Genomic DNA, 564628 nt, shown 5'->3' with positions numbered 1-564628 from the left:
GGTTCCACTTCCTCTCCTGAACCTCTAAACACTGGTGAGCTCCAGGGTACAATCTTGACCCTCTGCTGATATTCACTCTGTGAGCTCCTCCAGGCTCAGAGCTTTAAGTACCATCTACTACATGTTGACAACTCCTACATCTATATCCTGGGCTAGAGTTTCACCCGAATGGCAGACTCTCGTATCCAATTGCCTAGCCTGAATCTCCATTTGGATGTTAGCAGGAATCTCAGAATTAACAGGCCTAAAAAATAACTGACTCCCCTCCCCACTACTCCTTGCCCCTCCCCTAATAAAAGCCTGCACCCTCCCCCAACCCCTGAGGTCTTCCTCATCTCAGCAAATACATACTCTGTTCTGGCTATTGAACCAAAAACCCAAGGTCATCATAACCCACATTCAGTACTCTAGAGAATTCTTTAGAATATATCTAGTCTTTCTCCACTGCTCTCATTTACTTAAGATCTCTTTTCAAATGCCATCTTATTAACAAGATCTTCCTTAATTATCAAATACGTAAAATAAAATCCCATCCATCCTACTGGTACTTCCTATCTCCTTTAACCTGCTTTACTTTCATAGCTATTTTTCATACAATATATTCACTTGTTTGTTTGTTCACTGTCTCAACTAGAATGTAAACTTGAAGATGGCAGGGACTTAGTCCTAGTGACAGGCAGAGAGTAGGTGCTCAATAAATATTTTTGAATGAATAAGTGAATGACTGAAAAAGAATGGCAAGGGAATAGTGATGCTATTGGGATAGGAGAAGCACTTGAGCATAGAGCTAAATGATGTGAAGGTGCAAATCACTTGAAGATTCTGAGGGAAAAGCAGTCCTGGCAGAAAAAAAGTGGAAAGCCCAAAGGTAGGGGTGAGCTTGGCTTTATGGGGGAACATCAAAGGTATGTGTGACTGAAACAGCCAAGAGTGTCAGAGAGATGAAATCAAGATTGTCAGCAACTGGATGATGTAGCACCTTATAAACCATGTGGACAAAAAAAAATTGTTGCCTGCCATTTCAGTAAACAAAGAATGTTGCCTGTCATTCCAGTAAATAGCAAATGTTACCACCATCAAGCCATCAGCCACTGCACCCTGCGGGGAATTCAGGACAGAGAAAAACAGGATACTGGCCCTAGATAGTTAAGATGCATTTCTAAGGACTTCCCTGGTGGCGCAGTGGTTAAGAATCCACCTGCCAATGCAGGGCACATGGGTTTGAGCCCTGGTGCGGGAAGATCCCACGTGCTGTGGAGCAACTAAGCCTGTGCACCACAACTACTGAGCCTGCGCTCTAGAGTCCGTGAGCCACAACTACTGAGCCCTCGTGCCACAACTACTGAAGCCCGCGCGCCTAGAGCCTGTGCTCCGCAACAAGAGAAGCCACTGCAATGAGAAGCCCGCACACCGCAACGAAGAGTAGCCCCTGCTCACCGCAACTAGAGAAAGCCCGTGGGCAGCCACAAAGACCCAATGCAGCCAAAAATAATAAATAAAAATAAATAAATAATAAATAAATTTATAACAACAACAAAAAAAGAAGTAAGGTCTTTGTTTCTTTTGTTGCATTTATCACTACCCGAAAATTTTAGTTACTTATTGTCTGTCTTCCCCACTAAAAGGTAAACTCCTTGTGGCTGCAGGGACTTTGTCTTGTTCATCACAGTATTCTTGGCACCTAAAACAGGGCCTGATGCTTAAGTAAGTGGTCAATAGGGATTTGCCAAATGCATGCAAACCAAAATGAACTCTTATTATGAAGATTCAGAGCATTTTTCGTTTATTGCGATGCGATGGTATATTAGGATGAGACAGGTTCTTTTGGTAAAAGTTTAACAGCAGTTAAACAATTTTAACAGAAGTTTATTTCTCGCTCACCGCAACTAGAGAAAGCCTGCATGCAGTAACAAAGACCCAACGCAGCCAAAAATAAAATAAATAAATAAATAATTTATTTATTAAAAAAAAGAGATGCATTTCTAAGGAATAATTTCCAATGAGCCCAATCTCTTGCATCTTCCCATTCATAGAAAAGCACTAAAATCATGAAATTGAGATGTCTTTTTTTTGTGATTAGCAGTAATCTTTTGATGTTTGACTACATGTTTTTGTTTGGGTTTTTTTGTTGTTGTTTTGTCGGTTTCGTTCAGCAAAAACTCCTATATATCCTGGCTCTTCCCTTACTTATTCAGAGCAGTTCCTCAGAGCTATCTGAGAGGCTGTCTCCCAGGCTATAGTCCTCAGTAAGTTCCCCGAATAAAACGTAACTCGCAGTTTCCCTGATGGCACAGTGGTTGAGAATCTGCCTGCCAATGCAAGGGACATAGGTTTGAGCCCTGGTCTGGGAAGATCCCACATGCCGTGGAGCAACTAAGCTCGTGCGCCACAACTACTGAGCCTGCGCTCCAGAGTCCGCGTGCCACAACTACTGAAGCCTGCACGCCTAGAGCCTGTGCTCTGCAACAAGAGAAGCCACCGCAATGAGAAGCCGGTGCACTCCAACGAAGAGTAGCCCCTGCTCTCCGCAACTAGAGAAAAGCTCGGGCACAGCAATGAGGACCCAACGCAGCCAAAAATAAATTTATTAAAAAAAAAAAAAGTAACTCGCAACTTTTAGGTTGTGCATTTTTCTTTGGTGGACAACCGTAAGTATTTTGAATTTTATTCCAAGTATGATGGGGAATCATTGGAGAGTCTTAGGCAAGCGAGTATCCAATCTGATAATTAAAACAAAAATACAAACAAATCACCTTGGTTGCTACGTGATTAGTAGGAGGTGGGGCTAGCAATGTGGAAGCCACCTGACCAGTGAGGGACTATGTCAAAATCCAAGCAAGAGAGTGGACAGGATCTGAGTGACATCAGTAGAGTGAAAAACGGTTTAAAATTTGAGGGTATAAGTGACAGGATTTGCTTACGTTTTCAGTAGGGGCACAAAAGGAAAAAAGAAGATTCAAAGAAAATGTCTAACTTTTGCCTTACAAACCGGAGTCCATTCAGGCAAATTTAACTGATCATATTTCTGTTAAGTTCGTCCAGTGAAAGGATCCTTTGGACAGACAGTGGTTGAAGACTTCGGGGGGAAAAAATGAAGGGAATCAAATACAGTAAGGGGGAGCATTTGGGCGGGGGGAAGCACTGTGTTGTTTTTTTTTTTAAACAAAGCCAAAAGATGAGTTTATTGCAAGGGTTTCGACCTGCAAGCCCGGAAACTCAAGGGTATGGGAGCAATGTGTTCACTTTTTTAAACGTTGAGTTTTAAAGGATTCTGCGGAGCTGGCCTAGAACTCTGGGAGAAGAGTCTGGAATGGGTGATACCGTATTTCCTCTATTATAACTAACACACATGATTTCCCCCTACATTTACAGGTCTGGAAATCTTTTTCTCTCCGGTGACTGTGAACTTTCAACGTGGTAGGGGCTTCTCCCTTGCGGTGCACCTTACAAGCGACGGGGTCCTCCGAAATACAGCAGATTCGGGAGTCATCACCAGCGTGATCTCTGGGACCCAGATGCGATCGCTCACTTAGTTATTCCCCTCAACCTCTGGGAAATACTGTAGCAGCGACTTCACGGGATGTAAACTTCTTCACCACCCTCCGACCGCCCCCTCCCGGACCCGCGGCCGCTTCTCTTTTCCGGGAACGAGCCACGGAGACAATACACATGCAGGCCCTCTAGCGTTCTTCCGCTCGGCGCCGCCTCGCCGGTCCCGGGCCCGCTCCCGCCCGCCGCCCGGGAAGCGGCGCTTTCCCGGCAGAACGCCGACCTGACGCCGGACGCCGCCGGGGCGGCCCGGGAGCGCGCGGCCCCTCTGCCCGCGGCCAGGACGACCCTCGCGCCCCCGCCGCGGCCCAGCCCGCCGGGGCTTCCCACAGAGGCGCCGGCCCGCCCCACCTCCCCCACTCCGCGCGCGCCAACTCCCAGCCCGCGGCCCTGATTGGCCGCCGCATTCCCGCTTTCCTTCCCGAACCGCCATTTTGAAAATCTTGTTGATTCTGGGCAGCCGAGAGCGCGGCGCAAGCGTCACGCCAGCGAGCGGCCGGCGCGCGTCCTGCTCGGTGCCCGTCGCCGCCCCCCGGAGCGTCTTCGTGCCCTCGCGCGCCAGGCCCGCGGCGGCCGGGACCCGTGGTGAGGGCCGCGTTGGCGAAGGAGAGGCCGAGAGGACGCGCGGGGCCCGCCCGCACCGCCGCGGCCATTTGGACGGCGGCCTGGGGCGGGGGAGGGGACGCGGGGCGGCCGGCGGCGCGGACCGGGCGGTGGGAGGGGCGGCTAGGCGCCCGCGCTTTCCCGCCTCAGGACGGCCGGACTGCCCGCGGGGCAAGAGGGAAGCCGCCCCCGGGGAGTGAGAGCAGCAGACCGGGCTACGCTGGGAGGCAACTTTGCGGTCAGGTTTCCCGCGGCTCCCGGGGGCGGCCGGCTGGGGCCGCCGCGTCCTTCCAGCCGGGGACGAGGGGACCGAGACGTGTGGCTTCCTCCCCGCCCGCAGGTCCACAGCATGTCCTCCTCCGGCCCTGCTGCAGAGGGAGAGGGAGCCCCCGCCCAGCCCGCGTCCGAGAAAGAGCCCGAAATGCCCGGCCCGAGAGAAGAAAGTGAAGAGGAGGACGAGGACGACGACGAGGAGGAGGAGGAGGAAGAGAAAGGTGGGGAGGAAGTCTCGTTGCTAGTGATCGATTTTACCGAAAACGGTGTTCTGGCTGTTTTTGCACTTAGAGACGCTAAATCGGAGTGATTTTCAGTAAGAATGTTTGCGGAATTAGGGGGTTTTTTGTGTTGAGCAGTAGCAGAGAAAATAACTTCGGGAATTCCAATTTAAAATAAAAAATGACTCGTTCCGTTGTTAGTACTTTGGAGTGCAGTTTACTTCTCGCCAGCAGCAGAGAAGTTCATACCATTTTATCATTTGACAGGAAGTTTGTAAGTTTCAGATCTTTTTTTTTTTTTTTTTGAAACTGCTAGCCTTGGAGGTTACTAAGGTAATGTTTTATTTTTGCTAATTTAAGTACACGTCCTTTGCCTTTTGAAGTTATTGTAGGGTCCTAACGGAAAGCACATATTAAGACTTGAAAAAGTTAGTAATACGAGTCCTGGAAATATTTTAATAGTTTTATTTGCCGAACTTCAGCAGACGTTCTTTTCAAAGGCTCAGGGGAGTTACTTTCACGGGGAAACACCGGTGAAAGCTGTCGCTCCCTTAGAAAGTAGTTACATACGAAAGCGGTGAACTGTGAAAGAAAGTTAAATGAGGGCTCAGCGCTGTCTCAGTTTTGGTGTTGAGGGAGAGCGGTAGTAGCCCGTTTGGACGCACGAAAGCGAGGAGCCGTAGAGAATTGAGTGGTGCGTCCGTTTATCCAGGACGCATGGGGCAGTGCCTCTGAGGTGTGCCAGCTTCCTAAACTGTTTCTAACCACTTAAAGCTCCGTGCCACAGATCTTAGCTTTCTCTCGTGGTGTTAGCCCAATCTAGGTTTGTTTAATATTTGACTACCGCTCAACCAAACTTGGGAAGAGGTTTGAGGTTTTCGTCCCAAACCCAGGTTTCACTGTCAATTTTTTTTTTTTTTTTTTTAAGTCTAAACCAGTCCACCGTCAGCACTTTTTATAAATACATTCTGGGTTGAGATTACACCGTGTGCCTTTTGTTTGTCTAAAGTGGTATGTGCTCCAAGAGGGGAAGCATGTCCACGTTTAAGTACAAAAACGCTTAGGAAAAATATGAATTGTTTTTAAATTATTCATAATATAATAACTGAAAATTGGCCGCGGTATCTCACTACTAGTCCAAGACTTTCTCAGCGCTTTTTCCTCCAGTTTTTGGTTTTGGATACCACCGAGATGATGAATTTCTTCACATCAGGAAGAAATTATAGAAGTCATGTAAAAATTCTATAAATGACCGGTACAGTAATGCTCGGGAGATGGATGGCAGTTTAAATTGTAATTTTTTTTTTAACATGAAAATTAAAAAAAAAAATTATCCCCAGGCAGTTCTATAGTTGTCCTAATTTATTATTGTTCTCCTTTTCCTCATTTGAGGTGTTTGTGGAGCAGTTGAAATTGTGGGTGTTTTTATCCTACTTGGCCCTGAAAATTTAACTCTACTACTGAGGCATCATAGAAACAAGACACTGAAATTTGTGCCAAGTTAAGGGGGTGAATTGACTTAGCTTGGCAGTGGTTTGGGGAGTGAGGGGGAGGGCGGTAGGAGATGCCTTGTAAAAGATGACTCCTAGGTTTCTGTCTTTGGCAGCTGGGTGGATAATACTGCCATTTTCTGAAAGATAGAATTCATGAAGGTGAGTGAGTTTGGAGATGATTATGACTTCTGTTTTGGATGCACTGAGTTTGTTGCCTGTAGGACATGAAGTGGAGCTGTTCACTTGACAGCCTGAAGCTCAGGAGAAGGCTCTGGGCTGGAGGTGGACCAGGAAAGTCATTAGCTTATAGATGGTAATCAGCAGCAAGCAAAGGGCTTCTGTCACGCAGGGAAAGGGAGCGGAGTGGTCACCGGCGTTGCTTTAGAGGGCTTTCTCTTCATGCTACACTCCATTGCCAGCATACCCCTGCTGGAATCCCTTTCTTTTTACTAATTCCTTGTGGGCAGATCCTTACATCTCCAAATCTTACCTGTCCTTCAAAGCCAGATCCAATGTTTTGGTCCTTTTTCCATAATCCAAAAAGAATTACTCTTTCATCAACTCACAGAACTTTCTTTTTTTTTTATGAAGGAAACCAGGTCCAGCAGAGCTGAAACTTTATTTATTATTCTTTTAAATTTGTTTATTTGGTTGTGCCGGATCTTATTTATTTATTTTTATATATTTTTTAAATTTTTGGCTGTGTTGGGTCTTCGTTTCTGTGCGAGGGCTTTCTCTAGTTGCGGCGAGCGGGGGCCACTCTTCATCGCAGTGCGCGGGCCTCTCACTGTCGCGGCCTCTCCCGTTGCGGAGCACAGGCTCCAGGCGCGCAGGCTCAGTAATTGTGGCTCACGGGCCTAGTTGCTCCGCGGCATGTGGGATCTTCCCAAACCAGGGCGCGAACCCGTGTCCCCTGCATTGGCAGGCAAATTCTCAACCACTGTGCCACCAGGGAAGCCCAGAACTTTCAATTTTATCTTTCTTAAAGTGTGTTACCATCTTCTACCTTGGAGTATATTTGTGTCTCATGGACCCCAGTAGACATGATCTCTTTCAAGAAATATTCAGTTTCTTAGTCATCTGTTGATGCCTCCTTAGTATCTAGTGCAACTTGGCACAAAACAGGCACGCAGGTGAATGAATGGAAGGACTTCCAACAATCTATAGTGTCCTCTTATTTATCTGACTTTATCTCAGTCAGAAAGTAAATGGGTTTTAGAAAAATCCAGCCTAGGGACTACCCTGGTGGCTCAGTGGTTAAGATTCTGCCTGCCAATGCAGGGGACACGGGTTCGATCCCTGGTCCAGGAAGATCCCACATGCCTCAGAGCAGCTAAGCCCGTGTGCCGCAACTACTGAGCCTGCGAGCCGCAACTACTGAAGCCCGTGGGCCTAGAGCCCGTGCTCCGCAACAAGAGAAGCCACCGCAATGAGAAGCCCGCACACCGCAGCTAGAGAGAGCCTGTGCGCAGCAATGAAGACCCAACACAGCCAAAAATTAAAAAAAGAAAATCCAGCATAATGTTTAAATTGTAAAATATATATATTACCTAGCTTAGAAAAAAAAGCAGTCCGGACTAAACATTGCAAAACTTTTTTACAGGGTTTTATGACCATTATTATGAACATCATTTATTGAACTACAAAGTAATGCCCTCCCAATTGATTGCCTTAAATGTAAACTTGTAGAATTTTACCCTAGCCATAGTAACTCCAGGCTGCTCTGCCTTGCTGTTGTTTTTCTTCTGTCAGCTTACTAAATTATTGCTTTGCCCTGAATATCTCTTGAAGTTCTTATAATCTCAATCTAAACTTGCTGTTTTCTGATGTACGGTAAATGGAATCCCAATTAATAGAATTATGTGTAGTCAAATCGTAGGTTTAATGAGCACCTTGGCGATTTTTCACAAATAAAATGACTGGACTTCCATAGCAATAATTGTAGCTGGATAGAAGTTTGTTTGCTTTCTGATTTTTTTTTTTAAACTGGTTCCCCTGTGGGGTTGCCAGGTAAGTAAAGTGTTACTTTTAAAAAACTTCAGTGATGCTATTAACTTATCAAGTATTTTCATCTCTATTGTATCATTTGCTTCTCAAAATCATGCTCAGGAGAAGAGTTTATGTTTATGTAAAAAAGTTAATACCTTCTTTAAGCTTTTTGTTATTTAAGAAGTATTAAATTAATTTATAGAAAAGAGTCTCATCGTGGAAGGCAAGAGGGAAAAGAAAAAAGTAGAGAGGTTGACAATGCAAGTCTCTTCCTTGCAAAGAGAGCCATTTACAATTGCACAAGGTAAGTTTATGTTCCTTTCATTTTATAGTGAAAACGCCTAAATGTACAAAATGATGGATAGCAGTGCTTATTAGTTTTTAGTGTTTACTAAGTAGCAATATATAACTGGTGTAATTCTATTTAATTTGCCCTATTAGAGCAGAAGTTATATGTAAATTATGCTGTAAAAATAATTCTTATTAAATTAAATGTTCTAACACATAATGGGTATTTAACATGGTATTTTTTCCTAGGAAAGGGGCAGAAACTTTGTGAAATTGAAAGGATACATTTTTTTCTGAGTAAGAAGAAAACGGATGAACTTAGAAATCTACATAAACTGCTTTACAACAGACCAGGCACAGTAAGACCTTTTTTATACCTTTTACCTAGTAGTATACTTATGTGTTAAAAAACTTCACAATAGAAGCATAATTTTAGTTCTGGAAAGGACTTAAGCAATCAACTAGATCAATCTCCATACCCTACAAAAGTGAGCCAGCCGACACACTGTTGAATGAGTTATCAGAGGACATGTAGCTGGATATTAGCCATTAGTATTTTAACATCCAGGGCTCTTTATACTGTAGTTGTTTTTAAGGCAAACTGAAATTTCACATTGTGAAATCAAAATTATGATGATTTTAGTGATTTTAACTGTATTAGAAGAAATTTATTTTTTGGATTTTTTAAAAACTAATTTATATTTATTTATTTATTTGACTGCGCTGGGTCTTAGTTGCGGCACACAGGATCTAGTTCCCTGACCAGGGATCAAACCCAGGCCCCCTGTATTGGGAGCACGAGGTCTTAACCACTAGACCACGAGGGAAGTCCCTTTTTTGGATGTTTCTAACCATTCAGAAATAAATGATACAGCATATTGTATCTCATTTTGAGGAAATATCTGTTAAATTAGGTGGTAATTTTTTGCCAATGTTAGAATAAATCAATGTTTCATTTACTGAATTACTATACTGTACACGCAACTTCAGTATTCCATATAAGTGAGGAGACTTTGCTTTGAGCTGTGAGTGGGTAAAGTAAAGTTTGACATTGTTTGACTGTCTGAAGCATGGTAAAATTTATTTTCATGTGTGTTACCTCATTCGACCCTGACAACAATCTAATCTACACAAGTCCCATTACTGCTAAATGGTATTAACTTTTGGAGGTGCTCTGTTCTTTACTTTTTAAGGAATCAATCCCTGACTTTCTGTTGGAAAATAAGAAATATTACTAGTAACTTGTATTGTTTAAGGAAAGGATGTCATTTTTTTTTTAATGTTATTTATTTATTTTGGCCGCACCGCACGGCTTGTGGGATCTTAGTTCCCTGACCAGGGACTGAACCCGGGCCCTTGGCAGTGAGAGCATGGAGCCCTAACCGCTGGACCGCCAGGGAGTAGTCTGTCTTTTTAGTAACTTTCCACATCCCCTGGTGCTGTCAGATAACATTTAGTTGTGGTTTTATAATTACTAGTAAAAATTCCCAGATGAAATACATTTCAATTCAAGTTGTTATTTTCAAAGAATTGAGTTTGTGAACACTTTATAATGTTAATATTTTAGTAGCAAATACAGTTTTCCAATGTGAAGAAAAAATGTTGAATACACCAATATTATAATGTGGAGACAGGTGTGAAAATAAAGGTGTTGGCTTTGAAATTTGTGTACATCACTGGGTAATAAGTAGCATTAATGATAGGAGAAACATTTTCAGGTGTCCTCATTAAAGAAGAATGTGGGTCAGTTCAGTGGATTTCCATTTGAAAAAGGAAGTATCCAATATAAAAAGAAGGAAGAAATGTTGAAAAAGTAAGTTATTTTTATAAATATCATAGTTAATGTGCCTCAAACTTAATTTTAAACATTTAAATATAACTGCCCTTACGTTTTCAGTGGACTGCTGATTCTTTGCTTTAAATTCCAAGACCATGTCATCATAAAGTATTAACTATTTCCGATAAATAGCGGCTGTCAAGATTATTGAAAACTCAAAGACATTTCTGTTTCTTAGAAGAATGATACAGGTAAATCATTCACACAGTACAAAATTCAGGAGGTCCAAAGGAAATGTAGTGAAAACTCTTCCATTCCTGTTCCCTGTCAGCCACTCTGTTCTCCCACTTATAGGTACCATTTAAACTATTTTGAAGTTAATCAATTTGATAGAAATCATTTCCATCCTAATGCAAACAAGATGATATATTCTTTAAAAAAATTTTTTTTAATGAGATGATATATTCATATAAGAGTTTTTGTTTGTTAAGTCCCCTGTAGTTTAAAAACTCTTAAGTATTAAAGGTCATTACCTATACCTTGTTTGAGACATTGTCAGTAGGAATACTCAGGGGAAAATGTATTGTTTAATCACCAGCCAGAAGAATTAACAAGTTTGTGAATTTTATAGTATTGAAAACTTTTTACGTTATATTTCAGTGAACTAAGTGAATTTATTTTCATACCACCTTTAAGACTTAATTGGTAAATGATGTTTTCCATTTATTAATAATTACATCTGGTTGTATTTTGTGCAGTAGTCACGATTATCGGGAGTACTTCTAAGATTCAGAGAAACATTGGCTGTCTTCTTAATGTTTGTGGCTGAGCCAGTTTGGTTAGCTGTTATCTTTATATTGTGGAGAATGTTTATAAACTTTCCTACGTAATCACATTGGTTTCTTCCATTATCTGTTTCAGATTTAGAAATGCCATGTTAAAGAGCATCTGCGAGGTTCTTGATTTGGAGCGATCAGGTGTAAATAGTGAACTGGTGAAAAGGATCTTGAATTTCTTAATGCATCCAAAGCCTTCTGGCAAAGTGAGGATCACTTTTTACTATTTCAGTAACAAATCAGTTATTTGTAGTGTCTCCATTCTCTTTTTTTCTGGAACATTTTAATTAGCATTGCTGTCAACATTCAGTAATATCTTTTACATTCAAAGAATGTGCCTTCCATGGACATATTTGCAACAGTTTCATGATAGAAATAACAGAGAAGGCATACGGATGCGTTTTCCCTTATCAGATGTAAAGGATGTAAGATTAAGAAAAATAATTGTTAACTAAATGTCAAATGGGACAGAAATACAAAGGAAGTATCCAGAGTTATGTATCTACAAGGCACTTGAAGAACAGAAACAGGTTGAGCTGAGGGTGAGGTGTTGGGCTGGTGAGGGAGAGTGTGCAACCTGTAATCAGATCAGGAAAGGCAAGGTGGTGTGTTAGAGCTGGATATTTACTAGATACTGGAATAAGGTTATGAAAAAGTGACAGAAAAAAGCTGGCTCTTTGAAGTTTCTTGGACTGTATTTCCAGAATCATCAGGAGAGCCCAGGAGCTGGACAGGGAAGTAAAAGTCTTACAGTTTTCACTACTCTTCTAAAATCTGGATTAGGTTTGCCCTGATTGTTTAACAGTAACAAAGGACATCACTGAGTTGAAATGTTTATTGAAGTGTTAATTATATGACCTTGCATTTTCAGTTTGTTTTCAATCTTTTAGCAGATATTTTCATATTTTCTCATTTTGATAGGAAAGAAATTGGGAAGAGATCTAGAGGGCCTAGGAGTTCAGGGGAATACCATCAGTGAGGGGAGAAGGGCATTAAGATTAGAAACCAGAAAATAGCTCTGGGACTTTTTGTCTGCTCTTGGTCCTGTTGACCATTAGCTGGATAGTGATACCTAAGGATATTTTTGTCATACAGCTACAAACTGAAGGCGTATGGTAATGGGGAAGGAGGGGTTCTAGTTGATTTATTTAAAAGGTGAGTTTGAACACTATTTCCCCAGAAGCAATTACTAAGTTGCCTGAGTTGTGAGGGATATGTTTATATTCAACGTTTCCTCGGTGATTTTCAAATGTGTTAGTTTCAAGACCCAATTACCCTCTTAAAATCAATGAGGACCTCAAGAGCTTTTGTTTATGTGGGTTATTTTGATATTTACTGTATTCTAAATTAAAACTGAAAAATTCTAAAATAACGACAGGCTCACTACATGTTAACAAAAGTAATATTTTGTATGAAAAATAACTATACTTTACAAAATTTTAATGAGAAGAATGGCATTCTGTTTTTGCAAATCTGTTTATGTCTGACTTAAGAGACGACAGCTCTATTCTCATTTGCTTCTGCATTTCCTTCTGTTGCAATGTATTGATTTGCTTGAAGTACATGAAGAAAATCCAGCCACACACAGCTGTGTATCTAGAAAAAGGAGGGATATTTTTAAAACCCTTTCAGATAATTGTGGATAGTCTCCTTTGATATAACACCAAAACTCCACAATGGGGAGGTTCTTAAAGGTTAGTTGTAATGTATCTAAAACCATGTTAATAAACTTGGACCTTTTACCTATGCATGATTTTGTAATATGCACTCTCCATTTGGAAAATGTTGGTTCCCTGAATTATGCATATCTTCCAAATGCTGGCGCATTTCACTGAACACTGTCAAAAAGTCACATTCATTAATATAACCATCGTCTCATCAGAAAAAAAAATCTTTAGGTATTGGGAGGCTGTCAGGTCCATGATAGTGGATGTGAACTTTCCAAAATTTTCATTTTCACTTGAAATTTATCATGGGCAATAAATACTGTCAGTTTTTTTTTGAGGTGACAGGCTCACATTTATTTTTGAGACTATGTCTATCACCTAAGTCTGAATAGGCATAGTGTTTAAATTATTCTTTTAAAAATGATATTCCATGAAAAAAGGTAGCTTAGTTCACTGCTCAGTTGTGCAAGTGCTTTTCCTTGAGAAGATCAATGAACTTCCTTATGTAGCCAAAGTACTCTATGTGTACCTCCCATTTTGTTACACAGATGTTATAAAGACATGTACTCAAAGGTTGAGAGTTAACACGGTATTTACTGTTTCATCAAGAACCGGTGTGTGGTTGTGAGGAGTATAATGACTACAAACACAGTTTGCTGCCTCCATCTCGATAAGGTACCAGTAGGTTTACCCACCTTTGCTTTTTGCACAATTACTACAAATGTCAACGCAGTGAAAAGAGCGAATAAATAATGCCTTGGTATTATTATGAAAATAGTTCTGACCTTTTGGACTTCTGGAAAGGTCTCAGGAAACCGCAGGTTCCATGAACCAGACTTTGAGAACCACTGTTTTATCCTTTTTTTATGGAATCTTACTGTTATATCCATTTTTCATATCTGATTCTGTGATGATTACTCCTTAATCTAATGGTATCAATCTCAAGCTATTTTCTGTGCTACCATATGCTTCCATCATTTAAGGAAAACACTATGAAGTCATTAATACTAATTTTTTCTGCTCTAGAATAGTCTCAAAATTATTGATTTAACATTGTTTTACTATCTTTTTGTACTTCTAGCTTGACTGTTAATCAGATTTTGTTTCCAAAAAGGGATGATGCTCTTGACATTGGATTCTGATTAATAGATTCAGCTATTTTTAGAACCAGTATAGGAAAGCTCTAAGGCATTTATATATTATTAATTTTTTAAAATGAAAGTCTCTTCATTTATTTTTAGAAGTTGCATTTTCTTGATTGGTTTCTTGAATGATGCAGCATTCTTTCATTTTCTTGTATAAATTTATCCAGCATCCATTCCAGTTCTCATCTTACTGGTTTCACATACAGATTATATTCCTATTACCTGCATCTGGTTCCTGAGCTGACATAGTGAGGGATATCACATTTTTCAAATATATTCATGTCTTGGATTTCATTTAGTGAGTAGTGAGAGTTTGGATGGTGAGTTACCTTTTCTCCAAACAAGCATATCGAAGAATTTATCCAGATGGATTTGGTTCCTGGTAATAGGTGGTAATGGCAGTAGTTCACATAACAAGGTTATCTGTATACATTCTAGGAGGTTTCTTTTGGAGAACCTCTCTGAGAAATATCTTTGGTCCACTAACTTATTTTCTGGAGGTACCTACATTGGCTGTTTCCCAGTCTGTCTTTAGAGAAGGGTAGGTTGTGTGGGCAAGCTAGAGGCTGTCCTGTGGGTTGTAGATAGCCTGAAAATGCCACATTACACAAAGCAGCCACCTTTTCTTAATTTTTGTACAGGTAACAGCGACCCCTAAGACTGAAAGTTCCTGGAAGAGAAGGGACCTGTGGTTCTGCTAGTTTCATGAGAGATAGCTTAAAGTTACCAATAACATTTACACAGTCGCGTATCTTAAGGTTACGTTACAGAATTTTCCTTATTGTAGAAAATAACATAGGCAAAAATAAAGACAAAAGATGCCCGTGATTTTAGAAGTAAATAATTTTAATTCCTTAGTCTTTGTCTTTTCAGATCCTTTATGCAAGGTTATTTTATAGTTTTCAATTTCAGAAGTTAGTAAGTACTCCCCTAAGAAAGCATTTAAAAATTAAATTTGTTAGTTAAATTATTTTCCTCATGTGATCTCTGCTTTTTAAATATACATGGTTTAATTGAATATCAAAGTAATGGCAATGGTACTTATTTTGTGGTTCTTAATTCGTTTCATAATTAACATACTCAACACTTATTGCATATTTAAAATCATCAGTGAGAATATAATCCTGGCATTATTGAAAGCAGAACCCATAGGTAATATGAATATAAACTATATGTTTCATAAATTCAAGATGTGTAAAGTGAGGTTTTATTTCCTTTTGGATGATTCCTCCTGGTCGATTAGTGGGTCCCCTAAAGCAAGAAGGCAGTGATAGTTTTAATGCTTGTAGGAGTGAAATAAATACCAAGTCTAACTGAAAATATTGTCTTGATGAAGTGTAAACAAATACCTGAACTTAACACAGTGTGCGCTTGGGCTTCTAGTCCCATATCAGAATGTAGAACACAGACTTCTTTCAAATATGTGAAGAGTCTCTTGCCTAGAACCTAAGGTTCTAAAAAAATGGAAGGGTATTGGTAGTGCAGACAAAAAGGTTGACTTGACACATGAAGTTAAAGATGAGTTATTCTCTGTAAAGCTGCTAAGCTTGGAAATAAAATTTCTTGAGACAGGAACAAGAAGAGTTGAGAAGTAGTTATCAAAAAGAGGTGATTGACTTGGAAATATAATACCTCATTGATGTTATCCTTATTTTACGCAGCCATTGCCAAAATCTAAAAAAACTTCTAGCAAAGGCAACAAGAAGGAACGGAACAGTTCTGGAATGTCCAGGAAAGCTAAGCGAACCAAATGTCCTGAAATTCTGTCAGATGAATCTAGCAGTGATGAAGAGGAAAAGAAAAACAAAGAAGAGTCTTCAGATGATGAAGATAAAGAAAGTGAAGAGGAGGTAAAATGTTGGGGCTTTTTCCTCATTTCTTTCCATGGAGAGAGTTAAATACTCCTGCTATATAATAGATTAAGACAGAAAGCGTAGATTTGAAGGAACTATATATGTACCATGTTGGTTTTTAATTCCAAAGACACAGAAATGATTACGTGTAAACCCTTTCTTTCCCTTAAGGAGCTTTTAGTTTTATTGCCATGCCAGAGTGTAAGAGTTGGAAAAGAATGAGGTTGATGTGCACTAGGTTTGAGCTGGACCTTGAAGACTAGAGTACGTAAATGAAGGGCGAGGAGTGCATATCCTGACAGGAACACAAAGGAGATTTTTAAAGAAATTTTTCATAGTATATTAATATTTTATGATTGACTTGTACCATTTTATTCTGCTTTATGCAAAAAGCAAGGGGTTTAAGGACCACCATTTTATCTCAGTTTGGGATTATTTAATGAGACTAGTGGCATTTGAAGTTTATTTGATTGGCGGGCAAATTTTGTGTCACTTAGGAATGCCCGTCATTTTCTTTTACTTGGGAGTATTTATAAAATGTTGAGAATATTTAGTTTCCGAAGAAAAACTTTGGGAAGAGGAGAGCTGCTGAACCATGTAAGGGGTTAGCTTTACCCTCTCCTTAATATGTATCTTCAATCAAGTAGATGAGGAAGAGGGTACAAGGAGATGATTTCCTGTTAATTGTTAACAGTGTTTTGCTGGCTCTATTTTAACTTGTTTTGGTGCTGTCTTTAATGATCAAAACTTGCTCTGTAAATTGGGTAATCCCCCTTGTCTTATGTAGGGGCTTGATTAATGTGGCTTGACATTTTGGACCAAGATGATTTTTTGGTGTTGGAGGGCTGTCTTGTGCATTGCAGAGTGTTTGCCCACTAGATGCTGGTAGCACATCCCTGCCCCCAGCCTCCAGCTGTGAAAACCAAAACTGTCTCTAGACATTACCAAATGTCCCCTGAGGGCAAAATCACCTTCAGTTGATAACTGCTGGATTAGAGAGAATAAAGATGTGGTGAACTGTGATTTTATAGGTGTGCATTTTGTGTATACTTGTCTTTAGGTATTTAAAATCCATGCTTGTTTTAATGTCAGATTTTATAAAGACTTCTATAAAGCTAAGTATAGAATGCTTCATAATTTTAAAAAGGATACTACAGATCCAGCAGGTGTTTCATAACTAGTATCTTAATATATTTTTGGTGTGAAGGAAGATGAGTAATCTGAGCACTAGGGTTTTTATGGAATAGATTTTAAGGACATGTAGGAGGAAAACGTGTTATTTATATGTGAATATAAATAGTAGCAATTTTGCAGTAATAGATTTCCTCATTCAACAAATTTTTGGTTATCTACTATTGTGTATTCACTACGCTTCCCAAGACCTTTAAAGGCAGACTTAAAGCATGAAAAGTTGTAGAATGTAAACATCTAATTTTTTTTGTTGAAGCAAGATGATTAGGAGCATGGCCTTTGGAAACTGGGTTCAAATCCCAGCTGTACTCTGATTATCACTGTTTGACTTTGGGCAAGTTACTTATAAATTCTGTACCTCAGTTTCCCATCTTTAAAATGGGGATAATGATAGTACCAGCCTCCAAGGGTTGTATTTGTATTAAGTGCCTTTATTTAAAGCACTTAGAGTAGTACTTGGCACAAGTACTATATAAGTGTTAGCTGCTGCTATTACTATTAGTATTAAGATGACATTTTACCATATGCAAGATTTATAAATCCATTCTTGTCATTACTAAGGTGCAGGTTAAAAAGTGAGGATATTTTACACTCGTTTTCTCATTTGCTTTTCAGATTATTGTCCCTTTGTTCTGAATTGAGTTAGTTGACATCTGTGAATGTAGATGACTCCTGATTTATAACCATATTGGTTCCTGGATAATGATTACAAATGGAACTGTCCCACTACAAATCAAAGCCTTAAACGAGGATCATTTGCTAGAAACCCAGGTCAAATGATGAAAATCCATGGAGGAAAAAAACCCACAAAAATGCTTTTCAGACATTAAGTATATAAAGTCACACAATATAAAAGCTATATCATAATGCTCTGTTTTCTGCTTTGGTTTTTCTACTTGGGCTGGTATTGACAGACTTCATAAAATATAATGCCAGTAAAATCTGGACTGAGAAAACTTTCTTTTTTCCTGATAAATCCCCCTCTAGCAAACATAGGTATTCTTCATTTCTTTAAAGACTCCTTCAAATTTAGGGCCATCCTCCTCAAAAACTTTATTGCTGATTCCATTACTGTGAAAGGCTCTGATTGCCTTTGAAAGGTAAGTGCTGGCAGGAAGGATAGTATTTCAATAGTAACTTTGTTTTCCCTTATTCTATTTTTTTGAAGAGTCTGTTAAGTGGCAGCCTTGTTAGGGACTTCATAAACTGAGGTATTTTTGGTCAGTACTATGAAAGGACCTCTTTTCGAAGAGGCTATACAGAGGAATTGCAGGCTGATTGGAAAAGTTGAGGATTGCTTATAGATGGAATTTTTTTTGCAGATTTTTTTTCATGGAAAATTACTGGGTTAATACTATTTATTTTTATTTCCTGAAATGAATTTTTCCTTCATAGATAAGACTTCTCCCTGTTAAGATCAGCTTCTTGTTTTAGATTCTTGGAGTAAATAACTGAACTTGTTTCTTGTTTCCTCTGTAAATTGAGAGCTTTGGACCAAATAATCTATATCATATTGCTGAAGTCAGAAGTTTTAAGCAGAAATCCAGTTCAAGTTATAGTTGTTCATTAGCCAGTTATATGAGGCTGAATATTATTCACCTGCTACTTTCCATATTTAGCTGTGTGAAAGAGTAGGATACTTAATTTATAAGTAAATATTATTTTAAAATGTAGGTTTGAAATCACTGAAAACTGCAGTTAAAAAAGAATTGGCAGGGTTTGTTTTTTTTTTAAGTCTTTTATATGAAATATGTCACATTTAGCATGTTAGCCAGCAATTGCTAAGACATTTTGTTTGAGGTTCTCTGTACCTATACCTCTGTTTCTATGATATGCAGTGAGCGGTTCACAGCAGTTTTTAATTCTCTTTTTCTTTAAAATTAATTCAAATAAGAAGGTGCTCTTTCTGAGTGTGACCTGGGTAATAATTCCTTTATAAAAGAGCTGGTCTAAACTTCTTTATCACCTTGGCTCTTGGACATTTGCTTACTTAGGGCAGTAGAGGGAGAGCAATTTGGAACCAGGAAGAAACTGGTAGATGAGGTTTCTTTAGAATGAGAGAATAGAGGTTTAATTATGTTCTGTAAACTTATTATGAAACTCAACTGATTGACACACGGGAGTACAGCTTTAGGGGAGGATTCCTGAAATGAACCGGTGAGATGAGACCGCACTCAGGCATGCCGCTCACGGCAGTGTTGCCTTGCGTACAGGGGGATCGTTGGGGGGCGGAAAAGGAAGGAGAGCAGTGCTCGCCACATTACAGAAAACAGTTCTGCTTTAGACACTTAAAAGCTAGCTTAATGCTTCTTCAGTTTTTGTTTCCTAGTGTTTTTATAAATACTCTTTATCTCTAGGAAAGTATAAAACAAACTATGGGTATTTACTTCGTGAGTATTGAATTTATCTGAATGTTCCCAGATACATCAGGAATATCTTCAGCTCTGAATACTTAAAAGCCCTACTGATAATGTCCAAAACAGGAGTTCCCTTCTTCTTTCAGGACAAGAAGTCCGCAGAGAGGCAATTCTGGGCTAGTAGAGCGGCTCAAGAAAGGTACTAAGAATCTGGGGACTGTCTCTTCCTGAGCCACCATCTTTACGTGTGGCATTAAACCTCATGATCTCAGGATGATTGTTTTACCTTTAGGCATTGTATCCCTGTTCCAGATAAAAAAAAGAGCAAAGGGCTTTTCTTCTAGTGATGTTTTGGCTTTTTCCCCCCTGTCAGGGATACCTTTTACCAGAGATCTCCATGTACATCTCATTGGCCGGAACTTTTTACCCAGCCACCTCTAGTTGTAGGGGAGGCCAGTAAGACCCAAGTGTTAGCTTTCCTGCGTCTGTAGGAGGAAGGCAGATAAAAAGTGTGATGTTGAGTGAGCCATCCTACAAAGTTTACCAAGTGAGAGAAATTTTCAGTTATAGTTTTGGTAAACATTTGGACCATTTGAGGGATTATTTGGTAGTGGTGGGAGGGTGAACGTGAAAGCTTTGTTAGTCCTTAAATATGTTCTAAAAAATAAGAATTCCCCCATCTCAATCTGATCAGAGGAATTACAGAATTATATAAACTATTGAAACCTTTTGTTGGAAGGCAAAATTGAATAATTACCATAATAAAATCTGTTTAGGGTTAAACTTGCTTTCATAATCTTTTGTGGAATATAGCAAGGCTTGCACATTCTTTACTCTTGGCACTCTCGAGTTTTCTCAGCCAAGTTGTTAAAAGAATAGTGTATTTTAAGCTAATACTTATTTTGTTCATCTGTTCACCCAGTACAACCTTTCTGCTGTGAGGACAGGATTCTGGCTCTGTGACAGGCGTCTTTTTTGGAGACCCTCCTTCAATAGCCCTGCTGCCTATAAAAGATAGGTAAGCCTTCTCCCAAGATTTTTTTTTTTTGCCTTCCTTCAAAAAGTGCTCATGTCATTCCTCTGATTCTATACCTTCATGGTTATCAGACACATGGAAAATCTCCTTCAAATTTTTTAAAATTTATATTACTACAGTACATTGTAAAAAGTTTAGATGACAGTACATTGTACTACCTGAAATTAATGGCAGCTCTCAGTTTTATCTGTTTCCCTTTAGCACATAAAAAATACCTACAGTACTGGATGGTCCTGATTGAACTACTCACAGCATATTCAAAAATGGCAAACCAGAATCTTAGAAATAAATCCCATGAGAATTTGGAAACTAGCTTTTTCTTTTTTTTTTTTTCACCTAATTTTTTCCCATACATTTTGCTAAAAGACTCAAAGTCTTGCCTCCTATTTGATTAAATAACAAAGGTGTTAAGTATCATAAGTACTTCCAACATTTTTACTTTATAATGCCACATACTGTGTTTAATTACTGAAATATTCAGAATATTTTTAAAAAGACTTAAAATAGGGGGCCAGTACTTGGTTTTTAATGTAATCACTTTTCAGTTGCTCAGTTCAATAAATTGAGAGTGTGCTAAGTGCTGTTGGGGTTACAGAAGATATTTTCCTACCCAAATACCATTTGATTGACACTTTATAGGATTTCAAAAGAAAGAGAATCTCTCTGTGTTGATGAGTGAAAGCTTTGGGGAGAGATGGAAGAAATACCAATTGAAATTGACCTTGGGGATAGAAAGGAAAGTTGGACACGTGAACAAAGATGGGGAGTAGGAAAGTAATGTGACAGACACGCTTGTTTGGGGTTAGCTAGTTTGTCCAGAAGTAAAGCAGTTAGAGATGAAGCTAGAGCAACGTACCTTGAAGCCAGACTATAGAGAACCCACGTGGTTGGGCATGGCTGTGTAATACAACCTTTGAGGGTAGATTGATCATTCTCCTTCCTTCAGAATGGTTGTCTTATTCTACCTGAGCATTTTGCTAAGTGGGGAAAAGAGACATGGCCTCTGTCTTCCAGGAACTGACAGTCTATCTGGGGAGAAGTACCACTCATTCCATAAGCATTTTTTGGTATGTAACAAGGAGGAAACTATTGAGATCTGCTGTGTGCCATGTACTTTCACATCTTGCTTCTTATTTAGTCTTGACTCCATGAGAGAAGGTGATATATCCTCATTTTTGTACTTTGAGGATATAATAAATAACCAGCTTTCCAGAGCTTTAGGTCATACTTCCGTCTTCAGCTCTATGTCCAAATCTGATTTTAAGCAGTAGCTTTAGGAAAGTTAATATGGGCATATATCCACTTCTGCTTGAAAAAATTTTAAACTAAAAGCCATTGACATAAAGGGTCCTATTGATCTCTTTATCTGGCTCTGCCTTTTCCCTATATGTCTCCAGTAGTTCATGATCTAGACTAGGAGTTGGCAGACTATGGCCTGTATGCCAGATCCAGTTTTTGTACAGCCTAGAAGCTAAGAATGGTTTTCCCATTTTTTTAATATTTGTAAGAAAACAAAAGATGAATGTACAACAATGACCATAAATGAACCAGCAAAAGCTGAAATATTTACTGTCTGGCACTTCATAGAAAAGGCTTGGTGACAGATCTAGACCATATATTTCTCTCTCATTTTACTTGGTTTATAGCTAGGTGAGTAAGCTGTGGGGCTTTTAAAAAATACATGGGTCCCCAGGCCGCACACTTGATTTTTTTTTCTCTCTCTCTTAAATGCACAACCTATTTAGGTAAGTTGTGCCAGCAGACTGATACTAAAAATCAAGAAGTTTGGCTAACTGCTATTGATAGAAAAAATGTTTGTCTTAGCAAGCAGAGTGATTCTAATGAAATAGAACCTCAGGGTTGGAATAGATCGTTAAAGGTTATCTAGTCTTCACGGATCTTCTCCCATCCCAGTTTTCCAAATAATTACATAGCAACTGCTGTGTGCCAGTTCTAAGCTCTGCAGTGGAGATCAAGAGACAAATAAGAGTCTCTGTGTTAAGCCGTTCAATCTAGTTGGTAGGAGGGGAGAGGTCAAAGATTAGGAGGGAGAAAGTACAGTAAAGTATAACTTAAGAGCTAAGAAAGTGGTTTGCTCAAGATGGAGTATTTACCTCTTTCTAGGGGCAAGTAGGTAGCAAAGATCCAGACAGGGAAACTTCATAGGAAGTAGCAATTTGATCTGAGCCCTAAAGGATAAACAGGAGAGGTTGGCATAACAAAAGAAAGAGATTTGGAGAAAACTATACAAAACTGGATTACACTGAAGACCCATCTTGGCTTCAAAAAAAAAATTCTAGAGTAATGATCTTGAGCCCATACAAAGTTAGGAGGTGAGGGCCAGAGACAGCCCTGATAACTGAGTTTGGTTGTCCTTTGTTGCCCTTCTATATTTTCTGCCAACATTTTTTATTCTTTGTTATTATCAGTAACATATGTATGTAACAGAAAAAGTTAAATTTAACAGTATGATAAATAGATTATGGTATCATTGACTTACTGCATTGGTTTAGTTCAGTAGTTTCACCTCTGGCTTAAAGAAATACGTAGGTACATTAGTCATTTCTATAAGCAACTAATGCAGCAGGAGGCACACTGAATTTAATGAAGGTCTTGCTTCTTACTAGCTGTAAGACATTGGCTCACTTAACTATACAGATAAATTTTCCTCATTTATAATGAGATCAACTGTCTGGATTTTTTTTTTTTTTTTGCTTTGTTTTGTTTTTTAGGTCGTATGGATCGTGTATGTGAAAATAGTGCTATATAAATGCCTTTTTTTTTTTTTCCTTTTAATTACATTTTTAACCACGTCCTGGGTTCAGAGTACAGGTAAACCAGATCCTGCAAACGATATACAGAGGTGAACATGGCAAGAAATATTTACATGGCTACTTTATGGCGAACACTCTTGTGGTTGTTAGGGACAGATAGAGCTAAATTAGATAGGTGTCTCTTCTTGTGGAGATTGTCAGATAACGCCCTTAAGAAACTTGCAGTGTAGTGGGAGAAGAGACATGTAACTACCTACAGTTTAAAAAACATAAATACATTAAATGTTTCTATGGTGCCTTTTATGTATTCACTCATTTGATCCTCACAAAATTTTACAAACATGGCCATGGTTCGTCAAATCTGCAGTGCCTGTAAGGCATCATTTTAATGTAGATTGCAAAGTGTACCCCAGTATCTGAGATAAGGTGTGGGAGGGGGGAGTGTTAAATTTAGCAAAGTCTGGTATTATTACCTCCATTTTTACAGATGTGGAATCAGACACAGAAGGGTAAGTGACTTGCCTGAGAATGCAAAATTAGTCACTGGTGGAGTCAGGATTTGAACCAAGGAAGTCTGGCTCTAAAAACCTGTGTTCTAATTCACTGCTTCACAGTGCCTTCCAGAAAGAAGGGGCAAATGAATTGTAGGTCGAGTACTGTGGGACTACAGGTTGATCAAGTTGGTGGTATTATGAAAGATTTGGAGGAGGTGATTGCTAAGTTGGGTTTAGACTCATGAGTGAGGTTTTCCTAAGTAGAGGAGGGGGAATGAAAGTAATAAAGACGTGAAAGGTCATGTAAAATTTAAGTAGGCATGTTTTTTAACTTTACTTCTCAGTTCTCCCAGGGCCCCTTTTCATTACCTCCGAAATACCAGATTGCCATGTTCGCCTTAACTGCCAAAAATTGTACGTTGGGTTGCAATACCAAGGTCTGTCTTTTGAGATGCCCTGTTTTCCAAAGTTACCTTTTTTTCCTATACATAATATCTTATCTTCAGGGCAGCTCAAATGATTCTTAGCAGCTGCAGGGCTAAAGCACATCGTGTGAGTTATTTATCTGATTGCCTCCCTGCTCAAGATGAAACTCATAAGTATGAGTTTCTACAGAGTTTATTTTACTACTCAGTTTTCACTGTTTCCCCATGCCAACACTTATCAGTATGAAAAAGATACTTTACTGAATTCCTACCTTAAGTTTGTCACAGAGTAATTTGTAACTGGTTACTAAAGATAAGTGAATTCCAGTGTAAATAATATAATTTGTTATTACAGAGATTCGGTTATTTGTGGGTCCAGTTCTGTCTACCAGAATGTAATGAAATAAGCATGATGTATTGTGGTTAGTTAACACAGGTGTCACTGAGGCAGTCTTACTGCTCTTCTGTGTATCTATTCTATGTATTTGCCTTTTAAAGAAAACTTCAGGTTATTAGAGGAAATTACATTTGTATGATGAAAGAATTCCTTTACAAAAGGAAGCACTCATAATAGTAGTAATAGCTAATATTTATTGTTTCCTCTGTGCCCAGCACCATTAAAAGTACTTTTGTGTATTAATGTACTTACTCCCCCTAAGACTACTGAATACTATTATTTCCCTCATTTTATAAACAAGGAAACTAGGGCCCAAAGATGTACTGGGTCTGGAATTTGAAACTAGGCAGCTTGCCTGCAGAGCCTACACTCTTATCTATTAGGTTGTATCTTCTATAGTACTTCTGACAGTATGTTTGCAACCTTTTTGTTAATAGATGATAATAGGCTAGTTGTCCATTTAAAAAACTGTAGAACACTCTCCCTTTTAGAAGATTTAAATATAGAAAGAAGCTTAGCTTTAATTTTTTTTGTTTGTCCAATAGTAACATTTTATGGAGATGGCTTATTTATTTATTTATTTATTTATTTATTTTTGGCTGTGTTGGGTCTTCGTTGCTGCACGCGGGCTTTCTCTAGTTGCAGTGAGCGGGGGCTACTCTTCGTTGCGGTGCACGGGCTTCTCATTGCAGTGGCTTCTCATTGTGGAGCACGGGCTCTAGGCGCGTGGGCTTCAGTAGTTGCGGCACGCGGGCTCTAGAGCACAGGCTCAGTAGTTGTGGCACACGAGCTTAGTTGCTCCACGGCATGTGGGATCTTCCCGGACCAGGGCTTGAACCCATGTCCCCTGCATTGGCAGGCGGATTCTTAACCACTGCGCCACCGGGGAAGCCCATGGAGATGGCTTGATTATCCTTTATTTATCACTGCACAGTTTTATGCTTTATCAAACTATTAACTACTCCCAATATGCAGGTTAAAAAATGGCACCATAGTGTGTATTCTTTCTAAAATTTTACCTTATACCCTGACCTTTAAAGGCTCTGAAAGTATTTTAATTATCTGATTCTAACTATCTGATTTGAATGGGGATCAAGTGGTAATGCTTATAACATTGTTGCTCTCCCTTCCTCATCCCCCTGCATGCTTTCTGTAATAACTTAAGTTTATTATAAAATATTTGAATGACCCGCAGGTCCAGATTTTATTAACCTTTGACTAACGAGTGATGTATAATAGTCATTATTCTGTGTATTAAGTGCATCAACAGAACTTATGAATTTTTAGTATTTCCTTTCAGAGCCTCGTGTGGTTCTTAGGAATGGAATTAAGTGGATGCTTAATAAACTTAAAACTTAGTTCAGGTTAGTCATAGAAAATTGATGAACCATTGATGCCTTTCCGGCAACCCCCATGTCTGGAACACCTCTGAGAATTAGGAAAAAAGTATAAATGGCCTCTAAATAGCAAAAATCCATAGGTGAAGCTTATAGACTTTATTTTTAGAAGCACGTTGGCCCTTTGACACTGGTTAAATCCATTTTTTTAGTCACAGTTAAACTAGATAGGTTAGCTAGTTCCCGGCCAACAGTGTATTATTGAGGTAGTGTAGGGTGATACTATACTTAAGTAAATATGTACAGTGGATGGCAATGTAGCAAAAGGAAAGACAAGCACTAAAATCCAATGAACTGCACTTAGAAATAGCCTGAGCCCACCTAAGTTTAGAACAGGTTGGTCTATATACTTTAATTTTCTTTAAGTTCAACATAATGTCTCTGTCCTTTAAAAAAAAAAAAAAAAAAGGTTGAATTTTGATGATAATCTGAAATTCAGAGTATAAAACATTTGGAGAAACATTCTATCAAAAGTGATTTGCAGTGGTTTTGGTGTGTAAAGATGAGATTTTAAGTTATCTTGGGGTACTTGCCTTATATACAGATACCTTTACCTTCGGGAACGTTAATAAGAATTAACGTTTCCTAATTTCATAGACTCTGCTTAAGACAAAGTTACAGTGAACTATAATTTTGTCATTTTAATCTAACCGTATGTATATACTTTGCTTTTATTTTATTAGCTGTGAGTTAGTGTTTAAGAAAACAAGTTCTGGAGTCAGATCTATTTGAATCTCACTTCTTTATTTTATTATGTGACTGGACAAAACCTCTCTGAGCCTTCATTTCCTCATATATTTATAAACAGTTTTTGAGCAGCTCCTTTGCACCATGCACTGTTTTAGGAGTTAGGGATATGTCAGTGAACACAGAAAGGTCAAAAAAATCCTTGTCCTCATGGAACTTACCTTTTAGTTGGGAGAGACTGACAATAAATAACAGAATATTAATAGTACCTATATTTTAGAGTTTTTTTCAAGATTAACTAAGGTCTGATGGGGTAGACCTTAGTTAAGGGAGGGGTAGACAGTTTTCTATCTGTAGTGTGTAATAAATGTGAGCACCTAATAACTTTAGTGTTTGATCCTTGACCTCACCTGACTAGTCTCGTGTTGGGATAAAATTAAGTTCATTGAGTGTATTAGTCATCTCAAAAATTGATGATTAGTAATAATTTTTCATTGGTGATATTGAATACATTAATTTTCTCTAATATTGTTGAGGGGTGTGGAGGAGTAGAGGGATCGCAGGTAGTCTCTCATCAATGTATGTACTTTGTTTTTCTTTCCAACAGCCACCAAAAAAGACATCCAAAAGAGAAAAACCCAAACAGAAAGCCACTTCTAAAAGTAAAAAATCTGTAAAAAGTGCTAATGTTAAGAAGGCAGATAGCAGTACCACCAAGAAGAATCAAAATAGTTCCAAAAAAGGTATGTTAGAAATGACACATTTTCAGCAACCTAAAGATATGCATTATATGCTATAATACAGTTTTTAAGTATGTGTGGAAAATAGGTAAACTCTGAGGAACATTTGAGGGGGGAAGGTAGTATACCAGTTATTTATAGTTTATAATTTTTTAAATCTAATACCTTTTCAAGGATCTGATGAATACTTACAGAATTCTTCCTAATCTGTCTTGAATATTAATTTATTTTGCTATATAAGAAAAATTTATTTTCGTGTCATAAAATGTTTTACTTTTAGAAAGTGAATCTGAGGATAGTTCAGATGATGAACCTTTAATTAAAAAATTGAAGAAGCCTCCTACAGATGAAGAGTTAAAGGAAACAGTAAAGAAATTATTGGCCAGTGCTAACTTGGAGGAAGTCACAATGAAACAGATTTGCAAAGAGGTAATTGGACAAATGCTGAGATCATTTTGCTTCTGTTTGAAAAATTCTTTCACCCATCCCTCAGTTCAAAGCTAGATTCTTATGTGCATTCATTCATTGAACAAATATTTATTGAACTACCACATGCCAGGCATTCTTACAGGTGCTGGGATACCACTTTCAGTAAAATAGTCAAAACCTCTGCCCTATTGGAGTCATTTCATAAATAACATTTGAATGTATACAGTGACTAAAGTTAAGGTGATACATTGCAAACTCCGTAGGAGATGTTCTTTTCCTGATCTAGCAACTATTTTTATTGATGCACCCCTAGATTATGTTAGTTTAAATAAGCAGGATCTTGTGGACCACCTTATTTTCATTCAATACTACTATGATAAATGAGATGTTATAGATTACGTTCTTAGCTCAAACTTCTCTTAAGTTCTTCTGATGCTTCTCAGGAAATGAAATTATCTAGTCTTGAATATGATTCTGTAGTGATTCCATACTGTAGATCAAAATTGAAAGGTTTTAAAATCTAGTTTCTTATGGTAAAATGAAATTAAAATTTGAAATGTACCAAAAGTGGAATATTCTTTACTTTTTTAAGACATACTGTTTTTCTTATTCAGCATTCGTTGAGCCTCTGCTACATATCAGGCACTGGGATAGATGTTAGAGGTAGAGCAGGAGAAGCCATTATTTGGCTTAGGGGCCTTGTGTAATCTAGTGGGTAGAAAGAGGCAGCTGTTTTAGTCACTTAGTACAGTGTGTGAAAGCTGTGTTAGAAGAGTACAGAGGGTGCCCCACCACCACAGAACAGAGGGTACCTTCTTGGGAATGGGGGTTGGGGGAGTCTGAAAAGGCATCTTAGAAGAGGTCTTAGACCGTCAGCTTTCACACAATTGAGGAACATCAACACATTCACATAAAACATGACACGTAATAACTGCGAGGAATAGTCATTAGTTTAATTTGGCTGAAGACTAGAGTTGGAAGGAATTCTTCACAGAAGTTAGGAGAGAATACTAAAGAGTTCTGCAGATTTTATATGTGTTGTTACAGAGTTTGATTTTTCTCCCTGAAGCTAATGAGGAATTGGGAGGCAGGGTAGGTTATTGAAAGGTACTTGGCAGGAGCAGTCTAGGATGACTCTTAAAAAGAAACCTTTACATCATAATCAGAGTTACAGGGCTGCCGTAATCCAAGTCTGAAATCAAGAGAGCCTGATCACAGGTTGCTCCGTGTGGGTGTAAGGGCTTGGGTGCATTAATCATAATAGGGAGTAGAACAAAAGGCATACCTCTTGAGGAAAAGATGAGTTTTGTTCTAGACATTTTAAGATGGGGTATTTGAAACATCCAAGTGGGAGAAATTGTGAACATTGTAATTCTCCAAGGTAGGAGAGAAACCTAGACTAGGATATTGCTGGGAGTTAAAACCAGAAGATAAGGTGGCCTAGAGAAGAAGGTAAAGGATGAGAAAGGCAAAGGACAGAGTCCTGGAGACCAGTATCATCAAAGAGTTGGGAAGTAATTCCTACAAAATGTAAGAAATTGTAGAGTCAGTAGTAGAAGGAAGGCCAGAGAGAATAGTGCTGTAAAAGCCAAGCGAGGAGAGTTTCAAGAAGGGGCAGGGAGGGGTAGTTCCCTGCTTAAGAAAAGGTAATTAACTTACACGGGACAGTGGACAATGGCTGTGGAAAGTCAGGTCACAGAAAAGAAATATAAATGACCTGTAAACGCGAAAACATTAACCTTCCCTACTAATGAGGAAGATAGAAGTCAAAAGGAAATACTTTTGCTTACTAGCTTTAACAAAATCTTTATAAAGATGAACAGTTTTCCAGGTTGGCAATGGAATAGGGAAACGTACTCTCATCCTTTAAGTTGTAATAACTTTGGAGAATAATTAGGTAGTATGTTAAAATTTAAATGGCAAATACCCTTTAACCCAGCAATTCCATTTCTAGGTCTCTATCCTAAAGACATAGTCACATCTGCACAAAATGATTTCAGTAATGTTAAGCATGTCTGTAATACTGAAAAGTCAGAAACAACCTAAATGACCATCAGTAGGGAAATGTTTAAACTGTACATCCATATTTTTGGAATATGAACTGTGTAGCAGTTCAAAAGAACATGGAAAAACCTTCCAGGTATTGTCAAAATTTTAAAACAGAGGTATTTCCCTATTTGTGTAAATACAGAAAAACTATATTGCCATTGATATATTTATATGTTTGTATATAAACTCAGTTTTAAAGGTCTGGAAGAATACACAGCAAATTGATAACTGGTTTCCTTTAGGGGAGAGGGACAAGGGCAGACTGGAAGGAAAATTGAAGGGAGACTAGTTCTGTTCATTTGAATGACTTTTGTGAATACATTTCTGTAATTTTAAGGGGATTATTAATAACATGGAGAGGTCAGGTGAGAAGAACTTAAGGGTTTTTTTGGACTCAGCAATTAAGAGACAGTTGTTCACATAATAGCAGTTTTGAAGGGTGGTAAATGCCAGGGTTGTCCCTTGGACTGAGAATGAATAGTGAGGAAGAGAATTAATAGTGAGGAAAGTGAAAGCTTCTGATTTAGTAATTAAATTGGGGGAAGATACAAGTTGATAAAATACTTTTTAAGGTCAGAGGGGAGTGGAAGCATGCGTTAGGCTGAGGGACAATTCTGGGAGGAGTGGAAGCATGCGTTAGGCTGAGGGACAATTCTGGGAGGAGTGGAAGCATGCGTTAGGCTGAGGGACAATTCTGGGAAAGGAGAAGATGAAGGTACAGGAGCATTGAGGGTTGGGTCCCTGCAGAGGTAGAGGAAACAGGACTGTTGATGAATCCAGACACAAATGAACTGGAGGAGAACAGGCATGTCAGAAAGTTGAAGGAATTCATAGTAATGGCTTCTTGGCTGAGAGCAAGAGTGTGGGACACTTGAATAAGGGGATGCAATTGCCACTGATGAGAATGTAAGGGGAACCTGATTAGAAATCCTTGGGATTTCTAGGGAGGCTTTGACATTGAATACCAAGTGGGACCATTTTTTTTTTAACTTACTTTATTCAAGTATAGTTGATAAAATGGAACCATTCTTTTCAAATTTGTTGCATTTTCGCACAGAATTTAACCATATAAAAGTTAGACCAATTAAGGGTTGGAGTTTTGCAGAGAAAGAACAAAGGGCAAATAATTAATGTAAATGATTGAATATATTTGCAGAGGTTGGCAAACTACAGCCTGTGGGCCTTTGTAACACAGACATATACCCATCCCTTTAAGTGTTGTCTATGGTAGCTTTTATGCTACAATGACATAGTTGAGTAGTTGTGACGGAAACTGTCGCTGGAAAGCTGAAATCATTTGTTGTCTAGCCCTCTGCAGAAAACGTTTGCTGACCTTGAATTAGACAATAGGAGTGAAGCCAGCTTGGTGTATATGGCAGTTCAGGACCAGAAGTCATTGTGAAGCCAAGCAGCAGGTATCAAGTTGGAAAATTTAGAGAGTAAAAATTTAGGAGTGGAGGACTCAGTGATACAACTGGAGCTCAGTGATACAACTTTGGGGAGGGGATTGAGCAGTGGTCTGGAGGCTGAAATTCATTAGAGTTGAAGTTCAGGAATCATAAGTAGTGTTAGATGATGTAACAGAAAAAATAAGAGGATACCTAAAATATCTGATAGATAACCTACCAATATAAAGAATTTAATCCATTTAACCTAAGGTCTATCTAGAAGTTTTCCTCATCCATGTTTATTGTTAGTTCAACTGAAACTCCCACTTTATAAAACACTGAGAATGTTTTCATGCTAGTTTACTGCTCTATATACAGTATTATTAAAACTACTCATTTGTTGTAGAATGCTACACGGTGAACCACTGGTGGTTAGAACGTACTGTTCCAACTTACATGCAGCTCTTTGTCCATAGCACACATTTCTTCAGTATCCAAAGATAGAGAATATTATTGGATTTTTAAATCTACTTTTAACATTGTTTTTCCTTTGCACTATAGGTATATGAAAATTATCCTGCTTATGACTTAACTGAAAGAAAAGAGTTCATAAAAACAACTGTTAAAGAGGTAACTATATCCAACTTTTCAAACTTTGATCATTTTGGACTTACAAAAGAAATTACGTGTATCAAATACTGCGTATTTTTCAAAATATTTATGTCACTAAGTATCACATGTGATGCTCAAATTTCCTCAAAATGGGAAAGATAGTTATTTTCATTCCCATTTTAGAGCTTAAAAATAAAGTTTGAACATTAGTGACAACACCTGGCCTCAGATGAAGATGTGGGTTCCGTGTACGTGGGTAGCTGGGCATCTCAGAGTTCATACAACCACTTGAACACATGTTCCTTGCTGTCCACCAGTTAAAGGCAAGAGAAGATCAGCAGTAGCTGTAGTCTTGTATTGATCCCAGCTGATTTCCCAAGGTCATAGTAGTAAAAATAGAAGTTAAAAAATAAAATGAGGTTTTATGTGTTCCAACTGTTGTATGTTGGGCATGAGGAAATAACGTTTCTCTTTCGTTACAGCTGATTTCTTAAGAGGACAGAAACAGATGACCTGTACCCATGGATTTAAAGATCTGATTTATACCATTATACCAGCAAAGAGAATGTATTTCCTTTTCTAAATCTTTGCAAGCGTTGTGTTGGTAGAACTTCCTTCTGACCTTTTTATCGAGTGTTAGGTGAATTTGCGTTTGCCATTTTAAATTGCATTTCTATGCAGTTTTTAGTTTAAATTTTTGCATGGCAGTAATTGTCCCTTGCTTTTATAGTTGTATTTTGTACATTTTGGATTTCTTTATATAAGACTATAGATTCTTGAACTGTTGTAGTTTTTAGTGTGCGCGCAATATTAGCTTAAGACATACTTTTAATCGTAGAACAGAAATGATCATAACTGGCATTTATACATGCAGAGACTATTGCAGTATTTAGCATATGAAATATTTTGAATACACATCTGTCAGTGTGAAAACTCAGTGGCAGTGTGTTCATCATATTACAAATACACAAGCTTCAGCCGTCCAGATGACTGAATCGGAACTTTTCTCCTGCATGTGTATATATGTCAAATTGTCAGCATGACAAGAGTGACAGATGTTATTTTTGTATTTTTAAAAACGAATTTGTTGTATATAAAGTTTTTTTATTTCTTTTGTGCAGATCAATTTTTAAACTCATATAAGTACGTATCTTTACAGTTATTATAAACTATGAAATGTCAGTGTTCAGCCAGATGGTATGACGGAGCAGTGAAAGTCAGAATTCAGTGAAGAAAATACTGAAGGAACAGATAGTTCTCTGCTTTGCCTTGGAAGTGTCATCAATTTATAGTTTTAGTGTTAACCCTGCAACAGTGTCTGTAGATATACATTTTATAGTGAGGATAGACCAAAATCAACACATCAAAACTTCAAAAATTTGGGAGAGTTGGATTAAGTAGAAGCACATTTGGCTTATAATAAATGCACTGATTTTTATTAACTGCTTTTGCCCATATAAAATGCTGATATTTACAGGAAACCTGGCCACCTTTATAATTATGGTTAAAGTACCAGTTGTAATTTCAGATTAAGATAATGTGTAGACAGTAGTGGGTATCTGACAAAGTATTTCTCAAAAGTGGTAACAGACTTATTTTTAACATTAAAGAAACTTAATGTATTTGTGGAATCAGGGGCGTTAGGCTTTACATTTTGGCCAATTAGGATTCTAGGTGATCAACATATGGACCACTCCTGAATGAGACTAATTTTGTCTTTTAAATTAACTGTCTTAATCGGTTTATTAAATAATCTCTTAATTTTAAAATAAAACATGCTGCTTATACAAGAATTAGGCCTTTGATAAACCATTGAATGTTTAAAATATCTTTGCATCATAGAACAGAAATATATAAAAATGATATATGTTGACTGTTAACAGGTGTTTTCACAGGTTTGACCTGTTTCTTGATAAAGTTATTAAGACATTAGAGAAAGGTATACTTAATACAAATGAATGGAATAAACAACTAAATGAGATTTAATAATTGGCATTTGGTTTTAAATATTTAACTTGTTCCTATAAACCTTGTCAATAAAAATAATAAATCACCACCTCTGTCTCTTTGCATTTGATGTTTTAACATGTATTTCAGAATAGAGATTTTTAAATGGATTTAGCCCCATAGCCTATATAATTTGGAATGCTTGTCAGTGGTAACCGACTGATTTTACTTTGAATTAAATACATTACAAAGAAATCACTAGGGAAAACTTCAAGTGCTCTCACAAAACTAAGTTGATCAAAGTTAACAATTATGTGTGACCATTTACTTGAAAGCGATATGCAGTAATGCCTATGACCTAAAAAGTCTAAAGAGGGTTTAGAGGTTGAGGGGATTGAGTTGGTGTATGTGAAAGTTTGTGGTGAAGATGTATCTGCTTAAGAGTGTGCATTCATCACTACAGTGCACAGTGTATTTGAAAAACAAGTTTTATTAAGCAGTTTTACACAATCAGCTGTTCACAGTCTGCAGTTAAAACATTGTGTATATTCACTGCTACTCAATTACAAAATCTTCAGACAGCAGTGAAAAACATACTCAAATAACTCAAGAAAAAAAGGTACCGTGGTTCTTTAAAGAACAAAATGTTAGGTGATGTCACTTGAGACAGGAAATGAGGGGTTTTTTAAAAAATACACATTTACCATACTTTATTTAGGTAGGTTTTCCCCTTGTTTGCTTATAGCACTATACAAGTTTAAGTGCCCAGAAACTAAAGTAATAATGTACTGTGAACCATGTCAACTTAAAATATTTTGCATTTATCACTCGACACATGCTATTCTTTAAACATTTTAATACATAAAACACTTGAAAGCAGAATACTTCCCAATCAGTACCAATGAGTCTCATCAGATAACCTAAATGTCAACATTTTCCTGTGTTAACCTTGAAACCAATATACTGCTATTTGCTTTCTTTCAATTGTATAATACTTTGCTGGGGAGGGAGGTGTGTCTCAGCTCTGTCTAAAGTTCACCTTATGTTCTTTCTATAAAATACGGTTTCTACTTATAAGCTGACTTTAAATTTTAAAAATACCTAATATTTTGAAAAGTGGTTTTAAAGTCATTTTGAGTCCTTTTTTAAGCTGACCAATATATTGAAAGAATTATTCAAAGACAACTTTTTAAAACAAAAGCACATAAATTACCCTTATTTCTAACCTGTAAACTGAAGTTTCTTGGCAAGATGGGCATCCTGAAGACCCTGAAATCAATGTTTATTTTTTTTTGTCATGAGTGAAAGAAGGAAAAAGTAAATATTTACCATGTTCTCAGGCTTTTAAGATATGGCTTATAAAATGTGTAATATTTACCAGGATATTACACATTTTTCTGCAGTTTTCCAGTGGACCTGCCTATGGAATACTGAAAACGTAATTCTATAAAAAATATTCCTAGAGACGTACTCAGTTATTTTAAAAAGAGGCAGTGGGGAGAGGCTTTTAATTATTCTGACAAGATCCTTCTGCTAGTGGTTGCCAAAATTGAGGCTATTTAAAGTGTGCCATCCACCCAAACATGACTCTAAGAAAAATAGCCGTATTCTACGTCTAAAGTATGAAGACCACACTATCTCTTCCCAATTCTCAGTGATACATGTACTGTTGAAGGAATTGAAAATTTTGCTCTTTTGCCAATGAGTGCACAAATCTAAAATATTTTATTATAAAAGATACCTGAATTTAAATTTCTTTTGAACACCCAATGGGAAGAAATATGTACAATATAAAATAGAAGTTTCATTTACCTTTGACTGAAGAGTTTGTGCTGTATTCAAAAAGGAAAGATTTCTATCTAAATTTTAAGTAAAAGCTCAATATTGGAGCTATATAAAAATCTTAAGGCTCATTGGCAAAGATACTGATAAATTGTCATAGAGAAAAAGTACATGGCTTTTTTTTTTTTTTTAATGATTCCTGCTTGATTGACTTGGTTTCTCAATGTGTGAAAATTGGTCAGCCAAAAAAATGTCAGATTTAAAGGGAATCTCCAACCATGGAAGGATCGTATCCAAGGTCTTAATTTAAGGTTATATTCTGCCTTATTCTGAGATCCGGAAGATTTAGCGCTAGTCAGACCTGTGGAAAATGCCATTATATATAAGTGCTTACAGAAGGATTCTTGGGGCTAGTGCTTTCAGAGTGGTAAAATGGGTTTACATTACCATGCCACCTTAGAACATTTCAGTTTTGCTACCCAGAGAGGATTTTTTGTTTGTTTGATTTTATCAAAGTGAGGTTTAACATGTTTTTCAGACTCTCCCATTTGGGAGAAGAAAGCTGGGTCCAGATAAATTCTGTTTAAAATGCCGCAATCTTGCTTGCTTCTCGAACACCACTCAAATATGCCCCTGTAACAGTTTGTGGAAAATGCCTGTTTGTTGCCTGTAAAAAAAAAATAATTGTATAATTTGAGATCATGTATAAAGAATTTAGATGAAAATCAAAAGGTAAATACAAACTTACACTTTCTCTGATCCTCCTAAAATAAAGATTGTTGTCGCTCCTGTGTGCTCACATGAACACTACTCACCCATCCATAGCACCATGTTTCACCAAATTCATTCTACAATATAGTCAGTGCTCCCGTGAAGTACTGTGTGACATTCATTAAGATATTTTCTATGTATGCCAGGTGCTGGAGTTAAGGATAATAAGACACAGTCCCCTCCCATCAGACAATCTTAGTTGTTAAAATCAGTGATAAGTAAAACAAGCACAAAAAGTGAATCACAGTTCATCCATGGCTGGAGTTTTGCTAGATGGGTATAACAGAAAGTTGGGTTACTCCAAGGATAGATCAGTTCAACAGGAAGGGAAAAGACAAAAGGTGAGGACTGGCAACAGGAGAACCTCACTTTCAAGGAGGTTATAGTGGGAACAGAATAAGCAAACCAGGAGGACGGGAAACTTGAATTCATGACCGTTAGGTATTAAAGACAAGGTCTGGGATGTGGTTATGGGGAAAAGTAGCTGAAATGCGAGTTGAGTAGGTCATAGAAAAGGAAGGATAGGGCTTCCCTTGTGGCGCAGTGGTTAAGAATCTGACTGCCAATGCAGGGGACATGGTTTCGAGCCCTGGTCTGGGAAGATCCCACATGCCGCGGAGCAACTAGGCCCGTGAGCCACAATTACTGAGCCTGCGCGTCTGGAGCCTGTGTTCTGCAACAAGAGAGGCTGCGATAATGAGAGGCCCGCGCACTGTGATGAAGAGTGGTCCCCACTTGCCGCAACTAGAGAAAGCCCTCGCACAGAAACGAAGACCCAACACAGCCATAAATAAATAAATAAATAAATTTATGAAAAAAAAAAAATCTGCCTGCCAATGCAGGGGATACGGGTTCGAGCCCTGGTCTGGGAAGATCCCACATGCCACGGAGCAACTAAGCCCGTGCGCCACAACTACTGAGCCCACGTGCCACAACTATTGAAGCCTGCACGCCTAGAGCCCGAGCTCCGCAACAAGAGAAGCCACCACAAGGAGAAGCCCGCGCACCGCAACGAAGAGTAGCCCCCACTTGACGCAACTAAAGAAAGCCCGTGCGCAGCAACGAAGACCCAATGCAGCCAAAAATAAATAAATAAATAAATAAATAAATAAATAAATAAATAAAAAGAAAAGGGAGGATAAGAAACAGATGAAGTTCCACGTGAACTAATTTAGGTTCCATGTCACCTAAACTGATGAATGGAATGGAAAACATCCAGGTGCCAAAGACTTTAATAAATGGGGGAATGACCAGGAGGTCAGTAGGAATACAATTACAGGGGGAGAGAGTCACACAGTGACAGAAACTTCAAAGAAATGGCTTTTATAAGAAGATGAGGGAACAACTGTATCAAAGCAGCAAAGGAAAGTCAAAAACTTCCAAACCCTGCTCATGACCCTTTGGCACATTAGTCTAATAGGACCATCCATCTCTTGGAAGCAGTTCACAGCTGTTGCCTGGAATGCAACCATTATGCTCTGTTCCTACAAAGTTGGCTCTTCACAGGCCAAGGAGGAATCAAAGACAGCTGTTTTTAAAATTACATTCTTTTGTAAAAATTCAAAAACCCTGAAGCGAAAAAATTAACAACACTATTTTAGATGAACCAGGAAGGCCTGTATAATCCCAAACTATAATATACAAAGTATGAAGGCAGATCAAAGAGTGCTGAGAATTCACTTTATTCTGCTAAACTGGGTGGATGTGTGTGGGGGTATGGGAAATAGCAAAGGGAAACCAATTCACCCTGAAAAATCCTTTATAAATCTCAGCCATTGGTGCCATCATGGAGGCAGAGGCTTGGCAAGGGTGAAAAACTGAGGATTGGTTTAAAAGACTATGAAGAGTGGGACTTCCCTGGTGGTGCAGTGGTTAAGAATCCGCCTGCCAATGCAGGGAACACAGGTGCAATCCCTGGTCCGAGAAGATCCCACATGCTGCGGAGCAACTAAGAAACACAACTACTGAGCCTACAACTACTAAGCCACAACTACTGAGCCTGTGCTCTCGAGCCCGTGCTCCACAGCAAGAGAAGCCACCGCAATGAGAAGCCCACGCACTGCAACGAAGAGTAGCCCCCCGCTCGCCACAGCTAGAGAAAGCCTATGCGCAGCAACGAAGATGCAACGTGGCCAAAAATATTAAAAAATAAAAAGACTTTGAAGAGCAATTTGGTCCCTCATCAGGTTCCCCACTCCCCCTACTGCAACCCCCAGGAGTTCTGAAGTACAGGGCAGGGGTGAGGTGACAAACAAAATGCAATTAAGTATAACTAAGAGTGAGGCTTCGAGTTCCCAGAATGCCAGGAGGTGAGCCTCTATCATGCAAACGAGAAACTAAGAGAAAAGAGCTATAGATAAATCCCGATGTTTGGGCCCCCAACCTCCAGTTGACAAGCTTGCTGGAACTTTCAGTTGGCTTTTTAAAAAGTGCCTCACTCAAATCTGAACAGTCAAGGACTGGACATTCGGACATATGGGAGGCAAAGGCTAAAGTAAACAAAATAGGAACTCGGGAGCCATGTAAGGAACAAGTTACGAAGTAAGAAGAAAATGCTACCAAAAAGGAATAATCTTAGAACAAGAAAGTGCTCATAAAGTAAAGGAGCCAAAGTTTAAAAAATCGACTCAAGGGTTAGAATATAAAAAACAGCAAAGAGTAACAGCAAAGAAGATTAGATAATCAATTCAACAGTTCCAATATATGAAATAGAAGATCTAGAAATAAGAGAAAAATTGTAGGAACAAAATGAGCAGAGTAAAAAAAATCTAGACGATGAAGGACATGAGCTCCAAGATTATAAGGAATGCAAAAAAAAGGCACAGAAAGGATTAGGGATTAGAACAGCAAAACATTTCTCAACAGAAGTAAATCAAGAAAGAAGAAAGGCTGACTTCACACCTATTAGGATGGCCATTATAAAAAAATAGAAAATAGTGTTGATGAGGATGTGGAGAAACTGGAACCCTTGTGTGCTGTTGGTGGGAAGGTAAAGTGGTGCAGCTGCTGTGGAAAAGAGTGTGGTGGTTCCTCAAAAAACTAAAAACAGAATTAAAATATGATCCAGCAATTCCACTTCTGGGTACACACCCAAAATAACTGAAAGCAGGTTCTCGAAGAAATATTTGTACACCCAGGTTCATAGCAGCATTATTCACAATAGCCAAAAAAGACAGAAGCAACTCAGGTGTCCATGACAGATGAACAGATAAACTAAATGTGATAGGTGCATATAATGGAATATTATTTAGTCTTAAAAAAGAAGGAAATTCTGACACATGCCACAACATGGATGAAACTTGAGGGCATTCTGCTAAGCGAAATCAGCCAGTCACAAAAGGACAAGTACTCTATGATTCCACTTATATGATGAGGTACCTAGAACAAATTCAGAGAGAGAGACACTAAGTTGAATGGTGTTTGCTGGGAGCTGGGGGAGGGGGAGTTGTACACAGTTGCGGTTCTGCAGTATAAAAATGTCCCGGAGATGGATGGTAGCAATGGTTGTGCAACAGTGTGGATGTATTTAACGCCACTTAACTGGACACTTGAAGATAGTTAAGGTGGTAAATTTTGTTATGTGTTGTTTGCCACAATTTTAAAAATAAATATTGAAAGAAAGAAAAAAGAGAGGGATCTAGGAAATAAGAACCCCAGCCCTGGAAAGTGGTAAGGAGGAGTCCTGGGAGGATAGCTCTGCAGGAGTCCCCGGGATCAACCAGTGCAGCCTGGAGCAGAGGGAAGATGCCAGGAAAGGGGGGTTTGAGAAACAGAACCTACGGGCAGACCAGAGGGATTCAACTGTGAATTAGAGATGACTCAAGAAGGGGGGAGGCTTTGGAATTTCCTGGCGGTCCAGTGGTTAAGACTCTGTGCTTCCACTGCAGGGGGCACGGGTTCCATCCCTGGTCTGGGAACTAAGAGTCGTGCGTACAACGCGGCCAAAAAAAAAAAAAAAGAGTGGGGAGGCTTAAGGAGTGGTATAAAAAGAATGAAGCTAGTGAAAAAAGAGGCCATTATGAGCGAAGAGAAAACAGCTGTGTAAGAAAGGAATCGGTGAACGCCTTCCTTCCTGGCTCAGCAGCAAGCAGCCAGACCATACAAGCACTGACACCAATTTAGTTAAAAGTGTGAAATAACCAGGGTGGGCTAAACCTTTAACCTGATAGGAAGTCGAGAGATAATGTCTAACTTCTTAAATCAGAAGACAACAACATAAAAATCTTAAAGCATGAAGTAAATTCCAGAAGAAACAGGAGAAAGGGTTAAAAATGGCTGCTCGGGGAGCTTGAGGAGGATGCCGTCAGGGTACCTGCTGCTTGTTGCCGTAAGACTTCTGACAGTATTTGATGTTGCTTTTAAGCTCTGGACATAGATCACTTTAATTAAAAGCAAGTGATCAAAATGAAAGCCATCGGGGTCGGCGTTCCCGCACATACCTCGCCAGCAAAAAAGATGGTTCCTTGTATTTCCTCAGCAAGGATGTCGTAGGCCTCACCACTGCCCCCTGTCTTCACGAAGCTGTATGCCATCTGGATCCAGGGGTCTGTGCTCCACCGGGTGACAAAATACTTCGTGGGATCTGGGACTTCCTGTGTCAAGTAGAAGGAATTGGAAAACGGGATCAAGAAGGGACTTAGACTTGATGCAACCCAACGTATACAATTACAGTTCTTCCTCCATCTAGAAAGTGAGTTAATCCCTGTAGCATTCTGAGCCAGCAGTTCTCAGCATGACCCTCCAGCCCCCTTGCTGCTGTGCCCAGGCGCCCTCTCTGCGCATTTTCCTCTATCGCTGCCCCATCTCTCTGACCTTCCCCAGCACACACACATCTCCTCACTTTAACACTTTATCCTTCCGCCAGAGATGCTTTCTCCCACCTACCAGGGGCCGTCACCAACGGCTAAGAGTGCAGGCATTCCCCTTCCCATCGCCTGAAACGCGCTGGACCAGGGGAGGAAAGGGACGGGCAGGGTCTTAGGGCCTCTAACTGGAATTCTCAACAGGTTTCTCCACAAAGCAGCTACACAGGTTAGGTTTCACTCTACGTTTCAAATAATTTTCTAGGCTGACCTCTGCCAAGTGCCACTGTGAAATAGATTTCTACGGAACCTGTGTTAAGTTCCAAATAACTGCTTTGAAAACAAATTTTTGAACAAAAGCCCCAAGCTAATGAGAACTACTGTGAGATAGAATCACATCATGTAAAATAAGCGATACCCCGAGGGCCCCCCTCTCTTGAATGTATGTAACATTTGAGGCATTTTCATTTCTTTGTACTTCTGCTACTTTATTTGAAAAAGTTACATGTCACGCCATTTATACATCTCCAGAGATTGTGAGATTTAGTAAATTGGCAAATAGAAAGTACCTTGAGCTTCTTGGAGAAAAGGGAGAGAAGAGACTCGCTGTGGGGTACAGAAAATTCTGGACAATGTCCCTTTGATTGGAAAACTGTTGTCAAAGCTTGCTAGGGTTTGGGTAAATACAGAATCTGTGGAAAATGCTGAGCCTTTTACCTCCTTAGGAAAGAATGGGGGTGTGCACGATGTGAGACAAAAGGAAGGAAGACAACCATGTAAAAGGAGGAATGGGGTACTATTATGGGCTGCACTGTGTCCCCCCAAAGTTCAGATGATGAAACCCTAACCCCCAGTACCTCAGAACGTGACTGTATTTGAGATGGGGCCTTTGATGAGGTAATTAAGTCAAAATGGGATCATTAGGGTGGACCTTAATCCAGTGTGACAGGTGTCGTTCTCAGAAGAGAGGATTAGAACACAGACAAGAGACAGAGCCGCGCCCATGTGAGGACACGGGGGAAGGCAGCCATCTGTGAGCCAAGGAGAGAGGCCTCAGGAGAAACCAACCCCTTGACCTGGCGACACCTTGATCTTGGACTTCTAGCCTCCAGAATTGTGAGAAAATAAATTTCTGTTGCTTGAACTACCCAGTTTGTGGCATTTTGTTATGGCGGCCTGAGCAAACTAATCCAGGTACCTAAGTGGAAAGTTGGATACTGAAAGAAATAAGAAGAATGTGGTCCACTGCCTCAAGCCCCTTCATTTCTGGTATTGATGGATTAGCTTTGGGTTCAAACCACTCCGAAGAGTGAAGTTAGCAGCTAGCGTGTCTTTCTCTTTTTTTTTTTTTTAACATCTTTATTGGAGTATAATTGCTTTACAATGTTGCATTAGTTTCTGCTGTATAACAAAGTGAATCAGCATACGTATATCCCCATGTCCCCTCCCTCTTGCGTCTCCCTCCCACCCCCCCATCCCACCCCTCTAGGTGGTCACAAAGCACCGAGCTGATCTCCCTGTGCTATGTGGCTAGTCTTTCTCTTTTCAAAGAGGAGAATTGCTGACCTGCTCCTTGAAGAGCTCGCGCAGGGTGGCCATGCACTGTTGCAGCACCTGCTTGTCCTCCAGGCTCCTGACGGCCGCCACCGCCTCCCCCGCGATCACCGACATCAACACGCTGTGCTGCTTCTGGACACGTGACGGGAAAAGCACTTTACACTTTGGACTTCGGGCACCAAAGTCTCTAGACGCACAGTTCCAAACAGAGAAGGACCTCATTCTCACATCAAATGTCATCATTTCCTACTGTCCTGTAGCCTCCTTTCCATCACCCAGGCCACACATACTCATTATTCATTTACTCATTTTATTGTTCCCTGCTGGAAAAACTCCGGAAGTCATGTAAATAATCAAATTCCGGGTTCTCTTGGCTTTTCCCTTCTAAGAACTTATTTTAGAAGAAGTAGAATGACATTGAGAAAGGAAGTCTGCCGATCAAATAATGGGAAAAAACCTTCTCAAACAGTAAGGACATTTTGCCCTTGGCTCCCACGTGGAACCTTTGAAGATAGTGTCTTGGAACAAAGAGGCAGGAGGAAAAACAACTGTGATTCTTTGGCAGGACATCACCACAACCGTCACTTGCAAGCCCCAGGTATGTCCTCTCCTCGTCTTCCTTCCCCCACCAATCACATCTACCGACTCCCAGACCCGCCCTCACCTGCGCCAGTCATATCCCACCCCTCACCAGGGCTCCCTGGCAGACTCTTGGGGAGTACATTTCAAGTACCACTCGTTACTGTGCTGACACTAATTCTCCCTAAAAGGAATCCTTCCATCAGCCTGAAATAACACATTTCCACAGCAACAAATTCATTTCCCAGGGAGCAATATTAGTACTTTAAGAAAATACGGCAGATATTGGGGCTCCTTTCCTACAGGAAAATGTCCCATCCAAGTGTCCCCCCAGAATATAAAGACATCTGGAGTGTCCACAATGTCCACTAGTTCCTGGGCTTGACACACAAGTAGTTACCAAACCAAATTCTAAACTGTAATAAGGGAATTCAAACCACATTCCACCAATGATTTTACCTGGGGATCCATGTCATAGAACACGGCAAAAAGCCCTCGCTTGCTGGCACTAGGAGGAACGTGACCAAAAAAGTCAGCCCCTTGAACTTTACTGTCCCAAAATCTATAGGGAAATTGCAAGGCAATCTGGAAAGCGAGCAAGAGAAAGGTGGTTAACAGCTTCTTGAAATCAAAAGTACAGCAATCTCTAAGAAGCCACCTATAGCTCTTAAATACTTCAATTAAAAAAAAAAAAGATGTTCAAAAAACTCAAACATTTCTAAATACTCCCTTTCCATTCTCCTACCTCCTTTGTTCTCTTTGTGACCATCTGGCTTTTTATGCCATTCAGTCCTGTACTCCCACAGATAATGGTGGGAACCACTGACAACCTCTAGGCTAATCAGAAGATGCAGAGCATCCCTGAGACCTGGTCTTGAACCTTACGTCCATGAGATAAATTCTTACTAATCATAGGTCTGCTGGTATCTACTGTAGCGCTGAGAGATTCTGCTAAAGGATCTTTTCAAGGCAAAGGAAGTATAAATCACTCTCGTCACTGGGGCTAATTAGTGCAGGGTAGACATGGAAAGCAGAAAAAAAAAAAAAGAACTGCTTATTTATATACCCAGTTCAAATTCTGAATAACAAGAGTCATTCTCCTAAAATCAAAACTCACAGACCTTAGCCAGCTCTCCTCTTTTTGTTTTGTTAATATCCCTTTATATTCTTCATGAACAATTACTCAAAGGACATCTTCAAATTTGATTTGGATTAAAAAATTACCTGCTACTTCCCAATATCAGAAGTTAAGGAACCCCTGTCATCTGATACTCATCTCTCTAGTTCTGAGGCTTAAGTAATTTAGTTACCTTTTCAATGATACCTGCACCTAAGCTGTTGATAGCCTTCATCTTCTTGTCTGACAATGGTGGATTAAACTGAAGGGAACCTTTCTGCAGTAAGGCCAGGGGCACAGTGACTAACACCTGTGGGAAATAATGAACAGTTAACATACAAACAGCAACTGAATCTGATACTCAGTGGGTTCATTTCCAGGAAAAAATGCCTAAAGAACTGCCCCCCCCTTTTTATTGCCAGTCATGAGATTATCAACATCCTATGTTATTACACTGGTAAGAAGAATAACTGCCATGTACAGTTGTGCAGGCTGTTCACTGCACAAGAGTGGACTGGCTGAGCAGAAGCAACATTCACATGGAGGAATCTGCATTAAGGTTTTTTTTGTTTTTTTTTAAAGATTTATTTATTGATTTATTGATTGACTGATTGCTGTGTTGGGTCTTCGTTTCTGTGCTAGGGCTTTCTCTAGTTGCGGCAATCGGGGGTCACTCTTTATCGCGGTGCACAGGCCTCTCACTATCGTGGCCTCTCTTGTTGCGGAGCACAGGCTCCAGACGCGCAGGCTCAGTAGTTGTGGCTCACGGGCCTAGTTGCTCCGCGGCATGTGGGATCTTCCCAGACCAGGGCTCGAACCCGTGTCCCCTGCATTGGCAGGCAGATTCGCAACCACTGCGCCACCAGGGAAGCCCTGCATTAAGGTTTTGATGCATTAATAACCCTGGGTAAGAAGAGTCAGCAGATCTCAATCCTGAAAAGCAATGCTGTAAGAAGAAATAGTCCTAAATACAGAGTCAGGAGAACTAGATTTTGTGTATCATTCCTGACACTTTCTAATGTGTGGCCAAGGTAATACCTGCCCTACTAACCTTAAAGGATTGGGGAAATGCTTAAAACTAAAACTCTTACAATATACATCAGTATGCTTCATAAATGGTAAAGCACATCACAAACATTAGGGCTTATTATAAGCATGTAAAGCCACATACCTATTTTTTAAAAGGAAGAAGCAATTTATGGCAGGTTTTCAACTAGTTTACAGAATCATTTAGAGCCTCCAAGAACAACTCACAAAACCAGACCATCAAAGAGAGCTGCTGTCTCTCCATACAATCAAGAAATTTCTGGTGAAGTAACTGCTGAACAATCATCGACAGGAAGACACTAGAACTCACCAAAAAAGATACCCCATACCCAAAGACAGAGAAGCCGCAGTGAGATGGTAGGAGGGGTGCAATCACAAAAAAATCAAAGCCCATAACTGCTGGGTGGGTGACTCACAGACTGGAGAACACTTATACCACAGAAGTCCACCCACTGGAGTGCAGGTTCTAAGCCCCATGTCAGGCTTCCCAACCTGGGGGTCCAGCAATGGGAGGAGGAATTTCTAGAGAATCAGACTTTGAGGGGTAGCAGCATTTGACTGCAGGACTTCAACAGGACTGCGGGAAACAGAGACTCCACTCTTGGAGGGCACACACAAAGTAGTGTGTGCATCGGGACCCAGGGGAAGGAGCAGTGACCCCATAGGAGAGACTGAGCCAGACCTACCTGCTAGTGTTGGAGGGTCTCCTGCAGAGGCGGGGGGTGGCTGTGTCTCACTGTGAGGACAAGGACACTGGCAGCAGAAGTTATGGGAAGTGCTCCTTGGTGTGGGCCCTCCCAGAGTCTGCCATTAGCCCCACCAAAGAGCCCAGGTGGGCTCCAGTGTTGGGTTGCCTCAGGCCAAACAACCAACAGGGAGGGAACCCAGCCCCACCCATCAGCAGACAAGCAGATTAAAGTTTTACTGAGCTCTGCTCACCAGAGCAACACCCAGCTCTTCCCACCCCCAGTCCCTCCCATCAGGAAGCTTGCACAAGCCTCTTAGATAGCCTCATCCACCAGAGGGCAGACAGCAGAAGCAAGAAGAACTATAATCCTGCAGCCTGTGGAACAAAAACCACATTCACAGACAGATAGACAAGATGAAAAGGCAGAGGGCTATGTACCAGATGAAGGAACAAGATAAAACGCCAGAAAAACAACTAAATGAAGTGGAGATAGGCAACCTTCCAGAAAAAGAATTCAGAATAATGATAGTGAAGATGATCCAGGACCTCGGAAAAAGAATGGAGGCAAAGATCGAGAAGATGCAAGAAATGTTTAACAAAGATCTAGAAGAATTAAAGAACAAACAAACAGAGATGAACAACACAATAACTGAAGTGAAAACTACACTAGAAGGAATCAATAGCAGAATAACTGAGGCAGAAGAATGGATAAGTGACCTGGAAGACAGAATGGTGGAATAAACAGCCGTGGAATAGAATAAAGAAAAAAGAATGAAAAGAAATGAAGACAGCCTAAGAGGCCTCTGGGACAACATTAAATGCAACAACATGCACATTATAGGGGTCCCAGAAGGAGAAGAGAGAGAGAAAGGACCCGAGAAAATATTTGAACAGATTATAGTCAAAAATTTCCCTAACATGGGAAAGGAAATAGCCACCCAAGTCCAGGAGGCACAGAGAGTCCCAGGCAGGATAAACCCAAGGAGAAACACGCCAAGACACATAGTAATCAAACTGACAAAAATTAAAGACACAGAAAAATTATTGAAAGCGACAAGGTAAAAATGACAAATGACATACAAGGGAACTCCCATAAGGTTAACAGCTGATTTCTCAGCAGAAACTCCACAAGCCAGAAGAGAGTGGCATGATATATTTAAAGTGATGAAACGGAAGAAGCTACAACCAAGATTACTCTACCTGGCAAGGATCTCATTCAGATTTGACAGAGAAATCAAAAGCTTTACAGACAAGCAAAAGCTAAGAGAAGTCAGCACCACCAAACCAGCTCTACAACAAATGCTAAAGGAACTTCTCTAAGTGGGAAACACAAGAGAAGAAAAGGACCTACAAAAACAAACCTGAAACAATTAAGAAAATGGTAATAGGAACATACATACCGATAATTACCTTAAATGTGAATGGATTAAATGCTCCAACCAAAAGACACAGGTTTGCTGAATGGATACAAAAACAAGACCCATCTGTATGCTGTCTACAAGAGACCCACTTCAGACCTAGGGACACATACAGACTGAAAGTGAGGGGATGGAAAAAGAATTCCACGCAAATGGAAATCAAAAGAAAGCTGGAGTAGCAATTCTCATATCAGACAAAATAGACTTTAAGATAAAGACTGTTACAAGAGACAAAGAAGGACACTACATAATGATCAAGGGATCAATCCAAGAGGAAGATATAACAACTGTAAATATTTATGCACCCACCATAGGAGCACCTCAATACATAAGGCAACTGCTAACAGCTATAAAAGAGGAAATTGACAGTAACACAATAATAGTGGGGGACTTTAACACCTCACTTACACCAATGGACAGATCATCCAGACAGAAAATTAATAAGGAAACACAAGCTTTAAATGACACAACAGACCAGATAGATTTAATTGATATTTATAGGACATTCCACCCCAAAACAGCAGATTACACTTTCTTCTCAAGTGCACACAGAACATTCTCCAGGATACATCATATCCTGGGTCACAAATCAAGCCTCGGTAAATTTAAGAAAATTGAAATCATATCAAGCAACTTTTCCAACCAAAACGCTATGAGATTAGAAGTCAATTTCAGGGAGAAAAATGTAAAAAACACAAACACATGGAGGTTAAACAATACGTTACTAAATAACCAAGAGATCACTGAAGAAATCAAAGAGGAAATCAAAAAATACCTAGAGACAAATGACAACGAAAACACGATGATCCAAAATCTATGGGATGCAGCAAAAGCAGTTCTAAGAGGGAAGTTTATAGCAATACAATCTTACCTCAAGAAACAAGAAACATCTCAAATAAACAACCTAACCTTACACCTAAAGGAACTAGAGAAAGAAGAACAAACAAAACCCAAAGTTAGTAGAAGGAAAGAAATCATAAAGATCAGATCAAAAATAAATGAAATAGGGGGCTTCCCTGGTGGTGCAGTGGTTGAGAATCTGCCTGCTAATGCAGGGGACACAGGTTCGAGCCCTGCTCTGGGAAGATCCCACATGCCGTGGAGCAACTAGGCCCGTGAGCCACAACTACTGAGCCTGCGCGTCTGGAGCCTGTGCTCCGCAACAAGAGAGGCCACGATAGTGAGAGGCCCGCACACCGCGATGAAGAGTGGCCCCCGCTTGCCGCAACTGGAGAAAGCCCTAGCACAGAAACGAAGACCCAACATAGCAATCAATCAATCAATCAATCAATAAATCGTTTAAAAAAATAAATAAATAAATGAAATAGAAACAAAGAAAACAATAGCAAAGATCAATAAAACTAAAAGCTGGTTCTTTGAGAAGATAAACAAAATTGATAAACCTTTAGCCAGACTCATCAAGAAAAAGAGGGAGAGGACTCAAATCAATAAAATTAGAAATGAAAAAGGAGACGTTACAACGGACACCACAGAAATACAAAGCATCATAAGAGACTACTACAAGCAACTCTATGCCAATAAAATGGACAACCCGGAAGAAATGGACAAATTCTTAGGAAGGTATAACCTTCCAAGACTGAACCAGGAAGAAATAGAAAATATGAACAGATCAATCACAAGCACTGAAACTGAAACTGTGATTAAAAATATTCAAACAAACAAAAGTCCAGGACCAGATGGCTTCAAAGGTGAATTCTATCAAACATTCTGAGAAGAGCTAACATCCATCCTTCTCAAACTCTTTCCAAAAAATTGCAGAGGAAGGAACACTCCCAAACTCATTCTATGAGGCCACCATCACCCTGATACCAAAACCAGACAAAGATACTACCAAAAAAGAAAATTACAGACCAATTATCACTGATGAATATAGATTGAAAAATCCTCAACAAAATACTAGCAAACAGAATCCAACAACACATTAAAAGGATCATACACCATGATCAAGTGGGATTTATCCCAAGGATGCAAGGATTCTTCAGTATACGCAAATCAATCAATATGATACACGATATTAACAAACTGAAGAATAAAAACCATATGATCATCTCCATAGATGCAGAAAAAGCTTTTGACAAAATTCAACACCTATTTATGATAAAAACTCTCCAGAAAGTGGGCACAGAGGGAACCTACCTCAACATAATAAAGGCCATATACGACAAACCCACAGCAAACATCATTTTCAATGGTGAAAAACTGAAAGCATTTCCTCTAAGATCAGGAACAAGACAAGGATGTCCACTCTCACCACTACTATTCAACATAGTTTTGGAAGTCCTAGCCACGGCAATCAGAGAAGAACAAGAAGTAAAAGGAATACAAATTGGACAAGAAGAAGTAAAACTGTCACTGTTTGCAGATGACATAATACTATACATAGATAATCCTAAAGATGCTACCAGAAAACTACCAGAGCTAATCAATGAATTTGGTAAAGTTGCAGGATACATAATTAATGCACAGAAATCTCTTGCATTCTTATACACTAACAATGAAAGATCAGAAAGAGAAATTAAGGATAGAATCCCATTCACCATTGCAACAAAAAGAATAAAATACCTAGGAGTAAACCTACCTAAGGAGGTAAAAGACCTGTATGCAGAAAACTATAAGACACTGATGAAAGAAATCAAAGATGACACAAACAGATGGAGAGATATACCATGTTCTTGGATTGGAAGAATCAATATTGTGAAAATGACTATACTACCCAAAACGGTCTACAGATTCAATGCGATCCCTATCAAATTACCAATGGCATTTATTACAGAGCTAGAACAAAAAATCTCAAAATTTGTAGGAGACACAAAAGACCCCAAATAGCCAAAGCAGTCTTGAGGGGAAAAAAACACAGCTGGAGGAATCAGACTCCCTGACTTCAGACTATAGTACAAAGCTACAGTAATCAAGACAATATGGTACTGGCACAAAAACAGAAATATAGAATGGAATGGAACAGGATAGAAAGCCCAGAGATAAACCCACACACCTATGGTCAACTAATCTATGACAAAGGAGGCAAGGATATACAGTGGAGAAAAGACAGTCTCTTCAATAAGTGGTGCTGGGAAAACTGGACACCTACATGTAAAAGAATGAAATTAGAACACTCCCTAACACCATACATAAAAATAAACTCAAAATGGACTAAAGACCTAAATGTAAGACCGGACACTATAAAACACTCAGAGGAAAACATAGGAAGAACACTCTTTGACATAAATCACAGCAAGATCTTTTTTGATCCACCTCCTAGAGTAATGGAAATAAAAACAAAAATCAACAAATGGGACCTAATGAAACTTAAAAGCTTTTGCACAGCAAAGGAAACTATAAACAAGAAGAAAAGACAACCCTCAAAATGGGAGAAAGTATTTGCAAATGAATTAACGGACAAAGGATTAATCTCCAAAATATATAAACAGCTCACGCAGCTCAATATTAAAAAAACAGACAATCCAATCAGAAAATGGGCAGAAGACCTAAACAGACATTTCTCCAAAGAACACATACAGATGGCCAAGAAGCACATGAAAAGCTGCTCAACATCACTCATTATTAGAGAAATGCAAATCAAAACTACAATGAGGTATCACCTCACACCAGTTAGTATGGGCATCATCAGAAAATCTACAAACAACAAATGCTGGAGAGGGTGTGGAGAAAAGGGAACCCTCTTGCACCGTTGGTGGGAATATAAATTGATACAGCCACTATGGAGAACAGTATGGAGGTTCCTTAAAAAACTAAAAGTAGAATTACCATACAACCCAGCAATCCCACTACTGGGCATATACCCTGAGAAAACCATAATTCAAAAAGAGTCATGTACCACAATGTTCATTGCAGCACTATTTACAATAGCCAGGTCATGGAAGCAACCTAAATGCCCATTGACAGATGAATGGATAAAGAAGATGTGGCACATATATACAATGGAATATTACTCAGCTATAAAAAGGAACAAAATTGGATCATTTGTAGAGACGTGGATGGACCTAGAGACTGTCCTACAGAGTGAAGTAAGTCAGAAAGAGAAAAACAAGTATCATATATTAACGCATATATGTGGAATCTAGAAAAATGGTACAGATGAACCGGTTTGCAGGGCAGAAATAGAGACACAGATGTAGAGAACAAATGTATGGCCACCAAGGGGGGAAAGCGGCAGGGGGTGGGGGTGGTGGTGGGATAAATTGGGAGATTGGGATTGACATGTATACACTGATGTGTATAAAATAGATAACTAATATGAAAAAAAAAAAAAGAAAAAGAAATTTCTGGCTCCAGAACCATGTTACCACTGTCAAAATCAGGAGCCATTACTACAGCTACCAGCTCCAGAAACATGCCACTTATCGAACAAGTTGCACCAGCAAAAGGGATACCTCATGCCCTGGCTCTTGACTCCCAGGTAGTAAATGAGTGGATCCTGGGACTTCTAATGTTCTGGCTGTGGAAGAACCCAACACCTAGACCATTTTGCTTGGCAGCAAAGGCAGCAGAAGTGAAGCAAAAGCCATACCACACCCCCCAAATCTCATGCGAGTACCTCTGACAGGCTGGACCCAATTCATATTTAGACCCTCAGCTGCAAGGGAGCCTGGGAAATGTGTGTGTGTATGTGTGTACTTTCCATCATCTGTAGTACAGGTAACACAGTTGGATGAGAAAGGAGCTGAACACCGAGGACCATATCGACTGCTACCCTCATCAAAGATGTCTATTGAAACCCCAACTCCAGGATCACAGGAAGTTCAGAGCTCTTCCTGTGATTTTGTCACTATTTTCTGCCACATGAAAATTTTATAAAAGATAAAACATGTTCTCGCTCCTCAATGTGGTTATAGATAATAGCTACCATGCAACAAAAGAAAAAGAAAAAAAGGAACAATTACCCTCTTGGGTATATAAGACTGTAAGTAAATAAGATCTAGATGTTTTCTTAATGACAAAAAAAAAAAAGCTTTCAGAAACACACAAACTCAGGAAAACAAATAGGCAAAAGATATAAACATATAAGGAACTAACGCTAGGTCTCAGTGGAAGCAGCCCAGACTGAATTACAGTTTGTTAAGTGTTTATCGGTGTATGCTGTTGGGTTGGAGATCTTTCACTTATAAGCTGGGGAAACTTTCAATTGAAACTTTGTGATCTGTGCTGACTACTAAAAATAAACATATTTGCTTTCCTCATTTCAGAGCAGGCTTTGAATCACAGCCTGAAACTATGTTCTAATTATTCTAAAGAGCCAGAATACAAAGAAAGAAAGCAAATATGCCTGGTCAGGGTCAGGCAGAGGGTGACCCAGCAGGGTAAGCACACCTAGCATGTTGTCCTGGATGCGAAGAGGCAAAGTCACAAAATACCAGAGGTTGAGCCATCAGCCGACTTCCAATTTTATAAGGTGATATTAAAAAAATTTTTTTACCACCAGGAAGAATATTAGATATTAGCCTGATTCTCACCTGGGGATTCACAGATAAGAACACTGTTGCCCAGTGGTTCTTAACTCTGGTCGTATGTTGGAATCACTTGGGAAGCTTTAAAAACACGACCAGACCAATTCAGCAAGAATCTCTGCAGGGCGGGGCTTGGCACCTTTCTTTTTAAGCACCTCCCAGGTGATTCTAAGGTGCAGCCAGGATTGAGAACTACTGCTAGTCCAAAGTCTATATGACCAATACTCACTATCCAGCTAGTAAATGGCAGGAATAATATGAGGAACCATCCCCCCTGGACTCATACACTCTACCCCGTCTTTCCCATTTGACATGCAATCCTTCATTTCTGTATGAATATCAAGGACTGCGAAATATTTTTTTAGCTAGCTGAAAAGCGTAAAACACAGCTAGTTTAGGAACTAATGATGGTTCATCAACTACACTTTTTGGTAATCACTTCAGACATAACTAAATTTAAATAACTCTATGGGCTTTATTAATCCCCCTCCACCCCCAACACTTTATTTTCCAACACTACAGAAATCTCAGTGTGATTTCATATATTACATTACAGCACCTTTCACTGTCCGCCTACTAAAGCTGTTTACAAAAAATTCAAATGATATAAAAGTACTTCTGCCACTTTCAAGATAAAAATGCAGAGTGTTCTTGACCTGATTTAAAAAAAGTTTCCATGGTACAAAAACAAAAAACACCACCAACTTGGAAACCACTGAATTACACAAAGTAAAAGAGGTTTTTAAAATGCAGGACTTCTCAGAGCCTTTAATGTGCTCTTATTTAACCCTAAACTTAGACTGTAGTATATAATACTTTACAAACTAATTTGGTCAAAGTTTTCTTCTCTTGTCAACTCTCAGAACTAATGTACCACAGAACCCACTCTGAGAAACACTATTCAGAATTCCATCTGCCATGAATCGATATAGGTTTGAATAATTAAATCTGATTTGCATATCCACACACAACAAGTAGAGATACAGAGCTCTCCAGAGATCGAACAAAGGCAAACTGCTTGGTGGAAAAGACTGGTCTCCCTTACTCCCAGGCCCCTGGCAGCACCTAGTGGAATCACAGCGCTTACCTTTTGTGCTGTACACTCTGTCCCCTCTGTAGTGGTAACTTGCACTTCATCTCCAGAATAATCAATACTCTGTACCTGCTCAAGAAAAACAGTTACGACAAACATAATGAGGGATGGAACCACATGATCCAGGATCCTTTCCAATTCTCTTATTATGGGAGTTTTCATTCCCAAGGCCATAGGGAATCATTTCCTGGCATTCAGAGAACTAAACAGCAGTTATTTCTACTTCAGGGAACTCTCACTCAGCCCCTTGATTATTAATGAAAATGCATCTCAGCCACTATTGTTTCCAAACAGCAGCAGCTACCTAATCCACAAGGATAATGTGACTGATCATGGCATCAAAAGTATTTGCAGACACTGGCTGAACATCAAAGCAGGCACCTGTCTCCTGTGTAATCCACATGCCCCAAACTTCACATTCTCCAAACACCACCGAACCAGAGCCCCCCACCGCTGTGGATACTCACTGGAGATCTCAGCCGAATGTCCAGTCCCTCTGCCAGTTTTTCCAAGATGACAGAGTATCCGGGAGTGAGGAGGGTGTGGTCACCGGCAAACTGGGCAAAGAATTCATTGTGGTCCCAGGAGCGAGCAGACACCTGGGAAACATCAGGAGAGGTTGGGAAACAAGAGGTGGTGTACACCCTGGAGCCTGCGCCTGAGGGACAAAAACAGGAGCCCCAGGGTGGGAAAGGCCACCTCAGGCCAGAGGGCAAAACAGAAAGGTGGCGGGGGTGGGGGGGGGCAGCGAATAGATAAACCCAGGTGGATACCGCTGCCAGGGAAAGGAGATCTCTCAATAAAGCACAGGGAAGCTTACTTTAGAACAAAAGGTAGACATGATTTGGGCACGGGTACCACTCCCTGATAAAAATGAAAGGTGTATTATACATCAACAACCCTGGATAAGGAGAATTCCATGAGAGGAGAATTGCACTCAATCAACTCCATATATAAATATGCCACCTAGATGTCTTCAACACGGAAATCCCATAGGCGCTGAAATGCAGCATGATTTTGGAAAAGTGTGATTCCAATTGCAAAGAATCACCAAATGGAAACATGAACTGTTGTCCCTGCCCGCCCCACCAAACAGGGTTATTAAGTGAGGGGCCATCCACAGAACCGCTGTGCAGTGCATAGCATATCCAAGTATCAAGATCACAGTCGGTGCCATGAATTAGGCAAGTTTAAATTTATTTTAGCAAGATGAACAGATCCTAATTGTGAAGATGCTCTATTCTGGTTTCTTAGGAGCAGTGTTTTCAGCCCACAGTTGCACAGAAATGGCTCGAGGGCCCCCAAGGAGGGCAAGGGGGAAGGCAAGGAGGGCGGTGGACACTGGCTCTTGCCCCCTCCCTGACTCAGCCCAGCAGCCCTCCTGTATTCAGGTTTACGGACTGGGTGTCTTCACAGGCATTATTTGAAGAAAGGTTTCTCTTGCTTTAAAAAAAATTTTTTTTCAAAACCACTGTGGGGTTCATTTACTCTCAAGTCCTGGTTTTTGATCGTTTAAGCAGCAGACCCATTGTTCCCCGTTTATCCAGACCATCCCAGGCTAAATATTTCAATATATAAAACACACACATACACAGAAACAAGGGTCTTCAAAGCCCACCTGATGGAGGTTGTTGCCACAGGCATATTCCAGGTTACTGAGATGGAACTGAAGGACCTGCTCTTCCAGCTCACTGAATTGGATTCCAGACTCCTTAATAAAAGCTTTGTAGATCTCCTCTATCTTTTCTGCAATGGGAATGGAGCAAAGCAGAAAAAAAACCTTTAACATTATTCTCGAATTCCTTATCTTTTGCGTTCCACCTCCTTCAACCTGCAAGGCCCCAAACTTCTGAAGACCTTTCCCAGGTAAACTCAGGGGGAAAGAGTATCTGTCTTGATAAGGTTGGTTTCTCTCAGGAAGTAAAGGCTTATCTTAATGGGGAACAAAACTATGCAGGTTCTATGTCTTCAACCATGTTTCATTTATGCTTAGTTGAGAAACTATTTCTTCTTTTGCTCAAGATAAAGGAAAAGTAACCCTTGCACATACAAAGACAGAGAGAGGATTCCCATTCCCTTTCTGGTCCTACTGCCATCACCTTAAAGTCAAGTTCTTATAACAGCTTACTTCAACTAAGAGACCTATCATAGATTGACTACTGGCTATCTTCTCTCCCAAACATTCCAAATATTCCATCATGGACTTTCACCATGCCAACCCTCTGGCTCAACACCTTTAATTAATGGTTCTCCATTGCCTATGTAATAAATTCCAAAACCCACAGCCAGACAGTGTTAGCACATTTTTAGCCTTTCCAAAGACAGCAAACACCACCTGCCCACTCACAGGCTCTGCTGCACTGCTGCTCAATCTTTTCCTGGTAAATGCCAACCCTGCAAAGTCTGCTACTACCACGCCCCTCCCTGGAATGCCCTCCCCACCCCGGTCCCATCCATCCTTTACAGACCAGCATCACCTGGTCACTACCAGCCTCAGGAATCGCTCCTTGGTTATCAACCCCCAGCATTTATCTATCCCATTCACCTGGAACTTTCAACTACATATACACCGCCCCGTGACATCGTTCCAATGATTGTCTTAGATTCTTTTTTTGGGGGGGCGGGGGAAGGCTTGTGCCTGACAAATTATAAGAATCTTAGCACAGGTTACTTTATAACCTTCCCAGTGATGACAACCACCCAACAGATACACTGCAGTCTCAAAGCTTCTATAAAGTATTGTGCACATGCTTGACTAGAAACAGAACTGAGTATCAGTTAACTTTTTTTTTTGTGACAACTCAAGGTTCTCATTAAAATGTTCCATTCTTATGCTAGACTGTAGTATGGGGATGTCTGTGGCACCTCTGTGCTAGGCTTTTGCCCCTAGACCACTGGGCTTTTTTCCACTTTTAATACCTTTTTGTAGCAATCCCACTCCTGCCTCCTGCTATGTAGTTTTTATTTTCCTTTAGGTTTTATAGAGGTGTGGGAAGAACCAAGACTGCTAGAACAGTATAAACAGACTGAGAGAAGCCTTAGTGTGATTTCTACGTAAATAACGTTTAAAAGCTTTAGTATATTTGCTTTGTGAAATTCACTCTAGCTTCTTAGTATTTATATTTTTGTCTTTTCAGCTAAATGCTAATAAGGTGAGAGCTCAGACAGCTGAGATACCGCTAGGCAGGCTCTAACTGTAACCTCATGTAGAGATGTGCACACTATTATTAAAGCTTTTCCAAAAATATACTAATAAGATGAAACAACTACTTACACAGTAAGTGTTGCTGATCTTCCCTTAATAACTTGTTTTAAGTAAAGCCAAGACAAAGCAATATTATTAACTTTTGTATTTGGTGGCCCTGAAAGAATCGTAAAGAAAACCCCCACCCAGCGACTACCACACATGTGCAAAAACACTAATCAGATTCTGAGAACATCCTGCCACTCCGCCTAGTCGCCGTCTTCATTTCCAGAAAATCCAACAACTCACCACTTGGTCTGGACACCACATTTGGTTAAATGTTCCCTGTCAACCCCAGTAAGTTTCTAAAAATGTTCTGTTATGGTTTGTCAGTCAACACTTACTAAGGGTGATTAGAATGTGGGTTGGTCTCAGAGGCGAAGAATTGAGGCCTCCGGGGTGGCAGGGGAGGGGGGTTAGCAGCGTGGGGCAGTGGGGCAGGCGGGGAGAGAGGATAAAAAGAGGAGACAGACAGTCCCTGCTATTGAGAAATGTACCCCAAACCGAGACAGAGCGTATGCCAGGACGGAGACTTGAGACCCCTCGCATAGAAACACATAGCTGAAGCAAATTAATACCCTGCCAACTGAATTCAAATGCTCATACTGTAAGAAACTCCGACATGCTTCCAAGAATTACAAGTGAATACATTCAGGTCATGAAATTGTAGGTTAAATAAATACCAACTTAAGAAGCAATATAGTAAGATCTCAGCGGGCGCCCGCAGGGAAATGAGCTGTTACAGCCAAGTTTTCTAAAGGGTTGTGGTGAATATTGTCCATTTAGTACCAAAGCCTAAAAACTTTGAATTAAAATTCTTAAATCATAATACAGAGTCTTGCATTCTTAAACAAAATATACTGGAAAAAAATCTTAACCTACTGTCCTAAAAAGAAAAAGAAAAGAAATCCTTTCACACAGGAACTCTTATCTAGAAGAGTCATTATGTGGTGGCTTGTTATTCACATAGAGCTTACCACAGGTTTCCTTAAAAGTAAGCTCTTCTGGGAAATTGAAAATTAAACATTTAAATAATTTTTTTTAACATTGGCTATTGTGTAAAGACTTGTGTGTGTGTGTGTGCACGCGCACACACACACGCATCTAAAGGTCCATGAGGCAGCTCTGCGACCCTCTGTGGAACGGTCAGGTCAAAAGGAACGCTCCTAAGGACTCTTCTTCCTGCATCCATCCAGGCTTGCGGATGAATGATGCTACCGCTAATCAAGCTTAGGTTAGAATGAGACTCAGATGGAACAATCAGAACACCATTCTCCCCATACCTCCTAAAGGGACATCTTGGAGCTGAGTCTTATCCTTCCTCCACTCAGAGACCACATCCAAGAGAGCATTAAAATGAAAATCCATGCGCTTGTCAATAGTGGGGTCAGTTATTCTTCCACCTTCCTGAATTAAGTCACATCTTTCTCCAAATTTATGCATGCTGATGCCAAGCTTCAAAATAATAAGAATAAGAAGGTGAAAAGTTTTCCCTGGAAAAAACAGGTACAGGTTCTAAGCTGAAATCAGACAGAGCTCTCATGGAGAAAAGGGTCTAGGACCTCTCAAAAACAAATGCTGATCGGGGAATGGCAGCAAAGTAAGGCAGTGAAAAACCAGCATGGAATCTGAGAATGTAAGGGTGCCAGCAACAGCTTCTATGCCACGCCCTCCACAGCTTTCCAGCCAATATTTATCAATGTTTCAGACGCTATAGCTGTGCACTGCCTCTCCCTGCTCTGACATCCTATTTCCTCTAGGGAATCTCATGTGAAAGAGCACACAAACACACAAACACTCACAGAAGTTGAAATTGAATTGACTGTCAATAAATAGTTCAGAAAAATCCTTGGGTCTACCATAGGTCTTCAAAGACACTAGGTAGGTTTGCCTGATGAAAGATTTGATTCTCAGATAAACAATGAATACTTTTTTTTTTTTAGTATAAGTATGTCCCAAATATTGCATGCAAAATATCCCGTGTAATATTTGGGACATACTTATACTAAAAAAATTATTGTTGTTTATCTGAAAGTCAAATTTAAGTGGGCATTCTGTAATTTTGTTTGCTTAACCTGGCAACCCTAACCAAGTGGCCTGCAAATAATGCACAAATACAATTAAAGACCTTGGGGCGGGGGGGAATATTTTAAGTCCTCTAGTTCCACCTTCGCAGAAAGGAAGAACTATACTTGTTCTTGTTTACTTTTCAGAGGGCATGAGGGGGCAAGAAATCATTTTGGGGTTGTTACATATTATTTAGAAGCATATTAATACTGCACACAAGCAAACTGAGACAATTTTTTCTTTTCTTTATCTACAGTACAAATCTTAAAGAAACCCACTTGTTCGCACATGAGTGCTACTGGGTTGTTAATACAGCCGTTGACAATCTGGGCTCCTCGTCCCACTGTGACGCCTGTGAAAGACTTATCATCCCACACTCGGCCTCCAATTCTGTCTTTGGCCTCCAGGACAGTCACCTAAAAAGACAATCAGGGAAGCTGAATAGGATGCAGTATAAATGTACAGTGACACTGTTAAATGAGTTTCATATCTCATTAATGTATTATTATATTATTAGAGAAACAACTTTAAAAAGAGGGCAGTGTGCATATGATCCAGCAATCCCACTCCTGGGCATATATCCAGACAAAACTATAATTCAAAAAGATACATGCACCCCTATATTCATAGCAGCACTATTCACAATAGCTTAGACATGAAAACAACCTAAATGTCCAACGACGAATGGATAAAGAAGATGTGGTACATATATACAATGGAATACTACTTAGCCATAAAAAAGAATGAAATAATGCCATTTGCAGCAACATGGATGGACCTAGAGATGATCATACTGAGCGAAGTAAGTCAGAAAGAGAAAGACAACTACCATATGATATCACTTATATGTGGAATCTAAAATATGCCACAAGTGAACTTATTACAAAACAGAAACAGACTCACAGACACAAAGAACAGACTTGTGGTTGCTAAGGGGGAGGGATGAATTGGGAGTTTGGGATTAGCAGATGCAAACTATTATATATAGAATGGATAAACAACAAGGTCCTACTGTATAGCACAGGAAACTATATTCAATATCCTGTGATAAACCATAATGGAAAAGAATGTATACATACCTATATGTATAACTGAATCACTTTGCTGTACAGCAGAAATTAACAAACTGTAAATCAACTCTACTTCAATAAAATAAATTAAAAAAAAAAAGAGGGCAGTGTGAATAGGAGCCAAAGTAGATGTTAAAAACAAACAACCCAGGCTCTAGCAAGGAGTAAATGAATGGCCTGCTGGAGAAGCCCCTCAAACTGTTTCCTCTCAAATCCCAAAATGATAAGACTGGATGAACTAGCATGTGAAATGCATATTGAAAGCTTTTGTTAAATAGTATTCCATACATTAAAAGGCACTCTTAAAGACTAAGTTAAAGAGGTGGTTTTGTCCTATGAAATATCTATGTCTGTAGCAAAATTCCTTTAGCATTGTAAACAGGCCTTAACTTCCCTATGACTATTATTAAAAAAAATCATATGTCATTATATCTAAGTATGGCCTCACAGGCTTGGCTAAAGCAGGTTGGTCCCACACCCAGACCGTTTTATCTCCTCCAAATTTCTGATGCTGGTGGTGGTGGAAGCTGCTCTCAGGTGGACAGTCCTGTGGCTCAAAGAGCTTCACTGCCCCTGGTTGTAGTAACTGAAAATGTGAATCCTCTTCAGGGCAAAACCAGTCCTTTCATTTCTGGATCCCTAAAAGCACTCCTTCAAATTGCTCCAGGAGGCTCCCCGAGCTAACCATCTCTTAGGAGGAGTGCACTTCCTCACCACGAGGGAGAGGGGTGGCCTCCCCAGGGTCTCCTTAGAGAAAGGGGAGAATAATGTAAGACGTAAGTCTTACATTCCACCAAAAGGAGAACCTCTTAGGCAGAGCCATTGAAAACTTTCTCATTGCCGAAACTCCTCCAGCAGAGGAAAACGTTGTGAAAAAGAAGTTGTTTCTTTCGGCCAGAGAGAGTACAGCGAAAGACTAATTCAATTCTACCAAATTGATTTTCACGTTTGGTTTAACGGAAGACCAAAGTCCTTGCAAAACAAGTTTTTAAAAAAGGAGAAATGAATCAGACATAGGAAGTCCCAGAAATTTGGAAGATTTGAATGAATCTAACGGAAATTAGATACTGAATTGCACAATTTTTCTTTTTTTGTAATCGTCTCTATTTTGGCTAATTTTAATTAGATACTGAATTGCACAATTTTTGTTTTTTTGTAATTGTCTCTATTTTGGCTAATTTTGAACAACTAGAATAAGGCAACATACTAGATAAAATGAAATAATATCCTTCTCCTTGGGGAAGAAGGCTACCTCAGAAATATACAGTACTTTAAAAGTCACATAATTCTGTCTTAACCCTGGATTAACTCTTTCAATCCTGCTTCCAAAAGCAAAGATTTTTGTTTTCCAGAGTAAGGTTCAAAGTGTGATTTGCATAAGAAAATGTAACTGGATATTTCATTAACTTTTATGCAGGAAATGGTGAATTTCCAAGCTGCTATTTGTTGTCTCAAACTATTGCAGAAACAAGGGCTTCTTCTTCGCTGCTGTGTCAATAATGACATGTCAAGAATTTCTGCTTTTTTTATTTTACTTTTTATTTTATTTTAATTTATTTTTTGGCCACACCACGTGGCATGCAGGATCTTCGTTCCCTGACCGGGGATCGAACCCATGCCCCCTGCAGCGGGGGCGCGGAGTCTTAACCCCTGGACCGCCAGGGAAGTCCCAAGAATTTCTGCTTTAATATCATCTTAGAGTCTCTTGCGTCTTGCCCATCATAGTCTAAAATCCTCTCCAAAGCTGCTGGAGTTTCTATTTCCTCTACCTTTCTTTAATTAAACCAATTTCAAATTTTGTATCTTTTCTAGGATCTATTGTAAAGATATAAAGATATAATGTATTTAGCATGCTTTGCTAAAATCAGAAACTAGTTTCCAAGTCTTAGAACATTTGGACCAAAGGAGCAGTTAACCATCCGTTTCCGCCTCCATGTCCCCCAAATCTTACCTTAATTCCAAAGTTATGCAGTTGCCTAGCAGCTGCTAATCCTGCTGGACCAGCCCCAATAATGATGACTGATTTCTTTACCAAAAAAAAAAAGAGAAAGAAAAGAAAAAGAAACAAAAATCCAATTAGAGCAATGAAAACAATATAACAGAAGGTACTAACTGCCAAGCAACTGTTCGGTCATCTGTATTTCCTTGATGTCCTGTCTGTACAAGTTATTTCCCTAAGGAATACATTAGTACTTGTCCTGAGTCAGCCCTTCCTCCTTTCTACTGTCTAGAGGAACAGTGATTGATATTCTCTGCCCTTGGAGAAATGCATATTCTACAAAAGTCTTGCCTTATAACTTTTATAGTGCTTACGGGAGTTTTACTTGTATTATGAACATTAATGTACTAGCATTTATCACGACCGATGGTGGCAGTATTGCTACAGCTACAGTCACCTACGTTGTGGTAATCTTTAGGAAGAAGATGCTGGTCAGTGCCGACAGTGAGAACGCCTGTGTTGATGAGACCTTTCCTCGTCATAAAATAAAGTATCCTCTCCACTTCCTGAACACATCGGATGCGCACGAGACCCCGGACGATGATGTGAGGAATACATTTCTGAGGAGTAAGAGCTTCCTGTGTTTGGAAATAAAACCAAACTGTTAAAACCAACCAACCAACCAAAAACAACTCTTGGTTCCTCAGAAAGTGAAACGTAGAATTACCATATGACCCGGCAATTCCACTCCCATGTATTTACTGGAAAGAACTAAAAACATAGGTTCAAAAAAAATTCACAGCAGCACTATTCAAATTGCCAGAACAACCAAGTGTCCATCACTGGATGAAAAAGGATAAAGGAAAGGTGGTCTATCCATACATGGAATATTATTTGGTCATAAAAAGAAATGAAGTGCTGATGCATGCTACAACAGGAATGAACCTTGAAAACGTTATGCTAAGCGAAGAAGCTAGTTTCAAAAGGCCACGTATTGTATGATTCTGTTTGTATGAAATACCCAGAACAGGCAAATCTTATAGAGACAGAAAGTAGGCTAGTAGTTTTCAGAAGCTGGGGGAAGGGAGGAATGGGGAGTCTCTGCTTAATGGGTGTGGAGTTTCCTCTTGCGGTAATGAAAAAGTTCTAGAACTACATAGAACTGAAGGTTACACAATACTGTATACGTATTTAATGCCACTGAATTATCCATTTTACAGTGGTTAAAAGGGTAAAAATGGTAAATTTTATGTTGTGTGTGTTTTACTACAATTTAAAAAAAAAAACACCTCTCCAGGTAATTGGAATCCATCATTTACCACTAAGATATAGTAAGACCAAAGGAAGGTCTGCCTGGAGAAGGAAAAAAAAGGAGAAAGGGACAAAAGAAGCACACAGCAATCTGCGTTTTATCACCTAAGTTTCCCCTCACAGAGAATGACTGACCCGGGGAGTGGGGAGGCAGACCATACCACAAATATATTCCTGACTCAATAAGCCACACAACAAAGGCCATTACAGAAACCCAGGATGCTGCTTGCACTAGCAGCAGAAAAAGCTGGAAACTCATCACTGATAAGACATGGGGGGAATGGGGCTTCCCTGGTGGCACAGTGGTTAAGAATCTGCCTGTCAATGCAGGGGACACGGGTTCGAGCCCTGGTCTGGGAAGATCCCACATGCCGCGGAGCAACTAAGCCCATGAGCCACAAGTACTGAGCCTCCGCGTCTGGAGCCTGTGCTCCGCAACGGGAGAGACCACGATAGTGAGAGGCCCGCGCACGGCGATGAAGAGTGGCCCCCACTCGCTGCAACTGGAGAAAGCCCTCGCACAGAAACGAAGACCCAACACAGCCAAAAATAAATTAAAAAAAAAAAAAAAAAAAAAAAAAGACATGGGGGGAATGGACTTAGGAACTTGTTAAAAAAAAAGAAAGACTGCCTTTCTCTTTTCACCCCAGCAGCTTTGGCAAGGCCTTGGTCCGTTTCAAAGATTCAAGAGTAATGTGGCCTCTGCCCAGTGTCATGAAGTTAGAACAGGCTTGGGCCATGTGAGCGGTGGCGGAGGGGGGAGGGGGCCCACCCACCCCGGCCTCTCCTCTACTTGTCCCCAAGCTCCAGCTCCAACAGAACCTGAACACAGGAAGATGACTATATACTCAAAATGTGAAAGAAATAACGTGTACAACATTGGCTTGGATTGCTGCAGAAGATTAAAACACGTGTTTGTATTCATGACGTCAAAAAAAAAAAAATCACTATGAAAGATCCCGCGCTCCGCAAAGAAAGATCCCGCGTGCCACAACTAAGACCTGACGCAGCCATAAAAATAAAATAAATAAATAAAGATTTAAAAAATCATTTCAAAGTCTGACCCCTTTAAAGCAACCATATTTGAGTTTTCCCACTAGAGTATTAAATAGATACGATACTTGCTATCTTCTTATTACAAATTAAAATAGATCCACACTGATAAGTGGAGGATTATTTTTTTTTATAAGATTCTTCTCCCGTATAAGTCAAATTTCAAAGTCAACTAAAAAGAAATGGGAAGAAAAATGAACCCAAGGCTGTTTCTGAAAAGTGTATCTTCACAACTTATTTACAGGAAATTCTGACCACAGTTTTGTTTAGTTCAGCAAATGTTTATTGAATACCTCCCTCAAGCCTGCTGGAGAGGAAATGAATAATTCTACCTTGCCCAACCCACTCACCTGGGTGTAATTCGTATAAACTGCATTTATAGCCATAACTTAATCAAGTCATCTCAGACTGGAGTCTAATTCAGTGAAATACCAGGGTGGAACTGGAATATCTTTCTTTAATCAAGATTTCTTTGGCAGTTTTGCAAAACGTTCTGCATTCAGCAGTCACTCAAATAATTGCAGAAGAAATTAATAAACTGGAAAAACACTAGGGTCAGGAAAGCCTCTGCTTTTAAAAAAAAAACAAAACTCGTGGTCCCACCCTGCCCACCCTCTAATCTACCTTCATCCCTTTCAAGGTGGGCACTGTGTGAGGGCCCTAACATTTATTCAGTCCCAGCAAAAAGCGAATCGCTGGCCTCAGATGCTTGAGGATAACCAGGTGAGTCAGAATCCCTGCCCTCGAGGGGTTTATAATCCAATCTTTAATGTTTTATTCTTTTTTCTCCTGGTATTGTCATTGGAACTCCTTGAACCAAATTTTGCACCATATAACTAGAGAGTGAAGAATTCTGAAGACATACGGTCTAAAGTGGTGGTTCTCAGGAAGGGGAGACTTTGCCCCCATTTGGCAATATCTGGAGACATTTTTGGTTGTCACAACTGGGGGAAGGGGGTGCTATGGCACGTGGTGGGTAGAGGTCAGGGATGCTGCTTAAACATCCTATGACGCAGAGGACAGCCCCGACACAGAGAGTATCCACCCAAATGTCAAGAGTCCTGAGGTGGAGACACCCAGATCCAAAGGTTCTGTCCACAGACAAAGCAACTTCTCTCCTTAACAGAAGTCTGTGTCCATGTGCTGTTGGCTAACACACCCTTCACTCACCTTGCAGTTAGTATACCACAGGGCGAGGATGAGGTTCCTCAGAGCCAGGTACATGGTGGGGTCTCGGGAATACTCTGGGAACTCATAGAGCTCATCCAGCTCCATCACGTCTGGCCTCACGCACAAGGCTTTGCCGCACTCGTTGGGCTGGTAGAAAGGCTGGAAGTACCGGTTCATGCCTGGAACTGAGAGAAGACGCAGAATGGGCAAACCTCACAAGCTGTAAATTCTAAATCTGGGTAAATTGAAGAGTAAAAAGAAACCAGAAAGGAGAGCCTAGACAAGCTCCCCAGTCTGTCCTACATAAATATTTCTACTTCCTCTGTCCAGTTAGACAAAATAGGCGTGAATTAAACAATTTTTTTTTCGCATTCTTTCTTCAAAAATTCAATTTCCATGGCATGGAAATTTTTTTTTTTTTAATTTTTTGGCCACGCCACACGGCATGTGGGATCTAGTTCCCCGACCAGGGGTCAAACCTGTGTCCCCTACATTGGAAGGACGGAGTCTTAACCACTGGACCACCAGGGAAGCCTGGAATTTTTTTTTTTTTAATTTTTAATTGTGGTTAAAAAAAACACGTGCCATAAAATTTACCATCTTAATCATGTTTGAGTGTTACCATTCAGCAGTGTTCAGTATATTCACATTGTTTTCCAACAGATCTCCAGAACATCTTCATCTTGCAAGACCAAAATTCCAAACCCAACCGAATGCCAAGTCCCCATGGAAATATATCTTAAAAGAAACTTTCATTGGGATTTTTCTGATTATAAAATTAATAGGTTCACAAAAGTAAATAACAATCACTAACCACTGATAATCCTTGAGCGGTGTTAACATTTAGGAGTGTACTCTAACCTTAGTTCTGTTTCTATGAATAGAGAATATAAATATAACTGATATTTTTTTCTTACAAAGCCAGAAAAAAATGCAATAAAAAGGCTGTTTTTCCTACCTGCTTTTCAAGAACAGTGTCCCATGTCATTAAATATGACTTCAATGGACATATAATATTATCTTATTTATTATTTAACCACTCTCCTATTGCTAGGCATTTAAATTTCATCCAATTATTTCACTATTATAAGCAATGCCACACAAATCTTTGGACTCGCTTTTGATAATCTTTGATAATTTATTTAGGATAAATTCCTACATCTAAAGAACATCTATTTTAAGGTTTTTGATTCATGCTGCCAAATTGTCCTTCATAAATGTATATACACTAATGGTATCTGAGTTGCCTGTTTTATTCCTCCTTCATTAACACTGGGATTTATCACGTCAGCTTTGATTTTGACCGCACCTGCATTTTTAGATGGCCCAGTGTTATTAGTTAAGATAGGGCTACAATGTCAAAATCTACTTGCACCATCAAAGATGAAGTTTGTTAGCGTGCAGGAGATGATCTACAATTCTTGCTTGTACGCCAAGAATTCTGATGGAGAATTTTAAAGATCCCTTTAAAGTAAATGGTTATCAGTCTGCCTGCCTTGACCTGAAGTTTTTTCAAGAGTGGGTTGTTTGGTTGAGATTAGCAATGGCATAATTAGCAGCAGAAAGACTCCAGGAGAAAAAAGAAGGGTGGCTCATAGAGTCAAAACTCTTCTGGGGCTTCCCTGGTGGCGCAGTGGTTGAGAATCTGCCTGCCAATGCAGGGGACACGGGTTCGAGCCCTGGTCTGGGAAGATCCCACATGCCGCGGAGCAACTAGGCCCGTGAGCCACAATTACTGAGCCTGCGCATCTGGAGCCTGTGCTCCGCAACAGGAGGGGCCGCGATGGTGGGAGGCCCGCGCACCGCAATGAAGAGTGGCCCCCACTTGCCGCAACTAGAGAAAAGCCCTTGCACAGAAACGAAGACCAAACATAGCCATAAATAAATTAATTAATTTAAAAAAAAAACTTTCTTCTGGCATGTCAGAGTGAGTAGGTACTATCATCAAATTATGCAGCTACCCAACTTTCAAAGAAATGCTCATTAAACTCCGTAGGCATGATTCCTGGACAAGTGTTACAGGCTTTCCCACTGACTGAGGGAAAAATTAACTGTCCAATATATACAAATGATATGAGCGATCCACCGTGAAACCAGATCCATGAAATAATGAGGCACTTTGTCGCAAGCTGCACACGTTAAAAAAAAAATCTTTTCCATTCTGCTCACCTACATATTTCCAGGGCAAGGGCGGAGGGAGGAGGGAAAGCAGGGAGGGCCAGGACCAGCTCTCACCCAGCACAGACGGGACTGCCTTGGAGTGCTCCAGCTTCCCAGGACTGGTGTCGCTGGCCGCGCGGTGCGTGCTGGTGCAGGACGGGCTCATGCCAACGCAGTCGGGGTAGTAGGCAGAGAGCAGGGGTGCTGCCACGCTATCTTTCAGCAAAGGAGGTAGGATGAGCATGGAGTACCACCAATGGTTGGAAACTTCCGACACTCTCTGCAAGGGGGCAGAGCAAAACGAAGAGGGACAATGGCAAACAAGAAATGTACATGCAGAGTCAGCCAAGGACAGACGGTTCTCGTCGTGTCATTCATTCTCATTCATCCTTAACCCTTCTACTCTGCCTTCTCCCACTCCATAGTCCTAGGCCAGAGTTCTGCACAGGAAGATTTAGAAACAAAAAATGCCTGATGAGACCTGGAGAGAATGTTTCCTAGGCCGAGTTTTTTCAGATCTTCAGCAATGGCCTCCCCCTTTCCCTCCCTCAAAAAACCCCACCAACACCAGGTAAGTCTTAAAGCTACCCCCACTGACTATACTGCAAGCCCAGGTTTGTTTAAGTCTGACATGAGAAACTTCTTTCTGTTCCGTAATCATTTATCATCCATCCCTTCCCCCTTTTAACTGAGGACCTAAAGATAACTGAAATTACAAAATTCAGCAGAAAAAACAATTCTCTGGAGTACCAGTCCAAACAGTACTGCTTTTTGCCAGAGGCTACTAAAAAAACTTCAGGGGGAAAAGTACATGATAATCATCAAAATAAAATGTTCCATGTAGAACTGAATTGAAAAATCTATTTTCAGTCTTAAAATATGTGATCATATTCCAGAGCTGATTTAACATACTGAGTCATTCGATCAAAGCAGCCCCGTGATGACTGACTATTGTAATAAAAATAAAATTTACCTGGCTTCTAAAGCGAAAGTGCCACATATCCTATGTTAGGCAGCCTTTGCCAAACATGATCTTGAATGTACGCTCCAGGAATTCTAGGAATCTGATAGAGGAGAACTCTGGGCTCAGGGACCCTCTGATGTTAGTTATCCAGGCTCCACGCAAATGCCACTTGCCATCAAGCAGGGGTTTGTGAACTCAAGATGCATTTTATTTGCCCTTCAAAGTCCAAATCTGGGGCAAGCATTTTTCAGCTTACTACAAACCCTAACACCCCCCATAAGTTACTCCCAGCTGCTTCACACATTTATTTTACTTGCCCGGCCCATGAAGGCTTTTCAGTTTGCAATCTTTGTTCTCAAGGCTTGTTTTAGGTTTGGCTACCCTTGAGCAGCCTGTGCTGGACCAAAAAGAAGGAGAGCTTCAGTTCCTTCTCCAACACACCAGGGCTGCCTCTATGGACCCCCTTCCTGGCTCAGACAAAGTAAAACTGTGTGTTCAGATCCTGACGCTCGAAATGGACCAAGTAGAGGGCAGAATGCAGGTGCCTTAAAAAAACAAGAACCCCCCAAAATAAAATAAAATAAACCAACCAAAAAAAAGGGAGAAAAAAGAGAGGAAAAAACAAAAACAAACCACGCACCCAAGCGCTTCCCATTCTAATCCACTTCCTGGGCCTTGCAGCTGTGTTGGGAAATTAAGTCAGGACCCAAGAGAGACCCTGCCATCGCTACCTGCCCCAGGCTTTCTTCCCCTTGGAAGCCCACCTGAGGGCACGCCAACCAGCCTCTGGCTTAGAGTAGGAGAAACTCAGTGACTAGTAGACAAACAAGTGGTCTCGCTATTCCGAGGGCGTTAGCACACTCAGCATTCCGGGACACCTGACGATAATTTTGTCGATATGCCATCAAATGTTCCACTCTCGCTTTTAATATACATACCACTGAAGAAACTGTGCTGGATATAGTCAGTCTATTGGCATATTTAATGAAATGCCCACTACACTCAGTTAAAAAGTTGTCTCCCCAAATTCACGTCTACCCAGAACCTCAGAATGTGACCTTATTTGGAAACAAGGTCTTTGCAGATGTAATTTGTCACACTGTAGTAGAGTGAGCCCTAAATTCACTCTAATGTGTCCTTATAAGAAGAGAAGAGACACAGGGACCGGGAGACACACAAGAGGAAAAAGGTCATGTGAAGATGGAACAGAGATTAGAGTGACATGGCTATAAGCCAAGGAATGCCAGGGATTGCTGGCAATGCCAGAGCTGGAAAAGGCAAGGAAGAATCGTCCCCTAGAGACTTCAGTGGGAACACGGCCCTGCTAACGCCCTAATTTCAGATTTATAGCCTCCAGAACTATGAGACAATAACCTTCTGTTGCTTTAAGCCCCCCAGGTGGTGGCAATTTGTCCCGGCAGCCCTAGGAAACTAATACAGGCACTCAAAATTTAGAAACTGCTTTAAAGGTAACCCCAGAATCCATACGAATAGAAAAAGGGTAGCAGGTATAGGTGACATGGCTATAAACCTGCTCCGGACTCTTTCTTAACCAAAGACAAAAATAAATAACGGGCAGATGAATATCCAGGGACTCTTCCAAGCTTTTTAAAGTTCTTATATCCCAAGAATATGGCCTCTGGCCTAAAGTTCAGACTCCTTGCACGCAAAATGGTCTGAATACTAGGGAAAATATTCTTTAAGGTATTTGTAAGTGTATTTAAAGTTATTTTTTCCTTTCTTTCTGTAATGTCATCCTGTCTACCCTAAATCCAGAAATTATTTAGGCCACTGCTTTACTATGGAAATGTTTTGACGGTACAACTGTTCTTTTTTTAAATGTGTGTGTGTGCGCGCGCGCATCTCACACAGCCCTTTATGTAACAGAACAGATATGCTAGGTGTCAATTCTCCCTTTGCCTGAACATCAGTCACAGTCCCTGGGTTTCAGACACCTAGAAAAACTACAGACTATCTTGGATCGCTGTAATGCAGAATAACTCAGAAACTCAGAATTTTAAAAAATCATTTTCTGAAACAGCTATTGGATCCAGCCATGTGGCAAAGTTGGCCGGCTCAGGTAGCAAAGTCTCCTAAGACAAATGAAATGTGATGAGGCTCTGCCAGCTGCTTCCCCTTCCACATCTGGGCAGGGATGGGACACAGCAGTTATGCTGAGGTCACAATACACAAGAACACTCTCACAGCTGAATCTGGGCCAAGACCATCAAATTATGGGCCTCTTGTTCTTTTCCTGGAACGATTCAAGTGGAGAGAAGGTCATAAAGTCGCCCTTGAAAAACAAGTATAACAAGTCTGGTCCCTGCAGGAAGGCAAGGTGTCCGTTTCTTCCTTTTTGTTTCCTTTTAACATAGAGCAATAACATTTTAGTTTTTTTTGTTTTTTTTTTTAAGTTGGGAGAGGATCACCCACAATAGCACTATTGCTAGCATTTTCATCATGTTATCCTGTTAGATTAAAACCCCTTGGATCAGCAAGCAAAAAAAGAGAGATACTCATAAAACTGTTACTGTCATTTACTTATAGCACTTATCACTGAAGGCGTGACGCACTCGAGTCTAGAACATGCAGAAATACTCACTAGATCCTCTGGAAGGGAACAATGATCTGAGGTCTCAGGCTGCAAAAACAATACAAAAAACAAGCATTAATTAGGTTTAATTATAAAATATAGTCTTAAGTGTCAATTACCTTCAATAAGATACCCCTTTTCACTGATTAGACTGGTAAAAAAAAAAAAGTGTGATAAAACACCGCATGAGTGAGGGTGCGGGGAAGACAGCCTCTCTTGTAAGGATGTCCTGCGTGGAAATCTAAAAGAATGTAACCACTCTGGAGAACAATTTGACAAAATACGAAACTTTTAAATGCATGATAATTTGGCATTATCTTGTATAATTGAAGATGTACATAGTATAATTGATTCCACATCCACAAATTCAGCCAGGTTTGGATTAAAAATATTCAAAAAAAATTGCAGAAAGTTCCAAAAAATAAAACCTGAACTTGCCATGCCCCAGCAACTATTTACATAGCATTTACACTGTATGAGATACTATACATAATCTAGAGATGAATTAAAGTATATGGGAGGATGTGCATAGGTTATATGCAAGTACTATACCATTTTATATAAGGGACTTGAGCATCTTTGGATTTTAGTACCTGCGGGGTCCCGGAATCCATCCCTGCAGAGATGACTGTATATGCCCAGCAATTCCAGCCTTGCTATACAGACATACCTCAGAGACATTGTGGGTTCAGCTCCAGACCAACCATTGCAATAAAACAAATATTGCAATAAAAGTGACTCAAACGAATTTTTTGGTTTCTCAGTGCATATAAAAGTTATGTTTACACTATGCTGTAGTTTACTAAGTGTGCAATAGCAAAAAAAAAATTACCATACATACTTTAATTGAAAAGTACTTTATTGCTAAAAATGCTAACCGTCAATGCAGGGTTGCCACAAACCTTCAATTTATAAAAAAAAAATGCATATCTGCGAAGCGCAAAAAAGCAAAGCACAATAAAACAGGGCACACCTGTATTTTCTAGAGAGACCCTCATCCATGTGCACCAAGAGAAGGATTAGAAAACGGTCAAAGGAGCACTGTTCGTAAGAGAGAGAAGCTAAACACAGCCCAGAAGTCCATCGAGAGTAGAATGGAGAAGTAAACGGTATTATAGTCAAGAGGATAAACTACAGCTACCTGTTACAACATGCATGCCCCTCACAAACATAATGGTGAGTGAAAGAAGCCAGACCCAAGAGCATACATACTGTGTGACTCCATTTACATGAAGTTCAAAAGCAAGCAAGACAGCCATAGTGTTGTTAAGTCAGAGGGGTAAGTAGAGATCCACAGCCATACCACCCTGGATGTGCCTAGTCTCTCTGGTCTCAGAAGCTAAGCAGGGGTGGGCCTGGTTAGTACTTGCATGGGGGAGAAGAGTTAGTAGGTAGTTACTCTGGGGAGGCAAGGGATGGACTCTGTGAGTGAAAGGGGGTGCAAGGGGGCTTCTGAGGGGTTGGTAAATGTTCAGTTTCTTTACCGGGAGCTGGCTAAATGGGGACTCTGAAAGTTCACTGAGCTATGCATTTTGAGTTGTGCATTTTCCGCTTCTATGTTATATTTCAATGAAAAAAAGTTACCTAAATAAACTGAAGACTGGCATACCATATGGCCTGGGAAATCTGGCCCTTGGAATATATTCCAGAGATACTCTTGCATGTGTGCATGCACTAGGAGAGACGTGCAAGAACGCTCACAGAGCACTGTGTGTAGCAGCCCAAAACCAGAACAACCCTCACACCTATGAACAGGAGAACAGACATGTTGGGGTAGAGTCACACAATGCAAAACTACACAGCAGGGAAAATGAATGAACCAGACCTGCAGGCATCAACATGGATGCAGCTGAAAAACCTCAACGTTAAGTAAGAGAACAAAGCTGCAGAGGAATACACACAATAGGATACAATTTACAACCAATATAAAAATATGCAAAACTGTACACGTTATTTAGGGTTTCATACATATTTATCAACTCTGTAACAAAAAGCAGAGGAAAAATAAATACAAAATTCGAAATACTGTTTGCTCTTGTAGGAGAGGCGGAGGAAGAAAACTACTGGGGGGAACCCAGGGAGTTGCAGAGGCACTGGTAACGCTCTGTTTCTAAAACCAGGTTGGGGGGTACACAGTGAATGTTCACCTTCATCCTTTATTCCTCACACACAAGTTATAAATACTTTTTTGGGTCTAAGAATTATTTCATATTAAAAACAACTGGATAGGGACTTCCCTGGTGGTCCAGCGGTTAAGAATCCACCTTCCAATGCAGGGGACACGGGTTCGATCCCTAGTCGGAGAACCAAGATCCCACATGCCGCAGGGCAGTTAAGCTTGTGTGGGGCAACTACTGAGCCCACACACCACAACTACAGAGCCCACGTGCTCTGGAGCCCGCACACCACAACTAGAGAGAAGTCCGAGAAGCCCGTACGCCACAAAGAAGAGCCTGCGTGCTGCAATGAAAGATCCTGCGCGCCACAACTAAGACCCAAATGCAGCCAAAAATAAATAAATAATATTTAAAAAAACAAATAAACAAAAAACTGGATATACTCTGACACAGTAATTTTATTTCTAGGAACTGATCCTACAAATACACTGAAAAATAGCACAGATACAAAGCTATTCATTACAGCACTCTCACTAACAGTAAATGTTTAAATGTCACCTAAATGCCCTTCAATCACACCAAATTCATCATGACATATCCATTCAGTGGACTATTTATTACACAGTCTTTAAAGAGAAAGAGAAAGAGATCTTTACATACTGAAGCATACGTAAAGATCTTTAAGAAGCATCTTTAAGAAATATTAAATGACAAAAGGCAAGCTCCAAAACAGTGTGTGTTGTTTGCTACAATTCTTTTTAATGTTGTTCTACAAATAAACCTTTCCAGACTTTGTCCTTGACAGAAGACCAAACTGAAAACCAAAAGGACTCTGGGTCAATAAACACCATTTAAATAAATATTTCAAAAGTTCAGGCTATGGGTGGTAATCAATTGGAATGGAGCAGGAGAGTCTCAAAGGAGGATTTCTTGGGCGGGGGGGGGGGCATTTAAAAGATGTGATACCATCCTTAGAGGCTGGGATTTAAGAAGATCATAAAGCCTTCAACTTGAAGATGGATGGAAGAAGAGAAAGGCATTTAAGTTTTTCAAAAACAAGGACTCTGATACCTCAGAGCTCTCCTGGAAAAATGTACTTGATGTTAAAATACATCCAAGCAGGTGATGAATCAAAATAATGGGATAGAAGGAACTGTAGTAAGAGAAATTGTGGGGAGCAGTAATTGCACATAAGTGCAAGAGTAAACAATGAATGGGATATGGTCATAGAAAAAAACTGATATTCCAACAGAGCAAACTAAACTAACACAAAACAGCAAAACCCTAACAAAAATGGGAGAGAGAAAAAGGGGAGGTGGGCTGAAGTATGGTGTCATTTACTTTTCCCTCTGTCTTAGCAGGGTGTCAATTGATACAACCTAAAATTAAAACATGCAATTCTGTTAAAAAGCTAGAGCGATTCCAACTTATCCTCATCATGTATTTTCTTAACCTTTTAGGGAGTTTTTAGAAACTACTATTTCTTGAGATGAAGAAATAACTGTCCTATGTCCAGCAATTTCTTATTTCACTTTGGCTTCTTTTACTTACTTTAAATTATGTTGTATTGAACTGAATCATTTTACATAAAACAAGCATATATAGTACTCCTCCTTAATATGAAGTTATCTATCTGCCAGGCCTTCTCCTTGTATACACGCATGAATTCTCTTGAATGAATCTCATTTAATAATGGTTATTTCATGATGATGACTGCATGAATTTTTTTAATCATCTTTTTTTCTATCTTGCTTGAATTTTTCAATGATAAACAAATATCATTTGTCTGAAAACAAACCCATTCTAAAGAAAACAGACTTTTCAAAAACTACATAAATTGAAGAAATTGTAAATGACACACCTGAAGAAAAATCACATAATCAAAAAAGGCGACATGGATAATCTGAACAATTAGTAGAGATGAAGTCAAAGTTAGATTCAATTATCAGCAAGTGAAAAAGAGGAGAGATTATGGATAACTCTAAACAGTGGTTAAACCAAAGCTAGTCAAAGCACAGTACAAAACGATTTTAATGTTAATATAAAAATCACACCTAATATTTAGTAAGGTAACATTAGTATGCAAATATTCCAATATATATATTTTTAGAACTGTTCAGAAACTTCGCAGAAATAGGCTGAGTGAAAATGACCCAAAGGCTAGTATCTATTAAAACAGTCTGCTATTTTTGACTGCTCCTTGGCTGAACTCTTCTTCAAACATTATAATAATATGCCACTGAGTCTACTTTTCCCTTGAGAAGTAATCTGGAGCACAGGTGCTGGTTAAGTTCAATGCAACCATATTGTTCCCGCCAGCTGGACATGCTCCCCTTCACCACACAAGCTCACGGTACCTTCATCACTCAAACCCCAGTTTCCTTTGGTATACCCACTCAGTGTGGAAAATCAATTACCCATTCCCTCGGGGTAAGCCCCCTCCCATTTTTTTCTCTTCTATCCCTCAGAGAGGTCTTCTACTCTGGAGGTTGAGCTCAAGAATCAATTTAGGGCTAAACTGAAAGGTTTTAGAATAGGATTTGTTAATTCCAGGACCCTGACCCCTGACCCTGAAAGATCAACGCTTTCCACTCTTCACTCCCAAATCACCAATATCAACAATAAAAGGATTCCACCATAAATACCAGTGGCATTAAAAGGAGAATTAAGAGAACACTGCAAACAGCTTTAAGCTAACAAACTTGACAATGTAGATGAAACAGACAAATTTCTTGAAAAACACAATGTTCTAAAATGGATAGAATAAACCACCTAAGTAACTATGTATCTGTTATAGAAACTGAATTTGTAATTGCAAAACTTCTCACAAAGAAAACTGGCCCAAATGGCTTCACTAATGAATTGTACCAAACACGAAATAAGAAATAATATTAACCATCCACAAACTTTTCAGTAATAGAGAAGGAAGATATACTTCTCATTTCATTTTATGAAGCCAGTGTAACTCTGACAGCAGAACCTGACAAGAACATTACAAGAAAAGAAAATGACAGAGACTATCCCTCATGAACACAGATACAAAATCCTTAACAAAATATTAGGAAACTGAATCTAAAAATACAATGAAAGGATAACACATTGAGAACAAGTGGAATTTTTTTTCCCCAGGAATGCAAGGTTGTTTCAACATTCCAGAATCAGTGTAATTCACCACAATAACAAAGGAGAAAAACTGTATGATCATCATAAAAGATACAGAAAAAGTATTTGACAAAATCTAACATCCTTTCATAATAAAAAGTTCTCAGCAAACTAGGAATACAAAGGAACTTCCTCAATCTGATAAAAGGCATTTGTGAAAAGCCACAGCCAACATTACACATGATGATAAAACACTGAACACATCACTCCTAAGGTCAGGAACAAGGCAAGGAGGTCTGCTCTTCCACTTCTATTCAGCACTGTACTGGTGGTCCTGACCAACGCAATAAGGTAAGGGAAAAAAATGAGCAAAAGGATAGTTTTTTAAAAAAGCAAAACAGTCTTTATTCACAGTTGATATTGTAGAATTCCTCCCACCAAAAAAATCTACAAAAATATAAATGGAATTTAAAGTGAAGTCAACAAAGTCTCTGGGTATAAAGTCAATAATGCAAAATTAAATTGTATTTCTATATAATTGCAACAAACAACTTGAAAAGTTAAAAATAAATTCTACTTGCAATCACAGAAAAAATAAGTATCTAGAAATAAATTTAACAGAACACATTCTCGGTGAAAACTAGAAAACACTGTTGGGAGAAATTAAAGACCCTGAAAAGATGGAGAGACAGACCACACCCATGGGTCAGAACAGGGGTCGAGAAACCTTTTATTTATTTACTTTTTTGAATTTTATTTTATTTTTTTATACAGCAGGTTCTTATTAGTTACTTATTTTATACATATTAGTGTATATATGTCAATCCCAATCTCCCAATTCATCCTACCACCACCACCGCCACCCCGCCCCCCGCTTTGTGTCCATACATTTGGGGAAACCTTTTCTTTAAAAGGCCAGATGGTAGATATTTTAGTCTCTGTGGATCACATGGTCTCTGTTGCAACTACTCTGCCATTGTAGCATGAAAGCAGTCATACACAATACATGATGAATGAGCATGGCTGTGTTCCAATAAAACTTTATTTACAAAAACAGGTGGAGGGGGCCAGATTTGACCCATAAGCCATAGTTTGCTGACCCCTGGATTAGAAGACAAAAAAATGTAAAGATGTCAATTCTCCTTCAAATAATTTATAGATTCAATGCATTCCAATCAAAATCCCAGAAGTTTTTGTAAATACTGACAAGTTGATAACAAAATTTTTATAGAAATGTAAGGACCTAAAATAGCCTAAACAATCTTGGAAAAAAAAAAAGTTGGAGGAATTTATACTACCTGACTTACTATAAAGATACAATAATCAAGAGAGCAGGGTACTGGGTTAAGGATAAACAAAGAGATCAACAGAATAGAGTCCAGAAATTGGCTACAGGTATGGGCAGCTGATTTTTTTATAATGTTGCCAAAATAATTCAATGGGGAAAAAAATTGTCTTTTGGACAACTAGATATTTATATGAAAAAAAATTGAATCTTGACCTATATCTTACATCAAAACCAAAAATTAACCTGAGATGGACTAGTGTCCTAAATATAAAGGCTAAAATAATAAACCTCCTCAAAGAAAACATAGGAGACTGTCTGTGCAAGTTGAGAGTTGCAATGATTTTGCAGAAAAGATACAAAAAGTTCTAAGCATAAAAAAAAATGGATAAATTAGGTTGCAAAATTTAAAAACTGCTCATCAAAGGATCTATTAAGAAAATGAAAAGGCGAGACAAAGACAGGGAAAAATATTCAAGATAACATATCTCATTTCCAGATTACATAAAGAACTCCTACAAGACAAGACAAACCCAGTTTTTAAGAGACTTGGACAGATATTTCTCCAAAGAGGAACTATGAATGGCCAATAAGCATATGAAAAGATGTTCAACATCACTAGTCATCAGGGAAATGCATTTTAAAACCACAATGATAAAACAATACATACCCACTAGAATGGCTAAAATTAAAAAAAAAAAAAAAAGTACCACCACCAAATGCTGTAGTCTGGTACAACAACTGTGGAAAACAATTTGGTAGTTTCTTACACGTAAATTTACCATATGACTCAGCAATTTCCTATGTATTTACCCTTCAGAAATGAAAACGTAAGTCCACAAAAACACTTGCACAGAATGTTCATACAGTTTTATTCATAACAGCAAAAAATTTTAAACAACACAAACGCCCTTCAACAGGAGAATAAACAAATTGTGATACATCCATACAACGGAACACGGCTCAGCAATAAAAAGGAAAAAACTACTGATCCATGCAAGAACATGGATGAATCTCAAAAGCTGTTTTACTCAGTGAAAGAAACCAAACGCTAAAAAGTATATACTGACTGATTCCATCTTACAAAGCTCAAGAGCAGGCAAAACTCTGTTTAGGGTATGGCGATCTAAATAGTGTTTGCCTCTGGAGGGAGGGAAGGAAATGACTGGAATTTTTTAGGGTGGTGGAAACATCGTGTATCTTGACTGGGGTACTGGCTACATAGTGTGGACATTATCCAAAACTCAATGAAATTCAATTAAGATCTGTGCATGTAATTACAATATGTAATTATACCTCAATTTTAAAAACAAGACGTAATTTTACGTCTATTAAAAATATCACCACTCAATGTAGGCAAGGTTTTGATAAAATGATCACTCTGAGCTATAGTTCTTTAAACCTTTAAAAAGTTTTAGATGTTTTATCAAGTGCCTTAAAAAAATGTGCTTACCCTGGCAGTCCAGTGGTTAGGGCTCCGCGCCTCCACTGCAGGGGGCACGGGTTCGATCCCTGGTGGGGGAACTAAGATCCCACCTGCCACATGGCATGGCCAAAAAAAAAGTGCCTACCATAAATACATAATCAAAGCACAAAAAAAGTTCTAGCAGGATAAATGAGTCGTTAAGAATGCTTATCTATTAGGGTGGGAAGGAAGAGATGGTTAAGGGGCGCTTTCATTTTTTATTTGTATATTATATGTGTGTGTATATATTTACATATACATACATATATTCAATTTACTTTTTTTAAACCCGATTATATTAATGTAATAACTGTGTAAAATTTAAAACAATAAAACACAGAACTCCTAAATGTTCGTACCCTTTTTCTCACCATTTCACTTTGCAAAATCTTCCAAATATATTTACAATAATTATGAGTCACTTTAATAATATTTGTATCTTAAATCCCAGGCTTTTACAAACTTGATCATAAACGTTATAGAGCTTTTCATCATTTCTTTAAAAAGAAAATATTTTGCTCGTGATAACTGCATATCTTCGTGAATATACAGCAAACCACTGAATTACACACTTTAAAAGGGTGAATTTTATGCTATGTGAATTAAATCAAAATTTTCAAAAAAGAAAGCCTCTTGCTTCTGAGATTACAATGATTCCTAATATTCTTTAATGTACTGATGGAACTAGAGACATTTTGTAGATGAATGCTTTAACACATTTAAGCAATAAACACATTTTTAAACGTGAAGTAATTATCAAATCTCAAAACAGGCACACTATACCAACTATGGAAGACTGCTAACAGCCCAAACATATATATCTTTTTCGCCTTACTAACAGGATCCTAATTTTGATCCTGTTATAAAATATTTTCTTCCAGTTATAAAATATTTTATAAAATATAAAACACGCAACAGTTATAAAATATTTTCTTCCTTGGTCCCTACTGCTGTTCAGAGTAGCTGCATGATCCTATTCTGGCCAATGAGCTATAAATAGAACTCTACTGCTGGAACTTCCAGGAAAGCTCCTGGTTTCCCAATAAAAGAGGGAGAGACTTGGCTTGGGATACCCCAGCCATTCCCATCTTTTCTGCTTTGAAGTTGGAATGATGGCTGACAGTGCAGTAATGATCTTGTGACAGAACTGGAAACTAAGAGGAGAGCTCCTTGGATACCTACGCCAACTCTGGACTGCCTGTTTCTAAACTGCTTATAATGAGAGAAAAATAAAAGCCTTAATTGGTTAAGCCATTGTAGTTGAGATTCTGTTATACGTAGGACAATATAATCCTGATACAATGATCAACAGAGTTATTGAAAAATATACACCATTATTATTTACTGATAACTAAACTAACACATCAATTAATTCAAAAGGAAAACCAACAGAGATCATACCTTAACAGCAGTATTTGGTTTCATACCACATCGGTACGTCTTTGCTATCTGTGGAGTCAGCTGGATTTCCTTGGTAAGTTGCCTCCATTTTCTACACTCAGGTTTTGTACATTGAACCTAGATGGAAAGTAAGAAGTCAAGATCAATGGGTTGGCACCTCCTGAGCCAGCATTTCTATCTTCCACCTCTCACTTTGCCATCTTCTTCACATGATTTGGTCAACAACCGTTCAGCACTTCCAAGTAAATACCTTTTCTTCCCCTTGCACCATCGCCACCCATAAAATCCACTTTTGGGCTTCCTTGGTGGCGCAGTGGTTGAGAGTCTGCCTGCTAATGCAGGGGACACGGGTTCGAGCCCTGGTCTGGGAGGATCCCACATGCCGCGGAGCAACTGGGCCCGTGAGCCACAACTGCTGAGCCTGCGCGTCTGGAGCCTGTGCTCCGCAACAAGAGAGGCCGCGATAGTGAGAGGCCCGCGCACCGCGATGAGGAGTGGCCCCCGCTTGCCGCAACTGGAGAAAGCCCTAGCACAGAGACGAAGACCCAACATAGCAATCAATCAGCTAATCAATAAATAAATCTTTAAAAAAAAAAAAAAAAAAAAAATCCACTTTTACCCCATCAGTCTAATTTCTGATTCAATACTAGCTCAGGCCCCGAGAAGTGCAAAAGGGGATCTTAGTACTGTTGTCAGAATGGCTTTCTAGCTCTAACCTAAGGAAACAGAGTTAAATTTAGTTGCAGGTAGTCAAAAAGTATCACACTAAATGCAATGTGGTATCCTGGATTGCATCCTGGAACAGTAAAAAGACACTAATGAAAACACTGAAGAAATCCAAATAAGTCTGTAATATACTTATTAGTACTGTACCAATGTTAATTTCTTAGTTCAAAATATAATCCTGGTGTGTTAGATGATAACAGTAGGAGAAACTGGGTGAAGGATATACAGGGACTCTGTACTATCCTTGCAAATTTTCTATAAATTTAAAATTATTCCAAAATAAAAAAGCATGCAGATATCCATCTGCAGAAGAATGAAGTTGGGCCCCTACTTAATACACATACAGAACTTAAAATGGATCAAACACCTTAATGTAAAGAGCTAAAATGATCAAATTCTTAGAAGAAAATATGAGTCAATCTTCATGACCTCAGATTTGGCAGTGGATTCTTAGATATGACACCAAAAGCACAAGCATCAAAAGAAAAACTAGATAAATTGAACTTCATTAAAATTTAAAACTTCTGTACACTAAAAGACACTATCAAGAAGTGAAAAGACAACCTAAAGAATAGGAGAATATATTTGCAAATCACTTATCTGATCAGGGCCCGGTATCCAGAATAGATAAAGAACACTCACAATTCAACGACAAAAAGACAAACAACCCAATTTAAAAATGCGCAAAAGACTTGAATAGACATTTCTCCAAAGAAGATATACAAATGCCAGCAAGCACAAGAAAAGATGCATTAACCGTCATTAGGGAAATGCAAATTAAAACCACAATGAGATACCACTTCACGCCCACTAAGACAGCTATAATTTAAAAAAATGGTAAACATGAGTTGGTGAGGATGTGGAGAAATCTGAACTCTCATACATTGCTGGTGGGAATGAGAGATGGTGCAGCAGTTAGCTATGGAAAACAGTTATCAGTTCCTCGAAAAGTTAAACATAAGATTGACTATGGTCCAGCAATTTCATTCCTAGGAATGTACCCAGAAGAACTGAAAACAGATGTTCAAAAATATTTGTATACAAATATTCACAGCAGCACTGTTTGCAGTAACTAAAAGGTGGAGATGACCCAAATGTCCATCAACAGATGAAGGGATAAGTAAAATGTGGCAAATCCATAAAGTGGAATATTATTCCCCCACGAAAAGGAATGAGGTCCTAATACATGCTACAACAAGGATGATTCTCAAATGCACTATGTTAAGTGAAAGAAGTCAAATATGAAAGGTCACATACTGCATGATTCCTTAATATAAAATATCCAAAATGGTAAATCCATAAAGACAGAAAGCAGATTAGTGGTTGCCAGGGGCTGGAGGCAGGGAGGAGTGGGAGGTGACTGCTGAATGTGCACAGGTTTCCTTTGTGGATGCTGAAAATGTTTTGGAATTAGACAGAGGTGGTGGTTGCACAACACTGTGAATGTACTAAGTGCCACTGAGGTGTACACTTTAAAATGGTTAATTTTATGTGAATTTTTTGTGAATTGAAAGTTATGTGGGGACTTCCCTGGTGGCGCAGTGGTTAAGAATCCGCCTGCCAAAGCAGGGGACACGGGTTCGAGCCCTGGTCCAGGAAGACCCCACATGCCACGGAGCAACTAAGCCCATGTGCCACAACTACTGAGCCCAAGTGCCATAACTACTGAGCCTGCGCTCTAGAGCCCGTGCTCCACAACAAGAGAAGCCACCGCAGCGAGAAGCACGCGCACTGCAATGAAGAGTAGCCCCCCCTCGCCGCAACTAGAGAAAGCCCGCTTGCAGAAACGAAGACCCAATGCAGCCAAAAATAAATAAATAAAATAAATAAATTTTAAAAATAAAGTTATGTGAGTTTCACTTCAATTAAAAAATGTTTAAGTATGCAGACAGCTCAAATTACCTGTAATATTAAATAAATTAGCAAATCATTTATTAAATGATGCTATATTTACATTATATATGCAATTGCTAAAATATGTTTTCAAAGAATGGCTAGATGGAAAATTGATATAAAGTTAAATTAATAAAAAAAACTCAGTTAGCAAAAACTTACATGCAAAGTATGATTTTAAACCTAATTAGGATTTGTATATAAAGCATGAAATTGTGTTTAAACATACACAGAAAAACATGAATAGAAAAAAAGATGAGAGAGATATGCACCAAACTTAGCACTGACTATCACCAGCTGGTAATGAGTCTTTAGTTTCTTCTTTACACTATAGGTTGAATTATGTGATTTTTCTACAAAAATCAAAAATGTGATTTGCTTTAATAGTTACAGAAAGAATAAATGTAATTAAGGAAGACTTTCCTAAAAATTGGTATTTTCATCCACTCCTCTTGCATTTAACTCTACAAATCCTTTACAGAACAGTAAAGCGTTATCTTCTTTACCCAGTAGGGGAGCTGCTGGTCTGCCATGAAAGCTTTGGGACTAGGTTCAGTTTTTCCATTGCTAGTCCATATTTTTTTCCATGTAGTATATTTGTCATATCCATCCTTATGGCTGAAAAAGAATAGAAATAAATATATCAAGCTATAAGTTATGCAGGTTTTCAAAACAGGTGGCAGAAATCTTACATAAAGGACTTAACCAGCCATATTATAAGGAGGGGGGTAGTTATCATGGCACCCGTAAAACAGGTTGCATTCCTTTCAGTTTTATACTTAAAACTATCAGGAAGGGATGGTTACCTGTCTGTCCAGCACCCTCTAGGTGTCAGCACCCTCCCCCTAACCTTTGCCTTCTGCCCCCCATGCACTGGCACAGAAGAAGCAGCTCCTAGATTTTTCAGAAGTTGCAAACTAAGGAGAATGACTGTCTCACAGCAGATGCTTTTTGAGCGCTGAGTGTGCACACACATAAGTGTACACACATGCAAACTACAGCATCAAAGTCCTGGCCCACCTGTAGTCAGCACAGGTGTGGCTGAAACAGTGGAATAATTCAGTAAGCCTGGGGACTCAGTCATAACCATCTGACCCCCTCCACCACCCAAGCCACCATCCCTTCCACCACGGAAACCTCAAACAATTATCAGAACAAACCTTCTATAGTAATGGTCAAAGCATTCATTACAGAAATGCTCCCCACAGGAGAGGTGATACCACCGGGATGTGTAGCCATTTTTGGCACATCTGAAAACAGCAAAAATGGGTAGCTTTGGTAATGAATAAACATTTCTTCTCGTTTTGTTTTTTTTTTTTAACATTTATCAAATCGCTTTAAAAAAAAAAATTAATCAAGCACCTCCTATAAGCCCATTTTGCCTTACCTCCAACAATCAGAATTACAACAACCAGAATTATAACAGGGGAATCCTAACAACCAGATTACAACAGGGGAAATGGAAAGGCCGACTGATACATAACAATGCATGGTGAGGACACAGGGACTTAGATCAGTGGTACCCATCGGTAGGGCCTGGGACCTAGCAGTTTTATCAAGACTCCACGGAGTGATGATAGGGTTTTAGACATGAAAGAAGGGATGCCAGTGGCCTTGCTGCATGTGGGCAAAGAAGCAAAGTGTGGTCTTTAGTAATAACATCTGGCCCGATACTGAACAGTGAATGAACCTGGCCAGCTGGAATGGGACCATCCAGGAGGCAATCTAGTAAATATAACCTACCACACAGCCAATCATGTAGTAAAAGAATGAAATACCATGCCACTGTGAACAGTAACACCACCACCTCTTTGTGATTAAAAAACAAAACAAAAAACCAAAAACAACAACAACAACAAAACCCAGGATATGTTTTCCAAGTTTTACTGATTGTTAACTGAAGATTTTTCTCTGGAAGTAAAAGGTTATGCTTGGGTCATCCTAATAAAAATGGCAAGAGTACAGTTAGCTACACAGTTTTAATGAGACCTGTATACATCTGTTGGAGGAGAAGGTATGTTATATGAGGGAGAAAAGCAGCACAGGGAAATAAGCATATACTTGTCTCTCCAGGGAGGTCAAGGTTCTCTCTCCTCTGCCCCCCAACCCATCCTCAAACTGTCCCCCCTGCCATCCTCTACCACCAGAGGTACGGCCATTGTGGATGAGACTTGAGGACACGGATTGGCAGAGCAGAGCTCTGGGCAGAGCTGGGCGTGCTGTGCACAAAATTGACAGGCAATGTCTCTGCTGTTGGATAACAAGTATCTCTATGTATCTTCAGGAAGACTATCTTTGAGGATGAATGCTCTCACCCGCAGGAAGGTGAGGCCAAGACCCGCCATCTAAACAGACCTTTCAGAAGCGCTTGCAAAGCACACGGGACACGCGGCTGTACAGCCGGCTTTTTCGCATTTCCTGTACTTCTTCTCTGACCCACCATCTTCATCCTCGTCTGTCGTCTCTGTGGCCTTTTTCTTCGCCTGAGAAACAACCAGCTGAGGTTAAGAGTACACCGGCAGGGCCAAAGGTAAAGGCGGTGGGAGGTTTACTACTGAAATCACTTCCATGTTAGAAGTTCTAAACGTGAAGATCAACAGCATCCTGCCAGTGGGGGAGGGGTTGATGGTACAGCCATTTCCCTGAGACTGCACTGTGCAAATAACTCGCTAATTTGCTAGAAATTTAGAACTAGCACTTTGACAACAGCTCTCTGAGTAGAGAACTAAAATGCATATGAGCTTCTCTTAGGAAAAAGCTGTTTCAACTATACGTCAATAAAAAAATAAAGAAATTTTTAAAACGCTTTATCATCAAAAATAAAAGCCACTCTCAAATAGGATTTTTTTCTTTACTTAGAGCAGTTATATCCTCTCAGTATTATAGATTTTAAAAACTAGACAAATTCTAGAAAAAGAATTACATCATTCAATATTTTTCTTTAAAAAAAAAAAAAAAAAAGTCCTACAAGAGAGACGGCAGCAAGTAACCTGCTAACAGCACCCAACCGACTACAAGCTGAGGTCCAAATTCCTATGAATGACACCAAGCAAAGCATGATCTGGCCCCAGCTCATATCCTGGAGGCAACCCTACAGCTGTGATTCTCTGAACACCCCATGCTGATTCACACTCTAGGCCTTTTATCTCTGCAGTTCCCTCTGCCAGATACACTTTTTTCCTACATTCTATCACTTTATCACACTGATTGTCCCAAGGTGAATTTCTCCACTAGACTGAAAGTCCCTTGAGGGCTCCCCAACTCTAATTCTTCAGTCCCAATCACAGTAAGTCTGGTGTTCAAAACAGGTGCATTGAATGAACAAATCAGTGATACCTGCCTACCGGAGCTCCTCAAAGGAAGGCTATCTGGAGAATGATCAAAAGATGCTTTTTTCTTTGTCCTCCCCCGTGGGGTTGCCATTGTATCAGAAAATCTGCAAAAAACAAACAAACAAACATTAAATATTAGCATCTGCTAATACTTTCAACACTCTGGAGTCAAGTTATTATGTAATTTAGTTGGTAAGAGTATATGTTCCGCAAGCCAGATGGCCTGAGTGTGAAGCTATTGCTTTCAAGTTACTTAAGCTCGCTAAGACTACGCCTCAGTGTTCTCATATATAAAATGGGCACAGCCAGAGTGTACCCTAGCACTGGTGTGAAGATTAAGTAAAATAACTAATTTAAAGCACCAGGCCTGGTGTAAGTACTCAGTAAATGTTATCCATTAGTAGTATGTACATTTACATATAAAAATGAGAAACACACCACACGAATGACCAATAAACAATTGACACTACTGTTTATAAAATTCAATGAGTAAAAATATCTCATTTTTGTTTGTTATGTTCCTCTCTATCTCACTGCATCTTCTTAGTTCCTGAATTTTGCTCTCTTATTATACTTTAAAAAGAACACTCATTCATTCCTTCTCAATAAAACCCAAAAAATAAATCTCAGGCACACTGTCTAGTCACTGCTGAATATAGGAATCTGGGTTAGATAGTCTAATCTGGGTTATGAGTTCTCAAACTAGTCTAATAGCAGCACAGTTAAAGAAACATTAAGAACCAAAAGTCTACACGAAAAATAATGCATAAAACCATGAATGATTGAGTTATCGTATTAGTATTTTTTCAATTAAATTCGATAAGGAATGAAAAATGCTTAGCATAAGTACTCAATAGTGTATGGATCCTACAATTATCACACATCTCCTTCCCTGATCCATATTTACTACACACACATACACACACACACACACACACACACACACAAAACGACGGCATGAGCAATAAACAGGACGTACCTATGGATAAGGACATGGAAAGTGGAAAAGTGTTTTTATCTTAAGATATAAATCCCACATATATGATCTTAATCTTGGGGAAAAGCTTTAAAGGGCTTGTAGTCCTATTGTTTCACTATAAACTGTAATCCTATTGTTTGCACTAACATTCACGAGCGCATTTTTCATGGATTATTAACATCACGTGTGAAGACTTTCAGTCTGCCATCTATAACAACTTTGAGAAATCTTGACACCGATGTTACGGATGGTTTTTCTTTGACTCAGTCTTCACTTTCTCAAAACCATTATGTTAGTTGTGAACAAATATACCTTACACATATTCTGAAATGCATTACAGTTCTTTAATCATTAAAAAAACTGCCATTAGTGCCACAGCACTCATTATACAGTTGGATAAAGAACTAATGATTTTAAAAGTCCTACTGTCTACCTATAATTCTTATACCCAGAGAAGGCTTTCTGGATCACATTTTCAAAATTTTGTCCAATCTAACCAATCTTTTTATGTAAAACATATATCCCACATTATTCATAAAATGAACCATGAATAAAGCATGTGTAAACATGTATACAGTATACGTTAAGTATTGCAGCAAAAATATCTGAGTCTAATGTGGGGTTTAGGAACATAAATAGAATCAGGTTCACGCAACATTTGACAGTGTTACCTGGGCAAGCAAGCACTCTCAAAAGAAAGCTCTCCCAAAAGCAAGCATAGATTCTGGAAATTTCATCAAACATTTTAACCCAACTGTATACTGAAAAACATGTATTTGATTGCAGTGAAGAATGATGTAATTCAAGAAATGGTTAAGAGGAAATGAAAACATTAGCTATAAAAGCCATTAAGAAATCTGTGTCGTCTGGGAAAAATATGATTGAAGATTTTTAGGGCAATAATTTTGTCTTAGTTAATTATACAATTAACAGTTATGTAAATTCATCCTTTTTTTGACACTTACTGTAATCTCTGTATTTTCACTGTTGCTGGGTTCTTGGGGCTTAAAATAGAGGAAAAAAATTTAAGTTGGAAGGACTACAGTTAATTGTGCTTTTAAGTATAGTCTTAGAAATATGATCAAAAGTGTCATTAAAACAAATTAGTTTACTGGAAGTGCTTTCCCACCTGGTTCTTCAAATTAATAAACTCACCTAACGTTAAGAATGATCAATTTGTTTCAGATTCAATATGACTTTATAGGCATGTTTCTTCCTAATTTTAAATTCATAGCTTTGGTTTTCTTTCAGTGTGACAAAAGAAAAAAATGGTTGGGGGGGCATAAATATATAAGTGAATATATCAATGTCTAGATTTCTACTTTAATAATTCCCAGGATTTTTTCAGAAGTAGCTAATTCAAAAAAACTTTTTAAAAAGACACAGAATTCATAAAAATATGAATCTAAAGAACTCCAGGTTGGAATAAAAATTTATAGTGGTATTAGCATAATTTCTCAAAACTGGACAAAATACTAGAAACTTCTTCAGAGACAAAAGGAGCAAAAGTTTCCCTTTGGGCCACCTAAAATTCTACCCACAATAATCAAATTTTCCGAAATATGGATCCAGTTCAATTGCCCGAATGCTTTGTTGACCACTTTCTCTGCGTGGAAGATAATTAATTATTAATGGTCATTTTCTCCTGTACCTCCTGACGAAACCTTCCCTCCCACTCGCCTTCCTTCTACTAAAATAGGTTTAAAAAAAAAAAAAAACCAAAAAACCAACCAAAGTGTAAAAGCCTCGAGTTGTGTGTGCACAGGTGGAGTGACGAATCTCCCCAAAGGGAGTGGTCTGTGGACGCCCGTACGCTCTCCCGAGGAAGGGCTGGGCCTCCAGCTGGCTAGGTTCCAGATCACGGAACCCCCAACTCATTACAGCTGGGCCTGCCCGTTCCTTCCTCTTTCACCTGCCGGCTGCTAGGCTGTTGACTAACAGCTACCGTAATCAGGCCGCGCCCTAGGGGTCCCGGGTCCCGGCGGAGTTACCCCAGCAACCTGGCAATGCCGATCGCGTCTCAACGCGTGGTCGCGGCGCCGCAGTCGAACTAATACCACCTGCGAGGCCGTGCCGGCTCCTCGCCGCCACGCTCTCGGCTGGGAAGAACGGCCAGGGAGTTCCTACTCCCGGACTGTGGGTCCCCCCACCCTATTCCCCGCAGCTGGTACTCCCCAGGTGACAGAGCACTGACAGCCCCCAGGAGGGAGCCCCAACATTCCCTGTGCCAGATGCAGCCGCCTCGCTTTCTGAAAAGCTTTCTCGTCTCTTCTCCGAAGTCGGAGAAGCAACAGCCTCCCGGGACTCACCTTTGCGCTGGAGGCGTGCAAGGAGTCGCGGCGAGAAGGCACCGCTGTACAGAAAGGAAATATTGCGGGGAGGGGGGATTAGGAGAAACCCGCAGCACCGCGATGAATCGGGGAACCCGGTCGCTGCAACACCCCAGCCCGGGAATTCCCTTTCCTCAGGCTGGGATCCCCACCTCTCACCCCCTACCAATCCGGGGAAGGAGGTATAGCCCCGAGGGCACCGGTCCGCCTCCCACCCGGGCAAGGAGCGCTGCACAGGAGCAGGAGAGCTTGCACCCCGGCCAAGCTGCTTTGTGCAGAGCTGTCACCCGAAATCCGCCGCCGCCCCCACGCCCGCCCCCGGAGCCGCGTGCCCCCCACCTCAGAGCGCAGGCGAGACCTCGCGCGCCGCCCGGGGCTGCGGGCGCCTCTCTGGAGCCGCGCGCCGAGCGCACAAGACAGCAGAATCCGCGCCGCGAGCCGCAGCCCCCGCTCGGCCGCCGCCGCCGCTGCTTCCGCCCCTGTCACGACGTGACCCGGGGTGGGAGGAGCCGGCGGGAAGAGGGAGGAGTAGGGTCCCCGCCTTCGCCTTCGCCGCGCTACTCGCCCCGCCCTGGCCATTTCCGCCGCTGAGCAAGCCGGGGAGCGTGGGGAGGGGGGCGGGGCCTGTGCGCCGCGGGAGGGGCGGGTCCGGGGGCGGGTGCAATAGCCGGGCTGAGCCTGGGGCTTAGGAACCCAGCCGGCGAGGCCCGCGGCAGCGCCAGGACCAGCAGCAGGCGACGGACAGCGCACAAGGTAGGCTCCGCCGGGTGCAGAGAGGGTGCGATGACCAATGGGACGTTTGCTAGGTGTGAGTGTGTGGTCGGATTCCGGAACGGGGCGTCCCAGCCATCCGCGCCCTGAAATGGGCTCAGGGAGCCGAGTGGGAACGGGGAATAACGAGATCAGGTAGTGAATGACCTTTTTGAGTCCATGGTTAAAGTGACCCCAAAGCATTGTCGGGTATTGTTGATTTTAAGAAAAGAAAAATACTTGCCGGGACAGTGAGGGGAACTGGGGTGCTGTAAATATTGTCTTGCTCCATGGTAATTGCATAGGTGTATGCATGTATAAAAATTCACAGAGCCATACTCTTAAAATTTGTGCACTTTAGGGAAGTTATTCTTCAATTTACCAAAATTTTAAAATAAATCTAAAGCAGAAACATGTTTTTTTGAAAAGGTGAGGAGGAAACCAGTGTTGAGAGTCCACCCAAGGAGAACTCGGGCGACCAAACTAGCACATCTGCTATTTCTGTGTATGGGTAAGAATGATTGTGAAATTTGCCTTTCCTGAATCTTATAATTTTGCACTTTTATCTTGCTTATAGAAAGAAACTTTTTTTAAAAAAATTTTATTATTATTTATTTATTTTTGGCTGTGTTGGGTCTTCGTTTCTGTGCGAGGGCTTTCTCTAGTTGCGGCAAGCGGGGGCCACTCTTCATCGCGGTGCGCGGGCCTCTCACCATCGCGGCATTTCCCGTTGCGGAGCACCGGCTCCAGACGCGCAGGCTCAGTAGTTGTGGCTCACGGGCCTAATTGCTCCGCGGCATGTGGGATCTTCCTGGACCAGGGCTCGAACCCGAGTACCCTGCATTGGCAGGCAGATTCTCAACCACTGCGCCACCAGGGAAGCCCCAATATAAAGAAACTTTTTATTTCTCCAGAAAAGGATGTGGACAAGTTAAGTACAGGTTGAGAAGCTATGAGAACACCTAAGAAGTGATTAAGTTATATTCATGATGTTAAGTTATATTTCAAGTTTGTGTAAGAGGGATAGAGTTGAACAATTGCAGGCTGCCCTGGCTCAGTGATAAAATTATGCTTCCCTTTTGTTTTAAGTAGAGAACTGTTTCTGAAGGCTCAAGTTCAGCTTCCAAAGTTTCTGGCTGAAAGTGGAAATGGGAAAACTGCAACTCTCTTTTGCTTTTCTGTACCCAATACATCAGATACTTCCCTCTGACCTCTCAGAAAACCCTGAGCGTCACCTCTTGACATCGTCAGGGCCTTGCAAAAGCCATTTGTTAACAAATGTTTGCTGGGAAGTGAATTTGTGTTCCCAATTCCAAGAGAGGTGCCTTCTCCTTAAATCCTAAGCACACTGAAGCCAAATTTTGCCATAAAGGGAACTTTTCCTTGAATAACTGCTTTTCCATGAATAATGATTCATGGATGAATCATTAAATTAACTCCAACAAGAATAGCCTGGTAGTCCAAACTAAATTAGTTTCAGTCTTGACTCAAAGGATATGTTACAACTATTGCGTTGTATCGTCCTTACATGACAAATTTCACGTTGAAAGGACAGACATTTTCCTCATACCTTCAGGTAGATTTGCAGTTATGTTTACATGTCCTTTTTTCTCAGTTCCCTTTGTAAAAGGGGGGGAAAAAAAGGAACAAAGAGTGTTGCCCATCATCCAGTTATACAAAGGGTTAAATCACAACCCCCTGCAGAGAGTGATGTACCCCAGGCGATTTAGGACTTCAGGAGGGAAAATAAGGGTGAGGCATTCTGTGTTTTGGATAAATGGCCCCTAGATAGCATGCCTCAGGGAGAATTTCAATGGCCCCAGATTCTTGCATCTTCTTGTACATAGAAATCACTAAAATCATTAACTTGAGGTATCTATTCTTTGTGATTAGCAGTAATCTTTTACCAAGATGTATGCTAGACTACATGTTTTTCCTAGTCAAAAAAAAATGTGGAACATATATATTTGGAGCAGTTCCTCAGAGCTATCTGAAAGGCTCTCTCCCAGGCTATCATCCTCAGTAAGTCCCCGAATAAAATTGAAACCCACAACTCTTATGTTGTGTGTTTTTCTGTAGGTCAACACCTTTGTGTGCATTTTCCCATACCAAAAAAAAAAGCTATAAGAAAATTATTTAAAAATGCAAACTTGTGGGGTAGAGAAGGGATATTGAATCCGTGCATCTACTTTTGCTTCCTCCTGAAACTCTACCAAAACAACAGCAGGATTTTTAAAAACATAAAGGGAAGACAGAAGAGAAGATAAAAGCAATAAAAATTTGAAACCTAGAAAGCAGGTGGACGAGTGATAAAGGATTTTGCAGACTGAAGAAAGCTAAATTCTAAACCAGCAATGGGGAAAGCCAATGAGCAATCCTAATTGCATTATAGAATCCCCCAATGCTCAGGAATTAGCAGCACCAGGTACCTCAGGGAGATGGAAGGGTATGGTTGAAATTAGGAGGATTGCTTGAAATTCTGGTTCCTAAAAGGCTAAGTCCCCAGATCCCTTTCCCAATTCCCTGCAACGAAGTATCTCTTCCTCACCGCACCAGCAGACTTTGGGGGGTTTATTCCCTGGAGAGGGTACAGTCTTTGGACTGGGAAGATACAGTTCACAGTTGGGGATGGGAGTACCATACTGAAAATATGGGGATTAATTGAACACAGGCAAACTGAATGCTGGGGCCCTTTCCCACTTTTATCCTTTTCTCATGTGAGTATAGAACCATGGTCCCAAGGACTCAAACTTTCAACGGGAATTGGGAAGTCCATCTATGGAAAGTCTGACGAGTCCAAAGAAAATAAAGATAATGACATCTAAGTTTCCAGATAATATCTATTCACATCATCCTACAGTGAACTTACAGTCAATAAGCCCCATCCACAAACTTAAACTTATAATCAGCTTTTTGGTATTTACTCTTAAATGTGAGTAGATAATGAGAATTGCTAGGAATTTGAGGACAGTCACTAGTTTGAAAGATAGAAGACAAAACCAACAGAAAAAATGACTCAGTAACAGACCATGCAGATAAATAAGGGAAAATATTATACACATTCTATACATGAAATAACAACAAAATAAAATGGAAAGAGAACATCAGAAACAAAAAGGAGCTCTTGAGAATTAAAGACTTGAGAGCAGAAAAGAAAAACTAAATAGCAAGGTAGAAAGAGAAAAATAAGGTGGGCTCTCAGAAAATAGGACAAAACGATGAAGAGTTGGAAAATGGAAAAAAATATGAGAAATTTAGAGCACTGGGTCAGGAGGTTCTACAACCATAAAAAGGGGTCCAAGAAAGAGAAATAGAAAAAAAGGACCAAAATCATCATCTGAATAATTCAAGAATTTTTCCATAATTGAAGGATATGAGCTTCCAGATTAAAAGAAGTCAGCCAGATGGATGAAAGTAGACCCAGGATAAGGCATAGAATTATGAAATTGCAAAAACTAAGGGGCAAAGAAAAGGTTTGAGAGAGAGAAAAATATTGGCCACATGGAAAATATCAAGATCCAAATGTCTTTGAATTTAAGCAGTAACTCTACAAGCTAGATGGCAAGGGAATGATTTCTTCAGAATTGTGAGAGAAAATGTTTTCTAACTAAGAATTCTTGCCCAGCAAAACTATACATCGAGGATGGGGAATAATAGTGTGAAGACATTTTATACACGCAAAATTGCCAAAAACCCTTTCTCTCACGCACTCTTTCTCAGAAAGCTGCCGAAGGTTGTATTTTACCAATATAAGGGTGGTAACCAAAAAAAGGAAAATAGACAATAAAGGAAACAGGAGATTCATCAAAAGGTAAGAAGGAAGGCTCCAGGATGGTGATAAAGAAAGATCGCAGAAGGCTAGCTGTGTACCAGTAGAAGACAGCATCCAGGTCAGAAGGCTCTTCTCTGAAATGACATTGATAGGATATCTGATAACCGAAGAGATTGAGAGTGTATTGACAGGAGACTGGGAGAACTTAGAGTTGAATTAGTAATAAATATATGGAAATTTTATAAATGAAAAAGCCAGATAGTTATTAACTATAGAATAAAAAGTTGTACAGAAAAGAAAAAGTAATCATAGAATTCTATATGGCTTACCTGTGAATAGTATTTACCTAGTCATAATAATGTGAACTTGAAATGTTTAATCACGAATATGCTATATCTATATGGAAAGGATAGGAAAAATGAGAAGGTGGTGTGTGTGTGGTGGAAAGTTGAAAGAGGACTAAATGCTTATCTTTTCTAGATGCTTCCTAGAAATAAAAAATTAAGAAGATACAAAATAAGCATGCTATTTGAGTTATATTTCAAGATTCAGCTAAAAGAGTTAAAGATGTTTGTCTCTCATTGGAAATGGGGACTGCTGCTTTCATCACTCTGCTGGACTCTGAATTGAGTGCATTATAACATTGATTAAAAAAATAGGAAGTAAACATTAAAGGAAATTTTAAAAATTAAAGAGTGAGATGCTAGGAAAGATTCTAAGCTTACAAAAGTTATAATGCCTGTTTTTTTTTTTTTGTCCTCTTTCTTTTTTAAACTTAAATTCTTTTACTCTAAGATGTAATTCAATTTATTTAAAGATCTTTCCTAATGTGTATTATGAGGTGTGCCTCTACCATCAGACTCACTGAAAAGTAATTTTTTGTATAGCTTTTCCGTGAATGTTGAAATATTTTTTAAAAGCCATACTGCTGGGACTTCCCGGGTGGCACAGTGGTTAAGAATCTGCCTGCCAATGCAGGGGACACGGGTTCGAGCCCTGGTCTGGAAGATCCCACATGCCGCGGAGCAACTAAGCCCGTGTGCCACAACTACTGAGCCTGTGCTCTAGAGCCCGTGAACCACAGCTACTGAAGCCCTCGCGCCTAGAGCCCGTGCTCCGCAACAAGAGAAGCCACTGTAGTGAGAAGCCCGCACACCGCAACGATGAGCAGCCCCCGCTCACTGCAACTAGAGAAAGCCCGCAAGCAGCAACAAAGAACCAACACAGCCAAAAATAAATAAATTAATTAATTAAAAATAAAATAAAAGCCGTACTGCTGAGAATAATAGGTTTTTACTTCATTCATCAATAGAATTGAAATGCACTTAAGTGACAACCTGGCAAACATTTTCCACTTAGGCATTGGAGACATTTGTTTCTGAGTCAAAGCTATCTACAAAACCATGGCTAATACAAGAACAGTACTTGATGTTGAAGAGTACCCCGACACTGAGGTACAGAAAAACCGAGTGCTAACTCTGGAAGAATGGCAAGAAAAGTGGGTGAATCACAAAATTGCATTTCACCAAGAACGAGGACATCAGTAAGAAATGTTTACATTTCTTTATATCAAATGTTGGTCTATAACAGAAATGCTCTATCAGAAGCTGACTTTTGAAATAGCAATAATAATATAGATACCCATTGTTTGATTTTAAGATGCACATTTTTAGTTTTTCATATTGGAGCATCTCTGAAATCAGGATGCCTCTGTGGCATGTCATAGTTGAATTGGCAGTGATATTTCTTCCCATGGAGTATAAATAATGGCGTGACTTACAGTTGATGACATCTTAGATTTATGAAATATGTCTTTTTTTTAATCCCCTATAACATTTATTTGTTGGGCATACATGTTTATACATATGCAGATGCTCAAGCTATATTAATGCTGGCATCTCTTTATACTGAAAAGTGGTGGTGTTCTGGCTTTGCTTTCCAATAGCATGTGTTCAAATGTTAAAGTATTATCTATATGGTGGAAGAAGAGAAGTTGAGAGAAATTAATAAGTGAGCTGAATGCTAAGCAATGTAATAGTAGTAGTAGTAGTGGGCTTCGAAGCAGCAGCAATAAAGATGGGTCAGTGCTGAGTAAAGTGGTCGTGACAGATGTTCCTTCTTCCAGGCAGCCACCCTGACTGCCCAGGGGACATCATTATTATTATTACATTTGCACACTAAGTAATAGTTGGGGTATCATCCTAGAACCATTGTATGAGTTCTCTCTGTCATGTAGCTGGCCTTAGAAGACACACACACACACATATACATTTTCAAAACATATCAACCAAGGAAAAAATAATGTTTTATGTTTAATTACTAATCAGGAAAGCCCCAGGTTTGAGTCATATTAACTGCTCACTAGTTACCTGACTGAGCAAGTTGCTTAGCCTTCCTGTTTCTTCATGTATAAACTGGAGATTTTAATGAATAATGTTACCTACTTCATAAAGTTGTTGGGAAATATTAAGTGAGGTAATACATGAAAGGTACTTAGCATTGTAAAATTGTAGTCCTTTCCTCTGTGTCTTGGGCTAATTAAAACAATTTTTTTTTCTCCCCAGGCTATTAAAGAAGCATTTGGATACTTTTCTTAAAGGCGAGAAACAACTGAGGGTATTTTTTCCTCTTTGTGGAAAAGCAGTTGAGATGAAATGGTATGAGCGGATAAGCATCAACATACTTTCTTGTCTTGATGATAAACACTTTGGGTGAATAATAGGATGTAAGTTTAAAAAATTCCATTCTCAGGAAACGCACAGGGATTCTATATTTTTAGTAGACTATTACTGATGGGTTCATAGAGGTAATGCTCTCAAACAGGAAGACAGTGCAGAAACAGAGGGGAGAACTAGTCTTTCTGTATTGAGTTTCTAAGCAAAAGAATTAGTCTACAACCAAAGTGGTGGGGGAGGCGAAGGATGGGACCAGCCTTCCCTCTTAAATTTCCTTCATCTTTGTGTATGGTTTAGTTTTTGTAGGTGGTTTTGGAATGTAACTAAGTTAATTTTAGGTATTTTAAATAGAGGTGGACAGAAAAGCTCAAAATGAATTACAGCTTTTTGGCAAAACCGTGTATAGTCCACAGTTCAACTCAACTCTCCCGTCCCTCTACGAGCACATAGGAGGTTTTGTTTTCATGAATCATTGCTAATAAAACCAGTGATAAAGGAAGTATTTCTTGTGAGTAATTCTCTGTGAAGAGAATTCACTTTAATTTACAAGCCACTGCCACTATGGGTTACTCTAAAGTCACAAACCTGGCAATTGTTTCCTATACAGAATTTGTTGTAATGATAATGTACAGACGCTATCGTACATGCCAAGACATACTATTAATGTATAAACTTGAACGTTGAGAACTTTGATCGTCAAGCAGGAAAGAAAAATAAAATATATGAAAATGATTAGTAAATGAAAAATATAGTAACTTAAAAATTCTCTCTTCCCTACATAAATACAGGTGGGCAAACTACAGCACATGTGTGCATTGGGAGTGGATTTCTGAGCAGGGACGGTGGCCCCCTGCTCCCTCAGCTTGTAGCTGAGAGCATTTGTGAGTGGCTGCTGTGGCTTAAGATTCTAGGGTGGCCACGAAATTGAGAACATTATATCCTAACCAACTCACTGAACCAGAAGAAAGAATTCCTTCACAAACTACCTGCAAGAAAAACATTAACTCTATGAGCAGGTTGTCTTATTGCTGTGTCATAAGTGATAACAACCTAGTTCTAGCAGAGGCTTTGAGACAAGGTTAGAAAATGGTATGATGAAACAGCCAATTAAATGTGATTGTTGAAGATTTAGGGTCTAAAGTCCTTTGTAATAAAAATGCCAGAACTAAGCTACTGGAATTGTATAAAAGTTATTATATTAGAGGATTTTTCACTTATGTAACAAATTTGTGTATTAAGGTCTATACAGATATCAGATGTGAATAGATAAACTATGAGCTGAAGCCCAAAAGCATTAACATAAAATGTTTAAGACATTTTCTTAGGTTTTGGTTTTCTTTTAGGGCAATATATTCCAGTATAATCCAGCCTATGCCAGTCTATAGTAGGCTATGGTTCATTTTTCCATATGTTGAGTAGAAGTAAAAATCCATGCAGCTGGTTTGGGTAACTTTTTTGTTATATTTTATAACTTCAACAAATGTATGGAGAATAAAAAAAAATATTCCATGTATGTTAACTTACAAATTTCCCAGGAAATGTGAAAGACAAGTTATTAATATGTATGTTTTAGAACTATAAACAGTTCATGTTCTGACCACATTGAAAGTGTGTCCTCTTGTGTAGGGAATAGGTACCATCAGTTCTGCTATTGTTCAATTGTTTTGAAAATGCTAATTGCATTCTAACTCCACTGATACATTAAGGAACAATTTGAGCATGGTTTGAATTTCACATCTGCTTATATGTGATATTATCTGCAAGAAACATGAGGTGAAAGCAGATAACAGCACCCAGCTCTACTAAACCGTGTATAAATAGACAAAATGCACCCATGCACAAACCTCAGCTATCTCCCAGATACCTCAGTTCACCTCGATGTGCTGTGAGCCACTTGCTCCCATCCACAGCCAGTGTTGGAACTTTCCATGACTGCTAATAATCCCCCTTCCATTACTTTACAATAACTTGAGAGCTGCAGCCCTTCCAATGCCTACAAGTCTACAAGTAAAGTTCAGGTCTATCTCAAGGTAAAGTGCCATGTTGTAGTATTTATATATTTTGTAACCGTTTAACATGTAAAACTGTGCCACCATGTCTATTAGGTTCTTGTCTTTTTTCTTTTTAATGTGGCACTAAGTTTTTTTTTCTTAAATACTATTTAATCCACTTTATTTCTAAATACTGTTTAATTGCATATTATTGAGAAAATCCTGATTCACAGAGATGAGTTATGGCAAATGTGCAGCAGCTTTTTCTTAAAAAAAAAAACCGTTTTAAAAATTAAGGTATAATTGACATACAACATTATGTTAGTTTTAGGTGTACAACATAGTGATTTGATATTTGTATATACATATACTGTGAAACGGTCACCCCAATAAATCTAGTTAATCAATACGTAGTTACAGAACTACATAGTGTTGTGTGTGATAAGAACTTTTATTTTTTTTTAATTTTTTTATTTCTTTGGTTCTTTTTTTTTAAATTTATTTATTTTTTGGCTGTGTTGGGTCTTTGTTGCTGCACGCGGGCTTTCTCTAGTTGCAGCGAGCGGGGGCCACTCCTAGTTGCGGTGCGCGGGCTTCTCATTGCAGTGGCTTCTCTTGTTGCGGAGCATGGGCTCTAGGCACGCAGGCTTCAGTAGTTGCAGCACACATGCTCAGTAGTTGTGGCTCGCGGGCTCTAGAGCACAGGCTCAGTAGTTGTGGCACACGGGCTTAGTTGCTCTGCGGCATGTGGGATCTTCCCGGACCAGGGCTCGAACCGTGTCCCCTGCATTGGCAGGTAGATTCCTAACCACTGTGCCACCAGGGAAGCCTGATAAGAACTCTTAAAATCTACTCTCTTAGCAACTTTAAAATATGCAATACAATGCTACTAACTATAGTCACCATGTTGTACATTACATCCCCAGGACTTATTTATTTTATAACTGAAAATTTGTACCTTTTGACTTCCTTCACCCATTGCTCACCCCCAGCCTCTGGCAACTATCAATCTGGTCTCTGTATCTATGAGCTTGTTTCTGTTTTTTGTTTTCTTTTGATTCCACATATAAGTGAGATTATAAGCTGTTTGTCTGTGTCTGACTCATTTCACTTAGCATAATGCCCCCCAGTCCATCCATGTTGTCATAAATGGCAAGATTTCAATTGTTTATGGCTGAATATACTCCATTAGGACAAAGTTGTTTAATGTGTACTCCAACCCCCATTTTCCCCATAAGCCTCATGATTTTTACTGCATGATTTTGCATGGTGTGTGATTTTTAAAAAATGCATATGTTGCATAACTGACTTATGTGTTTACTTAATGTAACATAAAATCAATACTGTACCTGGGTATTTGTGCCACTAGTGCTGTTTTCTTTGAAGTCCAAGATCCCAAGACTGAATTCTGTAATTATAAAGCTTACCAGAAAAATACTGGTAAGCTTTTGCGCATGGTAATCAAATAAATTTCTGGATAGGGTTTAGTGTAAGTAAGTGGAAATTATAAGATTATTGTAGAAATGGATGATAATGTTCTAGAGCCGAGTGCTCCGGTACGGTATCTACCAGCCCCACGTGGCTGTTTAAACTAAGTCACATGAGCCACGTCTCAAGGGCTCAATAACCTATGTGGTTAGTGGCTGCTGGATTGGACAACACAGGTATAGACTTTTCCATCATCACTGAAAGTTTTAATGGACATAGCTGATTTAGAGAACTTGAAAAGCATATCTAATTCATAGGATGCTTTTAAATCAGAAACTCTTCCAATCAAATCCATTTGTAGTAAATCAACATGTTAAGGTATAATTTTCCAAACTTTTAAATTTTTCCTAAGGTCATGTAAATCATTTTTTCAGAATTCCACATAGCATAACGTTTGAAAATATATAGTTCCACTTTCTGTGTATCTACATGTTCTGTGAAATGTTGTGAGTCTGAATTCAGATAAATCCCTTAAAATTCAGGAAAATGTATGCTTATTGGTATATATCCTTTTACTTAGTACTGTATTTGAAATAAAAATTTAAGTGTAATTATATGATTTTATGCAGGTTTGCAGACCGAGGACACAGTGTAGTTGGTGTGGAAATCAGTGAACTTGGGATACGGGAATTTTTTACGGAGCAGAATCTTTCTTACTCAGAAGAACAAATTATGGAAATTCCTGGAGCCAAAATATTCAAGGTGTGTTTTGATTTTGGTAAATAGTTATTTCCATACCCCCAGAAGGTTTTTCTCAGCATGAGTAAGTGAGGATACTATACAAGTGTCAGATGACCCCACTTTATCACCAGATTCACCTCGATATTATATAGTGTAAGGAGCGTAAAAAGACAGACAGTAGCTAGATGTGAACAAATATATATAAAAGCCAAGGTCAAAGCTTATTTGTCGTGTTTTTGGTTTGGGTTTGTTTGATTTTTAATTTATAAACAGGTGTTTCTGAGAACCTGTCTTGTGCCACACCCTGCATAAGACACTGCAGAGATGAAAACACAGTCCCTGCCCTAAAGAATCGCTTAGCTTAGGAGAGAAGAGAAACAGAGGAGGCTATTTGTCGTACCCGGAGCTAAGTGTAATGACACGGGGTATTAAGGGAACAGAGAGGAATGTTTCCTAACCCAGCCTAGGGGAGCTTCCTGAAGTGTGGTGACAGGGCTAGGACAGGCAGAGAGTCAGGTCATCCAGTCCAGATGTCCTGTAAAGCTGGTACCTGAACGTGACATAGCCAGATTTTCTTTTGTGACCAACCACCCTTGTGGCCTCAAGGGAAGTGAGTTTGAAGGGCAGTAGCCTCCTGGCAAAGAGACCAGATAGGAGGTTGTGAGCAGTGGTCCAGGAAAGAGATCCTGAAGGGCTGCACCGGGAGAGTGATGGGGCACTTAGAGGAACAGGTAGATTAAAACGATGTTTAGGGTGTCAAACTGGGAGGATTTAGTGATTAATTGAGTGGGAATCCAGGGGGTGGTGAGTTCACATTTCCAGCTGAGATGACTGGTTGGATGGCAGAGAATAAAGGAGAAGCAAGTTGAGGAGCAGAGAAAATGAGTTTTGTTCTGGAGATGAGTTTAAGAGACCTGTGGCATGATATGAAAACCTGTGGAATTCATCTAAGAATTCCTGTTTGCTCAGTCCGGAGAGGCTAGTCCTCTTCCAGACTCCTTGGAGCAGTGGTTCTCTGCCCTGGTGACACATTTGAAATTATCTGTGGATCTTTTAAAATTCCTAGTGCCAAGGCCTTGCCTCCAGCTAATTCAGTCAGAACCTCTAGAGATGGGGCCTAGCATCAGGTCTATTTAAAGCTCCTAGGTGATTCCAATCTGCAGCCAAAGTTAAGATTCACGGGCTGTTCTCCCTGCCTCTAGGCCCCTTCCTCTCAGGGCTTACCCCCACTGTGCTTCCAGACTGGTCTTCAAAGACCCGCCCACCTCTGTTGCACCTTATTTCAGAATAAAATCCAACATTTTCACATCCTGAGGTACATCTCCTACCCTGCTCCTCCCCCCACCTCCCAGACTTCTCACGTCCCACGCCCGTGATGTCAGCAGATGCCTCCAGCCAGTTCTTCGGCCACCTTTTGTTCCGCCTTTCCTGGTGCTCGGGCAGTGAGTTCCCTGCTCTGTCTGCTCTGTTCCCACAGTTCTGGGCACACAACCAGAACAGTACAGACCCTTCTGTACCGTGATGGTTCTTTGTTCCCACACCTCTCTGCTCCACCGGGCTGTCCTCACTGGGGTCAGAGACTGTCAAATTCACTGCAGTATCTAGAACTTGGGCTAGTCCTGTCTACAAGGTGCTCAGGAAATAAATGGTCATCAGTCAGTGAATGAAAGAGAGGACATTGGGGAGTCAATGCAACTGCACTTTTCATGAGTAACTCTTAAAATGTCTGCCCTTTCTCTCTCAGTCTGCCTGGTAATTGATTGAGGTGTATACTTGTCATTAGGGGGTCAAAATATTAGGATTTTGCTAAATTAAACATTGCTAAAATATAACAAGCTCCAAAATGAGTAATAGTTAACTGATATTCAGGATTAACCAATCTGATTTTCCTTTTTGAGTTGATCCAAAAGAACCCCATACAGGTTTTTAATTTTAAAAAGTCCCATTAAAAATTATTTTCAGTAAAATTGTATTTTATTTTCAGTTAAAAAAATATTTGCATAGGTTGCAAGGTGCAGGAAGTGAGGGGGGAAAGATGGAGAGGAATTCACCAAAATGATTAAAATCACTGTGTTCAGAGGGTGGCATGCAGGTTTTTTCTTTATTCTGTACATTCTCTGCAGCATGGTCCATATTTATTTCAAAATTTAAAAAATAAAAAAAGTTTTTTTATAGATTAGTGTTTTTTTAAAATATGTTATTTATTTTTTTGGCTGCATCAGGTCTTAGTTGCGGCATGCAGGATCTTTAGTTGCAGCATGTGAACTCTTAGTTGCGGCATGTGAGATCTAGTTCCCTGACCAGGGATCGAACCCGGGCCCCCTGCACTGGGAGCGTGGAGTCTTAGCCACTGGACCACCAGGGAAGTCCCCAAAAAATAAAAATTTAAAGTAAGATGTCTAAAAAAATTATTTGCTGAGAAATTATGTTCTTTATGTTTAATTACACATTTCTTTCTCTACCACCCATGTGCTGCTTTGCCCCTCTTTTTTTTCCCTTGACCATTCAAGTACCTCCTAATTAAGTGGATTTTTTTTTTTTCTTGACTTTTTCATTGCAGAGTTCTTCAGGGAACATCTCATTGTACTGTTGCAGTCTTTTTGATCTTCCCAGGTAGGACTGATGTCTACCTCTGCACTTTTAAAAACTTGAGTGTTTGCTAGGCAATGCTGGCGTGGGCTGAGGGTCTTTTTATCACTCTCATCCCCTTGCAGTAGCACCCATGAAGCACTGATTTGAGTCTCTGTTCTGCAGTTATTTTTAACTGCAGCCTATATGTCTGCACAGTTGATATCTTTGCCCTTGGGTAGCTGCTAAGCTCTGGAAAAATTATTATGACCCTAGGAAGGTAGGGAAAAGGAGGGGAGAGCAAGAAAGTGTCTTCCACTTCACACCTGTGCCTGTAACAGAAATGCATTTCAGGGTGTGGACAGAGGTGAGAGCTCATCTCCTAAAAGTCCCTGATACCTGTTCCAGGGGCTGGGAGGAGAGTTGTCTCAAACTGTCCCTTGTTCCTCCTTTGTGCCCCCAAGTCCAAGCTGCTGCCACCAGCTCCTAGAACTAGGAGGAGATGGACAGCTACACATACACACACACACACACACACACACACACACACACACACACACACACACACACACACACACACACACACACACACACACACACACACACACACACCAGCACATCCCTAGAGACTCTGAGGAAAAGCAGATGTGAGATCCCAGTTCCTTAACAGCTGGTGAGGTTCTGACATGTGCCATGGGGAACACTGTCTTGTTAAAGATTTTATTTTTCTTACATAAATTTTTTTATCTTTTTCTTTCTGATAGAGCAAATATTGGCAAATTTGACAGAATTTGGGATAGAGGAGCATTAGTCGCTATTAATCCAGGTGATCGCAAACGGTTAGTGATTTGGTTCCTTTAATTATGTTGTTTTTTTCCCCTTTTTTAGCCTCCTTAATTTAGTATATTGTACTTTTTCTGGTTTCCAGAAGATTACTAGACTTCTACTAGTTTGAAATAGCTTATTGTATTTGGAATTAGAAGACCTATATCCAATAGCATCTTGGTCTAAAAAGTATAGGATTTGGCCACGGGGACATGGGTGCAAGGCTTGTGGCTCTGTCACTTCTAAGCTGTGTTGCCCTGGTCAAAGAATTCAACTTCTCTACGCCTTAGTTTACTCCTCTGCAAAACTGTAATTTTTCTACTAATACCACCCTCACCACCTCCATTGAGAGTACCAGGTAATACTTGTTCAGCTCTTGCCATGTGCCAGGCTTTCTTAAAATACCTTACGTGAAAGAACACGGTTTATCCACCAAGCAACCCTGTGAGGTATTAGGCTATCATTATTCCCATTTTACAGATGAGGAAACTAAGGTCAAAGAGGTTAAGTTACTTGTCCAAAGTGCAGCAGCAAGTACGTGACAGAATTGAGATTCAGACCCACGGACTTTGGCTTTAAAGTCACGCCCATGACTAGGCCCCCTCACATGGTTGTTGTGGGAATGAAAAGAAATGACACGTGTAACAAATACCGTGTTGACCCTAAATGACTGTTTAAATATTAGCTGCTATTGTATTAGAGCTTTTGATCTAGATATTTTGGATGACCATTCTTTTGTACCTGGTCTTATTAGAAAATAAAATTAAAATATGAGAAAGTATACTGAGTAAAATGTGACCCCTCCTGTGTACTTTCCAACCCAAATATCATTCACAGACTTACTTGGGTGTAACACATAAATACTGAATTACTTAGTTGTATGGAGGCAGACTCAACACATCAGTGAAATGAAATTTCTCTTTTTAAAAATGAATTGTTTGGGACTTCCCTGGCAGTCCGGTGGTTAAGACTCCGAGCTTCCACGGCAGGGGGCGCAGGGGGTTCAATACCTGGTTGGGGAACTACGATCCCGCATGCTGCACGCGGGCCAAAAAAAAAGAATTGTTTGGTGAGTAAGGCTTGTTGCCAAACCTAATCTTATTTTAATTAAACATTGCCACATCCTCTTTTTTTTTTTTTGAAAAAGATTTAATTTTATTTATTTTTGGCTGCACCGGGTCTTCGTTGCTGCACAAGGGCTTTCTCTAGTTGCGGCGAGCGGGGGCTACTCTTCGTCGTGGTGCGCGGGCTTTTTCTTGTGGTGGCTTCTCTTGTTGCAGAGCACGGGCTCTAGACGTGCGGGCTTCAGTAGTTATGGCACGTGGGCTCAGTAGTTGTGGCGCACAGGCTTAGTTGCTCCCCGGCATGTGGGATCTTCCCGGACCAGGGCTCGAACCCGTGTCCCCTGCATTGGCAGGTGGATTCTTAACCACTGCACCACCAGGGAAGTCCCACATCCTCTTAATATATATTTTCCTCTGGTGATAATTCACACTCCTTTTCCCCTTTTCTTTCTGACACCATTCCTCCTTTCTCTCTTCTCTGGGACCCTCACCTTCCTCACATGCCTAGAAGTCATCATTCCCAGAGGGACCATCCTCAGCGAGGCTGTGCCGTCCTCTCTCCTGTACTTGCTCCTTCAAAGATTGCTTCAGTTCTCCTATTACTTTCGTTCTGGTATTCAACAAATACACATTAAGTTCCTACTATGTCTAAATACACATGATGTTGGGGAAATAACTGAACAAGTCGCACATGGTATTGGCCCTTATTGTTTCTGTATTTCCAGCTCTGTTCTTTCTCCCAAACACCCACATCCCATATCCGGTGTCTGCTCGGCATTTCCCGTGTGACATCAGTGTCCGTCATCAACTCAAAAGTATCACCTGTGACTTCTGCGTCTCCATAAAACACCACATTTATACACTCAACTCAGTTCTGCTGAGTGTCTAAGATTGTAGGTGTTTCCCACTCCCTAAGGTTGTCCAGCCTCTTCCTCGAGGTTAGTCTCTCTGCAGGCTTTGGTTGCGTCGCTCAGATCCACAAGGCGGTGGGGAGCAAACCCGAAATCACAAAGCTCACTCTACAGACCGTGCACCTTGTGTTCAGTTATTTCTCCACCATCTGGCTTAATTTTTATAGATAATGATATAATCTGACATAATTATAAATATATATGTATATAAAATTTTAGCACATAATAGGAGCTTAATAAATATTTGTTGAGTAAATGAATGAAAACAAACCTGACTCAAAGCAAGGAAAATACACTGTTTCCCACCAGCCACCATCGCCTCCTCTGTCCTAGAAATAAAGGCCATCTAAGTGGCCTCTGAACTGTTTAGTTCATGGTAAGAAAGAGTCATGAGGCCCCTCCAGAGCTCTTGGAGACTCTAGTTCTAGTTTGGTCACAGACTCTGTCTTCCTGATCCCCCTGTTCTCTTTCCTCCCCTTCCAGGCCCATGTGTGTGTGTGTGTGTGTGTGTGTCTGTGTGTGTGTCTGTGTGTGTGTCTGTGTGTGTGTCTTATCACAGCCCCAAGAATGCCAGAGAACACTGGCCTTTGTTTCCAGAATAACTGCTTATTTTGAGCCATTAGGAAGATAATGACTTTATCTTAGCATTTAAGGTACTTAGTGCTTTTTCCCAGTCCTGCCATCAGTACAGGGTGTCTTCCTGCTGAGATTACACATGGGCGAGAACTGATGTGGTCTCTGCTGTGACTCTCAGGTTTCTTGCCTACCATCAATCATACCTCTCATTTTTCTGAATTTTTTGAGACGGGTTGAGAGAGAAAGTCCGCATTCCAAGAGGAAGGAAGCCTGTGAGTCCTCTGAAACCCTGCCAAACCTGTCTGACTGATCGCCTCATCGGGACAGCAAGTCCCTCCTTTCTTAAGAACAAGAATCCAAAGTTAAAAAGTAAAGGTTTCTGCTCAGAAGTTTGCTTAGGTCTGGTTCTTTCACTTGCAAGGAAGAGTGACCGGCTCAAGCCAGCTCAAGTTTTAAGGGAGTTTATGTTGAGGATGCTAACGGAATAAGCTACTGACCCGAGCATTTACCACGTACCAGTGTTCTAAGCACTTTATGTGTGTGCACTCGTTGAATTCTCACAACCACCTGTGAGTTGGTTACTAGTTTTATCCCCATTTTACAGATGAGAAAACTGAGGCACAGAGGGGTTAAGACTTTGTCAAGCTTACATAGCCCGTAAGCAGAGGGGCTGGACTTTGAGCTCGGGGACCTTGCAGAGTCCGTACTCCTAATCCCCATGCAGGACAGCCTCCCTGACTTCTCCCAGGGCTCTGGACAGGGATGGCAGCACAGCCGGGCCCTGTGGAAAGAGCCAAGGCTCCTCACTCAGAGCTGTGCAGCTCGTCCACCTCTGTCTGTCTGTCTGTCTCTCATGGCCTCTTACCTCCCTGTGCGTGTCTCCTCTGCCCTCCTACCTCAGCACTCAGCTTCCTCTGCTTACCCACTCCTGCTCCCAGACATCTGACTCACAGCCCTCAGCCTCCTCAGCTCCAGCCTCCACCCAGCACAGAAACTCCAGCGTTTGGTCCAATGACCACAGCGAACTAGCAGCTCCTCTTTAGATCTCTTAACTCCGTTTCCCAGCGGAGTCATCTAATTGGTCCAACTCATCATTCTGTACCAGACCCAGGCCTGGCTCCTGGTCTGTCTGCTGATGGGCCCTGTTAGGGCAGGTCCCCACTTTGAACCCATCAGACACGGCTGGGAAGTGGCGTCGCCTGCTCCTCAGGACACCTACTCCAAAGGATAGTTGCCGTAGCACTCAGGGTTTATGCCACCCTTGCAGAACTGTAATGTCATAGTACCTTGAATTTTGGCCTGTTTATTAGTCTTATCTCTCTCCAACTAAAGAGAGGAAAGGGATTGTGTTTTGTATCTTACCCGTGCCCCCGGTGACGACCCCATCACCCAGGATATTTGTTAAACAGCAGCATCCCAGGCCCCACAGCAAACCTACTGACTCAGTCTTGGGATGAATGAAGCTCGGGCATCTCTTCTTCCAGCCGGTGCCCAGGTAATCTTGATACCAGCCGGGTCTGGGAACCACTGCCCCAAAGCTGGCAGTGCTTCGGGAAATATACGTTCAAAGCTGATGGGCCTCCGGGGACCACATCACATTGGAAGGAGCCTCTGTTCTGCTTAATTTGACATCTTCTGGTCTGATGGGCTCCAGAACCAGGCCTCCTTTGGATTCCCATCCTTCGCTATTTCCCACCTTAGGCAGGTAACATCATTAGCTGAGCCCATTTCTAGCTTTTTAGAATGAGAATCTACTTCATGTGATTTTTTAGGAGAGTTAAACTCAGTAACAGAGATGAAAGGAAAAGCTGGCTTCCCTCCCTGCCTCTCGTTCTTTGTAAAGAAATGTAACACATGCCTTTTTATGTTCTTTTCAGCTATGCAGATATAATGTTGTCCCTAACAAGAACTGGGTTTCAGTACCTCTTGTCTGTTTTTTCTTACGATCCAACTAAACATGCAGGTAAAGTTTCTTGTTCTTTTTCCAGTTGCCTTGTTTCCTGATTTAATTCTATGACTTGGATAGCATTATTTTCTCCTAATTTATCTCATGTGAGGCATACTGCTGATATACATGCAGTCTGTGTCATCCATGGTGGTGGGGATGGGATGTATTGGGCTGATGCCTACGAATACATCCTCATAGGAGGATGGGGTGAGATGTGGATGTGGGGAGGTAAGGGTGTGCAGGAAAATCTCTAAACTATTGCTGTTTTTAATTTCTGGAACTTTATAATTTATTGCATTTAAAAAATAACTGTATTTGTTTTGAATGTGTAAAAGGGATGTTTTCTTCTGGATTCATTTAAATGTGTTTGAACATTAAAGCCTGACCTTTTTTTTTTTAACATCTTTATTGGAGTATAATTGCTTTACAATGGTTTGTTAGTTTCTGCTGTATAACAAAGTGAATCAGCTATACATATACATATATCCCCATATCTCCTCCCTCTTGCATCTCCCTCCCACCCTCCCTATCCCACCCCTCTAGGTGGACACAAAGCACCGAGCTGATCTCCCTGTGCTATGTGGTTGCTTCCCACTAGATATCTGTTTTACATTTGGTAGTGTATATATGTCCATGCTACTCTCTCACTTCATCCCAGCTTACCCTTCCCCCTCGCTGTGTCCTCAAGTCCATTCTCTATGTCTGCGTCTTTATTCCTGTCCTGCCCCTAGGTTCTTCAGAACCATTTTTTTTTAGATTCCATATATATGTGTTAGCACACGGTATTTGTTTTTCTCTTTCTGACTTACTTCACTCTGTATGACAGTCTCTAGGTCCATCCATCTCACTACAAATAACTCAATTTCGTTTCTTTTTATGGCTGAGTAATATTCCATTGTATATATGTGCCACATCTTCTTTATCCATTCATCTCTCGATGGACACTTAGGTTGCTTCCATGTCCTAGCTATTGTAAATAGTTCTGCAATGAACATTGTGGTACATGACTCTTTTTGAATTATGGTTTTCTCAGGATATAGGCCCAGTAGTAGGATTGCTGGGTCGTATGGTAGTTCTATTTTTAGTTTTTTAAGGAACCTCCATACTGTTCTCCATAGTGGCTGTATCAATTTACATTCCCACCAACGGTGCAAGAGGGTTCCCTTTTCTCCACACCCTCTCCAGCATTTATTGTTTGTAGATTTTTTGATGATGGCCATTCTGACTGGTGTGAGATGATATCTCATTGTAGTTTTGATTTGTATTTCTCTAATGATTAATGATGTTGAGCATCCTTTCATGTGTTTGTTGGCAATCTGTATATCTTCTTTGGAGAAATGTCTACTAGGTCTTCTGCCCATTTTTGGATTGAGTTGTTTGTTTTTTTGATATTGAGCTGCCTGAGCTGCTTGTAAATTTTGGAGATTAATCCTTTGTCAGTTGCTTCATTTGCAAATATTTTCTCCCATACTAAGGGTTGTCTTTTTGTCTTGTTTGTGGTTTCCTTTGCTGTGCGAAAGCTTTTAAGTTTCATTAGGTCCCGTTTGTTGATTTTTGTTTTTATTTCCATTTCTCTAGGAGGTGGGTCAAAAAGGATCTTGCTGTGATTTATGTCATAGAATGTTCTGCCTATGTTTTCCTCTAAGAGTTTGATAGTGTCTGGCCTTACATTTAGGTCTTTAATCCATTTTGAGTTTATTCTTGTGTATGGTGTTAGGGAGTGTTCTAATTTCATTCTTTTACATGTAGCTGTCCAGTTTTCCCAGCACCACTTATTGAAGAGGCTGTCTTTTCTCCATTGTATATTCTTGCCTCCTTTATCAAAAATAAGGTGACCATATGTGCGTGGGTTTATCTCTGGGCTTTCTATACTGTTCCATTGATCTATATTTCTGTTTTTGTGCCAGTACCAGACTGTCTTGATTACTGTAGCTTTGTAGTATAGTCTGAAGTCAGGGAGCCTGATTCCTCCAGCTCTGTTTTTCTTTCTCAAGATTGCTTTGGCTATTCGGGGTCTTTTGTGTTTCCATACAAATTGTGAAATTTTTTGTTCTAGTTCTGTGAAAAATGCAATTGGTAGTTTGATAGGGATTGCATTGAATCTGTAGATTGCTTTGAGTAGTATAGTCATTTTCACAATGTTGATTCTTCCGATCCAAGAACATGGTATATCTCTCCATCTATTTGTATCATCTTTAATTTCTTTCATCAGTATCTTATAGTTTTCTGCATACAGGTCTTTTGTCTCCTTAGGTAGGTTTATCCCTAGGTATTTTATTCTTTTTGTTACAAAGCCTGATCTTTAAGTCGTGGCTTTTCAGGAAGAAGTGAAAACCAAGTACATAGACTTTTAATTTGTAAAATTGCCCTATTTGATTTTTAATTGAGCCTTTTTTAAAAAGTGCTTTGTTTTATAAATATCTGTGTTAGTATTTTTTTCTGTTTGAATAAGTCAGACCTTAAAAACTCATTCAAAGATGAGACCTAGTGTCCATAATTAAGTCTGGGACAATCAGATGGAAATAGAAAATAAGGGAAACAGATGTCAGCTCTGTGAATGTAGTTTAAGTTCCCTTCCTGAACAGTAGGCCTAAGGAAGGGCCTGTAGGAGGAAGATAGAACAGGCCTTGTCTGGGGCGGAGGCTAAGAATTCCCTTCTAGGAAGGGGCAGAAGCTGTTTCTTCTAAAGCAAATGGCCCACAGCAAAGTGGGCAGAGTTTGTAGGATGAGGGCAAGTACAGGAGTGGTAGAAAATCTATACCCTGGAAGCAGGAAGCCCGAAGGGAATTTGTTCATGAATTCCACTCTGATTTTCCTGTGCCCAGGTTCCAAGGCTGACTCAGCCATCTCATGTAAGCTGGAGATGGGCATCTAACATTACCAGTCCCCTCAGTAAGCCAGTCTTTGGTATCAGATGTGCAAAAGAAGAAGCAGAAGAACCTGTCACATCCTCACCTATTTGGATAATTGAGTTATGTATGGAATGTGTATACCAAGATCATTGGAAATAAGCTGAGAAGTGGGCCCTGAGAATTTATTTCTCTTTACAGTTAGATCTATTAGAATTTATTCTTCACCATGTTTCTCTTTTACTTAGGTCCACCATTTTACGTTCCAGATGCTGAAATTAAAACATTGTTTGGTAAGTTACAGACATGTGCTGTAACTTTTGAAATAAAGTCAACAGTTAACTGTTTTGAGCTATTAGCAAACTATTAATATCTAGAAGTATATAAAATTTAAAAGCCAGAAGCCATTTAATTGGAGACTTATATCCAAAAAAGGAACCCATCTCTGTAAAAGGACTTTTTAGCTAAATGGTATGCTTATGTTAAAGACATCTGAATTCTTCTAGAGAGATGGTATGTTTATTTTAGCTCTTAGGAGGTATAAGTGATAATAACAATTCAGAGCTCAGAAAATTTACCCTTAATATTTATTTCCCCGTGTTCGTTAAAAAGAAAGAAAAGATCTTCAGTACACACTTCTTAAAATCATCTGATATGTTTTTAGAACTGGTTGCATTCTTCATAAAGTTTTAACTTGTCACACTTTCTTTTTGTTTCAGGTTCAGTGTGCGATATTCATTGTCTGGAGAAGGTTGATGCTTTTGAAGAACGACATAAAAGTTGGGGAATTGACTACCTTATTGAAAAGTTATATCTATTTATAGAAAAGTAAATGAGACGTAAATAGAAGCAAGTAATATCAACATGTTTTTGAGCAATTGAAAATTGTGCTAAGGCATGAAAATATAATAGATGACTTTTGGAAAAAAATTCTTCACAAATCACATCACAGATCTTTGCTCAAAAATGCTTATAACTTTTTAGGAAAAAAACCATGTACTTTGGAAAAGAGAGTGTGATTGGGGGCGAAAGATTATACCTGTGTGTCTTACTTACAGATTGCAAGAATTTTTTGCAATCAGCATGTATTACTTGTATAATTAAAGAATAAAAGAGAAATATAATGCATATAACTTAAATATAATAGACAGAAACATTGGCATTCTTTATGAAATTTAGAACCATTGGGTAAATGTAACACTTTAATGGGGTCCAAGGTAAAAGGTAGTGGTCTAAGACATTATATAAAACATTAATTTTAACTATAAACCCTCATACTGTACTCAATCCTAGCACTCCTTTTCACATTTTTTCTCCTTATATAATTTTATATGTGACAGAATGAAGAAATAAATTTTTAAATTAATGAAATTAACCAAACTATATGGAAAAAATATTTTTCCCAAACTGTAAAAAGAAATTATTTTTCAAAGTTGTTTTCTGTGTTTGGCAGTTTTTTGTTTCTTGTAATTTAATCTTGTTTAAATGATAAAGTCTTACGAAGTGCAGTGTACTTAGGGCTGGATTCATGTCTGTTCATTATGAAAGTTTAGATTCAAAACTTTTCAGTTTTTCATTAAAAATCACATTTTGTTAAATCAGACATTCTTCTTTTACCGCACTACCTAATATTTAAATGATTTAGATTGTTTAGCTCATGTTAATAGGATGGCGCGTATTATAAAAATTATTTCATTGTGTGTTTATGAAAATTTCAGAAACTTTGAAATCTCCAGCTTCTCATTTGCAACCATACATCTCCAGCTCATTTTTCTGTGTGTGCTCAAAACCTTCGAGCCTGCACCACTTTCCCCTCCCCACCAAATCCCTCACCCCTGAAGCCAAGCACGTGGGGCACAAGTTATGAAATTAGATAGGTGGTCAGAGTGGGTGCTGGAAGACCAGGTGCCCTTAGGGGAGAGCAAACCTGGAGACCAGAACCCAGGTTGGGTCCAAGGAACCACACAGGTGATGGAGATCTGCCTGTTAAGGAGGTGCCCGGAGGCTGCCTGAAACTCAAAACTCACCAAACCAGGAGGGATTCAGGTTCGTAATGGTAGCAAGCTTTTGCTCCTGTGAGCTCACAAGCCCATGCTAAAGCGCCTACAGTTTTTGCTCCTTCTCTGTTCAAAGGTTGCACCTCTCCTCCCGGACTGAGATGCTTCTATTCTATGTGGCTTGCTCTCTTCCTTCCTCTCGTCATTGTCAGGTACAATCTGGGATGTAACTGTGTCGTTGGACTCGTTCTGGGATTCCTTCTCAACTGCTTGTATGTGGCATGTCTTCCCACACTTGCAAAACCAGCAGTCCATGTGCCTAAGCACTAACTCCCTCCCCCAGACTCCTCAGCCTGTCGCCCTCCGCCCCCTCATCTCTGCTGTAACCACCCTGAGCTGGGTCTCCATTTCCCCCCCTCTGCGGCGTGGTCCTTTGCACAGGAGTCAGCCACTGACCACAAGATCTATTCTTCAAATCCTTTGCCTCCACAGACCTCAGGGCTTGTTCTAGGTGGAAGGAGGAAGAGATGGTCGTGCTATTCCAGGACCCTCTAAGTAAGAAGTATTGGAGGGAAGCACAGAGGAAATCCATGGAGACTTTGCCGTGGAGGAGGGACGATTCTTCATAGGAAACTCAGAATGTTAGAGTTAAGACTCGGGGCATCGCTTCTTTTTTTTTTAATTTATTTTTGGCTGTGATGGGTCTTAGTTGCGGCACGCGGGATCTTCGTTGTGGTGCGTGGGCTTCTCTCTAGTTGTGGCGTGTGGGTTTTCTCTTCTCTAGTTGTGGCGTGCAGGTTCCAGGGCGCGTGGGCTCTCCAGCTGAGGCGCACGAGCTCAGTAGTTGTGGCGCGTGGGCTTAGTTGCCCTGTGGCATGTGGGATCTTAGTTACCTGACCAGGGATCGAACCCACGTCCCCTGCATTGGAAGGCAGATTCTTTACCACTGGGCCACCAGTGAAGTCCCCAGGGCATTTCTTTTATTAATCAGCGTGTGTATATATGCGACGAGGATTGCACTATATAAGGTGTTTGAGAAACCTTTCAACATTGACTCTAGAGATAAGCAAGTGCTATTTTCCTAACAATACTTCCTATAAATACTAGAGAATCATCAAAGGAAAGGTATAACATTGGGGTTTGCTGCCTGTAAGTAGTATTCTTTTAAGTAGTCATTAGTTCATCCATTTAAAAAACATGTATTGGGCTCCTGCTGTGTACCAGGCATGCGCTAGGCACTGCAGATATGGTTCCTGCTCTCCTAGAACTTAGTTTCTGTCTTCAGAAAAGGAAAGAAAGGATGAAGATAAAGAGCAATTTTAAGATTGGATAAAAAGGGAAACTGGACTCTATACACTTGGTAAAGTAGAAAAAGGACAAGTGAAAAGGGAGGGAGGGTGTGGGTTGGGTTGACAGGAACGCTGGAACAGCATTTGTGTTTAACTCCATGGAGAGGCAGCAAACAGTGAAGAAAATGATTGCTAACGATGCCCAGCTAGAATGTGGGGATCCTCAGCTGTGAAAGACGCAAACCTACTTGTGTTTAGTTCCGAAGCTTTGTGTCACTGAGAAAGCTTTGACTCTGATCAAACGCCACAAAGTTACATTTCCATACTTTAAATTTACCAATTAGAGTCTTGACAGCAAATCGTCAGGGTGGATTGTCGGTGTATGTGCCACAATGCTTTCCAGAACCACTGTGCTAACTACCAAGTGGCAGAGCGATGACTGTGAACATTCTTAAGTGAGTCGTATTTATTGCAGATTTGTCTGGTTTACCTCGCTAAACGCCGCCAGCCTCTTGGTGCAGTACTACTGGTTGCCGCACGGGGACAGCACAGGATCAAGAAGAAGAAGGCAGGCTACTCAGCAAGCAGAGCTCCTCTCTACTGAGAATCACGCTCACTGGCAAGACGTCGCTGAGGGGTGGGGTAGAAGCTCCGTCACAGCAATGAGTTGGGGGTCTTTGGATTCGTTTTAAAACAATGTTGGAGCAGAGACAAGTTAGAAGCACATCAAGCATCAGTGAAATCCGTATGAAAAGCATCTTGAGAAGGTAATTAATCACAGGCTTGGTCTAGATCTCTTAACTGTTCCCCGCAGTAACCGCCAGCTGCACGTGGTTACTGAACTGAATTAGGATGTGCTGTGAGTTTGAAATACACACTGGACTTTACTTAGTACCAAAAAAAAAAAAAAAAGTAAAATATCTCATTAATAATTTTTTTTTCTTTTTTTAAAATTTATTTATTTTTTATTTATTTTTATGGCTGTGTTGGGTCTTCATTTCTGCGCGAGGGCTTTCTCTAGTTGTGGCAAGCGGGGGCCACTCTTCATTGCGGTGCGCGGGCCTCTCACCATTGCGGCCTCTCTTGTTGCGGAGCACAGGCTCCAGACGCGCAGGCTCAGTAGTTGTGGCTCACGGGCCCAGTTGCTCCGTGGCATGTGGGATCTTCCCAGACCAGGGCTCGAACCCGTGTCCCCTGCATTGGCAGGCAGATTCTCAACCATTGCGCCACCAGGGAAGCCCTAATAATTTTTTTAAAATTTATTTATTTATCTATTCATGGCTGTGTTGGGTCTTCGTTTCTGTGCGAGCACTTTCTCCAGTTGCGGCAAGCGGGGGCCACTCTTCATCGCGATGCGCGGGCCTCTCACTGTCGTGGCCTCTCTTGTTGCGGAGCACAGGCTCCAGACGCGCAGGCTCAGCAATTGCGGCTCAAGGGCCCAGCCGCTCCGCGGCATGTGGGATCTTCCCAGACCAGGGCTCGAACCCGCGTCCCCTGCATTGGCAGGCAGATTCTCAACCACTGCGCCACCAGGGAAGCCCTCATTAATAGTTTTTACAGTGATTACATGTCATAAGGATATCATTTGGGATATTTTGGATTAAATTATGCAATTAAATTCATTTTACTAGTTTCTTTTTCCTTTTTAAAATGTGGCTACTAGAAAATTTAATATTCTATACATGGCTCTCATTATATCTCTTTTAGTACTAATTCTAAAAATATTCCATTTTTAGATGGAATTTAGATTTCCTGAATGTTTTTCTTGACTTAAGGATTACTTCAGAAAGTAATTTCTATTTGGAATGAAAATGTATTGTAGTCTGAAATTATAATATTAAGTTGGTTACTGTGTCCCAATACACAGATAATCTTTGAATCTTGTAACACTGCATAAGAAAATGTTCTTTCTTGTCTTACATTAAAGCTTCCTCCAGGGGATTTAATGGGATAAAAATCCCTTGTTTTCTCAGAAGTCTAGCCAATAAGAGGGTGAATGATCACAGTAATTATCTCTAAATGAGGAGAAGTGATCTGATAAGTGGTTTTGCCAAAGACAATGTTCATGTGATCCACTGAGGGGAGACTCCTGAAAGTGACTGCTTGTAGTACCACCGCGATTCCTGAGAGAGATTGTGCTATCTCCTGTTTGAGGATCTTTGAACATATTGTAGATTCTCTGTGCTTTCCATATTGATTGAGGTGGAAAGAATTTAACCTGCTGTCATGTGTGGGACTGTCATATCACAGTGGTTCTCAAACTTGGCTGCACATGATAAGCCCCTAGGGAGCTTTAGAAAAATCCCAGCTGCCCAGCCCACACCCTGGACAAATTAATCTTTGGAGGATGAGACCCAGGTATTTACCATGTGCAACCAAGTTTGAAAAGACTGGGATAGTTAAGAGTGTGGGCTCTGCAGTCAGACTGCCTGGCTTCAAATCCCAGCCTGGCCACTTCCTAGCCATGTGACCCTGGGTAAGAAACTTAACCTCTACAAACACTATGGTAGAAAATGGGTGATGAAAGTAACACACCTAGTAGGATTGTCATGTGGTTTAAATAAGATAACCTATGGAAACCACTTAAAAGAGGGCAGGCATGGAGTAAGTTTATTATTAACTAACAGCTTTCTTCTTTCATATTAATTTCTCTGGAAGACATTCCCAGCCATAGTCCCCGCCTCTGACACAAATTCATCTACTGGATTGCATATATTTTCCTATAACATTGCTTCATTCATACATAAATTCATTTTACAAGTAGTCATGAAGCATCTACTGTACTCCGAGAGTGATAGAAGACCCAAAAGAAGTACGTGCACCTGCCTCACCCCCTTGGATTTTAATTTCCCTTGTACGTCTGTGTTTTCCCAGTCAGATCATAAGCACCGTGAGCTCTGAGACCAGGTTTCATGCCTGGCCAGCCCCAGGCCCCATCACCCAGCGCTGCCGACGGGAAACTGCAGGGCACTCTGCTGGGTACCAGGGAGCAACCCGCTTGTCCTCAATATGTATGTTTCCTCAAGTGTAAATTGAAGATAATTCATCCATGACCGTTGTGAAGATTACAGGTCTGACCACGCGCTGTGGATACAGCTTGTCAATGTCCACTGTCAGGCCCTCAGGATGCAGTGCCCACCAGGGGGCAGCAGGTCTCGGCCGAGCGGCCGGCCGCCGCCGACGTCAGGACCAGCGCCCCGCCCCGTGACCGTGACCCTGGGCGGCGCGGGGGCAGCGTACAGCTCCGCAGGCTGCCGGCGCGGCGGGAGCGCTTCAGGCCGCGCGATGGGTGCCGAGGCCTCCGGGAGCGGGCGGGCGCTGCGGGAGCTGGTGCGCGAGGCCGAGATCAGCCTGCTCGAGTGCAAGGTGTGCTTTGAGCGGTTCGGCCACCGCCAGCAGCGGCGCCCGCGCAACCTGCCCTGCGGCCACGTGGTCTGCCTGGCCTGCGTGGCCGCCCTGGCGCACCCGCGGACGCTGGCCCTCGAGTGCCCCTTCTGCCGGCGAGCCTGCAGGGGCTGCGACACCAGCGACTGCCTGCCGGTGCTGCACCTCCTGGAGCTCCTGGGCTCCGCGCTGCGCCCGGCGCCAGCCGCCCCCCGCGCCGCCCCCTCCGCCCCCGGGGTCCTCACCTGCCACCACGCCTTCGGAGGCTGGGGGACCCTGGTCAACCCCACTGGGCTGGCGCTGTGTCCTAAGACGGGGCGAGTCGTGGTGGTGCACGACGGCAGGAGGCGTGTCAAGATCTTTGACGCTGGGGGAGGATGTGCCCATCAGTTTGGAGAGAAGGGGGACGCTGCTCAGGACATTAGGTACCCACTTGACGTCACCGTCACCAACGACTGCCATGTGGTTGTCACCGACGCCGGCGACCGCTCCATCAAAGTGTTTGACTTCTTTGGCCAGATCAAGCTTGTCATCGGAGGCCAGTTCTCCTTGCCTTGGGGTGTGGAGACCACCCCTCAGAATGGGGTCATGGTAACTGATGCGGAGGCGGGGTCCCTGCACCTCCTGGAAGTCGACTTTCCAGAAGGGGTCCTCCGGAGAACTGAACGGTTGCAGACTCACCTGTGCTATCCCCGGGGGGTGGCGGTGTCCTGGCTCACCGGGGCCATTGCGATCCTAGAGCACCCCCTGGCTGTGGGGACCGGGGCCTGCAGCACCACGGTGAAGGTGTTCAGCGCAAGTATGCAGCTCATCGGCCAGGTGGATGCCTTTGGGCTGAGCCTCTTTTTCCCCTCCAAAATAACCGCCTCCGCTGTGACCTTTGATCACCAGGGGAACGTGATTGTTGCCGATACTTCTAGTCAGGCTGTCCTATGCTTAGGAAAACCTGAGGAGTTTCCAGTACTGAAGCCCATCATCACCCACGGTCTTTCCCATCCTGTGGCACTGACCTTCACCAAGGAAAATTCTCTTCTTGTGCTGGACAGTGCAGCCCATTCTGTAAAAGTCTATAAGGTTGACTGGGGGTGATGGTGGGAGTCTTGGGGCCTGGCATCAGAAGCCCTGGAGCTGCCACTGCTGAATTGTTGAACCCTGGATAAATTACTTAATCTCATCTGTTCAACAGAGATAATTATAAGTGCCTGGTAGACTTACAAAGGTTGGGACAATTATTAAAGAATAATAATTAAATCTACGATTCATGGATTATGTACTCCCTGTGCTAAGAAATTTGCTAATATTAGCTCCTTTAATCCTTATAATTACCCAATTTCTGTTATGAATCCCATTTTAGAGATGAGAAAACGGAGACCCAGAGAGCTTAAGTGATTTACACAAGGTCACATTTACTTACTATGACAGTCACAAATGGAACTCAGTTCTGACTCCAAAACCCCTTGCTCTTAAATAAGATAACAGATGTGGAAAAATATATGTGGGTGTATATTGTTGCTATGTGTACTCTATTTACAGGTAGCTATTTAGTTAGATGCACAGAGAAAGGAGACTTTATAGAGTTCAAGAGAAAAAGGATTTTGTGGTGGACATCAGTTTAGTTCAACTTGCAGTTCCTTTGGTGGCTCATTAGATGGAGTTACTGTGGATCCTGAGTTACTTGAATAAGAAAAACAATTGAAATTGCTTATTCAAAAGGTCAACGCGTCTCTTAGTACCTGTATCTCCTCTGCTGTAGGTACTCAGGAAATACTACTTGGTTGGTTGAGAAAGGCTTGTGTTGACGTAAGTTCTAAACTCCTGCGGAACGCTCTACCCCTATACTCTGTGTTAGAGGGCTGGATGATATTTCTGTTCATGTTAATAAAGAGAGAAGTCACCACAATCAGTTCATGGCAGAAATGATTTTACCTGCCATTTTATGATCAGTGGTAACCTGAAGCACTTTTGTGATGGGGTTTTTCTCTGTCCAGTTTAAATCTGTCCCATGTGTTGCAAACACTGTGTACTCAATAAACAATTCCCTTGATCCTGAGTCAGCATTTAGCCACTGGTAAACAGTTAAATACTTCTTGAATTGAAGTATAGCCTTGACCAAGGTAATGCCTGCTTCAATGTTGCAACTGATTAAGTGAATAGGTGGAAATTCCGGGTGAAGTGGCCAGTTCTTTGTAAGTTGTGTATGTTTAGCTAGTGTAAACATTTCAGAGTTGAGGGCTGTTGGAATAGTACCAAATAACAGAGACCTCAGAAGCAGCAGAAAAAATTTTTTCTCAGGGAGAAAATATTGGTTCTGAAAAGTGAGTGTTTTAGGTAATAGCTGATGCTTTATCAACAATAGGCTTCTATTTTACAAAGCATTTTAATAGATAGAATGTACATTCTAGGAATAGCCCCAAAATTATGAATAAGATTATAGTTTGTACTAAAAGAGTGAGCTTGGCTCCCGTGCCAGTCCACAGAAGCCCATTTTGCTTCAATGCTCCCATCATGCAGTGCTAATAAGATTTCAGGCACCCTGGACCGATCACCATTTGTAAACGCATCCCAGATAGGGATTCTGGGAACAGCCCCAAGCCCTCACGCTCACCCCACCCTTAGAAATCGCCCTTGGGTCAGTGACATCGCAGGTATTCTGGGTTGCGTAACAAGAAAAGTTGTCTCAGGTGGAGATACGGGTTCAGACTTGGTCATTTGTGAGTAGGGCAACCGTGGATTGACCTTAAAAACGTTTTCCTTGGGAACAATGACATTTTAATGGCCTCGGGGTCAGTTGAGCCAATCAAGGCACCTTCTCCTATTTGGAATTATCAGTGGCATCGTATTTGCCTATAGAGCTGTGTGTATGTGTTTTTCAGGCCACGTGTGGTATATGCAGCACGTGTGGAGATATCACTTGTTACCATGTGGATTACCCAACTGGAAGAATGGGGCGTGAGTTTCTAAGATGACATGGGAGCGAATCAGAGAGGTGATAACAAGTGACCTTGTTAACGGCTGCCTCTACTTGGCAGATGAACAGGCTCGGGAGTGGGTGGGCAGAGAAAGCAGCTCTGTGGCATAGTGGCATGCAGGAGCAGGGTTTCCCTGGGGAGGACACAAAGCTCGCTCTTCTTGATCCCCAAGCATGCACATTCTGAAGGAACAGGTTCAGTAACCCGCAAGGCAGATGCTAAATTCACCTTCCAGGCTGTGTTCTTTCTTTCTTTCTTTTTCTTTTTTTTTCCGGGCTGTGTTCTTTAAAGCAAGCTGGTTAAAGGGCCCAAACCATGCCCCACTGAACTCCAGGTTATTAGAGGAATTGGAGAGTCTGAGGTAGGCAGGAGGAAGTAATCACAGCAGAAAGTAAATGGTTCCAAGGCGATGGAGGAGAGTTGGAATGACTCTCCAGAGACCGGAGACAAGAAAACTTAACCAGGGGTAAATGGAGAAGGAGAAGGAACAGACTTTTCCTGAATGTCCCCCTCAATCATGTGCCCTTAGGCCAGCATTACCCACCCTGCGCCACCTGGTGCATCCATAAAAGCAAGCAAAGGCACACTCAGCAGTGCTCACATCACCTTCCATCTGTTCTAGTTCTGCTCGATACCTGATCCTTGGATTGTCTCCTGTTTTTGACCTTGTTCTGCCCTCTGGACTTGCCACCTGGACTTGATTTTCTCAGTCTTTTTCCTTGGCATTTTCTAAGGACTTTGGTTCAGCGTCATAAATCTTCCCTTAGCAAGACACACTCCGGATCCCAGAACCCAAAGCATCACCATTTTTCTTGTGCCTCGTCTAGACCTTTCCTGGTAAGTGGAGTGCAGACCTCATTGAAAGTGAATTATCTGTCTTTTGAGGAAGAAGCAGTATTCCATATACCTCAGAAAAGTGAGGAAGAACCACGGATGATAGCGATTTAATCATCCTACACCTGCCACAGAAAGAAGAAATGTAGACTGGCGGCTAGTGCTGCACTAGTAGTGACCACGGTGGTGGTGTCCCATGATTAATAAGGAGATGAACTGTTTTCTTGAAGAATATGTAGAAAATACGATAAGGAGGCTGCCACGACTCACCACAGCTACCGTGCTGAACAGTGATGGTGTCTGCTGTGCCCACGACCCCTTCTAAGGAAAACCTCCCCTCCCACAGGCCCTGCTGATGAGCCAGCCCTCGGCCACCGTATTTCCTGCTACCCGACCCCCTCCAGCAATAGCTGATTGGATTAGGGGTGTGCACCCAACTGAAGAACAGCCTGTCCATTACTGTCCCATCAAATATATTAATTAGAGCAGGAAACTGGCCTGCAAATTGGCCTGGGATGAACAGGTTTTTCCAAAAAGGGGCAAGGAGATCCAATTAGATTCTTTTTTTTTGAGGCGGGGGTTGCCTGTTTCTTTTTTAATTGAAGTACAGTTGATTTACACTGTTGTGTTTCAAGTGTACAACAAAGTGATTCAGATATACATACATCCTTTTTTAGATTCTTTTCCCTTATAGGTTATTACAAAATATGGAGTATAGTTCCCTGTGCTATATAGTCTATTTCCATTTTCAAACCACTGATGGATAAATCTGGATGGACTGAAATTGGTGATACAGGAGGCCAATTCCATTACATTTTGGAGTTAATTTCCACAAAATTGTACAGGCCCGTCCGGTGGATACTAAAATACAAATCTTTTTTTTTGTTTTTTTAATAAATTTATTTATCTTTGGCTCCGTTGGGTCTTCGTTGCTGTGCACGGGCTTTCTCTAGTTGTGGTGAGCGGGGGCTACTCTTCGTTGAGGTGCGCAGGCTTCTCATTGCGGTGGCTTCTATCATTGCGGAGCATGGGCTCTAGAGCTCAGGCTCAGTAGTTGTGGCACATGGGCTTAGTTGCTCTGCGGCATGTGGGATCTTCCCGGACCAGGGCTCGAACCCATGTGCCCTGTATTGGCAGGCGGATTCTTAACCACTGCGCCACCAGGGAAGCCCTAAAATACAAATCTTAAAATTAGTAATTTTTCTTCTCTGACAAATCAGTAAGAAATACTTTATGTAAATTTGCTAGAAGCACTATTTGTACACGTCAAACACGTGAGGATAGCCAAATGCATTCTGATCATGAACGAAATTTATCAGTTCATGGAGTTTGTTTTTCTTTTTTGGTAATATCTTTAGGTTTTAGCATTAAGGTTGTGCTGGCCTCATAAAACGAGTTGGGAAATGTTCCTTCCTCCTTTATTTCCTGAAAGAATTTGTGTGACACTGATGTCATTTCTTCTTAAATGTTTGATAGAGTTCACCAGTGAAATCTAGTGGCCTAGGAGATTTCTTGGGGGTGTGTGTGTGTGTGTGTGTGTCCAGAGTTTACAGTTGTTTTCTGTAGAAAGACGGGCCAGTTGGAGTTTACTCAGCCATACTGGAACAGGAAGTTTATCAATTAAATAATAACTTTTAAATTTCTTTGATTTTTTTTTGGCAAACATTTATTCACTGAATATTTCCTGTGTGCTCATTTTGTGTTGAGCAAGGTGTGAAGCAGTGAGGATATGAAGGTTTTTAAGCACGGATGGTCTGGAGTGGAGATGGACAAGATAATCAGAAGAACACGGCACAGAAGTGTAAGTGCTCTGGAAAGCACATGCTCAAGGCCCTGGGAAAAGTGAGAGAGTACCCCAGATGGCCAGAACAGAGCCAGCATATTGGAAGAGATGATGTCACCCTAGAATTCCAGACTGATTAATGTCATAAATACTGGCCACTTCATCCAAACCAAACTAAAAGTAAACAGTTGTATTTAAGCCTGTGTTGATTCTTCATGGTCCCGACATCATGGTCTACTTTTCTGTAGATGTAGCCAGTCAGGATTCTAGGACCATATAAAGAAGACAAAATGACAGCTGTGTTTCTGAGCATCTGGGGGTACTTTTTGATATTTTTACATTTAGCTAAACACCACAGTAGTAAATTTAGTAATATCTGCCCGGGTCAAAAGTGCCCCATTTGAACAAAGCCTATTTATTATTACAATAAAATCCATCCCACAGTGAAACATTTTATAATCCTCTCCCACGTTTAGTCCTTTCCCATCATCCTGGCAGCCACAGATTTTGTGGGAGGAGGAGTCAAATGGACATAACAAATGCTTCACTAATTCAGAGACTCTTGTCATTGGAGGTATCCTCCTGTCTCCTGTGCTCTTGACATCTCTCGATGCTCAGCACCTGCTTGTTGTTAAATCAGGACCTTGCCAGACATCTTGGCATGAGGGTATTACTCGAGTCCTCCCGTCCCCCAGCTTCAGCAACTCAGGGGGCATCGCTCCCATGCACTAACCACAGGATCAGATAGAGGCAAAATATTCAAGATAAAGACATTGCAAGTTTTCACCTGGAGCTATTTTTAATGAATCGGAAACCGTCTGTTAAAAGAGATCAGAAACAGTGACTAATTTCAGAGAACAATGTTGGAGAAATAGGGAGCCTTAGAGTAGTTTTGGCTCCAGGCACCCAGCACTTGGTCAGGATATCCAGAAAAGCTTCTCCAGTTCTGATGGAAACCACCCTAAATAATGTATTGATTTGACGGGATATTTCACAACTGAGTTCAGAAATATTTTTTTTTCTGCCAGGGCATGTGTTAAATTGTCTATAAGATCCTATTTTTGTTGTGAAACTTGCCAAATAATTTATGAATAGTATTTAGCACCATCTCTTCATGTAATCACCATCAGTGAAAGGCTTCCTGTCAGATTGTGACCTTCACTTGGGTTCCATGCTCTCTCTTCCAGCCAGGTTAACTCATTACCATCTCCCTCGTGGGGAGAACGGGCTCCCACCTGCAGCTGTTCTGCTGGCACACTCTGAAGCTGGCTCCTACCCCATCAGGAGCAGTATTAGAAGCTTCTAGTTAAAGGTTTTCCTGCTGGTGCCTGGAGTCTGCCATCCGGGGTATAGGCCTCGTTACTGGCTCCCATCTAGGCTAAATCAGCGGCCTTGACTTAGCTCTTACCCTCAGCTCTATCATCCCAACCTGGATACTACATCTTGGTTCCAGCTTTACCCTCGCTCTGCTGTTTTAGGTTTCCTTCCCTCCATCTCTAGCTGTGACCTACTGTGACACTTTCTATCTTACCTAATGCTGTTAACGACCATGGAATGTATGAGGTTGAAGTTTTTTGGACCATTACAGGGAAAGAGGCAGAGGATAAGAGAATAGCAAGTGGAAATGGTACCAAGAATGACTGGCTTCTCACTGGATGCAGTGACTCTACTTTGGGTACCATCCTTCAGTTCTTATGTAGCCTTATCTTATTCTCACTATAGCCTAGGAAATAGTTGTTGTTGGCGTTTTTACAGATGAGGAAACTGAGGCACAGAGAGGTTAAGTAATTTGCTGAAGGTCACACAGAGAGTAGATAAACTAATCTCTCTGAGCCTTAGTTTCTTTCTGTAGAATGCAAATTTAATAGTACCAACTTTCTAGAGTTGTGAGACCTACATAAGTTTATACGTGTGCAGCAGAACACAGGGTAAGCATTCAAATAATTCTTAGCATTATTTTGAAGCATTATTTTGCTTGAACTATTTGGAGGTAAGGCAATACCTCTGTTTTTTTGTTTTTTGTTTTTTGTTTTTTTGTTTTTTTTTTATGGCTGTGTTGGGTCTTCGCCCCTGTGCGAGGACTTTCCCCAGCCGCGGCAAGTGGGGGCCACCCCCCACCGCGGTGCGCGGGCCTCCCAGTATCGCGGCCTCTCCCGTTGCGGAGCACAGGCTCCAGACGCGCAGGCTCAGCAACTGTGGCTCACGGGCCCAGCTGCTCCGCGGCACGCGGGATCCTCCCAGACCAGGGCCCGACCCCGCGTCCCCTGCATTGGCAGGCAGACTCTCAACCACTGCGCCACCAGGGAAGCCCAATACCTCTGTTTTTAAGCATAGAAGTTAATGATCATGAAGCTTAGACCTGCAGCCATCTGTGCTCCCACATGGGGAGAGCCTGCCTGACAACGAAACCCATAGAAAAGAAAGCAGAGCTGAGAGACTGAGGAAGATGACATCCATGTAGCATTGTTGAGTCCCCAATTTTTCTGTTCCCAAAGCTGGACGTAACCCTGGATGTCATGGTTATCTGAGCTGACAAGCTCCCTGTTCTCCTGAAATAAGTTTGAGTTGGGTGTCTGTGACTTTCATCTAAAGGAGCCTCAAGAGAGTCCAAGGTAGAGGCTTCTAGAAAACATGACATATTACAAGGACTTTGCTTTACACATTATGTCAAGTCAGCACAAAGCTGGTTTTCAGTCTATGCTCAGAGATCCACAATAGAAGAAAATGATTTGGCTCCCTTGAGTTTTGAGTGGGTTGTCAAACTACTAATAAATTGTTTGATTTTTTTGAGAAGTGGGAGGAGAGTCTCCTGATACCAATTGAAAGGATTTTTTTTGAATTATCAGAGCTCCTTTGATACATAAGATTTTAAAGTTTGGTAGGATCATAGCAATGTTGATGTCTAAGTCCCTTACTTTCTAAATGAGTAAATTGAAGCCTGGAGAGGTTAAGTAGCTTGGACAAGTGATTAATCTTCTTAGGAGAAAAACCGGAATCCTAAACCTTGCTGCCGTTTGAATTCTCTCTGATTTTGGATTTTCAGCAACATAAGCTGCACGCAGCATTTTTTTCTACAGAGATATGCAGAATTGGAGAGAGTCAGCAGCTGATGTCAGCTCTCCTGACTCCTAACCTAGTTTGGTTTTCCCATTGTATCTTGCTTCTTCCTATAAGTAAACACTTTTCTCATAACCACCGTTTTTACTTATCATACTATATTGTATATAAGCATGTGACAAATATGTAGTGTAGAATTCTAGCCCTACAGGATGTTACTAGAATGGGGGTAATATGGAAAAAGAGGTTCTGTATTTAAATAAATTTATGAGTTAAATGGGTTTCTTTATTGCAGTAGATCTCAAAGCCATTAATAAGCTATTTTGTGCTATAAATTGCAAAATATAGGGAATGGTTAGAAACAGGATACAGTGTTTTCCAAACTTATCTGACCCCAGGTCTGCTGTTATGGGAAATGCTGTATTAGAAGCCTGAATTTTCACATTTTTTCCAAGGCTGAATAGCTGACTTTTCCCATAATTCCATTCTGCCCTTTTCTTTGGTGTTCTTCTTTCTGGGTCTCCAGTTTTTAATTCTTACCTTCTATTCTAATCCTCCCTCCCAGCCTTCTGTACCCCCAAGTTTCTACATTTTGTTGCTTTTTGGTTTTAATTCTCCTTCTCAGTCTCTTTGTGTGTGGCCTTTATCTGGGGGGTAAAAAGCTATAGTGAGACAATGTCTCTGGCAGGTTTAAGGAAGAATGACCAACTTGGGCTCACTCAGATCAGCCTTGACTGAACTGTATCTCAGTATTCCCACATCCTCAGGTGGGCTCATGGGAAAGAGCAGCCGGTACAGATACCTTCAAGGGCTTGCCCAGAAGTGCCACGAGAGCCCCTGTCCCCCGTGCTGAATCCTCCTCGTCTTTCCAGGCACAAGGCCGGCAGCGGAACGTCTCTGCAAATTATCCAACCATCCAGATGCTCTCTCCAGACGTCAGGTATCTCACAAACAGCCAGTTACGGCCCCGCATTTAGCTTTTTCTCTCCTGATAAGGTACCACTCTGTCCAGGATGGCATTTATACTTTGACGGGAAGAATCAGCCTCCCTGATTAAGACCTGAAGCAATTATCACTGAGTACGTTGCTGTCTTTTATCTTTCCCAAGTGTTCTTCTGTGTCTTCTACATTTGCCTTGTTGTGTCCACAAAATTCTAGCAGTAATTTTGAACATATTTTACACATGGGTATGATTTCTCTTCATTTACAGTTTTTACACTTAAAATCCCCTAATTTTCAAGGTTCTTCACAGACCTCACGGCAGAGTTTTAAGTAGTACCGTGAAGTTTCTGTGGGATAAACAATGTCAGAACCAACATTCATGCTGATCCAATTCAATGAATACCTCATCGTGACGTTTCTCCTTCTCACAGTTTTTTCCCCAACATTTTTCACATTCATTCTGAAACTGAGATGCATTCTATGCAAATCTCTCTTTTGAGGAGTTTCAGGTCTGTGGCCTCACCGTGGAGACCACAAAGCCAAACAGTCCATTTCCAAGGCCAGGTGTGAATTATTGACAGGTGGAGCTTTGGACAAACTTTATACTCATCAATGTTCATTTCAAATTTTGATACAATCTATAAGAGTAAATCAGAAAATAGATTCTGAAATGTTGATGGTAAGTGTACTTTTAGTGTTTTCTACTTTAATGGCTTTCCTAGAGACATACATACCTTTTTTACTGTTTTATATTGAATCAGACCTTCCTGTGGCTGATTCTTGTCACACAGTGCTGTCAGCTAGCAGCTGATCATGTGTCATCTTTAAGCATTGTGGTGTGTGTTGGGATTTGTTTGTAAGGAACGTAAGCTCTGATTGGCACATTGGTAGAGAACTGTGACCAGCCAACAGAATATCCCGTGTACCCCTCTCCCAGCCTTGCCTTTGGGACTCACCAAATGGTGATATCCACTGCCTACTCATAAGGCACTCTCACAGGTGCAATTGAAGGAAACTATAGCAGAAATGACGCCTGATCTGATAACACCTAGATTCAGGAAAGAAGAAGCTAAAGAAGGTTACTTCTGCTATATACCTGAGACTCAGGTAACCTGATAAGTACTACGTGGCTGGCCATTAGTTTAAATAAATTACTTGTTTGGGCTCAGGTATCACATCAAGGTGTTAAATTTAATCTCTAAAGACTTACGTGGTTTGGACTCAGAATGTTCTGTAAACACAACTTCTTTCCCTTCTCGTGTTGCATCTAAACTCTATAACTGACCCAGATTTAAGGACTTGGCTGGGACAAGGAAAATTCCACAGGAAAATTTGAGGCAGAGTCAGGATTAAGTTCAGGCTGTTTCCAGTTCTGGTCTGGCCCTTGATAGTATAGCTTGTCCAACTTTCCTGGTTTTCTGTCTCTCTTGGGATCTGAATGAAACCTAAAAACCTTGGACAGTAGAGCATCGGACTTTCACCATGAGAGTCCGGGGTTGGAGTCTGTTCAAGACAATGTCTCTGTTGCTTTCTTCTATCATAATTGATAAGGATAGCCTTATGCCTTCCTGAAATTCCCAGCACGTAGTAATATAATGTTAGGATACCTTCAGCTGCAGGTAACAGAAAACCCAACTCAAAGTAGCATAAATAAAGACATTTATTATCTTGTATCAGAATTCCAGAAGTAGGCTGGCTCTAAGGTGGGTCAAGTCAGCAGCTTAACAACATCATCAGCTACGCATGTTCATTACATCTTCCTGCTCTGACACCTTCAGGCTCATGGCTTTCACAGTTGCAAGAGGACTGCCCTCATTCTAAGAGTCATACTCAATGCAAGAAGAGGAACTGTTCCACTCCACCTCCCATCCTGTGCCATGCTTCATTTTAGGGAAAAACAACTCTTTTCTAGAAGCCATCACTTCACATTGACTAGACCAAGACATACAACCAATCCTAAGCCAATCACTGGCAAGAGAAGGGAGACCACCACTCGTGATTGATTTAGAACCATCGTTTGTACTCTTGGCAGCATATTTGAATATTTGAGTCTAAGTAGGAAACTTCTAAAAATACCAGTGCCCAGGACCACCTTCAGACATTTTGATTTAATTGGTCAGGGGAGGGGAACCAGGCATGGGTATTTTTAAAGTTACCCCCAGTAACTCTAGTGTGCAGCCAGGATTGAGAGCCACTGACTTAGATTAATCAGGACTTATCCCTGAACCACATCAGGAAGAAATGAAATCAGAGGTCAGCCAGGGGACAAGAGGAAATGGCTGTTGGAGAGGCAGATGACAAAAAAAGTTTGTTGAATTTCTCCAAAGAAGATGCACAAATGGCTAGCAAGCACATGAAAAGAAGCTCAGCATCACTAATCATTAGGAAAATGCGAATCAAAATCACAATGAGATACCACGTCACACCATTAGGATGGCTATTATCAAAAAATCAGAAAATAACAAGTGTTGTTGGAATGGGGAGAAGTTGGAACCCTTGTGCACTGCTGGATAGAAGGTAAAATGGTGCAGCCACTGTGAGAAACAGTATGGTAGTTCCTCAAAAAATTAAAGAGAATTACCATATCATCCAGCAATTCCACTTCTGGGTAGAGACCCTAAAGAACTGAAAGCAGGATCTGAAGAGATATTTGTCCATCCACGTTCACAGCAGCATTATTCACAATAGCCAAAAGGTGGAAGCAACTTAAGTGTCCACTGACAGATGAATGGATCAACAAAATGTGGTCTATACATACAATGAAATATGATTCAGCCTTAACAAGGAAGGAAGTTCTGATACATGCTACAACATGGACAAACCTTGAGAACATTATGCTGAGTGAAATAAGCCAGTCACAGAAGGACAAATACTGTATGACTCAGTCAAATCCATAGAGATGGAAAACAGAATGGGGGTTGCCAGGGGCTGGGGGAAGGGGGTAACAGGGTGTTGTTGTTTAATGTGCACAGAGTTTCAGTTTCACAAGATGAAAAGAGTTCTGGAGATGAATTGCACAACTATGAATATACTTAACACTTCTGAACTGTGCATTTAAAGATGATTAAGATGGTAAATTTGATACTGTGTATTTTGCCACAGCTGAAAAAAAAAATGTTTGCTGAATAGATGCAGAGCTGAGGAAACCATTTGCCTTCTGTACCAGTGACTTGGTGGTGGAAGACACAGGTGAAGAAGCTGCGTAGGGCAGGGGAACTTGGAAAGCAACATATTGCATTTCTTCAAAGAGCAATGAACTTCCAATTCCAGTGATGTTTAAAAAGAGGGGGAAGGGTGGAAAATAAGAATTGAGAAATGCCGGGAGGAGCCTGCACCTAGATAGTTATCAGCCTTCAGGGGAGCCCCTGCCAGGTGTTCTTTGGCAAAATGCCCTACTGAGGACCTGGGAAGATGAGGTAGCCCGTGGCCCCGTGGACCGCAGGCCTCAATGAGGATTTTGCAAGAGGCAGGTTGAGCAGATGTCTACTCACCCCTCACTTTTCCATTCTAATGAAGCCTCTGGGCAACCCTAAACTACTGGTGATAGCAAAGTCTCTTCCGTTTGGCTTCTGGCTGTGTGTGAGGACTGATGTTTAAAGTTTGTTTGTTTGTTTGCTTGTTTGGCTGCGTTGGGTCTTCGTTGCTGCACGCGGGCTTTCTCTAGCTGCGGTGAGCGGGGGCTACTCTTTGTTGCGGTGCGCGGGCTTCTCATTGCGGTGGCTTCTCTTGTTGCGGAGCCTGGGCTCTAGGCGCAGGGGCTTCAGTAGGTGTGGCTCGCAGACTCTAGAGCGCAGGCTCAGTAGTTGTGGCACACGGGCTTCAGTAGTTGTGGCTCGCGGGCTCTAGAGCACAGGCTCAGTAGTTGTGGTGCACGGGCTTAGTTACTCCGCGGCATGTGGGATCTTCCCGGACCAGGGCTTGAAGACGTGTCCCCTGCGTTGGCAGGCGGCTTCTTAACCACTGCGCCACCAGGGAAGTTCCTGATGTTTAAATTTGAATGGGTCTGATGGAGAGGGAATTTATAGCCCATAAGGGAAAATAATAAAGCCATACTTCTAAGCTCTGACTTGGTATAAGCTGGAAGCTCTCCAGACCCATCAGTCTCCCCTCTTGCATCTCTAGTCCAACATAAGCCATCTGCTCTGTTTCTCCCTGTTCACTGCTCCCCAAGGAGTACGGACAGCAATCTGTAGGCCAGTGAAAACCGCCAGCTTTCCCTACCCTCTGCCCCCATTTCCACACCGCCTCAGCTTACTGTGTTTTTCTCAACACTTACCAGGAAGGAGCACCTAATTAAATATTTTGGCTGAACGAGGTTTTTCTTCGGGCTATTGACGATGAAAGGAAAGTAGTCTTGTGCTAAGACAAAGAAACACTTGGAAATTTTCCAATTGCATTTCCAGAACTGTGGACAGCAATCCACCTGACTCAGAATTACCTGAAATAAGTGTTAAAAATGACACTTCCTGGGCCGTAACCCAGACCAACTGTTCATGGTCTCTGGAGGTGGTGCCCAGAAGCTGCCTTTTAGCAAGGATCTCGGGTGATTCTTAAGCCACTGAGGATTGAAACGCAGTCTTCAAAGGGAGGTGGCCAGAGAGGCTGCTGGTGAGTGACCTTGAGCCAAACAAGTACAGAGGCAAAGGAGGAAGCATTGACTGATTATCTCCTTTTAAGTATTTTGTATATAATTGTCATTTAACGTTATGAATGGGAGCTTGAACAAGGCTGACTTGCCTAAAAACTCCGAGAAACTGGAACTTGAATCCAGTTGGTTCTTTTTGTTTGTTTGTGTTTTGCGCCACAGGGCTTGCAGGATCTTAGTTCCCTGATCAGGGATTGAACCTGGGCCCTCAGCAGTGAAAGCACAGAGTCCTAACCACTGGACCGCCAGGGAATTCCTTGAATGCAGTTTTAACTGAAAGCCCATGGCTATGTCAGCTCCCAGAATGTGTCCACTTTCTCATCTGTCAGGAAAGTCTGGAGGATAATGAACTTGAGTTGCTGTCTCCTGTTTACCTTCAGACCCTGTATTCATTTAAGTCCACTGTACCAAGATACCATTATATCTGTAATGAAAGCCCTTCACCCAATAGGAGGCTCAGGGACCTTCCAGGCACCTACTTCACTCCTCATTAAAAAGAGAAGGAAACAACTCCTCCTCATGGGGTGGGTGTGACATCTGACAAAAGGAAGCAACACACCCTCAAATAAGGAAGAACTAGCCAAGTCTAAGGGTGTGGTCTGATAGCAAATGTTCCCCTTCAAATCACACTTAGGCTTTGACCAGCTGCTATTTTCATTCACCGGGAGGAGTTCACTTTCTGATCTCTTTGTGCATTCAATGCCTCTTCCTTTACATCCTCCACCTTGGAGAGGCTCTGGTGGTCACAGTTCTTGGTAAGGAGATCCCACAGTTCCTGGGGAGATGATCTTGGGCAGGAGATCAGGCAATGAAGCCAGTCAGATAGTCATTCAACACAGGTTTAGTAAGAAGCTGCAACTACATGCAAATTAAAGATGAATAAGGTATCACACCTGCTCCTAAGGAGCTTACACTCCAGTGGGGGAAGCAGCACTAGACAGTCTGTTTTAAGAAAGATACAGGCACAGTGAGTTTGGGGAGCACTGCAGAGCAATGCTTAATTATAGTGGCCCAACCCAGGACCGGGCAGTGGCAGAAGGCAGGGGAGGCTTCCTGGGGAAAATTACATCTACGGAGAGGATTAGAGGGGTGAGGGGGAGTGACCACCGTGAGCAAAGACGAGGGAAGAAATAACAGAATATTGAGACTAAGGATAAATCTGCATCTACCACAGAGACCCCCAACAACCATTTCCGTATGGCTACATCAGCTTGTTGTTTCTCAGCAGATTTTCCCAAAGACTTTACTTCCCCAAAGATCATTTGGCTGTTGCTTTTTGTAATTTTCCTGACCAGCCTTATTAACTCTGAAATTAGCAGAAGTTCATCTGGTCCACCTTTCCCTCCGTGCAGAAATCTCTGTTTTTTCCATTTCAAGTTTAGAGCATTCAGATTCTACTTTCCACCTGCATTCAATAATTCCTTGATATTTAGACATTCTGTTGGGAGGATATTTTTAGTTGAAAAGGCCAAAACTATCTTATTTGATCATTGTGGGAGAGAAAGGAGTAAGGCTATCTATCGATGTTATATCTGGAAAGTAGAAAGATTTCTTGAAGAGGTGTAATGACTCTCTGAGGGAGAGGATTCCCTGTCAATTCAAAACATGGCCCACTTGAGGTGTGAAATGCTTTGGTTTGGCCAACCAGCAAATGAGAAGAGTTCCCTCTTTTGGCCAAAGTCTGAATTTTAAGCAACATATTTTGTCATTGAGAGCAGGCCCAGTGCCACAGAAACACTCTCCCACGTTTCTTTTAATCACTTCCTCATGAGAACAGATTTTTTTATGGATTGAGAGTCTATATTAATACAAATATGATGAGAAACAGAGGAATCTGAGCCAACTGACTATTCCCACACGAAACGCCTCTACACATTTAGGAATTGACTGAAAGGTCTGAGAGAAGTGGAAATTTTTGGAAATTTTTCTGCAGGGAAATAAAAGTCTGTGGAATTGCAATAATGAACACAGGCCCGGTGGAGCATTAATGATAACCCATTACAAATAAAATAAGCTTTCTTTTGACCTTTAAGGAATAATCACAACCTAAGCTATGTGATCACCAATGAAAATCATGCAGCACAAAGTCAAGTATAACCCCTGATAAAAGAGTGAAATTCAGTTGTTCTCTAAGTTGCCGATCATGCCTTTGTAATAGAATGATGAATCATAACCCCAGAGGCCAGGAATAATACAGTAGATACTCAGGACACGGATCCTAAATGGAAGGCTAGTCCACTGCCTTAGGTTGGGTTCAAGACTGACTACATAACTTGCAGGGCCCAGTGTGAAATAAAAATATGGGGCTCCTTGTTCAAAATCATTAATAATTTCAAGATGGCAATAGTGGAGCATTAAACCAGATACAGGGCCCTTCACAGGTTGCACACCCATGAAGCTGGCCCTACTTGAGTGCTTCCTTTGCAGACCCTGAGACTATAGTTTATTTGGGAGGTAATTCCAGGAAGCATCAGTAGGAAGAGTGGGGAAGTGCCATGATACTAAAAACGTACCATGTCCCTGGAGAAAAAGAAGGAAAAATTAAAAGGTTTTAATATGCCTGTTATTCATGGGATAAGTATTGATTTTAAGCAGAAAAGGAACCTAATAGTTTCATTGTAACTTGGAGAGAGGTGAAGTTTAAAAATTAAAAAGACTCAATGACTTAACAACATGATCCAAAAATGTCCAGGGTATTTAATTCAATCAGCATTTTTTTGAGCTATATGACTTACCGGACACTGTGTTAAGAGCAAAAGGATAAACAAATTTGAAAAAGTTCTTTTTCTATCATGAAGTGAATTATTATGTAACAGGAAATCCTGAGAGGTAGATATTTTCATATGTCCCATTTCGCAGGTGACAAAACTGAGGCTCAGAGAGGTCCAGTTACTGGTTCAAGGTCACATAGTTTGTGACAGAACGAGGATTTCAGCCTAAGATAATTCTGGAGTCATTTGCTTATCCACGAATCTCTTCTTCTATATGTAAATAACTTGAAAGACAAGGTACGGTTTGATAAGTACTAGATCAAAGTGTTAACAAAAGTATTGAGGAGGAAAAGACTGATCCTGACCTATAAATGTTTCCTGAAAAAAGTGAGATTTACCCCCAATCTCTGTGACCTGGAGCAAGTTACTGAACCTCTTTGAGCCTCAGGATTTCATAAATGGATAAAGAGGAGATGGACATTCCAGGAATAGGGACCAGGCTGAGCAAAGAACAGAGATGGCAAAGACAAGTGCCAGCACAGGGCATGTAAAATAGCAAGAGATGGTTTTGATAGGCATTTGGGGGTCATATCTTGGAAGAGCTTGATAATCAGTCTAAATATCTAGTAGCTTATTCCATAAGAAATAGGAAGCCATTGAACACTTTTGGTAAGGAGTTGACATGCTATGATTGCAGTCTTCTGAAGTTTATGATAACGTCATTGTCTCTAGATTCCGTGGATAAGTGCCAGAGTTAAAATATTTGCCTCCGCATGGCTCATCTTGTCTCTAATGATGCTGCTCTATTCTGGGCTGAAGGAGTGGTGTGAAATGATGGAGGAGAAGGCATTCTGGGCCATCTAATGGACAGTAGGTTGCTAAATTCAACATTTAATGAGAGTCTGGAGTGGAGAGTCTAGGAGACAATAGGAGATGAGTTTGGAATGGTAGGTTATGGAGATGACCGTAGGTCTGGAACAATGTCCAGCTCAGAGATGTAGACTTTTCCATAGGCAGTGGACACCCCCTGAAAAGTTCCAATAAGGCAATGACAACCTAAGTTGTGAGTAGAGAAATCAGATGCAGTCGTCTTAAATTAGTTTCTGTTTGTGTCTGCCCACAAGCCATCTCCTTATTCACCCATTTTGTCGTTCAAAAAGCAAAGATTGTCCCCACGGCTTTCGAGTGCCCTTTGTAATATAGATGCAGATATACTTTTCATATCCACTTATTAGATTCTAATTTACGTTCACTTATTCCTTCTCCAAAGCTCTTCATTTCTTTATCTGGATTCGAGTTTCTGACCTATAGCATTTTCCTTCTCTCAGAAGAACATCTTTTAACATTTCTTGCAAGAAGGTCTACTGGCACACATTTCCTCAGTTTTTGTTTGTCTGAGAAAATCTTTATTTCTCCTTCACATTTTAAGGATAATTTCATAGGGTACAGAATTCTAGGTTGGTGTTTTTTTTCTCTTAACACTTTAAATATTTCACTTCACCCTATTCTTGCTTGCACAGCTTCTGAGGAGAAGTCAGATGTAATTTTTATCTTTGCTTCTCCTTAGACAAGCTGTTTTTTTCTCCCTCTGGCTTCTTTCAGGATTTTTCCTTTATCTTTGATTTTCTGTAGTTTGAAAATGGTATATCTCAATGTAATTTGGGGGGTATTTATCCTGCTTGATGTTCTCTGAGCTTTCTGGATCTATGGTTAGGTGTCTGGCATTAATTTGGGGGAAATTCTTATCATTATTCTTTCAAATATTTCTTCTGTCCCTTTCTCTTCTTCTTCTCCTTCCAGTATTTCCATTTTACACATACATATGTTACACATTTTGTAGCTGTCTCAGTTCTTGGATATTCTGTTCTGTTTTTCTTTCTTCAGTCTTTTTTTTCTGTTTGCTTTTCGGTATTGGACGTTTTTATTGAGATACCCTCAAGCTCAGAGATTTTTTTCCTCAGCCACATCCAGTTTACTAATAAGGCTATCAAAGGCATACTTCATTTCTGTTACAACGGGTTTTTTTGTTTGTTTTGTTTTGTTTTAATCTATAGCATTTCTTTTTGGTTCTTTCTTAGAATTTCCATCTCTCTGCTTACATTACCCACCTGTTCTTGCACGATGTCTATTTTTTCCATTAGACCCATTAGCATATTAATCATACTTAGTTAAAATTCCTGGTCTGATAATTCCAATATCTCTGCCTTACCTCAGCCTGGTCTGATGCTTGCTCTGTCTCTTCAGTGTTTTTTGCCTTTTAGTCTGCCTTGTAATTTTTTATTGAATGCTGGATATGATGTACTGAGTTAAAAAAAAAAAAAAAAAAACCTCCTGTAAATAAGCCTTCAGTGATGGGGTGATAAGGGGTGAGGGAAAGGGAAGCATTGTTTTTTTATAGTCCTATGATTAGGCCTTGGTCCTTTTTTGGTTTTTTGGCCATACCACACAGCATGTGGGTTCTTAATTCCCTGACCAAGGATCGAACCCACACCCCCTGTAGTGAAAGCATGGAGTCTTAACCACTGAACTGCCAGGGAAGTCCCAGGGCTTGGTCATTTAGTGAGCCTATGCCTCTGGACTGTGAACTTCACAATGCTTCTCAGTTACCCCCTACTCTTCAGGTGGGCAGGATGGCTAGAGTGGGCTGGAGTTGGGTATATCTCTTCTCCCACGTGGAAGGCTAGAGGCAGCTGGTCAAGTATTTCCCTCCCCCAATCAGTTAGGCTTTGATAAAACCCCAGCAGATTAGCTCTGGTTAAATAGTTTCTCCTGAGAGCAGAGCTTGTTAAGAACAGAATGCTCAGATGTATTTCAAAATGGTTCCTTTTTCCTCCTCCTGCTGGAAGCATGAGGGGATGTTTCTCTGAAATTCACTGGGAGGATGTGGTAGAGATCCTGGAGGTAAAACTCGCAAGTATGGGTGGCCCCCCAATGACTGGGTCCCACTAGAGTTTTTATCTCTTAGTCTTGTCCACGTGGAACCTCCAGCAATTTGTCAATTACAGCTCAAGTTCCCTACGCCAGCCCTGGTTCCCGCGAAGGTTTCTGCTCCAGTAAGTTGTGATTCTTTGTATTTGCCTGTCAATCTATCTAATTCTGGGGGCAGCAGTTTGTCCTGTGACCTTACTTCTCTTACAGATTTAAAAAGCGTTGATTTTCAAGTTTGTTCAGCTTTTTACTTGTTGTTAGGATAGAGGGGTGACTTCCTGCTTCTTATATGCTGGACCAGAAACCAGAAGTCTTATTAGAGTCTATATTCATTTTTATTTCTTAATAACAGGTTACCACAAATGTAGCTATTTAAAATAATACTGGTTTATTATATCACAGTTCTGTAAGTATGAAAACCAGGCACAGCATGGCCAAGTTCTCAGCTCAGGCTCTGGCAAGGCTGAAATTATGATGTCAGCTGGGCTTGATTTGAAGATTTGACTGAGAAAGAATCTGCTTTGAAGCTCATTCAAGTTGTTGACATAATTCAGTTCCTTGCAGTTGTAGGACTGAGGTCTCTGTCTGCTTGGTGGTTGTTGACCTCAGGTCCCTCTCAATTCCTAGAAGCCATTTGCCTGTGTCCCTCTCCATCTTCAAAACCAGCAGCAGAGAACCTTCCTGGCATTGAATCCCTCTCATGCTTCCAGTCTGTTCTTCAGGGTGAGCAGAGTCCCTTTTAAGGCTCACATGATTCAGTCAGGCTCACCCAGGTAATCTCCCTTTCTTAGTCAGCTGTGCCATATAACATGACCTAATCAAAGGAGTGATTATCATATCATAGTCACAAGTCTTGGGGATTATACAGGGTGTGTGTACCAGGGGAAGGAATCTTAGAGGCCACCATAGAATTCTATCTACTACGGATTTTAAGTCCCTTGAGGGCAGGGATTGTATAGAAAATGCTTCAGAACCTAGCACAGTGCCTTGCCCATAGTGAGAACTCAACAAGTGTTGTTGAGCTAAAGAAGTACATCACTGACCATTCCATTTAAAATAGCCCCTCACAGCCCCATGGGGCCAGGTGCTGAGGGGAGCCTCTCTGCCCCCCACCCATCACTTGCTTTCCTCCTCCCCCGTTGGGGGACCCACGTTGGGCACTGGCCCATATACAAATACCTTGAGGGGGAGGGGGAGGGATGGGATTATAGCTGTTTTGTTTAATGGGAACTGGAAGAGGGATCATGTCCTGCTACGTGCCCTTCTCAGGAAGGGGGGAGTGCGATCTCACTCCTGTACTGGCCACCACCACTGTCAGTCATCACGCTGAGTTCACTTCCCTCGAGAGTTTGGATAAATTCAGGTCACAGCTGCAGGTACGCAGCCCTCAAACATCATAGTAAAGCAGTTCACCAATCTCTCCATTCAGAAACATGCAGTCTTAATGTACAGTGATGCGAAACTGTTATTTCATGATCTTTTCATTAAATAAAATAGCCCTCACTTCTGCCACTCAATGCCCTTTTACCTACATTATCTTCTTAGCACTTGTCACTACTTGACTTTATATATGTATTTGTTTATTTATATCTTATTTGTTCATTTTCTGCCCTCCTATCACTTGAGTGAAAGCCCCATTGAGGCATGGACATTTTTTAGCTTATTCACTCACTACCATGTCCTCAGTGCTTAAAATGAACAGTGCCTGGCACCTCGTAGCACCAATTAATAAAAGTTTGGTAAATGAATGAATGGCTGAACAATCTCAAGGCGTCCGCAGACTAAAGAAGGTGCTACTTTGGGGCCATAGAGCTATATGAAGAAATGTTCCAAATTTCAGCTCAGGAATAACTTGCATGTGTTTGGAATACACCAAAACATAAACATTCATGGAAGGCATATTATGCGTATATATAATATATATTATAACATAGCAGCAGGGTGCTAAGTATTTTATCCAGTGCAATCAATAGAGCCATCAGAGACAAAAATACTCAAGACCTAAATCAGATCATGTCCCTCCTCTGCTCAAAAGCTTCCAATGGCTCCCATCCCAATCTGGGAAAAAGTGAAAATCATCCTAGCGGCCTATAAGGCCCCACGTGATCTGCCCCTTCCGGATTGCCCTCTGCCTCATCTCCTCCCAGTTTCCCTCTGGAGTCTCCCCTCCAGCCTTCCTGGCTCTTGGAGGTTGCTCATACCAGGCTCACTCCCAGATCAGGGCATTTGCTCCTTCTACCAGGCCTGCTCATTCCCCCAGATGCTGGCATGATTTGTTCCCTCACCTGTCTCAGTCTTCACTCACTTTCCACGTTCAAAGTGGCGCTTTCCGTGGTCACTCTATTTATTTATTTATTTATTCATAGCATCTTTATTAGAGTATAATTGCTTTACAATGGTGTGTTAGTTTCTGCTTTATAACAAAGTGAATCAGCTATACATATACATATATCACCATATCTCCTCCCTCTTGCATCTCCCTCCCACCCTTCCTATCCCACCCCTCTAGGTGGTCACAACCATTTGTTTATTTTTGTTTTTATTTCCATTTCTATAGGAGGTGGGTCAAAAAGGATCTTACTGTGATTTATGTCATTGAGTGTTCTGCCTATGTTTTCCTCTAAGAGTTTACAGTGTCTGGGCTTACATTTAGGTAATCCATTTTGAGTTTATTCTTGTGTATGGTGTTAGGGAGTGTTCTAATTTCATTCTTTTACATGTAGCTGTCCAATTTTCCCAGCACCACTTATTGAAGAGGCTGTCTTTTCTCCATTGTATATTCTTGCCTCCTTTATCAAAGATAAGGTGACCATATGTGCGTGGGTTTATCTCTGGGCTTTCTATCCTGTTCCATTGATCTATATTACTGTTTTTGTGCCAGTACCAGACTGTCTTGATTACTGTAGCTTTGTAGTATAGTCTGAAGTCAGGGAGCCTGATTCCTCCAGCTCCGTTTTTCTTTCTCAAGATTGCTTTGGCTATTCGGGGTCTTTTGTGTTTCCATACAAATTGTGAAATTTTTTGTTCTAGTTCTGTGAAAAATGCCATTGGTAGTTTGATATGGATTGCATTGAATCTGTAGATTGCTTTGGGTAGTATAGTCATTTTCACAATGTTGATTCTTCCAATCCAAGAACATGGTATATCTCTCCATCTATTTGTATCATCTTTAATTTCTTTCAACAGTGTCTTATAGTTTTCTGCATACAGGTCTTTTGTCTCTTTAGGTAGGTTTATTCCTATGTATTTTATTCTTTTTCTTGCAATGGTAAATGGGAGTGTTTCCTTAATTTCTCTTTCAGATTTTCCATCATTAGTGTATAGGAATGCAAGAGATTTCTGTGCATTAACTTTGTATCCTGCTACTTTACCAAATTCGTTGATTAGCTCTAGTAGTTTTCTGGTAGAATCTTTAGGATTCTCTATGTATAGTATCATGTCATCTGCAAACAGTGACAGTTTTACTTCTTCTTTTCTGATTTGGATTCCTTTTATTTCTTTTTCTTCTCTGATTGCCGTGGCTAAAACTTCCAAAACTATGTTGAATAATAGTGGTGAGAGTGGGCAACCTTGTCTTCTTCCTGGTCGTAGAGGAAATGGTTTCAGTTTTTCGCCATTGAGAACTTTGTTGGCTGTGGGTTTGTCATATATGACCTTTATTATGTTGAGGTAAGTTCCCTCTATGCCTACTTTCTGGAGGGTTTTTATCATAAATCATTGTTGAAATTTGTCAAAAGCTTTTTCTGCATCTACTGAGATGATCATATGGTTTTTCTCCTTCAGTTTGTTAATATGGTGTATCACATTGATTGATTTGCATATTTTGAAGAATCCTTGCATTCCTGGGATAAACCCCACTTGATCATGGTGTATGATCCTTTTAATGTGCTGTTGGATTCTGTTTGCTAGTATTTTGTTGAGGATTTTTGCATCTATCTTCATCAGTGATATTGGCCTGTAGTTTTCCTTCTTTGTGACATCTTTGTCTGCTGTTGGTATCAGGGTGATGGTGGCCTCGTAGAATGGGTTTGGGAGTGTTCCTCCCTCTGCTATATTTTGGAAGAGTTTGAGAAGGATAGGTGTTATCTCTTCTTGAAATATTTGATAAAATTCACCTGTGAAGCCATATGGTCCTGGGCTTTTGTTTGTTGGAAAATTTTAAATCACAGTCTCAATTTCAGTGCTTGTGATTGGTCTGTTTATATTTTCTGTTTCTTCCTGATTCAGTCTCGGAAGGTTGTGCTTTTCTAAGAATTTGTCCATTTCTTCCAGGTTGTTCATTTTATTGGCATATAGTTGCTTATAGTAATCTCTCATGATCCTTTATATTTCTGCAGTGTCAGTTGTTACTTCCTCCTTTTTCATTTCTAATTCTATTGATATGAGTCTTCTCCCTTTTTTTTCTTGATGAGTCTGGCTAATGGTTTATCAATTTTGTTTATCTTCTCAAAGAACCAGCGTTCAGTTTTATTGATCTTTGCTATCATTTCCTCCATTTCTTTTTCATTTATTCCTGATCTGATCTTTATGATTTCTTTCCTTTTGCTAACTTTGGGTTTTTTTGTTCTTCTTTCTCTAATTGCTTTAGGTGTATGGTTAGGTTGTTTATTTGAGCTTTTTCTTGTTTCTTGAGGTAGGATTGTATTGCTATAAACTTCCCTCTTAGAACTGCTTTTGCTGCATCCCATAGGTTTTGGGTCGTCGTGTTTTCCTTGTCATTTGTTTCTAGATATTTTTTGATTTCCTCTTTGATTTCTTCAGTGATCTCTTGGTTATTTAGTAGTATATTGTTTAGCCTCCATGTGTTTGTATTTTTTTTTGTATTTTTTACAGATTTTTTTTTTCCTGTAATTGATATATAGTCTCAAAGTGCTGTGGTCTGAAAAGATACTTGATATTATTTCAGTTTTCTTAAATTTACCAAGGCTTGATTTGTGACCCAAGATATGATCTATCCTGGAGAATGTTCCATGAGCACTTGAGAAGAAAGTGTATTCTGTTGTTTTGGGATGGAATGTCCTATAAATATCAATTAAATCCATCTTGTTTAATGTATCATTTAAAGCTTGTGTTTCCTTATTTATTTTCATTTTGGATGATCTGTCCATTGGTGAAAGTGGGGTGTTAAAGTCCCCTACTATGATTGTGTTACTTTCGATTTCCCCTTTTATGGCTGTTAGCATTTGCCTTATGTATTGAGGTGCTCCTATGTTGGGTGCATAAATATTTACAATTGTTATATCTTCTTCTTGGATTGATCCCTTGATCATCATGTAGAGTCCTTCTTTGTCTCTTGTAATAGTCTTTATTTTAAAGTCTATTTTGTCTGATATGAGAATTGCTACTCCAGCTTTCTTTTGATTTCCATTTGCATGGAATATATTTTTCCACCCCATCACTTTCAGTCTGTATGTGTCCCTAGGTCTGAAGTGGGTCTCTTGTAGGCAGCATATATATGGGTCTTGTTTTTGTATCCATTCAGCCAGTCTATGTCATTTGGTTGGAGCATTATTCCATTTACATTTAAGGTTGTTATCAATATGTATGTTCCTATTACCATTTTCTTAATTGTTTTGGATTTGTTGGCCACTCTATTTAAAATCATAGCCGTTGATTATCCCTCCTCACCTAGAACTCTGTGTCCCTCCCCTGTTTTAGTTTCCTCCTTAGTAGTATGTACCACTTATATTTCATTTATTTGTTTCGTTTATTGTGTGTCTTCTCCCACCAGAATGAAAGAGAAGCAGGGATCTTTTGTCCATTTTGTTCACTGCTCTATCCCCAGCACCTAGAACAGAGCCTGGCAAATAACAGGTCCTTAATAAATATTTGTTATATCCTTGAGAGCTGACAAGGATACACCAACAACTCAAATGAATTCTGATTCAATATTTACCCAGTTAATTTCAGACAATTCAAACTTCCATGTTCTCATTCTCTCATCCCAATGAAAAGTACAACCCCATCTACCACCCTTTGAACAATTTATAAACCTCAGGATAAGAGGTTTTGATGTCTTCTTAGAAACCTGGTCTTCTTATTCTTTTGAATAGCAAAGTGCTTAGCAACTCCTAGTAACATCTGAGCCTTGCATTGCCTTTGTATTTGGCAGGAAGAAGTAGGTTAAAGTAACTGAGCTTTTTATCTGAGCCAGTGAAGGCACTTTGAGTCATTATTAGCAATGGATTGGACCTCCTTAGGAGATCTGTCGAGCAAACACACAAAATATGGTGTCTCGGGAATTCAAAGGGAAGATCAACAAAGGCTCCAGGGGAGAGGGGAGTGTAGGAAACTGTGTAGTTACTACGATGCCTGGGCCATCATCCTGAGGGTTTAGGTTTGGACTGTGGAGCTGTATTTAAATCCAGTATTGGCAGCTGGTGATTGGCTCTCATCCTCTGCCCAGCTGCTATTTTCATTTCATTCACTTTACAATAATGCAACCTCAGATTTCACACAATTGCAGCTTTTGAACCTCACTCCCAGCATGACTTTATTCTAATGAGCTAGCCACACACAGCAGTTTCTAATGGATTCTAAACAGTGGCTGGACAATGTCTGTAATTTGGGGGTTTCAATGCAGTGAAAGAACCCATAACAGTCCTCGGTCCTTCTGAGTCTCTCTTTGCAGTAGATTTGTCCAATAGAAACTCAGCACATAATCACCAGCCTCAGATACCTGGAAGACACATCCATTGGTGTTTTCTCAAGAACTAACCCACTCAGAGCTGCTCTGGTTAGCCTGGCTATTGATATCTTCCTCTGACATAAGGATGAGCCAGGATTTTCTTATTTGGTAACTAGTCGATGCTATAAGAGATGAGGTCATTTGGACAGGCCAGGATGTTTTTTTTTTTTTTTTTTTTTTTTTTTTTCTTTTGGCTTCCACAGAGGATTATTTGGAAGATTTACTGTGCATGAAACAATTTGAAATTCTTATGTAACAAACTCTTTGAAATCTGAAATTCCTCCATGTAACAAACTATTGCTAAACATGAAATAAATCTTCATCACCACTACTCTGCACCATTTTCTGAGCAACTTCTACAAGCACAGAGAATATATGACAGTAATATACTACTATGGGGGAAATCCCCTTGCCTAACAACCACCTTGTGTTCCCTAATTGAAATGGACTATTTGTACTGGTAACACAAACTGCTGTGCCGTTTAAAAATCAGCACTGGAAAACATTAAAGTGGGAACCTGTGGATTCTGATTGAGAAGAGTTTGTGCAACATCCAGCAGTCTTCCCTCCTGTGAAGCTGTAGAGAGACCTTTCTTTTCAGCTATTCATGGTGCAATGAGTAACCAGAACCTACTATTTAGTAAGAAGAGTAACCCAGGGATGCTTCTCAGCTTAGCCAAAATGGTGACTACCTGCGTGGCGTGAAAATAGAGATGCACCAACACGTCTGAATGCTGCCAACTATCCGCCCATTATTAGAGCCATTTCTTTGCTTTAAGACATTAGGTCTGCCTCTTCCTTATATGGGAGCAGAGGCACTGGAGTCATATTAAAGGTAAAATTCTGCCTTTTCATTACTTTTGCCTAGTGCCATCCCTGTTAGCACTATTGAGGAGCAGTGTTTTATAGCGATGAGGATCGTGAGACTTAGAAGCACATGTCTCTTAATTCAAATCTAGTTCTTCCACTGATTAGTTGTATGACCTTGGACAAGTTACGTCAGGTTCCTGAGCTTCAATTACCTGTAAAATATGGATAAGAATACTTACTTCTAAAGTTATATAGATTATATGAGATAAAGGTAAGTGCCTAACATAGTAAATGGCTCATAATAAATGGACATTTATTATTATTGTTGTTGCTGCTGCTGTTGTTATTGTTGCTACTACAAATAATAATGGCCCAGCTCTGAGGGGGCATTAACCCATCATGGCCATCACATCCAAAGTGAAGAGACAATGTATTAAATATTAAACCAGAAAAAAACAAGATATATTCCCCATTATAAAGATAGGGTGTCATCTATTATTATCCATGATAAAACAGTGCATCACAGTAAATCTCTGGAATAAAGCGTTTAGTATCCACTTTCCCAGGAAAAGAGGCCACTAAAAGGCATGACTCTTAAAATGACTCTTCTCCTTCTGTTAAAATGGATCATTTATCATTAATTTATCATAGGGCAAAATTCATTACAGTTCATATGATATTATAAAGGACCCATTTCAAGATTACCAACTAAATGCTCACTTGACTGAATGTTCTTTAAAATGGTCACATCCACTGGGTAATTACTTTTTTTTTTTTTTTAAGATTTTTAGAAATTTCATATAATGTCTGAAACATTTATATTAACATATTTCCATACAAATAACCCAAAGAAAGTTTAGTATTAGTTGTTGGGTTTGTTTGTTTGTTTGTTTGTTTGTTTATACTGCAGGTTCTTATTAGTCATCAATTTTATACACGTCAGTGTGTACATGTCAATCCCAATCGCCCAATTCAGCACACCATCATCCCCACCGCACCGCGGTTTTCCCCCCTTGGTGTCCATACGTTTGTTCTCTACATCTGTGTCTCAACTTCTGCCCTGCAAACCTGTTCATCTGTACCATTTTTCTAGGTTCCACATACATGCATTAATATACGATATTTGTTTTTCTCTTTCTGACTTACTTCACTCTGTAGGACAGTCTCTAGATCCATCCACATCTCAACAAATGACCCAATTTTGTACCTTTTTATGGCTGAGTAATATTCCATTGTATATATGTACCACAACTTCTTTATCCATTCGTCTGTCGATGGGCATTTAGGTTGCTTCCATGACCTGGCTATTGTAAATAGTGCTGCAATGAACATTGGGGTGCATGTGTCTTTTTGAATTATGGTTTTCTCTGGGTATATGCCCAGTAGTGGGATTGCTGGATCATATGGTAATGCTATTTTTAGTTTTTTAAGGAACCTCCATACTGTTCTCCACAGTGACTGTATTAATTTACATTCCCACCAACAGTGCAAGAGGGTTCCCTTTTCTCCACACCCTCTCCAGCATTTGTTGTTTGTAGATTTTCTGATGATGCCCATTCTAACAGGAGTGAGGTGATACCTCATTGTAGTTTTGATTTGCATTTCTCTAATAATTAGTGATGTTGAGCAGCTTTTCATTTTGATTCCTAAGCTAGATGGTTTTTTGTCCTGGGTGAAAGAGAGAGAAAAAGGGAACAGAGAGGCAGATGATGCAGTGTTTATAATTGCATTTTGTATAAATATAAGCACCTACTTATATGATATGTCTAAAACATAAAAAACTATAGAGACAGAGAACAGATTACAGGTTGCCTGGGATAAGGAGGTGAGAGCAAGGATTGACTGCAGATACACAGAAGGGAACTTTTTGGGGTGATGCGTGTATTCTAAAACTAGATTGTGATGAGCCTTGCATTACAGTATAAATTTACTAAAATTCATCAGACTGTCCACTCAAAAAGGCTGAATTTTTAAACTTCTATTTACAACAGCATCAGAAAGAATAAAATGCTTAGGAATAAAATTAACCAAGAAGGTGTAAGACCTGTGCTCTGAAAACTACAAAATATTGCTCAAAGAAGTGAAAGAACACCTAAATAAATGGAAAGACATGCTGTGTTCATGGGTTGGAGGATTTACATTGTTAAGATGTCAATACTTCCCAAATTGACAGAGTCCGTGCAATCCTGATCAAAATGCCAGTGGCTTTTTTTTTTTTTGCAGAAATTGAAAAGCCAATCCTCAAATTCATATGGAAGTGCAAAGGATCTCAAATAGCCAAAACAATATTGAAAAAGAATGAAGTCAGGGGACTCACACTTCTTGATTTCAAAACTCACTACAAAGCTACAATATCCAAAGCAATGCAGTACTAGCGTAAGGATAGACACATAGACCAGTGGCATAAAATTGAGAGTCCAAAAATAAATGTATGCATCTATGGCCAAGTGGTTTTCAACAAGAATGTGAAGACCATTCAATGGGAGAAAAATAGGCTCTTCAACAAATGGATATCCATGTATAAAAGAGTAGAGCTGGACTCCTATCTCATACCATATAAAAAAATTAACTCAGAATGGATGAATGGCCTAAATGGAAGATCTAAAACTATAAAACTCTTCAAATAAAACATAGGAGTAAATCTCCATTACCTCAGATTTGGCAATGGATTCTTTTATTTTTTTTTATAGGAGTATAGTTGCTTTACAATGTTATGTTAGTTTCTGCTGTACAGCAAAGTGAATCAGCCACACATATACATATATCCCCTCTTCCTTGGATTTCCTTCCCATATAGGTCACCACAGAGCATCGAGTAGAGTTCCCTGTGCTATTCAGTCGGTTCTCAGGCAGTGGGTTCTTAGATATCACATCAAATGCACAAACAACAAAAGAAAAAATAGATAAATTGGACTTCATCAAAATTAAAGACATTTATGCATAAAAGGTCATTATCAAGAAATTTAAAAGAAAACATACAGAACTGACGAAAATTTTTACAAATCACGTATCTGGTAGATGTCTAGTATCCAGAATATAGAATGAACTCTTACTACCCAACAATAAAACACCCAATTAAAAAATGGGCAAAGGATCTGAATAGACTTTTCTCCAAAGAAGCTATATAAGTGGCTAATAAGCACATGAAAATATATTCAGCATCACCAGCCATTAAGGAAATGCAAATCAAAACCACAATGAGATACTATTTCACACTCACTAGGATGGCAATGATAACAGCAACAACAGAAAGTAACAAGCATGGGTGAGGATGCGGAGAAATTGCGACCCTTGTACATTGCTGGTAAGAATGTAAAATGGTACAGCTTCTGTGGAAAACAGTTTGATGGTTTCTCAAAAGCTAAACACAGAATTGCCATAAGACCCAGCAATTTCACTTCTAGGCATATACCGTAAAGAATCGAAAGGAGGGAGTCAAACAGACACTTCTATGCCAGTGTTCATTGCAGCATTATTCACAATAGTCAAAAGAGGTAAAGAACCCAAATGTCCATCAACAGGTGAATGGATAAGCAAAATATGGTATATACATACAATGGAATACTATTCAGCCATAAAAAGAAATGAAGTCCTGATACATGATCCAACATGTATCATAAATGGATGAACCTTGAAAACATTATGCTAAGTGAAATAAGCCAGAAGCAAAAGGACAAATATTGTAGGATTCCACTTATATGAAATACTTAGACTAGGCAAATCCATAGAGGCAGAAAGTAGAATGGTGGCTGCCTGGGAAATGGGAAGTTATTGTCTAATGATTACAGAGTTTCTGCTTGGGGTGATGAAAAGTTTTTGGAGTAGATGGTGGTGATGATTGGACAACACTGTCAATATAATTAATGCTACTGCATGCTTTAAAATGGTTAAAATGGCAAATTTTATGTTATATATATTTTACCACAATAAAAAAATAAATAGAAAATAAATAAATAAATAAATAAATAATAGAAAATAAATTAAAAAATAAATAGGTCACCCTGGTGAAGTTAATTTTAAAATTCTGATTTCAAAAAATAAAAATAACGCATTCTGTGTACAAAGACCACATCTGTTTCTTATCACCCTTGAGCAAACCCAGTCCTGTTTCATATGGAATTTGACATCCATCAGCACTCATTAAATGTTGACTAACCCTTAAAAATGGGATGATAGAAAAACCAGTTATGAGAGGGATAGCTATAATCTATAAAATCATATTAAGATTTACCAGGTAGTATTCATGGAGAGCAATCTTCCAAGCAATAAAATATGTTTGCTGAGTGAGAGAAGAGATTTCTCTCTATTGAAGCAGTTGCTGGTCTGGTATGCTGCCAAATGTCCAGAAATGATGTAACGTGGAAGATGTTGGAATTTTCCCCAGACATGAATGACAAAAATTATAAATAAAGGGCACCAATTAAAGCATCTTCCCTACTTGTTAAAACAAAATATGCCCTAAAACACTGCCAGGGATTTTCAGATGTCAGTCAACAAATGACACAATTACCAGAACTCTGCTGGAATTTATTTTTCACTCACATTCTTGCCAACCCAAGCTTTTTAAACTTTGCATCTGCCATATTGGCTGGAGAGGACTGTTCCCATGCTGGTGATGGAATTTAGTGTGAGTCTTAAAGGGATGGGTCTATGGCTTTCCTCACGTCAGCCACACTTGAAGTACTACTGACCCAAGGGGTCATCTGCTCTAGTTTGAGGGGCCACCGATAGGAAAAGTCTTATTTCTTTCTTGTCACATACTGCTTTCCATGTTACAATATCCCTCCTAGTTTTTAAAAAATTGAAGTATAGTTGATTTACGATGTTGTTTTACTTTCTGCTATACAGCAAAGTGACTCAGTTATACACGTATATACATTCTTTTTTATATTCTTTTCTATTATGGTTCATCCCAGGACATTGAATGTAGTTCCCTGTGCTTGTTGTTTATCCCTTCTATATGTAATAGTTTGCATCTGCTAACCCCAAACTCCCAGTCCATCCCTTCCCCACCCCCCTCCCCCTTGGCAACCACAAGTCTGTTCTCTATGTCTGTGAGTCTGTTTCTGTTTCACAGATAGGTTCATTTGGGTCATATTTTAGATTCCACATGTAAGTGATATCGTATGGTATTTGTCTTTCTCTTTTTGACTTGCTTAGTATGATAATCTCTACATCCATCCATGTTGCTGCAAATGGCATTATTTCATTCTTTTTTTACGGCTGAGTAGTATTCCATTGTATATAAACACCACATCTTCTTTATCCATTCATCTGTTGATGGACATTTAGGTTGTTTCCATATCTTGACTATTGTGAAGAGTGCTGCTATGAACATAGGGATGCGTGTATCTTTTCGAATTATAGTTTTGTCTGGATATATGCCCAGGAGTGGGATTGCTGGATCATATGGCAACTCTACTGTTAGTTTTTTGAGGGACCTCCATACTGTTCTCCATAGTGGCTGCACCAGTTTACATTCCCACCAACAGTGTAAGAGGGTTCCCTTTTCTCCACACCCTCGCCAGCATTTATTATCTGTAGACTTTTATTTATTTATTTATTTATTTATTTAATTTATTTATTTAAATTTATTTATTTATTTACTTATTTATGGCTGTGTTGGGTCTTCGTTTCTGTGCGAGGGCTTTCTCCAGTTGTGGCAAGCGGGGGCCACTCTTCATCGCGGTGCGCGGGCCTCTCACCATCGCGGTCTCTCCTGTTGGGGAGCACAGGTTCCAGACGCGCAGGCTCAGTAGTTGTGGCTCACGGGCCCAGTTGCTCCGCGGCATGTGGGATCTTCCCAGACCAGGGCTCGAACCCGTGTCCCCTGCATTGGCAGGCAGATTCTCAACCACTGCACCACCAGGGAAGCCCCCAATTTGTAGACTTTTAAATGATGGCTATTCTGACTGGTATGAGGTGGTACTTCATTGTTGTTTTGATTTGCATTTCTCTAATAGTTAGTGATGTTGAGCATCTTTTCATGTGCCTATTGGCCATCTGTGTATCTGCTTTGGAGAAGTGTCTATTTAGGTCTTCTGCCCATTTTCCGATTGGGTTGGCAGCAAATGCTGCCTTAGAGAAGTCCTGCATCCCCTGGCTCTATCACCCCCACATGCTCAGTCATTGACTGAAGGAGCCCAGGGGACCTTGCACAGCTGGGGGCTGTCAGCCACCCACACTCCCCACCATGTGTTCTCCCAAAGAGAGACCTGACCAGTGCATCTCCATGGCTGCCACACTGGCTGTCAGACACAGGTCTGTCCCTGGCCTTTCCCTCCCAAAAGACGCTCCCCTCTTCCTTGCCTTCCCTTGGCACCTCTGTAAGAGCTCATGAGAAACAGAAAACCAGAGTTGACCAGAAGTTATAGGCTAAACCAGGGGAGAAATGCCAACCTACTAAAACAAGGAGTTACTGTAAATGGACATTCCTTTTGGTGGGATGGAAATGTTCTAAAATTGGATTGTGGCGATGGTTGTACAACTCTGTAAATTTACTAAAAATCATTGAATTGCACACTTAAAGCAAGTGAATATTATGATACATAACTTATTCTTCAATAAAACTGTTTAAAAATTCAAAATAAGTTAATAAAGGCCTATGAGTTAGTCCTGAATAAAACATTGTTAGGAATGTACAGAGGAAACACTGAAAGGAACAATAACAAACTTTGTTGATGGCTGTTTTGGGTGATGGAAAATATATATTTTAAAAACTTTTTCTTTACCCTTTCTGTTTTTTTCTAAATTTTCTACACTGAGCAAATATTTGAAAGGTATCTTATCATTTAAATATTTTCACCTATCATATATCTGGGCAGAAAAAAAACCTAAACATGTTTTTATTCAAATAACTGGTGATCAGAATAATCATTGGAGATTTTGTTAACTGAAAGACTTTCAGAATGAAGTTAAACTGACTCAGTTACACATATGCATAGCAGACTTACAATTCTGGTTATGACAGAGTAGCTTGGATCCTAATAACCGTGCCAACAAGAATAAATATAAAAGCTGGATGAAATGCAAACCAATAATAATGACAACCAAAATGGATAAATAAGCAAACAAACAACAGCTTTTTTAAGGTATCAGAAGCCAACTAAAGCAGGCAGGCATTCAGGGGCCAAGATCCTGCATAGGTGATACCAACATTCAACACTGTTTTTTCCACTGAAAACATTTGCTGATTCGTAAACTGTGTATACGCAGGACAAGAGGCAAAACCACCAAGCAGAAAGTAGCTATAGCTAGGCTGTAAGGGTAAACAAAGGATTGGCAGGCTTACAGCACTGGGGAGACAAAAACTGCAGTTCAAGACCTGCCAAAGAGGAGGAGCCATGGTTAATACTCCAGTTTTCAGTTGAGAATCTTAAGGACTATGCCCCAGGGTAGGGTTTCTTAACCTTGGCACTATTGACGTGTTGGGCTCTCTTTGTGGGGACTGAGGGCTGGGGGAAGGGGAGCTGTCTTGAGCATTTTAGGATGTGTACTGCATACTGGCCTCTACCTGCTAGCTGTCAGTAGTGCCCATCCCCAACTTGTGACAATCAAAAATGTCTCCAGATATTGCCAAATGTCCCCCAGGGCCCCAGATCATCTCTAGTTGAGAACTACTGCCCTAGGGTTAAGGAAAACCAGAACTCGTGAACACCGTCTGTGCCATCACTGCCACCCAGAAGACCGTGTACGGCCCCTCTGGGCAGCTGTGGTGTGATGGCCGTGGGGCTGCCCTGCTCCTACCGGCACTGCCAAGGCTGTGGGCAAGGTCCTCCAGGGGCTGAATGGGAAGTTCACAGGCTGGTCTTCCGTGTCTCCACCCCCAACATGTTGGTCATGGATCAAACCTGCCATCTAGGGAAAGCAGCCCAAAATGACATCAAGAAGGTGGTGAAGCAAACATCAGAGGTCCCCCTAAAGAGCACCCTGGGCTACACTGAGGACCAGGTTGGCTCCTGCAACTTTAACAGTGACGCCCACTCTGCCACCTTCAGTGCCGGGGTTGGCATTGCCCTCAATGACTGCTTTGTCAAGCTCATTTCCTGGTATGACAATGAATTTGGCTACAGCAACAGAGTGGTAGGACCTATAATCCGTGTGGCCTCTGAGGAGTAAGAGCCCCCTGGACCGCCAGCCCCAGTGAGATCGTGAGAGGAAGAGAGAGGCCCTCAGCTGTCGGGGGTTCCTTGCCCCACCTGGATTCCCCAACACACGAGAATCTCCCGTCCTAAACACAGTTTCCATCCCAGACCCCTGAAGACACGGAGGGGCTAAGGAGCCCTACCTTGTCATGTGTCATCCATGAAGTACACTGTACCCAGCCCCCCTCCCCCAAACTAGAGATGGATAGATGCACAGTTAATTGTTAAACAAATATGCTAAAATGTTAATAGTAGAATCTAGGGGACAGGTATATAGAGATTAACTGTAAAGTCTTTCAATTTGCCTATACTTTTGAAAATTTTTCACAATCAAATGTCGGGAGGGGGCTTACTGAAAGACTGACTCATCATGGAATACAGGTAGCAAGTTAGCAGGAATCATGTTACCACAGTGTTAAAGCAACCTGCAAAGTAATGTGAGAATTAACTACACACATGGACTAATAAGTCTGTTTACACATTGCCGTCATCTAAAGACTTAATTGAGTGCTTATCCAACATGACCTTTGCTTTAATTTCTGACAGGAAATGATTAGAGTGTGCCAACCAAAAAACAGCAATCAATTGCTACTGAGTACAGGTTAAATTCTGTGCACTGAAGACAAAAAAGAGCTTGTATTGCAAATTTTTTCCCCCAAACCGAGGATAGTGGTCATAGGAAAAAGATTTGGATTACAATTAGAAAGTACTCAATAATCTTAGACTGCAAGTGCTTTCTGTGGTCACTCAATCATTTAATTAATTGGAAAACTATTTATTGGAAGTCCATGATGGGTTGGCACTGGTCAAGGTGCTGAGGATTTTTTAAAAAGCAGTGAATAAAAGAGTAAAATAATACTAGCCCTTATGGAGCTTACATTCCAGTGAAGAGACAAAGACCAAACAAATAAATACAATATATATTACCTGGTGGTAAGCATGATGGAGAAAAATAAAGATGGGACGGGTTAGTGGGTGCTGGGGTGGAGATGGACTGGGGTGCCATTCCAAGGATGGTTAGGAAAGGGCATTTCCAGAAGGGAGCTTTGGATCAAAGGCCTGAAGGAGGTCGGGTAGTGAGCCAGGTGGGAATCTGAGAGAGGAACATTCCAGGCAGAGGAGTCAGCCCATTGTAAAGGCCCTAAAGGGAGGACATGCCCAGTGGGTCAGGGAACAGTCAGGAAGCCAGGAGGCTGGGGTGGAGTGACTGAGAGGAAAGTGAAAGGAGATGAGGACAGAGAAGTGGGAATGCAGGCTGGGGAGACAGTGCCAGTCCTTTGAAGCCCTCGTAAAAGTCACTGTGGCCACTGGAAGATTCTCAGCAGAAGAGTGACGTGATCTGCCTGACATTAAACGTTTGTTGACTACCGGTGCTGTTCTAAAAGGTTTGGACCTTACAGGCATGGGAAACCATCAGACTCTATAAGCATAGAGCTTGGTCACTAGCATAAGGTTAATCTGGGCAGTGAGGTTTCATTTAGGTTTTTCTTTTCTTTTTCTTAAAATAATGTTTTTTTTGTTTTGTTTTGTTTGTTTTTTTTAAGAAATTCACGTTCTTCTATTTATTTATTTATGACTGTGTTGAGTCTTCGCCTCTGTGCGAGGGCTTTCTCTAGTTGCGGCAAGTGGGGACCACTCTTTATCGCGGTGCGCGGGCCCCCCACCATCGCGGCCTCTCCTGCTGCGGAGCACAGGCTCCAGACGCGCAGGCTCAGCAACTGTGGCTCACGGGCCCAGTTGCTCCGTGGCATGTGGGATCCTCCCAGACCAGGGCCCAAACCCGTGTCCCCTGCATTGGCAGGCAGACTCCCAACCACTGCGCCACCAGGGAAGCCCAATAATGTTTTATTTTTAATTGTGTTAAAAACACGTAACACATAAATTTTACCGTCTTCATCATTTTTAAGTGTGCAGCTCAGCAGTGTTAGGCCTATTCACACTGTTGTTCAACAGATCTCCACAACTTTTTCATTTTGCAAAACTAAAACTTTGTACCCAGTAAACAACAGCTCTCCATTACTCCCTCCTTCCAGTCCTTGTCAACCACCATTCTGCTCTCTGTCTCTATGAATTTGGCTGCTCTAGGTACCGCATATAAGTGGAATCATACAGTATTTGTCTTTTTTCTTCTTCTTCTTCTTAATAAGCCAGTGAAACTGGCTTATTTCACTTCGCATAATGTCCTCAAGGTTCATCAATGTTATAACATGTGGCAGGATTTCCTTCCTTTTTAAGGCTGAATAATATTCCATTGTACGTAGCTAGCATATATTTTGTTTATCCATTCATCCATCGATGGACACTGGGTTGCTTCTACCTCTTGGCTATTGTGAATAATGCTGCTGTGAACATAGGTGTGCAAACATCTCTTTGAGTTCCTGTTTTCAGTTCTTTAGATATATGCCCAGAAGTGGGATTGCTGGATCATATGGTAATTCTATTTTAAAATATTTGAGGAATCATCATACTATTTCCATAGGACTGGCATCATTTTACATTCCCACCAACAATGCACAATGGTTCCAGATTCTCCACATCCTCTCCAACATTTGTTATTTTCTGGTTTTTTGATAGTAGCCATCCTAATGGGTCTGAGATTTTCTTCTTTGCGTTTTTTTTTAAAAATATTTATTTATTTATTTATTTGGCTGCATCGGGTCTTAGTTGCAGCACACGGGATCCTCGTTGCGGCATGCGGGATCCTTCGTTGCGGTGTGCGGACTCTTCATTGCAGCTCGTGGACTTCTCTCTAGTTGTGGTGCACGGACTCAGTAGTTGCCCCACGGACTGTGGGATCTTAGTTCCCTGACCAGGGATCAGACCCGCGTCCCCTGCATTGGAAGATGGATTCTTAACCACTGGACTACCAGGGAAGTCCCTCGTCTTTGTTTTGTATTGAAGTAATATTTTCCAATTCTCTTCACCACTTCTCATTTTATCTCTTACACCAAGCAAACTTCCACTAACCTCTCTATTTCTACTTTTCTGGAACCAGTCGTAACACACAGGAGTCAAGCTGGAAAAATGAGGAGTGGCTGCAGTCCTTCCTTTCCCTCACTTCACTGCATTCCCTTTTGCTTGCTGGTTCATGTCAGGGGAACTAAGCATAAACTTTGCTTCTTTGTTAGGTTCTGTGAACAAAATGCCATTTTTAGCACTGTACTTTAGCCAGATTTAACCGCAAAACACTTCAGAAATCTGGGAGAGAAGGCATTTGATTTGTAGTTCCCTTAAAGCGAAAGTGGAGTCTACCGCCCTCTGGGCACGATGATGGCCACCTGACCGGAATATGTTTTGGCCTCTGTCATGATCCATACTTAAACTGCATCCCATTTTTATTGTTTGACTGTTAAGATTTGTGTCTCCAGTTGATTAGATAAGGAATTCTAAGCAAGGGTGGAGGAGGAAGATGATAACATTACAGACTTTTCTCTTTCAGTTCCTGCTCTCTGAAGCTTGCCTTCATGCTCTGAATTTCCCTCAAGGAGAGCCACTTAGTAACCATGTCCTTGGCTGGTGTTGACTCTTGTTTGGAAGTTCTCTGCTTTGAATAAGAAGTCTTTGATTTTTTTCCTTCTGCCCTTAAAATAAAAATGCTGTAGTTAAGTGCCCTGAGTCAAATTCTGCCCTTAGTTACTATTTCTATGGCATTTGTATTGTACACATAAGCAAACCCTGAAGTTGATTCCATTACAAAGTTTTAATAACAACTTAACGTCTGTGGATCATTTTATATTGTAGAAAATGATTGCATGTACATTTGTTCATCTGACACACACACACACACACACACACACAACTATGCAGCAGGTAAGGCAGAAATATTTAGTCCTATTTGACAGGCAAAGTAACTGAGACTCAGAGAGGTTAAGTGGCTGGTTCAAGGCTACACAGGCATGGATGGGGCTCAAACCCAGACCTCCCAATTCTTAAAACTGTGCTAAGTAGGGTTTTGGTTTGCTCTGGTTTCTGATGATTATGAAATTACAAATACATATACAAAGATAGATTGTTATATTATTCCCATACAGTGCTTCCAAAAGATGTGAAAAGTGAGGAAGAAAACATAATTGAGTGAAAGTAACCAAATTTGTGAAATGCAGGACAGAGGGAAGAATCTTGCAGGAACTGTTCGGAAGGAATATGATAGATTGCAAACCACTAAGGAGCAATGACTGAGGCTTATTTATTTTTGCATTTTGGATAATCCCCAACACAGCATCTTGCACCTACTGAGTACTGAATGTATAAAGGAATGAATGAGTACAATTACCTAAAGTCCTGGAGGAAGCTTGCCAAGGAATTGCGGTGTCTGGGAGAACTTATTGGAAGTTTAATGAAAAAAAAAGTTTAATAAAGAGTTTAATGAAAATTTCATTAAGTTCTTCAGGAAAAAAAAAAGCCCAACTAGCTAACTGGAGCTTCTGCTTCCATGCAGCCAGAGAACAGGAAGAAGGGAAGAAATAGATAAAGAACTGGCCTTGATTTGCTGTGACTTTCATTCCATCCACCTGAGAATTGTATGGTTGATAATAGATGCAAAATAGCGAACAACTTGTGCTGAGAATTTCCATTTTTTTAAAACCTGTCGTCGTTTTGCTGTATATAGTGATGTTAATGACCCACCAATTGATCTGAATGTCTGGGGTCAATTGGGGCAGCGCCTGGCCCAGAGCAGGTGCTCAGTAAATGTTACTGGAAGAATGAATGAAGGTCAGGTGATAACCAGACAAAAGCAGCCTGGCAAGCAGGGAGGCCCTGGAGAAGGACCGTCCTAAGCACTCTCTTCCCTAATTGCCGCTAAAGAGTGGGACTTCCAGGTTGGAGGAACAGCACCTCTCTGTCACTCTCTCCTTCAGACTTAGGAAGGGAAAAACCCACAGATTACAAGGAGCTCTTTTGGCGAGAGCTCCTTAGGAGGTTGTATGCTGGTCACATCACCAGTGACATCCACTGGTGCTTCTGACGTCAACTTTTCCAAATATCTATAGGGGGTTATCAAATTTCACAATTTGATAAGGTAAACTGGAAATTTCTAAATGGATTCATAATTTAAATGTTTAAAGGAAAGCTGTAAAAATTATTAGGTGCAATAAAGAATAGACATACATACTTCAGTAAATTGAAGAATTCTTTTGTATATTTTGCACCTAAACTTACTGGTTTCCTAATTGTTTTTTTCATATTTCCAATTTTGTTTAAAGTCAGGTTACCTATATTTTGTAAATGTCGATTAGGTTCAGTTGATTGATGGTGCTGTTCAGTTCAGCTATGTCCTTACTGATTTTCTGCCTGCTGGGTCTACTAACTACTGATGGAAGGGTGTTGATGCCTCCAGCTACAATAGTGGATTTGTCTATGTCTCTTGGCAGTTTTTGCCTCATGTATTTTGATTCTCTGTTGTCAGGCACATATACAGTAAGGATTGTTATGCCTTCTTAAAGAAGTGACCCCCCTTATCATTATGTAATACCTCTCTTTATCCCTGATAATTTTCCTTATTCTGTAGTCTGAAATTCGTATGCTACCCCAGCTTTCTTTTGGTGAGTGTTGGCATGGGTCTGTCTTTCTCCAACCCTTTACTTTTCACCTGTCTCTGTGTTTATACTTAAAGTGGGTTTCTTGGATCTTATTTTTTAATTCACTCAGTCTATATCTTTTAATTGGTGTTATTTAGACCATTCATGTATAAAGTGATTATTGATATAGTTGGATTAATATCTACCATGTCTGTCACTGTTTTCTGTTTGTTGCACTTGTTCTTTTTTAAAATCTTATCCTATTTTTCTGCCTTCTCTAGTTTTAATTGAGCATTTTATGTGATTCCATTTCCTCTTCTCTCTCAGCATATCAATTACACTTTCTCAAAAAAAATTTTTTTTTGGTGGATGCCCTAGAATTTGCAATACATATTTGCAACTAACTTAAGTCCACTTTCAAATAATGCTGTACAGATTCATGGATAGTGTGGGTAGCTCTGTATAGAACAGCTGTCCCCAAACTTTTTGGCACCAGGGACCAGTTTCATGGAAGACAATTTTTCCACAGACGGGGGTTGGGGAGTGGGGGATGGTTTTGGGATGATTCAAGCGCATTACATTTACAATTGTGCACTTTATTTCTTTTATTATTACATTGTAATATATAATGAAATAATTATACAACTCACCATAATGCTCATAGGAGGAGGAGCTCAGGTGGTAATGTGAGCAATGGGGAGCGGCTATAAGTACAGATGAAGCTTTGCTCACTTGCCTGCCACTCACCTCATGCTGTGCGGCCCGGTTCCTAACAGGTTGGGGACCCCAGTCGTAAAGTATTCCTGATTCCCTCCTCCCATCGCTTATAACAATACTGTCATTGATTTCACTGACCTATATGCTATAATCAGCTAATACATTGTTACTATTATTACTTTGCATGGGTAGAAAAATTAAGAATAAGAAAAATAAAAGATCTTATTTTACTTTCATTTATTCCTCCCCAACATTCTTCCTTTCTTTATGTGGATCTGAGTTTCTGACCTGTATCATTTTCTTTCTCTCTAAAGAACTACTTTTAATATCTCTTATAGGCAGTTCTACTGTGATGAATTCCCTTATTTTTTGTTTGTCTGAAAACGTCGTTTTTCTCCTTCACTTTTGAAGGATAACTTCACTGGATATGGAATTATAGGTTGGTGGGGTTTTTCTTTCAACACTTTAAATATTTCACTCCACTCTCTTCTTGCTTACACGGTTTCTGATGAAAAGTCAGATATAATTCCTGTCTTTGCCTCTATATAAGTGAGACCTTTTTCCCACTCTGGCTTCTTTTTTTTCTTGTTGTAAGGACAGGAGGGATGACTTCCAAGCATTTTACATGTCGGCACTGAAACTGGACCTCCCCTATATTTAGAAAGACGTCTACTGATCTATTTTTCCCTTCCTTCTGGCAGAGTGTTGAGAACACTAAAGCAGAAAGTTACCAAGGATGGGAGACAAGTGATGGAATTCAAGCTGCATCATTCTTAGTTCCTAACCCTTTATGCTATAAACTGTGTGCTTGTCAGATACACTCCTCCTTCCTCTTGACTGGGTTATGATAGAAGAAAATACTACCAGGAAAAGAGATTTGAACAAGCTCTTCTACTCTGCCAAGGGTTTCATTTAAGCATGCACAAACAAGTCGCATAAATCAAAGGGCTTCAAAGTCTAGAGGAGGGAGGTGTAGTTGCCTTGTTGAAAGAAAGCCATTCATGGAATATATGTGAGTGGAGACAAGGGAGGGGGAGTCACTTGGCTAGATCTCAAGATCTGACCAAACCCACTTCAGATGACGAAGTTCCACTGTTTTCAGACAGAAAAAGTTAAACTCAGCAATTACCCTGATGGCCAAGTCAGCCTTGAGCCCAGGACATGGTGCTTGAAGGGGGAATAATGGGAGAAGAATCTGGAGGGTTTTATCTTTGGAATTCTCACACTTTTCTGTTATCCACGCTGCCTTTCTCTACTTCTTGTGACACAACTCTCTCTTCTGTCTCCCTGAAATACTCAGTACCCAATTTTTGAAAGTCTAACTCTCAGCTAGTGGTCAGCCATAGTAATCTTGACCTTCTTGCTTGTATCTTAGAACATGCAAAGGTATGACCTTCCCAAGGAGTATGCAAATTTTGACAAGGGGTACCTTAGCATGAAGAAACTTCTAAGATAGTAACCCAGGATATAGAGAGTATATTTTTCAGGCAAAGGATCCTACCTGTACCTCTCATACCATACCCCCTAAATGGTTGTGTGTCCTCTCTTTTCATAAAAATTATTTACCCTTAATCCCTTTTATTAGTGGGCAGAGGAAAAGTCTAATAGTCTCTTTAGAAGAAAAACGTCATTTTAGGAACACAGGAAAAGTGCCAAAGGAGTGCACCTCTATAAGAGAAAACACTGGAATACAGCCCATTAGTACCATACTTCTCCTTGAAAGGACAGCCAAATGCCATTATTCAGAGCATAAAATTTTCATTTTGAAACTGATGGAGAAGTTTTTCAGAGAAAAAAGAAACTTGTGAAAAAACTATTTAAAATCCAATGTAGAGTAACTTCCTAGTTTTCACCTTTTTCTTTTTCCCTTATTTCATTTTTCAAAGCAATACTCTTCTATATTTTGGGGAAAATATTAGAATCCAGATTACTTTTCTCTATCATGACTTTATTCTTGTCCACCTCCAATATGACTCTGAGGTGGAACTTCTGAATGTCAATCCTGGACAAAAGCTCATATTGTAAATGAAAAAAGAAATCTTTATTTTTAACAAGAGAAAAAATTCCAGGAATTTTTCATCATTGAGTGGGTAAGAACACCACACATCGACAAGCCAAAACCTGTAATAATGCATTTAATCCTAGGCAATTGTTTTCTAGAAAGATAGATAGAAAACAAAGGGTAATTCAAAGAGGAGTAATGTCTAACAATATTTCAGTGATCGAGTTAAAGGAAAATATTAAAAGACATTTTGGATACCATGGACTTCTTTTTAGTTATTTAGTTGCTATTTAGTTAGTTAGTTGTTATAATGGCATTGTGGTTAAATTTTAAAATGTCCATAAATTCTGAGATGTATCCTAAAATATATAGGGGTGAAAGGACATGATATTTGGAATTTGCTTTAACACACTTCAGAAGAAAGAGAGAGAGCGCAAAAGAAAGGAAGAACACGAATAGATAAAGCAAACATGAAAAAATTGTGAGGGCTTCCCTGGTGGCGCAGTGGTTGAGAATCTGCCTGCCAATGCAGGGGACACGGGTTCGAGCCCTGGTCTGGGAAGATCCCACATGCCGCGGAGCGACTAGGCCCGTGAGCCACAACTACTGAGCCTGCGCGTCTGGAGCCTGTGCTCCGCAACAGGAGAGGCCGCGACAGTGAGAGGCCCGCGCACCGCGATGAAGAGTGGTCCCCGCTTGCCACAACTAGAGAAAGCCCTCGCACAGAAACGAAGACCCAACACAGCCATAAATCAATAAATAAATAAATAAATTTAAAAAGAAAAAGTTGTGATTTTGAATCTGCATGATGGGCATATGGGGTGTGCTCATTTCCTGAGGCTGCCTTAAAAAATTAAACTTGGGGGCTTAAAACAACAGAAACTTATTCTGTTACAATTCTGGAGGCTGGAAGTCTGAAATCAAGGTGTCAGCAGGACCACATTCCTTCTGGAGGCTCTAGGGGAGAATCCTTCCTTGCCTCTTCCAGCTTCTGGTGGCTCCAGGCATTCCTTGGCTTATGGCTGCATCACTCCAATCTCTGTTTCCATGGTCACATGGCCTCTTTCCTGTGTCTGTGTCTTCTCTTCTGTTTCTTATGAGAATACTTGTCATTTGATATAGGGCCTCCTGGATAATCCAGGATGATCTCTTCTCAAGATCCTTAATTACATCTGCAAAGACCCTTTTTCCAAATAAGGTCACATTCATAGATTCCCAGGGTTAGAGCATAGACATACCTTTGGGGAGGTGGAGGCACCCCAAATGGAATCAGGCAGTCATATTTTCCACCGGCCTCTCCTGGACGTGGCTGGTAGGACCAGGAAGGGGTGCCTGACCCAAACAGGTATGGGCTGTTCCTGGGCTGGCCATGACTTTTAGCCTGAACATGGCCAGGCAGCTGCTCTCTGCCAGCAATTTGAACTAAAAAGCAGCAAGAAAAGGAGTTGGCAGCTGGAAGGACAGAAGCCAAAAAATGAAGAGACTGATACCCAAGGTAGCTTTGTGGCCATGAGGCCAAGCCAAAGATAAGAAGGACCGAGTGTCCCCTGAGAGACTACAGGAGGCTCAGGTCCCTGGAACAGCCCCCATTCCTGGCTCCTTTATCAGGTTTAGGGACGGTGCCTATGAATTGTTATAATAGCTCCCATTTTTCTCAAGATAATTTTACTTTCTTGCATCCAAACTATCTAACCCAGAATAATATAATCTTCCCTTAACCTCATAGTATGCTGGATTGTGCTTTCTTTTTCCAGCCTAAATTCCTGGCCGATTTCAGTAACATACAGTCTATGTTCACTGGAGAGCATTTGAGACACATTGACTTATACCAGAAACAGGAGGTGTGCATGGCAGCCCACCCTTCTAGAAAATTACTGAGCTTCTCAAACTATACAGAACACCTAACCTCCAATCCTAACGCCTGGAGATCAAGACTGGCAGTGGCAAGCTGTCCAGGGCACCGGTCTGGTAGGTGTAGAGAAGAAGGAACACCTCCCCTACCTGCAGCCCCACTTCCTCATATCCTTTGCCATCTTTTCCTTGTTTCCAGCCAAAACTTGCTGTCACTCACTAGCCCACCTTTTAGATCTTCTCTGATACTCTTCTCCACGCTAAACGTGCAAGTGACACGTTTTATGTTCTCTCCTCTTCAATGTTGTATCAACATTGAAATTACTGATAATTCCTTAATTCTTGGTTTTCAAACTGGAGGGAGAGGGAGAACAAACAAGGGAAAAGTAAGAGAAATAGTCTCTCTGTTATGAGGCTGCAGAGGCAGGGGTTGATTGCTGTTTGAAAGGCATATTAAATTTTTTTTAAAGTGATGTGTCACTTTTTTTAATATAAATTTATTCATTTTATTTATTTATTTTTGGCTGTATTGGGTCTTCGTTGCCGTGCGCAGGCTATCTCTAGTTGCAACGAGCGGGGGCTACTCTTTGTTGCGGTACATGGGCTTCTCTCGTTGCAGAACACGGGCTCTAGGCGTGCGGGCTTCAGTAGTTGTAGCACACAGGCTCAGTAGTTATGGCTCACGGGCTCTAGAGCACGGGCTCAGTAGTTGTGGCGCAGGGGCTTAGTTGCTCTGTGGCATGTGGGATCTTCCCAGACCAGGGCTCAAACCCGTGTCCCCTGCATTGGCAGGTGGATTCTTAACCACTGCACCACCAGGGAAGCCCGGCATATTAAATATTATAACAAACATTTATACTGGAAAAAATTTTAAATAATACAAAGTCCCAGTGGTGAAGTTCAGTTAATCTTGGCTGGTGGCAAAGCACTGAGTACGATAAACCCCATGAGTCTATGTGAGAATCTCAGCTGGTACAGGATGGAGACGGGGAGAAATGGAAGTGGAGTTTTATCTAAGAGAGCAGAGGCTTGAAACGATCGAGAAACCCTACCTTAACCTAAGTGGTATAACTTAGATGTCGCACGGTCAAGTTTCAGTACAGTCCTAGATCTTTCTGGGCTCTCCAAATACCCTCACATGGTGGAGGCTTACTTCAGTTGCTTCTGTGTGATGCTTTCTTTACACTTTCTTCTCATCTTATCAATTCTCTGGATCCTGACCCTTATTTTCCCTTACGGATGCCTTTCTCTTTGGCTGATATTGGGGAGCAAAATTAGGGCATCTGCACGATCTTTCTTCTATGTTAATGACATTGATTAGTCTAAGAATGAAATATATGTCCAAAATTGCTTGCGAAGGTTAGTAACAGAAGCTGGTTGTGACACACCCAAAGAGGCAGTAAAAACCCAGCATCTAGAGAGAACAGATACTTTCAGCTGTCAGAGAAACAAGAACTGTGTCTCTCACCCACTGAACGATGGAGTTGTCCTCTAAGTTCTAACATTTAGTGACTGGAAATGTCAGAACTCAACAAATGATGATTCTCTTGTTTTCTTTTTTCACATATGAATGCTAAAATCTAATTTATTTTCTTCCACGGTGAAAAGTTCCTCAGCTTAGTCAAAATCAGGCTCCAAATGTGTGCACATTCATCTTTTTGCCTTAAAAGCCAAAGATGTACCTCAATTTATTTTTTAAAAAATTGGTTTTATCTTCTGAAAATATCTTCTTTTTTTTAAATTAAAAAATTTTTTTATTGAGGTACAGTTGATTTAAAATGTTGTGTTAGTTTCCGGTGTACAGAGAAGCGATTCAGTCATACATACGTATATATCTATTTTTTTCAAATTCTTTTCCCTTATAGGTTATTACAAAATATTGAGTAGAGTTCCCTGGGCTATACAGTAGGTCCTTGTTGGTTATCTATTTTATACATAGTAATGTGTAAATATTAATCTCAAACTCCTAATTTATCCCTCCCCTCCCAAATGTTATCTTCTTAAATGCAAATTCCTGATGTTAATGAGAATCTTCAGGTATAGTAAAGAGACTTACTGGCTGTTTGGTTTGGGAAATTTTAATTTAATAACTTTTGATCCTCAATTTCTTTATGAAATGTTTAGAGTATGACTTAGTCACAGGGCTGTTTTTTTTTTTAATTAATTAATTTATTTATTTATTTTTGGCTGTGTTGGGTCTTCGTTTCTGTGCGAGGGCTTTCTCCAGTTGCGGAGAGCGGGGGCCACTCTTCATCGCGGTGCGCTGGCCTCTCACTGTCGCGGCCTCTCCCGTTGCGGAGCACAGGCTCCAGACGCGCAGGCTCAGTAGTTGTGGCTCACGGGCCCAGTTGCTCCGCGGCATGTGGGATCCCCCCAGACCAGGGCTCGAACCTGTGTCCCCTGCATTGGCAGGCAGATTCTCAACCACTGCGCCACCGGGGAAGACCAGTCACAGGGCTTTGGTGAGACATAAGTGAATTTTCTTCGGTGGTAAATAGCACTGCTGTCCTTTCAATTGTTAAGCAAGAAACTTACAAATCATTCCCAATGCCTCCTGCTCACTCACTCTCCACATTCAATCCAAAAACAAATCTAGTAGGTTCAACCTTCAAAATATATCTCAAGCTTTTCCACTTGTCTCCCTTGCTACAGCTATTATCGTTTTAGACACCTTAGTTTCTTACTGACTATTCCTCTTATCTCCTGACTGGTTTCTCTACTTTTACTCTTACACCCCCATTCTCCTTACCACATAGATGCATGGTTTTTAAAAGCACAAGTTATGCTACTCTCCTGCTTAAACCTTTCTGATGATGGCTTTTCACTGTATTTTATTTATTTATTTATTTTTAATTAATTTTTATTGGAGGTTAGTTGCTTTACAATGTTGTGTTAGTTTCTGCTGTACAGCAAAATGAGTCAGCTATACATATATTTATATCCCCTCTTTTTTGGATTTCCTTCCCATTTAGGTCACCACAGTGCACTAAGCAGAGTTCCCTGGGCTATACAGTATGTTCTCATTAGTTATCTATTTTATACATAGTATCAATAGTGTATGTATGTCAATCCCAGTCTCCCAATTCCTCCCACCCCCCCACCTTCCCCCTTGGTATCCATACATTTGTTTTCTTAGTCTGTGTCTCTATTTCTGCTTTGCAAATAAGATCATCTCTACCATTTTTCTAGATTCCACATATATGCGTTAGTATATGATATTTGTTTTTCTCTTTCTGACTTACTTCACTCTGTATGACACTCTCTAGGTCCATCCACGTCTCTAAAAATGATCCAATTTCGTTCCTTTTTATGGCTGAGTAATATTCCACTGTATATATGTACCACATCTTCTCTATCCATTCATCTGTGGATGGACACTTAGGTTGCCTCCATGACCTGGCTATTGTAAATAGTGCTGCAATGAACACTGGGGTGCACGTGGCTTTTTGAATTATGGTTTTCTCACGGTATATGCTCAGTGGTGGGATTGCTGGGTCATATGGTAGTTATATTTTTAGTTTTTTAAGGAACTTCCATACTGTTCTCTATAGTGGCTGTATCAATTTACATTCCCCCATTGTATTTTAAAAATGACATCTTTCTTAAGATTTGATTCACATACCACAAAATTCACCCTTTTAGAAGTATACAAATTAAAGTTGCATTGTGTTTTTTAGCATATTCACAATGTTGTTCACCATCACCACTGTCTAATTCCAGAACATTTCCACCACTCTGAGAAGAAAACCAGTACCCATCAGTAGTTACTTCCTGTTCCCTCCCTACCCAGCCTCTGACAACCACCAATCTACTTTCTGTCTCTATGGATTGATTTGCCTATTCTGGACATTTAATATAAATTGAATCATAAGATACAAGACTTTTTATGTCTGGCTTCTTTCACTTAGCATAATGTTTTTAAGGTTCATGTATCAGTACTTCATTCCTTTTTATTGCCCAATAATATTCCATTGTATAAATATAACTTCATTTTATTTACCCATTCATCAGCTGATGGACATTTGGGTTGTTTCCACTTTTGGAATATTATGAATAATGCTGCTATGAACATTCATGTACAAACCTTTGTATGGACATATGTTTTCAGTTTTCTCGGGTATATACCTAGAATTAAAATTGCCAGATTATATGGTAACTCTATGTTTAGCCTTCTAAGTAACTGCCAAGCTGTTTTCCAAAGTGGTTGCACTATTTTACAATTCTACCAGCAATGTATGAGGGTTCCAGTTTCTCCACATCCTCATCAACACATTATTATCTGCCTTTTTTATAATAGCCACAAATGAAGTGGTATATCATTGTGGTTTTGATTTGCATTTTCCTAATGACTAATAATGTTGAACATCTTTTCATGTGCATATTAACTGTATACCCAACATTTAACACAATGCCTGGCTCAAAATGGTAATTCAATAAATGTATTATTGTATGGAATTAAAAGAAGGGATAAAATCAGAACTTAGAAATGTATAAAATACTATAGAAATATAACACATTTTTGTTATTATTAATTGCACAATACTATTTATGAATTTGCTTGTTATTAGAAATCAGATAACGTCACTGTTTTAAAAACGTTGGATTTCTTTAATGTGGGCAAAAATGATGATGGTAGATAGAAGCCCAGGGAAAAAGTACATCCTATTTAATGCATAACATTTTCATTTGCCTATTGTTTAAGTATCTTGCAGTATTCTGGAGGACCTTCAGGCCCAAATGGCTTCAAATGTCAAAGGCATTATTTCTTAGAAGGTACTTAACTTTGGCGTAGTACTTTGTACACAAGGGGTGCTCATGAAATAAGTAAATGTTTGTTTATTTACTCACATATTTATTGACATTTATTGAGTACCTGGTATATGCCAGGCATTTGTGAAGCCCTTAAGATTTAGAGCTAAATATAAAAGCTCTTGACTTAGGGGTTTAGAGAATGCATCAGGGTTTTCAATAGACAGCAATGAGGACAGGGAGAGAGGTATGTATATAGGTGGTGCCAGGAAAGGAACAGCAGGACAGATGAAAGATGACAACAGTCTAAACCAGGAGTTGCAAACTCAGTGCCTCAGGAGCCAGGTGGGCTTGGTGCGAGATATTAAATGTAGTGGAGTCTGTGGCCAGGGAAGATGGCATACTCGGTTTGAAGACATTTACATTCAAATTAAAAACAAAAATACTGTGGCAGCCAAACAAAATACTTCTTTAGGCTTCTTCTTTGGCCAACAGTCTGAGCCTAAGCAAAGCCAGTAGCAGAGGGAAAGGAGAAGAGTCAGAACCATGCTGCTGAGCTGGAGTCGGCTAGTACTGGCTCAAGAGGACTGGTTGGGCACATAGCTTCCCAACTCTGTTCTGTTACTTGGAATCAGTCATGATGGTGAGAGTATTTACACCACGGAAATAGGCAAATGCTGCAAATCAGGACTTTCTCCCAACCCCCTTTGGAATGGGAGAGAAGGGGTGGAGGGGAATCAAAGCTGACTCCCAGGGGTGTCAGTTACTTTTACTCCTGTTAACGTCCCTAACTCTTAGAAACATAAATGATAAGAATGGATCAGCTGTAATTCCTTTACTTTTATTAGGCTATTGGTAGCCAACACTGAAAACAGTTACTTAAATGTTAAAAAAAAAAACCTAAATATGTACTCCTATTTGAAGAAAGAATAATATTTTCACTTAAGTTTTAGAAACTGCTTCCTTCTTCCTTTAAAAATATTGTTATAAGCACAGTGTTCTGTATTTTGTTTGACTTGTGAGTGTATAGACCACTCTGATTCTAACTCTGGCCCTGTAGACAAGCTATACCTGGACTTTCTTTTAGTTAAAAAAAAGTTTGGGAGAAGGTGTAAGGAATGTTGAGGGAATTGAGAATAAATAGAATTGGAGAGAACCTCTAGGCTTCAAATGACCCCCAGAATTCAGGGCCCCAAATTCCTAAATCCTCTCCAGTTGAGCAGCTGTCCTCCCATGTGAGTTTTTAAAGGGACATATATGCACAGGCTCAGGAACACTTTATGAAAACGACTTTGGGTCCTGAATGTCAGTATTGTGTTCTAGTGAGCTAAACTGGACCCTGTTTGTTGCATTGTCTTACCTTGCTCCTCTGGCTAAGGCTCTTCCCTAGGCCAGAATGACAAATATCTCTCACATGCATAGCCACTCCCACTTCCGTGGCTGTAGTGGATACTGTGGTATGCTACCCAGATCTCCCTTTCAGGACCCATGCATGCATTCTCCCAAGTGCTAGGAGTGTTGGCCGCTGATGGCTTACAATTGCATCCTTCTCCAAGAATGGCCTTACTCAAGGCTACAGCCCTCCAGGGTCAGTGTTAGGGAGGGTTGGAGGAAGGGAGTAGTGTTCAAGCCTGTCACTTTGCCTGATTTGGGACAACCTAGCTCCAGAGATCCCCCCATGAAATTGGCTAAGACCTTTGTTGCCACTGCAACGTCTCATATTGCTTCCCTTATTTCCTTACAAGTGTTGTTCTCGAAGATACTTCCTGCAAGCAACTCTCTGAATCTCAGAGTTAGTTTTTGTGGAATCCACCTAAAACAGTGGCCATTTCGGAATATGTTACTAATCAATCATGTTGCTTGCTTTTTCTTGCTGAGCAGGGATAAATCTTAAGGGTCCTCAAAGTAGCCCTCTACGTAACTACAAAAATATGACTGGATGATAAACAAGTTGAAACCCATTTATCATCCCTGCTCCAAGCCCTCCTTTTAATATCAGTTCTCTAAATCTTAGTGTTCTAGTGGCAAGAAGAGACAAGGAGAGACAAGCCTAAGGAAAGTGCATCAATGAAAGAAGAGAGCTACTTGAATCTAAAGCCTCGAGCAAAACCAATCTAAATTGTTTTCCCCCAATTATCCATTGAGTCCCCCAGATGGGAGACAGCCTCGAGCCAGTCAGCTATTTAGGGGAAACCAATCCAAATGGGTCAATCCTAGAAAAGGACCTGCCACTTACTTTCAACAGCTCTACTGTCTGTCACACCAAATTTCCACTCCCTCACACCAGAGCCATAAAATATCCTTGGCCTTGACCATTCATACCAGCATCCAAGAACTCTCCCTTGATGTCAACATGGACTAAAAATCTGGTGACCTGTGATCTATTCCCAACACTTCCAAGAAAAGCTGCCTATATTAGAATAAGACACTGGGTGCTAGCTTGCTCAATTTTAAAATATCTTGGTTAGACAATGAGAACCTAAATACTTGCTTCATTATAGGACCTTAGTCAAATCCTTTGGTATCTCTGAACATTGTTTCTGAATCTATCAAATGGACTGTATTTGTCAGAATTTTTCCATTGTGATGTCAGAAACACAACAGAAAATAACTTATACAGCCACCCCAGGCTCACATCTTTCTTGACAACTCCAGAGTGAAACAAGCTTCTGTCTCCAGGAGAGACTCTGAGTAGTGAAGCTGGGGTCACAAACCATCCCTGAGACAGTTACTGTGGCGGGATGGAGTCCATATACCGTTATAGTCAGGCAGGAGGGGACACCACCGCTGGTACTACACAGAGTAGAGTAGGGTGGTTTTCTTCAAGGAAAGGTACTGGTAAATAAAAACATGTTTACTATACTACAAAAGCCCAACATAATAATGAAGATGATGATGAGGGTGATAATATTAATAATAATAAGGCCCACACTAAGGCACTTAATCATGAATTTTCTGAAAACTGGGGGTAAAGGGAGGATTTAGTTAATTTTGGATAATTATCTTCAAATACGCTCCTTGCTGAGGATTGAGATGATTATGGTATGTTTTCTGCAAATGCTCTCTTCTCTTATTGAAAGCCATTATTATTTTCCTTCCTTTTGCCCTTTGCATTCTGCTCACCATAAAATAATAAGCCAAATCTCTTTTTACTTGCCAGCAGAAAATTGTCAAATATACGGGGGACTCATTCACAGAGCAGAATTCTCAAAGGAAAGGTCTGGAGTCCTGTTGCATGTTAGGGTTGACTAAAGCAGGTAACAAACCTCAGCCAAGTGATGCTTTTAAATTCATAACTCAATTGGAATATTTCTTCTTTTTTTTTTTTAAAGGCGTCTTTCTTTTGAAAGGCTATTTTTCAAACCCTCTAATGAAAAAGCTGGGGAATATTGCTATCAATTCTTCCTTTCCTCCCCAAGAAAATAGCATTCCTCTGCCTTGAACAGATGGGGCTCTGTGTGATAAATAACCCAGTGTTTCAGTCCAGCAGCGGATGGCACTGACATCTTGTCCCCAGTGTTTATAAGCTGGGCTGTTCCTCTGCTTTCATTTCCTCTGACTAGACTGGATCAGTGTTTAAGAACTCATAAATGGCGGGGGTTAGTTCCAGCCATCATCGCACGCCAGCCATTCTTTAGGATAATGATGAGAAGGGTGAGTGCCTTCTAGGAAGGATTCTGGAGAGGGTGGGAGGTGCGGAGGAGGAAAGAGAGTAGAGCCTCTCACGCCTGCACTGCCTTAGTGCTCACTATATTAATAGCTCAGGCACTGACTGCTGCCGTTAATTGCTATTCCCAGAGGGTTCAGCTGGGTTTCCATTTACAGAGGCAGCTCTAACAAAGAGGGCACACACATATATACACCACACACACACACACACTGTGCACACTATACACACACATGCCACTATTCCTACTCCTCCAACTCTCTCCTGATTGGCTTCCTTGGAAGCCCTCAGACTCCCCATCATTGCTATAAAGAATGTCAATCATTACTGAGTGAGAAAATCACCCATCTCTTCAGGAACATCAGACAGAGTGTTTGCTGTTCTAATGATTTCACCTGCGCTGGATGGAGCTTAGAATATGATTAACGTGACATCAAGGTCCCCTTTGTCACGTTCTTGCAGATAAGGGCAGCCTGCAGCAGCTGCCTTCCAAAGGAGAAGGGATAGACTATGTAACAGTAAACGATGGAAAGAGAAAATAAATTCTGGAGCAAAGGGATAAGTTTACATTCCCAAACCTGCAATTTGTTCCTAGGTTGTTGAATATTCTTCATAAGTATTGTGGGTTGGTTCAAAACCAATGATGTTTACATGTTTCTGCGTATAAATACCTTTGGGTGCAATTTTCCTTTCTGCCTCTGTTTGACACTCATTTAAAAAAACTCCATGTAATTAGGACCAGTTGCCAAATGCTTAATGTACATAATCTCTAAACAGTCAACCTCAACAAATCTTTCTTGATAGGCTCTGAGTGCTGGGTGCAGGGGATTCTTGCCCTCATGGAGCTTCCAGTCTGGTCATTTAACATGCCCCATGAGTGTGGAATCCAAGTTGCATGGGGTCAGAAATGGGAGGAGCGGCTCTTTAAGAAAGAGAATATAGGGGGAATTCCCTGGCGGTCCAGTGGTTAGGACTTGGCTTGTTCACTGCCAAGGGTGCGGGTTCGATCCCTGGTCAGGGAACTAAGATTCCACAAGCTGCACTGCGCAACCAAAAAAAAAAGAAAGAAAGAGAATATAAATTTACTATGCCAAATATTTATTTAGAATGAATATAGAAATTACAAAAAGTTGTAAAAGAGGCCTATCTGAGTGAAAGACCCATCTCAAATGTTTCATAGTAAATCCTCTGATGGGGAGGTAGGTAGTGTCTTATCTCAGTTTTACAGATACAAAAAACTGATGTTGCATGAGCCAATGTCTGATTCGGGGTCAGTAAGATTAAGCATTCCACTGCTCCTCAATCCAAGGAAGTATATTCAAGGCCCGGAGGGTATCCAGGTGGAAACAGCTTTTCCTCAGCCAAGGCACGGCTCAGATTCTGCTGGCAGGAAAAACAAGATACTGCTCAGACATCTCTGCTCCCATCCAAACCAGGGGACAATATGACCCCTTGAAACATTTATTACAATCTTAGGTCTTGTTTTTCTTGGGCTTCATGTCCTTGCAGTTTGCACATTTCTGACTTTCCCTGCGGTTGGGCCTGGTTTAAAATTCCATATCTGATGTTCTGTGACTTGCCTGTAGAATAAAGAGGACGAACCAGGTTATCTTTTCCCAAACTTTTCCTCAGAGCGTTAGACCCACAGGATGTGTACAAGCATTGTGACAAAGAGGCGCGCGGACACATTAGCTTGGAAATGCTGGATGAATGAAAGTGAAAACTGATTTCTTTAGGACAGGTCTCTTCAGGGGCTTTATTTTGCTAACGTGCACAGTTGCCCTCCAAGAGGGAAATATAGCATGCAGCTCTTCCCAAACGTACTCTATTTAACAATTATTTATTGAGTGCTTACTATGTGCCAGGCACTGTTCTAGATGCTGGGGACACAGCAGTGAGTGAATGACATGATACAGAACCTCTTCTCCCCCAGCGTAGCATACAAGCCCGGGGTTTCATGACTCCACCGTGGGGAAGACTACTGAATATTTTCTGAGTCCCTTCCATCTCTAACGTTCTGTGAACAACGGTAAGCAGCCATTTGGTTACCCCAACTTTGGACAGAGCGTTTCACCTACAGTCTCAGCCCCACCCAGTTCTTGAGCCTTAATTTAGGGGTTGCCTATTTCCTCAAAATAAAGCCCCCATACCCCTTTAGTTTTTGGCCTCCACCCACATTTCCAGTCACCTCTCCTCCTAGGTCCTGTGTGTTCCAGCCACGCTATTGTTTTTCGTGTTTCCAAACAATCCATGCTTCCTTGTGCCTCTGGGCCTTAGCATATGGTATGAACCTCCTTCACCTTGTTCACTCAGCGAATCTCTGTTCATTTTTTATTGAAGTAAAATTCACATAACATAAAATTAACCATAGAAAACTATACAATTTGATGGCATTTAGTACATTCACGATGTTGTGAAACCACTACCTCTATCTAGTTCCAGAACTTTTTCATCACCCCAAAAGAAACCCCATACATATTAAGCAGCCATTCTACTTTCCCACCTCCCCTCAGCCCCTAGAACCACTAATCTACTTTCTGTCTCTGTTTTGGATATTTCATGTAAATGAAATCATATAGTATGTGACATTTTGTGACTAGCTTCTATCAGTTAGCATAATTTCAGTACTTCATTCCTTTTATGGCTGAATAATAGTCCATTGTACGGATAGACCACATTTTGTTCAGCTATTCATTAGTTTATAAACATTTGGGTTGTTTTCACTTTCCGGCTATTATGAATAATGCTGCTAGAAACATTCACATACAGGTTTTTGTGTAGACATCAATTCTCTTCGGCGTATACCTAGGAGTGGAATTTCTGGGTCATATGATAATTCTGTTTAACTTTTTTGAGGACCTGCCAAACTGTTTTCTACAATGGCTGCACCATTTTACATTCCTACCAGCAGTGTAAGAGGTTTCTAGTTTCTTTCTGTTCTATTTTTTCTTTTTTTTTTTTTTTAAGACTCAGCTCAAGCTTCATCTCCATTGTAAAGCTCACCATAGCATCTTTTGTGTCCTTGCACTGGTCACTCTGTATTTCTATATCGGTCTCGCACACCAGAGATCTCCTTAAATGTGATACAATTACTTCCTCATATTTATATTCCCAGTACTAAGCCTTCAATCAAAACTTGTTGAAGAAATGAATGAATGAACTAGCAAATAATGTCTGAAATGAGTTTTTCAATGTTTAACCAGTGTGTTGTGTGGGGCAATGCCTTGGTATCCTCTTGCTTAGGACCTGCTACCTCTCCCTAATCCCTACCTTTGTTACCCAGTCTGTAAACCTGGGTATTTTTGCCCTAGCTTCCTAATTAATTCCCCAGTTTCCTCTTGAGACTGAAGTCTGCCTGAATTTCAGTCCCCTTGTCTGATTCCTGAAGAATGTAATGGGTTTATCCAGCCACCACGATCCGCTCTGGGGAGTGAGCCCTATCCCCATGCTTCCAGCCACTGTCTGGGATCCTGCTCGAACCCTCACGGGTCGCCACACATGCAGACCTGTCAGTTATTAAAAATCCCTGTCACATTCGTCACACTGGCTCAAGATTATTCTCCCCACATCAGATACAGATATTGCACGACACTGAACTCAAATGGCCACAACTTTTAGAACATCCTCTGCAGGGCTATGAGCGGAGGGCTGTCACACAGAACAAACCTCAGAGCCCAGTTCATTGGCTCATCTTCATCCCATTCCATATCATCCTTCTTCCTTCTCTTCTGCTTCCTCTTCTACTTCCTCCTCTTCCATCTTTTTTATTCCTCCTCTTCCTTCAATTCCTTCTCTCCTGCTTCTTCTTTTTTTAAAAAAATTATTTATTGATTGATTGATTTTTTTTTTTTTGGCTGTGTTGGGTCTTCGTTTCTGTGCGAGGGCTTTCTCTAGTTGCGGCAAGCGGGGGCCACTCTTCATCGCGGTGCGCGGGCCTCTCACTATCGCAGCTTCTCTTGTTGCGGAGCACAGGCTCCAGACGCGCAGGCTCAGTAGTTGTGGCTCACGGGCTCAGTAGCTCTGCGGCATGTGGGATCTTCCCAGACCAGGGCTCAAACCCGTGTCCCCTGCATTGGAAGGCGGATTCTCAACCACTGCGCCACCAGGGAAGCCCTCTCCTGCTTCTTCTACCTCCCATTCCTCCACCTCCTTCTCTCCTCCTTTTTCTCTGTCTCATCCTTTTTTTTTCTTCCTCTTCATCTCCTCATCCTCCGCAGCCCTTTGTATGCTTTATGATCTTATAATCAAAGTTGTGACAGTCTCTAGATTGTTCCATCTTCTGCCGCTAACAAGGTCAGACTGTTCTTGATGATGATGATTATGATGACAGTTATCAGATGTTTCCTCTTCGCATATACCATCTGCCATCCTTACAAAGCTCTCTGTGAGCCCGAGAAAGGATGTGTATCTTGCCCAAGGCCATACAATTAAAAAAATGGATCTGGGGTTTCAACCTATGTCTGTCTGGATCTAAAACCCAACTTTGTTACACTCCACTGCTCTAATTCCCCTGATATGAGTTTCTTTGCTACGACTACCACAACCTTCTCCCAGTTCCAATGGAACCGTGATCTTTTTCGAAAGGAAACTGCCAACAGCCTGGTTAATACCTCACACGTGACATTCTTACCTTCAGAGCCTCCTCAGTCAAGACACAGCAGCCCCCTCTAAGCCTTTCGCCTGTCCTATGTGTTGCTCCTTAAGTCCTGCTAATTTGAACTGCTCATTGGCAGTTTATTACATTCTGCTTTATACTTGATAGTAACACATATTGATTTATTTTTTTAAATATATGTCATATGCTATTCGTACCAATAGGCTTGTAAACCTATTGTATTTTTTGGAGGACTGTTTGTCTACCTCTCAAAAGTCATTAAAATATTTATATGCTTTGATTCACTAGTACTATTTCTGGGAATTGATCACAAGGGAAATACGTTTTGAAAAAGCAACGTATAATGATGTTTATAGTGGCATTAATAGGATATATATTTTTTTAATGTTTCTTTTTTAAAAAAAACAGGGTATTTATTTACTTATTTATTTTGGCTGCGTTGGGTCTTCGTTGATGCGCACAGGCTTTCTCTAGTTGTGGTGAGCGGGAGCTACTCTTCGCTGAGGTGCGCAGGCTTCTCATTGCGGTGGCTTCTCTTGTTGCGGAGCACAGGCTGTAGGCGCGCAGGCTTCAGTAGTTGTGGCTCGCGGGCTCAGTCGTTGTGGCACGCGGGCTTAGTTGCTCCACGGCATGTGGGATCTTCCCGGACCAGGGCTTGAACCCGTGTCCCCTGCATTGGCAGGCAGATTCTTGACCACTGCCCCACCAGGGAAGTCCAATAGGATATTTAAAAAATCAAAGACACCCCCCCCACCAAAACCCTAGGTGTTAAACAGTTCAGAGTGATGAAGTAAATTACATATGAATGATGGGATATTATGTAGCTACTGAAAAGAATAAATGTGATGGTTATGTCTTAACACTGAAACTCATAAAAGAAGTAGGCTACAATTCTGTATACACTGTGATCCAACTATTTGAAAGAGACATGCATATATCAATACAGGTTGGAATGGATTTCATAGTTAGAAAATAGATGCACAGTTAAAGTGGTGTGAGAATGGGTGGGATTTTTTTCTCTCTTTTTTTTTTATCAGAATTTCTTCTTTGCAAAATTTTAAAATTGATGAAATGATGGACTGTTAAAGTTCTGAGACAGTTCTAGATGGCGGGTCTCTTCATTAATACTCAAGTTCATCTATAGGTGGCAATGGCTCTTCACCCCAGTGAGCAGTGCCAGTCTTGGGCATGACAGCTCTGGCTTCTCAAGAGGTCTCATGTCAAGAGTAACCTGCCAGAGAATTTTTTTTTTTTAACATCTTTATTGGAGTATAATTGCTTTACAATGGTGTGTTAGTTTCTGCTTTATAACAAAGTGAATCAGTTATATATATATACATATATCCCCATATCTCTTCCCATTTGCATCTCCCTCCCTCCCACCCTCCCTATCCCACCCCTCTAGGTGGTCACAGAGCACTGAGCTGATCTCCCTGTGGTATGCGCCTGCCAGAGAATTTAATTTGGGATGAATACATCCCATTGACATTGGAGTGTGAAGCTCCAGGAAACAAGAAAATGGGATTGATTTGCATATCATTTCAGCTAGAGTACCAAACTGGGATGGTCTATAAACAGATAGGAACCTTTGAGGCAAACTTAGTAAAAATTAGCAAAGTAGCCTAGTAAAAATTCAGGCTCTCCCCCCAAATTGAAGATTGTTTAATTTTCTCCTCCCTAAATTCTTTTGCAGATTAACCCCACCCATATGTTGCTTAAATACATTCTTCTCTGCACAGTGAAAGAGGCAGGAATTTTTAATGGTGATAAATTAAATGTCTATAACCAACACACTAGGATCCAAATAGTAAATGTTCATCAGAGCTGTTAAGTAAACCATTAAAAAATTCTTTTTCATACCAACACTTCATCAGCAATGAAATGGACATGACCAATCTAGCCCCAAAGACACTCAGAGGGAAGCCTCACCTGCAGAAGTCATCTCAGAGACATTCCAAAATTGTGCATCATACAGGCCACAACATGAAAGGATTTGGTCAGGCTGGGAGTCAGCAGTTCTTCTGGGAAGCATTTCATGCTTAAAAACTAATAACATTATCCTGGAACTCAGAGAAAGGATTAATAATGGAGGTTTACCTTCAGATAACACTTAGTTTCTCCAGAATATCCGAATCCTTGAAGACAAAAAAGAGGAAGAATGTTTACAATCAAATCATAGCTTTGGAAACACTGAACTTCCTTTAAAAAACAGGATGGGTGGATGCTGAACTAAATTCAAGGGTGTGTCTATTCATCATTGGGTGGAGCAAGACGATGCATTAGTGCTGCTTCACCTACAGACAACAGGGTGATCTCAGACCCTAGGAACAGCTCTGTCCTCTGGGTACAGCCCCTATGAAGCCCAGGTTGAAATTACTTCTTTGTATTAGTCAGCCACCAATTGTTTTTAAGATGAGTATTCCATTCATCCTTGCTATGTGACCACTAAAGTCTGAAAGCCCTAACTTACTGCCATACAGATTTAATGATCTCTATAGTTCAGAGGCAGGATGATGTGCTCAACTGAGAAAAGGAGTGATTCCTAATGCACAACCAGAGACCAAAGCAGGATGCCAGGAGACAAGGATCCAACATACAACTACAGTTATGATGGGTATGAAGGGAAAGTACCAATACATACATTTCATGGCTATAAGAACAGGAAGCTCGTGTTAGTACAGGTGCTCCAAGAGTCACATGTCAAATGGGGATTAAATGTGCAAGGAGTTTAGCAGGAAAAATTCCTATGTGAGAGAAAAATTCCTATATGGCCTGCCTTAGCATCTTTGCTTCCCTCAGTCCCTGGCAGCTCTTGGGGGTCATCCCCTCAGAACACACACTTCGGCATGTTTCAGAGCACAGGGCTGGGGTTCTTGCTCAGTTACACTCCCCAAAACCGGAGGTCTAGAAAGCCCAGTCTCAGGGCTGTCTCCAAGTTGCCTACAAATCAAAACCCCACTAGTACTGACGAAAGGTGGTTTGGGTAAGGATACAGATTGTGAATATACGCAGCTGATGGAAAACAAAAACAAAACAAAACAAAACAAGAAAACCAAGAACCAAGCTTTGGGAGAAAGTAAAAGGTGAGCAGAGAAATGGCAGGATCAATTTCTTACCTTAACTATGAGCATAGCCTACTAACCTGCTAACTTGACCCACAAAAACAAACAAAACTGACACTAGCCAGCTATTTTGCTATAGAAAAGTCAACATTCATTGACTAATACTGACAGTTGTTATGGTTTGGACTTCAGCCTCAAAAGACGAAGAAGATTGGATTTAACCAGATGTTGGATTTTAGAATATTTTCCCCAAAGAACAACTGATCTGTTGAATATATTGCTCTGGATGGAGTTGGAATAAATTTATACCAGATTCTTGGATATCTGCCTGTTTATTTTGAATAATACTAGACTAATAAAATGCAGGCCAAAGCATCTCTCTGAGACAGATCAGTCAAATCAAATGAAATATATGGAAAAAGACCCAAGTGCAAATGAAAATTTACTACATGGTTAAGTTGGCATTTCTAATTAGCAGGAAAAAGATAATTTGATAAATTGTGTTGGAACAACTGGTAGCCATCTGGAAAAAAAATTTTTGAATTCTTACTTCATATGTTATACCAGAATAAACTCAAGAAGGATTAAACATTTAAATGTTAAGATAAAATAAAAGTACTCTTGGGAGAATTTTAAAATCCTCTCTGAGTGGCAAAGGACTTTCAAAATGTGAAACAATACCCACATGCCATGAAAAAATAGAAATATTAATCTGACAAAAAAAAAGTAGTTTTTGCATGGGGAAAAACACCTTAAACAAAAATGGAAGACATAAGCTATAAAAATACTTTTGCAATTTACATTATACAAAGGCCCAATTTCCCTAAAATATAAAGAGATCCTATAAGTCAGTAAGAAAGACCATCAACCAATAGAAAAATGGGCAAAGCAGATGAAAAGCTATCTCATGAAAAAAATATATAAATGGTTCTTCAATATATAAACATGTAACTTCATTCATAATAAGAAAAATGGAAGTTAAAATTATGCTAAAAAGTGAAAAAGCAGAATTTTTCTGAGATGCTAGTTTTTTACTATCATACTTGCAGAGAGGAATAGCATGCTGCCTTAGCTTTGGTCTCCTGAGAAGCAGGGACCAAGATGGGATTAGATATGCAAGGGATGGATTAGGGGCCTTCCAGTGAGGGCAAAAGAGAGCCTTGGCCCATGATGATGATCTGACCCCTGGGAAGGCGAGAAGGAAGGAGGAGAGAGGGTTGGATAGGGAGAGTCTCAGGCTTCAGCAGTTCTAAGAGAGTTTGCCCAGGCTGATAGAGAGTCCTTGAGCTGAAGTCACCGACAGAGGAATCCCACATCTTGCAGGAATGGACCTTCCTTAAAGTCCTGGCTGCGCTTAGCCACCGGCTGGGAGGAGCCGATGGGGAGCCTGGCTTCATTGCACATGCAGTGGTGGATTCCAAACACTGCGGTAATAATTACATTTTCTGCAGCATGAGGTCTGAGTGGGGCATTTTCAAGGCCATGATGCATGGTTTGTTAGCAAAGGTAGAGGGAAACAGGCATTCTACACTGCTGATGGGAGTGTAACTTGGTATAAACTCTATAGAGGGCACCTCTCAAAATTTTAAAGGTACAAGCCACTTGAGCCTGCAATCCCACTTCTACGAATTTTTCTTAGAGACATATGTATGTTTGAGAACATTCGCTTTGGCATGGTCTGTAATAGCAAAAGATTGGTAACAACCTAGATGTGCATTCAGTAAGGAACTAATTAAATAAATTATAAAACATCATGCAGCTATAACCAAAGAAGAAGAAAGCTCTTCCTGGACTGATACGAAACGATCCTTAAGATACACTATTAAGTGACAAAGGCAAGGTGACGAACAGTACAAATAGTATGTGAAAATTTGGGTTCAGAGTTTCTGGGGGGGGTATAGATGTACAAATTTGCTTCTAAATGCAGAGAATATCTCTGGAGAACACAAGAATCAGGAAACATTCCTTGTCCGGAGGAGAGGAACCCGGCTACTGGGGGCCATAGATGGGAGGGACAATTTCCACTGATTATCATGTTTTCCTTTTGAGTTTTGAATCATGTGAATTCAAAAAATAAACACAAATTTATTTGCATAAATACAAATTTAAAAAGAATGTGTCTTCCTGACGATGCATGCTATTGCTATCCTCAATAAATGAGAAGTGGATACTGTGTCCCTAGGGGATAATTACTCAGCATAAATTACCTTGGGTCAGCCTCTCAGCTACTGACATAGAAACTCTCCCCTCACAAAGTCTAAATACTTAAAATTTACAAATCAATATAAAAAGCTTAAATAGAACGTGTTTTACCCATCAACCTTGACAAATATGCCTTCACAATGGTCTGCAGTGTTCACGTTTCGGAGTTTTGGATCCTTCAGGATTTCACTCAGGAATGTAATATCGGGAGAGAGCTGGCCGGTGACCTCCCCGTTCTCTTGCCATGTCCCACTCCATCCTGAATCATGACCGCCCTCCCCCGCACACATGTGGACCAGTCTGCGTATTCACAGTTCAGTTACACCCTCTGAAAACATTCATCCTTTGACCACCCCTCAGGGCAGCAGCATGGGCAGCCCAAAGAAAGATGGAACCCGGAAAGAGATGCATATAGATTCTGGAAGCAGCATTGAGGCCATTGGGGAATTTCAGGGTATCAGGTATCTGGAGAGCAGACAACAACTGGGGTGGTGGATTTCTAATGTGTCAGGTTGGCTGGGCTGGATGCTATTTCTCAGAAGTGCCTTACCTGGGTGTCTTGTGGGAGACTTGGTGGGTGAAAGGAACAGCAGCCATTGTGTAAGTCACATGCACGGTTGCTAGTCGGCTGCCTCACCTCACGCCCACGGGGCAGGGGCCTGCAAATGCTGCAGCTCCCCCTGGGTCCTCCTCAAGCTTCTCTGACTCCTAGGCCAGGTGTGTGTGTGTTTAGCTCCGTGACAGGGGCCCTGGCTTTTGCAGGACACCCATACCATTAAGGTCAGAGTCAACAAGAACTGACATGCGTTTCAGTCTATCTTCATGGGGCTCCTGGGCTCCAGTTTGCTCTCGATCTTCTCACTTATGTCCATCTTCCCTCCTCACTGCCTGCCCTGTGGACTTCAAGCGACAGCATCAGACATGATGACAACAGACTTACAGAGGCTGCTTAGTCACTCCCATTACTGTGCAAGGTCAAAGCCCTACAACAACTCTCTCTCCCTGCAACCCTCCCCACAAATGTGTGTGTGTGTGTGTGTGTGTGTGTGTGTGTGTGTGTATGTGTGTAGATATGTACATCCCCTAGTCATTCTGCTTCTCAGGTTGAACCCTAATTCAAAGGTGTGGGCTCTGTGGTCACATCCCCTTGGCCCTGTGGACTTCTTGCCCTATGAGAATGGGCATGGCTGGAGCAGGGCCATCCTTTAAAGCAGAGCACCCAGGTCAGGGGTCTCAGGTGCCCAGGAATAAGGGGACACATCCCAGGGTAAGAGGACAGAAGGTGCCTGGAGAAAGGTTACTATTTAAGACAGATGGTCAGGGATTATTGTGAAACATTTTGTATTATTTTAACCTTCTGATTTCTTTATCATGGTCATGCTCCTGTGTTCAATACCACCATTGTGTCTGATCATGAATTATTGACAAAGTTCATTAAAAAACCTAATTTGCTTTGCACTAGGTTTGCAAATGACCTATTTTAGGTTCATTATCATCTCCATTTGCAAAATGCATCTACTTGTTTTGTGAGAAGTTACCTCTTTCTAGTATTAGAGCCTTTCTTTAGAAATTTTTTATTTGTACCTATTTTTATTTTTAGACTACTTTATTATGAAATATTCTTAAACATTATAAATCAAGAGAATATTATAATAAACCCCAACATAACAAGCACCTATATTAACTGACATTAAGCCACTTCTGCATCATCTGTGATACATATTTGATAAAGTATTTAAAGCAAATCCCAGACATCATGATATTTGCCTTTAACTAGTTCAGCATACATCTTTTTTAAAAATGACGTTAATTACATAACCAAAATACTATTATCGCTTCACAAAAGTAACAATTTTAAGCACATTTTACTTAATTATCTTCTAATATCCAATCCATATTGAAATTTCGCTGACTGGCCCCAAAATATCTGTTCATAGTCGATTTGTTTGAATCTGGATCAAACGCTCCATACACTGGATTTGGTTGTTTTGTTTTAAAGTCTTTTACAGGAAAATTTATTGTCACTCCTTTCTCCCTTCGTCAAACATATGAAGATACTTGACCTTTTATAATAATGATTTCATAGACTGTGGAGGCAATAAATACATATGTATCCAGAGCCTTTTCAAGGTCAATAGATGCTTGAACTTCACTGGGCTCTTGTGGAGAAAGCATTCACATAACCAGCGAGGGTCTCAACAGCCTTACAAGTGTTGCCTTACAATCTATTTTTGGAAACACATCTGTCCATGGCCACTACAGTGCATTAGTTCCTCCACAGAAATGTGGGGTTTTCTTATTCAAAAGGGAACAGTCATTTTTAGAGCCATATTTCTTCCATTTGTCTCAGAATTTTGGCAAAGTCTTTAGGAAATGCTTTCTAAAATTACAAAGCTGTACCAGCAGCGCTACCTGGAAAGCAGAGCAAGGGAGTAGGAAATAAACCATCCCTCAGCAAGGGCTTCGTATGGAAACCTGAAGTCCTCCTAGCTCCCATGAAAGCACTTTCCCTGGAGAAAGATTTTGCAGGTTATTCTTTTCTTTCCATCTTAAAAACCTTCTGGAGACAGCTGCAATCCCTGCCAGCAAAGACCTATAGAAGTGTTTAAGAGGCCCTAGGAGGTTAGAAATTATAGTCAAAGGAGCAGACACATATTCTGAATCTTTCAGTGAAGGAAAAAGAGTTTTTTCACTTCCACAGGGAGGGAAATATTACTTCATTTACAGCTGCCTTTAATTGACTCCAAACAAGATTAGTTTGTGACTTTCTCATGGAATTTTCACTCATCTGTCTTTTTTTTTTAATATGAAAAACTTTTATTAGTTTACTCAAATATATAATTGTCACAATTCTAGAACAATTATTTTTATTAATTTATAAAACCCCCTTATTATACATATTATATTTTAGTTTATATTTGACTCTGTTTCTTGCATTTCTATTCTGATCTGTTTTCCGTGTACATGAATTATTGAATTTATAATACATATTTTAAGTAATTACTATTATAATAAATATTTTATTATTTTAAATCACTACTAATACTTTATGTTTTAATATTTACTATGTATTAGGCACAATGCTAAGTGTTTTAAATGGATTATAGTACAAGTTACTCAGGCCTTTACAAAGGGCATATTACATCTATCTTAATCAGTTGAAGTAATAATTGTTCAGAGAATGTAATTGTCTAGAATTGCATAGCTAACAACTAGTTGTCTGTCTTGATATTAACGTGACTAAAAAAAAAACTTTTTTTTTTTTTTTAAAAAACAAATATATCAGTGCTTGTTCATTCCCAAGAGCATCGTCTTTACTGAACATCCCAAGGAGGCAGGGGTTTGGGGGAGTTGGGGCCAGGGACAGGGTGAATTAGTATCTTTGGTGGCATAAGGCAAAGACACTGGAGTCTGACACATTACAGGAATTACAGGGAAAGCCAATAGGAACCCTTTCTTCACTGGGTTCTGCAAGAGAATTAAGCCCAATGCCCCAAGGCATCCATTGTGTGTACTGAATTAACTTTTCTCCCAGGCATCTAGAGCAGGGCTAGTTCTGTGCTAACCTTGGGAGAAATGATTAAAGAGTCACTGGAATCATTTTCTGTGTTCTGTGGTTCGGAGGAGGAACCTGGGTTGATGAAAGTCTACAAAGCATCAAGTTAAAAGGCGTGGGCAGAGCGCCAGGCAGAGGCTTGAAACAACGTCTGGAGTTGAGGTCAGGTAAGACCTTAGGCTCTCCAGGCCTGCAGATTCACAGAAAAGGAGTTTTGAAAGGAAAACCTGTGACCTGGCCAAGGGTTAACATCCTGAAAGGTGTTAGGGAGTGCGTGGAGCCAGGGTGGACAGTCCCCTTCAAAGCCAGTTCACACATCCCAGTGATGACATCTTAGCACTCTGGGGTCTCATCTCTTGGAATTGCCATCACTTTCATGAGAGCAAGCAGACTAGTTTATTTTCACTTATACTTTGGTTTTGTACCAACCAGTATTACCCAGCAGATTCACGCATTTTACCTCTAGACTTAACTACAAATGACTTTAAGCTGTTTATGAACAAACTGAAGAGACAACCTATGGAATGGGAAAAAATATTTGCAAATCATATTTGATAACGGGTTAATATCCAAAACATAGAAAGAACTTATATAACTCAATAGCAAAAAACCAAATAACACAATTTAAAAACAGGCAAAGAAGCTACATTGATATTTCTCCAAAGATATAAGAAAGGCCAACAGGCACATGAAAAGATGCTCAACATCACTAGTCATTAAGGAAATGCAAATTAAAACCACAATGTGATATCACTTCACACCTGTTGGAATGGCCATCATCAAAGCAAGATGAGAGAAAAACTGCTGATGTGGATGTGGAGAAAAGGGAACCCTTGGGCCCTGTTGCTGGGATTGTAAATTGGTGCAACCATTATGGAAAACAGTATGGAGAATCCTCAAAAAATTGAAAATAGGGCTATCGTGTGATCCAGCAATTCCACTTCTGGGAATATAACCAAAGGTAACTAAAACACTAAACTGGAAAGATATTTGCACCCCTATGGTCTTAGCAGCATTATTTATAATAGCCAAGACGTGGAAACGACCTAAGTGTCCATCAATGGATGAATGAATAGAGAAGTTGTGAGATATATATATATATATATATATATATATATATATGTATATACACACAATGGAATATTATTTAGCCATAAAAAATGAGGAAATCCTTCCATTTGTGACAACATGGATAGACATTGAAGGCATTATCTTAAGTGAAATAACTCAGAGAATAACAAATAGTGTATGATCTCACTTATATGTGGGATTTAAAAAACAGAAACAAAAACAAAAAACAACAACAGGGACTTCCCTGTTGGCACAGTGGTTAAGAATCCACCTGCCAATGCAGGGGAAATGGGATCGATCCCTGGTCTGGGAAGATCCCACATGCCACAGAGCAACTAAGCCCGTGTGTCACAACTACTGAGCCTGCGCTCTAGAGCCCACAAGCCAAAACTACTGGAGACCGTGTGCCTAGAGCCCGTGCTCCTCAACAAGAGAAGCCACCGCAATGAGAAGCCTGCACACCGCAATGAAGGGTAGCCCCCGCTCGCCGCAACTAGAGAAAGCCCACGTGTAGCAAAGAAGACCCAATGCAGCCAAAAATAAATAAATAAATAACTGTATTAAAAACAACAACAACAAACTCATAGAAAAATAAATCAGACTTGTGGCTACCAGAGGCGGGGGTGGGGGGAGCGGGAACTGGAGGATGGTGGTCAAAATATCCAAACTTTCAGTTATAAGATGAATCAGCACTAGGGATGCAAAATGATGTACAACATGATGACTACAGCTAACACTGCTGTATGCTATATAGGTAAGTTGTTAAGAGAGTAGATCCCAGGAGTTCTCATCACAAGGAGAAAATTTTGTTTCCTTTTCTTCTTCTTTCTTTTTTTAAGATTGTATTTATATGAGAAGATGGATGTTCGCGGAAGCTGTTGTGATAATCATTTCACAATACATGTAAACCAAACCATCACGCTGTACACCTTAAACTTATACAGTGATGTATGTCAATTATTTCTCAATAGAACTGGAAAAAAAAAAAAAAATCAAGCCCATCTTCCTGGCTTCGTTACTGACCGGCTGTGTGACTTCAGTCACACCACCTAATGTCTCAGGTGCCAGTTTTTCTAAGGCAGTAATTGGATTAAATGATCTCTCAGATCCTTTCTAGCTGGAAAATCCCAGGACCAGGTGACAAATGAAGACCTGACAGCGCTGAGAACGTTCACAAGAATGTGTCACAGCCTCTGAAGGGAAAAGAATTTAAAAACATCATGATAACCTGTGCATTTACTTCCATGCTATTTTGCAAAGGACAGAGATCCCACTACTCAATTCATTCATTCAATGGACACCCCTGAGAAGATACTGGGTGTCAGGTTCTGTGCCATGGGCTAGCCATATTCAGATGAGCAGGGCAAGTTTTCTACCATCTTGAACAACAGTAAGAATAAAAATATCTACCTTTTACTGGGTTCCTTTGAAGTGCCCATCACTTCATAGATTCTAATTCCTTAAGGAGCTCACAATCCAAGAGGGAGACAAACAATCAAACCAATGGATTGCAGATGCCTTTAACTGACTCCAGACAAGATTAGTTTGCTAATTTCCCATGGAATTCTCACTGTCTTCAGTCAGTCTTGATATTAATTTGACTAAAAGAAAATTGTTGCTTTTTTTTCAAACAAATGTATCAGTGCTTGTTCATTGACAAGAGCATTGTCCTGACTGAACATTATTACTGATAATGTTACTAATAATGCCCCATCATAGCCCACTTTTCTCTTCTATCTCCCATAGTATTTTATGACTCTTTTATGGAAGCTGCATAACGCATTCAACTGTAAAGCATAATAGTAACAGACTATTATTTATATTGCCTATCTTATTCTTTTGTGCCAGAAAAATATAGGTGTGTCAGGGCAAATCTACTATCCTTCTTAGGAAAATCACTCACATGCATGTTCCAATTTGTATGTGCATTGAAATCCCAAGGCCACCACTTCCCAGATATTTGACCTTGAACAAGTTACCTAAATTTTCTCTTTATTTTTTACCTATCATATAATGAAGGATAATAATAATAGTGTGTACCTCAGAGAGTTATTGCGAGAATTAAATAATAAAACTGTGCTTGGGAAGTAGTCAATGTTGAATAAATATTCGTTACTGTGAGCTATTGTGAGATATAAATATTATTGTGGTAGATGGTTTGGAGCCCTTCTCTAAAGGAAAAAACTCACTTTGTTTTCCATCTACTCACTACTCACTGAATCCATCTGCACGCCAAATGTGTGGGGTTTTCCCCCTTACCAAGCAGTTCTCCAATTTTCAGGAGACACCAACTGGGTTTCCTAAAATCTAACTCATTTCTGACACTACCCACCTGGATGTAGTTTCAGATCCCACAGGTTAAGGGCTCAGTCCCACAAGACTGCTCTCCCTTCCCACCTCAGATATCAATACCAAGTCCAGGTCATCCTACATGTTCTCATGACCCCCTCCACTGTTCAATAATTTGGAGAGCAGCTCACAGAACTAAGGAAAACAGTTTATGTACTAGATTACTTGTTGATTATAAAAGGATACAACTCAGTTAGCCGGGTGGAAGGGAGGTGTGTGGGAAGCGGCACAGAGATTCCATGCCCTCCACAGGTACGCTACGCTCCCAGCGCCTCTATGTGTTCATAATCCTGGAAGCTTCCCAAACCCCATCTTCGTGTTTGATTCAACCTCCAGCCCCTCTCCCCTCCTCTGAGATAGGGGTGGTGGGGGTAGGTGAGCTTTAAGTCCCAACCTTGTAAGCACATGGTCAGTTTCCCTGGCAACCAGCCCTCATCCTGTGGTTATCTTTACAAAAATCACCTCGTTTCCCCTTTAATGCTCTGGAGCTATTTCAGGAATGAAGGATTAAAACCAAATATTATAGTGAAAGATGGTCCTATGCTCTAATCACTTACGTAATTACAAGAGTTTTAGGAGCTGTGACTCAGGAACCACGATGAACACCAAAATATATATTTCTTTTTAAAAAAATCATTTTGCTTTTTTTTTTTTTTTTTTAATTTATGGCTGTGTTGGGTCTTCGTTTCTGTGCGAGGGCTTTCTCTAGTTGCGGCAAGGGGGTGGGGCACTCTTCATCGCGGTGCGCGGGCCTCTCACTATCGCGGCCTCTCTTGTTGCGGAGCACAGGCTCCAGACGCGCAGGCTCAGCAATTGTGGCTCACGGGCTTAGTTGCTCCGCGGCATGTGGGATCTTCCCAGACCAGGGCTCGAACCCGTGTCCTCTGCATTGGCAGGCAGACTCTCAACCACTGCGCCACCAGGGAAGCCCCATTTTGCATTTTTGATAGAAAACGATAACACAAAAGGTGCATTAGAATGGCCACACTTTTATATTGATGGCAATACATGTTTTATACATTTCTTTTGGGAAGCAATTTTTCACCAGGTATAAATACATTCCTATCTGGTAATCAACATTCTGGGAATCCTTCCTGGGTTTAATAATCCAAAATGCAGGAGAAGGTGCATGAATGGAGATGTTAATTTATGTGTGCTTTTTATAAGTTTAAAGTTGGATGCACATATATTTCTTATTATATGACAACATCACACCCACCTTGGGGGAGAATTACTCCCCTGCCCCATCAATGCTAGCCTTGACCATGTGACTTGCTTTGGCCAATGACAATTGAGAAGTGATATGCATCATTTCCGAGCAAAAGCCTGAAGAGCCATTGTGTGGTCTGCCATCTTTTCCTTTCCTTCTGCCACAAAACTGGCATTGTCCCGGCTCAGGGCTGTTTCATCGGCCTGGGAGTGGAAATGAAAATGACTGGAGCAGAGCCACAGCCAGGCTGTGATGGACAAGTCACATGAGTGAGGCATAAAGCCTTGTTTTTATAAGCCACTGAGATTCGAAGGTTGTTGGGTTACCATGGCGTAACTTAGCCTAGGCTGACGGATACCGTTGTTAAAGTAGATTTATAGAAAGCCTCTTATTTAAGTATTTGCCTGCGCCATCATTACTCTTTGATCCTCTGTAGACTTAAGCCATTAGCAGTTTTTACATCGGCCTGGAAGCCCCCTTCCCGCTGAAATAGCTTGAAATCGGATGATTCCAGAGTCTCCGGGATGTTTGTTGATCAGGTGTCTGTTGGATCTTCAGAACCCATGGCATTTCCGGTTTCTAGAGTACAGTCCTGTGAACCAGCTCTTCCTAAAGGAGAGCATATGTGTAAAGTGCACAGACCGGAGAGGGTGGGGGTGGGCGTCTCGTGGCTCGTGGGTGCAGCAGCTGCATTCGTTGCTTCAGCTGAACTTTGGGGATTGTAGAGACGGTTGAAAAGAACATCCGGCCGCGCCGTGCTGTCAGGGAAGCCCCCCACAGCCTGTCCATAGCTCAGGCCCACGACCAGGATCTTCTCAGTCTAGGTCAGCTCTCTGATGAGGCTTTACTTCTACACAGCAGGCCCGTGACCTCAACAAGCTGCCCTGTTCTTCCCTGAGCTTCTTTTTCCTCAGACTGACTCCAGAATGCCACACTGTCTGTTTGGTTCCCAGAACTCCCCTTGCTGCTGGAGAAAAAGCACGTCCATCCTTTTATTAGCTTTTTTTTTTTTTTTTTTTTCCTGCTTACTTCAATTTAGTAGAGAGAGATAAGAAAAACAAAACAAAACAAAAAACTGAGCCTGGGTGCATTAGAAGTGTCCAGATTCTTCTTAAGAAGTCCATCCAGTTAAAATCCCTGGTCTACAGCCTGTAGCACCTTCTTAGATGGATAACCACTGGGATTTCTGCTTGCCAAATGTCTGAAGTTGGGGTTCTCACAAGCTCCCCTCCCCACCCTTTGGGACCTTCTTTCCATAGAAGGGCCTTGGGGATGCACCACCCCCCCACCATCCCTTCATAGCAAATCAGCCTGAAGAGCCAACGGTGGCAGGACAACAGGTTCCCTTTGTGGACTTGAGTGGCTAATTTGTACTTTTGAGGGATTGCCACTTGCACGTGGCAGAGCTGGAATTTGAACCCCGGTTGCATGACCCCAGAGTGCATGCTTTCACTCCCTGCACTGTGCTGTCTTTCATTCTTCATCGTGTTTATAATCTATGCCCAACTCTACATATTCCCCTTCTAAAGGGACTCGTGGATGAAGGGCAATGTCAGCAGTATTTTGCGTCATTTATCGACATTCTCCAAGCTGACAAAATACTATTGCTACTGCTCTATGAGCATCTTCTTGTCTTTTCAGTCCCACTGGCACTTTTCCCAGGTTAATTCTATTATCACTGTGGAATCTAGGAGCAGGAATGGAGCTCAGCCTTGATAGAGACTAGAAGCAGGACCTGGAAGGTTTTCAAAAACCTGAAGACTCAAACCCAAACAGTTCTCACTTCCCTAAGTATCCTTCACAATGGCTTCTTAATTCTTTTTCAGAGCAGTGTTCCAGGCCTCCCTGTGAGCATGAAGAATACAGCCTCTCCACAGCCCTCAGGTTGACTTCAGGGGGTGCCAGCTTCCACTTACAATGCTGTGATGAGAGTTTCACCGGTATTAACTCATCTTATCCTCATAGCAACCCTATGAAGTAGGGACTTTTTCCATCATCAATCACCACCATCCTATTTCTCAAATAAGGAAACTGATGTCCAGAATAGTTAATACAGATTTTCTTGCTCAGAAAAGGAAGGTTCAGGATTCAAACCAGATAGTTTGATTCCAAGGGTCACACCCTCAGTCACAACCCTATGAATCCCAAGCCCAGATTTCCAGGGGGAAGAATCTGGTAGATCCAGCTTGTGGCAGGAATAGCCCTTGGGGTCCAATGAACTGTATCAGGAATGTGGGGCTATGTAGTACAAACATGGTAGCTGAGGCCCAGAAGCCAAGGGGTGGGGTGTTGGGGGAGAGGGAACAGCAGTTCTCAGAAAAAGTGGAACATTGTATGCTAGGCATTTACTCAGAAAGGTGTCTCCATCCTGTGGGGTAGAAGTGCAGATTCCCCATTTACTCATGAACCAGTTGAAGATGGGGGGTGGGGTGCAGTGGGGAGTTCAAAACTTGTTCCAGGCTATGCATGAGACAAGATTCAAATACAGCCCATCTAATTCCTAAGCCTTACTTTATCATAATATACTTTTATAGGAGGATACCCAGGACAGTTGAGAGAATGCATTACGTGGCAAAGTGTATTTTCCAAAAAGGGCTGCAACAGATATCTCCCACCTCACATGATCTTACAAGATTAACTGTGACATTTCCCCCACTGAGATAAGGGGACTATAGTTCTCTCCTGGGATTGGAGAGGGCTTGTGAGACTACAGAAGTGACACTACAGAATTTCTAAGGTAAGGTCATAAAAGCTGAAAGAGCTTACATTGGTACTCTTAAAATGCTCATGCATAGAACCTAACCACCATGCTGCAAGGAAGCTCAAGCCCGCCCATGCAGAAAGACCGTATAGTACCTAGAGAAAGAGAAACACCTGTCCTGCTCCAGCTGTTCCAACTCCCCGTGCTCTGCCCCCCGCCAATTCCAGCTCCCATCTGACTGCAATCTCTGCAATCTCATGATTGAACCAGATGAGCCCTTCCCAAATTGTTTTAAGCTGCTGATTCCGGGGGAGGATGTGTTATATAACCAGAACAGCATATTCTTCAGAATAATGTGAGAGCCATCTATCACGTATCTTCACGAAGGGCTGTCATGTAGAAGAGGAGGTTGACTCGGAGTGGGGAAGCTCTAGGTGGCAGCACTAAAATCAACAGTTGGAATTTACAGGGAGGCAAATTTGATTCTTCACAGAGCCCTTGACTAACTGTGGAATTTTAGAGCCATCCACTAGTGAGCACTCTGCCAGCAAACATACGCAAGCAGAGGGATGACCACTTTGGGGGAGGTTGTACAAGGGTCCAGAAGACCCCAAAAGGCACATTCCCAGCCTAAAAAGATGTAATTTCAAATGAGTTAAGGCTAAAACTGTTTTGAAGAAGAAACGGTTCTTAGAAGAGGTGAGGACTAATCTGGGTCTTTAAAGTTGGAGAGGGTTGGGAAAGGTGAAAAACAGAAGGACCACTCAGCAAAAAAAAAAAAAAAAAAAAAAAAAAGGGGGACTTCCCTGATGGCACAGTACTTAAGACTCCTTACTCCCAATGCGGGGGGCTGGGGTTCGATCCCGGGTCAGTGAACTAGATCCCACGTGCATGCTGCAACGAAGAGTTTGCACGCCACAACTAAGCAGCCCACCTGCCACAACTAAGACACAGCGAAACCAAAAAACAAACAAAAAACAGTGGAAACTATTTAACCAGCAACACCAAGTTAATCATGGCCCTCTCACCTGAAGACCTATTCTTATCTGTGTTTGGTGTGTTACGGGCAATCGTCCTCCCAGACCCTCTCCCGTCAGCTGCAACCCTCAATTCTCACATCCCAGTGGTTGCTAAGTCATTTCACTCTTATCTCCACAGTAAGTCCTGCCTCTGCTCTTAGTGTTCCATCTGCACTACCACTGGCTTTGCTCTAGCCATCATCACCTCTTATCTAGATGATATTCTTTTAAGAGTCAGTCCTAGGAATTCCCTGGCGGTCCAGTGGTTAGGACTCCCCACTTTCACTGCCGAGGGCAAGTGCGCTGCGAAGCCAAAAACAAACCAAACCAACCAAACAAAAAAACACCCCAAAGAGGCAGTCCTGGGCTCCAAGACCAAAGCCTTCATTCAGTTCCTATTGCCTGTGGAATAAAGTTGAAATTTCTTAGGTATTCAAGGCTTTCATGATATGACAGAGAAGGTGATGGTGTCAAGCCCATACTTGGCACCTGTTGGAGACAGAATTAAACCTCATAGCACCTGCCAGCAGTCTAGTCATACCTGACTCGGTGCTGTTTTTCCCGCCACAGAGTGTGTCTGTAGCACAGGATACATGACTTCATTCATGTTTTTGTGTGTCCTCCACAGCGCTTTGCACACAGTTGGCCCCCAATACAACTTCCAGTGACCTTGTGAATGACTGAATTTCTACACTTAAGCAAATTGGAAAGATTTCCCCAGATCTAAACTCGGGATTTTAGACTTGGGTACGCTTCAACATGCCCGGCTCCCAGTAAGCGCCCAAGAAGCACTTGTTGAACCGCATAGAAGAAATCAGATTCCCCCGGTTCCGCCCTGGCAGCGAGGTGGGCCTTTGGCAGGACGACGGAATCCACGGCCATTAAATTCTTATGTAAGAGTGAATGACCCTCCAGCCCACTTGACAGCTCTCCCGCAAGAAAAGCGCACGGGCAGGGGAAGGAAGCGAGAGCAGTCTTTGCAAACACACACTCTTTCGGTGGCAGAGGCACAGATTGATTTCTAGCCTCGGTTCACCACACGCATCTGAAAATGCAGCTGCGCGCTCCGTGCGGTGCCGGGTGGGCGGAGGGGGCGGCGTGCCGGCATTTCGGTTGAGGCGTATTTCATTCCGTGGGTAAGGCCTGCCCACCCGGCACGCCCAAGAGCTCTGGGGCTGCGGTGACAGCGGCCCCACAAGGTGACTCGAGTTCAAGGCGGTGCCCGTGGGGTCCCCGCCGGCGCGGGTGCAGGCCGAGCCCGGGGAAACCGGGCGCCCCGCCCCGGACTGCAGCGGCCCCCAGCGCCGCACCGCTCGCCGTCCCCTCCGGGTTCCGCTGGGTGCCGCGCGCCGCCGGGCCGGGCCTCCCCGAGGCGCGGGGGCGCGGGCGCGGCGAGGCGCGGAAGATGGCGGCGCGGCCGGGCCCGGGGCGGCGGCGAGGGGCCGCGGCGCTCTGCGGTCGGCTGGGCCGGCGCGGCTAGAGCGGCGCCTGGGCCCGGGCGGCGCGGCCTCCTCCCCGCCCGCCGCCGCCGCCGCCGCCGCCGCGCCCCGCCCCGCGCGCCCGCCCGCGCGCCCGCCCCTCCCCGGGCCGCGGCCGTGCCCCGCGTCGCGCTCCCCCGGGATGGCCCGCGCGCCTCGGCGCTGCCTTACGGAGCACACGGCGGAGCAGCGGCGGCGGCGGCCGCGCTCGGGGGGCGCGCGGCTGCGGCGGCGGCGGCGCCGCGCGTGAAGGGCCGCCTGGGGCCGAGCGGGCGCCGCCAACATGTCGGATACCAAGGTAAAAGTTGCCGTCCGGGTCCGGCCCCTGAACCGACGAGGTGAGGAGCTTTCCGCTCGTTTTCGTTTGTGGTCGGGATGAGGGCGGGGGCAACTTTGGAAACTGCGGGGCCGCGGGGCTGGGGCGGCGGGAGCGGAGCCGGATCCGGAGCGCCGGGGCGGAGGCGGCGCCCGCACCGGCCGCGGGGACCCGGTGCGCCGGCTCCCGGCTCCGATCGCGGCCGCCTCCCGGGGAGTCCCGCGCGGCGCGCAGAGGCGGACTGCGGGCACGGATGCTCGGCTTGGCAACGTTCGTTTTCCCTTTTGCTTTCAGAACTGGAACTGAACACCAAGTGCGTGGTGGAGATGGAAGGGAATCAAACGGTCCTGCACCCTCCTCCTTCTAACACCAAGCAGGGAGAAAGGTAAAGCGGGTGCCGAGAGGGCGGGCAGGAGGGTGCAGCCCCGCCGCCTCCTGCAAGTTTGAGCCAGGAAAATGGGAGTGCTCTTGCCTATTGTTAGGAGGACGGCTTCAAGTTTGTCGCACGCTCCTGTCTGAAGCTGTTGCAAGTCCAAGTTCCTCTCTCTCTTCCCTCTGCCCCCCTCCCCCTTGTCCCCTCCCATCTAGAGCGGCATCAGGCAGGGCACCCTGGCCTGAACCAGGACCAGTCCGCTGTGTCCCCGGCCGGCTTCGAGGCACCCGGAGGGGGCCGGATGGGACCCTAGAGATGATTAGTCCAATAGCCACATTTTACAGATGAGAAAACTGAGGCCTGAGGCGAGCAAGTGACCACCGCAAGGCCTGGTTCGTGGAACCCAGTGCCCCTGGTTGTTTCCACCACTGCACTGTTTGCTTTATTTGGCAGAATTGTTAAGGAACTTTGTATGTAAAATGGGAGGTGGGAGGGAACATCCCCCCACAATAAAGCAGAACAGTTTTGTACGATGCAGGCTCAGGCCTGGACCATTTAAGATCTGTTTTTTTGTTGGTGCTGGGTTGAGATAATGCCTGAATGTAATGCGCGAATTTCGATTTTCAAGGAAACAAAAGTAGTGCCCGGAGCTGTGTAGACACTGGGGGGATGTTTAAAAGGGGCTGCATTTACTAGATGGCAACATTTGCATTTGAAAAGTGGTAACTGTTGGATCCTTATTAATTCTGCTCTATTCCACGCAACAGTATGGGAAAATGCCCTAAAATAATTTGAATATTTGGCATTTTTTTGGTAAGCCCCTGAGAAGAAAACGGTTGGAATTCATTTAGTGTAGCAATGCAGTAGCTTGTAAAAATAGGAAAGAGAAACCAGGGAGATTTGACAAAATTAATTCCTCTCTGACGCGAGTTTGTGTTTCTAAAAGTCACCTGTTGATTGATGTGTTACAATTTAGTGATTTTGTTGTTGTTGTTGTTGTTCTTCAGAGATTTTTTTCACTGAAGAGAGACTCTGAAGGTAGGGTTTGTTACTTTATTGCTAAAGGAAGCAACTGCCTTCATTCTATAATCATGTGGTGTTCAGGCATAGTTTTACTAAATTTGGGGGAAGAAATTATCAGGAGGTAAGTTTGGGGAGTCTTTGCTTTTTGTGCTGAGGCTAGAAATTTTTATCCAATGTGCAAACATTCTGCTTCCTGTAGCAGATTGTTACGGTGATTGTAAATAGCTAAGTTGCATTGAAAATACGTTAAATACTTTTCAGTAATGGATGTATCCTTGAATAATGTTTTTAGATACATTTTAGATATTTATAGGATTTTTAGATACATTTATAGCAATGTAGTTGTATATTTCTTGGTGATAGTAAGTAAACTCATTGAGTAAATTAAGATATTTACAGATTAAATTAGTCACCCACATCACCAACATTTCCCTCCCCCCTGCCCCCCAAACTGAATATTGTTTGAGAAAAAAATTCTGCTGGGTCAGAGTCTTCAAAGTAGTCTAGGAAACAGGTAGAATGTTAACTCCTTTTATGTAGCTGTGGCTTCTGTTTCCCTTGCTGGTTTGACACCTGCTCCTTGTCACTCTTAACCATCAGGAGTGTTACTGTTAGCTACTATTTAATGAAATGAAGCTTTGTCATTTGTGGGCAGACACAGATTTAGTGTGGTGGAATTTGGATTACAACTGTAGACAGTTGGTTGGAACTGCTAAATAATCAATTGATCATTTTTAGGGCCACCACTGTGGTTACTAATCAGCATCTTTTAAGTAATGATTTGAAGGGTGACTTGGGGATTTATCCATCTGCTTGCTTCTTGGAATAGCCCCTTATCTGGAACTATAATAATAGCACTGAAACATGGGTGTTCTCTTGTTCTGACCTCCTGACAGATATGATTCTTTGAGTGGTGGATGGGCCCTTTCTGTGGGATTCTGCCTGGGTACCTGTCATTCAGTTTACAGACAACTGGGAGGAGTGAACACAGCAGTGCTGCTTGCAGGTTAGGATTACTGTCTTTGCAAGGAGGGAGACACCAAATGCATTTTGATTTTCACTATGCAGCTTGGTTTTATGTTTCTCCAGTGGGTCTTCCCTTAAAGCAACAGTGCATTTAAAAATAGAAACAGTTCCTCCCTTGGGTTCTGGGTTGATTAATTGCAACGATGCTTCGTGTTACGTTTCCAATTCATTTCTATCATTTGTTTTGGATAGAGCTCAGAGCAAGGCAAGACTATTATTTTTCTTACCTATAAGTCCAAGGTTTGAAGTGTAAGAAGTTTTAAATTAATATTGGCAAACCTGTGTCAAATTGAAAATCACTTTTTTTTCTGAATATTGCAAGAAATTACAAATGTATTAACCATGGTTGGAATTTTAAGTTACTGGGTGAAAGCTTCCACTCCTACCAGTAAAAACAAGAGTGCATTGGTTTCCAGGAAAAGAAACAGATAGGCTTAGCTTTCGTAATTTTCCCCCTTTATGGAATCAAAGCCAAAACTACGTGTTAAGGTCTAAAAGATCACAGGTCTTCTGAGGTTAAAGATGTTTGTTTTGGTTCTGAAATTCTAAGATTATAATACACGACAGAGGTCCAGGTTAATAGTTGATGTGTTTATCAATCACCATTCTGAAACATTAAGACATATATGAATGTATTTCTTAAAATACCATTGCATTACCATGCAGGAGACATTTATGAAGTTCAGATCATGCAGGTACCATGCTTAGCTCAGGGGATCCAAAGATCACTACGGACCCATTGCCTGTGCCAGAGACTCTCACCTTTGAGAGACGTGGGAAAACAGGGGAAAAAATAATTAAAATATAATGTGGTGGATTATGTAGATTACACTTTTCCCACTATATATACCGTATCATTTGGAAATTACCTGTTTGCTCTTCTGTCTCCTCTCCTCTCCTTGAGGCTCTGAGATCTGGGAAGGCAGGTACCTTGTCCTACTGACTTTTGTGTCCCATGCTTCCAAACAGCATCTGGCACATAGCAGGCCCTCAGCAAATGTCTGCAGTGTGATGGTTTGCAGTGTGATGGGAGTGCTGAGGAGGGGCTGTGGATGTGACCCGGGGTCCTGGCATCCTGCAAAGACAGGTGGCATTTGTGCCTGTCACGTGGGTGCTAAGAGTACAGGTTCACTTTTTCAAGATCGGGAGAAAGTCTTTTGTCAAAGTGAAAGCATACCTGCCTCAAATTACTTCTGGGTGATTGTGTGTGCGTGCGTGCAAGATGTGGAATAGGGTGTGGAAGCCAGGCAGTTCATGAAGGGGGAATAGAATGAGAACCCCTAATTTGCCAAAATAGGTAATAGTTTTAAAATCAAAGTATAACCAGATGTACAGTGCAAAGCCTTCCTCTCACCCTGGCTGTCATCCCTCCTCTTCCCATCCCCTCACCTCTCCAAAAAAAGGTAACCACAGTCATTAACTTCTCATGCATATTTTCAAATACACACACACACATTATATATATATATATTTTTTCCCACAAATATCTTTTCTATAATTAAATACCAGTATATTGACTCCTTCATTTTTTTTTGTTTGTTTGTTTGTTTTTTTATACTGCAGGTTCTTATTAGGCATCAATTTTATACACATCAGTGTATACATGTCAATCCCAATCGCCCAATTCAGCACACCACCATCCCCACCTCACCGCAGTTTTCCCCCCTTGGTGTCCATATGTCCATTCTCTACATCTGTGTCTCAACTTCTGCCCTGCAAACTGGCTCATCTGTACCATTTTTCTAGGTTCCACATACATGCATTAATATATGATATTTGTTTTTCTCTTTCTGACTTACTTCACTCTGTATGACAGTCTCTAGATCCATCCACGTCTCAACAAATGACTCAATTTCGTTCCTTTTTATGGCTGAGTAATATTCCATTGTATATATGTACCACAACTTCTTTATCCATTCATCTGTTGATGGGCATTTAGGTTGCTTCCATGACCTGGCTATTGTAAATAGTGCTGCAATGAACATTCGGGTGCATGTGTCTTTTTGAATTACGGTTTTCTCTGGGTATATGCCCAGTAGTGGGATTGCTGGGTCATATGGTAATTCTATTTTTAGTTTTTTAAGGAACCTCCATATTGTTCTCCATAGTGGCTGTATCAATTTACATTCCCACCAACAGTGCAAGAGGGTTCCCTTTTCTCCACACCCTCTCCAGCATTTGTTGTTTGTAGATTTTCTGATGATGCCCATTCTAACAGGAGTGAGGTGATACCTCATTGTAGTTTTTTTTTTTTTTAAAATAAACAAATTTATTTATTTATTTATTTATTTATTTATTTATTTATTTATTTATGGCTGCGTTGGGTCTTCGTTGCTGTGCGCAGGCTTTCTCTAGTTGTGGTGAGCGGAGGCTACTCTTTGTTGCGGTGCGCGGGCTTCTCATTGCGGTGGCTTCTCTTGTTGGGAGCACGGGCTCTAGGCATGCAGGCTCAGTAGTTGTGGCGCACGGGCTTAGCGGCTCCGCAGCACGTGGGATCTTCCCGGACCAGGGCTCGAACCTGTGTCCCCTGCACTGGCAGGCGGATTCTTAACCACTGCACCACCAGGGAAGTCCCTCATTGTAGTTTTGATTTGCATTTCTCTAATAATTAGTGATGTTGAGCATCTTTTCATGTGCTTCGTGGCCGTCTGTATGTCTTCTTTGGAGAAATGTCTATTTAGGTCTTCTGCCCATTTTTGGATTGGGGTGTTTGTTTCTTTGATATTGAGCTGAATGAGCTGTTTATATATTTTGGAGATTAATCCTTTGTCCGTTGATTCATTTGCAAATATTTTCTCCCATTATGAGGGTTGTGTTTTCGTCTTGTTTATGGTTTCCTTTGCTGTGCAAAAGCTTTGAAGTTTCATTAGGTCCCATTTGTTTATTTTTGTTTTTATTTCCATTACTCTAGGAGGTGGAGACTCCTTCATTTTTTATTTTAATTTTTTTAGTATCCAGTATGGGTGGTAGTAGTGGTTTTAAAAATATACATACCCATGTGTATATGAATCTGATCTTTATAACTTTTAAGAAGTGAAGCTTTATCATGAAAGTATAATGGAACTTGCTTTCTGCAGAGATTTTTGTTCTTACTTTAAATCATTTTTAAGTAAGTGAATTGTAGGGTAAGCATCCAAAGCAATGTGCATATATCAATATAACCTAGCTAAGTTAAAAGAAAAATTGGACTAAATTTAGGGTTTTAGTAAAAGAGCATCAAAGTTTTAACTTGCCCAATTTTTCCATACTGCAAGGTGGGCAGTGTAGCTTTTAAAGTATATGAGGGTGGGTCAGTGGAAGAAAGCTACATCTTGGTCGACTGCATCTATACTTTCTAGTGTATGCATTATATGTTGCAAGTGTTTGATTGTTTATTCCACCAGGCTGGCTTCCGCTGCTATTCCAAAGTCTTCTAGGATGGTCCCTTCTGCTCAAGTATATCCGTAGACCGGAAATTTAAAAATTAGTTAAAATCATATAAAATGAAAAAGATCCATCACCTAAGAAGCAGTAATATTCCACATTATCTGATTGACTTTGAGTTTTATTGTGTTTTCTGTGTTGTTACTCTTCTCTCTGGTTCAAATATTACAAAGTTGATTGTAAGAAAGCAGAGTATTTAGATTTCAATAATATAGGAGTGAGCATTCTTCATGCATGATATCAGTGGCATTTTAAAGAGTGTTATAATGGAATATTTTCATTAGCTGTCAACATTTTCCATTTCTTCGTTTTACAATAAAGATAGATTGTCATCTCTCTTTAAAAAACAGGACTAAAAGTAATTATAATGCTGTGTAGATAGTGATTTAAAAATTATTTTGTTCACAGTTGAACATTTTACATTATGCACTGTTGTGTGTACACATATGAAGGTTCATGAAAAAATTTACTATGTGCAATGTCTCTGTTATTTAATACCACCTTTTTTTTTTAAAGGAAACTTTATTTTTATTTATTTATTTTTGGCTGCGTTGGGTCTTCGTTGCTGCACGGGCTTTCCCTAGTTGTGGCGAGCAGGGGCTACTCTTCATTGCACCGTATGGGCTTCTCATTGCGGTGGCTTTTCTCATTGTGGAGCACTGGCTCGTGGCACGCAGTCTTCAGTAATTGTGGCTCGAGGGCTCTAGAGCGCAGGCTCAGTAGTTGTGGCACACGGGCTTAGTTGCTCCGCGGCATGTGGGATCTTCCTGGACCATGGCTCAAACCTGTGTCCCCTGCATTGGCAGGAGGATTCTTAACCACTGCGCCACCAGGGAAGCCCTACCTGCTTCTGTTTTAATTCATTTTAGAAATGATGGTTGTGACTTACAGAATTAATTTCACAACCCGCTAAATGGTCACAAGTTTATAATTTGAAAAATACAAGTTTAGTGGCTAAGAGGTTGGGTTCTGCATACATATATTTGTATATATATTTTAAAATCAGTGTAATAGTTTGAAGTGTGAAGTGGTTTTATAATTTTTAAAGGCTGTGGTTTAAAAAGAAGAATCCTCTTCATTTTTAGTCCCAGAAGCAGCCACATATAGTGATTTTAGCTTATTCTTTTGGAATTTCCCTCCATATTTCTGAGTAACATGCTGGTAGTGCTAGTTTTTAATTCGTTCTCTCTGTTCTCTTTCTGTGCCTTATTCTCACCCCATCCCCGAATTTTCCCCATCCCCCATTTTCCCAATATAGTTATATAATGTATCAATATTTAGTGTTTCCATTATTTAAATGACTGTATAGAACATTATTTACAGTTGAGCCATGTATTCTTCCATGATTTCTCCTATCATACAAAACTTTTTGTTTTCCCTGGAGTTAATAATTGTTTTTATTTTTTCCCTTTCTCTCTAATTTGCTTCTTTTTTACGTACTTACCCTTAATTCAACATTTAAATTATCTGTCCCTTGCCCACATCTCCTTTCAAGACATTCGGATATATCAAGTGCTCTCTTGATTTCATCTTCTTAGAGACATTTCTCCTTGACCCTTCCAGCATGTTCCTTTATGAACTGGTAACCTTCTCTGCCTGATGTAGCTGTCATCCTGGGGCTTCCTGTCACATCATTCTGAGAATTCCTTTTATTTCTCTTCTGTGTGGAATCTGTTTTTCTGTTTCCTTTTTCTTTCTTGGTTTGCTGCCTCAATTTTGTAGAGCATATCCTTTGATAGCTTCCTGAGAAAGAATGTTTGGGAAGTAAGGGTTTTTGAAACCATGAAAATATCTTCATTCCACCCACTTGCCTCGTTAATAGTTTGGATGGGTATCAAATTCTATTTTGAAGATATTGTTGCTTTAATGTCTTCTAGCTTCCAGTGTTTCTCTTGAGAAGTCCAAAGCTATTTGGATTTCTAATCCTTTTGACGTGACCTAGATTTTCCCTTTCTGGAATCCTATAGAATATTTTCTTCCCCATTTTTGTGAAATCACAATGGTGGGCGTTTTGGACCTGGAAACTTGCATCCTTCAGTTCTGAAAAAAAACTTATTGAATTAATTCATTAGCAAACACTTTTTTAAATTTACTCAGTTCTTTTCTGGAACACTTATTTGGACATGGGGTTTCCTGAACTGGTCCTCTAATTACTTTATTTTTCCTTTCTACTTTTTAATCTCTTGTTTTTATTCAACCTTCTGGGAGATTTCATCCACTTTATCTTTCAAGCTTATGTTTAATTTTTATCATATTTTTAATTTCCAAGAACTCTTTCAGTCTTTTTTTTTTTTTTTTTAAATAGCATCCTATGCTTGTTTTCTGGTTGTGGTATTTTCTGTGTCTTTCTGAGGACACTAATGATAGTTTCCTCTATATAGTCGGTCTTTTTTTTTTTTTTTTAGTGCATAGTTTTGTTGGTGTTGGTGTCTGTCTTTTATGTTAAATCTCAAATGTATAGATTTTGGGCTTTCTCTAGGACAAGGACTATATATGATTTATCTTTGTGTTCTTAGGGCCTAGATTCAAGAATGCCCAGCACACAGAAAGCATTTTGTAAATTCTCTTTGTTGTTTTAAAAAAAATTATTATTATTAAACGGTTCTGTCAACTCCCTTTTCTTTTTAGCTTCCAACAATAGAAATAAAAATGCTTTTCTTTTTCTTAAGAGCACGTGTAAATGCTAGAATTAAAGGTAGTAGCTGCCTTATACAACTCTTAGCTACCCACATTAATGAAGATAATCAGTGTAATCAGTATAAAAGCTGGAAAAATTGGAAAAATCCTGTTTTTGTATCACTATTGCAAAAATTTTAGTTAGGAGATTTTTTTTTTTTTTTTTGGTCATCATTAATTTTAAAATATATATGCTTGTTGGGCTGGGGAAATTTTTCAAAATGATACCAAACTGGCCAGTTTATCATCCTACCACTTGGCTTCTTCTGGCAAAATCTAGTTAGAGATAAGTGGATAACTTGGATTGTTTCCAATTTTCAATAAAATTACACATGCTGTGCACTCATATTTTAAAGAAATTTATAGGCCTTCCCTGGTGGCACAGTGGTTAAGAATCTGCCTGCCAGTGTAGGGGACACGGGTTCAAGCCCTGGTCTGGGAAGATCCCACATGCTGTGGAGCAACTAAGCCCATGTGCCACAACTACTGAGCCTGCACTCTAGAGCCTGCGAGCCACAGCTACTGAGCCCACGCACCACAACTACTGAAGCCCGCACGCCTGGAACCTGTGCTCCACAACAAGAGAAGCCACCGCAATGAGAAGCTCGTGCACCGCAGCAAAGAGTAGGCCCTGCTCACCGCAACTAGAGAAAGCCCGCGTGCAGCAACGAAGACCCAACACAGACAAAAATAAAAAAAAAAAAAAAGAAATTTATAAGAAAAAGTCTTCCACAGATAGTAAGCTTTCTGAAGACATCAAGGTCTCTCAGTTATTCAACCACAGTTACCCTTTCTCAAATCTTCCCTGGAGCTATTTAGAGTTTAAAGGACTTTGGAGAACATTACTGGCAAATGAAACGGAGAAACCAACAAGACATACAGAAACGCTCAGAAAGAGAACTTTGTACCTTTACAACATAGGAAATGAAGTTTACTAACAACACAGCTGTCAATAAAAGGAGTATGCTAAAATTCACATTAAAACAATCAAGAGTTGATTTATATGGGATTCAAGAGCTATCTTTTCAAAGATTACTCTACACAATATTTCTGGGAATTTAGATTTGCAAATATAAGAAGACAATATGAGAAATTCTTCCTTGGAAATTAGTTTATTTGGCATTTTACCACCCAACAACTATGTGGAAACTAAATAAGCATGGGAAAAATGTCAAGTTTTCACATCTCTAAAATTTTATTGTAAAAATGGGTAATTCTTATATTTGATTGTAAGATCTAAGGTTAAAAAAAGAAAAGTAGAGAGGAGAAATTCTTGTAGACTCTCAGAATTAGGAGGACAACCTGTCCAAGCCGCATCATTTGCTTGAATGCAGTCTTGATTTCATTTTACTACGAGATGAACAATTCAGTGAATCATTGATGAAGCAGTAGAACTGTTTTACCAAATCATTCTTGAAATGAACTTTTCACGTCAAAGCACAATTGTATCTTTTAAAAAGATTGCTTCCTTAGATACTCTAAAATGTTTTATAAGAAGCATGGCAGAAATTTAAAAGTGGGGGTGGGGGCAGGGGGAAGGTGTCATTGTCTGGGCAAACCTAACAAATCCATTATTCTTATTTTTCCCCTTTCTTCATTTTGTCCTTGTCCATATAATATAAATATTTGTAATTACAATTTTGTGTTTTGCTTTTCTCGCATTTATATTTTGTCATGCAACATAGTTTTCATAATTATAATTTTAATGAGTAGTTTGTTGAATTTCATAATTTTAAACCATATTTCTATATTTCTGGGCCTGAAAGTTGTTCCTCTTAATGATTGTAAATAACTGAGAGCATCTTCAAGGAACTTTTTAAGAATCCTTTGCTAATTGCAAGGCATTTCTTCCGAAGCAAGCTTGCTACCACAAAAATACATCTTTGAAATTGTATGATAACATGAACTATTCCCTTATATTAAAATGGAGTTAAAAGTTGATAATTTTCAGATGTAAGTATGAGCTAGGTCATGGAAAAAATGATTTTGTGTGGACAGGAACAACCCAGGGGTTCTCACACTGAAGAGTGCATCAGGGGACTTCCCTGGTGGTCCAGTGGTTAAGAATCTGCATTCCAATGAAGGGGATGCGGGTTCAATCCCTGGTCAGGGAACTAAGATCTCACATGGCATGGGGCAACTAAGCTCACATGCCACAACTACTGAGCCCTCCCACCGCAACTACTGAGCCCGTGTGCCACAACTAGAGAAAAAGGCCGCATGCCACAATGAAGAGCCCATGTGCTGCAACTAAGATCCGATGCAGCCAAATAAATAAATATCAAAAAAAGAAAAAAACAGTCCCCCCAAAAGGTTCTGATCCAGTAGCTTGGCTTGAGAATTTGCATTTCTAACAAGTTCCCAGGGGACGCTGATGCTGTTAGCTGTGGACCAAGCTTTGAGAATCACTGCTTTAGACCAGGACTGTCCAATAGAATTTTCTGTGATGATGGAAATGTTCTACACATCTGCTCTCCAATATGGTAACCACTGGCCATGCATGATTACTGAGCACTTGAAATGTGGCTAGTGCAACCAAAGAACTGAATTTTAAATTTTATTTCATTTTCATTAGTTTAAATTTAAACTGCAGGTGGCTACTGTATTGGACAGTAGGGGTCTGGACATGGTTCTAAACCTTGGTTGCACATTAGAATCACCTGGGGGGCTTTAAAAATCGATGCCTGGGTCTACTCCCAGAGTTTCTGGCTTAATTGGGCTGTAGTGCACCTTAGGCACTGGGATTTTTAAATGCTTTCCAGATGTCCCAGTTAACGATTGTTGTTTAACAAATCATCCCTAAAGTTAGTGGTCTGAAACCACCATTTTTTAATGCCCCTGGATTCTGTGGGTCAGGAATTTGGACAAAGTAGATATGACTTGTCTCTGCTCCTCAGCGTCTGGTGTCTCATCTTGAAGACTAGAAGTCTGAGGGTGTAGTCATCGGAGGGCTTGACCGGGTTGAACGTCGGAGGTGGTTAACGCACATGGTTGGTAGTTGATTCTCATGTGTAGTGAAGGTTGACAAACACTGATCTAGTTTAATAAACCAGGTTTTAAAGCCCAGTTTCACAGCTTGTCCTTTGGTTTATTTTACCATTCTGATTGTGATCATGTATGCAAATTCTCATAACCATTAACATTCTCAAAACTAAAGTCTGAAAGCCTCATAAAATCAACCTAAATATTTACCTTATTTAGGCGACTTATGGAACTTTAATAGGGTCTTCGTATTATTATGAAAGTTAAGCCTCACAAAGTTAAATAAATTCTCTCCCATTTGAGAAAAAAAGCCTCCTATTCTCTAGCCAGGTGTATTTAATCAAAATACCTCTTCTTATTTGTTTTTACTTAAATTGTGGCAGAGGGGGAAGGAATTACCTCGATTATCTAGATGCAGGGTACTTGCCTATCCTTCAGCTGACTGCTCCACCTGACTTCTTGGGAAGCACGGGTTTCTCAGCTTTCTAATGGCCTGTGGACCACAATTCCCTGCTTCAGGCCCTGGAACTATGTGGCAGTCCCAACCTCAGCTCCTGTACCATCGCAGAGCCCTAGGGACCCCATCTGTGTGGAGGCTCAGGAGGGTGTGATGACTGGATGGGAAGTCTGGATGCTGCAGGGTCCTGCCACTAACGTGGTCTGTATCCTTGAGCTAGCCATTAACACTTCATCTGTCAAACTGCGGGCTAAACCAGGTAACCGGTAAGGTTTTTTAAGCTCCAAAATTTAGATTTATCTCAACTATACTTACATGTAGAGTTGAATCAAATAGAGTAATAGGTAACATTTACAGGGGCTGAAATGGGTTGGGTTGTAATTTACTTCTTGTCAGAGTGTTAGGAAAACCGGGGAGGAAGGGTCACTGTTCTTGGGAGGCTCTGTTAGCTTGCAGTAGCTGATGCGAGAATTGAAGGTGTCAAGTGAAATAAGACAGCCACTAGCTCCAGATAGCTGAAGCCATTATCAGCTAGCCGGGGAGCCTGGGTTCCTTACACATTCTGCATGCCTCCTGTCTCAGCTAGGACAGCAGCTTTTATACGTGCCTACAGGGCATTATAAATCTTCTGATTTGGTCCTTTCAATTAGTTTTTATCGTGTACAGTTGTGTTCTTTTGGGGAACCAGTGATTTTTTAAGCTGTTCTTGCAGGCATACAGCTGTTTTATGCGATAAGTCTGTATGTATGGGGGTGGAGAAATGACATTTCCAGAGCTGTTAGCCTAAAACTTCCTTGCGCAGTTTGTTTTGTTTCTGAAGGTTCTGTTATAACCTAACCAAAAGTATGGTTAATTCCCAGTATTTCTTATCTTCAACTGTGAGATGAATTCTATTTAGTGGGAAAGAGAGGGAGAGAGAGTGAGAGAGAGAAAGGGGGGAGAGAGAGAGTGAGAGTGTTTCCTTTCGGGTTTGTGCCCTCTTACCCATTCTTTTGAAAGCAGAGTGGAGTTATTGATTCTGTCTGGCCCTTTAGAGTCTGGTCTGTAGGTGTGATGAGCTTCGCTGCTGTTAGAAGAGGTGTGAGGAAAGCATCTGTATACAGTTCCCTTGAGGGAAGAAGTTCGGAGCCTTGTTTTTTTAAAAGACAGGGAACAGGAAGGAAGGCTTTGAGGAAAGGGAAGCTTTACCCTTTGTTGTTGGCTCTTTGTGTTGTCTTGAAGAGACACTCCCTAGATTGTACACCCACCATGAATGACCACAACTATTCACGTATCTCAAGCTGGGAGCCTCAGGGGAAAATCAGAAAGGGCAAAACCATGCTGAACTGCTCAGGCATTCTGTTGCAATATTGAGTAGATTTATCCCCAGTTTTGGAAGGGCCATGCAGTTAACCCTCATGTAGTTTGTTGAGCAGATTAATAAGCCTTTAAATATACTTACATTTTGTAGTTTAATAAAACAAGTCCTCAGAATTGATGCTTTGTGTGCCCACCTATCTATAATCCCAGCTCAGTGGAGAATGTGTCAAGATGTATAGCTGAACTTGTAACTGCTCTTTTTTAAATTGGATAACAAACTGTTAAGGTTTTTTGTTTTGTTTTTTCTTTTGTTCTCTATCTTTAATGACTTCTATTTATATTGTTAATTAAAGTTTAGTATTCCTTGTACAAATTGTAACAGGGGATGGTTACATTATTGTGTTAAGAAAGAGCCTTAAAATTACTTGTGTCAAGGGTAATGCTTTGAGTAAGGAGGAAGGAGTGTGGTAGGGAAAACTTATCAAGATAATGGTGTTAAATTTGAGCAGCCTTATCCAGTTTTAAACATCTGCCTTTTTGATCTAGAGTTACTGTAACAAACAGGTAACATTAGCATGGTAACGTAACTAAGTTTGTTTTGTTTTGTTTTGTTTTTGTTTTTGAAGCCTTTCAGTTTTGCTGGCTTTGATAGTTATCAATAGAATAGTATTCCCCTCTCTGCAATGACAGCTTACTCTGCGTTTTTGTGATGAATTATGCAGTGGAAATAATTTTTCCCAATTTTTTTTCTTTTAAATACTGAACAAGGAGTCTTCCTTATTTGTGTGTATAAATGAATTTTTCTGAATGGCAGGGTACATCTTTGCTTTTGTAGTTTGATACATTGAAATAACCTCACCCATCTATTTAAAAGTTAGCCCAGATAAAGTTTAAATGTTCGTAAGTATGTGAATTACTTTGTATTTGAGCCAGAGCTTTTAGTCAATGAAAGGAAATCTTTTATTTGCCTTTTGTGTGTTTCTGTGGCCATCGGTTGGGTGTAAATATCTAGTTTTGTAAAACACTATCAAGTATTGTGACAGAATGATGTAGTGGTGGAGAGCCACTCAGAGGACTTGGGAGACCAACTGCTTATATTTGAAACTGACTATGCAACTGACCGAGCTGCAAAATGTCCGGCAAGTCCCTTAACCCTCTGTGCCTGTATTTCCTCATCAGTAAAATGGGAATAATAAAATTACAGACCCATAGCGGTTGTGAGGATTACCTGAAAAACTGGGTTCACCTCTTGGTGGGTGTCAGAGAGGGAGAAGGAGGATTTATTACTTGTAGCAAGTAAGGAAAACACCGGGGATCTTTCTCAAAGCTGTGGCTCCCCAGCAGCAGAATTGGGGAAGTTTTAAGCTAAGGGTACGTGCATATTCATGAAGGGGCTTGAGCCCAGGAGAATTCAGCATAGAATTGGGGCAGAGGTCAACAGAGTCCAGGCTTTAGTTGATTGAAGTCACACAAGGTCAACTTCATCATTCTGTCCTCCACCAAGGTGGGGACCTTATTTCCTACAGACTCAAAAATATGTATCAGATTACCATGTGTATCCCTTGAGGAGGAACTAGGACTCTGTTTTATCGCTGAACTGTGTTTCTTGACTGCTTTCCCTTTGTTCCTGCATTCCCTCGCTTCATTTAAGAGCATTAATTACTGAGACCTGTTCAAGGGCAAGCATTGTGGCCAGATTTAGATCCCAAAATGGCTTAGGTCAAAATGGCATCTCTTCTGTCAAGGAAGCCATGCCTGGTTCACTTCCTCCAGGGACCCCCTACCCCATCTGTTTATAATAGCAGGGTACCTTGCACAGAGCACACATCAAGTGTTGACAATTTAATATTTTTATTAACACGGAACACTTAAAGCTTGTTGACCTACGCTTTGCTTCTCATTCCAAGTTTAATAAATGAAGTTTTTTTTTTTTTAACAACTAAGAAGAGCAAGTAAAGAAGGACGTCTCGAAATTTTTGCTTTTAATTGTTATGAATTTTCTGATTACTTCTGATTTAAATGTGGACACTTCATGCAGTATGTGTTTGAAAGACCACCTTTGTGGTGTTAAATCAGACACTTGCCATGTCTCAGCTGACAGACCACAGGAGCACTGCTCTGTGGAGATGGATGTGTTGAATTTTGTTGAAAGGGAAATTCCTTCTGTGACAGGTGTTCACCAGTCTGGTCATTTGGCAGTCATTCATTTGGGTAAAGAATATATGCCCATAAATTGTATGTGAACACATTGGGAAGTGAAATTTTTTGACAGAATTTTGACATGTTTGTAAAAGTATGTTTGGGAAGAATGGGGGGCTGGTGATAGGAGGGTGCACCAAAGCCCTGGGATAAAAGATCCGCAGTGCAAAGAGCTTGCCCTGGAATTTGACGCATTACCAAACTATCTGAATAACAAGAGAGCCTGTTTGGAGACGTGCATAGGGATGGGACTGTAGCCCTAATTGTGCAACTTCAGCTCTGTGTTCCAGGTAGTGGGTGTCCGTCCATTGTTTCCTTAGACACAGTATGTTCTCAGTAAATGTCTGTTGTGCTTGATTGTATTTCTGTTAATTGGATATATGGTTACTAGGCTGTAGTTAGTGTAGGAGATTTGTAGATGGTCAGTACTACCTAGTCATAGACTGACTTCTGAGGAAATGAACATCTGAAGCTACCGAAACATTGTATTCAGTAATATTGGGTTTCTGTGCTTTCTTTTTTTTTCTTTCTGAGGAAACTGACTGTATTATCCCAGTCCCCAGGCTGGTGACTCTTGTTCCAATGTTTACCATACTGGAGACATGGACTCAGGGACTCTCTATTAAAAATTCAAAATAGAGCTATAGTTTTTCTGTACATCTGGTTCTCTGGCACCCCTTAACTGAATATACATTATCCTGAACTCTCTTATATATTTATCTGTTTGTTGGTAATCTTCTGGTTTTTGGTAGTCTTTCACTGAAACACAAATTCAGAAAATACATTTAGGTTATTTCACAGAAATATTCGAGTTTCCTTTGAACTTACGAGTCATTTTCTTAAAACATTTTTTGCAAAAAGATATACAAATATGGAAACCTAAATGCATGCAGATTTGTGGGGTTTTTTAATAAGGGAGTGATGTACGCCTTCTCAGAAATTTTGGTCAGATTATCCAATTTCCTGTGTGCAGAAATACACGAAAACTAAAGAGGAAGATAAAGAAAAATTTTGATGTACTAAATACTTTTGTACATTTACGTGAATGATCATCGAGTGTGTGCTTTGCTTTTCTCCTTTCTCCCTCTGCGTGTCAAACACCTCGGCCAACATTCCCAGCCTGTGGCTTTGTAAGTGGGGAAAATACAGGCATGTTCCTCCTGTTTGCCTCACCCTCTCTCAGCTGTGTCCTTTGATGTCTTCCAGGCTCTGAGAGTTTGGTGCTGCTGCCCTTGTTCCACCCCGGGAAGCAAGAGAACTTGATGGGGCGGTGGGAGGAGGAAGAATTAAAGCAATTGAATTGGCCTGGGCCCTGACCTTCCTGGCCCTCGTCAAAGCCGTCTCAGTGATCTGGAGTCAGCATTAGGCTGAGACTGGGGAGACAGGGTGAGACTACATGTGCCCCATTCCGTAGCTGGAATGTTTTAAAGTATCTGAGGTATGTATTAGGTATCTTCAATTTTCATTTGGGAAGATAAAGCCTTTTACTTGATTAGTCAACCTTCATGGTTAAACAGCTGTTAATCAGCATGAATCAGAGCCTGTCAGAAAGTATCATTCCAGGTGGGACACTGAATGCAGAGGAACATTTGTATTTCAGGATTCTGAGACAGGGGATCTAATGACAACATGAAAGTGAAGCGATTTCACATCAGTTACACGCTTACAGCAATTTGCCTGCTTCAGTTACCGGTGTGTGTTTGATTCTGATCAATTTCAACGCGGTCTTTGACTGTAAGTCTGGATCCTGGATAGGCCTGGCTCTGGGAACTCCTCCCTAAGCCTCTCACTGAGTGAATTCTTTCTAGGGATGTCACTGATAGGTCCTGGTAGGAGTGCTGAGCAGAAATAGGTTATAGCCATTCAAAAGCCTTGAATCCGTTCCCCTCATCATTCTGGTGCCCTTCCTGCATCCATGTGGCCAAAACCTGTGGCCCTGAGTAAAGACAGAAATAAGTATTGCAGAAGGCCAGCGTGTTCACATGTGTTTGCCTACAGTGGGCTGCTGTGAACGTGCAAGCAGGTTGGTCCTTGATCTGCTTTAGAGTTGGTTAAGTAGGAGTAATGTGGCATTTGTGGTGGGTACTGAAAACTCGTTAGGATTTGAATGTGTAGAAAACCAAACCAAAGCTACCTCTTTCTGGCATCTCCTCCTTGAAATCACCAAGCCCCTGGGTAGAATGAGGTAATTTTAGAGTATCCTCCCTTGTAATGTTTGCAGTGCAAATGCTTGCTCGCCGGAGCCCCGTGGTCCCATTCTTGAAGCCACCCACTGCCCTGCTCGTCCCACAGGTGCCCCGTGTCATCAGGAAGTAGCGGGCTGCCCTTTTCTGAGCCAGGTGGAATTGAGAGAAGCTGTAGTTTAGGAACTGGTGTGCATTTCGGGGCCTATACACTGGGAAAAAACAATACTGTTCATGTTTCTAGTTTTCTGAAAAGCTGTCTTTCGCGAAAGCTCTTCAGTTCTTGTGGCTTCTCGCTTGCAGTATGTGGCCCTTTAATAAAGACTTGTGCTTTGACAGCAGGGTATCACATCAGCACACACAGCCACGTGGCACCGGAGTCCTGACTGTGAATATGTCCCTGTGTGAAAATTGTCAGCGAGGGCAGAGGCCCTGGCCAGTATCTGGTGCCACCTGCTCTGGGGGCTGTTGCATGGAGGCCAGCCAGGTGGGAACTGCCTAGTATCTCCTGCACTCGCTCTGACGGGGGCGGCAGATAGATGCTAACACGGCTCCTTGCTGTTTTGCACAGTTTAGTGAATGATCTTCGGGGTGTGTCAGTCTTCCGAACTTGGAAGCACTTGTTTCTCATTTTGGCCAGGCTCTAACCTTGACATTGGGCTGGACTTTTGGGAAGAAGCTTGGCGTTTTATATTTTAATAAACTGTCCAATCTTCTTTGTCTCTGTTGGTGGTTGGGGAGCTCTGTGGGTGGTGGAGAGGAGATAGAGCACATGTAGGCATCGTGTGGGTACCTTAGCCCCAGTGCACCGACCACTTGCCACCTCCACCCCAAAGGTCAGCTGATCCCCTTGGAGGGTGGGCACATCTGGACAGGCCTGCTCTGAAGAGGCCGCCCAGGGGTTCTGGTTACATGGCTCAGGAACCCTAGCTCCGTGAAGAGCTATTCCAGGCTCCTGGTCCGTCTCCACTAGCTTCTAGAGTGTTTTACAGGTTTGAGGCATGGCTTACTGTGAACATTTTGTTAGTGCATGCGTGCGTGCTTGTGTACTTGCATATTTGTTTATTTAGCTTATCTGCAGGCAGAATGATACTTGTAAAGTGCCTTGTGTTCATTTACTGACAGTTCATTTTAGCTCTGTGAGTTCCGTCATGGAGTGCTGAGTAAATGTTTCCAAATACTTGAGTGGAAGATAATAATAACCAACTTCATGGCCCTGGAGAATTTGTGCAAATGGCTTATTGCCCCTTCTAGATGTAAACTTAGGGCAGAACCCCTGGTTTTTTTTTTATCTTCGGTTTCTTTGTTCCCTTCCCCCAGTAGCCAGCACATGCCTCGTACATAGTAGGTGCCTCCTAGATGTTTATGATTGGATACCGTGAAAGATATGGGTATGCATTTTACAAGAAGAGCTGTGCCTGGTACATGAGTCTATGGGTGGAGTGTTTTTATTTGATCCTCAGGCTGTGTCTGTCACGTCATTTGTGGTTCCGCCACTTCTAGCCTGGGCCCTATGAGACCTTTAATTTTTGCATTCTATTATTACATAGTCATAGGCTCTGCACTGTTACGTGATCTGTCTGTTCGTCTTTGATAATGGCAGTACAGATGCGGCTCTTGAGCCTTACAACTTTGACTACCACTGCCTGGGGCTGACAAGCAGAGGCCATAGCTGCCTAGTATCACTTAAGTAAAGGTCGATCCAGCCAAGGGGTCACCCAGACTTCGACAAAATTCACATTTTTAATGTCTGCTGCATAACATATGTGGCGGCCTCAGCAGCCAGCTCTGTGCAAGTAACTAGCAGAAGAGAATCCTGTCCTGGGCAAAGTCATGAGGTTAGGTATGTTTCACTTCCTGTAGTGCTAGAGCTTTTGTCTGCCCCAGAGGTGGTATGTGGTCCCAGCCTTGGGTGGATCCTATAGCAAGCTGACTTGGTTGGCACTGATGTGAGTCAATATGAGAAGAGAGGAGGTGCTGTGGGGAGAGCGGGGCGGGGGCACAGAACTGGGAGGAAGGGAAGATGCTGGGGTGGTGGGGAGTTGCCCATGCCTCTTCCTCTAGCTTCATCTGGAGTCCGGTGCCTGTTACCCTGGGTCAGCTCCCTGAGTTTTAGGGGCTGCTGGCCCACTTACTCTTCTTTCTCCTGGTGGGTAAGGGCACCTCTCATCCTCTGGTTCCTAGGCAGTTGGGTCGATACGGCATCTTTTACTTGTTCTCGAGGCAGTGTTTTTGTTGTTTCAATTCTGAAGCACACATACCAAACGCTGCTCCTGAGATTGTCACTCTCCCAGGGGTTTTTTGAGGGTGGTGGGCAATTTGTAGCGTATTGTCCAAGAATGCACATTGGAGTGGGAGTCATGTGAGAATGGCACTCTATAGGGATAGCTTTGAATCTGTTTTTATTTATATTTTAAAGTAAACTATTACAGACTTTATTAAGACCATACAGCCGTTGCAGATTTATTTAATAAGCACTTTATTAACAAGTTACTTTTGATACATCTCACAGTTATTACCAAACATTCACTAGTAATTGTCCCATGGCTGAGCCTTGTTGGGTCCAGATATCAGAGCAGGAAGGCAGAAGGCTCAGTGGGGAGCCAGCTGAGAGCAGGGGAGACCCCTTGCTGCAGGTCTTACCAGGGGGAGGTGAAAGATGCGGGACAGTTTACTGGGAGTTGTTGCCAATAGTAGTTTGTATGGTAAGGTATTTCATGACTCTGGAGAGAACCAGGCGTCCAGGCTCCTGGAACCTGCAGACTTCTAGAAAAGCTTTGGAATTTGGATAGTTTTTTCTGCTTTAGGCAAGTTCAGTTTTCCAATCCTTGAGCAATTGAGTGTGAGATGGACTCCTGCTATCTTTCCTTCTTCACAGCACTTTTAAAATGACAAAGTAACAAACAGAACAGTTCTACTTTTATTATTATTATTTTTTAACCCAAGGGTCTGTGTGGCTGACCTTTTGGGAACTCAAGCTACCTTTTGCTTGGCTTAGGGCTTCCACATGCAGGAAAGCAAGAGGCATATATCCTTCTTTCTCTTTTTGAAATCTTAAATAACTTTTTAATATAATTTTTTTCTAATTATAAAAGTGGTGCACATTCACTGTTAAACAACTTAAAAAATATAGGATATTAGAGAGATGTAAAATAAAATTTGCTCATCATCCTATTAATATTTTGATGCAATTCCCTTTTTCTGTGCATGATATTTTATACTGCTGAATGAAGAACTTATTTCTTAAGGTTATGAAAACACAGCAATTGCATACTGCCTCTAGGCTGTAACACTAAAATTTTAGAATACTAACTTCAGCTCAGCATTAGTCCAAGTCAGAGTTCTCACTGACATTTTGTGTGTGTGTGTGTTGCTTTATCTTTTAATTAATTAATTAATTAATCAATTTTATTTTTGGCTGTGTTGGGTCTTCATTGCTGTGCGCAGGCTTTCTCTAGTTGCGGTGAACAGGGGCTACTCTTCGTTGCGGTGCGTGGGCTTCTCATTGCGGTGGCTTCTCTTGTTGCCGAGCACGGGCTCTAGGCACACAGGCTTCAGTAGTTGTGGCACATGGGCTCAGTAGTTGTGGCTTGCGGGCTCTAGAGCTCAGGCTCAGTAGTTGTGGTGCACGGGCTTAGTTGCTCTGCAGCATGTGGGATCTTCCCGGGCCAGGGCTCGAACCCGTGTCCCCTGCATTGGCAGGCGGATTCTTAACCACTGTGCCAACAGGGAAGCCCTGTTGCTTTATCTTTAATATCTCTCTTCACCAAAGCTTTTCCCTCCTCAGATTACTTTTTCCTTGAGAAAGTGCTCAGCACCAAAGGGAATAGAATGTCTACTCAGCCAAGCATGATCTGCGGAATATTTGGAATGTTCCCTCCCTCACTGATGAGGCAGCCTTAGCGGCACTAGTTCTGGAACCCAGCCTCCCTCGATGTAAATCTCAGCACCGGAGCTTACTAGCTGGGTGATCTTGAGCAAGCTACTTAACCTCACCAAGCTATTATTTTCAACTTGGTTTAAAATAGATAAAACACTTAAAATGATTTGTAGCACATGGAAAATATTAAGTGTTAGCTATTTTTATTAGTGCGTTGTTATTAATGCAGTAGTAAGAACCATAAGACAGGGATGATGCTGAAGTAGTATGATGAATAATGACGATAAGAACAAAAATACTTTTAGATAATTTCTCAGAGTTATTTGATGGGAGGATGCAGTTGTCTATGCCTGATCTGTGTTGAAACAATCAAACATTGTACCGTATTTGGATTAGGTCTAGTTTTTATTCATACCCTCCATTTATGTAAATGCTCAAATTGTCACATCTTGACCAATAAGAATCTTCTCAATTGTGTTCTTTCAGCTACTCTTCAGAACTTTTGAAAGTATTCTTGCTCACTGGCAAAATTATGTTGCAGAATCTTGAATACTTACTGTGTCAAGATATAAATCCATTTAGTGGAAAAGACCATTAGAGACAAATTCCAATTGGTGCACCAGGTTATATCTCATATGTATTAAAGTTGCTATGTTAGGTCACTTTAGAGAGAGAATTAAAAATACATGCACATGTATAATTTTTATGAGTTGACATTGATAATTTTAATTTTAACCTTGCCTTTATCATACTACTTACCTATTTGAAAGTTTTTAGCCCCACTGTTGTACTTCTTTTTAATTTGATGAGCTTGTGATTATTTCTTAATCTAAAATTGTGACTAAAGCTAATGTGCTCTTTATCACCACAAAGATAAACTTAAAATAAAACAACAAGGTCAATATCAATCCTGATACTAAAGCTACTGGATAAGTAACAAGATTTAACATCACAGATGTCTTCGATGGCTGTGCTCTGAAAACATCTTACTAATGAAGCACAGTTAAATTGCTTTGTTTTGAGTCACTTGTAATAATTTTTTTTCCTTCCTGCTTCTAAAAAGAGAATGGAACTTTTGACTCAGTAAAAGCTATGTGAAATTTTTAAGGACCAGGGAAAGAGTTTCTGTATCTGAACTGAGTTTCTCTCAATAACTGTTGAAATATTGACCAATAAAACGGTCTTTAGATTTGAATCAAGTAGAACAAGAGCCTTATTCTTCCCCACCTGTGATTTTTAATATTTGAACACTGTCCTCAGCTAGTCAAGTGTTAGATGTTTGTATGTCTAGCCTTAATGGAAACATTATCACCAGATTAAATATGTGGACAGACCATATCTAGAGATTAAACATGACCAAAACTAAAAACTATCAGAGAAAACTAATCCAGCATTTTCAGTTGGGACATCTTAGTTTCCTTTGATTTTTTTTTTTTTTTTTTTTTTTAATATACCTTTCAGAATTCTAAAAACATTTATCTGGAACGAAATCAAGTCAACTTTGAAGATCTTCAGATGGTGTTTACCTAAGTCTGTGAAAAATTTGCCAGGCTAGTATCATTTTTGTCCAATACACATTATTAACAAAAAAACAAAAAACAACAAAAACAAAAACCCCCAAACCAAAAAATACCCAAAACTTTAAACTTCTGTGTTTCTTTTCAAGAAAGCAGCATCAGGGTATGCTCAGCTTGACAGCATTCTACTTTTATTTTCTTCCTCCATGTAGTAGATATTTTCTACTATTTTAATGAATTTGATTTACTTCCACTTTATTAATGATGGGCTTCAATACTTATTATCTTTGCTTTTTCTACATTTGAGGGCAATAGGGAATAAGGTACAGTTTCCAGATGTCAACTTTTGAGAACCACAGACAAGACTTATTAAAACATCCTTTTAGGCCAATGAATCATCATAGCTTCTGACAAGGAGGAAAATGGACTTATTTGAACATTATTTGCATTTTGCCTACCATTTTTCAAATGTATTTTATGAGAATTAGTGAGGTGGCTACAATATGAGCAGCTAAAAGAAGAGGAAGAGAGTTAATGGAGCTGGTTTACTCTAAACTGAATGATGAGTTCCTGGATAACATTCTTTAAAATCAACTTTATTGAGGTGTAATTTACCTACAATAAAATGCACCCATTTTAAGTGTACACGTTCTTGCGTTGTAATAACTGCATACATCTGTGTAACCACCACCATTAAGATACAGAACATTTCCATCAAATAGTTCTCTTGGGTCCTCTTGCAGTCATTGGTAATATATTGTTCATATTGTAAAACTTTTTCTCCCCATGTTAATCCACATGGCACTCTTCCTCCTTCTCTGGACCCCACTTTTATTGGTCACAATGTTGAAAGGGAAGCAAAACCCTTTGATGTCTACACCCACTGGTCATATAATTATACTGTATGGGATAAATGATTTTCCTTGTGAACTTGAAGTTTACAGTGCAGTAGGAGAGAGGACAGACAGACCTGCAATCTAAATAATTGACTCAAATGCATAAATGTAAGATACTCTGGGACTGGCTGAAAACATAAACTTCATCCTACTCATTGCATTGTCATTAATAAGCCAGAACTAATTGGAGAAATCATATTTTGAGTCAAGCCTGAGGAAGATTCTAATTGAATGGAAGATGTAGCTTGGCTGTGTTTATACCTACAGCAATGGAGGCTTCAAGGACAGGGGGAGAAAGGACCACAGGGAATTTGTCAGGTCAAATAGACGTAAGAGTCTTGAGCTCTCTGTGGCTAAGCTGTCTCAGGGTCTCATTCAGGGTACCTGGGAATGACCTCCAGACTCAGGTGAAGGTTCATTCAGCTCCCACACCAGCATCAGCTATTCCCTGAGGGCAGGGCCAGGGTACCACGGCTCCGTCTGGCTCCACCTTCAGGCTCCTGCCTCTTCCTGGCTCTGCCCATCTCTAGTCAGTGTCTTCTGTTTGTTGCCTCCATCCCCAGGTGCCTTCACAGATCTTTCCTGTACTCTTCCCCTTTATGGCCTTGTTGTGGCTTACTGCTTGCTTCTCTCCTGTGTCTCGGCCTTTGCAGGAAAAGCCTGACCTTCTACGGCTATTTCAAGCCTGTACTTCAATTTATTACCATATTTTCTCTGAACCAAAAATGCTATCCATTATAAGACTTGTCAGTAGTGAGGTGCCACGAAAGAAAGAAAAACTGTTAGTAATTGAGCCATTAAACCTTGATTATAAGATGTGTCCCAATTCCCAAATGTTAAAATGTGTATAAAAACAGTATCACCAACTAAACACTGAGCACTCCAGAGCACAGACTGGAACACAGGGCTTGGAGAGGATATCCAAGGTAAAAGGAGAAGAAGAGAAATAGTTTGAAACTAGGAGTAAGATGCCCAGTGTACATTGTAAAGTCTGTGTGGTTTCTGGAGGTGGACCTCATATTTGGCTGGAATATTCTAGAAGCCCATGCAAAAAGAAAAACACTATCAGTTATATGTCTATAAGAAGAAAACAAACCAGTTGCTCAAAAGTGAAATAGCTATTGTTGTTACTAAGCCCTGGATGAAATATCTCCATATCCTCTTTTTTTTTCCCCTAATTTTTATTTATTTATTTATTTATTTATTTATTTATTTATTTATTTATTTATTTATTTATGGCTGCGTTGGGTCTTTGTTGCTTGGCGCGGACTTTCTTTTTTAGTTGTGGCGAGCGGGGGCTACTCTTTGTTGTGGTGCACGGACTTCTCATTGCGGTGGCTTCTCTTGTTGGGCACGGGCTGTAGGCGTGCGGTCTTCAGTAGTTGTGGCACACGGGCTCAGTAGTTGTGGTGTGTGGGCTCAGTAGTTGTGGCTCACAGTCTCTAGAGCGCAGGCTCAGTAGTTGTGGCACATGGGCTTAGTTGCTCCATGGTATGTGGGATCTTCCTGGACCCCAGGGCTTGAGCCTGTGTCCCCTGCATTGGCAGGCGGATTCTCAACCACTGCGCCAGCAGGGAAGCCCCATATCCTCATACAGTGTCATTTAGTGAACAATATCCTCAACAGCATCTTTACTATCAATGCAATCATGTTTCCCCCCCCAGCTTTATTGAGATATAATTGAAATAGGACACTGTAACTTTAAGGTATACAACGTGTTGATTTGATGCACTTGTATGTTGCAAAATAATCACCACCTTAGCTTAGCTCACACCTCCATCACGCCACATAATTACCATTTCTTTTTTGTGGTGAGAGCACTTAAGATCTGGTCTCTTAGCAACTGTCAAGTATATGATATAGTATTACTAACTATAATTGCCATGCTGTGCATAAGATCCCCCAAACTTTAAATGCAGTCACTTTGACTGGACTGTTTTTGTCTGTTTAATTTACAGTAGTTGGTTGGTAAAATATTGTTAAGTGCAGTTTGTCTCTCTTGGTCTGACCTAATTAAGGGATAATATAAAGGGCTTAAAATATATTTGGTGCTTGTTGGGCCAATTTTATGGTGATTTCAAGTCCCTAACTTGATTCCTGGGATTTGGTTAGGCTTATATCTTAACTTGCTTGATTATCTCCACATCAATTGCTACTTCCCACCTTGGTAATCTCAGCTCCTTATCAGGTCCCCCGCCACTCCAGCAAAGTCCCGCTCCTTACCAGGTCCAGATCTTATGAAGTTGCACATTGAAATTCTTAAATTCTTATCTTCTCCAGTCTGAAATGTCCTTTTAGCCTCCTCTCCACAAACTCATGTTCATTAGTTCTTTTTAGATGATTCAAAATCCATCCTCCTTTCTCTGACCCTTGTTTTAACTTCAACCCCCCCTTAACATTAGATAATTTTAACTATGTTATGAACTTGTTCATTTACTTTTTTATAATTAAAAAACAAAACCCAGATTGTAAGTTCAGCTTTTCTTAGATTCCACATATGTGATATCAGATAGTATTTGTCTTTGTCTGGCTTATTGCACGTAACATAATGTCCTCAGGGTCCACCCATGTTGTCGCAAATGGCAGGATTTCCTTCTTTCTCATGACTGACTAATATTCCACACACACACACACACACACACACACACACACACACACACACACACCCACACCCCACACACCACACCACACCACACCCCACCCCACGTCATCTTTATCCTTTCATCCAGTGACGGGCACTTAGGTTGTTTCCATTTCCATATCTTGGCTATTGTGAACAATGTTGCAATAATCATGGGAGTGCATATTTCTCCGTGATATCTTGTTGTTATTTCCTTTGGGTATACACTCAGAAGTGGAATTGCCTGATCATATGGTAATTCTGTTTTTAATATTTTGAGGAACCTCCATGTTGTTCTCCATAGTGGCTGCACCAATTTACATTCCCACCAACAACGTCCAAGGGTTGGTTCCCTTTTCTCCACATCCTTGGCAATGCTTGTTATCTCTTTCCTTCTTGATGATAGCCATTCTAACAGGTGTGAGATGATATTTCCTTGTAGTTTTGATATGCATTTCCCTAATGATTAGTGATGTTGGGCATCTATTTATGTACCTGTTGGCCATTGGGATACCTTCTTTGGAAAAAATGTCTATTTCATTCCTCTGCCAATTTTTAAATCAGATGTTTGTTTTTTATTATTGAGTTATATATATGAGTTCTTTATGTATTTTGGGTATTAACTCCTTATCCCATGTATGGTTTGCAAATATTTTCTCCCAATCTATTTTTGTCCTTTTCATTTTGTTGATTGTTTCTTTTGTTGTGAAGAATTTTTTATTTTTAATTTCCATTGACTCATACTCTTTTCTTATGATTCTACCATGTTGGCAACTTTTAACTCCTAACATTTCTCTACTGGTTAGGGAATCACAAATGCCATCCAGAATGAATGCATAATGCAGCTTTTCCTAGACTGTGACCACAGCCTCTTGGGGAGGGCATGTTAGTTGGTGGGAACTGAGAACTTTTAATTGCACGAGGAAACCTACCATTAGATGTCCCCAACGTTCATATTCATTTTTGGGGTTAATGTGGCGTTTTAATAAGTATAAATTGAAAATGACCTATTTTGCCTGAAGAGGAGTCCCATCTACTTCAGGCAGGGTAGACCTCTATTTGCTGGGGAGAAAACTACTGATACAAAAGGTATTGGAATCATCTTATTTTAGGATAGTTTAGTGACTGCCTGTTTCCAGCCAGTTTATTTTTCTAAGAATACATTCTTTCCTCTCCTGCTTTCCAACTCTTGACTTGTATGTGTTCATACAGAGAAACATCTGGTATTCCGAGAATTTTATTTTTGGTGGCAACTGAATATTACTGTACTTGCACTGTATCTAGTTCCCAAGCATAATGGAGCACGGTTAATAAAGAGCAATTTGCAAATGTACATAAAATTCATGGTTCTGTACGAGTATGGCTGAATATCACATGCATGCTCTATGAACATAAATGAGAATGTCTCTCTAGAAGCGCTCATGAACTTCAGGCATCATGTCAGTTTTACTCATCATTGTGTACTTAGCACAAAGGCTTACAGTAAACATTGAATGAATGATAAGATGTATATAGCTCCTAAACAGTGACTTGTATGTAGCTTACCAACATATTAATTTTTCATTTAGAAATAAGTAACACAAAACCGTTAGCATTGCCAAAATATGTTCATAATTGAGTTTTTATCCATTCAAGAAAATAAATAGGGGATGAAAATCAGTTTAGTTTTGGGGTGAATAAAACCATGACAATGGATTAGATGGAGTAAATGAAATTGAAATACAAGAATAAGTCATACACCAAGAATTAATTGAAAGTATCACATTATACAGTCAAGGTGACTATGAAGCAATTGAATAGAAGTTTGAAATTTGAAATACTATGAGGGTAGTAGATGGGAAAAAGTAAATTGCTGTTAGAATATCCAATTGTTGTCTTTGCCTCTCAAAATTCAAATAACAGCTGTACTACATTTATAGAGAATAGTCTTTACTATTTATAGCTTGAGAACCAGTGTTATAAGCAACAAACTATGTATTAGGATATTTATAGACATTTTACTTCGCAATTTTAGATACTCAGAATTCTGATGTATCTCGTTTTCACCAGATACAGGGTTAGATGTGTGCTGTGCAGAACCCCCCTATGCAAATAAAGATTTTCTTAAAGAACAGTTGCAAGAAATTTTTCTGCTAAGAGGGGCCAGAGAGAACATCTTCCAGGGAACAGTTTTTGCCAGGCACTTGAGTGGATTTAGAGCTTAGAGTGATGTGATGGATCATCTGGAGACAGTAGATGAAGTCAGTATCGCTGAAGATAAATTACAGTTGATTAGAATGGGTGGCGACCGTGCTTTGGTTACATCCCTCATTGTGCACAAGGTGTAATTGGAACTAGATGAAAGCATAGCGGCTTGTAGAGGCAGGTGTCTATTATATAAAAAGCTTTCTATTTCTGTGTCAGGTTATCAGACAGAAAAGCCTGCTTCAATAGCAGGGTTTGGTGACATTTCATGGTTGAAAATTTTCTCTGTGAGTATTTCCTGGAGGAAGACTGGTGCAAGACTTGAGAGTGTTCCTTAAAAGCTTTTTGTAAAACTGTGGGAGCCATTGTGATGGCCAGTTTCATGATAGCGTGAACGGGAAGGAAAAAACCTCGACCAGGCGTTAGATACTCCATACACATCGTGTCTTCAAATACTGTGATAACCCTAATACTACCTTCACTAATTATTTCATTTAGGCATAACTTGTCTCCCTAATTAGATTGTTAATTTCTTGCATATTGAGATCCTGTCTTGGATTTCATGTTTCTATCTTGGCTGTTCTTATAGTGCTAGGCAAGAAGTAGATGATGGATAAGACTCTCCTAATTCATTTGCAAAGGGAGGACCAAGCAGGTGGCACTCATAGCTGCATGGCTGACAGTCTTTGAAGGAGTGTGCACACTCTGGACTTTCATGGACCTTCTTCACAATGGACCCGTAGAGCAGTGGTTGTAGGCACAGACTCTGGAGCCAGACTGTCTGAGTTCAAAGCCCAGCTTTTTCACATACTGCTGTGGGACCCTGGACAAGTTACCTGACCTCTCCATGCCGCAGTTTCCTCATTTGTAAATGAGGATGACAGGACCTACTTGAGGTGGATGTAAGGATTACATGAGTTAATGCTTGAAGAGCGCTTAGAACAGTGCCTGGCACTGAATCTACATCAGCTTGCTTTGCTTCTCGTTCATCCTCAAATTGCTAGACCGTTAAGATTTAAAGTAATATTTACTTTTAAAAATTGTATTTATGATCTGAAACAGATGGGAGTCATTTCAGGCAAATCTGTACACAAGGATAACAGTCACTATCAGTGGCATCATCTTTAACTGTAAAAGACAATAGTTGGTTGGTGTGATGAATAAATTTGCATGTATTTAAGCAATTATGTAGATGTGCAAACACCAAGTTGGTATAAATTAACTGTACAGGTTAATGCATGGAAACAAACTGTATTGATTTGGTATAACCTTTTCCTGGGACTTTGCAAGAAGTCACAATAAACAGGGAATTGCCAGCTTATACATAGCACACAGCCTCTTTGGTTTAATAAACCGTGACTTGGCTTTCAGCTGTTATCACATCCAAATGGCCACATCATTAAGATTAGTTCCACTGGTGTATTGAAGTAAGATAAGATAAATTTTGACCCAGAAATGGGTACTTTTTGTGTTACAAACAACGAGTGAATGCCTTTTGTTGTGTTTGCTCAAGAAAGGCACTTGTTCAAGTATATTTGTGGAAATTATAGGGAAGATTTGTTTAGCCAGATGTCCAGATTGGTGTGCAGGGAGAAAAATCCACATGAAACTTTGTCCAGTCATTTATTTATATACCTGGTTCAGAAATGAAAGAAAGCAGAGTGGCTGTTAAATGAATTGGTAGAATAGATCTGTTATTGTAGTTGTTATGTTTAAATAAAAACAGGTGCTAGTCCTGGCTTGGCTGCTGACTGCCAGATCCTGGGCAAGTAACTTAACATCTGCAGAAACAGCCCCAGTTTGTAAATTGAGGAGGTTGGACCAGATCATACCTAAGGCTTCATCTGACTCTCATGTTCAGTGATTCTGAATTTAAAGAATTGTATAAAAGTCCTTGTAAACATGCATGTAATAGCCAATTGAACTTTGGTCATAGAATCAATATAATTCTACCTGTTGTGAAAATGTCTTAAATGTAATGTAAAGGAGGATATAATATTGAAAAGCAGGCAAAATCAGGTAATTAGAATGAAAACTAAGAAAAGTTTTTCTGAAGAAGCCTAATACTGTATTTTAAATTATGCTGTATATTATACTTAACATGTAATACTGGTAGCATGTTTAGTAAGCTGCATTTATTGAGCAGCTGTTCCAAACCTGAGGAATGATGGGATTTGTGAAGACCTTACCCACCCCTCCCCCAAAAAAGGGGGGGGAAGATGTTGTCCTTGAACCATAGGAGTTTATTACCTGTTCAAAAATACTGATCAAATTATTTAGTTTTAAGGAATTTTTTCAATTTCAGTTAAGTGATACCTATCATAGGGGCTTAAAAAAATTTTTTTTTTTTGCCTTTCCCCCTGGTTATTAAGAGAATAAATGATAAACAAGAAACCTCCCTCTTCCCTTTTACTTCCTAAGGGCAATCATTTTTAAAAGTTTGGATTGTATCCTTTGAGAAAGAGAGGGAATATGGATGTGTATTCAGGCACCTGTGTATATATGTATATGCATATAATTTTACCTAAATCAGATCATATGAAGCGTTCTCTAAGTTGCTTTTTAACTTAACAGAATAATGCCTTCCTTTCCCTGTGAATGCATATGTGGCTACCTCATTCTTTTTAACTTTCTTTTTTAACTACATTTCATTGTATGGATGAATGATAATTTATTTACTCATTCTCCTATTGATGGATATAGCTGGATAATTTTTCACTATAAACAGTACTCCAGTGAGCATCATTTTTCCTTTTGAGGCCAAAAAATGAATTTATTTGGGGTTTGTTAGGACTGCAGCCCAGGAGACACAGATCCAAGAAGCACTTGAATTGTGTTCCACCAGACTACAAAATGGGTCAAGTTAATTCCAATGAGCATCATTATATATTTATCTTTGCCTTCTTAATTATTTCTTTAATATAAATTTTTTGAAATTTATATTAGGTAAAAGGATATGAGCATTTAAATTTTAAATACAGACTGTCAAATTGCTTCTAGAAAAGTTGTATATAAAATATTTTTGGAAGTTTAAAACATTGTTTAAAAATCTATTTTTAAATTTAAAAAAAATTGAAGTATATTTGAGTTACAATATTATATTAGTTTCAGGTGTACAACATAGTGTTTCAAAAATTTTATAGATTATACTCTATTTAAAGTTGTTATATAATATTGGCTATCTTCCCTTATGCTTAAAAAAAATTTTTTTTAAGAAGGAAAGATTTGATGAAAATTAGGCCCTGAATGTTCTACAGCTGATGACTAGATAAATAAAATGTGGTCTATCCATACAATGCAATATTCTGTGGCAATAAAAAGGAATGAAGTGCTGATGTGTGCTCCAACATGCATGAGCCTTTAAAACATGATGCTAAGTCAAAGAAGCCCGTCATAAAGGACCACATATTATATGATTCCATTTATATGAGAAGTCCAGACAGGCAAATCCATGATTGGTGAGACAAAGTATGAGACAAAGTATGATTGGTGGTTGTCTAGGCCTGGGGGGGCGGGAGGGTGTTGGGGGAAATGGGGAGACTGCAAATGGGTAAGGGATTTTCTTTTGGGGTGTTGAGAATGTTCTGCAATTAATTGTGGTGATGACTGTACAACTCTGTGAATATACCAAAACCCATTGAATTGTACACTTTAAATGGGTGAATTGTATGGTGTATGGATTATATCTCAATAGTTATTTAAAAAAATGAAGTATATGGAGAATTGCCTCAGAGCAGACATGGAAAGTACATGCTGGCAGTGTGGAGCTCCTTTGGTGTGGGTTAGTGATATCCCACATATTTAGTTATTCACAGCCAATAGTATTCTTTTTTTTTTTTAATTTATTTTAATTTATTTATTTTTGGTTGAGTTAGGTCTTCGTTGCTGTGCGCAGGCTTTCTCTAGTTGTGGAGAGCGGGGGCTACTCTTCGTGGCAATGCGCAGGCTTTTCATTGCAGTGGCTTCTCGTTGCGGAGCACAGCCTCTAGCCACACAGGCTTCAGTAGTTGTGGCACGAGGGCTCAGTCGTTGTGGCACGAGGGCTCAGTAGTTGTGGCACACGGGCTCAATAGTTGTACCTTGCGGGCTCTAGAGCACAGGCTCAGGAGTTGTGGTGCACGGGCTTAGTTGCTCCGCGGCATGTGGAATCTTCCTGGACCAGGGCTTGAACCTGTGTCCCCTGTATTGGCAGGCGGATTCTTACCACTGCACCACCACGGAAGTCCTACTATTCTTTTAAGATATTTAAAATTAAGAAAAACTTTAAAGTCCTTCAGTAGTTAGAAGTTTTTCTAGGTGGATGGTTAAGGGATATTTATAATCTTTAAGTATTTTTTTAATGTTTCATTTGGATTTGGTTAGGTACAGTTAAAAGTGTACTTGAGGATTATTAGAGGAGTAAAGATGAATTCCTAAGATTGAGAGATAGCTATTGCTTGTGATTTTGCACATGCTCAACTGTTGAATAAATAATGCTTTTGTTAAAATTCCATGGGGCGCTCATCCAGAAAATAGGGTATAAGAAAGGGATGTGTGTTTGCGTGCATACGTTCTACTATCTGTTGGTCCTAAAGAATGTAAGAAGGTAAATTTGACCAGTGAAATCCATAATTACAGTGCTTTATTTGGTAATCCATTAATAAATTATTTTGTAACATCACATGTATTTGAGTAATTATATTTTTAATCTTCTGTTTCTCTAATCAGAAATTAGGTTTGCACTCAGATTTGTTCATATCCCCTCTGGTTTGTTAGAATTGAATCAGCTTGCTCACAGCCCTTTTCCTTGTACATTAGGAAGCAGAGATTTGTAATTTTGTATTTACCGAGATCAACAGAAAAGATCAGATGCCCCACACTCTGAGGCTCTGCCAGATGTAATTTACATTTGAACAAGGATTTACAAAAGAACAAGGATTAAGTTAAACAATTAGAGCAGTATGCTACAGACTATATCCTAGGAAAACTATTTGGGTCAATAGTTTTTGTTTTCAACAGGCTCTTGCATTGTGAGTGCGCAATAAATTGGTTGTAATTAATAATTGTCTTAGTGCAAGTCTTTGTTTAGGAAGAAGGGAGCTAGCTAAAATAAGTTTGTGACTGCATTTTGTAGAAATGTATCATTTTGGTTAATCAGTGAATTTTATTTGGTTAATCAGTGAATCATTATAAAACCATTATAATGATTACTTTTGAAGTCCACCAGTACTGTATTTGTCATTTCTTAACGGTGTTTAGTTTTGGCCTCTTAGTTTGTCATTCTTTAGGCATCCAGGCTTGAGTTGGCACTCTTTTTCCTCCCTCCCTCCTTTCCTACCTTCCTTCCTTCCTCCCTCCCTCCCTCCTTTCCTTCCTTCCTTCCTTCCTTCCTTCATCGCAGTATTATGACAATCTGTGTTGTGCAGGGTATTTTAAACTGGGGTCAGTGAATTCCCTCCAATTAGATGTAAAATGGTGTGTTTATGCAGGCATGTGCAATTTCCAAGGGTGAGAGTTCATATCTTTCATCAAAATATCAAAGATTTACACAACTCTAGAAAATTAAGAACACTGTTGTCAGGTATATTTTATGATTGTATTTAAAAGCGTGTTTTTCTTTTCCTATCCTAACTGGTTTCCTATCCCAACTGCGCTAACAACAGAGTACATTTAGAGAGCCAAGGTCTCCAGACCTTGGTCACATTGTTGTTTATACAAAAGTGCTGAAATATAACAGCAGCTGCCTGTTATTTCTCTAATCACTCAGTAGCCAGAATTAAAATGTTGTGGCTGGCTTTAACTCATAGCAGGAATACCTTTGTAGTTACTATCATAAATATTAAGCAGGACTTTTTCCAAAAGCCATTGGTCACATGCGTTGTCTCACTAGTAATTAACTTATCAATGAGGTATGGCACACTCTGGTGACTTTTCCCTAAAAGATTTATACTTAACAGCAAACCAGGGCATGATAAATTTTTCTATGCAAAGTGCCTTTTTGACCCAGAGGAGGTTAATGTAAATTTCTTTTTTTTTTAAAACAGATTTTGAAAGGATTTTATTTATTCTTTTTTTTTAAAATTTAGTTGTGTTTTACTTTCTTATTTATTTATTTATTTATTTATGGCTGTGTTGGGTCTTCGTTTCTGTGCGAGGGCTCCCCCCAGTTGTGGCAAGCGGAGGCCACCCCTCATCGCGGTGCGCGGGCCTCCCACCATCGCGGCCTCTCCTGTTGCGGAGCACAGGCTCCAGATGCGCAGGCTCAGTAATTGTGGCTCACGGGCCCAGTTGCTCCGCGGCATGCGGGATCTTCCCAGACCAGGGCTCGAACCCGCGTCCCCTGCACTGGCAGGCAGACTCTCAACCACTGCGCCACCATGGAAGCCCGGATTTTATTTATTCTTAATAGACGAATGGGAGTAGAGGTTGTTCATATCCAATATGGACTCCTTGTCCAAACACTGTTAATATTTTTTTTCAATTAATTAATTAATTTATTTATTTTTGGCTGTGTTGGGTCTTCGTTTCTGTGCGAGGGCTTTCTCTAGTTGCGGCAAGCGGGGGCCACTCTTCATCGCGGTGCGCTGGCCTCTCACTGTCGCGGCCTCTCTTGTTGCGGAGCACAGGCTCCAGACGCGCAGGCTCAGTAGTTGTGGCTCACGGGCCTAGTTGCTCTGCAGCATGTGGGATCTTCCTAGACCAGGACTCGAACCAGTGTTCCCTGCATTGGCAGGCAGATTCTCAACCGCTGCGCCACCAGGGAAGCCCCCTAATGTAGATTTCTAATGAACTATGATGTATGGTGGTAGGCGAGTTTAAGCACCTCTGTTGAGACGGCATACACCCCCATCTCATCTGGTCTTATTTTTCCTTAAGTCATTTGTATATTGTACATTTGATTTGTGTATTCATATTGAATATAATATTGTAAAGCAAGAAGCTGTTTATCGTTAGTTGAAAGGTATCTATTAGAGTATGGATTTTGCTTTCAAAGAGCTTATATTCTCTCCTGCACAGCCCTTCTGTACTGTGAAAGAGGACATGTGATTGAATATGTGTCGTTTGGGAACAAAAGCATTTTCCTTCAGTGTTTATGCAGCATAGCTTATTGTACCTCAGAAAATCCGCAGTGCTTCGACTTCCCTGGTGACGCGGTGGTTAAGAATCTGCCTGCCAATGCAGGGGACACAGGTTCGAGCCCTGGGTGGGGGAGATCCCACAGGCCGCGGAGCAGCTAAGCCCACGAGCCACAACTACTGAAGCCCACGTGTCTAGAGCCCGTGCTCCGCAACAAGAGTAGCCACGACAATGAGAAGCCCATGCACCGCAACGAAGAGTTGCCCCTGCTCGGCGCAACTAGAGAAAGCCCGCACACAGCAATGAAGACCCAAAGCAGCCAAAAATAAATAAATAAATTTATTTTTAAAAAAAGAAAAAAGGAAATCCACAGTGCTTGAGAGGGTGAATTGATTTCTGTCACTGTTTTCAGAAGTTGGGAGACATTTGTCTTTTTGTATTTCTTAGTCCCCAAAGAAAGCAGTACTCTTTTTAAACAGAAATTTGTGAATCTACAGTGTCCTCTCGCAAAGCGCCAGCACTTGCGGTGTCATAAGAAACCACTTTGTTACTGGATGACAGTTTTAGGCCAGGACCCTTTAATAGTGTCCTATCAGATGCTTCAGTCTGGTTATTCCAGAACCTCTTCATCTGAGACCAGTGGGAGGGAGCAGGTAATGCAGTTCTGTGATTCATTACAATCCAACGTGACTAGAATAGGGTAGAGGCATAAAAAGGGTGTTCTCAGTATCCAGTGATGTTTCTTATGCTGACTTTTTAGTCTCTCCTTGGGCAACAGTTAAAAATTTTTTTTAAATTTTGAAAAAATGTCAAGTTGCAAGAATAGCAAGCTTCCACATTTTAAGCCTTTGCTGCATTTGCTTAATCATATCTCTGTATATATATAACAGATATTTTTATAAATATGTATATAAATTTTATTTTGGGAGAATTCCCTGGTGGTCCAGTGGTTAGGACTCGGCGCTTTCACTGCTGTGGCCCGGGTTCAATCCCTTGTCGGGGAACTAAGATCCCGCAAGCCATGTGGTGCGACCAAAAAAAAAAAAATTATTTTTTGAGCTCTTTGAGAGTAGTTTGCATATATCATAGCCCTTTAGCCCTTAATATTTAAGGGTGTATTTTCTAAGAGGATAACCAAAATTAGAAAATCTAATCAAATTTTGAAATTTTGAAGTTAAGGAGGAACCTGGAAACAAAATAATGTAGCTAGCCTTAATTATTATATGTTATCACATTTTGCTAAGATAAATTTGTTCTTTTTCAGTTGAGCTCTCTAAAACAGAACTGTTTACATTTCCTTTATTTAAAAAAATTTTTGAAACATTACATATGTAACAAAGGAGTATATCATTTATATGTTTGGTTTTAACAGTTAAGACAAAATTGAAGTACCCTGTATCACTACCCAGTTTGTACTTTTGAAGCCCCTCGTATGACTTCCCTAAATCCCTTCCTTTCCATTGCCCCGAAAGGAAATTAGTCTTCAGACTTTTGTGTACTTCTTTCTCTTAATTTTCTTTATAAACTTAACTACATTTACTTCTATGTTTGCCTGGTGTTTATCTTTTTGTAAATGGATTGATTCTCTTTGCACTTTTTCCGCCACTTCATTTGCTCAGCTTTTATGGGGGAGAGCTTTATTGAGGCATGATTTGCATGTAGTAAAATTTACCCATGTATCATACAGTTTGGTGAGTGTTGGTAAATGTATATCATCGTGCAGTCATCTCCACAATCAACTTTTTTCTGGAGCTATATTAGTCCATGTTGATGCATATAGCTGCAGTTTATTCACTTTTGCTGTTGTGCAGTATTCTATTGTATGAATATACTACAGTTTATCCTTTTGCTGTCAATGGCCATTTGGGTAGTTTCCAGGTTTGGGCTTTTATGAACAATGCTGTTATGCGCATTATTGCGGGATATGTGCATGTTAAACTTTACTATATACGTATAAAATTGTTTTCCAAAGTGATTACATCACCATCAGTAGTGTAGGATAATGATGCTACTTGTGCTAATGATAGTACTTAATGTTATCCAACTTTAAAATTTTCATCAATTTGGAGCGTGTGAAATACTATCTCAATTGTGATTTTAATTTGCGTTTCCTACATAACTAATAAGATGAACGTCTTTTCATATATTTATTGGCTATTGATTTGCTTTCTTTTTAAAGTGCTTGCTCATTTTTTGCCCACTTGGCTTACTTTTTGCCTTTTTCTAATTGAGCCCTAGGAGTTATTTTCAGACTGTGCATATTACTGTTTTGTCATATACAAATCTTTTCCCCAGCTTGTGGTTTCTCTTTTCACTTGGTTTTAATTGCTTTTGATTATCAGAAGTTCTAGTTTTAAAAATACTCAACTCTATTCTTTATTTTTATTTAAGGTTAATATTTTTTGTCTTGTTTTAAAAAGTCCTTTACTACCTGAGGGCCATAAAATACTCTTTTGTATTTTCTTCTATAATTTTTAAAGTTTTACATTTCACATTTAAATCTTTGATTTAAATGTTTGAAATCGATTTTTTAAAATATGGTATGAGGTAGGGATTAATTTTCCTTCTATATAGATAACCTATTGCCCCAGAACTGTTTACTGACTAGCCCAGCTTTTCCCACTCATCTGTGATACTAGTTCTGTCATATCAGGTTTCCAGATAACCAAAGATCACTTTCTGAGCTCCTGATTCTGTTTCAGAGCTCTGTGTGTCTTTCCCTGAGTACTCTGTCCTCTGTATTACTGATAACCATAGGGCCAGCTTTCCCTCTTTGCTCTGCTTCAGGGGTAGCTTGGTCCTTCTTATAGATTTCCATTAAGACTTAAACTATGTTGTTAGGTCAGTCTCCCAAGGCCTTGGAAATAAAAGCAAAAATAAATAAATAGGACCTAATCAAACTATAAGCTTTTGCATAGCAAAGGAAGCCATAAACAAAGTGAAAAGACAACCTATGGACTGGGAGAAAATATTTGCAAATGATGCAACCAACAAGGGCTTAATTTCTAAAATATACAAAGAGAAATTATGTTGTGATCACCTTGGGTGTATAGCTCAATGTGGAAAGAACTAACATCTTTACAGTACTGAATTTTCTAATCCGAGAATATGGTATATCTGTTTATTCTTTAACAATAGAAATTTTAAATTTAAAAAGTCTTCATAAAGTTCTTACACAGCTTTTGTAAGATTTGCACCTAGGTACTTAAAAAATTTTATTTTGGCTAAGTGGTATCTTTTAAAAAACTTTTTATTGCAGTATATAATATGATATGTGCACTTTTCTATATGTATAAATGAACAGCTTGCTGAATTCTAAAACTAAACACCAGCACCCAGATCAAAAACCAGAACATTAGCAGTTCCCTTGCAGCCGTTCTCGTCTTCCTTCCCCGTTACTGACATCCCCCCAAGGGCTGCCACTGTCCTGACTCCCAAAAGCATGGGTCAGTTTGGCCTGTTTATATACTTGTAATGTAAATGAATCAGAGAGTCTGCGTTCTTCTCTAACTGGCTTCTTTTGCTCAGTGTTATTTTTGTGATCATCTAGTTGTAGATTGTAGATTGTTCATTCTCATCGACGTGTACTATTCAGTTGTGTGCATATACCACAAGTAGTCTTTTTTTTTTTTTTTTTAATTTATTTATGGCTGTGTTGGGTCTTCGTTTCTGTGCGAGGGCTTTCTCTAGTTGTGGCAAGCGGGGGCCACTCCTCATCGTGGTGCGCGGGCCTCTCAGTATCGCGGCCTCTCTTGTTGCAGAGCACAGGCTCCAGACGCTCAGGCTCAGCAATTGTGGCTCCCGGGCCCAGTCGCTCCGCGGCATGTGGGATCCTCCCAGACCAGGGCTCGAACCCGTGTCCCCTGCATTAGCAGGCAGACTCCCAACCACTGCGCCACCAGGGAAGCCCACAAGTAGTCATTTTAAGTTGCATTTTCTGAGTCTTTTTGTTGTAGCTTAGAACTGCTATTGACTTTAGTATATACTGATTTTTATAGGCAGTAACCTTGCTAAATTCTCATTAATTCTAATATCTCTTTGCAGATCGTTTTGGGCTTTCTTTATAGTTGGTCATATTGTTTGCTAATAATGAGGTACTGTTTCAGTTTGTTTTTTTTTTTTCTGGTCCTCATAGCTTTGATTTCTTTTGATCAAGATAAGAGACAAGCATAAAACAAGCCAGGTGCAAAAAAATCATGGGATAAATATTTTATGAATAAATTAGACAGGTTTTCCTTAGATTTTGGAAGAGAAATTGAGCTGGAATTTCTAGTGTATTTTTTAACGACTCTAAGGTTCTGCTACTGTCTAGTGCCTGTGCGGTTTGGACAGGGGAGTCTTGTTTGGGAGGAGTGATTCCAGGGGCAGTGGCTTCTTTGCCCTCGGTCTCTGGTTCACATGTGTGCAACTGGAAATGAATCTCTTTCATGGGATCTTGACAGGCTGTCACAATTGGTGTTAATCTCTTCTTGGTTTACCAGTGCAGCTGGAGAGCCAAAGGTTGTAGGGGCAGTGATAATCTGTGTTCTAGCATATAAGTTTGTCACTTAGTTGAATGAAATAGATTTGGGGCACACGGCACCCAGAAAGGCACAAGTAAGTTCTACTCTCCTGGGTCTGCATCTAAAAGACTCTAGTGTATATGGATTAACTGAAACTCCGAGAAGACAGGGTGAGGTTTTAAAAGAAAGTTAAAGTCACAAAAATCTTGAGTCACAGGTTGCCATGTGATTTCTCAGAAGATGACAGTGATGAAGATAGTAAGGCTCACCCATGAAGTCTCAACAGGGAATTTTTATACCTACAGACTAAAAGTGTATGGTAATATAATTATGGCTCGAGATGCTGAGTAGTGAGAAAAGTCTTTAATAAGTATGTGATGATTAGAAAAGCATATCTCTAGCTCGTGATTCTTTTCTCTTATGTGTTGAAGGTGGATGCCAGAAAGTGATAAGCGTCATCCTAATGCAGTTGAAGTTTTCTTAAGTGATCTCCGTTTAACCAATTAACTGGTGCTCCCTGCTCTTTCTGTAACACAAATCAACTGATGTCCGTGGTGGGTGGAATGTCCATGGACATTCCAGTTGGATCCCCAGGCATTTCCATCCCTCCCAATGGAGTTGTAAGGTACCAAGCATTAGTAGTATTTGACCTTAAGTTATGGAATTTAATTAAATATTATGTAAATCAATGAAATATGAATGCGAAAAGATGAACTTCTATGAAGTATAGAATCAGTGAAGGTGAGTTCTTAAAGTGTGGTTCCCAGATCAGCAGCATCAACATCTTCTGGGAACTGTTAAAAATGCAGATTCTTGGGCCCCACCAGAGACCTGATGAATCAGAAACTGAGAGTAAGCCCCAGGAATCTGTGTTTTACCAAACCCTCCTGGTGATTCTGAAGCATGCTAACGTTTGAGAACCACTGTGCTAAAAAATATTGCAGTTGAACTAAGTACAGGAAGGAAGAGGGGTTATAAAAATATAGGAAGCTTCTGCACTCAGATTGTGTTTCAAACATCTTTTAGTTCTTGACTGTCTTTAAAGAAACAGAAACCAAAAATTGATAACGGGTAATGGTGTAGTTTACGCAGAAAAAACAACCAGAACTCCATTCAGCAGACCATTTTCAAAGAAATGTCCTTTGCCTCACATCTAAAGGTTGGTGAATGAATGAACATGTGATATAAATTAACATAAAAGTGTTTAGAAGTACTAGTATCAGTTTTTATGATTCTCTGCTTTAATCTGTTTTTTCAACTTACTGTCCAGCTGCTGAAGCGAGTCCATACGAGAGGAGAGCTTTGACTGTCTTTGATAAATCTAGTAACCAGGGCTGATAGGCATCCAGTATGTACTGGAAGAGCTGGTCAGCCAGCATTTGTTCTGAAATAGATTGTGTCGTTTGATCCTTACCATAACTTTATGAGGTAGGTACCCGTTTTAGAGATGGGTGGGGCTCAAATTTGAAGGTTGTATAGCTAATTAAATGACAGCACCAAAATTTAAATCTAGATTGTTCTGCTGGTGGCATAGTCTGAATATCAGTGAACAGAAATATGTATATTGATATAGAATACCTTGGATCTTTGAGAAGAAAGAGAACTAGTAATTTGGTATCTATGGCAAGGCCTTCTAATTCTCACCATGGGCTCCCTGTGCCCCATTGTTTCCAATAATAATGTTCATAGTGAATAGCATATACAACCCATATTTTCCTGAATCATACATATAGGGAGTATAGTGAGTTTCTGCTGTATTTCACTCTGAATTGAGAATGAAGGCAAAAAACAAATGTATTAGTTTGCTAGGGCTACTGTAATAAAGTGCCATAGACTGGGTGGCTTAAATAACAGAACTTTATTTTCTTACAGTGCTGGAGGCCGGAAGTCTGAAATTAAGGTGTGGGTAGGGTTGGTTTCCTCTGAAGCATCTCTCCTTGGCTTGTAGATGGCTGTCCTCTCCCTGTGTGTTCACATGGTCGTCCCTCTGTGTTGCATCTGTGTCCTAATCTCCTTTTCTTATAAGGACATCAGTCATATTGGATTAGGGCCCACTATAATGACCTCATTTTAACTTAAAGACCCCACCTCCAAATCTACTCATGTTCTGAGGTACTGGGGGTTAGGACTTCAACATAAGAATTTGGGGGAGACACAAGCCCATAACAACAACTAAGATGCTTTTGGTTAATTGGAGTTTTCCCAGAAGGTCAGGATCTTTTATTTGAGATTTGAATGTCCTTGACTTCTCTCTTTTTTTTTAAACATAATTAGACCAGAGTTCATGGAACCAGACTAATTTGAAATCCAGGTGAGAGCAAACCAGCTTCTTAATGGGTTTTAGGAGAGTAATATATTTGGGTAGCAGAATGGATTCCATCCTTCAAAGACCAATTAAAGCTTCTTTGATGATTTAGAATCACATATGTTAATGCTAACCAATTAAAAGTTCGTCATAAAAACTGCTAACTACAGGAATTCTTGTTATGGGGGGAAAAAAAACTTGTAGGACTTGAAATGTAAATAATCCTGTTTTACATCAGGTTAATTACACAGCCATTACTACAAGTCCTGCCTTCAGCTGCATTTTACATATGTCCCTCCTGTGAGAGCTGCTTCTGAAAACATGTCAGCTTTGTCTGGTAAGGAGAAATGGGAGTTCTCGTCGAATTCTGCTGGTGCATCTTGACAGAAGGGAAACAATCATTGGAAGGAAAATGTATACGCAGTACATGATTGATTTTTGACCCCTAGTTAGGTTTGAATCTTAGGTTCACTAACAGTATTTTACTCCCATGTGTAAAATCTGTTAAACAGTAATGCTTTCTTCATAGCAAATAATTTCTGTGCCCTCATCTCTCATTACTCAGTGTGATGGTTGTTAGAAATGTAGAATCTCAGCTGCCAACCCCAGGTTTAGTGAATCAAAACCTGTATTTTAATAAGATTCACAGGTAAGCTGTAGGCATATTCAAGTTTAAGAAGCACTGCTTTGGATGGTGATAACAACAGGACTTCAATGGAATTTTTTTAATAAAAGAATGTCCTACAATGTGTTTCGTCTCTGTTTCCGTTCCATTGTTATATCCAGTTGGTCTCGGCAGAATTCTGGAGGATTCTCTGGCTTGTTACCAGCTGCATAACCTTCTTTTTCCTTCAATTTCCTCGTTTATAAAAGAAAATAAGACCTTAGTGTGGAAAAATTAAAGGAGTAAATGTATGTAGGGCTTTTAGAACAGTGCTGGGCACAGTGAGTTCAGTACTCAGCAACTTTTGTTGTTATCATTATCCTTATTAATTATTACTGCCAGTCTACCACTACCACTACCATAACCAAATCAAACAGCAATTACTTAGTCTAGTAAAATGCCTACTACAGAAGTAGTAAATGTCACAATTATTTTATGAAGAGCAATTCCTACCATGAATACAAATGTCATACCAACCTATCAAATAATTCACCCATACTTTTAAACCCCTCTTTGAAACAAATACAAAATGACAACAAAATATTTAAAAGCTTGGTGGAGAAAAAGTGTGCTTGAACCATCCATTTTTCTGTTGCCTGTCTACCATGAAGAAACTCAAGCTCGGTGTTTTGGTCAGGATTTCTTTGTTTTACAGAAATCGTTGTATCCTCACTAGAAAAGCTCTGGCGGCAACAGTCATTGGGCACATGTATTTGTTACAACTGGCAATCCAGAAACCTGGGCTCTGGTCCTGTCTGCCACTGACTAGCCGTGCTGACCTGAGCAAATTACATACATGTGAAATGAGATTGGACTCCATCATCGCTAGTGTTCTGATTCTGAGAATCATGTATGTAACATGATTGTTATATAACATGTATGTATGTAACATTCCAGTACAGTCTGTGTGAGACTCATTTCCATTTCAAATGGTTAGACTCTCAGACCCTGATAACAAAAGAGTTGAATGATAAGCTTCTGCTAGAATGGCCTTGAGGAGCTATTATAAATAAAAACAAATCAAGTATAACTTATATCTCTTTGTTATGTTACGATGAAGTATATCATCGCTGCTTTGCTGAATATTGGATTTCAGATGTACTAAAACATCTGTTACTAAGATATACACCAGAGTGTCTTATGGCTTCCTCGCAGGGAATGTTGTTTATAGATATCTTCTGTTGTTTTAGTGTTAATACGTAGCAGATGCATGGGGAGGGGGAAAGCTTCCTAGAGCACCTTTGAGTTTTTCCAAGATTTAAATGTGGTTCTCTTTGAATTTTTATTCTATTGGAACAAATAATGGAGGTCTTAAAGAAGAAGGAATTTGTGCCAACTTGCTTGCATAGCAATTGCGTATGTATTAGAGTTAAGTGACTCTTGTCTTTATCATTGTGGGGTTTTTGACATGCACAACTATAAAATTTCACGTGATTGGTTGAATAAATTGAACTGGTTTTACAGAATGAGTAAATAAAAATTAACTGAGTGCATCCTGCATATTAAAACACTGCCTTTGCTGGTTAAAGATGTAGCCTCTACAGGAGTTAGGTTCTAAAGACTTTCAGTTCCAACATAATGGTTCAAGGAAGACCTACACATGGCAAGGAGATGGAGGAAAGAGATTTTTTTTTTTTAAAGTACCATATTGAATCCAATTTAGCCCAGAAAACTAAGATACTAGTTTCTGACATTTCGGTGAGACTTAGTTGCCAGATTTCGAGGGAAAGATATTTCAGTTACTGCTTCTTTATTCTTTGAATGGAATTTATTTTAGATCAAGTCATAAGTGTGTGTTTCAAGGCTGCCGTAATAGAATAAGCCCTATTCTTCATTAGGTGAAATGGTAGACTTACACATTCCCTCATCTTTCAGGGCCAGGGTATATATTCCATCTTCCTGAAGACCTTCATGATTTCTTCTGCTGGGAGCAATGTCTCCACCCTCCAAACTTCAGGAGCACTTCATCCCTTTCTTATTGCATTGATCACATCTTATGTTATTTTACCATTCTTTTGTATGCTTGTTTTATTATCCTTCCTTCCTTCCTTCCCCCCTTCCTTCCTTCAACAGGTCTTTGTTGAGCACCTACTATGTGTCAGGCACCCTGCTTCCTGACACATAGTAGGTGTGTCAACTGGATTGCCATCTGTTTAAAAGCAGGATAGGTTCTCATCCATTCTTACATTGTACAACTAATAGTCAAAGAAATATCAGTGCTTGAGGTGCTGAGTCCATCTCTAGAATTCTCTAATTTCACTTATCAAAAGCCTGAATAAATCACCCCAGTTCTCCACTTAAAAGACACCATTGCATAACTACATGAAGAGACCTTTTGTCACTTTTCCAAACAACACAATTAGACATACTGTGTCTTCAGGGCTATGGAGTAAGCTCTTGCAAGCTATGCTCAGCAGCTGCAAGAAACATCTACCAGGATGATGGAGTAAGGCAATCAGAGGCCACTGCTACCTCAGAGGGTAATCCATACTGAGTGTGCTTTCACTAGGATTTAGGACCAGCCAGCAATAACAACTCTTGGAATTACCAGAGACTTCTAATTGCTGTTCTCGACGTGGGATTGTTGGTGGCCAGTGCAAAATCCAGACTCCTTATTCTTTTCCCCTAACAAATTTTCTAGTTGTCGCTATTTGTTTTTTTTTTCCCCCTGAGGGAATGAGAACACATTGAAATGTAACACATAAATCTGCTTCATAGAAGTCCTACTATGTGTGTCAAAATGAATGATATGTTTTTTAAAATAATACGTTAGTATTGCTCATTAATTTCACTTTTGAATACAATTGAGATTGTTGCCTTGATGAATTTTAGGAGGTTTGTTAACTTTCAGGAGCCTCATCTATGAACTAGGGTAATAGTAGCGACATCATGGGATCACTGTGCACGGATGAAACAATATGTGTGAAATACTTGGCATCAGGCCTGGCACGTCATACCTTCAACTTTTTTTTTTTATTCTTATTTGCCTTTTCTTCTTACAACATAGCTTGGGACTGTGAGGCATAGAACACTGCATATACTTATGCCTCTCAAAGATGTGAGGCTTGTGTTTGGGGAGTGGGTGGGGTAGGGGGACATCTCACTGCCTTACTGAAAGTTTAGGGCAATGTGAAATAAGAAAGAATAAGAATCCGCCTGCCAATGCAGGGGACAAGGGTTCGAGCCCTGGTCCGGGAAGATCCCACATGCCGCGTAACAACTAAGCCCGTGCGCGACAACTACTGAGCCTGCGCTCTAGAGCCCATGAGCCACAACTACTGAGCCTGCGAGCCACAATTACTGAGCCCGTGCACCTAGAGCCTGTGCTCCACAACAAGAGAAACCACCTCAGTGAGAAACCCACGCACCGCAATGAAGAGTAGCCCCCATTCGCCACAACTAGAGAAAGCCTGTGCGCAGCAATGAAGACCCAACACAGCCAAAAATAAATAAATTTATTTAAAAAAAAAGAAATATGTAAATATATTGGCCTTTGCCCAAGTTCCTGATGCAGAGATCCTAAATCCCTTGGAATTTTCTAGGTGACGGGGACATCTTTTGTTGTAATGAGGCGACTCTTGGTGGTCCCCCGGTTGGGGACTGTTCACGAGAAAGACCAAACCATAAATAGAAACTTGGAACCTTCAGCCCCTTTCCCCCTTCTCCTGAATGGTGATTGGAAATGCAGTTAATAATCGATCTTGCCTATGTGATGGAGCCGCCATAAAAAAGCCAGAAGTATGGGGTTCAAAGGGCTCCCAGGTTGGTGAGCAAACATCCCTGTGCCAGGAGGGTGGCACATCCCAACTCCACGGGGACAGAAGCTCCCGCACTTGAGACCTTTGTGGACCTCTCCCTATGTACCTCTTCATGTGGCTGTTCATCCATATCTTTTATCATACCCTTTATTACATAATAAACTGGTACGTGTAAGTGTTTCCCTGAGTTCTGTGAGCTATTCTGGCAAATGACTGAACCTGAGGAGGAGGGTTGGGAACCTCTGGTGTATAGATGGTTGTTCAGAAGCACAGGTGATAACCTGGACTCGCAGCTGGTGTCTGAGGTGGTGGGGGGCAGCCTTGTGGGACTGAGCCCTTAACGACGGGGTCTGATGCTCACTTCAGGTAGATGGTGTCAGAATTGCTTGGTGGGGAAACTCACAGATCTGGTGTCAGAAGTGCTGTGAGTATGAGAGTAAAGGGAAAACGGTGTTTTTTTTTTTCTAGACGGGCAATGAAGAGGTAGCCCAGCCCTCTGTCCTCCTCTGGCTGATGAACTGTTCTAATAGTGTCAATTCAACATGGACTTTTACATGAGTGATAAATCACGATTAGTTATTCATATTCATTTGAGTTGGTTGTGTAGGGTCTTCTGTGTTATTCTCACTGAAGGAAATTTCTGTTTTCATTTTAAAAACAACCTCTGCACAGTCAGTGCACTAAGATGAAAGGTGGTGAGGTTTAAAAAGTAAGAGTCATTGTGGTTTTAAGATCTCTTTAAAGCCAAGTAAAGCAGCAGATTCTGTCTTAACTCAAGAATCGGGTTGGGGCTTCCCTGGTGGCGCAGTGGTTAGGAATCTGTCTGCCACTGCTGGGCACCCGGGTTCGAGCCCTGGGCCGGGAAGATCCCACATGCCGGGGAGCAACCAATCCCGTGCGCCACAGTTCCTGGAGCCCGCGTGCCTGGAGCCCGTGCTCCGCAACGGGAGAAGCCACCGCAGTGAGAAGCCCGCGCACCGCAACGAAGAGTAGCCCCCGCTCGCCGCAGCTAGAGAGGGCCCGCATGCAGCAATGAAGACCCAACGCAGCCAAGGATAGATAAATAAATAAATATATTTTAAAGAAAAGAATCGGGTTGGAAATGAGTAATTTATCTTTTTAAAAGCCTCATTTATACTAATCGGTGTAGTAGAAACCAACTTTTGAAATTTGAAGTGAGCCAGTTTTTTGTTATATTACCTGTATAAATCTAAGAAGATAAAAATTTTTGTTTACAAGATAATCTTATAAAACTGTCAAGGGTAGTCTTCCATCTCTCCCCCTTCCCCTCTTCTAGAGATTAGGGCGAGAGTCCTGAATTTTGAGAGAACTGAAATGTCCTCTCCTTTTGGGGCTTGGTACTTGGAGTTTCATGGACCTGATAGGGTAGTAATTCTCCATACCTGGCTACATGTTAAAATCACTTGGGTGCTTTAAAAAAAATATTCTGCACGGCCCATCCCCAGAGCTTCTGAGCTTCTGATCACTTGATGAGGACAGAAAGATACAAGGTTGGGCGCCCTGAGGACCCAGCTTCCAGCGGGATTGTATGCCCAGGTTTCCCTGCACCCACTACCCCCAGCAGAGCTGCAGCTGAGCCAGGGGTCAGGGGCACTGAATTGCCCTCATTGAGCCCCTGGGGACTCGGGGTTTTTCTGCTTGCTACTGCCTTGGGTCTCAAACTGGCTGTCCTTAGCAGGAAATGTCTGCGAAAGACAGGAGGAGGTTAAGCAGGAACCTTTTTTTTCTCCCTAAAGAGAATAAATGTTTCTTCAGCATCTGCTTGTGACATTTATTCAGGAGAGTGACTAATTTAAAAGGGAAGATTACTAAGGCGTTAAAACGCTCATTGTAGAAAATTTGAGAACGTGGAAAAGCACAAACAAGAAAAGAAAAAAATATCTGCAGTCCCACCTCCATAAAGGAGAACCACTGTTAACATTTTGGCCTTTTAATGCCCCTTCATCTTGCCCAGGTAAATTAGGAAAATGACAAAAATAGCCAAAATTAAACTTTCATTTATTGAATATTCATTTTGGGCCAACAAATGAAGTTGCTGTTGCCCTTAGAGTGGTAAGAAACCTGTAGTTCAAGGTGTAAAGAAATTTGCTTCAGGTGTTGCAGCTGATAAGCCAATACAGGATCTACCTGGTTGCAAGGTGAGGGGTTCGAATCCCTGGGAGACGGAAATATTTATATTTGTGTATTGTTTAAAAAAAAAATTGGGTCACATTCTACATTGGACATTGGCCATACTTATGACATGCAGTTAGCACAAGAGTTATTTTTAGGTGTTGTCTTTCTATGATGACATTACTGGGGAGTCTGTGTTTATGATATTAGAATATTGCCAGAATATCTCATTTGACTTTCTAGCTGCGGAAGCATGTAGCATGGGGAGAGTTCAGGGTTCCTAAATTAGGAATGGGGCGGTGTTCAGCCTCCCTTTTCTCTAGTAAGCAGCTGGCTGATGTTTCTCCCATGACCACCTGCCAGGGAGTGAGAGCCAAAGCCTGGGCTCTGCACTGACCCCACCAGGGTCACCTAAGGATTTGAAGAAGGCCAGCACCCTTTGGCCATTAGGCAGTCATGACCAAAATATAGCCTCCTTTGTAATTACAACGAAAATCTGTCCTGGATTTTATAAAAAATTTTTTCCCTCTTTTTATTCTTTTCCATTTATATGCTTGTTTCCTCCATTCTTTAAAAAATAAAATAAAATTGACCCTAAATGACATAATTTACATGGGACTCAGTTATAAAAAGCAGCTCTTTTTGTTTATAAGAGAAAGTATAACTCTAAGTCCTATGTTTCCGTAGTTACATTGCATTGTAATAAGATAAAAGTCAGACTGAAAGAGAGATCTGAAAGGCACTCCATGCGTTGACTGAGATAAATGTGGTTATAAAGCAGCTGTACCAGGTTTTTAGTCAGGAGCTCGGTGAGCAGGTTGAACTGCCTGAAATTTCCCATTGGGCGAAGGGCATTTCTAATGCTTTGTGTTTAAGGTAAAAATAGATCAAGGAAAGTTGGACCGTTGCTTCTGTGTTGGGGGTTTGTATTTTACCAATACTTAGAAACATGATTTACTAACTTTGTTCCTTTTGGAACTGTACATGGTATTTTTCCCCCATGCAGGAAATCAATAAAATCAATAAAATTAAAAGTCTAAGTTGCCAGCTTGATCATTCTGGTTTCTACTACTTTTTAGCTCCCATTCATTTCATTGTTTTCTTTATTCCAAGAATCCTGGAGACTTTAGGCTGAGTATATATTTTACTGGGTTCAAACTTTTTATTTCTTTTATTCCGCCTATTTAAATGGCATTACCAACAAGGACCTACTGTATAGCACAGGGAACTATACTCAGTATCTTATAATAACCTATAATAGAAAAGAATCTAAAAAGGAATAGAGATATACATACATATATATAACCGAATCACTTTGCTGTACACCTGAAACTAACACATTGTAAATCAACAATATTTCAACAAAAGTTTAAAAAATAAATGGCATTAATTTTTAAAAAAATGTTGTTTAATGTGCTTTTGTGATTAGATTACTTGATGAGACCTGGAGTGGGAGAGGGGTGAGGAAATGGTACATGGTCAAAAAAATCCAACAATAATGTTCTTTATTTGAAGCGTTTATTATTGTTTTTTAACAGTAAAACTAGTGTGAAGTCATATAAGTTGTTTGATTTTTGCTTCATTTTCTAAATTTAATAGGAACTGAAAAAGGGTAGATTCAAGATTAGGTATAAACATTTCAATAGTGATTAATAGTCTCCACTGTAGAATTGTAAATTGCCTTTAACTCACTCTTTAATGGACCAGTGCAAATACACTGCTCTGAGAGTTGGTAGTTGATGCTCTTTTGCATGGCTCTCAGTAGTTTATATATTAGCTTATGCTGCTTTCTGAGATTCATAGAATCTCTTTCTGTTTGACGTATCACAATTCAGCCTGCTGTGTTCAGTATATAAGAACGTAAAAAACTCTGAAGATGCTTTTGGAACTTGGAGCAGAACTTTAGATAGGCCATTAGTGGGATTTTACCATTCATGAAGTTTCTGATCTCATCGATTGTCATTTCCTTAAAAATCTGCTCGGTAGGAGAATAGTTATTCTAATTCACAAGAAAACGGACCCTGCTTTTTTTAAACATCCCTCTCCCCTAAGCAGGGGAAGGATACCATTTATTATCCATGTCATCAAGTTAAAAGGACATTTTAATAACATAAAATGTCCAAAGGTAAAAAATGAGGTTGGAAACCCTGATTGAATTACTCTCTTAAGAAGAAGACTATAAAATTTCTTCCATCCCCTCACCCCCCTTTTTTTTTTCTGTGATTAATTTCAGGAAGTAGCTGCTTGGAGTCAAAACCAGAACTTTTCATCTTTTTCACATAAAATGTAGTATAAACCTGGTTTTATTTTCAGGGCAAGGGCCTAATTACTATCGTTCCATTCCTTTTAACTTTCTGTCATTCTTTTAAAGCAGTTCTCCCTGTGGCCAGTCTTGTTAGTTTTCTGACCTTACACTGTGCTTGTGTTACCAGGGATTGCTACTGAAGGTTGTTTTCAGGAGCCCTCCTCTTGTGAACTGTGTATGACATTTGTCTACTGCAGGAAAAACAGTCATTAGAAAAATGATTTTATTGCAGAATCAAATAAGATGGCTTTCCATGAATGAAACTCTTATGTCACATCACTTCCTGGTAAGAAAAGCAACCAAATTATGGATGGGGCAAACATTCCTGAGAGAAGTTGTGTTCTGTCTTATGTTTCCTAGTTCCTTGATATGAGAAGTGATGGCTTCATTAATTTTGGCCCCAGCCTATGGATTCTGATACTACAGATTGTTATTATTATTAATACAGGTGACATGGTTAATTTTTAAAGAAACAAAGTCTGCAATTAAAGCAAAACAAAACATTTAAGACAGAAGAAACAGAGCTATTTTTGTAACCCAAAGACAAAAAATATTTCGGTGCATGGTTTTTGTTTTCACGGAGGGTGACCTCTGAGCAAATCTGTGAATTCTGTGGTTTGGCCTGGGTCTGGTCAGTACCTCTCTGCCTCCTTTGGGTCATCTCTGCCTAATGTAGGGTGCTTTCACCCTCCTGCTGCCTGCAGATTTACCTACACTCTTCCTGCATCAAAATGGAAAAAGGATGGATGATCTAATTCACTATTTTTCCTCCTTCACAGTCATTGCACTTTCACTGGACCTTTTATTTGAGGTATTTCCTCCCCTTTTAAGACAGCACCATTATTACTAAAATTTATCGATCACTTGTTGCACGGCTGTTCCTGTGCTAGGTGTATAACAGTCTTGCAGGGTGGGTGAAAGTATATCATTTTATGAGATGAGGGCCATAAATCTCAGTTTAAGCAATTTGTTGGAAGCCACATAGCTCAGGAGTGGAGGTGCTGGGGTTTGAACTCGATTCTCTTCTGACCCGTAGCCTTGAGTCTTTTCTCTGAGTTACTTTGATCTCTACCTGTGGGTTGAAAAGTTGCCCTTTGAAAGATACTGCTGTAGTAAACGACAGGGTAGGTAGTCTCCGCGACTTAGGACTAACATGCTCACTTACCTGACCCAGTCCATCGTCGGCCTTTTTGGTGGCCCTAGGTCATCTAGGTACATGTTTTATGGTTTCTGGCACACATGTTACATTTCAGTGGTACTTCCAGACCATAGCTACTTCGTAGCTTCTACCTCATAATAACATCCAGTATGACTAACTATATTATTGATCATAATAATAGCTAAAACATACAGATAAGAAATTGTTTTATGCACTTTGCACAATCACTTAATCCTCACAAAACTCTGTTAATCCCATTTTCTAAATGAGCGAACCGAGGCTCAGTGGTGGGTGATTTGGGCAAGTCACCCAGCTGGTAAGTGGTGACCCTGGCACTCGGGCCTGGGCATTCTGGTTTCAGTCTGCAGGTTAACTGTTTCTCCACAACACCTTTCATCCTGTGCCTGCGATACCTTGTCTAGCTCTACTTGTGAAGTTTCTAACAAGAAGAATGTATTTAGAATGTATTCTTTTCTTTGTTGTTGAGGGGAGAGAGGGCAAGCCAAAAAATCTTTTACAGATGCTGCAAAATCTGTCTTGGGTTTCCTTTGTTGCCATCACTTGACAACTCTTAAGGTCACCTCCTCCAATCGTATCACTCTTATAGAAGAGGAAACTGAGGCCCAGAAGGATTTAACAATGTGCCCAAGGTCACAAAGCTTATCTGTTTTATAAAGTAACAATGATATATGGAAGATATTCTTATCTTACCATGAACTGATTTTTTTTCCAGTTAAGTTTTTGGATAACCTTGAGCAAATAAAAAGCTTGACTTTTCCTCTGCTTTACTCTATCGTGGTTTCCCTGGAGCTGGCAAAGATTTTCGAAATGTATATGTTCCAGGACTCGAGAAATAACTTGGTGAAACTAAGCAAGATCTTCGTGGGATGTTGGAGCTGCTTACTCCAGTTTTCTTCTCTTCCTATCCTCACAGACTTCCTCCTTGCTCCAACCCCGTTATCTCACTCAAGGCCCCTGGCCTGTACATAGGCTTCCAGAGCTTGCATTGCTTTTCTGGAATTTGTGCCGTAGTGGTCTGCTGTGGTAGGCAGAGGTGACACAAGCAAGGGTGTTTGGGTGGCACTTCCGGTGTGTGCAGACTGGTGGGTCAGGGAACTGTTTCTGGCCCTGGTATGTTGGAAAACAAAAGCAAGGTTTCTAAGTAACCCCAAAATAGATTCATGGACAGGACAGAGAAGCTATTACAGATGTTCCTTATTTCTTAAAAAAAGATCTAAAAACCTTATGAAACTACTTAGGGATTTTTTAAAAGTGGATTTTGATAGGTTCCCACGTTGCTAACTGACTTGTTTATTATTCAGCCATCAGTGTTTTAGTCTGGCTGACTCTGATGTTTAATTGCATTTGTTATATGAACCATTTTGTGATATTTTTCACTTTTACAGAGGACATTCAGGCATACAATAGAGTATGCAATATTTAGTTAATTTACAAAATATAAGCTTGGTGCCCAATATGGGTTTAAAATTTTAAACAATGTGTATGTCATGACCCCATTTTGGGGAGAGAAATGTGTGTGTGTGTGTGTATGTGTGTGTGTGTGGTGTGTGTGTGTAGCATATGTCAGAGGTTCTCAAACTTTGTCACACATCAGAATCATCTACAGGTCTCGTTAAGATACAGGTTGCTGGGTCCTCCCCATAGAATTTCTTATTCAGTAGGTCTGGGCTGGGGCCTGAGAATTGGCTTTTCTCGCAAGTTTCCAGATACTGATGCTCTTAATTGGGGACCACATTGTGAGAACCATTGTGGGAAAGAGAGGCATAGAAAAAAGTCTACAAGTATACTGCACCATAATGTTAACAGTAGTTACCTCATTTCTGGGTTATGGGATTACAAGGGCTTTTATTTTTGCCTTTATGCTTTTCTGTATTTTCCCCCCCAATGACTGAGTATTACAGATATCATCAGAAGAAACAGCATTTAAAATCTTTTTTGGAAGTTCTAGTATTTCTGTTCTCATGAGCACATATAGTTTCTGTTCTCCATTGTCTAGTCTTATACTGCTGCCATTATTTTAAAAAAGTTTTGAGAACTCCGTGTTTTGTGTCCCTTGTTTTTATTTTGTCTTCCCAAGATGTGAGCATTTAGAAGGGTATATTTGTCACATGGAGTTCTTATTTCTGTTGTGCTAAACATGAAGTGTTCAATAGGTTCTCAGTAGCTCAATTAGTTAGAATATCAGATTCTTTTATGCCACATCACTTCTCTTGAGACCCCATGGGATCCTGTTTCATGAATACAGATTGTATTTGATATGCCTTTGATAGAGGAAGGTCTCCTCAGAATCGGAAAGAAGAGTAAAGAATTTGTCTAAGGCAACCAAAGTAAGTCAAGACCAAAATGACAATCTAACTCTCTTGACCTCAGAATAAATCAACCAGCCACCAACCAAAAAAATCTCGGCACTGAACTATCACTTCATCATAAAGGCTCTCCATAGTTCACCCCTTACAATTTTAAAAATAATGTGTGCATAACACCAAACATGAAAAACAAAACCTCAAGAATGCAGTGCTTTCCCATGAAAGAATAGCAAGGGTATTATGCATCTATATGAGTTTAATTAATATTTTAGGAAGGGCCCTCTCTTAATTGAAAATATGTTTAGATGTTGACTAGCTGAGAAACCACAGGACTTAGAATCCAGAGAACTAGTTTCTAGGTCTATTAAATTTTAGGCATATTACTTAGCCCCTTGGATTAAGCCCTGGTGTGTCAATGGTAATATTGGCCCTCTGAATGCCGTGGGTTGTTACCGTGATCAAGTGAGTCAAGTCTCAGAAAACCTGGTTAGAAATGTTTTACAGCTCTAAGGCAGTGGTGTGATCTGAGCAGGGATTTCATCAGTGCCCCTTTCTCTTCCGCAGCCCTGTGGTCTCTTGTGGAAACTTACGTGGCTCCTGGTCCTTGAGCTTTAGAGGACGTTGAGGCAACATCTGGCAGGTCCAGGTTTTCCTTGTCCACCTTCCATCCTGCCCAGCCAGTTTGGCAGTAACATGGATTGGCCTTTGTATGACCTCTGAAGTCAGACAGCTTTAGGAAAAGCAGGACCTCTTCTGAAGGGTGTTTTTCCTGATAACACCATTAAGTTCCTTTCCAATTAAGAGTCTCCCGGAAGTTAAAATAGTTACAGTCTCTATGGAAATCCGTAAATCTGTTATATAAAAAAATGCTCTCTCACCTGAGGAATTTGTTTGTCACTTCATTGTTCACTGCCTCTCTTAGGAAGCTAAGGAACTAGGCCTTTGTAACCTCCCTTATAAGTTCTTACTGTTCTTCACAGTTCCAGCTAAGCTTACACTTAATCTGTCTACTTCCTAAATAAATACCCCAGAATGGTTTGATGTGTATTGATGAAAATTTCAAAATAACTTGTGAATTCCTAAGAAAGGGGTGATTTTGCTCTGCATTCTGGTTCCCATAGCACCCGGACAAGTTTTGGGTACCTCTTAGTTCATTTTACCCTTCGAAGAGTAGAAGGATAATACACTTCAGGAACGGTGCCATCTTTTTAAGCATTGCAAGCAGACCGTAACCCCATTTATAGTTCCTTTTCTTTGCCTTAAAGGTTAGTGAGTCTCATGTAACAGTCTCCCTACTTGTCAGCTGTCCTTCAACGATATGCCGTTGACTGTTGTCTGTGGTCATGGGATTGGTACTATCATGAAGGTTGGCTAAGACATGCATGTGTAGTGCTTCATTCCTGCTGGAGAAGGAGGTCAAAAAGGTAAAACCAGGTGACTGGAATATGGTTTTAAGCCCAAAACATACTTTATTCTAATCTCTACAAAGCAGTTAATGATTTAGAAAATTAATTATGGGCGTCTTGCATCTTTTTCTTGAGGAGCTGCTCTGTTTGTTGGAGAAATTCTTTTGAGTTACTGCTTATGACATGAGCTTGTTCTGGAATGCTCACATGATCAAATTATTTGTAATCTTGTGTTTAGCTTTTACGTTTATTTATAGTGTCTGTGATCTTACCTTAAATTCTTCCTCAACATTTCCATTGCATACTGGTCTTTCTAAGTTCACCTTTAAAATATTAGTGTGACCCAAATTATTCTGAAGTTGAAGTTTAGGATTTGATGTGACCTCTATTATGTGTTTTTGCTAATGTCTTTTTAAACATTATAACTTTTTGGATGGTTATCTTATGATGACATTTAACACAGTAGGGGAGGAAAAATAATTCTCCCTCTATCCTCTTGAATTCATGGCTGAGACCCCTGTAATAACATATTAACAAGAGAAAAATACACGAGTTTATTAACATGTATACATGAGAAAGACCCAAGCAAAAATGAGTAACTCCCTGAGGTGGCCTAAGCCACCACCTTAAATATCATCTTAAGCTACAGACAAAAGAAAGGTAGGGGTGTGTGTGTGTGTGTGTGTGTGTGTGTGTGTGTGTGTGGTGGGGCAGTTACATGCATTTACCAGGAAAAGAACAAGAACAGTATAAACAAGGGTTGGGGTTGTTAGGTTGACGTCCTCGCCGTCTCCACTGAGTTTCCTGTGATTTACAGTCATGCTTCTCTTCCTGGTACAGAGAGGGATAATATTACAATGGTTATTTCCTTTATAAACGTAGATGTCCCTTAAAAAAGTGTAACTTCTCTGTTTTCTGAGCTTCTCCAATATCTGCTATTTCTCAAATAATCTTTATGCCGAAGAAACGTATTTTCGGGTGGCATAATCTGCTATCCTTCAGCACACATGGCCTTACTTGGAGCAGGGAAATATTTCTTGCTTTGTACTGTTATAATAGTAAGATGTCTTGGACAGCATGATACAGAGCAGCAAAGAAGAGGTATTTATAGGGAGGCTTTTACTGCTTTACAGTCTACTTGAATCATACGGATACGGAGGCCTGATTGTACTATGCCATTTTATATAAGGGACTTGAGCATCTGCAGATTCTGGTACCTGTAGGGCGTCCTGGAACCAATCCCCCAAGGATACCAAGGGATGATTGTATAGAGCAGAATAAAATGAACTCTGAACTGTCTTTTTCCTTTGTGGTCAGTGAAGTAGAACTAACTGTGGCCTCTGTTACCCAAAGTGTCCTTTGGGGGTGGCCTCTGATGTAGCAAGCAAATTGGTGTTGCCTGGTTCTAATTTGTTTCACCAAATCCCCGGGTTTTTAGCTACCTGGACCTACTGTCACCACCACCCCAGGCTTGCTAAGAGCATCCTGATTCCTGTTATCTGTGCCGACTGGTGTGAAAAGATTCCTTTGAACTTCATCCAAGACTGGTTTGGAGTACTTCAAACATTTTGAAGAATAAGAAACTCCAAGGTGGGGAGGGGCAGTATGGGGGGATTAAGAGGTACAAACTATTATGTATAAAATAGCCTACAAGGATATATTGTACAACACAGGGAATATAGCCAATATTTTATAATAACTATAAATGGTGAATCATTTGTGATTTAAACATTGTGAATCACTATATTGTACACCTGTAACTTATATAATATTTTACAGCAACTATACTTCAATGTAAAAAAATGAAACTCCAAGAGTATGTTTACACAAAATACCCAAGCTGTAGAGAAGCATATAACATATACCTGAGTGGTGTTCATTTTGGTTCATCAAACCATATTTTGCCAAGTCTGAGAGTGAGATGAGTTGACCCAGCTCAGTCGCTCCCTGATCTTGGTTTATTTTCATACTTAAACCAGCCTGGGAAGTAGAAACCTCAACTTCGGCAGGAGATTTACAGCTTTCATATATTGTATTTTCTCACAGGCTGCACTTTTACGCAGTATACCTAATAGGACGATTCTGAATGGCTTTTCTCTTTAAAGTCTGACTTTCCCATAATCACCCGGCTGCTGATTATGAATAGTTAAAGTGTTGTCGCTCCTTGACAGCGTCTGCCCCCCCCACCCCGGGGTGTTTGGGGCTGGGGCGCCAGTGCTGCAGGGACGCACACTGCTTGTTGATACCAAGAGTCTTCTTGCCTGGGCCAGCCTCCCCTTGATTATCACCACCCTGTTCCTTCTAGGAGAAATCTTGCTTTCTTATCTGTCTCGGAACTCAGTGATCATGAAAGTAGGGAATTATCTAGACTCAGATTGTTTATTGTGGTGAAATATACATAACATACCATTTATCATTTAACTGGTCTCAGTGCGGTGGTAGGTACATTCACAGTGTTGTGCAACCATCATCATTTTCAGAGCTTTTTCGTCATCCCAAACAGAAGCTTAGTACCCATTAAACAATAACTTCCCATTACTCCTTCTCCTAGCTGCTGGTACCTCTAGTCTACTTTATGTCTGTATGAATTTTAAGTATTCTTAGTCCCTCATATAAGTGGAGTCTTTCAATATTTGTCTTTTTGTTTTTGGTTTATTTCACTTAGCATAATGCCTTCAAGGTTCATCCATGTTGTAGCATGCATCAGAATTTCCTCCTTAAGGCTGAATAATATTTCCTGTGTGTATATATCTCATTTTGTTTATCCATTCCTCTGTTGATGGACATTTGGGTTGTTTCTGTATTTTGGCTGTTGCTAATAATGCTGCTATGCACATGGATATACAAATATCTTTTTGGGTCCTTACTTTCAGTTCTTTTGGGTAGATACCCAGAAGTGGAATTGCTGGATTCTGATTACATTTTAAGGCACCACTTTCAGATCTGACTATAAGGTAGTCTTCATCTGCATACACCCTATTTTACTTAGGCATTCTCCAGTTATTACACATCTAAATTATAAGTAATTTTTACATCAAAGAAAGTTTCAATCTCCTTCTTATTAGTCCTCTGCTTTCTCAGTGAGTGTGGAATTGGGGATATTGTCTAGTCAAGAAGCAGCTAGCTAAACTTTGTTTTGAATCCCAGGAAAACCGTCTAAATGTGTTCTCAAATACACAAGGAGATAGATAAATTTAGGAACTCATGGAACTTTATAAGAACTGAATTTCTTGGCAGGCTTATATTTTAACAAAAGATAAACAATGCTTTTCTTTTCAGAATTAATAGATACTTGGATGTAATGACCACTTCCATTACATGTTTGTTGGACATCTTCACTGTAAGATGAGCAATTAACCTGAGAATGTCATCAATATGCTTGCCTCTTCGGTGCTATGGGCACAGCAGATTCTCATAAGAGTTGGGTTAGGGGCAGGGTGGAAATAACTGACATCTTTAGTAAATGTCACTCTTTATACTACCAAACAGTTTTCCTTCTGATTTGCCTCTCTCCTATCCAAATATTCTCTTTATTTTAAGTAAGTAATTTCCAGAGCAAACTGACAGCTAAGTGTCTCTTTACTAAGTGTCCCTTTTCCCTTCTAAGAGATAACACTGTCTTTGTCATCATTCTCATGGCCACTCTCCGTGAATGACTGCAGTTAATTGAACCTATTTCTTAATTAAGCGTTGAGGTGATGAACTTCACTTGAATGCAGTGGGCACATATGCACACACTGTGGACGATCTGCCCCTACCCACAGGGGTGTGTTGTTTATGTGCTCTCCTAAGTTCAGTGCATGGGAAGTGTTCTGCTTTCTGTCGTGAAACTGTCTCTTTAAAGTGATGGAAAAACCATCTACACAAGATAGAATATAATGTTATCCAGGTAGGTAGCTTTAAGCATCATCTTTATTCTGACCTCTTGTGTATCTAGACTGCCTACTTGCCTTCTCCACTTAGATGTCTAATTGGCCTCTCAAAGTTAGCATGTTTAAAACCAAACTCCTGATTTCTCCCCCAAACTCGCTCTTCTCACAGTCTTACTGTTTTAGTAGAAGGTGATTCCAGTCTTCCTCTTGAACAGTTGGCTTTCTCATTGGTTCCTCTCTTACCCGCACACCTCACATCAGTTCATGAGCACGCTGAAAATTAAAGTTAAAATGATAAGTGGTATGTCATGTATATTTCACCACAATAAACAATCTGAGTATAGATAATTACCTACTTTCATAATCACTGGGTTCTGAGATAAGAGAGCAAGATTTCTCCTAGAAGGATTAACACCAAGATTTCTCCTGGTGATAATCCAGGGGAGGCTGGCCCAGGCAAGAAGGCTCTGCTCTAACTTCAGAACATGTCCTGAAGAAGACCTCTTGACATCTCGGTCCCCAGGCACACACTTGCCTCAGTGTTTTTGCTTTTGTCAGTCCCTCCACCTTGAATCTTCTCCTCCCAGGTATCTGATGGATGGATTTGAAGTATTTGTTGATTTGTTTTTTCTTTTGGAAAGCACGTTTAGAGGGAGGGGTGAATTTGATTTAATTCTAATATGGAGATCCTGTGTAGAGATAATACATTTTCTTAAAGAGTATATCCAAATCTATCTCCTGTCTTAGCTATTGTACGTCATAAGGTGTAGGGGAGGTCAGTTAACCCATGTTTTATAGGCATTTGTTGCTGTCACTTCTGAACCAGCTCAGTGTTCATTTCATACCCACCTACAACCAGCAACAAGAGAAAAAAATTGTGCGTGGAACATAATAATTATAGTAAGTATATTTCCATCTACATGTGGGAGACTTCGCTGCTTAATAGTCTTCTTTGAAGATTCCTTTTTCTCTGGCTTGCCCTTTCTGATCCACGTCTTCTCAGCTCACGGTGCTGTCCTTCCTATAACTCTTTGTCCTTGTTCTATTCTCTGTAAGGGAGACAGATTTTTTCTTTGGGCAAAGAAAGAATATTTAGTCCAGCCTAAATGCAAGCTTTATTTAAGAGAGTCTGTCCTCAGTAGAAATGTGTTTATTGCTTATAGACTTTTCATTTTACCTGCCAAGTCCTATTACTCGAGTGACTAAAAAAATCTGCAGTTTATTTATAGAAGTACTTTTATCGATTAATCCAAGAAGAAATTTAAACGTTTAAATCAGACAAAAGGAGAACGAGGCACACTAACACATTGAACTGTAAATTAACAGCATGGAGAGCATCCTGTGGGCACATAGCATAACTTATTTCAAGTCCAAGACTGGAAGTTGTGCAGAAAACCCCTAAAATGTCTGTTGTAAGCAGCTCTAACAAGCACTGTAGCTAATGGCAGGAAAATATTCCAAATCAAATACAGGTCCTGCTGGAACCTACGGATGTGACTTTTGTAAGCATGTTAATATCTCAAATATTATGTAACTGGAAATATAATCTGCTCACTATGGTATCTTTCAGTTTTAACAAATATTTATTCAGTGATCATGGGGTTTTTTTTCCCAAAAGTTTTAAATAGAATTAATTTTTAAATTCTGGAATCTTATTTTGAAGTAAAAGATTTTTTTTAATTGAAGTATAGTTGATTTACAATGTTGTGTTAATTTCTGCTGTACAGCAAAGTGATTCAGTTATACATATATATATATATATACATATATTCTTTTTTTAAATATTCTTTTCCATTATGGTTTATCATAGGATATTGAATATGGGTCTCTGTGCTATACAGTAGGACCTTGTTGTTTATCCAGTCTATATATAATAGCTTACATCTGCTAACCCCAATCTCCCACGCCATGCCTCCCCCAACCCTCTCCCCCTTGGCAACCACCAGTCTGTTCTCTATGTCCGTGAGTCTGTTTCTGTTTCATAGATAGATTCATTTGTGTCATATTTTAGATTCCACATATAAGTGATATCATATGGTATTTTTCTTTCTCTTTCTGACTTACTGAAGTGAAAGATTTTTGAGCAACTGCACGTATTAGCTATTGAAGTAGGTGCAGAAGATATTACAGGATGAGACATGGCTGACCTGACGAGCTTACTGTGTACATACCAGTGACTGTCCTCCTGGGGCTGCTATGCTAGATGACTCTTAGGGAAAGATTTTTGAGAGTTTTGCCCTCCCTGCCACCTGAGATCAGACATGAAGACTGCTGGCATATTCCCAGCTGCCATGTTGGTAAAAGGTGACTGGAGAATCGGGGGAAGTTGGGAAAGGGTTAAAGAGCTTTTATGTGAACCTTCAAGTGCAGCTCGTGGAGGATTTGGGTCTGCTGCCTTTTTGCTGTCCCTTGTCATTTGTCTAAGTGGTTCATTTGAAAATTTGTGTCCATTAATGCAGTAATTGGGTGAGGAGGGTCACTCCTAATCACCGTATATTGTCTTTCCACAAGCATGAAAAAAACCTAGACTGCCAACTACCAAAAAAATGCAGGGGCTTGCGTCTGGCAGCCTCCAAGTCTCCGGAACAAGGAAGATGTCACGGAATTTCCTGTTTTAATTGCAAAGACCAGTTAAGTTCCAGGGGCATTCTTGACCTTAACATGGTTGATGAGTCTCTCCTAATAGAAGTCTCCTGATTCATCCACTTTATTTAAAAAAAAATTTTTTTTTTAAGACTTAAGGAGAGTCACTGGTTTTTTTTTTTATTTTGAAATATACCATATATACAAAAGTGTATAAAACATACATAAAGACTAATAATAATAAAAATGAACACCCACATACTCTCCATTCAGCTGAAGAAACAGATTACCTGTGCTTAAGAAAAGGAGAGTGGACGGAAGGCAATATTGCTTTCAAAATAACCTCACTTTCCTGATTTTTGTGTTCATTATATCCCTTAGCTTTTTTCTTTCTTTCTTTCTTTTTTTTAAAAACAGTTTTACATTTAACTGTGTATCCCCAAACAATATTTTGTTTAGTTTTGCCCTTATTGGGGAACTTTATAGAAATGGAATCATACTCAATATATTATTTGGGGACTTGCTTCTTTCTCTCAGCATTTATGTTTCTGAGATTCATCCACACTGATGTGTAGTATTAATAACTGTAGTTCCTGTTCTCGCACCTGCTGTAAAGGATTGTATTGTGTGGATAGCCACCGTGTCTTTTTCCATTCTCCAGGTTTGCTTCTTTATTGGTATTTGGAAAGCAATATGGACCCCAAACTCAGCAAGTCAACTTGCCATTTAAAGCTTCAGAGTTTGGCCCCTTTCTGGTCAAATTCCCTGAGTCTGCGTTGGGAATTTCCAAGCGGTTTGCTTTCATTTGTGGGAATACTGACTGTCCTCATTTCTGGAGACCTTCTAGAGAATGGACTTGCTTTGCCTTCTCCAGGGGTTGTTAGTTCTTGACCTGATTCTCCTAGGTCTGGAATCACAGCCCTATTTCTGCAGGATCTTGTGCGTGAGTCCTTCCCTGTGAAAACCACACTCCCTTTAAGGGCTGTGATCTTTTGTGGAGGTGGAGGGACAGCTAGAAACCCAGATGCTCTAGCTAGAAGCAGGCTAGTCTTCAGAGCACAGGAAGATACTGAGACGTGTTCTTCTTCCTGTGCTCGGCTTTCCAAGGGCATTCTCCTCCCTTCCGCTCCCCTCCCCACCTTGTTTCTCCTCAGGAATTGGCAGGTGTTCTGTTCCATTGTGCCCCCTACCGAGGGAGCCACTTTAGCACTCCCATTGTTTAGTTTCAGATACCTCTGTGGAAATGACCAAAGCTCTAATAAAAAGCTCAGCAGGTTATATTTATTTTCAAATTTAGAAACATTTTCTGGAAGGATTGTTCTAAGGGGTTACAGGTGGTCATCATTACGGTCCTATGACACTTTTGAAGGTAGGTCTCAGAGTAAGTGAGTAGGTTTTTCCTCTTTCATAAAGTGGAGCCTGTGAGTGTGTTCTTCTATATTAACTGGGTTTTGTTACTTGAAATTTGTTCAGCTTTCCTTGAAGTGTGTTCTCCTGAACTGATATTAACGGTTGCCACATAGGGAAAAGTAATTCTGCAGTAAAATAAAGTTAAATCAGTTTCTTTGCTGCAGGAGTTCTCAGAGCCTTCAATACACTGTTGTGCTTTGTGAATATTTAAATGGGGAGCTAGTAGAGACAGGAGTTCAAAAACATGTTTGATTATAGAATCCCCCTCTTAGTTTATCTCGCAGTAATAATCCTCCCCTGAATACTCTTTGGGAAAGGCATCATTAATATATTTTCCATCGTTTACATTGGCTCCTTTTACCTAGATCTCAGGATTGCAGTGGAATCTTCTAGTACCTTAAGATATGTCCATTTGTCTTGAGGGAGGATGTGAACCTTTAAGGGCAAACTTATTTTCAGTTCACTTTCGATTTAGAATATATAGGCCAAACGATCAAATGTGTGTGTGTGTGTGAGTGAATAAGAGTAGGGCAAAGAAGGAGTTTTGTAAATTGACGAGAAGAATAAGGTCTCAGCTTTTAAAGGATTTTCATTGCCCTTGGAATTATATTCTACGAAAGTAGCAGAGTAACAAAAAGTGCCCAAACCAAAATTATCTTTTTGTAAATGTCTCCAGGCAAAGAAAGATTTTGTGTATGAAAACACTGATGAAAATGATTGATCTCCCCAATGATTGTAAACAAAAAAGTTTTCTACCTCCCTTCCTCCCTCCCTCTCTCCCTTCCGTCCTTCCTTCCTCTGTCCCTCCCTCCCTCCCTTTTTGGTGAGTGGGGAGAAGTGAAGATGATGATGTGAAGGACACTGAGTTATCTTTTTTTAAAAGACTTGTTTTATGACAGGTGCAAGGTCTGCTGATTTGGGCACATTAAGTAGATTTTATTTTGGGCCTTGTCAGGAGTATGTTTTCTTCTGTTGGTTACTGTTCTATGTTCTCTTGGCCTTGAACATATGAAAGAGGCGGAGACTGAAATGAAAACTGCATCTAATTACACCTCTTCAACCAAAATACTAAAACCAAAAGCAGAGAAGCTAGCTCAATTCTTATACATTTTATTTATTTGTTTGTTTATTTTTGGCTGTGTTGGGTCTTAGTTGCTGCATGTGGGCTTTCTCTAGTTGCGGCGAGCGGGGGCTACTCTTCATTGCGGTGTGCGGTCTCCTCATCGCGGTGGCTTCTCTTGATGTGGAGCACAGGCTCTAGGCGCATGGGCTTCAGTAGTTGTGGCTCACGGGCTCTAGAGTGCAGGCTCAGTAGTTGTGGTGCACGGGCTTAGTTGCTCCGTGGCATGTGGGATCTTCCCGGACCGGGGATAGAACCCGTGTCCCCTGCATTGGCAGGTGGATTCTTAAGCACTGTGCCACCAGGGAAGCCCAGAGAAGCTCAATTCTGAGTAACTGAAAATTGGGTATAATCCTTATCTAAAATATTATTCTGATAAAAAAAATTTTCAGCTCTCCCTGCTGCTTAGATTTTTCCCACCCATAAGTATTTTAATATAAGTAAAATTTCCAGATAACTGACACTTATTCCTTCGAACGCCAGACCTTAACCATTTTGCTCCGTTTTCCCCTCTGTCTTAAGCAGAGGCCAGAGGTGACTGGACGTGATCATGAGCAGCTGTTATTGTCCGTGTGATGAAAGGAGCTTGGGTTGCTCTGAGCTTCCCATCTCTTGTCACAGCGTTGGGTTGTCAGGAGACCAATCCCGCTGTCGCCTCCCTTCTTAGCCTTGGATGGTGGCTGTCCTGCCTGCTGTGTGCTGGAAGACTAGATGACAGGGCAGGTCAAATGGGAGTGAGTACAGCAGCCCCAGAATGAACGCCTAGCCCCCTACAGCAGGAGTAGAGGTGTGGCTGACCCCTTGGGGCTGTCGAACATCTCTTTCTGGTGCTCACAGGCTTTCATCCGGATACAGGAGGACTGAGGTCCTTGGGGAAAGGACTGCTTCCTATCCTTAGTACCGTGTAAAACCTAGATGAGCCCTTTGGAAGTTTATAATCTACTTGTTTGTTTCCCAAAACTGAATATATGAATCCGCCTTGGCTCGGACATTAATGTAACTTTTGAAATTCTCTAATAGCCTTATCTCAGGAGCATTAGCTATTCCTTATCTGCACAAGGCTGGCCATGTATGGATACTTGTTGAGGATGGGTTCATTGTATTCTCTTGTTACACGATGGATGTGGTGTGAGGTTGCGTGATGCTGTATTACACTATTCGCTCTGCATTTGTATGTGTTTGAAATTTCCCCTAATATAGCATTTGTAAAAACATAACACTGCATATATATTTGATTGGTTTTCAGGCAGACCTCAAAGAATGGAGTTACTCAGGGAAACATCACATTGTCTCAAATGGTACTAGTAACCTAGTGATGAGAGCCACGGACTTCATATATCCATTCATTCACTTAACAGATATTTATTAATCTGGTGCCTGACAATGTTCTAGGCACTAGGAACAAGATAGAGGGAAGCCCTTATTTCCATGGATCTTATAACTGTTAGATCCAGGGGAGAAGGTCTGTAGATAAGTACCCAGGTAAAGGAGATGGTTTAAAATGGTGAAAGGTACTGTGAGGAAAAGAGCCGAGTAATATGAGGCAGCCTAGGTGAGGTGGTGCCGGCAGCAGCAGCACTAACACGAGAGTTAAAGAAGCCTTCCCCGAGGGGAGCAGGCCGTGCGGAGGGAGGGCACCCCAGGCAGAGGGAGCTTCTGTGCAGATGCCCTGGGATGCGAATGCTTTCTTTGGGGGGCACCTCTCACCTTTAGGAAAGCGGCCCCAGAGAATGTGCAGTGCAGCCAGTTTATCTGACACACATGCCCACTGACACCCAGAATCAATACCTGCAACTCTAAGAGCTGTTGAGTAATCCAATAAATAAGCCAGTAAACATATCCTTATTAAGAGGACTTTCAAATTAGTCATTAACCAAAACAAAGCAGTCACTTTTCTGCAGTAGTAAAATAAATGTACCCAGTTACTTGTATAAAAATAGACTGCCTTTCGAGTATGACCATCATAAATAGCCTTGTGGGATATCTGCGTTCTTTTGGGATGTAGTTCTGAGGTTATTTTTTATGCGTGTGTTTGTTTCTTTAGTAAACATGTATTCTTTCCTGTGTAGCAAGCACTGTGCAAACTGGACAGGACAGAACCAGGACAATTGTGACCCAGCCTCTGCCTGGGGGGCACTCAGAGTGGGAAGAGACAGGTGTCTGTGACCAGGCCAAATGCTTATCAAGTGCCAGGTGTGGGGTAGGTGGTCATGAGCAAAGCAGACCCGGGCACAGTCCTGGTGTAGCTCAGCTTTAAGTGGATAAGACAGACAATAAAGCACAACACTGACAAAGTATGATGGGTGCCATGAGGAAAACTGATAGTGAATAGCAAGGGAGTTCAAGATGGGGCAGTCAGGGAAGGCCTCTCTGGGGAGGTGGCAGTCATGTCTAGTATGAAAAAGAACCAGGGGAGAGGACATTCCTGGCAGAGCAGCATAGGTGGTGGCTCTGAGTCAGAGAAGAGTTTTATGAGTTCACGGTGGTTAGAAAGGAGGAGATGGAAGGTGGGAAAAGTGAACAGAGGCCAAATCCTATAGATGACACTAAGGAATTTGTTGACATTCCAAGTGCAACAGGGAGTTATTGCAGGGTATTAAACCAGGAGAATGGTAGGAAATTTATTTTCAAAAGATCATTCTGGTTGCAAGGTTAGGTGTGGGGTTAAAGGAATACACCAAAAAGATCCTAATCCTAGTTTTGCCTGGTCTTAATCCTAGCTTTGCCATTTGCTTAGTCTTGTAGGCTGTTTACTCATCTGAGAAATGGGGCTAATAAATTCCACCTCTTGTTGTGGGGAGGATTGAGTGAATAAGATAAGGTGTCAAGAATCGTGTAATGGCCAGAATATGCTCAATAACATCATTACCTCCTTGTTCTCCGTCCTTCTCATAGAGTAAAATACAGGAGGAAAGTGCTCTGGAATCAGTCTCTGGTGGCCTTGGGGACAGCATCACCGGGCCCAGTGGCAGCTCTGTGAGGGGATGGGTCCCGTGTCCAGCTGTGGAGCATTTTGTCTTTCTATTTGAGGTTGATCTGACCCATTCAAGATCTGGATTAGTAATAATGGCTTTATTAATGGCTTGTTCCAATTGAGATGATGAGTTTAGTCTAACAGATTTCCCCCTTTTTTCTTTTTTTTTCTTTTTTTAAATTTTGCTTGTGGCCTTTTTTTATCCCCCCAAGTTTATTTATTTATTTATTTATTTTTCGCTGTGTTGGGTCTTCGTTTCTGTGCGAGGGCTTTCTCTAGTTGTGGCAAGTGGGGGCCACTCTTCATTGCGGTGCGTGGGCCTCTCACTATCGTGGCCTCTCTTGTTGCGGAGCACAGGCTCCAGACGCACAGGCTCAGTAGTTGTGGCTCATGGGTCTAGTTGCTCCGCGGCATGTGGGATCCTCCCAGACCAGGGCTCGAACCCGTGTCCCCTGTACTGGCAGGCAGATTCTCAACCACTGCGCCACCAGGGAAGCCCCCCCGCCCCACCTTTTTTCTTGATGCTTTCTGAAGGAGAGAAGCAAGTTGTGAATGCATTACTACTATCGCTCCTTTACTGATAATTCTCAGAGTTCTATCAGGAGGATCTGTGAACCTTAATGCTTCTTGTTTGTATCTCGCATGCTCATGTAGACTAAAGACCTGTTCTTCACTTAATTTACTTGGACTTGCTTGTTGTCTGGAATCTCTAAACATCTTCCACAAATAATGAGTTTTTTTTTACAGTTTGGAGGAGAACATTTAATTCTCAAGAATTCCATCATAATGGTCTTCACTGGGTTCATGTGTGAGTTTGCCTAGTGGGTGAAAGATTTGTCTTTTTAACCATGTAAATAGTACATGCAAAGAAAATGCTGTTCAGTGGTGTGGGCGTAATACATATAATACAGGAAAGCAGCAGCTGTCCTCAGAGAGTCGCTACTATGATTACAGCCTTGTGTTAATAATCCTGAACTTTCATGAACTGGTCTCAGACTTGCCTGTAGTCGATTCTGCTCTGGGATGGTGACCGGCATTGTAGGGAGATTACATGTGGAGTGTGGTTAAGTGGTATTATTTTGTCTTTTGTTTTGTTTTGTTTTTGAGAGGGTTTATTTGTTTATTTTTTGCTTAGCTTAAAAACATCTTTTTTAATAAAAACTTTTATTAGAGCCATTTGAGGTTCCCAGCAAAACTGAGAGGAAGGTAGAGATTTCCTATATACCCACTGCCTCTACTCATGCATAGCCTCTCCATGATCAACATCCTGCACTAGAACAGTACATTTGTTACAGTTGATCAACCTACACTGACGTATCATAATTACCCAAAGTCCGTAGTTTACATTAGGTAGGGTTCACTCTTGGTGTTGTACATTGTATGTATTTGGACAAATGTATAATGACATATATCCATTATTGTACCATACAGGATGTTTTCATTGCCCTAAAAATCCTCTGTGCTCTGCCTATTCATCCCTTCCCATCCTCCCAAACTCAGGCACATACCCATCTTTTTACTGTGTCCATAGTTTTGCCTTTTCCAGAATGTCATATAGTTGAAATTATACAATATGGAGCCTTTTCAGGTTGGCTTCTTTCACTTAGTAATATGCATTTAAGTTTCCTCCATGTCTTTTCCTGGCTTGATACGTCATTTCTTTTTAGTGCTGTGGTTGGATATAATTTAATATTGATCCATGGTTCCTGCCTTGAATGTTTTTAGATATACCTGGGCTCTAGAATCAAACTGTTCCTAGTTTGCCGTCCACAATGAAGGTTGAATTGTAATTTTCCTGCCATCATGATTCAACTCAGTGTGACTTTGAAGTTTAATGGCTCTGCACAGACGTCTTACAGCCCATGTGGGCTGCTGAGTCAGCGTGTCTTGACCTCACAGCCCTCAGGGAGGTGGGTCCTGCAGGCTCTCAAAGTCCACAAGCATCTGGCGTCAGCATCAGCTGTTTCTATGACAGATGGAAAGAAGGAGATTATAGGTAAAATAAACGGCTGAAAGTGGGAGCATTCCATTACTAGAAAGTGGCGGAGGCGAGAACAGAACCCCTGCAGTCTGGTTTCTGCATCCCTGCTCTTAGCCACGATGCTGGACTGGCTCTCTGCTTTTTTTTAAAAAACATCTTTATTAGAGTATAATTGCTTTACAATGGTGTGTTAGTTTCTGCTTTATAACGAAGTGAATCAGTTATACATATACATATGTCCCCATATCTCTTCCCTCTTGCATCTCCCTCCCTCCCATCGTCCCTATCCCACCCCTCTAGGTGGTCACAAAGCACCGAGCTGATCTCCTTGTGTTATGCGGCTGATTCCCACTACCTATATATTTTACGTTTGGCAGTGTATATATGTCCATGCCACTCTCTCACTTTGTCCCAGCTTACCCTTCCCCCTCCCCGTATCCTCAAGTCCATTCTCTAGTAGGTCTGCATCTTTATTCCCTTCTTGCCCCTAGGTTCTTCTGACCATTTCTTTTTCTTTTTTTTTTTTTTAGATTCCATATATATGTGTTAGCATACAGTATTTTTTTTCCTCTTTCTGACTTACTTCACTCTGTATGACAGTCTCTAGGTCCATCCACCGCACTACAAATAACTCAGTTTCATTCCTTTCTAATGGCTGAGTAATATTCCATTGTATATATGTGCCACGTCTTCTTTATCCATTCATTTGTTGATGGATACTTACGTTGCTTCCATGTCCTGGCTATTGTAAATAGAGCTGCAATGAACATTTTGGTACATGACTCTTTTTGAATTATGGTTTTCTCAGGGTATATGCCCAGTAGTGGGATTGCTGGGTCGTATGGTAGTTCTATTTTTACTTTTTTCAGGAACCTCCATACTGTTCTCCATAGTGGCTGTATCAATTTACATTCCCACCAACAGTGCAAGAGGGTTCCCTTTTCTCCACACCCTTTCCAGTATTTATTGTTTGTAGATGTTTTGATGATGGCCATTCTGACCAGTGTGAGATGATATCTCATTGTAGTATTGATTTGCATTTCTCTAATGATTAATGATGTTGAGCATTCTTTCATGTGTTTGTTGGCAATCTGTATATCTTCTTTGGAGAAATGTCTATTTAGGTCTTCTGCCCATTTTTGGATTGGGTTGTTTGATTTTTTGATATTGAGCTGCATGAGTTGATAGTATGTTTTGGAGATTAATCCTTTGTCAGTTGCTTCATTTGCAAATATTTTCTCCCATTCTGAGGGTTGGCTTTTCGTCTTGTTTATGTTTTCCTTTGCTGTGCAAAAGCTTTTAAGTTTCATTAGGTCTCATTTGTTGATTTTTGTTTTTATTTCCATTTCTCTAGGAGGTGGGTCAGAAAGGATCTTGCTGTGATTTATGTCATAGAGTGTTCTGCCTATGTTTTCCTCTAAGAGTTTGATGGTGTCTGGCCTTACATTTAGGTCTTTAATCCATTTTGAGTTTATTTTTGTGTATGGTGTTAGGGAGTGTTCTAATTTCATTCTTTTACATGTAGCTGTCCAGTTTTCCCAGCACCACTTATTGAAGAGGCTGTCTTTTCTCCACTGTATATTCTTGCCTCCTTTATCAAAGATAAGGTGACCATATGTGCGTGGGTATATCTCTGGGCTTTCTATCCTGTTCCATTGATCTATATTTCTGTTTTTGTGCCAGTACCATACTGTCTTGATTACTGTAGCTTTGTAGTATAGTCTGAAGTCAGGGAGCCTGATTCCTCCAGTTCCGTTTTTCTTTCTCAAGATTGCTTTGGCTATTCGGGGTCTTTTGTGTTTCCATACAAATTGTGAAATTTTTTGTTCTAGTTCTGTGAAAAATGCCAGTGGTACTTTGATAGGGATTGCATTGAATCTGTAGATTGCTTTGTGTAGTAGAGTCATTTTCACAATGTTGATTGTTCCAGTCCAAGAACATGGTATATCTCCCCATCTATTTGTATCATTTTTAATTGCTTTCATTAGTGTCTTATAGTTTTCTGCATATAATTTTTTTGTCTCCTTAGGTAGGTTTATTCCTAGGCATTTTATTCTTTTTGTTGAAGTGGTAAATAGCAGTGTTCCCTTAATTTCTCTTTCAGATTTTTCATCATTAGTGTATAGGAATATAAGAGATTTCTGTGCATGAATTTTGTATACTGCTACTTTGCCAAATTCATTGATTAGCTCTAGTAGTTTTCTGGTAGCATCTTTAGGATGCTCTATGTACAGTATCATGTCATCTGCAAACAGTGACAGCTTTACTTCTTCTTTTCCGATTTGGATTCCTTTTATTTCTTTTTCTTCTCTGATTGCTGTGGCTAAAACTTCTAAAACTATGTTGAATAATAGTGGTGAGACTGGGCGACCTTGTCTTGTTCCTGATCTTAGTGGAAATGGTTTGTTTTTCACCATTGAGGATGATGTTGGCTGGGGGTTTATCATATATGGCCTTTATTATGTTGAGGTAAGTTCCCTCTATGCCTACTTTCTGGAGGGTTTTTATCATAAATGGGTGTTGAATTTTGTCGAAAGCTTTCTCTGCTTCTGTTGAGATGATCATATGGTGTTTCTCCTTCAATTTGTTAATATGGTGTATCACGTTGATTGATTTGCGTATATTGAAGAATCCTTGCATTCCTGGGATAAACCCCACTTGATCATAGTGTATGATCCTTTTAATGTGCTGTTGGATTCTGTTTGCTAGTATTTTGTTGATGATTTTTGCATCTATGTTCATCAGTGATATTGGCCTGTAGTTTTCTTTCTTTGTGACATCTTTGTCTGTTTTTGGTATCAGAGTGATGGTGGCCTTGTAGAATGAGTTTGGGAGTGTTCCTCCCTCTGCTATATTTTGGAAGAGTTTGAGAAGGGTAGGTGTTAGCTCTTCTCTAAATGTTTGATAGAATTCGCCTGTGAATCCATCTGGTCCTGGGCTTTTGTTTGTTGGAAGATTTTTAATCACAGTTTCAATTTCAGTGCTTGTGATTGGTCTGTTCATATTTTCTATTTCTTCCTGGTTCAGTCTCGGAAGGCTGTGCATTTCTAAGAATTTGTCCATTTCTTCCAGGTTGTCCATTTTATTGACATATAGTTGCTTATAGTAATCTCTCATGATCCTTTGTATTTCTGCAGTGTCAGTTGTTACTTCTCCTTTTTCATTTCTAATTCTATTGATTTGAGTCTTCTCTCCTTTTTTCTTGATAAATCTGGCTAATGGTTTATCAATTTTGTTTATCTTCTCAAAGAACCAGCTTTTAGTTTTATTGATCTTTGCTATCATTTCCTTCATTTCTTTTTCATTCATTTCTGATCTGATCTTTATGATTTCTTTCCTTCTGCTAACTTTGGGATTTTTTTGTTCTTCTTTCTCTAATTGCTTTAGGTGTAAGTTTAGGTTGTTTATTTGAGATGTTTCTTGTTTCTTGAGGTAGGATTGTATTGCTATAAACTTCCCTCTTAGAACTGCTTTTGCTCCATCCCATAGGTTTTGGGTCATTGTGTTTTCATTGTCATTTGTTTCTAGGTATTTTTTGATTTCCTGTTTGACTTCTTCAGTGATCTCTTGGTTATTAAGTACTGTATTTTTTAGCCTTCATGTGTTTGTATTTTTTACAGATTTTTTTCCTGTAATTGATATCTAGTCTCATAGTGTTGTGGTCGGAAAAGATACTTGAGACGATTTCAATTTTCTTAAATTTACCAAGGCTTGATTTGTGACCTAAGATATGATCTATCCTGGAGAATGTTCCATGAGCACTTGAGAAGAATGTGTATTCTGTTGTTTTTGGATGGAATGTCCTATAAATATCAATTAAGTCCATCTTGTTTAATGTATCATTTAAAGCTTGTGTTTCCTGATTTATTTTCATTTTGGATGATCTGCCCATTGGTGAAAGTGGGGTGTTAAAGTCCCCTACTATGATTGTGTTACTGTCGATTTCCCCTTTCATGGCTGTTAGTATTTGCCTTACATATTGAGGTGCTCCAGTGTTGGGTGCATAAATATTTACAATTGTTATATCTTCTTCGTGGATTGATCCCTTGATCATTATGTAGTGTCCTTCTTTGTCTCTTGTAATAGTCTTTATTTTAAAGTCTATTTTGTCTGATATGAGAATTGCTACTCCAGCTTTCTTTTGATTTCCATTTGCATGGAATATCTTTTTAAATCCCCTCAATTTCAGTCTGTATGTGTCCCTAGGTCTGAAGTGGGTCTCTTGTAGACAGCATATATATGTGTCTTGTTTTTGTATCCATTCAGCCAGTCTTTGTCTTTTGGTGGGAGCATTTAATCCATTTACATTTAAGGTAATTATCGATATGTATGTTCCTATTACCATTTTCTTAATTGTTTTGGGTTTATTATTGTAGGTCTTTTCCTTTTCTTGTGTTTTCTGCCTAGGGAAGTTCCTTTAGCATTTGTTGTAAAGTTGGTGTGGTGGTGCTGAATTCTCTTAGCTTTTGCTTGTCTGTAAAGGTTTTAAGTTCTCTGTCAAATCTGAATGAGATCCTTGCTGGGTAGAGTAATCTTGGTTGTAGGTTTTTCTCCTTCATCACTTTAAATATGTCCTGCCACTCCCTTCTGGCTTGCAGAGTTTCTGCTGAAAGATCAGCTGTTAACCTTATGGGGTTTCCCCTATGTGTTATTTGTTGTTTTTTCCCTTGCTGCTTTTAATATTTGTTCTTTGTATTTAATTTTTGATAGTTTGATTAATATGTGTCTTGGCATGTTTCTTCTTGGATTTATCCTGTATGGGACTCTCTGTGCTTCCTGGACTTGATTAACTATTTCCTTTCCCATATTAGGGAAGTTTTCAACTATAATCTCTTCAAATATTTTCTCAGTCCCTTTTTTTTTCTCTTCTTCTTCTGGGACCCCTATAATTCGAATGTTGGTGCATTTAATGTTGTCCCAGAGGTCTCTGAGACTGTCCTCAGTTCTTTTCATTCTTTTTTCTTTATTCTGCCCTGCAGTAGTTATTTCCACTATTTTATCTTCCACGTCACTTATCCGTTCTTCTGCCTCAGTTATTCTGCTATTGATCCCTTCTAGAGAATATTTAATTTCATTTATTTTGTTGTTCATCACTGTTTGTTTTTTCTTTAGTTCTTCTAGATCCTTGTTAAACGTTTCTTGTATTTTCTCCATTCCATCGCCAAGATTTTGGATCATTGTTACAATTATATTCTGAATTCTTTTTCAGGTAGACTGCCTATTTCCTCTTCATTTGTTAGGTCTGGTGGGTTTTTGCCTTGCTCCTTCATCTGCTGTGTGTTTCTCTGTCTTCTCATTTTGCTTAACTTACTGTGTTTGGGGTCTCCTTTTCACAGGCTGCAGGTTCGTAGTTTCCGCTGTTTTTGGTGTCTGCCCCCAGTGGGTAAGGTTGGTTCCGTGTGTTGTGTAGGCTTCCTGGTGGAGGGGACTGCTGCCTGTGTTCTGGTGGATGAGGCTGGATCTTGTCTTTCTGGTGGGCAGGTCCACGTCTGGTGGTGTGTTTTGGGGTGTCTGTGGCCTTATTATGATTTTAGGCAGCCTCTCTGCTAATGGATGGGGTTGTCTTCCTGTCTTGCTAGTTGTTTGGCGTAGGGTGTCCAGCACTGTAGCTTGCTGGTCGTTGAGTGAAGGTGGGTCTTGACATTGAGGTGGACATCTCTGGGAGATTTTCACCATTTGATATTACGTGGAGCTGGGAGGTCTCTTGTGGACCAGTGTCCTGAACTTGGCTCTCGCACCTCAGAGGCACAGCCCTGATGCCTGGCTGGAGCACCAAGAGTCTGTCCACCACATGGCTCAGAATAAAAGGGAGAAAAGAAAGAAAGAAAGAAAGAAGAATATAAAATAAAATAAAATAAAATAAAGTTATTTAAATAAAAAATAATTATTAAAGAAAAAAATTTTTAAGTAAAAAACAAACAAAAAAACCAGACAGACAGAACCCTAGGACAAATGGTGAAAGCAAAGCTGTACAGACAAAATCACACACAGAAGCATACACATACACACTCACAAAAAGAGAAAAAGGGAAAAAAATATATATATCATTGCTCTCGAAGTCCACCCCCTCAATTTGGGATGGTTCGTTGTCTATTCAGGTATTCCACAGATGCAGGTACATCAAGTTGATTGTGGAGATTTAATCCGCTGCTCCTGAGGCTGCTGGGAGAGATTTCCCTTTCTCTTCTTTGTTCGCACAGCTCCTGGGGTTCACCTTTGGATTTGGACCCGCCTCTGTGTGTAGGTCACCTGAGGGCATCTGTTCTTCGCTCACAGAGGACGAGGTTAAAGGAGCAGCTGTTTCGGGGGCTCTGGCTCACTCAGGCCAGGGGGAGGGAGGGGTAGGATGCAGGGCAAGCCTGCGGCGGCAGAGGCTGGCGTGACGTTGCACCAGCCTGAGGCGCCGTGTGTTCTCCTGGGGAAGTTGTCCCTGGATCACGGGACCCTGGCAGTGGCGGGCTGCACAGGCTCCCGGGAGGGGCGGTGTGGAGAGTGACCTGTGCTTGCACACAGGCTTCTTGGTGGCTGCAGCAGCAGCCTTAGCGTCTCATGCCCCTCTCTGGGGTCCGCGCTGATCGCCGCGGCTCGCGCCTGTCTCTGGAGCTCGTTTAGGCGGCGCTCTGAATCCCCTCTCTTTGCGCACCAGGAAACAAAGAGGCAAGAAAAAGTCTCTTGCCTGTTCGGCAGCTCCAGACCTTTTCCTGGACTCCCTCCCGGCTAGCTGTGGCGCACTAGCCCCCTTCAGGCTGTGTTCACGCCGCCAACCCCAGTCCTCTCCCTGCGATCCGACCGAAGCCCGAGCCTCAGCTCCCAGCCCCGCCCGCCCCGGCGGGTGAGCAGACAAGCCTCTCGGGCTGGTGAGTGCTGGTCGGCGCCGATCCTCCGTGCGGGAATCTCTCCTCTTTGCCCTCCGCACCCCTGTGGCTGCGCTCTCCTCCGTGGCTCTGAAGCGTCCCTCCTCCACCACCCGCAGTCTCCGCCCGCGAAGGGGCTCCTAGTGTGTGGAAACCTTTCCTCCTTCACAGCTCCCTCCCACTGGTGCAGGTCCTGTCCCTATTCTTTTGTCTCTGTTTTTTCTTTTTTCTTTTGCCCTACCTAGGTACGTGCGGGAGTTTCTTGCCTTTTGGGAGGTCTGACGTCTTCTGCCAGCGTTCAGTAGGTGTTCTGTAGGAGTTGCTCCACATGTAGACGTATTTCTGATATATCTCTGGGGAGGAAGGTGATCTCCGTGTCGTACTCTTCCGCCATCTTGAAGCTCCTCCCTGGACTGGCTCTCATAAAAGGCTGTTCTCTGTCTCTCCTGTTCAGCTGATACTGCTGCTTTCGTGAAGCTGTAGTATGGTGTTTGGTTTTGACTCCCTCATGTAGAAAATGTAAATATTGTTTATGTAATTATAAGCATGGTATCATAAGTATATGCTATCAAGGTACAGACTCTCACATAAGTGGAAAATTAATCCTGGAAATACGAGTAAAACCAGATAGTTAAATGTATGGTTCTTCCAAACAGCATATTAACTGGGGTCCTGTCTAGTAGTAGCAGCCGAGAACTAGCCTGAGAATGGCCTCACAGAGGTGCTTAATTCTAGATTTAAAATCAAGCATTGGTGCTTACTGCTGCTTTGCTGGGGTTTTGTTTTGTTTTGTTTTGTTTTTTGAGAGCTTCGCTGCATGGTACTTTTGAAGCCCCAGCAAGAAAATTGCACGAGAGCCATGTTTTCTCTTCTCAACTTTGTTTTGGTTCATCTAGTGTGAGTTCTTGCCAGGCTCCCCCGTGCCACTGGGAATTGCAGCTGTGGCGTTGAGAGACTGGCGCTCCGTGCAGTGGCTTGGAGGACACTCCACGGAGACCACCAGGGGCTTCTCAGAGGCCTGACACCCACAGCTGTAGTTGGCTGTGTTTCCTTAGGGGGAGCAATTCAGGTATTTTCCTTGACAATATTAGGGAAAGAAAAGGCAGGGAAGCTATTATCAGTGGATAGTAATTACGTAAAATAATGCCACATAGCTTGCTAAACATTCTGTTTGCTTTGTGTACCCATTTTAATTTTGGAAATATATATATACTGAATGAACATCATTATGTTGGGTTAATAGTTTCTGAGGATATGCTCATGTATTCCACTCAAGTTTTGCATTTTACTGTAGCAATCTTTTTTTATTAACCAGTTCATTATGTAGAAATGAAAGTTTCTTACAAAACTTCTACTTGGCTTCTGGGCAGCAATGCTAAAAAAAAAAAACTTTCAGAAGGATCGTTTCTTTTTCCTTTTTAATTCCAATCCATCATGGATGGATGGATACTTCTGTAAATGTCGGAGGAGGGAGGCATTGTGGCATTTTACCTCTAAAGGAAGGTGAGACTGGCCAGGACCTTGGAACAGATTCTTACTTCCTCCAGGACCAGTAACAAACTGGTCTGCCACCATTTGTAACATGGACTGCCTGTCACCAACCCTCAAACTACAATGTGAGGAGTGAGGGGCTGGGTGGTATTTCCAGATTTCGCCCAGATAGTAACCACTGTAAAGGGGAAAATCTGTTTCACTACTTTCAGTACTTCGGGCCACCAAATGTGCAGGGGTTTTCCCACACCAGCCACTTCTCCAATTCTCTGCAGACACCAGCGGGATGTCCTACAGTTCAGTCCAATTCTGACACTGTCTGCCTGAAGTTAGCAGCACATCCCACAAGTTAAGGGCTCAGTCCCACAAGGCTGCCCCCCCCACCCCACCCTTGGATGCCATTTACAGTTCCCAGGTTGTTACTTGTGCTTTTGACTGCTGGGCTATAAATATGAGGTTCCCACAGCCCCCTCCTTGGGTTTGATAATTCGCTACAGTGGCTCACAGAACTCAGGAAAACAGTTTACTTATTAGATTATTGGTTTATTGTAAAAGGGTACAATTCAGGAACAGCCAGATGGAGAAGATGCGTGGGATGAGGTGTGTGGGAAGTGGTGCAGAGCTTCTGTGCCCTCTCTGGGTACCACACCCTCCCAGCACCTCCAGGTGTTCAGCAGCCCGGAAGCTTTCTGAAACTCATCTGTTAGCATTTTTATGAAGGTTTCATTATGTAGGCATGAGTGATTAAATCACTGGCCTTTGGTGATTGGTTCAACCTCCAATCCCTCTCCCCGCCTCTGAGGTTGGGGTATTTAGAGTTCAGGCTCAACCTGAATGGCATTAAATTTTTTATTAAGAAAAATAATTTTAGCCTACAAAATTTTTATTAGAAGTGTATTTGTAGTTATTAGCGTCATAGTAGAATAAACCTGATATTAGGAGAGATTGGTAACTCACTGATTGGCTGATTGGGTCCTTTAACCAGAGCTCACTGAATACAAATTATTTGCAAGCCATTTGATGCACACCAAGAGGGCTTCAGTCAGTTTCAAGTCAAGACGGTCATCACTGTGTCTCCCTGCCTAGTCAGTGGAGATGGTATGGCCTATGTCCTTAAAACTTGAGTCTTGCTGGGTGGCAGAGAGATTGTATATCTGTGCAGAAAAAAATGATGATTTTTAAAAATGGAATTTTATTGTATTATATTTATACATTCCTACAACCCTAGAACATTTTTGGGGGATCATCAGAGTTGTAAAATAATAAAATTAATTTATAAAACTTGAAGTGATTAGAAAACCTCCAGTGGGAATTCTAAGACTTTGCTCTTATTCACTTTATTTCAGAAGTTTCTTGCTTCTATAATAAAGTTGATACATCTTTATTGCAGAAAAATATTTTTGTAATTAAAAAATTTTTATTACTGCTATTCATATATTTTTAAAACACAGGTTTTTAAAATTGAGGTATAGTTGATGTATAATATTATATAAATTTCAAGTGTACAACATAGTGATTCACAATTTTTAGAGGCTGTGTTTCATTTATAGTTATAAAATATTGGCTACATTCCTTGTGTTGTAAAATATATCCTTGTAGCTTATTTATTTTATACATAGTAGTTTGTACCTCTTAATCCCTACCCCTCTCTTGCCCTTCCCCGCTTTCCCTCTCCCCACTGGTAACCACTAGTTTGTTCTCTATATCTGTGACTGTTTCTTTTTAATTATATTCACTAGTTTGTTTATTTTTTAGATTCCACATATAAGTGATATCATACAGTATTTGTCTTTCTCTGTCTGACTTACTTCACTCAGCATAATACCCTCCAAGTCCATCCATGTTGTTGCAAATGGCAACATTTCAACATTTTTTATGGCTGAGTAGCAGTTCAATGTATATATAGCACCACATCTTCTTTATCCATTCATCTGTTGATGATCACTTAGGTTGCTTCCTTATCTTGGCAATTGTAAATAATGCTGCCATAAACATTGGGGTGCATGTATCTTTCCGAATTAGTGTTTTTGTTTTTTTTCAGACATATACGCAGGAGTGGAATTGCTGGGTCATAAGGTAGTACTATTTTTAGTTTTTTGAGAAACCTCCATACTGTTTTCCACAGTGACTGCACCAGTTTAATTTCCACTAACAGTGTTGGAGGGTTCCCTTTTCTCCACACCTTTGCCAGCATTTTTAATTGTGTTCTTCTTGATGATAGCAGAAAATGATTTTGACGAAGACTAACAAAACGGCACTTTTTTTTTTTTTTTTTTTTTAATCACCTTGTCTCGCTGTTCATTTCAGTGGACTACAGTAGTGAAGCTTTCAAACTATAAATGTTCTTCGTGGCCTGTAGGGCGTATCTTACTTTGGTAATGCAGTTCTGTGCTTTGGTACTTAGCTGAAAATTCAAGGTGTTATTTTGGGAAAGGGCTAAAACCTGTTTGCTCCTTTGGGTTCTGTTTCTAATGCTGACCCCTGACCTTTTTTTTTTTTTTTTTAACATCTTTATTGGAGCATAATCGCTTTACAATGTTGTGTTAGTTTCTGCTGTATAACAAAGTGAATCAGCTGTATGCATACATATATCCCCATATCCCCTCCTTCTTGCGTCTCCCTCCCACCCTCCCTATCCCACCCCTCTAGGAGGTCACAAAGCACCAAGCTTATCTCCCTGTGCTATGCAGCTGCTTCCCTCTAGCTATCTGTCCTACACTTAGTAGTGTATGTATGTCAGTGCTACTCTCTCACTTCGTCCCAGCTTCCCCTTCCCCCTCCCCATGTCAAGTCCATTTTCTACATCTGCGTCTTTATTCCTGTCCTGACCTTTTTTTAATGCCAGCTTTCCAAGTCCAGAAATAGTACTTCTAGATTCTTCAGCTTCAGACTGAGAAAATAAATGACAAATTTTAAAATACTAGGTCATTTTAAAATAAAGGCTACCTTTAAAATTAAATCATTATCCCTGTGGTCACTTTGTCAGCTGTCATGGGTATAGCAGTGCATGGGGCCAGATGTCAAGTGAGATCAGCCCGATGATGTATGCTGAAGTGTTGGCCATCATGCACCTGCTCTTGGCTCTTCGCTAAAAAAAAAAATTAATATCCTAGTTTAGTTCTTATAAGGGTGTTCAGCTTCATATATGTTTATCTCATTATTTCCAAGGTTTGTTTTTTCTTTCTATTCTTTTCCTTCCTTTATTATACGTGTTTTCTTAAAAACCTTTTTTTTTTTCCTTAGGGGAAAAAACCCTCTATTTTAGAAGTGCTGTCATAACCAGAAATCACTGTGTCATTGACAACATAGTGAGCGTTTTTTCCCTCAAGATTTTACTATTATACATCCCTTTAAGGTATGCCGTCACTGCAGGAAATAGAATGCAAGGCACCTTTCTGGGCCTGGGGTCTCCTCCCACTCCTGGGCTGTCGCTCTGTTGCTCCCAGGTGGTCCTCATTGCTGCTGACCCCCTCAGTCATTCCTGTCTTCCCAGCAAGGACACTCGAGACTCAGAATATTTTGTATTCACTTTTATGCTGGAGTATTCTTTTTTTTCCTCTAAAACTCATTTCTGAACATCAAAACATTTTGAACTTTTTTTAAAGCATATAAGACCATCCATATATCTGTTGGCGGCGTTCCAACAATGGTCGACATTCAGCTGTCCTTGTTTCAAGAGGGTTTTTTTTTTTTAATTTATTTATTATTTATTCATTTATTTATTTTTGGCTGTGTTGGGTCTTCACTGCTGTGCACACGGGCTTTCTCTAGTTGCGGCGAGCGGGGGCTACTCTTCGTTGTGGTGCGCAGGCTTCTCATTGCGGTGGCTTCTCTTTGTTGCGGAGCACGGGCCCTAGGCGCGTGGGCTTTAGTGTGGCACGCAGGCTCAGTATTTGTGGCTCACGGGCTCTAGAGTGCAGGCTCAGTAGTTGTGGCTCACGGGCTGTAGAGTGCAGGCTCAGTAGTTGTGGCACACGGGCTTAGTTGCTCCGTGGCATAGTGGGATCCTCCCGGACCAGGGCTCGAACCGGGGTGCCCTGCATTGGCAGGCAGATTCTTAACCACTGCGCCACCAGGGAAGTCCCTGAAGAGCGTGTTTTAAACATCATGTTTGTCTTCATTTTTATGAACATAAATTTTCTCTATTGCCAAAAGAAAGCACTCTTGTTCTTCAGCTCCCAGTAACTTTTTCCTAGATGAAATTAGTTGGAGCTGTGTTAACATTTTGCATTCATTATCCAGGAGGGCTGTTTGTTGTAGCACCAACAATAGCATCTAACATTTATTGAACAATAACTCTGCACCAGTGGTGTGTAGCATTATCCTGGCCACTGAGTGTGGTCGTGAAGGGGTGCTTTTCTAGCCTCATTTTATTTTTTTTAATTTATTTTTATTTATTTTTTGGATTTTGGCCATGCTGCATGGCATGCAGGATGGTTCCCCAACCAGGAATCGAACCCGGACCTCCACAGTGAAAGCACCAAACGCTAACCACTAGGCAACCAGGGAACTCCCCTTCTTTCCCCATTTTATAAACACAGAAACTGAGGCTCAGAGGGGTTACATAAATGTGCCCCAAGTCAACATAGCTAGCTGATGGCAGAGCTAGAGTTGTTTGGCTCCTAATCCTTAAATCTTCACCACTATCCTGTCTTACTTCTTGCAGAAATTCCAGCCAAATGTAGTTATGCCAGAAAGGTGTAGTCCAAAATACACCCCCCCCCCCAAAATTAAACCATGAGTCTTTCCACTCCGGTATCAATTTAGTTCAGTTTTTCTTTTTGAGTTTTATTGAAAATGAGAGCAAGTTAAATGGAGTGGTACATTTTTAAAAGAAGCAGTTCACACTGAAGGAATATTGGGATGATTGGGTTTTTTAATTGCAGATGCATTTGTAATTTTTAAACTCAACCACATAAAATATGAAGATAATTGAAGCCATTTGTTCATTCATATCAGGGCGGCTCCAAGGTCTGCAATGGAAGGACCATAAGAAGTCATTCCACACCACGCAGCGGTGGTTCCATCCTTGCAGATGTAGAGGGGAGGTCAGGTGGTGGGGCACGTCAGTCAACACATTTTTACAGAATCTTCCTTCAAATCACCTGTTTGCTCTCTCCTTTCCATCCTACTTTTTCTCTTGCCTTTGCCTCGCTGCCACCTGACACACCACACAGGCTGCGGTCATTGCCAAGTAGAGGGTCACCAGTACATCTCACTGCTGACTCTGTAGATGGTGTGGCCTCGATCACACCCTCTTAAAACACATCTGGCCATGTTACCCTCGTTGCACAAACCATCCATAACAGTTGCTTCTGGGAGAAGTCAAAGTCTGAGTGGCACTCAGTGCCCTCTGTGCTTTGGTTGCTGTCTGTTATTTCTACTTGACTGTTCTCCATCCCCTCTGTGTACCTGCTGCTCCCTGAGCGTACCCTGTACTCTCCAACTTCGTTTCTGCTCTTCTCTGCCTTTGCTCCCAGCCCATCTACATACACATTTCTGTGGCTTTATTCATAGCCCTCTCCAGGAGTGCTCAGTTTTCTGCTCCCCCAGGGAAAGTGGTACTTTGCCACCTTCTTCTGACTCTACACTGCCATGCAGCAGCCATTCCTCTCTTGCATGTAAAAGCCATTCCTCCTTTGAGATTCTCCCACACATCCCTGAAGGACCTCGACACAGAGCTAACTGACGCCATTAGCCACGTGGATGAGCCGTGTGGACACAGACGAGCCGCCTCATTGAACATTCACGTGGGTTGCTTTCCAGGACCCTAGCCTAGGCTCGAAGAGCTTTCACTAAAATCTTCTAGACTCAAAAGAGGCAATACACTGTAGCTGTTATGAGTGGGGGGGGGGGGGGAGGGGAGGGGGCTCTACAGCCAGAGACAACCTGGGTTTGAATCATGGCCCTGCTGCCAATTAACTGTGTGACTCTGAGTAAGTCATGCCATCTCTGTACCTTACACCCAGTATTTTTCATCTGAAAAAAAATAATAAAGGGAACTTTGTAGGGTTATCAAATATGTTAAATGAGTAAAATCAGGTAGAACTAACAGGAAAATATAGTTAGAGCTCCATAAGTGTTAGTTATTAATTAAAGTGATGATCGTCCATTCCATCTCACAGACATACTGCTACGACCAGCTTAGAGTTTACCGTTCTGAAATATCACACCTCAGTCACTGACTGCAACATCCTCTCTTGCTACCACTACACCACCTTTGCTCTTTCACTTTATCCAGACCACGAGTTTCTTGCTTGCTGTTTTCTCCCAGTCTGTCATCCTCCTCCTGACTTGACTTCCTTCTCGACCCAACCTGTGCTCTATGGGATCTTCCCCTTGGACCATATCAGCCTCTGTCCAACCACAGGGATTTGAGTTCTTGGAAAGCACCACCGTCAGAAAAATTCGTAGGTAGAAAAATCAAAGTCTTCTAGGAAATAGGAGGTTCGGAGGAAAACAATATTAAACATACCTTAAACCCAGTAGATTCCAGAGGACATACTCTTCCAAGCAAACCAGATATATTGGTGTTAAAAGTCTGCTCTGGTTGGTAACATTTCCCCTTAAATGAATCAGCTTCCTATTTAAAAAGGATAACCAACAAAGACCTACTGTATAGCCCAGGGAACTCTGCTAAGTGCTATGGGGCAGCCTGGATGGGAGGGGACTCTGGGGGAGAATGGATACATGCATATGTATGCCTGAGTCGCTTTGCTGTGCACCTGAAAAATCACAACATTGTTAATCGACTATACTCCGATATAAAATAAAAAGTTAAAAAAAATGAATCAGCTTCATCAGTGTTCAGAAAATTTTGCTGTAGCTTCATATAAGCTTTATAACCTGCTGACTCTAATACCTCTTTTTTAAGGTTTTAAAACCAGGCCTTGTCATGGAATTTAATGTTTTTGGCATTTGCATTCTTCTTGTGGTTGGTTTCAGAGGCTCTTCAAAATATGTAACCCCATCTGCTTTTTATAACTCATAGAAGTGCTTGTTATATGTTTTAAATATATGAATATGTTCATTTGTTGGTATACAAGTATATAAACTTATCTTCAAACTAAAGTTAATGAATCGTCATTGAAGATGAACCTTTATACCCACCTAGCCAACCAAATCCCAACCCTGTATCATCCTGTGTCCCACTGTCTCTTTCTGTGGACAAACTACTGAGCTCGGTGACAGAACAGTCCTACGATGCTCTGGTCCTACGAAGCGAGCTGTGTACTCTGATGCTTTTTGCACACACGGTTCTCCCTATTGGGATGCCATTTCTTCACCCTGTCAGCTGGGTGCCTCTATTCAGCTTTCTAGATTTCCCTCTCTGAGAAACATCTCTTCTTTCCCAGTTCATATTTCCCTCTTTGGGGCGTCTCTGCACATCACAGAGTTTGTATAAGTTCCATTTATTGTTGTCTGAAAGGCAGCATGTCTAATTTATTTTTGTACCTCAACAAAGCAGCACACAGTATGTGTGTAAACATTTGTTGACTGAATATGGCTCTTTGTTTCTGTCTGTGCTTTGACACTCATCGCAGCCCACTTGATATCAGTTATTCACGTACGTATCTGTCTCTGTTACAAGGTGTTAAGCTTCTTGAGGTCAGAGATCATGCCTCATTCCTCTAATATCCCTCAAAGCACCTATGATGTGCAGTGTAGGAATCGGTACTCAGTAAACGCTTGCTGGTTAACAGGATTACTTGGACTCTGATGTGACCCAATGTTTAGCTCTCCAAGTGGGAAGTGAAAATCAAGGGCTTTATAAAGTATATGTCCTTAGAGTAATCTCCAGGAGTCAAATGTCATTTAGCTCTATATCTTTGTGGTATAGGTTGTGACAGTTTCCAACCATCAATCAATAACATCGTTAGCACATGGAAGAGAACTTTCTGTTTCAGAAGAAGTCACTGATCATTCATGTCTCTTGAAGCACTGACTGGGGTTAGGGCTTGTGGACATCAGGGTCTTTGGCCATCTAACATGTAAGTAGCTCACTGTAGTCAATAGGCTGTAAATAATGGACAAAAGACTCCTTGTCCCAGAAATCTTTCAGTGTGAGGTGTGAGGAAAGAACGACAGCTATATAGGATTGCTGTCATTGTAATATGCTATTTATACTGCCTTATTTACTTCACTCTCTTGTTAAACTTTTCAGCTTTGTACTATCTACTAAGCTGAGTACTGACGGCTCATTTCAAGACCTGGCCCGATATAGATCCAGCTTATCTTTACAACCCCATTTCCATGTGTGTATATCTCCTCTCGTCTCATCAAACTGAACCTGCATTTCTGAATCTAGTTGACCTCCGTAGGTTTTGAGGGCTTGACCCTTGTTGGCATCCCATTGAACTTCTCTGTATGAAATGCTGATCTAGAGAAATAATTATTTTAAAATAAGACATTGGAAACAGTCTACATTTTCTGACAATCCTTGACATCTTCTCTGCTCTTAAATGCAAGCAATCTTGCCCCCGTGAGAATTCCCAGGTTTGATCCCTGGTTGGGGAACTAAGATCCCACAAGCCACGTGGCATGGCCAAAAAAAAGAAAAAAATCTTGCCCCCAAATTTTGGAATTGTGGGATTGAGGGGGTGGTGGAAGAAAATCCTCACATCTAGATTATGTTTAACCCATTAATGTAAAAAATTACTTCCGAGTTCTTATAATGATTTCAGTTCTACATAAATATGTGGCGTTGGGGACTGAGATCATGCAAGTAGCATGTGGCATAGCCTCTGCTTTCAAGGGGTTTAGGTCTTAGGGACACACGAGATTCCAGTTCAGACAGAATCACCAAAGGCTACAGGACTTTATGTGTGCTCGTGAGTGTTAAGCTGTTTTGTTGACCATAGGAATCCTGGGGTGTCAGAGGTAGTGAAGGCCAAGGTGCTCTCAAACAATTGATGAGGAATTGAGAGAGTGGAGCCTTGAGCTGGATGTTGGAGAGGAGAAAATTCTATCGGGCAGAAGGGGGTGAAAGGCATGGAAATTACATGAGTTGTGTGAGAAATGTGCACAGTGTGGGTGACCTTGAAGAGATCCATCAACTTGCTTGTCCTGGGAGAGGAAGGAACCTTTGGTGTTTTGCAAAGGGATGTTCTTTGTAGTTCACTGGATGTTTGTTAGCCAGGAATATCGCCTCTTTCTCTAAGTGAGCCACGCAGGTATCAGCAATAGGCTGGACCTAACAGAGTTAGATGGAACTCTTTGTTGATAAGACTTTGTTGATATAATCAACAAAGGTTGTAACTTAAAAAAAAAATGTATCTAATATTGATTATGTTTCTGATAGATTTTTATATTATTTATTTTCTTTCATAGATACATGTGTGAGAATTTTTATCTTTACATTGCAATATCACATTAGTTGTTTTTTTCCCAAAGAATAGCATGCCATATTTGGTTGTAGTATCAGTATTACTCATGTTGGAAAAATTTTTCTTCACAGGCCCCAAAAAATGATATATAGCCTCTGGGGATTGGGGTGGTAAACTATGGTTCTGAATTAGGATAACTTAGTTGCTTATCACCTAATTCAAACCTCAAGAATGTTTGTTTACCAATTAATGAAGTACAGTTGTGATAAACTAAATGACTTACTTTTCCTTCTGTAGCCAGGATCCTTGTTCTAAACTAAACGATGAGTAATTTGGGTAGTGGCAGTTTCACTTAGTGGCTTGCCTTTTTCCCATGCATCCCAGTCTCCCTTTATTCTTAACAAACCATCCTTAGAAACACAAAAGAAGGTAGCAGAATTACATTGGCATTCCCATATTATGTGCTATCTTTCTAAGAGAGAGGAATACACTTACAAAGTACTTAAAATGTTGAAATAGGACTGGTTTCCTGATAGGAATAAAGAAAACTGTATTGAAATGTCAGTATAGAGAGGATAACTCTATTATTGGACAGCGAAGGAGGTCAGTGTACTACTGGCTACAAACCAGCACTTGTTCTGTGCCGCTGGTGACAGTTATTGTACAGTCCTGAAACACATGAGAACCCTGGAGAAATCCTTGGGATTTCTGTTAGCATGTTCTACCCCCATTAGATTACTTGGTTCATTGTAGCCTATATGCGAAGCATATATTTTATTAATTTGGCCCATGCTGTTTCATATGGTTGCCTTATCGCAAGCCAAGTCAAGTGGTTTTTCTTTACCCTGTTAAATAAAGCCGTGATTTAAATGGCTTTTAAACAAATCAAGCAAGCAAAATAAGAGAAGGCGTTGTCAAAAGTACTGTGCGTGAGGTTTTCATCATTGTTCTACCTGCTCAGAGCAGATGCCTTCTAGAGCAGTTGTTCCACTTAAGGACATTTTCTTGGCAGAAACCTCAAGTTTTATGCACAGAGCAAAGACCCGTGGCTTTCTTAGAATTAAAAACACTCATGCAGTTTTATAACAACATCTATAAATGTTTATCTTGTTTTAAAGGACAGAAGCACAGAATGTTGAGACTTGCTTAATACCAGCCAGAGATACCAGTTTTTCTAGAAAGTTTTTCTCTAAAACCTGAAGACAAAAATCACATTCCTTGTGCCTTCCTGGGGTCATGACATAAGGACTCATTTACTTTTTAGCTAATTTATGGAATTTCAAGAAGATAATTTTTTATCATCATCATTATAAGAAATGTCATGATTTTCTTTCCGTAGATTTAAAGGTTAGAGTTACCTACCTGATTGTGGAATCCATGGAGTTTCTTTCCTTGATTCTGAGCTCTGGGTTTTATTTGGGGCCCTCAAGGTTCTGTGAGGAGTGTTAGACACAATGATGGAGAAAGAACACCATGCTGTTTTTGCCTGTACCTTTTGGTTTCCATGCCCTCTGCCCTGGAAAATCCATTTCTTGCCTTTTGGGAGGTCTGACGTCTTCTGCCAGTGTTCAGTGGGTGTTCTATAGGAGCAGTTCCACGTGTAGATGTATTTCTGATGTATCTGTGGGGAGGAAGGTGATCTCCGCGTCTTACTCTTCCGCCATCTTCTCCTCTCCAATCTGGAAAATCCATTTCTTATTCTCATGATTCTGTTCCCTGTGAAGAAGGATTAAGGCCACAGGAAAAATTCCCCCATTTCTATTTAACAATAATTTTGCAGTTTCTGAATTGATGATATTGGAGGTTGATTAAGAATAACCACATCAAGAAGGCCAAGACCCTGTGATAGGATCACATACCATAAAAATCATAGTTCAGCTCAATTTTGTATACGATCAAAACATTTACAAAGCAAGTAAGCCTAATGGTTTGTTACTTTAAAAACTATTTCCTTTTCCGAGTTTTTTCTGGATGCAGTTTCAGTCATTTTTGAATGCAAAAAATGAATGATAAAAAAATGCGTGTGTTATTGGTGATAAGGAAGGATGTAACTTGCTTTTAAATTTTTATTCAGGGTTGAAATATGTGAAAATTGTCATCTAAACCATGGTTTTTAATTGGGAAAAAAATCCTATATTGATTAGAGTATTTTTCAAAGGAAATATACATATATATTAAGGCAAATTTAAGAAAAATTTAAATGTGAAAATTGATTTTAAAGTATTTGACCGCATGCAGTATGATTGCAGCATCTTTCTTTATTCTGATGCTCTTTTTGTTGGCATTTTTAGAATCATTAAAAATACCTCTGAATGACTGGATACATTCTATTAAACCAGAAAAGAAACTGAGGCCCGCACTATATTTTTGAACAAATACAAAAGTTTATCACCTCAGGCAGTGAAGTGAATATGGCTCCTGATCTTTGTGAAGTAGAATATCTTTCAGATCATGTAATCAAGATGCTGAGTTTCCCTTGTTTTTTTTCTCTTTCATTGCTTCCTTCTGATGTGTGCCTGCTGTGTTGACAACGCTCTCTACTTCTGCTGCTGAATGTTTTGTTTCCATCATTTAGGAAACCTCCCAAGGTAAGCACTGATAAGGAATTTGGCATGCATGCATGCTGGCCAAGTGTGCCAAAATCCTGAATTTTATCCATCACAATAACCCATGTGAAGCACCTCTGCTTTTGAGAAGGCAAATCGGCATTCTAATGTAAAACTTAAACCGTGAGCAAACAATTAACGTTGGTAATGATATAAAATGCAAATGGTCCTCTACATTTACAAAGCACTTTCATACATTATTTCATTCTTGGAATTAATGCTTGGGTCAGAACAAACCTGTTTGGTTACTGTTTCTATTTTATTGATGATGAAATGAGGCTCAGAGAGATGAAATAAAATGTCCTAGTTCACAGATTGGGTAAGCGGAGAACTAGATAATATCACCACCTAGAAAATGGAAAAACAAAAATGGTAACATAATGATAGGTTAGTAACTATGGTTATTGACTGGACAAACTTTCTTTTCTGGGTCCTACTAAGAATAATTGATATCATCAGAAAAATTCTCCAAACTTCTAGGGTTTCAACCATCTACCGACTTTATGTGCTTTTTTTGGAGTTTCTAGCCAATCACAAAGTCCACTAATTAGAGCTAGCCCCCTTGTTCTGGCCAGCCTTTGATGGCATGTGTGCCAGTGAGAAGCGCAAAAGTTAGAGAGTAGGTAGGAAAAGAAGAAAATGAGAAGCAGGGCATCTGAATGACCAACTCCTAAATAATTGAAGGCTTATTTTATTACTGGTGAGTATTTTATTGGGTATCCAAGGGACACTTAGTGCCAAAAGGAAGGAAAAATGCAACAAGCCCCTGACCAATGATGCTGGTTATAGCTTTGTTTTTTGAGATGGGATCAAGTCAGGCTACACCCACACACATTATCTGGTCAGAATCTAAGGCATGTTGGGTGAGGGGAAGAAATCCAGAATAGATTAGGTTTACTTACCTCTGGGATTATGAAGGAAAATCGAACTTAGCTTTTGAAGTATTGAAAGCCACTAAATTGCTAAATGTTAGCCTTTTATGTTTATTGAAGGCAGTATAGGAATGGTCCTTGGCACTGAGAGTTCCAGCTCCAAGAAGGAAGGCATGCATTGAACAAATAATACGAAATCTTTTAAGAAAGAGGAAATATATGATGTTTAGAAGTATAAGCACTGGCATCCTGGCCAAATCTGGGGGATTGGAAGGTTCTCCCTGAGCAATTATTGATGTGGATATATCCCTAAAATTTGCAACCAAAAATGTCTCTGCTACTCAGAAAGATGGGAGCTCCCCTTAAGTAGCTCTTCCTTCCCTTGCTGTTGGTTCCTAGAGGTTTCAGAACAGACAGTCCACCTTGTGATATATTTCATTCTTTCCCTACAGAAAAAGGCAATGAAATCCTGAGCAATTCCACATATGGTTACTTAATGAAGGAGAAACAGTGAAATGAAAAAGAGGCACAAAAACACATTTTCTAAAAAATCGCTAATTGCTTTATACACAGAAAATGTTCTGGTTATTTTCTATCCAGTATCTATAGTATGGTGGTTTCACTAGGTATCCTACTGATAGTTCCTAAGAAGTGTCATAAAACTATCAAAATAAAATGAATGTTAAATCACCACATTTAAATATGTATGTGCATGCCATAATACACATCTGGAAAGTATAAAGATCATCTTGAAATAAAATAAATGACATAATAGAGTCAAATTTTTTAGAAAGACACTAAAATAGATAAGGTCTTTTCTTGCAGAAACTATAAATATTGAAAGCAAATGGGAAATGGAAAGATATTTTTAATGATGATTATATAAGCATGACATTTTATTGATTTAAAACAATGAGATTTTGAACATGAATAATTAGCAAAAGCATCAAAGAAGACAGGTTGTTTCGATTTAACAAATATTCTGGGTAAGGGCCAAGTGCTGCATGAATCAGACCTGATCCTAGCATTCTAAAACGGTTGGGGTAGGGAACATATGCACAATATAAAATCAGTTGTGTTAAAGGCCACAAGAGGAAAATATTTGTGGAACTCATAGGATGAAGAGTCCTGTTCTGACTTCTGCAGAACTGACAGCTAAGACTGGACAAAATATTAAAAACCTATACTTGAAGGCACTGGAAAAATACCAAGTTAATGGACAATTACCAGACCAAGATCTAAGAGGAGGTGGAAATGTAGAGAGGTGAATCTGGTATTTGGGTGTTTGCCATTCAGACAAAAGTAGCTTAAAGGCAGAGCTGTGTTTCTGACAGTCTTGTAGGGTCTAGGGGACCAGGGGGAAACAGTGTTGGAATTCAGGGTCTTCCAGAGGTGGAATCCTTGGCAAACTTCTTATGGTTTCGGTTGGCAACATGGTTTGCGACCCAGCCTTGGGTGGGGTGTAAAGGTGAAACAGAAGTAAACCAGTCCTCACATGGATTGCTGTGTGATTGCAAGTTTCTTTGTGTGATCCAGGAAGTCTCGAGCACTAAAAATGGATCAAAGTGATCCTAGAATGTAGGTCCCCATGTCACCTGGCAGGAAAGCAAATGTAATCCTGTCTCTAATGATTCTACAAGGCATTTAAAAAATATGATGTGCAGCATCCAGTCAAAGATAGAGGTGCATTGCAAGATAAGGCAACGTGAACAAGAACTATGCTAATGTATATATATGGAATCTAAAAAATTGGTACCGATGGACCTAGTGCCAGGGCAGAAATAAAGACACAGACGTAGAGAATGGACTTGAGGACATGGAGGGGAAAGGGAAGCTGGGACTCAGTGAGAGAGTAGCATTGACATATATACACTACGAAATGTAAAATAGATAGCTAGTGGGAAGCTGCTTCATAGCACAGGGAGATCAGCTTGATGCTTTGTGATGACCTTGAGGGGTGGGATAGGGAGGGTGGGAGGGAGGCTTAAGAGGGAGGGAATATGGGGATATATGTATGCATATAGCTGATTCACTTTGTTGTACAGCAGAAACTAACACAACATTGTAAAACAATTATACTCCAATAAAGATGTAAAAAAAAAAAAAGAACTAACAGAAATAATAAAGAAGTAGAAATAGAATCACAGATACTTCAGATATTCAGATTGTTAGGCATGAACTTTAAAACAGCTATGCTTATTATATTCAAAGAGATAAAAGACAAGATTTTAAAATGTTAGAGAGGACTGGAAATTATATAAAGTGACAAGACAAATTTGGAAAATTACCCAACAGAAATTCTTACCCTGACAAACCCAAAACCAAAATTAAGAACTTAGGGTTTAGCAGCAGAATAGATCCAGCTGAAGAGAGAGTTAAATAATTAGAAGAGAAGATAGGTTAGCAGAAAATATCAAAATGAAGTACAGAGGAGACAAATGGTACTGGAACAACTGGACATCCACATGCACAGAAATGAACTTAGACCTTATACCCTTCACAAAAATTAACTCAAAATCGATCATAGATCTAAATATAAAATGCAAAACCATAGAACTTCTAGAAAATAACATAAGGGAAATCTTAGAGAACATGGGGTTGGTGATCAGTTTTTAGATACAACATCGAAAGTCTACCCATAAAAATAAAATTGATTAATGGGATTTCATTAAAAGTAAAAACTTCAGCTCTGCTAAGACACTGTTTAGAGAATAAAAAGAAAGCTGCAGACTAGGAGAAAATATTTGTAAAACTAATCTGATAAAGGACAATTATCCAAAATATACAAAGAACTCTTAAAACTCAACAGTAAGCAAGTGAACTACCCAATGGAAAAAAATGGGCAAAAGACCAGAAAAGACCCTTCATCAAAGAAGATACACAAATGGCAAATACACACATGAAAAAATGCTCAACATCATATGTCATAAGGAAATTACACATTAAAACAACACTGAGATACCACTACACACCTATTAGAATGGCTAAAATCCAAAAATCTGTCAAGACCAAAGCTTGTGAGGATGTGGAACTCTCTGTTGCTGGTGAGAATGGAAAGTGGTATAGAAAGTGTGGAAAGACAACGTGGAAGTTTCATGTAATGCTGAACATAGTCTTATCGTACAACCAAGCAATCATGCTTCTAGCTATTTACTCAAATGAGTTGAAAATTTCTATCTATACAGAAACCTGCACATGAGTGTTTACAGCAGCTTCATTCAAAATTGCCCAAAACTGGAAGCATTCAAGATGTCCTTCAGTAAGGGAATGGATAAGCAAACTGTGGTCACGATCCTGATGCTTCCCTCAGGCCTGACCCCAAAGGGAAAGTGCCCACTGGACCTTACAAATCTCGCCACCAACTTGCATTCTCTTGTCATTAATAGTGTTTTCCTAAGGAATATCTTTTCATTATTCTCTGTGTGGGCAGTTATTGAAATTATGTCTAATTATATGATGATGGTAAATAATCTAACTGCAATATTTACTGTTTCTATTATGTGTAAGGATTTTGTACATTTTACTAAAAAATATTCTAAGGTAGAAGTGCTGATTAGGAGAAAGGAGGGGCTGTCATTTTGAATATTTGGTTGAGTTATCACTATTCCTACCCAACTGTTATGACGGAAAAAATCTCACATTCTTTATATCCATCCCTGGAACTGTACTCTTAGAATGCTATTTTCATTGTTAAAATTAATAATAGCTATCTTTAATTCAGCACTTACAATATGCCAGGTCCACTTTATTTTTTATTTTATTTTATTTTTTTTGGCTATGTCGAGTCTTAGTTTTGGCACACAGGATCTTTGTTGAGGCATGCAGGAATTTTCTCGTTACAGTGCGTGGTCTGCTTGGGTTTCTCTCTAGTTGTGGTGTGCGGGTTTTCTCTCTCTAGTTGTGGTGGGCGGGCTCCAGGGCACGTGGGCTCTGTAGTTTGCAGCACATGGGCTTAGTTGCCCTGCGGCATGTGGAATCTTAGTTCCCCGACCAGGGATCAAACCTGCGTCCCCTGCATCGGAAGGCAGACTCTTTACCACTGGACCACCTGAGGAGTCCCTGCCAGATCCACTTTAAATCCAAATTAAAATTCAGTGCAAACTTGGATGCCTTCAGAGAGGAATGGGGGAAATCAGTAGTTGCCAGGAGGAGTGAGAGGAGAGGAGAGATGAATAAATAGGTGAAGTACAGGATTTTTAGGGCACTGAAACTATTCTGTATGATACTTTAAGGGTGGATTATGACATTATGCATTTATCAAAACTCATAGGACTGTACAGCTCAAAAGAGTGAACCTTTATGGAGTTTAGTTATTAATAATGTATCAATATTGGTTTATCTATTTATAACAAATACAACACACTAATGCAAGTTATTAGTAATGGGAAACTGCCAAGGGGGTGTTCAAGAAGAGGGAGTACATGGAAACTCTTTGCACTAGCTGCTCAATTTTTCTGTAAATCTAAACTCCTTTAAAAAATTATTGTGAAAAAATAAATTAATTCATACTCACAGAAGAAAAAAGAAAAGCCATGTGATCATCTCAGTAGATGCAGAAAAAAGCATTTGACAAAGTTCAACACTTATTTATGATATAAACTTGCAGCAAGCTAGTAGTAGACAGAAATCTCCTTAAAATGGTAAAGGGCATCCATTGCACATCTTCAGCTGTCATTGTATTTAACTTTCCATCCAAGATGGGGAATAAGGCGAGGATATTGCTCTAGCTACCTCTATTCAATACTGACTGGAGTTCTTAGCCAGTGTAATTAGGCAAGAAAAAGAAATAAAAGAAATTCACCAATAAAGATGAAAAAAAAAGAAATTCAGATTGGAAAGGAGGAAGCAAAAGCATCTTTATTTGTAGGTAATAAGGTCATATATTTGAAAAAAATTAAGAAATCTCTAAATAAACTTCTAGACCTTAACAAGTGGCAACGTAGCAAGAAAAAGGTGAAAATACAAATTGTACTTCTTTACACTAGCATGAACAATTAGAAAATAAAAATTTAAAACAACCCAATAAATTACAGTAGCTTCGAGAACATTAAATACTTAGGGATATACTTAGTGAAAAATGCACAAGACCTTTTTATTAACATCCCACATACATATTTGGCCATTGGATTGTAGACAGATGTGCCGAGAGATGGAGAAAATATCAACTATATTCAGAGAATGACATAGCATAGAGATGGACTACTGGTACGTGAAGGGGAGTCCTGGGTGACACATCCAGAAGGAGGTTGAGGAGATTCCCTGGTGGTCCAGTGGTTAGGACTCTGCACTTCACTGCCAAGGGCCCAGGTTCGATCCCTGGTCGGGGAACTAAGATCCAACAAGCCATGTGGTGTGGCCAAAAAAAAAATTAAAAAAGAAGGAGGTTGAAACCAAATCCAGCTGTGGAAGACCTTGACGCCAGGGTTGGACCTTGATACATTCAGTGTCTCTGTTTCCTATTTTGAACAAGGCAATGGCGTAGTTCAGGCTCCCTTTCAGAAGGTTAATCTGAAAGCAGAGCATAAAATAAATTGGATTTGGTCAGTGGTTGGGCTCGGGATGGTATTCAATAAAATGTGCCAGGAAAGAGGTAATGAGGGCCTGCACTGGCGCGGTGCCATGAGACTGGAGAAGAGGAAGGGAAGAATGATCAAAACATTGCAGAACTAAAATATCCAGGACTTGGGTGCCTATAGCATGTGGGAGAAGACAATACAGCAAGAGGAGTCAGAGTTCAGGTTTAGACTGGGTTGAATTGGAAATGATGGCAAAGCATCTGATATAGATACCTAGAAGGTTGTACAAGGTTGGTAGTCTGCCCTAGAAAGGTCAGGTAAATTCTTGTGGGAAGGAGATAGGAGATAAAGGAAGAGGTATTGATTATGTTGTCAAGGAAGAAAGGATTAAATGGAGTAGAAGACCTGAGAGTAGAGGCTAACACCCTGGGACCCATCCTGCTCTAGGGAATGGAAAGATGGGGAAGAACCAATGAAAATTCAGAAGAGAAAGCAGGTACTCATGTGGTACTGCTGCTCGTGATGGCATTGAGGACACATACTTACACTCGCCAAATTGTGTTTCTTCTGTTCTTAAAAGTTATTTTTTCTAGTGTTGTATTAGGACAAGGAAAAAAATATTCTTCTGGTTGACATTTAAAAGTGAGATTAAACATTTTTTTATATTGCATGGGTATGTAGCATATTAGAATAGAAAGGAAAATTTACACAGATTTATCCTTGTATAAATTGTTTTGTACTATACATTTGGATTTTTCTCTCTGGTGTTACATTTTGTAAATTTGTACTCCAGAGTGGAGAAACATTTATTTTAGCATGGGCTGAGTGCATACCTATTAATCCTTTTACCAGTAGCATATTATGCAATGTTTATTGGAGTGTGTTCTACTTCCCTTAAAAAGAAAAATAAGCTTTAGACAAACATGGAGACACCTGCTTTATGCCTCCTCGTTAGTTTAAAACAAAGAGCTTTGGGACTTCCCTGGTGGTGAAGTGGTTAAGAATCCACCTGCCAATGCAGGGGACAGTGGTTCGAGCCCGGTCCGGGAAGATCCCACATGCCACGGAGCAACTAAGCCTGTGCGCCACAACTACTGAGCCTGCGTTCTAGAGCCCATGAGCCACAACTACTGAGTCCATGTGCTGCAACTACTGAAGCCTGCACGCCTAGAGCCCGTGCTCTGCAACAAGAGAAGCCACCGCAGTAAGAAGCCCGTGCACTGCAACGGAGAGTAGCCCCCGCTCGCCGCAACTAGAGAAAGCCTGCGCGCAGCAGCGAAGACCCAATGCAGCCAAAAATAAATAAATAAATAAAACAGAGCCTTTGTCTCATAATTTTCAGAGTTGAAATAGGTGTGTTTTTCCTTATTGGTCTGACTGTAGTTTTGAGTCTTAAGGTTTTTGTCTTAGCGGTATTGCAGATGGAGGTAAAAAGGGGACATTGCTTGTTTGGTTAGTCACCTTCTCACAAACATTGGATTTTGGCAGGGAGGTGGTACAGAGGGAGAAGACGCATGTGTAAGATCTCTATCTAATTATGTGTTAACGCACGCTTTATTGATGGAAAACAGGAAAATGTCCCAGTCACAGTAGCTTTGCCTTCAGAAGCCCAGTTCTGGATCTCCCCGATGGCCCTCAGAATATCAGGCATGTTCTAGGACCGTTCACTTTTCCTGCTTTTGTCATTTCTGGCACAAGTGTCTTACTTTCCCCCAGAGCCACACTGAAATACATGCAGAGAAAAACAAATGAATTGTTCCTCCTTTTTCTGTTTTCTTCTTCATCCCTCAGTGTTTACTGAGCACCTTCCATGTGCCAAGTGAGCACTTTGGAGCTGGAAGAAATTTCTGAACTCAGACTGTTCAGACCGTCTTCTTTAAGACCAAGGAGATTGAGGCTTAAGGAATGAATCAGCCAAGACCATCCAGTGAGAGAGCTTTTTGGCCCCAATTCTAGGCCTTCTGATGGCTGCTACTATCTGTTACTCCACATGGTTGTAAAGTGGTTTTTCTATTTGTTGGGTTTTATGCAGTAAAGAAAATGGGAAAGAGTAAGAAGGAAGAGTTTGGGGAAAATGTAAATATCTGTAAGATCATTTTGTTAAGGATCATATTCTTTTTTACTCAGTTTGCTCATTTTTAAAGTCATGATCATCGTTCTGATATCTCCATAAGTTAGGGTAAGAGTCATCTGAACAATTTGATCTTATTAATTAAACTCACTTTAAATGTTTTTTATTTTATTTACAAGCATTGTTAGGCACTGCTGAACTTCAAGGTGTTTAATCCCTCTTCTAGTTACATAAATTTGTTGGCAAAATCGTGAGCAGGAGAAAATGACATCATAACAAAATTAAATTGTTACTTTTTTTTTTTTTTTAAAGGAATTCCTTTATTTTTTTTTTAATTATATTTATTTATTTATTTTTAGCTGTGTTGGGTCTTCGTTTCTGTGCGAGGGCTTTCTCTAGTTGCGGCAAGCGGGGGCCATTCTTCATCGCGGTGCGCGGGCCTCTCACTATCGCGGCCTCTGTTGTTGCGGAGCACAGGCTCCAGACGCGCAGAGCTCAGTCGTTGTGGCTCACGGGCCCAGTTGCTCCGCGGCATGTGGGATCCTCCCAGAGCAGGGCTCGAACCTGTGTCCCCTGCATTGGCAAGCTGACGCTCAACCACTGCGCCACCAGGGAAGCCCAAAATTGTTACTTTTTGAAGGCAGTTTCCTTTAAAGAGTCATGCTGCCATACCAAAAACCTGCCTTTACAAAAATTACTCAGAAAAAAGTAGGGGGAAGTCTGCCATCTGAAGTGCAGTTGCCTTCAGACTTGTTTTACAGTGTGTGACCACCATCATTTTCATCGTTCACTTTGTGCATTTCTGAAAACTAAGTGTTGGCCTCAAACGAGATGAGTTCTAGACCTGCGCTGTCCAATACAGCAGCCTCTTAGCCACATGTGGCTTTCGAGCATGTGCTAGGTGGCTGGTCAAAATTGAGATTTTTTGTAAGTGTAAAATACACACCAGACATCAAAGAATTAGTATGAAGAAAAAAAAAAAGATAAATTTTTTAGATGTATTAGGGTACATTAAAATATTATTAAAATTGATTTATCTCTTTACTTTTAATGTGCCTATAGACACAATTTAAATGACATATGTAGCTTGGATCATACTTCTGTCAGACAGTACTGTTTCAGGCCAAACACATGGCTGAGTACGGAATGTCTTTTCGGCATCCGTCCTGAGGCTTTTGTTTATTTCTTTTACCCTGTTAAATACAGCCGCTCAGCTGTCACCCCTTACATTTCTGCCTTTATATCTGAGTCCGTGAGTGTTGCAGCTGCATGAATTGAATGGCAACATAGCCTTCCTGCTGTGCGTTTTCCCTAGGGAGCATTTTTACTTTATTCATTCAAAGGTCATTAATTAGACAATTATTAATTGAGAACGTTTGCAGGAAGTATTGTGGGGCTCAAGAGGTGATTCAACTAGTGGTTCCTGCTCTCTGGAATTCACAGTGTGGTGAGGAAGATTAAACATATACAGCACTTTAAGTAGTGGAAAATAGATTATGATAAACATCATCATTCATTGTTCCAATATTCTGTGACTTCAGAGGAAGAAAAGCTTCCTAGCTAAAAGTGGATCTGGAGGAGGGCCTTCAAGTATGGGGAAGGTTTCAAAAGGCAGAAATATGGCATAGGAATCAAGATGTATGCGAGGAACAGAAACAAAGTAATTGATGGCAAAGGAGAACTTTCTCTGTTCATAACACATCTGACCCCATATGTATGGGTTTTCCACACCAAACAGTTCTCTTTGGATACCAACTGGGTAGCCTACAAGTCACTTCAGTTCTGGCAGTAACTCCCCAGAGCTGGCACAGACCCCATAGATAAAGGGCTCAGTCCCACAAGACTGCGCTCCCTCAGACACTAATCGCAAGTAGTGGGTCTCCAGGTTAAACGCTTCTATCTGATTTTGCTACCAATCAGGGCTTTCCAAGACCCCCTCCTCAGGTTTGATAATTTGCTAGAATGGCTTACAAATCTCAGGAAAACACTTACTTAGGTTTACTGGTTTATGATAAAGGGTACAGGTGAGCAGTCAGAGGAAGAGGTGTGTGTGGTGAAGTCCGGAAGTGTCCCGAACACAGGAGCTCCTGTCCTTGTGGAGTCACGTCACCCTCCTGGCACATGGATGTGTTCACCAACCCGGAAGCTCTCTGAACCTTGTCACTGAGGGGATTTTTTAACATCTTTATTAGAGTATAATTGCTTTACAATGTTGTCTAAGTTTCTGCTGTATAACAAAGTGAGTCACCTATATGCATATGTATATCCCCATATCCCCTCCCTCTTGTCTCCCTCCCACCCTCCCTATCCCACCCCTCTTGGTGGTCGCAGAGCACTGAGCTGATCTCCTCCCTGTGCTATGCAGCTGCTTCCCACTGGCTATCTATTTTACATTTGGTAGTGTATATATGTCAATGTTACTCTCTCACTTCGTCCCAGCTTACCCTTCCCCCACCCTGTGTCCTCAAGTCCATTCTCTACATCTCTGTCTTTATTCCTGTCCTGCCCCTATGTTCATCAGAACCATTTTTTTTTTTAGATTCCATATATATGTGTTAGCATACGGTATTTGTCTTTCTCTTTCTGACTTACTTCACTCTGTATGACCGACTCTAGGTCCATCCACCTCACTACAAATAACTCAATTTCGTTTCTTTTTATGGCTGAGTAATATTCCTTTGTATATATGTGCCACATCTTCTTTATCTATTCATCTGTGGATGGACACTTAGGTTGCTTCCATGTCCTGGCTATTGTAAATTCACTGAGGGAATTTTAGGGAGGCATGACCGATTATTAACTCAGTCTCCAAGCCCTCTCCCATTCCTAGAGATGGTGGGAGTGGGGCTGAAAGTTCTAGGTTTCTAGTCAAGGCTTGTCTTTCTGGCAGCTGGCCCCCATCCTGAAGTTATCTACAGTTCCGCAATAAGTCGCCTTATTCAGAACAAAAGAGGCTTCTATCACCTGGGAGCTTCCAAGGTGATAGAGCTCCTAAATGGAGCTCAGTGTCAAGAATAAAAGACTTCCTATCACTCACAAAAGTCCAAGAGCTTTAGGTGCTCTGTGTCAGGAACCAAACATATATTTCTCATAACATCACAGATGTCTTGGGAAGTGCAAATTTTGGTAGAGTACAGGTCATCCCCAGCAGTGAACCCTGTCACCCTTTCCAGTTTGATCTGACTGCACAATAAATGTTTGCAACCCCTGGACCACCTCAGGTGCTTCTGTGACCTGGGGCCTGGGAGTCAGCACAGCCTCCTTTATGTGCTGGACCACCAGGCCTGGTCCAGCAGAGGGTGGTAGGCAGATGAGATGAGGCCTTGGTCTGCAAGTTCTGAATCAGACCCAGAGATTGCTCGTGGTAGGCGATATCAGGGTGACTCAAATTCGATCTAGGTTTAATTTTTTTCCTTCTTTTTAAAATTTTTTTCCTTCTTAATGAGCAACATTAATCATTTATTGGAGACAATCTAGGATCATACAGTATATGCTTAGACATTTGCATCTGATCGTTTGGTCTGTTTTTGTGGAAGAAGAAATAGTCTGTGTGTGAAAACATCCAAATTACCTTTTGCATATGCTGTTGGAAGTTATTTGGGTGGCTAGTTTTTCTGAGGAGAAGTAATCAGGGCATGAAAGAACCATGAAAGTAATGCCACAGATTGTGCATTTGTGACACCACCACCCTTGCCCCTCAGCAACCAGTGAAGCAGATTTTAAAGCTGAATAATGAAGGATTAAACTTGGAAGGAATGGAGTATTTGAAAGAGTTGGAATTGAGTTAGTGCTAAATGGAAGCTCTATGCTCTGTCAAAATATTGGTATGGGATTTGGGAGAACTAGTTCCTATTTTCAAGTTTTTGAAACTCTGGATGGTTTTCAGAGCGCTTTTTCAGGGGTGCCTTTTTCCATGGGACTGTTTATATTCATAACTTTCAATCCATTCAATGGATGATCAAGCCTCGTTATTTCTTCCTTTAACCGCTCTCATATTTATATATTTCTTCCTGCAGTAGTTGGGGGTCTTTCAGCTAAAAGTGACAGGAACTCAAACTAAATGAGCCATAAGATAAATGTGTTAGAAGGACTCTGGGAAGTATCAAAGAACTCAAGGACAGGAAGTGGCTGGTGTTCAAATACAAGTACTTCTTCCTGTCTCCCCATCTCCTTCTCTGTCCCCATGTGTGTCCCCTTTGTTTCTCTCTCACTGCAGACCAGCTCTGTCTGCTTTTCTGGTCCACATGGTTAGAAACACAGCCTCGACATGTCCCAGATTTTACAGCATTAAGATTTTACAGTCATTAAAGAAAGACTGGTTTGACTTTCTTAGTCCCAAATCCAGAAATCCCATCAGGCACCCACTTGAGACCAGTTGACTGTGATCAAGGGATCGTGGGGCTGTGTGAGTGGTCCAGCCTGAGCCCTTACGTGTGTCTTCCCTGCCGTCCTCTCCCCCACCCCCAAGAAATCATATATATAATGTGTGAATTTATATGCCATATAAAAATATAGCAACGACCCATGGGAACCAAATGGCTGGAGTGCAGGTTAGTATAATTCTCCTAAGAAAAGGTGCTATTTCTAGAATAAATGAGGAATGGGGTTCTGGACCAAAGAAAAGAGTGCCTGTATTCACTACAGCTCCTCTCTGTCCCCACTGAGCCTGGGTATTAGAAGCTTTCACCTTCATCATAATGATTTGCTTACTGGACTCTTTTCCTCCTGTTTTACACCAGTTCAGTCCATCTTCCATGTCGCTGCCACTGTGATCATTCCAAAGTGAGAATGTGATCCTGTCATTTGCCAACAAGCTAAAGTCCAGCCTTCTTAATAATAAAGCACATAAAGTCTTACATGCACTGACCTCAGCCTGTGCCCCCGTTTTTCTCTCTTTCTTCCCCTCCCCACTGCTCTTTGCACACTACTCCCATCACGCCCAGCTCCTTACCTCTGTTGCTTGGCTAGCTCCGCTTTTACCTGGACTGCTTTTCCTACTTGTCTTCTCAGTAATTGTCTTTCAGGATTCACCTCAGGCTTTGCCTCCTCTGGAAACCTTTCCTGATCCTCCCCCTCCCCCACCCCCAGCCCTGCAGTGTAGTTATTCCATCTTTGTATTCCTGCCAAACCCTGTACAGTCAGCTGTCTGTGTCCGCGGGTCCCACAGCCACAGATTCAGCCAACTGCAGATTGAAATTTTCAGGGCAAAAAAAAAAAATTCCAAGGAGTTCCAAAAAGCAAAACTTGAATTTGTCACACTCCAGCAACTGTTTACATGGCACTCATATTGCATTAGGTTTTGTAAGTAATCCAGAGATGATTTACAGTATATGGGAAAATGTGTATGGCTTGTATGCAAACACTACAACATTTTATGTAAGGGACTTGAGCATCCTTGGATTTTGTTACCCATGGCCGTCCTAGAACCAATCACCCAGGGATATCGAGGGAGAACTATTCTACATATTGTACTCTTTCCTTTTCCTGGTTACTTTCCTCTAATAGAATCTGAGAGCCTGATAACTAGTTGACTCTTATTTCTGTCCCAATTAGCTCATAATACATACTCAGTAAATGCCTATTAAATGCATGCAAAGATAAATTAATTCTTTGAAGAAACACTGCTTAATGAGCCCTTAGAAATTTGAGCTGCCATGGAGAACAGTACTTTCCATGACATAGTTGTTTCCTACAGCTGTGAGGTCCCTGCGATCAGGACCCATGCCTCATTGCTGGTAGATGTGCAACAGATGCTGTCAGCTTGCTTTGAGTGTTTAAGATGCTTGACATCTTTACAGTTGGGCAATATTGACATTATTTGGTGTGCATATATAGGCAACTGTAAAGGAAATGATTGATCACCTTGCAAAAAGATAGCAGTTACTTGACAACTTTTTAAATGTGAAGTTGGTGTCCATCAATAGAACTCACCAGTAATAAGAATGATCATTCTGGCTGGTGTCCCTTCTTTGATGCCCAGGAGCAGATATGCTCAAATACAGGCTGGGGTTAGCGCTGGCAGAGACGCTTTTGCAAATAGCAGTGATGAAGACAGTTCTGCTGATCACAGAGGCTCTCCTTTCAATTTCAGTCCCGCTTCTCCAAGTTGAGTGAAGCTTAACTCTTCTTTTTTTGTGACGCTTCACATCTCTGATATTAGGAGAAAGAGATGAAAAAGGAAAAAATGTTGAAACTTGGCGTTAAAAGGAAAATTTCGACATGACATGAAATGTAGGACTTTAATTCTTTTTGGTCTGGTTCAGTTCTCATAACACAGTGTGGGGACACATGACCACATTTGGCATATGTCTTTCATGTTAATTGTACTCTTTCAAATGGACAAAATTGAAAAGTAACCACCAACAGGACATTGACTCGCCGATATTTATAAAACCAGAGAAATAGGGTTTGTGGAGAGATCTCAGACGCAGTTTCCAAAATCAGTAGTGGCCAGAACAGGCAGTTAGTTGCAGCTGAGTCTGCAGATGTGAACAGTGGGTGAATTGTATCCAGAGAGGAGGATGACAGGATAGCATGAGTGCAGAGGGACACACTCCTTCGTGCAAGCAAAGCCAGCCCACGTAGAGTGGACTTTCCTCCCCCACGGGAAGCCCTTTTGATTCTGGATTTGGGGGCTAGCAAGTACACAGTGTGTTTTGTATTGATCCTTTTGACACAGAACTCAATGAACTATAGCAACTCTCTTGTCACGGCCATATGAACCTTTTTCGCCTTTTCATTTTTCTTTCTTCATTTGATTCAGCAAATACTGAGCACGTTATCTACTGTGTCTATGCCTGTAATGATTGAAGAAATGAATTAGCACAGGCCCTGGCTCAGGAAACCTCCCAGCTTGAGCAGACTGTAACACACTTAGGATGGTGCCTGGTACATAATAAACGCTCTATAAATGGCAGCTGTACTGTTAACTGGGGAGAGGACCCCCTCAGTAGATACCATCAAAACTGATAACAGTAGCTGCCGCATACTGAGTTTTACTGTGCGCCAAGCATCATATCAGTAGACACTTTGCTAAAATGCCCACAGTTCTAATTTAATATAAAATGTGTGATTACTTAGTAGAGTGTGTATTCGAGAGGAGAAGCTATCGACTGAGGCAGCACAGAGGAGGGAAGTCAAGGAAGCATTGGAGAAGGTGACATTTAGGCAGATCTTGAAGAATGGCCAATGAGGTGAAGAGAAGCAGGGGACTGCAGGAAAGGGAGACTTTCTTAGACTTCTACATTTTCTTTTCTTTTTTCCCCCGGACTTCCCACCAGAGGATTTCTTGGGCATTGGTGGAAGCTCTCAGAGCTGAAGAGATGGTTGACTCTTGACATAATATGTAAGTGAATAGGGGAGCTTGCTCCTGTCTTTTGGGAAAGGGGTGGGAATCCAGTAAACACACAAATAATGTCTGTACGGTGACACCTGTCTTGTCACTTCCACAGTTGAGTGGAAACAGGCTTTGACCAAGGACTGTTGTGTTATCTACTACCCTGCAGCACTGTGGGAGGATTCACACTCACCCGTGTGGGATAACACAGATTTACAAGGTTGTTTCAGTGAACGGTCATTCACCATGAAGTTGCTTTAAAAAGTAAATTCTCAGAGTATTTTTGTTTGGTGGAATTATGGTCAATAAAACCATTAGGAAAACCAAGGTCTTGACCTCTCAGAATTAATTATATAGAACAAAGGGAATCTCTCTATCTCTTTCTCATACACGTAAACACATAATCTGGTCAGATAGAGTAAGAGTAAGAAGTACTTCAGAGTAAGAAGTAGTGTCCTTAAGAAAGGTTTCATAAGGGAGTGACATGTGAGATGATGCTGAAATAGTTTAATAAGGAGAAATTTGAAAGGGAGTAGTCTTTGACTCACTTTGCAAAAACTCTGATGTGTATGTTTGTAGATATTTCTTTGCCTAAAATTAAATTATCTTGAGAAAAGTATTGGGTTAATGACTTTCTGCCTGGAGAGGAGCTGAAGGGTATGAAAATGAGTTTGGAAAAAAAACGTGCTTTTTAATTTTCAAGAATAATTCTTTTATGTTTTCTCTTTGTGACTAGACCAAAAGTGACTAGAGGACAAAAATGCATGCCTAATGCATATTTGAGTTCCCTGTAGTACCTAAAACTGAGAGGGGTGGCAACTAGGTATTGGTTGACTGCTTTCTGGATGAAATGTTTTATAACTGGAGAACATGTTAGTGAAAGTGTGCAAGTAGAAAGGACGAATGAAAGGATACAGAGGTAATGCAATTGAAAGTACCTTTACATTTGGTTTGTTTTTTTTTTAAATTTACTTATTTATGGCTGTGTTGGGCCTTCGTTTCTGTGCGAGGGCTTTCTCTAGTTGCGGCAAGTGGGGGCCGCTCTTCATCGCGGTGCGCGGGCCTCTCATTATCGCGGCCTCTCTTGTTGCAGAGCACAGGCTCCAGACGCACAGGCTCAGTAATTGTGGCTCATGGGCCTAGTTGCTCCGTGGCATGTGGGATCTTCCCAGACCAGGGCTCGAACCTGTGTCCCCTGCATTGGCAGGCAGATTCTCAACCACTGCGCCACCAGGGAAGCCCCCTACATTTGGTTTTTATGGATCAGGAAAATGATTACAGATCACATTTCTTAGAACACCAATGCCCTCTGATTCTTCAAGGAATATAGAAGATGCTTTCTTTCTTTCTTTTTTAAAAATGGCAAGTTGAATTTTGCTGAAATGCCAATGAGATGGGACTTTCAGATAAGAGTGGACTTTCAGTGTGCTGCATCCTGGTCCTAAGTCCTGAGGCTCGTTTGCCTCAGAGTGTATATCACACAGCACATTTGCCTTATTAAAAACAGCTTGTGATAACTTTACAGGATGTTCAGCAGTTCACAGAGATGCAAAGCTAACATTTTTAAGAGTGTGTGGAAGGTGGGACAGATATGTACAGCAAGCTGCAAGGAATTAAATGCTGGTCTGAATTTTACAAGTTGGTAACTGAGAGAAAGGAATGGGATTCTGAGAAGGTGGAGTCACATTTTATTGAAAACAGTGAAGACAATGACTTTCAGATTTTAAAAACAACTGGGGAGCATCTGTACCTTTGGCTCTTTTTCTAGTTGAAGGATCTTAGAAGTTGTGGGTCTCTTTACAAAAAAAGTTCTCACGATGTTGATTGGCATTGATGAAATATGAAAGATACTTGGTTTCCAAATTTGATTTATTTTTTTGCTCAGTTGTATGCATTAAGAAGTCCCCCACCCCCACCCTGGCCCTTTGCAGGTCTGCAGGACTAAGCGTCACGGTGGCGCACTCGTGGCAAGAATCGGAGGAGCAGGAGACAGCGAGGATAGGCTCAGGACCCAAGTCCCTCAGATTCCCCTCAGTTGTTGGAAGTAGCATCCAAACTGAGTGTCAAAAGCCACTCCATTCCTCTGCTGTGGTGAGCCACCTCCACCCTCCATCATTACAGATTTCTCTAGACACCTCAGTGTCCCAGTTTGTCTCCTATGGAGGTGTGCATAAAGATCCTCTGCCTGACTTAGAATTGTCCTAGCTTAGCAAAACTTGGATGTCTATTGAAGAAACTAAAAAGTAGAGTAAAGGGTCACCTTTGTGACCAGAGCCAACATTGCAGCTTGAGCATCACTGAGCTGGAAGCCTGGGACAGAGAAACAGGGTTAACCTTGATTAATGGTGGAACAAATTTTGGACCTGTTGAGACTGAGAAGAGTGATTCCTTTGAGATCCTGAAGGGTGAGATCAAAGCCACCTGTCTGCCAGACAGGACACTGGACACTGGATCAAGAGAGACAGGAGACCTCCCTATTCATGTCTCACCCTACAGTACCAGCCAGGAGATCTCCCTGGGTCCCAGAGGCAGACCTCACCTCAAAACTCTGGGATGACCTTGGGTATTCCACAGGCCGGGTGTCAGGCCTGTGCCTCTAAGGTGGGAGAGCCGAGTTCAGGACATTGGTCCACCAGAGACCTCCCGGCTCCACGTAATATTAAACAGTGAAATCTCTCCCAGAGATCTCCAACTCAACACTAAGACCCAGCTCCACTCAACGACCAGCAAGCTACAGTGCTGGACACCCTATGCCAAACAACTAGCAAGACAGGAACACAACCCCACCCATTAGCACAGAGGCTGCCTAAAATCATAATAATGTCACAGACACCCTAAAACACACCATTGGATGCGGTCCTGCCCACCAGAAAGACGAGATCCAGCCTCATCCACCAGAACACAGGCACCAGTCCCCTCCACCAGGAAGCCTACGCAACCCACTGAACCAACCTTAGCCACTGGGGACAGACACCAAAAACAGCGGAAACTACGAACCTGCAGCCTGTGAAAAGGAGACCCCAAACACAGTAAGTTAAGCAAGATGAGAAGACAGAGAAACACACAGCAGATGAAGGAGCAAGGTAAAAACCCACCAGACCATACAAATAAAGAGAAAATAGGCAATCTACCTGAAAAAAGAATTCAGAGTAATGATAGTAAAGATGATCCAAAATCTTGGAAATAGAATGGAGAAAATACAAGAAACATTTAACAAGGACCTAGAAGAACTAAAGAGCAAACAATGATGAACAACACAATAAATGAAATTAAAATTCTCTAGAAGGAATCAATAGCAGAATAACTGAGGCAGAAGAACGGATAAGTGACCTGGAAGATAAAATAGTGGAAATAACTACTGCAGAGCAGAATAAAGAAAAAAGAATGAAAAGAACAGAGGACAGTCTCAGAGACCTCTGGGACAACACTAAACGCACCAACATTCGAATTATAGGGGTCCCAGAAGAAGAAGAGAAAAAGAAAGGGACTGAGAAAATATTTGAAGAGATTATAGTTGAAAACTTCCCTACTATGGGAAAGGAAATGTTAGTCAAGTCCAGGAAGCACATAGAGTCCCATATAGGATAAATCCAAGGAGAAACACACCAAGACACATATTAATCAAACTATCAAAAATTAAATACAAAGAAAAAATATTAAAAGCAGCAAGGGAAAAACAACAAATAACATACAGGGAAATCCCCATAAGGTTAACAGCTGATCTTTCAGCAGAAACTCTGCAAGCCAGAAGGGAGTGGCAGGACATGTTTAAAGTGATGAAAAGGAAAAACCTACAACCAAGATTACTCTACCCAGCAAGGATCTCATTCAGATTCGATGGAGAACTTAAAACCTTTACAGACAAGCGAAAGCTAAGAGAATTCAGCACCACCAAACCAGCTTCACAACAAATGCTAAAGGAACTTCTCTAGGCAGGAAACACAAGAGAAGAAGAAGACGTACAATCACAAACCCAAAACAATTAAGAAAATGGTAATAGGAACATACATATCGATAATTACCTTCAATGTAAATGGATTAAATGCTCCCACCAAAAGACATAGACTGGCTGAATGGATACAAAAACAAGACCCATATAGATGCTGTCTACAAGAGACCCACTTCAGACCAAGGGACACATACAGACTGAAAGTAAGGGGATGGAAAAAGATATTCCATGCAAATGGAAATCAAAAGAAAGCTGGAGTAGCAATTCTCATATCGGACAAAATAGACTTTAAAGACCATTACAAGAGACAAAGAAGGACTCTACATGATGGTCAAGGGATCCATCCAAGAAGAAGTTAATAACAATTGTAAATATTTATGCACTCAACATAGGAGCACCTCAATACATAAGGCAAATGCTAACAGCCATAAAAGGGGAAATCGACAGTAACGCAATCATAGTAGGGGACTTTAACACCCCACTTTCACCAATGGACAGATCATCCACAATAAAAATCAATTAGGAAACACAAGCTTTAAATGATACATTAACCAAGATGGACTTAATTGATATTTATAGGACATTCCATCCAAAAACAACAGAATACACCTTCTTCTCAAGTGCTCATGGAACATTCTCCAGGGTAGATCATATCTTAGGTCACAAATCAAGCCTTGGTAAATTTAAGAAAATTGAAATCGTATCAAGTATCTTTTCCAACCACAACGCTATGAGACTAGATATCAATTACAGGAAGAAACCTGTAAAAAATACAAACACATGGAGGCTAAACTGTACACTACTAAGTAACCAAGAGATCACTGAAGAAATCAAAGAGGAAATAAAAAAATATCTAGAAACAAATGACAAGGAAAACACAACGACCCAAAACCTATGGGATGCAACCAAAGCAGTTCTAAGAGGGAAGTTTATAGCAATATAGTCCTACCTCAAGAAACAAGAAAAAGCTCAAATAAAAACAACCTAACCATACACCCAAAGCAGTTAGAGAAAGAACAACAAAAAAAAACCCCAAAGTTAGCAGAAGGAAAGAAATCATAAAGATCAGATCAGAAATAAATGAAAAAGAAATGAAGGAAATGATAGCAAAGATCAATAAAACTAAAAGCTGGTTCTTTGAGAAGATAAAATTGATAAACCATTAGCCAGATTTATCGAGAAAAAAAGAGAGAAGACTCAAGTCAATAGAATTAGAAATGAAAAAGGAGAAGTAACAACTGACACTGCAGAAATACAAAGGATCATGAGAGATTACTACAAGCAACTATATGCCAATAAAATGAACAACCTGGAAGAAATGGACAAATTCTTAGAAAAGCACAACCTTCCGAGACTGAATCAGGAAGAAATAGAAAATATGAACAGACCAATCACAAGCACTGAAATTGAAACTGTGATTAAAAATCTTCCAACAAACAAAAGCCCAGGACCAGATGGCTTCACAGGTGAATTCTATCAAACATTTAGAGAAGAGCTAACACCCATCCTTCTCAAACTCTTCCAAATTATAGCAGAGGGAGGAATATTCCCCAACTCATTCTATGAGACCAGCATCACCCTGACAACAAAACCAGAGAAGGATGTCACAAAGAAAGAAAACTACAGGCTAATATCACTGATGAACATAGATGCAAAAATCCTCAACAAAATACTAGGAAACAGAATCCAACAGCGCATTAAAAGGATCATACAGCATGATCAAGTGGGGTTTATCCCAGGGATGCAAGGATTCTTCAATATATGCAAATCAATCAATGTGATACACCATATTACCAGATTGAAGGATAAAAACCACATGATTATCTCAATGGATGCAGAAAAAGCTTTCAACAAAATTCAACACCCATTTATGATAAAAACCCTCTAGAAAGTAGGCATAGAGGGGACCTACCTCAACATAATAAAGGCCATATATGACAGACCCACAGCCAACATCGTTCTCAATGGTGAAAAAGTGAAACCATTTCCACTAAGATCAGGAAGAAGACAAGGTTGCCCACTCTCATCACTGTTATTCAACATAGTTTTGGAAGTTTTAGCCACAGCAATCAGAGAAGGAAAAGAAATAAAAGGAATCCAAATCAGAAAAGAAGAAGTAAAGCTGTCACTGTTTGCAGATGACATGATACTATACATAGAGAATCCTAAAGACTCTACCAGAAAACTACTAGAGCTAATCAATGAATTTGGTAAAGTAATAGCATACAAAATTAATGCACAGAAATCTCTTATATTCCTACACACTAATGATGAAAAATCTGAAAGAGAAATTAAGGGAACACTGCTATTTACCACTTCAACAAAAAGAATAAAATGCCTAGGGATAAACCTACCTAAGGAGACAAAAAACTTATATGCAGAAAACTATAAGACACTAATGAAAGCAATTAAAGATGATACAAACAGATGGAGAGATATACCATGTTCTTGAATTGGAAGAATCAACATTGTGAAAATGACTATATTACCCAAAGCAATTTACAGATTCAATGCAATCCCTATCAAACTACGAATGGCATTTTTCACAGAACTGGAACAAAAAATTTCACAATTTATATGGAGCCACAAAAGACCCAAATAGCCAAAGCAATCTTGAGAAAGAAAAACAGAGCTGGAGGAATCAGGCTCCCTGACTTCAGACTATACTACAAAGCTACAGTAATCAAGACAGTGTGGTACTGGGACAAAAACAGAAATATAGATCAGTGGAACAGGATAGAAAGCACAGAGATAAACCCATGCACATATGGTCACCTTATTTTTGATAAAGGAGGCGAGAATATACAGTGGAGAAAAGACAGCCTCTTCAATAAGTGGTGCTGGGAAAACTGGACAGCTACGTGTAAAAGAATGAAATTAGAACACTCCCTAACACCATACACAAAAATAAACTCAAAATGGATTAAAGACCTAAATGTAAGGTCAGACACTATAAAACTCTTAGAGGAAAACATAGGCAGAACATTCTATGACATAAATCACAGCAAGATCCTTTCTGACACACCTCCTAGAGAAATGGAAATAAAAACAAAAATAACAAATGGGATCTAATGAAACTTAAAAGCTTTTGCACAGCAAAGGAAAACATAAAACGAAAAGCCAACCCTCAGAATGGGAGGAAATATTTGCAAATGAAGCAACTGACAAAGGATTAATGTCCAAAATTTACAAGCAGCTCATGCAGCTCAATATCAAAAAAACAACTCCATCCAAAAATGGGCAGCAGACCTAAATAGACATTTCTCCCAAGAAGATATAGAGATTGCCACCAAACACACATGAAAGAATGCTCAACATCACTAATCATTAGAGAAATGCAAATCAAAACTACAGTGAGGTATCACCTCACACCAGTCAGAATGTCCATCATCAAAAAATCTACAAACAATAAATACTGGCGAGGGTTTGGAGAAAAGGGAACCCTCTTGCACTGTTTGTGGGAATGTAAATTGATACAGCCACTATGGAGAACAGTATGGAGGTCCCTTAGTAAAAATAGAACTACCATATGACCCAGCAATCCCACTACTGGGCATATACCCTGAGAAAACCATAATTCAAAAAGAGTCATGTGGGGCTTCCCTGGTGGCGCAGTGGTTGAGAATCTGCCTGCCAATGCAGGGGACACGGGTTCGAGCCCTGGTCTGGGAAGATCCCACATGCCGCGGAGCAACTAGGCCCATCAGCCACAATTGCTGAGCTTGCGCGTCTGGAGCCTATGCTCCGCAACAAGAGAGACCGTGATAATGAGAGGCCCGCGCACCGCGATGAAGAGTGGCCCCCACTTGCCGCAACTAGAGAAAGCCCTCGCACAGAAACGAAGACCCAACATAGACATAAATAAATAAAAAATAAAATAAATAAAATTTAACCAAAAAAAAAAGAGTCATGTACCACAGTGTTCATTGCAGCTCTATTTACGAGAGCCAGGACATGGAAGCAACCTAAGTGTCCATCCACAGATAAATGGGTAAAGAAGATGTGGCACACATATACAATGGAATATTACTCAGACATAAAAAGAAACGAAATTGAGTTATTTGTAGTGAGGTGGATGGACCTAGTATCTGTTATACAGTGTGAAGTAAGTCAGAAAGAGAAAAACAAATACCGTATCCTAAGACATATAATTGGAATCTAAAAAAAAATAGAAAAAATGGTTCTGATGAACCTAGGTGCAGGACAGGAATAAAGATGCAGACGTACAGAATGGATGTGAGGACACGGGGAGGGGCAAGTGTAAGCTGGGACGAAGTGAGAGAGTGGCATGGACTTATACATACTACCAAATGTAAAATAGATAGCTAGTGGGAAGCAGTCGCATAGCACAGGGAGATCAGCTCAGTGCTTTGTGACCCCCAGAGGGGTGGGATAGGGAGAGGGGGAGAGAGACGCAAGAGTATATGTATAGCTGATTCACTTTGTTATAAAGCTGAAACTAACACACCATTGTAAAGCAATGATACTCCAATAAAGATGTTCAAAAAAAAAAAAGTCCCCTGTCTGCCACAGTCTAATTAAGATACTAGTGACTTCATAATGAATAGGTGAAATAAACATTTAGGAATTCTAATGAAATTAGTTAGAAGTCTTGAGTAAATATATCTCTCTAGTATAATGTGCCGGCTTTGAAAAAAATTATTTTATTTGAAGTGGTTAGTTTTTAAAGACTAACTCAAGAAAATGGTTTTGTTATCTCTTTTGAAATGTCAGTGATTTTGTATTAGAAAATAAGAAAATCATGTCCTCTTTTGTTACAAACCTTTGTGATTAAATTATAATTAAATTTTTAGCCATGAAAAGAAAGAAATAGTTTGTGAATACTAGTTTGTTTATAGTACTAAGAAGATTGCAAGGGAAATGATTGGGCTACCTAAGACAAAGAAATTATTTTAAACATCTTTAACACTGTTTTCATAACAGTCATACCAAATAATTATTCTAGCAACAAATAATTGTTCTAATTCTGTGCAAACTACAAATTATACTTGATGTGGCCATACTTGTTTATCTACATGAACCCTGGAATAATGGTGCTGAAGAGGATTCATCTAGTGACCAAATCTGTATTTGACCCTTGAAGGAACCAGGTTCCCCGAAAATGTGCATCTGAAAGTAATGCAACACTAAAAATCTATCTTGCAGTTTGAACTTCTGCGTTTTCATAACAGTTTTTCATGTTCATTCCGTGTTCTTATCTGCATTCCAACTTCTTCTGGTATTATGTTTATTTATTGAAAAAATATTACATACAGTGGCTGCTCTATATGAGGTACTGACCCAGGCACTAGCATGAGACAAAGCCCCTGCCCCCAACGGGTTCACCTTCGAGTGGAGATGAGACCCACACCAGTTGAGCTAAGCCATAAAACAGGAGCACGTGTGAACTAGTGCCACGGAAGCTATAGAGTGCTGTGGAATTCCATAGGAGGAGGGGGGATCACTGGTAACCTGCATTAAATAAAAAAATGATAACAAGAATCTTTTCAGTTGCTTTGAGTTTTTAGGGAAATCCCTCAGATTTCTGGGCTTCAACTTTCTTACTGACAAATGTTGAGTAAAAGCATAACCTGTAATCCATGACTGGTTTGAGGGAGATGACCATTCTAAAATGCTTGTGATCAAAGGTTTTGAAATTCGAGACATAATTCAGTTCAGGGAGAGGCCAGTATTTGGCAAGAAAAGACAATTATGTCTGCCAGTACTATCAGGGCCCTTTTTCCTCTGCAGAGTTTTAACATTTGTCTGAATTTGGGAGGGTGAATGCCTAAAATGAAAAATTGTTATCTTCCTTTTTATGAGCAAAAACAACTTTAGACTATTAACCGTTTGTTAGAAATGAAAGTTGGCACAGAATTTGGAATGTTTATTACTAAGGGTAGACCCCCCAGTTTTGGGGTGGATTTCATTTTATTTCAAGTAACATTACTGTGAATGTAAATCTCTAGGTTTCTAACCTTGTATGCAAAATAGCAAGCTGTTAAATACAAGTTTTAGGTAGGTATGAAAAATTAACATACAGGAAATAAATTATTATTTCACTGTATGTAGCAACTCCTAAGAGGAATTCATTGAGACTTTAGAGGGAAACAATGAACATACCTAGAAATTGGAAAGTAGCCTCTGTTGGCCATTTAAAGTAAGCAGAGTTGATTTAGGTCAAAAGGAAAGGAAAATGTCCTGGGATTGAAAGTTAAGTGTTATAAGATGCCATTAAAGGGAGGTTGTAGAATCTCCTTTTCTGGAAATGTTTAAAAACAAGACAGATCTTCATCTCTCAGGAGAAGTGTTGAAGTTCAGTCCTGCCTTGAGGCAGGAAGATTAACTGGATTACGCCTGTGTGGTCTCTCAAGTCTTTGGAAGAGCCCTTGAATGCAGTAAATATTTCACACTCTGTTGGCTGAAACTATTGTTTCATAGCTGTTCGTTTTAACCTTGGTTGTCATAAGACCAGAGTGAATGTTTGTATAAATAACAAAAGTGAATTTGGATTTGAGGTTGATGATGTAAGTTGTGTGTGTACCTGAATCAGTTTTAAAAGCATTAAAGTACATGTAGTGCTGAAACTATTCAGAGCATAACTTAGTCTTTTTTTTTTTTTTTTTAATTTATTTATTTTTTGGCTGTGTTGGGTCTTCGTTTCTGTGTGAGGGCTTTCTCTGGTTGTGGCAAGCAGGGGCCACTCTTCATCGCAGTGAGCGGGCCTCTTACTATCGCGGCCTCTCTTGTTGCGGAGCACAGGCTCCAGACACGCAGGCTCAGTAGTTGTGGCTCACGGGCCTAGTTGCTCCGCGGCATGTGGGATCTTCCCAGACCAGGGCTCGAACCCGTGTCCCCTGCATTAGCAGGCAGATTCTCAACCACTGCGCCACCAGGGAAGCCCATAACTTAGTCTTTTGATGATGTGGAAAGTACCTTCTTTCTTGCAAGTTCTCAATGGCAGTAATCATTTAATAAATAATTAGAAAGCAACTACTATGGACAGTGCAGGATACAAATATGAATTAGGTATGGTTCCTGCTTTTAAGGATCTTTGTCTACCAGGGGAGATAAAACATATGCACACATCATATACATGATAAGTGAAAAATAAAATAATTGGGATAGGAGTCACACAAAAAAAGGATTAAACAGTGTTGTGAGAGTTCAGAGAAGAGAAAGCAAATCCCTTTGGGTTTAACCAAGGAATACTTCCTGGAAGAAAAATATATTGAACTGGGCCTTAAGGAGTATGAAGCATTCTGAAGGGTGGAAATAAAGAAAATGACAGAGGTGGAATTGCACTTAGCAGCTCCAAGGTACGGAAAGTTCAGCTGAAGCTTAAGGAAGTTGGGAGACATAGGCTGGAAGGGTCTCATATGGCCAGTCTCAAGTGCCAGGTCAAAGTGCTTGGGTTCTGATTGCTCAGTGCTTACGATCCCTTGGCAATGATTAAGCATTAAAGGGTCTCTGTCCCTTTAGGATTGTAATTTACCATTAGAGTTGCAAGGTGGGGGAAGGCTGTAACAAGGCGCCTGTGAAAGTCACTTCTGAGTCACCTGAGCCACTTTGCTTGAGGAGTATGCTGAGAAACACTGGTTTCAAGGCATGTTCATAGGCGTTACTCTCCTCACCAAAAGTAACTGAGAAATAAAAAAGTTACACAACTAAATGGGTTTATTTGCTGGAGGACTTTTCGCAGACTTTAATATTGAGAATTGCGTAGAAAATCTTAAGCAGGGTAAAATATCTACTGTTTCTGATTGATGTAATCTTTATTTCATGGACTGTCTCATGAAACTGCTGTTCCTTGGTGCGCACTTTGGGGAACGTTGCCCGACGCATTTGCTAATGATGGCTGGGACGTGAGCGGTGGTCAAATGCGTGGAAAACAGTGATTAGATGTGTGTCCGTACGGAGGCAGCATCCGCCATTCCTAGCACATAGTAGGCATTCAGTAACTATGCAGAAAACTAAAGCACGCGAGAGTGAATTATTGATTTATTAACACTACTTGGCCCAAGACTGGGTGTCCAAGATTTCCGGGAACGTGGGGAGTTTTGACAAAGCTTTGGCTATGCTAGAGATGGTAGCATCATGGAAAGTTAGAAGGAACTGGTTTAAATGAAAGTTGATCACTTTAGTGTTTCTTGTGAAGCCATGGAAGGTCTGGCTGGAGAGTTTCTGCAGACGCTGGAACCGTGGGCTTGGGAGAGAAGCCATTGTTCTTTCTAACTAAATGTATCATTTAAAAAATTTTGGCTAAGATGTCTCCTTGTTTGAATTATGGATAAGTAGCAATTTCTATATGCACCTTAGTCTAATACAAGAAAATAACCATCAATTTAGTCTGAAAGAAACTTCAGGGTTAATAAAGCATCAAACCTATGGTGTTTTTTCGTTTTTTGTTTTTTTTTTTTAATAAGACAGTAGCAGGCACCCTCATCTTCATCAGTGAATTTTTTTTCAGTCTGATTTACTCATGGAAGTTAATTAATTTTTAAGTTTAATGTTTTGTTCTTTCATTCAGGTATTTGCGTTTGATTATTGCTTTTGGTCCATGGATGAATCTAACACTACAAAATATGCTGGTAAGTTGGCGCTCTCTCTGCATTTGACGGTTGGGCCTCTGGCCTCTTCTTCCATTATGTCTGTTTTCTTTAATTATTCTGGAGTTCTGTTTTTCCCATAAAATTTGCACTCATTCTTTCCAATTCTGGCACGTGGGCTTTGAAGTCAGTAAGATTTGGTTTTAGGATCTGGTTCAGCCATTTACTTGCTGAGAAGCCTCGGACAGGTGTTTTCCCAAACTCATTAAGCTTCAGGTTCTTTACCCGAAGGGGGTATGAAGTGTCCTCAGAGGTGTTCCAAGGATTAGAGGTAACGGGGAACCACCTCAAGCCGTCAGTGGAAGCTGTTGTGGTTCTCACACGAAGAGGAGGTTTAATGTGCTGTGCCTTTCCTTGCCTCTAACTTTCAGGGAAGGCACTGCTCCGTTTAAGCAAGGAAAGCACAGATGCTGTTGGTTTCCAGGGCCCCCTTGCCTCCTGAGTGTTCTAAAGTAGTCAGTGGTGATATGAACTAAAACTGTACATTCCTCGGGGAAACATTGCCTCAAGGCCCCACATTTTGCTATTGTTCCTTCCTTGAGGCATTTTATCCCTACTCCGTTAAATACAGATGACTGCTAATTTTATTTGTGATCACAGGTGAATCTTCACCTTTCCTAGGAGTTAAAATTACTTTATCTCAAGAGAGAAGCATTTGTTTTCGTGGAGGAAGTCTTTGTTCCTTCCCTTCTGACTGTGACCCCTTTTTCTTAGATATATAGTCTTAATGAGCGTTTCCTCCTTATTTCTACTTATAAGAATGTCAGCTGAATGACTTTCCCATTTACGAAAGAAAGAAAGAGAGAGAAAGAAAGAAAGATTGAAAGAAAGAGAAAGGAAGGAAGGAAGAAAGAAAAACAGTGAGGGGATGATGGAGAGGATGTAGATCTTAAAAGATTAGAGGGTAAAAGAAGTTACTTGCATGTAGGAAATTTTGTTTATTGATAGCCTTTTCCTTGCCACGTAAAGCAAATCTGTTGAGAAATTATTTGATGTATAATTTTTTCCAAAGTTAATGGCTGGAACTAGGAAAATTCCTTCCATTGCTCACATTGGGTAAATGAGCCTTTCTTTCCAAACATCATTCCTGCAACTTCAGCAATGCACTTTATTAATGTGAGTAAATAGTTCTTATTGTTGGTTTTAATTAATTTGTCTTTTTTTCAGTCCTTTGGGAGTCTATATAATAAATTCTGCAGAGCCTAGGAGAGTCGGCCTTGACTGTTAGCACAGTATAATTTTGTGCTGGTTGTGTGCTTTTGGATTTAAGTAAACAAAAGTAAAACACTTCATACTGTGACAGAAACAGAGGAGGACAAATGCTATGGCTATACAAAGTCCAATCTCTCACTCTGTTCAGTTGATATTATTCAGGATATAGTCAGATATAGCTGCCTGAATTAGAACTCTTATGCAATTGTCAAATACTTCAGAGGACTCCTCATCACTTATAGATAAAAATCTGTACTCTTCGGATGACATTTAAGATCCTTTATTTTATAGCCCCGTCTACCTTCCCCACCCTCTGCTCCCTGACTCCCCACCACCCCTTCTATGCTCCAGCCCAGTGTTTTCTTCTTATTTCACCTAGGAAGCCAGAAAGTCTCAGAATAGTTACTTAAGTATTCATGAAACTTCTACTGTGTGTGCAGCCTAGGAAGCCCTTGAGAAATTATAACCTAAGTTGGAAAGCAAAAGAATGCATGACAAACAACAGTAAACATTTTGAGATAGTATTTAAACTCTAAATTTTACAGGTTTTGAATACTATAGAAAACCCAAGGAGAGACGAAATGTGGAAAGACTGACGTTGCCTGGGAAGGCATCATAGAGGAGATGGGACTGAAACTGGACATAGAAGTTCAGCATAGATTTAGCCACGGGGCAGTGTGGAGGGCATCCAGACGAGAGGAAGCAATACGGTGTCAAGGAAAGCACGCGGACTCTGAACTCCACCCTGGGTTTAAGTCTCAGGAAGCTTGCTTTGGTTCTCTCAGACAATTTAACCTCTCTGAGTTACAATTTCTTTTCTGTAAAATGGGAAACATGGCAGTGATAATACCTATCTTATATGTTGTTATAAGGGTTCAGTAGGTAACTTAATGAGCTGACCAATGGAAGGTGCCCATAAATGATACTTCGTTTGGCTTTTCTGTAAGTGAGGATGCAGAAGTGGGAGTGAGCATGGTGTATAACACTGGTCTGAGCAAAAGATGCATTTTGGGGGGGAATCAGTGGGAGACCTACTTGTACGTGTTAAGTGAGGCCAGATAGTAGGAAAGTTTAAAAGCTAGACTAAGAAGTGTAGATGATATGGTGAAAAATAGGGGAGGGGCTATTGGAGTGATGGGGTTAAAATAATGCTTTAGGAAGATTGTTTTTCTCTTTCTTTTCCATATCTCTACAATCACATCCTCCATTACTGCCCATAGAGACCATTCTAGCTTTCTGCAGTGTATCACTCATACCTCTGAATGTAGGACAAACTTTTTTTTTTACTAGAGATAATTTTATTAAGTACAAATGATAAAATTAAAATGTGAAACTCAAGATTTCTGTAGCTCTTCATTACAAATAGTATGTGCTGAAGTATTTTAAAAGATAAAAATGATTTTTAAATATTTTGATAGCTTTAACTTTACTAAATTTTAGCTTGCATGATCACATCTAATACCATGTTCCTGGTATTAGCCCTGAAATAGGATTCTCTTGGTCGATGGAGCAGAGTCTATTTACAAAATGTGAGGAGACAGTTTCTTATTCTTTAGGTATCCCCATTATTGTACAAATTCTGTGACCACCTCAGCAAAAAGTAAAGTTCTTGCTTGCTATTCTTTCAGGGTTTTTTGCACTCATTGTAAATAATTTGCCTAGTGAATATATTACTAGTAGATTAGTTGATTGGTTTCTATACTAATATGATTTCCTTTCTCTTTTTTTAAATTTAATTTTTATTTTATATTGGAGTATAGTTTGATTTCCCTTCTCTTTAATTAAAAAAAAACAGTTCCTTCTTAATTGTGAATAGAAACATTAAGATAGAAGCATTCATTCTCTGATGGGACATAGAAGAAACGGAGAAGGGGAAGCACATAGTTCCTGAAACTGACCTATTTGTCAGACTCCATGAATAATGGCATCATTGATACTGAATCAGAGCTCTTGAGGCAGCTCTCAAAACTTGGGGGGCAGAGAGGAGGAGGGAGAGGGGAGAGAGATAGATGAGTGCATGGATTGAAAGAGCAAAGAGAGGCTCTCAGTTTCATGGGGTGTGTCAAATGTTAAATTCTCAATTATGTTTTATGTTACTCTATTCATTAAAAGCTATAGCAAGCAAGAGCTTCCACTCTCGGACTGATTTAGAAACCCATAATTCTATAGTAGGTATAATGGCACTGCAGTGGGTTGGGTGGAGTGGTGGAAGCATGTGGGCTTTTAAATCGAACTGCCTGGGTTCCAGTCCTGCCTCCCCCACCTTTTATCTATGTAAGGTCGGGTGAGTTCTGTTTCCTCTTAGGTTAAATAAGGCTGATAATAGTTCTGATCTCATAGGGTTGATTTGAGGACTAATGACCCATTCATGTAAAGTACTTAAACCACAGGAAATGCTCACTTAATATTTATCGTTGGGGCTTCCCTGGTGGCGCAGTGGTTAAGAATCCGCCTGCCAATGCAGGGGACATGGGTTCGAGCCCTGGTCTGGGAAGATCCCACATGCCTCGGAGCAACTAAGCCCGTGCGCCACAACTACTGAGCCTGCATTCTAGAGCCCAGGAGCCACAACTACTGAGCCCGCGTGCCACAGCTACTGAGCCTGCACTCTAGAGCCTGTGCTCCGCAGCAAGAGTAGCCACTGCAATGAGAAGCCCACGCCCCGCAGCGAAGAGTAGCTCCCGCTCACCGCAACTAGAGAAAGCCCGTGCGCAGCAACGAAGACCCAGTGCAGCCAAAAAATAAATAAATAAATAAAATTTAAAAATATTCATCATTATCTTTATCACTGTCACGTTGTAGCAGTAGTAAGGACAGTAGCATCAGTCCTTTGGAGAGAAAATGCATTGTGTGTGCTGGTATTTATGAGACCTGGTTTTGCCACAAACTGCTAAACTTTGGGGATGTCTGTTTCTTCATCTGTGAAAGGAGGATATATAGCCTACAATGATCTCAGATCTCTTCCAGCTCTCAGATTAAACATGAATCAGACATTTTATGCTGGCCACACAGCTGTTGCAGTGGACTTTTCAGAGTCAAATCAAAGGCTTGTTTGTTAAGCCATTTGAATTGCATTGAATCATGCTTTGAGACATTTCACAATTTAAATATATTATCTCTTATTAGCACCTTTTGGTTAGCGGGTCTGTGCATAATTCTGAATCTTTAAGCAAAAACCCTTGTGCCAGGGCTAAGAAAAAACAGAAGTAACCTGCAAAATTAGGCACCCAAAAGCATGGCATTTCTACATAAATCCGTTTCCTCTCCCCAAGCCCATATATACATACACATAAACATAGATCAACATTTAGGATTATAATGTTATTATAGTGAATACTGATAAACTTGAGAGCATCATAACAGATAATAGGCCTTTTTAAATGTTTAAATCACTACTAATTTCATTTAAGGGCTTCTCGATAATAAATCAATACATTTTTTATCGCTGTCTAAAATGTGTCATGTTGGTTAAATAACAGTGACTTCCAGTAACCTTGGTTTTGCTTTTCTTACTAGCAGGAGAATATTTTTCATAAACCTGTTTTTCTATAAATCTTCATACCAAAAATAAAAATCAGTCTAGTGGTGGCATATCTGGGTATCTATATGGACAAGAACATTTCCTGACCTGAGAGATTCTAAATTGTTGACTTAGAAATTATATGACAGTTCTCACCATATGGTATGTTGCTCAGATTTGCTGAAACCTGTGTTTTCAGGCATTGTAATACCCTGCAATTCAGGAGAAATGTTCTACGTCTGATTCTTCTTCTGCTAACGTTGCTTTGTACGGTGAAGGGACAGCTGAGTGCCTCCTAGTTATGGCTGTTGCCGTGGGGAGAATAGCCGTGTTTGATTCTGTTCCTATGATGGGAGAGTTTATGGGCTCAGAGGTAGAAATGATTTCTGTTTCATATTGTTTAACTGTGCATCAAAATTTACATTCTAAGAGTTGACAGTAGCCAAAATAGAACCAATTTTTTAAGCAGACTTCCAAAATATTTGTTATAGCATATTGTATTGATTCATTATTTTACTATTCAAGTGTATATGAAGTCCTCAGCAAGTGTCTTGTGTAGAATAAATACTCATAATTGTTAGCTGTTAAGTTTATCAAAACTGTGGAAGTTTTCCCTGTGGTTATGAGAAGCAGTAGTAGTTGACTATGTGAAAAGTTTGTTAGAGATTCACTATAAATGGTGCATGCCATCTTAAAAGACATTTATGAAACACTGACTGCAGAATCCTTCTAGATTTTTCTCTCTCTTTTACAGTCTTACAAATTCTTACCCATACCTAATCTGACAGTTCTTTTAGGGGCTCACCTAAGCATCCAAACTAGTTTTCTTAGAACCAGCAACTCTCTTTTTGCATTTGTTAATTATGTAATTACAGAGAAGTGTAACTGACACAAACCAGCTCAGGAGCAAACACAACTGACCCTTTGTGAGAACATAACTCAGCTGGTGGGAGTCCAGAGAGTTGTCTACCAGTTGGGTGATTTAGTGTGCAGTAAGCATGCATCAGTGTATTTTACAGATGGAAGAGAGAATGTTAATTGAGAGAATCGGGTAAGTGAAGGTCAGTTAAGAAAAATTTCTCTGAGATAAGTAAGCTAGGCTGATACTGTTACATTTTTTACAAGAGTGTGTGTGTATGCTTCTCTTTCTTCTCACCTCTACTCCCAGATTTTTTAATCCCAACCTTGCCTTCTTCCACTTTCCTTTCTTTGTCAGCATCTATTCCTTAGAGTATTTCTTGGCGCCCAGAGACATCACTTAACTTAGGTGTGTTTAGAGGGGTGGATAATAATAACAACAATAGACAATAGAGTTCTGAGCACTAGTTTCCCAGCACTGTGCTCATCCCTTTACCTGCAGCAGGTCATTTAATTGTCAAAACACCAAATCAGTAGAAACTGATATTGCCCCCATTTTACAGATGAGGAAACTGAGGTTCAGAGAGGCCCTGCTACTTGTAAGAGAGCTGAAAGCAGTGGTAAATGTGGATTTGGGTCAGTGACAGTTATGTGTGAAGATTTTATGGATTCTACTGCAATCCCAGGCTCTCCTCTCTTCACTCTCATCCCAACAAGAGGGCTGTGCCTAGGGAATCATGTTATTGGAGTACTCTGGCTTGGAACCTAGCCAGGAATAATACTATTAGCATTCTCCCTCCTGTCAGAAGTTCTCCAGAGTCCTGAATGACTATGTTTGGTTTGGACTTTGTTCTCACCTCCCCTCAAGTGTTGTCAATCTTGTGCACCCCACAGTCCAGAAGAGATATTGAGTCAGGTCTGCCTCTGTGTCAGAGGGACACAGTGGCAAACACTGTCGAGCAGGTAGAGGTGCAGAACAGCTGCTTTTTCAGCAGTTGTTATATGTGAAAGTACCCTCCTGAATCGCTCCAAAATGCATTCTCTGTGAGACAGTCCTCACAGCTCTTTCATCCGGGGCCCCGACGCCTGACCCCTCCTCTGTGACTCAGCCACTTTATACGGCAACAAAAAAAGGAGCTGAGGTTCACTGCCAGCTCATGACTGGCCCCAGCGCTGTCAGGGGGTGGAAACATCCATCTGGGCGAGTCACCCAGGCCGTGCTGCAAGGAAGGCTCCTGAGGACTGCAGTGCTGATGGCTCCCAGATGCCACTGTGGAAAATGGCCCCGTGTCTACCTTTACCCTGCAGGCCCAGGTTCTCAGGGTCCTTTTACCAAGCCCCTTAATGGCAACCTTCTATAGTTTATTAAAACTTAAATCTCCTGTCATCAAGTCAAGCCTTTAAAGCCCTAGTTCCTTTATCTAAGCTCCGTAGTTTTTGGTCATTTAACTTAAACCAGGTTTAAAGTCACCGCATGTGACAGTTTCTGAGGGTTGCACTGTTTGAGGGAGAGAGTACCTGAAACCTCGTCCAAGCTCGGCATTCCTCACCCCTTCAGGTATGTGTGAGGTGCCTGACTGGCCTTGCACTGTCCAGGTGCTCGGATTTAGAGCTGGGCCACCTGCCAAGTCCAGACTCATCACAGTCGCTGGGGCTGTCAGCCTGGTTAGGAGTGGAAAAACACCCTCACAGACGCGCAGGCCAGGAATTCCAGATCATAAATATTGAGCTTAACCATTTTTTTTTTCACTCTTAACTCCAGTGAAAAAAGAGCTGGGGAAAAGAAGGAAAACTGGGGATTCTGTTTAAAATGATAAAATCGTGTTAAAATCTTGGCTGCTCTTCCACGTCACTACCTTAGAAATATTCCGTGCACATGTCACGTCCAGCCTTGTATCTCCATACTTAGTGCTTTTGTCAGCCATGATCTATGTGAGACTGCCTTGGTTCATGCAGATTGTGAATAAAACAAGGTTATGCCCTCTTATTTTGTTCTCCCATTTCCTAGAGCATAGCCCACTGTGATGTTTCACCCTGTTCCTCGTAAGCAGTCAAGTGTCAGCATATGCATGATATGCACTTTCCCTCCCATCCCTAGTTTCTATTCTTCTGTGCTTTGCTATCAGGGCCCTGCTGCAGTGAGAGAATTACCTTGGTTACTGAGCTCCCAATGCACATGCCTGGTAGCTTTGAGGCCATTGCTGCTGTTCCCAGGAGGGACAGGTTACGCACAAGTGTGGAGACTCAGGGTGTTAGCTTTTCAGAGAGCTGTACTATGTGTGACTCAGGGTTGGGTGGGTCAGGTCTGTGACTTTGCTTGCAGAAATTCCATACAGGAACCCTCTCTACTGTTCTGACATTGTGTTGTGGTTGCTTTGGGCATGCCTGGGTTTTAAGACTTGTCCACACAGCTATAGGAGTCTAATCATAAACCCCACAGAGGAAATTGGCATCTTGGTCATGGTTATGAACAAGTGAGGTCAGATTTGCCCTGTGGATTCCCTGTGCCAGGCACGTGGAGCTGACTTCTGTAGAGTGGCCACCTCCTCTCTGGCAGGGGTCCTGCGGAAAAGTCACAGGCTCCTGAGTTAGACTGTGTTGTGCCTTTGTGTGGTTTGTCTGGGATAGAAACAAATTCTCATAGATCCTCTTGCTTCCCTCAGGACTTCTGAACTTGCCCTTCTGTTTCCCTTCTGGGCTGGTACATATTTCCCTAGACAAGTGGCACTTCGTTCCATTTGAGTGTGAACTGGAGTTGGGAAACATTTAGGGTAGGGATAGTGCATCTTTTATGGATTCCCTGATTCCCACTATCCAGCATAAATAGCTCTTTTTGTGTGTGTGTATGTGTGAACTAAGCTTCTAAAAGCAGTTGACAAATTGCTTTTTTTCTGTGCTGAAAAAAGGGACTGCTTTGTTTAAATAATAAAAAGGAACAAAGTAAAAAGAAACAAATAAACAACAACACCTTCAGTCTTTTGGATAAACCAGACTCTCCTTAATAGACTGTATAAGGGTCTTTGATGGTTAATATTTTCTCTCCATCACAGAGTGAAGTGTAGCCACTGTTCATGTTTCATGGAAAACTGGTTATGCTGAGGAGGACAGAAGACTGTATAGAGTCTACAGGGCATTTTTAGGCTTTGGTCGACAGTCTTCGCTTTTTTAAAATAATCGTTTGTTTTACCAGTGGTGGCTGAAAGTCACCAAACCAAAGAATTGATTAAGTATAACCCCAGCAAGGGATTCATAGAGCTACAAAGGCACCAGAATAAAAAAATAAGGGGAGCTCTACAGAGTATGTTTCTATTCAGTTTTATTGATATGATTTATTTAGTTGTTTTTTTCCCTCTACCTTTCTGAGATATCTTAATGTTATAAAAGGTAAATATTTTTCCTCCACTGGACAACATGGGTTGGCGTATTCTGACCCAGATAATAATTAATGATACTGTTCCTTCTTCCTCTCCTCATCATGACCCCCCCCAACACATACACACACATTCACACACCCCCTTCTTTCTGTCACGTGTGAGTGTACCACCATTACATTTGGTCAGTGGAATTTTAAAGGTGGGATCACTAGAGGTGCTAGAGAAATAGCAATAAATGATTCCTTTTATTTTTTTTTCTAAGAGTAAGTGTCTCTTATCTTTAAAATTGGATTGCCTCACAGAATTGTTGCAAAGATAGAGGAACTATTGAAGGAGAAATAATTAGATGATTACCTCCTTTCCTGCACCAAAATTAATTATAGTTGATTAAAGATTTAAGAGATGGTATTAATTATGGATATTAGCTAAAATATATTCTAGACTTATAATGGCCATGCACTATGGCAAGTGCTTTACTATACTGCCTTATTTAATCATGCCAGCAACCCAGTAAGAGAACAACTATTATTCCTGTTTTACTAGTGAAGGAGATCTTGCCCAAGGTTACATAGCTGATAAGAAGTAGAATTCAGATTTGGATATAAAACTGGAAAAACCAAAAACAAAACTAGAAGAAAATATGGGTGAATAACTATGTAATTTGGGGTAATAATAATCCAGAAAGATTTTGGAAGCATAACATATACCGTAGATGAAAATCATAAAGGAAAAGATGAGAGATTTGAATATGAAAGACCAAAAGCTTTTGTATGACAAAGAACAACATAAGACTGAAAGGTAAATGACAGATTGGGGAAAAATATGTACAATATATAATAGACCAAAGGTTAATATCCTTAATATACGATGGATATTTTAAAATTAATACTTAATCAATTACTAAACCAATTGATTTATAAAAATAAACATAGGACCCAAATAGTCAATTTACTAAAGAGTAAATACAAATGGACAGTAACCTAAGGAAAGGAAAATTTAAATTTAACAAAACAAAAGGCTTTTTTTTTTTTTTCTATTAGTCAAAGCCAGGAAGAATGATAATAGCCAGTGTTGTTGAAGGTGTAGAAAAAAGATTCATGCATTGCTAGGAGAGTTAGTAATTTGATTTTTTTTTTGGAGTTTTGCCTAGTAAAGTCAGTAGAAAAGTGTACAAAGATAAATGTGTAAGGATAAATATTGCAGAAGAAAAGAAAAAGGAAATAATCTAAGTATCTATAATAGGTTGTATCAGTTGATAGATTGCATCAGTTAAGTATACAGTGGAAATAAAGCAGAGCTATTAAAAAATGTTAATGTTCATGAATCATCTTTGTAGAGGTGGGAAAGTATTCATTATTTCTTAAAAGATAATAAATTTCCCTTGAGACATGAAGTCATAGTGGCAAAATGGATTCCATTCTCTCTAGAATCCAGTCTTGCTTAGATTTGTAAAAATACATGAACTTTACAATATGATTCTTTGTATTTTCCCTTTTATAAATTGTGTTTTGGGATAGCTATTTAAGGATGGAAAGGAGAAAAATTCTTTCCAGAAACACAGTATAATTGTTTTCTACTTTTTCATATTCCATTTTGTGTTTCCCAGAACGTTTTCCTTTCCTAGTTATAACTAAAACTTTATTAAATACAGTAAATCTCAATTATATTCTGTCTGTCAAATGTAACCATAAATATCTAACTAAAAGAACTTGACTTTTGGGAAAGCATATTTGTACATTTATTGGAAATCAAAGAGACTGGTTTATTTTTTTTCAGTCATATATATTTTGTTTCAATGTCTAGGAGGTAACTATGGGTGTCAGTAAAAGTGTAATCTGTAATTTTTATCAAAATTATTCGATTAGTTGTTACATATTATGTTGACACGTCTGTTCACACCCCAGGGCCTTATTTAACAAAGACTATTGTAATCTTGAGGGGCTCATTAGAATTTCAAAAACAGCCATACTTTAACCAAAGTGTAAACCCTACAATTAACTTTTTAAGTTCAACCAACAATATTTTGATGCCTCCGTCATCACTAATGAGGAAAGGGACGCCCAATTAAATACACATTAGTCTAAGAACAGTAGTGCCACCAGAACAATTCAGTAAATAAGAGTGTATACTGTGTGTCAGGTACTCTGCTAAGATGCAACAGCTCCTGTTTTCAAAGGAGTTCACAATTCAGTGGTAGAGACAGACATGGGGAAAAAAAAATACTGCAGTGTGATGAGTTCTGGGAGTTTGTTTTAAAAAGAAACATACCACGGAGACCAGAGGTGGGAATAATTGATTCCCAGTGTCATGAAGCCTGAGTCACTGATTATGGATGGGCCTCAGTCCATCTGGGAGGCAACACCCACAGGCCCTGCCACTCGCTGGTGGCCCCATCTTGGGCTAATGACTTACTCTTTCAGAGTGCTGCCCTCACCAACCCCCCACCACCATCTCCTTATTGATCACAATCCGTATCTAGGTATTGCAAGGGTTCAGCAGTATAGAATATGGAAAGTGCACTGCAAACGGGGCAGTTGACAAAAAAATACTTTTTTTCTTCTTAGCAGCATAAATAATAAAGGTATACAAGTTAAATAGGTTAATTTGTATCCTATTTAGTATCTGCAATAATTTGGAAATAGGCCAAGCTGAAATTCATTCTTGTATTTTTTATATCCTGGAGAATTCTTTGATCATTTTTTGTTTTTAGTGCAATTTTAGTATACACACCCTGGCTGGTGGTGGTGTTGGTTTTTTCACCTGACACATCATAAACCTATTTCACGTAGCTCTATAGCATTCATTCTTGTTTTTTTTTTCAGTTAATGATTTTTTTTTTTTTATGGCAACTCTGCAAGACTGAGTAGATCTTTTTTTTTTTTAAGAGATTTATTCCAGACTTTTATTTCTTAATTTCTTTTGAGACAGGTCTTCCATTGAAATCACTTCCAAAAACCCAGATTTATAGAATTGCCATTACATGATGCTATCTTTTATTCTTTTTAAATTTAATTTAATTTTATTTATTTATTTTTGTCTGTGTTGGGTCTTCGTTTCTGTGCAAGGGCTTTCTCTAGTTGCGGCAAGCGGGGGCCACTCTTCATCACGGTGCACGGGCCTTACACTATCGCAGCCTCTCTTGTTGCGGAGAACAGGCTCCAGATGCGCAGGCTCGGTAATTGTGGCTCACGGGCCCAGTTGCTGTGTGGCATGTGGGATCTTCCCAGACCAGGGCTCGAACCCGTGTCCCCTGCATTAGCAGGCAGATTCTCAACCACTGCGCCACCAGGGAAGCCTCAGTTAATGATCTTTGGTTTTAAAAGATGATTCCTACCAAGGAAAAAGAAGACTTGTGATTTGCCCTTGCAAAAACATTGAGAAAATAATTCCTCATAATTCCAGCCTACTCAGCATCAGAAGCAGAAACCAGAAAGTAATCCATTTCACTACCTGATAAAAGAACAGATATAAATCCTTGATTGGTTAATGACTTCAGGCTCTGTGAAGCCAGGGTGAAAAGCTCTTTGACCACAGTGCTTCTCTGCAGTTGACTCCTTTCATCAACTCAAGCTCTTGCTTTTTTCCAAGTTACTAAATATGAATCAAAATCATGAATTACAGTTAGGATGTTTGACCTAGCCAAGTCTTAAAGCGTCTTGTCCCCATCCTCACCCTACTTCCTTTATGGGGGCTGGTTAACCAGTGTGGAAGATCAAACGAGATTGCTCCATTCATCTGTTTGTGCCAAGAAAGCTGTGCTTTTTCAATGCCTTTGATGGCACTTGGGTCCTGGCTGAGGACCACCATCAATTCTCACAAGCCTGAGCACAGGCTCTGTTTAACTCCCCATCTTCTGCGCTACAGGGCTTAGGTCCAGGTTTAAGCCTGTGTTTTGGCATAGGCCTTGGGAATACACGTGGAATAAGGAAGGTCCTTTGAGAAAACACGTGAGAAAAGAATATCGATGTGTATGAAAGATCAGCAACAGGATGGGTCAGATATTTTCTTAGCACAAGACTCTATCATACTTAACTATAACATAAAAGCATCTTTTTATTGGATTATAGTTGATTTACGATGTTGTATTAGTTTCAGGTGTACAGCAAAGTGATTCAGTTATACATACACATATATCTATTCTTTTTCAGACTCTTTTCCCATATAGGTTACTACAGAGTATTGAGTAGAGTTCCCTGTGCTATACAACATGTTCTTATTAGTTATCTATTTTATGTATTGTAGTGTGTATATGTCAGTTCCAATCTCCCTATTTATCCCTCACCCCCCTTTATCCCCTGCTAACCATAAGTTTGTTTTCTACATCCATGACTCTACTTCTGTTTTGTAAATAAGTTCATTTATACCCCCTTTTTTAGATTCCACATATAAGTGATAATCATATGATATTTGTCTTTCTGCGTCTGACTTACTTCACTCAGTATGACAATCTCTAGGTCCATCCATGTTGCTGCAAATGGCATTATTTTGTTCTTTTTTATGGCTGAGTAATATTCCATTGTATATATGTACCACATCTTCTTTATCCATTCTTCTGTTGATAGACATTTAGGCTGCTTCCATGTCCTGGCTGTTGTAGATAGTGCTGCAGTGAACATTGTGATGCATCTTTTCGAATTATGGTTTCTCTGAGTATATGCCCAGGAGTGGGTTTGCTGGGTCATATGGTAGTTCTGTTTTTAGTTTTTTTAAGGAACCTCCATACTGTTCTCCGTAGTGGCTGTACCAATTTACATTCCCACCACATAAAAGCATTTTTGAAAGTGTGTCTTCAGTGGATAAGAATTTTGACAATACTTTATTATCCTCCGAGTTTATGTGTGTGTGCACATACACACACATCTTTAGGTAGTCTCTTCACAACAAACCGTATTTTTAGGAAGCCGCTTACAGTTACACCCTTTTAAAAAAAATCCACATATTCCACCAACATGTTTTAAATGCCTCTTCAGTAGAAGTCCATAGTTGAGAAATAAGGTTATATAAATTTGGTATATTTTCTTCTGATCCAGTTTTTTCTTTTTTTTTACTTTAGCACACATAGATATTACACATACATATTATTTGACATAAACTTTTACATTATATGTACAGTCTAAACATGACTTTTTTTTTAAACTCAACAATGTTTCTGAATTCTAACATTGTTTACACACATAGATTTGTTTTGCTTGTTTTTTTAAACATGGTGTGTAATATTCCATCATATAAAATACTCACATTTTACCTATCTACTCCCTTACTAATGGGCATTTAACTTGATTCCAGCTTTCAGTATTATAAATAATGCTGCCATGAACATCCTTTTACAGGGGTCTCTTGTGGGAGTGGGTCTCTAGGGCAGATGCCTCACAGTGGGTCAGAGAGCCTGGGCATATTCCTTTTTCTTGGTGCTGTGAGGTTTTCCTTGGAACGGCTGCATTTGTTTATTCTCCCACCAGCAGCTTATGAAAATACCTATTTCTTCAATCCAGCTATATTTGATACTGTCAAGGTTTTTTGGGGGTTTTTTTGCCAACCTAATGATTGGAAATATTATTTCTTTTTCTTTTAAATTAATTAATTAACTAATTTATTTTTGGCTGTGTTGGGTCTTCGTTGCTGAGCCTGGGCTTTCTTTTCAGTTGCGGTGAGCGGGGGCTACTCTTCGTTGCGGTACGCAGGCCTCTCATTGCGGTGGCTTCTCTTGTTGCGGAGCACGAGCTCTAGGTGCACGGGCTTCAGTGGTTGTGGTACATGGGCTCAGTATTTGTGGCTCGTGGGCTCTAAAGTGCGGGCTCATTAGTTGTGGTGCACGGGCTTAGTTGCTCCGCGGCATGTGGGATCTTCCCGGACCAAGGCTCGAACCCTTATCCCCCGCATTGGCAGGCAGATTCTTAACCACTGCTCCACCAGGGAAGCCCAGAAATATTATTACTTGTTTCATGTTTACACTTTTAAGACTCCCATTCTGCAACCATGATATGTCATAATATAACAAGAGACTGCTAAAATCAGATGCATCAAAGAAAAACATATACCCAGAAGCTTATGTTCTATTGCTTTATTTCCAAACGTAAAAGGAATTGTCATTTGGATAAAAAGATTAAACTGACTCATTCTTGGACAAACATTTATTAAGCATTTTGTACTAGGCACTAGGATTACAAAGATAAACAGATTATAGTCTGACATCCATCAGGGGCTTCTCATTCCAGTAGAGGAAAGAGGTACTTAAACCAGTAGTTTCTGCACAGAGGAAGGCGAAAATCACTTTAGTTGTCTTAATGGTGGGGACTGAATGTTAGAAAGGTACCAATTTCAAAGGGTAGTAAATGCCTCGTTAAGTGTTTAAAAAGATTTTCACACCTTAATCTTTAGCTGGTCACTACCATAGTATAGATGGTACATGACAGAACTCCCCCAAGAGCCACAGTGAGCTGTAGACAGGCTCACAGACGGGAACCTCTCCCCAAATCCCCGCTGGGAACACAGGTGAGAGGTGCCTGTGCCCAGCACATCCCCTCCACCAGCAGTGAACAGTTGCTCAGCATCTGGCACGTACTTAGCACTGTGCTAGGGGCAGAGGTGCACACACACACCAAGATGTGGATGCGGTTCCTGCTCATCAGAAGCTCAGAATCCAGGTGGGGAGATAAGACAATTTGTGTTGAATGACACTTTCATACTAACTCAGGAAAAGAAACTAAACCAAATACAAATGATGCTTCCATATGGCCCGCAGACAATGGACAGGAGACTTGAATGCCTAGAGAAATGTCTTAGAGGGAAACAGTGGGTAGAATCATAAACTGATCCAGGTACTGAGCTATAGTGTAGAAGAGTAGATAAGCAAAACTGTGTACAATAAGTTCTTTAGGGCTTCCCTGGTGGCGCAGTGGTTAAGAATCCGCCTGCCGATGCAGGGGACACGGGTTCGAGCCCTGGTCTGGGAAGATCCCACATGCCGCGGAGCAACTAGGCCCATGAGCCACAACTACTGAGCCTGCGCATCTGGAGCCTGTGCTCCGCAACGGGAGAGGCCGCGACAGTGAGAGGCCCGCGCACCGCAATGAAGAGTGGCCCCCACTTGCCGCAACTGGAGAAAGCCCTCGCACAGAAACAAAGACCCAACACAGCCAAAAATAAATTAATTAATTAATTAATTTTAAAAAAAAAGTTCTTTAATCCACAGCCCTACACATAGTGGATATGCAATACACTTAACATCTTTATAGAGTGAGAGAATTTGTTAATGACTGGGGCTCGGTTATTACTGCAAATATGTCAAGAAAAATCAGTCTTTTTAGTTATTTTGTTTGTTTTGTTTTTTAGGTCAAGAAGTGGTTTTCAAGTGCCTTGGGGAAGGAATTCTTGAGAAAGCCTTTCAGGGGTATAATGCTTGCATTTTTGCATATGGACAGACAGGTAAGTAGCCACTTACAGTCGGTGATGTTAAATGTGCGTTTCTGAAAACATAGATATAGAAAACACTGTGGGAAACCATAGAAAAATGCTTCTGACTTCACGGGTTTGGCTGAATTAGATGATCAAAAGTAATCCTCATTTTGAAGGTTTGACAGTTGTGGTAACTGAGTAATTTTAGTGTTAATGAGCAAAGCTAGTTTTAAACTATTAAGTGTCATTTTCCTAAATTATAGTTTTAACCTGTATTTGAACTAGGAAAATAGTTACAAGTTTCTCGGTATAAATGTTATAGTGAAAAACTGTAGAAAAACTCTTAGTATCGTCTTCTTAGTATCATCCAGAGGACTTCACCAGGATATTAAACAAAAACAGTCGAGTGGCTCAGCCATTCGCACTCTGAGCCACCATCATTTCAACTATAAAGTTGGAATAAATCAATAAATCATAACAATACTGCCTATTGTCACATCACAGGACAATTAGGGGAATATATATCAAAGCACTTTCACAAATGTGAAATATTGATATTCTGTGGGTAAAATACTGTTAATGTTACTTGTTGGTGATATTTGATATTTACTATGTGTACTTTTAAAGATTACATATTTGTAGTTCTTACATTAGTACGTATCCATCTGTAAAAGAGGTGCCCTCTGGGTCTCACAGTGAAAGTCAAACTGGAGGCCGTGAGTATAATAGAAAGAATAGTAGCCTTGGTGTCCAAGGGACTGGCCTTTGGGGGCCGAATTGTCTACTTCTGCTGTGTGACCTTGGCTGCTGTGTATGAAACACTTGTGTAGTTGAAGCATTACAGTTTACTTCCTCTTCCATCCTCCTTTCTTTCTGCTTGCCCTTTTCCAGGCTCAGGAAAATCCTTCTCCATGATGGGCAGTGCTGAGCAGCGGGGCCTCATTCCAAGGCTCTGCTGTGCTTTATTTCAAAGGATCTCTCTGGAGCAAAATGAGTCACAGACCTTTAAAGTCGAAGTTTCCTATATGGAAATTTATAATGAGAAAGTTCGGGATCTTTTAGACCCCAAAGGGTAAGTTAGTGGTTGAAATTAACCTTGTAGTAGGGGTAATAATTTTAAATGATCCTGAAGTTAAAGTTGCAGGTGAGTATATGTATTTGTGTCCTTGGTCAGTACTCTAGTTTCAGTTCATTTACTGAGAAATCATCAGCTTCTCAAAGCCTGTTGGTATATCTAGTATTCATAGTTTATTCTATATTCATGTAGAAAGTTGCTTACATATGCCATTTAAAAGGATGTTTTTACTATTTTGTTATTTTTGCCACTATGGTTTATTCATAAAAATTGAGTTAAAAATGACACATTGGTCCTTCCATTTATGTTGGAAAGTAGCACCTCTAAATTGGAGGCAAAGTGGTTGAAGGTTTCAAATGACCCAGCCTAGGCAGGTCATTCTCTTCCGGGGATGTACACTGGAATCACTTGGGAGGCTTTTTAAGGATACACTGGCCTGAGCACCGCTCTAGAGCCTATGATTCAGTAGACCCAGGGAGAAACCAGGCATCTGTATTTTTTAAACACTAGGTGATAAAAACCAGATGAGTTTGTTTCATAGAGGAAGGAGAGGGCCATTTACCTTTTTATTAATTGAAATTTTTATTGATTTAAAAATAATATATATAAAAATTTAGAAAGTAGGTAAATGTAAGAAGAAATAAAAATGACCTATAATTCCATCACTCAAAAATAACTGCTGTTAACACTTTGGTGCATTTTGTTCCTGTGTTTCAAATCTATGGGGTGGATGTGTGGTATGCGTGTTTAGGTTATTCTCTAAATACAATTCAATATCCTGAATTTTTTTATATAACATGATGAAAATATTTTTAAATGTTTCTAGCAGCTGTATAATCAAGGGTATAATTAGAGGCATAAGATTAAAATTATGGAGGGAAAGGAAGTGACCCAATCATCAGAAATAGTTTTAGTTATTAACTGTTTAATGCATATGAAAGAACATTTACAATATATGTAAGGTTTAAAGAATAATAAAATCAGTGACTGTCCTACTCACCGTTTGGCTTAATAAATGGAACATGACCAATATTTTTGAAGCCACCTGTATGCTCCTCTTTGATACTATTTCAATTGCTACCATTCCTACTATTATGAATTTTATGTTTCTCATTATCTTCCTCCTCTTTAAGAGTTTACACATAATTTTGCACAATTTTTAACTGTGTGTAAGTGGTGTCATAATACGTGTCCTTCGGCGACTTGCTACTTTTCCCCTCAATGATTCATTCATTCTGATATATGAAGTAATAACTTATTAATTTTTACTGCTCTTTAGCATTCCATTGTATAATTATACCATAATTTATTTATTCTATCTCCTGTCATTTGTGTGGTTTCCACTACTGTGCTGCTCTGAGCATTCTTGTACATTCCTCCTGGTGTACAAATGCAGGAGTTTCTAGGGAATACATCTAGAAGTGGAATTGTGGGTCAGAAGCTACAGAATCTTCAACTTTGGTACTGCAAACCTGTTTTCCGAAATAGTTGTACCAGTTTACACTCCCACCAGCAGTGTACAAGAATCCCAGATGTTAGACACCATCAGAAGCACTTGATATTGTGCTAGATTTATTTCTTCTTGCTCATAAATAGCATTAAAGAATCTCTGGTTGTGCAAACAGACTGAGCCGAGTTCTGAATCCATGGGCATCAAAGCAGCTCTCCTGAAACTGTGCACTTGGTCTGCCCTTGTTTAGAGTACAGCAGAATTGCTTGTTGTCACATTGCATTCTTCATCCTTAAAATAAAGTTAGTAAAACCTACTTTGTGGAATTGTGAGATTAAGATTAAGTGAGATAACTGAGAGGTTCTTAGGGAACAATGTCGAGACTTCAGGAAGTGCTCAGTCATTCTTAGTTTCTTTTTTCCACACTTGAGTGATGCCAAGCATTGACTCTTGACTTGAAAAGTGATTAGTATCTGATGAAAATGGTGACGTATACAATATGGCTATAATATATATTATAGCTTTGCTTTTCATCTCAATTATCTATTGATAAGCTCTTCAAATGGGTCTCAAACCAGGATTGCCATTTAAAAATTCAAAAGAGCCCTAAAATCTTCACCAGCAGAGCCAATTCTAAATATAGGATAAATATCAGTAACTACAAACAACTGCTATACTATAACATTACTTTCTGTATAAAATGGTCAGCACAGAAGCAGTGTAAATCAGTGCTGCTGATCTGAAAAGGTAAATTAAAACACTTTAATATTGTTCACTACTTGCTCAAAACTTTAAGACATTACTTACTGAGGATATGCTTATTTGTAGAATAGCCTGAGGGTTAAATTCAATTCTGGCATGTTCTTTGCTTCATTTTCTTTTTTTCCCTCCTCCCACATGAAATTGAAGTTCATCTACTAAAGCAAGTTGGCCTAACCTAGTATTCTGTGTGCTGGCTGTTTAGTTTGGGAGTAGAGATAGAATTTTGTAAATAGTATGTTACTTTAAATAGAAATCAGAGTATAAAAGACATTCCTCATAAGGAATGCTGTTTTGCTAATCCAAATAAAATAGCTTTTAGAATACTTTCTGATCGTTAAAAAAAAATTCCTTTGAAATTGCAATCTTAGTTTCTGAGTACTTTTAAAAGTACTTTCTTTTTAGAAAGAAAAGCTCAAGTTGGGTCTGACTCATTCATTCCTTTTTCCTTTCTCTCGAAGGAGTAGACAGTCTCTTAAAGTTCGAGAGCATAAAGTTTTGGGACCATATGTAGATGGTTTATCCCAACTGGCTGTCACTAGTTTTGAGGTAAGTGCCATTAAAAAAAAAAGTCATTTAAAAACTGACAGTAAATTGAAGTATATAGATAATGTTGAATATATTTTTATGTGAATGCTTTATAGCATATTGATACCATTCATGGTCTCAGAAACCCAGTATTAACCACCCCAAACAGAAAGAAAGGGCTTTAATCACACTCTTCAGCCTGCTTGGTTGTGAAGGGTTTGCAGTATTGTTGGGAGGCTCAGTGTTTTGAGATTGCTGAATATTTTCACTAATAGCACTCTGCTGAAACAGTTCTCCCTGAAGTTTCCAGTGATGTCCTTCTGGACAAATATAAACAGTATTTGGTAGTTATTTCAACCCTTTCTCTTTGACAGGGTCTCCTGCCTTAGTTTCCATTACTTTTCACTCTTCGGGTTCTTCTATTTTTCTGAATCGATCCTTCCTCCATTGACCCGTTTCCTTTTCCTACTCCTTGACTTTTATGCCTTCTCATGTCCTGGCTCTATGTTTTGTCCCTATTTTTATTGTCATTACTTTGGAAATCCCAGAAAAGAAACTGCTGTCTATTGCTGAAGAATACCGATAAATAAATGAAGGAGCAAATATATCCCTCCACTTAGAAGTGCCATCTATGTGTTGTGTTTGTCTTTGCATCATTTCAGACTCAGTAGGACTAAAATTAATCTGCGAGATAACTCTCTCCAGCCATTTAAACATACACAGTTCTATTATTGCTTAGATGAGAAATAAAGTGCAGTCATTACTTTGAAAACACTGAGATCCTGAAATGAACAAAGACCCTCTGGCATGAAGGTGCTAAGTCAGCACTTTTGCTAAGGTGCCTGGCTCGTAGCTCAGTGTTATAAGGATCAATGTCCATCTCCTCCTGTCGCTCATTAGTAAGAGCTGGGGAATTTGTGATTTGCATTCAGCTCTGCCTCTTATTAGGTGTGGGAAGAGTTATTTGACCTCCATGAACTTCAGTGTCCTTGTGTGTAAAATCAGGAAAATACTTCTTTTATAAGGTTCAGTCATCAAAAATTGTTTAAGAGCCATAGGTTCTGGGTGTCCTAAAGCAGATGTACAGAGTCCAAGAAGGAAAGTTCCCTGTCCTGGGAGAGCCACGGTGTTGGAGGAGGGAGGCAAATAATCAAGCAGTAGAGAGCTGTGCAGGAGAGTTAGAATAAAACAAGGTAACTACCGTTATTGAGTATCTGGAACGCTCAGTAAATATTAGCTCTTTTCTCCTTAGTAACTTGCAAAGGGAAAAATAGGTACTTAACAGAGAAAGAAGACAATTGCAGGATGGAAAGAATGGTGGAGCAACAGAGTCAAGATGGTGGCGTGGGAAGACACGGAGTTAGCGTGTCCCCACAACTAGGGCACCTGCGTGCTACTGGTGGGGGACTCTGACACACAAGTAGATGGGAGGAACCCCAAAGTGAACCAGTAGGATGTAGGGGGACTGAGGGGGGAGGAGAAGTGGAGGCCAGACAGGATCGGCACCCCTGAGACTGGGGAGATCAGGAGAAGCAGGCAGAAGGGACTCTCTGGGAATAGCGGGAGAGGAGCGGAGGGCGAATACCTGGCCCACTTGGGCCGGGGAGCCTGCTGAGCTCCCAAGCTGGCACCCCCTGGCCCAAAGCCCCATCCAGGCCACATGGGTCCTGGGAGCAAGGAGGGAGTCCGGGGAGATCAGGAGAGACAGGCGGGAGGAGCCATCCAGGAGGAGTGGAGGGCGATTGCCCTGCCCACTTGGGCACAGGGAGCCTGCTGATCTCCCAGGCTGGTCCCCTGCCCTCCAAAGCCCTCTCCAGGCCGAGTAGGTCCTTGGGGGCATAGGAGGGAGGCCAGGTAGATCAGGGGAGGGAGGGAGGAAGGTCCCTCCCAGACCAGAGGAGCGGGAGAGGAGAGGAGGGCGTTTGGCCCGCCCACTCGAGCCCAGGAAGCCTGCTGGGCTCCCAGGTGAGGTCCCCTGCCCTCTGAGACCAGGGGTGGGGAGCATGCCTGGGCCCCTTCTGTTCCTTGAGACTAAGCCCCACCCCCACCCCCGCCAGCTCCCAGGGCCTTTTCCAGCCCTGGGGGTCCTGAGCATTGGCCCCACCCACCACCCAAACCTTGCCCTTGCTTAGGCCCCACCCTCCACAGCCAAGGCCTTCCTCCCCTCCCCCCCTTTTTTTTTGCCACCCCAGGTCACTTGCGGGATCTTGGTTCATGAACCTGGGTTCAGGCCAAAGCTCCTGTGGTGGGAGCTCCAAATCCGAACCACTGGACTAACAGAGAACCTCAGACCCCAGGGAATATTCATTGGAGTGAGGTCTCATGGAGTTCCTCATCTCAGCACCAGGACCCAGCTCTACCCAATAGCCTACAAACTCCACTGTTGGAAGCCTCAGGCCAAACAACCAGTAAGACAGGAACACAATCCCACTCATAAAAAGAAAAACCAAAACCAAAATGAGATGGCAAAAAAATATGTCACAGATGAAGGAGCAAGGTAAAAACCTACAAGACCAAATAAGTGAAGAGAAAATAGGCAATCTACCTGAAAAAGAATTCAGAGTAATGATAGTAAAGATGATCCAGAATCTTGGCAATAAAATGGAGGCACAGATTGAGAAAATACAAGAAATGTTTAACAAAGATCTAGAAGAACTAAAGAACAAACAAACAGAGACAAACAACACAATAACTGAAATGAAAAATACACTAGAAGGAATCAATAACAGAATAACTGAGGTAGAAGAACGAATAAGTGAGCTGGAAAACAAAATGATGGAAATAACTGCCGAGGAGCAGAATAAAGAAAAAAGAATGAAAAGAATTGAAGACACTCTCAGAGAACTCTGGGACAACACTAAATGCAGCAACATTTGAATTATAGGGGTCCCAGAAGAAGAGAAAAAGAAAGGGACTGAGAAAATATTTGAAGAGATTATAGTTGAAAACTTCCCTAACATGGGAAAGGAAATAGTTACCCAAGTCCAGGAAACACAGAGAGTCCCATGCAGGATAAACCCTAGGAAAAACACCAAGACACATATTAATCAAACTAACAAAAATTAAAGTCAAAGAAAAAATATTAAAAACAACAAGGGAAAAACAAAAAATAACGTACAAAGGACTCCCCATAAGGTTCCAGCTGATTTTTCAGCAGAAACTCTCCAGGCCAGAAGGGAGTGGCAGGATATACTTAAGGTGATGAAAGGGAAAAACCTACAACCAAGATTACTCTACCCAGAAAGGATCTCATTCAGATTTGATGGAGAAGTCAAAAGCTTTTCAGACAAGCAAAAGCTAAGAGAATTCAACACCACTACACCAGCTTTACAACAAATGTTAAAGAAACTTCTCTAAGCAGGAAACACAAGGGAAGAAAAAGACCCACAAAAACAAACCCAAAACAATTAAGAAAATGGTAATAGGAGCATGGTACTGATAATAACCTTGAATGTAAATGGGTTAAATGCCCCAACCAAAAGACACAGACTGACTGAATGGATACAAAAACAAGACCCATATATATGCTGTCTGCAAGAGACCCACTTCAGACCGAGGGTCACATACAGACTGAAAGTGAAGGGATGGAAAAGGATATTCCATGCAAATGGAAATCACAAGAAAGCTGGAGTAGCAATACTTGTATCAGATAAAATAGACTTTAAAGTAAAGACTGTTACAAGAGGTAAGGAGGGACACTACATAATGATCAAAGGATCAATCCAACAAGAAGATATAACAGTTATAAATGTTTATGCACCCAACATAGGAACACCTCATTACATAAGGCAAATGCTAACAACCATGAAAGGAGAAATCGACAGTAACACAATAATAGAAGGGGACTTTAACACTCCACTTACACCAATGGACAGATCATCCAAACAGAAAATAAATAAGGAAACACAAGCTTTGAATAACACAATAGACCAGATAGATCTAATTGATGTTTATAGAACATTCCACCCAAAAGTGGCAGAATACACTTTTTTCTAAAGTGCACATGGAACATTCTCCAGGATAGATCACATCTTGGGTCACAAATCAAGCCTTCGAAAATTTAAGAAAATTGAAATCGTATCAAGCATCTTTTCCGACCACAACGCTATGAGATTGGTAGTCGATTCAAGGAAAAAAACTGTAAGAAACACAAATACATGGAGGCTAAACAGTGGACTACTAAATAACCAAGAGATCACTGAAGAAATCAAAGAAGAAATTTAAAAATACATAGAAACAAGTGACAACGAAAACACGACAACCCAAAACCTATGGGATGCAGCAAAAGCAGTTCTAAGAGGGAAGTTTATAGCAATACAGTCTCACCTCCAAAAACAAGAAAAATCTCAAACAATCTAACCCTACACTTAAAATAACGAGAGAAAGAAGAACAAAGAAAACCCAAAGTCAGTAGAAGGAAAGAAATCATGAAGATCAGAGCAGAATTAAATGAAATAGAAACGAAGAAAACAATAGCAAACATCAATAAAACTAAAACTGATTCTTTGAGAAGATAAACAAAATTGATAAACCCTTAGCCAGACTCATTAAGAAAAAAAGGGAGAGGACGCAAATCAATAAAATTAGAAATGAAAAGGGAGAAATCACAACTGACACTGCAGAAATACAAAGGATGATAAGAGACTACTACAAACAACTATATGCCAATAAAATATGGACAACCACGAAGAAATGGACAAAGTCTTGGAAAGGTACAATTTTCCAAGACTGAACCAGGAAGAATTAGAAAATATAAACAGACCTATCACAGGTAATTAAATTGAAACTGTAATTTAAAATCTTCCAACAAATAGAAGTCCAGGACCAGATGGCTTCACAGGTAAATTCTATCAAACATTTAGAGAAGAGCTAACACCAGTCCTTCTCAAACTCTTCCAAAAAATTACAGAGGGAGAAACACTCCCAAATTCATTCTACAAAGCCACCATCACCCTGATACTAAAACCAGAAAAAGATATCACAAAAAAAGAAAATTATAGACCAGTATCACTGATGAACATAGATGCAAAAATCCTGAACAAAATACTAGCAAACAGAATCCAACAGCACATTAAAAGGATCATACACCATGATCAAGTGGGATTTATCCCAGGGCTTCAAGGATTCTTCAGTATACGCAAATCAATACAACACATTAACAAGTTAAGGAATAAAAACCATATGATCATCTCAATAGATGCAGAAAAAGCTTTTGACAAAATTCAACACCTGTTTATGATAAAAACTCTCCAGAAAATGGGCATAGAGGGAATCTACCTCAACATAGTAAAGGCCATATATGACAAACCCACAGCAAACATCATACTCAATGGTGAAAAACTGAAAGCATTTCCACTAAGATCAGGAACAAGACAAGGATGTCCACTCTCGCCACTCTTATTCAACATAGTTTGGAAGTCCTAGCCTCAGCAGTCAGAGAAGAAAAAGAAATAAAAGGAATACAAATTGGAAAAGAAGAAGTAAAACTGTCACTGTTTGCCGATGACATGATACTATACATAGAAAATCCTAAAGATGCCACCAGAAAACTACTAGAACTAATCAAGGAATTTGGTAAGGTTGCAGGATACAAAATTAATGCACAGAAATCTCTGGCATTCCTATACACTAACAACAAAAACTCAGAAAGAGAAATTAAGGAAACACTCCCATTTACCATTGCAACAAAAAGAATAAACTACCTAGTAATAAACCTGCCTAAGGCGTCGAAAGACTTGTACTCAGAAAACTATAAAACACTGATGAAAGAAATCAAAGATGACATAAACAGGTGGAGAAATATACCGTGTTCTTGGATTAGAAGAATCAGTATTGTGAAAATGACTATACTACACAAAGCAATCTACAGATTCATTGTAATCCCTATCAAACTACCAATAGCATTCTTCACAGAATTAGAACAAAAAATTTTACAATTCATATGGAAACACAAAAGACCCCGAATAGCCAAAGCAATCTTGAGAAAGAAAAACAGAGTTGGAGGAATCAGGCTCCCTGACTTCAAATTATACCACAAAGCTACAGTAATCAAGACAGTATGGTACTGGCACAGAAACAGAAATATAGATCAATGGTGCAGGATAGAATGCCCAGAGATAAACCCACGCACATATGGACACCTAATTTACGACAAAGGAGGCAAGAACATACAATGGAGAAAAGACAGCGTCTTCAATAAGTGGTGCTGGGAAAACTACCACTACATGTAAAAGAATGAAATTAGAACACTCCTTAATACCATACACAAAAATAAACTCCACATGGATTAAAGACTTAAATGTAAGACCAGACACTATAAAACTCTTAGAAGAAAACATAGGAAAACACTCTTTGACATAAACCACAGCAAGATCTTTTGTGACCCACTTCCTAGAGTAACGGAAATAAAAACAAAAATAAACAAATGGGACTTAATTAAACTTAAAAGCTTTTGCACAACAAAGGAAACCATAAACAAGACAAAAAGACAACCCTCAGAATTGAAGAATATATTTGCAAATGAAACAACAGACAACAGATTAATCTACAAAATATACAAACAGCTCATGGAGCTCAATATCAAAAAAACAATCCAGTTAAAAAATGGGTGGAAGACCTAAATAGATATTTCACCAAGGAAGACATACAGATGGCCAAGAGGCACATGAAAAGATGCTCAACGTCACTAATTATTAGAGAAATGCAAATCAAAACTACAATGAGGTATCACCTCACGCCACTCAGAATGGCCATTATCAAAAAATCTAGAAACAATAAATGCTGGAAAGGGTATGGTGAAAAGGGAACCCTCCTGCACTGTTGGTGGGAATGTAAATTGATACAACCACTATGGAAAACGGTATGGAGGTTCCTTAAAAAACTAAAAATAGAATTACCATATGACCCAGCTATCCCACTACTGAACATATACCCTGAGAAAACCACAATTCAAAAAGAGACATGTACTACAATGTTCATTGCAGCACTATTTACAATAGCCAGGACATGGAAGCAACAACCTATGTGTCCATCCACAGATGAATGGATAAAGAAGACGTGGCACACACATACAATGGAATATTACTCAGCCATAAAAAGAAACGAAATTGAGTTATTTGTAGTGAGGTGGATGGACCTAGAGACTGTCATACAGAGTGAAGTAAGTCAGAAAGAGAAAAACAAATACCATATGCTAATGCATATATGTGGAATTAAAAAACAAAAAACTGGTACTGATGAACCTAGTTGCAGGGCAGGAATAAAGAGGTAGACATAGAAAATGGACTTGAGGACATAGGGTGGGAGGGCAAAGCTGGGGAGAGGTGACAGTAGCATCGACGTATGTACACTACCAAATGTAAAATAGTTGGCTGGTGGGAGGCAGCAGCTTAGCACAGGGAGATCAGCTCGGTGCTTTGCAATGACCTAGAGGGGTGGGATAGGGAGGATGGGAGGGGATCTGGGGACATGTATATGCATATGGATGATTCGCTTTGTTGTGCAACAGAAACTAACACAGTATTGTGAAGCAATTATACTCCAATAAAGATCTATTAAAAAAATAGAGTAAAATGAAACCTCTGCTGAGCACAGGGAATTCTACTCAATACTCTGTAATGACCTCTGTGGGGAAAGAATCTAAAAAACGAGCGGATGTATGTATATGTATAACCGAATCACTTTTCTGTACGGCAAAATACTAACACAACATTGTAAATCAACTATACTCCAATAGAAATTTTAAAAAATAAATAAAAAGAATGGGGAAAACATTCCATCCACTAGAAAGCACTGAGGGAGTGGAAGCTCAAAACAGGCTCTGTGGAGAAGCAGGAGGTTTATATGGAAGGGTGGTGACAGATGCGTCATAATTAACACATGTGCTTGGTGGGCAGGATGCTGTTCTTGGGTTTTTTGCTCCTAATGTTTTCCTTGTGCTTTGCCTCTAGGATATCGAGTCATTGATGTCTGAGGGAAATAAGTCTCGGACGGTAGCTGCGACCAACATGAATGAAGAAAGTAGCCGCTCCCATGCTGTGTTCAACATCATCATCACACAGACGCTGTATGACCTACAGTCTGGGGTGAGGGATCGGGTAGAACCTTCGGTAGCAGTGAAAGAACTCTACCTGCATGAGTGAACTGTTTCATGACTGGATTCAGTTCCTGAGAACTGTATGCCAGCTCTTCTACTTACTAGATGAGCTACTTTGCTTACATCATTTAATTTGTTAGGTCTTACTTTATACATAACATTTTTTTAAAAATTGGATTCCTTGTATAAACTCCCTAAAGAACGTGATGATGTCACCGTACAGCTTTTACTATGTATCCTTTCATACTGAAATTCCCCTAAAAACAACTGGGTTTACTTCATAGTCATTAAGCGATATTAAAGAGGAAACAGCAACATTTAGCCTAAAGAAAGCTTTTTCAAAAAAAGAGGGATTTGACCTGAATACGGAGGAATCCTCATGTCCTGGTATGTTCTCATAGGTGCATAAAAGCTCCGGCTTTCTGACTGTATTCTGGAAAGCCCAGTGCACTTGCTTCCCATCTACAAAACAAAATGCCACACTGCTACGCCAACCTAAATTTTGCCCGTGAAACTGCTAGTCCAAGAACTCTTCTTACCATTTAAAATCTTCTTGAGGAGTATGCCTTGTTGTAGCGGGATGGCTTTAGTTGTGGTGCTGACATATATGTAGATGTCTGTGTGGTTTCTGCACTCATGTGTGTCGTTTCTCTCTTGTTTCTCACGACTAGAATTCGGGAGAGAAAGTGAGCAAGGTCAGCTTGGTGGACCTGGCGGGTAGCGAGAGAGTGTCTAAAACGGGAGCCGCGGGAGAGCGACTGAAAGAAGGCAGCAACATTAACAAGTAAGAGCCTGGTGCAACTCCCGCGTTAAACTGGCACGCCCCACCCAGCTTCTTGTGTGCCTGGGGGACTTGTTGCATTATCAGGGGTCAGATGGCTCTGATCACAGATGGTTCAGAGTCTGTGTAGCTTTAGTGAGCTGGGTTGAAGAAAAACATCCACCTGCCTCTATTGAGATGCATGAGATTTATTTAGTAAAACGGCTCAAACATCGTACGAACACCCAGTGTATCATTGTATAATATAGTCTTAGGTGAACGCAAGTTGCAATTTTGTAAATCAAATCATATCTTAAATTTAACTCGAGGAGCTTATTCTGAAGAGAAAATCTGCTTCGAATCCCTTTGTAAGGCTAATACTGTTTAAACATCAATACCTGCCCCCAGAAAGTAGCATTTATTGACGAACTGCCATCCTGAAATCTCACTCCTTGCCTTGAGTGCCTGCAGCATGCCCAGGGATGTGGTGAAGGCTGAAGGAGAGCCGAGGTGCAGGGTGTGTAGGAGTTGGCCCGGTGGACAAGGAGATGAAGGCATTTCCCTCAGAGGGTGCAGCAGAGGCACAGTAAATGCCCATAACGTGCTTAGAACAAAGCCTGGCACGTAGTATACACTGAATAAATATTAATGGTTGTAGCTTTTATTTTTATAAGCTGTATAAACAGCGTGAGTAGAAAGTAGCTTAGTTTGTACTTGAATTTTTCTGTTGAGACATAATAACTTGGCGTTTTGTTTAGGACAGAAGGTGACAAGAGGTAATATAGTCAGGAACCTGTTTGTGCAGCTTGCATTTCAAAATGGTACTGGCACACTGTAATTTTACAAAAGTTTACAAAAGTTTAAAATTAGCAGTGAAATATCACCCCCTCTATCAGATGGACAGAGCCGTGCTCACTGCACAGACTGCTGCTTTACGGGGTTAACTTCCAGTCATTCTGTCTCCTGCTCTAATAACAAAGGATTTTGCTCTATTTCATGACAAAGCGTTGTAGGAGCCCAGGCGGGCATACAGCTCTGCATTCCAAAATGAGTGCAAGAACCAGGATGGGGAAGCAGAAATGAGGGTGTGAGGATGCAGAAAAGAAAAGACTGTCACTGCTCCTAGGCATTTGTTTACTGGTGCTAAGCCATGCCAGCCCTTTGCCTGTGTCTGCACTTGTGGGAAGCCACTGGGAATTCTGTGCTGTGAATTTATGGAAATTTTGAGTATGGCTGGCCTTCATGTGTAACGATCACTAGTTTCTATTGACCTCTTACTATATGCCAGGCACTGTTCTGAATGCTCTATATGTAATAACTCACATCAGCATCGTGAGATGGGTCTATTATACCCATTTTACAGATGAGGAAACCAAGGCAGAGAGCAGTGGAATAATATATCCGGGGTCACAAAACTCTAAGCGTGGATCTTAGATTTGGTTGTAGGCAGTTTGGCTCGAGAGCCCAGGCTCACCCCACTGCTGTAAGTGGGGTGCCCAAGTGTTCTGTTTGCCGGGAAGAGTCCTGATTGATACTTTTGTCCCAGAGGAAATATTAATAGTGCCCCCTTCAATTTGGACACTAAATTATGTAGTGTCTCAAACTGGACTACCTCAAGGCCACATGATAACATGATTTAGATACTCCAGCTACTGGCTCTTTTCCATTATGACTTAATGGATTGAATGGCATTCTCTTAACTTCCTACTATCTTTCCTTAGTTATATACTGGCTCTTTCACAAATGGATGTATGTATTCCTTACTACTAGTCTGTGAGATATCTACATTTTTATGGTTCTTTTTAGTTTTGGGGGCACTTTCATATGCATTATTTCATATGAGGTTCATTATATGTGTCTTATCTCTGTTTAAAGATGAGGTTGGAGATATTTAAGTAGTATGAATAAAAGCTGAGCAGACATTTATTAAGCCTCTGCTATGTGTCTGGCACTGCATTAGATGTGGGGATGCAAGAGGAACTTAGATATTGTTGTAGACAGAATATTGCTTGCCTGTCCTCCAAATATGTCCGGGTCCTAATTCCCAAAACATGTGCATATTTTACCTCACAAAGGGATTTTGCAGATGTGATTAAGTTAAAGATTTTGAGATGAGAAGATTATTCGGGTGGATCTAATGTAATCAGAAAGCTCCTTATAAGTGAAAGAAGGAAGTGGCAGAGCCAGCGTCAGGGTGACATGGGTGAGAAAGACCTCGCGGTCCATTGCTCGCATGAGGACGGAGGAAGGGGCCATGAGCTGAGAGACGTGGGCACCTGTAGAAGCTGGAAAAGGCGAGGAAACGGTTCTCCCCTCGAGCCTCCAGAAGGCACGTAGCACTGTCGGCCCCTTGGTTTTAGCTCAGGGAAGCACGTTCTGGACTTCTGGCCTCCAGAACTGTAAGATGATACAGTTGTGTTGTTTTAGGCCACTGTGTCTGTGGTTACTTGTTACAGCATGATTGCTGCCCTCGAGGAGCACATAGGTTAAGATACAGTAAGTTAACTTTATCCAAAAAAGCAAAAGAAGGTGGGGGGATTTTCTTGAGCAGGTAATGTTGAGAAGTGCTACATCACCCAGCATTGAAGCGTGTTTTTTTAGGACACATTTACCAGCCTGTGGATGTCTGCCAAGTTGGTCTTGTGCTTTTCCCAAAATAGCTGGCTCGAAGGGAGTGGAGCCGCCTCTGAACCCTTTCCCTTGAACCTTAGTCCAGGGCTTTTTTCTTTACCCCACACATCTCTCTCAGCTCCCTGAGTTGGTGCATATGTGCCGGGAGCCCAGTCTGGATCCAGGTCTCCACCAGGTGTCCTCCAAGTTCTCAGCATGGTCACTGGTACTTAGTCACTGAATTGATGGGACATCTTCTCACAGTAGGACCATGCCATGGTCTGCACAGCTGTCTTAGAGACCTTCTTAGAAAGAGAGGCCCATAGTCCTTTACCTGCAGTTCCAAAATCCAAAGTGCTCTGAAAACCAAGTGCTTTTCTGATTTTCTTCATAGCTCACTTGTTGGTGAACCCTGACCTGAACTCTGATGAGGTCTTTATCTTCATTTATGGTCTTTATTTACTCATTTAGTGTGGCCGTTCATAAGTTTAGCTGCAGAAATGTTAATGAATTTTACTATGGGCTGCTGTCCCTTATCCCACCAGTGGTCATGGGTAAGTGTATGCACTGAACTTCCTCAAATCCAAAATATTCTGAATTTCAAAACACATGTGGCCCCAAGGATATCCAATAAGAGATAAATGGACCTGCACTTTTTTGTTCCGTTTAGCAAGTATGTGTTGAACACCGACTGGGCATAAGAAGAAAGGGGTGAGTAAGATCAGACCCTGGCCTCAGGAGGTTCAAGGTCCAGTGGGGAAGGAGACCTTTGGAGGAGTGATATTAATACATTAACTGCCATAGAAACTTACACATAGGATGCGGTGGGGACATGGGTGACAACACAGCTGGAAGGTTTGTGGGAGGCTTCCCAGAGGAGACATGGGAGCTTCTTAGTTACAGAAACTAGGGGTGTGACCTTTCTGTGCCTCAGTTTCCTCACCTGTAAAATGTGGATGAGCAAACACTATGAGTAAGGCTGTTGTGAGGATTAAATTAGTGACTACTTGTGGCATGCTTAGAACAGGCCTACCCGTAGTAAGCTCTATGTAAGTGTGTACTAGTAAAATAAATAGTATATTGAAACTGCTGCCTGATAGTTCCGCAAATGGTTTTTTAAGCCTTAAAATCAGTGCCCAGTGAAGGGCTAAAATTAAAGAAACCTCTGACATGTTTCCTAAGCTTTTTCTCAGCCTCCTACTGGGGCTTCTTTATATGGAACATTAATAATCCTCTTAAGCAGACCTGCCAGGGACTTCACACAGACATTAGTGTCTGCTTAATGGGCTCTGGATTTAGGGGCTTCATCTCTCCTTAAGCTCTTAAGAGCTTTACAGCACACGTTATTCCTTCACGCGGAGAGCTAAGGCACTCTATGGCTGTACCGCCAAGGCCTGTTCAGGGCTGGGGAGGGATAGGTCATCTGCAGACCATCTTCACAGGGGACACGTCCGGGAGTCCGTCTGCTGCTCCTCCGTCTACTGAGGGCGGAAGGGCGAAGCCTTTCCCTGCTCCTGGAGCCTGGCTGGTTCAGCTTCTCTGAGAACTGACTTAGATCATGGAACACTCTCTAATACCCCTAGGAATGTCATTGAAAACGGTCCTGTTTTATTCTCAGCAATGGCTAACCATTGAATCCCAACAGTATTCATCTAATGAGTATCTTCCCCAGTCTCCTTTCCATTTCAGTTACTGTGGTTAATAATAAAGTATATACTAAACATTTTCAAAAATGGGCTCTACTGAACACTTGTTTGAGGGATATTAATATATGTTACTCCTAGGATTCTGTCATATAATTTGTTTTAATAACTTATAAGCACAGTGTTTCTAATGTTTCATGTGACTCAATCCTTTTTTTCTTCTTGAGTACCCTCCATGACTCTTGTTCATTTCCTCTCGGAAACCTCATTTCAGTGGGTTTTGCCTGCAGAACTAAACAGGAACTTGTACCAGGGGAGAATAAAAGTAGCCTGCCTTCTGTCCATTATTCAAGGGCGGGTGGGGGTCCTTGTTAATTTACCACTTGTGCATTGCAGGGTCCACATATGGAAGAAAGAAATCTGAATAAATGTCTCTGTATTTAACACAAGAGACCCACAAGGGACAGAGGAAAAATTTGCTCCTGAGGATGCAGTAGCCACATCTTTTGGGACATGTGCCATTGTTACTTCAGTGTTTCCCAAAACATTCTTGTGAAATACTAGTTCCTCAAGTGGCTCTGGGGAGAAAAAGACCCCTGGATAAATAATTTTGAGAAAGGCTACTTATAAAGCCTTCCTTTGGAGATTCCCAGTGCTAAAAGCTCTCAGAAATCCTGCAGTCATGAATCCTGTATAACTTCATGATTCCCTGAGCTTACTTGATGACAGAATTCTAGGTATAACATATATTAATGTCCCCAGAACAAATGTGCAAAAGAACGTGTTTTTTTTTGGAAATGTTCATATATGGTTTTTTATTACACCACAGCAATTGAAATGGAAATGAGATTGGGAATGATACTCATTAGATGAACATTTGGGTTTAATGATTTGCATTAGTCACTGGAAAACAGTGGTGAGTGGAAATGAAGCCCATACTGTAGCTATAACTGTTTTCTTTCCTCTCCTTTCATGTGATGGTGCTGTCCTTTCCCCATAATTTTCCACATAAATTGCCACTTTGCATTTCTCCTTTCCTGTAAGGAGTGGGGACTTCCTGGGGAAGAGGGCTAAACTCAGTTCCACTAACTTCATCATCTTTTGACTAATTCTGTAAAAGCCAAGGATTGCATTATGCTGTAAGCAACAGAAACCACTGCAATGACAACCAAGTGATGAGTTAATCTTTCTCACTTATCAAGAAGTCAGAGGCAGGTCCAGCACCTCAGAAATGCTATCAGGCACACAGCTGTATGTACTAACCTTAGTATGCGTTCATGTGGTTCTCATGACCTCAAGACAGCTCTACCATTCCAGGCATTGTATCTATATCTGTGTTCCAAACAAGATGGGGAAATGACCACCGGCTTCTGTCCGCTGACTATGTACCTTTTCTATCAGGAGAACCATAGACTGCTTGGAAGCCCCTCCCAGGAATATCTCCCTACATCTCATTGGCCAGAACTGTGTTTCATGGCTTCTCCGAGCTACAGAGGACTCTGTAGAGATTTTAGCTCGGTACATGCTTCCCAGCAAAATCAGGTGTCCGTTAGCAAGTAAGAAGGGGAAAATGGATATTGGGCTAGCACCCACAGAATGTACCCAAACCGTCATTGAATTAGTCCTTTTTAGAAAGAGGTTTGTCTTCTGTTCTTCAGTGTGTTCTAGACTCAGCGTAGTAACTTGGCAAATATTGACTGAGTGCTTTCTGTAAGCCAGGCATAGCAGTCTCTGCTGCCACGGTGGTCACAGTCTAAGTAGAAAGAGCAATGCATACACAGCTGACTCTGATAAAGTTTAATAAGTCCTACACTTACGATCTTAGAAAAAGATCACAGGAAACGTAGGTAAAATAGATTTGAAATCCATCCTAGACATTATAGATAACTCACATCACATCATATCTACTCCTAAGGGAAGGAATCTGGTGATTGGGGTTTCAAGGGAAACTAGGTAGGTTTAAGGAAGGTATAGAAAAGCAAAAAAAAAAAAAGTTGAATTATGACACTTTTTTAAATTGGGGTATAGTTGCTTTACAATGTTGTGTTGGTTTCTGCTGTACAGTGAAGTGAATCAGCTGTACGTATACATATATCTGACAGTTTTTTTTTTCAGCGAGCCACTTTTATTTTTGATCCTCCTGAGTTTTATTTACTTTCTTTCTGATCCCAGATTCTCCCTTGTTATAGTTGGCTGTCTGTTTATAGATGTTATCCCCTGGCCTAAGTCTTCCTTCCTCCCCAGCCAGCCCCTCCCCCGTCTTCTCCTGACCCCCGCCCAAGAACTTGTGGTGAGAGATTTAACCATTAGGAGCTTCCTCACTGTCTCCACCTCCAGCAGGTTCAGGAAGGGAGCAGTGCTTTGCTAGAATGAGAAAGATTCCTGGAGTAACGTTTTCAGCCCCTAAAATTGGCAAAAAACTCCCACCCGGTTCTGACACCCATGAGCTGCCTGTTTGCCTCCAGGCTGAAACAGCAGGGCTAGCAGGGTCCATAATTAGTTATTTTGTTATATTTTTAAGGTCCCTGGAAATAAAATTCCCATTAAAATATGGAAGCCTGGTGTTCAGCTTTCAGACATTGAACTTTCAAATGGTTTTTAGGATCCTAGATGCCCCTGGATCACTGCTTCCAGGGGGGAACCCAGAAAGGGGGGGTGGCATGGACCCCTCGTCGCTGGGTAACCTGGTGACCTCTCAGTCATCACTGAGTCCCACTCATTCTGCAGTTTATTTCTTTTTGTTCCAAGAGGACCATATTAGGTTCAGATGAAGTTCTTGTTTTGAATGTATGCACACCGTTAGGTAAAGAGCATGGCTTCTACAAGTGATAAGCTTCTCTAACTGAATAAGTTATAGAGCTGTAGGACCACTGTTAACCTCAGAATTGCCGATATTGACCCTTGAGTCACTGAGCTCTTTATAGTTGGTATGAATTAAAGTAATTTCTGCTGCATTTGGGTATGAAAAATTGGGGATAGTCCAAAGAGTTGCTTCCAAATGAAAATTTCATTTCAATAGTAGCAAAATGTGAAAAATGCCCAGTATTCTATATCTAAAGCAGAAATGTGTTTTTGCCTTATATTGAACTCCTTTTTCCCTCTATTTCATATATATCACATGCCATTTTTCTTTCTTAAAATTTCTTTTAAAGTGTACAATTCGGTAGCTTTATGATATTCATAAAGTTGTATAACCATTACCACAATCTAATTTTAAAACATTTTCATCATCCCCAAAAGAAACCTGGTGTCCAAATCATTCCGCCTTCCCGCCACCTCCCCAGCCCGGGGCAACCACGACTGCCATCTCTATAGGTTTGCCTCTTCTGGATATTTCATATATAAATGGAATCAAACAGTATATGGCTGTATCAGTTTCCTAGTGTTATCATAACAGATTACCACAAACTGGATGGGTTAAAACAACAGTAATATATTTTCTCACAGTTCTGAAAGCCAGAGGTCCAAAATCAAGGGATTAGCAGGGTTGGTTCCTTCTTGGGGACTCAGAGGGGAAATCTCTTCCATGCCTCTCTCCTACCTTCTAGTGGTTGCCGGCACTCCTTGGCTTGTGGGTGCATCACTCCAGTCTCTGCCTCCATTTGCACCTGTTGTTTTCCCCTGTGTGTCTTTGTGTCTTCTCATGGCTTTATTTTAAGGACACCAGTCATTGGATCAGAGCCCTCCCTAAGCTAGTATGATCTCATCTTAACTATTTACATCTGCAAGGACCTTATTTCCAAATGAGGTCACATCTGAGGTTCTGGTGGACATGAATTTGGGGGTGGGGAGTAGACACTATACAACCCAGGACAGTGGCTTTTTGTGTTTGTCTTCTTTCTCTTGTAAGTTTTCAAGGTTCATCCATGTTGTAGCATGTATCAGAACTTCATTCCTCTCATATGGCTGAATAATACTCCTTTGCAAGGACATGCCACATTTTATTCTTCCCTTCGTCATTCGGTGGACATTTGGGCTGGTTCCACATTTTGGCTGTTGTGAATATTGCTGCTATGAAAATTGTTATAAAAGTTTTTGTTTGGACATATGTTTTCATTTCTCTTGGGATGGATTTGTTTAACTTTTAAATTTGTCAATTATGATACACATAATTTATGTCACTTGGCAGTAATGGCTGTTGGTTATTAAAATTCTGACTCATTTTTGCCTCTTGGAATTGCTTTGTATTTCAATGACTTTTCCAGTGACTCACCTTTGGAGAATTATATTGTGTGGTGGGAAATACGCTTTTACTCCTTTCAACTTAGTTAATGGAAATCTATTGTTAACATTAGAAAGAAAGCTGTGTAGTCTTTCACTTGCTAAGCTCTAGTCACATGCTGATTTGTGTCCTTCCTTGTTTTTTATAAATACGTAGTAGCTTTTAATTTTTTAATCATTTACAAAGGGTTTTGTCTTTATGATATCATGTAACCTTCCTTGCAGTCCCGGGAGATGTCCTGAGACTGCTCTTTTCTGGCTGCTAAACTTGGAATTCAGTTGATTTCTTTTAAAAGAGCAGTTGGTACTTAACTATGATACAAGGATGTCCTTCATCCCTCAATACCACAAATCTGTTGTTTCTATGGTGATCTTTTCTTCAAGTGCAGAGAACATGTATTAACCACCACGGGACACTCATTAGCCTAGATCAGTGGTTCTCAAACTCTACCTGCATCAGAATCACCTGGAAGGCTTGTGAAAGCTCAGGTTCCTGAGTCCCACCGTGAATGTTTGATTCAGTAGGTCTGTGATGGGGCCTGAGAATGTGCATTTCTAACAAGGCTGCAAGATGTGCTGGTGCTGCTGGTCCCAGGACCACTTTTGAGACTCACAGGCCTGGCACCTGAATGTGTGTATCACTTTGGGTATTGTTCAGCCAGGGCTTCTCAAAATTTAATGTGCATATGAATCACCTGGAGATACCTTTAACGGGTTCTGATTCAGTAGGCCTGGGAAGGCTTCCAAGATTCTGCTTGGGTAGTTCTTTGTTTTTGTTAAACTGTAGCAACTCCACATTGAAATAAGCTTGCCAGCTTTAAGCAGATGAACAGGATGTACCTTGTAACTGTAGTGGAAGGGTGCTTTGCAAGTTACATTGTTACTCTGGGAAAATCAGAGGCCAGAGTGGTCCAAGTTAGACTCAAAGAGTAAATGGTTGAGATTTTAAACATAATATTTGAAGTAAATTATAATTCTCTAGTGCGATCTTTTAAATGTATGTTTCCAGGTTCTGAAATGTATGTTTCACAGGTCCTGTGATTGAACGGAATAGATTCTACAGGGATTCTAAATTCATTCTTTTAAATTAATGGGGTTACTTTTTGTTTTCCTTTTTCTCAGCTTCTTGACAAATGAATGTGGACTTGATGATATCAGCTTTAGGGACTTATAATTTTATACGTATTACGTAGAAGGATTATTATTTTACGAAAACAAAATAAATACTCCATAAAACTAATTTTTTTTATTTTTCTCTTGGCAGATCACTTACAACCTTGGGGTTGGTTATCTCATCGCTGGCTGACCAGGCAGCTGGCAAGGGTAAAAACAAATTTGTGCCTTATCGCGATTCAGTCCTCACTTGGCTTCTTAAGGTAATTCATTGTTCTCGTGTTCTTTTCCAACTAGAAATTGGCTGTTTCAGTGGTGACAGCTGAGAAGTGTGTGCAAACTACTACACAACGAACTCCTGACAATACTGTTATCCTGATTCCTAAACATGCAGGAGGAAAACTCATCCCTGTTGCCTTTTTTCCATTATAATGCTGTTTGACAGGCATTGTGCACCGACGTGAATAGAGAGAGAGACCACCTTTCATCTGTCATAAACTTATTTGTGAACTACAAACCCATTTCCACACTGAGTTTTCTTCACCGAGAAGGTCATCCGTGCACGTTTGCTGCTTCCCTCGTGCATTGTGCGTGGAATGGGCCTCGTTTCCTAAGAATTTATTTGAAATATTTTGCAGGACAATCTGGGGGGCAACAGCCAGACCTCTATGATCGCCACCATTAGCCCAGCAGCGGACAACTACGAAGAGACCCTCTCCACACTGAGATATGCTGACCGAGCCAAAAGGATCGTTAACCATGCCATTGTGAATGAGGATCCCAACGCAAAAGTCATCCGGGAACTGCGGGAGGAAGTGGAGAAACTGAGAGAGCAACTCTCGCAGGCTGAGGTATGGTCAGCCCGGTGCTCCCCGTGATCCAAGCTCCCTGGCTGGTGGTGTCTGAGTGGCGAGGCGAGGTTGAGCTCGCTTGCACTTCCGGGTCACCTCATGTGCTTCAGCAGTTCTGAGTTGATGGGCATCTTCTCCGTGCTAAGCACTGTGAAGACAACAGGCGTATAATGCAAGGCTCCCTCCCATGAACTGACAGTCAAGGAAGCAGACAATTAAAAGAGAGGTGCTGCTATTGCCTGTTTGCTTCAGTCAGTCAGTTGGCCCTTGAGTCCAGATCTCTTCCAGTGTGAAATCCCAAGACCCAAATATGCTGCTTTGATTAACATTGTAACATTAACATTGTAGATTACATTCCCGCTGCAGCCTTGCCATTTTCAGAGAAATTAGTTCTGTATCATCTCCTCATTAAGTCCTGGAGGACAAGGTGTTCAAGAATAGTTAGCATAATTCAAAAAAAAAAAAAAGAATAGTTAGCATTAGGAAAAATTCAGAAATCTCCTTTTATTTTATTTTTTAATATCAGCTCCTGACAGGGAACAAAATCATTTTGCATTGTTACCATCTTTCCTTGGCTTTACCCAGACTTTAATAACCATAACCCTTTCCAAATAGCTGTTGCCAGAGAGGCACTGTCTCACTGAAATAGTAACAGGACTGAGATGAAGGTCAAGTGCCTTAACTTCAGTCACATGCTTCCACATGGTGTGTACCTAAGACTTCTAAGTTCACATTCCTTCATACTACTCTCTTCTGACCCCACAAAGAAAAGGAAGTCAAAGCCAGGGATCTGAATATTCCATCTATTGGTGATCGTGGAGTTGCATCATAACTATTTGCTTACACGTCTTTCTCTTCTTCGTGGCCACGGGCTCCTAAAGTGCAAGAGGCGTGTTTTATTAATTTTTTTATCGCTAACCCCTAGTACAACATTGATACTGGAAGGCACTTAACACAATGACTTGCCCATGGTAAGTGCTCGATAAATGTTGCTCTTTTTGTTATTATCATCATAATCATCATTGAGTGCATCAAGCATAATTTTTTTTTAAATCGATGCCAAGAAGGGTAGCAGAACACCTGAAAAATCAAAATGCTGATGAACTTTGATGAGAGTCATGGTCCTAGGAGGAGAGTATAACAGCTCTGGAATTTGTCTGTAGGTCGATCATCTCCATCCTCCCTCTTTTCTGTGAATCTGCATTTCCACTGTGACCTTATAATCTAGGCCGGGTAGCTAGAACAATGCCTGGCCAAAGGGTAGAGCAGAGGAACCACAGCAGGTTCACGTAGAATTTTCATGTGTGAAAATGGACCCTTGTGCTTCTTGTGCTGGGTTCACCCTTGGACCCAGCACTAAATGTCACTCCCAGGCTCTGTTAACAGAGTGAGACTCAAGCATCCTCAGCCGGCCTCCACATCATTGCCACTTCAGCTTCCTGTCTGAGCTCTGCCATCTTTCTTGGTCATAGGGTTATACTCTGCAGAGGCTCATGTTACTATAGGGTGTCAAAAAAGCATATGTGGCCAAGTAAAGGCCCCCCAAATTTCTTAAGCTGCATATAGCTATATTTAGACCCCTTAATTATTCTCACTGAGCAAACACAGAGGGAAATTACTGCCTTTTAAACCAGAAGTCCTATTTCCACCTGAGTAATAAATATGCTAAGTTTATTACCATCAATAAGAAAAGTAGTTCAAATGGCCCAGACTCAAATTTTAAAATAAATGAGAAGAATTGCCACCTTTCCTGGTAGGTTAATATAACTGGAATGTGTTTATTAGTGATGTGTGTTGATCTCTGTCTTATTGAAAAAGAAGTCTACTTAAGTAACTTGTTCTCATACTTTTCTATTTTGAAGATGAACTTTAGCATCTTTTAGGTCTTTAAATGTGAAATTTAAGTACGATGGATAAAATTACTCTGGGATGATTTGTATCAGTTTAATTCAGGGCACTGGAATTTCTCTTTCTCCCTCAAAGAGTAGCAGCCATTTACTCTTTCACTTCATTTGATTAATAAAGGTCTAAAACCCCCTGACAGTGTGTGGCTTAATTGCTTCCAACAGACAGTTGATAACCGCTTAAGAAGGACAATAAGGGATTGTCTTGTACACAATGGTGGAAAAAATTAGAAAATCAGATTTCTCTGCTTTCATTTTAAAGGCTATGAAGGCCCCCGAACTGAAAGAGAAGCTCGAAGAGTCTGAAAAGCTGATAAGAGAACTAACAGTGACTTGGGAAGAGAAGCTGAGGAAAACAGAAGAAATTGCACAGGTAGCTTGATAACTTGGGCCTAAAATATTGTGATTCTTTTTTTTTTTTTAATTTTATTTTTTAATTGAAGTAGAGTTGATTTACAATGCTGTGCCAATCTCTGCTGTACAGCAAAGTGACTCAGTTATACACATGTAGACATTCTTTTTTTTTTATATATATATATATATTCTTTTCCATTGTGGTTTATCACAGGATATTGAATGTATTTCCCTGTGCTACAGTGATTCTTTTTCATTTGCTGTCTTTTCTGTATAGCCACTTGTCATCCTCAAAAAGTCCTTTAAGGACCTCTTTCTGCTGAACTAGAGCCTGCAAAGATCCGTTTTAGACACTGACTTCATTGTTTTTTATTAACTACCGTTTGGTCCCTGTATTTGCTAGAAGTGTTGCAGAGCACTGAATTTGTACAGGCATGATTCAGGAAACATCTTTAATATGTTCTGCTTTTCACATTTAACCAGAAACCTGTTCTGTGGTTTTAGATCACCTGGCAAAGCATGCAGCTACCTGATTGGCAGAGAATTCACAACATGCAGCACACCAGTAGTTTTTTCAGTGTGCTTGATTCTTCAGCTTGTTAGCAAATGCTGTTATGAACTTTACTTGAGAAAACAAAAAGCAAGGACTAATCATGTGAGTGTGTGTGTATGAGAGAGAGATGAACCTCTACACTATGCATTTCATGAACAGTTTAATCTCATTGACCACTTGTAAGTATTGGACCATCCCAATCAGGTAGCTCGAAATCAGTAACTGGAACCTAGTCCAGCCTGCTGCTTGTATGTGTCTTGTAGATATCACAAACATATACCTAACTTTCTATAACTCCTACATTGCTTTATTTTTCTTCATGGCCCATATCACCTTTGGAAATTCTGTATGTTACTTGTCTGTTTTGTCATGGTCTCTCTCCTTCCATTAGAATATAAGTTTTCATGAAAGAAGTAGCTTTGTTTTGTTTGCTTTTATATGCCCAGCCCTAGATCTGTACCTAACACATAAATATTTCTTGAATAACTTGAATGAATTTGAGGCCCTCTGCAAAAGGGACCCAGCCTGCTCTTCCAGCCCCATCTCCCACTGCTTTCCCACATTGACTTTCCCACCTGAAATCATCCAGTGCGTCCAGAGTCTTTACTGTGCTTTCCTCTGCCCTTCCCCTAGAACACTCTGCCCTTACCTTGCTGCTTCCCCATTTCTTCCTACTGAAATTCTTCTTGTGCTTCAAGAACCATCTCAAACGCATTCTCTTCCTGAAGCCTTTCGTGGACTCTTAACCCATCATGATTTCCCTCCTTTGAAGCCCCGCAGCACATTGTTCCTCTCCAATGGCACAGGGCTCTCTCCTCTTTTACTTCTAGTTGTGTGGTCTTATCACCTCCACTGGACGGGAAGCCCTTAAGGGCAGGATGATGCCTGGTTCACCCTTGGTGCCCCTAAAACACTGACACAAGACGTCATGCATTTTAGGATCTCAGTAAACTCGGTTGAGCTGAGTAGAATGTGTAATTTCACTGGCCTCGTCCCCAGAAATAGTGACTTAAGCTTTCCACGGATACATCTCATGACTAGAGCAACAAATAGAGCTTCCCTGCTTTTGTCTGTGTCTGTGCACAGGAGAGGCAACGACAACTTGAAAGTATGGGGATTTCCCTGGAGACGTCTGGTATCAAGGTGGGGGATGACAAGTGCTACTTAGTCAACCTGAATGCAGACCCTGCTCTCAACGAACTTCTGGTTTATTATTTAAAGGTAAGAGAGCATGTTAATAGATAGTTGCAATCCTGATTTCTTCACGTACGATTCCCACTTGAGTCTGGGTGCCTGTCCCCATGATTTTGCTTTTTGTATCCAGCTTAGCTCTCATTAAAAGTAAGAGGATTGGTAGTTCAGTCAAGTTACCGTTGAGAGTGAAAACCAGCTCTTTTGCATTCTACTGGGGCTGTGCAGTTGGGCTGATTTCCATCAGAGTGAGCAATGGAGGGTCTCAGAGTGATCCCTGGCTATGGCGACAGGATTCGGAGAAGCTCTGGAGAGTCACCATTATGCTTCTGGGTAATTCTAAAGGGATCTCGAGATCAGCACAAGCCTAAAGCAGACTCTTGTGGAAGATTAGACAGCTAGGGTTCTTCCATATCCACCCCTCCTAAGCCTGTATGCTCAGGACATAACTTTTGGTCCTATAATCACCTTCAAGTGTGGAGATGGGCGTGACCTTTTGGGTTTGGCGCTTCGGCCTCAGGGTAATGCCACTGACCAGGCTGCAGGGCTCACTGCAGCAGTTCTCAGACTGCTTCGTTAAGGATTCTGAGCTGCCTCGTGAATATACAGAAGGCAGTGGAGAATAAGCTAGCAGTGAAGAAAGGAACCTCAGTCTTCTATCATCCTTTTTATTCTACTTTTTCCAGAAATAAATATGACACAAATAGCCCCTGACTTATTGAGAGTCCACTAGTGGACTTAAGATCTATTCATTTAGGAATTGTTTCTGAAATCTTAATTTTGAAAGACCAAGTCTTGCCGTTTCTCTGTTGAATAGGGAAGTATTATTATCATAGTGGCTGCATGATTTTTAGAGCAATAGAACAAACAAAGAGGATGAGCGGCGGGCAGAGTCACCAGGGGTCACAGTCCTCACATGACTGAGGTTTGAGGTACTTAAAAATCATGCTAATCTGTACATTGTATAATCCACAGGCTTCAGTACTCTGTGATTTGGTATTAGAAACTCAACTATTTTTTTAATCATTTTATTTTTTTTATTTTTTTAATGCTATTCTTGTCTGCTTACATTCTTTTTATGTATGTATGTATGTATGTATGTATGTATGTATGGCTGTGTTGGGTCTTCGTTTCTGTGCGAGGGCTTTCTCTAGTTGTGGCAAGCGGGGGCCACTCTTCATTGCGGTGCGGGGGCCACTCTTCATCGCGGTGCACGGGCCTCTCACTATCGCGGCCTCTCTTTGTTGCAGAGCACAGGCTCCAGATGCGCAGGCTCAGCAATTGTGGCTCACGGGCCCAGTCGCTCTGCGGTATGTGGGATCTTCTCAGACCAGGGCTCGAACCCGTGTCCCCTGCATTGGCAGGCAGATTCTCAACCACTGCGCTACCAGGGGCCACCAGGGAAGCCCTTTTTAATCATTTTAAAAGTTACATATTTGGGGGCTTCCCTGGTGGCGCAGTGGTTGAGAATCTGCCTGCCAATGCAGGGGACACGGGTTCGAGCCCTGGTCTGAGAAGATCCCACATACCGCAGAGCAACTGGGCCCGTGAGCCACAATTGCTGAGCCTGCGCATCTGGAGCCTGTGCTCCGCAACAAAGAGAGGCCGCGATAGTGAGAGGCCCGCGCACCGCGATGAAGAGTGGCCCCCACTTGCCGCAACTAGAGAAAGCCCTCACACAGAAACGAAGACCAACACAGACATAAATAAATAAATAATAAATTAATTTTTAAAAAAAAAGCTTAAAAAAAAAAGTTACATATTTGAAAATGTGACTTTCCATGAAACTATTTTCAATGGTTCTTGAATTTATAGAGCTGTTCTCAAAGCACTTTCACCGTTAATTCAGGAGATCCTTGCGAAAGAATCCTGCTCATTAGATCATAGTAATAATGTTGTTCTGGTTGTACAAAAAAAAAGAAAAAGAAACTGAGGCTCAGAGAGTGAAATACCTTGCCCACGGTCACATAGATAGTAAGTCGTCAAGTTAAAACCGGAGCTCAAGGTATTCTACTATCAAGTATGACTTCTTTATGTTCTAAAATAATGGCTAATCACTGTTGATCAGGGTTTGTTTTTTTTTCTTTATAGTGTTTAAACATATTTTACCTTTAGTGTATTAAGGTAAGCTTTTGACCTACAATGCGCCAGATCTCACATCTTCCATCTGATTCATCTAATGTTGTCATGCATGTGCGGTTGGGTTATTCGAATTGATTGTGATAAACTTTTGCTGAGTTACTTGTAAGGGTAAGTTTTTCTTTCTTTAATGATCTGTTGCCAGGACCATACCAGGGTAGGTGCAGATACCTCTCAGGACATCCAGCTCTTTGGGATAGGAATTCAGCCTGAGCACTGTGAGATTGATATTGCTTCTGATGGAGAGGTCACCCTCACTCCAAAAGAAAATGCAAGGTAAGAAATGTCCCTTAAAGGTAAGAAGCAGCTCCTTAACATAGCTCAAGTGCCTTATTTTCAGGAGTAGACTGACCCTTTCTGTCTGTTTGCTTAGTTATATCAGAGTTAAGGCTGCACTGGCTTTTGCTTTCTGCTTGTAGAGAGCTGTGTAAGCAAGATTTTGAGCACCTGCTTCAGGGTGGCTGATTCTGCCTTGACTGGCTGGGTGATCTTAGATAAGATACTTCTTTTATCTTATCTTCAATTCCCTCATATGATAAGTGAGGCTTATAGTAGACAAAACATATAAATCACTTGGCTCAGTGCCTGACACACATAAATATTGAATAAAGTTATTTGTTATTACCCAGTGTAACGCATTGTATGAAAAGCAGTTAATCAGATAACTCCATTATATGAAAAATTCCTAAACTAGGCTATAATATGTAAAAATTTGAGAATTGACAGGATAATATATTTACTTTTCAACTTCTAAATGATGTCTTGAATTATTTTATAATCATGTGTAAAATGAAGTCCTAAAACAGTATTCCTTAACTCACATAATTCAGAACACACATTTTTATGAAGAAAACTACATTCATTTCAAATTATTCTGTTAATATCACCCATGTACATTTCTAAGTGATGAAAAACTGAGACTAACAATAATAGCATGCATGATTCATGAAATTTGTGGGCCTTCTGTTATAGTGATATACTGTTAAGATATTTAATGGTAAAATGATACCATTCCTTGATTTTTACTTATTCCAAGTTCAAATAGAATTTAGCTTTATGCTGTATTCCCCTATTAGAAGCTCTGGATTTTTTTTTTTTCATACTTTTTTTTTAATTGACAAAATTATGTGTGTGTATACACACACACACAACATGATAATTTGATCATATTCTCTTTTAACACTACATCTGAAAATGATTTTATTCGGTAGATTTCCTCATACCTGATTTTACTTCCATGTCTTTTTATCCTACTTTTCGTCCTTCCCCACCTCAGGGCAGTGGTTCATTCATTCAGTATACTTGCTCTAGGCTCTGTGCTGGGAATGCCCAAGTATAGTAACTCAAAGCCTGGTGGAAGAGAATATATAGAAACAATTGTTATTATACAGGAAAATAAGTGCTTCTTCTAAAGTGATCTTTATAACCTGCAAATCTGATCACTATAAAAGTGTGTGGGGTTTGCCGGACTGGAGGTAGGGAGAGCTGTTAGGATATTATTACGATATTGTTGTGGGAACACAGCAGTAGCAAAAGAAGTGAAGAACAAAATGTATTGCAAAGTTACTTGAGAGTCAGCGAGGTTTAGTGATGTGCTTGGGGACAGGATGGGAACTCATTTAGTAAAAGAAAAGAAGTGAGCAATATTAGATTTCTGTCTTAGGAGACGAGATAAACAGTGGCGCTACTAAATCAAAATAAGAAGTACAAGAGGAAGAACAGGTTTGGAGGATGATAGGCAACGAGTGGTAATGAGTTCACTTTGGGATACTTTGAGTTTGAGGTGTCCTTGGGATATCAATGTGAAGATTTCCAGTTGCACATTGGATTTAGGGCAGTAGAACTACCCTAAAAATACAGACTGGGCATAATCAGTGTTGCCTGTCTTGAAAGTGGATCTAGAGTGAATAGTGGAAGGGTTAAACCAATGTTTATGGGATGGTCTGAAGATAATCCGTGAAGTAGGGTGAGACAAGGGAGTCAGAGAGGCACAGAGGCAACAGCAGGATACAGTGATGGAATCCAAGGGAAGAGAACATTTAAGGAAGAGGTCAGAGTAGAAGCTAAAGAGCTTCTATTGGACATAGCAGTTAGGAAGACATTAACAACCATGGAATGTTTAAGTACCATGCAGTTGTGGGTATGGAAGGAAAAAATGCAAAGAAGAATGGGAGGTGAGGAAGCAGGCTGAATCTTGGTTGTGAAGATGGAAATGGGATTGGAGACACAGCAAGAGAGGGACATGGCGTGAAGGGATAGTCAGTATTTCCTCAGATCTGTCCTCAAGTCCACCGGTTCTGTCTTGTCATGTTTCACCTGCTGCTTAACCACAGTCTACTGAGTTTTAATTTCAGTGTCTCTGTTTTTCATTTGTAGAAGTTTAGGAAGTCCTGTTTTAGATATGCCTGGTCTCTATTGGTAGAGGCTTGTTTTTACTCAATTGTATGCTTTAATAATTTTAGTTTTACTTATTTTATTGCCTTTATTTGGAAATTCTGTTCTCTGAAGTTGCTGGGGCTTCAATCCAACTATTTGTTGTATCTGCTGATAACTTTGCTTCCTAAAGCAGTTCATGATTTTTTAGATGTGCTCCTCTTCAGCGGTTGATCTGTAGGAGTCTTGTGGCTTGGGTGAGGCTACATAAATTCCTGCAAAGAGATTTTATATTTGCTTCTTCCAAGTACCCCAGGCATGTGTTCAAGCAGAAATAACTTTTTAATGCTAATTTCTTGGCTTGGGTATGTTACCAAACCAGGCAGTTTCCATAACTTTTTCTTTTTTATATTATTCTAATAAGAGTGTACTATAAACGGCAAAGTGATATGTTCATACGTATGTTCAGGCGTGTGTGTGTGTGTGTGTGTGTGTGTGTGTGTGTGTGTGTAAGCACCTAGATAGGGGTCCTCTAAAGATACAGATGATCACAAAAGTAATCAATAAGTAAGAGAGATGAAGCTTATTATATTTCTCTCTGATTTGCTCTGGAACTATTTTTAGTTTTATTTTAGAATAACACTGCTCAATAAAACTTTGTGAGATAGTAGAAAGGTTCTATATCTGCTAAGACCATTTTGGTAGCCACTATTGAGATGGTGCTCTTGAGAATTAACATATGGCCAGTGAGAATGAGGAACTGAATTTTTTAAATTATAATTCAGAGTTTAAAATAATAAAAGACACTGAGTGACACATTTCTACTCTTGATCATACTGCTATTCCCAGAATTTCCGGAGGGCTTTTTAGATGCCTTAATAAACAATGGGGAAATACATTTCTTAAAAACTGACTATTGAATGTCTGTTTTTTAGGTAGAAGAGATAAGTATTCTATAAAACTTCTTTTAAAAACTCACCTTTTTGGCAAAAGTATGTATGTATGTACATATGTATATATGTATAGTGTTAACAAACAAATTTTGAGTAAATTTGAAGATGTAATTGTATTAAATGATTTGTGAATTGGGCAGCCTCTCATCAGGCAACGTGAGGGGTTACACAACATGGAAGGTTTTTATAGTAAGGAAGGTGGGACAAGGAAAGGAAGTCATCAGCAAGGAACAAAAATGAAAGTTCATTGGAGGAAAGTAAAAGTTCAGGTGACAACAGTTTCTCATTAACTGAGCTATGGTGTTTTTTAATTGGCTGGGCTTGTTGCTGGGTGCAGAGGAAGGCTTCCTTCCTCCTGCTGGGGTAGTAAAGTAGTTGCACTTCCTGTTGGGGGTGCAAGGTAGGTCTCTTCCTGTTGGGGTAACTGACATCTTCCTTTTTGGGATAATTGACGATGAGTGTTGTGGTATGAGAGTTCCCTTTTCAGGCCTCTTGACTCCAATTTTAGTTGAGGTTTCCTTTTGTTAATTTTCACAATAGACATACATATACATATATATTCTGATCTCATTTTCCATTTTTGCAGATGAATAAATCAGTTCATATTTCCAAATAGATGGGAAACAGACTTTTGAAACTTGAGTCACAATGTTGAGAGTCATTTTGAAGAATAAAGGGAGCATGTTAGTGTAAAACATACACACCAAAATTTTACCGTGTTTGTGTACGACAGATTAAAAACATTTAAGATGGTGTCTCCAGGGTATTTTTTATCAATAAAAACTTAGCCACCAGACTTGAAATATTCCTACAAAAGAGTGATTATTTTCATCTGTGAATTTTCCTTATTCCATAACTTTGAGCTTAAGAGTCCCCTTAAAGATTAGGAGCCAGATAATGAGAGTATATAAGAAAAGTAACGTATGGAAAAATTAAAACTCAAAATGATACTCATTATTTTTCTCCATCAAACTTCACTTCACAGCCCTTATAGCAAATTAAACTTTAATTAATTGATTAACTATCCCCCTAATGTTTTGTTTTGCTTTTATTGTTTTGTTTTTATTTTTTAATTTTTTTTAACATCTTTATTGGAGTATATTTGCTTTAAAATGGTGTGTTAGTTTCTGCTGTACAACAAAGTGAATCAGCTATACGTATACACATATACCCATATCTCCTCCCTCTTGCATCTCCCTCCCACCCTCCCTATCCCACCCCTCTAGGTGGTCACAAAGCACCGAGCTGATCTCCCTGTGCTATGCGGCTGTTTCCCACTAGCTATCTATTTTACATTTGGTAGTGTATATATGTCCATGCCACTCTCTCACTGCTTCCCAGTTTACCCTTGCCCCTCCCTGTGTCCTCAAGTCCATTCTCTACGTCTGCATCTTTATTCCTGTCCTGCCCCTAGGTTCTTCAGAAACTTTTTTTTTTTTTTTAGATTCCATATATATGTGTTAGCATATGGTATTTGTTTTTCTCTTTCTGACTTAACTTCACTCTGTATGATAGTCTCTAGGTCTATCCACCTCACTACAAATAGCTCAATTTTGTTTCTTTTTATGGCTGAGTAATCTTCCATTGTATATATGTGCCACATCTTCTTTATCCATTCATCTGTCGCTGGACACTTAGGTGGCTTCCATGTCCTGGCTATTGTAAATAGAGCTGCAGTGAACATTGTGGTACATGACTCTTTTTGAATTATGGTTTTCTCAGGGTATATGCCCAGTAATGAGATTGCTGGGTCGTATGGTAGTTCTATTTTTAGTTTTTTAAGGAACCTCCATACTGTTCTCCATAGTGGCTGTATCAATTTACATTCCCACCAACAGTGCAAGAGGGTTCCCTTTTCTCCACACCCTCTCCAGCATTTATTGTTTGTAGATTTTTTGATGATGGCCATTCTGACTGGTGTGAGGTGCTACCTCATTGTAGTTTTGATTTGCATTTCTCTGATTAGTGATGTTGAGCATCCTTTCATGTGTTTGTTGTCAATCTGTATATCTTCTTTGGAGAAATGTCTGTTTAGGTCTTCTGCCCATGTTTTGGATTGGGTTGTTTGTTTTTTTGATATTGAGCTGCATGAGCTGCTTGTAAATTTTGGAGATTAATTCTTTGTCAGTTGCTTCATTTGCAAATATTTTCTCCAATTCTGAGGGCTGTCTTTTTGTCTTGTTTATGTTTTCCTTTGCTGTACAAAAGCTTTTAAGTTTCATTAGGTCCCATTTGTTTGTTTTTATTTCCATTTCTCTAAGAGGTGGGTCAAAAAGGATCTTGCTGTGATTTATGTCATAGAGTGTTCTGCCTGTGTTTTCCTCTAAGAGTTTTATAGTGTCTGGCCTGACATTTAGGTCTTTAATCCATTTTGACTTTATTTTTCTGTATGATGTTAGGGAGTATTGTTTTTAAATGCCAGCAAAATCCCTTTTTTAGGTAAAGGAAACATTTATGAGAAGATTAAAATTGTCCATGCTAAAATTTCTGGAGGACTTTTCCTTTCCCCCTAAAAAAACTCACAGTGACAATGCTTTAACTGTATCAAAGGATCGGTTGTTGAGATCTTCTAATAAGCAGGAAATCCTACAAAATCTTTTATAGTGACTTATTTAGGCTACTGACTTCATAGCCCCTTGATAGCCAGTAAGCTGTAGCAAAGTTACAATGTGAGGAAAGCTGCACTGTTGAAAGACCACCTGCAAATGTCCACTGGGCAGTTGCTTCTTCAAGATTTGTTTCAGGCAAGTCCAGGATACATAGACCAATATAAACCCACAGACACAATGTACATCATTATGGTATAATATATACAGTATAACAAAGACTATCAGAGTTTTCTTCCCCACCTCTAATTGTTTGTTTGTTTTTATTGAAGTGTAATTGACTTACAGTATTAGTTTCAGGTATACAGCATATTGATATTACATAACGATCACCACTGTAGTTACTATATGTCACTATAACTGGAAGTTTGTACCTCTTAATCCCTCTTAACCTTTTTCACCCACCCCCTCACCCCCCTCCCCTTGATTGATTTTACCATTTGGTTGGTAGCTGTTTATGGTTTAAACCTGGTATTCTTTTTATGTTTTCTCTGAGTTTTTATTATGGGAAATTTCAAACATGAAAGTAGAAATGATGGTATAACGAGCCTCCATACAGCCATCATCCAGCTTCAAAAATGACACCTCATAGACAGTTTCATTTGTATTTATATGTCCTCCACATCACCTCCTCCCTCCCCTCCGGGTTACTTTAAACATATTCCAGATATTGTAACTTTGCATCCGTAAATATCTCCACTTGTATCTCTAAAAGACCAGTATCCTTAAACACAGCTTCCGTACCATCACACCTAAAATAATAAACAATAATTCCTTACTAATCATACATTGAGGCAGTGTTCAAATTTCCCCAGTTGTCTTATAAAGGTTCTTTTTCAGTTGTTTCTTGAAATCAGGATCCAAATAAGATTTAACCATTGTCATTGATTGTTATGTCCCTTGGGACTCTTTTAGCCCATGGGTCCCCCTCCTTTGCTCCCCCACTTTTTTTTTCCTTGCATTTTATTTGCCGCAGACACCTAGTTGCTTCCCATAGTCAGCATTTTGCTCATTGCATCCCATGGCGTCATTTAACATCTTCCGCTGCCCTCTCTATTTCCTAAATTGGTTTTAGATATAAAGGCTTGATCAGGTTCAACTCAAATATGGACAAGAATGTTCCATAGGCATCGTTGCCCATCTCCATCAGGAGCATGTCATGTCCAGTTGTCTGTCTTTGAGGGATATCAGCATCCCTTGATCATTTTTGCGTAGATCGTGTATTTTGATAGTGTTTACAATTCTGTTATTCCTTCTTTAGGTATTAGTCGAATATGCCTATTAAGAGAAAGTTCCCCCAGTTATCTGTTTGGCTCCTGGGTCTAGGTTTTATGCTCTTCACCATCCAGCTGATGTAGCCCCCCTGGTGTTCCTTCAGGTCCTGTGTAAACGGCACCCTCGTGTGCAGCACCACCCAGCTGTGGCACGGGGACAGAATCCTGTGGGGAAATAACCACTTCTTCAGGTAACAGCTTGTGTTCACTAGTATGTTCACCCGTACACCTCTTCTCTTATCTGAGTGTGAAGCACGTTGATTTTCTCTACCGGTGAAAAACCCCACAGAATTAATTTACCTAAGAGGAAACGGCGAGACTGGTTGAAAGACTTTGAAAAAGAAACGGGCCCAGCAGAGCATGACCTGGATGCAGCCAGTGAGGCTTCCTCGGAACCAGACTATAACTATGAATTTGCACAGATGGAAGTTATCATGAAAACGCTGAATAGTAATGGTAAGACCCTTAAGCATTTACTTTCTCGCTCTACTCTTTAAATAAACCTGAGGAGAATCTGAGCATGGCTAGAGAATTGTCGGTCTGGTCTCTGGTGTATCAAATTGGGGATTCTGTTGCAGGAATAAAGATTTTGACCTTTTTATTTATGTCTATTTCTGGATTTTTAGCTTCAAGGACCCCTCTTTTTAATTATAAAAATGAAGTATGAAGAAAAGGCCAGATGGAAAAACAAGTGTAATGTATTACTCTGAAGAGTATAGAATAACAACGAAAAAGAACATCATTAAGATTAGGGATTAACATTAGCTCCTGGGGCTTTTGACAGCACAGCACAGGGAAGACCACAGTTGGAACTCAAAGTTCATTCCACTCTGTTACTTGCTCACCAAGTTGGGAGGAATCTCGACAGACATTCCAAAGTGATGCTCAGACCTCAGAATCACATTAAGGGGTCATTTAACAACATGCCTGAGCAACAAGTCTCCTGTGAGTGGTTTTTTGAAAGCCCAAATAGATGCAGGGTGTGACAGGAGGGTGCAGCTCCAAACTCCAGGTGGAGGAATGCCCATCAGAAGAGAGATTATTTCTTCAGATGAGGTTACAGAATTCTAGACATCTCTATGCTCTAACTCTGTGGTGTATCCTGGTGGTATCCATTTAGTCATGTATTCTCCCACATCACAGATTTCTAATTTTCTCCAATTGCTACCATCTTATCATATATATATAAATATATATATTTATATATATATATATATGACCCCCCTCAATAACCAGTCAGTATTTAGTGCTCACTAAATACTCACTTGTTAATTTCTCCAATCTTCTTAGCCAAAGCAGTTCATCATCAGTGGCCTGGCTCATGGTGTTAACATGAGTATCCATTTGTGTTCCAGATCAGGCCTTGCTCTGCAGTGTTGATTTTATCCATTTAAAAGTAATGTTTCCCCTTCCTTATGCTTTACTCAATCCCACTGCTAAATGGAGCTCCCCTGTGGGGCACACAGATGTGCTCTGTTATGATGCTGAAATGCTGGTGGCCGGACAGAGTTCACGCCCTTCACCTCTGCTGCTAGGTGGCTTCCCGATCGTAAGCCTGTCTGCCTGGTGGTCATCCCCTTGGTGGTCCTATTTGAAGATTCTCTTCCCTCTCATGTGGTTTCAGACGAAGCTCCTCCACAAACACTGGGATAAAGGTTAACTGATTGGCTTTAGCATGAGGGAGCTTGACTGGTTTTTAGCAGTGCTGCTTATTGGTGCTTGTGCTACATGCTTTGGCCAAATCTAACTAACGTGATGGGGAAGAAGCTGAAGTTTTCTGCCTGGCCTTTTCTGCCTGAGGTGCTCTGAATTCTTGATGGAGGGATGCTCCCTTTTCAATTATGGCCCTTTCCTCCCCATGTCCCAACTCCATTGCCTTCCAGTGGTTAAAATCCGGTGGCTGTTCTTTTCCCCGTGTATCCAACAGCACAAAAGTGTCACTAGTATTATTGCTACTCTTACTAACGACTTTATTTCTGTTGACAGCACAGCAGTGCAGGACATAGTACTTCTGGGTAAATAGTCATCTGCATTATCCCAGTAATAGACTAGAATAACGGATTTTCAAATCTCTAGAATAAATAATGATCTAAAACCCAATTCATTTGAATTAAGAATAAAAGCAAACCTAGTATCCGTAGACCATAATATGTTCTTCCTGAGGGTTCAGAATAGGAGTCAGACATTTAACTGTTTTCACAGAGTCAATGGCAGCTCTAAACTAAACAGCAACTAAGGGGCTGGTGAAGAGTCATAGAGCTTATTCCATCTGGGATTAAAAGGTTCTCTTTTTCCCCCAAAGGATCTGCTTCCCTTTGATTTAGTGCCTTGGGCATCTTGATATGAATTAATTCTAATTCTGTGGGTCACGTAAATTCCCTTCAACCTCTACACCATTACCCTCTCTCTTTTCCATTCTCGGGACAGATAAGGAAGTTTGAGCTCATTGCGTAGTTACATACCAGGCAGAGAATAAACTAAGGAAGAAGAGAGGATACTATGCCCAAAAGAAAGTGGGTCCTTTCTCTCGTCCTAAAACACCTACCTCTTTGGTTTCTTGACCTGAGGCTCTAGGCTTACTGAGTTTTAAAACCATTCATACAAGAGGAAGAAAGAAGATAGGGAGAAAAAGGAAACCGTTAACACTCTCTTGAAAAGTGGATTGGTTGTTTGAGAACAGGCCAAATCATCTTCGGCTTCTGTCCTACGCCATATCATAGAGTCAGAGTGACTTGCCGATTAGGATGACCTTTTAAAGAATATATTGTGTAGTGATAAAGGCTTAAAATAGGTTAATTAATTTGAAAAGAAAATGTTATCAAATATGTCTAAGAGAAAAGTGTTTCGAGACTTGTGTTGGGATCAGAGGAGAAAAAGAAACCTCAGTCCCTGTACCTCTACCAGGTTTGTGTGTAGCATGGCCAGACCCAGAGTCTCCAGGCAAGGCTTCCCAGGCTGGTCTGTGGCAGGCTTGGGGAGGGATGCTTTGAGTTGCTCTCTCTTGCATATCTGCATGTTGATTTGTGGCCACTGAGAAAGCCTGGTGAGTAGTAGGGTTGCTATGTCGTGGCAGCTGCTAAAGCAGTTTAAAAAGGCCTCAGTCACATTACCTCTGCGTTGGCATGGAACCCCCTACCACAGCCATCTGGGATCATGTGTGTTTCTACTTACCACTGACCAACAAGTAGAAATAAGAATTAAACATCTTATTCAGTGTCTTTTAGCAAAAACCCTAGGATATGATTTTATTAAAAAATTGGTGTGTTTCCCAGTTTTTCTCTCTCTGGAAAAGATTCGTACACACTCAGTTAGGGCCCTAAAAATGGTTGGCGAGGACCTTGTCCTTTCTTTTTTAAACCTAGAGCCTAAATAGAGAAAAAATATATGTATACTGTTTGAGAAATATGTATATTTTTTAATTCTGAGAGAACTTTTCTTCTCTAGCCCTTACGTATAAGATTTCTTTAAACTCCCTCAAAAAAGATCACCATATTATTCTTTCCCCCTCCCCGCCCAGAAGTTCTAGGGCTACATTAGAAGTTCTAATCCTTTGGAGTATGTCAGTTTTCACTCTGTGGAAAAGGTCTTACCCACCCATGGTCTGCCTTTGTGTAAAAGGGTTTTTTTTTAGGAGTCCATTTTCCATTGGCTTTTCAAGTTAACATATTTCAGGGACTCTATGTCAGGACTCTATGAAGAAAAGTATCCAGCTTTGAAAAAATAATGAATTTGAGAATTTTATATCAGCAAAGAACAGTATTTTTTTAAAAATCTACTCTTTAACAGAGTACTAATTCTGAGGAAAACATCGGAGGTAAGAGTACAATTTATTACTAAGTTTATTTCCTACCCCAGACAATTAGCTCTGATCTGAGTTCAAAACCCAGTTCTGTTGCTTATTAGCTGTGCAATCTTAGGTCAGCTACTTAACCTTTCTGAGTCCCAGTTTGTCTCATCTTTGAAATGGGAATGCCATCCACCCTTAAGTTTGTTGCAAGGCTTTCATGAGATGATGCATGCAAAGCGTATAGTGCCTCTACCTGAGATATAGCCAGCAGCCAGTAGAATTATTATTGCTGCTGTGGTTGTCATTTTTCTTAAAACAACTCACCTATACTCTGCGTATCTAGTGATTTTTAAAAGTACTTTCTACTGTGTTTTGTATTATTTAACCCTGTTTTTTAAGCTAACATGCTATTTTCTTTTCCTCTTCTCATACAGAAAACTAGTAAAATTTACCTGCTGATTTCACAAATTGATAGGGTCTTCTGGTAAAGTCAGTCAATAGCTATCATGAGGTGATGTAAAAATTCCTCTTAATTTCCTTCTCTTATCCTGGAAATTAAAATGAGAGTCAATATATAGAAATACGACACAAACAGCACTGAGTAATAAGCAAGTGTGTGAATCTCAGGCTAGTCTGAGAATACGAACACATCTCCTAGGTCCCATGTACTTCAGGGAAATATTTACCATTATGGTGATTTCTTTGTTTACCATCCAGATTGTCTAACGTAGTGTTTCCCTAGAGACAGCATGACTTTCTCTTTTGTGCATGTGGTCAGTGCCTTCCTTAATCTTTCTCCATTACATCCAGGCCATTGGTTGTTACCAAGCTAATGTCCTGCCATAGCCAATTAGCTCTTTAGGACCGAGTCGTACCTACACCACAGCCATCACTCGACATAGTCGTGGCCCCTTTCAACAAGACCCATTAGTATTTCTAATACCTGTTCACCCACGTGTGTGTTGGTGATCTCTCAATCTGCAAACGCAAAAAATCAGAAATAGTTGCAAGTGAATTGCTTTCTTGGCTATTAACACCTGAGAAATTGCCAGACCGTATACTCAATCGGTGTTTTCAAACATATGCTGTGATCTGTAAGTTTCCTCTCACATTAGAGAAATTCAGGAGTAATAAATTTGTGGCTAAAATCAGAAATACAAACCCTTTGCCGTGTGCTGAAACCAACGCTAGAAGAGCATTAAAAAGTGACTATCAGAAAAATCAAATCTCATGTGGCTCTGTCTTTGAAGTTGTCTTAGCTTTCATTGAGTTTTTCTTCCCGGTGGATAGAATCCCATCCCTCTTTCCTCTATCATCTGCTTTTTGCAATTGAGTGATCTATCTAAACATTAGGATGAGCTCATCAAATTGAAGAAAGTCGCATAGTAGATGTGGGGAATGTTGACCCCCAGGGCATTTATCTAAAATGTTAAGGAAAAGAAAATGGAGAGGATTTCATCTGACCGGGCCTCTCAGGCCGCTCACAGACAGCACATTGAAAGGCTCGATTCTGGGCGCGGGGATGGTTTTCGCTGAAACAGACGCCCACGGGCTCCCTGTCGTAGCCACCGCTGAAGGCACCTTGCCTTGTCTCTTGGCTCACCAGACCCAGTTCAAAACGTGGTCCAGGTCCTGGAGAAACAGTACCTGGAGGAGAAGAGGAGCGCCCTTGAGGAGCAGCGGCTCATGTACGAGCGGGAGCTGGAGCAGCTCCGCCAGCAGCTGTCCCCCGAGAGGCGGCCCCAGAGCAGCGGCCCGGACCGCCTGGCCTACAGCAGCCAGACGGCTCAGCAGAAAGTGACCCAGTGGGCAGAGGAGAGGTAAGAAGGGGAGCGGGGGCGGAGGGGCCCAGAGTCCAGGCCTCGGGGTCTTGGGGGAGGGGGTCGTGAGGCGTGTCAAAGCGGGACAAACCTAGCGGGAGATCTAGGAAATCTAGATCTAAGGTTTCCCTAGAGGGAGACCTTACTCGGGACAAACCCAGCAAAGAGGGAGACCTTACTCCCGTGTCTGGGTTGTTGGCACCTGCCTTTCCTTTCAGAGCTATTGTTTATCCTAAGTATGTTTACTGCGATGTTAGTTGTTAAAGGTTACACCTGCCCCCTTACCCTTTAGTAACAATGGTACCAAGTTAGAATACCACTGTTTGGTCTTAAAGCAGAGAACAGTTGAATAGTTCTTCAGCATAAAACCATTTCTTGTTTTTTATTTCTCTTACTTTGGAACCCATTTAAATACAATTTTAATGTTAAGAAATCTACTAAATGTGAATTTTTTTTACCTTATGACTTTATTTATATCAGAACTGAGGTAGTGGTGGAGGAAACGGTAACAAAAACAACAAAATAAGGACAATAAATTATTGCTGAGTTCTGTTGTGGTCTTACCGCAGTCTAGGAATGGTGCTTATTTTATTTAATGCTCCCAACAGCACCAAGCCATGGGAACTATTCTTTCTGTCTTGTAGATTGGACAATCATTTTAAATATCTTCCCTCAGTCACCCATTAAGTAAACGAAAAGACCAGGGTTTGAACCCAGGTCTGTTGATAGTCTTTTATCCTGTGTTGTAATAAAAATAATAGCGCCTGACGTTTCTTGAGCGTTTATCATGTGCTGACACTCCATTGCAGTCGAAAATCCGAGTATAACTTTACAGTAGGTCCTTGATATCTGCATTCCACATCCACAGATTCAACCAACCATGGGTCATAGTGAGAAAAATCTGTATCTCCGTGGGCCTACGCAGTTCAAACCGATGTTATTCAAGGGTCAGCTGTACTCTTTCATTCAGTTGGTAATTTTTGCATATCCTGTGATGGGCCATGCACTTGGTCAGGAACTAGGTGTAGTGACAGCAAAAAAGACATGGTCCCTGCCCTGGGGGTGCTTACAGCTTCATAGAGGAGACGGACATTACTGGTCAAATAATTACACAAATAAATGAAAAATTGTAACTGTGACGAAGGCTACTGAGGCAAAAGATGTGGGGCTGGGAAAACATATAATAGAGTTCAGACCCAGTTAGGCTGTTAGAGAAGCTTTTATCAGGAAGTGCTATTGTGTAGAGTTGAGAAACGAATTTCTGCTGCCACAGAAGTCCCTACTTCTCACCTTTTACCAACTGAAGAAATCACGTAAAACACTTTCTCCTTACTGGCTCCAGATCTCCCCCACCCCAAAGCACACAGAAGTCGTAATCATTTCTCTTTCCTAAAGGATTGCTTTATTGGGTTTTGTGTGTACGTGTGCGTTACCATATCAAAATCTAGTTGTTTTCGAATGTTATGTAATTTAAAACATGGTTTGAAGTTAAGTCACCCCACATGTTTGCTCCTCAGCTGTGGTTACCAGTGGAGGGCTCACGGAACCCTGGTGGGAGGAGAGGGGGATAAGAGGTGAATTGGCAAAAATAGCTTGAAAAATAATTGTTTTGAGAGGAGTTTTCTACTACTTTCTAACAACATGACTCACTTGGAAACAGGACTGCAGTTTTCTTTTGGACATTCTCATGTCCTTTTCTGCTCTGCCACAGGGATGAACTCTTCCGCCAAAGCCTGGCAAAGCTGCGGGAGCAGCTGGTCAAAGCTAACACCTTGGTGAGGGAGGCTAACTTCTTAGCCGAGGAGATGAGCAGACTTACCGACTACCAGGTGACTCTGCAGATCCCTGCTGCAAACCTCAGTGCCAATAGAAAGGTAAGAATGTTCTCGAAGAAGATGAGAGCAAGAGGTACAACAGTAGATACTGTAAGTGGAACGTAAACGTGGCATCCACAGGACATCCGAGAGGAGACCCTGACGTGAGCCAGAGGGTTTTGTTCTTTTTAAGACGTCCTTTGCAGACCTTGGGTATATATGCCTTTGGATATTTTAGGATTGGAATATGAGAATTTTGGGGGCTAAAAGCCTTGCTAATTTAAATGCTTTCTTTAAAACAGTGAAACTGGGGAATTCCCTGGCAGTCCAATGGTTACGACTCGGTGCTTTCACTGCTGTGGTCCCGGGTTCAATCTTTGTTTGGGGAACTAAGATCCTACAAGCCGCTGGTACGGCCAAAAAATAAATAAATGAATGAATGAATGAATAAATAAATGAATAAATAAAACATTGAAACTAGAAATATATATAAGTAATTCCTCCTGCTTTTTTCTTTCATATAAATGCCTCCTGAAATGGGGGAATGTGTGTATATTCTGTGATAGTACCATTCTGAGAGTGAATCCTTCAAGAAAAGAAGACTCATGTGACACCTGTTTTCCATACACAGCAGGATTCTTTGCAGCCATTGGGAAGTTTCCTGTCATTTCAACTTGAAGAAATTTTCATTTAAGGAGAAACTTTGGAAGAAATCATTTTTCATCCATTCATTTTTCCCTCCAGCAAGCGAGCTAGAAACGAGTCAGAGAGTATCTCGTCAGTCTTCTTGCATTTTAGTCTTTTGACCAAGTAGTTCTCCTTTGAGAAATTTATTCTAAATCTGTACTTATAGACGTGTTCATAAACATTTATGTGCTTCTGTACCAGGACGCTTATCATAGTGGCCTTTGTAATAGCGAAAATTTGAAGCAGCCATGATGTTGACCAAGAAAATAATTAGTCAAACGAGTGATACATCCCTATAATGGATGGCTGTGTTGCTATGAAAAATCACGTTTATGAAGAATATTTAACCACACAAGAAGGTGAACTGTGGAGAGAGAATTGGGATGGGAAATTTGTATATTTGTTTGGTTCTGATTGTGATAAAAATAAAATGTGTGTGCATGGGTATACAAAGAAGATTGAAAATAAACCAGAATATTCCCTGGGTGATAGGGTTTCATCTTCTTTTGTATACATTATGTGTTTTTTTTTTTTCAAACTTTCTACTTTATGATAATACGTATTGCTTCAACAGTCCAAAAGAGTTATAACAAGATGTGTTATATTTGGTTTTTGTTTTCGTTTTGCTTCATTCTGCAGAGAGGCGCGATAGTGAGCGAGCCAGCTATTCAGGTGAGGAGGAAAGGAAAGAGCACCCAAGTGTGGACCATCGAGAAGCTGGAGAATAAATTAATTGATATGCGAGACCTTTATCAAGAATGGAAGGAGAAGGTTCCTGAGGTAAGAGGGACAAAACGTAAAGGAGCTTTGGTTGTGCTAAAAGGACAAGAATATAAGTGATTTAATCGTCAGAACACACTTATGTGCCTCAGTGAATAGCTGTAGTGCTACTTGGGACATTTGTATTAGAAATGTAAAGTGAAAGTGGTCTTGAAGGGATCAGTTGGGTCGGTCATAAAACATGTGATCCCCACACAGATAGGAACTAAATGAAGAGAACACATAGCATGTTCTTATTGGGTTGCTACTACATTTCAAGTGAAGTGAAGTAGGACAAAGTGAATTTGTGCCGTTTCGTCCGTGCTGTTAAAAATCAGCTTAAATGGAGCCAGCGTGGATTTTGTATTCATTAGCATATGTTCATGCTCCCCTAGCTGTGTTCATGGCTAGGTAGATGCTAAGAATAATTTTAGAAAGCATGATCCATTTTTTCGACATTAGTAATGGAAAAAAAGATTCGGTGAAGGAAATGAGGCAAAGCACAGGGAATGAAACCTTGCAGGTGGGGTGTGATAGGTGGGGCTGTAACCAAAGAAGAGCTCTCCCTGCCCTTATGTCACTTAGTTCCCCAACTAACAAGCCCCTCCTGTGGGATAGTTCTGTTTTATTCGTGTGACATGATTCTAATTTTACATCTTTTTAATTTATTTGGATAAGTGCTTTCTTTTTAAAACATTTTAAAATGCTGGTTTTAAATAGTATTGTTTAAGTTGATGTTTTGTTTCCTACTCGCCTTCCCCCCTCCTCTCCTACCATTCAGACAAAGCGAGTCTATGGGAAACGAGGTGACCCTTTCTATGAAGCCCAAGAGAATCACAACCTAATTGGCGTGGCCAATGTGTTCTTGGAGTGTCTGTTCTGTGATGTGAAACTTCTGTATGCAGTTCCTATCATCAGCCAGCAGGGGGAGGTAAGCCTCTGAGAAAATGGAGCCAGCCTCTGAGAAAATGGCCATGGTTCAAGTTTTTTTTTTTTTTTACATCTTTATTGGAGTATAATTGCTTTACAATGTTGTGTTAATTTCTGCTGTACAACGAAGTGAATCAGCTATATGTATAGATGTACCACCATATCCCCTCCCTCTTGAGCCTCCCTCCCACTCTCCCTATCCCATCCGTCTAGGTCGTCACAAAGCACCGAGCTCAAGTTCGTTTTTTGTTTTTTAATTCGATTTAAGTTCTGTTCTTGAGGTAGATCAAGAAACTAGGGTGAAGCATCAGGATCACATTCTTCTTTCTCTACTAATATCAAAAGAAACTATCAAAATTAAGGCATGGCTTTAAAAGATTATTAGAACATGTTTTTTATTTGTGGTTCACATGTATTTTCTTTGTTTTAATCAAACTCGAAATCTTTTGGAAACCAGATTCAGCTCTGTGCCTCATATTGATTTCTCCTTTAATCTCTCACCTCTGTAGTACACTTTAGCTCCTTCCTGGCCCTAAGTGGTCTTTACAAGATACAACTTGGGAGGATTATTTTGAAATTCTAAAATATTCAAAGAAAACAAGCTTAAGCATCCCACTGTTACCTCCTCTTTAAAAAAAAAATGCCCCTCATATTTCATTTATTTCATTATATTGGCCTTCTGTCAGCCTGAAACATTTCAGAAAATGTTCAAGTTCAGACTTTTTTATATTATCCACTTCATCAACTGATGTTTTTTTTAAGTATTTATTTATTTATTTATTTTTGGCTGTGTTGGGTCTTCGTTTCTGTGCGAGGGCCCTCCCTAGTTGCGGCAAGCGGGGGCCACTCTTCATCGCGGTGCGCGGGCCTCTCGCTATCGCAGCCTCTCTTGTTGCGGAGCACAGGCTCCAGATGCACAGGCTCAGCAATTGTGGCTCACGGGCCTAGTTGCTCCGCGGCATGTGGGATCTTCCCAGACCAGGGCTCGAACCCGTGTCCCCTGCATTAGCAGGCAGATTCTCAACCACTGCACCACCAGGGAAGCCCCAACTGATGTTTTCATTTTAAATTTAGTAACATCCTTATTTCCTAGCTTATCCTCCAATAGCATGCAAACTTGGAAATACTAAGTTATTTTTTGTGATTCTTAGAGCAGACTAAGAATAGGGTGCCATTCTGCCCAAAGTGAACCCAGAAAATAGACCCTAGATTCCCAGTTGTGATGTGTAAGTACACAGCTCACATTCCACATGTAGTATCCCACCTGTGGACATTATGCTCTAGGAAAATAGTGGGCTAAGTTGCTTTTTCCCATGTTAAAAATGGGCACAACTCCTATGGCAAAGAGATCTAGTGGCTGAGTCCTTAGTCAGGGTTTCTTAAGCTAGGGTCCATGGTGGGCTTTGAGTATTTCGTTAATCCCCTGAAATTATACTAAAAATGTATTAGGGTCTCAAAAAACGTTGGGGAAAAAAAGCTTAAGAACCACTGTCTTCTAACCGTTTTCTCATATTTCCTTTTTTCCCCTCCTCTTGCTCCTTCCTCCATATTTGTCTCACTTGTCAAATACCATCAACTAGTTTCTCTCAGGTCCTGGGTGTCAGGGCCAATTGCTCTGTAGAAGTTGGATCTGAGCTACCTTTAAAAATAAGCCTCACTATGTAAGGTGACACAGCAGTGCCAGAGCTTGTGTCCCCTTCACAAGTCCAGTCATTACGACCTAAAGCTGTGTTGCCAAAGAAAACTTGGCCAGTTACCACACTCTGTGAATGCAAAGGTCAGGGTCATTCCTATCCTTAAATTCAGTTCTGTGAAACCAGCTATAAGAGAGACACTGCTAAACTAGCACCAATGCAGAGAACCACCAGGATATTCTGGAAACTTTAAGTTCCCCCCACCCCCTTTTTTTTTTTTCAGAAAAACAGTCTTAAAGAAACTATTTCCTTATAACTTGGTGGCTTTGTATTTGTCGCTCCTCCTGGAGTAGGTCTCACCCTTCTCCCAGCCCTAGGGTCACTTCCATTCTCATTCTCTGCTCCCAAGAGGGTAGGGGAGAGGCTCCATGAGCCCAGTGGCCATGACTGTTTGGTTTACTGTTGTCAACACAGCACTTAGTACAGTTCCTGGCACACACTCGATTCTCAGTAAATATTTGTTGAGTGGATAAATTTATCCCCTAACAACCTGCATGTATCTCTGTCAGGACAGCTAGTCTACACTGGGTTTTTATTTACTTATTTGTTTGTTTATTTGTTTATTTATTGGCTGCTTTGGGTCTTTGTTGCTGTGCGCGGGCTTTCTCTAGTTGCGGCGAGCGGGAGCTACACTTCGTTGTGGTGCGCGGGCTTCTCATTGCGGTGGCTTCTCTTGTTGCAGAGCACGGGCCCTAGAGCACGCGGGCTTCAGTAGTTGTGGCTCACGGACTCTAGAGCACAGGCTCAGTAGTTGTGGCACACGAGCTTAGTTGCTCTGTGGCATGTGGGATCTTCCCGGACCAGGGCTCGAACCCGTGTCGCTTGCATTGGCAGGCGGATTCTTAACCACTGCGCCACCAGGGAAGCCCCCTACACTGGGTTTTTAATTCTCTGTCTTTCCCCACTTGACTGTGAGTGCCCAGACAGCAGAGCCTGTGTCTTTATCGTGGTGTTCCCATGATGCCAGGTATTTGATCAAATGAGTAAATGAATGAATATGTGAACGAGGGAAATAGATAACTCCAGGCAGAAATGTGATAGCTGCCTTTGTGCTGTTCATGGGCTGTCCTGTAGAAGGGTAAGAATGAAGATGACTCCGGGAGGCAAGATACTAAGGCGAATCTGGCTCAAAGTAAGGCAGAGTGATTACAGGGCAGGTGATGGAGTGGGCTGGCTCTGGAAGTACTGAGAGTTTCCCGTTGCTGGAGGTTGCCCAGCGATAACAGTGGAGCTGCTCGCCGGAGATGTTGTAGCATGCTTTCCATCTCAGGTCAGTATCGTCCACGGGATGTCTTTTAACCGCGCGGCGCTCTGGTTCCTTGACCCAGGTTGCCGGGCGTCTCCACGTGGAAGTGATGCGAGTTACAGGCGCCGTCCCGGAGCGCGTGGCGGAGGATGACTCCTCGGAGAACTCCAGTGAAAGCGGGAGTCTTGAAGTCGTAGACAGCAGCGGGGAAATCATTCACCGAGTCAAAAAACTGACGTGCCGGGTGAGAGGGCAGGGCTGGGAAGGCTCAGATAAATGACCTTTTCAATTCAAAACAATTTTATGGAAAATCTTAGGAGCTTTTCATAGAACATGGTAAAAGTTAAACTTTCTGACAATAAATACAATAACAGACAGTACTTCTCCCAGAAGTGCAGCACACTTTCTGATGACAGTTGTATGAAATTTCAGAAGTCTATGTATGTGGCATGCAAGGGGTGCATATTGTTTAGTGAATCATGCTTTTCTAGTAAAGGTCACAGCTGTATCAGAAACTCGGTCATTAGGAAAGTTTGAGAGGGATGTGTGCATTTGTCACCATGCTCACATACTGTAGTTATGGAACTGTGGTACACATTTCATTACAAGTGGATAACCCTTAATGAAATATTTTCACCCATCAAATCGATGACTGATTTATTTATTTCATCACCTACTCTTAAATTTGAGGTAGCTGGATATGAAAAGAATGCATAGTTTGTTTTCTTTGTGAGAGTTATGTTTGCATTTTTTTTCTCTCTCCAGGTAAAAATTAAAGAGGCAACTGGGCTGCCCTTAAACCTCTCAAATTTCGTCTTCTGTCAATACACATTCTGGGACCAGTGTGAATCCACAGTGGCCGCCCCAGTAGTGGACCCAGAGGTGCCTTCCCCACAGTCCAAGGATGCCCAGTACACTGTGACCTTCTCTCACTGTAAGGTACAAATGCCATTACAAAATGAGCTACTTGGGAGACAGCCGGCCACGGCTCAGTTCAAAAGTCTACTTGTAACTTAGAGTTTTTCCCACATGAATGTTTCATAAACATAATAGGTTTATTGAGCTTTTTAATCTCAAAACGTACTTTAATACAAATTCAGATCGTTTGAAAGTGTTTAAAATAAAATCCGGGGACTTCCCTAGTGGCGCAGTGGTTAAGAATCCACCTGCCAATGCCGGGGACGTGGGTTCGAGCCCTGGTCCAGGAAGATCCCACATGCTGTGGAGCAACTAAGCCCGTGTGCCACAACTACTGAGCCCACACGCCGCAACTACTGAAGCCCATGCACCTGGAGCCCGTGCTCTGCAACAAGAGAAGCCACTGCAATAAGAACCCCAGGCACCACAATGAAGAGTATCCCCCACTCGCCGCAACTAGAGAAAGCCCACACGCAGCAACGAAGACCCAATGCAGCCAAAAAATAAATAAAATTTTAAATAAATAAATAAATAAAATAAAATAAAATCTGAAAGACCTCTACCTGAAATCTGTGATGACCAGTGACAATTTGCTGCATATTATGTGTGTGCAAACATATGTTCATACACATAAATGGCCAGAGATACACACTCTTACCGTCATGCATGCATAATTTTAAAAAGTTTTTTACAAAAATGTGATCACATTTTACAGATTGCAGAATTGCATTTTATTATTTTAATATACGTGAGCATCTGACCATATAAGTTGCTGTAGATATTTTTCATTCTTTTGAATTTAAGCATAGCATTCTAAAGTCCTGTATGAGCTTTTAAAAATCATACAAAATGAGAGAGGCGAATTTTTGGTGAATATTGCTTGGACCTATTTTGTGACATCAGCCACTCTTCCTGTCTTTCATATCAGACTGCCAACCAGTCATTTCTGACAGCCAGACTCTGGCCTCGGTGTAATTTTGTTTTTCTTTGGACAATTCTTAATAGATATTCAAGACCCCTTCTTTTCGAAATTGTGCCTATTCTTTCTGGTTCTACAGTTAGAAGACAAATCCATATCACCACCTATAAAATTTCCCATATGTAAAGTCTGTCAAGGTTTTTTTTTTTGAAAGGCTAGATTTCTCTCTTTTTTAAATATTTATTTATTTGGTTGCACCAGGTCTTAGTTGTGGTAGGCGGGCTTCTTAGTTGCGGCACACAGGCTCCTTAGTAGTGGCATGCATGTAGGATCTAGTTCCCTGACCAGGGATCGAACCCAGGCCCCCTGCATTGGGAGCGTGGAGTCTTATCCACTGCGCCACTGGGGAAGTCCCTGTCAAGTTTTTATTTATTTGTTTTTTAAAGATCTTTTTTGATGTGGACCATTTTTAAAGTCTTTATTGAATTTATTACAATATTGCTTCTGTTTTATGTTTTGGTTTTTTGGCCCCAAGGCATGTGGGATCTTAGCTCCCCGACCAGGGATCGGACCCGCACCCCCTGCATTGGAAGGTGAAGTCTTAACCACAGGACTGCCAGGGAAGTCCCCTGCCAAGTCTTTATTTTTATGAGAATAGCCCACTTTTTATTTTTACCTGTATTCACCAAGTCTGTTTCTTAATTCTTTTTTTTTTTTTTTTAATTTATTTATTTATTTATTTATTTTTGGCTGTGTTGGGTCTTCGTTTCTGTGTGCAGGCTTTCTCTAGTTGCAGCGAGCGGGGGCTACTCTTCATCGTGGTGCGCGGGCTTCTCATTGTCGTGGCTTCTCTTGTTGTGGAGCACAGGCTCTAGATGCGCAGGCTCAGTAGTTGTGGTTCACGGGCTTAGTTGCTCCGTGGCATGTGGGATCTTCCCAGACCAGGGCTCGAACCCGTGTCCGCTGCATTGGCAGGCAGACTGTCAACCACTGCGCCACCAGGGAAGCCCTGTTTCTTAATTCTTTATTAATCTTTTGTTGTTGTTGTTGTCGTTATGGTTCTCTGAATACTCTTTTAAATATTCCCCATCTTTCTTTGGATCCAAAAAACTGCTTACTTAGAAGGATGAAACCTGGATTTTAAGTACATCCTAGTTAACAACTGGTAATAGATGCTAGTCTCAGAGACCTTGGACTCACTGTGTGACCTTGGGGTTTTTTGGGGGTTTCTTTAACCTCTAAAATGCATAGTTTGTGCTAATTGGTCATTAAGTTTATTTTCCTTGTAAAATTCTGGCTCTGTCTCCAAATAAAATAAGAAGTTAGGTAGTATAAGGTTAAACCAATGCAGCGCAGCCCTTTCGAGAAATTAGAGTCACCTGAGATTGCACTGAGCTGCTGATGGGAAGGAAGTCCGCGTGGTCCCTTGCCAGCTGCTCTGTTCCGGGTGATTGCCTCACTTCTCCGTCTATTCAGCATCCGTTTCCTCATGCTCGTCTGTTTATATTTCACAACAAAGAGTTGGAGTGGGAGGGTTTAGGAGCAAGAGGGCAGAATCATGGAGATAATCATGTAAAATTTAATTCTGATTTGGTCTTCTAAGCCATAGCAAGGAACAATCAGAAGTTCCCTTTTTCTTTGCTGTGCTGATTGGTCTATTCTGGATGAAAGTCAGAGTGGTCCCAGGGTAAAGGGAGTGAACCAGGAGGAAGGGAGGACAGATTCAGCTCTGCAACCAACAAGCAGTGCGACGTGGGGCCGCTGCTTTCCTCAGTGTCCTCGTTTATTAAAGAAAGGAGTTCAATTAAATTACCTCAGAATATCACTTCCCATCTAATATTCTGGTTTCTTTGCGGTTTTCTGTGAAACGGCAGCGATGGTTTTAAGGTCGGGATCAGGCTAATGTACTCTGAAATGAATCTGTATACAGTCGAAAGTTAAAAAGGAAATTTCACAGATTCCTTTCTGCATAACTGCTGTCGCTCTTTCCTCTCCCCCGCGTATCCCAGGACTACGTGGTGAGCGTAACGGAAGAATTCCTGGAGTTCATTTCAGACGGAGCACTGGCCATCGAAGTATGGGGCCACCAGTGCACCGGGAACGGCAGCTCTGTCTGGGAAGTCGATTCCCTTCATGCTAAGACAAGAACGTTGCATGACAGGTTTGTGCTTGGCTGAGGGCTTTAGACGCGGGGTCAAGGCTCACCCTTGGGCAGTGGTTGAAGAATAAGGACTCTCTGAGCCTGCTTCCTCCTTTGTGAATGGGAATGATGAAGGGAACTACCAGGCCCTGGAAAAATTCGATGGGGAAAGGAAAGTGTTTTCAACAAATGAGACTGAAACATCTGTGCATCTTTATGGAATAAAAACAACCTTGATCTTAATTCACATGATACACAACACTTAATTTGAGATGGAGCATGGCTTTAAATGTAAAAGATAAAACTATAAAGCTTATAGAAGAAAACAGAAGGGTATCTTCTTTTAAAGTTGATCATTTGCCTCTTCCATGACCCAGCAATCCCACTCCTAGGTATTTACCCAAGAAAAATGAAAACATAAGTCCATAAGCAGCCTGGTACATGAATGTTTATGGCAGTTCTATTCATGATATCCCCCAAACTGTAAACAACCCGATGTCCTTCAGTGTGAGAATGTTTGATAAACAAATTGTGTTATTAGTCATATAATAGAATATTACTCAAAAATAAAAAAGAACTCTGTCCCACTCTTACATATTGTGGATGAATCTCACAAACATTGTTCTGAATCAAAGGAGCCAGACCTAGAAGAGTAAAATACTACATGATTCCTTCTATATGAAATTCTAGAACAGGTAAAACTAATCTGTGAGGTTACACAGCTGCTGCAGGTGGTGTGGGGATAGAGTGGGAAGGGGCCTGAGCAAACCTGCTGTGGTGATGGCGGGGTGTATGCACAGGTGTATGCATTTGTCACGATCCCTCCAAGTCTACGCCTGAGATCTGGACAGTTCACTGAATGTAAGGTATACATCAATAAAATAAATGAAAAGAACCTATACCGCAGGATTGTTTTGAGTGTTAAACAAGAAAATAATCTATGTGACACACATAGCACAGTGCCTCACGGATAGTAAGTGCTCAGGTACTGGGGGCTTCTTCCTGTTGCTAATAATGTCCCGGACATTGACATGGTTGTTTGTTGGCACGTGTTTCTGCAGGTGGAACGAGGTTACTCGCAGGATAGAGATGTGGATCTCCATACTAGAGCTGAATGAGCTGGGGGAGTACGCTGCTGTGGAGCTTCACCAGGCAAAAGATGTCATCACAGGAGGTGTCTTTCAACTCAGACAGGTACTAGGTTTGTCTTTGCTTCTTTCGTGTTTTCTCCCTGTCCCACTCTTACAGTTTCTGGAATTTTCTAGTTATTTGCCTCTTTGTTCCCTAATTCTTTCCCCGTCCTTGATCCTCTTCCCCCATCCCTCCCCATCCCCATTCCTGGCCCCCATTTCCGCATCACACCCCCACCTCTGCAGGGTCATTCCCGGAGAGTGCAAGTCACAGTGAAGCCTGTCCAGCATTCTGGGACACTGCCACTCATGGTCGAAGCTATCTTGTCCATCTCCATTGGCTGCGTGACTGCCAGGTCCACCAAGCTCCAGAGAGGGCTGGACAGTTACCAGGTGAGACCAATAGATTGCAAATAGTATTTAACAAAGATTGGTTAATGCAGAATTAAGGCAGTCAGTGATCTGTGACGGAGACCTGTTCAGGAATATAACTGAACTCCTTGCCTTAAGCATATATCGGCCCCCGCCACCCCATCCATATTTCCGTCCGTTGCCTTTTTGCTAGGTTTAAATTACTGTATTGGCTTAGTGCCGATTAATAATAATTTTATTTATAAACACACATCAATGCTGTAGTGCTCATTTACTTTAGGCAGGATTTATTTTATATCTGGCCCGAATTATGTTGGGTGTTTGATACTGCAGGCTTTGGCCTGATCCACTTTTATTAATAGAAAGTTGCCCCCATACACTGGCATAATTAACCAGCTCTCTGAAAGCTTTACTTTTTTTTTTTAATTGAAAGTTGTCCTCATGATCATTTTTGTTCATTAAGTCTCCTTTTGCTGAACCTTCTTTTCTCACTTAAAAAAAAATTAAAAGAAGGAACCATCTAAGAATTCATCTTATTTACCAGTCACAGTAAACTTTAAGATCAGGAACGTGTCCCCAGGGGCCTGAAAGAACGCATGTGCTTCACCAAGTCCGCACTTTACTATCAGATGTAGTTGGGGACTGGGAAGAATCAGACCGCTGAATGCTGGTTCCCTCACTCCCTGTCATGATGGGGAGAAACCTTTTCTCCGTGGAGTCTGGGCGTAAGCCCAGCCTATCTTGAGAAGGATTCATCTTCCATCTCAGTTTCCTTTTGGCTTCATGGCAGCAAAGACTTTACTGCAACATTGGCTTGGACTGTTGGGCCGTCAGGAAGGCGCAGCTGTGTCAGACACTGCCTTCCTCATCCCAGGCCAAAACTGCCTCCGACTCAAAGCCTGGGAAGAGCATGAATGGAGTTGTGAGGCCGGAGTCTGCTGTTTCCAGGGAGGCTTCTCCGCCAGACTTTTCGCTGTATGTGGAGTGGAAGTTGGGTTGTCCCTCACTTGGCCATCAGCTCTGGGGGCAACTGCAGGGCCTGGTAGAAAGAGCACAGACTTGGAGTGAGGAGACCTGGGTTCTTAAGCTTTGTTTGACTTAACTGGGTAATTTAAACTTCGAGTTCCCTTTTTCTTTCCTCCGAAACGATGAGGTAGATGTAATAATTCTCTGAGGTCCCTTTCTGCCGTAAAATTTTGTGGCTCAATAAATCTCTGATCTTAGATACAACTTTGAATCTGTGTGTGTGAACTGTGACCTATGAACATGCATCATCAACTGGCTGACTATTCCCGTTCGATGAGCATTGCAAGGATTGATTATTTGCACTTTTAAAAACAGCTGTACCTCTTGAGTTAAAACTGATTTTTGTCAACATTTGAGCTCTCAAATATCTGCCTTCCCCCAGTGCTGAATGCTCTTCTTACAGTATCTGTCATGCAAATTTAAACGGTGACTGTTTTAAAGCTTTTATTTTTCTTTGCTGCCATGCTCAAGGTCATGTCCAGTACCATTTTTGTTGTTGACATAGTACTTCAGAATTATTTTGATGCAATAGCTTGAGCCAATCCAGAATATGCTGATGTCACAATGGTTCTACATCATGAAAGCTCAAGCTAGTTTTCGGTGAATAGAAGTATCTTCTTAGCCTAAAAGATAATGATAAATTAGAGCTGTTTGTACTTTATTCATTAATAGGAGGAATTAATTCGAGAAAAATTATTTCAGTAGTGTGCTTACTACTGAAGTTAAGAGTTATCCAAATGAAAATGATGGTTACCAAACTAAAACTAAAGTTTATTTTAAAGTCTACAGAGAGAATAATCTTAACAGTATTTTGAAAGCACTTTTAAAAGACAGTATATTTAGATATGAAAATAATGTAATTATACTTCTTAAGGCATTTGAAAAAAAAGTTTGTCTTTTGTCTGACTAGGCCACTCCAGTTCCTTTTTTAATATTAACCCTCCAATAACCATAGAAAAATGAAAGAAGATTGTTACATGGCCCAGTATTCATTTTGAGTAGAACCTGCCTCCATAGAGATGGATATTCTCTACAAATGGGGATTTCTTTATTCTTGTTTCTTTCTTTTTTTTTTGGCTGCACAGCTTGTGGCATTTTAGTTCCCCAACCAGGGATTGAACCCAGGCCCTCGGCAGTGAGAGCAGAGAGTCCCAACCACTGGACCACCAGGGAATTCCCTCTTTATTCTTGTTTCTAAGGAAAATTGTCTCAACTAAAACCCTGTTTTTTTCCACACGATGATTTTGTTTTGCAAATGTTTTGCCAAAATGCTTAGTTTATGTAATTATTGTAAAATGTTGCCATGGGTTTAGGACAGTTCTGATTTTTCTCACCTGATTGGCATGGATACTGACATATCCAACAGTGGATAATGATAGAGCCATGTATCCAAAATAGTGGGCTGTGCTCTTACTGCGGTGGTACAGTATACAGAACCTTCTACAGTCTTCCCTCGGTATCTGGGGGGATTGGTTCCAGAACCCTCCCCCCCTTGGATACTAAAATCTGAGAATGTTCAAGTCTCTAATATAAAATGACCTAGTACAATCGGCCCTCCGATCAGGAAGTTTCTGTGGTTGGTTGAATCTGCAGATGTGGAACCTGCGGATAAGGAGGGCTGACTGTACGTGGAGTCTTAGCTTCCCGGTGGGTCTTCCCCGTGATGATTTCACAGTGACAGTGGTGTGGTGCAGGGACAAGGGTGCAGACCTGGCCTCCAGTCCTGACCCTGCCACTATCCGTTTGAACCTTGGTTTCAGTCATTTCATCCTTCAGGCCTTAGCTGCCTCACAGCTAAAACCAGGAGGTTGAGCAGGAGACTCCCTAAAGTCCTTTCTAGTTCTGCCCATTCTAAATCTCAGTCAAATAGCTCACCCAGAAACAAATAGCAACTGTTTGCATAACAGTGCCATAAGGCCTGACCCAGCGGGGTTGTGTCCGATCCCCAGCTAAGAGAATCTGAGAGAGTTCCCATTTTTAAATCACTGCTTTCTCTATTAAAGAAAAAAAATTAAATCTTAAATTCTTTAAGTAATTATAGACAAGTGAATTACATCCACTTTTTGAGATTCGGTTAAATGTTTTATTATGCCGATGTTGTGTGTGCTATCCATTGTAATGTGTGTGTTAAGCTTAAAGACTTATTTTCCTTGTGTGCTGTTCAAGAAAAAAAAAATGCATGTCCTTTGTGTTTATTTTTTCCCTACCAGAGAGATGATGAGGATGGTGATGATATGGATAGTTACCAGGTATTACTGCTGCTGTCAGTCCTGTGGCATGGGGCACAGCTGCTGCTAATTGCCAGCATTCGCAAAGCCGAGGGCAGGGAGGAGGAAAGGAGGACCGTAGAGCAAGCATATGCAGTTCTCACTCGCTTTTGGTTTGCTTTCAGTGTAATCAGTGATACAATACTATTTCTATAGATTTCCCTGTCAGTTCAAAATTTATAAGCAGATACTGCTTTTTTGCTATGCTATCTCAAATTGCTAGCTCGTAAAGCCTTTCTAAACAAGACCACTCTCACTGTATTAAATTGGTGATCTTAAGAATTGTAGTTATCCATCCATAATCTTTAAGTAGACCTGTCTTTCCTATGTGAACCTGCAGTTAGCTCCTTATATCCAAGAGAGTAGTACTGTTCTAACGTGCCATCGTATTTTTAAAGACTTTTGCCGGATAGGAAAACTGAAGACCTTTTAAGCACATAGTTTTGTTTAGCCAGTTTTCTTCTCTCTTTAAGGCCAATCTTATTCATAACCTGGAGAATTTAACTCTCAGCTTTAAATCTCTTCTTGGAAATCTAGGGGAGAAAAAATATATGCAAATGTGAAATTTTACCTAGTCAGGGCTGACTGGCCTACTACTGTCCATGGAATGTGGGGTAACAGTAATTAATGGTCAAGGTGGCAAACCAAGATGAAGTTTTCTGGGTTGGTTCCCAGTCTTTGTACTGATTCTCTACATGAATTTTAAAAGCATGTTTTCCTGGTGTGCCTTCCTATAAGTAAAATGTGGGTCCACTGTAGGTAAAGCCTCAGAAGTTCTCAGGTGTCTGCTCTTAATGTAACGTCTTAAGGGTTAGGCTGGAATTAGGCAAGTCAGAGAGCATCCTGAATAGAATTGGTAGGTGTCTTTCCCACCTCATAATTTTTACCAAGAAAGAAAACAAGCAAGTAAAAACAACTGGTAGGGGAAATACCAGTATCCCCTTGGATCTCAGCAACGCCACTAACTAACGTCCTGTGGCTGTCCGTGCGCTTCCTGCCACGTGGTTCACGGGCGAGTCCAGCGGCTGCTTCTGGGCGTTCTCAGCATGGCTGACTGCATGTTGGCTTCTTGCATGGGAAGTTTTCGGTTAGCCTCGTGGTAGCGGTTGGAGGTAAAGCCTTTGCAGCAAGTTTGAAAAGTTCTCCACCGATCTATTCTTTGCCTTTCAGAAAATACATCTTATCCAGCCGTCGAGCTATGAATGATGAAAACGCCTGTCGTTTTCCATTTGCTGCTTTGTGATTTGGGCTCTGTTTCTGGTGTCCTCCTGCTTAGAATCACAAACGCTTCAAACAAATAGCTACGACTTAAATACATACACGCACATATCGTATAAGACGCATCCAGCAGCTGGTGTAGTTTGAGCTTCTCTTGCTTTTTAAGTATAATTATCTTTTTGGAAATCCGGGGGCTCTGATTTCTGAGTCATGGGATCCTCAATCAGCATGCAGTGTTCCTGAGGCCTCTTTGCTTTCTTGCATATTAATCACACGGCAATGTTCAATGGCCTTTCCTAATGAAAAGTTTCCTAATCAATTTAAGCATCTTTTTTTTTTTAAAAGAAATAGTTATCTGTGCACTCTACAGGAAAATGTTTTCCCTCCCTGATGCCAGGAAGAAGACTTAAACTGTGTGAGAGAGAGGTGGTCTGATGCCCTCATTAAACGGCGAGAATACCTGGATGAACAGATTAAAAAAGTCAGCAATAAAAAAGGTATGTGAGATTAAAGTCTTGGCTGAGAGTAGTTTTTTCACTTCTAGACAGTAGTGGTAGGCTGTTTTCCTCCCTTAGCTGGACTGCTGTATCTTAGCTTTTTGACCCTATAACAGTTATAGATGTTAGTGAATCATTAGTGTACAGTGTTTAAGCAGGCTCTGAATTTGAAAGTAATGTTTCATTACTTGAGTTAACCGACATTAAACGTTAAATTCAGATTTTGTTTTGATGAATGCAAATGCCATCAATATCGACATCTCCACATGAGGTATTCCAGGCTCAGAACCTGGGACTGACAGCAGCTAAAGGGTCACTTCTGAAGCCACGACACTTGGCAGGTGGGCCGCGGCTACCATTGGGCGGTAGCCACGCTCTTGGCTCCTTCGGGGTGGCCTGAAGCCGGCCTGCAGCTCCACTCACCACCACCCAGCTCCAAGGATTCGGTTTGCTTACGCTTGCAATGGCCACTTGGATTCTAGAGCAGAAATCTGCGCTTAAAACCCCGGTTTCAGGCTTCCCTGGTGATGCAGTGGTTGAGAATCTGCCTGCCAATGCAGGGGACACAGGTTCGTGCCCTGGTCCGGGAAGATCCCACATGCCGCGGAGCAGCTAAGCCCATGCCCCACAACTACTGAGCCTGTGCTCTAGAGCCCATGAGCCACAACTACTAGCCCACGCACCACAACTACTAGCCCGCGCCCCTAGAGCTGTGCTCCACAACAAGAGAAGCCACTGCAATGAGAAGCCCGCGCAGCGCAACGAAGACCCAACACAGCCAAAAATAAATAAGTAAAAATGAATTAAAAACAAAAAAAACCCCGGTTTCTCATCCTGAGTGAACGATTCACCCAGTGTGGTTGGTTCTCCACCAAAGGACATGTTCTGAATGTGAATCCGCTTCACGTAGAAGTCAGCGAAAGTCCTCCCCCAGTAAAACATCTTGGCTCCGCGTTCTGCTCTTGGCCTCAGTGTGTGTGTGTGTGTGTGTGTGTGTGTGTGTGTGCGTGCACTCAACCTGCTAATGAAAACTCACTTTGCCTATGCCCAGGTAACTCCAGAGTTGAACTAGGCTAAGAGGATTGCAAAATAGATCAAATAAAATCCCTTTCATAACGAGCATGAAGGAAAACAAAAGTTAGTTTTGCAGAGTGCAATATATGGTGTTTTTTAATCCTCTATCCTTATAAAATGATGTGTGGTTTTATAAAGCAATGTCACATCCATTATTGCACTTGGTCCTTCTGACAGGTGCGTGAAGTAGATATGACTTGTATTAACCCTATTTGACAAATTAGGAAGCTAAGACTCATCTGTTGAATGACCTTCCAACATTACAGAACTAGTAAAATAACCCAAGTCTTCTAATCCCTGTTCCAGTGCTCTTTCCACTCTTCCTGGGTTTATGATCTGTTAGGCTAGCGTCCTAGCCTCTCTGAGCTTGTCTTGGTGCTCCGTCTTAAACTTCAAAGCCTCAATTCCCTACTTGGGACACCGTGGATGTTTAAGGCACTTGTGGGTACCACTGAGTGCAAATAGATTTAAATTTAGAAACTGTCCTTTCTCCCTCTTGGCGCTCATGCCCTCGTTTTGTCCCGCAGAGAAGACGGAGGATGATGTGGAGCGGGAAGCCCGCCTGGTGGAGCAGTGGGTAGGGCTGACGGAGGAGCGGAATGCCGTGCTGGTGCCCGCACCGGGCAGCGGGATCCCCGGGGCGCCTGCTGACTGGTGAGTCTGCCCTTCCTTCCGGGCAGGCCTGACGCGGGTGCTGTGGTCTCTGGCGGGTCATGCGAGTGACCTGCCAGGATTGTCGCAGAAAATGTTAAGTACCGTGAGCTGTCCAGGGAAGGGCCAACCAACCCTAGTGCTCCCCTCCCTCTTCTTCTTGCCCACTGCAACCATCTTCCACTCACAGGAAGCCAGCGAGCACTTACCACTGGCCGGGAGTCAGATAGACAGTCCTCCAGCCCTTGGCATGAGCCCCTTGGACATGATTACCTGATCTCCAGACATTCTCATATCTTGGGTCGAAAGAAGGGTGTTTCCAGAGCATACTTGAAAAGGGAAGAAAATATGCCTTCTTATTTGCCCTCCTGCCTGTTTATTTTGACTCAACATAGAGTCAGCACTTAAGCGCTACATCCACAATGATCAGTCAGTCAGTGGGTTTATCAGTCAGTCCTAATGCCCAGAAGAAACAGCATGCGATCCTGGGCTCTGGAGGCAAATCGCTCCTGTCCCCTGTTCCTCCTCTAACAATAGCCACTTCCCTTCTTCCCATCACTAGAATGATTCTCAGAAAGGCTTCAAATAATCTGTGTTTCAATTAATTACATGTAATTCATATGACTGGTAGTTCTTTATATAAGTCACATAATTCCCATGATTTGTGTTAAGAAGGGTGACAAGATCTGTGAAAATATCTCATTTGTAGAACCTGTATCTGACTCCACAGTGGTTCTCTTCTGCTTTCATGCCTCTGTCGTGTTTGGTTATTTAACAAGATGTAAAACACATATTTTGTTATGATTAAATATTGTTATTAAATTTAGGATCCCACCACCTGGAATGGAAACCCACATACCTGTTCTCTTCCTTGATTTGAACGGTAAGTTTGAACCTGACGTTCCAAGGCTTACCACATTGAATTAGGTTTGTAATCTAATCAGACCCGCAGTACTTTGACCCTTAAGTCACTTGCCTAAACACGCACATGCCATATTTAGGTGACATTTTTACTCCAACAAAATATATAAAGCCATGACATGTCGAATCACTAGAAGACAGATGTGGAAATTTATTCTTAAAAAGACAGCACTTGAGAGATTGAGAACTGCATACAAAGGCATGAGAGCAGTTATTGCTCTGAAACAGAAACGGACATGGAAATTACCTGAGAAGGTAATCGCCCTTAGAGATCTGAATCTTTATGCATTGCAGGTGCCCAGGAATCTGCATTTCTGACTGGTGCCCTTTGCTCCCCACCCCACCCCCATTTGTTTTGTTTCTAGAACACGATCATCTGTAACCCTGAATGAAGGGTTGTCCTTTACTGTAGAAATTAGATTGAACCTGGGCGAATATAGAACAAGGGTTTTCAATGTGTTTTAGCAGTAAAATCCATTTTCAATGTGAACTTGTAAATGGAACCCCATGTGTGGAATACGGAAGCAGAGTTGCTGAGTTTGGGGATGGGCAGGCTCTGGCAGGCCCTTCTGCAGGGCCCTTGGGATCCTCAGAGCACAGCCTGAAAACCTGTCTTCTGGCGGGAAGACCAGTAATGGATGAATGGAAGACACAGGAGGTTGGCTTTGGCTCTTCATATGAACAGTTTTTTTAAAAGCCTAGAAATAGACCGTTGCCTCATGAAGTGGTGAGTTCCCCATAATTGGAGGTTCCCCATTATACAAGCAAAGACTGGATGACTATATACAGAGATTTGTGAAGGGTGAATCCTACACTGGGTAGGGTATTGGAAAAAGATGGTCTTCACATTTCTCCCAAGTGCTCAGAACTTTGTTTCTAAATTGATCATTTAACCACTCAAATCTCTACACTTGATCTTAGCCAAAAGGCCGAGAAGCGATAACCACTCAAATCTCTAATTTAGTGTAAGTTATGCAAGTAGGACCACAAACTTAACACTACGTTGTAGGAGGAATTGACAGAAAGCAGCAAAATTCTAAGGTGTGTTTATGTAGTGAAAATATTTGCTCCCAGGACTACATATAGAATATATTCAGTCCATTTATAGGAGAGGCACAAAGGCACCTTTTTGGCTCCTGGAGTTGTTTCTGTAAAGGATAGAAGTTGTTGTAGTTAGTGGAGTTGCTGTTACAACTGCAGGAATGAAAAACTAAATAAAATTGCATTACATGTAAACTTCATCTGTAAAAAGCATATTTAAAAATTTTGGATGCTTGCTTTAAAAATCTGTTTCCCCCACTTTTGCTTCTGTGCCCTGGACTTGGTCAGCGGATGACCTCAGTGCCAATGAGCAGCTTGTGGGCCCCCATGCATCGGGCGTGAACTCCATCCTCCCCAAGGAGCATGGCAGCCAGTTTTTCTACCTGCCCATCATAAAGCACAGTGATGAGGAGGTAACTGACCTTTAAGAATCTCTTAAAGGGCTTCAGATTAATGCACATGCCTGTGGGCCTCTCTGCCCATTAAACTGCTGTGGTCTGGGCTTCGGGGAAGAGGACTGGGAACGTTAAAAAATAGAATGTGTGTGTTGTCAAAAAGGCAAGGAGGGACTTACCTGGTGGTCCAGTGGGTAAGACTCTGCGCTCCCAATGCAGGGGGCCTGGGTTCGACACCTGGTTGGGGAACTAGATCCCGCATGCATGCCGCAACTAAGAAGCCCGTGTGCCACAACTAAAGATCCCGCATGCTGCAACTAAAGATCCCGCATGCCGCAACTAAGACCCCTTGCAGCCAAAATTAATAATAAATAAATAAATAAATATTTCTTTTAAAAAGGCGAGGAAAAACATCTATGATTCGACGTACAGTTGCATTTATTTTCTTTCTAGTGCATGACGTAAAACTGCTGCACCTGAGTTGTCTTGTTTCCATGTCCCCATCCTTCCCCCATCCCTAGGTTTCAGCCACAGCCTCCTGGGACTCCTCGGTGCATGATTCCGTTCACTTGAATAGGGTCACCCCACAAAATGAACGGATTTACCTGATAGTGAAGACCACAGTCCAGCTCAGCCACCCGGCTGCTATGGAGCTGGTATTACGAAAACGGATTGCAGCCAATATTTACAACAAACAGGTAGTAACGGGGCCTGATTGTGCCGTTTCATACATGAGCACAAAGTTTTTTCCTTCTCTCTATCACAAAGTAGTGTTTTGGGGTGTTAATACAGTGGCTGTGCAAATCGCTACCAGGTTATAATCTGATTCTCATTTATCCAAGATAACAGGGTATGAGGATAGCAGAGGTAAATGTCATCCACCAAAGGACTTTTCCACCTTGACCGATTTGAAGCCCATAATCCTAGGAGGCAGTGGAGTTATGACATTTTATTGTTTGAAAAAGGTTAAGCGCCTGGTCCAAGAGGGTTAGTGACAAAACCAGGACAAAGGCAGGCTCCAAAGAAATCTGTATCCTAATGCTTCCCCAGATCTCATCTCAGAGGTGCTGTCAGGAAAACTGATCCTCTGAGTTGACTTCTGACTGTGCCAAGATAGATTCATTAAACCCTGACAAGATCAAGTAGAAAGACGGCAAGTGGGAAAAAGAAGCAACCACAGAAAAACCCTGGATGGGCTGCAAATTCTGCAATCTAATCCCTAAATGACAGCTGGAATTTATTGTCCTTCAGGATTGGAGACAAGGATTTTTCCATTCAGTTTTTTTCTGTTTTACTAAGTGTTGTGTGTATATCAAAAACATAGTAATTGATGATGCTTTTACAATTTGTAAAGTACTAAATAACTTATATTTTCCACATTGCTTAATTCAGCTTTCCTTTTCTACCAGAGTTTCACCCAGAGTTTAAAGAGGAGAATATCACTGAAGAATATATTTTATTCCTGTGGTGTAACCTATGAAATAGTATCCAACATACCAAAGGTAAAGTATGTATTACTTTTTAAAAATATCAAAATGTGAGTATTGGAGAATGCGTTAAATCTCAAAACTTTTAAATAATTTTCTCACCACAGTTTTGAGAAAAATGTTGTTCAGGTACAAGTATTCTAATTGCCTTCTTGTCTCTTTAGGCAACAGAGGAGATTGAAGACCGGGAGACTCTGGCTCTCCTGGCAGCGAGGAGTGAGAACGAAGGCACAGCAGACGGGGAGACGTACATCGAGAAGTATACGCGAGGCGTGCTGCAGGTGGAGAACATCCTGAGCCTGGAACGGCTCCGGCAGGCAAGTAACTGCAGCATCTGGACCAGAGGGTGAGATCACCAGCCTTCACCCCAAATGGACAAAGATGAATGTATTTCCCAAACACCTTCTCTCTCAATCTATCAGAGAAGAAAAACTTGAGTAGCCCTCTCATTAGACAAAATAGTTACTTTGACAGAATAGTAACACAAATTCAAATGACTACCTTTTATTGAATACTGCCTAAGTAATATTGATACATTATTTCATTTAATCTTCAAGATAACCCTGCAAGGTAAATACTGTCATAATTCCCATTTGTAAATGAAAAAATTGAGGCTGACACAAGTTAGCCAACCTGCCCAAGGTGACCCAGCTAAGAAGGGGTACAAAGTTGGATGTGAACCCAGAAAGCTTGACTCCGAAGCCCACGTGCTTAACCACATATTCTCTCCCTGATTTTTGGACCCAGATTAGCTTCTGTGGCAAAAGCAGGATATTCAGGTGAAAATAATTCACTAGGTAGTGGAACTGCACAGGAGATGTCATTCGATCGAGGCAGTAGCCGAAGTTATGGAAACTGTGCTTTGAACAACAAGAGGACTAAGATTGGCGTTTGTCAGAAAAATCTTCCTTTAGTCCCACCTAAACTGCTGCACGAGTGAAACACAAGCAGCATAAAAGTTGATTGTAATTTTCCAAGTGAGATGTATAGTTAGTGGTATTTCATCCATGTTTTCTCTGCCCACCTATATAAAAATCCACAACATAAATGTCTTTAGTTCTGCAGTTTTCCTGGTTTTATTTATGAAAAATGTTTTTGATAAATTAAGCAAAAAAAAAAAAAAGGATACAATACGATTACAGTTTTGTAAATATGGGGGGAGAGGGAGTGTAAGATTGAAATGATCTTTATTTCTATACTTTCTAAATCCTCCACAATAAACATATATTACTTTTGTCGTCAGAGGAAGAAAAATAAATGTCCTTTTCAAATTTGCAGGCAGTCACAGTCAAAGAAGCGCTTTCCACCAAAGCTCGGCACCTGCGGCGAAGCCTCAGCACACCAAATGTTCATAATGTGAGCTCACCCGGGAGGGGCTGCCGCCCACGTGACGCTTCTCAGGGTTTGGGGTGCAGCAAGTCAGGGGACCTCCGGTCAGGGTTTACAGGTGGGGATAGAACATTCGGCACCAGTGTGGGCATCCCAAGGTGCCAAGGCTGCTCCTCTTTTCTAGCAAAGCTTACCAGAGAGCCGTTACATGTAACGTGCCTGAGCTTTTAGTGGAATCGTGCAAATTTCCCTCCATAAAGTTATGTCCTTGAAAGAAGTTTTTTGAGATGTAAATTGAATGTAGTTGGTTTAAGGATGGTAGAGTCAGGTAGAGATCCTGCTGCCAGAGCTGCTGAGTGCTGCCCTTGAGTCTGTTTACATTCCCCGTTCTAGCTGCCCCAGTGGATCTTACTGTGCTGCCCATCAGTGTGATAGGGCACCAGACTCCTCCGTAGAGACCCTTCCATAGTGCCGGGTCTTTATTTTGATTACCTTCCTCAACCGTTCCATCGAGGAAATCCAATTGACAGAAACTACGTCCAGTGGAGGGGAGCATTGCCATGGGAAGAAAGGACAGAGCAGTACGCGGACCACTTCAAAGTAGCCTCTTTCCAGGAGCAGCAGAGAGAAAGTCAGATCCTCTCAAGGAAAACTGTTATTTGCCTTCCCATTCTCAAGAATTGTCAGATAATGATTAAAAACACAGTAAACATTTATGAAAGTTGTCTTACAGTTGTCCAAAAAGCAAATCCCTATAATCTCTTTCATACAGATTACTTCTTCTGACCACGGTTCAGTTCTTAAAATTGATAATAGGAGACTCATATAGTTGTAAACTGAAAAAAGTCTTCTAATTAATTTAGGCGTCAAAGAAGAGATCATAATGGAAATTAGGATATATTTAGAACTGAATGATAATAAAAAATGGTATGTATATCAGTAGTTGAGGGATGCCATTAAAGTGGTACTTAGAGGGAAATCCTTAGCCCTAAGTTTCCTATTATTCCATTTATACTGCAGAATACTAGATGGTAGAGAAAATTAAAGAGCTAGAGCTATTGTTAGGAAATTTGTAGATCTTATAAATGTTATTAAAATATTAATTATATTAAAAATAATGAGGAAAACATATATCTTTAAAAGTAAGGAAAGACCACCTATGAAGAAGTATTCTACCCCCCCAAAAAAATTGAACCTAAGTCTGGTCAAGACTGTAGATCTAACTACTAATATTTACAGGGGACAGAGGAAAATGTTAAATGATACCACAGGGATTCATTTAACAAAATCCAGACTGTGGGAAACGTTACAGGAAAAAAATGATCTAGAGAAAAGGGAAAACTCATAAATTAAAAAAGACTTACAAGATATATCATCCAGTTGCAGTGTATTAACTATCTTGATCCTGATTCAAAATTAACTGTGATAATGTTTATAGACATTTGACCGCTAATGGGATATCTGATGCTATTTAGGAATCACTTAATTTTTTTAAGATGTGATAATGGTATTATGGTTTTAAAAAGGGAGGAGGAATTTCTTATCTTTTAGAGATTCATAAAGAAATATTTATGGATAAAAAAATTTTAAGTTAGAAAAAGAAAATCAGAATATTTTTAAAGAGGGTAATGATAAATATTAGAGCAGAATTATAATAAATTCAAATAAATAAGGAAATAATAAATATTAGAAGAAAGAAGGAGGGAAGGAGAAGGTCATACAGCCTTCAACTGTATGTGTGATATTTTATTTAGTTAGCTATGTTAAATATATAAACCACATTGATAAAACCATTCATCCCTTACAGGTCTCTTCTAGTCGACCAGACCTTTCTGGCTTTGACGATGATGATAAGGTGTGTACCCGTGGGCATGGCCAGGTTATTAGTAGAATCTAAGTCTGGTAAGTTAGGATATCTTGGTGTTTTTAAAATCTCTGGACTTCCCACCTTAACCTGATGCAGATAATTGTCTCTACATGTCCATTTCCAAGTTCAAACACTTGGTGTGAAATTGCTATGCACTCTGAGTGTTACATTGTTACTTAACATGATACTTTCCATATCAGGATCATACGACACATAACTGAATAAATATCTGTGTGTTTATGGGTCTAACTCTAAATGACTTAAGGTATTATGTCCCCCATAGCAAAATCAAAATTATTTCAAATGGGGAAAATTAGGAACTTGAAATTAAGGACATTTTACAGCATTATCATATTCAAATATTTCTTTAACATATATTGTATGTAAATTACTATTCTAGGGACGGTAGATGATTCAAAAAGTATAAACACAGATTATGTCTTCAAGAAGTTTAAAATCTAATCCTTGGAGATAGACATCTCCTAAGAAATTGAAGTAGGATTAACTAAGTTTATATGATATAAAGGAAGAGGTTTCTCCCTTTAGTATACTAGTATCTTATGCCAGCTTGGAACTTCTAAATCTCAAGTATATGTAGAGTAATCGTACCACCAAGTTTGCCTGGGGAAGTTCAAGCTTATGCCTACTACCCAGGAAAAATATCAGTGGAACTGTTTTACTCTCAAAAGTGTTGTTGTTTGGTCTTTAAATCATTTATTCACTCCAGGTATACCTTGGGTATGATAGCACTTGTCATATTGTTCAGTACTTTTCTACATGTTAGATCTATTTAATAATAAAAATAAATAAAGAAGAGCACATACTGCCATTAAAAAATAGAGGGCTTCCCTGGTGGCACAGTGGTTGAGAATCTGCCTGCCAATGCAGGGGACACGGGTTCGAGCCCTGGTCTGGGAAGATCCCACATGCCGCGGAGCAACTAAGCCCGTGAGCCACAACTACTGAGCCTGCGCATCTGGAGCCTGTGCTCTGCAACGAGAGGCCGCGATAGTGAGAGGCCCGCGCACCGTGATGAAGAGTGGCCCCCGCTTGCCGCAACTAGAGAAAGCCCTCGCACATAAACGAAGACCCAACACAGCCAAAAATAAATAAATAAATAAATAAATTTATTTTTAGAAAAAAGAAAAAAGAAAAAAAAACCCTCAAATCAGGCTTCATTTCTCTCTCTCTCTTTTTTTTTTTTGGCACACTGCGTGGCACGTGGGATCTTAGTTCCCTGACCAGGCGTTGAACCCGTGTCCCCTGCATTGGGAGTGCAGAGTCTTAACCACTGGATCACCAGGGAAGTCCCCATTTCTCATTTTAGAGGGACTTAATTACGGTTAACCCATGTTTCTACCTTGTAGGGTTGGCCAGAGAACCAGTTAGACATGTCTGACTACAGCCCCAGTTACCAGGATGTATCGTGTTATGGAACTTTGCCCAGGGATTCACCTCGAAGGAGTAAAGAAGGTAGTGGTGAGATTTTTTTTCTGTGTTATTTCTTTATAATTTCTTAGGAAAGGCATGGGGGGAAATTTTTTTATAGATGACATATAATATGGTAGGAAGCTGAAATTCTAGTTTGGTAGATGATCCAAAACTGTCTTCTTGAATAGAACATATCCTGTTCACTTTTTTTTTTTTGCTTTGTATCCATTATATCATCCAATTAATAATAGGCTTTTTGTGCAACACTTGTAATTTTCAAATCACATTTCATGTGTCATTTCCTGATTTTGAAGTCAGTTTTGAGACACACATATCTTATTACATTATGGTTAGGTTTCATTCTTTACCAAAAGAATATCCACCTCCATCATGTTTTTGTGCTGGAATCAAAGTATATTTTAGGAGAACATGTCTCTGGTCCCTAAGGAAATTTCAAAACTGATACCAGAAATGAATTTGATTGATGACAACATTATTACCTAAATATAATATATAATCTCCCAATGCCCTGAAGGGAACAGCATTCTTAGGATATGTAAATTGGCTCTGTTACCTTACTTATCCCTTATATTTTACCTACTGTGTGCCATTGTACCAGTGAACTGAGGAGAAAATATAGAAGGAGAAAGAGAAGCCCAAAAAGGTAAGAAATGAGTAAAAGCAAGAAAGAAGAATTGTCCTTCTTTAGTCATGTGGAGCAGGGTGGCTTGAGGGAAATGTGACTTGCAAGAAGACTTACACAGTGCTCACTCACTGAGTATGTATTGAGCCTGTCCTTGCTATATGCAGTGACAGATGCCGAGATCTTAAAATCCAACTGTGGACATGTACATAGAAAATAATAAGTTAGGAAATGGTAAAATGCCAAAATGCATGTGTAGGTTATAAGGGCTCTGAGAATTCAGAGAGATAGAAAATCAGCATGGGGGCTTCCCTGGTGGCGCAGTGGTTGGGAATCCGCCTGCCAGTGCAGGGGACACGGGTTCGAGCCCTGGTCCGGGAAGATCCCACATGCCGCGGAGCAGCTAAGCCCATGCGCCACAACTACTGAGCCTGTGCTCTAGAGCCCGTGAGCCACAACTGCTGAGCCCACGTGCCACAACTACTGAAGCCCGCACGCCTAGAGCCCGTGCTCTGCAACAAGAGAAGCCCCCGCTCGCCACAACTAGAGAAAGCCCTCGTGCAGCAACAAAGACCCAACGCAGCCATAAATAAATAAATAAATAAAAGTTAAAAAAAAAAATCAGCGTGAGTTGAAATTGGTCTGTTAACTGATGCTTGAGCTGGATCTTGAAAAGAAGGTAGAAAATTTGGTTTCTGATTTCTTTGCTGCTGTCCAGCCCTTTGATGACTCTTTGTAACTTTGTAGATATATCTGCATTTTTGCCTACCTCCGTTTTAATGCTCAGCCAAATACAGTCATCTCTGAGTATTCACGGGGGACTGGTTCCAGGAGCCCCTGCGTATACCAAAAAAACCCGAGACTATGGAGGGCCGACAGTATATTTATTGAAAAAAAGGAAAAGCAGAGAGAGCATTTCATTCAGAAAGCATAGCATGAGCAGCATATAAGTGGACCCACGCAGTTCAAACCTGAGATGTTCAAGGGTCAACTGTATTCACATACTAATCTCTTTGTTACGCCAGATATTCCTCTGGCTTGGTCACTGCCTCGCTTCCTGTGTGTTGGTTAAAGTGCCCTGTGCCTGTAAACCCATACCTTTTGTCTTCCCCAGGTTGTACGTCAGAGAATCCTCATGCCTTAACAGTCAGCCCTTTTAAAGCATTCTCACCTCAGCCGCCAAAGTTTTTCAAGCCCCTAATGCCTGTAAAAGAAGAGCATAAGAAAAGGATGGCGCTTGAAGCAAGGCCTCTTCTAAGCCAGGAGGTAAATGCTTGACTTGTCTGTACCACGTACAATAGAATGGACGCGTTATGCCTGTGGAGAAGGAACACTTTGCGTTAACAAAGTCAGATGCCACATGTTGACATGTATGGGTTGTCACTCCATGGTTCCTGTTCTGGAGTAAATATCTCTTTCTCAAGCACACAGGGTCATGGTAGAGTTTGTTTGTTGTTACTGCTGTTGTTTTCTTTGTGTTTATGGCTTTTTTCAGAGTATTTATTTCAAGTGAGAAAGAGATGTCCCCTAGGTGTTTTGAAAATATGAAAGGCATTTTTTTTTGATTTGATAAATTTGGTTATGCTATTTGCCATAGAATTTGTGTAGTCTTGTCAGATTTCATCAGTAGTTTAACTCAAGCCTGCACAGTTGTTGGCTGTACTACTCACACGTAATACAAGTGTTTGCATTGCTTTTCTAACGTGCACGTACTTAATGTGTATGTCGGCTGTCATTGTCTTCTGTGTGTGATGCATCTGTGTGTCTTAACCTTTGCAGAGCATGTCTCCACCTCAGGCACATAACCCTGGCTGCATTGTGCCCTCGGGAAGCAATGGCAGCAGCATGCCTGTAGAACACAATAGCAAACGTGAGAAGAAGATTGTAAGTCCTGGAACCATTTCTGTCATATTGCCTGGTGGTGGGTTTAAGGCCCTTTCACAGACAGTCATCCAAATACTTTAGAAGAAATTAAGATCTGTATTGAGTCTTGGCTTTTTTTTTTTAAATCATGTGATCATCGGTAATGAAATTTTGCATGGATGTGGCCGTGACCTGTGATTTTTCTAAGTGTTCCTTCTATTTATTTACTTATTATTATTTTGCTTAGTATAAATTTGCTTAGGAAAAGGAAAAAGCCACTTTTAATGATTCTCATCTTTAAAAAGCATAACACAGAGATCACTTTAACTAATATTGAATCTTTCTAATGAGCCTGTACATATTGCCCAGATTCTGAAGTTAATCTACCTAGAGGAATTGCACTTACTTGGAGTAAGTATTCTTTCGTTTAGCTGTGGGTGTTTGAGAGCTTTTTTTGTGTTGCCTGATGCTATTGTCAAGATTATCCTGTAGTTTGTAGCCTCTCCACCATCCATCACTGCCCATCGTCATCATCTGTACCTCTCAGGTAGCCTCTTTTAATTTGCTGGCAAAATAGATTCCAACTCCCTCGGTGTCCTGCTTTCAGGAGGGCTTACCTGTATTTTACCACTGGTAGGTTGAAACCCTACCTGAAAAACCTCATTCCCTAGCACTTGGTTTTCACGTTCCAAATTGGAAAAATAGTTTTTAAAACACTATGTACCAGGCACTTGGGATCATAAGCGATACCTCAGTTTAAAAATGCAAGTGTATATTCTCATGCCTGGAAAGAATTCTCTAATTCTGTGTCTCAGCTTTCACTCTCCTGTGGTTTCCTAGGCTTTGGATGCAGCTTGGAGCTGGAGGGGGCTGCTTGATGTTCACATCTGCATGCGGTCTGCTCTGTGGGCAGAGTGTGGGCCCTTTCCTTTCCCAGCTGCACCATGTCAGGCTCATTCCAAAGGGTCATCAGCATGAGGTCTTTTAACCTCTAGGTTCTAGAATATGCTGCAAACGCACACTGTGTGAAGCTGACTAGAACTTGACCCGGACATGTAGCAGGCCAGGCTCCTGCAGGCTTGGAGCACTAGGGGATCTTAAGAAATGACCTTCTCACTCTTCCTGGCCATTGAGGAAAGAAGGAAAGGCATCATTTTCCCCTCCCCTCTGTCCCTCTCCCCGCCCACTGTCTCTGTGTCCTCCCTGTCCTTCTATCCCAAAGTCCCCTCCTCCCCCCCAGTCCCTGCTGGAGAAGAGCCTGCACGCCAGGCACAGCTGCTCCTCGTCCCTCCCAGTCTTAGTGAGCTCTTCAGTCACATACTTGACCTCCCCCTGCTTAATTAATAAAGGCTGCAGCATGGGCTAAAAAGGCCAGGTGGCTAATTTATTACCCCTTCCATTCTCCGGCTGGTTGGTTCTGTCTGTTTATTGACGTGGTACCCATCACCATGCTGCACGGGCACTAAATTTTAATCTATTTTAACAATACATTTTGGTAGAGCACCCCATCAAGGGACTGCTGGATGGCCCTTCCGCGGCCGTCCAGCAGCTAGTTTCACTGTTCACAATTTGCTTTATAGTTATTTTCTTTACTTTCCTTTTATTATTTTAAAATAAAACCCATCTCGGGACTTTTAGCTAGCAGAGGGTAGAATGGAACCAGATTCTCTTGACCCAGGAAGTTTTGAGCAGCAGTTAGATTCTGTGTGATCAGACACACCATGAAACCCACTAAGCAGGGTTTGATGGAACCATTTTTCTTGCTGGGATCTTACTTGAGAGACCTGCCTCTACTCTCCTTAGACATCTAGCTCACTGCACACTCTTCATCTCTGAAACTGTTGAACGGTTTGATTTATTTCAGATAGCAGCTTTTCCAGGATGTTTTGGTAGATGATAAGAATATTACTTGCTTGATCTGAGGTTCTAGTCTCTCTTTTGGAAGATTTCATTTTATTTCTCTTCTTACAAATGGATGTAAACTGCTTTATTCCTGTGTTCCCTATTCACTTTATTTCCTTTTCCACTCTTGGAAAATTAGAGGGCGAATCAGTCTGATCAAAGGAGTTTGCAGTCATTTTTGAGAAGCAATATTGGGACATTGTTCCTTTTATTTTTCAGCCCATCTAGTTACCAAAGAAACCTGTCGTTTCACATAAAATATAGTAAATATAGCTGTGCTTATTTATTTATTTTTTTTTTTTGGCTTAAAACTGCATACATTTATTCTCATGTAGCTCTGGGGCAGATGTCTGAAAAGAGTCTTTTTTAATTTTTTCCTTTGTTGTCTCATCAATTTGGGAAGATAGACAAATGTACTTTGTGTCTTCTGTGAATAAGATAAAAGCAACAGTATACCTTTGGAGTCTCTCTTTTTAAGTCATTATGCAGACAGAAGAGCAGAAAGAAGGTCAATTCTCCCTCTCTTGGGTCTTGCATAGACAGCATATGGTTTTTGTCTCTCGTTTTACAGAAGAGGAAACACGAGACTTGTTGAGTGATTTGCCCAAGGTCTCACACTTAACGAGAGCATCAGAACAAAAACCCCATCCCTCCGCAGAATTGGGCTGACTCCAGGAGTTCCCAGAGATAGTGCAGTTTCATCACCTGCTGCTGCTGTTTCTTAAAAGGGGCTGCCCTCCCCTTAGTACCATGGACAGAAGTACTGGGGACCCTTGGCTGATGGAGTCTTTCTGAAAACAGAGACCATCTCTCTGAGGGACAGCTGATTAGAGCAGGAGTGAAAATGACTTTAATCAGGTGAAAGTCACACAGAAGGTCACTGTTTTTTTGTTTTTTTAAACTTTTTTAAAATTTATTTATTTTATTTTTGGCTGCATTGGGTCTGCATTGCTGTGCACGGGCTTTCTCTAGTTGCGGCGAGCGGGGGCTACTCTTCATTGCGGAGTGCAGGCTTCTCATCGCGGTGGCTTTTCTTGTTGCGCAGCACAGGCTCTAGGCGTGCGGGCTTCAGTAGTTGTGGCGTGCGGGCTCAGTAGTTGTGGCTCGCGGGCTTAGTTGCTACGCAGCATGTGGGATCTTCCCGGAACAGGGCTCGAACCCGTGTCCCCTGCATTGGCAGGAGGACTCTTAACCACTGCGCCACCAGGGAAGCCCAGAAGGTCACTGTTTTAATGTGGGTTTTGATTCCTTCTTAAAATCAAGGTGTTTTGTCTATAGGTAAATATCAGCTGCATAAACTAAATCTCAAAAATCAAATCATGAATATTGTAGCTGTAGAGAAGCTTGAGAACTTGACTCCATGTCCCACTTTTAGGAAGAGTTTTCATTCTTTTTGTCCTTAAGACACAGTAGGAAGGTTCTTAGTTTGGTCTCCTTTAAAGTAAAATGATAAATAATGTTTCTGGTATAAAATGTTTAATATATAAAATAGATAAACAGCAGGGTCCTACTGTATAGCACAGGGAACTATATTCAATACCTTGGGATAACCTATAATGGAAAAGAATTTGAAAAAGAGTATATACTGTATAACTGAATCACTTTGCTGTACAACAGAAACTTACACAACGTTGTAAATCAACTACACTTCAATTAAAAAATAAATAAAATGGGGCTTCCCTGGTGGCGCAGTGGTTGAGAATCCACCTGCCAGTGCAGGGGACACGGGTTCAAGTCCTGGTCCAGGAAGATCCCACATGCCGCGGAGCAGCTAAGCCCGTGTGCCACAACTACTGAGCCTGTGCTCTAGAGCCCGTGAGCCACAACTACTGAAGCCCACGTGCCTAGAGCCCGTGCTCCGCAACAAGAGAAGCCACCGCAATGAGAAGACCACGCACCACAACAAAGAGTAGCCCCCGCTCACCGTGCGCAGCAATGAAGACCCAACACAGCCAAATATAAATAAATAAATAAATTTATTTAAAAAAGAAGAAAAACATTTTTAAAAAATAAATAAATAAATAAATAAAATGTACAGAACCAAGAGATACTATCTCCCCCCATCCCCCCCAAAAAAGTCTATCAAAACAAATTCCCTTAAAATACAATTTAAGCCAATTAAGTCCTCTTTTCTCCTTGGAAGGCATAACTTCATAAACTTTCCATCTCCGTTTACATGTTGGAGAACGATTCATCTCTACTCAGTTTTCTGTCTTCTAGAACTAGTTGTCCCCACTCCTTTAGCCTTTCTCTTTAGGTCACTCCCCTAACCCTAACCCCACCCCAAGTGCATAACTAGGTACTGATCCCTATTTGTTTTTGTAGACTGTTCAATTTTACTAAGGTCATTCTAATCATTTAGGAATGATTGTTTATCTTTGTGATTTTAATAAGTGTATACCTATTTCTACACATTAAACTCATGCTTGAACATTTCACTCAGCAAAGTTGTATTTTAGGATGACAGACCTTTCCTCAGTGTTAGGAAGAAATAACTTCAGGCATAAAAAGAGGCCCCAAATTATAAATTCTCATCTTCAAATTTGGTTTTCCTTGCAACAGCTAACTTTTTAGTAATTAATTGCATCAGAGACTCTTGGACTTGGGGATTATGTTTCTTTGCCAGCTTAAATTAGAAGGAAATATAAGGGAAACATACACTTGAAATCCAATTTTGAGTCTAAACAAGTCAGGTAGAGAATCTAGAAAATATAGCGCAGGTTACTGATTCCGACAATTCTGTCCAAGTTTTGCTCCTTTACTACACGTTTCCTCCCAACATTAGGGAGAGATCTCTCTACCCCACCCCCTTTTTAACAGTGCTATTTAATTAGAATGCAGCTAAAGATAAGACAGAGAGGTTAGTGTTGCCAAAAATTTTGTTTTGCTGATTTCTGGAATTTTATCACTGATATTTGATAGTCACCTTTGATTAATAGACAAGGAATTAAGACTACTGATGCTTTTAAATAATTTATATTCAAGCTATTTTAAAATCTAAAAAGAGTATTAAGCTATTTTTTAGGTATTTAGCATCTTACGAGATAGAAAATATTGCTGTAAAATTCAGCAGGTGAAATTTATGTTCATTTGTAAACTCCCATCTGCTCTGTCCGTGGAGCGTGCTCGTCCTCACCCTCCCCACCCTTCTCTCTTCCTCACCTCTTCTCTCTCTTTTTGTCTCTCTTGAAATGAGTAAGGTTAATGTTTTGGTTCCAGGTCTTTACAGTTACTCTGTTGTTATACTGATGGCAATTTCATCCACCTAGCAGTGCCCAGGGTTATCCTTAGAGCAAGGACCACAGTCGTAACTCCCCAAGGGTAGGGACCATGCCTGTCTTTGCTCAGCATTGGTATTCCCAGTTCTTAGGACAATGACTGGCATGTAGAGGATGCTTGATGAATATTGTTGAATGAAAGTCACGTTTTAAAAGAGAAAAGGAATAGTTGCAGTGTCATCAGACGTATATGAGGTTAATCAGAAATGACTAGATAGTAATATCATTTATTTTTATTTGAAAATAAAATGCCCATGTGTTTTATATTGTTTTCTACCAAATTTAAAAGAATCATTCACTCAGGGAGAGAGATTGGAAGATGATAACAGCCACTCTTGCATATTTACCAATCTTTATAAACAGAATCCTAAAGCTATTTGACAAAAGAGATTTTCATTTAACTCTCACTATCTTCCTCACTTTCTAGTCAAATCCTCTTCCATGCCTCTCAAAAACACTAGAAAATAGTAATTGTCAGATTGATTTAGTATTTTACAGACTTACAATATTTAGTGTAATACTGAGAATGGATGTTGAAATCGTGTTCTTTTCCCTTTCGCCGTTGGGGTGTCTTTATATACGGCCCTTCCTCCCCATAAAATAGCTCAGAAACGTTTTGCAAATCATCGTATTTATCTGCACTTTGCTCCCCAAGGTGAGGATTGTAAGAACATATGAAACAGCAGCTCTTCTCTGCCTCTGGCTGTCCCTCTACTCATTTAATTAGAAATGAGAACATCTCCAACTGAAAACTAATCATGAGGAACTAATTAAAAGTCTACTGCACTTCCTTCCATCCTTTCCCTTAAACCAGGGGAGGAAAGGTTTCTAATTATTAGTGAGTGAGCACAGAAGAAATAAATCTCTTCATCTTGGATGGTAATGGGTTCATGCTCACAGATCTCTGAGGATAATGTACCTTTGTCCACGACAGGTGACAAGATTTAACCAAACTCAGAAAACAAAAACAAAAAACACTAAACACGTGAAGGTGAATGCCTTTAACAGTAAAGTGTTTACAACCTGTCTCAACAATGCAATTGCTATGAGGAGCTCGTGGCTGACTTTTGCTTCATTTCTGTAGGACTCTGAGGAGGAGGAAAACGATCTAGAAGCTCTTAACCGGAAGCTGATAAGTTCACAGCCTTACGTACCTGTGGAGTTTGCCGACTTCAGCGTTTACAATGCCAGCTTGGAGAACAGAGAGTGGTTTTCTTCTAAAGTGGATTTGACGAACTCAAAGGTCCTGGAGAAAGAAGTGTCCTGCAGCCCCACCACCAGCAGCATCACCAGTGGCTACTTTTCCCACAGTGCCTCCAATGCCACCCTGTCTGACATGGTGGTCCCTTCTAGTGACAGCTCGGATCAGCTGGCCCTTCAGACAAAGGATGCAGACACCAGTGAGCATCCCGGAGCGTCACTTGTGCATGACTTCAGACCATCCTCAAACAAAGAGTTGACAGAACTAGAAAGAGGCCTGGTAAAGGATAAGATAACTGTGGTGCCACTCAAGGAAAACAGTGCCTTAGCCAAAGGGAGCCCATCATCCCAAAGCTTCCCTGAGAAGAACTCCAAAACCCACTGTAGGACCAGCTCATGTTCAGAGCAAGATGCCTGCTCCAGCAAAAGTGGCCAGCCGGCCAGGGAGTTCTGCCCCAGGGAGGTGACCATAGAACACACCACAAACATCCTCGAGGACCATTCTTTCACAGAGTTTATGGGTGTGTCAGATGGAAAAGATTTTGATGGTTTGACAGATCCTTCTGCTGGAGAACTTTCGAGTAGGAGGAACCTACCAAATACAACGGACAGTAAGAGTGTCTCAGATGGGCCACAGGACCCTGGCCAGCTGTGTTCCTCGGCAGAGAATGACCAGGTGATAAATTCCAGGGGCAGTCTTTCGGGTCCTGTGCTATCAGTGAGCGCACCTAATTGTGCCCCAACTGCCAGAGGCCCTTCATCACAGTGACTTAGTAGGAGAGGTTCATTCAGATGTTTCTGACAGGGACGATGGGCCCACTTGGGGACCAAGTTCACATGCTGCCCAGCTGGCTGGCTGTGGCGGAGCAAGTCTGCTTTCATAGTTTCCGAGTGGGGTTATGACATATGTAGGACCAGCATATGGGTTCATGTTGAATTAAGTGTTCACCTCGATAAGGATCAGTCAATCTCGTGTTCACTCCCCGAGATGTTTAATTACGGGCTCTCCCAAGGTATCCTGGTAGCATCTACCATATTTCATCACATCTGTGATTTCTTTGATTATTAGATACGCTATTATTTTATGTATCATTAAAGCAAATACTTCCAATTAAACTATATCATATCAGCAGTTTCAGAGACGTTAAAAAGCACGGGGTGGTGGTGGGGGAGAGATGCATCGCAGATTTGATAAAATACAGCCATTTGGTGCCCATAGGATAAAAAATGCTTTGGGGAAGCATAGGTGAATTCCCTGAGCAATTTAAGTGTGGGCTTTGGAAGTTACCCAGGTTGGTTTATTATAGTGTTTAATTTTCGTACTGGAACAAAATGGGTTTTTGCTAATATTCCTAAGGAAAATAGTGAATTATATAATTAAGAGTACCACCATCTCTTCCCATTCAGGGTCACTGTTTTGATCCCACACCCCAGCCATAGCTGTGTAAGGGGTATGGGAGCACCAGTGTTAGCAAAACAAAGAGCTGACAGAGTTAGAAAGCAGCTCAGTGAAGGAGCAGATAATCAGGGTGCCCGTCTGTCTCTCTGTTTTGCTGAGGAAGTTATCATCCCAGTTTGCTGGCTTCTTCCCCCAAGTCTTCCATACTAGCCCTTAAAATTTCAGTGTGTGGTCATTTATACCGCATATTCATAAATAAACTGCAAAAAACAAATAGTGGGGTCTCTTACAACTCAGAAAAGACTTCTTTCCCCAACATAAGAATAAAATAGAGTTACTCATTACTGTTCTTGCAAGCTAAACAGTCATTTGTTTAAAAGTCTTCAGCTTCCTTTACACTGATTTTAAGCAGAATCTGCTTTGCTGGCCTACATCAGCTTTTTAGTCCTTCTTCCAAGAAGTCCAGGAAGAATGTGGTCCAGGGGTTAATTCTTCACCCTGGAACAGTGCTTCTCAAACCTAAATGTGCAATAGACTCACTGGGGGGTGTTGGGAGAAGATGCCTCTTAAAAATACAAATTCCCAGGAGTCGCTGCCCCGCACACCTAAGGTTTTACTTCAGTCCCCGGTGGAGCGGGGTGAGGGGTGGTGTGGGGATAAGGTTTTCACAAACCCCCCTGCTGAAGGGATACAGGGTAGGGTGTCTGAGGGCTGCCCTGTTAGAAGCACGGCCCGCAGAAGGGGGAAGAGGGGCAGCAAACTCCCCCTCACCCCCGCCTTGTTTCATCGCCTGGATTATTTAGAACCCAGTAACAGGAACACTACCTGATTTTTGCTTTCGAAAGGTTCCAGAATAGAATAGTGTGTCCCTGCCAAAGGTCTTGGTTTAAAAGTGGAATTTACAAAGACATTTGTTGTATCAGGGTAATGTGGGACTATGGTGAGTTTTTTCTTTTTTAGAAAATTGCTTTAGTATTTTTGTTATCTTGGTTTTAATTTGTTTTGACAGTGTTAAAGTCTGAGGACTTTTTAAGCACTCAGGTTTGACTTTTGTTCTCACCCTGGTATGACTTAGAGTGTAGACCCAGGAATAACACTTTTTTTACTTTAACTTTAGGTCTTGCTGTCTGTCATTACTTTTCTTAGACTCTTCAGCCTTGGAGCTAGGTTCACCCCTTGTGTCGAGTACGTTCTAGAACTGGATCCCGTAGTCAGCCAGATCCTGCAGGTCCCTCTAGGAAGAGCCCCTCGTGGGGGATGGTCTCCGTGGGTGGGGAGGGCGGGGACAGGAGCTTGCACTTACCAGCCTCTGTGTTCCAGGGGAGCGCGACCGCTCCGTGAGAGGCAGCAAGCCAGAGCACCAGCCCATCTTTAAAACATGCTGCGGCCCAGCCGGACCTCACACCAGCGCGGAGAAGCCGTGGCTTCTGGGGCCACCTCCTTTCCCCTCCCGAGCCGGCAGAAGCCGCGCTTGGTCACTCGGCTGAATCGGCAGCCTCTGCTTTCTTCCAGAGAACCGAAAATCCTGGCTTAATGAAGTGGCAGTATTTTTGTGTGCACTCACTACACACCCACCCTGTGTAGAAACCTCCACAGATTCAAACAAACTTTATTCTTGTACAATTTTAATCAGTTCTTACTGTAGAATCTGGAGTCAATGCTCTAATTTTTTTTATAAATAGTATATGTTATGTATATGAAATGGTATCTATAGTATGTCTGGAGACAGACAAGTCTGCACACTAAAATGGGGAGAAAAGTGGTTTGTAGAAAATCGGAAGGTACTGGACTTCGTTACAAAGCAGCTTGGGCGATCTCTCAGAACAGGAGCAGATGAAAAAGATTGTGTTGCCTAAGAATGAGTTGTAAATCCCTCTTTGCAGCAAAGGTTACAGAATGCCGTTCTTTATAACCAAAGAACTTACATAAGACTGAATGTTTTTGCTGTCCACTCTTGTTTTATGTGTACATACGTGTTTGACTGCAAGTTCGGTGCCATACGCCCCTTGGCTCCCAGGCCACGTGCTGCCGTTCTCTGTCCCGTTTCGTAAGCACACTGAAAAATCTCACGGCTCCGTTCTTTGGTCTTCCACCTGGCGCACCGCCTGCTGACTTGCCGTGGAATTGGAACCATTGACAGTGACTGGGGCTATGACCCCAGCGTTTCTGGTCCCTCGGTCCAGGCCAGCCAGGCAGGTGGGATGCAGAGAGCAGTATTACTCTAAGAAAACACAGGGACAAACCAAGAGTTGGGTTGCGGGGAGCGGGTGTTGATTTTCGTCTCTTTGTGGTTTTGTTTGGGGTTGGTAGGTTTTGTGGTGGTGTGGTTTTGCCATTGTTATTTTACTTCAATTTTGGAAAATGCTGAAGGGATGGAACGAGCTGTAAAGTTCACAGGTGCCCACTTCACCGTGTTCGCAGGAGATGATTGAATACAGATGACCCTGCTGTCCGTGTCTTCATTTGTAAAATTCTCTTACCAGTGGAGACTCTGAAGGATTACGTGTGTGGAAGTTTTTACAAAAGTACTTTCTGTACCTATTGTGTAGATGCCTGTACAGTTGGCCCGGATGTACAGCAATAAATGTGTCGTGGGAGCGAGAGAGTGTGTACAGCCTGCCGTACCTTTTCCCTTTAAGTTCCTAGCATCAGTAAATGAGTAAGATATTGGAGATTTTAATGCAAAGCTGCTGTTCGTGATTTTTGTGTATAGTGAGCTGACTGTAGTATTTTACTATTGTCTGTTTAAAACAAAGAAAAACTGTAATTTATGTCCCTTTCAACTTTATTGTATTTAATTGGTACAGACTGTGTGTGTGTGTGTTTTAGAATACAGACTGTCTAATTCCGATTTTAAAACATCTGTTGTTTGTCTTTAATTACTCTGCCACTAGTTTCAGATCAATTTTCCATATTTGTTTGTGTGTCCCTGTAGCTTAAACAATAATAGTAACAGCGAACATTCATTGAGGGTTTACTGTGTACCAGGCACTGTTCCCAACTTTTGATATCGATCTCGCTTAATCCTCACAGCAGCGGATGCCACAGGTTCTGTTGTTATTAAGTGTTGGACGAAAGGAAAAGGGAGGTGGAGAGGTTGGTGACAGGGAGCAGGAGGCAGAGCCAGGGTTCAAGCCACGCTTCCATCAGTGTCTCCCGGTGTTCTGTCTGGTGACATGTCACGGGGGGATAGGCCTCGTAAGGGAGGACCGGGCGCCTTCAGAGAGCAGAAGGCGGTGGTGAGTGTCCCAAGTCCAGACTGACTGACATTAGCGGGGAGCATCTGCAGCAGACAGGCCGAGGTGGGTCACACGTGGTCATGGCGATCAAGCACTTCTTTAGAGGAAGCAGCAGGGCCTGCCACCCTGGAAACAGTGGCTTAAGGTAGCTTAATGTGAAAGAGTTATCTAAAAATGGTTTTCCAGAATCTTCTCAGAAAAGATTCACAAGAGCCTTTCTGGTGTGGTCAGGAACTAGGTCTAGCCTGTTCTCGACAGAGAGTGACTTTACATAGACTTCCAGGAAAAAGTAGGTGGGGGAAAAACCCGAAGTATTTGAATTTTATGGAATGGGAGTTGGGGCAGGAAAGCAGCTATTTAATGTTTAAATAAATCATGACAACCACAAATACAGTTTAAGACAAAATGAGCAAATTGTCATTCCCTTTACTAGTATGAGATCAGTGGTATTTGGTCATGGACATTGTCATTTGTCATTGACTATGGGAGAGCACACTGGTTCTAGAACATACTGGATAGTTCAATATAGGCGTGTGTTTACCAGTTAATTTCCAAAGTACGGTATTACTGCTGTCATCACATTTGTTTATCATTATTTGGACACACAGTTTATCATAGCAAAAATTTAGCCCTGTGTTTCTAGGGTACCAACTTATGGGAAGAATACTGTTCATAAAAAACACCTTCAGGGTAGGTAAGGGCCAGATACGATCTTCCAAAAATCCTTCTCTAGCCAATACTTATTTTGAAAGTTACAATATTCAAGCTTTAGAACTATGTTGGGGGAAAAAAAGATAACTAATTACATGATTCATCTTTATTTTTAAAAAGTAAAGCTTTCCGGTCATGTAAATTTGAAAAGTCTTGAAAGAAGATGTAATTGAATAAGAGTTCTTGCTTTCTTTTCTAGACCAAGAGCTAAAAGTAGAGAAGGATGCCACCAGTACACAACCACGTAGAGAGGTTTTTGTATTCAGCCTTGAACTTACTGCACTAACACTAGCACAGGTGTCTTTCTGTAATATTGAGCCAACCTCCTAAATTAAAAAACAACAACAGGAAGTCAGTCTGTAATTTGTGGCAGTTTGTCTCAGGTTTTCTCCTAACCTGGGGGAAAGGCAGTCTGTTCTCATGCCCAGACATCTGGGGGTGGACGGCATCCTGCTGGCGGGGGAACCTGGAATATGGAAGACTCCTCGAGAATGCCAGGAGATGAGTTCTCCCCTTTAATACATTATGAACTGGAGCTGACAGGAGTGGAAAAATCCCAGAGTCTTCTATTTAACCTGCTTGTCATCAGTTTCTAATCCCCTGAGCTGAGGGGAAAGTTAATTGTAGATTTGAGGGCCACTTAATGGTCCTTTTTTTTTCTCGGACACTGTGAGTTAATTTAAGTTGAAATAAAACTCAGTCTTCATCTTTCTCATGTTCTGGGACACACACTCACCGCTGTGTATTTTTGGGAAAACAAGTTATTCTCTCCTTTGTGAGGGGTGCCTGTATCGTTGCATTCAGTTCTTAGAAGACTGTAGCTCGAGAAGATGCTTGGGGTGCCTCAGTCACTGTAATCTGAGCCCCGTTGCCAACAGCCGCCATCTTGGAGCTTATTATTGTAGGTTTCTCGTTGCCAGATTGTGTCCCTGAGAAAGGAACTCTCGAATCTTTGTGGGACCCTATTTATGAAGACATTGAGAGGCTGATTAATAGAACAATGAATGTTTCACAAAGAAAAAGGTAAGTTAGAACTGGAGTCTGTGGAAGAAGATCAACTCAGAGAGGGGAAAAAGGCCCAGTTTGGTTTGGGGAAGAGTAGTACAAACCAACTTGACCCTTTCACGATACCTCAAACACTTGTACCTATTTACATTTTAAAACCAGAAGACACTGGTGTTTATAACAACTTTATCTGCCTGAACCAAATCATATAGAGATGTTCTTAGGTTTCTTTGTTATTGTTTGTCTTTTCTTAGTCTAGCATGCCACACCTTCATGTAATTGATTAGTCACACTTGTTGAATCAGCATAATCTTTACCAAGCATATGGTTAACCACAAATAAGCCACTTAGAAACAAGCTACTTAGAAACACCAGAGTTAAAATACTTAGTCACAGCATCAGCCAAGAAAAAGAGCAATTCACCGAGAATGATGATTTAAGATCTAACCTCAGCACCACTGGCATCCAAGGGTGTCTTAATGATGATATGAGAATGCCAAGTCACCAACGTTTACTTCCTAGTCCTTTTATATGTAGCGGTATATATTTGTGAGAAAGCCAGTGCATTAATATTAGTTACCTATTGCAAAATAAACTACCCTTAAACTCAGCAGCTTAAAGCAACAATAAACATTTATTATCTCACAATTTCTGCAGGTCCAGAATTCCGGCGTGAACAGTTCTAGGCGATTCTGCCTCCAGCTGCTCATGAGGCTGCAGTCAAGATGTCAGCCAGAGCCGCAGTTATCTGAAGGCTTGACTGGAGCTGGGAGGACCCACTTTTCGGGTGGTTCAGTCACACAGCTGGTGAGCTGGTGCTTCCTCGCCATGCAGACCTCTCTGTGCTGCTTGAGTGTCCTCGTGATGTGATGGTTGGCTTCCCCCGGGTGAGCGGCTCTGAAGAGTAAACACAAGCCACAAAGCCTTCTATGACCTCACCTCAGACGTCACACTTTGTCACTTCCACCACGTTCTATTCATTAGAAGTGAGTCAGGAATGCAGGGGAGGGAATTGGGCTCTTCCTTTTGAAAAGAGAACATCTAAGAATTTATAGACATATTTTAAAACGACTGTAATTTGTTAGGAGTTAATAGGGCTGAGGCCATGGGCCAAAGCAAAGCTAACTGGAACCTATGAGTGAATGTAGAAATCCAACTCATTTGTAAACAGTAAGGTCAAAAGGAAAGCCACATTTCCACGGAATAAAAAGTGAAAATACTAGGATTATCTGAATATGTGAGTTATAGCCAGTAATCATACTGCACGAATATTTCTGGTAGAGGCAAATGATCGGGAACTATTAACTATGCTTCTATTTATAGTTATATTTTCACATTTGATTCTTTTCAGATTTGCTTCATTAGAGGTACAATGAATAGATTTGATGGCTTCGCGCAAAATAGAAAATGAATCTTAGGAATTTCAAACACATCATTTCTTTTTAAGGCAAGCAATATTAATGATTAGCTTTAGAAATAAAACTGCCAACAAAAGAAGAGTTTATGAATATAGGATTTTTTTTTTTTAATGAAGACACTGACAAAGGTAGGATTATTTTACTATTAAAATGTCATACACATCCAAATGTTTGGAAATATGCAAAAGGGTTGGTTCAAGGCTCTTAAAGCTTGTAAAATAAAACTCTAAATCCAAAAGAGGACTGGAAAAAACTTTTAAATAAAGGGATTTTTAAAAATAGTTTAAAAGAGAAAAACAGGTTAAAAAATAAAGTAAAAGTAGGCAAACAAAAAATGGTGCAGATATGTAGAAAAGGATTCCTGGGTTGTTTCTTCCTGTTTAAAATTAGACTCGGGGGGCTTCCCTGGTGGCACAGTGGTTGAGAATCCGCCCGCCAATGCAGGGCACACGGGTTCAAGCCCTGGTCCGGGAAGATCCCACATGCCGCGGAGCAATTAAGCCCGTGCGCTACAACTACCGAGCCTGCGCTCTAGAGCCTGCGAGCCACAACTACTGAAGCCGGCGCGCCTAGAGCCCGTGCTCTGCAGCAAGAGAAGCCACCGCAATGAGAAGCCCGCGCACCGCAACGAAGAGTAGCCCCCGCTCGCCACAACTAGAGAAAAGCCAGCGCACAGCAACAAAGATCCAACGCAGCCAAAAATAAATAAAAATAAAATAAATTTTAAAAAAAGAATTAGACTCAGGTAAATATTCAGTCAACTCAAACTCAGCGTTGGGGCCCTTTTCCCCTCTCTGTTCCTCCTCGCCTCCCAGGATGGGTCTAGAAGGCACCTTTAGTTTTCCCGTCAACCAGGAGAGGTGCCCGTAATCTGTTGCCCTCTGCTGCCTCCTGCTGACCCCGGTTGAGGAGTAGCTTTTCTCATCTAATTTTTGGGCACAGACTTCTGTCTTCATCCACCAGTGATGTCGGTGATGGTCTGTCCTCTGAGAAACTTTTTGAGGACAGTTGCTCCCAGGAAACCTGGCAAACGGCCTCTGCTGACGAGCTTCCCCTGCTGGCCTTGCACTGGGACTTGTGAGGCTCAGGTCTCCCTGCTCCAGATCTGGGCTGTCCACAGTGCAGCCCCTGCCATGGCACTCCGTACAGGAGTGCCCATGCGTGGCAAACCCTGGACAGTCACGGTGACTTAATTCTCAGCTGTTAATTCTTCTGCATCATTCATGGTGTCTTTCAGGAACTTATCTGTGCCGCAAGAGGGACAAGGTGGATGCTTTCTGGAGCCCATCCCTTCTGTCCATCCTACCAAAGCAAGGCTGGGAGGGTGCCAACAGGGAGAAGCAGACATCAGCCTAGGCAGTCTCAAATTCCCTCTCAAGCTGTCTTAGCTTCTAATGGTTTTCCCAACATCTTATCCCAGACAAAGACATGGTGGATTAGGTCTCCTCTTACAGACCAGGAAGCATCCCCACCATGGTCTCAACCTCTGAATGTCTCTGTCTCTTCTCTCATCCCCTTTCTTGATTCCATCTTTCTCCTTCCCTTCCTGTCTCACAGGAACCACCTTTATACCATAGAGCCGGTCTCTCTATACTCTGACTTTTAACAAAATGCTCAGACCTCCAAACTTTGCTTGAATATGTAAAGGAAGGCTCTTGGAATTAAAACAACCCTTTTCTCATTCAACAAAACATGGCTCTCAAGGTTACCTATTACCTAGGTGAGGTCTGAAAGCTAACCTGTGCTCAAGATAGTACCCACCACTCTGTGACAGAAGACGTGGAACAGACACAAAGAGTGGAGAACCAGAGAGTAACATGATTTGGAGGCAAAATGATACATCTGTTTAATATTAACAAATACCCCATTGCATCATTATTGGGTGTAAAGGATTTCGTATGCACTGTCTCCTGAAATCATTTCACTAAACCTGTGAGGTAGATACTGTCATTACCCCCTCTTTGTAGATGAAAAAACACAGTCTTAGTTTAAGGATTGTCAAAGTCATAAGGGCCAGAAAATGATGGAGCTGAGCTTCAAATCCAGCAAGATGATCATAATCAGTCTGTCAGCCTCAAAATCCTGTTCAGAAGAACTGTATAGTGGTTGCGGCTGTTACACTTGACTCTTAGTTTCTTTGGATTTCCAGCAGAGAAGGGAAAGCTGCAGGCAGAGGCATTCCTCCTTTCTCCTAGCTCAGAGACTTTGCTGTCTGTACCGCCTTCATTTGGGGATCTCCAGCCTCTAAGGAAATGAAATATAGCCCTTAACTAAAGGTTGGGGCATCCCTGATATGGATTCTGTAAAGGGATAGGTTGGATCATTCTTCAAAAAATAAACCAACAACTTAAAAAAAAACTTGAAATAACAAGCTTATTCTAGTTTAAAATTGCTCAAGGTCAGCCAGCAGGTGAATGGCAGCTCCAGGCCTGACGTCTGTTTGATGCCAAAGCCCACTCTTTCTATTGAACCAGGTTTATCCTGCTGACCTGCCTCCAAGCACCTTTCCAGGTCTACTTCTCACTGGTCATACCCTTGCTCCAGGATCCCTGTACTATGTTTAACATCTATCCGAACCATGCTTATCTGTACCTCCAAGACTCATGCTCTCCCATCAAGAGGCCAATGGAATAGTTCCAAAATTCTGAGAGCAAGTCAATCTGTACTTCAGCTTCTGGTTTGTTAATAATTCAAGAATGAGGGCAAATAACATTTTAGGCAGAGACAAAGACTTTACCACCTATAGACTCTCCCACTAAAAGACTATTAAAAGAAGTACTTCAAGAAGAAGAAAATTAAATGCAGATGGAAGGAATAAAAGCCAAGAAAGAGTGATGAGCAAAGAAAGCAGTCGATATATGGTTAAATCTAAACAAGCATCAACAGAACAAAACTTGTGTGTAAGTGTGAAAATGACGTGGGACAAAAATATGGTCAATAGTTGAGAGAAGGAGGGATTGGACTGAAAGCATTCTATAGCGCTTGTGTCGTTCTGGAAGAGGAGCGAGGCTGATCAGTTTCAGACGATTCATGTTGAAATGGAAGGAAGGAAGGAAGAAAGGAAGTGTTACAGCTTCATAACCAACAGAAAGGGAGGAAAGGCAGGGACAACAAGACCATTAACCATTAGTAGGCAAGAAAGGAAGGGAAAGGCAACATAGAAAAAAACAGGGTAGGACTTCCCTGGCGGTCCAGTGGTTAAGACTCCGTGCTTCCAGTGCGGGGGGAATGTGTTCGATCCCTGGTCGGGGAACTAGGATCCTGCAAGCTGCGAGGCACGGCCAAAAAAACAAACAAAAAGCAGGGTGGACAGAATGAACAAAATAAGAAGATAAAAGCAAATCTAAGTAAATCCATAACCACGATGCTTGTAAATAGTCTAAACTTACCAGTGCTGTCAATGAAAACAAAGTAAGAACACATCCCAAATAGGGTAAAACTCACTGGAATTTGAGTCAGGAGATATCTGTTCTATTACTGTCACAAAGTTGTGACTTTGAGTATATAGCCTAAGCACTCTGGACTTCAGTTTCCTATAATGAAACACAACAGTAACAATAAAAATTTATTAAATGAACGAATTAGTAACAAATGGAAAAAATGCTTCACAATCTGACAAACCATCACAAAGAGCAAGGTTATTATCTAAAGTACAAATATATAAAACAACACAAGTATTGAGAGAAAATCAGCTTTCGGCCAAGAGAGCACTTGTTGGCAAGACTCGCTGATGAAGTGTCCCCGGGGATTAGGTCCGTCCAGGCTGAGTCCCAGAGCAGGTCCCGGAGATAACAGCTGCCACCTGCCAGGACCACTCTCCACCCCTCAGGAAGCACGGATCTTCATTTCTGTAGACGATAAAGCCCCAACACAATGGATACTTACAAAGTTGAAAAAGTCACTCATGCGTTAGTTGTGGGACTGGCTTAGCAGACCTTTATAGTTCCTTTCAACCTGTGAAGCCTGATTTCTTTGGTTCTCAACTCCATGCCTGTGTCAACCTTTCAGGAAAAAAGGACACTCTGTGCAGGAAAACTAGTTTTCTTTATTTACAGCATCTAGCGGAGTGCTCTGTAGACGGTCGGCATCTGTTATAATATTTCCTGATCAATCAGCTTTGAATAGATACTGCTGCTTAATCAACTTCTTTCCTTCCAATTTTATTGAGTTATAATCGATATACAGTACTGTCTAAGTTTAAGGTGGACAGCATGATTTGACTTACATACTCATGAAATGATGACCACAATAAGTTTAGTGAACATCTATCATCTCATATAGATACAAAAATAAAGAAATAGAAAAAAATGTTTGTGTGTGTGATGACAGCTCTTAGGATTTACTCTCTTTTTTTTTTTTTTTTTACTTAATTAATTTATTTATTTTTGGCTGTGTTGGGTCTTCGTTTCTGTGCGAGGGCTTTCTCCAGTTGTGGCAAGTGGGGGCCACTCCTCATCGCAGTGCACGGGCCTCTCACTATCGCGGCCTCTCTTGCTGCGGAGCACAGGCTCCAGATGCGCAGGCTCAGTAATTGTGGCTCACGGGCCTAGTCGCTCCGCGGCATGTGGGATCTTCCGGGACCAGGGCTCGAACCCGTGTTCCCTGCATTGGCAGGCGGATTCTTAACCACTGCGCCACCAGGGAAGCCCAGGATTTACTCTCTTAACTTTCATATGTAACACACAGCCGTGTTATCTATATTTATCATGTTGTACACTACATCCCTAGGGCTTATTTATCTTATAACTGGAAGTTTAGGGTATCCTTTGACCACCTTAATCTGATTCCCCCTCCCTCCATTCCCCCATCCCCTAGTGACCACAAATCTGATCCCTTTTTCTATGAGTTTGTATGTATATTTGGTTTTGAAGTATAATTGACCTACAATAGTATGTTAGGTCCTGTTACACAATATAGTGATTTTTTCCTGTACATATCAAAATGGTCACCACCATAAGTCTGCTTACAATATGTCACCATACAAAGATATTACTTAGTTATTGACTATATTCCCCACACTGTACATGTCATACCCTGGACTCACTTATTTTGCAACTGGAAGTTTGTCCCTCTTAATCTCCTCCACCTATTTCTTTCTTCCCCCCACCTCCCTCCCCTCCGGCAACCATCTGTTTGTTCTCTGTTATATATATCTCTGTTTCTGTTTTGTTATGTTCATTTGTTTTATGTTTTAGATTACACTTGTAATTGAAATCATACAATATTTGTCTTTTTCCGTCACTGCTTAATCAACTTCAAAGAGAAAGATATATTTCTCAATAATTAAGCCTGGAGTGAGATATTCAATGTAAATTTACTTTCTTAAGAAGAAAAGGGACTTCCCTGGCAGGCCAGTGGTTAAGACTCTGCGCTCCCAATGCAGGGGGCACGGGTTTGATCCCTGGTCCGGGAACTAGATCCCACAAGCCGCGAGGTGTGGCCAAAAAAAAAAAAAAGAAAGAAAAAGGAATTACTGGAAGCTTCTTAGGCTACATTCACTTCTCTGCTCCTGTTCAGCCTGCACACTCCCTAATTTTTCAGGCCCTTTGCCCTGTTATTTAATATGGAGTAGTATTCTGATGTCATGATAATAATACATGACTTTCTGTTGAGTCAAGTCAATAAGCATAGCTGACTTTTATAAATATCAACTACCATCCCAGGGGGTGAGTCTTTCCAATCATTACTTGCGAATGATTTTCATCACTCCCTAGGACGTAATCCTTTAAAAGCCCCAATTTAGCTCAGTACTCCTAACCTCATTTTAGAATAAAATAGGCCAATGGTATTGCCAGCCTGACATGTCCTACCTAGCCATATTCACTTTTAAAAAAGGTGAACTGGTCTCTCCAAATAAATTAAGAGGGTGTTTAACAATAATGTAAGCAAATCAATGCAAGTGATTTTTAAGAATCTTACTTTGTAATTTACGCATGTTGGGAATATATCTTAATTGCTTAGGCCTTTCCTCTGCAAGTATTCCCAAGCCTTGAAAAACTGAGATGCTTAGATCTGCTGATGATTCTTCCTAAGAACCAAGCAGCATTTAGGTCTCTGGGAAATAGTTTTGCATTTGACACAGGATGGAGATATGTTGTTGGGTGGTCCTGTTTGATGGGTTACACTGAGATTTTCTTCTTGGAATGTGGAAAGGACACTGAAGGATGAGAAAAGCGGGGTAAGAGATAGATAAGAGGAGACGAGACTCTTGAACATCCTCTTGCCCTCCAGGCTATCTTCCCTTTGAAAGATGGATACGGAACTCCACACTAGATTTTGGTTCTGTGCAAGGAACCTTTAACTGGATGTTGCCATTCCAGGGATAAGAAAGAAAGGGAAAGAAGGTAGAAGATGTGGGAAAGAAAAGGGGAGTCATTCTCAGAAGCAGGCCAGAGGATGAGTGCAACTGAGCATGTAAGAAAAATGGTGGGAGTTTTAAAAAATATGCATTCCTAGATTCAACCCTAGAGATTCTATAGATCTGGTTGGGGCCCTGACAATCCATGTTTTAAATGCTTCCCATCTGCTGCTGATGCCAGATTTGGGGACTACTGCGGAAAAGCAAAGTTTATGCCTAAAACAAACCAGGATCTAATGCTTTAGCTTTGACGTTGGGGAAAAAAAAAAAAAGGGAGGGATAGGGCCTGAGGATGTTTAAAGTCAGTTGGTTAGGATACTTTCCTTTACTTTCACCTTATTCTCTCTCCCCCTTTCAAGAAAACAGTTTCGTATTCATTGCCTGGCAGGGGGTGAGGGTGGGGAGAATAAGCCAGGGTGAAAAGCAATAACCTTCCAAAAGCCTAAGATCCTCAGGGGAATTAGATACACAGGAAAAATATTTGAGAGCTGGAAGGTGAGGCCATGCCCAGAAAAAGATTGGAAAAAAAAAAAAAAGATTGAGAAGGATTGTCTAGGCAGAGAGTATTTAGAGAGGGGAGGGGAACAGAGAGGACACAGGTGTCTGGAGTCCTCCAGAGGAACTACATTCCCTTCCCACCTGAGACAGTAGGATTCAGTGGTGAAAAGCCTCAGGCTTCACTCCCCAAAGCAGAGGCCTGGAGTGCAAGGAGACCCTGGAGAGGGAAGGGCTACACCGTGCATCTCAGCCCAGGAGGACCGGGAGGAATGCAAAGGCCTGGATTGAAGGGGGCAGAAGGCCAGGAAGGCGAGGTGCCTTGGCAACAATTTGCAGGGACAGAGGACATCAAGAAACACATCCCTCCCCACAGCATGACGTGCACCCTAGGAACGACTCTAGGAAGAGGCGGGGTGCTGAGACCTGACTTGGCTTAGTTTATGTTTCTGCTACCTCTAAAAAATGGGGTTTTGGAACAGAAATTCTGTTGAGTTAAAGAAATAGGAATTTACATTTCTTGAATACCTGAGTCATGGACACTCTCGACATGTCTGCTGCACTAGAAGCTAATCAAATGAATAACGGCAGCATCCCATGATAAACCACGGAACAGCCTGGGTAGGGATGATGTGCTTGCAGTTGAGTTTCCTACAGTTCCGGTCGGTAGCCAGGATATCTTCATTCTAAGCTAAAGATCACGTGTAGAGTTGTAAGTTACTCCAGCATGCATGCAACTGTCTCTAATTCTAATCCAAGACATTTTGAAATAGTGCCAAGAAGCAGGGTGGCCAGATTTAGCAAAGAAGTTGTCCCATGCATTATTTGCACAACTGGGGACATTCTTATACTAAAAAATTATTCGTTCCTTTTCTGAAATGCAAATTTAGCTGGGTGTCTTCTAGGTTGTCTGGCAACCCTACAAAGAGGGGAACTCACAGGTGAGGGGGCCCAATAAGACATCTCCTACTGTCCCTGACCTGTTTAGCAGAGCCCTTACTCCACTCCAGAAACCCTGCCAAGGCCCTGGCTGAGAAGCAGCTGGACAAACCTTGGTGAGAAGAGGCCGGAATGTCAGTGGGCTGAGCAGCTTCCGTAAACATCTCAGACTCCACTCCCTGTACCCGCCCATTGGCTGTGGGAAGTTCTAGAATGCTGCCTGGCTTAAAGAAAGGAACACAGGTTTTGAAATTAGTCAGATGTGAGTTCAGAGCCCATCATGTCAACTACCAAGTGTATGACCTTGAGTGAACTCCTTCTCTTTTAGACAACTTCCTAAAAGACGTTGTAAGGATGAAAAAGAACGAAAAAGAATGCACGTAAATCACACAGCAAGGTGCATGGCTCACAGTGGATACCCCCTAGTGCTATTTTTTTTTTATAAATTTATTTCTGGCTGCATTGGGTCTTCACTGCTGCGTGCAGGCTTTCTCTAGTTGCAGCGAGTGGGGCTACTTCTCATGGTGCGTGGGCTTCTCATTGCAGTGGCTTCTCGTTGCGGAGCACAGGCTCTAGGCTCGCAGGCTTCAGTAGTTGTGGCTCGCGGGCGCTAGAGCACAGGCTCAGTAGTTGTGGTGCACGGGCTTAGTTGCTTTGCGGCATGAGGGATCTTTCCGGACCAGGGCTTGAACGCATGTTCCCTGCCTTGGCAGGCAGATTCTTAACCAGTGCGCCACCAGGGAAGTCCCCCCTTAGTGCTATTATTTCATGCAATTAATTACTAAATAAGAGTGTGGGAAACTTTAAATCATATTCCTTGGTCTCTTCCTCTCCTCTGGAAGATCCTACTTGGATACTGCAATTATTTGGGGACACAATTTGTCCCGTTGCAAACTCAGGGCTATGTATCTCTGTCTAGAGTTTACATTTTACAGTATTTTCTTTTACCCTGTTCTTTTATACTAAAGAATTTATTTACATCTAAACAAAGGGCTAGGGAACTCCTTGGCAGTCCAGCGGTTAGGACTCTGTGCTTCCACTGCAGGGGGTCCGGGTTCGATCCCTGGTTGGGGAACTGGGATTCCACAAGCCGTGTGGCCAAAAATAAATAAATAAATAAAATGGTTAATTTTTAAAAATAAATAAATAAAGGAATAGCGTACTCAACTCATTCCTTAGTTCAGCATCCTCATCACAATTCCACTGAGCCCAGGGTATGGGGACAGTGCTGGTTTAGGTGAAGCTTTTTTCTGACCGAAAATTGTTTAAAATAAAGAATGTAAACTTACAGCCATTTATGCAATACATATTTCCAAAAGGAAATGTATCTGCATTAAGTATTTATTCAAAACACTTAAAGTAAAAGTATAACCATTTCTACTTGTCCCTAAACGGCAGGCCCTATGTCGTCATCATGTTTCTATCTGCAGAACATATGGCTCAGAATATAGTAAATATTTGTTGCATAGTATTCCAAAGGTCTGGTTTTAAAGGATATATCCTCCTCCTGTAGTTCCTATTTTGGTATGATCCCTGAGGGAAAGCACTATCTTCATCCGATTACATAAAAGTGATTTTTTTCTGTTTACTTCTGACACAGCAAGTAGTACATGGTCTAAGGTAAACTGTGTTTAAAAAGGAAGGGGGGATTAAAGGTGTTTTAATAATAAAAGATTATTTTAACAAACTAAAGTATTTTTGAAATACACAGAAAAATAATTCCATCACATAAAAGTGGTTGAGGGAAATAACAAATTGAAATAACGAAACTCTGTGAATATGCATTCAGCCATCTAGTAAACATTTATCCAATTTGCACCTGGTACTCTGGATATAAAATGTTAGGAAACCATGATGTGGCAATAACGAGGGTCTTTTCTTTCTAATGTATTATTTATTAGTCCTTCATTATTTACGACGTTAGTAAGTGATACTCTGCACGTCTGTAGCACCATTCCTGCAAGGTACCCCTCATCCCTCCTTTGTTTATTTTACAGCATGTGAATTTGGATCAACAAGGAGCCAGTCTAGACTCAGAAGACTGACTTACGAAGGGTCAATCCACCAAAGGTGAGTTCAGGTCGGCTGCGGACCTGGCAGAATTTTTGACTGAGTTTTCAGGAATTGCTCATCGTGACTATTTTTCAGAATTTAAAATTTGCTCTTCCCTTTCTCTCCTCACCACTCCCTTCTTCTCTCTTATGTCACCCCTTAAACATTTCCCCTTTCTTTTTCCATATTGCTGGCATGGGTAGGAAGTTGTCAGTGAAAGTTGCTGAAAAAAATCTAAACAAATGATCTTGTCTTGTTTCGACTTGATGTAGAACTGGCCGCTGTACTTTCATTTTCCTTAGTTTGACCTTAGGACAGAAAGCTTCTAAGAACTATTGCATTTTTTTTTTTCCTCCATCTCAGTCTTTAAGACTTTTCAAAAAATCCCGTTCTAAAGTTAACGATGGAGCAAATGAAGGGGAAAAGTCAGCTCCTTTTTGTTTGTAAACTCAAAGCAAACCTTGAGAGAAGGAAGAGGCTGTTATCTGAGGAAGCGTAGCTGCAAAGCGTAGGCCCAGATGATGAGTTAAGGAGAGGTATAGTCACAAGGGCCAGCAGTGAAAAGAGAAAAATGGCTTTTCCTTCTTAACTGTCTACTCCTGGTGGCCTTTTGCAGGGCTGTGTCCTCAACCACCTGTTTGCAGAGTAACTACCGTTCTGCATGGCACCATCTAATCTGGGAGAGACAAGGGATCATACTCCAGTGTGAGCAGGCACGAAGCTAAGATCATTCATTGATCTCTGCACCTCAGCTGAAAGACATGGGCCTAAAAGCAGGTGCTTCTTATAGCAAGTGCTTAGGAGTTACTGCTGCCTCACAGAAGGGGCAAGATTTTATGACCACATAAGTGAAAAAGAGCTGGTTTAACTATTACTAATTTAAAGCATCTAAGTTGTGGCTTGGATTTAATCGTGGCTGGTAGAAGCTGTGCGTTGCTTGGTTAGGGCCTCTGCGGAGACTTTTGGCGTGCTTTGATGTTTTAACTCTGAATCTAAACCTTTGTGGGCAGAGGTAGCTTTCTCTAACCGGAGGTGGTCTGTTTAACAGGCTTTGCTCCATGTCTGCAGAGTTGCCTTTGTTTGGCAACACTGCCTATTTAATATTACATGTAGAATAGTATAACTTCACTCATATTTGCTTTGGAGAATATTTGTAGAGTTCTTTTTGTTTTTTTGTTTTGAAGAACCATGTTTGTGGTGACTCATGATATGCTGTTGTCCTTATAATGGACCCAAACAAGGTGAGATAGTTTGAAGACAGGCCGTGGGTTATAGGTACTGGGTTTAAAATCATCTTGTTAACCATTATGTTTGGTTAGTTGCTCTGTTAAATCAGCTCTGCTACCTGCGATAATAGACACTAAAAAAGTACTAAATCCAGAATTTCATTTCAGGTAATAGTCTAGCTTCCTTTGGAAGAAGAAGCTAATGAAAATTAAAAATGTTTAATTTCATTTCTGCTCACATTGTGGTAAAGGTGAAATGTACCAAATGTTAAATAAGAGGGAAAAAAAATCTACACGCACTATAAGCTGCTGGTTCATCAACTCTTACTTAAATTGTTGATTGGAGACTAATGAAGAACAGGGATTCCTAAGCCTGTTCTTTATAGAAACTTTGGTTAACTTCAGTACCTTGATGTCTCGATGTGTAAGTGTTCATATGAACAAATGTGTTTATATTTGGCCTATAGGAGGGGAGGTATGGGTGAGCCTTTTAAAAACGATTTTTCATTTCTTGTGTTTCACAACTTTTTAGGCCTTCCCTGTTGTAAGAGTTAAGAAGAGCTATAGGTGTGTTGTGGAAAGAATACTTTTGATGACCAATGTCAGGGAAGGAATTTTTACTCTAAAGATCCATTACTATTTAATTTTTTTCCAGAAGTAATTTTTGGAGAAAATACTGTATCTGAATTTTTTCTTGACTTCATAGCACCTACGTAGGAGGTCAGGCTATTAGTAGGTAATCTATTTAATTGGTTTTATAAATTTGTTAAGTAGAAAGCTGCCGTCATTCGTGTCCTGACAGTTTAGGAAAGTGAAAAAATCTATAGATTTTACTCCAAGTTGCCTGACTTCTTATCCAACATTTTAGATATTAGTTGCTAACCCAGTACCAAGAATATTCCCCCTTAGGAGTTCCTACCTTAACATTGGTTTTGTGAGTGTTTGGAAAAGAGAAAAGCCACAGCAATTCTAAGGAAGTAGTCTGATATTTCTTTTCAGAATTTCTCTCTGCTCACAGCTTCTTGGATTGTGAGATGGTTTACTCTCCATCCATGTCTTTTGTTTCTTGTGAATTAATTCTAAAAGAAAATTTGTACAAATAAAGAAGGATAGTTGGGAATTAGCAAAGTGCTCTTTAAAGTGCTCAAGTATATGTCATAACTGATGTTTAGTTTCAGACTGTTAACATTTCAGATGTGCTTTATGAATTCTACAGCACGGTTAATTCTTAAAACAGGGCTTCTCAGATGTCCTGTGCTTAGGAATCACCTGGCGATCTTGTTGAAATGCAGATTCTGATTAAGTTGGCCTGGGATGATCTTTATTCTAACAAGCTCCCAAGGACTGGTGCTGCTAGCCCCTGAGTAGCAAGGGGCCAAAAGACACCCTTTAAGCTAGGTAGGTTGTACCTTTCTGGTGGTGGTGGGGTGACGTGTACAGTAGGGTTGTTAACATGTTAATTAGTAGAATGCTCTTGAAAAGAAGTCTTAATAAGTTAGGGTCTAATAAATTCCAGCATTCTCTACAAATGCTTTTTAAAAATGAAAACGCTTGGTCTCACTGTGAGCAAACTGAATTTTGCAAACGTTATAGTTTTACATAGATTGCAACCTTAATGATGAGTCCAGTTTTCTAATGAAACTGAGGAATTATATTAAAAAAAATAAACTAAGCCATTAGATTTATTGTATGGGATGAATTCAATAGCAGGTGTTTAGAATTTAGAAAGTAGAATTTGGGAGTAATTATTAGTGTTACGTGCTAGGGGTTAATAAGAGCATAATACAGTAAACTTTAAGAGGATTCAGTAAAATGATAAAGTATAATGCACTATGTGGACAGAGGTTGTTTTAATGTTTTCTACACTGACATATATACTAAATGCTGAGATTAGAAATCAACACAGAGTTGGTTCAATACATAGTAGGTGTTAATGTTTAGATTATGTTTGTAAATTGTTTATAAATATCTATATCCTGCTTTAGCCTTGATCTCAATTGTTTATGTTTATCCTAGTTTACATTTTGCCTATAGGCTAATATATGTTTAATCTTTGTTGATTCATTAACTGTCTTAAATATTAGGATGGGACTGGTCTTCCTGAATTTGGTTATTATTTCATTCAGTAAAACTGAATTTCCATTTAGGACTGATGAATTTAAAATGTGCCTTCAACTATAATGGAAGGTACATAAACACATATATGCCAAAAGCTACTATATATTGACATACGCAGTCAGGAAGAAGAAAAATGTTATATGGCATGTTGGAATTAAGTGATCTATATAGTTAATCAAAATTTGATTATATTAGTTAATTCATTTAGTCTTAAGTATTACTTTATTCCCAAAAGACAGAGAACACAGTAAGTTAATGAGAGTATAATGATGTACATCTTTAAATATCTTCCCAATACTGTGGCCTCTCTGTCCCTAAAATACAGACAAAAACCCCAATACTTTTCTAGAATCCCAACCCCACTTTGAGTTTTTCCAGCTGAGATTGAAGTTCATTATATCATTATAATACATTTTTTTTTAAAAACCACTAGTTTAACCTTATTTTTCTATCTAATGAAATGCTTGGTAATAATTATCACATAGAAATGTCTGTTGGAAGATCAAGGAGATCTGTCTAAAACTACTCTTAATAAAATAATTTGCTTCAATACACATCATAGCAGATACCTCATTTTGTGTAGCTAGGGTAAATACATAGCTTTCTAACTTCTTGTAATTGTCATCTCTAAATACTCCTTTGGCCAGAATTGTCTTACCTTTTGAAGAAGATATAAAGGCTGTTTTTCAATCCAGGTTGGGTGTAGACCAAATTGTATTTCACTTGTAATTGGTGGATATTCCTTATCTCTAAAGAAAGGTCAGAAGCCTCTCTATTTGCTAATTTATAATTGTCAGATGGATACCATATCATATGGGGAAAAATAAAGATGTTTCTTTGTGGAGAGGGACTTTAGTAGTAACAGTCTTTTCATAAATTAAGATCTCTTCCAATACACCATCTGTTTTGGCTGAAAAAAAACTGGATCCACATTTAAGCAAAGTTGGTCTAATTTTTGTTTTCACCTTATTGAGACAGAATTTCTGTCCTTCTGTGTTTTGTGTCCATTTCTGCCACTTGATCTGAATATGAATGGCTGTCTTTTTTTTCCTTATCCTTCATAGAGACAAATACATTGAATTCTATTGATTTTGCTAACATGGCTTCTTCTCTCTGTGATTTGGAGGTCTGATGTACAATATCCTTTCCACCCAAATGCACCTGTTGATGTACTCTTCACTCCCATCCTTCAACATATTCTCATATCCCCATGCCATGATGGGAGTCCTGGAATTCCCAGGTGATCCTAAGCCAGATATTTGAGTCTAGTCTTTCCAATGGCTATCATATCATACAGTTGGCAAACGTCTATGCTCACTATGCAGTAAGACAGTACTAGGATCTCAACATTTTAGTCAACATGAAGGCCATCACAGAGAGAGATTTCTAAAGTGTGGAGTTCTCCACTGAACTGGAAAAAAAATCTTTTTTAAAAAAATGTTTAAGTGGTAGTTAGGTTCCTAAATTGCCTACAAAAATGGCAGAGTGATGGCAAAGGTAAGAGGATAATAATTCCTGCATAATATTTTCATACGGATCTGTTTACAGTGCTCATGAATGCTTTATCATGAATAAATAAATGAATTTGAGAAATATTAATTTGTTATGCAGTATAGAAAATGAATGTATGCAAGCTAGGAAAGGTTATATAAAGTAGTTCAGCTGTATTCATCATTGTATTTATTACAATAAAATGGAAACAGTTGGCATTGGTAGTAACTGGATGTTGGGCAAATGAGCTAAAGTATATGTAGAGCTACTGCTATGTGTCAACACTGTTCTATGTGTTCAGATTATAGCAGTGAGGAAAAAAAATCTTGGCGTTTAAAACCTATTAGGGGAGAAATTAGTTTCTATTAAAATACTCCCAGTGAAACAACCCAAAACACAAGATCACTTCTCAGAGTTATTTCAATTTTGTCTAGACCGAAAGACTGATGGGAATAGAAGTAATGAATAAAGGATGAATAAAGAAGATAACCACTTTATAATAGAAAATCTGCAAGTGATAGCTTCCAATTCTGTGAACTACAGAATATCATAGGTTTTGTTGGGATTAAATTTTATCATTTATAGAAATTGCTTACTTACACATACTAAATAATACATATTATTCCCTTCCCCCAAAACTTAACTCCTAATATGGCTGGAAGGATTTCAAGAATACCTATTATTATTCCATGCCATTTGATATTTTTCCCAACTTATATATAGTATCTCTTAGAGAAATATTCAGTAATTATTTGTATGTTTGAAGGTGGGCAGATTAAGTTTTATAATCAGAATAACTTATTATAACCCATTCAACTACTAGTAATTCCTAACTGAACAATGAGTTCTGTACCAAAAGTGTGTGAAGAATTCTAGATTTGGTGATTTGTAACTCCAAACTGAATTTCAGCACAGACACCATATTATTTTGGAATCTCAAACTATGTACGAGAAGTTATTTCATCCCATAGCGAGGCTGATACTATTTCAGGGTAAAATTAGGCAGTGGAAAGTTTAGGATGCAGATTTCTTCTTGCTTCTTATTCCTTCTCTGCTGTCAAGATTGGTAAAGTTTCCAATAACTCAGTTACCTGAATGTGGGACTAAAGTATTATTGTTCCCTCACATTTATTTTACTTCAAAGAAATAATCATAAAATGAGTTAAACAACTGAGATCAAGGCTAAAGGAGGATGTGGATTTTTCCTTATCTCCCTGAATCCTACTAATCTTCTATTCTGAAGTTTTATCTGAGTGTGGCCCAGCTCTTTCGCATGTCCTTTCCTTTCAGAGCTTGGATATGAATGCTGTCTCATACACCAAATAACAGCCCCCAAGACAGGAATGATTTTTGAGTCCCAGCCAGTTTATTCACCTGTGCTGGAAATTTTGAGTTTGGTAGGGTGAAAAGGGCAAATGGTATGTGGCTACAGTTCAGTCTCCTATATATGAAGTGCAATTAGAGATTAAGGTACAGATCTTTTCTGGGAGTTGGCTTATTAGGAATTACTTTACTCTGCTTGTCACATATCTAGCTAAGAATCATGAAAGACAACTGTATTGAAGAAGGATGAAGTGCTTCAGGGGGAAGAGCTTGTATACCTGGAGAGTCTAGTGGGGAGTTAGTGGTGGAAGGGGCCATGAAGCTAGGACACTGAAGCACAAAAGGAGGTAATTAATTTTGTCTATCCTATTTGGGAACTTTTTATAGTCTTGGTGGTTATAATCAGAGGTGCCATTTGTTCTGTGAACCTATGCCTTATACGTCATGGTTCCTTAGGTGCTGGAAGGTACTACAAATTCCAAGGTACTGTAAGTTTGGCTTCACCTTTTGAGTTACATGATTTATATAGTGATTGGAATATTGGAGTGAAGTTTGGTGGTAGAGATGGTATAAAAGTCTTGAAGTTAGTTATTTGTATCTGATAACTGGATGATATTAGATGCTTTGTATCTAAGCAGTTATTATGAACTATACAGAGACACATAAATCCTTTCATCAGAACCACCAACCTGTTGAGGTTAATATTCATTCTATTTGCAGATGAGGAAACTGAAGCTTAGAAAGAGGATCAGTAACTTCCCCAAGGCTACACAGCTAGTAAGTGATAGATTTTAAATTAAGTCTATTTGACTCCGAAGTTATTTATAAGCTTTAAAACCAATTGTCTCAAATGGAACATTAAGTCTATGTTTCTTCACAGTAGATTTTCTCCCTAATCATTTGGTTACTTGTTTGGACACTTATAGAAAAGCTGGGTTATAGTTCTGGCTTTGACTGCGCAGCTCAGTATCCTCCAGTATGCCACTTGAATTCTCTGGACCCCTGACTTGTCCGTTGAATGAGGGCTGGATCACGTGATCACCAAGATCTTTCTAACAGTCAGCTCTTACAATCTCTCTACTTTGTGGATTCAGTCTCTGAGCCTAGCTCGCTTACTCACTTTCCTAAATATAATGCCTTCTATTTGGGGCAAATATATGTATATTTTTATTACTGGTAATATACCACTCACCTCTAATGTGAGCTGACTGCTGTAGGTAATCATTTATTGCATTTCCTGTATACCAGGAAATATACTAAGTGCTCCATTTGGATGATCACAACAGCTCTATAAGGTGGATTTTAAAGTTCCCGTTTTATAGGGGGGAGGAAGGTTTTGACTTATTCAAGGTCAAACTAGAGAGTGGTGGAGTGAGAATTCCAGCACTTGTGTGTTTTGACAACAAAGCCCTTATATGTTAATGGAACATTAACGAAACTGTATGTATTTTCTAATTCTGCTTTAGGCTTAAAGATCATGGACATTGTCTTTTCAACCAGTTTTTTTCTTTTTATAAGGTATTGTTAGCTTCTGTCTGTGATTTTACGATCTGCTTACTTTCTGCCCGCTTTACCAACCACGGGGAGAAGGAGACCGGGAAGGAGGTTACTCTTTTTGTGCTAAATGCCTCTTCCGAAGTCTACGTTTGCAGCGCAGAGCAATAAGTCGAACGGAACCCCTGGCTTTGTGCCTCTGCGGCGAACCGCCCATCTCCTTCCGCGTCCTGGGAATTCGCCTTCTTCCGCTGAACTACGTTTCCCAGCGGCCTGCGCAGCCGAGAGAGCAGGCTCGACCCGCCCTTCCTTCCTCCTTGCCTATCACCCGGTCGCAGCGTGATGATGCAAACTCGTCGGGCGCTGACGAGTGACGATCTTCTGGCTCACAACTGCTGCGGCGGCTTTAGCAGCGGCGGCTTTAGCAGCGGCAATAGACGCAACAGCGGCGACTGCAGGGACGACGACGACGGCTGGGCGGGCGCTGTGCGCAAAGGGGAGGGGTAGGCGGGCGGCGCCGGCGGCTTCAACTGCGGCAGCTACGGCTAGGGCGACGGAAGAAGAATCCCCATCAGCCGGCGGTCGAGTTAGGCCTAAGCAGCGCCTGGAGCCGCTCGCAGTGTCCTCTGCGGGGCAATCTCCATAGAGACGGTGACATACACAGAGGCGGGGGTCCGCGGGAGGCTGCCGGACCGGAGCCAGCTCCTCGGCCTCTGTCGCCGCCACCCCCTTCCCTGCCGCCAGCGCGCGTTCTCTCTCGGCTCCTGCTCGCAGCCCCGCGATTCCCGGTGTGCCTGTGCCCCGCTGTGTGGGCAGCGCGTGCGTACTTTTGGGCTGGGGCCGGGCGGGGGGGGCTCTAAGGCCGTCTCTGCCTCTCCCGCCCCGGAGGGGGAAGCCGCGGAGGCTCACGCCATGGCCTCGGGAGCTGGAGGCATAGGAGGGGGCGGTGGCGGCAAGATCCGGACTCGGCGTTGCCACCAGGGGCCAATTAAACCTTACCAGCAGGGGCGACAACAGCACCAGGTACGGGACCCCGGCGCCGTGGGGGCCTAGCGGGTCGGGAACTGGGCGGGAGTGGACGGGCGGCGAGGGGCCCCGGCGCCCCACGTGGAGCGGACGGGAGGGCCTGAGCGGAGGCCCGAGCGAGGCGGCGGGAGCTCTGGCCGCTGGGGCGGCGACGGGAAGTGGGCTGAGACGGGCCAATCCTGCGGCGCACACGTGTGGTTCGGCCGCCTCTCCCCAGCCCGCTCCGCCTGGGGCTTTCCCCCGACCGGCGCAGGGCGGGAACAGAAATCCTAGGCCACGCTGGGCCTAGAATTCTTCCGTTTTTTGGCGGGGATTGGGGGTTTGGGGGTATTACTCACGTTCTCTCGAGGGAGAAGGAAAAAGATGTGGCTGGAGGCCCCTACGTCTGCTGTTTGCTAGTCTCCCGCGTCTCAGCGTGTGTGGGGAGGGGGCTGCCCGGAGGAATCTGCCTCCGGGGCACCCGGGGGTTGTCGGGGGCGCTGTTAGCGCGGAAAGTGGAATAACTTACAACGCGATTAATTAATTCTCCATCTCCCGGTGTCCCTCCCCGATCTGAGAGCACTGGCTTCGATTTTGTTTTTTTTTTTTTGTTTGTTTGTTTGTTTGTTTCTTAACCGGCTTATAGTTAGTGGCACTGGGGCATTTTGAAAGTCCCTCTCCACACTTACGTCTCTTTTCCGTCGCGAGACTCTTTCCTCCCCACTTTTGTCCAATCCCCCCCCCCGCCACCCCACCCCCCCGCCTTTTATTTTGGAAGCTGGAATTGGCCATTCTGCACAGCTGACCGGGACTCCAGTTCTGATCTCACGCACAAACTATTTTAATGTTACGGGGCGTATTCTAGAAGTTTAGGTACTTTTGACACTCCAGGAATGTTGGTGGTCTTATAATCTAAGCACCCTGTGCACTCGTGGGTGTTTGAAATTATGAAGAGTTTATCCTAATTGTAACTGAGACATTTGATTCTGAGACAACTCCGTTTTAAAAATTTTACTTGTTATGGGGATTGAGTAGGAATATGTTAAGAATATTCTAATAAAAGTCATAACACTTTTCAGGGATACTAAGGTAGAAGTAAGTGTGGGTCTTAAACCTATAAAAAACAGAAAGGTATAGCAAAAGGGTCTGATAACTTGTCGCTTACTGTTAAGGGTAGACTTCCTAGATTGCCTTATTCTGGATGATGATGAATATTGAACACTTTAACATGTTTGGTGCTGGTGTTAAATTGTATCATTAAAAACAGAATTTTAAAAGATTTCAGAGAAATTTCTTAATAGTAAAAATTGTGGTCTGTAATATTAGGTAGCTCTCTACTTACGGTTACAGGTCTTGGCCTTACTTTTACCTCCCACCGGTTTTCCCCCGGATATATACCAAAAGAGCTTGGTTTTCAGATTCCTTTGTGAGGAGCAGGGGTACTTGCAGGCAGATTTAAGATTAGAATTCGGGTCACAAGCCTGGCCATTTAACCTAATCCTTTGGTTGAGTGGAAGTTAAATACACATGCTTTCTGTTTTTCCTGAAGAATAAATGTCTTTGAGTGCTTTCCTAGATCTCCTCAAAAGAAAGTTACTACATAAAAAAAGAAATTTGTAAATACAGAATATTGGATGGTCTGGAAAGGAGCTCATATATTCTGAGTGGCAAAAGCCAAAAAATCACACCTTATTTTTAAATGTACTTAGATAAAAATCTAATTTGGGGGAGATGATGCCTTAACAACGTAACACCTATGATCCAAATTGTCTTAGAGCTGGTATGATTTCAGACTGTGTGGTTTTGTTTTAAAGCCTGATAGTTTATCATTTCCCCCTATCTAAAGTACTTTCAGCTTTTTGCCCCACCCATTTAATTGAAAAAGAAAGTACATTTTTAGCTTTTGAATTGGATCAAAGGTGTTTGGGGGTTTCTTAATCAACACTGCAGGTATTAATATTGGCAGATACTACCAAAGAAAAGTATCCAGGAATATACAAAAGAATACTTTAAGGATTAAAAAAAAAAAAATCTTAAAATAAGGACTTTCTTTAATCCTTACTGGAACTTTTGTGAACTTGTAGACTCCCTGGTTGCTGTCAGCTATCCTTGGCTGTCACCCCTCTGTTTTGCAGCAACTGCTGAGTCATCATGAATAGCAAGGAGCTTCATGACATGGCATGTTTTGTACTCATGTATTTTGATTAAATGTCCAGTGGTTTCTGGGCAAAAATGAAGCTTTTGGGTTGTGTAGTAGAGGCTTGAAAGAAGAATGAGCGATCTGGCACTGTTAGTTAATGGATGTTTGCCATTGCTTGTCAGGCCAACTGGCTTGTGCAGTCACGCAGTACCTGCGACTTTCGCATGCGTTCAACTGACTTGTAATTTCCTGTTTTGACTTATTCTGGTTTAGCTCTGCTGAGGTATACCTAAAGTTCACATTTTTTTCCTATTAACTTCTGATCTTTAAAATGGCATCTTGCTTCAAGTTGTGGAGACAAAAATCCATTGTCTTATTCAACTAACTGAAGGGTAGTAACTTAAGAATTGTAGAAGCAAAAATGAAGAACAGCACCAAATGATTAAGTTGATCATTTTCACTTGCCTTCTTTCCTACCCCCTAACTCTTAGCCCAGATGCATTTAGGAAATGGTATCATTTTTCTAGTGGGAGTGAACAGGTCAGTAAAGAGAATGTGCTTAGTTCTTGTCACCTGTTCAGTCTCCTTTCCCCTTTCCTTTTTGTGCAGATTGTCAGGCCCAGAAAGTCAGCTCTGGAGAGGTCAAGCTGCTTTTCTTAATAGCCACCACAAAAAACTTGAGCCCATGGGCAAACCAGAACCTTGCCTCTGGAAGAATCTACTGCCACCTCCTGGTGAGAAGGGAACTACTTATTTTTGCCCTTTTTTGGGGGGTGTGCTTCAGAGGTTTTGTCTTCTGGTTTGGAGCTAAGGGAATCCACTCATTTTATCTTCCTAGATGCAGTTTGTCTTACAAGTCAGTTTCTGCATTTAGCTATTTTCAAAAAAGGGGGGGAGGAAACCCCTTTATCTATTCAGTAGCTTGAATCAGGAGTCTGCAAACGTTTTCTTTAAAGGACCATATAGTAAATATTTTAGGTTTTGTTGCTGCAGGTTCTTTGTTTTGTTTTTATAACCCTTTAAAAAATGTAAAAATCATTCTTAGCTTGCCGCCTGTATGAAAACAGGCTGAGGGCTGAATTTGGCCCACAGACCATGGTTTGCCTAATCTTGGTTTATGTGATAGTGTAGTTTTTTTGTTGTTTTGGTAGCTTCTATATGATACTTTGTCCCAAATAACTATGTCCTGCTTGGATTCTGATGGCAAAAGAGTGTTCTCAGTTTTGAAAAGGAGGGATATTTAATGGCTGAATACTTAACTCATTCCAGAAGTCTCTGAGTAGTTTGGACTTTTATCTTTGCTTTATCCTAGATGTTTAATTAATACGGTTAGTGAAAATAGAAATGGAAGTAGTTGATAGGAAAAAAATGTGCTGTAATACAGTCAGAGCCTCTGGGTTTGAATCCCTATTCTGCCAGAACTTGGACAAGTACTCTCTGCTTAATTTACTCATCTGTAAAGTGGAAATTGTTGGGAGGGGTTAAATGAGATAATATAAGGAAAGCTCTTAGAACAGAGCCTGGCATATAGAGTAAGGACTCATTTGAAATTGTTGTGATTAAGTAGAACCTTTTGATTTAAATGTTTTATTGTATCTGAATTTTGCTGCCTCTTAGTAGAGGTATTTTTCTTTACCAAAGTTAAGTCTTTTATAGGTTTGTACTAGATTTAAAAACTTGTTTTCTGAGTGACGAGGCCAAACCTTTAAACTACCTTAAACTACATAAAAATACATTATTTTTAACATCTTCCTCATAGAAATGCCAGTCATTTAAGTGTATAGGAAAATAAATCCAAGTGTTAAATTATTTAATGCATAGTAGGTTTTTTTGTTTGTGATGAGAGGCCCTTGTGTGTGATAGTTTATCAATTTACTCACCAGTTTTTCAGATAATGACAAAAAAGCCCAGGTGTCTCCATTTCCTGGAAAGTCCTTTGATGAGGCAATTACCTATTACTTGAAGTAAAATGGTCTGATGTCACTAATTAAAACCATTTCATTAGGCACAGAATATTATTGGAAAGTTGTGATGACCTCGTATTTTCAAAAATGTTTTCTTTGTAGCTACTTGGCTAATGGTCATGGTTGTTTTATATATATATATATATATATATTTATCTTTTAGATATCTGTTTTTGTTTTTTTTTAAGTTCTTTACTGGACTATAATTGCTTTACAATGTTGTGTTAGTTTCTGCTGTATAACAAGGTGAATCATCTATATGTATACATATATCCCCGTATCCCCTCCCTCTTGTGCCTCCCTCCCACCGTCCCTATCCCACCCCTCTAGGTGGTCGCAAAGCACCAAACTGATTTCCCTGTGCTATGTGGCTGCTTCCCACTAGCTATCTGTTTTACATTTGGTAGTGTATATATGTCCATGCCACTCTCTCACTTCGTCCCAGCTTCCCCTTCCCCCTCCACGTGTCCTCAAGTCCATTCTCTACATCTGCGTCTTTATTCCTGTCCTGCCCCTAGGTTCATCAGAGCCTTTTTTTTTTTAGATTCCATGTATATATGTTAGCATACGGTATTTGTTTTTCTCTTTCTGACTTACTTCACTCTGTAAGACAGACTCTAGGTCCATCCACCTGACTACAGATAACTCAATTTCATTTCTTTTTATGGCTGAGTAATATTCCATTCTACATATGTGCCACATCTTCTTTATCCATTCATCTGTCAGTGGACAATTAGGTTGCTTCCATGTCCTGGCTATTGTAAATAGTGCTGCAGTGAACACTGTGGTACATAACTCTCTTTGAATTATGGTTTTCTCAGGGTATATGCCCAGTAGTGGGATTACGGGGTCATATGGTAGCTCTACTTTTAGTTTTTTAACGAAACTCCATACTGTTCTCCATAGTGGCTGTATCAATTTACATTCCCACCAACAGTGCAAGAGGGTTCCGTTTTCTCCACATCCTCTCTAGCATTTATTGTTTGTAGATTTTTTGATGATGGCCATTCTGACTGGTGTGAGGTGCTACCTCATTGTAGTTTTGATTTGCATTTCTCTAATGATTAGTGATGTTGAGCATCTTTTCATGTGTTTGTTGACAATCTATATCTTCTTTGGAGAAATGTCTATTTAGGTCTTCTGCCCATTTTTGGATTGGGTTGTTTTTTTGATATTGAGCTGCATGAGCTGCTTGTGTATTTTGGAGATTAGTCCTTTGTCAGTTGCTTCACTTGCAAATATTTTCTCCCATTCTGAGGGCTGTCTTCATCTTGTTTATGGTCTCCTTTGCTGTGCAAAAGCTTTTAAGTTTCATTAGGTCCCATTTGTTGATTTTTGGTTTTATTTCCATTTCTCTAGGAGGTGGGTCAAAAAGGATCTTGCTGTGATTTATATCATAGCATGTTCTGCCTATGTTTGCCTTTAACAGTTCTATAGTGTCTGGCCTTATATTTAGGTCTTTAATCCATTTTCAGTTTATTTTTGTGTATGGTGTTAGGAAATGTTCTAATTTCCTTCTTTTACGTGTAGCTGTCCAGTTTTCCCAGCACCACTTATTGAAGAGGCTGTCTTTTCTCCATTGTATACTCTTGTCTCCTTTATCAAAGATAAGGTGACCATATGTGCGTGGGTTTATCTCTGGGCTTTCTATCCTGTTCCTTCGATCTATATTTCTGTTTTTGTGCCAGTACCAGACTGTCTTGATTACTGTAGCTTTGTAGTATAGTCTGAAGTCAGGGAGCCTGATTCCTCCAGCTCTGTTTTTCTTTCTCAAGATTGTTTTGGCTATTCGGGGTCTTTAGTGTTTCCATACAAATTGTGAAATTTTTTGTTCTAGTTCTGTGAAAAATGCTAGTGGTAGTTTGATAGGGATTGCATTGAATCTGTAGATTGCTTTGGGTAGTATAGTCATTTTCACAATGTTGATTCTTCCAGTCCAAGAACATGGTATATCTCTCCATCTGTTTGTATCATCTTTAATTTTTTTATCAGTTCTTACAGTTTTCTGCATACAGGTCTCTTATCTCCTTAGGTAGGTTTATTCCTAGGTAGTTTATTCTTTTTGTTGCAGTGGTAAATGGGAGTGTTTCCTTAATTTCTCTTTCAGATTTTTCATCATTAGTGTATAGGAATGCAAGAGATTCTGTGCATTAACTTTTTAAAATTAATTAATTTATTTATATTTTTGGCTGTGTTAGGTCTTCATTGCTGCACGTGGGCTTTCTCTAGTTGGGGCGAGTGGAGGCTACTCTTCATTGTGGTGCACGGGCTTCTCATTGCGGTGGCTTCTCTTGTTGCAGAGCACGGGCTCTAGAGCACAGGCTCAGTAGTTGTGATGCAGAGGCTTAGTTGGTCCGCAGCATGTGGGATCTTCCCAGACCAGGGCTCGAACCCGTGTCCCCTGCATTGGCAGGCAGGTTCTTAACCACTGTGCCACCAGGGAAGCCCCTGTGCTTTAATTTTGTATCCTGCTACTCTACCATATTCATTGATTAGCTCTAGTAGTTTTCTGATAGCATCTTCAGGATTCTCTATGTATAGTGTCATGTCATCTGCAAACAGTGACAGTTTTACTTCTTCTTTTCCAATTTGGATTTCTTTTATTTCTTTTTTGTCTCTGATTGCTGTGGCTAAAACTTCCAAAACTATGTTGAATAATAGTGGTGAGAGTGGGCAACCTTGTCTTGTTCTTGATCTTAGAGGAAATGGTTTCAGTGTTTCATCCTTGAGAACAATGTTGGCTGTGGGTTTGTCATATATGGCCTTTATTATGTTGACGTAGGTTCCCTCTATGCCTACTTTCTGGAGAGTTTTTATCATAAATGGGTTTTGAATTTTGTCAAAAGCTTTTTCTGCATCTATTGAGATGATTGTATGGTTTTTATCCTTCAGTGTGTTAATATGCTGTATCACATTGATTGATTTTCGTATACTGAAGAATCCTTGCATTCCTGGGATAAACTCCACTTGATCATGGTGTATGATCCTTTAATGTGCTGCTGGGTCCTGTTTGCTAGTATTTTGTTGATGATTTTTGCATCTGTGTTCATCAGAGATACTGGCCTGTAGTTTTCTTTCTTTGTGACATCTTTGTCTGGTTTTGGTATCAGGGTGATGGTGGCCTCGTAGAATGAGTTTGGGAGTGTTCCTCCCCTGCTATATTTTGGAAGAGTTTGAGAAGGATAGGTGTTAGCTCTTCTCTAAATGTTTGATAGAATTTGCCTGTGAAGCCATCTAGTCCTGGGCTGTTGTTTGTTGGAAGATTTTTAATCACAGTTCCAATTTCAGTGCTTGTGATTACTTTGTTTATATTTTCTATTTCTTCCTGGTTCAGTTTCGGAAGGTTGTGCTTTTCTAAGAATTCCAGGTTGTCCATTTTATTGGCATATGGTTGCTTGTAGTAATCTCTCATGATCCTTTGTATTTCTGCAGTGTCAGTTGTTACTTCCCCTCTTTCGTTTCTAATTCTATTGATTTGAGTCTTCTCCCTTTTTCTTCTTGATGAGTCTGGCTAATGGTTTATCAATTTTGTTTATCTTCTCAAAGAACCAGCTTTTAGTTTTATTCATCTTTGCTATTGTTTCCTTCATTTCTTTTTCATTTATTTCTGATCTGATCTCTATGATTTCTTTCCTTCTGCTAACTTTGGGGTGTTTTTGTTCTTCTTTCTTTAATTGCTTTAGGTGTAAGGTTAGGTTGTTTATTTGAGATTTTTCTTGTTTCTTGAGGTAGGATTGTATTGCTATAAACTTCCCTCTTAGAACTGCTTTTGCTCCATTCCATAGGTTTTGGGTCATTGTGTTTTCATTGTCATTTGTTTCTAGGTATTTTTTGATTTCCTGTTTGACTTCTTCAGTGATCTCTTGGTTATTAAGTACTGTATTTTTTAGCCTTCATGTGTTTGTATTTTTTACAGATTTTTTTCCTGTAATTGATATCTAGTCTCATAGTGTTGTGGTCGGAAAAGATACTTGAGACGATTTCAATTTTCTTAAATTTACCAAGGCTTGATTTGTGACCTAAGATATGATCTATCCTGGAGAATGTTCCATGAGCACTTGAGAAGAATGTGTATTCTGTTGTTTTTGGATGGAATGTCCTATAAATATCAATTAAGTCCATCTTGGTTAATGTATCATTTAAAGCCTGTGTTTCCTTACTTATTTTCATTTTGGTTGATCTATCCATTGGTGAACGTGGGGTGTTAAAGTCCCCTACTGTTATTGTGTTACTGTCGATTTCCCCTTTTATGGCTGTTAGCATTTGCCTTATGTGTTGAGGTGCTCCTATGTTGGGTGCATAAATGTTTACAGTTGTTTATCTTCTTCTTGGATTGATCCCTTGATCATTATGTTGTATCCTTCTTTGTGTCTTGTAATGGTCTTTATTTTAAAGTCTATTTTGTCTGATATGAGAATTGTTACTCCAGCTTTCTTTTGATTTCCATTTGCATGGAATATCTTTTTCCATCCCCTCACTTTCAGTCTGTATGTGTCCCTAGGTCTGAAGTGGGTCTTTTGTAGACAGCATATGTATGGGTCTTGTTTTTGTATCCTTTCAGCCAGTCTATGTCTTTTGGTTGGAGCATTTAATCCATTTACATTTAAGGAGATTATCGATATGTATGTTCCTATTACCATTTTCTTAATGTTTTGGGTTTGTTTTTGTTGGTCTTTTCCTTCTCTCGTGATTCCTGCGTAGAGAAGTTCCTTTAGCATTTGTTGTAGAGCTGGTTTGGTGGTGGTGAATTCTCTTAACTTGCTTATCTGTAAAGGTTTTAATTTCTCTGTTGAATCTGAATGAGATCCTTGCTGGGTAGAGTAATCTTGGTTGTAGGTTCTTCCCTTTCATCACTTTAAATATGTCCTGCCACTCCCTTGTGGCTTGCAGAGTTTCTGCTGAAAGATCAGCTGTTAACCTTATGGGGATTCCCTTGTATGTTATTTGTTGCTTTTCCCTTGCTGCTGTTAATATTTTTTCTTTGTATTTAATTTTTGATAGTTTGATTAATATGTGTCTTGGCGTGGTTCTTCTTGGATTTATCCTGTATGGGACTCTCTGCGCTTCCTGGACTTGATTGACTATTTCCTTTCCCATGTTAGGGAAATTTTCAACTATAATCTCTTCAAATATTTTCTCAGACCGTTTATTTTCTTCTTCTGGGACCCCTATAGTTTGAATGTTGGTTCGTTTAGTGTTGTCCCAGAGGTCTCTGAGACTGTCCTCAATTCTTTTCATTCTTTTCTTTTTAATTCTGCACTGCGGTAGTTATTTCCGCTCTTTTTTCTTCCGGGTCACTTATCCGTTATTCTGCCTTAGTTATTCTGCTCTTGGTTCCTTCTAGAGAATTTTTAATTTCATTTATTGTGTTGTTCATCACTGTTTGTTTGCTCTTTAGTTCTTCTAGACCTCTGTTAAGTGTGTCTTGTATTTTTTCCATTCTGTTTCCAAGATTTTGGATCATGTTTACTGTCGTTACTCTGAATTTTTTGGGGGGTTGGTTGCCTATTTTGTGTTCATTTATTTGGTCTTGTAGGTTTTTACCTTGCTCCTTAGTCTGTAATATATTTTTTAGTCGTTTCTTTTTTTTTTTGGGTGGTGCTGTATTCCTGTCCTACTGGTTGTTTGGCCTGAGACATCTAGCGCTTGAGTTTGCAGGCAGTTGGATAGAACCAGTTCTTGGTGCTGAGATGAGGACTTCTGGGAGGCCTCACTCCGATTGATATTCCGTGGTGTCTGAGGTTCTCTGTTAGTCCAGTGGTTTGGACTCAGAGCTCCCACCACAGGAGCTCGGCCCTAACCTCTGGCCTGGGAACCAAGATCCTGCAAGCTTTGTGGCACGGTAAAAAAAAAAAAAAAAGAAAAAAAGAAGCAGTACAGTATCAAAGAATAAAAAAGAAAATAAAATTGGAAAGATTAAAAAATATATTAGGAAAAATAAAACTGTAGTTGAAACAATTGCAACAAGGTAAAATAAAACCACAACAGAAAAAAGAAAAAAAAAGGGGGGGGGGGCGGAAACAAGCCAAAAGGAGAGAACAATAACAAAGTATAAAGAATAAAATAAAATTAGAAAAGTAAAAGATTTATTTGGGAAAATAAAAATATAAAAGAATCGGAACAGTGAATCAACAAGGTAAAACACAACCCCAATCTAAAAGAGGAAAAAAGAAAATAAAAAAGCCTTGGCTATGGGAGTCAAAAAAAGATTGGTGGAGTTTAGGCGGGGGTGGAACTGAGTCAGGAGCGTGGTTTAGCGTTGGGCGGGGCCTAGGCGGGGTGACTGTTCAAGCGTGGGGTGGGGCTTCTGCTTAGGACCTGCTCGGAAGGGGTGAGGCAGCACCTCCAAAGGAGAGCCTCCAGAATGTGGAGTTCCTAGGGCCCTGGGTGAGGGTGTGTGGGAGGGGTTTAGGCCCAGTGCATTGGAGGGGGTCTCAGAGGGAGTCTCCGAGTGTAGAGGTGGGGCCCTGGGTGAGGGGTGCAGGGGTGGGGCTTGGGCTCTGCACGGCAGGAGGGAGGCTCCGAGGGCAGAGGATTAGGCCTGGGAGCCCAACAGGCGTCCTGGTGCCCAAGTGGACAGGGAAGGCCCTGGCCCCGTTCCCTTCTGTTCCTTTGTGCCCCTCCCCCACCGTCTCCCCCGTAGCCACTGGACCCGTAACCGGGGTGGGTCCTGCTGCTGTAGGAACTCCTCCCTTCCCCTAGCCACACCTCAGGGGTGCCAGTCCCGGAGTTCCGGCCTTTACTTTTGCTCCCCCTTCCCTCCCTCCCACTCCCTCAGGACCCATGCCGAGGGGCCCTCAGTGGGCAGAGGATCAGGCCCGGGATCTCAGCAGGCTCCCGGGGGCCCAAGTGGGCAGGGAAACCTGGCCACGCTCCCTTTTGATCCTCTGCCCTCCCAGTGGTTCCCCAATTTCCCCCTTCGGGCGTGGGAGCCCTTCCCCTCCCCCAGCTGCCCCTCAGGGGCGCCAGTCCCGTCCCGCCTCCACTTCTCCTCCCCTTCTCCTCCCCCTTCACTCCCCCCATGCCCCCCGTCCTACCTGGTCGCTGGGGGTTCCTCCCGTGTCCGTGGTCCCCCACTGGTGCCTAGTAGGTGCCCTAGTGGTGAGGAGATGCGAATTCCGCGAATGCCATCTTAACTCCGCTCTCTCTGTAATATATTTTTAAAGGATTCTTCTGTGTTGCTAAGCCCAGTTGAAAGTCTTGCCACCAGATACAATTTACTATGTTTACTATTGGAAAAAGGATGGTAGAACGCCTCTTCTGTCTAAAGATATTTCACTTTCCCTGCCCGTTTGCTTGTGACTTAAGGAATAAACTTTTACACCCAGTTTTCAAGCAGATTGTGAAAGACAAGTGACAATATCTTGTAGATAACTTTTAGTGGATTAAATTGCTTTAGGCTTTTATTGTGTCTAGTTTGAAAGGTCTCTTAGGGACTCCTTTTCTTGTCCTTGTTGTTTGATTACTGTTAATTATCTATTAATACCACCTCTATAATGTAGATTTCTAAAATTAAGAGACTAAGCCAGGTCATGTTTCTCCTTCCTGAATTAGTGTTAGAGTCTTAAAGGACGTTGAAAATTGTGGCCAGTTGTAATTTAAAATTTTCTTAGCTACAATAACTTTTATGCTCATTTTTTTTTTTAATTAATTAATTAATTAATTTTATTTTTGGCTGCATTGGGTCTTCGTTGCAGCGAGCGGGGGCTACTCTTCATTGCGGTGGCTTCTCTTTGTTGCGGAGTGCAGGCTCAGTAGTTGTGCCTTGCGGGCTCTAGAGCACAGGCTCAGTAGTTGTGGCACATGGGCTTAGTTGTTCCACAGCATGTGGGATCTTCCCAGACTAGGACTCAAACCCGTGTCCCCTGCATCAGCAGGCGGATTCTTAACCACTGTGCCACCAGGCAAGTCCCTGTGCTCATGTTTTTTTGAGTTAATCTCTTGATGTTGAGAAGAGAAATGAAAAGTATAAGGAATGGATTTTACGTGGCTGGAAAGGTTTGGACTGGGTGGTCAGGAGAAACTTGGCTGCTAAATGACTGTCTGTAGGTTGTAAAACGTGACAAGTAATAGCTTAGGTTAAATTCAGGTTACTGAAACTAGATTCAGTATAACTGCATTAGAATTTGAATACTTTATAATAGAGATGCATTGTTAAAATAAGTAATGTTAGAGTGCATATATTAAAAAGCTGGAACTAACTGAAAGATTAGAATAGCATCTAGGTTTTTACTATTTAGTGTTTCAGATTTTTTATATTTATAATTAGATATTCTTTAAGTCTCCTGTGAAGTCTTGGGTTCTTAGCCCTTGTTCTTCACTTGGGCTTGGATGGAGCAGGGGGAAAACTGATAAAGGAATCTGTATGAAGTGAGACTTCCAGAAAGTGTGGAGAGACTAGTGACACGGGAGTTGAGTGGGTAAGGAGAGAGTTCACAGACCCTTGGAAGAAAACTAAGGGTCAGTGACAAGCTTCAACAAAATAAAGGCAGCCGAAAGAACAGACAGAAATCAAAACAGCAGTGTATTCTGGGAGAATAGGGCTTCAGAACCTTAAAACTGAAGATGGGTTATGTTTGATATTTATAGTTAGCAATCCCGTAAAGTTTACATGAGAAAGGAGATTTTATAATCTGAATACTACTATTTAGTAGAGGGTAATGTGAAGAAAGGAGAGTTGAGGGAATTCCCTGGTGGTCTAGTGGTTAGGACTCTGTGCTTTCACAGCTGAGGGCCTGGGTTCAGTCCCTGGTCAGGGAACTAAGATCCTGCAAGCGACATAGCGCGGTGCAGCAAAAAGAACAAACAAAAAAACAGTTGAATAGAACTGAGGTCAAAAGTCAAGTAAACTAATAGGAATAGAGAGCATTATATAAGAAGAAGGAAGGCTGTATAGTACTTATAAGGAGAGGTGTCTCTGGTTATTATGATATTACAAATTGGTGAGAAGATATATAGGAAAAGAATTTTTTTTCCATTACAAATGAGTTCTGAGTTAGGATTGTAGAAGAGCCTTGCCCCACCTCAGCTTCTTTGATTAACCCTTGAACTCAGGTTAAATGTAATTTGAAAAGCTAATACATTCACAGTAGCTTACAAATTGGATGTGCTTGATATGTGTATAGTATTGAATTGAATTTACTTCTGACCCCCAAATTGAGTATTTATGCTAGATCTCAGTGACATTTTGATAGCGTTTTTGTTGTGGGGTTTTTTGGTTTTGTTTTTGTTTTGTTGTTGCCATGTTTGCCAAATGAAGAACCCTTAGTTCTTGAGGAGAAAAAAAATCCAATCATTTTAACCAGTCCAGGTTTAAAGATTCACTCCTGTAATCCGTGAATTTAACTTCATTACTTAGGATCATCTGGTGTAGACTTTGCTTTGGCTATGAGGAGTATTTTAAAGATTTTAATGCCCCATTTGTTTTGTTGCTTTTTCTAATAAGCCCTTCATTAATTTTTCTTCCTTTGACTACTTTTCTGCTTCTCTTCATTTAGTTGGCTTTGTGTTATTTATCATTCCAGAGGATGGTTCAATTTTCCCATGCTCTTGGCTAACTTCACAAGTTGTTTTTTGGAGGAAGGACTACTAGTGTGGCAACAAAAATAATATTTGTTTAAGCTGAAGCTATTATACCAAGCAAATGTATTATTTATTTTTTTGAATTCTAGGATTATTGATGTCCTTTTTTGAAACTTGCCACAGCATATTCGTATGTGGGAATAAAAAGCTGGTTGACTAGTGCAGCTGTAGAAAATTAAAATCATGCACCAGCTAATCTGTGCCCTGTACAGACCTGTTGCCTGCCTTCACAGAGCTGATCCTCCAGGGGAGGTGATAGACTGTGATTACCATCCCATGTGACAGATTGCCTGTAGGAAGTACAGGGTGCTGTGGGTGCATGTACGTGAGTGACTGCCTAGACTTGGAGGATCAGAGAAGATTTTCTGTAGGAAAACTTAAACATCAAGTTATAATGATGGCAGTTATGCTTACCACTGAAGCCTGTGGAAGTGGAGAGAAAGCTATTCTGGTAAAGTAGGACTTGAGTATTCACTCCTTAGTAGACCTTTACTCAGTGTACCTCTTTCCCCTTCAAGGTTGGTTGGTTTGTTTGCTTGCTTATTTTTAATATCACAAAACATTCTTTCTTCAAGTCCATATAGGAAGCTGATTTGCCCCATTCCTGTAAAGACCTGAAGCATATTATCTCAGTAACTCTTGAAAAGGTAGACCTTCTTTGGTGATTGTAAAAGGAATCTTTTCTTCCATAAGAAAACTATTTTTCCCCTTTTCTAGCTTCCTTCACTTTTTCTCAGTTTTCCATTAGTGGCTGAAGTACTTCGAAACTCATAAAAATTGCCCGCCAGGGAAGTACTTCTCCAAATCTGTACGATAGACAGGGTCCCTTACGTCTTCAGTCTACCCCATTCTGTGCATAATCAGGAGATTTCTTTTCCCTAACAGTTTTTTAACTTCTAATATCTGGTAGTTGGTTATTTACTATAAATAAGCATGTTAAGTCTTTAACTGGAAATAAAAGAGATTCAAAGGTAGCCTTTTATGTTTTACTTCTGTTTACTTCTTTCTATATTTGATATTCAGAATTCATATTATAAAGTAGGTACTTATGAAAGTTGGTATAATGGTATGACATCTTTGATGAGATAATCTTGGAAACAGTTTATTTTGTAGTTAAGTTTATACTCAGGGTTATGTTTATCATGGCCTTAATTGGGAAACCTGTCAGAGTTTTTAGATGATTTTAGTACAGTGGTTCTCAAACTTTAATTTGCGTAAGAATCACCTCAAGAGCTTGTGAAAACAAATTTGCATTTCTGACATGCTCTTAGGTGACACCAAGGCTGCTGGTCTGAAGACTCCAATTTGAGAACCACATTTTTAGGCTTTTTTATAGTCACTAGATGAGCCACAGAACAAAAGGTTACACGTACATTCTCACACATACACGTACGTGCACACACATGATTAAAGGGGAATTTTGAAGGATCGAAATAGTTATTTCAGGTCTGTCAGATAGTGCATTTATTAACAACGTTACGAGAAGCTTGGATGGCATGTGCCAAGGACATTCCTACATTTGAGTCTTTGCACCTTTTGCTTCCTCAGCCTGTAATACTTCTCTGCTAGAAATATACATGGCTCATCTCTCACTTTCTTCAGGTCTTTGCATGTATACAACGACTATCCCCATTTTGCTTCCCTGCTTTATTGTTGCGCATAGCACTGAATCACCATATCATGTGTTACATGTTATACTTATTTGTCTCCCTAACTTAGAATCTAAGCTCCAAGAGGGCAGGAACCTGTTCCCTGTTTATTATCCCTAGTGTTCTTGCTTGACATGTAATATGTGATCAATAAGTATAAATTAAATGAAGAAAAGCAATGTTTGCCTTTTACCTCTGTGAGCTAGGTAAGATTTTAAAATTTCCTTCAGGGTAAGCCTCTTTCCTGGTCCGTTTATGTACTGTTTTACAGAGATAACAGTTGGATGTAACTTCTGGATAGTAAGTGCTTCCGCAGGTGTGGTATATGTGTTCCATTGTTGCTAAAGCAGATGAATCTAACTGATACATGGACTGACTTTTTATTTTTCATGTTAATTAGAAAACAAATTTAACAAGTACGCTAAGGACCCAACAGGAAACAGTTCTCCAGATGGTTCAGCTGAAATATCTTTAAGAAAGAGTCTACTCAAAGATATGGTGGTGATTAAAGGAATACATGCGGGATAGCAGGATACCCAGAGACTAGCAACAGTGGGAAGCTGCTGCCATCCCTAGGGCTGGATGGAAAAGGGAAGAAACTGTGTAACTGGAGTGGAGGAAGGGCTACCTGGCTGGAGCTGTAGTTCTAGAGAAGGGGCGCTTGAGCAGAGGGAGCACAGGAAGAAAGACTTCTCTTTCCTCCCATCCTCTAATATCTGATATCCTCCAGAATCTCTCATGAGCCAGTCCAGAAGCCAGTTTGTTGAGACAGCCAGTCAGGAACGGTGTCAGGGCAGCGCAAGTGAAGACCAGTACAGCATCAAATTTGTGATTTGGTAGATTTTATTGTGTAGGAAAAACTGTTTATTAAGAGAAATAAAACAAATAGAAAGAAAACCATTAAATAACAGTACAGGTAAAAATCATGGCTAAAGTTTGGGAAACACTGGGGAAATAGTTATTAATCCACATTGTATTCAGCACAGTCCACTGTAAGGTTTGTTTTTCTGATTCATTAAATAGTATTTTAATATTATGATATATTTTAATTATTGTCTGACTAGTACTCCACATGTGTGTTTTCCAGATAACTGAATATTAAGATTTAAGTATACATAATTTTATTCACCTCTTGTAGAGGGATTTTTTTTCCCTGAAATGTATTGTGATTTCCTGAAATGTATCTAATTTCCTAATCTCTTTTTTTTTTTTTTTAATTTTTAATTTTTGGCTGTGTTGGGTCTTCGTTTCTGTGCGAGGGCTTTCTCTAGTGCGGCGAGCTGGGGCCACTCTAAATCGCGGTGCGCGGGGCCTCTCACTATCGCGGCCTCTCTTGCTGCGGAGCACAGGCTCCAGGCACGCAGGCTCAGTAGTTGTGGCTCATGGGCCCAGCTGCTCCGCGGCACGTGGGATCTTCCCAGACCAGGGCTCGAACCCGCGTCCCCTGCACTGGCAGGCAGACTCCCAACCACTGCGCCACCAGGGAAGCCCCCTAATCTCTTTAATTAGATTGGTGGTTCTCAAACTATAGCATACATCAGATTCACTTGGGAAGGTTTGTGAAAACAGGTGAGCCCTATCTCCTGAATTTAGTAGGGCTGGGATTGGGCCTTAGGTAATGCAGATATAAATGGTGAAGGGACCACATCTTGGGAACCACTAGTAACTAGGGTATACTGAGCTTAATTTAACTTTTCTTGATGACTTAGGGTCATTTACCCTATAGAGGCATATTGAAGTGAGGGGATATTTCTTTTTAATAACGGTTCCAGGTCAATTTTAGCATCTGTATTTAATTTTGTCGTCACGTGCATCATGCTGTCATTCATTGTGCCACTAGTAATTCCTCTCTCTCACTGTAATTTTTTTTTTTTTAATATAGTTATTTATTTATTTTTGGCTGCATTGGGTCTTCATTGCTGCGTGCGGGCTTTCTCTAGTTCCGGCGAGCAGGGGCTACCCTTTGCTGTGGTGTGGGGACTTCTCATTGTGGTGGCTTCTCTTGTTGCAGAGCACAGGCTCCACGTGCACGGGCTTCAGTAGTTGTGGCGCACGGGCTTAGTTGCTCCGCGGCATGTGGGATCTTCCCGGACCAGGGCTTGAACCTGTGTCCCCTGCATTGGCAGGCGGATTCTTAACCACTGCACCACCAGGGAAGCCCTCTCACTGTAATTTTGTACTAAGCTGCTCTGGGCTGAGACTAAATAAATTGGTTACATTTTAGGTTAGAAAAGAGAAGGTCTCCAAGCAAAATTCATGAGTTTCAACGAAGGAGCTTTTTTTTTTTTTTTTTATCCATTTTGACTGTTCAATTTTTACTGATTATTCTCCACAATACCTAATGCTGCCACATAAGTGACCTTTGGTTAAGTACGGTGCTAATTTTAAGTTGTTCTGTACTTGCCTCCTTCAGTGAGTAGAGATCACAGGAATCTCTGATACTTTTAGTAGCTAAACACCGTAGAGGAAGTCTACGAAAGATTTATTTTACTCTAAATTCTTGCTATAGTGCCTTAACATCGCTTTGTTATCAAGTGTGTCTTTTTTTTTTACTTATTTAAACTGTGTTATATATTGAAAGCACTTTCAAGTCTTTTGGAATATGAGGAGGGGGTAAATAAATATTTAAATATAAATAATTAGCAAAATAATAAACATGAATGTTTTTATAAATATTAAATCTTGGAGTAGGTATAGAATCTTCCTTTCCAAAGAAACTAATACTGTGTAACATTGGCATAGAAAAGGGGAACAGTGAATTTGTGTTTTTCAGTAGTGAGTATTCTAGGGCTGCTGGCTTCATGTGTTGTTAGAGATCTTACACAATGTAGATCTGTTCAGAGTTTCTGATGGGAGGAAAAGTAATTACTTTTTTCCCAGTTGTTACCTACAGCTTTTCAGATAATCAGGAGAATACTACTCAAGTGCTTATATCAGAGGTGTCTTCCATCTTTACTATTGACAGAATTTTTCAAGGCCTCTTTGTCTTGGGTTTGCTTTCAAGGTTTATGTGTTCTGCCTTAACTTTACTGTTTTTTTTGTACCTGCTGATTCATTCTTTCCCTTCCATGACTTTCTCTCTGAAATCCTATTCTGTGAAGGGAATTGTTGCCTAAAACTGATTACCTCACTCGAGCTTGTTTCTGCTAACTTTTTATTTTTCTCATTAGTAATAAAATTATCAGTGTATGTTTCTGTTAATATTTAGTAAGTTGTGAAGTGCTTTCACATTACTTCATTTGATCTTCATTATAATCCCTATCAGGTAATAGTAGGAGAGAGTGTTATTCTTCTTTTACCTAGAGTAAATCATAGTACAGCCTACCAACCTCTAAGTCAATGCTTTTACTCTATCCTAGATATACCATAGCAGTTGTGTTTGTACTTGGGCAAGTTACTTAACTTGTCTCTCTTCATCTGTAAAGTGGCACGGTTAAAACCAATTTCATAAGATTATTGTGAGGATTAAATTGAATAATATGTTGAAACTGCTGAGAACACTGTCTGTTCTCTGATGAATGTTAATAATGCTGGTAGTTGTTATACCACATCTTTTTCTCCCTTTAAAAGTTACTGTAATAAAATTCTTGGTTTTCAGGCAACATTTGATATAACAAAATTTTACCATCAAAAAAAAAAATCTTAGATTATTTCTTGAGTTTATTATGTTGGATTAGTTGTCTTATTGCCTTTTAAAAAAATTCTCATTTTTATTTGTCTAAATTTTTGTTCTTAAAGAATGTGCAATAAAATATTTGAGGAAGCTATTGAAGGTATTTATTGCTTCTTTTAATATGCTGGGATCAAGATGGATGCCTTTTGTCTGGGATTATAACATTTTAGTGCATATCTTATTACTAAATCTAAAATTTATATTGCTTAGTTGAAGACCTGTGGGAGTTTTTTAAAGATTAGAATAATATGGCCATTCGGGACAACTATTGGCTCATGGACATATGCATATGAAAGAAAGAAAAAAGTAGGAATTTCATAAAGTATAGAATTTGTAAAATACATTACGTCAACATTAACTCACGTAACTGATTTTTAGGAAACTTTGTTGGAAACAGTTGTGTTTTGCTTGGCATGGCTTTCTTTAAATAGGTACTTATTTAAAAGATAAATTTCTAAAACTGCCTTACATGTTTTCCCTCCAACAGGGCATTCTCAGCAGGGTTACAGAATCTGTTAAGAATATTGTGCCAGGATGGCTACAAAGATACTTCCACAAGAATGAAGATGTATGTAGCTGCTCAACGGACACAAGAGAGGTGGCACAGTGGCCGGAAAATAGGGAAGATGACCGTATAATATACGCTGATGAGGAAAGCCCTAGCATTCATGATGGGAGAATCACTCCTGAGCCAACAGTCGGTAATACAGAAGGTAAATAGAATGTGGATATTTTGTTGTGAATGATAGGTTTTCATGCCTTAATTTAAAATATGTTTATGTTACCTGGCTATGGTAAATCTAATTGTGTGGTACAGAAACGATGTTGGAGGAGGGTGATGATCACCTTCAAATTAGAAATCTTTTTTATTTATCAGCTTTTTTGTTTATTAAGGGAGGCTGAAATACTGTATCAGTTGAGAGTGCAAGCTCTGCTGTTAGACTTTGGGTTTGAATTTTCATACCACCAATTGTTAGTCATGCGGCTTTGGTCAAGGTAATCTTTGTTCTCCTCTGTACCCTCAGAAATGGTTTTGAAAAAAGTAAAGGTGAAGCCCTTAGAGTAGGTCGTGGCACTAAAGGAGCAGCGTGGCAGTGCTTCCCACAGCACACGGACTTGGGTATGGTGTCACTGCAGTTGTCTCCCGTCCTCTGCAGCTAGCGCAGCTGGGCCACTTCATTAATCTTACCACTGAGTGACCCTGCATTTTAAATGCTTTTTCGGATCCATTTATGGCGTTTTTGTGGGGTGACAAGTATTAAATAGCTTCAGTGTAACCCATGAATGTGACGTATTTGGGAATATTACTCTGTCATTTCACTTTATATATGTTTTACAGCTTTAGTGAGATGTACTTCGCATAACAATAGGACTCACCCATTTAAATTGTATAGTTCAGTGGGTTTTGGTATATACAGAGTTGTTCAGTCACCACAGTCAATTTTAGAACATTTTAATCACCATCCTTTCCTCCCCATCACCGCAAAATCCTATACCCATTAGTGGTCACTCCCCATCCCTACCCCTCCAGCCCTAGGCAACCACCAATCTGTATACTGGACATTTCATATAAATGGAATCATAAAATGTGTGGTCTTTTGTAACTGGCTTCTTTCACTCAGCATAATGTCTTCAAGGTTCATCCGTGTCATAGCATGTATCAGAACTTCCTTCTTATTGCCAGGTAGTAGCTCATGGAATGGAGAAACTACATTTTATTTATCCATTCGTCCGTTGTTGGACATTTGTGTTGTTTCTACTTTTTGGGTATTATGAACAGTGCCAGTTTGAGTATTCCTATGCACGTTTTTGTGTGGATATGTTTTCTCTTGGTTATATACCTAGGAGGAAAATTGCTGGGTCATCTGGTAATTTTACATTTTGAGGAAAAACTGTTTTTCTAAAGTGGCTACACCATCTTACCTTCCCACCAGCAGTGTATGAAGAATGCAATTTCTTTACAACCTCACAAATACTAATTTTCCTTTTTTTAAAAAACATAAATTGTACCTATTTGGGTAGACGTGAAGTGGTATCTCATTGTGTTGATTTGCATCTCCCTGATGACTAATAATGAGCATCTTTTCCTGTTATTGGCCATTTATACATCTTTGGAGAAATGGCTATGCAGATCCCCCTTTTCCATTTTTAACTGGGTTATTTGTCTTTTTATAGTTGAGTTGAAAGAGGTCTTTACGTATTCTGGATATAAGCCCTCACCTGTATATGATTTGCAAGTATTTTCTCCTATTCTGGCTTCTTGATGGTGTCCTTTGAAGCACAAAATTTTAAATTTTGATGAAGTCCAATTTATCCCTCAAGTATATGTTTCTTTCAGTTTATATATTTTTTCTTTCACTACATGTTTTGACTTACTTATAATTATAAAAATTTTTTCGAACTCTGTGAAATCTTGTCTTGCCTAAATAATTGATGTGGATATGTGCCTATTAATTTTGGTATACTTAGTAACTTATTTTCCTGCCTGATTTGCTTATAGGGAAAACTAGTGAGGGTGAAATGGGCTGAAAGAGTGATTCTTATTTGGGAGAAATGGCAGATCTGAGTTTTCTTAGTGGTATTCAGTTTGGCTTAGTCTTCAAATCCTTGCTTATTTTTATTAGAGTAACTTAGGGAGTTTTAATATCTGTACTGTTCAAGATTTCTTTCTAATATATTCAGCAACCATCTTGAGATTTTATTTGGTAGATCTCTAAGGTGACTGCTTCTATACTGCTCTCTTTTCTGGACATCAAATGGGACCACAGCTTCTCTCTTTCTTTTGACTGGAGACTTTTAGTGTGCAGCAGGATATATCTACAGTGACTGAAACCTTCTTTTGCATCCTAGTGAGTATGCTTGTGGGGATTAACTAACTTGAAGAATTTAATTCAGGTGTGAGATTAATGGCGTTTCTCATTTTACATCTGTGAAGTTCTTTTTTGTTTGTATTTTCATTGAAATTATGGAATTAATTCAGTGGTCTGCCAAGGTTAATTCCAACTTGGATTTTATTCATTATATTATTAGGTTTGTAAGGTAGCTTTTCTGTTACGTGTATATTACACAAACCTTTGTGAATAACTTCTAAATTTAAATTATTGTGGAAATTTTCAAACTACAAAAGTAAGGAGGGTAGTACAATGAACCTCCATGTACCTGTTACCCAGCTTCAAAGACAACCAGCTTATGGCTGACTTTGTTTTCTTTATTCCCACGTCTATTCACCTACCTTCTCAGTCTAACTCCCTTGATTATTTAGAAGCAAATTATGAACAGCTTTCTGATATTAACTTCAAAAACTTGATGGCATTTTCCCTCTGTCTTGTCTAAGAGCTGACTCCTGCTCCTATCTTAAAATCTGTAAGTTCCAGGCAGTTCTCTTCTCACAATCTGCCTCCACCTTTCTCAAAGTATTTATTCAATAGTTGCAGTCACATAATGTGTGACTATACAGTACTGTTGATAACTCCCCAGTATGATGAATATAGATCTTACTAGATGTAGCAAATCAGTTTATGTTTACTCTGTGAAACATTGCTCTTAAATTTGACAATGCATTCTCAAAACAACTTAGATATACTTGCTCTTAAAGTAGTGTAAAATTACCAAAAGCTTAAAATAATTTAATTATAACCGTCCTGAGTGTTGTTTACTAAATAGTAATTTTACCACTGTAACTTTTGTATTAATAGTAACTGGAGCTGGAGAGTATAGGACATTCTTCAAATAGCACAGTGCAGTACGACAATTATAGACTCTGTCGCCCGTTTCAGATCTGTTGTCTGCAGCTGTCTGCTTATATGTACCTCCTTGTACTGACTGTCTTAATGATGGTGAGCCATTAGGTGTCTAGATTTCTTCTGCTAGATTAATGGAATGGATCAATGAGGAGAACCTCAAATAATGTACATGTTAGATTTTTATTGATTCAGTAAGAGTTCAGGCCCCTGAGAGCCCCACAATGGCATATCTAATATGCTAGTTAGCAGTAGATTGAAGTTGTAGACTACATTGGCTGATTGATACTATATGATCATAGGTGTACTCTTAGAAACTGGGCATTTATGGCTGATGTGCATCTGTAGATGATATGGTCTTATTTAGTCTTATTATCCCCAAATGCATCCTTTATTGGGCCTGATTTGGAGGTTAAGGAAGCTCTGTAAATATAAAAAACTGGCATTGCTATTAGCAGCGTACCTTCCAGTAGAAGTATCTCATACTAGATTTGTTTTTTCTCTATAGCTTCTGTATATACTAGATTTAGTAAATGTCTGCCAATATCTAGAAAGTTGTCCTATCACTTTTATCCTATAGGATAAACTGCTGTAGGGATGAGAGAATGGGTAAATAAAAAGCACTTTTAGGATATAACATACTACAAAATTAGAATACTTAATACTCTAAGAAACATTTCAGCCTATATGTGTATGAATCCTGACTGCAGAGAAATTGAAATATGATAATCTTTAGATGCCAATAGGTTTAAATGCCAATACCAGTAGATTTCGAAGCTCCAGCCAGTTTCTGTCTTAACTTGAGCAAGCTTGATAAGAAATTATTACATATACATTAAATTCTAATTCCCCATTCCCCCTCCCCCCCCAGCCCCTGGCAAACACCATTGTAGTTTCCCTATGACTTTGACTACGTACCTCATATGAGTAGAATCATACAGTAATTAATCTTTTGTAACTGACTTATTTCACTTAGCAGAATGTCTTCAAAGTTCATTCACATTATTGTAGCATATATCAGAATTTATTTCCTTTTTAAGGCTGAAGAATATTCACTGTATGTATTTACCACATTTATTTATTTATCTGTTGATGGACACTTAACCTTACTTCCACCTTTGGCTTTTGTGAATAATGCTGTTAGGAACACGGTTGTACACATCTCTTTGAGGCTCTCCTTTCAGTTCTTTTGGATATATACCCAGAAGTGGAATTGCTGGGTCACATGGTAATTCTATTTTTAATTTTTTGAGGAACCACCATACTGTTTTCCACAATGACCGCACGCATTTTACGTTTCCTGTCAACAGTGCTCAAGGTTTCTAGCTTCTCCACATCCATGCCAACATTACTTTCTTTTGTTTCTGATAGTAGCTGTCCTATTGAGTGTGAAGTGGTGTCTCATTGTGGTTTTGATTTGCCTTTTTCTGATGATTAGTGATGCTGAACATCTTTTCATATGCTTGTTGGCTGTTTGTATATCATCTTTGGAGAATTGTCTCTTCAAGTCCTTTGCCCAGTTTTTAATCAGGTTATTTGATTTGTTGTTGTTATTGTTGTTGAGTTGTAGGAGTCCTTTATATGTTCTAGATATTAACCCCTTATCATATATATGATTTTCAAACATTTTCTACCATTCTGTAAGTTGCCTTTTTACTCTTGATTGTGTCTTAGTGCACAAAAGTTTTTAAGTTTTATATAGTCCCACATGTCTTTTTTCTTTTGTTGCCTGTCATATCTAAGAAATCACTGCCAAGACTAATGTCTTGAAGCTTTTCTCTGTTTTTTTTCCTATAAGTTTTATAGTTTTGGGTCTTACGTTAGGTCTTTAAAACAGTTTGTGTTTATTTTTGTATATAGTGTAAGATAAGGGTCCAGTTTCCTTCTTTTGCCTGTGGGTATCCAGTTTTCCCAAAATTATTTGTTGAAGAGACTGTCCTTTCCCGATTCATTGACTGGTCTTGGCACTGTGTCAAGGATCATTTGACCATGTATGCAAGGGTTTATTTCTGGGTTCTCTATTCTTTTCCATTGGTCTACCTGTCTGTCTTTATGCCAGCAGCATACTTTTGATTACTGTTTTGTAATAAGTTTTTGAAATCAGGAAGTGTGAGATCGCCAGTGTTGTTGTTCTTTTTCAAGATTTTCTTGGTTACAAGTGGTCCCTTGAGATTCCATAGGAATTTTAGGATGGATTTTTCTATTTTGTCAAAAAAAAGTCATTGGTTTTTTTTTTAAAGGAATTGCATTGAATCTGCAGATCACTTTGGGTAGTATTGACATTTTAACAACATTAGGTCTTCCAACCTAAGAACATGGGATGTCTTTCCATTTATTTACATCTTCTTAAATTTCTTTCAGCAATGTTTTGTAGTTTTCATCATGCAAGTCTTTCACTTCCTTCCTTAGTTAATTCCTAAGTGTTTTATTCTTTTTGAAGCTATTAATAATGGAATCATTTTCTTTACTTTTTAGATTGTTCATTGTTATTGTATGGAAACAAAACTGATTTTTGTATGTTGATTTTGTATTCTACTTTGCCGAATTTGTTTATTCTAACACTTCTTTTTGGTGGAATATTTAGGGATTTCTGCGTATAAGATATACCATTTGAAAACATGATTTTACTTCTTCCCTTCCAATTTGGATGAATTTAGTTTTTTTTCTTGCCTTATTACTCTAGCTAGAGTTTCCAATCCTGTGTTAAATAGAAGTGGGGAAAGCAGGCATTCTTATCTTATTCCTGATCTTGGAGGAAAATCGGTCTTTTACCATTAGGTATGATGTTAGCTGTTAGTTTTTCACATATATGGCTTTTGTTATGTTGATGTTTCCTTCTAGTCTTATTCAAGTGTTTCTGTCTGCACTTTTTTTTTTATATATAATAGCACTTTGAAACTAAATAATCCAGAATTGTTTTGCATTGCTTAAGCTGGTAAATATTTTTGAAGACAAACTTTTAGAAAGATAATATTGATACGTAGAAGAAGATTACAGAGTAATTTCAAGTAGCAAATACAGTCAAGCAGCACAGTAAAGAATAGCAGACTCTTCTTACTCATTGGGGACAGTTAATGTAGGGATGCAAGGAATCAATCATTAGGGAATTGTTAATATAATTTTGCATGTTAATAGGTGAAATGAGGTTGTAAATTGTTTCTTTCAGGTAGATACTAAATAGGCATTTGCTGAAACTTAAAAATATATTGTTCTTTATTTCTACTTGGAATATGGAAACCACTGCTTAATATGTCAGTCATCCACAGGCCAGAAATCATGTGTCATGGTGAAACAATAGAAGTGTTTTTTTTAAATGTGATTTTTCAAGTGATATTTTACTATATTATCATTTTGTAGAATATGGGTGGAGATTCTGGGTACTGTTGTCTTCCTCTGAGAAGTATTGATTCTTGTTTCAGAAAGCAGTTGTTACTGAATGATCATTTTGAACTCTTACATAGTTTTATGTTTTATTAATGTCCATCTTGGAAAATCCAAGGTGTGTGTTAAGTCCCCTAAAGTGGCAGAATTTAGCCTCCAAACTCTGTCTCCTCTGTGGCTTTTTAGGTGGGTTTACAGCAGGTCTTGTTCTAGGACATGGCCCTTAGTCTCAAGGGAAAGCTCTTCTGGTATCTCAGCTGAATGCCAGGGATTTAAGGAGGTGTTTATGGGACCTTTAAATTCTGGCAGTCTTGGAACTTCACTGTCCTCAGCACTGCTTTTTTTCCCTAGCACTGATCAACCTTCTAGTAGCTGTTTTCTCAATTTCATAGCAGCTGCTATTTGGTAAACCTTAGGTGGTCTTGCTCTGTGTATGTATAGCCCGTCCACGCTCTGGACACTCCTGTGTAGACTTCTGGAGGCCCCTTCCTGTGTAGTTTTCTACTGTCCAATGCCCTTAGTTCTGATTTCTGCCTACTGTATTTTGCTTTGACTCCAACTCTCTTTGCCAGGTCTGGAAATGTTCCTAGACAGCTGGGTAGTGATAGGGCTCACTGTGAGTTTTTCTTGTCCGTTTTCTGTTGTCTGAAAGTTATTATCTCATATATATTGTGCATTTTTATAGTTATTTACAGTAAGAAGGGCTAGTCTAGGGCCCCACTTATTCCAGCCTAACTGGAAGAGAGTCTTTTGGAAACTTGACAAATGATTCTAAAGTTCTTAAAAATACACCTGAAAATGAATAGAGAAATCTTGAAAAAGAGTAAGGGAAATGTGATGTAAGTCAGAGTAACTTTTACAGGCATTAAATGTGTTACAAAGCTATAGGATTTAAAACATTATGGTACTGGTATAGATATATATCGTTGGGGAAGGCCTCTTAGAATTTACTATGTGGTAGTGGTGGCTTCTCGATCAGTGAGGAAAAGATGGCTTACTCAAGAAGATTGTTTTAGAATATAAACAGAATAACCATTTGGAAAACAGTGAAGCTAAATCATTCCCTCACTACTTCATCATAACTGATTCCATATGGAGTCGAGATTAAACATTATGTTGAAATAAAAGCAATACTACCAAAAAGAAGAGAGTAAAATTTTTTATTTCTTAGTCTTGGAACGGTAGAAGTCTCCGTTAAAAATACATGTTATTTTCTGTATTACAAAGGACACCATCAAAAAAATAATGGTTTCAACCAACAGTGAAAAAAATTAGTTGTGATATTTCAGATCATGTCACACTAATATTACTGATCAAAAAGAAACTAGATTGGACTAATTTTATTAGCAAGATAAACTATATCAATGAGCACTTAACAGAAGAAATATAAGTGACCAGTGAATAGGGAAGGGTGCTCAATATGTCATTTAAATAAATTCAGATAGTAATGATGCCACTGGACACAGTAGATTGACAGAAATCAGAAAAGGTTATTATTATCCAGTATTGGAGAGCATGGGGGGAAATATACATTGTCATTTACTATTTATGCAGTATAGCTTAACAGAAAACCTTTGGATCCACAGTATCTCTCATAAGCAAAAGTGAGCATGTACTCTGATCCAGTATGACAGGGCAGTTCCACAAATTATTGTTTATCCATTGATTCTCAGGATACCTTGCACTACTTAGGCTGCTTTATGAGCCCAATTTCAGACTTACAGAGTCAGATTTTTTGTGGGTCACTTAGGCATATTTCTTAAATAATTTCTCCTCATGTTTCTTTTACATATTTAAAGAACCATGGATTTATCCAAAAAGAATACAGAGTCTGCAAATATAAGTGCTTGTATGTTTGATAGAATATTGAGAAAACAATTACATAAATAATTATGCTAAATCAGTCTGATAAAATAGAATGTGGTCTTCACATGGAATGTGCTCTGTATGTGGAGACAAAATTATATGATAAATGAAAAAAAACAAGTCACAGAACGTAATGCATAAGCATGATTATGTGATTAGGGAAAATGTGTATGCATATAGAATGAGAGGATATACAAATTTTTTTGAGATATAATTGATTTACAGTATTATATGTTTCAGATGTACAACATAGTGATTCACAATTTTTAAAGGTTATTCTCCCTTTATCGTTATTGTAAAATATTGCTTGTATTCCCTGTGCTGTACAATAAATATGTCCTTGTAGGTTATACATTTTATATGTAGTAGTTTGTATCTCTTACTATCCCTACCCCTGTCTTGTGCCCACCCACTTCTCTCTCTCTCCACTGGTAACTACTAGTTTGTTCTCTGTGAGTCTGTTTCTTTTTTGTAATATTCATTAGTTCTATTTTTTTAGATTCCTCATGTAAGTGATATCATGCACTGTTTGCCATTCGCTGACTTATTTCACTAAGCATAATACCCTCTAATACTCTCCACGTCCATCCATGTTGATGCAAAATGGCAAAATTTCATTCTTTTTTTATTGACTGAATAGTATTCCATTAGAGGATATACAAATTTAATAGGTGTTGTTTCTGGAGGGATGGACTTACCTTTTTGTTTTATGACTTTCTTACATAGCTTCTTTGCTTTTATTTTTCCACGAGCAGATTTTATTGTTTTTTTTTCTTATTGAGCACGTTTTATAATACCAGTTCAAGGGAAATCAAGAACCTTGTACTTTTAGAAGTGTATTTGATAATGAAGTATATTTTGACACTAGGTTAGGTAAATTTCAGTTAGTTGAAACTTTGTTTGGCTAAAGAATATCTTAAATTGGGCTTTTGGGAGGCTTCAGTGTTTTGAATTGAAGCTATATTTATTATACAGTATATTTTCTTGAAACAAACACTGTTTTGTTTTGACAGTGTATTGCTTTTTCTAAGTTGAGTATTCATAATATTAATGCTTTTCTTTTAAGAACCCTCAACAACTAGTACTGCTTCAAATTATCCGGATGTATTAACAAGGCCTTCTCTTCATCGGAGCCATCTGAATTTCTCCATGTTGGAATCTCCTGCGTTACACTGTCAGCCCTCCACATCTTCGGCATTCCCAATTGGCAGTTCTGGATTTTCCCTCGTAAAGGAAATTAAAGATTCTACCTCTCAGCATGATGATGATAACATCTCAACCACCAGTGGTTTTTCTTCAAGAGCTTCTGATAAAGGTATTCTTGGCATTTGGTAGTATATAATTTTGGTAGTAAAAATAAATTTCATGGGATAATTTTTTCTAACTTGGTTGTCATTTTCATTTTCTATTTATAAAAATATAGGCCTTGTAATTAGTGGCATTACTATGCATTGCATATTTTTGTTTCAGATATAGCTGTTTCAAAGAACACTTCAGTGCCACCTCTGTGGTCCCCAGAGGCTGAACGTTCTCATTCACTCTCACAGCACACTGCCACCAGCTCAAAAAAACCAGCATTCAACTTGTCTGCCTTTGGAACACTTTCTCCTGTGAGTACTAATTTGATTTGATTTAACCACATTAGTTTTGAGTGTTTATTGCTTATAATTTATCATTATGTTTTTGTGCAGTCACTTGGGAATTCTTCAGTTCTTAAAACAAGTCAGCTTGGAGATTCTCCTTTTTACCCTGGAAAAACGACATATGGTGGGGCAGCAGCTGCTGTAAGACAGCCTAAACTACAAAACACACCCTATCAGGTTGGTTTGAATAGGAGGAGGATTTGTAACCATTTTTTTTTTTATAATCAATAAGTAACTATTGGTACTCAAATAGAGTTTTGGTTTAGTTATTCTTTGGTGAAATGATAGAACTCTGGATTACATTCTTTTCATTTAGGGGCTATATTAATATTATTTGAGACCTAAGGGAACATTTTATACATTATTTGTGATTTATTTATTCATTCATTTACTCATTCATTCATTCATTTATTTATTTATTGCTGTGTTGGGTTTTTGTTGCTGCGCGTGGGCTTTCTCTAGTTGCAGTGTGTGGGCTTCTCATTGCGGTGGCTTCTCTTGTTGCAGAACACGGGTTCTAGGTGTGTGGGCTTCAGTAGGTGCAGCACGCAGGCTCAATAGTTGTGGCATGTGGGCCCTAGAGTGCGCAGGTTTCAGTAGTTGTGGCTTGCGGGCTCTAGAGCGCAGGCTCAGTAGTTGTGGTGCACGGGCTTAGGTGCTCTGTGGCATGTGGAATCTTCCCCAGCCAGGGATCGAACCTGTGTCTGCTGCATTGGCAGGTGGATTCTTTTTTTTTAATTTATGTATTTTTTGGCTGCGTTCGGTCTTTGTTGCTGAGCGCAGACTTTCTCGAGTTGTGGCGAGCGGGGGCTGCTCTTCCTTGCGGTGCGCGGGCTTCCCATTGTGGTGGCTTCTCTTGTTGCGGAGCACAGGCTCTAGGCGTGTGGGCTTCAGTAGTTGTGACTCGCAGGCTCTAGAGTGCAGGCTCTGTAGTTGTGGCGCACAGGCTTACTTGCTCTGTGGCATGTGGGATCTTCCCAGACCAGGGCTCAAACCTGTGTCACCTGCGTTAGCAGGCAGATCGTTAACCACTGCACCACCAGGGAAGTCCCTGTGTGTGTGTTTTAGGAAGTAGGATGATTAATTCCTTTTTTAAAAAATTGAGGTATAATTTACATGTAGTAAAATTTACCCTTTCCACAGTATTTGAGTTTTAACTGAACACATACAGTTGAGTAACCACTTCTGCAATCAAAATACTGAGTAAACATTTCCATCACCCCAGAATATTACCTTGTGCATCTCTGTAGTCAGCCCTTCTTCCTACTTCTACCTCTTGGCAACCACTTATCTGTTTTCTTTCCCTGTAGTTTTGTTTTTTCCCAGGATGTCATAAATTTAATTACATACTATGTAGTTTTCTGAATGTGGCTTATTCTGCTTAGCATAATGTATTTACGATCAGTCTCTGTATTTGCACATATCAATAGTTCCTTTTTATTGCTGAGTTATTGTTTATCTGCTCACCAGTGAAAGGATGCTTGGGTTGTTTCTAATTTTTGTCCATTGTGAATAAAGCTGCTATAAACATTAATTTTCATTTCTCTTGGGTAAATACCTAGAAGTTGGACTGCTGAGTCACATGGTAAATATACATTAATTTTATAATAAACCACGAAGGTGTTTTCCAAAGTGGCTGCTACCACTTTGCATTCTCACCAGTACTGTAAGTGTGTTCTGGTCAGCACTTGTTATCATCAGTGTTTTGTTTATTTCAGGCATTCTAATAGGCATGTAGTGATAACTCCAACTCACTGTGGTTTTGCATTTCCCTAATGACTAATGATGTTGAGCATCTTTTCATGTGCTTATTTACCATCAGTATATCTTAGGTGAAGTACCTGTTCAGATCTTACTGCTCATTAAAAAAAAATCTAAACACATTTTTCACTGAGTTATAATTAATATAGAATATTAGTTTTAGATGTGCAACATAGTGATTTGATATTTTTATACATTATGAAACAACTGTATTAAGACCAGTTACCATCCATCACCATACAAAGTTGTTAAAATATTACTGACTATATTCCCTGTGTGTACATTACATCCCTGTGACTTATTTATTTTATAGCTGACATGTACACCTATTAACCCCCTTCACCTATTTTGTCTGTCCCTTTTGCCCATTTAAAAAAAAATTTTTTTCTTATTAGTGAGTTTTGAGAGTTCATTATTCAAGATGTAAGTCCTTTATTAGATATATGTTTTGCAAATATTTTCTCCCATTCTCTGGCTTGGCTTAACAATATCTTGTCAAGAGAAGTTTTTACTTTTGATGACATTCAGCATATTGTTTTTTCTTCCTTTTATGGTTCATGCTTTTGGTGTCATATCTAAGAAATTTTTGCCTAACCCAAGGTCACAGAGACTTTCTTCTGTTTTCTTTTAGAAGCTTTATAGTTTTAGGTTTTAATTTAGATCTGTGATTCATTTTGAGGTAAAATTTTTGTGTGTGGTATGAGACCTGGATCAAGATTCATTTTTTTTTTTTAATGACATTTTATTTTTTTATTTTTTTTTATTTTTTATTTTTTTTAATTAATTAATTAATTAATTTATTTATTTATCTTGGCTGTGTTGGGTCTCCGTTTCTGTGCGAGGGCTTTCTCTAGTTGTGGCAAGCGGGGGCCACGCCTCATCACAGTGCGCGGGCCCCTCACTATCGCGGCCTCTCTTGTTGCGGAGCACAGGCTCCAGACGCACAGGCTCAGCAATTGCGGCTCACGGGCCCAGTTGCTCCGCGGCATGTGGGATCCTCCCAGACCAGGGCCCGAACCCGTGTCCCCTGCATTGGCAGGCGGACTCCCAACCACTGCGCCACCAGGGAAGCCCAAGATTCATTTTTTTAACATGTGGATTTTCATTTTTTCTAGTCCTATTTGTTGATAAGACTGTACTTTCTCCATTGAATTGCCTTTGCACCTTTTATGAAAATCAGTTGACCATATATGTGGCTCTTTCTGGACTTTCTGTTCTTTTCCATTGATGTGTGTGTGTGTGTGTGCACATGCGCATATATATATATATATATATATATATATGCATGTATCTGGATATATATATCTATCTTTTGTCAACACTATCCTTTTGTCTTGATTACTATATCTTTATATTAAGTCTTTAAATCAAGTAATCTGAGTCTTCCAAACCCCCCTGCCCCCGCCCAAGATTGTTTTGGCTTTCCTAGTTCCTTTACTTTTTCATAATTTTAGAATTACCTTATCAGTTTCCACAAATCTGCTGGGATTCTGCTTGTGATTGCATTGAATCTAAAGACCAATTTGAGGAGAATATACATCTTAACAAAATTGAGTCTTCCAATCAGTGAACACAGTATGTCTCTCCATTATACAGGTCTTTTTATTTCTTTCATCAGTGTTTTGTAGTATTCATCACACAGACCTTGCACATATTTTGTTGGATGAATACCTAAGTATTTTATGTTATTTGGTATTAGTCAACAATAAATAGCCCGAATAGTCTATTCAGTAAATTGAATCCATAGTTAAAGTACTTTCCACCAAAGAGAACTTCAAGCCCAGATAGCTTCCGTGGCAAATTCTACCAAACATTTAAGAAAAAAATAATACCAATTTTATACAAACTTTTCCATACAATAGGAAGGCATACTTCCCAACACATTTATGAGGCCAACATTACCCTGATATTAAACTGGACAAAGACATTACAAGAACTCTACAAACCAGTATTTCTCATGAATTACCTACACAAGCCTTTTCAACAGATATTTGCAAATTGCACCCAGTATATATAAAAAGGATACTACATTATGATCAAGTGGGGTTTATCCTGGGAATGCAAGGTTTGCTCAACATTTGAAAATTAATGTGATCTACCATGGAAACAAGCTAAAGAATAAAAAATGAACATCTCCACAGATACATAAAACACATTTGACAAAATCGAACATCCATTCATGATAAAAATTTTCAGTGACCTAGGAATAGACGGGAAGCTACTCAACCTGATAAATTTTATCTACGGAAAATCTTCGGCTAGCATCATACTCATCGTGAAAGCTTAGTATTTTCTTCCTAAGATCAGGAAGAGAACAAGGATGTCTGCTATCACCGCTACTGATCAGTGTTGTGCTGCAAGTCCTAGCCAAAGCAAGAATACAGAAATACAAGGCACCCTGATTAGAAAGGAAGAAGTAAAAATGACTCCTATTCATAGACAACGTGCTTATCTACATAGAAAACCTTAAGAAACGCCAAAAAAAAGTTGTCAGAACTTACAAATGAGTTTAGCAAGGTCACAGAATAAAGGTCAACATACAAAATCAGCTGTATTTACATACATATATTAACAGAACAATTGGAAATTGATAAATTTTTTTAAAAACATCAATTTAAGGTAAATTGCATCATTCTGTGCTTTGTCCCAAGAGTTACTTGATCATAAAAATCCGGTTTCATGTGTACGTTGTCATGGTGCTTACATTACAGGTTTTGACCTTTTAAAGATGGAGGTGTAATAATACTTTAAGCCTGTAGGCTTTTGGAGAGGGAGATCTATTTGAAGATGACAATCCATGATACAGAAGTGACACAGAAGCAAGTATATATGAAGATTGTGTCTCGTCCTTAGGAGTAGTTTCTTTCCTAAGTAGAGGATGCTTCTATATGTAATTAACAGTAATTGTGAGTCTTATTTCTGAGTGTGTTCTTCATGAAGGGCAATATTTTGTTACTTAAAGTGTTAACTGGATGTTGGAGTTACACAGGGAGTTTTTTCTAGAGCTTAAACTGGATCATATTACTCTTTTTCACAAAATTCTTACAGTTAAAATAGTTCAGCGTGTATTAGAAGATAAGATGAAGCATGCCTGTGATTGATGGAATAGTCCAAGTCAGAGCATATTTCTGCTACTTCCTCCTCTGTTTCTTGTATCAAATCCTATACTTTTTAATGCTGAGTCCTGACATACCCTTAGAATCCTTGTCAGCATGAGCTTCCAACTGTTCATCATTGATATTTGGGGTTAAATCTATTTCCTATTCCTTTCCTAGGGTGTTAGAGCTGGGAGGTATATTAAAGATTCTCTAATTCAGTTCCATTTTATTGATTTGTGAGTTGAGGCCCTGAGAGGCCAGTGACCAGCAGAATCCAATGACAGACTGTCATGTTTTCCCCGAGGATTTTAATGTTGCCTCATGTTTGCCAAAGCCTCTGGCCTGAACAGCAATCCTAAACAGTGCACCAAATTCTTAATAAAACCAACGTAGACTATTGCAGCTACTCTGAAAATAAAATGAATATTGGTATCAGATAGAGAAACTTATTTAAAGTAGTTATTATGATTCAATTTTTCAGATATTATGAGCTATTTATAGAAACTGAGTTATATTTTGATTGTGAACATATATCTTTTTTTATATTAAGCATTTCCAGACTACATTTGTGGTAGTCACGTGGATGTTTTGTGGTAGTCACTTGGCTATTGGAATGTTATAATGCGTTCATGACAAAAGGAAGTGTTTCTATTAGAATTCGTAAACATTGCTTGTGTGTTAAAGGGTACATGTCTGTTCTTTATAAGGATTTTTCCTTAACTCCAATTTTAAGAATGTTTAAAAGTCATTTATTAAGAAATAGCCTGAGTATTTAAAATTTTCCTTAAAATTTGAGAAACAAGTCAGTTTAAAAATTTTAATTTCCATTTCAATAAAAGTTTACAGTCTTGTTTAGCTATCTTGGATGTTACTATAGTTAGAAGTTATTTAATACCAAAAATAATTAATACTAATGCAGTTCTCATTAGTGTTCTTTGATTTAAATATCAGGGATAAATTGATCCAGGTGATACTATAACTTTTTACCAGTTGTCTCATTTTTCACATTTAACATAGCTGACAGGTCTTTAGAGTAGCGTGTGCTATCTTATCATTTTTATCTGATTGTAAAAGTAATTTCTCAGAGAATTGAATTTTCAAGAAAGGCATAAAGAAAAAATGTTGAACACGAGCTTAATGATACCACCCAGAGATAAGTTGCTGTTAACAGTTAATCCTATTTAACTTCTCACATTCATTCTATTTTGTAAATATTTTCATTGCCTGAAATATGTGCTTTAGAGTTTACGGTTCCAACAAATAACTCAAGGTTTACATTATAGGTACCAGTCAGAAGACAGATGAAAGCTAAGCAACTCAACGCACAATCCTATGGTGTGACTAGTTCAACAGCTCGGAGGATATTGCAGTCTTTAGAGAAGATGTCAAGCCCTCTAGTGGTAAATTTTTTAAATCACAAATTCAGGAGTGTAACAGAATTTGAGTTTAGTGAAAAATCTTAATTTTGTTATTTCAACATTAACAGGATGCAAAAAGAATTCCATCTGTTTTTTCTTCTCCTCTGAATTCCGTAAGTTGACTTTTAAATCTTTTTAGGAGATATATTTTTATATATTGGTATGAGAGTCATATTTTTTCAAAGTTTCCTATCTATTCTAATAGTGTTTTATTTTTTCAGCCTCTTGATAGGAGTGGGATAGATACCACCACAGATTTTCAGGCCAGAAGGGAAAAGGTAAGACTTCTTTAGCATTTATTTACGGTATTGGCAGTTTTGTTGTATTTATTTTTAAGTTGGCAAATATACAAATTGACTTTAGTTGATGGTCATTAGGGAACATGTTTGAAAAAATAGATTTTTTTACTTGGACATTGTAGCCTCTCTTGAGGGCCTTACCACATGCTGTATATGTAGTAGATGCTCTGTGAATATTTCTTGGTTATTTGGCATTTCCATCTTCAGTATCCTGGCAGTCTATTTTTTTTTTTTTTTTAACTTTATTTTTTAAACTCTTTTGGGGGGTATAGGTGATTTACAATGTTTTGTTAGTTTCAGGTGTATAGCAAAGTGAATCAGTTATACATATGTCCACTCATTTTTTAGATTCTTTTCCCATATAGGCCATTACAGAGTATAGAGTTCCCCGTGCTATACAGTAGGTTCTTATTAGTTATCTATTTTATATATTCCTGTCAGTCTTTATGAGTGACTCTTACAAACATTATGTTTGTTTCCTCATAAACAAACATTATGTCAAATTTGTTATGTGTGATGGGATTTCTAGTTGCCATATCTTCCATCAGTCAGCCAATGTACTGTTCCAAGATAGCAGAGCTAATAAAAAATATAATATAGATTATACATTGATAACCTTTTTTAGTGTATTCTATTTGGTTAAAATTAGCTTTGGAGGTTACTGTGGGGAAAAAAAAATGCTTGATAGTTAGAGTTAAAGAGGTATATTTTTTGTCAGTTATATTTGTGACTAGTTAAATATCCTTCAGGGGAAGCAGATTCCCAGATCATTACTTGTGAAAGCATTTATTATGATACCAAGTTCCCCCAGCAGTAATTGACTAAAATTATCATAAATCTCTGAATTAATTGTGGGAACTATATTCAAGATATTGGTAAATTATAATTATTGTTACTGAAATTCTGAAAGCTTAATTGAGTTTTTTCTTGGGATAGCATTGCTTCTCAATTTTCCGTAGTACCCAGACATTTGTAATAAGGCAAGAGAGAATTCATTATTGGCTGCTGTGATGGGATTAATTTAAGCCATTAGCTGCTTTTCTCAAACTCACTTATATCAGATTGCTTAAAAAGAAGTAAAATTTTAAAATTGTGCCATAAGAGAAGTTCTCATCAATAAAAATTTTATTAATGGTTGAGTATAGTATCAATAAAATTTTGGTAATGGGTGCTAGGAAGTATAAAGACCAGAATACAGTATTGTAGTTAAGGTTTTACGGTTGTAATCAGAACAGTCTACAAAATAGACTTGCTCGTTGAATTATAGGATCACATTTGTGATGAGGATTTAGGGAAGAGCTAGTAACTATACAGAGGCTTTGCCCTGGAAACCAATGCTGTTCACAGCTGCTGTGGGGTGAAAGGACTGTATTCATAGTATTACAGTCTTTGGACAGAGTAGAAGCTCTTGGCTTTATAGTCGTCTTGCACCAACAGGATTTTTACTGTGTTTTCAGTGTACCAAAAGAATGTTGACAAAACACTTGTGTACTTAGATAATGAAGCCAGTTCATCTTAAGATTTGGAATTCTTCACAGTGCTTTACTAATTGGACTTAAATTGTACGACTTTTGATTTGGTTTTTAAATAACAATGGAAGAAAATTTACTTGGAGAGAGATTTGCTCATTTTTTAGCAATTAAAATATTTTCATAGCTAGTTAAAAAAAAAAGAGAATGTAGATAGTAATTTGGGGAAAATGTGGCAGAATCAGTTTTGGTTCATATGTTTGAAATTCATCCTGTAAAAGCTTAGATTATTCAAAATACTCTGCAATCGTTTCCATTTTGTGTGTGTCACGTGTGTGAAAAGGTGTCTAGAATAAAGTCTAGAATAAAATAGTCTGTGAAACTGTTTTGAAATTATATGTGTATATGTAGGTATATGTCTAAATAAATTAAGTACATACATAAATTAATAATATAAATACACACACACACCCTTGGTTATTTACTTTCAGTTTTTCCTCCTAGTATTTGTTTGCACCCACTGGGTATTTCTCTAGGAAGTACTCATAGTTTCTGGGTTACATTAGCTATTGTCAAATAATTTTTAGATATGCATCGCTGATAAATGAAAATAAAAGTTTGTCTTTTGATTTCTGCCTGTGTGTAAGGTGGACTCTCAACACCCCCCTGTTCAGAGACTCATGACCCCAAAGCCAGTTTCCGTAGCAGCAAATCGAACTGTTTATTTTAAACCATCTCTGACCCCTTCTGGTGAATTAAGGAAGACTAATCAAAGAATAGATAAAAAGCACAGTGTGAGTATGTGTTTATTTTCACTAGTCTTTGAATATCGATTAAAATGAGTAAGAATAAATAAAGTACCAGTAACCTACTGTTGCAGTCTAGCAACTAGATAATGCGTAAAGTTTGTGAATTAGTGATGATTACGAATTGGTATGGCTTTAAATAGTTGGCACCTCGGTCAAATCCTAAATTAGTGTTTACTAGTAAACACTAGTATATATTCATTGTTTAGATTAAATAATTTTGCCAAACTAGCTTTATTTGTGTGTTTTGTTTATGTTGTTGAACTATTTGAAAATAAATTTTAGACACCATGACTGTTCACCCCAAACTGCTTTGGTATAGATCTCCTATGTTGTCATGTCTAAGCAAATTACTGTCAGTTCCTTCCTAATATTATCTAATATCTAGTTAATATTCATATGTTATTTATAGCTGTTTGGGTTTTTTTGTTTTTGTTTTTGTTTGCCATGCCGTGCATCTTGTGGAATCTTAGTTCCCCAACCAGAGATTGGACCCAGGGCCCAGGCAGTGAAAGCACAGAGTCCTAACCACTGGACTGCCAGGGAATTAATTCCCTATGGCTACTTTTTTGAGCCAGAATCCGAACAGGTTTCACATATTACTTTTGGTTTTGTCTTTCTAGACCTCAAATCTTCATGCTCACCACATTGTTTTTGTTTTTAAATAACTTCCTTATTGAGATATAATTCGTATACCTTGCCATTCACCTATTTATTTAAAGTTTACAGTTCAGTGGTTTTAGTATATTCACAGTTATTCATCTACCAGTACAGTCAACTTTAGAACATTTTCATCACCATCCCCTCCCCCTCCCCCAAATCTCACATCCATTAGTGGTCACTCTCCACCTCTACCCCTCAAGCCCTAGGCAACCACTAATCTGTCTCTATAGGCTTGCTTATCTGGACATGTCATATAAATGAAATCTTAAAATAAGTGGTCCTTGGTGTTTGGCTTATTTCACTTATGTTTTTGAGGTTCACATCATATATTAGAACTTCAGTCCTTTTTTATGGCTGAATAATATTTCATTGTTTGGATATACCACGTTTATCCATTCATCAGTTGAGGGACATTTAGGTTGTTTTCACTTTTTAACTGTAATGAATATATACTGCTGTGAACTTTTGTGTGCAAGTTTTTTTGTGGACATAGGTATTCATTTCTCTTGGGTCTTATAGCTTGGAGTAGAATTGTTAGGCACATTGGTATTTGAAAAGGCCAGGTCAGTTGTCTTATATGATGTGTCTCATATCCTGGGTTTGTCTGTTTTCCTGTGTCATTTAACTAAAGTGCATTTTTTTGTATTTACATAACATCTTCCTATTTGTGCCTTTGTTTATGTTTAATTTCATTCAATCTTTGTAACAACTCAATTTCTTGAAAATATTCAAACTAAAGTTGAAAGAATAGTACAATATTTACCCATTTCCTTTAACTTGACTCACCAATCTTTAACATTTTTTCATATTTGCTTTATCAAACTTTAAAAAAATGATTTGAACATAATTTTGGACTTGCAAGAAAAATCTTAAGAACTCCACATTTTACTACATTTCCTTCATGTTTTTCTGTGTTTTCTACAAACAAGGAGTTCCCTCACATAACTGCAGAACAATTACCCAAACCAGAAAGAAACTTGATATCGGTACAGTACTATTATTTACAGATTTTATTTAGATGCCAGTTGTCCCGAAAGAAAGAAAATGCAAGATCATGTCTTGCACTTAGTTGTCATATCTCTTTATCTCCTTTAGTCTAGAACAGGTTTTTAGGGTTTTTTTATTTGTTTGTTTTTTGGTATTTCATAACATTGATAGTTCTGAAGAGCAAAGTAAGCTGCTTGTTCGACGTCTCCTCATGATTAGACTCCGGTGTGGTACTTTTGGTAGTAATACCACAGAATAGAGTCTGAACTCTTCTCACCGTGTCGTATTAGGAGGCACGCTCTACCAGCTGGTCCCACTCCTGACACTGTGATAACTAGTTAAGGTGGCGTCAGTGGGATTTCTTCACTGTGAAGTTACTGTTTTACCTTTCGTAATTAATAAGATATCTTTGAGAGGATAAATATCTTTTTCACCCACCAGTGTTAGCATTATTGATGATATTTGCCTGAATCTATTATTTGCAGATGCCAAATGGTGGTTTTCTAATTACACTATTTCTTCTACCTTTATGAAGTTGGCTTTCTACTGTAGGAAGTTTTCTTTTCTCTTTTTTTGTGTGTATTTCCCTATTTAAGTCAGCGTGAATTCTTATATTTCATAAGATTATAATCTTTTATTAGCATTATTTATCTTGATGCTCATATTGTCCCATATTTGGCCTTTGAACTGGCTCCTGTGTGTCCTTTTAATATTTCCCCATCATTTTTCAAGCCCTTAGTTTCTTTTTGATGCTGTAAAACAACCCAGGCTCATCTTGTGAGTTTTCCGCCCCAGCCCTGTAATCAGCCATTTCTCCAAGGAACCCTGATTCCTTTAGATGGAGGAACTCTTAAGTTGCAGAGAATCACTTCAAAAGGAATATCCTTGTAAATTTGATTGCACATTTAATAGGCCTTAATGAGAGATAAGTAAAAGTATTTTTGTGGTTGGTAAGTGTATTAAATTTGTACACTGCTGTTTTGTTGAAAGGACAGTTGTGCTTAGTGACAGTTTATGTGTCTAATCACACTGTAGCTCTTGGTCATCATTCAGGAGACAGGGTATAGGTTGCAGATTTTAGGATTCATTAACTAAAAAATCATCAAATTCCTGATTCCAAATATTAAAATTCACAGATAGAAGGGTGGTGTTAAGAAAATTAAATAAGCAAGCTTGTAAATACATTGTGTTTATTCTTTTCTAGACTGGATATGAAAAAAATATGGCACCAGGACAAAATAGAGAACAACGAGAAAGGTAATGTCATCTTTATAGTGAAGCTTCTTTATACTCATTTGTAAGGTCTGTATTTGATTTGTATCTGCCTTTTTGAAGATTAAGGTTAAAAAAATAGAAACCACACACACATCTGTCAGCTTTTAAAATCACATTCAGCTGAACATTTATTTTCTCAGTTGTTACCCGTTCTAATTTTTCGGTGTTCAATTAGTTAACAAGTTATGGACCAGAGTAATACCTCATTGGTTTTAATTTTCTTTTTCTTTGCCTAGTGGCTTTTCTTACCCAGATTTCAGTGTGTCTGCAGCCAATGGTTTGTCTTCTGGAGTAGGTGGTGGAGGTGGGAAGATGAGGCGAGAGAGGACGCGCTTTGTGGCATCTGAACCTCAAGAGGAGGAGGTAGGGTTGTACTCTTAACATGTGTTCTGAAGCATTATAATACCTTGAAGTTTATTATTAAAAGCTTTGGTGTGGTGGTGAGGGGGAGACCTGGAGGTCCCCTGGAGGGGTGGGGTTTGGGGAGACCCAGCACAAGAATAATCTGCCATTGAAACAGTTCCTTAAAAGTGTGTGTGTGTGTGTGTTAAGCTGTCAGGCTTTTTTTTTTTTTTAATAATTTTTGGCTGCGTTGGGTCTTCGTTGCTGCGCGGGCTTTCTCTAGTTGCGGTGAGCAAGGGCTACTCTTCATTGCAGTGCACTGGCTTCTCATTGTGGTGACTTCTCATGGTGGTGGCTTCTCTTGTTGTGGAGCATGGACTCTAGGAGTGTGGGCTTCAGTAGTTGTGGCACACGGGCTCAGTAGTTGTGGCTCGCGGGCTCTAGAGTGCAGGCTCAGTAGTTGTGGCGCACGGGCTTAGTTGCTCCATGGCATGTGGGATCTTGGTTTCCCTGACCAGGGATCGAACTGGCATCCCCTGCATTGCAAGATGGTTTTTTAACCACTGGACCACCAGGGAAGTCCGGAGAAATGTTTCCACCTGTGTAACCCAAACCCCTATCAAGCTGTCGAACATTTCCATCACTCCAGAAAGTTCACTCATGCACCTTCCCTGTCAACGCCCATTGCCTCCTGCCCCAGGGACAGTCACTATTCTCATTTGTTCCATAATATATATATATATATGGTTTTGCTGGTTCTAGAACTTCATATTGATACAGTTAGTCAGTATGTATTCTTTTGTTCCTGACTATTGTGAATAAAGCTGCTGTGAACATTCTTGAACCTTTTTGTAGACATAAGTTATTTCTCTTAAGATAAATACTTAGAAGTGGAGTTATGAGGTTATATGATATGTGTTTAACTTTTTAAGTAACTGACAAACTGTTTTCCCCAAAGTGATTGTAACATTTTACACTCCCACCAGCAGTGTGGGGCTTTTCTTACTCAATCAACTACTCTTTATCAGTAGTTGACTGTCATCCTTTAAATTTTAGCCCTTCTGCTTTGTGTATGATGGTGTCTCATTGTAATTTTAATTTGCCTTTCCCTCTTGCTTAATAATGTGTTCTTCTTTATGTGTTTATTGGCCATAATATCTTCCTTTGTGAGGTGTCAGTTAGATCTTTTGCTCTTTTAAAAATTGGATTGTCTTACTATCATCGAGTTGTAGCAACTCTATAAATTCTAGACCCAAGTACTTTGTCAGATACGTGTCTTACAAATATTTTCTCCCAGTTTGACTTGCCTAATCCTTTTCTTAACAGTATCCTTTAATAAGCAGATGTTCTAACTTTATGAAGTCTGAACTTACCCATTTTTTCCCATTATTTTTACTGTTCTTTGTGTCCTAAGAAACCTATCCCCAGGCTGCCAAAAAAGTCTCCTATGTTTTCTTCTAGGAGATGTATAGTACTGCTTTTATGTTTTTCCTAGTTTCCTTTTTGATTCCTTATATAATCCATGGATTATTAAGAAGTGGATTTAGTCATGATTTTAATGTTTTGAAATGTATTGAGACTTGTTTTGTAGCCCAGCACATGGTCTGCTTGATGAGTCTTGACGAATGTATATTCTGCGGTTGTTGGGTATAGTATTCTCCAGATATCAGTTAGATAAGATGACTGATAGTATTTCTAAGATCTTTGTTCTTGCTGAATTTTGGAGGGAGCGGGGTGGGGAGATGTCTGTTTACTGTATTGTTGAGATATGAGTTAAAATTGTCAACTTTTATTTGGTGAATTTGTCTTTTTCCCATTTATAATGTCAATTTTTGCTTACTTATTTTGAGGCCCTCATTGGTGCATACACCTTATATCTATTGTGGCTTCTCAGTGATTTGCCCCTTTTAATATTACTAAATGTCCTTTAAAAAAATCTTTGGAAATATTCTTTGTCTTGAAACCTACTTTAGCCAGTGTTTAATATAGCCAGCCACTTTATTACTGGAATTAGCCTTCTTATGCTTACTAACTGCAAGTTATATCTTTTTCCATCCATTTACTTTCAACCTGTGCCTTTTCGTTTAACGTTAAGTCTCTTATAGACAGCATATAATTGAGTCTTGTCCTTTTATCTATTTTCTGCCTTTTAATTGGAATGTTTACTTATATTATTGGTATGGTTGGATTAAGGTCTACCTTTTTTTTTATTTTCTATTTTTCCCACTTGTTTTTTGTTTCTCTCTTGTTCCTTTTGAAAGCTGTCTTCTTTTAGGTTAATTGGAAAAATTAAGAGGAAAAAAGGATGTTAGCCTCACATATTCTCCAATTCTTCCAGAAATCTGAATTTCCATCTGGTATCATTTCCCTTCACACTGAAGAACCTATAGAGCAGGTTTTATGATGACAGATTCTTAGTCTTGTTTTCTCCAAGTGCCTTTATTACACACCTGTAGTTTACAGAGATTTGGTTTGCCAGAGATTTAGACAGTTTATATGCAGACTTGGGATTCCCTTCTGTGGCTCTTCATTCCTGCATCTCCCCTTATTTTCTACCTACTGTGATCACCCTTTTGTGTCCTTTGAATGCCTCAACCAACAGATTTGCAGTTTTCTTTCTGAATTTCAACTATCCAACTGGCATCAACTCAAAGAGAGCAGGAAGCTCACTCAGAAGAAGCCCTTCTTCTAAGTATCTTCTACCCTCCAGTATCTGCTTGCTTTTGGTTGCTTTGTAGTGTTTTCAGATGGATGTTTTTAATATATTGTCCAGAGTCTATAATTCCTATCTGTCAGAGCATTGGTCAGGCACAAGCTCCTCCACCATTAGCAGAAGTGGAACTCTTTTTGTCTGTTCTAATCTGGGTCATTTGAGACTAGTGGTGGTCTTTGCTATATTGAGTTAAAAACCAAGGCAGTTCACCAGACTTACCAGTGCTGACATTTATTAAATGTTTGTTTTACATGCCAAGACCAAAAGTGACTTTCTTTCGTATTAATACCACAACTATGGTATGTTAATTTTTTTTCTCATTTTCACCAGTTAGGAAATTGATACTGAGGACAGTTAGGTTCACGAAGTCTCATGGCTGACTGGTGGCACAGCTGGGATTCATATCTTGTTTATTTATTTATTTTTTATTCAAGAGCTCACATTGTTAACACTGCATAGTGCTACCGTGTCCCTGTTTATTCTAAACTTACCTGTAACTATTGATATATCAGTTCTACCTGAAAATAAGTAGAAACAAAAGTATGACACGAAAGATGAAATATACCATTGTAAAACATGTTGTGTTTTAGGAAATGGAAGTCCCAGTATTACCGAAAATCTCTCTACCCATCGCCAGTTCTTCCCTGCCTACCTTCAGTTTCAGTTCTGCTGTGATCACAGCTTCCTCTCCATCGCCCACTGGTCCTTCACAGTCATTAACTAACCAGGTAAAAAATACCATTGCACCAATAGAGGTGGGTTTTGTTTTTTCTCATTCTTTAATTTTAAAAAAGCTAAGCTGTTTAAAGCAATGATTAATTTTCACTATGGAAATTAACAACAGTAAGATGAGAAAAATGGAAATAGTGTTTTTTTTTTTTTTTGGAAATAGTGTTTTGCTTTTTTTTTTTATGTACATCATGATGGGAGCATTCTTCAATTCTTATGAATGCATTAGAGGAAGAGTTGATTATAAGTTTGTTTCCAAACAATGTTTCCAGTTAAAATACTTTTTTTTTTTTTTTTCGGTGAGAGTGGATTTATGTTTTTGTTTCTCAAGTAGTATTAACATTTTTAATCTGCTCTGAAATTTTTATGCTTTTTTTCCTGACTTTTACATCTTCTGAACATATTCTTATAGATGTTATTTTTCCCCTTTAGATAAATATCTCCCTCTAAGGTAATGTATATTCCTCTTCCAAGGGGAAGCAAGATCTTATAGCAGTTAACTGTTAAGTAGTTTTCAGAAGTTAAAAAGTGATTTTTAAATTCAAAAGGGGAAAAAATTGCTTTTGGCTTCTTTGTAATAATTAATTTTGCTTAAGGTCTATTTTATTGTCAATTTCTTTTCTAAAAAACTCTTTTTGTATTGTTTCTTTAATAATTTGGAAAACTAGGTACAAATGACCTCTCCAAACAGCACTGGCAGCCCCTTGTTTAGATTTTCATCTCCAATTGTAAAATCTACTGAGGCAGATGTACTACCTCCGTCATCTGTAAGTAGCAAGCAAGGAATATTTCATATTTATTGATTTCAAAGGCATACTGTATTTTTAAAATCAAATCTAAGATGCCATTGGTAGTAAGAAATACCACTTTTCTTACCAAAAAAATTCCAATGTACAGAAAACTTTGAATGAACATCTATATATTTTTCACTATATATACATATATATATATATATGCATATGCATATTCTTATGTACCATTTGAAAGTTAGGATGCAGACATCTTGGTACCCTTAATACCTTTCCGTGTATCCCCTAAGAAAAAGGATATTCCTTTGTATACCCACAATACAGTTATCCTATCCAAGAAATGTAACATGATATAATAGTAATAGTGTTCATGTTCAGATCTACCCATCAGCCCCAGACTGTCCTTTAATTGCTGTTTGTTTCTCTTGGTCCTAGATCCAGTTACGATTAGGACTAATCTAAGTCATATTGAATTTAGTTAACATGTCTCTTGAATTGACTTTAATCTAGAAAAGTTGGAAGTTTTTATGTCCCACAGTATGTATTTGTTTCTTCATAATTAAGAATAAATATTTTGAGTAAGAATAATACATAAGTTTAATGTTCAAATTGCCCTACCTGTATTTGGCATGTGCATCATTTTAACATGTTACCTTCTGTTTTTCACTGTGTCCTTGTTTTCTGTCACAACTAGATGTTCCAGATCATTTTGTAACTTCCCTGCCACATGCCTGAAATGCACTTGTTGGCCATAAAGTCTCATACTTTTTATTAGGAAATGGCATTTACAAATCCAGAACTGGGCACTAGGAACACATTATTTTATGTATTGCTTTGAATGAAAAAATGCTTCAGAAATTTAAAATGCTGTTGTTAAACTGTGACACACCATTCATTATAAGAAGCACACCAGTTTTAGAGATTTAAAATAGGAGAAACTGTGAATCTTAGAATATGTGAAATTCAGTATATTTTTTTGACTTGGCATAAAATAGAGCTTTATATTTGATAATCATGTGAAGCTAAATGGACACTGAAAAGACACCTTCTCTCTCTACAGATTGGATTTACATTTAGTGTGCCCGTGGCAAAGACAGCAGAACGTTGTGGCCCTAGTAGTGCCGCAGAGCCACTTACAAGGAGTTCAGGTAAGGAAGCATTTCCATAATATTTCACATAAAAATACATTAGATTGATATTTTAAATTATCTTTTACCTTTGGCAGTTCTTGTAAATGGTTTCGTTTGAATACAATTAGCTCTCTAAATGTGAATGGTTACAGTCTGGATGTGAAAGGGATGGTCACAATAACAAATTTATCCACTGTCTTTGTTTAGTCAAAATAAAGTGATAGTTTATTATAAATGAAATCTTCCCTTTTTTTTAACATCTTTATTGGAGTCTAATTGCTTTACAATGGTGTGTTAGTTACTGCTGTATAACAAAGTGAATCAGCTATACGTATATATATATATCCCCATATCCACTCCCTCTTGCGTCTCCCTCCCACCTTCCCTACCCCACCCCTCTAGGTGGTCACAAGGCACCAAGCTGATCTCCCTGTGCTATGTGGCTGCTTCCCACTAGCTATCTATTTTACATTTGGTAGTGTATATATGTCCATGCCACTCTCTCAGTTTGTCCCAGCTTCCCCTTCCCTGTGTCCTCAAGTCCATTCTCTCGTCTGCGTCTTTTTTCTTTATTCCAGTCCTGCCCCTAGGTTCTTCAGAACCTTTTTTTTTTTTTTAGATTCCATATATATGTGTTAGCATATGATATTTGTTTTTCTCTTTCTGACTTACTTCACTCTGTGTGACAGACTCTAGGTCCATCCACCTGACTACAAATAATTCAATTTCGTTTATTTTTATGGCTGAGTAATATTCCATTGTATATATGTGCCACTTCTTCTTTATCCATTCATCTGTCAGTGGACACTTAGGTTGCTTCCATGTCCTGGCTATTGTAAATAGTGCTGCAGTGAACATTATGGTACATGACTCTGTTTGAATTATGGTTTTCTCAGGGTATATGCCCAGTAGTGGGATTATGGGGTCATATGGTAGTTCTATTTTTAGTTTTTTAAGGAACTGTTCTCCATAGTGGCTGGAGATTTACATTCCCACCAACAGTGCAAGAGGGTTCTCTTTTCTCCACACCCTCTCCAACATTTATTGTTTGTAGGTTTTTTTGATGATGGCCATTCTGACTGGTGTGAGGTGATACCTCATTGTAGCTTTGATTTGCATTTCTCTAATGATTAGTAATGTTGAGCATCCTTTCATGTGTTTGTTGACAATCTGTATATCTTTGGAGAAATGTCTATTTGGATTGGGTTATTTTTTTTTTGATATTGAGCTGCATGAGCTGCTTGTATATTTTGGAGATTAGTCCTTTGTCAGTTGCTTCGTTTGCAAATATTTTCTCCCATTCTGAGGGTTGTCTTTTCGTCTTTTTTTATGGTTGCCTTTGCTGTGCAAAAAGCTTTTAAGTTTCATTAGGTCCCATTTGTTTATTTTTGTTTTTATTTCATTTCTCTAGGAGGTGGGTCAAAAAGCATCTTGCTGTGATTTATGTCATAGAATGTTCTGCCTATGTTTTCCTCTAAGAGTTTGGTAGTGTCTGCCCTTACATTTAGGTCTTTAATCCATTTCGAGTTTATTTTTGTGTATGGTGTTATAGGGAGTGTTCTAATTTCATTCTTTTACATGTAGCTGTCCAGTTTTCCCAGCACCACTTACTGAAGAGGCTGTCTTTTCTCCACTGTATATTCTTGCCTCCTTTATCAAAGATAAGGCGACCATATGTGCATAGGTTTATCTCTGGGCTTTCTCTCCTGTTCCATTGATCTATATTTCTGTTTTTGTGCCAGTACCAGACTGTCTTGATTACTGTAGCTTTGTAGTAATAGTCTGAAGTCTGGGAGCCTGATTCCTCCAGTTCTGTTTTTCTTTCTCAAGATTGCTTTGGCTATTCGGGGTCTTTTGTGTTTCCATACAAATTGTGAAATTTTTTGTTCTAGTTCTGTGGAAAATGCCATTGGTAGTTTGATAGGGATTGCATTGAATCTGTAGATTGCTTTGGGTGGTATAGCCATTTTCACAATGTTGATTCTTCCAATCCAAGAATATGGTATATCTCTCCATCTATTTCTATCATGTTTAATTTCTTTCATCAGTGTCTTATAATTTTCTGCATACAGGTCTTTTGTCTCCTTAGGTAGGTTTATTCGTAGGTATTTTATTCTTTTTGTTGCAGTGGTAAATGGGAGTGTTTCCTTAATTTCTCTTTCAGATTTTTCATCATTAGTGTAGAGGAATGCAAGAGATTTCTGTGCATTAATTTTGTATCCTGCTACTTTACCAGATTCGTTGATTAGCTCTAGTAGTTTTCTGGTAGCATTTTTAGGACTCTCTATGTATAGTATCATGTCATCTGCAAACAGTGACAGTTTTACTTCTTCTTTTCTGATTTGGATTCCTTTTATTTCTTTTCCTTCTCTGATTGCTGTGGCTAAAACTTCCAAAACTATGTTGAATAATAATGGTGAGAGTGGGCAACCTTTTCTTATTCCTGATCTTAGTGGAAATGGTTTCAGTTTCTCACCATTGAGAACGATGTTGGCTGTGGGTTTGTCATATGTGGCCTTCATTATGTTGACGTAGGTTCCCTCTATGCCCACTTTCTGGAGAGCTTTTATCATAAATGGATGTTGAATTTTGTCAAAAGCTTTTTCTGCATCTATTGAGATGATCATATGGTTTTTATCCTTCAGTCTGTTAATATGTAACACTTTGATTGATTTGCATATATTGAAGAATCCTTGCATTCCTGGGATAAACCCCACTTTATCATGGTGTATGATCTTTTTAGTGTACTGTTGGATTTTGTTGAGGATTTTTGCATCTATGTTCATCAGTGATATTGGCCTGTTGTTTTCTTGTTTTGTAACATCTTTGTCTGGTTTTGGTATCAGGGTGATGGTGGCCTCGTAGAATGAGTTTGGGAGTGTTCCTCCCCTGCTATATTTTGGAAGAGTTTGAGAAGGATAGGTGTTAGCTCTTCTCTAAATGTTTGATAGAATTTGCCTGTGAATCCATCTGGTCCTGGGCTGTTGTTTGTTGGAAGATTTTTAATCACAGTTCCAATTTCAGTGCTTGTGACTGGTCTGTTTATATTTTCTATTTCTTCCTGGTTCAGTTTCGGAAGATTGTGCTTTTCTAAGAATTCCAGGTTGTCCATTTTATTGGCATATAATTGCTTGTAGTAATCTCTCTTGATCTTTTCTATTTCTGCAGTGTCAGTTGTTACTTCTTTTTCATTTCTAATTCTGTTGATTTGAGTCTTCTCCCTTTTTTTCTTGATGAGTCTGGCTAACGGTTTATCAATTTTGTTTATCTTCTCAAAGAACCAGCTTTTAGTTTTATGGATCTTTGCTATCGTTTCCTTCATTTCTTTTTCATTTACTTCTGATCTGATCTTTATGATTTCTTTCCTTCTGTTAACTTTAGGGGTTTTTTTTGTTCTTTCTCTAATTGCTTTAGGTGTAAGTTTAGGTTGTTGGAGATTTTTCTTGTTTCTTGAGGTAGGGTTGTATTGCTATAAACTTCTCTCTTAGAACTGCTTTTGCTGCATCCCATAGGTTTTGGGCTGTCATGTTTTCATTGTCATTTGCTTCTAGGTATTTTTTTGATTTCCTCTTTGATTTCTTCAGTGATCTCTTGGTTAATTAGTAGCATATTGTTTAGCCTCCATGTGTTTGTATTTTTTACAATTATTTTCCTGTAATTGATATCTAGTCTCATAGCGTTGTTGTCAGAAAAGCTACTCGATATAATTTCAATTTTCTTTACCAAGGCTTGATTTGTGACCCAAGATATGATCTATCCTGAAGAATGTTCCATGAGCACTTGAGAAGAAAGTGTATTCTGTTGTTTTTGGATGGAATGTCCTATAAATACCAATTAAGTCCATCTTGGTTAATGTATCTTTTAAAGCTTGTGTTTCCTTATTTATTTTCATTTTGGTTGATCTATCCATTGGTGAAAGTGGGGTGTTAAAGTCCCCTACTGTTATTGTGTTACTGTCGATTTCCCCTTTTATAGCTGTTAGCATTTGCCTTATGTGTTGAGGTGCTCCTATGTTGGGTGCATAAATATTTACAATTGTTATATCTTCTTGGATTGATCCCTTGATCATTATATAGTATCCTTCTTTGTGTCTTGTAATAGTCTTTATTTTAAAGTCTATTTTGTCTGATATGAGAATTGCTACTCCAGGTTTCTCATGATTTCCATTTGCATGGAATATCTTTTTCCGTCCCCTCACTTTCAGTCTGTATGTGTCCCTAGGTCTGAAGTGGGTCTCTTGTAGACAGCATATATACAGGTCTTGTTTTTGTATCCATTCAGCCACTCTGTCTTTTGGTTGGAGCATTTAATCCATTTACATTTAAGGTAGTTATCAATATGTATGTTCCTGTTACCATTTTCTTAATTGTTTTGGGTTTGTTATAGTAGGTCTTTTCCTTCTCTTGTATTTCCTGCCTAGAGAAGTTCCTTTAGCATTTGTTGTAAAGCTGGTGTGGTGGTGCTGAATTCTCTTAGCTTTCGCTTGTCTGTAAAGGTTTTAATTTCTCCATCGAATCTGAATGAGATCCTTGCTGGGTAGAGTAATCTTGGTTGTAGGTTTTTCCCTTTCATCACTTTAAATATGTCCTGCCACTCCCTTCTGGCTTACAGAGTTTCTGCTGAAAGGTCAGCTGTTAACCTTATGGGGATTCCCTTGTATGTTATTTGTTGCTTTTCCCTTGCTGCTGTTAATATTTTTTCTTTGTATTTAATTTTTGATAGTTTGATTAATATGTGTCTTGGTGTGTTTCTCCTTGGATTTATCCTGTATGGGACTCTGTGCTTCCTGGACTTGATTGAAAGCCTCCCTAACATGGGAAGGGATATAGTCAACTATAATCTCTTCAAATATTTTCTCAGTCCCTTTCTTTTTCTCTTCTTCTTCTGGGACCCCTATAATTTGAACGTTGGTGTGTTTAATGTTGTCCCAGAGATCTCTGAGACCCTCCTCAATTCTTTTCATTCTTTTTTCTTTATTCTGCTCTGTGGTAGTTATTTCCACTATTTTATCTTCCAGGTCACTTATCCATTCTTCTGCCTCAGTTATTCTGCTGTTGATTCCTTCTAGAGAGCTTTTCGTTTCATTTATTGTGTTGTTCATCATTGTTTTTTGCTCTTTAGTTCTTCTAGGTCCTTGTTAAACGTCTTTTGTATTTTCTCCATTCTATTTCCAAGATTTTGGATCATCTTTACTATACTTACTCTGAATTGTTTTTCAAGTAGACTGCCCATTTCCTCTTCATTTGTTTGGTCTGCTGTGTTTTTACCTTGCTCCTTCATCTGCTGCGTATTCTTCTGTTTTCTCATTTTACTTAACTTACTGCGTTTGGGGTCTTCGTTTCGCAGACTGCAGGTTCGTAGTTCCTGTTGTTTTTGGTGTCTGTCCCCAGCGGGTAAGGTTGTTTCAGTGGGTTGTGTAGGCTTCCTGGTGGAGGGGACTGGTGCCTGTGTTCTGGTGGATGAGGCTGGATCTTGTCTTTCTGGCGGGCAGGACTGTGGCCGGTGGTGTGTTTTGGGGTGTCTGTGAACTTAGTATGATTTTAGGCAGCCTCTCTGCTGCTCATGGTTGGGGTTGTGTTCCTGTATTGATAGTTGTTTGGCATAGGGTGTCTAGCACTGGAGCTTGCTGGTCATTGAGTGGAGCTGGGTCTTAGTGTTGAGACGGAGATCTCTGGGAGAGCTGTCGCCAATTGATATTACATGGGGCCGGGAGGTCTCTGGTTGTCCAATGTCCTGAACTCGGCTCTCCCACTTCAGAGGCTCAGGCCTGACACCCGGCTGGAGCACCAAGACCCTGTCGGCCACATGGCCAGGTATGTGGGGCGTTTCTTGCCTTTTGGGAGGTCTGAGGTCTTCTGCCAGCGTTCAGTAGGTGTTCTGTAGGAGTTGTTCCACATGTAGATGTATTTTTGATATATTTGTGGGGAAGATGGTGATCTTCACGTCTTACTCCTTCGCCGTCTTGAAGGTCGCACACTGTGTTTACTTTTGATTACAACAGTTATTGTTATTCTTATCTTGGTATCATATTTGATGTATTATTTCTGGAATATCCTGATGGTTATAAACTTGTCCTCAGTTGGGGGAACCAAGCAGCAGGGAGCTGTGCTGACGTTTGCTCCTGTCACTGGAACTACTCCTATTGCTGCAGCTTTGCTCCTAGGCCTCCGCTCACCAGATCCAGGCAGCCTTCCAGGAGCCATGACTGCTGGTTACTGATCCCAGGGCTGCCCACCAGGTCTCACAGAGGTGTCTGGTATTAACCTGTCTGCCAGTGCTCTCGGTACCAGACTCTCCTCTGTGCTAAGCAGACATCGTCACCTGAGCAACAGGAGAGCTCCCTCAGCGGGTCTCTCGCCGTGGATGCTCTATAAGTGAAATGTTATAAGAAGTTCAAGGGTGGTCTACATTGTAATTACAGTGGATTCCATCTGTAGGTTTACTCTTGAGTTCACAAGCATTTTTATGCGTAAGGGTTATGCCGGCCTCTGCAGATAGTGATGTATAATTTCTAAACTCAAAAAAATGGGCATAATTGAGGGAAAGAAATGAATATCCAGATAATTAAACCATAGGCTTTTGCTGTGGTGGTGGTGGTTTTGTTTCAAGTATTGGGTGTTTGGGAAATGAAGAATCATCTGGGCTGAGTTACTCAGGTCAAGAATTCTGAGTAAGGGCATTTCTCACCCAACAAACAGCCAAATGCAAGAGAACAAGAGGAAAAGCATGGCATACTTTGAAAATCGCAAATAATTTGTCATGAGATTGAGAGGTAGCTTTAAATTGTAAAAATTCTCCGAATGCTATGCTCAATAATTGGATTTTAATCTGAATGTGGTAGGAAAACATCGGGTGGTTTTTATAGGGGGTGAGATGGTGCCTTGGAGTAACAGCAGTGTGTTGAGTGGGCGTGTGGGTGGGAGTGGGGTGTCATATGCTGAGACACCAGTTAAGGGGCTGTTGCCTTATTCAGAAGTGTTTCGTTGACTATCTGCTGAGTTTGGGAATTTTTAAAAACTAGATCCTCCCTCAAAAGATAGATTTAAAAAACTATCAAAGAGCCAGGACCTATAAGCTAAGAAAGTCTTTGTCTTTGGATGATCTGGAAGAAAAGAGCATAGGTTACGAGAGTGGCACAAAATAAGAATTTGACTGGTATGTTTTCAATCCTAATTTTTGTTGAATAAAACAGCCCTGTGTAAGAGAAAGTAATAAGCATATTTCAGGTGTACTTAACACATGATTTTTTTTTTTCTTTAATGTTACTGTGAATTCAAGAAGAATAAACCGATTCAAATTTCATTTTCATGCCTGGTTCTGAGGGAAAGGCATTAAAGTCCTCCAGTTTTTATTAATGCTTTACTAATGGTAACTGAATGAGTAATAGTTTGTTGAAACAACTTTTGTGTTTCATTATATCTGGGGAAATTATCCAGATTTTTCAGGAGTTTATTATGAGTGGCATATATAGAATTGTTCTTACATTGAGACCTCTGTTTCTCGCCACTTCTGTCATTAAAAAGCTGATGAAAATGTGGAAGTCATGATTATGCTGTGATAGGAGCTAATTTTCCCATTATCTTCATTTTCCATCTCTGAGTACACTTTAGGAAATCCTTAAAATTTACCTTAAGTTACTAAAAGCAATTCAGTTTTGATTATAAAGGAAGATAGAATGTGATAAAGTAATGAAAGCATTTTTCTTTGTTTTGACACAGTTGTAAGAGATAGGTATGGTGTTTTGTTTTTTGCACATTTTTATTATTCAGGTGAAATTGACATAAGATAAAGTTAATCATTTACAGGGAACAATTCATTGGTGTTTAGTACAGTCACAATGTTGATTGTGTTTAGTACAGTCACCACCTCTAACTAGTACCAAACATTTTTATCACTTCCAAAAGGAAACCTGTACCCGTTAACCAGTTTTTCCCCGTTTCCCCTCCCCCGCAACTGCTGACAGCTACTAATCTGTGTTCTGTTTCTATGTATTTACCTATCCTGGAACCATACAGTGTGACTTTTTGTATCTGGCTTCTCTCACGGACTGTTTTCAAGGTTCATCTGTCTTGCAGTATGTATCATTACTTCATTCCTTTTATGGCTGAATGATATTCCACCATATGGATATACCATAATTTATCTGTTTATTCGTTGATAGACATTGAGTTGTTTCCACTTTTTGGCTATTGTGAATAGTGGTGCTATGAATATGCATGTACTTGTATTTGTTTGAATACTGGTTTCAGTGCTTTGGAGTGTATACCTGGGAATGGAGTTGATGGGTCAAATGATAGTCCTATATTTAACTTCTTGAGGAACTACAAAACTTTTTCTCAGCAGCCGGCCCATTTTACATTCCCACCAGCAGGATTCAAATTTCTCCATGTTCTCACCATGTTTATTATTTTCAATTTTTTGATGATGGCCGTCGTAGTGGGTATGAAGTGATGCTTCATTGTGGTTTTGATTTGCATTTATTTCCCTGAAGACTAATGGTGTTTAGTATCTTTTTTTTTTTTTTTTTTAGAACAGAGAAAAGTTTATTGCAGGGCCAAGCAAGGAGAACAGGTGGCTTATGCTTAAAAAACCTGAACTCCTGTTTAGCATCTTCTCATGTGCTTTTGACCCTTTACATATCTTCTTGGGAGAAATGTCTGGTCAGGTCCTTTGCCCATTTTTAAATTGGTTTGTCTTCTTGTTGCTGACTTGTAGCGTTTTTATATAGTCTGGATACTAGATCTTAATCAGATGTGTGATTTGCAAATATTTTTTCCCATTCAGTCAGTTGTCACTTTCTTGATAATGTCCTTAGATGCACAAAGATTTCTAATTTTGGTGAAGTTCAGTTTTTTCTTTACTTGTGCTTTTGGTGTCATGTCTAAGAATTCATTGTCAAATCCATGGTCATGAAGATACACCTCCTAGGTTTTCTTTTAAGAGTTTTATGGTTTCAGTTCTTACGTTTAGGTCATTGATCTATTTTTTTTGTTAAATTAATTAATTAATTTATTTTTGTCTGTGTTGGGTCTTCGTTGCGCACGGGCTTTCTCTAGTCGCGGCAAGTGGGGACTACTCTTCGTTGCGGTGCGCGTGCTTCTCATTGCGGTGGCTTCTCTTGTTGCAGAGCACGGGCTCTAGGTGCACAGGCTTCAGTAGTTGTGGCTCGTGGGCTGTAGAGTGCAGGCTCAGTAGTAGTGGCGCACAGGCTTAGTTGCTCCGCGGCATGTGGGATCTTCCCAGACCAGGGCTCGAACCCGTGTCTCCTGCATTGGCAGATGGATTCTTAACCACTGCGCCACCGGAGAAGTCCCCATTGATCCATTTTGAATTAATTTTTGTTTATGGTGTGAGGTAAGGGTAAGTAGGGTTTTTGAACTACTTTACCCACTGCTTTTAAATTGGCAAGCACTTTAGAAGAAAAACCTGATTATTTATGTATTATTATGGAAAATTTCAAACATTCTCAGAAGTGGAAGAGTAGACTGAGTCCCCATACACACTTTACTGAGCTTTAGCATTTGCCGTTTTGTGACCAATCTTGTTTCTCTCTCCCTCCTTCCTTCCTTCTCCCCTCACACACACAAACACACCTATCAGGTAATTTTGAAACAATCCCAAACATATTTCATCTGTATACAGAAATATAATGACAAAATGATTATTGTACTCACAATATAGATCTCTTATTTTAAGTATAAGGGTATGTTCGTTTTAGCAAGTTTGGGAACTATGAAAAGTAAAAACATCACTCTTTAGATGTAAACAGTCAAAATCTTCTGGACTTTCTAACCTACTCTTTCCCATAACTATGCTTCTAAGAATGATTTTTTGGGGCTGCATAGCATTCCATCATGTCAATGTTCTGTCATTTATGTAGCTAGCTTCTTTTATTAAGTATCATGCAGGTTTTCAATATAATAACTGAAAGATATTTTCAATCATAGGATGAATTTCTAGAAATGAAATATCTGGCTTAATTAAACATTAATTTTTTTAAACATCTTTATTGGAGTATAATTGCTTTACAGTGTTGTGTTACTTTCTGCTGTATAGCAAAGTGAATCAGCTATACGTATACATATATCCCCATATCCACTCCCTCTTGCATCTCCCTCCCACCCTCCCTATCCCACCCCTCTAGGTGGTCACAAAACACTGACCTGATCTCCTTGTGCTATGCGGCAGCTTCCCACTAGCCATCTGTTTTACATTTGGTAGTGTATATATGTCCATGCCACTCTCTCACTTCATCCCAGCTTACCCTTCCCCCTCCCCGTGTCCTCAAGTCCATTCTCTATGTCTGCGTCTTTATTCCTGTCCTGCCCCTAGGTTCTTCAGAACCATTTTTTTTTTTTAGATTCCATATATATGTGTTAGCATACGGTATTTGTTTTCTCTTTCTGACTTACTTCACTCTGTATGACAGACTCTAGGTCCATCCACCTCACTACAAATAACTCAATTTCGTTTCTTATGGCTGAGTAATATTCCATTGTATATATGTGCCACATCTTCTTTATCCATTCATCTGTCTGTGGACACTTAGGTTGCTTCCATAATCATTAATTTTTAAAGTTTTTTTTTAATCAGTGTAAATTGCTGTGTAATCAAATACATATTTCATACAGTGTTTGAACTCGCCCCTGTTGCCAGGGTTTCAGTTTGATGAAACTGGTGAACTTATTGGATAACAATTATAGATTATATATAGTTTATATAATTTTTTGTCCTTCTGGAGGAGAGAGATGTACAGTATAGGAAACAGTATTTTTTGCTTCCTTGTAATGGCAAGTTAACCCTGTACTTTAAGTCATTTGTTCATTATCTTTGAATTACAGTGACTTTTTTGGTGGTTTTTGTTCTTGTTTTTTAAGATGTTGATTCAGATGGACTTTGAGAGATTTTTAATACATGTAACTTGCTTTTTCTTAGCATAATATCTCTTACAATTAAAAAAAATTACAGCTCAAGATATCACTGCAGTGAACAGTCCAAGCTGTAAGAAGAAACCAGATGAAGATTGCAAGGACCCTTTCAAACCTGCAAAAACCCTGAAAGAAGGAAGTGTCCTAGATGTTCTGAAGAACCCTGGTAAGATAATGGCTGCCCTTGAGATAATCTAAAATCTTAATTGCAAAATCATGATCTCATCTTAATATCATTTGTTATTACTTTGTTGTACTTCAAGCTTTTAAAAAATGATGTCTAGTTTGATAGGAGATTGGCTTTTGAATGTAGATGTAGTCAGATGTAACTTTTTAGGTGCAAGACCTTAGAAACTATTTCTTTAGAATTTAAGGACTCTGCACTAAAATGGAATCTCTAAGGGGCAAGGATAGAAGGAGAAAATGTGAATTGCCTGTTAATTAGAGATGGGCCAATAATTGGTAAAAAGTAAATAAACCTGATGATATACCTGGACATGTCTCTCTCTGAGAGCGTTGAACTGCCTTGTTCTTCTCAGATTATTCCCCAGTTGTGGGATATATATATAACAAAGCCAAGTGGAAAGGAAACATATGCTGACTGTAACACACACACACAGGATAGTACTCACTTCACATAAAATAAGATATGAATGTTAGTGGGTAAGAATTTGAAGATAATGAATAGAAGTCCTCAGATAGGAATAGGTTTTCCGTTTGAAAATCAAAGAGGATAGTATAATTCCAACTGGGATGTATACTATAAGAATATAAAAGTGTTTATAAGATAATCTAGTAGCTCAGAAAGAATTTAGATTTATCCAGCACATGTGTTCATGTGTAACTGAATATGAGTTTCAATAATAAGGTTGGATGCTACAGCAAGATTTAGAGGGATTAGGATTTTTTGGTGTAGCTCCCATTTTATAGATGAGTATACTGCCTACTGGAGTCTCAATATAGACGGTTTTATGCAGTTACGGGCAGGACTCCAGAATGCCTGTGTTAGGGTGAACCGAGTGGTAGTCACTCAGCCTCAAACGCATATAGGTTTTCTTCATAGAAGTTACACTTTGCATTCATAATGCCCACTCCTCCCCTCTTTTAAACTTTTTTTAAATAGCAAAAATTTGGAGAAGTTACATGTTCTCTTGAGGGAAATCAGGAAAATCCAGAAAAGTGGGAGGAAAAGAAAACTTGTAACACGTTGAAGTGGTTACTGTTAAAATTTTGCCAGCCTTAGTGACTCAGGTTAATCATTAACAAAATAGTACATTGTCCTCCTTTGGGAGTAACTGAAGTATGTGGGATAGTTTTATCTTTAGGCAAAAAATAGCTCTAGGCTGGATTATTTCTTGGTACCACTAGAAAACCTCTTTAACAACCTTCTGTATCATCTTTCCCTCTGATTTTCTTTTCCCTTGATGCTAAAGGCTAGAGAAACGGGTGTTTTTTTGGTGTATGTAAAATAAAAGTTAATTGGTCCAAAGTAAAGGATTGAAAGGTCATTTCTACAAATGAAGTGTAGTTTGAGTGAATCAACTCAACGTTATCAGTTTTGGTAGCACAAAGACTTTTCCTCATTATTTCATGGTTCTATGTGCATACCTTAATTAAGTCTCAAATTAGGTATTGGTTGAACTGCAGTAAACAGATTCCTAGAGGAAGATGATATACTATAAACCAAACATCTTTCGTAGACTTCTAACTAGGTCTGTCGCTTATTAATTATGTGATTAGTACTAGAAATACAGCTTAGGTGAAAAACTACTCTTAAGTAGTCCATCTTGGATTATAATAACTCTGTAATTAAGGTAAAAATGTTTTCTCCCAGGAATAATATTTTTATTATTAACAGTTATTACTCTATGATTATTATTGTCTGTATTAATATTATTATTTATTAATGATTACTAAATAATAGAGAGGCTTTCTAATCAAAACATTGACTAATCTTTTCCTTCCCATTCCCCTCTTCCCCCGCATTGTAGGTTTCACATCACCAAAGGCAGATTCTCTTGCTGCTCAACCTGCCACCACAAGCCTGGTAGTTTATTCAAGACCAGCAATAAGTAGCTTTTCTTCTAGTGCAATTGGGTTTGGGGAAAGTTTAAAAGCTGGGTCATCTTGGCAGTGTGATACCTGTCTACTCCAGAACAAAGTTACAGACAACAAATGTGTAGCCTGTCAAGCAGCAAAATTGCCACCAAAAGATACTGCTAAACAGACTGGAACTGGGACAGCAAGTAAAAGTGGCAAACCAGCTGTTTCTGCACCAGAGACAGGCTTTGGAGACAAATTTAAACCAGCAGTAGGAACTTGGGATTGCGATACCTGTTTAGTGCAAAATAAACCTGAAGCGATAAAATGTGTAGCTTGTGAAACACCGAAACCGGGAACTGGTGTTAAGCGAGTCCTTACGTTGCCAGTGGCTTCAGAAAGCGCTGTTACTGTGGCTGCTTCCTCCTCCAGCTGCACTGTGACCACTGGTGCCTTAGGATTTACAGATAAATTCAAAAGGCCCGTGGGATCTTGGGAGTGTCCAGTGTGCTGTGTTTCTAATAATGCAGAAGACAATAAATGTGTGTCCTGTATGTCTCAGAAACCAGGTACGTTTATGGCTGTTTGGAATAATTTTGTTCATTTCTTTAATAGGACGTTTTAATTTATTCTCTGTAAAACAGCTAAGAATAACCTCAATATTTTAGATGTTTCAAGATGAGCATTTCCTCATACGTCTTAATTTTTCTGAACTGTCTTGAAATTAAAATGACTTGCTTGGGACTGGAACTGCATGTTCTCTTAGGAGAGGCTGTGTGTTGAAATCAGTCCAGCATTTGCTTTGACCTCTTTTTTTTGTATGTAATTTTATCAGAAGCTTCTGGCTCTTCGTGATCATTTTCAAAGTTGGCTAATATAGATGCAAAGGTCTTAGAACGGGGCAATCTTTCTCAAACCTTTACACAGAATAAAATATTCCTTTGTCTCTTTTCCTCTAAGGAGAAGTGAGGATGACTAGTGGTCATTTACACAGCTGGTTTCATTGCATTATGAGAAGGCTGTGGCTGAATGTTAATGGTGATACCTGTACCTATATGTGCTATCTGCCAGAGATACTGCAATGATCGTAAATTACTGACTCATTAATGAAAAGTTCTATTAGGTAACCAGAAAAATGAAGTTAGAGTTGAGTTTTTCCTGTTTCTGTTCAATTTTGAAAGAGTTACTGAAGATTTACATTGATCTTTAATTCATTTGGAATTAATTCATTTGACTCTGCTGTGTCTGTAATGCTACTATATAATTATTTGGTACAGATATATGGTAACATGGATACTAAATAAAACATGTTATGAGTATCCTGGGAATTATACTTCCTATTTTTATTGCATTATCATGGATGTGTGATTTTGTGTCTGCAATGGAAAGCTCTTGAGTTAATAGCCCACATCCTTCTCTTAACACCAGGGGTGAGCCATATTTCTGATTCCTGCTAGACGTCTCGACAAGAATAAGATTTCAGAATCTTTATTCTGAAATATTTTTCTCTTTCCGTCTGGCATTCTTCTTCTTCCCCTTAACAAAAAAGAGAGAAAGCTCTTGAAGCGTGTAGGAAACCAAAATTTATTCTGAGTTGATGGGTCAAACTTATATTTTTGATAAATCACCTGGTGGCTTTTTGGAGGATAGATTTGAAGGCAACAAAATTTGGAAACCAGAGGACAGGTTAGGAAGTTGATCAATAATATAGGTAGAGATAGTAGTGATATGTACTAATAAAATCAAATGGGGTATAGAATAATGTACGGTGGAAGATAGGTTGATTTCAAGCTGCTGAAGTTGACAGATATGTGTGAGGCCTTTGGATATACTGATAATGGACCCTCTGGACTGGAGATACAGATTTGGGAGTCATTAGCCCATAGTTTTCAAGTAAGTCATGGGAGTAGAGGTGATATAAGGTGAGTGAGCAGAGCAAATAGAGAAGACAGCCTAAAACTGAACTCTGCCAACTTAAGAGAGTAGCAGGAATAGAACTTTGGAGCAGTTAATCTTTTAAATGAATAACCAGAGAGGAAAAACAAAAACCACGTGGTACTCGTTGCTTTTTAGGAGGATGGATTTCAAGGGAACGAAACCAGAGGTCTCAATAACAAGGCTATTAAGCAAGCAAGAGATGAGGGGGCTTGAACCAGAAGAGCAGTAGAAGGGTCAGAGAAAGAGAATGAAAAAGATTGGAGAGATATATAAGGGAAGAGTTGTCATCTAGCCGAGGTAACCAGGTGGATAGTGGAACTACCAACAAAGAGATACCACAGGGATGAAAGCCAGAAGTGTGGGTCTCAGGTATGGATGGGAAAGATTTTGTTGGTGATTAAAATCATCAGAGTAGATGAGAGCTCATGAGAAGGGCAGTGGACCAAAAATAGCACAATTTTATTGGCAAGATGGAAGAGAACATACCAGTAAAACACAGATCAGGTAACTGGGAAAAGTGACAACAGCTGGAGGACATTTAGAGAAGTGGGGTTACCAGAATGAATGGCTCCACTCTCAACACTGTATTTCTTCATGCAGCTGTGCCTTGCTGAGCCATCCTTCCTGTGCCGCCGCATCTGCCCACAAAATTGCTAGTTCTGCTTAAAAATGTAAATACCACCCCTGTGAATCCTTCTCCTATCCCATAGTAATTTCTGCTCTGTACTCTTGTTTAGATCATTTGTCACTCTCCGTCTTAGTGATGGTGCTGCTACGCATTTATGTTTGTTTTGCTTTCCCCCCTTTTAGACCAGAAACACCTTTAGAAGTTAGGCAACATTTTATCCATCTTGATATCCCGAGAACCTAAGAACGTTATGGTGCTTAATAAATGTCTATTAAATGGCTACCTTATAACAGAAATGCCATGAACGTAGTAGGTGGTGTTGAGTTGAATTGCAAAGTGGATAAAAGAACACTTCTATGCAAAAATAGTCATTTCAAAGTCAGAGATCTGTGCTTTGAAATCTTGAAGTTAATATTGCCTGGGCTGTGTGTTTTATGAGTCAGGCTGTTGCCTGCAATTTAGAACTTATGTTTTATAATCTGTGATGTTTAACAAAATTTGACAGATTATTAAGGAAAATTTAGTCTTTTAGGCTCTGACTTGTGAGTATGATTCTTAAAAACCATGGCTGTTCAAACTGGGGATTAAAAGGGGGCTCATCACTGAGCAAGGTGTGTGAGTTGCTCTTTTGTAAGATTAAAAGAAATCTGAGATGTCTGTACTGTTTTTAACAATGTGATGTTTAGATTTCTGGCATTTTCTCTTAATAGGAAACACCGGTAAAAGTTGTACATTTAGACTTAGTGGTGTCATTGAGATCTTGACATAATGTAAACCAGAATTTTCCTGTATTTCCCCATCACTGTTTAGGAAGTTCAGTACCCGCTTCAAGTAGCAGCACTGTCTCTGTCTCTCTGTCGTCTGGAGGCTGCCTGGGATTGGACAAGTTCAAGAAACCTGAGGGAAGCTGGGACTGTGACGTGTGCCTAGTGGAGAATAAAGCAGATTCTACCAAATGCGTAGCATGTGACAGTGCAAAGCCAGGCACAAAGTCTGAGTTTACAGGTAAGGTGTTGGTAAAGTGCCTCCTTAGAATACCACTTTAAAGTGAAATATTTACAAACAGCTTTGGTTTTAAAACTATTCATTCTCTGTTGAAAATTCATGTAAAATGAGCTGTTGTCCTGGACTTTTAGCTCATATCTGTCTCTGAATTACTATGCAGTTGAATTGTTTGCTAGTCTGCAGTGAAGATAAGTACATTTTCTATTTTATTTGTTTTCATTTGAGAAGGAAAATGCTGGTTGCCGCCCACTGAATTAATTAACATGGCTAAGGGGGATACAACTGGTTTGAAATACACTGCATTTGGGTTTTAGAAGATCACTAAAGCTCCTTCTGTGGCTGCTACCTTATGGTCCCTTTCCCATTTTCCCCACCCGTAGTACAGTAATCACCATACCTTTAAACCTTCCTTTTGAGGCAGAAGTGCCTTTGAGATCCTTTGAGTCAGAGGTGATAACTAGTTAATTATTGTCTTTGGCACCTTTATTTTTAGTTTTCTGTCTAATATCACTTAAGGTATTTCAGAGACCGTGTGGATAGCCATTTGCTTTTGAGATTTTTTTGTTTTTTGGATGCATTGGGTCTTCGTTGCTGCACACGGGCTTTCCCTAGTTGCGGCGAGCGGGGGCTGCTCTTCGTTGCGGTGCACAGGCTTCTCACTGCAGTGGCTTCTCTTGTTGCGGAGCACAGGCTCTAGGCGCACGGGCTTCAGTAGTTGTGGCACACGGGCTTAGTGGCTCCTCAGCACGTGGGATCTTCCCGGACCAGGTATCAAACCCATGTCCCCTTCATTGGCAGGCGGATTCTTTTTTTTTTTTTTTTCTTATGTTATATGTTGTGCTATAATTCTTTTTTTTTTTTTTTTTTCACACACACACACTGTATTTTATTTTTACAAGAGATAAATAGACTGACACCAAGCATTGTACATGGATGACCACAACAAAAGCAACAATGATTGCAATTACCAAACATGAAACACACTCATACTATGTCATAATATTGACATTCAGTCCAGTAATCCTCCACTGTAACAGCTCCTTTACTTTGCAGTGAAAATTGATTTGTATATTCTTTGCCTCTGAGTCCTTGTGGGATTTTTTTTTTTTTTTTAATTCAGACAGAAAGTCACAAAAATTATACTCATCCTCATCAGTTCACTCAGTCCCATGTAATTGTTTTTTTTCATCTTGATCTTTTGTTAGCACTTTTATGAGTTCATCAGTTTTTCATCAGAGTTCTGAAAATGCTTATTCATTCAGTTCAGCAGTACAGTCAGTTACCAGAAACCTGTACTTGTCAGAGTCTTTTCCATGAATTTCTTGAAGATGAAACCCTTTTATAGGAACATATTTGCAAAATCATCAGAGTACACCCAGAACTGTCTGTAAATGACAAAAGACTTAAAAATGACCACGGTAAAAGATTTGATGAAAGTTCATAATAATGCAGTTGACAAGAAAATTAGTTATTTCTGAGATATACATTTTAAAGTAATAACTAGGATTATTACTTATAACATTATACCAGAACATATAAGATTTTTAGAAATTTCATGTAATGTCTGAAACATTTATATTAACATATTTCCATACATATTTCCATACAAATACAAATATAAGATTTTTAGGAATTTCATGTAATGTCTGAAACATTTATATTAACATATTTCCATACAAATAACCCAATGAAAGTTTAGTATTAGTTGTTTTGTTTGTTTTTTTATACTGCAGGTTCTTATTAGGCATCAATTTTATACACATCAGTGTATACATGTCAGCACTCCACCATCCCCACCTCACCGCAGTTTTCCCCCCTTGGTGTCCATATGTCCATTCTCTACATCTGTGTCTCAACTTCTGCCCTGCAAACTGGCTCATCTGTACCATTTTTCTAGGTTCCACATACATGCATTAATATATGATATTTGTTTTTCTCTTTCTGACTTACTTCATTCACTCTGTATGACAGTCTCTAGATCCATCCACGTCTCAACAAATGACTCAATTTCGTTCCTTTTTATGGCTGACTAATATTCCATTGTATATATGTACCACAACTTCTTCATCCATTCGTCTGTTGATGGGCATTTAGGTTGCTTCCATGACCTGGCTATTGTAAATAGTGCTGCAATGAACATTCGGGTGCATGTGTCTTTTTGAATTATGGTTTTCTCTGGGTATATGCCCAGTAGTGGGATTGCTGGGTCATATGGTAATTCTATTTTTAGTTTTTTAAGGAACCTCCATATTGTTCTCCATAGTGGCTGTATCAATTTACATTCCCACCAACAGTGCAAGAGGGTTCCCTTTTTCTCCACACCCTCTCCAGCATTTGTTGTTTGTAGATTTTCTGATGATGCCCATTCTAACAGGAGTGAGGTGATACCTCATTGTAGTTTTGATTTGCATTTCTCTAATAATTAGTGATGTTGAGCAGCTTTTCATGTGCTTCTTGGCCGTCTGTATGTCTTCTTTGGAGAAATGTCTATTTAGGTCTTCTGCCCATTTTTGGATTGGGGTGTTTGTTTCTTTGATATTGAGCTGAATGAGCTGTTTATATATTTTGGAGATTAATCCTTTGTCCGTTGATTCATTTGCAAATATTTTCTCCCATTCTGAGGGTTGTCTTTTCGTCTTGTTTATGGTTTCCTTTGCTGTGCAAAAGCTTTGAAGTTTCATTAGGTCCCACTTGTTTATTTTTGTTTTTATTTCCATTACTCTAGGAGGTGGATCAAAAAAGATCTTGCTGTGATTTATGTCAAAGAGTGTTCTTCCTATGTTTTCCTCTAAGAGTTTTATAGTGTCCAGTCTTATATTTAGGTCTCTAATCCATTTTGAGTTTATTTTTGTGTATGGTGTTAGGGAGTATTCTAATTTCATTCTTTTACATGTAGCTGTCCAGTTTTCCCAGCACCACTTATTGAAGAGACTGTCTTTTCTCCATTGTATATCTTTGCCTCCTTTGTCATAGATTAGTTGACCATAGGTGCGTGGGTTAATCTCTGGGCTTTCTATCTTGTTCCATTGATCTATGTTTCTGTTTTTGTGCCAGTACCATATTGTCTTGATTACTGTAGCTTTGTAGTATAGTCTGAAGTCAGGGAGTCTGATTCCTCCAGCTCCATTTTTTTGCCTCAAGACTGCTTTGGCTATTCGGGGTCTTTTGTGTCTCCATACAAATTTTAAGATGATTTGTTCTAGCTCCGTAAAAAATGCCATTGGTAATTTGATAGGGATTGCATTGAATCTGTAGATTGCTTTGGGTAGTATACTCATTTTCACAATGTTGATTCTTCCAATCCAAGAACATGGTATATCTCTCCATCTGTTGGTATCATCTTTAATTTCTTTCATCAGTGTCTTATAGTTTTCTGCATACAGGTCTTTTGTCTCCCTAGGTAGGTTTATTCCTAGGTATTTTATTCTTTTTGTTGCAATGGTAAATGGGAGTGTTTCCATAATTTCTCTTTCAGATTTTTCATCATTAGTGTATAGGAATGCAAGAGATTTCTGTGCATTAATTTTGTATCCTGCAACTTTACCATATTCATTAATTAGCTCTAGCAGTTTTCTGGTGGCAGTTTTAGGATTCTCTATGTATAGTATGATGTCATCCGCAAACAGTGACAGTTTTACTTCCTCTTTTCCAATTTGTATTCCTTTTATTTCTTTTTCTTCTCTGATTGCCGTGGCTAGGACTTCCAGAACTATGTTGAATAATAGTGGTGAGAGTGGACATCCTTGTCTCGTTCCTGATCTTAGAGGAAATGCTTTCAGTTTTTCACCATTGAGAATGATGTTTGCTGTGGGTTTGTCATATATGGCCTTTATTATGTTGAGGTAGGTTCCCTCTATGCCCACTTTCTGGAGAGTTTTTATCATAAATGGGTGTTGAATTTTGTCAAAAGCTTTTTCTGCATCTATTGAGATGATCATATGGTTTTTATTCTTCAGCTTGTTAATATGGTGTATCACATTGATTGATTTGCGTATATTGAAGAATCCTTGCATCCCTGGGATAAATCCCACTTGATCGTGGTGTATGATCCTTTTAATGTGTTGTTGGATTCTGTTTGCTAGTATTTTGTTGAGGATTTTTGCATCTATATTCATCAGTGATATTGGTCTGTAATTTTCTTTTTTTGTAGTGTCTTTGTCTCGTTTTGGTATCAGGGTGATGGTGGCCTCATAGAATGAGTTTGGGAGTGTTCCTTCCTCTGCAATTTTTTGGAAGAGTTTGAGAAGGATGGGTGTTAGCTCTTCTCTAAATGTTTGATAGAATTCACCTGTGAAGCCATCTGGTCCTGGACTTTTGTTTGTTGGAAGATTTTTAATCACAGTTTCAATTTCATTACTTGTGATTGGTCTGTTCATATTTTCTGTTTCTTCCTGATTCAGTCTTGGAAGGTTATACCTTTCTAAGAATTTGTCCATTTCTTCCAGGTTGTCCATTTTATTGGCATAGAGTTGCTTGTAGTAGTCTCTTAGGATGTTTTGTATTTCTGCGGTGTCTGTTGTAACTTCTCCTTTTTCATTTCTGATTTTATTGATTTGAGTCCTCTCCCTCTTTTTCTTGATGAGTCTGGCTAATGGCTTATCAATTTTGTTTATCTTCTCAAAGAACCAACTTTTAGTTTTATTGATCTTTGCTATTGTTTTCTTTGTTTCTATTTCATTTATTTCTGCTCTGATCTTTATGATTTCTTTCCTTCTGCTAACTTTGGGTTTTGTTTGTTCTTCTTTCTCTAGTTTCTTTAGGTGTAAGGTTAGATTGTTTACTTGAGATTTTTCTTGTTTCTTTAGGTAGGCTTGTATAGCTATAAACTTCCCTCTTAGAACCGCTTTTGCTGCATCCCATAGGTTTTGGGTCGTCGTGTTTTCATTGTCATTTGTCTCTAGGTATTTTTTTATTTCCTCTTTGATTTCTTCAGTGATCTCTTGGTTATTTAGTAACGTATTGTTTAGCCTCCATGTGTTTGTCTTTTTTACGTTTTTTTCCCTGTAATTCATTTCTAATCTCATAGCGTTGTGGTCAGAAAAGATGCTTGGTATGATTTCAATTTTCTTAAATTTACTGAGGCTTGATTTGTGACCCAAGATGTGATCTATCCTGGAGAATGTTCCGTGCGCACTTGAGAAGAACGTGTAATCTGCTGTTTTTGGATGGAATGTCCTATATATATCAATTAAATCTATCTGGTCTATTGTGTCATTTAAAGCTTCTGTTTCCTTATTTATTTTCATTTTGGATGATCTGTCCATTGGTGTAAGTGAAGTGTTAAAGTCCCCCACTATTATTGTGTTACTGTCGATTTCCTCTTTTATAGCTGTTAGCAGTTGCCTTATGTATTGAGGTGCTCCTATGTTGGGTGCATATATATTTATAATTGTTATATCTTCTTCTTGGATTGATCCCTGGATCATTATGTAGTGTCCTTCCTTGTCTCTTGTAACATTCTTTATTTTAAAGTCTATTTTATCTGATATGAATATAGCTACTCCAGCTTTCTTTTGATTTCCATTTGCATGGAATATCTTTTTCCATCCCCTAACTTTCAGTCTGTATGTGTCCCTAGGTCTAAAGTGGGTCTCTTGTAGACAGCATATATATGGGTCCTGTTTTTGTATCCATTCAGCCAGTCTATGTCTTTTGGTTGGAGCGTTTAATCCATTCACATTTAAGGTAATTATCGATATGTATGTTCCTATGACCATTTTCTTAATTGTTTTGGGTTTGTTTTTGTAGGTCCTTTTCTTCTCTTGTGTTTCCCACTTAGAGAAGTTCCTTTAGCATTTGTTGTAGAGCTGGTTTGGTGGTGCTGAATTCTCTTAGCTTTTGCTTGTCTGTAAAGCTTTTGATTTCTCCATCAAATCTAAATGAGATCCTTGCCGGGTAGAGTAATCTTGGTTGTAGGTTCTTCCCTTTCATCACTTTAAGTATATCATGCCACTCCCTTCTGGCTTGCAGAGTTTCTGCTGAGAAATCAGCTGTTAACCTTATGGGAGTTCCCTTGTATGTTATTTGTCGTTTTTCCCTTGCTGCTTTCAATAATTTTTCTTTGTCTTTAATTTTTGCCACTTTGATTACTATGTGTCTCGGCGTGTTTCTCCTTGGGTTTATCCTGTATGGGACTCTCTGGGCTTCCTGGACTTGGGTGGCTATTTCCTTTCCCATGTTAGGGAAGGTTTCGACTATAATCTCTTCAAATATTTTCTCTGGTCCTTTCTCTCTCTCTTCTCCTTCTGGGACCCCTATAATGCGAATGTTGTTGCGTTTAATGTTGTCCCAGAGGTCTCTTAGGCTGTCTTCATTTCTTTTCATTCTTTTTTCTTTAGTCTGTTCCGCAGCAGTGAATTCCACCATTCTGTCTTCTAGGTCACTTATCCGTTCTTCTGCCTCAGTTATTCTGCTATTGATTCCTTCTAGTGTAGTTTTCATTTCAGTTATTGTATTGGTCATCTCTGTTTGTTTGTTCTTTAATTCTTCTAGGTCTTTGTTAATCATTTCTTGCATCTTCTCAATCTTTGCCTCCATTCTTATTCCGAGGTCCTGGATCATCTTCACTATCATTATTCTGAATTCTTTCTCTGGAAGGTTGCCTATCTCCACTTCCTTTAGTTGTTTTTCTGGGGTTTTTTCTTGTTCCTTCATCTGGTACATAGCCCTCTGCCTTTTCATCTTCTCTATCTTTCTGTAACTGTGGTTTTTGGTCCACAGGCTGCAGGATTGTAGTTTTTCTTGCTTCTGCTCTCTGCCCTCTGGTGGTTGAGGCTATCTAAGAGGCTTGATGGTAGGCTCTGGTGGTGGGTAGAGCTGACTGTTGCTGTGTCGGTCAGAGCTCAGTAAAACCTTAATCCACTTGACTGTTGATGGGTGGGGCTGGGTTCCCTCCCTGTTGCTGTGGCGGTCAGAGCTCAGTAAAACCTTAATCCACTTGACTGTTGATGGGTGGGGCTGGGTTCCCTCCCTGTTGGTTGTTTTGCCTGAGGCAACCCAACACTGGAGCCTACCCGTGCTCTTTGGTGGGGTTAATGGCAGACTCTGGGAGGGCTCATGGCAAGGAGAACTTCCCAGAACCTCGGCTGCCAGTGTCCTTATCCCCACGGTGAAACAGAGCCACCACTCGCCTCTGCAGGAGACCCCCCAACACCAGCAGGTAGGTCTGGTTCAGTCTCCCCCAGGGTCACTGCTCCTTCCCCTGGGTCCCGATGCACACATTACTTTGTGTGTGCCCTCCAAGAGTGGGGTCTCTGTTTCCCCCAGTCCTGTCAAAGTCCTGCAATCAATTCCCACTAGGCTTCAAAGTCTGATTCTCTAGGAATTCCTCCTCCCGTAGCCGGACCCCCAGGTTGGGAAGCCTGATGTGGGGCTCAGAACCTTCACTCCAGTGGGTGGACTTCTGTGGTATAAGTGTTCGCCAGTCTGTGAGTCACCCACCCAGCAGTTATGGGATTTGATTTTACTCTGATTGCGCCCCTCCTACCGTCTCACTGTGGCTTCTCCTCTGTCCTTGGACGTGGGGTATCCTCCTTGGTGAAGTCCAGGTTCTTCCTGTCAATGATTGTCCAGCAGCCAGTTTTGATTCTGGTGCTCTCGCAAGAGGGAGTGAGAGCACGTCCTTCTACTCCGCCATCTTGGTTAATCCTCTATAATTCTTAATGTTTGGCAGGCGGATTCTTAACCACTGCGCCACCAGGGAAAGTCCTGCTTTTGAGATTCTGATATAATTTTTCAAATAAGTTTCTTATGGAAAGAAAGTGGGGTGGGTAATCATTAAAGGGGGAAATCTGAAGACAAGCGCTTTTTACAAGCCTTTGGCTGTCACTTGTCTTTATTTACATGTGGGTAAACAGAGTAATGGATGAATACCTTGGCACCGTTTAAGATTTTTGTGTTGAGCCAGTCATTCAAGTGCTTCATTTCTAGTTTATTCCACTACAGAGAAGAATTCTGAAACCAAGACTTTGATCTTGTCAGTATAGTATTTTTATTTTTTAAAATATTGCTTCCACTCATACAATTCTAGTTCTTTGGTGCTAAAAATTTTAATTCTTAAGTAAATAACACATGTCCTCACAAGATTTAAAAAGCAAATTATGACAGGATTCACAGCGAAAAGTCTCTTTCTTGTCCACATTGGCTCATTTTCTATCCTTCCTGCTCCACCAATGGTAATAGCTATCTGTGGTTAGTTTCTTGTAACTCTTTCAATGTTTCTTTATGCACATCACAAGCAAATATACTTCTATTCTCTATATTCTTACTTCTCTCTACCTTGTTAGAAAAGGGTGTATACCACACCGCCTTTCTGCACCCTTGACATTACCACAGATTAGCTTGGACTTTGTTCTTCATTTACAGCTGCCTGGATTGCATATGGCATTCTGCATATCTTTGAGTTTATCATTCAAATAAAGACTCGGCTGTAGACTTGCTGGGTCAAAGGGTACATGTGTCTGTAATTTGGGGTAAATATTGGCAAGTTGCCTTCCACAAATTTTGTGCTGATTTACACATCCACCTGCCATGTCTGGAGTGTCTGTTACTCCTGGTCTCATCACCAGCACTGTTTTATCAAACTTGTTTGATCTCTGTCAGTCTGGTAGATGAAATGTGGCACATCAGTGTAGTTGTGAGGATCGAGATGCTGAATATGGGCAACTTGGTTCATGTTTACTGCCATTGTTAAACTAATACTCTTCGAAGTAGGCCTTTTCAGAGTCGTCCCACGTCCCTTTACTTTTCAAGGTTGGCATTCTGTTTGAGAGAGCAGTACTAATTCATTGTCTTTGTGGTGTTTCTTATATTTTTGAAGGCTTCAGCCCGTCTTCCTCATCTTCGAGCCCAGCAACCTCATCCTTCAAATTTGGTATCCCGTCATCCTCTTCTGGGCCCTCTCAGACTTTAACAAACACTGGAGATTTTAAATTTGGAGATCAAGGAGGTTTCAAAATAGGTGTGTCATTAGATTCTGGGTCTGTAACCCCTTTGAGTGAAGGCTTTAAATTTTCTAAACCAATAGGAGATTTTAAATTTGGAGTTTCATCTGATTCTAAACCTGAAGAAGTTAAAAAAGATAGTAAAAATGATAGTAATTTTAAGTTTGGACTTGCTTCTGGTTTAAGCAATCCGCCTTCTTTAGCTCCATTTCAGTTTGGGGTGTCTAGTCTTGGGCAGCAAGAAAAGAAAGAAGAACCGCCTAAATCTTCATCTGCAGGCTTTAGCTTTGGTTCAGGTGTTGTTAACCCTCCCCCTGCTGCTACTGACACCACAGTGACCTCTGAGAGCAAGAGCAGCTTCAGTTTTGGAACCATAGACACCAAGAGCGTCTCAGCGGCTCCTTTCACATGTCAGACGTCAGAAGCAAAAAAAGAAGAAACCCCTGCCTCCAAAGGAGGGTTCACTTTTGGCAGCGTGGACCCTGCCCCCCTGCCATCTGCCTCGTTGTTTGTTTTGGGAAGGACAGAAGAGAAACAGCAAGAGCCTGTCACGTCTACATCTCTAGTGTTTGGGAAAAAAGCTGACAGTGAAGAGCCAAAGTGTCCACCAGTGTTTTCCTTTGGGAACTCAGAGCAAACCAAAGACGAGGGTTCTTCCAAGTCGACCTTTAGTTTCAGTATGGCAAAACCATCTGAGAAGGAATCTGAACAGCCAACGAAGGCCACTTTTGCTTTTGGAGCTCAAACCAGTACTACAGCTGGTAAGTATTAAACATTGTTTTTTTTGTTTGTTTGTTTTGTTTTTTTACAAGATGTCAACAAATGTAGCAAGGCAAGGAGTGGTTTATACTGGAAATAGTTGAGAGAGTACCAGTAATAGAACTCTCTGGGAAGGAGCTGAGGATTCAGCTCCTTCAGAATCCCCCCCGTGATTCTGATGAAGTTATCTACATATCCAATTTTGAGAAATACAGCTCTAATGGAAAGCCCACAATATTTGCACATTTATCCGTGACTTTCTCCCTTCTGTTTGGGCTTTTATAATCAGAATTGACATATACTGTTCAGGAAAATAAGCATTTTTTCTTAAGCTCATGAAATATTTTTTAACTAATAAAATCTTTATGTACAGGCCTTCATTTACAAATAGAGATAACCAGCCTTCATCTGGCATTTAAGGAACATAGACAACAAATATGATAAATCCCTGAGAAATAGAGGTGATTATGAAAACTAAGATCTGGAAGAAGAAAATGAAATAGCATTTTTAAAAGTTAAAGAAACATAGTTTGTGAAATAAAATCATTGTGTGGACTGAGGAGCAGGGGGGAAAAAAAGCTGATAAATTGGATTAGTGAACTGGAATTTCCCAGAACACAATGCAAAAGAACATGAAAACTTTTGAATAATAAATTAGAAACATGAGAAAATGAAAAATTAACCTAAAAAAAAGCTGTATGGAATTCAACACATAGGTGTGAGCAGTTTTTGTCTATAAAATTCTACTTAAATTTTAAAACACCCTTCAAAGGAAACAAAAACTAAATTATACATTATTATTTAGAAAGAATAAAAATGAGATAGGGTCTAATCGAATTTAATCCTGGTATCGCTATACTGTTTCCATTGAAATAGACATTTTTAACATCCTATTAAACCACCTGAAAGTGAGCTAACATGCTCCATTTTCTGTAAATTATACCAGTGCCCATACCACAATGTGACCAGCCCTGTCTAGTAAATAGTGTTGGAACTCAGATATTATTGGAACAAGTTTAAAAAAAAAAAAGTCTTCTACTGAAGGTAACTGGATTCAGGGTCACCGTATAAAAAATCATTCTCTTTTCTCCAAATCAAGAATAAATAGTTGGACAGCATTTCCCATTTGTATTTACTAACATTTCCAATTTGTATTTTATAGTATCAGCAGAACCTGCAACATGCTAAAATAGCCTAGTAACAGTAACTGTAGAGGTTTGGAAGTTTAGTACGTTGTAAAGGTAGAGTTACAAATTAGTGAGCAAAGGGTACACCGGTCAATAAAGGCGGCAGAGAAGATTGGCCATTGTTCAGATAAATTGAAGTTACAATCCTGCTAACATAAATTGCGAAATCAAATTTATAAAAGTGTAGCTATCTCCCATTGTCTGAATTTGTTATCCAGAGTGTCCAGTTAGATTTGGATTTAAGGAATATTTTTTATTTTTATTAATCTGAATGCCAAAGGTTTTGCTATGTTAGACAAAATTCATAAGCCATAAAAGAAAAGATGGATATATTTGACTGCATCAAAATTTAACATAACAGATGTCCATTCGTTGAATGAATCTATATTAAAAACTTAATGATTCTGTTTTCTAATGGACTCTTAGACTTTAGGCTAGGAAAAAATGCTTTCTGGTATTACCTGTTCTTAAAGGTTTTTGTTTATTTCTTAATTTCTGTCTTACAGATCAAGGTACAGCAAAGCCAGTGTTTAGTTTCCTGAACAGCAGTTCCTCTAGTTCAAGTACACCGGCCACTTCAGCTGCTGGCGGCATGTTTGGTAGTTCCACCGCGTCCTCCAGTGTGCCTGCGGCTGCCTTTGTGTTTGGACAGGCCAGCAGTCCTGTGAGCAGCTCTGCCTTTGGGAACTCTGCCGAATCCAGTACATCTCAGTCTTTGCTGTTTTCTCGAGAGAGCAAACCAGCAACCACGTCGAGCGTGGGCACAGCTGTCGCCCCATTTGTCTTTGGTCCGGGTGCCAGCAGCAGTGACACTGCCGCCTCTGGTTTCAGCTTTGGAGCTCCCACCACATCGAGCTCTGCAGGTACATTTAAAAAAGAAGAGACATGTTAGTTTGAATGGCTTTCATTGTAAGCAGATGAACTCTTGGCAAATAATACCACAAAAGAGCATGGCCGCTTTTAGGTCATCTCTACCCAGGGTGTTGTAGTTATTCACTATGTGGAATGATGTTCATTTTGTGTATAGTGTAAGTAACTCTTGGAAGCAATATTTCTAATCTCATTAGGAGTATAATCTTTAGTTTTTTCAAGTGTTTTTTTGTCATTTTTTTTTGGTTTGTTTGTTTTCTTTGCAATGTTAATTTGTAAATAGCCAGACACTGAAGATTATTTTAATAGACATTAGTCCTCATTATGCAACGGATACATAATCACAACATTAGCTGATTTCTGCAGTGTGTCACACTTCTGATGGCAGATCAGTTGTCTTCTTAATTTATCTCTTTAAAGACCTAAAAATTTTTGGCTGTTCAGATAGGAGGCTTGTTAATAGAAGTTTTTGTTTATTTGGATTTCATATGGTTTTACTAAATAATGGTAGAGAGAATTGTATTCTTTCTTAATCAGTATTCAAAACTTGTCTTGATAAGATCTGTTCAGCAAGGTAAGAGTCTGGAAAGAAGCTTGAACTTTGCGCTTCCGCTTCCGTTGATAGAGATTCCTTGAGGCTTATCTCGTTCTGACCATCATGGTGATTTCAGTGTCTCTCTGGGCCTCTAGGATCCTCCTTCGTATTCGGCACTGGACCTTCAGCACCATCTGCCAGTCCAGCGTTCGGTGCTAGCCAGACCCCAACGTTTGGACAAAGTCAAGGTGCCAGCCAGCCTAACCCCCCAGGCTTTGGATCGATATCATCTTCAGCAGCATTGTTTTCTGCTGGGTCTCAGCCTGCGCCGCCTACTTTTGGGACAGTGTCAAGCAGTAGCCAGCCTCCCGTGTTCGGACAGCCGCCTAGTCAGTCTGCATTCGGCTCTGGGACAGCTCCTAATTCCAGTAAGTATGTGGTAGTCATGTCCTTTGTTTCCGTACTTGGGTTCTGTATGTCTTAAATATAATTTTTTTTTTGAACTTTGAAACCATGCATGTCTTTTTCTTTTTTTGTCTCTTGTACTTGGCAAAACAGAGATGTGTATGTTTAGATTTACCTATAAACAGCATTCCCAACTTTCACACAGTTAAGCACTTCTTTTTGGCTGCACTGGGTTTTCGTTGCCGTGCGTGGGCTTTCTCTAGTTGCGGTGAGCGAGGGCCACTGTTCGTTGTGGTGCACGGGCTTCTCATTGTGGTGGCTTCTTTTGTTGCGGAGCACGGGCTCTAGGTGCGCGGGCTTCAGTAGTCGCAGCACGTGAGCTCAGTAGTTGCGGGACGTGGACCCTAGAGCGCATGGGCCTCAGTAGTTGCAGCGCGTGGGGTTCAGTAGTTGTGGCGCACGGGCTTAGCTGCTCCGCGGCATGTGGGATCTTCCCGGACCAGGGCTCGAACCCGTGTCCCCTGCATTGGCAGACGGATTCTTAACCATTGCACCACCAGGGAAGTCCCCCTCAATTTACTTTTAAACACACCTGTTGAGATTTTACCTCCACTTGTATTACTTTTTAATTTCCAAGTGGTCCTCTTTGTTCTGTGGATGTTTCCTTTTTATATCCTTTTGCTTTTGTTTTAGAAGTGTTATCTATTGATCTCTTGAAGATATTAATGATGCAGGGGTTTTTTTTCCCCTTCTTAAAGCTTTTGCTTAGTTTTCTCCAAATTGCTTTTCTTTATTATTGTTTTGGTCTTAGTGTTTCTTATGAAATACTTTCCTCACGTGTTTGGTGCTTCTTGCCTCTCTACTTGTGTTTGGGTTTTTTTTTTTTAATTGTAGTAAGAATGTTTAACGTGAGATCTATGTACTCTTTCAACAAATTAAGTGTGCAATGCAGTGTTGTTAACTCTGGGCACGGTATTGTGCAGCAGAGTTCTAGAATGTACACGTCTTGCATGACTGACACTTCATACCCTTTGAACAGCAGCCCCTCATTTCTTCCCACTCCCAAGCCCTCCTCTGCAGCCACCATTCTTTTAGCTTCTGTGAATTTGGCTATTTTAGATTCCTCATAGAAGTGAAGTCATGCAGTACTTGTTCTTCTGTGATTGGCTTATTTCACTTATGTCCTCCAGGTGCATGTTTTCCCATATTGCGAGATTAATATTCCATTTTATGTATATATGTCATTTCCTTTATCTTTGCATCTATCTATGGATATTTAGGTTGTTTCTACATCTTGGTCATTGCGAATAATGTTGCAGTGAATGAGAGAGTCCAGCTATCTTTTTGAGAGCCTAGTTTAAAGTCTTTTGGGTAAATACCTAGAATGGGATTGCTAGATCATATGGTGGTTCTATCTTTAACTTTTTGAGGAACTTCCATACTGTTTTCCATAGTGGCTGCAGCGGTTTACATTTCTACCAGCAGTTCACAAGGGCTCCCTTTTCTCCACGTCCTTGCCAATGCTTGTTATTTCTTATCTTTTTGATAATAGCCATTCTAAGAGGTGTGAGCTGATATCTCCTAGTGGTTTTGATTTGCATTCCCCCCGATGATTAGTGAGGTTGAGCATCTTTTTATATTTACCCGTGTGTTGTCTCCGGAGAAATGTCTATTCAGGTTCTTTGCCCGTTTTCTTTTTTTTTTTTTTTTTGCCCGTTTTTTAGTTGGGTTATTTGAGGGGTTTTTTGGTTTGGTTTTGGTTTTTGTTTGTTGCAGGGGGAAGGTTTGCTCTTGAGTTGTAGGAGTTCTGTATGTATTTTGGATATCAGCCCTTTATCAAATATATGGTTTGCAAATATTTTCTTCCATTCTACTTATAACTTTATGAGTGCAGGACACCTAAATACCACTCGATAATTCATTGTATGTGGTTAGGGCTTACAGATCTTGAATATCATTGTAGGTTTATCTAACTGGCTTGTCCTCTTGGGAGGAACTGGATGCTAGTACAATATCTTTAGGCCTTTCCTTTCAGACTGCCAGATTCCCCAGAGAAGATTCTTCCAGTCTCCTTCCTGAAGGGTATATATACTCCTGATTGCCAGTGTTACGGGAGCTGAGTCGCAGCGGAAGGCTGCAGCTCTCAATGTTCATTGTATCAACCTATACTGTGACTCCTCCTGTTTTCAGTATGGTATCCTTGCCTTTATGTGTGATGTCCCCTGGTCCAGAGGCCTCTCCAGAGACTAAAGTTCTGTTCTTCCGCTGGGTAGAGGAGATTTATTATCCTGTTTGGTGCTGGGGAGGGATTGATCTAGGTATCTGCTTCTTAAACAGATACGCTACCATTCTGCTGGGTTTTTTTTTCAGTCACACCTTCATTCTCACTTCCAGAAGTACCTGGAACCTAAACCTTTTGGGTATGTTTAGTGTAAATGGAAAGACTTCTGTGCTTTCCCTTGCTGCTAGTTTAGTACTTGGCTCCAGTTAGCCTTCCAGCTTCAAAATTTTGTTGTGTTGTCTCCTTTCCATTTATTGTAAAATTCCCTTTTCTGTTATTTTAACATAATTTTTGAAGAAGATAGAGGTAAGTATGTTTGTTGATTCCACGGTCTTAGCGAAAAGTCCACTTTGCCCTTTTTTCCTTGGTCATGGGTGAGTTAGGTCACTTGTTTGAGGGTGTCAGGTACATATTGTGTGAGTGGAGAAAATACTTAATTTTCTTTAAGTGACCATAAGAGCTTTAACCCTTTACAGGTTTTTGTATGTAAAAGTCAGAGTCATTACTAGAAGAACCATCATTTTTACCTTAATGAAGTTTTTCTGCTTCATCTATTGCAGGTTCTGTTTTCCAGTTTGGCAGCAGTGCTACAAATTTCAACTTCACAAACAATAATCCATCAGGAGTGTTCACGTTCGGTGCAAATGCCAGCACACCTGCAGCCTCAGCCCAGCCCTCTGGCTCAGGGGGCTTTCAATTTAGCCAGCCTCCAGCGGCGTTTACTCTGGGGTAAGAGAGCTTTTTGTTGAAATGGAGAATTTAACATAATGAGGGTGTGTGTTTGTGTGTGTGTGTGTGTGTTTAGAATCACCAAGGTGCAGTATAGTTGAGGTAAAATCTATGTTCTCCATCAATTTACCATATTACAATTTTGGAGGATCATAGCCTAAGAAAACTAGCAGGAGAGAGAGAGTGTGTGTGTGTGTGTGTGTGTCTCTAGCAGGAGTGTGTGTGTGTGTGTATGTGTGTGTCTCAGGTATGAGGTGTAGCAGAAAGTAGCAGGGTGTGTGTGTGTTTGTGTGTGTGTGTGCGTCTCTCTCTGAGGGTATGAGGTGTAGCAGAAAGTAGTGTCCCCCACCCCATCACCAGTCACATTTAGTGTTATAATTGTGAACTTTCATCTGAGCATCATGTCACATTACAGAGTTTTTGTTTTTCACAGGTCAAATGGGAAAAACTCATTCTCTTCTGGAACTTCAGTTTCTGGTCGCAAGATAAAGACTGCTGTTAGACGCAGGAAATAAAGGTCTTGATGGTGTTATACACACTGTTTTAACAACAGCTGGTGCCCTACTTTCAGATTCTGGATTGTACTATGTGCTGGGTTATCTGAAGTCAGATCTTTAATTTTGGAATTTTCCTCCTTTTTTCTTTTCAGAAACCCCAACTTCACCTCTCTCACCCCCTTTTAAAAAAATAATAGCTAGACCGGTGACTACTTCTTCAGCAAAAATGTTTTATGATCCAGCAAATTATTCACTGGTTTGGCATAGGCTGGCTGAACCCAGGAATCAAGCCCGCTCAAGAGAATGGCTTTGTATACAACCTCTTTGTCTGCACCACCATGTGCGTTGATATGCGTTTTATGGAACGCATTGAAATTGTAATTATATCTGAGGAATTCTGTATAGATTAGAGGATGTTGAAATGAATGATTTCTATGCTGAGTTTGTGCTGGTGTATGTGTGAAGTGAGTGAGTTGGGTGTATTGTGCACTAAAATTTTCTGATAGAGGAAGCCTGATTAAAGAATGGTCCATACTAAGGACTTGTTAGATCTAGTTCGTTCTCCATTTAATAATTATATGCTATTTCTATATCGGCATTCTTCTGACTATCACCTGTCTTGCCTTTTTCATTATTTTATTATGAAACTTGTGTAAATACAGTTTTGTTTCTGTACTTTTTTGGCATAACATAAATCTGTGAACTTGAAATTTTAATTTTGTGTTAGAAAATTTTTTTTGTTGTTTAGTCTTGTCTCAGATTTTATTATGTAAATCCCATTATTCAAAGTTGCCTAAATCCATTTGGAAATCTTTAAAAAAAAAAATTGGGGATTCTTAAAGTGAGTTTATTGGCTTTTCTGATCCAGTTTTTGTTTGGACCAAAAACCAGTATTGTACAAAGTATTAAGCATATATTTTTATATTTACTGAAATGGACTGTGGTGACTTTGGATAATAAGGAAAAGTTTAATATTAAAGCCATGTTTATTACAGTATAATTAACATGTTAAACCATGGGATAAATGCCATCAATAAAAAATTATGAAATATGTTTTGTTCTAGTGTTAAATCCTAGTGAAGGTATGAGTGTTAGTGGAAGGGAACCTTTTTATAAAGGTTAACAATGGTCAGGTAGAAGAAAAATTCTGAAGAATACACTGAAGTGATTTGGACAACTCCTAAGTGAAGGGGAAGTGTAACCCTGCTTTATGTCTGGTGCTAGGAATCACACCTACTCTGCATATAAATTGACATACCTTTTTAAAAGTTGAAAATAAACACACGCAGCCATTTCTGTTTGTACTTGTATCTTCCTTGATAGGTGACTAGACAATGTTTTATTGATAGAGTTCTTGGAGATACATGCCCAAAATAGCCCACAAAAACTTCAGTGGTCATTTTGTGGAATTTCTTTTGGATTATTTTATCGATTTTTTTTGTAACTAGATGTCTTTCCTATGGTCCAAAAAAGTGCTCTTGGGATAGCGTTTGATAATTGTATTCTTCAGTTTGTACATATAATTATTCTGTGGCGACTTTTATTTTGCTGAACTTGTGGTTAAATTCAGTACTTTAAAATGTTTAAGAGCTTTTTTTGTTTCCAGTGACATGGTTTCTCTTACTGAAAATGTCTTAGGCCATCATCCAATGCTGGTTTTGGAGCAGGAATTTTGTATTTATAATTCTCACCTTATTAAATAATACACATTTGACATGAGCCTCTTTGGGGCAGAAGATGATGGTGAATGCTAAAAGAAGTAAACTGGAAACCTGTGGGGTGTTGATGCAGAGAAGTTAATGCCTAACTAAACTGCATGTTCGTTCATTCTTAGCCATTCTTTAGGTCGATATGGATGGGAATATTAGGCTTTCTCTTCTGGGAAAGATTTTTCATTAAAAATGTGCTGGAAATATTTCATTTTATTTAGTAATTTTTTTTTTTAAAGCAAGTAACTGAAAACCAAACTTAGGGTGGCTTATCTTATAAATGAAATCTCCTGGCCCCCAGAATGGAGATCTCTAGGGCTAGAGTGTTTGGGACTTGGGTAGGACTTGGCTTTTCATCTCAACTGCTTTTAACTCTCAGGCTGCACACGGCAGCTATAGAAAACATTCGTGGTAGCAGCTCCAGCCTCAAATCAGTCCCTGCTTAAGCCCAGCAGAGGTATCTCTTCGTCGGACTGGTGCAGGCTGCAGACCCACTGCCTGTGGCTGTAATAGCACCCTTGGGTTCCATGCTCCATACACAGATGAAAGTCAAGCACCGTTTGTGGAAGAAGGGGAAACGTTATGGAAAGAAAACAATAAAAGCCCACTTCTCATGCTGGATCAATGAGGAATTGTTTTTAACTGAAAATCTCTGAAGGTAAGAAAGGCATATGCAGAAAGATGGAATAATCAGGTACGTTTATATAATTTGGTTGATTTACAAGAGGGTCCGTTGTTCTCACTGAATGTACATCAGTGTGCTTGGTGAGGTGGGCCAAATGTATATCCTGGGACCTGCTCACCAGAGATTGATGCCTCACCGGGTCCAGGTAGGGCCCAAAATCATTACATGAGCACCTGGAAGACTTCTGATGCATGAGGTCCAGGCATGACACTCTCAAGTGGTAGGTTGTTTTTTAGTAATTTACAGTTTGGGGCATTAAGAAAAAGAAGTACAATTCAGACAACTGAATTAAGTCTTTAGCTGTTTGTTACAAATTTCTCTTGGAATTATTCATGGAATCAGGATTTTATTACTTGAAATAAGTGTTGGACTAATTTTAGCAATTTGTAACCAGGCCATAAACTTCCTGGTTTAGCCTGGGGAAGAACTTATGTTTTCTTTAATTGTATCAGTATGTCAAGTGCTGGGCCTGTTTAATGGAAACTGATGAATTTGGTACCATAAAATTGAGAAAAATGGGTGTGTTGGGTCTAGCTAGCTACACACACCACCTATATATATACCATGTCAGAGCTTTCGTTTCCTTGTAATATGGGGCAACTTTTATAAGCTTACCTCAGACATCCACTGTGGTTTCCAGAATGTGTAGTAGTTCATGGCCGAGGCCCTAACAGCACATTGTGTACAGGATTCAGACCACGCCACAGTTTAACTACATTTAAGTTTATCCTTTATTATCTTTGTGTTTCTCGAGGAACCTGTTGTGTGTCCTGTCCTAGTTTTGTTTGTAAAGGTCTGAATAGGGAATGCTTACAAGACCAGACTAGGATTAAATTGCCCAGCTCAGTCTTCTACTAGCTACGAGACTCTGACTTCTGGTTCCTCATGTGTAATGTAGGTCCTTAGTATCTTGCACTGCGGTTAGAATGGCTAACAACTTTAAGGAACGGACAGGATTAGTTTAACATTAAAATCTTAGTCATCTACAGCTAACTTCTGAGTGACTTGCTGAAAGACTAAATCTCAAAGTGGATTTTTTTTTTGATAGACCTCTATTTCTGAAAGCATTCATCGCCTGAAGGCAGAGAATGCTAGAGCAGCTGTATTTGGAAGCAAGGGATTCTGGAGCAAACCTCAAAGAAACAGGCAAAACACAAAAGCATTGGCGACCAGGTATTTATTGAGACAAAGAATACAAATTGGTGGCAAATTATTAAAAATAGAATGTTGAATTTTCATTTATAGGCAGGCCATCAGAAACTGTTTGTGGATCAAGCCATACTATAATGAACTGCAAAGAAATACGCACACAGCTTGAGAGGAGGAGCTTTACCCAGGCAAGCACGTATTGCAAAGATTTTGTCCTTTGGTATGGGGTGGGGGGGTCGGAAATGGCAAGTAACTGAAGTATTTGCCAGATTTTAGGAATACTGCTATTATTTAGGAATATTCTTTAAAAGGAACAACAGCCTGTTTTCATAGGGATAAGTGTAGAATAAAAAAATTTAATACATTCCCATCAAAAAGCCCTTTATTCCCAAGTAGTTTAATTTTCAACTCCTGTCTTCCTTTTGCTGGAAATATTTATGCCTAAGTGAAACGCCCAAACAAGTCACTTAAGGGAAAAAAAATCCTTCTTTTAGTTAGAACAATTTTTACTGTCATTTGAAACAAACATTATAGACTTTTATAAATTTAGACAAAGCCCTCAAATATAATGCAGTTTTTTCAATCCTGAATATTTGGGAGAAACTAGGTGACTGTTTAGGGAGAAAGAAGTAACTTCTGAAGCAGTGCCACACGAGCACCACACAGGTGCTGGCTCGCTCTCTGGTCACAGACGCCCTAAAAGCACAGTTTGCTTGCCGCCGCTCCCACTCACCTAGCTCAGCCCAGCGTGCATTTAGTATGTCAGACTTTTCTCACGGTGCAGGAGTCACTCAGGCTGCATATTTCGTAACAGGTAGAGTTTCTAGATGCCTAAATTAACCGCATGACCTGTGGTTTTACATATGGTATTTTCACTGAAATAGTATTCTCAGCATGACTCCTAATTTTTGTTCCCTTATTATCTTGTAAAAGTGATGAATGATATTAATACTATGAAGACAACTTTCTTTTTGCCTTTTTAGGCTGTAGAGCTTCAGTATGAGAATTCTGTCTTGACACACAAAATTCAGCATTTCTATAAATGAAATATAATAAAGTATAGTGAAAATAGGCTGCAGCCCCAAGAGAAAAACATGTGGCTCCCCCTTCCCCATTTTGTCATTTTCCCCCCCCAACTTGGGAATCAAAAATCTCCCTAAGTAAGTGCTGAATTCATAAACAGACTTGGATTTTGTTGTAAAGGCAGACAAAGTAACACTTTTTACTTGATAGGGCTACATAGTGTAACTTGAATCCTGAGAAATGCATCTACATAGTTATTAAAGTATAAAACAAACTGGACTACGTATTTCTTGTTTTACTGTATAAAAATAGCCTAAGTGGTGAACCATCGAGGAAATTATACATTAAAGGTGTATTCCAGAGATACATGTCGGAAGGGTACATTTCAACTCCAATTCCCAATCAGGGGCAAAGGCGGTGTATACACTGATGCTAATGTATACACTACTAATTGGTAAGTTTATGTAACATTTCCTAATTTCTCCTCTAATTTAAGAAGTTAGTGGATGGTTTGGCTTTGTTTACTGTGAAGGGCCATAACACTTTATCTTCCCAGAAACAGGTGAATGATCTGTTTAGTATTTTGACACATTTAACTAATAGGCTTTCTGTGATAGATTTACTATAAAATTATTTTGAAAAACATTGTTTATGAAAACCATAAACCATGGCTCATGGTTTTCATGAAAACTATAAACCATGGCTCATGGTTTATGAAATTTTACAATAAAAAAGGGCATTAAGGACACTGTTAAGGTTTCTATAAACAAATTGAAAATATTCACGTTTTAAATGTCAAAAAAAAACCACTTTAAAAACTGATACAGTAATAGCAAATGTATTTGCTGTTAAGACCAAAATAAAGCCTAGATTGATCCTGTAAGCACCCTAGTTATGAACTGTTCAACACAGTTTAGTGTTTTGGGGGAAAATAACAGATGCAGAAAATGCCTAAGAAACAAAACCTTTAGTTTAGATACACCTCAGCACAGCTAACTGGGCCATCTAACAAAAGCACACACGCGCACTAAATTAAAATGGCAAAACACGAAGTGTTCCTTCACATTTCCCTCAAAAATGTCATCCCGGGCAGGCCCCAGATGAGCTTCTGGCCCACAGAACCAAAGAACTCGGAATAAGGTCTGGAAATGCTACTCTTCCTTGTTACAGAGAACAGTCCCTAACGGGAAAATTGGTAAGTATTTCACAGGCTACTAGTATTTAATCATGAAATGCTAAGATTATTTAATTCCTTGATGCTTCAAAAGTTATGGAACAATATAATATGATAAAAGGAAACTGGTATGTGAATATCCTGTATATAAAGAGAAGTTACATTCAGAACACTGAAAAGCACTAACACTTTCTTCATGCTGCGCACGTACTGGGAATATTGTGTAATTACAGTAAATATGCAACAGTTTGATAGGACTTTTCCCCACATATTTATGGTTTGATTTAGGGCACTGAAAACACTTGCACATGAGTTTCAATTTAAATTTACAGTGAAAACTTACCCCTCCCCCCCAACCCCATTAAAAGCAATCACTAACTTACCTTTTTCTTTAAAAAAAAAAAAAAAAATCAAGGATAAGATAGCAATATGACTTAATACTTTTTCATCATCATGCAAAATCTGCCCCCAAATACATGTTTAGGCATTAAGAATAGTTATAAAGTTACATCATTCCTGCAGTAAACTGCAGTACAGATTTTAAAATTTCAAGTCAGGGAACTGCTCGCCGGCCTCACTTTCCCCTCTCTCTTGCAGCTAACTCACTCACCCGCTCCTGGGATGGGCGCTAAGTGGCTTATCAAATGTGTGTCCCCACTCCCTCCCCCCAAAAAGCAAAGACAAAAATTGCCTCAGGAAGTGTTACTAAAGGGTGAGTGTGTACACTAAACACAGCTGGACGTTTTCCATCATTTGGGATAAACCAGAATAAGTTGTTAAAGTTTCGTTTGGAGATTTCAAAGCTGAAAATGCTCTCAGCAAGTTCTAATAAATACCTTAGATCTTATGTATATACTGTCCGTTGTTGATTATGACACCACTTGCCTTCGGTTCAATCTAAAACTTTTAACACTTGAACTTAACAGGTTTTTCTTCTGGAGAAGTTCTTTGACATTCAAGTAAAATCAATACTTTCAGCATAGTCACCTGCATCACACTGGAGCAACTGCTTTAATTTCTAAATCATCAGTTAATGTAACCCAGGGATACTGATGGCCTTGATATATAATTTAGTCTTGTCATTATTCCAGAGAGTATGGAATTCAGGGCTTTTTGGGGCATCATCTGACCCCATTTCTTTTTACCACAATGGTCCCTGCTACAATGTCATAGGCTGTTCGATTATGCTGAAAAAACAGCAGTGTGATGAAAGCAGGGAAAAAAGAAGCAATAGAAAAATTCTTGATCAAAGCTCGTATAGTGGACCTAAAAAATTAAAGCAAAAAAAAAAAACACACAAAAAACAGATAAGTCGTATACCAACTACATATAGATTAATAGTATTCTATCAAGTTCAAGATGTATTTAAAACATATTCAAAGTATAATTAACAGAGTTTTAACCTTTGATAACTGAATTACTTTCAAGTAGCAAAGTATGATCAAACCACCTGGGCTAGTTCTAAAGACTTCGTAACATAAAAGTTAGACTTTAGAACTTGCACATGAAAAGCAATAATATGTCTTAGAATGTGAACTAAAAGTTTACAGTATTTTCTAGTATTTTGACAGAAGACTAGAATAACTATTGCCTTTACTTACCCTTTCTACAGTCACTCATTACTTTTAGTACCTCTATACTTTTACTGTGTTTTCACTATCTTCTAAACTGAATACACTTACACAGTCCCATTTTCTACCTTCTATGAAGAGCACCAGCATTTCAAATTACTGTATTTGTTTATCATATCTCTTCTTTCTTTGTGGGCTTCTGTGATTAAGGAAAGCTTTAAAAAGCTTTCAACAGTAGCTCAGAATGGAGAATTGTCATACTAACATTAGATTTCTGCCTTTCAGTGCACTGAACCGTTACAGGATAACACAGCAGCTGAGTGTGGGCTCTGAATCCAGACTGCTTGGTTTCAGATTCATTTTCTTTTTTTTTTTTTTTTTTTTTTTAATTTATTTATTTATTTTTGGCTGTGTTGGGTCTTCGTTTCTGTGCAAGGGCTTTCTCCAGTTGCGGAGAGCGGGGGCCACCCTTCATCGCGGTGCGCGGGCCTCTCACTATCGCGGCCTCTCCCGTTGCGGAGCACAGGCTCCAGACGCGCAGGCTCAGTAGTTGTGGCTCACGGGCCTAGTTGCTCCGCGGCATGTGGGATCTTCCCGGACCGGGGCACGAACCCGTGTCCCCTGCATTGGCAGGCGGATTCCTAACCACTGCGCCACCAGGGAAGCCCTTCAGATTCATTTTCTACCAACTACTAGTTGTGTTACACATCTGTAATAAGAGGGTAATAGTACCTATAGTACCTATCTTAAATTAGTTAATACATATGCAATGTTTTTAAAACAGTGCCTGGTTTATGAGGTGCTCAATAAATATTAGCCATTATTGACTCATTAAAAGTAATAGCCAGGATTATTAGAATCACAAAAATGTAAGGAAATTTTGAAGATGTGAGCAAATTCAAGGCTTTTTCTAGAGTCTCTTGTTTAAACAACCCAACTCTGAATCATTCTGGCAGCAATTCCAGCCAGTATCCTGTTTTGCTCAACTGATTACCACCTACTCACCTCCACAACTTCCATTATCACTATCTGTACCTTCCCCCAGAGCCAGATGCCAACAGCTAGCCATGAGTACTGGAAGTATTACAAGCTCTATCACTTAGGAGCAGGATGCACGCATGTATAGCTGTCAAAATTCTTATTGCCTATTCAAGATGGGATAATGACAGGTATTACCAAATGGAAGCTTCAAGGCAGAGCAGTAACTAAACTCCAATATCCACAGATGTAGAGAATACTACAGCTAGGCCTGGAGCACTGATAGAGCAGCCACGCCCAGATCCTCCTCTCAGTACTGTGACCTACCGTTCATAAAGTGCTTACCTCTGAAGCTGTATACTGAAGAGGCGTCTATAATCATTGAAAACATTCAAACTTTGTCTTAAACTTAATAAATGTAAGCCTATTATATGCCATGAAGAACCAACATCCTAAAAATACTTTTATCAAATGGTATAACTTATGAAAATAATTTTTAAGTACAGTAATCAATACAATTCATAAGTACACAATACATTAAGCTAAAAAAAAGAACTTACGTTGTAATGCTAACATTTGAGGAAGGAATCACTAAAACCCGACTTGGTGCAATAAGCACTGATGTATCACATGTCACAACTCGAAGCCCTAGCAGGAACTTCCCTGGGGTCGCTCCACCTGCTCCCCAAATGCAAATTATCTAAGGAAAGAAGGATAATTTTAAAATAATTTACTGGCTCAACTATACCAATTTTAAAGGTAAATTTTCCTGCCATATGATTCATGTTTTACATTTTTCAAGTTGGAAGAATTTCATAGAATACTTGAGTTAACCTTTTAATGCATTTCTGCAGGTCTCTAACATCTTCAATACCACAAGATATCTACTGTAATATTTTTCTATGACCCATTATATTTTTTAGCAAGTTGCTTCTATGGAAAGACACATTTCAAGTTCCACAACCAACTTAAAATATATTTTCGGACAACAAGACTGAAATGTATTACAAAGAAACTGAAAAATGTCTCCATTCCGAAAGTTTTAACTTGGAAAGTATTATGTTAAAGGAAATTTAGAAAAAAATAAAGACATTTGACAAATACATGATTAAAAATAAAAATCTCCACTACATTTTTGTCTTGGGCTGATAATCTAAAATTAGATTGTTAAATATTAATATTTGCTGAAGTCAGTAGCTTACCTCATAGAAACAAACTAATAATCTGTATATAAGCGCCACAACCATCATTTTCTGCAAGTCTTCCATGGATGTGTCTTCATCTATTTCTTCTATTATATAATGCATAGCAAACTTAGAGATATCCCTACAAAAAATAGTTTTCAGTTACAAAGAATCAGTTACCAGAGCAGTTGCATTGATTTCTTTTTCATTAGTGTAAATCAAAAACTTTAATTGAAATTATAAACTAATCTTCAGGTTTCCAACTGTCTAGTTTCACAAAACATTCATTAGCTTCTTCAACAAATAAGCAGTACCATGAGCAGACGCTGTACTAGCCCTGGGGATAAAATGCCAAGTGAATTCAACATGGTCTCTGCTTTCACAGAGTTTCTAACCCAGCAGGTGAAGCAGAATAAACTAATGAAGTGGGGAAAGGGCTATAATAGAGAACCATTGGGTACTTGGAGACACATACCAGGCACACTTAACTTAGTGGAGGCTTCCCAAAAATGGCATTTAAGGTGAGATCTGAAGGATGAAGAGAAGTTGGCCAGACTAAGAAGGGAGAAATTTCAGAGAGAGGGACTAACCAGAGAGAAAGCCTTTAAGCAAGAGTATGATGGAAGCTGTAGGCAGTTCAGTGTGGCTCAAATAACTAAGTGTGAGAGGTGAGTGATTAAGAAATAAGGGTATCTGTTAAAATATATGAGGACATTAATAAGACTTACCCTGATGGCAATGAGAAACTATTGAAGGATTTTAAGGCAGGAGAGTGGCAGAATCAGAATTTATGATCTCTTTGGTTTTCTATCAGAGACTGAATTGAGATAAAACAGGAGACAGTAAACTGAGACACCAGTTAGAAGACTTGTGTTATAATCCAAGCAAGTGATGGCAGTGACTGGACTAGGGAGAAGCAATGATGAAAAATGAAATTCTGACAGTGAAAAGGAAATGGTATGGGTTGAAGGTTATTCAAGAGATTGAACAGAAAGGAGTTAGTTGGTACTTGATTGGATGTGTAGGGCGTAAGGGAGGGAGAGACGGGGAAGAATCACAGTAACATTCAGGCTCCTGGCAGGGGCCCTGAAATTTAATTACCAGGGTCTGAACTTGACGGTCACTTACTGCCTTTGTAAATTCTGGGCTTAACTTTTTGTAAGCCCAAATTTCAATCTCTATAAAATGGAGAGATTAACCTCTACTTTATAGTGGTGGCAAGATTAAGAGTCCATACAAAGCCTAGCACACACAAAGTGCTTAGCAAGTGATAACTGCTATTATGATTGTTAATCTGAAAGGAAGATTATTCAAATAAATAGCTCACTTTGCAGTTCACTTGGAACTTGCCTGACAGTATACGCAACCCCAACTGGAAATGCCATCTAGCTGATTATTAATAGTTCATCTACCAAAACCTCTTTATGCCTTTGTCTTTAGATACTCCACTCTGAAAACGACTGTAAGAGAAAAATTTGTAACTGGCCTAATAGTGAATAAAATCAAACCAGGGTTGGAGGTTCCTTTCACCTACTTTTGATAGGTGAAACTCCCCACACCTTGCAGAATTTATTAAGTGTTTTTCTCTCTTTTGTAGTTATTTCTTAAAACCAACAAGAAAGCAAATCTGACAAAGCTCCTATAAAGAAATCATTGGCACTGGCGCACAGATTATCCACATAGTCACTTGCAAGCATGAAAAAAAAATTAAAGCAAGATCTCTAGACAGTGGACATTAAAACTCTTCTGCAAATGGCCTTAACTTACTTTATTCCACTGAGGTGCATAATGCTTAAGACAATGGTTGCTTTTATAAAGAAGAGAATAAAGAAATCCACCATCTCTGCCATGAATCTGTGGGCCAAGGATGGAATAACATACTCTCTACCTGTAAATTTAAAAAAAAAAAGAAAAAAGTTAGGAAAACTAATCGTTGCACATAGGCCTTGGAACCCAAGCTAGGTAATGAATGTAAAGTCAAGGTACAACTTGCTGATAAAAAAAAATTTTATAACTGCAACAATTATTGGTATTGACTTCAACAGGGCATGTTATTAAAACAGCAACGCTACTTCACTATTTACTGAGCAGTTTAAAGCTTGTTTTCACCCCCTTAATGTTTAGAAATGATTTCAGAGATAAATTTCATTATTTCAAGTACTCAATACATTTCACTAGGGATTCAAATGAGGAGACTCCAGGTGATTACAAGCCTATGACACAAAATTAAACTTTTTTTTTAAGCAAAATATCAAGGTTAAGTGTAGACGGTACGAAGTAAATCCCTGTGCCCCTCATCTTACCCCTTATTAATTTAGTTTGTCTTGCTTTCTATGTAACAAATCCAGGGATTATCAAGCTGCCATCCTAAATTCTGAATCAAATTCAGGCAACTAGGTCTTGTCCCATATTATCTGTGGCTGGATAAAGTAAACAAAAAGTCTAAATAATACACTAAAGAGTGTACGTGATTCAGAATATTCTAATTCCCATACAGAAGTAAACAGACGATACACAAGATGAAGCCAAGGCCCAAAGGTTCCTAATTCCGTTTGCATTCATGAAGATCTCCTTTAACATCCGTCAGTTCCACTGTCCCTAATTCATAAAACAGTCATCATATTAACTATGTATAATATAGTTAATACATCCATGTCTGGATTCTTTCCAGCATCACCAGTCAAAACTTCCCCTCCCCCCAGCCGGGTCTGCCGTCGGAGTGAACTAAGCTTCGGATCTCACTCCACACCGGGAGACGAAGGCTAAGAGGACGCTTTGAGGAGCAAAGGCTTCTTTACACGTGGAAACCACCAGTCCGGGGAGCCAGGGAACCGATTCGGAGCGCTCGGTCTAAGGGAAGGCGCACGCTCGGCCGCGCTGTACACCCTGCGAGCTGACAGACGCGCAAAAGCCGCGGCGAGCGCGGCAGCGCTGACAGCGGAGAGGGGCCCGCCGGCCCCGCCCCCAGGTCGCTCCCCGAAGAGCCTCTCACCTGCCTGCCGCCCGGTCTCGCTCGGGGCTCGCGAGGCGGCGGCGGGTCCTACCCTCGTCGCTGGGGCTGCCCGGGCCGGCGGCTGCACGTGAGGCGCGCGGGCTCCCGGGCCGGCGACCGGAGCCGAGGCGGTGAGGCCGGCGGAGGCCGGCGGCTCGGGCCCGGCGGCCGCGGCGCTCAGGAAGTAGAAGGGGTTGTAATAGCCCAGCTGCAGGGGCGGCGGCCCGGCGGCCGGGGCAGCGGCAGCGCCGGCGCCCGCGAGGTAGCTGGGCGCGGGCGGCTGGGGGCTGCAGTAGGCGGGGAAGGCGGCCAGGCCGCTGTGCCAGGTGAGGTAGCCGCAGTAGGACTGCCACAGCCACTCGTGCACCTGCCGGGAGTACTCGCGGGCGCTCAGCCGCGCCGGCTTCTCCCGCGGCGCCGCCGCCTCGGGCGCCTCGCAGCCTACCGGCGCCTGCAGGCCCGCGCCGGGGCCGGAGCCAGAGCCGGAGCCCGCCTCCCTGCCATTCTCGGGCTCGCGCGGCGGCTCCGACTCCTCGGCGGCGGCCGCGGGGGGAGCGAGGCCCGGGGCTGGGGGCCGGCCCGGAGCCTGGGGTTCGGCCTGCGGCCCGTCCCGGGGCCGTGGGGCGGCGACGGGAAGGCCTCTTCGCGAAGGAACGGGCTCGTGGTCCCCTCCGCCGTCGTCCTGCCCGGGAGGGCGGCCTCGGACTTTCTCCGGCCCCTCCGCCATCGTCGCCTCAGCAGCACGCTCGGCGGTCCTGTCACTGCGCCGTCTCACTCCCCCACTGGCCCCTCCCCAACGGCCCGGTAGCCACCGCCGCAGCCGCAGGCGTCAACAATCCGCCACCGGAAACGGAAACCCACCCCCTGGTCGGCGTCGCCGGCGCGGGGCGGAGCAAGGAGGCGGGGCGGGGCAAGGAGGCGGGGCCTGAGAGTGGGCCTTGGTGCTCAGAGACTTCGGAGGCAGGAGTCCTCCTCCTCGGCTGGGCGTCGTGGGCTTATCGCTTGAGGGGCCCAGACTATCACCCGTCCCCCAGACGCGCACCTCTTGTGGTTTTAATGAAGTTGGAGGCCCGAGGCTTCTCCAGATAATCTCACGGGATGTGGACTCAGGCTGCTCCGGGAGAAATAGCTGATGGAGGAAGAGGATTTCAGAGAGAGGTCCCAGGGCTCGGCGCCGCCTTTTCTATTTGGGGCCGCGACAGTTTTGGTCTCTAGGCACAGGGCTTGTTACTTGTTCCGCCTGCTTTCATTCCAGTTAACTGGTCCTCTCCCATTTGTACTCAAGGTGATATGAGGCATATCCCCTTAGAGGATAAGAAATTAATAACCAAACCATATTGGGATCTATCAAGATAGTATGGCTCAGCGGCAGAGATCTTGATTGTAAGAGAAAAGAGGAGTTATGTTGATTTAAGAGCTTGACTCTGTCCTTATCCTGGAGCTGACCTGTGTCAATAATATCTTACTCTGCACTGATGCAGACACAAGCCTACTTCAGCAAAACTGTGCCTTTCCTCAGACCCGTTGTCTCAACCTTTGGTGCCTGCCTTTCATTTTCTGTTAAGGCAAGGCCCCGTTCATATCCCAGGGCTTTGGAGCCTCCTCTGCGTACCGAAGCCCAGGCACGATTTCCCTTTCCTCTGAACTATATATGGCACCTTACATATGTATAGTTTAATACACCTTCCTATGTCCTTAAGTTGGTTAAGTGATAGGAATATATCTTTGTATCCCCAGTCCCATACAGGAGATCTACAGGGGCCAGGTATTGTGGGTTATACTTGTTAACAATGATTCCCATAATCACTTTTGACTTTGCTCTGGGAGATGAAAGTAAAAGGCTTAACTTTTGCCCTGAAGAAGCTAATGATCTGGTTAAAGGGAAAGAATTTCATGAAACACTCAAAGACCTATTTAAGACAATACCAATATAATACGAGTCCAAAATAAGGGAAAGATCATGGTGGCCTATTGCTAGAAAGGTTACCCTTACAAATGTGATTTTAAAAATCAACTCTGGGACTTCCCTGGTGGCGCAGCAGTTAAGAATTTGCCTGTCCAATAATTCATCAGTTAATTTCAAAGCTTCATGTAATGCAAAAAAAAAAAAAAATCCTGCCGTTATACATGTGACAGTGACCTTGTGCTGAAATTTCAGCTATTCCAGGTAAACATTGTATATTATCTTGTAAATTAATGTTTAAAGGTAGTTTTGTTCTTATAGAAAGTGTTGATTGCCAGGTTGTTTATAGCACTTTAAATTATTCTAAAAATGAAATTATAAGCCAAATATGTTGGCTTAAGTAGATTTAGTTGTATAGTACTTGGATATATTTAGATCTTTTGAAAGTTTAGATAATTATCTAAAGAAAGCATAATGCTAATGAAAAAGAAAATCTGATAATCTATTTAATATGCTACTGCCGAATATGAATAGAAATACAGGGCATCGTTTCCTTGTTTAAGTAAAGCTCTCATTAAAAGTTAAAAAAAAAAAAAAAAAAAAAAAAAGAATTTGCCTGTCAACGCAGGGGACATGGGTTCGATCCCCGGTCCGGGAAGATCCCATATGCCGCGGAGCAACGAAGCCCGCGAGCCGCAACTACTGAGCCCACGCGCTGCAACTACTGAAGCCGGCACTTCTAGAGGCAGTGCTCCACAGCAAGAGAAGCCACCACAATGAGAAGCCCGCGCACCGCAATGAAGAGTAGCCCCTGCTCACTGCAACTAGAGAAAGCCTGCACGCAGCAACGAAGACCCAACGCAGACAAAAATTAAAAAAAAAAAAATCAACTGTGAAAAAGTTGTAACATTTAAACATGCATTCCAAGTCTGGGTGGGGAGGAAGGAGAAGCAGGAACAAATAAATGAAGACGGCATGGAGTGAGTGTAAAATATTGTGGTTATTGGAGACACTGGTCTTTGTTTTGCATACCACTGATTAGGTAGCACCTGGCATAGTGCCACTCACATAGTAGACATTTATATTAATCAGTACTCTTTGCTGCAGTTGTCAGAAATCCAATTGTAACTGACTTAAGAGAGAAAAAGTAAACGAATTTATTGACTTGCATAGAAAGTTCAGGAGTAGTTTAGGTTTCAAGGATATCTAGTTACAGATAATCATAACAGCTTCAGGAATCACCTGTTTTTCTCTTTCTTTGACTCCGCTTTTGAGAAAGTAAGAGTGTTTCTGTTTCTGTGATAAACCTAATTCTAACTGGCTTAAGCAAAAATAAAATTATTGCCTTTTGTAATCAACAAATTCAGAGGTTCTACATAATATAAGAAGGTTCAACAGTACATCTAATAGGCATTCCAAAAGAGAGAAAAAGAAATAATGGCCAATAATTTTCTAGAATTGAAGGAAGATGACTCTTTACATTGAAGAAGCACATCAAGTCTTAGGAAAATAACATATACATATAACACATATATGATGAATATAAGCAAAGAGAAAAATAATGATCTTAAATAGCAGCAGTTAAAACATAACCTAACTAGAAAGAAATGACATTTAGACTGGAAGCCATATTGTCAAAAGTAAAAATATGCCAAAGACAGTGGACCATATATAGTACAGAGTATATAACTATATATACATAGTTACATATATATGTAACCTGGACAATCTAGTATGTTACAACCAAGTAAATCATCACTCAAGAATGAGGATGTGATGTAATGCACCACTGCTAATCCAAACAACACCCTGATCAACCCTAGTCCCTTCCCATCATACTCAGCCAAGGACTGAAGTCTCAGGGATATAAAAAGGGAAGTATTCATGAGTCAAAAATATAAATGGATTCTGGAAAGAGGGCAGTACATGAATCTTGAATCTCCATGAATCACCACATCAAAACAGACTGTATAGTGAAACCAAAAATGCATGGGGCAACATTTACAACTAAACTAGGTAACAGATAACTCCACAAACCCCAAAATACAAGTGTGGGATCAAACCACGAATGCAAAATTGTGTAGTGTTAATGCCGAAAAAAATCAGATAAAAACTGTGAAGATATTAAGAAACCTATATAAGACATGAAAGAAAAATCAGAATAGGGACTTCCCTGGTGGTCCAGTGGTTAAGACTCCATGCTCCCAATGCAGGGTGCATGGGTTCGATCCCTGGTCGGGGAGCTAAGGTCCCGCATGACGTGGCCAAAAAAAAAGAAAGAAAAAGAAAATTCAGAATTTAAAAAACCTCAGAAATAAAGTAACAACTTGGGAAAGAATTAAAGTAAGAGAAAAAGTGGTTTCAGAAAATACTGAACTAGAAGGAACACGGGTAAACACAGATGGTGCCCAAGAGAACTAGAATTTGAAAATGAGATTTTAAATAAATATAGAAATAGAAATGATTTTAGAGAAAAGATAAATATTGAAGATCGGTAAAGAAGATCCAGTGTATGGATTAAGAGTTCTTGATAAAGAAAACCAAAGCTAGCTACCAGAATACAACACATAATTCAAGAGAACTTTTCCTGAAGTAAAATACATATATTCTATTTATATATATTCACATATATATTCATATATATATTTATATATATATTCGAAACCTCACACTGAAAGAGTATACTGTGCACCTGAAAACACTGAGCATGAACAAGATGTATTCTAGTCAGTAAAATTACTAGACTTTACATTTTGAAAAATGGTCATTTAGGCCAAAAAAAATTTATGAGAGAAAATTGGATTACCATAAGACTTCAACATTAACACTTCATGTGAGGAGAAAATGGTGAAACATTTAAAATATTCAAGGAAAGAAAATGAGAACCAAGTACTCTGTATCCAGCAAAACTGACTTTATAAAAGCCTATTGGTTATCAAAATGAAAGAACTCAGAATGTTACTTGAGTTCTTCCTGAGGGGTGAAGCTCGGCAACCAAAATTACTGACAGTGACAGAAAGACAGTTAGTAAAACTTGCAGTATTACTTGTAGAACCAAGACTAAACGAGGCTTTGTTCCAGTCAGGGTCCGGTCAAGAGATAGAAACTACACAATAATTTGAACAGAGGACATTTACTATGAAGAATATTAATGGAATTGGAATAAAGGGAGGCTGACTAGCAAAAGGCAAAGAGAATTCTTACCGTATAGGAACAGTAGATACAGGGAACAGCCACCGCTCCTGAACTGAAATAGAGTGACCAAGAAGCACCCTTAGAATGGCCAAGAAGCACCCTTGCCCCCATGCCCCATCCACCTCCTTGCTGGAGAGGGCATGACTGTGGCTCCCTGCTGTGGCCTCGGTGCGCCCCGTTAGAAATCCTCTCTGGAGTTCTTGGAGAACTAGCCACAGCAAGGTACCTTTATCAGAATTCACCGCAGCGTGCCCAGAGAAGCCACTTACGGGAAGGTGCTATACCAGCAGCACACCGCTCCATGAAGCCATCTAAAAAAAGGTGTACTGGGGGAAGCTGCCGCTTGTTGTTGGCTACTGGGCACTGCTGAAAGGAACCACACACTCTGCAGGGGCCCAAGGAGATAAGTACAGGAGAATCAGAAAGAGAAGCCTCTTTCTCCTCCAGTGCCTCCCCGCCCCTACTCCGGCCCCGCCCCCTCCTTGCAACAGTACCCTCTGCTAACGAAGCCTAACATTAAATCAGCTGATAGGGGAGAAGTATTTACAGAGTTCAGCTCCATTATTGCACAGCAAGCAAAGATTTGGAGCTGAGAGCCACAAAAAGTATAACCTGAGATGGATTTGTATTCTGAAATATTGGTACAAAATTACTGTAAAACTGGAAAGGAGTTTGGGAGGAGCATTGGCATAAATTTAACTTTTCAGTATATTGATGGTGGCAATATTAGTATTTTGAGAATGTATGTGTAATATGGGGTAAAACGAGTAATTATCATTAGTATGAACTATCTATCTAGTTTCCTGCATCTTTTCAGTAGCAGTGCTCATTCTTATCATCTGGAGTGTGGTTTTGAAATACCAAGTCCCACTTAAAGAAACAAAGGCTACTTGGAGAAATGGGTGATTCTAGATCTGGGGCAGGAAATGTATAGAATGAGCATAAAATATCTTGACATACTGAAGAGCAGAGGAACTATTAAAGACTTCTAGGGTCATGTCCAAAGGACCCAGGAGCCAACTTGAAGAGGCTCCCCATTGGCCAAAGATGGGACAATTTGAGTTTCAATAAGGGGAATAATTAGAATGGACTGAAACCCATTAAATAAGTTTAAATACATAAATTCATAATAATAATGTAGTCTTACCAAAGGGATTAAACCTGAATCTGATCAAGTTGAATCTGATCAACTGCCAATTTACAGGAAATAGAGGACAAAGACACATTGAAATACACCATGAGTGTGCAATCTGCAAAATCCAGACTGGGGGGAACCCGGCAATCAGACAGCTGAGTTCAACAGATAAATTGTAAGAAAAAGAAGGGGGAGAACCATTAGATTAAAGGAGACTTAAAAGACATCAAATTATCCTAAATGATACATTAGAACAGTTAGACTAATTGATATTTTCAGGACACTAAAATCTGGAACAAGACAAGGATGCCCACTCTCACCACTTCTATTCAACATAGTATTGGAAGTCCTAGCCACAGCAATCAGGAAAAGAAATAAAAGGCATCCACCTTGGAAGGGAGGAGGTAAATTTGTCATTATATGCAGATGACAGGATACGATATATAGAAAACCCTAAGACGCCACACAAAAACTACTAGAACTGATAAACGAATTCAGCAAGGTAGGAGGATAACAAGGTTAACATACAGAAATCGGTTGCATTTCTTTACATTAACAGTGAAATACCAGAAAGGGAATGTAAAAAACCAATCCCTTTTAAAATCGCGTCAAAAAATAAAATACTTAGGAGTAAACCTGACCAAGGAGGTGAAAGACTTATATGCTGAGAACTATAAAATATTAATAAAGGAAACTGAAGATGACTCAAAGAAATGGGAAGATATCCTATGCTCTTGTATTGGAAGAATTAATATTGTTGAAATGGCCATACTACCCAAAGCAATCTACATATTTAATGTGATTCTTACCAAATTACCCATGACATTTTTCACAGATCTAGAAAAAATAATCCTAAAACTTATATGGAACCATAAAAGACCCAGATTTGCCAAAGCAATCCTGAGGAAAAAGAAAAAAGCAGGAGGCATAACCCTCCCAGACTTCAGACAATATTACAAAGCTAACAGTAACCAAAACAGCATGGTATTGGCACAAAAACAGACACATGGATAAATGGAACAGAATAGAGAGCCCAAAAACAAACACACACACACTCCTATAGTCAATTACTCTGACAAAGGAGGCAAGAATACACAAAGGAGAAAAGATAGTCTCTTCAGCAAGTGGTGTTGGAAAAGTTGGACAGCCACATGTAAATCAATGAAATTAGAACACACCCTCCTCCCACCATACACAAAAATAAACTCGAAATGGCTTAAAGACTTAAATGTAAGACACAAACCATAAAACTCCTAGAAGAGAACATTGGCAAAACATTCTCTGACATAGATCATACCAATGTTTTCTTAGGTTAGTCTCCCAAGGCAATAGAAATAGAAACAAAAATTTAAAAATGGGACCTAATCAAACTTACAAGCTTTTGCACAGCAAAGGAAACCGTAAAGAAAATGAAAAGGCAACCTACAGGCTGGGAGAAAATATTTGCAAATGATGCGACCGACAAGGGCTTAATTTTCAAAATATTAAAAGAGCTCATATAACTCACTATCAAAAAACAAACAACCCAATCAAAAAATGGGCAGAAGACCTAAATAGACATTTTTCCAAAGAAGACATACAGATGGCCAACAGGCACATGAAAAGATGCTTAACAGTCACTAATTATTAGAGAAATGCAAATCAAAACTACAAGGAGGTACCATCTCACACAGGTCTACAAAGGGCTTCCCTGGTGGTGCAGTGGTTGAGAGTCTGCCTGCCGATGCAGGGGACACGGGTTCGAGCCCTGGTCTGGGAGGATCCCACATGCCACGGAGCAACTGGGCCCGTGAGCCACAACTACTGAGCCTGCGCGTCTGGAGCCTGTGCTCCGCAAAGAGAGGCCGCGACAGTGAGAGGCCCGCGCACCGCGATGAAGAGTGGCCCCCGCTCGCCGCAACTGGAGAAAGTCCTCACACAGAAATGAAGACCCGGGCTTCCCTGGTGGCGCAGTGGTTGAGAATCTGCCTGCCAATGCAGGGGACACGGGTTCGAGCCTTGGTCTGGGAAGATCCCACATGCCGCGGAGCAACTGGGCCCGTGAGCCACAACTACTGAGCCTGCGCGTCTGGAGCCTGTGCTCCGCAACAAGAGAGGCCATGATAGTGAGAGGCCTGTGCACCGCAATGAAGAGTGGCCCCCACTCGCCACAACTAGAGAAAGCCCTCGCACAGAAACGAAGACCCAACACAGCTAAAAATAATAAATAAATAAATTTATAAAAAAAAAAAAAAAGAAATGAAGACCCAACACAGCCAAAAATAAATAAATAAAGAAATAAATTTATATTAAAAAAAAAGTCTACATATGTGAAATTCTGGACAGGGTGCAGAGAAAAGGAAACCCTCCTATACCGTTGGGGGGAATGTAAATGGGTACAGCCACTATGGAAAACAGTATGGCGGTTCCTCAAAAGGCTAAAAATAGAGTTACCATATGATCCAGCAATTCCACTCCTGGGCACATATCTGGACAAAGCTATACTTCAAAAAGAAACATGCACCCCAATGTTCATAGCAGCACTGTTCACAATAGCCAAGACATGGAAACAATCTAAATGTCCATTGACAGATGAGTGGACGAAGATGTGGTACATATACACAATGGAATACTACTCCCCCTTGTGGTTGCCAAGGGGAAGGGTGTGTAGGGGAGGGAAGGACCGGGCGTTTGGGACGAGCAGATGCAAACTATTATGTATGTAGGATGGATAAACAACAGTGTCTGACTGTATAGCACAGGGAACTATATTCAATATCCTGTGATAAACCATAATGGAAAAGAATATGAAAAAGAATATATATATGTCTAACTGAATCATTTTGCTGTACAGTAGAAATTAACACATTATAAATCAACTACACTTCAATAAAGTATTTTTTAAAAGACATCAAATTAAAGAGTAAGACTAAATTACAGTGTCTAGAGGTACACTTAAAGACATTTTTTAAAGTGGTGACTATCAAAGTCAAGATAGTGATTACTTTTGGGGGAGGGAGGGGTTTGTGATTGGAATGGAGAACACAGGCTTCTGGTGTGGCTGACAAAACTCTTGATTTGGGAAGCGAATACAAGTATGTTCACCTTGTAATAAACCATCTGTTTATTAACCAAGATGTTAATGTAACATTTTAACCAAGTTGTTAATGAAAGTGACAAAAATAGAGAATTTTTCACTCAAACACCTAAACTCTAAAGGGTATACTTTAGCAAGAGGGAAATGGAACTCAAAAGCAAGGAATGAGATGCAAAAAGAAATGACTGAGTAAATTAGATCCTGAAAGTATATAATTCCTGAGTTAAATGAATTTGAGAAAGAGAGTCTGGAAAAGCATAGTGAATTGACCACATTCACTCATTTTCTTTCCAAAACACCCACTGAAGTGAAACAAAGGAATAAAGTTATAAACCCACAAGGTGGCTGCAGTTTTGCAAGACAGTAGGTCATTGATTTGAGGAGAGGCTCAGAACTTGGAGGTATAAGGTACTTTGGGAAGTGGAAAGTGCTTACAGGAAGCTGATGAGTAAAAATCTGTATGCTGAATAGTGACTCCTTATCCCCCATTTTTTTCCCATTCCTCTTTTTGAAATTCCATCAGCCAAACCCATGCCTCCTAAACTAGATATTGGAGTATTATTCTTTTGAGAAACTGAATGGTCCCAGAGAAAGCCTTCTATATGTTGCCATTTGGAGGCCCAAGAGCAAAAAGTTTGGTTTACCAGCTTATCACTCTCACCTGAAACCTATTAGTATATAAAAATAAGTGTAGAAAGAAGCCCCCAAACAAAAGTGAAATCTATAAATACGAATTGTGGAGAATAATATTGATGAGTATTTGACAATTAAAAAAAACAGTTGGATAGGTATACAGAAAACCAAACAAATTTTTAAAAGAAAGGCAATCATTAATATCGGGAAAAGCAAGCCTTTCTGTGTTACCCAAAAAGGGGTCCATATGGCATTTTTCTGAGTTCCCATCTTAACTCAAAAGGAAACTATCACAATGTCCAGAGCCCCTGATAGCCTGAAAATGAAGGAGGAGGGTGTCCTCAACTTCCTTGCAGCAGGAACCTACCTTGGTGGCATCAACCTTGACTTCCAAATGGAATACAGCATCTGTTACCGAATCGGGTTCATTTTGCGGGATGTGCAGCAAGCCGAAATGCTGAGACACTGCAGTTTGCAGCCAGGACAGGGCTTATTCACAGGGCAACCAAGTAAGGATACGAGGATATGGGAGGACAAATCTCAAATCCGCCTCCCTGAAGGGGAGCAGGGCGGTCTGAGGTGTGGGGAGAGTGGGGAAAGGTGATTGGAAAAAGGTGCGGTAATCGTCGTTCTGCGCAGGCGTAATAAGCTACAGGCCTCCCCACGTTCCAATGAGGAGGCGCTCAGCACAATCTGAGGGTGGAGTCTTCAGCCCTCTGATGTCAAAGGTCACCAGGTGGGCACTCGTGCATGCCCTGTTGGAGGGTGGGTGGTCCTAACCAGTTTTAATCAGCTCAGATGGAACTAGATAGACACAGCTGACTCCAAGTTCCAAGTTAGGCTACCTGCTGCTTGGAGGACATGCAATTAAAATAACCTTGATTAGTGAAGGCAGATGAAATGTATTTAACTCATGATTACCTATGGTTTCATATCTGCAAAAAGTGATGGCATCTACATCATAAATCTGAAGAGAACCTGGGAGAAGCTTCTCCTGGCAGCTTTTGCTGTTGTTGCCATTGAAAACCTGGCTGATGTCAGTGTCACGTGAAATACTCCAGGAATACCGGCCAGTGAGCTGTGCTGAAGTTTGCTGCTGCCGCTGGAGCCACTCCTCTTCCTGGCTGCTTCACTCCTGGGACCTTCACTGGCCGGATGCGAGTGGCTCTCTGACTTCTACTGGTTACTGATCCCAGGGTTGACCACCAGCCTCTCACAGAGACGTCTTATGTTAACCTGCCTACCGCTGCTCTGTGTAACAGACACTCCTCCGTGCTGTGTGGACACGGCCGCACCACGCACCAGCAGGAGAACTCACTCAGCTGGTCTGATGTAGTGGATGCTGCTTCAGGAAGTTCTGCACACGTACGGCACCATCTCCTGTGACCACCCCTGGGAGGTCAGGCCTGATCACTACTTCTACAGAGATCCTGAGGAGAGCGAAAAGGAAGAGCAGGCTCCTGCTGAAAAGGCCGGGACCCAGGGAGAATTCCAGGGTGAATGGACTGCTCCAGCTCCTGAGTTGACTGCTACTCAACCTGAGGTCACAGACTGGTCTGAAGGAGCACAGGTGCCCCCTGTGTCTGTCCAGCAGTTCCCTGCTGAGGACTGGAGCGCTCAGCTGGCCACCAAAGACTGGTCTGCAGTTCCCACCACTCAGACCACTGAATGGCAAGGAGCAACCACTGAGGGGTCTTAAGCTGTTCTACAGACCAGCTTAAGACTATCTATTGGGCTTCCCTGGTGGCGCAGTGGTTGAGAATCTGCCTGCCGATGCAGGGGACACGGGTTCAAGCGCTGGTCTGGGAAGATCCCACATGCCGCGGAGCAACTAGGCCCATGAGCCACAGCTACTGAGCCTGTGCATCTGGAGCCTGTGCTCCGCAACAAGAGAGGCCATGACAGTGAGAGGCCCGTGCACCGCGATGAGGAGTGGCCCCCGATCGCCACAACTAGGGAAAGCCCTCGCACAGAAACGAAGACCCAACACAGCCAAAAATAAATAAATAAAAATAAATTTAAAAAAAAAAGACTTTCTTAAATAGAGAATGGAAATAAGGGTGATGGAAAATAAACAGTTAAATAACAGAAAAGCAAAAAAAAAAAAAAAAAAAAAAAAGAAAGGCCCAGGAAAGGACACATTAATCGTAATTACTACTTGGCTTATCATTGAATAATATTTACAGAGTCATAATAATATCAATACTATTGTTTTAACCAAAATTTGTGATGTATTTACTATGAGAGAACAGAGGAAGAGAGAGACTAGAGGAAGTGGGGGAAGAGATAAGTCAGCTAAATGCTGATCTCCTTATTAATAGAAGTCAATAGTTGACATCTAAAACTGATATATAAAAAAACAAAGTAAACATATTCTTTAGAAATACGGAAGCAATGAGGTACCACATCACACTACTCAGAATGGCCATCATTAAAAATCTATAAACAACAAATGCTGTAGAGGCTGTAGAAAAGGGGACCCTCCTACATTGTTGATGGGAATGTAAGTTTGTACAGCCACTATGGAAAACAGTATGGAGGTTCCTCAGAAAACTAAAAATAGAATTACCATATGATCCAGCAATCCCACTCCTGGGCATATACCCAGACAAAACTATAATTCAAAAAGATACATGCACCCCTATGTTCATGGCAGCACTACTCACAATAGCCAAGACATGGAAACAACCTAAACGTCCATCAACAGATGAATGGATAAAGAAGATGTGGTATACATATACAATGGAATATTACTCAGCCATAAAAAAGAACAAAATAACGCCATTTGCAGCAACATGGTTGGACCTAGAGATTGTCATACTAAATGAAGTCAGAAAGAAGACAAATACCATATGTTAACACTTATAGGTGGAATCTAAAATATGCCACAAATGAACCTGTCTACAAAACAGAAACAGAATCATGGACATAGAGAACAGACTGGTGGTTGCCAAGTGGGAGGGGATTGGAGGAGGGATGGAGTGGGAGGTTGGGGTGAGCAGATGTAAGCTTTTATATGTAGAATGGATAAATGACAAGGTCCAACTGTATAGCACAGAGAACTATATTCAATATCTTATGATAAACCATAATGGAAAAGAATATAAAAAAAGAATGTATATGTATGTATAACTGAATCACTTTGCTGTACAGTAGTAATTAACACTACACTGTAAATCAACTATACTGCAATAAAAAATTTTCAAAAACAGAAATACAGAAGCAAACGTCAGATGAAATAGCTAAAAGAATGGAAGGTACATAGGGTCACCTTTGTGGAAACTAAATGAAGGCTCCCCTTCTCCAAGACACATAAACCTGTAAGAAAGTTATTTTAATATCTTGATTTTGTAAAAGCAAAACCAAAAACACTATCGGACTTCCCTTGTGGTCCAGTGGTTAAGACTCCACAGGGGCTGGGGTTTCGATCCCTGGTTGGGGAAGCTCTGCCTGCCACGCAGTGCGGCCAAAAAGGAAAAACAAACAAAACAAACAAACAGACAAAAAATCACTGCCATTTGCAAGAAAATAATGTCTGTGCTGTGAATACACCTGCAAGGGTTACGCAGTGCACTCTCTCCACAGCAACAAGCCTGCTTCCAGGGAGCAGAATGGGGTCTGCAGTGGGGAAAGGTGGGGCAGAGTATTTCCAGTTTTCTTCTACTGTTTGATTTTTTTAAACTATGTATATCTATTACTCTGATGGCAAAGAAAGAAAAAGTGAAGGGAGGGGCTGGCTTCAGGTATGGCTAAATAGAGAGGATTCAAGTAATGTCATCAGGATCTGGATTCTGTCTCAGCAACGCAAGCACTCCTGTTAGGATCAAAAGATTGCTTCAGCCTTTACTTTCTCTCTGTGTTCCTAGTCTTGAGAAGGAGTGAGCTTTCTAGGGGTGAAAAGTTGTGGGTCAATAAATGGAGCCTGGACCAGTTAAGTGGCAGGGAAGTCACTGAAAGAACAAGACAACAACAGCAGGAAAGAACATTAACAGAGTCAAATAGGAAGAGAAGATTCAAAAAAAGGAAAACGTTTAAAATATAGCAGAAAAGTCGAGGAAAAGGAAGATGGAGAAAAGACCACGACATTGACGAGGACACTGCTGACTTTGAGAGGATAGTTCCACGGTGCAGTGGCAGTCCAGTCATTTTGTTACAGTGGTTTTCAAAGTCTGGTTCCTGGACCAGCAAACAATAGCAACACCACCTGGGAACTTGTTAGAAATGCGGATTCTTGGGTCCCACATCAGACCTTCTGAATCAGAGACTCTGGACCCGGGCCCCACCAAGCTGTGTTTTAATAAGACCTCCAGTTGCATGCTAAAGTTTGTTGGCGGTGTGAATTGGTAAAATCTCGATGTAGGACAATTTAACAGTATTGGTCATAATTAATAATGCATATACCCTCTAACTCAGGATTTTCACTTATAGCAATGTACCCTACAGTTATTTGCATGCAGACAAAATGACTTATATACAAGGTTGTAGCATTATTGATTGGAAACTAAATGTCCATCAATGGGGACTGGTAAAATCTATAGTGATGCAGCTATTCTATACAATGCTATGTAGCTATAATAAAAATGAGGAAACTCTTCATGCACTGATGTCCCCCAGATAAATTATACCCATATCTCCAGATTAAGTTGCAAAAACAAGGTGCAAAATAGCATGTGTGGTGTGCTGTCATTTGTGTAAAATAGGAAAGGAACAAAATTATATGTATATATAATGCAATGACTTTATGTATGTTGACAAAACCTCTGGAAGGGCAAATAGGAAATAATATGGTTATCTATTGAGGGGGATGGAAACTAGGTTATAAGGAAAAGGGTGAGAGGGTGCTTGAACTGTGGGATTTTATCACTTAATTAAAAAACATTTATTTTGAAATTCTCCAATGAATTCATCTCTGTATTACTCTAAAGCAGGTTATCATCAATTTTATTTTTTTGGCCGAGCCTCATAGAGTGTGGTGGGATCTTAGTCCCCCCACCAGGGATCGAACCTGGCCCAGGCAGTGAAAGCACCAAGTCCTAACCACTGGACCGCCAGGGAATTCCCATCATCAATTTTAGTGTAGACGCTACAACACTGCCTACAATGGCCTCCTGGCCTCCAGGGTTCTCTAGTCTTGACCTGCTCCAATTCATTTCCTACACAGTTATAGGAAATGTTTTATCTGCCTCTAAATCCAGATAATCAATCAAGAGAAAGACAGAGTCTTTGATACCTTACCCGAGTCCAGCAAATCCTCTTCCCGAGGTGATCAATGCTGGAAAAGATGAATCCCCATCCAAGGTGACCAGGTCTCTGTACAGATCACGCATGTGGAAACCTCAACAATATAACTGCATTAGAAGTCAGCACAGAGTTATACACATAAAGTATCAAGGGGCCATTTTATTTCTTCTTCTGTAATTGTTATTAAATATTTTGAATTTCAGATCCAAACTAGAAAATTTTACTTTAAACACATTTGATATTTTTAGTTAATATGTAACAAGATCACAGAAAGTAGGCTTTATATCTTTACCTAACCCTTCTTGCTCTGGCATCTGAGGTTTGGGAGCAGAGGGAGAGGAGAACAGCTAGTGTTTGGTTGTGTAGTGACAGCTTCTCTGTGTGTGTGTGTGTGTGTTAAGAACACTTAACGTGAGATCTACCCTCTGAACATTGTACGATACGATATTGTTAACTATAAGCACGATGTTGTACAGCAAATCTCTAGAACTCTAGTCTTGCACAACTGTCTGTTCTACCTGCGATAAATGTGGATCCAGAAGGGCTTTATATAGGAGGTGATTTTGAGCTGAGTTGAGTCATAAAGTTATTTATTATAAGGACATAGTAGGAAAGGTTACTCCAGGGAGAGGGAGGAACAAGAGTAAACTCATGCAGAGAGCTAAGCTGATACTATGGTCTGGAGTAAAGGTAAATCTGGAAAAGTAGGGACGGGCTGGATTATGAAGGGCTTTTATCCCTTAGGAGGGAGTTTGGACTTTATCCTGTAGACAACAGAAGCTGTTGAAGAGTTTTTGTTTTTTTTTTTACAGTGAAATATGCAGATCTTTATTATACAGTGCAGTGAGTTTGGGCAACTGTGTACACCAAAGTAACTACCATCCCAGTCAAAGTACAAAGCATTTCCATCAACCCAGAAAAGTCTCCTGGGGCCAGTGGTGTGCAGGAGATAGCTCCCACACAGGCAATTCCAGACATCTCATCCCCATATCCTGTTGTTACCTTAAAGAGGGCCATGATGGGAAATCAGCAAATACTACAAACCAGAGATTCCCCCATGCCCCGCTGCCCCCGAGAGCCAGTTTTCCAGCAAACTGCTGTTCATGCCCCTTCTCAGTCAATCCTCCAAGCCCAGAGAGGCAAATCAACATAGGTTTACTTTTGCTTGTTCTTGAACTTCACGCAAATGGAATTACATTTTGTATCTTGTTTTCTTCCATCAACATGATGTCTGTGAGATTCATCAGTGCTGTGATTTATTAGTAATTTGTTCCCTTTCTGTTGCTAAGCACCATTCCAGTGTACAAATAAACTATTTTTTCAAATTTCTTGTTGAAGGACATTCATTTGTTTCCAATTTGGAACTATTAATTTTTATTTATTTTTTCCACCTTTATGGAGGAGTAATTGACAAATAAAATGTTTATACTTAAAGTGTATAACTGGATGATTTGATGTACATATGCGTTGTGAAATGATTACCAAATTCAAGTCAATTAACAGCCATCACCTCACATAGTTAACTCGTTTTTGTGTGTGTGTTGAGAACACATACAGTCTACCCTCTGCAAATTTCAGGTGTACAATTCCATATTATCAACTATCGTTACCATGCTGTACATTAGACCCTCAGAATGTATTTATTTATAGCTGAAAGCTTGTACCCAATTTTTAAAAAGCTCCTGTAGACATTCTTGTGCAAGGATTTTCATGATCATATGTTTTCATTTATCTTGGGCAAATACCCAGAAGTGGAATTTATGGGTCATAGAATAGGTTTATTTTTAACTTTGTAAGAAAGTGCCAGAAAGTTTTCCAAAGGGGTAGTAGTGCACAAGCAATGTATGAAAGTTCTGGTGGCTCCAGATACTTGCCAGCATTTGATGTCACAATGCCTTTTTACATTTAACCATTCCAATGTGTATGAAGTAATATCACTTCATGGGATTTTGATCTGCATTTCCCTGAAGACTAATTATATCACACATATTTTTGTGGGCTTGTTAGCTATTCCTTTATCTTCTTTGGTATTGTGTCTGATAGAATTTTGCAGAGTATTTGATAGAATTCATCAGCAAAATGATCTGGGCTTGGAGTTGTCTTTGGGGAAGGTTTTTGATAATGAATTAATAACTTTAGTAGATATTCAGGTTTTCTAATTCATTTTATTAGTTTTGGTAAGTTGTGTTTTTCAAGGAATTTGTCCATTTTTTTCTAAGTTGTTGAATTTATTAGCCTAATGCTTTACTTTTCATAATATTCCCTTATTATCCTTTTTTTTAATTTTTGAATTTTATTTTATTTACTTTTTTATATAGTAGGTTATTAGTCATCAATTTTATACACATCAGTGTATACATGTCAATCCCAATCACCCAATTCATCACACCACCATCCCCACCCCACAGTGGCTTTCCCCCCTTGGTGTCCATACGTTTGTTCTCTACATCTGTGTCTCAACTTCTGCCCTGCAAACCAGTTCATCTGTACCATTTTTCTAGGTTCCACATACATGAATTCATATACGATATTTGTTTTTCTCTTTTTGACTTACTTCACTCTGTATGACAGTCTCTAGATCCATCCACGTCTCCACAAATGACCCAATTTCGTTCCTTTTTATGGCTGAGTAATATTCCATTGTATATATGTACCACAACTTCTTTATCCATTCATCTGTCAATGGGCATTTAGGTTCCTTCCATGACCTGGCTATTGATAGTGCTGCAATGAACATTGGGGTGCATGTGTCTTTTTGAATTATGGTTTTCTCTGCGTATATGCCCAGGAGTGGGATTGCTGGGTCATATGGTAGTTCTAGTTTTAGTTTTTTAAGGAACCTCCATACTGTTCTCCATAGTGGCTGTATCAATTTACATTCCCACCAACAGTGTAAGAGGGTTCCCTTTTCTCCACACCCTCTCCAGCATTTGTTGTTTGTAGATTTTCTGATGATGCCTATTCTAACTGGTGTGAGGTGATACCTCATTGTAGTTTTGATTTGCATTTCTCTAATAATTAGTGATGTTGAGCAGCTTTTCATGTGCTTCTTGGCCATCTGTATGTCTTCTTTGGAGAAATGTCTACTTAGGCCTTCTGCCCATTTTTGGATTGGGTTGTTTGTTTCTTTAATATTGAGCTGCATGAGCTCTTTATATATTTTGGAGATTAATCCTTTGTCTGTTGATTCATTTGCAAATATTTTCTCCCATTCTGAGGGTTGTCTTTTCGTCTTGTTTATGGTTTCCTTTGCTGTGCAAAAGCTTTTAAGTTTCATTAGGTCCCATTTGTTTATTTCCATTACTCTAGGAGGTGGATCAAAAAAGATCTTGCTGTGATTTATGTCAGAGTGTCCTTCCTATGTTTTCCTCTAAGAGTTTTATAGTGCCCGGTCTTACATTTATGTCTCTAATCCATTTTGAGTTTATTTTTGTGTATGGTGTTAGGAAGTGTTCTAATTTCATTCTTTTACATGTAGCTGTCCAGTTTTCCCAGCACCACTTATTGAAGAGACTGTCTTTTCTCCATTTTATATCCTTGCCTCCTTTGTCATAGATTAGTTGACCATAGGTGCGTGGGTTTATCTCTGGGCTTTCAATCTTGTTCCATTGATCTATGTTTCTGTTTTTGTGCCAGTACCATATTGTCTTGATTACTGTAGCTTTGTAGTATAGTCTGAAGTCAGGGAGTCTGATTCCTACAGCTCCGTTTTTTTCCCTGAAGACTGCTTTGGCTATTCGGGGTCGTTTGTGTCTCCATACAAATTTTAAGATTTTTTGTTCTAGTTCCGTAAAAACTGCCATTGGTAATTTGATGCGGATTGCATTGAATCTGTAGATTGCTTTGGGTAGTATAGTCATTTTCACAATATTGATTCATCCAATCCAAGAACATGGTATATATCTCTCCATCTGTTGGTATCATCTTTAATTTCTTTCATCAGTGTCTTATAGTTTTCTGCCTACAGGTCTTTTGTCTCCCTAGGTAGGTTTATTCCTAGGTATTTTATTCTTTTTGTTGCAGTGGTAAATGGGAGTGTTTCCTTAGTTTCTCTTTCAGATTTTTCATCATTAGTGTATAGGAATGCAAGAGATTTCTGTGCATTAATTTTGTATCCTGCAACTTTACCAAATTCATTGATTAGCTCTAGTAGTTTTTTGGTGGCATTTTTAGGATTCTCTATGTATAGTATCATGTCATCTGCAAACAGGGACAGTTTTACTTCCTCTTTTCCAATTTGTACTCTTTTATTTCTTTTTCTTCTCTGATTGCCATGGCAAGGACTTCCAAAACTATGTTGAATAATAGTGGTGAGAGTGGACATCCTTGTCTTGTTCCTGATCTTACAGGAAATACTTTCAGTTTTTCACCATTGAGAATGATGCTTGCTGTGGGTTTGTCGTATATGGCCTTTATTATGTTGAGGTAGGTTCCCTCTATGCCCACTTTCTGGAGAGTTTTTATCATAAACAGGTGTTGAATTTTGTCAAAAGCTTTTTCTGCATCTATGGAGATGATCATATGGTTTTTATTCTTCAGTTTGTTAATATGGTTTATCACATTGCTTGATTTGCATATATTGAAGAATCCTTGCATCCCTGGGATAAATCCAACTTGATCATGGTGTATGAACCTTTTAATGTGTTGTTGGATTCTGTTTGCTGGTATTTTGTTGAGGATTTTTGCATCTATATTCATCAGTGATATTGGTCAGTAATTTTCTTTTTTTGTAGTATCTTTGTCTGGTTTGGTATCAGGGTGATGGTGGCCTCATAGAATGAGTTTGGGAGTGTTCCTTCCTCTGCAATTTTTTGGAAGAGTTTGAGAAGGATGGGTGTTAGCTCTTCTCAGAATGTTTGATAGAATACACCTGTGAAGCCATCTGGTCCTGGACTTTTGTCTGTTGGCAGATTTTTAATCACAATTTCAATTTCATTACTTGTGATTGGTCTGTTCATATTTTCTATTTCTTCCTGGTTCAGTCTTGGAAGGTTATACCTTTCTAAGAATTTGTCCATTTCTTCCAGGTTGTCCATTTTATTGGCATAGAGTTGGTTGTAGTAGTCTCTTAGGATGCTTTGTATTTCTGCAGTGTCTGTTGTAATTTCTCCTTTTTCATTTCTAATTTTATTGATTTGAGTCCTCACCCTCTTTTTCTTGATAAGTCTGGCTAATGGTTTACGAATTTTGTTTATCTTCTCAAAGAACCACCTTTTAGTTTTATTGATCTTTGCTATTGTTTTCTTTGTTTCTATTTCATTTATTTCTGCTCTGATCTTGATGATTTCTTTCCTTCTGCTAACTTTGGGTTTTGTTTGTTCTTCTTAGTTCCTTTAGGTGTAAGGTTAGATTGTTTATTTGAGATTTTTCTTGTTTCTTGAGTAGGCTTGTATAGCTATAAACTTCCCTCTTAGAACTGCTTTTGTTGCATCCCATAGGTTTTGGATCGTCGTGTTTTTATTGTCATTTGTCTCTAGGTATTTTTTGATTTCCTCTCTGATTTCTCCAGTGATCTCTTGGCTATTTAGTAACGTATTGTTTAACCTCCATGTGTTTGTGTTTTTACGTTTTTTTCCCTGTAATTCATTTCTTTTTTTTAAATTAAATTTATTTATTTATTTATTTATTTTTGGCTGTGTTGGGTCTTCGTTTCTGTGTGAGGGCTTTCTCCAGCTGTGGCGAGTGGGGCCCACTCTTCATCGCGGTGCGTGGGCCTCTCACTCTCGCGGCCTCTCCCGTTGCGGAGCACAGGTTCCAGACGTGCAGGCTCAGTAGTTGTCACTCTCGGGCTTAGTTGTTCCACAGCATGTGAGATCTTCCCAGACCAAGGCTCGAACCCATGCCCCCTGCATTGGCAGTCAGATTCTTTTTTTTTTTTTTTTTTTAGAAATAAGAGTTGTTATCCCATCTTTTTTTTTTAAAATTAATTAATTAATTAATTTATGGCTGTGTTGGGTCTTTGTTTCTGTGTGAGGGCTTTCTCTAGTTGTGGTGAGCGGGGGCCACTCTTCATCATGGTGCGCGGGCCTCTCACTGTTGCGGCCTCTCTTGTTGCGGAGCACAGGCTCCAGATGCGCAGGCTCAGTAGTTGTGGCTCACGGGCCTAGTTGCTCCATGGTATGGGGGATCCTCCCAGACCAGGGCTCGAACCCGTGTCCCCTGCATTGGCAGGCAGATTCTCAACCACTGCACCACCAGGGAAGCCCCCCTGTAATTCATTTCTAATCTCATAGTGTTGTGGTCAGAAAAGATGTTTGATATGATTTCAATTTTCTTAAATTTACTGAGGCTTGATTTGTGACCCAAGATGTGATCTATCCTGGAGAATGTTCCATGCACACTTGAGAAGAAAGTGTAATCTGCTGTTTTTGGATGGAATGTCTTATAAATATCAATTAAATCTATCTGGTCTATTGTGTCATTTAAAGCTTCTGTTTCCTTATTAATTTTCTGTCTGGATGATCTGTCCATTGGTGTAAGTGAGGTGTTAAAGTCCCCCACTATTATTGTGTTACTGTTGATTTCCTCTTTTATAGCTGTTAGCAGTTTTGCCTTATGTATTGAGGTGCTCCTATGTTGGGTGCATATATGTTTATAATTGTTATTTCTTCCTCTTGGATTGATCCCTTGATCATTATGTAGTGTCCTTCTTTGTCTCTTGTAACATTCTTTATTTTAAAGTCTATTTTATCTGATATGAGTATTGCTACTCCAGCTTTCTTTTGATTTCCATTTGCATGGAATATCTTTTTCCATCCCCTCACTTTCAGTCTGTATGTGTCCCTACGTCTGAAGTGGGTCTCTTTTAGACAGCATATATATTGGTCTTGTTTTTGTATCCATTCAGCAAGCCTGTGTCTTTTGGTTGGAGCATTTAATCCATTCACATTTAAGGTAATTATCAATATGTATGTTCCTATGACAATGTTCTTAATTGTTTTGGGTTTGTTTTTGTAGGTTCTTTTCTTCTCTTGTGTTTCCCACTTAGAGAAGTTCCTTTTGCATCTGTTGTAGAGCTGGTTTGGTGGTGCTGAATTCTCTTACCTTTTGCTTGTCTGTTAAGCTTTTGACTTCTCCATTGAATCTGAATGATATCCTTGCCAGGTAGAGTAATCTTGGTTGTAGGTTCTTCCCTTTCATCACTTTAAGTATATCATGCCACTCCCTTCTGGCTTGTACAGTTTCTGCTGAGAAATCAGCTGTTAACCTTATGAGAGTTCCCTTGTATGTTATTTGTCGTTTTTCCCTTGCTGCTTTCAATAATTTTTCTGTGTCTTTAATTTTTGCCACTTTGATTACTATGTGTCTCGGCATGTTTCTCCTTGGGTTTATCCTTTATGGGACTTGCTGTGCTTCCTGGACTTGGGTGGCTATTTCCTTTCCCATGTTAGGGAAGTTTTCGACTATAATCTCTTCAAATACTTTCTCTGGTCCTTTCTCTCTCTCTTCTCCTTCTGGGACCCCTATAATGTGAATGTTGTTGCATTTAATGTTGTCCCAGAGGTCTCTTAGGCTGTCTTCATTTCTTTTCATTCTTTTTTCTTTATTCTGTTCCACAGCAGTGAATTCTGCCATTCTGTCTTCCAGGTCACTTATCCGTTCTTCTGCCTCAGTTATTCTGCTACATTTATTCTGCTATTGATTCGTTCTAGTGTAGTTTTCATTTCAGTTATTGTATTGTTCATCTCTGTTTGTTTGTTCTTTAATTCTTCTAGGTCTTTGTTAAACATTTCTTGCATCTTCTCGATCTTTGCCTCCATTCTTTTTCTGAGGTCCTGGATCATCTTCACTATCATTATTCTGAATTCTTTTTCTGGAAGGTTGCCTATCTCCACTTCATTTAGTTGTTTTTCTGGGGTTTTATCTTGTTCCTTCATCTGGTACATAGCCCTCTGCCTTTTCATCTTGTCTGTCTTTCTATGAATGTGGTTTTTGTTCCACAGGCTGCAGGATTGTAGTTCTTCTTGCTTCTGCTGTCTGCCCTCTGGTGGATGAGGCTATCTAAGAGGCTTGTGTAATTTTCCTGATGGGAGGGACTGGTGGTTGGTAGAGCTGACTGTTGCTCTGGTGGGCAGAGTTCAGTAAAACTTTAATCCACCTGACTGCTGACGGGTGGGGCTGGGTTTCCTCCCTTTTGGTTGTTTGGCCTGGGGCAACCCAACACTGGAGCATACCTGGGCTCTTTGGTGGGGCTAATGGCAGACTCTGGGAGGGCTCAAGCCAAGGAGTACTTCCCAGAACTTCCGCTGCCAGTGTCCTTGTCCCCACGGTGACCCACAGCCACCCCCCACCTCTGCAGGAGACCCTCCAACACTAGCAGGTAGGTCTGGCTCAGTCTCCCCTGGGGTCACTGCTCCTTCCCCTGGGTCCCGATGCGCACACTACTTTGTGTGTGCCCTCCAAGAGTGGAGTCTCTGTTTCCCCCAGTCCTGTCGAAGTCCTACAATCAAATCCCACTAGGCTTCAAAGTCTGATTCTCTAGGAATTCCTTCTCCCATTGCCGGACCCCCAGGTTGGGAAGCCTGACGTGGGGCTCAGAACCTTCACTCCAGTGGGTGGACTTCTGTGGTATAAGTGTTCTCCAGTCTGTGAGTCACCCACCCAGCAGTTATGGGATTTGATTTTACTGTGATTGCGCCCCTCCTACCATCTCATTGTGGCTTCTCCTTTGTCTTTGGATGTGGGGTACCCTTTCTGGTGAGCTCCAGTGTCCTCCTGTCGATGATTGTCCTGCAGCTAGCTGTGATTTTGGTGTTCTCACAAAAGGGAGTGAGAGCACATCCTTCTACTTCGCCATCTTGGTTCTGTGCCAGCTGTTGAAGACTTTTAATCAGGGAGGTAAATCTGGTCATATTTGTCTTTTAGAAATATCTCTCTGGTAGTCGTGTGGAAGATGGGGTGGAGAGGCGTCAAATTGGAGACTGGGACTCCAGTTGGGAGGCCATAGTCCAGATAAGATGAAGAGAACCTTGAACCAAGTCACCAGTGATGGGGCTGTAAAGGAAGGGGGGCATTGGAGTGAAATTAAGGAAGCCCAATTTGCTAAATTTGGTTACTGAATGGATCTGGGGGGAGAGAGAGAGAGAAGCATCACATAGTTTCTGACTTGGATGCCTGAGTGAGTGGACTGAGATGCCCTTCATGGAAATGAGAGATGGCAGAAGGAAGTGCAAGATGGCGGAAGGGAGGAGCAGTAAGGTGCCTGTGAGATAGCCAAGGGGTACTGGCTGTTGAATATATTGTGTCTGTAAAGATACAGATTGAGGAGTCATAACCATTTACAGGTGGTCCTTGGAGTGATGACTAGATGGAAAACTCTGTGAAATGAAAAGAAAACCAAGGACAAAGACCAGGGAAATATTGAAGAAGAAGACAAAAAGACTGAGAAGAATAGCTAGTGAGGTGGAAAGGAAACTAGGATTGAGTGCCAGGAAAGATTTTCCATAATAAAGGACTCTACCTGGTGTCAAAACCATAAATAAATTAAGGAGGGTGAAAACTGTGGTGGGCATTTTTCTTTTCTTTTCTTTTTTTAAATTTTTCATTTATTTATTTTTGGCTGTGTTGGGTCTTCGTTTCTGTGCGAGGGCTTTCTCCAGTTGCGGCAAGTTGGGGCCACTCTTCATCGCGGTGCGCGGGCCTCTCACTGTCACGGCCTCTCCCGTTGCGGAGCACAGGCTCCAGATGAGCAGGCTCAGTAGTTGTGGCTCACGGGCTTAGTTGCTCCGCGGCATGTGGGATCTTCCCAGACCAGGGCTCGAACCCGTGTCCCCTGCATTGGCAGGCAGATTCTTAACCACTGCGCCACCAGGGAAGCCCCGGCATTTTTCTTTTTTGACCATCCTACCTCATTTTCCCTCTTTTGATAAGAGCACCCCAATTTCCTCTTACTGAATTACACTTCTCTCAACATGTGCACCTGTGGTAGAACTTTCAGGGCATTCTGCTCTGTCATTCTAAGCCATGGGATGGGTGTGTAACCCAAGCTCATCAAATTGGATGCGCTGACCTGGGACTTGGAAACTTGAACTAAGTGATCCAGGAGAGATCCCTGATAAGACGGTTGATTAGCTCTTGCTACCTACACATTTTTCTTTAATTTCAGAGACTGTGATATCCTTCCAGTAAGTTCCTCTGACGTGTAAGTTAGCAAGTGCTGGTTTATGATCCTTCTAACTAAAGAACCTTAATTGGATTCAGCCATTAAGAGGTCACTGATGGCTTTACCTGAGTAGTTTCTTGAGGTGAAGGGTGAAAGGCTGATTGAAGAGGGAATGGAAGGTGAGGAAGTAGACATAGTAATTGTATACTAATCTTCCGGGAGTTTATTTTGGAAGAGAAGGTGTTAGGGAAATAGCTAATAATTTTAAGCCATGTTTGAAGCTGCGTTTTGCTAAGATAACTGAAAAGAGAGTTCCTAAAAATCAGGCAGCTATGAATCTGTGGTTTTAGTGTTGATTTCTCTAATTTTTAGTGATATTTAGCTTATCAACATATTTCAACTGTTCTTATTAGTAATATTGACAAACCCACACCTGATGGCAAATTGCTTTTTAAAGTGTACTTTAGAATAAAGGTTTGTCTGATCTGATACATTGATAGAAAACAATTTGAAAAAAAAAAGTATAACCACTGCCATAGGTTTCATCTGAAAAGATGTCCAATGCACCAAATAAAAGATTAAATTTTAAGATAATTTGATTTCTAACTTTTAGAAATACACATAAAATAAGGCATCTTTTCCTTCTCTAGCCAAACTTGGAGTGAGTAGCTATATGTTTTTCTGCCCTCCAGTGGTTGTCAAAGAGCATTAAGAAATTTATCATCTGTTTTAAAATATTGTATATTATAAGAATATATTTTCTTCAAGACAGACTTTTTTATTTTAGGAATTCAAAGTGATTTATAAACGTGTCAGCATTCACTAGAGGCACATGCTATTCTTGAAAATGGGCGGACTCATAAAGCAACATCAATCTCAGCGTAAACTGACTTCAGACAACCAGTAGGTGGAGGAATTTCCAAAGCTAAGAACCACCGCACTCCCCAAACCCGCCTTCAGAATCCGAGAATCTTAAAAGTCATCCATCCAGTCTTCTCCGTTTTATCCTAACAGAAACCAAGGACTGTTGACTAGCTTCACGTTATGTATGTTGACTAGCTTTGAGTTACATACACATATAGAGCCCAGGAAATTCCAGTAAAAGGAAAGACTATTTTAGGTTAGGATTAGATTTTACCTGCGAAATATGAGCATTGGGAGTGAGGTGAAAGCTTTTTAGGTATGGATAGCATGAGATAAAAAGCTGAAAATAAGTAGGGTGTATGAAGAAAATGACTATGACATAAGGGAGGAAAGAGGCCAGAAAGAGAGAGCCCTGATGAGATGTTGGAAAGTGTTAGGATTTGCAGAAAGGTCACAGAAGGAGGCTGAGTTTGGCTTTGGTCCAGTCAGCAATGGAAAACTGTTAAGAAAGACAAAGAACAAATATTTTAAGCTATCGAGTGTTGGTACATCATAATGAACGTGAAAAGAATTGATTTGCCTCTGTCGGCTGCTCCTTTATTTAACAACACCGGAAGCAACCAATCCAGGGGGAAAAGCCACGGAAGCTTTTGAGCACCCAGGTCAATTTAGTCCTCATCTTCCTAACTCAGATTCTTATCATTATGATAAAGCGGGGTACCCTGCCAGGCCAGTCTGGAGTTGTAACATGTAGGACATTAACTGAAACTTCAAATCAGCTTCATCCAGTGCCCACTCTATTCTTGGCCCCCCTCACTCTTGCGGTCAAAAGAATGAAAAATTCCACAATTCTGCTGGTTTCTTCTCCATTTTCTCTCTTATCATAGAGTTTTGCTGACCTGTATACTCTTTTCTAAATTTAATACCCTGGCTCAATTTATTCTCACTAGCTAGCCATGATAACGTACCTGCTTTTTATACACTAGCCTGCCCCACTCCCACCCGATCAGTTCCGTGCATAAATAGGCCATATCATGTTTTTGCCTATCGGACTGGAAACATTACTAAGACTGATGGTACCCAGTGTTGATGAGGTATGGAGAAACAGGCTCACTCACAGTTTGTGGAAGTGTAATTTTGCACAACTTTTTAAAAGGACAATTTGGCAGCAACCATCAACATTAAAAAATATCAGACTTGTGATTCTTTAATCCCCCTTTTAGGAATCTACCTTATAGACATATGAGCACTAGGGTAAAAGATGCAAGTCAAGCATATTTCCTGTAGGATTATTTATAAAAGTAAAACAATAAAAAGAAATGAGCTAGTCATCAAAAATTAAAAGATTAGAAAGTAGAATGACAGTATAACTTGTAAACAAATCCAATAACTAGTTCTTTGAAGAAAAAACAATACATAAAATTCTGGCAATGTTAATTAAGAAAAAAGAAGAAATTCCAGCTATAGGACATTAAGAATGGGAAAGAACATATAATTTATAATACTGAAACAATTAAAAAAATAAACAGAATATGATGTTCAATTTCATTCCAACAAATCTGAAAACCCAGAAGAAATGGATTATTTCCTAGAAAAGACAGATTGCCAAAATTAACTCAAGAAGACAATATCCAGTAAGAGAACCTCAGTCCTACAACCTCAAGGAATTGAATTCTACTAATAAGCTGAATGATCTTGGAAGAGGACCCCAAGCCTTAGATGAACACTAGATGAGAACACAGACTGACTGGCATCTTGATCTGATTTCGGTCTGTGAGATCCTGACCAGAGCACTCAAATACATCATGCTCAGACTTCAGACTGCATAAACTAGAGATAGTAATGGCCATTAAGTTTGTAGTAATGTGTTATGCAGCAATAAAAACTAACACATACACATAGTTTTTCTGAGAGTTATATTTTCAGTGTGAATTACATGCCTCATCATTATAAAATAAACTTTATTGTTCTGTTTAATATATTTACTTTGAATTTTATTGTATTATATATATTATTAGTATTGTGACTCCTGCTTTCTTATTGTTTGCATTTATTTAATATCCCTTTGCCCATCCTTTTAGCTGTAATATTTTGAGATACTTTGTTTTAGATCTGGCTTTTAAAAACAGTGTATATAATTGTTGAATCAAGTTTTTCTATTCTCATGATATAATTTATCACATTTATACCTATTTTTATACTATCTTTGGTCTATTTTTTCTCTTGCTCTATTTTTACTATTTCATTCTTCCTTTTATTTTCTGTACTTTGTATATAATTATTTTTTGTGTTTTCTCTTTTCTAGTGTTTTAGAAAGTATGCATTTATCTTTAAAATAATTTTTAAGAAATTGAAAAGAAAATGTAAGTTTCTCTAAAGAATTCTTCCAACTATAATTTTGCTCAAAGCAGGGACCATGCCTCTTGCCCCTTGTATCCTTAGTACCAATTACACAGAAGTACTTTAAAAATGTTTAATCTGCTGAATTGAAATCACTAGGTTCTAAACACTTGTGCTGTTAAATAGATTTTACCACTCTTTCTGTAAAATAAACATTTAAAAATAACATTTGATTTTGCCATTCAGACTATGTTTTTCAAGTTGATTATAAAACATTTTCTTCATGTATACTCTTTTGAAACAAAAACCTATAATTTGAATCAGATAAAATAAATTGATGAAAAGGTAATTCTCTTCTTTTGAATATATTTTTTAAATTATTGGATGTTTAGTAATCACTAAGAATTATGAGAAATTTAATAACCAAATGCTCATGTTTACTCTGACAAATTCAAACAATAAGAAGAATCGAAAGTGGAAAGATTCTTTCCTCCAACCCCATACTCTGAATATAGCCTTTGTTGCCATTTTAGTGTGTATCTTTCTATATTTTTCTCTATGATATAATAGTAACTAAAGCTTCTATGACCTGTACTGTGTGTTATATTTATTTACTCCCTAAAACAACCCAACAGCTAAGTACTATTATTATCATAGCTATATTAAAGATGAACAAACCAAAGTGTAAAGAAGTTGTGATTTTTTCCTCCCAAATTATACAGCCAGTAAGTGATAAAACTAAGATCCATGCTCTCAACCACTAAACTATACTAAACTGTCTCTCATCAAATATACATTTACATCTTTATATATATAGTTCTTTTAATTACATACACTTTAATAAAAATGTTCTTACAATCTGTTTTTCTGATACATGCTCATTTTACTTAATGTACTCTGCACATCTTTCAAACTCTTTAAAGGTATTTCTAATGACTGAATCAGTAAATCAGGGGTTTCTTGGATAGCATATTAGTTTTGGTAGACTAACCTTCTCTGATAACTAAATCCAAATATGTAACAGTTTAATCACAAGGTAATTTTATTTCCCATGTAACTACGTAAAGCAGGTCAGGTCAGTGAGTGGCTGTCTTCCATATTGTAACTCAGGGACCCAGGCTCCTTCTAACTTGTTATTCTTGCATAACAAGGGCATATTGTCATCTGCATGATTGAGGCTGGTTGCCACATTTAGGATCTGGCTGGTGGAAGGGAAAGGGAACGTGAGAAAATGTGCTCTCTTAAAAGACTAAGTCCTGAAGTGGGATTTACATTACTTAATACTTACATTCCCTCAAGGAGCATCTAGTCACATGGCCAACAGACTGCAGTGGAGACTGGGAAATGCAGCCTAGTAAGGAAAGAAGAATAGATCTTGGTGTCACAACTAGTGACTCTGCCACAGGCAGTTTTGTTGTATATTTGTTTAATCATATTTGAAAAACATTTTAACACACTGATCTCATTTTAAAAGAATTACATGTCTTGAAAGGTGTCACAGGCATTTGTCAAATAGGCACATCTCTGGTTTGTGGCCGATCCAGAATGAAAACCGCATCTTCTGATTCCCCGCCAAAGTTCTTTCTGATTAATGCAAGACTTATTTTACTTTTTTGAAGACTTAATGAAGTGTGAGCTTTTTTCCCCTTAAGATAAATTCTATTGGAAATATGTCTGTCTGGTAGATGTTGAAGAGAGACTTATTTCTGTAAACTAAAGAGTATGGAATTAATTTAATTTGAGAAAATAGTTGTCTAGCCAGTTGGTAGAAACAGTCTGCAGAATGTAGACGATATTGTTGGTGTAATTATTTTAGATGCTAACAAAGGACAGAACATTTTGATAACTCTCTAGAGAACCAGACTTTAGTTGTTAATGATGGGACTTTACTCCCTGAATTCCACATCCACTGAATGGGCTTATATTAACTTATTCTTTTTATTCAGACAATTACACATGACCTGTAAGTGAGCATATAGTAAAATATTGACCACTTAATCAGGTAATTTGGATGGGTAATTTGGATACCTTAAGTTTTCAAATATTATTTCTTTTTCAATAGGCATATACAATTAATTTCTTTTTGCCTAAGTTAGATAAATATAAAAATCTGTTTTGATTTGCCATTAAAGTCAGAGCTAAAGAAGTGAGATTCATAATGGTGGAGGAAACTCCTTTTTTTTTAATCCAACTTTTCTCTATCCCAGGATATGGAGAATATATACAACTTACAACTCCTTTAAATATCCTATTGCCATAAACTTATATCATTTTCCTGAAGACATATATGATACATGGTTCTTGTACAATATTTCTCTGGACCTCTATACATCCTTTAGTAATGCTACAGGATGATATCTTTAAATATCCATAAAGGATCACAGATTTTATCATGTTTGATTGCAGAAGGCAATTGCTCCCCCTGGAACTGACTGTCTGCATCTGCCTAACTCTGATATTTTCTCTATAGCTTTTAAGCTGAAGAGGAATACCTGAAGCACGGGGTGTCATAATATCAGCTGTACGCAGGGAAGGCTGCTGGGGAACATGTGTCATTAGCTCATCCCTGCTAGGAATGTGTACCATTCATTATATGTGGGCATGATTATGCCCTATAGGGACCATGAGCAGGAAAGTACAGTCTTCCCAAACAAATCTCATCTTACCAAACAAATCTACAGAACTGTTATGTTCATGGGAAGACTTCCTATTGTAAGTTTCTTGGCTTATGAGTTGAAATGAGGCCACAGAGTTATTATTAAAAATAACAAAAAAATTTTAAACGTGTACCTTCTTATTAGTTTCTAAGATGAATTACTGACACCATGGAAAATTACTAATTGAATTTTAATGAAAAAACCCTTGTGATATTGGTGAATGAAATTTAATAATTAGTATCATGGTTTAGTAAGTGTGGTCAATGATGTATTTCTTTCATCTGGATCTTCATTTCAGCATGAAGTATCAGTTTTTAACTATGATGATCCTAAAAAGCAAGATATTAAAATAAAAGTTGACTTAGAACTCAAATATTCAAAGTTGCAGTTTTAAGCAAAAATTATCTTTAAATATAAGTACCTTGCACTGGAGGGAAACCTGAAAAAAATTCTCTACCAACAGGCAAACATTATCCTTCATTAGTTACATATTCTTTGCCACATTACTAGACAGTACAGGAACAAAAAATATTTGGAGAAATATGGATGAATTATCAAGGGCTAATCTGAGTTGGTTTATTTTTCGCTTGTAGCACAGATATAAGCTTCATCATACACAGAAACATTAAAATGGTTAAACTTGCAAAAGAAATCTGTGAAAGACTATAAAATCAGCTTTTCTCAGCTGGGGCAATTAAAGTCTTTAAAATTATATCTGTATCTCAAGTGGTGCAGAAAGTGCCAATGGTTTAAAATAATTCTTTTGAAATGAACATGTTTAATGAAAGTCATTTTAAAAAATATTATACTTATGAAATGATTCTTAAGGATTTGGTATCAGACACAATGAAAAGACTCCAGACCCATATCCAACCACCTATTCTCCATTTCCAATTAAGTCTCACAAAGATGCCCTGAGCTACACATGTTCAAGACTGAACCATGGTTCCCTCCAGATCCTGGTTCTATTTCACTGTTTCCTATCACAGGAAAGAGCTGATTTTACATCTATGATGAAAGGTATGAGGAGGCTACGACTGAAACTAGAAATGCAGATGAGGAAAATATGGTATGTGTGGGCAATGTGCATTAATTTTAGCCATGTTGAATGAAGTTGGGACAGGCAGGTTGAAATACTCTGTGGACACTTGGAGTTAAGAATCTGGGAAGGGACTTCCCTGGTGGCGTAGTGGTTAAGAATCCACCTGCCAATGCAGGGGACACAGATTTGAGCCCTGGTGCTGGAAGATTCCACATGCTGCGGAGCGACTTAAGCCCATGCACCACTACTGAGCCCGCGTGCCACAACTACTGAAGACCGCGCACCTACAGCCCATGCTCCGCAAGAAGAGAAGCCACTGCAACGAAGAGTAGACCCTGCTCACCGAAACTAGAGAAAGCCCGTGCACAGCAACGAAGACCCAATGCAGCCCAAAATAAATTTAAAAAAAAAAAAAAAGATTCTTGGGAGATGGATTTGAGTTGGAGAGTCATCTACATAGAGGTGATAGATGAAGTTAAGTGAGAGGAATGAGCATTTGAGACGGGGGGAAGGTAGAAGGGACAAGAGTCAGAGAAGTCTATTGTGTATCGCAAAATCAAAGGAAGTTTAATGAGAAACAAGAAGCATCAAGAATCTCAGTGGATGAGGGGTGAGATAAAGCCACTGGATTTAATGACCTCTGAGAGTTTCTGAAACTTGGTGAGACTAGAAGCCACATTACAAGAATGATAAAAAGGTGTGTGTGTGTGTGTGTGTGTGTGTGTGTGTGTGAATGCTCACGCACTCTATCCTTGCTTTATCTCTAACCGGCTGCTTGTCTTTACACAAGTTAATGTCACTGGACCTCAGCTTTTTATCTTTAAAACGAGGGGATTCCCTTGATAAACACGTCTAGATTCTAGGAAGTTGAGGTAGATATTTTCAATGAATGAAAGAGTAAATAAAACTAAGTGTATTTCCTACCAGTTCTAGAAATAATTTTCATAGATAAGGAGAAGTAGTTAGTACTGACTACTCACTTCAAGACATCTTGCTGTGAAAGCAAGTTTATCAGTAATAGATTAGCTAATGGAGACAGTATTATCAAGGAAAAGATTTTCAAGGCAACGAGGACTCTTTTGGATTATTTCATCATTTTGATCACATAAAATGATACTTTGTATTATTACAAAGTAAAGAGAGATAGGAGACCCTTGGCATTTAATTTTTCTGACACATTTTTGTTTTGACTTTTTGTGAATGTGTACAACATGCAATTCTGCAAAGTATGGATTTCTTACTCCTTTGACAACATTTATTAGGTCATAGCATTGGTAACACTGGAATTCAACAAAGTACAAGAAAAAAACGTATTGGAAATGCAGTGTTGTCTTTGGTAATTGTTTTCCTATACACTGCCAAAGGTTTTGTTTTTGTTTTTGTTTTTTTCTTTTTCAATAAATCCAACCTACTCAAAAAGCCAGTAGGTGATTTAAGGCATCAAGGCTGGTAAAATAATTCTGTGAACCTCAAATGCAGATTTTCAATATCTTCAATGAAGTATTTTGAAAGGCTGATGCCAAGTCCAAAGCTGGTTGAGAGATTCCAAGAATTTTCAGTCAACTTATTTCTCATTATAAAATTATTACTATGTAATAGGTATATAGCAGTTTTTAAAATAGTCTTTTCTTGCCACTTAAATATTTTTCCTCCAGAAATTTATAAATTTATTCTAAAAGTTATTTATATATTTAATTATATAGTACATATAATACTATATTACATTTATAAACTACATTTATTTTCTGGGATGTTTACATTAACAAAGATCAATGAAGGGGATTTTCTTAGTGAAGAGGCCTTGAATTATAAAACTGGATTCTAACTGTCACTGTTTGCAGATGACATGATATTCTATGTAGGGAACCCTAAAGCCTCCACACAAAAACTGCTAGAATAAGTGAATTCAGCAAGGTAGCAGTATAGAAGATTAATAAGAAATCTGTTGCACTTCTTTACACTAATAATGAAATATCAGAAAGAGAAGGTTAAAAAAAAAAATCCTGTTTAAAATCATGTAAAAAAAAGTACCTAGGAATAAACTTAACCAAGGAGGCAAAAGATCTATATGCTGAAAACTATAAAACACTGACAAAAGAAACTGAAGAAGATTCAAAGAAATGGAAAGATAATTTGTGTTTCTGGATTAAAAGAATATTGTTAAAATGACAATACTATGCAAAGCAATCTACAGATTTAATGCAATCCCTATCAAAATACCCACAACATTTTTCACAAAACTAGAACAAATAATCTTAAAATTTATATGGAAGCCCCAAAGACCCAGAATTGACAAAGCAATCCTGGGAAAAAAGAACAGAGCTGGAGGTATAACCCTTCCAGACTTCAGATTATACTACAAAGCTACAGTAATAAAAACAGCATGGTAGAAGAAATCTAATGGTTAAATTTTCCATTTGTATTTTATTTTCTTGAATACTTTTTTTTCATAGCTGTCTAAGAAGATTTAAAAATCATTGCACTTTGGTCAAAAAAATAATAAATTTATCTTATAAAAAAACAGCATGGTATTGGCATAAAAACAGACATATAGATCAATGGGACAGAATAAGAGAGCCCAGAAATAAACCCATACACCTACCGTCAATTAATCTATGACAAAGGAGACAAGAATATACAATGGAAAAAAGACAGTCTCTACAAGTGGTGTTGGGAAAGCTGGACAGCTACATGTAAATCAATGAAATTAGAACATTCCCTCACACCATACACAAAAATAAACTCAAAATGGTTTAAAGACCTAAATATAAGACATGACACCATTAAACTCCTAGAAGAAAACATAGGCAAAACATTCTTTGACATAAATTGTAACAATATTTTCTTAGATCAATCTCCCAAGGCAAAAGAAATAAAAGCAAAAATAAACAAATGGAACCTAATCAAACTTAAAAGGTTTTGCACAGCAAAGAAACCGTCAACTAACAAAAAGACCTATGCAATGGGAGAAAATAGTTGCAAATGATGCAACCTACAAGGAGTTAATATCCAAAATATACAAATAGCTCATACAACTCAATATCAAAAAAACCCCAAACAACCCAATCAAAAAATGGGCAGAAGACCTAAATAGACATTTCTCCAAAGAAGACATACATATGGCCAACAGAGATGTGAAAAAATGCTCAACATTGGTAACTATTACAGAATGCAAATCAAAACCACAATGTGGTATCACCTCACACCAGTCAGAATGGCTATCATCAAAAAGTCTACAAACAGTAAATGCTGGAGAGGGTGTGGAGAAAAGGGAATCCTCCTACACTGTTGGTGGGAATGTAAATTGGTGCAGCCACTATG

At 40.1% G+C, this 564628-nt stretch overlaps 7 protein-coding genes, 2 long non-coding RNA genes and 1 pseudogene across 24 annotated transcripts; 6 read left to right on the top strand and 4 right to left on the bottom strand.

Annotated features, from left to right (window-relative positions):
* The first annotated feature begins 3655 nt into the window (after nucleotides 1-3655).
* Nucleotides 3656-33726, top strand: DEK (DEK proto-oncogene). 2 transcript variants are annotated; one of them, XM_082415231.1, is made up of 11 exons: nucleotides 3656-4134; nucleotides 4493-4646; nucleotides 8331-8432; nucleotides 8666-8775; nucleotides 10135-10229; nucleotides 11115-11235; nucleotides 15503-15691; nucleotides 27060-27195; nucleotides 27473-27621; nucleotides 31620-31688; nucleotides 32153-33726. In XM_082415231.1, exons 2-11 carry the CDS (start codon nucleotides 4502-4504, stop codon nucleotides 32162-32164), a joined length of 1128 nt encoding a protein of 375 aa, XP_082271357.1. In that variant the 5' UTR covers nucleotides 3656-4134; nucleotides 4493-4501; the 3' UTR covers nucleotides 32165-33726. The 2 variants fall into 2 exon arrangements, with proteins under 2 accessions (XP_082271357.1, XP_082271358.1); XM_082415232.1 differs by lacking the exon at nucleotides 3656-4134 and adding an exon at nucleotides 4247-4390.
* Nucleotides 24933-118407, bottom strand: LOC309638875. The gene is made up of 2 exons (XR_014251377.1): nucleotides 116855-118407; nucleotides 24933-24997 (listed from the first exon to the last, which is right to left on the bottom strand). It is a non-coding gene; the product is annotated as an uncharacterized lncRNA (long non-coding RNA).
* Nucleotides 35841-90658, bottom strand: KDM1B (lysine demethylase 1B). Of its 7 annotated transcripts, XM_082415162.1 has the most exons (23): nucleotides 90498-90658; nucleotides 90138-90181; nucleotides 88794-88832; nucleotides 86854-86953; nucleotides 85873-86000; nucleotides 84678-84767; nucleotides 84024-84135; nucleotides 80899-81015; nucleotides 71538-71576; nucleotides 68047-68251; nucleotides 65812-65996; nucleotides 62739-62915; nucleotides 62290-62364; nucleotides 59547-59684; nucleotides 58485-58656; nucleotides 55576-55703; nucleotides 54425-54556; nucleotides 53952-54026; nucleotides 44419-44535; nucleotides 43568-43693; nucleotides 42539-42661; nucleotides 40610-40762; nucleotides 35841-36066 (listed from the first exon to the last, which is right to left on the bottom strand). In XM_082415162.1, exons 4-23 carry the CDS (start codon nucleotides 86938-86940, stop codon nucleotides 35983-35985), a joined length of 2463 nt encoding a protein of 820 aa, XP_082271288.1. In that variant the 5' UTR covers nucleotides 86941-86953; nucleotides 88794-88832; nucleotides 90138-90181; nucleotides 90498-90658; the 3' UTR covers nucleotides 35841-35982. The 7 variants fall into 7 exon arrangements, with proteins under 7 accessions (XP_082271288.1, XP_082271291.1, XP_082271290.1 ...); XM_082415165.1 differs by lacking the exon at nucleotides 43568-43693; XM_082415164.1 differs by lacking the exon at nucleotides 84678-84767.
* On the top strand, nucleotides 90795-113410 carry TPMT (thiopurine S-methyltransferase). Of its 3 annotated transcripts, XM_082415283.1 has the most exons (10): nucleotides 90800-90911; nucleotides 91338-91419; nucleotides 96040-96223; nucleotides 97245-97337; nucleotides 101404-101536; nucleotides 104076-104128; nucleotides 104848-104922; nucleotides 109337-109422; nucleotides 112505-112549; nucleotides 112976-113410. In XM_082415283.1, exons 3-10 carry the CDS (start codon nucleotides 96084-96086, stop codon nucleotides 113086-113088), a joined length of 738 nt encoding a protein of 245 aa, XP_082271409.1. In that variant the 5' UTR covers nucleotides 90800-90911; nucleotides 91338-91419; nucleotides 96040-96083; the 3' UTR covers nucleotides 113089-113410. The 3 variants fall into 3 exon arrangements, with proteins under 3 accessions (XP_082271411.1, XP_082271410.1, XP_082271409.1); XM_082415285.1 differs by lacking the exons at nucleotides 112505-112549; nucleotides 112976-113410 and adding an exon at nucleotides 112233-112498 and having other exon boundaries at nucleotides 90795-90911; XM_082415284.1 differs by lacking the exon at nucleotides 112505-112549 and having other exon boundaries at nucleotides 90798-90911.
* NHLRC1 (NHL repeat containing E3 ubiquitin protein ligase 1) lies at nucleotides 113958-120181 on the top strand. Of its 3 annotated transcripts, XM_082415215.1 has the most exons (4): nucleotides 113958-114302; nucleotides 114746-114900; nucleotides 116018-116309; nucleotides 118417-120181. In XM_082415215.1, exon 4 carries the CDS (start codon nucleotides 118669-118671, stop codon nucleotides 120013-120015), a length of 1347 nt encoding a protein of 448 aa, XP_082271341.1. In that variant the 5' UTR covers nucleotides 113958-114302; nucleotides 114746-114900; nucleotides 116018-116309; nucleotides 118417-118668; the 3' UTR covers nucleotides 120016-120181. The 3 variants fall into 3 exon arrangements, with proteins under 3 accessions (XP_082271341.1, XP_082271340.1, XP_082271339.1); XM_082415214.1 differs by having other exon boundaries at nucleotides 113958-114894; XM_082415213.1 differs by having other exon boundaries at nucleotides 113958-114900.
* A 76108-nt stretch (nucleotides 120182-196289) lies between these two features.
* On the top strand, nucleotides 196290-413070 carry KIF13A (kinesin family member 13A). The gene is given in 40 exon segments (XM_082415147.1): nucleotides 196290-196542; nucleotides 196815-196905; nucleotides 287060-287072; nucleotides 315365-315425; nucleotides 331740-331832; nucleotides 332694-332874; nucleotides 335548-335635; nucleotides 343564-343698; nucleotides 344381-344493; nucleotides 354208-354319; nucleotides 354695-354907; nucleotides 357074-357184; nucleotides 358805-358939; nucleotides 361194-361324; nucleotides 368359-368445; nucleotides 368544-368710; nucleotides 373648-373861; nucleotides 375573-375735; nucleotides 377002-377142; nucleotides 377903-378052; nucleotides 381074-381235; nucleotides 381757-381930; nucleotides 384838-384989; nucleotides 386030-386162; nucleotides 386345-386491; nucleotides 389707-389745; nucleotides 391379-391478; nucleotides 393080-393206; nucleotides 394031-394086; nucleotides 395454-395578; nucleotides 396082-396258; nucleotides 396970-397062; nucleotides 397212-397368; nucleotides 398330-398403; nucleotides 400184-400231; nucleotides 401611-401716; nucleotides 403432-403583; nucleotides 404097-404201; nucleotides 410445-411242; nucleotides 411244-413070. Coding segments are annotated over 40 exon segments (5418 nt in total). The 5' UTR covers nucleotides 196290-196487; the 3' UTR covers nucleotides 411283-413070.
* LOC309638868 lies at nucleotides 261837-268751 on the bottom strand. The gene is made up of 2 exons (XR_014251370.1): nucleotides 265343-268751; nucleotides 261837-264984 (listed from the first exon to the last, which is right to left on the bottom strand). It is a non-coding gene; the product is annotated as an uncharacterized lncRNA (long non-coding RNA).
* A 23357-nt stretch (nucleotides 413071-436427) lies between the features above and the next one.
* NUP153 (nucleoporin 153) lies at nucleotides 436428-517705 on the top strand. Of its 2 annotated transcripts, XM_082415148.1 has the most exons (23): nucleotides 436504-436851; nucleotides 456329-456554; nucleotides 465895-466143; nucleotides 466299-466438; nucleotides 466520-466648; nucleotides 472614-472730; nucleotides 472817-472861; nucleotides 472970-473026; nucleotides 475164-475310; nucleotides 478177-478229; nucleotides 478484-478610; nucleotides 481893-482030; nucleotides 482700-482798; nucleotides 483841-483928; nucleotides 494879-495004; nucleotides 496830-497447; nucleotides 500255-500449; nucleotides 509268-510152; nucleotides 511844-512200; nucleotides 512898-513170; nucleotides 515989-516157; nucleotides 516591-516674; nucleotides 516807-517705. In XM_082415148.1, exons 1-22 carry the CDS (start codon nucleotides 436741-436743, stop codon nucleotides 516670-516672), a joined length of 4431 nt encoding a protein of 1476 aa, XP_082271274.1. In that variant the 5' UTR covers nucleotides 436504-436740; the 3' UTR covers nucleotides 516673-516674; nucleotides 516807-517705. The 2 variants fall into 2 exon arrangements, with proteins under 2 accessions (XP_082271275.1, XP_082271274.1); XM_082415149.1 differs by having other exon boundaries at nucleotides 436428-436851; nucleotides 516591-517705.
* Nucleotides 517706-520210: 2505 nt separating this feature from the next.
* FAM8A1 (family with sequence similarity 8 member A1) lies at nucleotides 520211-529981 on the bottom strand. Of its 3 annotated transcripts, XR_014251320.1 has the most exons (6): nucleotides 529120-529979; nucleotides 527895-528015; nucleotides 526146-526269; nucleotides 525504-525643; nucleotides 523231-523660; nucleotides 520211-521233 (listed from the first exon to the last, which is right to left on the bottom strand). XR_014251320.1 is itself a non-coding variant. In XM_082415229.1 (5 exons), exons 1-5 carry the CDS (start codon nucleotides 529844-529846, stop codon nucleotides 523516-523518), a joined length of 1257 nt encoding a protein of 418 aa, XP_082271355.1. In that variant the 5' UTR covers nucleotides 529847-529979; the 3' UTR covers nucleotides 520211-523515. The 3 variants fall into 3 exon arrangements, 2 of the variants coding, with proteins under 2 accessions (XP_082271355.1, XP_082271356.1); XM_082415229.1 differs by having other exon boundaries at nucleotides 520211-523660; XM_082415230.1 differs by lacking the exons at nucleotides 520211-521233; nucleotides 523231-523660 and adding an exon at nucleotides 524640-525110 and having other exon boundaries at nucleotides 529120-529981.
* Nucleotides 529982-537225: 7244 nt separating this feature from the next.
* On the top strand, nucleotides 537226-540771 carry LOC309638845 (small ribosomal subunit protein uS2-like; annotated as a pseudogene). Its single transcript has 2 exons — nucleotides 537226-539484; nucleotides 540007-540771. The product of its transcript is annotated as a small ribosomal subunit protein uS2-like (transcript).
* The last annotated feature ends 23857 nt before the right edge of the window (nucleotides 540772-564628 follow it).

This window comes from Balaenoptera physalus, assembly GCF_965194825.1.
Source record: "Balaenoptera physalus genome assembly, chromosome: 11".
Lineage (NCBI taxonomy): Eukaryota > Metazoa > Chordata > Mammalia > Artiodactyla > Balaenopteridae > Balaenoptera > Balaenoptera physalus.
This window is presented reverse-complemented; position numbering and strand designations above follow the sequence as displayed.

Coding starts and splice junctions, on each gene's coding strand:
- FAM8A1 (XM_082415229.1), bottom strand. CDS start 529,846: ATGGCGGAGGGGCCGGAGAAAGTCCGAGGCCGCCCTCCCGGGCAGGAC. Junction 528,016..529,119: donor CGAGACCGGGCGGCAGGCAG/GTGAGAGGCTCT, acceptor TTAAATTTACAG/GTAGAGAGTATGTTATTCCA. Junction 525,644..526,145: donor TATTAGTTTGTTTCTATGAG/GTAAGCTACTGA, acceptor TTCTTTCCTTAG/ATAATTTGCATTTGGGGAGC.
- NUP153 (XM_082415149.1), top strand. CDS start 436,741: ATGGCCTCGGGAGCTGGAGGCATAGGAGGGGGCGGTGGCGGCAAGATC. Junction 456,555..465,894: donor AACAGTCGGTAATACAGAAG/GTAAATAGAATG, acceptor TTTTCTTTTAAG/AACCCTCAACAACTAGTACT. Junction 475,311..478,176: donor GAATAGATAAAAAGCACAGT/GTGAGTATGTGT, acceptor ATTCTTTTCTAG/ACTGGATATGAAAAAAATAT.
- KDM1B (XM_082415162.1), bottom strand. CDS start 86,940: ATGGCAACCCCACGGGGGAGGACAAAGAAAAAAGCATCTTTTGATCAT. Junction 84,136..84,677: donor TTTGACCATTACTATAGAAG/GTTTGTTCTGAT, acceptor ATTCTTTTTCAG/CCATAAGGATGGATATGACA. Junction 65,997..68,046: donor GGCAGTCCCGTCTGTGCTGG/GTGAGAGCTGGT, acceptor GTCTTCTCTCAG/TTCCAGGCATGAACCGGTAC.
- DEK (XM_082415231.1), top strand. CDS start 4,502: ATGTCCTCCTCCGGCCCTGCTGCAGAGGGAGAGGGAGCCCCCGCCCAG. Junction 4,647..8,330: donor GGAGGAGGAGGAAGAGAAAG/GTGGGGAGGAAG, acceptor ATTAATTTATAG/AAAAGAGTCTCATCGTGGAA. Junction 27,196..27,472: donor TCAAAATAGTTCCAAAAAAG/GTATGTTAGAAA, acceptor TTTTACTTTTAG/AAAGTGAATCTGAGGATAGT.
- NHLRC1 (XM_082415215.1), top strand. CDS start 118,669: ATGCAGTGCCCACCAGGGGGCAGCAGGTCTCGGCCGAGCGGCCGGCCG.
- TPMT (XM_082415283.1), top strand. CDS start 96,084: ATGGCTAATACAAGAACAGTACTTGATGTTGAAGAGTACCCCGACACT. Junction 104,129..104,847: donor AGTCTTTTTGATCTTCCCAG/GTAGGACTGATG, acceptor TCTTTCTGATAG/AGCAAATATTGGCAAATTTG. Junction 109,423..112,504: donor CGATCCAACTAAACATGCAG/GTAAAGTTTCTT, acceptor TCTTTTACTTAG/GTCCACCATTTTACGTTCCA.